At 43.0% G+C, this 576,716-nt stretch overlaps 4 protein-coding genes across 10 annotated transcripts; 2 read left to right on the top strand and 2 right to left on the bottom strand.

The window, feature by feature from the left end:
* Positions 1–121,032: 121,032 nt before the first annotated feature.
* Positions 121,033–316,989, top strand: RARB (retinoic acid receptor beta). 2 transcript variants are annotated; one of them, XM_082625011.1, is made up of 8 exons: positions 121,033–121,696; positions 152,969–153,117; positions 197,981–198,122; positions 275,205–275,365; positions 282,482–282,658; positions 312,461–312,665; positions 313,480–313,638; positions 315,277–316,989. In XM_082625011.1, exons 1-8 carry the CDS (start codon positions 121,540–121,542, stop codon positions 315,471–315,473), a joined length of 1,347 nt encoding a protein of 448 aa, XP_082481137.1. In that variant the 5' UTR covers positions 121,033–121,539; the 3' UTR covers positions 315,474–316,989. The 2 variants fall into 2 exon arrangements, with proteins under 2 accessions (XP_082481137.1, XP_082481136.1); XM_082625010.1 differs by having other exon boundaries at positions 315,253–316,989.
* Positions 316,802–382,811, bottom strand: TOP2B (DNA topoisomerase II beta). Of its 3 annotated transcripts, none has more exons than XM_082625008.1 (36): positions 382,654–382,811; positions 363,447–363,602; positions 362,486–362,576; positions 361,108–361,171; positions 355,568–355,713; positions 354,626–354,723; positions 353,709–353,921; positions 350,142–350,315; positions 347,893–347,994; positions 347,673–347,810; positions 345,641–345,779; positions 345,169–345,326; positions 344,911–345,036; positions 343,866–343,976; positions 343,674–343,779; positions 342,041–342,150; positions 341,615–341,707; positions 341,403–341,517; positions 339,894–340,015; positions 339,538–339,686; positions 338,738–338,969; positions 336,612–336,746; positions 335,822–336,022; positions 334,634–334,829; positions 334,398–334,489; positions 331,420–331,575; positions 331,177–331,260; positions 329,143–329,337; positions 326,883–327,027; positions 326,498–326,659; positions 324,752–324,953; positions 323,753–323,829; positions 322,454–322,564; positions 319,943–320,065; positions 318,281–318,375; positions 316,802–317,304 (listed from the first exon to the last, which is right to left on the bottom strand). In XM_082625008.1, exons 1-36 carry the CDS (start codon positions 382,723–382,725, stop codon positions 317,137–317,139), a joined length of 4,857 nt encoding a protein of 1,618 aa, XP_082481134.1. In that variant the 5' UTR covers positions 382,726–382,811; the 3' UTR covers positions 316,802–317,136. The 3 variants fall into 3 exon arrangements, with proteins under 3 accessions (XP_082481134.1, XP_082481135.1, XP_082481133.1); XM_082625009.1 differs by having other exon boundaries at positions 319,943–320,050; positions 363,447–363,617; positions 382,654–382,797; XM_082625007.1 differs by having other exon boundaries at positions 363,447–363,617; positions 382,654–382,796.
* A 49,470-nt stretch (positions 382,812–432,281) lies between these two features.
* NGLY1 (N-glycanase 1) lies at positions 432,282–490,354 on the bottom strand. 2 transcript variants are annotated; one of them, XM_082624853.1, is made up of 12 exons: positions 490,161–490,354; positions 482,968–483,082; positions 477,753–477,998; positions 460,104–460,269; positions 453,268–453,490; positions 450,458–450,579; positions 449,192–449,337; positions 447,439–447,549; positions 446,166–446,330; positions 441,103–441,288; positions 433,610–433,787; positions 432,282–433,218 (listed from the first exon to the last, which is right to left on the bottom strand). In XM_082624853.1, the coding sequence occupies exons 1-12, from the start codon at positions 490,289–490,291 to the stop codon at positions 433,043–433,045; spliced, it is 1,965 nt and encodes a 654-aa protein (XP_082480979.1). In that variant the 5' UTR covers positions 490,292–490,354; the 3' UTR covers positions 432,282–433,042. The 2 variants fall into 2 exon arrangements, with proteins under 2 accessions (XP_082480979.1, XP_082480980.1); XM_082624854.1 differs by lacking the exon at positions 441,103–441,288.
* A 9,151-nt stretch (positions 490,355–499,505) lies between these two features.
* OXSM (3-oxoacyl-ACP synthase, mitochondrial) lies at positions 499,506–503,681 on the top strand. Of its 3 annotated transcripts, none has more exons than XM_082625240.1 (3): positions 499,506–499,639; positions 500,160–501,274; positions 503,225–503,681. In XM_082625240.1, exons 2-3 carry the CDS (start codon positions 500,295–500,297, stop codon positions 503,625–503,627), a joined length of 1,383 nt encoding a protein of 460 aa, XP_082481366.1. In that variant the 5' UTR covers positions 499,506–499,639; positions 500,160–500,294; the 3' UTR covers positions 503,628–503,681. The 3 variants fall into 3 exon arrangements, with proteins under 3 accessions (XP_082481366.1, XP_082481368.1, XP_082481367.1); XM_082625242.1 differs by having other exon boundaries at positions 499,533–499,639; positions 500,207–501,274; XM_082625241.1 differs by having other exon boundaries at positions 499,533–499,642.
* The last annotated feature ends 73,035 nt before the right edge of the window (positions 503,682–576,716 follow it).

Below are 576,716 nucleotides of genomic sequence, written 5' to 3'. Positions count from 1 at the left end.
ATCAATCTTATGCATTTTTAAAACTAATGAACAGAAAATGTGAGGAAAGTCTGCCATTTCTTTCCCTCTCTTTTCCCTCTTTCTGTGCAGCTGAGTTCAGTCCCCATCAGCACTCGATTCCATTCAGAGTTCACAGCCATCACAATAGCTGCTGCAGTTTTAGGTTAAGCATATTTTATCCATAAATTGCCATATTTGGTTCCCGAGTTATTATTGCAGTTCCTTGGGGTACATTTAAATCCACCTTATTGTAATAGATTATGGAATATAGGGGCTAATGTGTCTAATGTAAAATAAATGACTCTAATGATTTATGACGTGACACTTCAGTTTTATTGAACATAAGGATCATTGTACTGAAATGGATGGTGTATTGCTGGTTTAGCATAAAATACTGAATAACATATTCAGGAAAATGAATGGCTCGGCCAGTTCATAATATTCTGCCCCTTCAGCTGAGAGGTCTTTAATAAGCAAGAGTGTCATTACACTTGAAAATGTATGTATAGGTAATCCATTATCTAGAACAATGACAGGGGTCTGCTCAAGTGCTTATTAAAGAAGAGGCTCTTTAGGAGAAAATGCAGAGTTCTCTGGTCTTCCTGAAAGGATGATTTCCACCCAAGCACGCGGCGACTCTTAACAGCGCCTAGCAGGATTGTAAGTGGCCCCCACGTTTAAACATTATCACCTTGAGACTCTCATGACCTACTAGACACGGGAATTTCAGGAAGGTTTTGATTTTTCAGCATTGTCCTCGGGCAATATCCTTGATGTCGTTTCCTCTCTGTGTCCATTCACCAACATTTCACTTTAACACTCACAGGGCCCAGCACTCACAGTAACTCGTGATGTGTCTTTCCCTCGAACTCCGTGTCTGTGTTTGATTACTGAATAACAAGGTAGAATTAAGAAGATGTAAAAAAAAAAGAATGTATATATGGGTATAACTGAGTCAGTTTGCTGTATAGCAGAGATTGGCCCAGCATTGTAAATCAACTATACTTCAATTTAAAAAAATTTTTTTAAGTATAGAAAAAGAAGATGGAGAATAAATACCACAAACATTTCTAAAAAAAAAAATCTGATTTAGCTGTTAATTTTTATTAACTACAATATGAAAGATGGTTTCCAGTGATCTATTGGATTGATACATTTGTGTTCTTGGGCCTGGGAGATGAAAGGAAATTCTTCTATGACAGATGACAGGTTTAAACTGATGCTGCAGTTCTGTCTTCCAAAAAGGGGTGGGGAGGACAGGAGGGATAAGGGACTTGACGTGAGTATTTTCTGACCCTCTCACCCCTGCAGTCCTGTGATCGCGGCCATCACAGCCCCATGGTCCTCCTGGGATACGGTTTGATGACATAGGCAATTCCCACCTAATCACTAACTCCTCGTGGAATTCTCTTGGTAGCATCCATCTCATTCATGGGGAGGATAACTCATTTTTCTCTTGTGGAGGGTCATGCTGTCCTCAGGGGTGAGTGAACCTGAGGCTTCTGAACCCAGCTGCTGCATCATGTGTGGGACTCTCATAAACCCATCACCCTATTTCCCCTCTCCATGTTCTGAGTCTACACCCGTTTTCCAGCCCTCAGCCCAGACAAGCTCATCGACCAACCAAAACTGAGGAGTGGTCATGTTCCACCCAAGCCAGTGACTGGGGGCCTTTTCCTTACAGTCCCAAGAACCCAGTTCAACATCACGCCATGCATACGTGGCAGTTTTGATTTCCTTCTCCTCAACATCAGGTTTCACCGCCGCCTGAAGAGGGGTGGGTCCTGATGAGAAAGTAATCTGACGACCAAGTGAACATTGTGTTCATGGAGGGGAGGAGGTTTACATTCCAGAACAGAAAAATCATGTTGACGGTAGAATCTGCACTGTGCTCATTTCAGACATTTATTTATTCAGGATATACTCTCGGGACATTTTTTTTAATTATTATTGTTTTGAAAAGGTGACACAGCTTGGAAGTATTCACTGCAGAAAGTCACTAGAGATATCTTGATATCCTGACTTAATTTGGGAGGTCAAAGGCTTGTTGTATATCAGGCTATATCTGGAACAGTGTGGATATGTTCCCCGTAATCAGCAACTAAAAATGAAAGTGATAAGGACCATCTTTTTGCTAATGGGTATGTTGCTTTTGGATCTCTTGATACATCAATCTGGGAGAGACCAAGGCAAGGGGCACTGACCCCCTCAAAGGTTCCCTGGCCTCTACAAACTGCCCACCACCAGCCCCTAAATTTTAGGATTCCTTTCCACAATAAATTCTATGCAGTCATCAAAGATGGTCAGGATGTTTTCATAAAGAATATTAGGGCGGGCTTCCCTGATGGTGCCGTGGTTAAGAGCCCGCCTGCCAATGCAGGGGACACGGGTTCGATCCATGGCCCAGGAAGATCCCACATACCACGGAGCAACTAAGCCCGTGCGCCACAACTACTGAGCCTGCGCTGTAGAGCCTGCGAGCCACAACTCCTGAGCCCGCGCTCTAGAACCCGTGCCTCGCAACAAGAGAAGCCACTGCAGTGAGACGCCCACGCACCATCTTGTTTTTTCTTCACGACTTCACTATTTTTCCTCAAAATATTGTAGTAAATATAAATGGTTCATAAGACATTACCACTGCCCCACACGTGCTTGTTTTCTCTGCATTATGCTCTCACACCAGCTTCAGTTTGAATCCCTATCTGATCATCTTTGGGAACTGATCCCCACCATATCATGATGACAGAAGCCTACCAGGGCCTCGGCCACTGAGAGGCCTTTTGCTGTGACTCCATTACCAGTTCACTAACCGCCCCCCATTATCGTTCTCCTTCTGCCACTTCCCCATACTGTGCTACCCCCGTATACTTGTGTTTTAAATTCTTCAGCATGTCAAATAGCTACCTGACTTCTAAATTCTTATGTCTTATGTCTAACACCAAAGTAATATTCAGAATCCAGGCTTCCATTTATGTGGATCCACAGGTAGACTTACTGATGTTAACATGTCTCTCAAAAGAGTGCTAAAAAACGGGCTTTTTCTGAAACCAAGGATTTACATACATATTTATACCAGAGATATTATTTGGCTTCTTTCCCAGTGAATTCATCTAACTGTTTCTTCTTTCAATCTTGAAGCATCTAGTGAAATCCCAGGTAAAGCCTCAATGTTCATCACTTAATTCCTTCAAAACACTTTGATTTACAGAACAGAGACTTGTACCTGGGAAATTTTGAGGCACCCACCAACACTGATATATAGATAATATATATAATAGTATATATATATATATATATATACACACTATTTAAATACTTTTAAATATCAGTGTTAAAAATATATATATATATTCTTTTTTTAACACTGATATTTAAAAGTATTTTTCCTCTGTATCCTCCTTCAAATTATAAGCTGTATAAGCCCATCAAAGGATCTTAGGGTTTCTCTCTGGGAGCCCTGTTTTTCTAAGTGTTGGTATCTTTGTGGAAATCAGCCTCAATTTAACAGGCAGACCTTCCCGTGTTGGACACGGTGAACCAGGCTGAATTGGGAAACCACTGAGTTGATCAAGGGCAATTATCCCTGAGCTGAACAGGACCGATGCCGTATCTGAAGTTCTGTGTCACATTGAGACTTTGAGAACTTGACTAAAATGACTTTGAAACATATGGAGGAAAGTCATGGGTGTACTTGCACACCGCAGTAATGTATCTGCCTCCTCTAACCCAGAGGTAACTGAATATTTGTATTGTATACTATCTTTGTGACCAATAAAAGTTAAAATATCTAGAGATGGGCCTCCCTGGTGGCGCAGTGGTTGAGAGTCCGCCTGCCGATGCAGGGGACGCGGGTTCGTGCCCCGGTCTGGGAGGATCCCACGTGCCGCGGAGCGGCTGGGCCCGTGAGCCATGGCCGCTGGGCCTGCGCGTCCGGAGCCTGTGCTCCGCAACGGGGGAGGCCACAGCAGTGAGAGGCCCGCATACCGCAAAAAAAAAAAAAAAAAAAAAAAAAAATATCTAGAGATAAACTCAACAGAGACAAGTAAAGAAAAAATCTTAAATCTGCCATTAGCCACTGTGCTTCTTGAATAACTACGAAGATACCTTGTTCTTGGGTAGGAGAACTCAGTGTTATAAAGTCGTAACTTCTCTGCAGAATGAACTATGAGTTCAATGGTACGACTTCCAAACTAAAAAAGATGTCTGGGGAGTTTGTGAAGGCAGGCAGTCAGAGGATGGAGGCTAACTTGATGTGATTCTTAAGTTCATCTTGAAAAATTAAAAGATAGTGATCAGGGAAAAAGATGTTTGTAAAAAGAGACAAAGAAGAGAGGATTTCCTTTCCATATAATGAAATGCATCATAAGCAACAGTGATGAAAACAGAGCTACTGATGTAGAAGTAGCAAGATGGGTGGCGCAGCATTTCGTGGAGAGATCGTCCCAAGTACACAGGGAAAGTCAGCAGATGAGGTGGCCTTCACATCAGTGGTGGAAAGGTGTGCAGTTTAATAAATGATGGGAAGAAAATAAAGCAGGCTTCCTACTTCACTTCTTCCACCAAAAATTTTAAACAATTCTGAGAACCCATAGAGGGATAAATGATTACAATGGGGGGGAAAAAAGGTTGTAAAAGAAATCCTGTGTGTATTTTATGCTAAAGAAGGGAGGACCTTTCTAGGAGTGACATGAAAGGCAGAATATCTTATAGTGTAAGATATTGTTATATCTGACAGAAAACAAAACTAAGCTCTCCTCAAAAGTCAAAGGACAAACAACAAACCAGTATAAGATATTCCCAATACATATTTCAAAGGTCTGATTTTCTTACTGAGCAAAGTGATTCATTCATATATGAATATAAATGTACACCTAAAGATACACATATATAAACATACGTATACCATTTTAATTTCTCCAGCTAGATTCTTAATATTTATGTGCCCTGGGAGGTACACACCAAAAGTTTTGCCATGCCTTTAGGACAATCTTTTACTTAATTTTCTCATCTTATTTTTATAAAAGTACAAGCATGTATTATTTTTATAAACAAAAACTGAAAGCTGTGTTGATACTGTGTTTAACTTTGAATGACCCATAAATCAGTGGTTCTTGGTCATTTCGGAGACAAAGACTTTTATAAGAATCAGGTGAAAGCTGTGGACTCCATCCCTTGACAAGTGTCTAGAAGTACAGACACCCAAATACTGTATGAGTTGAGTCCCTGAATGGTTCTTCTAAAGGCACACTAATCCAGTGCTGCATAACCGCCCCCAAATGTGGTGACTTAAAACACGAACCATTGGATTGTTCGTGATCCTGTGGGTCAGACATTCAGGCGGGACTCGGCAGGCACAGCTCCTCTCTGCTTCGAGTGTGGTCGCCTGCACGTGACTAGGGTTGCAAGACCCAGGAGGACCTCACTTCCACGTCTGTGGGCTGGGGATCTCGGTACCCCTTGTGCGGCCTCTCTTGGCAGGGCAGCAGCTACGCAACCTGGCAGCCGCACAGTGTCCCTGTCACCACCTTCTGTTCCTCAGAGCAAGTCACAGGGCCAACCCAGATCCAAGGTGAGGGGAAACAGACTCACAGTGGGCAGGATGGCATAGGACCCATGGGTTGGCGGGGGAGGGGGTTGCATCTACCACGGTGTGACTCTAAAAACTGTGCCACTTTTAGCCAACAGATGTATTAGTCCATTTGTGTCCCAACATGTGTGTTCAACATAAGTAATCTAGGAGTGGCCATAAGGTATAATAGTCATCTACTCAATGTAAATACCCAAGGTTTTTGTAGTATCCCCCCAAATAAGAACTATGGCTATGTGTGTATGTGTGGAATACATGGGGAAAGTAGATGCCATAACTTTGGCTGATATACTGTATTTCATGCATTTTGAAATAAAATCTTTTACCCATTACTGGAAGGATCTAGCTTGGAAACTTCAGAATACCCACTATCCTGGATAATGAAGGGTCACACGTTTTGATGCTGGACCTCCAGGCCCACACAAAGAAGAACTGCAGAAAAAGACACAAGGCATGACCCTAAAATGGATTAATGTGGTGATAAGATTTAAAAATTACAGTTAATTGATGATCCCAAGTCCCAAGAGACCTTTCAGTTAAATGTGACAAACTTAACCATAAGTTCGTCTCCCTTCTAAAACACCACTCAGACACTAGTCCCTAACTCTTAAATGACAGCAGATTATCAAGAATTCCCAAGCATAGGAAGGATGCTTCTGGTGTAAAATAATAAACAAAGCAAAAGTAAACAAACAAAAGAGGAACCTAAAGAAAACAGAGATAATAAAGGAAATGGAAGAAAATTACTAATTTGTGGTCTCAGATAAATTTGAAGATACTGTATGTTAATAAAGATCAGGAAACTGAAGAGAAGAAACAAAAAGAACTCTTGGAAATAAAAATAAAATTTCTAGAGTGAAGCAAGAGGCTAAATGCAGATTTTCTTGCTGTCTCATTTTTAAGTAGATCCAAGATGAGCAGACTGCAGATAACCTGTTTGGTCCACATAAGAGAACATGAGATGGATTTGCATCCCTTGTTGTCATGCATCTTAAGCATATATGAGAGAATGAGATTTATGGAGGGAGAGCAGTAGTGAGAGCTTCTTTAGAGAGAGGTACCAGTGTGTTCTTCATTGCTCACTTCCCCCTAGGGAAAGGAAATTCACTTTTGAAAAAACACTGAAAGACGTTGCCATATGTCTCCGTAAAATTCAGGGGAACAGAATGGTTGGTACCTAACGGCCCCAGCAGGAGAACAAGGAGAAAGGACTGTGGTGAAAGCCCACTGCATACCACTGATGGTGGAACAAATCTTTGTGCTTCCCATGGGTCATGTGTGGAATCTATGGAAAGGAGCAGAAATTGCATCACCCTGGAAGGGACCCCTAGACAAGCAAGATGTCCCCAGTTGTCTCTTGAGACAATTGTCTAATTGAAACTATTTTTAATACCTGGAAGTGACCCAAGTTTCTTTCAAGGGCAGGAAGAAAATATTCAAAATAATATGGTTGACAGACAGACTATGGTATTAAAAAAAAATGATTTCCTGACTTCAGCCTAACAAGTCCAACTGTTTTCCAACAGCCTAGTTCCATTTGTGGTTTCATCTTCTTTTAGCATCTCCTTAGTAGGTCTGTAAGTTTTGTTGTCAGCCTCAGGAGCCTCTCCTGATACTCTGAGACAATCTGAAAAGTCACAATTAAGATCTTTTTATAGAAATGAAAATATTTAATAGGTAACTAAATGAGAATATCAAAAAACTTTCCCAAAATGTAGAATAAAAGACAAAGGGAATGTAAAATAAGAGGGAGAAAAAAAAGATTTAGATCAACACAGAAGGTTTAACATTTGACTACCAGTAATTCTGGAAAGAGAGAAAAGACAAAATGGATGGACGGAAATTTTGAAAAATACAGAATAAAATATAAAGGACAGTTTCCAAGATCTGAAGGACACAGAGTTCCAGAAAGAAAGGGGCACAACAGATGCTTAGGTACAGTAACTGAAAAATCAGTAAAGGGCTTCCCTGGTGGCGCAGTGGTTAAGAATCTTCCTGCCAATGCAGGGGACATAGGTTCAAGCCCTGGTCCGGGAAGATCCCACATGCCTCGGAGCAACTAAGCCCGTGCACCACAACTACTGAGCCTACGAGCCACAACTGCGGAACCCCGCGTGCCTAGAGCCTGTGCTCCACAACAAGAGAAGCCACCACAATGAGAAGCCCAATGAAGAGTAGCCCCTGCTTGCCACAACTAGAGAAAGCCCGCGTGGAGCAACAAAGACCCAATATAGCCCCAAAACAATTAATTAATTAATTAAATTTATAAAAAAGAAAAATCAGTAAATAAAAATATACACACCAAGGAACACTACTGGGATATTTCAATAACACATAAAGACTCAGAAAGCATTCCAAAAAGGGGAGCAAGTCATACTCAAAGTAACAGGAACCAAAAAGACATCAGACTTTTTAATAGCCACAATTAGAAGAGAGAGAAACATAAAAGCAGTATTTTTACAATTCTAAGAGGAAAAGGTTTTCAACCTAGGATTTTACACCTGCCTAAATTTTTAATCCAGTGTGAGCACAGAATAAAGCATCTTCAGATATGTGGGGTCTCAGAATATTCCTCTTCCCTGCACGATTTCCTAACCTGATCCTCGAGGTTTGGCTTTAGCCAAATGAGGCAATTAACTCTGAAGTAGAAAGGATCCATAAAATAGAGGATCCAAGACAGAAAATCAGAAATGTAAAGCAATATCCAGATTATGGGAAAGGTAAAGTCCCAGATGACAAACTGTGCCATTAGCCTAGAGGGAAAGGAGTTCAGATTAAAGCAAGAGAATGAAGCATTCTGGGAAGGTGTTCTCCAGGGTGGTGGGAGGGTGAAGGAATTGGTGTATTATCTGGCCGACTTGACCATTGGAACGTATAATGGTTGAAAGAAAATTAAAGATAGATATATGGAAAACTAAGCAAATTTAATAAAAGATGCAATTATGAGGTCATTTGTATAAGAAATGAAAAATAATTATAGTACACTACTTGGCTCTGCAGTAAATAATAGTACTTAATACATTGATGATTTAACAAGAACTTTATTAGGAATTATAGATATTCCTAGTATATCATTAGAAATATATATTCTTAAGTGGGGCGAGAAGGAGAATGCTGTAAAAGCTAGATCCTCATGTCTCATAAAGGATATCTATATACATAGTATAAAATTAATATACTGAGAAATACCTATGTAAGAAATTTGGCAATCTGGAGATCAGAATAAATTGCTAAAGGAGATGTAAAAGAAAGAGATGGGGGACTTCCCTGGTGGTCCAGTGGTTAAGAATCCGCCTCCCAATGTAGGGGACACAGGTTCGATTCCTGGTCTGGGAATTAAGATCCCACATGCCCCAGGGCAACTAAACCCGTGCACTGCAACTACTGAGCACATGGGCCACAACTAAGGAGCCCACGGGCCACAACTACAGAGCTCATGTACTCTGGAGCCCGCGTGCCACAACTAGAGAGAAGCCCGTGCCCCACAAGGAGGAGACCAAGCGCCACAGCAGAGGATCCCACATGCCGCAAGGAAGTTCCTGCCTACTGCAACTAAGACCTGGCGCAGCCAAAAATAAAAGAAGGAAGGAAAGAAGGGAGGGGAGGGGAGGGGAGGGGAGGGGAGGGGAGGGGAGGGGAGGGGAGGGGAGGGGAGGAAGGAAGGAAGGGAGGGAGGGAGGGAGGGAGGGAGGAAGAGAAAAAGGGGTGGGAGTTGGGGGCATGCAGTGGGGAGGGGTGTTTAATTGTTACATTTCTTTTGTCACTATTTTATTTTTCTTAATGATGTATGTTACTTTGACAAAGAAATTAAAAGGAAACAAAAATAAGGATACCCAACATGGTTTGATTCAATTCAAGCCCACGTTATTTGTTGGTCACCTTCTTTTTCCAAATCAGCGTGAGTCGTGGCAGATATGAAGATAAGGCACAACCATATGCCTTGTGGGGTTACTTAGGGATGGAGAAAGATAGGGCACTGGAGTAGTGAAGGGGAGGGGCTCAAGGTCCACTCTCCACCCACCTGGGTGGCTGACTCTGGGCAACCTCTTGTGCCTCTGTTTCCTCATCTGTAACATGGAAATGGTGATAGAAGAATATTGTGTAGGTTTGTTGGGAGGATTAAGTGAGTGGATGCATATAGAGGATTTCAGTGCTAGCACATACTCAATGCTCAATAAGCAGCAATTACCACTGTATTTTAGCTAATAACATACACATCATGAAATAGTTAGTGGATGTGCTAACAAGGTGTCCAAAATGCTTAGGAAGCAAAGCCATGGATTTTTAAAAAATAATTTCCTTATAAAAATAATTGTTAGTTTCATTTAGTTACAGGGCTCTGATTATGCATGGAAAAGCTATGCAAAAGCGATCCACCATTTGACAGACTTCCCAAGCCCAGCGAGTGGACGTGTGTTTGCTTGGCTTCTGTCTCCTGCATTCTGCACGTCAGGCCAGGTTTGGCACTTCATTCCCTTCCCTCGGCTCCACGGATTCCATCAGTACAGTCACCTCTTAAGGTTTCTGCTCCAGCGTAACTGCTGACAGCATCGCCTATCTTCTGGCTGTCAACCCAAAGGCCACTGACAGTTTACTTCCTGAGGGAACCCTGCTGGAGAACAGAGAGCCCAGTCAGACAGCCAGAATCCCGCATGGTCACTTTTTGCAAGGGCAGACAAGTAAATACTGAGCTGCTGCCTCTGAAGTCCTTATCTGTATGTTCTCTGCTATATTCTTTTCTTGAAATGATAATTTGTCACCTATACGACCAGGGAACAGACCAAAGCAAAGCACAGTAGACAGTGTGAAGCATCCAAATACAGAAATTTTGTTGGAGTATGTAGTAATAGGGCATACATAAAATTTCAGCCTAGTTAATAAACCATTTATTAAATGATTATTATTTCGCCAATAACCAGAGAGTTTTAAAACATGCAGAACATGCTTTGATTTTAAGAGGAAAATAGGAAATAAAATTATGTATTCCATATGATCTTATCTATGTAAGAAGACGGAAAAAAAACACAGCTGGAAGGAAATAAACCAAAATATTAAAAGAGGTCTTTCTGGATTCAAAGATTATGAATAGTTTTCATTTCCTTCCTTACTCCTCTCTTCTTTTTGTTTTTATTTAGGAAGTCTATTATTTTAGCATGAGAAAAAAATATATATGATTTAAAAATAAGTAGTAATAACCTCAAGATAAATAACACAAATTTATTTATAAGTACTCAAAACATTTGAGTACTTATTTTCCAATACCATGTTAGATGCTTTTAGCATTCAGTGCACTTTGGTAATGAAATTTATTTTATTCATTTAGAATTTAGTTTAATGGTATCTTATTATTACCATTTTCCTCAGTAGATTTTGAACCTCTTGTAGGAAGGAACCAGCTGTTAGACCCCTCTGTAACACTGTTACCAACCAGAGTACTTGACATCCTTAATCAATAGAAATTGACTGGAGGCCAGACAAGAAATCCAGGCAAGGCTTTATTGGGTCCCCTGCTGCAGCAGAGGGGAGAGAGAACAACCAACAGGTTCCCTTGCTTGCTCCCTGAAGGGGGGCTGTGAGCTGGTTCCTTATATGGGGTGAGGGTAAGGGCAGGTCCAGGGGTCAGGCCACAGGGATGGCTTAAGTGGTCTGCCCAGCCCTTAGGTGGTGGTGTGTGCAGGGGGCATGCGCAGTGCCCTGCTTTTGCTCCCGATTCCTGAGAAGTGGCGGTTGGGTATTTGGTCTTTTGGTACCTTGTTGTCCATAATTTGCCCCAACTGTGCGTGCACGCAGCTATTTTTAGTCACTTACAGTTTCTTTGTATTTTGTTGCTGAGGAGACGTTTGTCCAGGTGCAAGCCCTGCAGCACAGACAGGTCCCAGCCTCTCACCACTAGTGCCCAGCTCTCTTCTGATGTTCAGTGCTTATGAATATCCCAGCTGTGAAGACAGGGGGGTGTGATGCTACCACCAATTCAGGATCCTTAGAACAAATCCTCTACAACGACAGGAAGCATTTGGACAAACACGGCCCCCTCTCTCATCACCCAGAAGTCCTCTGAACTGTTCCTAAGTTTAGTGCTATTACCTGAACCAGGTGGATGGGGGCTCCCATGGAATGGCCCTTTCTTTGCACATTATGTTCCGGATGAGGGGGCATGATTGGGAGACCAGAGCGCCCTGGGGTGCTCCTCTCAGACTGGTATCCTGCCCTGTGAGGCTTAACGGAGGAGACAGCAATGACAAGGAAGAGATGAACCTGGGCGGAGTGTGTCCAGGTGTTCAGCGACTATCTGCGAACCACCATGGGTGCCATGAATAAACCCCTGTCCTCGTGGAAACTAAATTCTACTAGAGAAACTCCATCAGGTGCCAGTGAGTTGGAGCAGGGTATCACTGAATGGTTAGAGTGTGTGAAGAGAGAGCTCTGGGGCCATGTGTTAAATCAGAAAAGGCAGGAATTAGAAATGCACATTTTGTCCTGTTTTGTATTTAGCCTTAGTCTAGGTATGTCAGCCACTAAACCACCATCCTGCCCCTCCTCTCCCCCACAAAAAATGGAAAAATTAGAACACGTTTGCTATAGAATCACATGGGAAACCATACCAGGGACCAACAATAATAAAGTTTTTGTCTTAGGAGCATGACCGTACAATTCAGCGTCCTCATCCCCACCACTGGAGCTATTTTAGGAAGGATTCTGTTCTTCGGAGGGAACTTACAGCATTGATTTGAAAAGTCCTTTCCATCTGCCTGCCAGAAGACTGAGACTTATCAAGAGTGACATTGGTCTTCTCTCCTACACTTGCACCCTCGTTCAGGCCACTCCAGACATTCAGCATCCTTTTTTAAAAAAAAATTTTTATTTTATATTGGAGTATAGTTGATTTACAATGTTGTGTTAGTTTCAGGTGTACAGCAAAGTGATTCAGTTATATATATCCATCCCTTTTCAAATTCTTTTCCCATTTAGGTTATTACAGAATATTCTGTAGACTTCCTTGTGCTACATAGTAGGTCCTTGTTGGTTATCTATTTTAAATATAGTAGTGTGTGTGTGTCAATCCCAAACTCCCAGTTTATCCCCCCTACCACCACCTTTCCCTTTTGGTAACCATAAGTTTGTTTTCTAAGTCTGTGAGTCTGTTTCTGTTTTGTAAATAAGTTCATTGGTACCATTTTTTTAGATTCAGCATATAAGTGCTATCATATGGTATTTGTCTTTCTCTGTCTGACTTCACTTAGTATGATAATCTCTAGATCCATCCATGTTGCTGCAAATGGCATTATTTCTTTCTTTTTTATGGCTGAGTAATATTCCATTGTGTATATGTACCACATCTTCTTTATCCATTCATCTGTTGATGGACATTTAGGTTGCTTCCCTGTCTTGGCTATTGTAAATAGTGCTGCAATGAACATTGGGGTGCATGCATCTTTTCTAATTATCGTTTTCTCAGGGAATATGCCCAGGAGTGGGATTGCTGGGTCACATGGTAGCTCTATTTTTAGTTTTCTAAGGAACCTGCATACTGCTCTCCATAGTAGCTGTACTAATTTACATTCCCACCAACAGTGTAGGAGGGTTCCCTTTTCTCCGCACCCTCTCCAGCTTTTATTGTTTGTAGATTTTTTTGATGATGGCCATTCTGACTGGTGTGAGGTGATCCCTCATTGCAGCTTTGATTTGTATTTCTCTAATAATTAGTGATGTTAAGCATCTTTTTATGTGACTCTTGGCCATCTGTATATCTTCTCTGGAGAAATGTCTATTTAGGTCTTCTGTCCATTTTTGATTGGGTTGTTTGTTTTCTTGATATTGAGCTACATGAGCTGTTTATAAATTTTGGAGATTAATCCCTTGTCAGTAGCATTGTTTGCAAATATCTTCTCCCCGGGCATCTTGATGTGACTTGAACACACCAGGAGCATTCCACCTCAAGGCTTTTGCTTTGATGGTCCTCTCTGCCTGGAATGGTCTTCTTTCAAATATTTAGAGGTCTCTCCCCTCACTTGTTCAGAGGTCATCTCCTTACAAAGGCCTTCCCTGACCACCCACCCACCACTTATCCTGCTGAATTTTTCTTTTGAGTACTTACTAGTCCCTGAAATTGTAAGACAAATATTTACTTGTTTATTTACTTATCTGGCTTTTTTCCCTAGAAGGTGACTTCCACGAGTATAGATTTCTTGTTTACTCTCTTCCCTTCTACATCCTTGGAGCCTAAAAAAAGTAGATGATGTAGAATAGAGACAATGAATACTGGTTGAATAAATAAATGAATAAATTTAATTTAATCGAGTTTACCTAGAGATAATAAATTGAAAGCTCCAGAAAATTACATCTAACAATTGTAAGTTACCTCTACAAATAATTAATGCTCTGCCTTTCATTGAATCGTTGGCTTTAGAATGAAATCACCATTACTGAGCGTGCATACACACACACACACACACACACACACAGAATAAAAGTTTTCTGGGGCCCAGGTGCTACATTTGGGTCCCAGAGGTGATATAACCCATAATTTCTAAACCCACCCAACTTTGAGGTTCAGCCTTCCTTCTTTGCAGCAGGTGTCCCCTGGAAGAGCTGAGCTGGAGATGGCAGCTGGAGGCTGTGTTTACCAAAGGGATGCTCTGGGCTGAGGGCCCCTGGCTATTGCCACACTGTTTGTTTTTCATGATTGGAATGTGTGGCATTATTTGGAGGTGGGCTAGTGTCTAAATCGAATGGGTGAAGAGAAACAGAGAGACATTCTCCTTGCCACCTTTGTAGAAAGGCGGCTGGGGAATCAGTGTCCCAAATTACCTGCTGTCAATTATTGATAGCCGTGGCGGGAATCATTTACCTTCTCCAGTTACTTTGACATTTGGCCAAAAGGCAGTGGCCAGCCTGTTCGGTTCTTCAGCAGCCTCTTATCCATAGGAAAGTTCCCAGGAAAAGACTGAGTTCACCCTTCGAATGTTCTGTAGATTTCTGGAGAACTCAGGAGGACCTGATTCTTCCTTGAGGATAAGTCATTCATCTATTCATTCATCTAATTTTATTCATGAAAGTAAGGCTGATATTCAGCAGTTTGCACCAATACAGCTATACTGGGTATTAAAATGGTGAAATGCAGTTGACCATTGAACAATGCAGGGGCTTAGGGGCCCTGGCCCTGTGCAGTCGGAAATCCACATCTAACTTACAGTTGGCCCTCTCTATCTGCAATTCCACATCTGTGGATTCAGCCAACTGCAGATCACATAGTTCTGTAGTATTTACTGTTTGAAAAAACTCCATGTATAAGTGGACCCGAGCAGTGTTGTTCAAGGGTCCACTATCCTGAGCCTTCCGCAGCACCAGGGTCACCTGGGTTGCTCCACCAGAACCCCTTCACCAGCTCTTCCCAAAATCACCACCCAACAGTCATTGCCTGACACAGCAGGGAGCCTCCTGGAACAGGTCCATTCTGAGTAGCAGCGCCCTTACCTTCCATATGACAAATATTTAAATATCAGGCTGCCTGAGACCGTAAGAGCAATGAAACTTGCATTTGAAAGGTCTATGTCCTTTACTTCATAACAGAGATGGAACTCACATAAGGTGAAAATATTAAGCTGTTTAGAAACATCCTAAAGCAGAAGTCCCCCAGAATCTACTTCCATTGCCTTGCTCTTACTGAAACAAGCCTCACACCCTTTGCCTAATTTGCGAGAATTTCCAAAGAAAGGGTGTTCTGGTTTTAACACGTACGCCCACGAGGGCACAGGGGTGTCCCCCGGCTCCTGCACGGCTGCATCAGCTGGGATATATGAGTCAACCGTATTCCATTGCCAGAGAAGGTCCGAGGACTGCATCCAACTAATAACATATACCGCAATGCTTGGCAACCTGCTCATCTTCTGGAAAAGAACTTTGTCCTCGGCAGTCTCCACATAACATTGCTTGAGTCTTACATAACTCTGGCCACGGTTTCTGCGCTATGACTTAGACAATTTATCAGAAATAAACTATTAAGCGCCCCACCGTGGAGATGACCGCAAACTTAAGGCATGCGGAGGGCCTGAGTGGGTTTAAAGCCCCTCATGGGCACATGAAAAAGACCTTCAGTGCACTAACCATGGGTAATGGATGCTTAAAGTGAGAGGGAGCACTTGGGGCAAAGGTCTTTGATATTAAATGCAGAGACCTGCTACCATTTTCCTTCCTCTGAAGAAGAGGGAGGGTGGAGCCATCCTCCTCAGTCTCGATGCCAGGCTGACCCCAGAGGCACCTGAAGGGCCCGTGGAAGGAAAGGGAGACTTTGGGTCCTACTGTATTTACCCCATTGCACTGTTCTAGTGAACTTTTTCCCTTTAGGGGGCTCTCCTGGTGAGTTACTTTTACCTCCACAGGATAATAGTTTAATCTCCCAATTACCTGAGTTCGAGATTTAACCATCCCTCCATTCTGAGCCCCACTTACTTTAAAATCTCAAGTCCACTTTCAGTACACGAGGAATGAGACACCACCATCAAGCTCTCTTTCGCAGGAAAAAAAAAATAGAAATGCATGTTGTTATCAGTATTTATGCCTCTGGTTTTATTTTATAAGCAGCCTGGACATGTGAATCATTGTGTGGTTCTGACCAAGCAAAACATGACTTAGAAAGCACAGGGTACCTTTTTTTTCACTCAAAGTATCTGGCTCCACAAAGCAGGAAAGAAATACTTTGCCTCCATTCAGTTTTGCTGTCCTTGGCAGTTGACTTGGCCAGACAGGTGATAGACAAGAGAGATTTTAGGGGCAAGCTCTGTCTTGGGGAGACGGGCCAAGAAGGAAGTAGATCAAAAGCCAGGCAGAGGATTTGAGGAGAGATCTCCCTTTGGGGAAGCCATCAACAGAGCTTGAAGCAAATGAAAACCAAGTTTTAATTGATTCAGCAAATAATTAGGAAGAATGGAGCCTTAGTGGAACGGCCACTTCAGCTACAGGTTGTCTGAGTGAGTGCAGAATCATTGTCATTCATCATTTGCTACCAGAGTACCATCAGTCAACCTGCGGATATTCTCCCTTCACCATCATAGGTGCTGAATTATGAACCAGATGGGCATTGCCTTTGCTTCTCAATCTGTTTTCATTTGAAGGGACACTTGAACAGCAGAAAGTACCTGGTTACACACTGAAGGGTTGCCTGTACCGCTCTTGGGGGAGCAGGAGAGGGAGTTCTCAGAGAGCACAGCTCTTTGCTTATCATAGTCCTACTGTAGCATCTAAGACAGCCCCGCACATAGCAGGCCCTCAAGGCCGGGCTGTGCAGAGGCCAGAAGAAAGGAAACAGTACACAGGGTGCCATAGAGTCTGGATGCAGAGGTTGAATGTTCATGAGGTCCTCTAGGTCATCTTCGATTGGTGGAAAAGTGGAATAGTACCATCTATGCTTCCAGACCTCAGGGCACCCTGCAGTTGGTGAAACAGTGAGTAGAAAAAGGTCATAACTTAGAGAACAAACTTAGGGTTACCAGGGGAGAAGGGGAGGGGGAGGGATAGATTGGGAGTTTGGGATTGACATGTATAAACCGCTATATTTAAAATGGACGGGCTTCCCTGGTGGCACAGTGGTTGAGAGTCTGCCTGCCGATACAGGGGACGTGGGTTCATGCCCCGGTCCTGGAAGATCCCACATGCCGCGGAGCGGCTGGGCCCGTGAGCCATGGCCACTGAGCCTGTGCATCTGGAGCCTGTGCTCCACAACGGGAGAGGCCACAACAGTGAGAGGCCCGCATACCACAAAAAAAAAAAAAAAAAAAAAACGGTGTGTGGAGGGGTGGACTTCCCTTGTGGTCCAGTGGTTAGGACTCCACTCTTCCACTGCAGGGACCTGGGCTTACGTCTCATCTAAAACACCAAGTAAATAAAAGAATCTGACGTGGTGAGGCTGTGGCACTGAAAGATTAATGGGGAGTCCAGTCCACGTTGCAGGGAGTACAACAAAAGAGGGCTCATGGTTAAAGAGAGAAAAAAACCAAATACTCGTGATACAAAGTGTACCTGGCTGACTTGCCATTTACATTTTGCTCTCTGTGGCGGCAGGGGCTGGCGGAGGGAGTGACTGGTTAGAAGATGAGAATTTCAGGTGCAGATTGAAAGGTTCTGCGTGGAGGGAAAGACTATAGCATAGAGTGGCTGTCCTACAAAATGTGTACATCTACCTCCTTCTGCTTGTCTAGTTTTCCCCACTACACTCCGAGGATCTTGAAGATGCGGCCCATGTCCCCCTTTTTTTTTAACATCTTTATTGGAGTATAATTGCTCTACAGTGGTGTGTTAGTTGCTGCTATATAACAAAGCGAATCAGCTGTACATACACATATGTCCCCATATCCCCTCCCTCTTGCGTCTCCCTCCCACTCTCCCTATCCCACCCCTCTAGGTGGTCACAAGGCACCGAGTTGATCTCCCTGTGCTATGCGGCTGCTTCCCAGTAGCTGTCTATTTTACATTTGGTAGTGTATATATGTCCATGCCACTCTCTCACTTCGTCCCAGCTTACCCTTCCCCCTCCCCGTGTCCTCAAGTCCATTCTCTACATCTGCGTCTTTATTCCTGTCCTGCCCTTAGATTCTTCAGAACCATTTTTCCCCCTTTTTTTTAGACACAATATATATGTGTTAGCATATGGTATTTGTTTTTCTCTTTCTGACTTATTTCTCTCTGTATGACAGACTGTAGTTCCATCCACCTCACTACAAATAACTCAATTTCATTTCTTTTTATGGTGGAGTAATATTCCATTGTATATATGTGCCACATCTTCTTAATCCATTCATCTGTCGATGGACACTTAGGTTGCTTCCAGGTCCTGGCTATTGTAAATAGAGCTGCAATGAACTCTGTGGTACCTGACACTTTGAATTCTGGTTTTCTCAGAGTATATGCCAGTAGTGGGATTGCGGGGTCATATGGTAGTTCTATTTTTAGTTTTTTAAGGAACCTCCATATTGTTCTCCATAGTGGCTGTATCAATTTACATTCCCACCAACAGTGCAAGAGTGTTCCCTTTTCTCCACACCCTCTCCAGCATTTATTGTTTGTCGATTTTTTGATGATGACCATTCTGACTGGTGTGAGGTGATACCTCATTGTAGTTTTGATTTACATTTCTCTAATGATTAGTGATGTTGAGCATTCCTTCATGTGTTTATTGGCAATCTGTGTATCTTCTTTGGAGAAATGTCAATTTAGGTCTTCTGCCCATTTTTGGATTGGGTTGTTTGTTTTTTTGTTATTGAGCTGCATGAGCTGCTTGTAAATCTTGGAGATTAATCCTCTGTCAGTTGCTTCACTTGCAAATATTTTCTCCCATTCTGAGGGTTCTCTTTTCATCTTCTATATGGTTTCCTTTGCTGTGCAAAAGCTTTTAAGTTTCATTAGGTCCCATTTCTTTATTTTTGTTTTTAGTTCCATTTCTCTAGGAGGTGGGTCAAAAAGGAACTTGCTGTGATTTATGTCATACAGTATTCTGCCTATGTTTTCCTCTAAGAGTTTTATAGTGTCCAGTTTTACATTTAGCTCTCTAATCCATTCTGAGTTTATTTTTGTGTATGGTGTTAGGGATTGTTCTAATTTCATTCTTTTACATGTAGCTGTCCAGTTTTCCCTGCACCACTTACTGAAAAGACTGTCTTTTCTTCATTGTGTATTCGTGCCTCCTTTATCAAAGATAAGGTGACCATATGTGCATGGGTTTATCTGTGGGCTTTCTATCCTGTTCCATTGATCTATCTTTCTGTTTTTGTGCCAGTAACATACTGCCTTGATTACTGTAGCTTTGTAGTATAGCCTGAAGTCAGGGAACCTGATTCCTCCAGCTCCGTTTTTCGTTCTCAAGATTGCTTTGGCTATTCAGGGTCTCTTGTGATTCCATACAAATGGTGAAATTTTTTGTTCTAGTTCTGTAAAAAATTCCATTGGTAGTTTGATAGGGATTGCATTGAATCTGTAGATTGCTTTGGGTTGTATAGTCATTTTCACAATGTTGATTCTTCCAATCCAAGAACATGGTGTATCTCTCCTCCTGTTTGTATCACCTTTAATTTCTTTCATCAGTGTCTTATAGTTTTCTGCATACAGGTCTTTTGTTTCCTTAGGTAGGTTTATTCCTAGGTATTTTATTCTTTTTGTTGCAGTGGTAAATGGGAGTGTTTCCTTAATTTCTCTTTCAGATTTTTCATCGTTAGTGTATAAGAATGCAAGAGATTTCTGTGCATTAATTTTGTATCCTGCTACTTTACCAAATTCATGGATTAGCTCTAGTAGTTTTCTGGTACCATCTTTAGGATTCTCTATGTATAGTATCATGTCATCTGCAAACAGTGACAGCTTTACTTCTTCTTTACTGATTTGGATTCCTTTTATTTCTTTTTCTTCTCTGATTTCTGTGGCTAAAACTTCTAAAACTATGTTGAATAATAGTGGTGAGTGGGCAACATTGTCTTGTTCCTCATCTTAGAGGAAATGATTTCAGTTTTTCACCACTGAGAACGATGTTGCCTGTGGGTTTGTCATATATGGCCTTTATTATGTTGAGGTAAGTTCCCTCTATGCCTACTTTCTGGAGTTTTTTTTTATCATAAATGGGTGTTGAATTTTGTTGAAAGCTTTTTCTGCATCTATTGAGATGATAATATGGATTTTCTCCTTCAATTTGTTAATATGATATATCACATTGATTGATTTGCATATACTGAAGAATCCTTGCGTACCTGGGATAAACCCCACTTGATCATGGTGTATGATCCTTTTAATGTGCTGTTTGATTCTGTTTGCTAGTATTTTGTTGAGGAATTTTGCATCTATGTTCATCAGTGATATTGGCCTGTAGTTTTCTTTCTTTGTGACATCTTTTTCTGGTTTTGGTATCAGGGTGATGGTGGCCTCATAGAATGAGTTTGGGAGTGATCCTCCCTCTGCTATCTTTTGGAACAGTTTGAGAAGGATAGGTGTTAGCTCTTCTCTAAATGTTTGATAGAATTCACCTGTGAAGCTATCTGGTCTTGGGTTTTGTTCCTTGGAAGACTTTTAATCACAGTTTCAATATCAGTGCTTCTGACTGGTCTGTTCATATTTTCTGTTTCTTCCTGATTCAGTCTTGGAAGGTTATACCTTTCTAAGAATTTGTCCCTTTCTTCAGGTTGTCCGTTTTATTGGCATAGAATTGCTTGTAGTAATCTCTCACGATCTTTTGTATTTCTGCAGTGTCAGTTGTTACTTCTTGTTTTTCATTTCTAATTCTATTGATTTGAGTCTTCCCCCTTTTTTTCTTGATGAGTCTGGCTAATGGTTTATCAATTTTGTTTATCTTCTCAAAGAACCAGCTTTTAGTTTTATTCATCTTTGCAAATGTTTCCTTCATTTCTTTTTCATTTATTTCTGATCTGATCTTTATGATTTCTTTCCTTCTGCTAACTTTGGGGATTTTTTTGTTTTTCTTTCTCTAATGCTTTAGGTTAGGTTGTTTATTTGAGATGTTCCTTGTTTCTTGAGGTAGGATTGTATTGCTATAAACTTCCCTCTTAGAACTGCTTTTACTGCATCCCATATCTTTTGGGTCATCGTGTTTTCATTGTCATTTGTTTCTAGCTATTTTTGATTTCCTCTTTGATTTCTTCAGTGACCTCTTGTTTAATTAGTAGTGTATTGTTTAGCCTCCATGTGTTTGTATTTTTTACAGATTTTTTCCTGTAATTGATATCTAGTCTCATAGCGTTGTGGCCGGAAAAGATACTTGATACAATTTCAATTTTCCTAAATTTACCAAGGCTTGATTTGTGACCCAAGATATAATCTATCTTGGAGAATGTTCCATGAGCACTTGAGAAGAAAGTGTATTCTGTTGTTTTTAGATGGAATGTCCTATAAATATCAATTAAGTCCATCTTGTTTAATGTATCATTTAAAGCTTGTGTTTTCTTACTTATTTTTATTTTGGATGATCTGTCCATTTATGAAATTGGGGTGTTAAAGTCCCCTACTATTATTGTGTTACTCTCAGTTTCCCCTTTTATGGCTGTTAGCATTTGCCTTATGTATTGACGTGCTCCTATGTTGGGTGCATAAATATTTACAATTGCTATATCTTCTTCTTGAATTGATCCCTTGATCATTATGTAGTACCCTTCTTTGTCTCTTGTAATAGTCTTTATTTTAAAGTCTATTTTGTCTGATATGAGAATTGCTACACCAGCTTTCTTTTGATTTCAGTTTGCATGAATATTTTTCCATCCCCTCACTTTTAGTCTGTATGTGTCCCTAGGTCTGAAGTGGGTCTCATGTAGACACTATATATGAGTCTTGTTTTTGTATCCATTCAGCCAGTCTGTGTCTTTTGTTTGGAGCATTTAATCCATTTACATTTAAAGTAATTATCCATATGTATGTTCCTATTACGATTTTCTTAACTGTTTTGGGTTTGTTATCATAGGTCTTTTCCTTATCTTGTGTTTCCTGCCTAGAGAAGTTCCTTTAGCATTTGTTGTAGAGCTGGTTTGGTGGTGTTGAATTCTCTTAGCTTTTGCTTGTCTGTAAAGGTTTTAATTTCTTCATCAAATATGAATGAGATCCTTGCTGGGTAGAGTAATTTTGGTTGTAGGTTTTTCCCTTTCATGACTTTAAGTATGTCCTGCCACTCCCTTCTTGCTTGCAGAGTTTCTGCTGAAAGATCAGCTGTTAACCTTATGGGGATTCCCTTGTACATTAATTGTTGCTTTTCCCTTGCTGCTTTTAATATTTTTTCCTTGTATTTAATTTTTGATACTTTGATTAATATGTGTCTTCATGTGTTTCTCCTGAGATTTAACCTGTATGGGACTCTCTGCACTTCCTGGACTTGATTAACGATTTCCTTTCCCATATTAGGGAAGTTTTCAACTATAATCTCTTCAGATATTTTCTCGGTCCCTTCTCCTTTCTTTTCTTCTTCTGGAACCCCTATAATTCGAATGTTGGTGCGTTTAATGTTGTCCCAGAGGTTTCTGAGACTGTCCTTAATTCTTTTCATTCTTTTTTCTTTATTCTGCTCTGAGGTAGTTATTTCCATTATTTTATCTTCCAGGTCATTTATCCATTCTTCTGCCTCAGTTATTCCACCATTGATTCCTTCTAGAGAATTTTTAATTTCTTTTATTGTGTTATTCATCATTGTTTGTTTGCTCTTTAGTTTTTCTAGGTCCATGTTAAAAGTTTCTTGTACTTTTCTCCATTCTATTTCCAAGATTTTGGATCATCTTTACTACCATTGCTCTGAATTCTTTTTCAGGTAGACTGCCTATTTCCTCTTCATTTGTTTGGTCTGTTGGGTTTTTACCTTGCTCCTTCATCTGCTGTGTGTTTCTCTGTCTTCTCCTTTTGCTTAACTTACTGTGTTTGGGGTCTCCTTTTCTCAGGCTGCAGGTTCGTAGTTCCCATTGTTTTTGGTGTCTACCCCCAGTGGGTAAGGTTGGTTCAGTGGGTTGTATAGGCTTCCTGGTGGAGGGGACTGGTGCCCGTGTTCCGGTGGATCTTGTCTTTCTGTTGGACAGGACTGCGTCTGCTGGTGTGTTTTGGGGTGTCTGTGACCTTATTATGATTTTAGGCAGCCTCTCTGCTAATGGGTGGGCTTGTGTTTCTGTCTTGATAGTTGTTTGGCATGGGGTGTCCAACACTGGAGTTTGCTGGTCGTTGACTGGAGCTGGGTCTTAGCATTGAGATGGAGATCTCTGGGAGAGCTTTCACAGTTTGATATTATGTGGGACCGGGAGGTCTCTGGTGGACCGATATCCTGAACTCGGTTCTTCCACATCAGAAGCACAGGCCTGACAACTGGCTGGAGCACCAAGACCCTGTCAGCCACACCACTCAGAAGAAAAGGGAGAAAAAAAAAGAAAGAAAAAAGGAAGGAAGGAGGGAAGGAAGGAAGGAAGGAAGGAAGAAGATAAAGTTATTAAAAAAAATTTTTTTTTCAATTATTAAAAATTAAAAAAAAATTTTAAGTAATAAAAAGAAAAGAAAAAAAAAGAAAGAAGAGAGCAACCGAACCAAAAAAACAAATCCACCATGCTAACAAGTGCTAAAAACTATACATTAAAAAAAAAAAAGGACAGACCAAACCCTACGACAAATGGTAAAAACAAAGCTATACAGACAAAATCACACAAAGAAGCATACACATACACACTCAGAAGAAGAGAAAAAAGAAAGAAAATATATATCTATATATTTTAAAAAAAGGAAGTGAGCAACCAAATCAGTAAATAAATCTACCAATGATAATAAACTCTATAAATACTAAACTAAGATAAACATAAAACCAGAAACAAATTAGATGCAGAAAGCAAACCCCAAGTGTACAGTTGCTCCCAAAGACCCACCACCTCAATTTGGGATGATTCGTTGTCTTTTCAGGTATTCCACAGATGCAGGGTGCATCAAGTTGATTGTGGAGATTTAATCCGTTGCTCCTGAGGCTGCTGGGAGAGATTTCCCTTTCTCTTCTTTGTTCGCACAGCTCCTGGGGTTCAGCTTTGGATTTGGCCCCGCCTCTGCGTGTAGGTCACCTGAGGGTGTCTGTTCCCTTCTCAGACAGGATGGGGTTAAAGGAGCAGCTGATTTGGGGGCTCTGGCTCACTCAGGCCTGGGGGAAGGAGGGGTACGGTGTGTGGGGTGAGCCTGTGGCTGAAGAGGCTGGCATGACGTTGCAACAGCCTGAGGCGCGCCGTGCATTCTCCCGGGGAAGTTGTCCCTGGATCACAGGACCCTGGGGCAGTGGCGGGCTGCAGAGGCTCCCAGGAGGGGAGGTGTGGTTATTGACCTGTGCTTGCACAGAGGCTTCTTGGTGGCTACAGTAGCAGGCTTAGCATCTCATGCCCGTCTCCTGGGTCCGCTCAGTTAGCCGCGGCTCACACCCGTCTCTGGAGCTCATTTAGGTGGTGCTCTGAATCCCCTCTACTCGCGCACCCCGAAACAATGGTCTCTTGCCTCTTGGGCAGGTCCAGACTTTTTCCAGGACTCCCTCCCGGCTAGCTGTGGCGCACTAACCCCTTCGGGCTGTGTTCACTCAGCCAACCCGTATCCTCTCCCTGGGGTCTGACCTCCAAAGCCTGATCAGGCCTTAGCTTCCAGCCCCCGCCCGCCCCACCGGGTGAGCAGACAAGCCTCTCAGGCTGGTGAGTGCCGGTCGGCACCGATCCTCTGTGTGGGAATCTCTCCACTTTGCCCTCTGCACCCCCGTTGCTGTGCTCTCCTCCGTGGCTCTGAAGCTTCGCCCCCTGCCAACCCGCCATCTCCACAGTGAAGGGGCTTCCTAGTGTGTGGAAACTTTTCCTCCTTCACAGCTCCCTCCCTGAGGTTCAGGTACCGTCCCTATTGTTTTTTGTTTTTTTTTTTTTTTGCGGTATGCGGGCCTCTCACTGTTGTGGCCTCTCCCGTTGTGGAGCACAGGCTCCGGATGCGCAGGCTCAGCGGCCATGGCTCACGGGCCCAGCCGCTCCGCAGCATGTGGTATCTTCCCGGACCAGGGCATGAACCCGTGTCCCCTACATCAACAGGCGGACTCTCAACCACTGTGCCACCAGGGAAACCCCCATCCCTATTCTTTTGTCTCTGTTTTTTCTTTTTTCTTCTGCCCTACCCAGGTATGTGGGGAGTTCCTTACCTTTTGAGAGTTCTGAGATCTTCTGCCAGCGTTCAGTAGGTGTTCTGTAGTGGTAGTTCCACATGTAGATGTATTTCTGATGTATTTGTGGGGAGGAAGGTGATCTCCACGTCTTACCCCTCCGCCATCTTCAAGGTCTCCTTGAGACCCATGCCCTCTTGCTGTCAGTTTCTCTGGTCCCAGCAGAGTGCCATGCCTATAGGACATTCTCAGTCAATGTTTTCCCAATTGCACACTTATAGTTTTTCTCTTTTTTGGTCTCTAAATTACATAATTGTGAAAGAAAGAGAGAAGTAATGAAAGTCTGGAGGAGGAGGTTAATCTCATTTTTTCCTCTCATCTCTGCTTTTTCATCTCAAGCAGTAGTTCCTATAGTTTGAATAGAAGACAAAACTCTGAATTAGGGAAAATTCTGAAGAAAATAAAAAAGCTTTATTCAAGAAAAGAATATCTTGAATTTTGAAAAAGAAATTTTCCCACACCCAATTCTATATTTTTTATTAAAGTATAATTAATTACAGTACTCCTTTAGTTTCAGATGTATAACAAGAACCCTGTTCTTTATAGCTTTTTTTATGGCTTTATTTTTTTATTTATTTATTTTTGCCTGCATTGGGTCTTCGCTGCTGTGCAGACTTTCTTTAGTTGTGGTGAGTGGGGGCTACTCTTCATTGTGGTGTGCAGGCTTCTTATTATGGTGGCTTCTTTTGTTGCAGAGCATAGGCTCTAGGCGCACGCGCTTCACTTGTTGTGGCATGCAAGCGCAGTAGTTGTGGCTCATGGGCTCTCGAGCACAGGCTCAGTAGTTGTGGTGCACAGGCTTAGTTGCTCTGTGGCATCTTCCCAGACCAGGGCTCGAACCCGTGTCCCTGGCATTGGCAGGTAGATTCTTAACCACTGCACCACCAGGGAAGTCCAAACCCAGTTCTTTAAATAAGTAGCTTAGGAAATACTGGGTTAAACAGTCACTGCCTTTGATATGCCAGTGTGTGCTGTGTCTTCCCGAGACATTTTGCTACTCTTCAAAACCCTATTTAGAGCAGAAGCAAGAAGAAGTACAGTCCTGCTGCCTGTGGAACAAAAACCACATTCACAGAAAGATAGAGAAGATGAAAAGGCAGAGGGCTATGTACCAGATGAAGGAACAAGATAAAACCCCAGAAAAATAACTAAATGAAGTGGAGATAGACAACCTTCCAGAAAGAGTTCAGAATACTGATAGTGAAGATGATCCAGGACCTCAGATAAAGAATGGAGGCAAAGATCGAGAAGTTGCAAGAAATGTTTAACAAAGATCTAGAAGAATTAAAGAACAAACAAACAGAGATGAAAAATACAATAACTGAAATGAAAACTACACTAGAAGGAATCAATAGCAGAATAACTGAGGCATAAGAATGGATAAGTGACCTGGAAGACAGAATGGTGGAATTCACTGCTGCAGAACAGAATAAAGAAAAAAGAATGAAAAGAAATGAAGACAGCCCAAGAGACCTCTGGGACAATATTAAATGCAAGAACATTCGCATGATAAGGGTCCCAGAAGGAGAAGAGAGAGAGTAAGGAGCTGAGAATATATTTGAAGAGATTATAGTTGAAAAATTCCCTAACATGGGAAAGGCAATAGTCACCCAAGTCCAGGAAGTTCAGAGAGTCCTATACAGGGTAAACCTGAGGAAAAACACGCCAAGACACATAGTAATCAACATGGCAAAATAAAGGACAAAGAAAAATTATTGAAAGCAGCAAGGGAAAAATGACAAATAACATACAAGGGAACTCCCATAAGGTTAACAGCTGATTTCTCAGCAGAAACTCTACAAGCCAGAAGGGAGTGGCATGATATACTTAAAGTGATGAAAGGGAAGAACCTACAACCAAGATTACTCTACCCGGCAAGGATCTCATTCAGATTTGATGGAGAAGTCAGAAGCTTTACAGACAAGCAAAAGCTAAGAGAATTTAGCACCACCAAACCAGCTCTACAAAAAATACTAAAGGAACTTCTCTAAGTGTGAAACACAAGAGAAGAAAAGGACCTACAAAAACAAACTCAAAACAATTAAGAAAATGGTCATAGGAACATACATATCGATAATTACCTTAAACGTGAATGGATTAAATGCTCCAACCAAAAGACACAGGCTTGATGAATAGATACAAAAACAAGACCCATATATATGCTGTCTACAAGAGACCCACTTCAGACCTAGGGACACATACAGACTGAAAGTGAGGGGATGGAAAAAGATATTCCATGCCAATGGAAATCAAAATAAAGCTGGAGTAGAAATACTCATATCAGATAAAATAGACTTTAAAATAAAGAATGTTATAAGAGACAAGACAGGACACTACATAATGATCAAGGGATCAATCCAAGAAGAAGATATAACAATTATAAACATATATGCACCCAACATAGGGGCACCTCAATACATAAAGCAACTGCTAACAGCTGTAAAAGAGGAAATCGACAGTAACACAATAATAGTGAGGGACTTTAACACCTCACTTACACCAGTGGACAGATCATCCAAACAGAAAATTAATAAGGAAACACAAGGTTTAAATGGCACAATAGACCAGATAGATTTAATTGATATTTATAGGACATTCCATCCAAAAACAGCAGATTAAACTTTCTTCTCAAGTGCACACGGAATATTCTCCAACATAGATCACATCTTGGGTCACAAATCAAGCCTCAGTAAATTTAAGATAATTGAAATCATATGAAGCATCTTTTCCGACCACAACACTATGAGATTAGAAATCAATTACAGGGAAAAAAAAAAAAAAAACATAAAAAACAGAAACACATGGAGGCTAAACAATACATTACGAAATAACCAAGAGATCACTGAACAAATCAAAGAGGAAATCAAAAAATACCTAGAGGCAAATGACAATGAAAACATGATGATTAAAAACCTATGGGTTGGGCTTCCCTGGTGGCGCAGTGGTTGAGAGTCCGCCTGCCGATGCAGGCGACACGGGTTCGTGCCCCGGTCTGGGAGGATCCCACATGCCGCAGAGCGGCTGGGCCCGTGGGCCATGGCCGCTGAGCCTGCGCGTCCGGAGCCTGTGCTCTGCAACGGGAAAGGCCCACATACCACAAAAAAAAAAAAAAAAAAACCTATGGGTTGTGGCAAAAGCAGCTCTAAGAGGGAAGTTTATAGCAATACAAGTCTACATCAAGAAACAGGGAAAATCTCAAATAAACAATCTAACCTTACACCTAAAGGAACTAGAGAAAGAAGAACAAACAAAAACCAAAGTTAGCAGAAGGAATGAAATCATATATATCAGAGCAGAAATAAATGAAAGAGAAACAAAGAAAACAATAGCAAAGATCAATAAAACTAAAAACTGTTCCTTGAGAAGATAAACAAAATTGATAAACCATTAGCCAGACTCATCAAGAAAAATAGGATAGGACTCATATCAATAAAATTAGAAATGAAAAAGAAGAAGTTACAACAGACACCGCAGAAATACAAAGCATCCTAAGAGACTACTACAAGCAACTCTGTGCCAGTAAAATGGACAACCTGGAAGAAATGGACAAATTCTTAGAAAGGTATAACCTTCCAAGACTGAACCAGGAAGAAATAGGAAATATGAACAGACCAATCACAAGTAATGAAATTGAAACTGTGATTAAAAATCTTCCAGCAAACAAAAGTCCAGGACCAGATGGCTTCACAGGTGAATTTTATTGCACATTTAGAGAAGAGCTAACACCGCTCCTTCTCAAACTATTCCAAAAAATTACAGAGGAAGGAACACTCCCAAAATCATTCTGTGAGGCCACCATCACCCTGATACCAAAACCAGACAAAGAAACTCCAAAAAAGGAAAATTACAGAATGATATCACTGATGAATATAGATGCAAAAATCCTCAACAAAGATACTGGCAAACAGAATCCAACAACACATTAAAAGGATCAAACACAATGATCAAGTGGGATTTATACCAGGGATGCAAGGATTCTTCAATATATGCAAATCAATCAATGTGATACACCATATTAACAAATTGAAGAATAAAAACCATATGATCATCTCAATAGATGCAGAAAAAGCTTCTGACAAAATTCAACACAATTTATGGTGAAAACGTTCCAGAAAGTGGGCATAGAGGGAAACTACCTCAACATAATAAAGGCCATATATGACAAACCCATAGCAAACATCATTCTCAATGGTGAAAAACTGAAAGCATTTCCTCTAAGATCAGCAACAAGACAAGGATGTCCACTCTCACCACTGTTATTCAACATAGTTTTGGAAGTCCTAGCCATAGCAATCAGAGGAGAAAAAGAAATAAAAGGAATACAAATAGGAAAAGAAGAAGTAAAACTGTCACTGTTTGCAGATGACCTGATACTATACATAGAGAATCCTAAGGATGCCACCAGAAAACTACTAGAGCTAATCAATGAATTTGGTAAAGTAGCAGGATACAACATTAATGCACAGAAATCTCTTGCATTCCTATACACTAATGATGAAAAATCTGAAAGAGAAATTAAGGAAACACTCCCATTTACCATTGCAACAAAAAGAATAAAATACCTAGGAATAAACCTACCTAGGGAGACAAAAGACCTCTATGCAGAAAGCTGTAAGACACTAATGAAAGAAATTAAAGATGATACCAACAGATGGAGAGGTATGCCATGTTCCTGGATTGGAAGAATCAATATTGTGAAAATGACTATACTACCCAAAGCAATCTACAGATTCAATGCAATCCCTATCAAATTACCAATGTCAGTTTTTATGGAACTAGAACAAAGAATCTTAAAATTTGTATGAAGACCCCGAATAGCCAAAGCAGTCATGAGGGGAAAAGCAGAGCTGGAGGAATCAGACTCCCTGACTTCAGACTATACTACAAAGCTACAGTAATCAAAACAATATGATACTGGCACAAAAACAGAAATATAGATCAATGGAACAAGGTAGAAAGTCCAGAGATAAACCCATGCACCTATGGTCAACTAATCTATGACAAAGGAGGCAATGATATACAATGGAGAAAAGACAGTCTCTTCTATAAGTGGTGCTGGGAAAACTGGACAGCTGCATGTAAAAGAATGAAGTTAGAACACTCCCTAACACCATACTCAAAAATAAACTCAGAATGGATTAGAGACCTAAATGTAAAACTGGACACTATAAAACTCTTAGAGGAAAACATAGGCAGAACACTCTTTGACATAAATCACAGCAACATCTTTTTTTATCCACCTCCTAGAGTAATGGAAATAAAAACAAAAATAAACAAATGGAACCTAATGAAACTTAAAAGCTTTTGCATAGCAAAAGAAACCATGAAGAAGACGAAAAGACAACCCTCAAAATGGGAGAAAATATTTGCAAACACATCAACAGACAAAGGATTAATCTCCAAAATATATAAACAGCTCATGCAGCTCAATATTAAAAAAACAACCCAATCCAAAAATGGGCAGAAGACCTAAATAGACATTTCTCCAAAGAAGACATACAGATGGCCAAGAAGCACATGAAAAGCTGCTCAACATCACTAATTACTAGAGAAATGTAAATCAAAACTACAATGAGGGTGCTTCCCCGGTGGCGCAGTGGTTGAGAGTCTGCCTGCCGATGCAGGGGACATGGGTTCGTGCCCCGGTCTGGGAAGATCCCACATGCCGCGGAGGGTCTAGGCCCGTGAGCCATGGCCGCTTAGCCTGCGCATCCGGAGCCTGTGCTCTGCAACGGGAGAGGCCACAACAGTAAGAGGCCCATGTACTGCAAAAAAAAAAAGAAAAAAAACTACAATGAGTTATCACCTCACACCAGTTAGAAATGGCATCATCAGAAAATCTACAAACAACAAATGCTGGAGAGGGTGTGGAGCAAAGGGAACCCTCTTGCATGTTTTTGGGAATGTAAATTGATACAGCCACTATGGAGAACAGTATGAAGTTTCCTTAAAAAGCTAAAAATAGAATTACCATATGATCCAGCAATCCCACTACTGGGCGTATACCCAGAGAAAACCATAATTCAAAAAGACACATGCACCCCAGTGTTCATTGCAGCACTATTTACAATAGCCAGGTCATGGAAGCAACCTAAATGCCCATCAACAGATGAATGGCTAAAGAAGATGTGCTACATATATACAATGGAATACTACTCAGCCAGTAAAAGGAATGAAATCGGGTCATTCGTAGAGACGTGGATGGATCTAGAGACTGTCATACAGAGTCAAGTAAGTCAGAAAGAGAAAAACAAATATCGTGTATTAACACTTATATGTGGAATGTAGAAAAATGGTACAGATGAACCAGTTTGCAGGGCAGAAATTGAGACACAGATGTAGAGAACAAACACATGGACACCAAGGGGGGAAAGCAGCAGGGGGTGGAGGTGGTGGTGTGATGAATTGGGAGATAGGGATTGACATGCATACACTGATGTGTATAAAATGGATGACTAATAAGAACCTGCTGTATGAAAAATAAATTAAATTTAAAAAATTAAAAAAAAAACCTATTGAATGATGCAACCCAAAAAAAGTTCCAGGGGAAAAAATCATGCAATGATGATTACCCAATCATTTTCTCACTCATGGCAAAGTTTGCGAACTGCTGTTTTACATCATAAGGTTTGTAAAGAGCAAAATGAAGGGAGCATACAGGAAGAAAGGATTCAAAGGACAGAAGAAGGCATTTTGTGAAATGGGATACTCAAGCAGACAGAAAAACAGCAGTTATGAGAGGAAAGCTTGGGTTTTATGCCTGCCATGACAGTCCCTAAATGTGTGGTTTAGCGTGGAGACCAAAGATAGCATGCTAGCAAAGTTTAAAACTTCTCAGCCTAAAGCTAAGAATCAGGAGCCTGGTATTATATTCCAGAAACTTCCTCTGTCACTTGGATCACTTTTCTAAACTGATTGCCTCAGAGGTAATGGGGTAATTAAACCCTTCATTTCTTCTTTCATAAAATCATGTTGGAAATAAGCTAGAAGCTCAAGTTGGTAAAGAACTTTTGAATTATTTCAAGAAGAGTGAAATAACATGAAAAGACGGTACTTTGTGAAAAAACAGTTATGTTTATTCATTTCAGTCAGGTTCTGAGCATCTTGGGCACGTTTTCACATTAACAAGTCCAGAACAATTCATTTCTGAGTAATGTTTATATCATTGAGACTTACACGTGATTGGCTCAATTAACAAAGAAATGAAGTAACTTATCAAAATGCCTCTGCCAGCACCCCAGCTTGGGGTGTCTGACCATCACTGTCAAAGTAGTTAACTGAGTCAGAACTGGGCCCACCATTTGTGTTTCAGAAATGTGCGGTTTGATATCTAGTTACAAATTTTAAAGTTCAAATAAACAAACACATGGTTTTTCCTTTGACTGAATTTGAAAGCGTCAAGATGGGGAACCCTAACGCCATAAACATTTACACAGCTTGGCAAGCTCCTCATTATGTAAATACTTTGTGAAAACAACTTTGGTCCATAAAGTATTAATGCTATTTGATAAAAATCAGTTTTTGTTTGGTGTGTCTTTTGAAGCTAGTGTAACTCCTGGTCATTCTATATGATATAAGAGCTCTTTGGAATCAAATCCTAATCCCAACATGTTTTTCTTGTTCATTTAAACCTCTTATATATATGTTGGAGCCAGAGAGAGTGGAAAGCTTTTAGGGCTTAAGCGTGAATTGTTTGTCATTCTCATGCATGCTTTCTGAAAAGTATTTGGCATGCTTGTGTTTGTAAGTTAAAATATACATTTGTGTTCTTAAGCATTTTCTTTCTTTTTCCCTTTATGCTTGTTCATTTGGTTTACAGAGACCATCTTACCGTGGTAGAGCAGACATACTGAAGTTGGATTGTTTGACTTACCACCTTGTAGAAAATGTCTGTGGGTGTTGATTTGCTAGGTTTGCCCCTGACTCAAGCTTCTAAAGAGAAAAAAAATTTCTCAACCCAAACTCAATAGTATTAGTACCCCCAGAAGCTTAAAAGACCTAAACAAACACAACTCACCAAAGTTGTCTGTCTAGATCTTTAGGAGTCCAATTTAACCTCTGGAGTATTTCTTTGTTTCGGTTTTGTAGTGAAAAAAGCAACAGAGGTTGCTGAGCAGAAATTCGTGGTACTCTATTTTACCCCTATGGATATTACATCCAATAGCCGATAGGGTTGAGCTGCACAAAATTCATCAAGGACGAAATTGGAACGGACTCAGGAAAAGCTTAAAAAGATTTTTCCATGTGGCAAAGCTGCAGATTGGAGCAAACAAGTATTTGTTTCTCAAGAGGTGATTATGTATGAAATGAAATATAGTTGACCTTCGAACAATGCTGGGGGTTAGGGGTGCCAACCCCTGCACAGTTGAAAATCCACATATAACTTTACAGCCCGCCCTGCTCCAAATCTACCCATCCTCATCCAGGGACTCAACCAACTGCAGATCTGGAGTATGTGTTAAGTGAAAAAAATCCGTGTAAAGTGGACCCATGTAGCTCAAACTGTGTTGTTCAAAGTCAGGGTATATCGATCAGCTTTTGAGGTGTAAGGAGCTTCTCCAGAACTAACCATCATTTAACCAGCTCGTGACTCTACAAGCCTGCCCTTTGGGGTGGGCTCTGAGTAGTGTTTCTTCTGATCCGGAGTTGACCCACCTCAGTGGAGTTCATTTTTGCATCTGTGGTCAGCTGCTGGTTTAGTTGGGGAGTGTCTGGTCAGGGGCGGCGAAAGCAACGACACCTGAGGCCTCTCACCATGGGGCCTTTCAGCCTGGTCCCTTATTCGAATCAAACTTCAATACCTTTTCCATTTATTTTTTCATCTGGCCATGTCTCTAAATTCCTTTTGTAATTTCTTTAATCTGTGTCATATTAGAATATTCCTAAGGGCAACATCCTCTCCTGGTTGCCTGGATTTTCTTGAGACAGGGAGTGGAGAGAAAGCCAACATTTCTTCTGAATTTTCGTAACTTTTAGGGTTATTTTATTTGTGTCTTTGTGTGTGTGTGTGTGTGTGTGTGTGTGGTATGTGGGCCTCTCACTGTTGTGGCCTCTCCCGTTGCGGAGCACAGGCTCTGGACGCGCAGGCCCAGCGGCCATGGCTCACGGGCCCAGCCGCTCCGCGGCATGTGAGATCCTCTCAGACCGGGGCATGAACCCATGTGCCCTGCATCGGCAGGCGCACTCAACCACTGCGCCACCAGGGAAGCCCCTTTATTTGTGTCTTTTATTGTCATCAGCCCCAAATGCTTTCAGGAAGGAGCCACAATCCAAACAGAACTAATTGATTCATTAATTAGATGGTCAAATGATTAAAAATTGATGGCTAAATGAATTAGCATTTTTATTGAATTTATTGCCTTTAATTTTCACTTCCCGTTTCCTGTACATCTCAGAGAAGCTCACCAGTCTCTGGCAGTTTTGCCCTTAGAGACTTCATCCCAAGATCAACATGGACACCACTTACCACCTCCGTAGGCACTGCAGACTGTGCCCCAGTTGTTCCTCACCAGTTAATCAGGAAGCTCGAAGGGACTGATTACAGCTCCATCAACACAGGATGTTTTGACACAGCTGTTTGGACAAGGCTGTTTGAGACCCCCTCCAAGGCTCACTGGTATTTGGAGGGGGACAGGGCCCAAGGGTCAAGGTTTGAAAGCAGACACTCATCTCTCCTGAGCAGTAAATATTCAAATGCATTTTAGAGCAGCTGCCCCAGGTGAAACCCTCTGGGGGAGTCTATGTGAACAACATTGATGCCGGCTCAGCCCACACGAGGCTCTAGTCAAGTTGGCAAGAGAGCTGTTAGTTATTAATCTTCCACATTGGTCAATACAAGCTATCATGAGTATACTGAAAAGGAAGCATTGAGAATATAGGTTTGAGGACAGGAAAGAAGGTTTATAATTGTGGTGGTTGAGAATGGAGAAGCCGCTGGGCCAGGAAAACATACCGGATTAGCAGGCTCTGAAACGGACACCATGAATCTACAGGATTCTCCTCCTGCAGGGCTCAGCCACCCAGATACAGAACCTAACAAGAAGGATCATTGCTTATAGCCAGGACCAGGTTCATGCAATTAGGAGCTGTTGATATTACCAGGTACCAGGTACCAGGAGTTGAAAGCATGGGCAGGAACGTTCTGAGCGGGTGAGCTGTGGGATGCACCCTTAATAGTATAAGTGGAAAATGCATGTGCCTCCAGACTGGGTGGCACTCTGGAGCCTGTGAGCTGGCCATCTCTCCTGATCTACAGGGTACCCCACCTGAAGGCAGTCCCTGCCACCCACTTGAAAATGATACTTGATATGTTCTAAGAAGGGACTTCCCTGGTGGTCCAGTGGTTAAGAATCCACCTTCCAATGCAGGGGACACAGGTTTGATCCCTCGTCGGGGAACTAAGATCCCACACACCATGGGACAACTAAGCCTGCATGCTCTAGAGCCCGCGTGCCACAACCAGAGAGAAGCCCACACACCCCAACCAAAGATCCCACATGACGCGGTGAAGACCCCACGTATTGCAACTAAGTCCCGATGCAGCCAAATAAATAAATAAATAAACAAATAAAAGAATGTTTTAAGAAAATCATCAATGATAGGTCACAAAGAGTACTGTCTTTAGGTACACTTAGATTTTTAAATGTTTTATTTTCTCTATATCATTTATTATTACTTTTTCATGAAATTCACTTTGGTGAAACTGATTTTTCCAGGCACAGTGACAAGGGAATCTAAGTTAGCCACCCAAAAGCAGTGAAAAGATGTGGTAATAATGGAAACTTCAGGGTTAGACATTTTGTAAAATCAGCGAAAGGCCTGAAAGCCCATTTAATCCACACCATCCCAAGATTTGTAATTCGTGAAGAAGGGAATCTGTGCGATGCTGTGAAAAAATTATACAATGACTACTCCAATCATTCACACGAGTTCATTCACTGCCTGCAAAACACATGGCAAATCCCATCAACCAGGTGATATCACTGGTGATAGCAGAGGAAACCCTTCTCAGGAACGTTCTACCTTCTCTGGACGTACTGTCAACTAGTCCAGATTCTTTGAGGACACTCTGGCCCTGTCTTCTGAGAATTCCTGCAAGCTCTGTGATGAACACAAATCTCCAAGCTGGATCCAATCTTGTTCAGCCCACCTGTATCTCCCATCACCACCTTCACAGGCTTCGTAAGCTAAAAAGCCACACGTAGGCCATCAGTCACCTGATAGCAATAGGTTATGGGATCCAACAGGTGCTCCAGAGTTTAAATCTTTCCCTTAGATTTTTGATATATTTATGTAACTAGGTAAGCCTCAGTTTCCTCATCTGTGAAATGGGGTTGGTTGATTTAGTACTGATTTGAAATAGCTAAAAATCACATCTTATATATAAAAAATACGCGAAATCCCAAGTGTGACTGTGTCTGTGGAGCAATTTCTGCTAACTTTATGGCATTAATCCTGTCAAGTTTAACCATTTGGGGTATTCCATATTTATATATCAGACACAGGTACCCATGTGTCACCATTCCCAAAACTGTTTTGTTTGTTTTTTTTCAGTGCTAGTCTTGGTTCTCTTTATTTTTCTTCTACACATCATACTGTATTCCCACCTTACTTGTTTGGCAATGACTAAATACACAATTTTCTTCCTTTCTAAGCTTCTGAATAGTCTAAAAGAAGTATTTGTTCAATGTTTCATCGTGTATGTGGCGTGAGAAAAATCTATAATTGTTCTTGATTTGGACATTTCTCAAGGCAGTCAAACCGCAGAGAGTTTAATCCAAGATAAATGATAGCCCGTTCTCCCAAACTGTTTCTATTCTATTTGATATCTTCCACTTACCCTGGATAAGAAACATAACTTGCCTATACTACCTTCAGAATTTATTGTGCATACCTGTACACCTGCTATGAAGAATTCTATTTAAAAGAGCGCAATAGAGTATATCAGTATATCCTATCAATAAAAGGTATTTTAGACTGAGTCCCCGAGATATGCACAGGATGTATACAAATGTACTTCTGTGCTAATATATTTTTATCTTCTCAGACCATATAAAATAGATATTTTAAGGAATGACATTAGGTAAACCAAACAACATCTTAAATATTTTAAATTTCATTATATTAAATAAAATTTTATTTGGGTACTCAGTAAGATATTATTTTCAACAATATTTATAGTGGGGACAATGTCATGGCTCATAAAAGTGTGAGCAGATCATGAGAGTGTGACCTCTGCCCGTTTTCTTATTTGCTTCAGCTTGGCAGTTTCTTTGCAGGAATCCTTTAAGCCACTTGGCCATTTGAAACAGGTTCGTGAAATTAAAACTAGGTAATATAATTTGTAAATCTGCCAATGGGCATAAGAGTAATATTTTAAAATAGACTGAAAGTGAATGAAGGAGTAATGATAATAATCTCAAATCCTTTGGGTGTGGAAAATGTCTTATCCCGAATGACACAAGATAAGAATCAAATGAGAACAGAAGAGTCGGTTGCATGTAAATGTTAATAACGTTTCATGTTTCTCCTTTTTAAATTACAAACAAATATAAGTAGAAGTTTTAAGGGTTTATTTCCAGAATTTCAGTACCTGAGTGTGCATCAAAAAGCACCTGGCAGGCTTGTTAAATACTGGGCCCCCCTCCCAGAATCTCTGATTCAGTCAGTCTTGGGTGGGGCCCAAGACTTTGCATTTCTAACAAGTTCCCCAGTGTTGCTGATGCCACTGGTCTTAGGACCACACTTTGAGAACCTCTGCAATAGATCATCTTGATGACCCCTTGGGTTGTATCCTCTCGTGACCTTTGATGTATGTGACACAAATGTAGTTAAGATCAATGCCGTCCAGAAGTGATGTTCCCACTATATCCTGGTTTATAGCACCCGTTCGTGTCCTAAATGGCCTCCCACCCACTCCTCAGCATCCGCTGCCCTTCCCCCGTGATCGAGGTGGAAGGGACCAGAGAACAGGGGAAGGATGGCGCATCCTCTCTGAGAACGCAGCTGACATTTTGCAGCACCCGGTAAAAGCATGGCTTCAGCATGTTTCCCCAGGGTGAATTAATTGCTTTGCTTTTCCTTTTCCTTTGCATAAAGCTAGGCAGATTTGTCCCCTGTTTGGACAAGACTTTGTTGCCAGCACTTTCCGAGGATAGCCAGAAACTGGCTGCTGTCTGAGCTTGATAGTGTTGTCAGGAATTCCAGGGTGGGGTATTGTCACTTGAGTTGGGAAATGCTAACTGAGGTCAACTCTAGTTCAGCTTCCTACCTACAGAATTATGGCAGGACGGAAGTTTGGCCCTCGTGAGATGAATAGGTCAGCAGAAACGTATTCTTGTCTTCCAAATAGCAGACATCTCTATTTTTAAGCTTTAAGTCAGAACATATTTTTCCCCTATATGAGATCCAGTAATTTATGTCCTCAAATGAGGAGGTATTTTAAAATCAAAGGCAAAGACAGCAAAACCAAAAAAAAAAAAAAGTCTAAACCCCACCCCAAATTTTCCAAGCCAAAATTGTGCATAAAAAGTTATTATGTTAGTACCTGAAATTGAATGTCAGTGTTTTGGTTAACTACTGCTGAATAATAAAACTACCCACTAAATGTAGTGAGTTAAAACATCAGCCGTTCTATTTCTTTGCTCCTGGTTCTGCAGTGTGTGCAGCTCTGGGTGGAGCTGATCTGAGGGAGACGGCAGTGAATTGTTCTGAAGCAGGATCTTAGTTACCTGCCCAGGAATTGAACCTGAGTAGCCTGGGTGAAGACCAGGAATCCTAACCACTAGACCAGCAAGGGCTAGAGGCTAGAAGAAAAGTTGCCCTGGCTCTTGCCCCATTTGAAAGCAAGAATGTTTCAAGGAGGCAAAAACTGGAAAAACAGGTACAAAGTTTATTATTAGAGACACAGCACAACAGGTGGGAGAGCACAGAGAGAAACTGTTTAGTTAAGATAGAAGGAAGGCAGAGACGCACACCCGGAGAGAAAAGGTGTGGGCACCCTCCCTAACGAGGAGGAGCCCAGTAAAGCGGTGATTTAATCACGTATGCAGGGCAGCTCTTTCGGGTCTTTGTTGACTTTGGCCAATTATCTCACTTCTTTTTCCACACCTGACCTACCCTAGGACCCTCCCCGACATGCATGTGCATCTTTTAGCCCAGATGGATTCTAGCACAAAGGACTATGAGAAGGTTGACATCACCTACTATGGGGTGGCACCCCCTCCCTTTTGACCTCCCAGGAGCCTTTCTGCACATGTGTAGTCGGGAAGGTCTCCTTGACCTCGAGAATTAGAAATATGTGGTCTTTTTATCTTCTATCCAAGCAGGTCTCAGCTTCTCCTTGCTCCTGTCATTGTCTTATCTTGGAGTATCTGTCCACAAGGGACAGACTTCAGCTGCTCAGCCTGGGGCCCGTCTATCTCCTGCCTCAGAGCAGCTTGCCCTCCTGCATTCAGGGTCACCTAGGGTGGCTCAACTGGGGCAGGAGGATCTACCCACCTCTCCTGGGGCCTGTATTTTCCTCTATGGGTCTCCCCATAAGACTAGCTTGGATTTCTCACAGCAGGTTGGGTTCAGAATAGGGCCCAGGGTGCAAAAGCAGAAACTACCAGGCCTTCTTAAGGACTCAGGTTAAAAGGAGCTGCCAGGCCAGGCCACACTCAAGAGGACGGTCTATACAGGGCATAAACCCCAGGACATGTGGGGCATTGGGGCCACCACAACCAGAGTCCACCACAGTCACAGTCCATACTGCTTGAGAGCACCTTGCCTCCACACCAGTCAGGCCGATCAGTTGGGTTCTGAGTCCATCTCAGGACAGACATCAGAGCCTCCCAAACATGCAAAAATGGCTTTGACTGTATCTAACAGAGAATTTTCAGAGGACGAGGACGTGTATCTGTTGCAGGGCATCTCCGGTTTTTTTGTTTTATTTTATATTGGAATAGTTGATTAAAAATGTTGTGTTAGTTTCAGGTGTACAGCAAAGTAATTAAGCTATACCTATACATGTATCTATTCTTTTTCAAATTCTTTTCCCATTTAGGTTATTACAGAATATTAAGTAGAGGTCCCTGTGCCATACAGTAGGTCCTTGTTGGTTATCTATCTTATACATAGTAGTGTGTATATGTTAATCCCAAATTCCCAGTTTATCCCTCCCTGTCCCTTTCCCCTTTGGTAACTATAAGTTTGTTTCCTATGTCTGTGAGTCTTTTCCTGTTTTGTAAATAAGTTCATTTGTACCATTTTTTTTTAGATTCCACATATAAGTGATATCATATGATATTTGTCTTTCTCTGTCTGACTTCACTTAGTATGGTAATCACTAGGTCCATCCGTGTTGCTGCAAATGGCATTATTTCATTCTTTCTCATGGCTGAGTAATATTCCATCATATATATGGACCACATCTTCTTTATCCATTCCTCTGTCGATGGACACGTAGGTTGCTTCCATGTCCTGGCTATTGTAAATAGTGCTGCAGTGAACACTGGGGTGCATGTATCCTTTCAAATTATGGTTTTCTCTGGATATATGCCCAGGACTGGGATTGCTGGATCATAGGGCACCTGTATTTTTAGTTTTTTAAGGACCCCCATACTGGGGTCTCTGTTTAACTTCCTGCTGAAAAGTTCCTCTGGTTATGCTCTCCCCTTACGCTGCTCTTTTTCTCCTTCTGAGCACTCACCACCGCCTAACACTGTGTTAAGTGTTGTCTCTATGGTTATTGCCTGTCTCCCCACAATGTAAATGTTCACCGAATGTAAACTGCCCCGGGGAAGGCCCTCAGTTCCTGTGCTCTCTGCTGCACGCTCAGTACCAACAGCAGTGCCTGGCACACAGGCTCCGCAAAGATAGTTATTGAAGGAATGAAAACAGAAATGGCAAATTTGAGAATATGCCTCCGAGGCAGATGTGGCAACTCGAAGTACGTTGTCCTGATGTAGGGCTGTGACTGCGTTGGGGTCTCCTCTGCAGGCCCTGGGCAGGGCACCCCCTTGTCACGGATGCTGTGTCTCCTCTGCCGGTTCCCATGGTGTCATTGTCCCACGGTGTCAATGGACATCAATCATGGGCTTAGAGGGTTTTCTGTGGAGCCTCCAGCTCCTTTATTTGGCCAATTAGGCTTTGTGCTCCTGTTTCCAAATACAGAAGTGGGAGAAACATGAACCTGGCTTTATTGAATGCCTTAGTTTTAAGGAACGGCTTCCGGTGCAATGCTAGATTATTTCCAATTACACCTCAGATAGCCTCACCCTTGCTAAAACTGGTTAGTGAGCATGAGCTATTCATTCCTAAAAAGAGGCTTAACCAGATAGCTTTTCATTCTGTTCTGCTTTTCATTGCAATGTAAGGAGGGGCTTGCTGTCTTCCTTTCTTCTTTTCTTTCTCTCCCTTTTTTTTGCTTTCTACCAATCTATATTTTTTTCTCTCTTTGCTTTTTTCCTATAGCATCACCTTGAAAACTTGGCGTTATAGGTTAGAATCCTCGTTTGTACTCACCCTCCTGTCCATTTGCTCTTTTGATTGTTTATCGATCACAGAAAAACAAATCCGATTTCCTTAATGAATTTTATATGCTTGCATCGGATTTGGTTACAGGTCACCTAGGTCTGTCGTTTGGGGGGCCTCTCATCTGGATGCCCAGGCTAGTCCTTACCCATTAAGGATCTTCGTCTGAATCCTTTCCTCCTGGCTTTGTGCACCTGCCTGCATGGAGTGGTCCTCAGTGCTGTGCTTTGCAGCCTTTCTCCCAGCCCAGAGGCATCTGTGTCCTTTCAAATAAGGTTAAGAAATTGCTTTGAGAAAGCATCGTGAATGTTTCTCTTGGACTGAGTCCTGGCTGTTTTCCTCCATGAGTTTTTGTTTACCCTCGTTCCAGCCACCACCCTCAGCCCCATTCCCGTCTCTGCTTGTATCACCAGAGTGTGATGACTCTCTCCACGGGGGCCTCAGCCCAGTCTGGCTGCAAAAAGAGGGCATCTGGCTGCGATGTTCTTCAAAAGCACTAATGGGAGAGTTGTTTCTCTGATGACCTTAACCAAGTTCTTCAGACCTGCTAGAGCTAGATTAGAGTTTTCCGAGGGATTTCAGAGCCTGGGCCTACAGTTCCTAGAATACAATGTGTGTTTCAAATCAAATAAGAGACAATTCGTGTCCTGTGGAGTATGCAAACACCACCCCACACCACTTACTGAAAAACAGCCTTGAGTTTGTAAATCTGGAATTTGGCAATGAAGTGATCCAGATGAGCTCCTAAAAGCAAACCAAGGCAAGGCCATGGGCATGGCAGGACCTCAACATAAGAGAATTTGAGCCCCTATCCCCTTGGGAATCATCCCAGCTTCCTTCCTCTCTCTCTCCATCTGAATATCCATCTTTCCTGATGTGAACGTGTCCTGGACTCTCCAAAACTAGAAGAAAACAACCCCAGACTGTCTTGAATTTGACAATGGCCTTGAAGCCTTGATAACGGAACTCTACTGGATTAAAACCACCTGTTATTTATCTTTTCACCTCACCTGTGGCAAGCAAGTATGTCTGTAGCTTTGCTCGCATCTGATTTCCGCAGGTTTAACCTGTCCCAGTTTCTAAGGAACTTAATGTTTTCCTTTACTGTCATTTCCTCTCTCCCACCTGATTCCAGTTCAGTCACTATTTAGCTTACTGCTCATTCCTCTCAAATCCGGCCCATTTAATGTCAGCAGGACAAAATTATCAGGCAGCTCTGAACAGGACTAAGTCTAGCTTTACAGACTCTCGTCTTCTGCAATGTACTGCATCCATCTCAGGAGTCTATAAAAATCACTCACCTCCCTGTTGGGCTATAGTGGGAAGAATCCTGGACTGAGAGCTGAAAAGTCCTGGATTCTAGACACGGAGCTGCAGGTATGAACTGTGCTAGCTTTGGACATTTGCTTACGTTTTTTAAGACTGAGTTTTTTCCATCTTCATAATAGGACTGATCATGACCACCCTGCCTGTTATGGAGTCACTGAGCAACCAAGTGAGAAGCAAAAGCTTTCATCTACTCAGCACAGAGCTAACTGAGCACTTACCATGTAACACAAGGCAGTTAGAGCACAGGTTTATTTTTAATTGAAATACAGTTGCTTTACAATGTTGTGTTAATTACTGCTTTACAGGAAACTGATTCAGTTATACCTATATATACATTCTTTTTTTAATATATTCTTTTCCGTTATGGTTTATCATAGGATATTGAATATAGTTCCCTGTGCTATACAGTAGGACCTTGTTTATCCGTTCTCTGTATCATAGTTTGCATCTGCTAATCCCAAACTCCCAGTCCATCCCTCCCCCAACCCCCTCCCCCTTGGCCACCACCAGTCTGTTTTCGATGTCCATGATTCTGTGTCTGTTTCATAGATAGGTTCATTTGTGTCATATTTTAGATTCCACATATAAGTGATATCATATAGTATTCGTCTTCTCTTTCTGGCTTACTTCACTTAGTATGATAATCTCTAGGTCCATCCATGTTGCTGCCCATGGCATTATTTTGTTCTTTTTTATGGCTGAGTGGTATTCTCTTGTACATATGTACCACATCTTCTTTATCCATTCATCTGTCTTTGGACATTTAGGTTGTTTCCATGTCTTGGCTATTGTGAATAGTGCTGCAGTGAACATAGGGGTGCATGTATCTTTTTGAATTAGAGTTTTGTCCAGTTATATACCCAGGAGTGGGATTGCTGGGTCATATGGTAGTTCTATTTTAAGTTTTCTTTTTAAAAATATTTATTTATTTATTTGGCTGTGCCAGGTCTTAGTTGCAGCATGCGGGATCTTAGTTGCTGCATGTCAACTCTTAGTTTATCATAGAGTTTTCGCCCCTGGACCACCAGGGAAGTCCCAGTAGTTCTGTTTTTAGTTTTCTGAGGAAACTCCATACTGTTCTCCATAGTAATTTTACCAACTTACATTCCTACCAACAGTGTAGGAGCGTTCCCTATTCTCCACACCCTCTGCAGCATTTGTTATTTATAGACTTTTTGAGGATGGCCATTCTGCCCAGAGTGAGGAGTTACCTCTTTGTAGTTTTGATTTTCATTTCTCTAGGAATTAGCACTAGAAAACGGCTTTTAAAGGAAGGCTGCTGCTGCCCTTTGGAGGTGGTTCATCATCATCCTCACCGTCATCACACAGCCTCACCTGTGGTGTTCACAGTTAGCTCCTGGGCTCGCCCATCTCTTTCACTGATCCGTGAAGATGGTGTTGATACCCACAGCTCTGAGCTCCCACAGCACTTTATTGTCACTGCTGGACAGGATCTGTTGAATCAGTGGAGTATCCCCATACCATGGAATCTGCCACATCACAGAGTCTCAATGGAAACTTGCTTAAATTAATTCACAAATAAATCATGCATGAGTGAATGTATGATGATGATTTGTTTCCCATGTCAGCCCTATCAATGGGAATTCCTGTGAAGGTCTTATTTTCTATTTGTCCTGTTTTATCTGATTCCAGTTAGTTTTCACTGGAAACTGATTTCCTCTTAACTCATTAAACTTAACTGTAAGATTGATATTCTCTGGAGAAAAACAACTGCTGAGATTTTTTTGTCTTACCCCAAGTAGATTCAGTGGTATTTGTGAAAAAAAAAAAGTAACTGAAACCAAACTTCAGATTATTCCTTGCCTGTCTGATAACTCTTAACCGTAGCTGGGTGTTTGTTTCCCTGCTTCGTGTCTCAGGTGGCTTTAGGGAGAGCAGAGGGCTGCCAGAGTTAAGCACATTGGTCTTGACCCAGTTGCAGCAGTAAGCCCAGCCCCCAAGCAGTTCTATTCTAGCATCTTAAGCTGTCTAGGGAATTCCATTGGGACCCTAATGTATAACATGGTTTCTAACTACAGGGAGTTCAGAGGTTTATGAACCCCGTGAAATAAAGCACAGTATAGTATGACAATATGCCCAGGCATTTTCTTGGGGTGTGCTCATACTCCCCAGCTTTCCTCAGACTCTCAAATACTTTCAGAGGGATCCATGATCCTTCCCACTTCCACCACCAAAAAAAAAAAAAAAAGGTTAAGAACACTTGATTGAAAGACTCTAGCCCACTTAAAGAATGTGCTTTCTTATGACTAACATATTTTACTTTTCCCAGAACTGCTATGTAGCAGTAATAAATATGTAACCCTCCAAACTGCCTGGCAGCAGACTTCAAATTAGACAAGTCTATGGTGTGACTCATGGAACTTTCTCATGCTTTTGCATTCATTAATCAGGAAAATCCCGTGTAACTGTTTCACGCTTCTGAAGACAGTAATCAGGAAAATCCTGGAGGAGACTGTGGTTTTAAAGGATGCTAAATCAGGTTACAATCATGTGTACCCTGATAGTATGTTTTTCCTCTCTGGAATTTCCTCCTGGGGGTGGTCTGTGCTTCTCGCTTCCAAAACTTATATCAACATCCTCTTGGACCTGGGAGTGTAAGCCACTAATTTTTATTTGATGTCATTTTGTACAAAGGAGAAAAGGAACCATCATAAGCCATGGAAAATCTTCCCGGGGTACAAGCAGGACCAGATTTTTAGTTCTCACCTTGTGCTGTAAACCTGGAAACTAAACTCGCTGGTTTCCCCTCAGTGCCTGTCTTTGAGATGCTCAGTGTAAACTCAACTATGCTTCCCAGCTGCCTATTCCAAGTTAGATGGCCAAGGTAGTTTGTTTTGCCGTGGTTGGGTTTGATTTATTGGTAACAGAGTTGCACACACTTAGGCAACGGTGCAGGTGCTTAAAATACTTTTTTAATACTTAAAGAACAGCCTGTGCTTTGCTGCTACTCAGCTGTGGCAGGACAAAGGATGCTCCCTAAAGTTTCATGAAATGGGAAAAGTAGGAGTTGTTGAATCATATAAATTCATCTGCAATGTCTTTTTTCCATTTCCTTGCAACATAGCACGGTGACCATGAGCACACATTCTGGATTCCAAATGTCTGGGTTTGAACCCCAGCTCTGCCACTTAGGAGTTACACAACTTTGGGCAAATTTTAGGATGTCTACCATCCTCACCTAGAGTAGAGGTACTAACGCTGCGAACCTCCCAGGGTTTACAGGAAAATGAGTTATTTGCAAAGTTCTTAGAAGACTGCCTGACATGGACAAATTGTAACATACGTATTCTTAAAGTAAATCTGATTATGGAGGGTAATATTGGCGTTTGCATGGATACATCCAACCAGGGTCAAACCTGAGAAGCCCATTATCACCATTGGACCAGTTGGCGGTGGCAAGTGTTTGTTGCTTTGCTTTTTGGGTTTTGGGTTTTTTTAATCTTTTCCATCCATCTCTTCTGAGGGCAAGGTTTTCCTTGGCTGGCCTCCCCGTGCTCCAAGGGCTTTCAGATCTGAGATACTCTGAAGGAATCTCTGTGTTTTAACCCCTTTGTCACACAATGAGTCAATTCAATCAAAGCCACTTAGCCTCGTCTTGACAGGCGTTTCTCTGGCTGGAGGGGGTTTTGTTTGTTTGTTTACCCTGCCGCCACCTGCGGTTGACTTCCACTCCCAAATACTCAGCCCGATCTGACCTTGTGCTTTTAATTATCATGATTCCACAGGCAGCATCCGCAAGTCATGTTTGAGAAGAGCCATTTGTATGTCCCTATAATGCTTCTGATTAAAAATAACTTGAACAAAAAAGAAAGCAAGATACTGTGGACACAATACTTTTCACCCTCATAATTAGATAACATAGTTCTAATGTAAGAATCACAAGATTTCAGTTCAGTCATGCAAATTGTGTCCTAGAAGCTCATGAAATACTCTTGCGCCAGAACACAGAGAGTGATTTTGTTTGCATTGTGATTAGGTCTCTTTTTTATGGGATGCATCTATAGTAGACTTAGCTATTATTAATTGGGAAAAAATGGTAAGCAGGAACTCAGAAAAAGACTCTTTTTAATCAATCCTTACATAGAAAATGGTCAATATCATCCTTGGAAATGTCCTTTTATTTTAGAAAAATACATTCTCTATTTGCAAGTTAATAGAAAGGAGTTGTAGTAAAGATTACTGACTACAAGATTTATTTCTCCCTGATATTTATTCTGATCACATCTAGTTTTAAGCAGAATAAATGGTGTGTCTCCAGAAATGTTAGTGATTGAACAGAGCCACTCTGAGTTTTTCAAAAAGAAGTATTTGAAGAATTTTAGAATTGTCTAACCCAGTTTCTTTATCTTTCGGATGAGAAACTTGAGACCCACAGAGCTTAGTAATTGCACCCAGCTAAGTGAAAGCAGAATACGAAAGCTAATTTTCAGGGAAACTACACAAGGAGAATTTCTTAAAGTTTACATTTTGACATTTTTTTCTGCTTTGTTTACAGTAAGTATGCATAGTGGGGTTTTTTATTGAGGTTTAATTGACATATAACATTATATTGGCTTCAGGTGTACATCATGATTCTATATTGATGTACGTGGTGAAATGATCACCACAATAAGTCTAGTTACCCTCTGTCACCATATAAAGTTAGCTTTCAGGACTTACCCTCTTGGCAGCTTTCAAGTATGCGCTACAATATTATCGACTATAGTCACCGTGCTGTACGTTACATCCCCATGGCTTTTCTATTTTATAAATGTAAGTTTGTACCTTTTGACCCCCTTTACCCATTTCACCCACTTTCCTCCCTCTTCCCCTCTGGCAACCACCATTCTGTTCTTTGCATCTATGATTTTTGTTTTGTTTTGGTTTGTTTGTTCATTTTTTAGATTTGTTTTTAGATTCCATATGTAAGTGAAATTGTACACTATTTGTCTTTTTCTGACTTACTTCACTTAGCATAATTCCCTCAAGTTCTATCCATATTGTTACAAATGGCAAAAGATTTCATTCTTTTTTATGGGTCAGTAGTATTCCATTGGGTATATGTACCACATCTTCTTTATGCATTCCTCCATTGATGGGCACTTAGGTTGTTTCCATATCTTAGTTATTATAAATAATGCAGCACTAAACATAGGGGTACATCTTTTCAATTTGGTGGCTTTGTTTTCTTTGGGTAAATACCCAGGAGTGGAAATCTGGGTCAGATGGTAGTTCTCATTTTAATTTTTTGAGGAATTTCCATACTGTTCTCCATAATGGCTGCACCAATCTACACCCCACCAGCACGAGGATTCCCTTTTCTCCGCATCGTCACCAATACTTATTTCTTGTCTTTTCAGTGATGGCCATCCTGACAGGTGTGAGGTGGTACCTCATTGTGGTTTTGATTTGCATTTCCCTGATGATTAGCATCTTTTCAAGTGTCTGTTTTAAAAATAACCTCTTTTAAAGAAAAAAATGGTTGGATATGATTTACGTTAAAGAGAAGATAAAAACAGCCTGGATTTGATGGCAAATGTTGATGAGTAATGAGAAAAGAAATCAAAATTATTACATTCAATTCATCTACAGGTCATAGCAATTGAAATATGAAGGCCTAATGATGAGGAGCTTAAACCAATATTTTGGGAGGCAAAACAAGAGATACAGAGTTGGATAGGATACAATTGGGGAACTTTATTGTCCAGTAAAGAGAATGAGGAAAGTAGGCAGAAAACTATAGTACTATGAAAGATGTAAAAATTTTCACTAGGGAAGTACAGCAAAATGTTTTCGGGGATCAGAGAAGGGATGAAGGCTGTTGGGGATAGCTCTCCTGAATATCTGAAATTGATGGCTCCCAAACGTTTATCCCCAGCTGAACCTTTCCCTGGAGCCCCTGACTCATGCAGCTGCCAACTAGATGGCTCCACTTAGAATCCACATCAGTGTATCCAAAGCTGAATTCCCAGCTTGCCCCCAACACCTCCATCCCTCCAGCCTTCCCCATCTTGGTGGATGGAACCACCGTTCCAGTCGTCCAGGGCACAGATCTCAGCATCGTCCTTGTGAGGAAGTCCTATCAACTCTGCCTTAGATACACCCAGAATCAGACAACCTCCCCACTCCTGTCACCTGCTCCATCACTGCTTTTCACTTAGATGGTCAACGCAGCCCGCTGGCTTTTGTCCTTGACTCCCTCCTCTCCATACCGTACAGCTTTTTCTCAACACAGTACAGATCAGACTCCATCATTCATTCCTCAGAATCCTCCTCTGCTCCCACGTCTCTCAAAGTCCCACACGATTGGCAAAGCCTCTGAGCTTCATCTCCCACTACTCTCTCCTTCTGTGACTTTGCTTCCGCCATACGGGCCCCCTCGCTGCTCCTCTTACCTGCAAGTCAGACTCCCACCTCAGGGCCTCTGCACTGGCTTTCCCCCGAGTCTGGAATGCTTTTCTCTCAGATACCCACATGGATTGCTCCTTCACCATCTTCAACAATTTGCTCAAGTGTCATCTTCCTAACAGGGCCTATCTGACCACTTTATTGAAAATTGAGTTTCTCCCCACTAGCACTTCTGATTCTCCTTACAGGTTCTAATTTTTCCTTAGAACCGATCTTCTAGCGTACTGTATGATTTATATATCCAGTTTTTCTTTATTATGTGATTTATTGTCTCTATCCTTCTGCTAGAATAGTACAGTTCCCAGAAGTTCCAAGAAGGTACCATCCCTGTTTGTTTTGTTCACTGCTGCATCCCAAGTGCCTGAAACAGTGCTTGGCAGGTAGTGGGCACTCAGTAAACATTTGCCAATAAGCAAATAAGCGGATTCATAGGGAAATGAGGGTTATTCTGAAAAAAGGGAAAGAGTGAGTAGTTTGTAAACAACCTTGACTCACAACCCTCTCTGTAAGTCTGGTGAATGCTATGGACCTCTTCCCAGAATGACATGCATATGCAAATTTACACAAAATCCTGCATTCACTTCCGGGAATCTCGCACACATCTTGAGACCCATCCAAGAAACCAAGATCAAGGAGCTGTGTCTTAGGCAGAAAGAATCGCATAGACAAAGGCTCAGAGGCAGGAATGTGTGCTCGTGTCAGAGGCTCACCAGGAGTCATTCATCTTGAGTGTATAATGAAGCAGCAGAGTAACAGGAGATAAGTACGGGGCTGTAGTGTGTAGGGCCCAGAACTCCAGAGAAAGGTTATTTCTGTTTGATGAGGAGAGGATGGGGAGCCGTGAGGAGCTGTGCCTGGTAATTTTGCCCTATGTTCACCTCCCGTTCATTGTGAAACTTTGCACAATGTACTTCTGTCTTCATTTGCCTTTAAACAAGAGAAACTAATAGAATTTTCTAAAGACTTTTATAAGCCTCCCTCCTATTGTAAAAGATAGGTGAGTACTTCATCATTATGCTAATTAAAATGCATCCATGCCCCTATTAAAACTACTGTAGTTTATCCAATTTATATTAACACTTCTGAGACCGTCTCAGTTGCATCATTCTCCTACTATCTGATTATTAACGCTGTCATTTGATTCAGTGAGAACCGTTTTCAATGATATTGTCCGTCTCATGCTTTGTTTGGGGGGCGGGTTGCTTTTTGTTGCTGTTGTTGTTTCCTTGATCCTCCCTCCTTCCCTGCAACAAAGCATCCCAACTTCTTCTTTGCTGGAGCTTAGTACTCTGCTGTGGCCCTTGATTCATGCTTTGTTTTGATTGTTATTTGGGGGATAGATATCTAGAAGAAGTTTCTCATTACTCAAAGGCCCTAAAAAAAATGCTCTGAATGTGCGAACACATAAAATGAGGCCATCTGAGCTCCTAGTTCCCTGACAAGAGTGCCCTCGGTACCTTAAAGAGGGTAATTAGCCATCCAAGTTAGCAGTCTCCCCAAATTGAAAACACGTTCTATGTTTTAGTTACAACTGCTGTGTAACAAACCACCCCAAAACTTAGTGGCGTAAAGCCTCCATTTATTCTGCTCATAGAGTCTGAGTTAAGAGTATGGGCAGGGCACAACAGCAATGGCTGACCCGGCTCCACGATGCCTAGCATCTTGTTGAAAATATCTGAAGATGAGGAGTAAACTGAAGGCTGGGGGTTGAAATCACACGGAGGATTACTCACTTACACATGTGACACCTGGGCTGGGGTTGTGAGATTTGGGCTTCCTTGCAGCATGGAGACCTCAGGGTAATCAAATTTGTTATGTGGCGACTCCAACAAAACTGAACAAGGTGGAAGCAGCATAGCTTTGTATGACCTACCTTGGAAACCACATTGCAACACTTCTGCCCTATGCTTTATTATTATTTTTTTTTTGGCCACACCCTGGGGCATGTAGCATCCTAGTTCCCCAACCAGAGCTCGAACCTGCACCCCCTGCAGTGGAAGCATGGAGTCTCAACTGCTGGACCGCCAGGGAAGTTCCCTGCCATATGCTTTAATCACACCGAGCCTCTGTTCAAGGAGAGGGGACAGAGGACCACTGCTGTATGGGAAGGCGTCAAAGAATATTGTGGCCATTTCTTTTAAACACCACACTCCTAGAAATGTAAGCATCCTCATGGAGACCGTAGGACAGATTGCATACCACTAACTTTTTCCCCTTAGGTGTGAGACAGCTAGATTCACCATTTATTCAGCGCCTGCACAAAAAGGCAACTGAATTCTAATTATGTGAAACAAATGATCAGATTAACAGAAACAACCTGTGTTTTGAGGAGCCGTAGAATTTAGAAAGCACTCAGATTCCTAGAAAACTGATGGAATCAGATCTTTGAAAAGGGAGTGAGGTTAGGCATGAGCTGGGCAACTAAACAGAAATGAAATAATTTACAGAGCACAAATTATTTATGACTCATGGTTTCTAAACACCTGTCAGCCATGCTGCAAAAGTTTACCTTTGTGAGGGGGACTTGTTTTTATTCATCTACATCGAGTTATTATGGAAAAGAATATATATATTGTGGAAAAGAATATATATATATACACATATATATGTACATATATATGTGTATATATAAATGAATCACTTTACACCTGAAACTAACACACTGTAAATCAACTATACTTCAGTTTTAAAAAAGAAGCGTTATTATGTTGTCTACACATGTTGGCCATCTGTGACTGCAAATGAACTCTGTGGGGCAGAGAAAATAGGTTATTTCAAGTGTCTTGGGTGAGAGCATTTGCTCAATTTTATCCATGCATTTGGAATAGTTCATGGGCTATACTTTACGGCATGAGATAAGCAGATCATTCCCAGAGTGGTGAACATATAGTGAGGCCCAAACTTATCCATTTTTGTTTTTCTGCAGCGGAAGCCTCAGGATTATAGCAACAGACGGAATGTCATTTTAAGATTGAGAGAGAGGAAGGAGAGGCGGACCCTTATATAAGCAAATCTGTCTCGAACCTTCTTTATGCCAAGAGTTCATGCTCCATCATTATCTTTTTTTAAATTTTATTGAAGTATAGTTTGACTTACAATGTTGTGTTAATTTCTTCTGTACAGCAAAGTGACTGTTATACTTATATATGCATTCTTTTTCATATTCTTTTCCAATATGGTTTGTCACAGGATATTGAATATAGTTCCCTGTGCTATACAGTAGGACCTTGTTGTTTATCCATTCCATATGTAATAGCTTGCATCTGCTAATCACAAACCCCCAGTCCTTCCCTCCCCAACCCCCCTTCCCCTTGGCAACCACAAGTCTGTTCTCTTATGTCTGTGAGTCTGTTTCTGTTTTGTAGATAAGTTCATTTGTGTCACACTTTAGATTCCACATATAAGCAATATCATATGGTATCTGTCTTCCTCTGTCTGACTTACTTCACTTAGTATGATAATCTCTAGGCCCATCCATGTTGCTGCACATGACATTATTTCATTCTTTTTTATGGCCGAGTAATATTCCATGGTGTATATCTCCATCATGATCTTCCTGTCAATCTAAACATGTGAAACTAGAGCTCTAAAAAGACTCTCCAGCATTTCCTCAAGTTGGAATAACCAACAGGAAAAGCAAAAGACAGACATGCTTATTAATATTGACTTGAAAATTGGGTTTTCCACATTGGCAGAGAGGATTATTTTAGAAGGAAGTTCCAGCTGTGGTAGCATTTGAGCAATCTCCTTTGACACCCAGCATAATGGCTTCAGTCACATTTTGTCTTAAGAATTTTTCTCCTATGTTCTGGTTTTTGCCAGAAACCCCTCCCCATGAGTGCACATTTACTTACAGGGCAGCATTTCCACTTTTGTATCCTTTGGCAAAGCACCTCCCTCAGGGCTGAGCACATAGTAGGCCCTTAGTAAACGCTGGTGGAATTGCGTCAACCTGCTTGCCCAGCCGAACTGTGACTTTCGTGGATTTCATAGGAAAATTCCAGAAGAATCAAGGGAGTGTTGAAGCAGCCAGGCTGGAAAGGTGGTTTCCGAGCACTGCTTCTGGCACTGGAGCTGGTAGGCAATCAAGTTTTCAGTGCTCCTCTGTGAAATGAGAAAATGTAAGGAAATCTTTTTGTAAGCCTAAATTTTTTTATAAATCTGCTTTCTTCAAGCTGAAAGGCTTCCCTTTATTCTGAGAATAATCTTCTGACTTTTGGGGGGCATGGGGGCCATAAAAATCTTTCCTTTTATGAAGTGATTGCAGTAAATAATAGTTGTTTTTCTTTCTGAATGTCCTTCCTTGGCAAAAACGAAAAGTTGGCAAGCTATAGCAGACCCTAAATTTGTTTACTGGTTTGCTCTTTTAATCATCTGAAATGTGAAGATCTGGGAACTTCTAGACTAGTAGTTGAGAATTTTTCTCTTGCATTTTAGAAAAACTAAAGAATTCTTTAAACAGTGCATTTGGCAACAAACTTGGTAATAAATAGCTCTACCACCTTATTTGAGAAAAAGTTTAGTATTTATCATTCATATGTGACATAATTAGGATGTATACAGCACTTATATGCAAACAGACACCATCAAAGATGTTCATTGTAATACACTGTTTAGATATATACACACTCTCTTTCACACAGCTCAAGACCAAAAAAATATCTCCACACAAATGCAAGAGGTGGCAATGCACTTATAAGGAATTGTATGTGTTTTCACTGGAAACCCACATCATCACAAGCCACTCCTGTTGCCTGAGCTGCTGACAAACAGACCTGGCCCTGATAGATGAGTTCATTATCTCTTTCTAATTGCAAGCAGCAGGTGTGTTCATCACATGTTAAATGAAATCTGCCTAATGTTATGTGGTGCCAGCCCAGGGGTCTGTCAGGAGGGCCCATTGCTCCTTTCCCTTTTCTGGCCTCTAGGTCTCACCTGTAAATTGTAACAGATCACCTGGACCTCTTTGAGTAATTCTCCACTGTACCACCGACTGTCCACAGGCATGGCTGAGCCACATCATGCGTTTGATTTTGTGCTCTTAAGAGAACAAATAATTATATATTTAAATACTGGATGTGTGAAATCGCTGATTATAATCATTTTCAGTTGGGCAGGGGAGTAGGTGGGGAACATAGTTTCCACTGTTTAGCTACTTAGCACCTAGAAGGTAATCTCAGAGAACTGAAAAGCAGGATACAGAGGTATCGTGCTGAGAATATATTTTCATTAACTCAACAATAAAGAATTTTCGAGCACTTGTTTTGTATGAGACCCTTGTAGGCACTGGGCGTACAAGAAGGAACTAGCCACTAATTCTGCCCAGAGAAGCTTGCATTCTACTAAAACGGAGAAATTGTCATCCATTCTACAGATGTTTGTTGAATGCCCGCTGTGCTCCAAGAGCTATTCTAGGGAGCTGGGCATAAAACAAGAACAGACAAGGTGCTGGTCCTCACGATGCTTCCATTCCATGGATAGCTCAGCTCAGAACCATAAAGCAGGCACTCCCATTCCAGTCCTGTGGGGAAGGAACACTTGGCAGTATTCGCTAAAATTAAAAATGGGTGACCACTCCAGCAATCTGCTTTATAGCCACTGTCAGGAGTGGCCAAAGGGACACTTTAGCTTCATCGACAGTGCTCTTTTTTTTAATTTTGGCTGTGTTGGGTCTTTGTTGCTGCACGGGCTTTCTCTAGTTGCAGTGAGCGGGGGCTACTCTTGGTTGCAGTGCACAGGCTTCTCATTGTGGTGGCTTCTCTTGTTGTGGAGCATGGGCTCTAGGCATGCAGGCTTCAGTAGTTGCAGCATGCAGTCTCAGTAGTTGTGGTGCTCAGGCTTCAGTAGTTGCAGTGTGGGCTCATAGTTATGGCTCACGGGCTCTAGAGTGCAGGCTCAGTAGCTGTGGCTTAGTTGCTCTGCAGCACGTGGGATCTTCCTGGACCAGCGATCGAACCTGTGTTCCCTGCATTGGCAGGCGGATTCTTAACCATTGCACCACCAGGGAAGTCCCTCGACAGTGCTCTTTTTAAATGCAACTGTATTCATGAAGTGCTTTATAATTAAAATTCGTTAATACAAGTCCATCATCAAAATACAGTAGCACAAAAATTAGCATTACAATAAAGATACGTACTCCAAGCTGTGGCAGTTCCATAAGGGACTAATTGGCACCACAGCGCAGTAAGGTGCCTGCAGACATGCCTTAAGATGAGAAACCAGGGAAATAGGAAGCAGGCCTTGAAATATGAGTGGGAGTTATCTGGCTTCACTAGGATGGGAAGTAGCTAGAGGAACAGGGCAGACTAAAGGAGCAGCTGAAGCATTAAAGGTGAGTTTTTAGAGAATGTAAATAATCCCATTTGACTCAGGCACGGCTTGTGTGGTGGGAAAAGCCTGGCGTGTAGAAAGCACTTACAGAACCCGGAGAAGAGACAGGAAAGCAGGCAGAGGCCAATGCCAGGAGGTCCCCAAGTGACAGGTGGAGGAATCAGCTGTGTATGGTGGAGGCAGTTGTGTTAGTTTCTGGTGGCTACCATAATATATTACCCCAAACTTGCTGGCTTAAAGCAACAGAAATGTATTCTCTTGCAGTTCTGAAGGCCAGCAGGGTCGTGGTCCCTCTGGGGGCCCAGAGGAGAGCCCTTCCTTGCGTCTTCCAGCTTTTGATGGCTCCAGGCATTCCGTGGCTTGTAGCTGCCTGATTCCCACCTCTGCCCCCATCTTCCCAGGCTGCTTCTCTTCTGTGCATGCCTCTCCCCTACGTGTCTCTTATAAGGACACTAAGTCACTGGATTTAGGGCCCACGTGGCTAATCCAGGATGATTTCTTCTGGAGATCTTTCACTTGATGGTATCTGTAAAGCCCCTTTTTCCAAATAAGGTCACATTCACAGGTTCTCAGGGTTAGGATATGGACAAATCCTTTACAGAGGAGGGAGTGGGTCTGGGGGGACATCATCCAGCCCACCAGAATGCTGATGGGGCAAAGCATAGAGAAGGAAACGATCATATTTGATTCCTTGGACAGTGATATTGGCAAGTCAGGTCCAAGGGTGTCTCAAGGACTAGAGACATTTCTCTGTCATTGTTGAGACCAAAGCCCCTTCCATGGTTTCTGACATGCTGCCTATTGAAATAATGCACAAATGAATGAATCTGCAAGCGAACCAGTACAGAAAAGATGGCAAATAGTCAGAGGTGAGGAGAGTGCCTGTCCTATGGGAGGTGTTCATTAAGTGTTTTTGGAACAAATGTTGGTCCTAGAACAAATATCATTCTTGAGGATGCGTGGCAGGGTCTGATGTCCATTTAGATCAGGGTTTCTCAGCCTCAGCACTGTTGGCATTTGGGGCCAGACAGTTCTTTGTTTGGGGTAGACGGGGTGCCCTGTGCATAGGAAGAGGTTTACCAGCATTCCTGGCTAGAGCCACTCTCCCCAGCTGTGACAACCAACAGTATCTATAGACATTGCCACACATCCTCTGGGGTACAAAAGCACCCCCAGATGAGAACAACTGGGTTAAATAAAGCACTCTCTGCCTACTATGAGGAGAGTTTTTGGTAAGAGAGGTAATAGTGGAAGGCAAGAGGCCAGTTAGGGGGCTGTGCTGTGCTCCAGGCAAGAGGACATGGTGGTCTCTCGTTGCAGAGAGACAGACATGAGGTAATTTGGAATATGTGTTGGGGGTGGAATCACAGGATTTACTGATGGGTTAGACGTGTGGATGTAAGAGAAAGAGAAGAATCAAAGAAGGTTAGTGGCCTGAGCAACTGGTAATTCATGACGTCTCTTACTGACACGGGGGAGGATGCAGCAGCAAGGTTGGGGGGAGGGCAGAGCGAGGAGGAAGGGCACACGTTCTGAGGTGGTGTGTTTGTTGAAATCTCTAGAGACATCCGTGGAGGAAAGAGGTCAAGCAGGCTTTCAGCGCGACGGTCTGGAGCCCAGGAGAGCGGTCAGGCTAGAGGTACAGTTTTTGAATCGTTGACATGCAGCTGTTTTTGAAAGCTTGGTCAAGATGAGATTTCTGAGGGAGGGAAGGATGGACGGAGGGACAGAGGAGAGAGAATAGGAGAGCAGAGAGCAAAGGGGCCCCAGGTCTGAGCTTGGGGTCCACACGCTGGGAGTTCTGTCAGAGGAGACGTCAACAGAAGAAACCAAGAAAGAGGGCCCGGTGAATGAGGAGGGCCCAGAAAAACAGTGAAGGACATGAGAAGACACAGGAAAGACCTTGCTTTTGTTGTGCTGGAAAGACAAGGAAGGAAAAGCAGCTCCCAGAGGTCAGAATAAACCATCTTATTAGTGTTGAGAGATACAAATGTTTTCTCTCCTCTAATCACTTCTAGCTAGAAAGTCCAGTCTGCAGGCCAGGTGCCCAGTGTTCTAAAGCACTTAACTAATTGCTTCATGATCTTAAGATCTGCATTTTGGTACAAATCAAAACCACAGGAGATATCACCTGCACCTGTCAGAATGGCTGTCATCAAAAAGAACACAAATAGCAAGCGCTAGAGAGGGTGTGGAGAAAAGGGAGCCCTCCTACACGGTTGGTGGGAGTGTTAATTGGTGTAGCCACTATGGAGAACGGTATGGAGGCTCTTTACAAAACTAAAAATAGAGCAACCGTATGATCCAGCAACCCCACTCCTGGGCATATATCCAAAGAAAACAAAAACACTAATTAGAAAAGATACATGCACCCCAATGCTCATAGCAGCATTATTTACAATTGCCAAGATACGGAAGCAAACTAAGTGTCCATCAACAGATGAATGGATAAAGAAGACATTTTAGATAGATAGATAGATAGATATAAAATGGAATACTACTCAGCCATTAAAAAGAACAAAATTTTGCCATTTGCAGCAACATGGTTGGACTTGGAGAGGATTATGCTAAGTGAAATAAGTCAGACAGAAAAAGACAAATGCTGTATGATATCACGTATATGTGGAATCTAAAAAATACAACAAGCTAGTGAATATAACAAAAAAGAAGCAGACTCACAGATACAGAGAACACACTAGTGGTTACCAGTGGGGAGAGGGAAGCGGGGAGGGGCAATATAGGGACAGGGTACAAACTATTAGATCTAAAATAAGCTACAAGGATATATTGTACAACACAGGGAATGTAGCCAATATTTTATAATAACTGTAAATGGAGCATAACCTTTAAAAATTGTGAATCACTATATTGTACTCTGGTAACTTATATAATGTTGTACAGCAACTATACTTCTGTAAAAAAAAAAAGAATCCAAGATCTGCATTCTGGGTCTGGTTCTCATCTGGTAATGGAACAAGGGGACTATGGACCCTCTTCTTCTCCCAGGGCAGGGAGTGGACCACGAAAACTCTCACCATCCTTTCTAACTTTGTGCTGATACCCGTCCGTGACTGGAACCATGTCCAGACTAGGGAACCATTTTCCTTTGTCATGGCTTGACATGCTGCCCCGGGCAGTGGACAGACAGGAAAAGAATGAGCTCACAGATGAGAAGCCAGGGCAATACCTGACTGGATAGAGTACGTGGTTGGGAAACCGTGATATATTAAATTACAAAAAGCGTAAAGCAGACTTGTGATCACATTAAGTCCTCAGGTATGTTTTGAAATTTTGAGCCACTGGTAAACGAAGTTCAGTTCAAATGGGAATCCTCCTTAGCCTTCCGAGGCCCCAGCAGGGGTCTGGGCGGGGTGCATGGTTGGAGGAGGAGGGCTGGGGACCTGGTCGGCTCCTGGAGAGCACAGTCACACACGAAGACCCGTCCACGGTGCCGCGCACACCCTGTGCACCAAGGTACAGGGCAAATGGGAAGTGAGGTCTGAGGCCTGGACACAGGGCGGGCAGGTCTCAGGACCAGTGGTCCCAGGACAGGACTTTGCATCAGGTTAAGTTCCCAGCAGGAAAGAGTTTGGCTAGTTGAGGAGAATCTGAAGGTGTGAGTAGGGTGAAGAGTTGCAGAAACATCCTGGCGCTAAGGAAGAACAGGGCTTCCTTCTCGTGCCCAGACCGAAGCGGGAGGGGAGAAAAGGGGAGGGGAAGGAGGCAGCTGCTGACATGGAGCTGACAGCAGAGGCCGCTCCACAGGAGCTGGGGCCTCCCTCACAAAGCCCCCAACCTGCTGCCCCAACGGGGAGGGAACTGGGGGCGCCCCTTCCATCTGCTAATTGTTCTCCAACCAGAAGCCAGAGCAGATATAGCCTCCTGGGGCACGAAGAGTGGGGAGAAGGCGCATAGGGGCAACTGGAGGCCATACCCACAGGCCCCCTGTCTGGAATGAATGGGTCCAACCTAACAGGTATGTTCTCTCCTCAAACTGCCCGAGGTGTCTCTCTTCAGGTATGAATGACTTTAGCAGAAATTTAGCTACACCCGGCACTTCTAACCTTGACTTTGCCTAGAAAAGAACTACAGAACCACACCCAGAAAAAGTCCACAGGGAAGGGGCTTCCCTGGTGGCGCAGCGGTTGGGAGTCCGCCTGCCGATGCAGGGGACACGGGTTCGCGCCCCGGTCCGGGAAGATTCCACATGCCGCAGAGCGGCTGGGCCCATGAGCCATGGCCACTGAGCCTGTGCGTCCGGAGCCTGTGCTCCGCAACGGGAGAGGCCACAACAGTGAGAGGCCCGCGTACTGCAAAAAAAAAAAAAAGTCCACAGGGAAGACCCAAAGATTATTTTATGTTTCTTCTTTTTCCTGGTATCTTTTCTGAAACCCATACTTTTTATTTAGCACAGGAAGCGCTGATGATCTTGCAGGCTGGGAATAGACTTTCCTGAAAACTTAAAGCACAGAGAAATAAACCAGGTTGTCAAAAAGCAATGAAAAATCATTACTCCAAAGTGCTAGGCACCAAAGCCATTACAGGGTATCTGCCAAGGAGAAAATAAAGCCTGGAAAATGACCCTCCATCAGCATATTCCACCTCTGAAAAATCATTAGCTTCAAACAAGGCAGTAAATATAGGACCCTACGCATAGTAGGTGAACCAGCGCCTTCTCCATGATAACGATGTATTTCCACCACCCTGTCATTGGAGTTGAATTACCTCCTAATGATAATCTGTTTTCTGTCTAGAGAACCATGGGTGTTGTAGGCAACATCACAGCCATCCATCCTCAACTGTGAGATTTCCTGTACCAATGCCCTGTTTTCATACCAGTGGTTACCACCTCACTCGGAAGCTCCGCAGTTATACGGTGATTGTCGAGTCAAGCAAGGTGGTCAGTTTCTTGGGCCCTTTGGCTCTTACGACTAATTGCTGAGGTTCAGGAAGTACCATTTTACACTTTTGAGTTAAATAATGAACACATTTGTTGGGTGCAAACTTGGATCCTTTGGGGGCCTACATTTTGTTATCCATCAGTTAACAGATGATCACCACCTATTGGGTGAGAGAATCTAAGAATCTCTACAATCCCTTATACCTACCTCTAAACTCTCTGACTCTGTGTGAACATACACATGTATGCTGGGACACATGTACCACAATCAAAATTGAGGTTCTGTTTGTGATCAGCCTCAGTCATTTAGCCATACCATTTTTTTGAGGGAGAATGATTAAAAGCATGGACTCCAAAGTTAGATTCCCAGGATTCAAGTTTCCACCAACCACTTACTAGCTATGTGGCCTTGAAGGACATTACAGAAACTCCCCGTGGGTCAAGTTCTCATCTATGAAATGGGCATATGTTACATCTGCCTCTCCAGAATTAAGGAGGATCAAATGAGTTACTCCATGTAAAGCCCTTAAAACCCCGCATTTATTTTTTTGCAAATCTAACGTATTGCACTGTTTAAGAAAACCTCCTAGACGAGCTATTATGATTTACTTGTGTAGAATCAGCCACATCAAATGGCATTTTTCTCATCTCACTTTGGAGATCTTAACCATTCCTCTACCCACCACAAAACAACCTCCCTCCCTCCCTTCAGGCTTGTGTCAACCACTCAGAAAAGTGTCTGGTGTGTAACACAGGGCAGGGACTCCTCGAATGTTTGTGGGCTACACATAGTCCGATACGACACAATTCCAGTTTGTCTCAAAATGTTATCTTTTGCGCTTCCCTAGTGGCGCAGTGGTTGAGAGTCCACCTGCCAATGCAGGGGACACGGGTTCGTGCCCCGGTCCGGGAAGATCCCACGTGCCGCGGAGCGGCTGGGCCCGTGAGCCATGGCCGCTGGGCCTGCGCGTCCGGAGCCTGTGCTCTGCAAACGGGAGAGGCTACAACAGTGAGAGGCTCACATACCGCAAAAAAAAAAAAAAAAAAAAAAAAAAAAAAAGTTAGCTTTTGTTAGTGTGGAGAATACTGAAGAAAAAGAAATTTTTGCCTCTGTGAGTAATTACCAGCCTTTATGGCCCCAGATACAACCACGTCTTTTTAAAAATTTTTATTTTATATTGGGATACAGTTGATTTACAATGTCGTGTTAGTTTCAGGTGTACAGCAAAGTGATTCAGTTATACATAATCTATTCTTTTTCAAATCCTTTTCCCATTTAGGTTATTACAGACTATTTAGTAGAGTTCCCTGTGCTAAATAGTAGGTCCTTGTTGGTTAGTAGGTCTATTTTATATACAGTAGTGTGTATATGTCAATCCCAAACTCCCAGTTTATCCCTCCCCGCACGTTTCCCCGTTGGTAATCATAAGTTTGTTTTCTAAGTCTGTGAGTCTGTTTCTGTTTTGTAAATAAGCTCACTTGTATGCTTTTTTTTCTCTGTGGAATCTACAACCACGTCTTTATGTCACCTTGTAATCCATGCCTTGCCCTGAAACTGAAGTCCTCCTGGGAGGGTCAACAATACACCTGCTGTTCCTGAGTAGTGGATTTTTTAATTTGGAAACAGGCTTTTGCCGACAGATGTGTAAAAGTGCACCTACCTATGCAATTCCCCATCACCTCGACAGCTGTGGATGGCCAAGAACCCACATGCTCTCTTTTCACTTGGCATTAATGGATGCTCGGATTTTTCTCCCCAGGTCTACCTGTGTCTGATGCTGTCAGGTGTCCCAAGGACTGTCTGGCTCATTGCATCCATGTGGGTTCCCACACCCCTGGTGGAAGCAATTCCAACAGAAATATTGAAGACATGCACATCTGAATTTCCATTTCCTTCTGGAGGAAATGGGAGCTACCAGGGTGTCCTTCGTTAGGCGCTCGTCCTGTTTCCAACTTCTCATGGCCCCCAGAGCTCACCAACTATACCACGTGGTACCTGGGTGGGCTCATTTCACAATAATGAAAAATGCCTTGTTTTTCTTCTGTGTAATCTTCTTTCAATCCATTATGTTAGCTCTTTTTTTTTTTCAGTGTTGCTTGAGAAATACTCAGTAAGTGATTAATAACCCGTCTTGGTTTTGCTTTTGCTCAGAAATTATGTGACCTGCAGATGTTTGGACAAATAGTACATTGTGTTAATGACAGATTCTGCTCAGACATGCCCCATGCAATTGAGCTTATCAGCACTCAAAGAACAGGTATTCCTGGACTTTGTCTAGTTGTCCTTTCTTTGCTTTTCTTGTCAGACTAAACACCAACCATATCGAAAAGGGGACTGGACAAAACAGTGTTCAGAGCTGTGCACTGCTTTTGTCCTCTGCAAGGCAGACAGAGGGAGAAACGTGCAGATAGGCCTATGTGGAGGTGGTATCAACAATCCTAACAGAATAGAAGCGTTCTTACATACAAGGCATGTGGATGGCACTGTGTGGGTCAGATATCTCTTAAGATAAATTGCTTTTTAATTTTTACTTAAAGTATGGTAATAGGAAATAAGGTTTCTTAAGCAGATAAAAATTACCAGCCAGAGTTAATTAAGTCATCTTTTATAGTATGTGGTTTCATTAAAATTGGTGATTAATGATAACTGAAACTCCCTGGGCTGGTTTATATAAAACTTTAGTTGGGATTGTAAAGGAAAAGAAAGGGGACATAATTTCCAAATTGTGTCATTCCCTAGATAACAAAATTCAAACAAGGTTAGAATTAGCTATGAGAGGAATATGGTTAAAATATAGAACCCAGGGGCTTCCCTGGTGGCGCAGTGGTTGAGAGTCCGCCTGCCGATGCAGGGGACACGGGTTCGTGCCCTGGTCCGGGAAGATCCCACATGCCGCGGAGCGGCTGGGCCCGTGAGCCATGGCCGCTGAGCCTGCGCGTCCAGAGCCTGTGCCCCGCAACGAGAGGGGCCACAACAGTGAGAGGCCCGTGTACAGAAAAAAAAAAAAAAAAAAAAAAAAAAAAAAATATATATATATATATATATATATAGAACCCACATTTTAGAACCGGTAGGGACCTTTGAGTCACGTAATCAACATACCCATTTTACAAAAGGGGAAAAAGAAGTCTGGGGATTCAGTCACATGGCTCTTTGATAGCCGAGCAATAGCCAGAACCCACTTTTTAATCTGAGATTAGTATATTTTTTCCCACCACCTCTTCCTAGTCACAGTTTAAAAATAAAAAAAATTTTTGTTAAGCACATACTAGATGTAGGGACTAGTTCAGGTGAGAAAACAGAACATGAGACTTCACCGCGTCCACCATCAAAGCTATGTTTTCAACTTTGCAAAAGAGAGACAGCTGCAAAGCATTTGATCCTGACAATTAAAAGGAACCTTATTGGAAGTTGCAAAATCACCACGTTGCATTAGTGCAAGACGCCGGTATGCACGCACGAGGGCCCTTTGCAGATGGCTTGCAGAAACTTCGTTTATGTAGGCACTTGAGGGAACAGATGGGACCCGCGGCGTCCCAGGGCAAATGTGGATTTACAGCATCTTTCTCACAAGCCAGAGAGGCTCCCTCTACCTGACGGAAGCCACCCAATGCCTCTGGACTGTGAGTCCCTAAAGAAAACCTGTCCCCAGTGGACCCCTGCAATGCATTTTTTTTTTACTTTTTTTTAAATTGCTTAACAATGGTGTGTTAGTTTCTGCTTTATAATAAAATGAATCAGTTATACATATACATATGTTCCCATATCCCCTCCCTCTTGTTTCTCCCTCCCACCCTCCCTATCCCACCCCTCCAGGCGGTCACAAAGCACCGAGCTGATCTCGATGTGCTATGTGGCTGCTTCCCACTAGCTATCTACCTTACGTTTGGTAGTGTATATATGTCCATGCCTCTCTTTCGCTTTGTCACAGCTTACCCTTCCCCCTCCCCATATCCTCAAGTCCATTCTCTAGTAGGTCTGTGTATTTATTCCTGTCTTACCCCTATGTTTTTCATGACATTTGTTTTTCTTAAATTCCATATATATGTGTCAGCATACAGTATTTGTCTTTCTCTTTCTGACTTACTTCACTCTGTATGACAGACTCTAGGTCCATCCACCTCATAACAAATAGCTCAGTTTCGTTTCTTTTTATGGCTGAGTAATATTCCATTGTATATATGTGCCACACCTTCTTTATCCATTCATCCGATGATGGACACTTAGGTTGTTTCCATCTCCAGGCTATTGTAAATAGGGCTGCTATGAACATTTTGGTACATGACTCTTTTTGAATTATGGTTTTCTCAGGGTATATGCCCAGTAGTGGGATTGCTGGGTCATATGGTAGTTCTATTTGTAGTTTTTTAAGGAACCTCCATACCATTCTCCATAGTGGCTGTACCAATTCACATTCCCACCAGCAGTGCAAGAGTGTTCCCTTTTCTCCACACCCTCTCCAGCATTTATTGTTTCTAGATTTTTTGATGATGGCCATTCTGACTGGTGTGAGATGATATCTCATTGTAGTTTTGATTTGCATTCATCTAATGATTAAAGATGTTGAGCATCCTTTCATGTGTTTGTTGGCAGTCTGTATATCTTCTTTGGAGAAATGTCTATTTAGGTCTTCTGCCCATTTTTGGATTGGGTTGTTTGTTTTTTTGTTATTGAGCTGCATGAGCTACTTAAAATTTTGGAGATTAATCCTTTGTCAGTTGCTTCATGTGCAAATATTTTCTCCCATTCTAAGGATTGTCTTTTGGTCTTGTTTATGGTTTCCTTTGCTGTGCAAAAGCTTTGAAGTTTCATTAGGTCCCATGTGTTTATTTTTGTCTTTATTTCCATTACTCTAGGAGGTGGGTCCAAAAGGATCTTGCTGTGATTTATGTCATAGAGTGTTCTGCCTATGTCTTCCTCTAAGAGTTTGATAGTGTCTGGCCTTATATTTAGGTCTTTAATCCATTTTGAGCTTATTTTTGTATATGGTGTTAGGGAGTGGTCTAATCTCATACTTTTACATGTCCCTGTCCAGTTTTCCCAGAACCACTTATTGAAGAGACTGTCCTTTCTCCACTGTACATTCCTGCCTCTTTTATCAAAGATAAGGTGACCATATGTGCGTGGGTTTATCTCTGGGCTTTCCATCCTGTTCCATTGATCTATCTTTCTGTTTTTGTGCCAGTACCATACTGTCTTGATTACTGTAGCTTTGTAGTATAGTCTGAAGTCAGGGAGCCTGATTCCTCCAGCTCCATTTTTTCACTCTCAAGATTGCTTTGGCTATTCGGGGTCTTTTGTGTTTCCATACAAATTGTGAAATTTTTTGTTCTAGTTCTGTGAAAAATGCCAGTGGTAGTTTGATAGGGATTGCATTGAATCTGTAGATTGCTTTGGGTAGTAGAATCATTTTCACAAGGTTGATTCTTCCAATCCAAGAACATGGTATATCTCTCCATCTATTTGTATCATCTTTAATTTCTTTCATCAGTGTCTTATAATTTTCTGCATACAGGTCTTTTGTCTCCTTAGGTAGGTTTATTCCTACATATTTTATTCTTTTTGTTGCAATGGTAAATGGGAGTGTTTTCTTGATTTCACTTTCAGATTTTTCATCATTAGTACATAGGAATGCCAGAGATTTCTGTGCATTAATTTTGTATCCCGCTGCTTTACCAAATTCATTGATTAGCTCTAGTAGTTTTTTGGTAGCATCTTCAGGATTCTCTATGTATAGTATCATGTCATCTGCAAACAGTGACAGCTTTACTTCTTCTTTTCCAATTTGGATTCCTTTTATTTCCTTTTTTTCTCTGATTGCTGTGGCTAAAACTTCCAAAACTATGTTGAATAAGAGTGGTGAGAGTGGGCAACCTTGTCTTGTTCCTGATCTTAGTGGAAATGGTTTCAGTTTTTCACCACTGAGGATGATGTTGGCTGTGGGTTTGTCATATATGGCCTTTATTATGTTGAGGAAAGTTCCCTGTATGCCTACTTTCTGCAGGGTTTTTATCATAAATGGGTGTTGAATTTTGTCGAAAGCTTTCTCTGCATCTGTTGAGATGATCATATGGTTTTTCTCCTTCAATTTGTTAATATGGTGTATCACGTTGATTGATTTGCGTATACTGAAGAATTCTTGCATTCCTGGAATAAACCCCACTTGATCATGGTGTATGATCCTTTTAATGTGCTGTTGGATTCTGTTTGCTAGCATTTTGTTGAGGATTTTTGCATCTATGTTCATCAGTGGTATTGGCCTGTAGTTTTCTTTCTTTGTGACATCCTTGTCTGGTTTTGGTATCAAGTTGATGGTGGCTTCGTAGAATGAGTTTGGGAGTGTTCCTCCCTCTGCTGTATTTTGGAAGAGTTTGAGAAGGATAGGTGTTAGCTCTTCTCTAAATGTTTGATAGAATTTGCCTGTGAAGCCATCTGGTCCTGGGCTTTTGTTTGTTGGAAGATTTTTTATCACAGTTTCAATTTCAGTGCTTGTGATTGGTCTGTTCATATTTTCTGTTTCTTCCTGATTCAGTCTTGGCAGGTTGTGCATTTCTAAGAATTTGTCCATTTCTTCCAGGTTGTCCATTTTATTGGCATAGAGTTGCTTGTAGTAATCTCTCACGATCTTTTGTATTTCTGCAGTGTCAGTTGTTACTTCTCCTTTTTCATTTCTAATTCTATTGATTTGAGTCTTCTCCCTTTTTTTCTTGATGAATCTGGCTAATGGTTTATCAATTTTGTTTGTCTTCTCAAAGAACCAGCTTTTAGTTTTATTGATCTTTGCTATCGTTTTCTTCGTTTCTTTTTCATTTATTTCTGATCTGATTTTTATGATTTCTTTCCTTCTGCTAACTTTGGGATGTTTTTGTTCTTCTTTCTCTAATTGCTTTAGGTGCAAGGTTAGGTTGTTTATTCAAGATGTTTCCTGTTTCTTAAGGTGGGATTGTATTGCTATAAACTTCCCCCTTAAAACTGCTTTTGCTGCATCCCATAGGTTTTGGGTCGTCATGTCTGCATTGTCATTTGTTTCTAGGTATTTTTTAATTTCCTCTTTGATTTCTTCAGTGATCACTTCGTTATTAAGTAGTGTATTGTTTAGCCTCCACGTGTTTGTATTTTTTACAGATCTTTTCCTGTAATTGATATCTAGTCTCATAGCATTATGGTCGGAAAAGATACTTGATACAATTTCAATTTTCTTAAATTTACCAAGGCTTGATTTGTGACCCAAGATATGATCCTGGAGAATGTTCCATGAGCACTTGAGAAAAATGTGTATTCTGTTGTTTTTGGATGGAATGTCCTATAAATATCAATTAAGTCCATCTTGTTTAATGTATCATTTAAAGCTTGTGTTTCCTTATTTATTTTCATTTTGGATGATCTGTCCATTGGTGAAAGTGGGGTGTTAAATTCCCCTACTATGAGTGTGTTACTGTCAATTTCCCCTTTTATGGCTGTTAGCATTTGCCTTATGTATTGAGGTGCTCCTATGTTGGGTGCATAAATATTTACAATTGTTATATCTTCTTCTTGGATTGATCCCTTGATCACTATGTAGTGTCCTTCTTTGTCTCTTCCAGTAGTCTTTATTTTAAAGTCTATTTTGTCTGATATGAGAATTGCTACTCCAGCTTTCTTTTGGTTTCCATTTGTATGGAATATCTTTTTCCATCCCCTTACTTTCAGTCTGTATGTGTCTCTAGGTCTGAAGTGGGTCTCTTGTAGACAGCACATATATGGGTCTTATTTTTGTATCCATTCAGCCAATCTGTGTCTTTTGGTGGGAGCATTTAGTCCATTTACATTTAAGGTAATTATTGATATGTGTGTTCCTGTTCCCATTTTCTTAATTGTTTTGGGTTCCTTATTGTAGGTCTTTTCCTTCTGTTGTGTTTCTTGCCTAGAGAAGTTCCTTTAGCATTTGTTGTAAAGCTGGTTTGGTGGTGCTGAATTCCTTCAGCTTTTGCTTGTCTGTAAAGGTTTTAATTTCTCCATCAAATCTGAATGAGATCTTTGCTGGGTAGAGTAATCTTGGTTGCAGGTTTTTCTCCTTCATCACTTTAATTATGTTCTGCCAGTCCCTTCTGGCTTGCAGAGTTTCTGCTGAAAGATCAGCTGTTAACCTTATGGGGATTCCCTTGTACATTAATTGTTGCTTTTCCCTTGCTGCTTTTAATATGTTTTCTTTATACTTAATTTTTGACAGTTTGATTAATATGTGTCTTAGCATATTTCTCCTTGCATTTATCCTGTATGGGACTCTCTGTGCCTCCTGGACTTGACTATTTCCTTTCCTATATTAGGGAAGTTTTCAACTATAATCTCTTCAAATATTTTCTCAGTCCCTTTCTTTTTCTCTTCTTCTTCTGGAACCCCTATAATTCGAATGTTGGTGCCTTTAATGTTGTCCCAGAGGTCTCTGAGACTGTCCTCAGTTCTTTTCTTTCTTTTTTCTTTCTTCTGCTCTGCAGTAGTTATTTCCACTATTTTATCTTCCACGTCACTTATCCATTCTTCTGCCTCAGTTATTCTGCTATTGATCCCATCTAGAGTATTTTTCATTTCATTTATTGTGTTTTTAATCATTGCTTGATTCATCTTTAGTTCTTTTAGGTCCTTGTTAACTGTTTCTTGCATTTTGTCTATTCTATTTCCAAGATTTTGGATCATCTTTACTATCATTCTGAATTCTTTTTCTGGTAGACTGCCTATTTCCTCTTCATTTGTTAGTTCTGGTGGGTTTTTATCTTGCTCCTTCTCCTGCTGTGTGTTTTTCTGTCTTCTCATTTTGCTTATGTTACTGTGTTTGGGGTCTCCTTTTTGCAGGCTGCAGGTTCGTAGTTCCCATTGTTTTTGGTGTCTGTCCCCAGTGGCTAAGGTTGTTTCAGTGGGTTGTGTAGGCTTCCTGTTGGGGGACTAGTGCCTGTGTTCTGGTGGATGAGGCTGGATCTTGTCTTTCTGGTGGGCAGGTCCACGTCTGGTGGTGTGTTTTGGGGTGTCTGCGGACTTTTTATGATTTTAGGCCACCTCTCTGCTAATGGGTGGCGTTGTGTTCCTGTCTTGCTAGTTGTTTGGCATAGGGTGTCCAGCACTGTAGCTTGCTGGTCGTTGAGTGAAGCTGGGTGCTGGTGTTAAGATGGAGATCTTTGGAAGATTTTCGCCGTTTGATATTATGTGGAGCTGGGAGGTCTCTTGTGGACCAGCGTCCTGAAGTTGGCTCTCCCACCTCAGAGGCACAGCACTGACTTCTGGCTCCTCAATTTGGGATGATTCGTTGTCTATTCATGTATTCCACAGATGCAGGGTACATCAAGTTGATTGTGGAGCTTTAATCCGCTGCTTCTGAGGCTGCTGGGAGAGATTTCCCTTTCTCTTCTTTGTTCTCACAGCTCCCGTGTCTCAGCTTTGGATTTGGCCCCGTCTCTCCATGTAGGTCGCCGGAGGGCGTCTGTTCTTCGCTCAGACAGGACAGGGTTAAAGGAGCAGCCGCTTTGGGGACTCTGGCTCACTCAGGCCGGGGGGGGGAGGGAGGGGCACGGAGGCGGGGCGAGCGTGCGGCAGCAGAGGCCGGCGTGACGTTGCACCAGCCCGAGGCGCGCCGTGCGTTCTCCCAGGGAAGCCGTCCCTGTATCCCGGGACCCCGGCAGTGACGGGCTGCACAGGCTCCCCGGAAGGGGGGCGTGGACAGTGACCTGCGCTCGCACACAGCCCTCTTGGCGGCGGCAGCAGCAGCCCCAGCGTCCCACACCCGTCTCTGGGGTCCGCGCTTTTAGCCGTGTCTCGCGTCCGTCTCTGGAGCTCCTTTAAGCAGCGCTCTTAATCCCCTCTCCTCGCGCACCAGGAAACAAAGAGGGAAGAAAAAGTCTCTTGCCTCTTCGGCAGGTCCCGACTTTTTCCCGGACTCCCTCCCGGCTAGCTGTGGCGCATTAGCCCCTTCAGGCTGTGTTCACGCCACCAGCCCCAGTCCTCTCCCTGCGCTCCGACTGAAACCCGAGCCTCAGCTTCCAGCGCCGCCCGCCCCGGCGGCCGAGCAGACAAGCCTCTCGGGCTGGTGAGTGCCGGTTGGCACCGATCCTCTGTGCGGGAATCTCTCCGCTTTGCCCTACCCAGGTACGTGGGGAGTTTCTTGCCTTTTGGGAGGTCTGGGGTCTTCTGCCAGCATTCAGTAGGTGTTCTGTAGGAGTTGTTCCACGTGTAGCTGTATTTCTGGTGTATCTGTGGGGAGGAAGGTGATCTCTGCGTATTACTCTTCCGCCATCTTCCCCGGACCTGCAGTGCATTTTGTAAATGGTGTTTGATGTCAGCAAAAGACCCATTGTATTTAAACTTTATAAAGGAAAAATAAGCATCACCCAGAAGACTAGAAAGTTAAAGGGAAAACCCACATTTACCTAAATGTTCTCTGCTGTTGTCATAAACCCATTGTAGACAGTTTTTATTTTTCCTCCAACTTCTGTGATTAGTATGTATGGTACCTACCCCCTCCCCTGTTTTATCGATCCCCCAAATATTTTAAGTTCTTGCCATTAGAGAATTAAAGGAAAATGCATATAAGGCTGAGCATCATGAAGACTCTGCTAATAGGTAACTTCAGGGTCTTTAGTCTGTAAAACACTGATAAGAATGTGTGTCTTGGTTCCTCATAAAGTAGCATTTCAACATCTCATAAAGAAGCTATCAGAGAAGATAGCTGCTTGGGAGAATAAAATCCACAGGTACTATCAAATAAAAGTGATCAATGAGATGAATGCTGAGGCTATTACATGAATGTAGAATATCCGCTCTATGATGGCGTCTTCTGTAATTATTTAAGATCACTTGTAAAATTGACTTTGTGAAAACACAACCCTCAGCACTGCTTGCCCCTCACAGGCAGCACAAGTTGTTGGGGATTTACTGACCTGTCGCTCCCCTGTGTTACTTCACTGCCACTTAACGGTCTGTTTAGACAGTTACGGTGTGTACAAACTCCCTACCAGCAGCTCCCAGCACCGCGCATTGACAGGTACCTGCCACGGAGATAAAATAAGGCGCCTCTTGCCAGAGCACACGGGGGCACAGAAACGTCCCTCATTCTCTAATCGAAGGCAGGGTTTTCCTCAGGACCCGTGATGGGAAGTGAGGAATCTCTGTACTTTCCACTATTTTCTGAGCGTGGAAAGCAAAAGCTAGACTCAGACCTAGTTTCCACTCCTACTGGTGACTTGACCGTGTGTGTATCAGATCACATCCCTGAGCCTCAGGCTGGTCGCATGTCAGACAGGAGCATTCAGTTTCTGCGGTTCCTGAATTTCTTGGGAAAACTTAAGGACGAAATGGGTATGCAAATTTTATAGTATAGCATACAAATGCTAGCTATGCAGATATTCATGATCAAACTCTCTCTCCTCTCCCTCTCTCCCTCTCTCTCAGCTCAATCAAAATTGTTAGCAAGCTAGCTTGGGAAATACAAAAAGCTATCCTCTGCCTTGGGGGTGAACTAAGAGAAAAGGGTCTGAGGCGCAGTCCTACTAGCAAAGAGCTTACCGTTCTGCAGAGGCGATGCCACATTACATGGACTCTAAGTTTTTATTTGATGTGGTAACATCTCTGAATTGGAGATACATCTCACAACCAGTGATGCAGCATGAATTGGCAGATTCTTTTTTCTTAGTGGCACATGAAATAACGATGCCTGGTTCTTACACTCAGAGGTGTCTTGGATTCAAGGAAGTATAGTACTGTGGCGTCACAGATAACTCTCGTCCAGGATGGAAGGGGCCGAGGGCGGAGGGAGACGGCTCCCCTGAGGGCAGATGCTGAAAGGCTTTGCAGGACAAGTGACTTCGTAAGCTGCGTGGCTGGAAAATTATGCGGAACTGGATAGCAACTAGTTTTGGAGGAAAGATAAATTTTGCAAGCATTCCATTTTAAAATTCAAGAGTTTCCTATGACAGCAAAAGAGAAATGTAAAGAGAAGAATCTGACTGTTGTGGGGAAAAGGTGAATAAAAGTCAACTTCCCTCCCCGCCCCCCATCCTTTGCCCAAGTAATGGAACAACCACCTTCCGGAGAGGCTCCGGAGAGGGGATGCTCCCATGCAGGACTCAGGCCCTCAGACAAGAGCTGACCTCAGCCGTGTTCTTCCCCGCACTGTACCCCTTGGGTGAACCCGGCTCTAATCTAAAACAGAACGTTCAGAGTCTCAGGCTCTGAGACTGGCCTCTGGAGTGACCCCAACTCGATCCCAGGGCAGAGCAAACAGCCTTCATGCAGGTTTAGTTTCTCGTAGGCCTTTGCTCTTAGGAATGCAGCTATGTGGCCATTTCCCTGACCTGGACCCTGTCATAATGAATCCTTCCTTCCCGTTGAATTATTTTCCCCTCTCTTTCCTCTAAAAGATTTATCCCATATGCCAACCTTTAGTGAAACTTCTTTTGCAAAAGAAAAAATAAACAAGCAACCAGGACTTGAGTGGCCAGAGTTGGGACAAAATCAAATGGCGTTTCCTGTATTTAAAAGGTTGCAAAATATGCTACGGATAAAGAAGAATGTTGACATAGCATAAATGCCCAATTATAACAGGAGTTCGAAACCCAGTTTATGGCATTGCTTGTCTCCTCCCCCTCCTAATCTCCCGGCCTCCTTGTTTCCTGTGTTCTCTCCCCTTTACCGGATTTACTCTGAGCTTTTAAATTTCTATTTTCTCAGTGTGACGGCTGCACACTCCAACTTTTCTATCATGTATGTTTAATTCTCAGGACTGTTTCTCCTGTAGAATCCCGATTTCCCATGTTTGATCTACCTCGACCTTTCCATCTGGTTATTTTCACCCTTCTTCCTCTTGCTTTATTATTTTCTCTTTCCTGTTTATTATTTACCTTCCTTCACTCAGGTTTCCATTTTTCTATTCGTGAAGTCATTCTACATCACTTGTAGAATAATTATTGAATCCAGGATACTCCCAAAATGTCAGGCAGGGTATCTGCAAATGAGAAGCTGTGCTCTGTTGCAGTTACGAGGTATAAAAATAAACTTGACCAAGGCTACCCTCTGACAGTCTTGAGGCTGTTAGGATTGCATTCAGGGATGCTCCCAAGTGCCCTCTTAAAGGACTGTTGTCACTTGCCCAGGACAAGGACAAAATTGAGAAAGAAAGGGGGTGGGAGGGAGAGGCAGTGTGAATAGGGGTCGCAGCCTCTGGTGCCAAAATTCCTGTGTTCAGACCCCAACTCTACTTCCAGCTTTAGCTGTGTAACCTTAGGAAAGTTACTTCTCTGGGGTACATTTGCCAAGCACAGACGATCATATACTACCCCTCTTATAATATTTTCATGAGAATTAAATGAGTTAATACATTTAGCACTTAAAATTGTGCCTGTAACACAGTAAAGCTATGTATTAACTATTATGATTTGCCTAAGTCACTTGAGTTGGTATCAGGCACAAGAAAATATGCATTTTGGGAAATATACCTCCTCCTGCATGTGTCCATCTGTCCATCTGTGTTCAAGTTTGAGAAGGCTTGAAAGTAGTGATTGTCAAAGTTTAAGCCTTTGGACCAGCAGCAGCATCTAGGAACCTGTCAGAAAGGCAGATTCTCAAGCCTGACCTCTGACCCACCCCCAGCCAACTGAATCAGAACCTCTGAGAGTGAGGCCAGGCAATTCAAGTTTTAACAAGCCCTTCAAGTGATTCTGGTGATGCTAAAGTTTGCATGAGAACCACGGCCCTATGGTGCATATTCTCTTTACTCCAAAGGTGTGTCCAGAATACAAAATAGAGCTGTACCCACCTCACCCCACCACCACTACCACCAGCAACATGGTGAGCCTCTGTGTGCTACATGGCCATGCTCTTTGGAGCAGCTTGGGCAGGGAGCAAGCTGTGGGTGCAAGGTAACAATATTCTACCTAAGGAACATTAGCATCGCCTCTTCCATTGGCCCACGGTGGTGAATTGCTTATTTCTTTTGGTCCGAAGAGTAGGAATCCAAGAGGGTATAGTAGGTGAGGATGGATCAAAACAAAGAGATGTCCTTCACTGTTACAGGTAAGCAAGACTAGTTAGTCCAGACCTTTTTGTGTGTGTATGTGAAGTAGAAAAGAATAGCTTTACTTCTTTGCCAGGCAAAGGAGGACACAGTGGGCTCCTGCCCTGAAAAACTGTGTGTCCCAACCCGGGAGGATTTGGTGAGGAGTTTTATAGCTGTGGTTCAAGGGCGGGCTTGCTGATAAGGATCAGGGTGTGTGCGGGGCCCGCGCTCCTCTAAGCTGGCCTCATTCCTGTGGAATGAAGAATGCCAACATCTTCCATTCGTTGGGTGTTTTAGTTAGCGACCGCTGAGTCCAGCAGATTTTCTACTGCAGCTCCAGCCTCTTCTCTCAGTCTTTTTTTTTTTTTTAAGGTGTTGGGGGTAGGAGTTTATTAATTAATTTATTTATTTTTGCTGTGTCGTGTCTTCGTTTCTGTGTGAGGGCTTTCTCTAGTTGTGGCAAGCGGGGACCACTCTTCATCGCGGTGCGCGGGCCTTTCACTATGGCGGCCTCCCCTGTTGCGGAGCACAGGCTCCAGACGCACAGGCTCAGTAGTTGTGGCTCATGGGCCTAGTTGCTCCGCGGCATGTGGGATCCCCCCAGACCAGGGCCCGAACCCGTGTCCCCTGCATTAGCAGGCAGATTCTCAACCACTGCGCCACCAGGGAAGCCCTTCTCTCAGTCTTAAATACCAGTGCCCTTCACCTCTCAAAACAATCAAGTCACCTGGCAGTACACATACCGTGACCTCTACTTAATGTTTCTAAGTTGTCCTCTTTGGGGTATGTTTGGGACCTTATGAAGTTGATACTTTAAGGCAAATCACGATGGTTTCCTTCTGGAGCTCCTCGGTGGTTGGAGAAGGTGTGTTTTAGGGATATGGACTATGCAGCCCTGTCCATAGTATGACCTATGTGCATTGCTCTGTCCTGTCAGGCCCGGGTGACCCGCCTGCACCTGTGAGACTCTATCAAATGTGGGCGAGGGTTGGGCACACCTCTCTTGTTGATTGCAAAAAGAAATCACAGCTGGCCGCTGATGCTGGTGACATCCCAAAGAGACAGTAGCTCAGAGGCCACAGCCTCCCCCAAGGCGGACTTCCCAGGAGTCCTCATAGAGGAACCGGACAGTGAGCACCGCGGTAGAAACCTCACTGTCCACACTGTGACCTTAGAGCCGTCATTCCCGAAGACGTGCTATTGATGCAGTCTCCATGCAAGTACTGGGCTGGCCAAAAAGTTCGTTCGGGATTTTCTGTAAGATGCTACAGAACAAAGTTTTTGGCCCACCCAATACAAATGTCTGTGTTTAGGGAGGAGGTTACACCTTTATATTCACTTAACCAGCCACGTTGGTTATCTTCAGTTCATTGATGCAGAAGCTTGGGTTCAGAGAGGCTGTAAGAACGAAAGGTGCAGAACTAGGCCTAGAGCTGAGGTGAGAGCCCAGGTCCTCTGACCCCAAGCCAGGCATTTGCTCCTTCACCACGTGGTTTCTCTCTGCAGCCCACGACCTGGGATGGACGGCGGGTCTTCTGCTTGGAGAGGACATGAGTTCTCAGCAGGAAGCCCCTTTCTGAACCTAAGAAATGAAAAGGCAATTTGCTTACTGGATTCAGTGGCCCCTGTGCTGATAGCCGCTGCTGCTCTCCAATAATTTTCCCAGACATCAACTTGGTAGAACCCATGGCTCACCCACGCAAGAGAGGATGACGACCATTAGCTTATAGCAGCGCAGTCCCATAGTCCCAGCCACCTCTGTGCTTAGGGAAATGCTTGTGTCTATACCACCCAATATGGTAGAGGAGGAACTAAATGTTTAATTTCATTTCATTTTTATCAATATAAATTTTAAAAGTCACCTGTAGCAGTGGCTACCATATTAGACCTCACAGGTTTCTAAGGTCATTTTTTAGTTGGCTGTTAGGATAGATTCTCCAAAAATATTATTTAATGGTACAGATGAACTTATTTGCAAAGCAGAAACAGAGTCACAGATGTACAAAACAAACTTCTGGTTATCAAGGGGGAAGGGAGGGGGAGGGATGAATTGGGAGATTTGGACTGACGTACACACCACTATGTCTAAAGTAGATAACTAATGAGCACCTAAAAAATAAAATAAAATAAAATACCTTATAAATCACTGAAAAAAAAAACGAAACAACAGTAACCAAAATATCATTTAACTTCTGTCCCCTCAACCTCTGTAAACAAACAACAAAATCCACGTTTACCCCGAATATGCAGCATGTCTGTCTGAGGTCTGTGTAGCCCCCAGCAGAGCCCCCATCACCTCCCGGCACTTGTTAAATTGTCTGATTGTTTTCTGAAAAGTCAGCACAGGGTCTCCCTCTCTGAACTCAAGCTTTATTTATTGTTGTTATTTCCTATGAACCAACTGGGTGGGGTGAGAGTCAGCGGATGGCCCAACAATGAGAGATTTGTCCTCTGTGTGGGCAGAGCCTTGTGTGAAGAATTATGAACTGCCTCAACTCCTGCCTGTAGAAGTGAAAAAGCGTAGGTGATGAGGGTCCTACACAGTTGTTTGATGACAGGGTGTCAGAAATTGGGGCAGGGACCTGCGCCTCAGCTGTCTCTCTTCTTTGAAGCCTCAGACCCCGGGCTCTGTAATCACAGCCACCCCCAGGATGGGCTCCCCTTTCTCCAGAATGAGGCTGACCTGAGGCTCTTCACCTGAGGCTGTTCCCTTGTCAGCCGGGAGCTCGCAGTGGCAGGAGGGGGCTGGTGCGTGCTGTGCTTACACCAGCGCGTTGCACGTGATGTCACCTGTCGGCGTCCTCTCCAGAAAAGAGCAGTTCCTGACAGTGCAGCCTTCTCTATGCTCTTAAGGAGAGAAGACCAGCTAGCCAAATTCTTTTCATTCAGAAAGATGAAAAGGGAATAAGAAATAAATTGTTTTCCCAATTAAGTGCACCTCTTTCCTGCATCTGATGATAGTAAAAAAAAAACGTGTGCAGTGAGCTCGATCCGAATTATTACATAGTGCATAGCATGTACAACCTGTGTTGCCTTATACATCATAAACTTTTACCTAGGAGGTCATCTATGGTATCCATGGCCCTAAGGGATACTTGTAGGCGGAATAAGGCACGCACCCTTACCCCTGTGCTTGTCTGCTACGTACCTTCTCAGCCTTGGGGTTTGCCAGGAACCCCATACACACGCTGCCCTGGCCACACATAAATCCTGGGCATTTCTGGGATGTGCCCTCTCTCCTCCTACAGCAGACACAGACTGGTCCCTTTGTGCCTTGTCCTGACTTCTCCCTTTGCCAAAGATTTGAAGAAAGAGAGCCAGGCTCCAAATACCTACTCATTGGTTCACACTTATGGAGCCGCTGTACGAAGTGTCAGCCACTAAACAAGACACAGACAATGAAAAGGTGACAGGCGAGTTTCCTGTGTCCAAATCGGGCTCTGCCGGCTTCTAGCTGGATAACTCTGAGGGTTAATCAGCCTCACGCGGGAAACCACGGGGGTGCCGCATCCCCTGCAGGTGTGTGCAGTGGGAAACAGGTGACAGCCCTCGGCCTCGCTGCCAGGCCAGCACCTGGCAGGCCACAAAGCTGCTTCCGTCCCCTTTAAAGCTGTCCCTGAATCCCACCTGTTCCGGGGACACATCCTGAGCATATGTAGCTGGACTTCACCTCTTCCTCCCCATCACGCCCAGAGCACATTGTCTGAACCGAAGGAGCATATACTTCTCTGTGTTTTGTGCCAGTTACTCACATGAACTTGCGCCTCCCTAGCAAGATTTTGAGTTTTACAGGAAATGGTTCGGGTGTCTGTCCTCTCTGTAACCCCCAAATCACTTCTGTTCAGTTCAACCGGTCATTTTCAACTGCCTTCTGCCTGCCAAGCACTGAGTTAGGAACAGGTCAATAAGCCACGACTCCTGCCCCCACGAAAGGCACAGCATGACCAGGAAAATGTGTAGGCGTGACTGGTTTTATCCACTTAGCACCTCTTCCTTCTTTAGGAAATGACCTCACCCTTCCTTTGAAAAATCATTGGGCTCTTTGGGTGGAAGGAAGAGCATGGCACAGGACACAAGGAGGGGGAATCACTGGGATCCCTGGACTCTCCGTCCTCACCCCCCACCCCATATCCCTGCCCTTTGCCTTGTGACTTTGCCATGCTTCCCACCAGAGGCTCGGTGCCCATCCCCAGCCCTGGACTTGGCGCTCAGCCAGACAGAACTGTCTAGAATTCAGTGTGCCACTTCCAAGCCTGGGCCCTGAGATCCACCAAGGACTTCCATTCCCCTCTGCACCCCTGTCACTGCCCTAAGAAGAACTGCCCCGTCAGCCTGGGCACCAGAATGAGGCACGTCGACAGAGCAGGCCTGAATTTAAGCCACCACAAGGAACCTGGCTCAGCCTGACCTGCAGTGCAAAGCAGAGCCGTCAGTGCTACGTTGGTCAACCTCCAGCCAACCTGCAGTGGCACAAAAAATAAATACTTATTGACCTTTCCCACTGAGATTTTGTGCTTGTGGGTTTTGCAACAAGAGATGATCCATGTGTTGGAGCCCGCCCTTCCCCTCCTTCTGTCCCGTGCCAGGCTCTTCCCTCCACCCAAGAGCTTGATATGGGATCTGGATGGGATTGCCATCTTCCTATAATACAGCCTCCCTAAGCCAGAGCCATCATTAGTGGTCTTGGGGCAAGCAGGTGACCCAGGAAGGAGCAACCAGAATTCTTGCTGCAGACGTTTCACATTAGAACCGGGGAAAATGCAAGCTTAAGCCCCTTCTGGCAAAGGACAACAGATCATCGACAGAAAAGAGGAGAGAGAGAGAGACTGAGACAGACGGAGGCAGGGAGCAAAAACATAGGGACGGGGACTTCCCTGGTGGACCAGCGGTTAAGACTCCATGCTCCCAGTGCAGGGGGCCTGGGGGCGATCCCTGGTCGGGGAACTAGGTCCCTTATGCCGCAACTAAAAGATCCCGCACTCGGCAATGAAGATCCCATGTGCCGCAACTGAGACCCAGCGCAGCCAAATAAATAAATATTTTAAAGAAAAAAAAAGAAACATAGGGGCAAACCAAGACCAGTGTTCAAGGCCCTAATGTAGAATCTGGGGGTCTGGGAGGGACCCTAATTCTGCTGTCCTCAAGCTTGGTTGTTCAGCATTTCCTTCAGTTTCGTGAGCTAATCCAGGGTCCAGCGAATTTCCTGTTCAGCTTAAGTTGATTCAAGTTTCTGCAACCTTGAAAACTCCAGAGACAAAACGTGAAGAGGGAATGGAGTCTGATAAAGCTATCCCAGAGACACGAAGGAGCACAGAGAGGACGGTCACCAACCCAGTTCAGAGGGTTAGAGAAGGATTTGGGGGCAGGAAACAGCTCAGCTGACACCTAAAGGATGAGTGGGAGTTGGCCAGAAGAGGGACCAAAGATGGAAGAGCCTCTGCAAGGCCTGGAGAAATGCGTGTGGGACGTGAACAAGGGCCAGCGTGGAAGGCCTTGTAGATCAGCCTAAAGCGGTAGGGCTTCTGATGGCAGGTGGGGACCCCTGATGGACTGTAGGGTGTAGCAGCCTTTGAGAAGGCTTCTTTTCTGGCCGTGGGTGGAGAGTGAAGTCAAGAAACCAGTTAGGAGATTGTGAGAAGCCTCCAGACATGAGATGAAGGTCTGTCTCCTGGATTCGGGCGAAGGCCTTTCACACGGGGCTCCCTCGGAGTCCCTGTGTGGTATTCGCCTGCTGAATTGAAAATTCAGAGCCACTTTCTCCAGTTCCCTTTCAGGGGCTGTACCTTCCACGTGAGCTCACACGGAGCCCTGCTTTGATGAGGGGACCATTGTCAGGCCACTTGCCCCCAATTCTCCTCCTACGGGACTCTTCTGAACACGCACCACTTGGGATGTCTCCGCCCTCAGGCCGCCAACTCCGTCTCATTGTGCAAGATGTGCTGTGTTGCATTTCCCCAGAATAAAATGATTGTCATTTACTTACCTAGCAGCTGTCAAAGCCTGAGATTTCATTCTGTAGGCGTAAGCAGTTTTTCCCCGGTTAAATGTGGCTTCATCTCGAGTTTGTTATCTGCCGGCAACAGTGAACAGAGATGCTGTCGTTGCTCTTCCTTTCTCGTTCGAGTGACAATCAGGGACCAGTTCTGCCTGAGCACAAATGCGTCTGTGAGTGATTGACACCCTTGAGTCACGTGCTCAGGAGCTGCAATAGATTTTCCAGAAGACCTTCAGATGAAGCGGCTTGGGGATACACCACGGAACCCCAACGGGAGAAAACGGTGGCTTCCCTCCTTTTGGAGCTGGTGGGGAAGAATAATTCTGTTTCCTGAGCCGACAAGGGGACACTGGCTTTGGGAGAACTCAGGACCCAACTCTTTATCGAGGAAGGTGAATTCAAAAGGACGACATAAGGAAAAGTTCTTCGATGAGCAAAATTGCATTTCCCTCTGGTTGGCCTCATTCCTATGGCACCTACGGATGCAAAACACATCTCGGCTGGGCTGTGCTCAGAGAGCTACAGTGGGAGGAGGTGAAGCAAGGAGGAAAAAAGAATTGGTCTCTGGATTGTATAGGCGATCATCTGGTTCTTATAGGATTCCCCTCTCGCTGTTGTGTCTCTAGGCATCTCCCTCCAGGCCAGTGTAGGCGGGAACCAGATGTGGCCCCGGGCACCTCCCAGCCAACCTCCTGGCCACAGGAGGGCTTTGGCTTTGACGTCTGCCTGCAGCAGTCCCTGGGGGAGCAGGGGCTCACCACTGGGGCTTCTTCCTGGCCCCTGGGTCTCTTGCCCACACACATAATGAGGTCGCACTTCAGCAATGCCTTTGTTAGACCCCAGTGATGTCCCCACCCTCCTGACAAAGCAGCTTTTGTGTCTTATGTCAAAATAATCACTTACCCAAAATGATGGCCAGGCTCAGAAATAGCCTTGCTTTATCCTTAGGGAATAGGAAAAAAAAGAGAGAGAGAGTGTTAAATGTTTAACCTGGATTGATGAGTTTTGCTGAAACTACTGGATAAAATGAAAACTTTCTTAGAGACATAAATCATGGGGGAGATTTCCCCCCTCTCATTGATTTTTGGATTCGGTTAATGATTCCAGCACTGAGAACATAAGGCTAGGTGGAAGTTAAAGGAATGGAAAGGCCACATTAACCTCTAAATTTTACCTCTATGTTGATTTTTGACAGTGAAATACTATAATTAACCCAGACTGTTTTCCCAAGATTTAATTTTTTGCTGATATTCAAAAGTATTGCAGAAAAGCTGATTCCTGGTTATTACATACAGCATTGCATAAATTTCTTCCTAATTAAAAAGCCTCTAAATTCTAAATAGTCAACTTACAAAGACATATGGTTTTGAAAAATTAGGCATTTAATTTCTAAAGATTTATTAGTAATTTGTATTATAGCTAATTAATTATGGCTATAATACTACTGCAGTCAGGGTAGAGATTGATGTAATGATACAATTGCAAATTGATTTTGATATGCCTTCTTTAATGTCAGCGTATTACAATATACTTAGTTTTCTAGCCCCTTCTTAATTATGTCTGAAAGCATTAGTTTAATGAAAGATAAGAGTGCTTGATAAGGGTACCATCAGATTTTACTTGAAAAACCATTTTGAACATAAAACAAATAAATTGTTTTTTGCCTTGGCAAAATGAAATTTGCAGTTGGTAATGTGTTAGCAGACAGAAATTCCTTAAAATTAAATAGTATTTGACACAGAATATCCCATTAACCATTGTGACAATTCACGGAGAGCTTGGCATGATGAGAAAGTAGTTAAACTGTACAAAGGAAGCCAGCTGACAAAAAGGAATAGAACTCAACATAAACAATGATGGAGCTGTAAATCTTCACAAACGCAGGAGATAGGTGGGGAGCGTTTTTTCCTATTTCCTTTGTCATGTGAATTTCTAGGCATTAAAAAAAAAATCTAGGGCCTCCCTGGTGGCGCAGTGGTTGAGAGTCCGCCTGCCGATGCAGGGGATACGGGTTCGTGCCCCAGTCTGGGAGGATCCCATATGCCGCGGAGCGGCTGGGCCCGTGAGCCATGGCCGCTGGGCCTGCGCATCCGGAGCCTGTGCTCTGCAACGGGAGAGGCCACAACAGTGAGAGGCCCGCATACCGCAAAAAGAAAAAAAAAAAAAAAAAAAAAAAAATCTAGAAAGTGTTTTGGGTATTAGCAGGTTTGTCTTTGAAGCTGGAGGAGGAGAAAGATTTTTTTGATTTAGTGGTAGAAAATGCCACTGATCTGTTTCACTGAATAGAAACACATGATGTTTCTGAATAAACTGGGGGACAGAAACATCTTGCCGGTTGCAAGAAGAAAGGAAAGGGAAGAGCATGAAAGTAGCTTGGTAGAATGTGGGGAGCGTGGCAGGCGGCGCTCAGAGTGCAGCAGCATGCCGGACTCGGGTTAGCAGAAGGATGCCCATCCCCGTGGAGGGCCCCAGGAAAGGTTCCTGGGTTGGTGGCAGAAATTCTCCATCCAGACATCTTCCTGACGAAATCCCAGCGTTCAGAGTTGACTGGGCGACGGATCAAGTCTGGCTGCCCTGCTTTCCCTGTTTTACATGGTAACACACTTGGATCTTCTGTTCTGTGGCTTCTTCCGTGATATCCTTGGCTTGGATTGTTTTTGTTACCGCTGTGGCTTCTACCACTTGTTTCACGTTTCTTCCCCTAGTTGTTCCACAGCACAGCCATTGGGCCTCGCTGTGTGACTTGGAGAAAGTCACTAAACATCTCCTAAGGCTCAGTTTGCCCTTCAGTAAAAGGATGCCAGTAATAGAATCAGCTGCGGCGTGTTGTGATGATGGCTGCTAGCCCGTGCTCTGCGTGCACCTAGAGGAGAGGACCAGTACAGAGGACTGGGTGTCGGGTCTATGGTGGGGGACAGTTTTCATTCATTCATGTTACAAATATTTACTGTCCACCCACTCTGTTTTCAGGGGGGCTTCCTTGCTGTGGACACACAAATAAATAGAATTCAGGGTGTCTGCCCTCAGAATTCACAATCTAATGGAAAAAAAATGGTGCCTATAGAAATAATTGAAATAATAGTGTCAAGTGACAAAAATAATACAGTTTAGTAACAAGTTTGATGTCATTTGTTCAAAGGAAAACAGTCCATGGAAGGGGCAGGACAGAGCCTCACAAACAGTGGAGCACCCTTCCGCAGGGTTCCGGGGCACAAATGAGTTTTGCAGGAGTTGGAAGAGGCAAGGTGGGAACAGGAGATCAGGGACTCCCCTGTAAGGCTGGCAGGTCCTGTCTTCTAGGATAAGGTGGGCCAGCTAAAGCTGAGTTGGAGGATTGGATTGTCACTGGTGTATGTTAGCATTGCTTGGCAGGTGTTTCCTGTAAGTACAGGGGGACTTCGGTTTAGATTCGTGATGTGGACCGGGCTGCAAGGGTGGCCTCCATTCTATGGATCCCAACGTTTGCATTAACTTCATCAATACTAGTGATGCTTGGGTTGCACGGGGACCCAGAGAGAAGAGTCTTAGGTAGGTTGTAACGTCTAAAGGAGAAGATGATAAATATTTGAGTCTTTTTTTTCCTCTTAAAATAAAATCTTTATGGCAATATAATTCACATACCAAACAATTCACCCATTTAAAGTGTACACTTGAATTTTTATCAGCATATATATTTTTATTGAAGTAGAGTTGATTTACAACATTGTGTTAATTTCTGCTGTACAGCAAAGTGATTCAATTATACACATATTACATGCTTTTTTTGTATTCTTTTCCATTACGGTTTATTGTAGGATAGTGAACATAGTTCTCTATGCTGTACAGTAGGACCTGAGTCTTGCACGAAGGCAGATCAGGTGCGGGAGAGGACTGAAGCGGGTAGGAAAGCAAGACCAAAGGTGCCAGGATAGGCATTAAGGAAATACATAGAGACTTGAGCTGGTTGTGGCTGACGAGGTCAAGTGAGGCTGGTGAGAGAAGTGTTCGAAGGCTAAGGCCAGGCCCAGGGCTGTGTTATCGGGGAAAGACAACCTGGGGGTGTAAACGTGCCAGCGCACCTGTGTGACTATTAGCAGACACATTCATTTTTCCTCTTCAGAAACTAGCACAGGCTTTTAAACACGTAGTGGAAATCTACTCCAGACAGAATAACCAAGGGCATATCCTATCATTTGTATCAAGGTTGGGGTTCAGAATAGTAAAAGTCATCATCAAAGGAAGAAATAAGATAGCTTAAAAATTACTCTTTTGGGGTATTTCATTTCATTCCATGTATGATCAACTTTAACAAGCTTCCTTCAGTCAACAAATGTTTATTCAGTTCTTATTATGGGCTGGTGGACGTCCCACCAAGCCTCCTTGAATATATGAGTTTGACTTTTCCTAGTACAGTAAAACATGAATAAATTTGATAACTTTTATATTAGGTTAGCTCCATTCTTAATACTTAAGCTCTCGAATATTGAATTTATTTTAAAAGTATTTATTGAGCATCCCTTCTGTTCCAAAGAAGCATATATATTTGTTCAGCAATCAAGTGTCACATTATCTTAATGTTTTCTGTATCCATGGTCAGGGATTAGAATTAACCAACTTTGGGTAAACAGTTTAACCTCAGGGGGCCTCATTTTCCTCATCTATAAAGTGAGTCCATTACATAGATCTTTTCCAGCTCAAAATTTGTGTGATTTTTTAAAATAAGCCGGCTTTTTTTTCTATTAGGAAAAATATATTTCCTGTCTAGTTCTCAAGGGCTGATGTATATAACATTTAACTGAAAGTTATAGCTTTCTTTTTTTTAAATTGAAGGATAGTTGACTTATAGTGTTGGGCCAATCTCTGCTGTACAGCAGAGTGACTCCATTATATACATATACAGATATTCTTTTCTAATATTCTTTTTCATTATGGTTTATCACAGGATACTGAATATAGTTCCCTGTGCGATACAGTAGGACCTCATTGTTTACTGAAGGTTATAACTTTCATATTCTCTTTAACTGAAATTCAAGATTATATCAAAATAAACCTTTGGGGTGAAAGTTCTCCTAATGTTGGATTTTTGATATCGTACAATTTTATATGAAATTTGTTGTCATTCCATCTCACTTAATTCATGTGTCCATGCACTGGTTTCTGCCAAAATAAAAGGTAGAAAAGCTCCAAATTTGGGGGCCAGCTGAAAGGCACCTTCCATCCACCCCACCATGAGAGCTTAAATAATTGAGACGGGATCCTGAACTTCAGGCCGTGGCTTCCAGCCTGGTCCATCACCATTAACTACAGAAGCCACATAACCCCCAGATGCTCTAGCATAACTCCCATTATGATCCATGAAAGTTACAGTCTTATACTGAGGGGAGAGAAAGGCCACAAAAAGGCTTTTAAAAAGCTATTTAATACATCAGCTTTCACAAAGATAGACGGCATCACTAAGACCAAACGGGGAAAGATGTGCCCAACTTCACAAGGTATTGGCACTGTTAATCATATTTTGAAATATTGCTGGCATATATCTTAGAAAACACAGCACTGTTCTCATATTTCCAGTGGGAGAGATGACAGTTTTAATGTTGAGATACACTGATAATTCCAAGCCCTCCTTCCCTCCCAGTATAGAATAAACCCAAGAAGTAGATTAAGCAACCCAGTGGGGTCTAGAAGCTTGAGTACTAATACTGAACTTTGTAAATTCTGCCACATTCCATTATAAGGATATCACAAAATTTCATTAACAGCTGCATACATATGGTATGTGCAGGCTATAATGTGATAAAATTATCTACGTCAACATACACTTTATATATACAAAATGTTAAAATGCTATAAGTGTATATACCTATGTAATTTTAGATGGACTTTTAAAAGTTTATGGATATAATTAGCTAGTTTCTATTTAGACTTCTCCATTTCTAATTTTTAAAAGCCATAAGAGACAAGTAAAATGAGCAGGTCAGTAGATTACAAAACTTTTCCACATTTGTTATTTTGATCTTTCCAATTCTGTGGAGGGGGTAGGACTATTTTCCTGATAAGGACCGTGGAAATATGTTGCCCAAGGTCTCCCAGAGTATATGTGGCAAAAGCAGGGTGTTCTTCTGCCTCTAAGTTCAGTGCTCTTCTCATTACACCGTCACGGTTGTGCAACAGGTGATCACTTACAGGAAGGTGGGACCAGGGCTCTGACCCAGAAGGATGCTGATCTCTTACTCAAGCTTCCGCACATCACTGTGATGCTCACTGCGAAATCTAGCCTCCCGGGCTTGCTGGTCCTCGATGAAGTGCCCTCCTCTGACCTCAGTTAAAACTTTAATAACTATGGCAGGCACTGTAGGTTGCTATGGTTCTTTCTTCCTTACTGAAAGAATCTTGATGTTCTTCAGTGTAGCAATGTACCCATCTTCCGGACTCCTTACACTAGGGGTGATGGTGTGACAGAGTCCTGGCCAGCTGGATGTATAGAGAATCCCTGGATAGGGCTTCTGAGAAAGCTATTTATTTACTTGTTTGTTTGTCTGTTTGTTTAATTGAAATATAGTTGATTGACGGAGTTGGGCCAATCTCTGCTGTATAGCACGGTGACTCAGTTATACACATACATACATTCTTTTTTTGTATTCTTTTCAATTATGGTTTATCCCAGGAGATTGGTTCAAGTTCCCTGTGCTATACAGTAGGACCTTGTTGTTTATCCATTCTATATATAATAGCTTGCCTCTGCTAATCCCAACCTCCCACTCCATCCCTCCCCCAACGCCCCATCCCCCTTGGCAACCACAAGTATGTTCTCTGTCTGTGAGTCTGTTTCTGTTTGATAGATAGGTTCATTTGTGTCATATTTTAGATTCCACATATAAGTGATATCATATGATATTTGTCTTTCTCTTTATGACTTACTTCACTCAGATGATAATCTCTAGTTCCATCCATGTTGCTGCAAGTGGCATTATTTCGTTCTTTTTTATGGCTGAATAGTATTCGATTGTATATAGGTACCACATCTTCTCTATCCATTCCTCTGTGGATGGACATTTAGGTTGCTTCCGTGTCTTGGCTATTGTACATAGTGCTGCTATGAACATTGGGGTGCATGTATCTTTTCAAATTATAGTTTTGTCTGGGTATATACCCAGGAGTGGAATTGCTGGGTCGTATGGTAGCTCTATTTTTAGTTTTCTGAGGAACCTTCATACTGTTCTCCACAGTGGCTGCACCAATTTATATTCCCACCAGCAGTGTAGGAGGGTTGGGAAAGCTATTTAAGTGGGAACAGAATTGTTAGTTTTACTCTATATCTGATCCCCTTTATCCTTCTTCTTCCTGCCTGAAATACACACAGTGCTGATGAGGGAGTAACCAGCTTGCAAGCATGAGGATGAAAGTTACAAATTTAATTAACAGAATCAACACACAGAAAGAGCCTGAATCCTCAGCACATTAGGGAACCACCATAAGGAACCTGACTATAAGGAACCCACCTCCAGACCACTTGTTCCAGGAAAAACAGAGGCCCCTGGCTGGTTAAGCCAGTGTAGCTGCTCTGACTGCACTCAGTCCTGACTGATAGAGTAAAACAAACTAGAAATGAGACGAAAAAAATGGTAGATGGAACCAGAAGAAAATGGCAAGGTTTGTCTCTCAGGCAGAGACTGTTGTATATAATCAGCAAGTCTCCCACCAACTCTCCACCACCGGCTAGGGTCCATCACCAGGAATTACTCAGATTAGGACGAGGGTCCACCACCATGCATAGGGTCTTGATTTACGGTCTCCGCTGCTGTTTCCAGAGACGAGAGCATTAGGGTTGGGTTTTATAACTTAGCCACTCTCTGCCTCTGTTTCTTTATTTGTGAAATGGGGGCAATAATAAAACCTACCTCTTAGGATTGTTCTAAAGATTTAATGAGATAATACGTGTAATATGCTTAGAATAATTCCAGGCATACTGGGAAACAATTTGTAAATGCTACTCATTATCACTGTGGGCTGGAATCATTACTGATGCTGCACAGACAAGAAGAACCAGCTCCCAGAGACACAGTCTCAGCACTCCTCCCCTTGCCATAAACAGGGTCACTGCCTTACCCCATTCTTTCCCATACAAAACACACTGGAAGTGGGAATTCCCTGGTGGTTCAGTGGTTAGGATTCAGTGCTTTCACTGCAGGGCCCGGGTTTGATCCCTGGTCAGGGAACTAAGATCCCACAAGCCAAGTGGCACAGCCAAAAACAAAACAAAAAAAACAAAACACGCTGGAAGTATGGGAATTTGCCCACTGAGTGATTATAGTGAAAAAAAGTAAGCCAGAAATACACGTTGGGTGACTTGGAGGTTCTGGCGTAAGTAGCAGACCTAGTTCTTCTCTTCAAGGGAGCTCCCAGTCTGGTGCGGGGAGGGGGCAGGGCCCAGTGCGTTAACCGCCTCAGGCCTTGTGACACGTCACTCTGCTCCATGAGGTGCTGATAAGTAGCGTGAGGTCTCAGAGAAAGACGATCTTAATATTTGCCTGAGTCTTTTAGCCAATGTTTATTGGGGGTCTTGCGCTAAAATACTAACAGCAAAAAAAGAGGAGGGGAAATGGAATGGAATCAAGTTCACCTTAGAAGAAGCCTGATAGGATGTGAATACCCCCAGGGTCAGGATATTATCTTATTCATGTAAAAACCGCAGTACAAGTACACTTTCTGGCACATGGAAGGAATTTTCCCAGCTGAGTTCTTGATAGTTTTCTGTCTCTGGGATTTTGCTTTTGCAAAGACCACAGTTATTCAACACTTCTACTCCTGGCTCTGGAAAAGCAGCTTTTAGCAGACCAATGATCCCAGGAAGAACCCATAGAAAAGCCAGAGAAAATGAAAGTAAAAAGCTGTTTGAAGGCATCAGAGGTCTGCCAAGGCTTGAGGGGCCAGGCCCTCTGAGAAAGGAAGGCCCCATGCTCTTTCCCCCTCAGTAAGTTTTTCATTCTTAATTGAATAAGGCAAAGGTTAAGAAGTCAAGCAAAGGAAAAGGTGCTAAAAAGCAGAGTGAGGGGCTTCCCTAGTGGCACAGTGGTTAAGAATTCACCTGTCAATGAGGGGACACGGGTTCGAGCCCTGGTCCGGGAAGATCCCACATTGCCACCGAGCAACTAAGCCCGTGTGCCACAACTACTGAGCCTGTGCTCTAGAGCCCACACGCCACAACTACTGAAGCCCACGCACCTAGAGCCCGTGCTCTGCAACAAGAGAAGCCACCGCAGTAAGAAGCCTGTGCACCGCAACGAAGAGTGGCCCCCTCTCGCCGCAACTACAGAAAGCCCACGCGCAGCAACGAAGACCCAACGCAGCCCAAAATTAATTAATTAATTAATTAATTAATTAATTTTAAAAAAACCAAACAGAGTGAGGGTTTTAGACTCTCATGGTGCTGGAAAGGCAAAAAAGAGAATTCTGGGGAGAGGCTCTCATAAACAAAGCTCTTCTTGGGACCTCTAGGAAGCAACACCCTAGGGATGGGTGAACTCAAGGTAGACCCAGCCTGAGAAAGGTAAAGCTTTCTCTCAGGTCAACTGAGCCCTTGCTTAGACTGAGGTTAGCTACCCCTGCTCTAGATGTTGAGATTTACCTTTTACCTTCAGAGAGGGTTGACTTGCTAAAGGAAGATAACATCATCCAGAGCCTCTAAAATTTTCATACACAACATTCTTCATTCCATCAAAACTTAATAAAAAAGTAAGAAACTAAGAAATAGGACCAAGAATAAACAGATAATAGAAACAGACCTGTAGGTGATCCAGATACTACACTTATCTCTAAAGGTAAGTACAATCTTTATTTTTTAAATAAATGTCATTAGTACATTCAAGAAATAAATGGTAGGATGGAGAATTTCACCAGGAAACTAGACCCTATTAAAAAAGAATCAGTATAGCACAGGAAACTCTACTCAATGCTCTGCGGTGACCTAAATGGTAAGGAAATCAAAAAAAGGAGGGGATATATGTATACGTATGGCTGATTCACCTTGCTGTACAGCAGACACTGACACATTGTAACTATACCCCCATAAAAAGTTTAAAATAAACAAATATTTAAATTAAAAAAAATTTTTAAAGAATCAAATGGAAATTCTGTAATGAAAAATATACGGACTGAAATGAAGATCTACAACATTGTAAATAAGCTATACTCCAATAAAATTTTTTTTAAAAATGAGGTAAGTTTGGGCCTCCCTGGTGGCGCAGTGGTTGAGAGTCCGCCTGCCGATGCAGGGGATACGGGTTCGTGCCCCGGTCTGGGAGGATCCCATATGCCGCGGAGCGGCTGGGCCCGTGAGCCATGGCCGCTGGGCCTGCGCGTCCGGAGCCTGTGCTCCGCAGCGGGGGAGGCCACAACAGTGAGAGGCCCGTGTACCGCAAAAAAAAAAAAAAAAAAAAAAAAATGAGGTAAGTTTAATAGCAGCTTGGATGCTGCTGAAGAGAGGATAAGTGACCTGTCAGATAGGTCAGGGAAAAGCATTCAGACTGAAGCAGGGAGAAGACTTCGTTGGGTGGAAAATACAGAAAAGAGACATAGGACACATATTAAAAAGTTTTAACATCTATATTTGGATTCCCAGAAGGAGAGAAGAGAGAGAATGGGACAAAGGAATTTTATAGACAAAAAAAGACCATGAATTTTCCAAAATTGGTGGAAGACATCACAGTAGTTTAAAGAACATAATTTGAATCCCAAGTTGGATAAAACCCAATTACTCAAAGCCAATTTCTTTCAACACTTGATTTGTTCACGGTTTAGAAGTAAAACCATGAGAAGCTTCATTGAGTACATGTGATTGAGGCTGGAGAACGAGACACTGTTGTTCAACTTGACCTCAACTTTGCCTTTAAACCAGAGTAAACCTAGGCAGATCAGGCTAGGATAAAGTTACCCTGGCTTAACTTTAGAACCAGAACAAAAATAAAAACATCAGCTCTGTGATTTTATTATTTCTTTTTAATCTGCTCTGAAATAAGGAGAGACTATGTCTCAAACAATACTGCCATCCTAATAACTTTTTCAGCTTTTTGATCACTGATATTTTCCTGGAAAATCTTGTCGTCTTTGACATTTGAGTGCTGGTACTTAGCACTTTTATTTCCATTTCTTTTTCGTTTATGAAGTCAGTCATCATCTTTATTTTTTTTTTAAGATGCCAAGTTTTACAAGCTGTGAATCCTTTTTCTTAAAAAAACAAAAAAAACCACTAGATATTTTTTCCCCAGAAGCTTGTAGTTGAAGGGCAAAGCCTCCCTAATAACACTGTACTGAATATTTCAGGGTTTCTGGGTTTTTTTCCTGGACAGCACCCACCTGGAGCCTGTCAGAGGCTGCTGATAAGGCAGGAAGAGCCCCTGAACTGTGTAAACCCGACCTGGAAACTGCTCGCGCTCATACTGCTTGATTCTGATTTGAGGAAAGCAGGGAGGAGTGAGATGTGTCAACATGTCATTGGCGTCTCCGGGTGTCTGACACTCTCCTGGCCAGTCCCTTACTACTTCATTCTCTGCGGGGGCTCCCCTCACTGATGAGCAGAGCCCGCACAGCCCGCTGGGCTTCCCTCCACATTCACAAGGTGGTGGCTATACTCCGTCTAACATCCCTGCAGGGTTAGCTTAGCTGGCCTGGAGCTCTGTGTAGCCAGCAGAAACGCGCTGCCTGGTAGAAAGCTGACTTGCTAACGCTTACCCCCTTTCAATCCCTGGAGGACTGTTTTTTTCCAACAGTTACTGCCTGTTAGACCAAAGGAAGACCTGCTTCCTTACTATCCCCCATTTTTTGGAAGGATAGGGTTCTAGGGACTGGAGAATTGTCCCCGTGTAGAGAGAGGAAGCATAGATATTCCTCAACAGGCTCTCCTGTTCATTCTCCAGCAGGTACTTTCTGAGCACCTACTATGGGCAAGGTCCCCAGAGTCGGAGGTGGAGATGGGACGGGGAAAGGAACGTGATCAGCTAGGCGTGGCCTCTGTATTTCAAGCATTGCCCGCAGAGAAAGACCCTCTTTGATGGTAGGTCGTCGTCGTGACAGTTTTAGTTACGTGAAACAAGTAAAGTTTTTCAAAGTTTCTGACCTGGAAGACCATCCCGCACTCCTCTTATACCTTCCAGCTGGTGATGGCTTCTCAAAAAACATAATTCACTCACTGCATTTTGTCAGGGGTCCTAAAAGGTCTCATGCCCTGCCCACATTTGTTCCATATGTTTTCAGTCTGTGGGAAAGAAAATTGATTCTGTAGGACCCGAGAAAAAAGTACAGGGAGGACAGGCCTGAATCACACAAGGTAGACTACAGGCCTGCCTAAGTGGCCTTTGCCCGTCTGAGAGGTGAGCCTAGACTTGCTTCTCTGCCCTCTCCATGAGCCCTGAGCCCTTAGAGGCCAAGGCTATGTTTTAGCCATCTTTCGTTCCCCAGAAAGTGGAGCGGAGACCTGGCACTTGGTGGAACTCATGAAAGTCATTAAAAGGTTTTCCTTTTGAGCCACAGGATTGACAAGTAATCTACTAGACGGATCATCTGAGACAGAATGGCCACCATAGTGGTGTGCTCACAAACGTGTTGTAAGAATCTCTGTGTATCAGGCGCTGGGCTTGGTGATGTGGGGATACAAAGTTACTTAAGAGGGAACCCCTGCTGTCACCTGGCTAACTACGTGGATGGAGAACGGAGGCACGTGTGAAATGCAGGACGGGCACAGTGAGCACCAGGTAATGTTAGCCGCTAGCAGCATGTGGCTATTTACATTAAAATGGAATTAAGTTTTCTGTTCTTCAGTCGCACCAGCTGCATGTCCAGTACTGCATATCCACATGTGCCCTAATGCCTTCAGTACTGTAGAGCACAGATGTATTTCCGTCACGGAGAGATGAGAAAGCATCGTCTGTTCTGTTGGTCACGGGAGGTTTCATAGCAGATGTGAGATAAGAGCCAGCCCTTGGTGTTGATGAGAAAGGGGTAGACTGTCCAGAGGAATGGCATAAGCCAGGGGAACCTTTGGAGCCTGTTTGGTGGCAGCATTAGTAGTGATGATGCCATGGTCACTCTCCTGAGGAGTACTCCTGCTCTTCCTTCTTTGCTCGGCTCCCACCACCTGACCATGAGGGGTAGTGTCTTTGGTCCTCCCTCCTTTTTCATAGGACTGCCGTCTATTCCCACCACTCTAACCTTCACCAGCACGCTCAGGCACCCTCCCCTATCCAGGCCTGGCCACACTCAGGTCACAGAGGCACATGACCACCTACCAGACATGCTTAAACCCTTCTTTGGAAGTCCCACTAAAGAGATAGCTGTGCGTTGGAAGAGCTGTCCTCCTCTCTGTGGGAAGGCACGTGTTCTGAGGAAGCACAAAGCCTTCATCGGGGACTGTGCTGGTCTGCGAGGGCTGCCACAACAAAATACCATGGACTGGCTGGCTTAAACAACAGTCATTTATCGTCTCACAGTGCAGAGGCTGGAAATCCTGGATCAAGGTGCCCTCAGGGCTGCATTCCTCCGAGGCCTCTCTCCTTGACTTGCAGTCAGCCACCCTCTCACATGGTCACCCCTCTGTGCATGCGTGCCCCCCGGGGTGTCTGCCTCTTAGTGAGATAGTGGGCATGTTGGGTCAGGGCTTCGCCCTAACAACGTGATTTCAACAACCTCAGTCACCTCTCTAAAGACCTTACCTCCCAATCTGGTCACATTCTGGGGCCCTGTGGGCTGAGACTCCAACACATGAATTTGGGGAGAACACAATTCAGCCCATAACAGGGATGGCTCAAGACAGGATCATCTGCCTTGCAGCCAGATCAGCCACAGCAATGAGCAGCAGGGTGACAGTGGCCCTAGCCATGACCGTGACGTCAGACCCTTTCTCTCCAGGACTTTGCGTTGCCTGCTTCAGGGTGACAAGGGCTGGGCTAGCTGGCGCTCACGCCAGGGCACCCTGATGGCAGCTCATCGTCCCCCTCCACCCTTGTTTTCACACCTCCCAGTAACCTGTGCTGCCCTCTTTCTGTCTTCACTCGGGAGCGACTTCTCCCCTTTTTCTCAAGTAAACACTGTCTTTCACAACTATCTTCTTTCCTCTTTCTGCCAGCCACCTTTTCTGACAGTTCCCTAGCCACGGCCTCCACCGTGATCTTTCCAGGCTAGTGTTGACAGCCGCGGCGTGTGCCGGCTTGTGCTCCTTAAATAAAATGCCTTCGGGCCTCCCTGGTGGCGCAGTGGTTGAGAGTCCGCCTGCCGATGCAGGGGACACGGGTTCGTGCCCCGGTCCGGGAAGACCCCACATGCCGTGGAGCGGCTGGGCCCGTGAGCCATGGCCGCTGAGCCTGCGCGTCCGGAGCCTGTGCTCCGCAACGGGAGAGGCCACAACAGTGAGAGGCCCGCGTACCACAAAAAAAATAAAATAAAATAAAATAAAATAAAATGCCTTCAGTGATTCCCTGCTGCCTGTAGTTCAGTATCTGCAGTGTTCCTCAACAGAACCTAACTTTCTCACTACAGATCAACAGGTGGACATACCAGGCAGTGTAGGAGTCCGAAGAGTACAGTCTTCTGAGTAAAACAGACGTGGATTCAGATGAAAATTACTCACTGGCATTTGAGACTTGTTAAGTGAAACTCGTCTGTAATATGAGAACAGTGACACTTAACTTGAACGTTGCTGGAGAGACAGTTTATAATGGATCCAAGATGCCTCTGTGACCATAGTATGTTCTCAGTTAAAGGCATAATAATTGTTATCATCCCTGACTCTACTTTGCATTTCCTCTTTCTGTACCTTTGAGCACTATTCCACCAGCTGGCTGAGACCTCACCCTTTTTCATGCCTATCTTATTAGTTCCATTCTCCAAGGTCCATCTTTTTGTATATCTGTGCGTGCACACACGCACACACACACACACAAGCACACACGCTGGCAGGAGACTGTCAAGCCCCGTTCATCTCCTTCACGCTCCTCTCTGCACAAACCAGAGGCTGCTTACGTAAGTACCTGCAGTTCTCTGCTTGCAGGCATGTTTCCTGGCCAGCAGAGCATTCTCAGCTCTCCGGCCGTGCAAGCTGGAAGTGTCAGAAAACTAAACAGCCCTCAACAAGGGCCAGTGGGAAGTTGGTGGATAAATCCTCTAGCCTTCTTGCTCTTTTGGGAGGATAACTAACTCTCAAGTGTGTTCTACACTACCCCCCCTCCAAGACCCCCAGCAGGACAGAACTTCACCTGCCCACAGCGGCTTCTCAGTGACACAGCCTGTAACTGTCTGGCCCTTCACCATCTCACTTCCCCACCTGCGGCCGCTGCTTCCTGAGATGCCCCATATACACTACATGCGCTCAAAACCTTCTCTCAGTATCTGTTTCCGTGGGAACCCAACCTGAGACGCAAACATAACGCATGTCATCTTTCATCAACTGCGCAGGACACGCTCCCTCACTCACTTCTTGATTCCTCAGTCACACCTGACCTAATGGGTGTGAAGCAATCGGTGCTCACTCCAGACACCAGTCAGGAAGTTATGACTCCTGCAGTGTCTCCAGTGCTACCAGAAGCTCTTTTCCATGAAAGAATGGTTACGGGATGATTTGCCTGGCCCCAGGCACCAAGCAAAGCAAGTGCCACCACGCGTATAAAACATAACAACGACAACGGCAACGACTATGCTATTACTTGCTGGAGAACGCGAGCCCCAGTGCAGCAGGTCCTTGGTGATTCTGTCTGACCCTCTGACCACCGTGGCCTCAGTCCACTGCCATGAGCTCTCTGTCCCTCGTTCCTCAACACCGGAAGAAAATGTATAGCTCGTGAGTTTCTTCTACTGACACACCAGAAAAATTCTTTCACCTTTATTTTCTGGTTGTTTTCCCAAGAGACCGTACAACTGACTTTGCTTTTGTCATTAAGCATCTGCTCGGAACCTGCTTTCCCCCCATCAGATCACACACCATATGCCATTATCTGCTGGGATTGCACATTTTCTTGGTTGACAGTCACCATAAACTTTCGCGTGTCTGGAACACATTCATCATAAACTCGAGACTTTATTCAAAATTGTGTGAACTCTGCAGTGCCATGGAGTACAAGGATCTTCTCTGAACAGCATGAATATTCGGGATTCACAGGGAATGCGGAGTCCCAGAGTAACACTGGTCGTTGGAATCTCCAGATGTGGGACTATGCTTGAAATTTCTGAAGATCTGAAAGCACTAAAGGATGCAGAGGGCAAACTGTACAAAATTTAGCTTTCATCATTACAAAGGACTCTGGTGGTATCCCCTCTAATATCAATAATATGCAAAATTTAAAGTAGCCAGTAGAACCTGGGGTCCATCCAAGCCAGCTGAACAATCCCCTGACGTCTGCTCTCCAGAAATTTCACTGTTAATATCCCCATGGGTATAGCAGGTACTTTAATGACTTTTTTTTACAATAAGGCGTTATTTTCAAATCCCAGGAATTCTTCAGTGTTCTTTATTGGGGAGTTGCAGAAACAATGAACATATGGCTAATTTTGGGACTTCCCTGGCGGTCCAGTGGTTAGGTCTTGGTGCTTTCACTGCGGAGGGCCAGGTTCAAGCCCTGGTCAGGGAACCAAGATCCCGCAAGCCACGCAGCATGGTCAGAAAAAAGAAGAAAAAAAAAGAAGGAAAACATGGCTAATTTTGGTCCTGGACAAATTCAAAATCAGACACACGTGTATTGACATCAGACAGTTTCCCACTGGAGATATATATATATATATATATATTTATTTATATTTATTTATTTATTTATATTTATTTATTTATTTATGGCTGCATTGGGTCTTCATTGCTGTGTGTGGGCTTTCTCTCGTTGTGACGAGCAGGGGCTACTCTTTGTTGCGGTGTGCGGGCTTCTCGTTGCGGTGGCTTCTCTTGTTGCAGAGCACGGGCTCTAGGTGCACGGGCTCAGTAGTTGCGGCGTGTGAGCTTAGTTGCTCCACGGCATGTGGGATCTTCCCGGACCACAGCTCAAACCCGTGTCCCCTGCATTAGCAGGTGGATTCTTAACTACTGTGCCACCGGGGAAGTCCCTCCCGTTGGATCTTGATCCCTTTTTCATGTTTGAGCATCATTTACACCAATCCAGTTCTTAATTTCATCCTTTCTCTTAGTTGATACTTCACCCACCATTCATTCCTCTTGTACTCTGGCCAGACACGCCGTGTGGATCCCCCAGTCCTGTAAATGGTAACAGAAGAGCTGAGCGTGAGTTACCCTATCACTCAAGCACTCACAAGAAGCTAAGATACCACCAAGTAGGGCCAGCCTCCTGTCCGTGGATTTCCACTGGCTGGCTGACCAAATGGTCCTTTCCCAGGTGCTGCCCTGAAACAGTTTCACAAATCTGTCTCTAGAGTTTTCCCTAAAGCCAGGGGCAGAATAAACACGAGAAACGTATTGCAGTGTCCTCTAGTCCTCATCTGAACAAGGCAGTTCTTTTTATCCTGGAATTTTAACTGACATCAGCTGACTACATAGAGAACTCTTTCATTCATGCCTGTCTGCATTCCCTTTGAATCTGAGCCTTGTAGTATCTATGTTACTCGTACAAAGTTGTGACTTTTTTTATTTATTTAGTCTTTGCTTAATTTACTTTATGATCCCTGAGCCCTGGTAGACAAAACCTAGAAAAAAATGGGGTGGTGTCTAAGCAGAAAATTGATGACCTAGGGGTCTTCAGGTCCCCTTACTTGTATAAGTTACAGGAGCTCATATTTGGTATCTCTACCCAACCCTCAGTCCAGTGATGTCATGTTAGATGATTCTTGAACTTGGCCATGATCAGAGTATTTACACGGTGGAAATCAGCAAATACTGTGAATCAGGGCTTCTCCCCCACAGAGAGCCAGTTGTTAAATACTTACCAGCACACCACTGGGCAAAGGTCAGCTTATATTTGGCATAAGAAAACAAGATCTTACAAAAGCATTTGAAAAATTTTCAGAGAAATTGGAGCTGTTTCTGTAAATCAGTGGATCCCAGCCCTTTGAAACTCCATATCTCCATTATATACTAAATATTTTAGAAAACATCCTATTCCATTCTGAAATGAATTTCATAGGTGATATAATCTACCTGCACAATACCTTTAAAAAAAGTCAGCATAATATCCCAATGATAATATAAAGGAAAAATGAAATGAAAGTTATTTATAATAGATGAATATATATTTTAATATATAAATGTTTGGTCATGTCTCCACTAGAAGACAAGATAAGGTAGCCTAATGTTCATACCTTTATTTAGAACCACAGAGAAAGCAGCAGCTACAATGCAGATGGATAGAGGTGAGGTTTCAGTGAATTAGTGTAATGTTCTGAAATGATGAACAACTCTTTGTAAAGTTCTGCACAATGTAAAATACACTCTTCCCTCAACCCACAAGGTAATTGCATCTTGAAAGGTCCAGTGCATACTTAAAACCATGCAAAAAATAGTTTGTGTATTTGTATAAGAAGGACTTTGTTTCTAGGTTCAGGTTATGTACCTGCGTGGATTACCTGCCTTCTAAAGTCACATGGGACATGGGTAGTGCTTCTTTGTGCAGAACCACTGACATCTCTAGCACCACCCACTAAATGCCAGGAGTGCCCTCAGTCAAAGAGGCAACCAAAATATCTCCTAAAGACTCACAAAGCAACCTAGGAATAGTACTGCCCTAGATAAGAACCAGTACTCTACATCAAGGCCAAGGAATGTCCTTCAGAGCCTGGCCTGTACCCCTTTGTCTTGATGAGCTACTATCAAAAAGGAGAATTGATTGGCTGAAAGGACAGTGATCCCTGGGCATCCAGAGAGGAGATGCCAAGAGACCCGAACTCTAAGCAAATCCAAAAGATGCAGGGACAGCTGGAGAGACAGCAGGGGACTCTGAGGAAGAGAGATAGTACAGGAAAGACTCCTTGCCAGCAGGGGCAGTGCAGCGGGAGGTTAGGAACTGGGTGAGGACAATGTGGAAGCAGCTGACTTTGGGGAAATGGCCAACTGCAAATGGAATCACCATTTGGCTTAAACAATTGTCTGTCACCCAGGAATTATGGGAGGCATGAGGGACAGTCCTCACGGGGCATCACAGAGCTGGGCCCTCCTGGAAATGAGTCTGTAAGTTACCTAATCACTGTCGGCTTCTACTATTACATTGCAGTCAAGGTGCTTCTTGGTGGGAAATTGATAGCAAACTATTATCTAGAGGAAAATGGATATTTTATTTTTCTTTTGTCCTCTGTCCCTCATTCCTTTCTTTCTCCTGTGTTTAATTTCTTAGATATTTATTTAAAAGATAAAAATTACATGCAGATAGGAAGGTATTTCTTTCCTTCAACGCTGTGATCCAACCTGTGACAAATCTGTACTATACACTATGTAAATAGCTAACAAGTCAATTGCAAACCAACTGAAGGTACAAACCTTAGTGCTGGTGCTGAAATCTCTTCAGAATCCTCATCATGATCTCAGAGTTTGTTTCAAAATTTGAAAGCATCAAGTGTCAGTCAAAACTGAAGATGAAACACTAATGGATATTGAATTCTCATGCTTTAGGTATACTTCATTTTTAGACTTTTTGGTTCTCCACTATTCTTACCATACTGTTTCATTTAAATTTCCTACATGCTAACTTTGTGTGATTGAAATAAAATAGCAGTATATACATATAAAAAATTATATCCTGATATATTAAGGCTTTGGTGTTTCTTCATTAGATGTTGGTATGAAATAAGAGACCTGGTTATGTAGATGCTGACATGAGGCTTCATCAAGATGCTCCTTGTACTTAGAGTTAAATATTCAAGACTGGTTCTGTAGTGACTCCCCGGCTCCCCACCTCCCTTTCCCTCCAAGTGCTTGACATGCTTGTGGTGAGAGCACCTCACCTTCTCAAGATTGTTTACCAGAGTAGCTGTTCTCAAACTTTTTCAATCCAAGGACCAATTGAGAAGAGTTAAAAAAAAAAAAAATCTGTCAGTCACCTGTCCCATCCACACTTTATTTTTAAGTAAACGCTTTATTGAAATACACATAGCAGTAAAGTGGGAAAATCGTAAGGATACAGTTTGGAATTCTTTTACAACTGACCGTACACATGTCGCCAGCACACAGATCAAGAAACAGAACAGCAAAACCCCTTTCTGCCTCCTCCTGGTCTCTGATCCTGACCCAAGGGTAGCAGGCATCCTAAGTCGTAACAGCATAGATTAATTAGGTCTGTTTTTGAACTTTATAAAAATAGAATCATGGAATTGTACTTTTTTGCGTGTTTCTGGCTTCTTTCACTCAATATTATGATTGTGGCATTCATCCACGTCGTTGCCTGTAGTTAAAGTTGATTCTCTCACATTGCCTAATAGTATGTAATGGTCAAATATGTCATATTTTATTTATTCCTTCTGCTACTGATGGATGTTTGGTTAGTTTTCAATTTGGGGCTGTTATGATTATGGCCATTTTTTACATGTCTTTTATATGAACATATGTATCATCATCTCTACTGGGTACATTCCCATCTCTATTGGGTAGATCCCCATCTCCACTGGGTACATACGTAGGAATGCAATCCCCATGTACTAGAGGTTGAAGTATATCAGATTTCAGTCGCTATTGGCAAATGGTTTTCCAAGATAGTTGTACAAATTTTGATTTCCATTGGCAATGTGTGAAAAGTCAGATTTCTCCACATCTTTGCACACCCTTTGTATCATTCCTTGTTTGATTGTTTTAATTTTAACCATGTTAGTAGGTATGCAGTGCTATTATTACATCGTGGTCTTAAATTTCATTCCCGGAAAACCAGTTGAGCACCTTTGCAACCAAGGCTGGTGGGTATTCAGCTGTCACATACTGACATGGCCAGCATTTCTCCTCAAGGGTCAGTGCCTGTACTATACTGAGTGCTAGATATTTTATTAAATACTGTTTTCTAGGACAGCTCTATTGAGGTGTGATTGACATACATTAAACTGCACATATTTAAAGTGTAAAATTGGATAAGTTTTGACATATGTATACACCTGTGAAATCATCACCACAATCAAAATAATATACATAGCAAAGGAAACCATTAACAAAATGAAAAGGCAGCCTATGGAATGGGAGAAAATATTTGCAAGTCACAAATCTGATAAGGGGGTAATATCCAAAATATGTACAGAAGACATATAACCCAACAGCAAAAAAAAAAAAAAAAATCTGATTGATAAATGGGTGGAGGATCTGAATAAACATTTTTCCAAAGAGGACATACAGACAGACGGCCAACAGGTACATGAAAAGGTGCTCAACATCACTAATCATCAGAGAAATACAAATCAAAACCACAATGAGATACCACCTCACACCTGTTAGAATAGCTGTCATCAAAAAGATAAGAAATAACAAGTGTTGGTGAGGATGAGGAGAAAAGGGAATCCTTATGCACTGCTGGTGGGAATGTAAATTGGTGCATCCGCTATGGAAAACAGTATAGAAGTTCCTCAGAAAATTAAAAAGAGAACTACCACGTGATCCAGAAATCCCACTTGTTAGTAATTATTCAAAGAAAATGAAAACACTGACTTGAAAAGATATCTGCATCCCCATGTTCAATGCAGAATTATTTACAATAGCTAAGAAATGAAAACAATCTAAGTGTCCATCAATGGATGAATTGGTTTTTTACATGTGATATATATTTATTATTTAGCCATAAACAAGAAGGAAATCTTGCCATTTGTGACAACATGGATGGACATTGAGGGCATCATGCTAAGTGACACAAGTCAGACAGAAAAAAACAAATACCATACGATCTCACTTATATGTGGAATCAAAAAACAAAAATGAAAAAACTGAACTCATAGATACAGAGAACAGATTGGTGGTTTCCAGTGGCGGGGGCAGGGGGTGGCACTGAGGGGGTGAGGTGCCAGCAAAATGAGTGAAGGTCCTCAAAAGGTACAACCTTCCAGTTATAAAATAAATAAGTCCTGGGAATGTAATGTACAGCTTGGTGACAATAGCTGATAATACGGCATTGCACATTTGAGTTTCTAAGAGAGCAAAATTTAGAAGTTCTCACCACAAGAAAAAACGAATCTGTAACTATGTATGATGATGAATATTAACTAGACTTACTATAGTGATCATTTTGCAATATATACAAATATTGAAGCATCATTATGTTGTATCCCTGAAACTGATATATAGTTGTATGTCAATTATATCTCAATAATAATAATAATAATAATAGTGAACGTGCCCACCAGCACCCCAGAAGTATTTCTCCATGTGCTTTTCTACTCTTGTCCTCTTGCCCCTCCCTATTCCTCCAGACCTTGTCTTCGGGCAACAAGGGATCTGCTTCCCCTACCGTATATCAATTTGCGTTTCCTAGCATATCCTTACATAAATGGAACCATACATTAAATACCAGTTTGCGTCTGTCTTCTTTCACTCAGCATACTTATTATGACATTCGTTTATGTCATGTCATGTATCGGTAGTTCATTCCTTTTCATTGCCAAGAGCTTTCCACTGTATGGATACACCAGAGTTCATCAATTCACCCGTTGGTGAAGAGTTGGATTATTTTCAATTTTTGGCTATTACAAATAAAGCTGCTATGAACATTCATGTTGTTGAGTAAAAATACGCTTTAACGTCTCTTAAATTAAATGAGTAAATACCTAGGAGTACAGTGGCTAGATGATTTGAAAGGTACATGTTTACCTTTTCAAGAAACTTCCAAACTCTTTTCAAAGTGGTTGTACGGTCTTGCACTCTTAGTAGTAGCGTATGAGAGTTCCAGTTTCTCCACGGCCACAGCAAAATTTGGTTGCAGGTTTGGGTTTTTTTTTTTTTAATTTTAGAGGTTTTTGTAGGTGTGTCATGGTAGCTCATTGTGGTTTTAATTTGCACTTCCCTAATATCTAGTGATGTTGTACATCTTTTCATGTGTTTGTTTGCCAAGATATTTTGTCTTTGATGACATTTCTATTCAAATAATTTACCCACTAGGGGTGAGGATGGGGTGCTTGCTTTGTTATTATTGAATTTTGAAACTTCTTTATGTATTCTGGATACCTATTCATTTTCTTTTAGCAGAGTCTTTCAAAGGAAAGAAGTTTTTAATTGTGATGAAATCTAAATTATCAGTTCATATTTTTATGTGTCATACTTTGGTGTCACATCTAAAAAGAACCCGTGCACAACCCAAGGTCACAAGATCTCCTATTTTATTCATCTAAAAGTTTACAGCATTATGTTTTACATTTAGGCCCATGGCCCATGTTGAGTTAAGTTTTGTGTATGCTGTGAACTATGGATCATTGTTTTTTGTTCGTTTGCTTTTTTCAGTGGATATCTAATTGTTCCAGTGCTGTATTTTGGAGAGACTGTCCTTTCTCCTGGTCTGCGTATAGGTTCAACGTTTTATCAGTAAATTAAAAGTACAAGGCTAATGCCATAGATTTCACATTTAAAATGATGTTTTAATTTAATTTTATTTATTTTACATTGGAGCACAGTTGAATAACAGTGTTGTGTTAGTTTCACGTGTACAGCAAAGTGATTAAGTTGTACATACACATGTATCTATTCTTTTTCAAATTATTTTCCCATTTAGCTTATTACAGAATACTGAGCAGAGTTCCCTGTACTATACAGTAGGTCCTTGTTGGTTATCTATTATATTTTTAACATCTTTATTGGAGTATAATTGCTTTACAATGGTGTGTTAGTTTCTGCTGTATAACAAAGTGAATCAGCTCTACGTATACATATATCCCCACATCCCCTCGCTCTTGCAGCTCCTACCCACCTGCCCTATCCCACGCCTCTAGGTGGTCACAAAGCACCGAGCTGATCTCCCTGTGCTATGCGGCTGCTTCCCACTAGCTATCTATTTTACATTTGGTAGTGTATATATGTCAGTGCCAGTCTATCACTTTGTCCCAGCTAACCCTTCCCCCACCCCGTGTCCTCCAGTCCGTTCTCTATGTCTGCGTCTTTATTCCTGTCCTGTCCCTAGGTTCTTCAGAACTTTTTTTTTTTTAGATTCCATATACATGTGTTAGCATACAGTATTTGTTTTTCTCTTTCTGACTTACTTCACTCTGTATGACAGTCTCTAGGTCCATCCACCTCACTACAAATAACTCAATTTCGTTTCTTTGTATGGCTGGGTAATATTGCATTGTATATATGTGCCACATCTTTATCCATTCACCTGTCGATGGTCACTTAGGTTGCTTGCATGTCCTGGCTATTGTAAATAGAGCTGCAATGAACACTGTGGTACATGACTATTTTTGAATTATAGTTTTCTCAGCGTATATGCCCAGTAGTGGGATTGCTGGGTCATATGGTAGTTCTATTTTTAGTTTTTTAAGGAACCTCCATACTGTTCTCCATAGTGGCTGTATCAATTTACATTCTCGCCAACAGTGCAGGAGGGTTCCCTTTTCTCTACACCCTCTGCAGCATTTATTGTTTACAGGTTTTTTGATGATGGCCATTCTGACTGCTGTGAGGTGATACCTCAATGTAGGTTTGATTTGCATTTCTCTAATGATTAGTGATGTTGAGCATTCTTTCATGTGTTTGTTGGCAATCTGTATATCTTCTTTGGAGAAATGTCTGTTTAGGTCTTTTGCCCATTTTTGGATTGGGTTGTTTGTTTTTTTGGTATTGAGCTGCATGAGCTGCTTGTGTATTTTGGAGATTAATCCTTTGTCACTTGCTTCATTTGCAAATATTTTCTCCCATTCTGAGGGTTGTCTTTTGGTCTTGTTTATGGCTTCCTTTGCTGTGCAAAAGCTTTTATTTTCATTTTTATTTCCATTTAACTATGAGGTGGGTCAAAAAGTATCTTGCTGTGATTTATGTCATAGAGTGTTCTGCCTATGTTTTCCTCTAAGTGTTTTATACTGTCTGGCCTTACATTTAGGTCTTTGATCCATTTTGAGTTTATTTTTGTGTATGGTGTTAGGGAGTGTTCTAGTTTCATTCTTTTCCATGTAGCTGTCCAGTTTTCCCAGCACGACTTATTGAAGAGGCTGTCTTTTCTCCACTGTATATTCTTGCCTCCTTTATCAAAGATAAGGTGACTATATATGCGTGGGTTTATCTCTGGGCTTTCTATCCTGTTCCATTGATGTATCTTTCTGTTTTTGTGCCAGAACCATACTGTCTTGATTACTGTAGCTTTGTAGTATAGTCTGAAGTCCAGGAGCCTGATTCCTCCAGCTCTGTTTTTCTTTCTAGACATTGCTTTGGCTATTTGGGCTCTTTTGTGTTTCCATACAAGTGGGTAGTATAGTCATTTTCCCAATGTTGATTCTTCCAATCCAAAAACATGGTATATCTCTCCCTCTGTTTGTATCACCTTCAGTTTCTTTCATCAGTGTCTTATAGTTTTCTACATACAGGTCTTTTGTTTCCTTAGGCAGGTTTATTTCTAGGTATTTTATTCTTTTTGTTGCAGTGGTAAATGGGACTGTTTCCTTAATTTCTCTTTCAGATTGTTCATCATTAGCATATAGGAATGCAAGAGATTTCTGTGAATTAATTTTGTATCCTGCTACTCTACCAAATTCATTGATTAGCTCTAGTAGTTTTCTGGTAGCATCTTTAGGATTCTCTAAGTATGATATCATGTCATCTGCAAACAGTGACAGTTTTACTTATTCTTTTCTGATTTGGATTTCTTTTATTTCTTTTTCTTCTCTGATTGCTGTGGCTAAAACTTCCAAAACTATGTTGAATAGTATTGGTGAGAGTGGGCACCCTTGCTTGTTCCTGATCTTAGAGGAAATGGTTTCAGTTTTCACCACTGAGAACAATGTTGGCTGTGGGTTTGTCATATATGGCCTTTATTATGTTGAGGTACGTTCCCTCTATGACTACTTTCTGGAGAGTTTTTATCATAAATCGGTGTTGAATTTTGTTGACAGTTTTTTCTGCATCTACTGAGATTATCATATGCTTTTTATCCTTCAATTTGTTAATATGGTGTATCACATTGATTGATTTTCATTTATTGAAGAATCCTTGCATTCCTGGGATAAACCCCACTTGATCATGGTGTATGATCGTTTTAATGTGCTGTTGGATTCTGTTTGCTTGTACTTTGTTGAGGATGTTTGCATCTATGCTCATCAGTGATATTGGTCTGTTGTTTTCTTTTTTTGTGACATCTTTGTCTGGTTTTGGTATCAGGGTGATGGTGGCCTTGTAGAATGAGTTTGGTAGTGTTCCTCCCTCTGTTACATTTTGGAAGAGTTTGAGAAGGATAGGTGTTAGCTCTTTTCTAAATGTTTGATAGAATTCGCCTGTGAAGCATGTGGTTCTGGGCTTTTGTTTGTTGGAAGATTTTTAATCAGTTTCAATTTCAGTGCTTGTGATTGGTCTGTTTATATTTTCTATTTCTTCCTGGCTCAGTCTTTGAAGGTTGTGCTTTTCTAAGCATTTGTCCATTTCTTCCAGGTTGTCCATTTTATTAGCATATAGTTGTTTGTAGTAATCACTCATGATCCTTTGTATTTCTGCAGTGTCAGTTGTTACTTCTCCTTTTTCATTTATGATTTTCTTGAATCTGAGTCTTCTCCCTTTTTTTCTTGATGAGTCTGGCTAATGGTTTATCAGTTTTGTTTACCTTCTCAAAGAACCAGCTTTTAGTTTTATTGATCTTTGCAAATGTTTCCTTCATTTCTTTTTCATTTATTTCTGATCTCATCTTTATGGTTTCATTCCTTCTGCTAACTTTGGGGTTTTTTTGTTCCTCTTTCCCTTTAAGTGTAAGCTTAGGTTGTTTATTTGAGATTTTTCTTGAGGTAGGATTGTATTGCAATAAACTTCCCTCTTAGAACTGCTTTTGCTGCATCCCATAGGTTTTGGGTCTTCGTGTTTTCATTGTCATTTGTTTCTACATATTTTTTTATTTCCTCTTTGATTTCTTCAGTGAGCTCTTGGTTATTTAGTAGCGTATTGTTTAGTGTTGTGGTCTGAAAAGATACTTGATACAATTTCAATTTTCTTAAATTTACCAAGGCTTGATTTGTAACCCAAGATATGATCTATCCTGGGGTGGTGGAGAAAGCAAGCCAAGAGTCCGGGGCAGTGGAGAAGGCAAGATGGCGGTGCCCATGGATGTGGCCGTGTGTACGAACTCAGTGGCCCAGCTGTGGAGCTGCGTCATGTGAGCACTTGAGAAGAAAGTGTATTCTGCCATGTCTTGGCTATTGTAAACAGTGCTGCAATGAACACTGGGGTGCATGTATCCTTTCAAACCATATTTTTCTCTGGATATATTCCTAGGAGTTGGATTGCTGGTTCATATGGTAGTTCTATTTTTAGTTTTTTAAGGAACCTCCATACTGTACTCCATATCATATTGTACCCTGTATCAATTTACATTCCCACCAACAGTGTAGGAGGGTTCCCTTTTCTCCACAGCCTCTCCAGCATTTATTGTTTGTAGATTTTTTGATGATGGCCATTCTGACTGGTGTGAAGTGATATCTCGTTGTAGTTTTGATTCTTTTAATAATTAGTCGTAACTTTATTTTACTTACAGTGAGGCCATTCAGATTGCCTTGAGACAGTAGATCATGGTTTCTGCCTCTTTTAAATTTCTACCAAGTTGTACACAGCAGTATCTTCCAAGAAGTGCTTTTTTTTCATTCATTCAACAGATATTTATTGAAGCATTATTATGTGTCATGTACCGTTCTTATTACTGGGGTCATTACAGTGAACTGAATAGAATGGCTGCCCTCAAGAAGATTACTTTCTATTATAGTAGACATACAATAAAGAATAAATGTATGCCAGGTAGTAATAACGTCCATAAATTTTAAAATTTAGTGTCAAGGAACAGACAGTGATGGGCCTGACCTAGAGCCCTATTTTAAATAGGATCATTAGTGCCTCAGTTAAGGCAATATAGTCATAAAGACCTGAAGAAAGGAATGGAATAAGTCTTATTGATATCCAAGCAAAGAGTATCCAGGCAGAGCAAAAATAAACTCAAAGATGCTGAAGTCGTGTATTTGGCATGCTTAAAAAATAGCTGCAGATGGGGCGTCCCTGGTGGCGTAGTGGTTGAGAGTCCGCCTGCCGATTCAGGGGACACGGGTTCATGCCCCGGTCCAGGAAGATCCCACATGCCGCGGAGCGGCTGGGCCCGTGAGCCATGGCCGCTGAGCTTGCGCGTCCGGAGCCTGTGCTTCACAACGGGAGAGGCCACAACAGTGAGAGGCCTGCGTACCGCAAAAAAAAAAAAAAAAAAAAAAAAAGAAAGAAAGAAATAGCTGCAGAGGGTCCTGGGGGTATTTGAATTGAGAATTTTAGATCTTGAAGAAACCCTTGATATTACCCAGTTCCAGGATTGCTGGTAGATATCATCTTCAAAGTCAATTCAAATGAATTGGTGGTGAATGTGCACAGCAGAAGTCAGTGAGTCTTTTCTGTCAAGGTCCAGATCATACATACTTTCAGCTTTGTGGGACATACTGTTTCTGTTGCAGTCACTCAGCTCTGTCATTGGCTGAAAGCAGCCACAGTAATATGTAAACAAATATGAGAGTGCTGTGCTCCAATACAACTTTATTTTACTGGTGGGCTGGATTTGGCCCTTGAAGTCTGCCAGCATCTGGGCTAGTATGGTGTTGGGCAGTCTTACCTGCGTCTCTCAGAGGGACTCATTAGTCATTCTGTCGTGGGCCCACACGGGGCACCTCAGCCGTGTATTTGTCACTTTGAGTCAGACAGCCTCCTTGTGTTACCCCTTAGACCAGACAAGTTCTCACAAGCTGTTAGTGGGAAGTTAGCTCTCTGGTCTCCTAATTAAGTTTTGTTATACTAGCCTGACCTCACCCCTCCAGATTTGCCATCAATTAGTTTACCTGCATGAAAGGTATAGGGCTTTGAGGGATGTGGGTGCAGCCCCCATGGCTAGAGCCCACCTAAGCCTGAATGGAAGCCTTTCCTAGGAAGTGGCCGGTGATTTTCAAAGTTAGAAGTAAGGGTTTCTGCAGAGCTTTGTCATATTGTGTCTTTGCCACACAGAAAAACAAGTGAAAGACTGAAGCTGCAACATGGGTGGGAGTGGACGTCCGCTGTGTCCCCTGCCACTGGCCTGTCCTCAGCAAGAAAGGAAAGCAGACCCTGGTCCAAGTAGAAAAGAAAAGCAGATCTTTAACGTAAGGGAGACCTCACAGGAGGGATACCAAGATAATCATTTTTCTAATTTATAGTTTTAAACATGGCAAAGGAGATTTGAGTAATTAGCATATAGACTAAACTTGATTTCAAAAGAGACCCGAACTATGATGGCATAAATAAGATAGAAGTTAATTTCCCTCATGTGATTGTCTAGAGATAAGTGGTCTAGGCTGGCTGGGTAGTTGTGCTGCAGGTGGACATCCAGGGATTCAGGGTCCCTCCATCGCAAGGTTTTGCCATCCCTGGGCGGCTGCCCTCTTCCCTGCGGTCTGGGCTGGGTCCCACAGCATTTTAGCTGGCAGGAAAGGGAGAAGATAGACAGTGGAAGGCGGGAGAGTACTTTTTCAGGAAGTGACATGGAACTTGCACACAGCACGTTTTGCTGATGAGAACATGATCACATAGCCACACCTGGCTGCACAGGAGCCTGGGAAACATCCTCTCTATCTGGGGAGCCATGTGCTCAGCTAAAAATCTATTAATGTGGATTTTAAAAGGGAACTGTGAATTAAGAGGGAGGCTTGAGTTAGCAGTTCGCCACAGAATTTATACAAGGAGGTGAAAAAATTTTCTGTCTATTTTTACCTAATATATAAATAGTAATGCCTAACATTACATAATACTTTAGAGATTTAGAAAAATCTTTCTCATGCATTATTTCATTTAATTCTTCAACATTATCTTCCCTTGAAGTAAACACTATGATTGGAAGTAGATATTATCTTCATTTATGTGAAGACTTACTTCATTTATGTGAAGTAAGGCTCAGAAGGAGTGTGAAGGACATAGAGAATAGACTGGTGGTTGCCAAGGGGGAGGGGGCCGGGGGAGGGGATGGAGTGGGAGGTTGGGATTAGCAGATGCAAACTGTTATATATAGAATGGATAAACAACAAGGTCCTACTGTATAGCACAGGGAACTATATTCAATATCCTATGATAGACCGTATGGAAAAGAATATTTAAAGAAAGAATGTATGTATATGTATAACTGAATAATTTTGCTGTACAGCAGAAATTAACACAACATTGTAGGTACTTCGCTGGTGGTCCAGCGGTTAAGACTCAGAGCTCCCAATGCAGGGGGCCCAGGTCCGTTCCCTGATCAGGGAACTACATCCCGCATGTCACGACTAAGAGCCTGCATGCCGCAACTAAAAGATTCCACGTGCTGCAGCAAAGATCTCGCACACGGCAGCGAAGATCCCGCATGCTGCAACTAAGACTGCAGCTATTATTTAGCGCAGTGAAATAAATAAATAAATAAGCACACACACACACACACGCACACACACACACACACACACACAAATACAACATTGTAAAGCGACTATACTTGAATTAAAAATTTTTCTAATTAAAAAAGGAGTGTGAGATTACCAAAGCCATACAGCCACTACATACAGAACCCAAACCTCACTCCAGGCTCAGAGCTTTACCATTTGCACTCCTAGAAACTTAACACCTAATCCTCTAAAGGCCTGTGACTTGGTGTTTACCAAGTAGAATGTCCCATCCGATCAGAGGGTCTGACACTTCAGTGTGCAAAGTCCCTGATTACCCCAATCCTAGAAATTTTCATTACGTAGCCTCCGGCGTGAAGCCCTGGAATTGCCATGCTTTGGGAATCACCACAGTGGTCTTACATTTTATTATTGTATTTTGCTTAAACAGAGAGGGGAGATATTTCATATTATTTCTGTCTGTCCTTTCCCTTTTTGCATTCCCATGCTTATCTGTTAAATTTTGGAACTCTTGCCTTCTGAAAAATCCCAGCTAATTTCTTTTGAAGCATCTCTAACTCAAAACAAAAACCACACAATAATAAAATGTCAAAAACTGATTTTGGACGCCACCATATAGCCTCTCACACAGAAGTTTTCAAAGCCCTTGGTTGAGGGGGGTGGCTTTATACCCTATAGTTTGAAAGGAGAGAAAAAAATGGTTTTTTCATCAAAAATATTTGTTTTTTCTTATTGTGTGTGTGTGTAATGGACATATATACTTATTGTTTCTCCAGCAGAAATTTCTCAGAGATTTCTAGGTGGCTGTATCTTACCCTCGATTCCCACCCAGTCGCATTGAGCTTTTTATTTGCCTTTTTCTCCGTCACACACCAGGATGAATTTAAACTCCAGTCCCTTGCCAATGGCCTCTCTGATGCATTTGCTCTGTTTTACATTCCCTTTCCCTGTAGAATCAGATGGAAATTCCTTTGGGGCCTTTGAGTCAGAAACTACTGTGTTGCTAATCGAACTTGGCTTCATTAGCATTTCAAATCCTGCGATGTTCTCAGAGATCAGTGTCAGGTCTGAGGGCTCCCCACCCATGACCTGATTTGCCAGACCTGTTTAACAGAAATCAGCAGTGGCCAGTGCCTTTGACCTTATTTCTCCCAGCACACGTCACCGAGAAATCCTTTTCAAGGATTCGAGAGAAAGACGCATGTACAATCTGAGAAGCTTTACTTGTATCCCTCTCCCTACTCTGGATATTGCTGCCAAAAAGCCACACTCCCTCCATCACCTCCGGTAGTTGGATCCTGGGTGGATGATGGGTAGATGGGTAAGTAGATGGGTAGATGGACCACGTGGTGGCTGTATAACTAGAAGGGTAGATGGATTGGTAGATGGGTAATGGATAGGTGGGTGGATGGGTGAAGTAGAAGAGTGAGTAGGTGGATAGGATGGATAGACGGATGCATGGATGAATGGACGGGAAGAGAAGATAGATAAATAATGCCCGTCTTCCATTTTGTGCAATATCCTTGCCATTTAATTATCCATAATTGGCCTTACGTTCCTGAGGCTGAATACCACTTTGCAGAAATCAGCATGCCATGTGAGCTACTTTCTGCCTTCCACAAGGAGCATCAGGGTAGGACTTGTCAAATATTTCATTGCTATTCTGACTCAGTGTCTGCTTTGTAAAATAAAAGACACCATCCTTTTTAGAAATATAATATATGTAATAGTGCTTCAGCGCTGTGGAACTTAAACCAGGCACCTATAGCAAAATCTCCTGGGGAACTTGCCCTAATTGCATATGCCTGGACCTCACAGCCTGAACTGTGCATCCTGGTTGAAAATTACTGCCCTGACAGAAGTGTCTCTGTACCTGGTACCAGAAGTAGTTGAGTAGTGTTGGAGCTCTGTGTTGCTGACGTCACTTTCTCCTTACAGACATTCCACTAACATTTTTAAAAGTACGTATTATATCCCAGGCAATGCTCTAAGTGCTTTTTACTTGTATTACCTCGTTCGATCTTTACCACAATCCTTTAAGGTAGGAGCCATTAATATCTGCATTTACAGGTGAGGGAATTGAGGCGGGTAGGGGTTAAGTAACACAGGACCAGGGTCACACAGCTGGTAAGAGGTGAAGCTGGAGTTGAAACTCAGTCCATGTCTGGACTCCACGGCCCCACCCACCAGGCTACACTGCCTCTCCGATCACTCAGCTCACCTTTTAAGAACTCTGGTCCAATAGAACTTTCTGCAATGATGAAAATGTTCTATATCTGTGCTGTCCTGTTGACATGATGGCCACTAGCCGCATGTGGCTATCAAGCACTTGAAATGTGGCCAGTATGACGGAGCAACTAAGTTTTTAATTGTATGGAATTTTAGCTAATTTAAACAGCACGGTTTAAGAGCCACCTAATAGCCTCTGGTCATACAGATGATCTAAAAACATTAAGTGCTGAACGAGGCTTCAGGAAGACATCTCAGCTCTAGACATTAGCCTTTATTAATACTATTAACATGACATAATTACAAAGCACTCTTAGAATCCTTTGTGCTTCTTTCCGCCCCTGAAAGAGTATCACAATTCTTCTAAGCGCCCTGCCAGCTGGGTGGCACGTCTACCCTTAGCTCGTTGGAAGACGTATGGCGATGAGTCAGAGCAAATAGTTCAGGCAGAATATAATACAGAAGGGTTGTAGCATGGTGGTGCCCTTGGCATGTATTCTCAGGAGTCATTGTGACGTTGTCCATCTCCCAAATACTTGCCATCCTCTGTTAGGGGAAGTGGGAGTTGATGGAAAGAACTGACTTTAAAGCAGGGTTCGGGGCTTCCCTGGTGGCGCAGTGGTTGAGAGTCCGCCTGCCGATGCAGGGCACGCGGGTTCGTGCCCCGGTCCGGGAGGATCCCACATGCCGCGGAGCGGCTGGGCCCGTGAGCCATGGCCGCTGAGCCTGCGCGTCCGGAGCCTGTGCTCCGCAACGGGAGAGGCCACAACAGTGAGAGGCCCGCATACCAAAAAAAAAAAAAAAAAAAAAAGCAGTGTTCGGGGACTTCCCTGGCGGTCCAGTGGTTACGACTCTGTGTTTCCACTGCAGGGGACACGGGTTCCATCCCTGGTCAGGGAACTAAGATCCCGCATGCCACCCAGTGTTCAGTGGTGGAAAAATTTTAAAAAACAGAAGTACAGGGGCATCTGTGCTCATTTCAAGGAGACATGCCATCCCACACTCCTTACAGAAGGAAGTGAAGAAAATGAGTAGGAAAGTGGGAAATGATAAGCCAAGAGAGAAATAAAGATGGCTCTGGATGAAGTAATGTAAGAAAAGAGCCGTATTATTTTTTGTGTGGTTATACAAGTTGAAACTGGGTGAAGGTTTTAAATGGGAAGGAAAATTAAAGTGTTAAGAAAACCCAAATGTATATGGCTAGGTTTTATAGCAGAGAGACAAGACAATGTAGAACTTGGTGAAATCATTATTTATTGGTTTAGAACAGTGCTGGACAAACTGCAGCCCATGGGTTAACCCAGTCCACTGCTGGTTTTTGTAAATAAACTTTTATTAAGTACACACATGTCCATTCATTTACATGTGGTCTACGGCTCCTTTATATTACAGCGGCAGAGCTGAGCAGTTACAACAGGAACTGTATAGCCTGCAAAGCCTAGAACAGTTCCTATGGCCCTACACAGAAAAATGCTTATTGACCTCCATTATAGAACAAAAGGGGAATATATATTAGCATAACTATTTTGGAGTACTATTTTGTGTGGCCATCAAATTTTAAAATGCACATCATCTTTGACCTGGCAACACTGCTACACTGGAACACATATCCACAGCGTTTCTTGAAACACTGGAAAACTGAAAACAACCTAAATGTCCACTAGCTGAGCACCGTTAAATGAATTATACTGCATTCGTGTAAAGGAATACTGTTCAGTTGTTGATGTTGCTTAATTGAAGTGTAGTTGATTTACAATATTATAGTAGTTTCAGGTTTACAGCATAGTGATTAAGCATTTTTTTAGATTATACTCCACTAAAAGTTATTACAAAATAATGGCTATATATCCCTTTGCTGTATGATATACCCTTGTTGCTCATCTATTTTATACATAGTAGTTTGTATCTCTTAATCTCCTACCCCTTGTTTGCCCCTTCCCTATTCCTCTCCCCTCTGGTAACCACTAGTTTGTTGTCTATATTTGTGAATCTGTTTCTCTTTTGTTACATTGATTCATTTGTTTTATTTTTTTAGATTGCACATATAAGTGATAACATAGAGTATTTGTCTTTGTCTGACTTATTTCACTAAGCATAATACTCTCTAGGGCCACTCAAGTTGTTGCAAATGGCAGAATTAAATTCTTTTTTATGGCTGATTAATATTCCATTGTATATATGTACCACATCTTCTTTATCCATTTATCTGGTGATGGACACTTGGGTTGCTTCCATGTCTTGGCTATTGCAAATAATGCTGCTATGAACATTGGGGTGCATGCATCTTTTCAAAGCAGCGTTTTCGTTTTTTCTGGGTATACACTCTGGAGTGAAACTGCTGGATCATCCAGATTTCTCCTTTTTGTTTTCTGAGGAAACACCATACTGTTTTCCATAGTGGCTGTACCAATTTACGTTCCCACCAACAGTGTACGGAGGTCCCCTTCTCTCCACATCCTTGCCAACATTTGTTATTTGTTGTCTTTTTGATGATAGCCATTCTGAGAGGTGTGAGGTGATAATTGTGATTTTGCTTTGCATGTCTGTAATAATTGAGGACCTTTGTATGTGCCCGTTTGCCATCTGTATGTCTTCTTCGGAAAAATATCTCTATTCAGGTCTTCCGCCCATTGTTTAATGGGTTGTGGGGTTTTCGGTTTTTTTTTTTTTTTTTTTTTTTTGCTGTACGCGGGCCTCTCACTGCTGTGGCCTCTCCCGTTGCGGAGCACAGGCTCCGGACACACAGGCTCCGCGGCCTGGCTCGCGGGCCCAGCCGCTCCGCGGCATGTGGGATCTTCCGGGATCGGGGCACGAACCCGTGTCCCCTGCATCGGCAGGCGGACTCTCAACCACTGCGCCACCAGGGAAGCCCCAGGTTTTTTTTTTTAATTGAGCTATTTATTGTTTTTTAATGAGATAGTTCTGTATGTACTATTTATTACTAAATAGAAAAATGTCGCAGAACAGTGTGCATTATTTGATTACATTTGTATAAAAGCAACAAACAATCCCCCCAGAAGATACAGGGATATATGCCTGGCACAGGGATACAGGGATATATGCCCGGCACCTGGCACAGGGCTCGGCATTTTAGGAGTGAACACATGGAGAGTTTACACATTACTTTTTCACTTTTTAATCTCCTGGACTCTAAGTGTTTATGAACATGCTCTACTTTTTAAAAAATCTAAATTAAAACGGGGAAAAAATAAACAAGAGGAAATAGCCACAGGTAGGCCTCCCGGCTCCCGCACACGAGCTGGTGCCAGCAGGGGTGGCCGGGGGGCTGAGGACCCGCTGGAGCCCGTTGCTGGCACTGCGGGGGTCGGGGGCGCTCGGGTGGGGCAGGAGTTTGGTCTCCAGTTGGGACCGGCAGGAACCCGGGGGCAGGAGCCACGCACAGCAAACGCGGGGAATTGCCCAGGAGGCCACTCGGGCCTGGAAAGGGAGGGGGGCGGTGGCCCCGTCCTGGGGACATTGTCCGCAAGTAACGCGTGGGAAGACTTCGTCCAGGAAACTGGAAAAAGCAGGAAGCTACAGAAGAAGGAGCCAAGGGAAGGAAGGACGCAGCGGCCAGCCCTGGAGGTGGAGAGACGTTTCTGAGGAAGAACACATGTTTCCTGGGCTCTGAGAAGACCCCGTGTCTGCGGGGATGCGGGCTCACGTCTGGGATGCAGCTTGCTGCTTGTGGGCCTGAGAATCACGGACACCACCAGTCCCGGCCCCAGAGCCGGGGTTCAGATGGCCAGGCCAGGGCGCTTTCTGCTGTTGATCAGTGTTAGGACTTCCCCTGCTCCCAGCGCGGGAAGCGGCTGAGCCAGGGGGTGCAGTAGCCCCCGGAGCAGCTCAGCCCTTGCCCTGTGCCGGCTACACACCCCCGCCCCGGCTGCCCTGCCGAAACCCACGCTCCCCTCAGTGCTGCCGTTTGCTTTTTCCGCAGAAGTGTGGCAAGAGGGGTTTACATGAGACTAACAGTATAAAAAAAAAAAAAAAGTAAAAGTTAATAAATAAAAATAAACAAAACCAAAACCATGTAAGAGACAGGTGTGTCTTCTTAAAATACGATCCGTGTCCGCCGCTCTCCGCCCCACCTCCATGTGGCCAGCGCTTTGCGTGACTTGTGCCTGGAATGGATGTCAGCGCCTGTGAGAATCTTTTTATTTAGACATCACGAGGCATGTGATCAGTTTTGAACACGGCCGGGTGCAGTGCTGCTGCACAGAGACGCCTGCTCTTTCTTCACCAAACTCTCCAGTTCAAACATGTCTGCAGAGCATGATTCATGGTGTTTCTTTCTGGATTGTCCAGTGGGTAATTGCTGTACAGAAACCAGAGAAACAGATGTAGACCCTGAACCCTGGCTATAAATTTTTGTTTTATGATTATGGGTTTCAAATGTGCTGTGTCACACTGACAAATACACAGTTACTCTGAAACAAAATGAATTTGGGGCTCAAACTTTTGCTTTTTTGTTTGTTTGTGGTTGGAAATACTTTTATTAGAGTTCCTTTTATCATTGATCAAGCATAAAGAAAACAGGGGCAATGACACATATCAGAATGTTATTTTATGCCTTACTAAGAGGAGATTTGGGTAACGGTTGTTCCAAATTGTTTAATTAATGTTTAAAATAGGTGTCGATAATTTAAATTTCATTATCCACAAATTAACTAGGCCATTTTTCACCTTCTACCTGTTCATTAATCTTTATGGTGCATGGATATGTATTAAGGAACTGGGGCTTCTTTGTGTATTTTTCCCTTATGTTTTTTTAAGATGAAGAAGGTAGACGAAGAATCAAGTTTTCAAGAAGTATAAGAATTAGATTTACTGACGAAGGAATAAGAAACGTGTGGCTAAATTTGGGGGCTGCTTTGTAAGTTACACTTGGATTAAATAATAACCCTAATAGTTGCTATCCACGTAATCGATTCATGATGAGAAATGATGAACTGACTAGTGAATACTGTCGCACCGTAAGACACCCATAACGTTCCACTCACGAGGATTTAAGCCCTGATCCTTCATTTCAAGGCTCAAGTTTATTTCTCTACAGTTAAGAGAACTGTGTTCCTAGGTGAATAGAAATGTAAAATTTTCTTGTGCAAAGAAAGAAAACACCAATCTCTGAACCCCTACCACACAAAGACACACACACACACAAACACACACACACCTCTCTGTTATTGTTTTTGTGCCGTGACAGAGTATTGAGGAAAGAAATTTGGGAGCCGTTGTCCCCCATAAGAACTGAGAGTAAACAGAATTTGGGGGACCCCCTCCGCATGTCCACTTCCTTGTGACCAGTGCACCCTACCCTTTGGAAAGATGCTGAGTGAGCAAGTAAGTGCCATGGGTAACCCGTACACACACCTGGCCACGGTGCCATGTTTCTCATCTCTTAGTTCCTCCTGCTGTACTTTAAATATAGCTCCCTCCTCTCCCTCCTCAAAGAACTTTTCACCCACCTCCATGATCCTGTACAAAACAAGCCCAGTTTCCAAGGCACTCCAAGGACCTTAAATAAGCATTTGGAGCTATAAGTCCCATGGACCACGCAGCAATTGGCAATGTGGTGCTTTGTGTATCTTTACAACTATCTTTAATGACAGAGTGTTAAATGTTTTGTAAATTCCTCTGCGCTCCTTGTTTAAAATGTGTGTTTTCTTTGTAGTTAAAGGATTTCTTATAATAAAGCTCTGTTACAAAATGATGACCATATAAAAGAGAGAGAGAGCGAGAATAACAAGCACATAGTTTCAGCAAAAGCTTACCCCTTTATCGCCCTGGACTTTGCAATCGCAAGAACTGAGCTTGCTGGGCTGAAAATTGTTTGCCTACACCTTCCTGAAAGAGTCTTTGACTTGGTAAGTGTGTGCCATGCATACTTTTCATGTTACACCGTGAGTGCCACTTAGCAACTCTGCTAGCCCAGCAGCACGGGGCAAGTGCCCGACAGGCTTTTAGAAGGCTTGGATGCCAGGACACATTCCAGCCCATTCACAGAAAGGAGACTGCAGCGCGCCCTTCCCTGCGAGGGGCAAGGAAGCCATCCCCCGCCCCTGCCCGCCCACTCGCCCTCCTTGCTTTGTGGGAGAATTATTAGTCAGCGGTGGAGGGGCGGTGGAGGACTTAACGTGTTTTAATCCCTCCCCCGGAGCTTCCTTTCTTTGATGTACATTGCAGTTGCATCCTTTAAGCAAGTGGTGCAAAATGGCTGCAGGGTGGATTGGCTCTCCCGTTCACAGCTTTCTGCCTGGGTTGATTTGTAAACTCTGCATCTGTCCTTCTCAGGGATGGCTGAAAAGCTTCAGTGTGAGAGGTACAAAAAATTAGTCCCTTTTCCTTAAAATTACTGTCTTCTAATAAATAGCGAAGTTTGAACAGGGGCTAGTACGGGTAAAAAGTGGCCCTTGGAAATACAGAACTTTCACACTTAACCAGTTCTCAAATCTGTGTTAGTTATGTGGGGGTGGGGTGGGGTGGGGATGTGATGAGAGGGCTCAACCGCGCTCGTCCGCAACAGAAAAGTTATTTCCACGTTGGGCTGCGATTCCAGGGAGCTGGGTTCTAGCCATGATTCTGAGCTGTGGGACCTCAAGCAGCTCTCAGCCTCCCTGGGCTTCTGTTTCCCCAGTTAAAAATAAGAGGATGAGTCACAGCTAACTGGTCTAGGGTGTGTGCTGAGTGCCCATGCAAGCACTGTTTCTTTTTGTCCTCACAGCAATCGGTTGAGGTGACCAGTAGCATGCTCCCATTTTTCAGATGAGGAAACTGAGGCTTGGGGGAGGTTAGGTACTTGTCCCAGATCCCATAGCTGCTCAGTGGGTTGGAATCTAGTTCAGTTTGACTTCCACATCCACACTGTTGACCACTGTATTATATTATGAGGTCCTGCATATCTGTGTGATTGTCTGTGTGTGTCTGGGGCAGGAGGAACTACCGATAATTCTCGACTCCTTCGTAGGCTGCGTGTAGACTTCGGAGAATTTTAAGAAGTAAATGAATCCGGAAAGCTGGATTTTTTTTTTTTTTTTTTTTTTTTTACTCCCGAGCCAACGCAGTCCCTTCGGCCTGCAAGAGGGACAGACAGAAAAAGACTATCAAATGGAAAGTTTCTGGACCCCAGGCTTCCCCAGGGGCGGCTCTTCTCCGTGCTCCGGTTTAGGGCTTGCTGTGCTTTTGCAGGAGTGGAAAAACACACACGTTACAAGGCATTTAACAGACAGGAGCACGGAGGAATGTAAAGGCTGGGCCGGGGGCGGGCGAGGGGGCGCGCGGCCGAGCGAAGCCCCGCGAACTGGGGCGCAAAGGGCGGGAGCTGGCGAGCGGCGTCCCGGCCCTGCGCGCTCCTCCCGGCGGCTCCGGACAGCGCGCACTCCTCCTCCCTGTGGCTCCGGGCGCCCCGGGCCCCGCGCGCTCGGAGCGGAGACGCGGGGCGGGAGGTGCGCGCGCCCGGGCCGCAGGCCGCCCGCGCGGCGGGGCTGCTGGGAGTGCTCGGCTCTGTGAGAATCCTGGGAGCTGGTGATGTCAGACTCGCTGGGTCATTTGAAGGTTAGCAGCCCGGGAAGGGTTCACCGAAAGTTCACTCGCATATATTAGGCAATTCAATCTTTCATTCTGTGTGACAGAAGTAGTAGGAAGTGAGCTGTTCAGAGCCAGGAGGGTCTATTCTTTGCCAAAGGGGGGACCAGAGTCCCCGCGCGAGCCGCCTGAGGACGGGGATGCCGAGGACGCGCGCGAGCCGGGCAGGGCTGGTCTGGGCACCGTCCGGGTAGGATCAGCACCGCATTCCGAAGGCTTTTTGCAGGCGTCTGCCTAGAAGGAGAACTTGGGCTCTTTCTGGGAACCCCCCGCCCCGGCTGGATTGGCCGAGCAAGCCTGGAAAATGGTAAATGATCATTTGGATCAATTACAGGCTTTTAGCTGGCTTGTCTGTCATAATTCATGATTCGAGGCTGGGAAAAAGACCAACAGCCTACGTGCCAAAAAGGGGGCAGAGTTTGATGGAGTTGGGTGGACTTTTCTATGCCATTTGCCTCCACACCTAGAGGATAAGCACTTTTGCAGACATTCGGTGCAGGGGAGATCATGTTTGACTGTATGGATGTCCTGTCAGTGAGTCCTGGGCAAATCCTGGATTTCTACACTGCGAGCCCGTCTTCCTGCATGCTCCAGGAGAAAGCTCTCAAAGCATGCTTCAGTGGATTGACCCAAACCGAATGGCAGCATCGGCACACTGCGCAATGTAGGTTTATTTTTTCCCTTCTTCTACCAAGAAAGAAATATGAATTGTCTCGCTTGCATGCAATGAAGACATTGAAAACAAATTGCACTGGTAGCCAGACAAAGGATTTAATGATTTAATGCTGAAAGGGTGTGCTATGCTGGTGTGCATATTGATTCCCTCTGCTGAAAATTTCCTGTTAGATGTTTTCTTCCCAAACAACCCCTGCCGACCCCTGCTTCTCTCCTTACCGACCCTACAGTCCCTTGAAAACAGTTTTAGAAAATGCGCGTGGAGGGGGGAAAATGTAGAGTGACCACAGGACTTTGAAACATTCTTCAAGTGAGTCCATTTGACAACGTTGGTACAGTTTTTACTAAGATATATGCAGAGGGGAATTTAACTTTGCTGTTCTTTGGATTAGCTACTAGTTCTAGGTATATTCCCCCTTGTGTGTTTCAACAGTCTAAAGTAATTAAACTATGACATCTTCCTTGCAAGGAATTTAGCCTAATTAAGGTTGCTGCTGCTCCTGACGTTCATAAACGACCAGTTAAAGCTGCCGCCGCCGATGTTTTCCTTGCGGAGGAAAAGGCAATATTTCTTAGCGTTGACCTTGCTGCCACCTTTCCGAGTCACTTTGTTGCTCTAAGAAGTTGCTGTTTTGCTAGAAAACTACTGGCAATGAACACCCCTTGGGCTGAGCCATCCATTATTTCCATATCTTGCAGTTCAGCCGGGAACCTGGATGTTGGTTAAAGGAAAGGAAACATAAGTGGGGTAGCCCAGTTTTTCAAAAAAATATTGACTGTTTGGTTATCTGATTCTGAGAGGGTGCCGAGGCACGCACTGGTCAACAGTAGCCTGGCTGCAGGCTTGAGAAATGACCAGCAGTCCCAGAAAATCCCACCTTCAGGTGGCTGTAGTGGGAGCCTGCTGGACGCATCGCTGCCCTGACAGTGATTTAGATAAATGGCTCAGCTATCTATCAAAATGTTTTTAGTACTTTATTTGACAATTCATTGGAGCATTAGCCTGAAAATGACATTTTAAATCTTTGTTTTCAAAGAGGTCAAAGTTTAACTGGAAGAAATTGAGTTTTCCTAATAACATGATGGCTTATCTAAAGAGAGGGAAGAAAAAGGAGAGAGAAGGGACAATGACAAGATTTAAATCGTCCTCTTCTGAAACTTTTTCTTAAGAATAAAGTCTTGCTTCAGGGGTCCAGGAAATCAACAGGTTTGTAGCTGAAAAGTCAATAACCATCTGATGCCAACAGTCTAGCTGTCTGACTTAGTATTTCGTAGAGCCATAACCAGGGTAAAAAGAACATTTTCAGAAGGCATCCTCAGTTTCAGCTGCTCCTCAAATGCTCTTTCTCTCCTGCCGCCTCTTTTCTTTCTGGAGAGCTCAAAGAAACTGTTAGAAAATAATTTTCCAACCCACTAACAGATCTTTTAGACCCTCCTCCTCTCCGTAGCAATTAGAACAGTATGAACAATTTCATTTGGAATCTTAGGGAACTAGGGCTCCCTCAAACTTTTCTTGTGAGAGAAAGTTTTAATGAAACGTTTTTTAACAAAGGAAAAAAGAATGCTCAGGACCCTAGCGTCAAGCTATTAGACCTAGTAGAGGTTTTACAAGTAGACATTCTTCCTTTTGTAATTAACTCTCCAAAAGTGCCTATTAAGTTGCAGAAGTTTGGGGGGGAACTTTGTTTGTTCTTGAACAAGTTAAACAAGGGATTTGCCTTATCTGGGGAGAGGCTAGTGGTGAATGTGTCATTCACCTAGGGCCAGCTGATAAGCAAGAAGTGTTGATAACAGCAAAGTTCAGCTAATCAAAGAAGCTTGCATTAGACAAAGTAAATAAAGGCAAATGACAAAGGGATTTCAGAAATTTCAGTGTCTTATTTTTGTAAGCAGGGCAATTAGTGCTCACTGTGGTCAATTTCACAAGGGTTTGGATCCCACCCCCGGACTCCAGGTTAAATGAATAGTGTGTAAATATCGCTTAGGCCCCTGCGGAGTCGCACAAACCGCTTTAGGACAGGTCAGGTTAGTTGTTCAAGTGGTTTAAGCTTTTAAGCATATATAAAAGTTCTGACACAGCTCTGCCACGCGGTGTTTGGCTCAGGGTGGCACAGCCAGTTAGGGCTTTTGAAGTTAAAGCATATTAGGGCCCTGTTTGTATAAGTACAAACATAAAAACCACAGCCTTTTCCATTTTACTCAATGACTGTTTTGACAAGAAGCAGATCTGTTTGTGCTCTTAACACAGAGGAAACAGTGGGCCAGAAGGGAAAAAAATAGTACTAAATTCTAACCAAAACTATTTTCTGCTTTGAGATCCTACTTATTTTTTTATAGTGGGTGTGTGTCTGTGTGTGTGTGTAGGAATTGGAGTAAACCCTTTGAATGTACAACACACCAGAAGCATTCTTTGAAAGGTGTTAGAATAGTCTCTTTATTTTCCCTTTTAATTTTAAGACAGAAAAATGATATGCCAACCAGCTGTCGGTTGAAATAGGGCCTGTGAATTGCCTCTAAAAATTAGAAGTCAGGAGTAGCAAGTTACTAAGGGAACATGGTGTAAATAATATGATTTAAGACGGCCCCTGGAGGTGTCAGAGTCACTAAGTCTCTGTTCAGGTGCCTCGTGGATTACCTTGGGTTTAGGCTGCTCCAGATGTTTTCAGCATTAATTGCTCAGTGAGCATAAGATAAAGCCTAATATTTGTGGTCTAAATATAGTAGTTGCTTTCGGTGAAATGATGAGAGTGACAACTTCTTGGCCCTTTTCCCTGTCTTCACCCTGCTCATAACACATCAAAAGAAAAAAGGAAAAACAGTTTTTCTTTTCTAACGTGGAGAAATAATCTGTTTTTAAAAACAAACAGTATCGATGTTATGATTTAGGAAGGAAAGATGTCTCCTTTCCAAAGCACTGGGACCTGAATTTTAAGTATTAAACAGTATCTAAATCCTCTCCTAGTGAGATATAAATTGGGGTCAAAGTGGCAAAATCAAAGATACCCTCTGAAAGAGAGACTAAATAAAGGCTGACAGCCACCGTATGAACTGAATGGGGTTTTGAATAAATATTTCAGTGAAAAGGCTCAATTGTTTTTCTAAAGTAGGACATAATTTTCTGCTTCTCAGCCACATGACAGTGGTAACTAACACCATCAGAAAGGAGAAGAGAAAAGGGAATTCTACTTAAATTAAGATTCTACTTAAATCTCAGAGAGTGCAGGATAGGGCCGTTTGAAAACAAGTGGAAGATTCACAAAGTTTTCCTTCCCCGTAGGAAAAAATAATTACTAAAATTTTTTCAGTATCCAGGTAACTCGGCACTTTGGGTAGGGAAGCACTGATGTGCAACTTACAAGAAAAAAATGCAGAAGTTTAAATTTTATCCCCAGAAAAGGATAGACACCCCAAAAAATAGATCAGAATGCTAGGAGAGGTAGTCATGTGTCCCTTAAGATTAGGCTGTGGAATGGATGTGGAAACTCTTGGTAGCATTTGATTTCCCAGCCCAAATGCAAAGCCCTCGCATCGGAACTAGGCCTTTCTTCTCTTAGTAGATAAATGACCAGCAGCGCAATTTCTGATAGGTTCGCTGACCTGAACCAGAAGTTTTCTTCTCATTTTTGGAAGCCTGGCTCTGACCATATATAACCAGTCGGTATTGTCACGAACTTTGCTTTAAAGCACAAAAGAAAGTTCTTCTGGAAATCAGGTGCTTATAATTTCCCTTCAACATGTTAAGCCCCAGAGATAGCTAAAAAAAGAAAGAAAACCTCACCGTTTTCTCCTTTCTACATTCTTGTGAAATGTAATGCATAGATAATCTCAGAAGGGAAATACGTGATAAATGATGAAGATTATAAATTCTGCTGTCAAGGAATTTAGAATCTTTAAAATCGAAAAAAATTTTTTTAAAGGCTGGGAATTTTTTAACTAGAAAGTTACTGTCTGCGAGGTAGATGGAAGATGTAAAACCAAGTTGCAAAATAGAAAACTCTTCGAGTCGAACAGGACTTACGAAACAGTGAATGCACTGTTCATTTTAGAACATCTTAAAAAGAATCTTATATAGAGTTTGAGTTACATGTAAGTGCCAATAAATTTCTCCCTAAATGACATTTTTATACTTTAAATGTTCTAATATAAATTCAGTTAACTATCAATTAACTAGATTATTTCGGAAATGGGAGTTTTTTGATGAAGGTTAATCAGAAAAATCTGGGCTAAAAACCTTTCCAAAAGATATTAATGTAGAATCTTGCCTTTCAAATTACAGGGTAGTTATGGCAATCATACATCTCAGATTTTCTAGAATAACCCACTTTCAAATATACTGCCACAACTCCCACATAAGCCACTGAAATATGCCAGATATTTCAATATTATGACATCTCCTAGGGTTGCCCCTTGCACCCAGGAGTGGCACAGAAAGCCTTTGTTTGGACTTGATGGTCAGTATAACTGGAGCACTAACAGCTTAATTTTTCTGTTATGACTGAAGATCGCCTTGTGCTTCTGGGTCATTCTTCTGAACACGAATTCCTTTTGTGGCAAAATGTAGATCTGTAAATAGAAGGCGTCCCTTGCGATATGGATTTAAGTATTATGACCGTGGCTCTGATGCCAGCGCGTGTGTGTGTGTGTGTGTGTGTGTGTGTGTGTGTGTGTGTATTGGGAGCGGGGGAGGGGTGGAATTATACGTTGAATCACTGTGAACAAATCTGTATCAGTTCTTGGCCAGCTTCTTCATAAAAAGTTAGAGCTGGAGGTGATGGAGAGAGGAGAGTTAACTCCAGTTTCAGATTTATCAGTATCCTGTCTGTAAGTGGCTTGGCCCAAGCACCTCTTGTTAAATAGGAGATGAGATAACCTGCCCATCCGTGAGATCTAATAACACAATCTAATCACTCAATATGTCACCCTGAATGCTCCTCTTTTCCTTCCCGCCTCCTTGCTTCATCACTGAGAGGCATGATTCCCGTCCCGTCCCAGCCCAGCCCCCAAACCCCTTCCGATGAATAAAAAATAAAGTTGCAAAAGTTCTCTCCACCTAGGCAGCCATAGAGGGTGAGCCTACAAGTATTCTATTATTTATCTGGAGCTTTCAGAGCTTCTTAGATGGGAATTCAGACAGGCAGTGGAACCGCTGACTTGCTTTTTCTCTGGCCTTGCAGGATGGGGAGCTGAAAGGGGGGCCATTCAGTAAGATAAGACTCCTGGTCCCCAGCACGATAAGGCAGGATAACAGGAACTGACGTCAGGAGGTGACCCAGCCTTGCTGAGCGTTTCCTCTCTCAGAACACAGGCTCCCCGGCAGCTGATGAAGCGAGCTGGGACGGGGCCGGGGGGAGCTGATTTTAACAAGGCTGATCGTGGGTGACAATGTCCCTCATTCCCGAAAGGAAATTTCTCTAAATGGAACAAAGACTGACTTGGGTGTGGTTTTAATAAAAGCAGATTCTGAGATTACAGTTGCAATTTTAGGTTGTCATGTACTAGATCCTTGTTTCGCAGCTGTCAACAGTTTCCCTCTGATGTCTCAGAAGACAGTCTATCCGGCAGTCAAATATCATCCCCCGTGAACCCTGCTGACTCTCCACACAGAACCAGATGGGCGGAATTCACATTGTCAGAGTTAATCCCTGGGACTCCTGTTTACTTTTCTAAACACCGCGTTCCCACCCCCCTGGCATCATCTGACAGCAGGTGAAAGCCACTGCATTTGCCACCAGACCTGAAACCGCCTGGCAGTTTTTCCTTTCCTCTTTCCTTCTTCCTTTTCTCTTAAACTCAGATTTAAAAAAATTTTTTTTTTTTACTATTTCTTGCCTTTACAAGTGTCACCAGTTTGAGGTCTGGAGAAGGAGAAATCCTAATGAAAGGGTCCTATTTTATTTTTTCAAGTTCATGGCTTCACAGTCTACTCTTAAAGATTGCTCTTTGTTTTGTTTTTTTTAAGTTTGAGTATTGAATAAGGAGTTATTCTCCTGATTCAACTCAGATATAGTGAAATGTTTGTTTTTGTTGTTGATATTAATCAATTACTCTTCGCCACTGATTAAATGTTATCAAATCAGGAAAAAAAATAGCTAAATTCAAAATACTGTGGTAGAAATGATGCAGATAAGACCAGATAAGATGAGTGTATCAGCTAACCTGAAAACGAAGCTTTGGATCACATTTATCCTAATACTTCCCTAATTTTCAGAGCAAACGAAGACCTCAGTAATAAATACCTCTTCTCAAAAATATTAAAGCTTTGGAGGCTACGGTACCTTTGTCTTATCATCAGAGTTCATGATTATAAAAAGGCTGATGATCTGAAGGCTGTTTCAGCTTCAAAAGATTTTTTAGGATCTGGCCTATTGGAAACCTTGGGGGTATAATTAACTAAAATGGAAATGGAGGCAAGCAAAATTTAGTTCCTGATGTTTTAATTTAGCTCAGTACTGCCATGTGTTGTTGAAGAGAATTCTTAAAGGCAAACATAATTATTTCATTATGGTCCTCAGAATGCTTTCATTGGCTTTAATGACAAGAAGCTGTGTAAAAAGGCATACATTTTAATTAGTCCTTATATTTACATCAGATAAATAACAAATAATTGATGAAAAACAAGTCTTTGGGATGGATGATTTCACATAGTGCGATGGTTACAGTTTAATGATGAAGCATTTCTCTGTTGCTTTGCATTTTAATTATCCAGACATTACAGTAGTGTGCTGTGGAGCTAAAATACCGTTGTTGCCATTTTATTTCAAAAAATCACGATTATTGCCTGTGAATCTGAAGCGGGAAAAGGTAGCCTGTGAATCTGAAGCGGGAAAAGGTAGCTAGAAGCGTATCTCAGAGGAAGTAAATTGCCAGTCCCACTAATTTTACTACGTTTGTTAGCATTCATTTTGATCACTTTTATCTTTTACCCATCATCTTTTTGGATTAAGACAGTCGGGTTTTACGTGCATTTTTATGATCCCATCTCCTAAATACCGTTCTTTCTGTCTTGCTGGCTGTGTTGAAGACCTGCCTGAAAGTACCTTGCCAAGTGTGTCCTGGAAACTCAGAGAGCCTTCTCCCACGTGATAGGCGCACTTTACCTTTGATCTTATATGAAAACCCATTTCACATGATTCATCTGTTTTGGTGTACAGAACACTAATTGTTATTATTGATTTTAAATTCCGTGACCATTACAAGTAACCCGGATGACTGGCAGATAAAGGGTAATAATCCATAGAGTTCTGGAACTGTTTCATGTTTGTCTGGAGTACTTTATGTGATCAATATTAACTGCCCCATTGAAACTAACTGCTGTATCAAATAACAGTCAATCAAATGAATGTGCTTAGAGATTATTTATTGAAAGCTTTAATTGTTCACTGGGGCCCTGCTTATCAGAGGAAACAATAGGAGCTAGAGACAGGATGAACGGGTTTGGATTCGCTGAGAAAGTCGGAGGATGCAGATGAAGGCCGGCTTTCTGCTTCCTGGGCCAGAGCTTCCAGAAACCCGTGTTGGGTTTCTAGCGGCACAAGTCCTAAATGGGCTTACGGAGGTTATCCTGCCACCTGTACAAGGAGAGCGCTCTAGAGAGGTAGGGGTAGTGAGTTCCTTGCCCTCAGCCCAGAGGCTGTGGAGTTGTCACTCCGGGAGTTTTACGGCGGCCTCTCTGCCCGCTCACACACATGCATCACCCTGCGAGCATCTCTCCATCTGTGGTTCTCGCGCTGCCCATGGGCTGAGAAATAGCCTGCCTTGACACGGGATCGATGTCTACGGCCATGACATGGGACATTGCAGGATTTGTAATATAATAACTAATGTAAATGAGGATTCTACTCTTCCCTGAAAACACACAGAGGTCCCCGAGTAGAGCTTCTCTGGTTTCAGCGTGACACTGCGGCTTGCATGCCTTCACTAACAGAGACCGTGTTTGCCGAGTTGGCATCTCTTTCCTCTGTGAAATGGTTCCTCTGACTGTGGCTCATCACCCGGGGGACCATCCTATCTGTTTGTCACAGTGGGACAGCACTGTGGTCCTGATGCAGTGGCATCCATTTGGAACAAATAATTGGCTTTTACACCTGAGCGTTGTCACCTTCCAGGTGGTCACGGTACACTTTGCCCAGAGATGCTGTCAGGGGCCAGTACATTTCGATTACTCACTGATGGATTCCATCTTGCAGAGTCCTGTTCAACAAACGGCTCTTGGATGTCTGCGGTGTGCCAGGCTCCCTGATGTGTTCAGGGGTTGGCGGGAGGCGGGGGATGGGACGGACACACCAAGATGAAGCCCATGTGGTCCCTGCTCTCTGGACTCAAAATGTACGGGAGACGCCTGTATACACATGTCACTGTGACACAGCCCCCTGTAACACAAACACAATCTCCTCAGGACTTTGAACCTGAGTTTGATTACAGAAAGAACTAAAACCCACTGAGAACCAGAGCTGGTGCATAAGAGGAGGATCACGTAGGTTATGCATTTTTGTCATACGGAGCAGGAAAGAAGTTTTTCTGGGGGTAGCTGCAGAGGTCCATTCTAAGTGCAGTTTACGATGCGGAGTTTTAAACTACGCAGTGGAATAAGTGCATACCTTCTGAACTTGCTTCTTGATGACTTATATGGATGTTTCGAGTGTCTGTTAAATAATGTTCTTTGGGGGTTAGGTCTATTAGATTATATATTTTTTAAAATCAGTTAAAAATTTTATTGGAGTATAGTTGATTTACAGTGTTGTCTTAGTTTCAGGTGTACAGCTAAGTGATTCAGTTATACATATACACATATCCATTCTTTTTCAGATTCTTTTCCCATATAGGTTATTACAGAATATTGAATAGAGTTCCGTGTGCTATACAGTAGGTCCTTGCTGGTTACCTATTTTATACAGTAGTGTGCATATGTTAATCCCAAGCTCCTAATTTATCCCTCCCCGCCACATTTTCCCTTTGGTAACCATAAGTTTGTTTTTGAAATCTGTGAGTCTGTTTCTGATTTGTAAATAAGTTCATTTATGTCATTTTTTAAAACTTAGATTCCACATACAAGTGATATCATATGGTATTTGTCTTTCTCTTTCTGACTTAACTTCACTTAGTATGATAATCTCTAGGTCCATCCATGTTGCTGCATTATTTCTTTTTTATGGCTGAGTAATATTCCATTGTGTATATATGTACCACATTTTCTTTATCCATTTGTTTGTTGATGGACATTTAGGTTGCTTCCATGTCTTGGCTGTTGTATCACTTCTTTATGATTGTTTTTGTGACACGTTGCTGTGTAACAAACTGCCCCCAAACTTAGTGGCCTAACAACTTATTATCTCATTATTTTGTGGGTGGACTGGGCTCAGCTGAGCAGGTCTTCTCCGCATGATGTCAGATGAGGCTGCAGCTCCCAGGGCTGAAATGGGCTGGAAGTCTGTCACTGCTGGCGCCCAGGGCTGGCAGTGGATGTTGCTTGGTGGCAGAGAGCTCAGCCGGGCTGTCACCTGAGGTAGCTGCGTGTGCTGGCGTGCGGTCACTGTCACCACCTGCTGTTGGGGGAGCGGCATGGGCCAGCTCGCCTTCAATATGGCTACCTGTCCATGGGGAGGGACCAAAAACACGCAGCCGTCTTTGGTCCACACAGCAGTCATCACAACCATGCCCTAGAACACGAAAGAAATGATTGTCTTCTGTAGAGACCAACTTAAAGAGCTGTGGTGGAGTGTTTAGTTTGCTTTCTGGGCTGGTTAAATTTTTAACAAGATTCTGCTCTAATGACTGCACCTATATCCTTATCACAAGCAATCCTGTGAGGCAGGTACGATTTGCCTCTTTTTACGGAAGAGGACCTTGAGGCTCAGAGAAGGTGAGTTTGACAGCAGTTTGACCCTGTCACCTGACAGCCGAGTGAAGACTTCCTGGAAGGTATTTATGCCCCAGTAATACCAAGAAGGGACTTTGGAGTGCTTTGGTTTTGGGAAAAGGTGGGAAAGAGAGAGAGGGGTGAAGAACTGTCCCACAGAATTTCCTCTGATGACATTATTTCTCTCATAGAAGCCACAGCCTTTTAAATTGTGGAAGAAACCAGGAGGCTGTTTACTCTTTTGTTTTCCATCCTGTTTGTTGTTAGTGTCTGCGCTGGCCTGGTCCCTCTACGGCTCACAGAAGGCAGGTTGGGATCAGTCTTGTGTTTGCTGAGGAATTGCAGGGAGGTGAGAGATGAGAAAGAAGGTTTTCTTGTTCTTCTGGTTCACTCAGAACTCTCGTCTGGAGGCGGGCACCAGTGGTGGTACCTCCTAGTCAGCTAGCACTGTTGCGTCTTCCATTACTGGAAAAACAGGAAGGAAAAAAAAAAGAGAAAAGAAAAGTTTCCAGGAGACACTGAAAAATTGATATTTTGGTATTTGCCACGTAGTTTGTTTAGAGGGTCCCAAGCCTATGAAAACTGACTATTTAATGAAGTTTACATGGATCAAATGATGATGACTAGCCTCTCACATAATGCTCTTAGTTCAGTGGTTCCAAACACAGTTTGCTCTTCACATCCACAGGTTCCACATCTGCGGATTTGACCAATCTCAGATGGAAAATATTCAGAAAAAAAATTCCAGAAAGTTCCAAAAAGCAAAACTTGAATTTGAGGCACAGCTGGCAACTATTTATACAGTATTTACATTGTATTTGCAACTATTTACATAGCGCCTACATTGTATTAGGCATTGTAAGTCATCTAGAGATGATTTAACGTATATGGTGGATGTGTAGGTTATATGCAAATAGTACGCCATTTTTTATAAGGGACTTGAGCATCCAGAGATTTTGTTGTTCATGGGGATCCTGAAACCAATGCCCCAAAGATATGAAGGGGTGACTGCTATTTTACGTGCAATATATTGTTCTGTACTTGGGATTTTTACATACCGTGTTCTACCTGTTTCTTTTGTTTGAAATCTAGTTGTTGAATTATGGATTTTGAGGAGACAGATGGGCTAACTGCAGTGACTATCTACGGGTCATGTAGTGGGTTCCAGGTGGATGCTCCATGCGCTCCTATGTGTATAGCGTGGTACAGTGGAGCTGGCCCTCTTCATGCGCTGCCTTTGCTGTTGCCTCAGTGGTTTCCATCTGTACCATTGGTCCATAACACTTACCTTGCAAACTTACCATAGACTTACATAAGAGAGTTTCTTTACAGTACCTGAGACCTAATACTCAGGAAATAATTTTCCCCCAATACTTTACTATGAAAAACTTTTTAAATGCAGGAAAGTTGAAAGAACTTTACAGGGAACCCTTGGATACTTACTACCATATTGACCATTAAAGTTACCAGGTTTGTTTTCTGTGTTTCTTCTCATTTCTCCTTTTTAGTGTGTGTTGTTTCATTTTGTTTTATTGACTGGGTTCCCTTACTAACCTGGTAAGTCTTTTGAGGTCAGATACGGTGTCCTTTACCTCTGTCTTCCCAATATGGTCGTATGGTATTAGTACAGCTAGTAAATACCTGGTCAGGACTCAGTTAATCATGGTGGAGTCAATGGATATAGGTGTTCAAGCACACCACCCCTTAAGGTCCCAGATACCGGCCCTCTACAGTAGAACTTTCTGCAAGGACGGCAACCATCTGTAATTCTGTGTTGTCCAGTACGGTGATGGCTGGTCATGTGGACCTGTTGAGCACCTGAAATGTGGCCAGTATGTCTGAGGAACTGAATTTTTTATTCTATTTAATTCTAGTTCATTTAACTTTCAATAGCCACATGTGGCTAGTGACTACGGCATTGAACAACACAGCTCTGTGTACCCAGCTATTAATATTTTTTCAATATTTGTGCATTCTCTTTATTTCCCTTTTCCTTTAGCCTCTATTATTCTCTCCTACTGCTGTTCAGAAGCTCTAATTATCTCTTTATGTAGACGGTAAATAGACTGCAGGAGAATGTAAACAGAATACTGGAGGGTTGTGATTTCAGTCATTGTTTAACTTGTTTTCCTTCTGGGTGGAACCCTTTTTCCTGGGGCTTGCCAAATACTTAGCACTTATTTTGCTAACACTTATTTTGCAGAGCTCAACCAGGATTTTCCCAGAATCCCAGTGGGCTGGACTTGAGGTCTGTTTCTTGCAGCAGTCCTATTGTGGGAGAATACAAATTCTAGTCCTGTGCTCCACACCTGCGTGGTTTTCAAATGGATATAGAGTATCTTCCAACCTTTTCCAGCTACTTTCAACTCTACTTAAACATTTTAAACTGCAGGGAGGCAAAGAGGAACGGACCATACTCTGTGGAAGCCTCAGTGTGTGTTCTAGAAAATGCCACGCTTTCTCTCCCCCGAGCACCTTCTGCTCGTATATGTGTTCTCTGCTTAGTAACCCAGTGCCGGGGGCACAGTAGGTGCTCAGGAGATATCTGAGTATAGTTCAGTGAACAAGAACTTGAAATTCAGAACATCTCAAGTGGTCTCTGCTTTTGCTTATCTGTATATTTGGGGGTCGCTCAAAACACCTGAAGTAAACTGGAGGGAGTGGTTAGAACTTGGGAGGCCCACGCTGGCCGTGATGGCAAGCCCTTACAAACGTGTCAGCTGAAAAATTGGCCTGAAAATATGAGAACGTGGTATTTCCTTGGGCTTCTGGCACTCGCTTTGATATCCTTGGAATAGAATCTCTGATGGTACTTCCCATTCACATTGCCACTCCTCCCTTCCTTCTTTTTTTTTGTCCATCCCTAGAAATGGGGTGAAGAAATTAAATAGAAATAGGACCAAATTAACAATCAAGAGAAACTTTTTAAAAAAATTTATTTTATTGCAGTATAGTTGATTTACAATGTTGTGTTAGTTTCTGGTGTACAGCAGAGTGACTCAGTTATACATATATGTATTCTTTTTCATATTCTTTTCCATTATGGTTTATCACAGGATACTGAATATAGTTCCCTGTGCTGTGCAGTAGGACCTTGTTGTTTATCCATTCTCTATGTAATACTTTGCATCTGCTAATCCCAAACTCCCGATCCTTCCCTCCCCCACCCCTCCTCCCCCTTGGCAACCACAAGTCTATTCAGTCAAAAGAAAGTTTTGAACCAAGGTTTTTTTCCCTCCTGAATAGTTTCAAGTTGTGACTGATTGTTATTAAAATGAAACAACCGCCATCATCATAATTAATATTTATTAAGTGCATATTATCTGCATATTGTACCAAGTGCATAAAATGAATTCTGTCACCTCATTGTCGCAGCAACCTGAAGAGAAAGGCACTGTTATTGCTCCATTTTACAGATGAGAATCCCCAGACACAGAGCAGTTCAGGCGCCCAGATCGGTGGAGTAGGAGAAAGCGGGTCGAAGTCCCCCTCTCAGCTTTGTGTGACGTGGGTTTCCTTCCTTCTGCCAACTCTTCAAAGTAAACTCCCATGTTCCTTGCAGGGAGGGGGAATGAGGAGGTTGGAAGCCCCAGAACCCGCAGTATAATAAAAGGGTTTCCAAGTGAAAGCTGGAAACGATACATTTTTAACAAAATGGGCATTTACTCTAATTGCTGTGCCCCTACTGTTCAATTCCTTTTTATGTCCTAATTCATTAAATTATGTGCACACACAGGCTTATTATTTACAGATGTATGCACTTTAAACGGGCTCATGTGAAACAGATGTTTCTTGAAAGGTAACTGAGAGCTAGTGATCTAAACCCTCCTTTAGTGGGTATCAAGTGAGTATTCTGGCCCATTACTTGCAGGGTTGTTGCTATTATTTTGAATCGCAGTGTCCAGTAAGGGGAGGAGAATTCAATCCGTCCTCTGGAGGAACAAATAAAAACACAACGACCCAATAAGCAGACATCTGCATCTCAAAATAAAAGAGGGCGTGTGCAGGTGACAGGCAGGTGGGTTCGGGGAAATATGAATGAGTTTTATAAGCAATTTAAAGAAAAAAGACCCATTGCATTATAGGAGACTTTTTAATTTTTTAAGAGCCTTATTCTGTTATAATATATCTTAATCATCACAGTCTTTGAATTCATAGCTGAGCAACTCTCATGCTCCTTTTTATCCAGAATTTCTTAGTTAATTTTTTTTTTTTTTTGGCCATGCCGCACGGCTTGCGGGATCTTAGTTCCCCGACCAGGGAACCCAGGGCCCCAGCAGTAGAGGGCCAAGTCCTAACCACTGGACCGCCAGGGAATTCCCTAGTTACTTATTTTTAGATGGAATTACTCCATTGCTCTTGTAACTGGCAGGAATGCATGCAGAGCTTGGACCGTGAATGTGATGTCAAATTACTGTCTCCCAGGTTCTAAAAGAGTCAGGGTGGACTCTTCCCACGGGTTCTTCATGGCTCCAGAGAAATCATCTTCAGTTAACGATAGCTATAGAATTAACTTCAGTTATGTATTGCTATGAAGCAGAGCCACCCAAAACTTAGTGGCTTAGAACACAATTTATTATTCACTTTCAAGTTTCTGTCTCACTTGGACTCTTTCATGTGGCTGCAGTCCGATGGTTCCAGGGCTGAACTCCTCTTAGGGCCAGACGAGGCCGATGTTCACCATGGCTCCTGCGTTCCATGTCCAGTTCCTCGGCTGAGGTTTCTGGAGCAGCTGGAGGCTGCGTGGACCTCTCTCTCTCCACGGCCTCCTCTTGTGACATGGACTTCCTTACAGGATGGTGGTCCCTGAACTCTTCACATGGCTTCCCCCAGAATGAGCATTCCAAGAAAGCCAGATGGAAGCTGCAAGGCCTCTTAGGATCTAGTCCCGTGTGTCACAGTGTTATTTTTGCTACGTCCTTTTGATCAAAAAGCAATCCCAGTAGCAGCCCAGGTTGAAGGGGAAGGGCCTACACAATGGTGTGGCTCCCTGGAGGTGTGGGTCACTGGGCAAGCCATCTTTGGAAACCAACTACATGCTAACTAGAAATACATGCACACCTCTTTTTCGATACAAGGTTAACGTGGCCTAATCAATTCACAGTGCCATAAACTGGGTGGCATGTGTCAGCAAACGCATTTCAATACTTATTCAGAATGTCAGGAAGCAATAATCATCACCCCTCAAAGTCCACAGGGAGATTTCTTGTCTATGAATTGTCAGGAGTTCTTTAAACAACAACAACAAAAAAATGGAGCAAAAAGATGGCTGAAATGATGTGATTTTGCACGTTGAGAGCTGGAACGCATCGCAAGTGAAAAATAAAATGGGACATGAAATATTAAGTGTCATATCAGGTTTATTGCACATATGACCATGAGAGTGCTTTTTATTTTGTCTTATGGAACTCTAAAAAAAATCCATGTAATGGATTAAAGGTATTAAAACTCCCATATTCTCCCTGGCTCTAGGCCAGGGAACAGGGCATGATAAATAATCCCAATAGACGGAATATGTAGGAAGGAATTTTAAAATGTATTTACTATAGACACATTAACCTCCCTAACTAATAAAAATGTGTACATGAGGTTAGTTTTGAGGGAAATGTGTAGACCGTACACGTTTATAGTGTATATAAATACTGTATACACTGTAGTGCTTAGCATCCAGAAACTATTTCCCTCATCTCTGTAACATATGGCTATCATATTCTGTCTTTACCCTAGAAGCAAAGAAAAGCATGGATTTTATAGTACATGTACAGTTACTCTAAGAAGGAATAGTTTTAATTTCCTTTATCTTAAAACAGGGGTCAGGAAACTGAGCCATATCTGGTCTGCAGCCTGTTTTTTTGTAAATAAAGTTTTATTGGAACATGCCACGCCCACTCATTTATGTCTTGTCTGTAGCTGCTCCCCCTACCGCAGCAGAATTGAGTGGCTGTGACAGAGACCATATGGCTCACAAAGCCTAAAATATTTACTGTCTAGTCCTTTACAGAAAGAGTTTACTGATCTTGTCTTAAAACGTTAAAAAATCAGTAGGACGGCTTCAAATAGAAATGAGTGCTTTGTTTCTCAGTTATAATAATGTAGGTGGATTCAGGAGGCCAGTTCCGGATCAAGCTCTTTCCAAACTCTGTGACCTTGGCCAAGTCCTTTAACTTCTCTAAGCTTCAGTTTCCTCCTATAAATAATGGAGAGTAAAAATTGGATAATGATAATCCCTGCTCTTCACACTTCTGCCCTGAAGGAGCAAGTGAGGGAATGGGACGAAAACACACCTGGAATCCTCCACCACCAGGTAATGTGTGCTGTTGGCAGATCTGCTGAATTGGCTGAAATGGTCATCCTGTATTTGATAATGCCTAGGATAACTATGCAAGGATTTCTATGCAGATTTCATTCTTTCACTCATTTTTCAACCAACATTTATTAAGCACCTGTTGTGTACTTTTACGCACTGAGTATTTAAAGGCAAGTCAGCCGAAGCCTTTGTGTGCTCGTGACATGCCCGGTCGTGGCAGCCTCGGGCACCATCGGATCCCAGCCTCCAGCTGGGACCATCTTTACTGTCTGGTATTTTTAGTTGTCAGTTTGTGTGGGCGAAGAATGGTGTCTTCTAACTTCTTTTTAACCCAGCATTTAGCACGGTGTCTGGCCTTGCCAGGTGCTCAATAAATACATGTCAGCAGTTGGATGTTGCTGGCTGATAATCCTGGCCCCGTCCACCCGGCCCCACATTGGTCCATGCAAAGGTTTGCGACTTTGGGTTCCAGCAGCTGTGGAAGGCTCCCAAAGGGGAGAGCCCCGTGGGAAGGCCGAGTTTCAAGAAGCTGTTTCTGAGGGGTCTGTGCACATGGATTGGGGATGGGCCACGAGGAGAGGGCTGTGGTGGTCCTTCGGGTGATGCGCAGAGGCTGGGAGGGACGTGACAGCTGAGTGGGAGTGCGCGGGAGCAGAGCGGACACAGAGTGCTCATATTCGCTTGTGGGGGAATCTTAGCAGGAGGGACAAGCGTTTGGAGAGGGAAAATGGAAGCAAAGGTCAGAAATCAAGACTCAAGACTGCTGCTTAGGAGGTGAATGGGAGGTGAATCGTGTCGAGGTTCGTCAGCACAGGCATGACCCCTGATCCTGTGATGGTGGTAACTCTGCTTGTGCCTCCTGTGCGACAGGCATTGGGCCCAGTGCTTTACAGTGATTCATCATTTAATGCTCACGATGATCCAACGCCGGCTAGGCTGTCATTTTGTACAGGGAGAAATGGACACTCAGAGACACTAAGTAACTTGCCTAGAGCCACACAGCTAGTAGGTAGGAGAGTTAGGATTTGAACCCAGGCAGGCAGGCCCCAGAGTTCACACTTCCAACCACATGCTTCAGCTTGTCTTTAAAGATGGGAAGTTCCCTGAAGGAAGGAATATCCAAAAAGACCTGAGCCTTGGGGCCTGCTCACAGGTGATAAAAATGTCTTTGAATTATTTTTTCAAGTTTTCCTTAGCAATTTCTTTTTTTTAAATTTTTTATCTTTAAACAGCTTTATTGAGATTTAATTTATATATCATTCAGTCCACCCTTATGAAGTGTACAATTTAGTGGATTTTAGTATATTCACAGAGTTGTGCGACCACTACCACTATCTAATTTCAGAACACTTTCATCCCCCCAAAGAGAAACTTGTAATGGTGAATTTTATGTATCAACTTGCCTGAGCCATGGGGTGCCCGGACATTTGGTCAAACATTATCCTGAGTGTTTCTGTGAGGGTGTTTTATTTTGTTTTGTTTGTTTGTTTGTTTTTTATTTTATTGGAGTATAGTTGATTTACAATGTTGTGTTCATTTCAGGTGTACAGCAAAGTGAATCAGTTATTCATGTACACCTATCCACTCTTTTTTAGATTCTTTTCCCATTTAGGTTATTACAGGGTATTGAATATAGTTCCCTGTGCTATACAGTAGGCCCTTGTTGGTTATCTATTTTATGTATAGTCGTGTGGGTGTGTTCATCCCAAGCTCCTGATTTATCCCTCCCACCAGCGTTTCACCCTTTGGTAACCATCAGTTTGTTAGCAATTTCTTTTTTAAGAACTAAAATGAAAGCACTTTGACACTGTCATCCTTCTCACATCAGGAAATAGTGAGAAATCACTGTTATGAAGGAAGAAAAAAAATCCACCGTGTTAGAGCATTTCTGTCTATAATCTGAATAATTCCATGTAGACAATTAAGAATCTTTTGCACTAAAATATCCCCAGTGGGTCCTTTTGAGCTGGTGTGTGATGATCATCTCCAGCACTAACGCAGTTGTCATGTTAGTCCACCAGAAGGTTCGGTGGGGATGCTTCTGGTTGCCCCCCATACCCTGGTCCTCTTGGGAGGCAGTGATCCAGGTCTTCCTGAGGCATCCCAACCCCGCAGACCGGGACAGAAGAGCCAGCGCACAACTTCGGGTTGCGTTCTTGGGCCAGATCCATTCTAGTTGAGGGAGTGTAAGTGGCCCACTGGTGAAAGCTGGAGAAGCAGCCCGGGGAGGGGGACCCGAGCCCTCCTCTCGCCGCCCAGCAAAGCCCCGAAGCTGGCGGTGGGGCGGGCCACGTGTGGCCTGAGTTACCCGCACCGCCTGACAGCGTGGAGTGACACGCCCTTGGGCCGCCTCCAGAGGCCCTTGGAACCCGGTCTGAGCTGCTGCCGCCCGGCCTGCTGGGGCTGCTTTCTCGGCAGGGAAGGTGCGGGAGGGCTTCGTGGGCCAGGGGTGTGTGCCTCCTCATTCCTGCGTTTGCCTCTGGGGACTTTCCTACTTTATTGCTTTGACTGGAAAGAAGAAAGGGCATTCTTTCTGTCCCTTTAGCTTCTTTCCTTTTTAGTTTTCCAGTTTTACTTTTGCTCCTTATGACAGGGTGACTGCATGGGTCTGCTTGACGTGGTCTGTACTTTCTCAGACTTGCTGCCAGGGACTCTACCAGCTTCTTGCCAGAGAAGTTGTGCAGGATCACAAGACAGGATGTCATCCCCGGGGTCACACCCATTCTCTTGAGCCCAAGACCACGTGCGTGCCAATTCCTGCTTATCTGCTCCCCTCTGGATGGCCTCGAGCCAGTTCCCTCACCAGCCTGTGCCTCCAGTTTCTTGCCTGGAAGTATTTTTTAGCGATACTAAGACAAGGTCTCTCTCATAGGGCTGTTATGGGGGTCAAATGAATTAATATATGTCAAATGCTTAGAACAGAATGGGGGTGGCAGCTAGCCCACGGTAGATGCCCCGTGATTGTCGCTGTTAATACTGTTGTCGTATTCTTCTTGTTTCTTAAATTAATTTATTTATTTAATTTATTTTTGGCTGCGTTGGGTCTTCGTTGCTGCACGCAGGCTTTCTCTAGTTGCGGCGGGCGGGGGCTGCTCTTTGTTGCGGTGTGCGGGCTTCTCATTGCGGTGGCTTCTCTTGTTGCGGAGCACGGGCTCTAGGCACACGGGCTTCAGTAGTTGTGGCTCGTGGGCTCTAGAGCGCAGGCTTAGTAGTTGTGGCTCACGGGCTTAGTTGCTCCACGGCATGTGGGATCTTCCCCGACCAGAGCTCGAATCCATGTCCCTTGCATGGGCAGGCGGATTCTTAACCACTGTGCCGCCAGGGAAGTCCTTGTCCTATTGTTTTTGTTTGACTTGACTCTAGAATTTCCCATCATCTTCTAAGGCATTAGTCACATCAAGATATGGCTCACCCACCTGTTCCCAAATAACAAACAAGTCCTCGAATATAGAGTTGTGTCGTTTATAGTGTGTAAACCCTGCAGTGTGGTACACACACTTGTCATCCCGATTTCTCAGGTTAGGAAACTGAGGCTCAGGAAGGTGAAGTGACCGTAGTAAGAGGCAGCGTCAGGCACTGAGCTCCCGCCTCTGTCTCCCATGCTCCAAGAAGTTTTTTTGTCCTAAAGTCTTCCCACAAGTAGTCTCCTTACCCTAGAGCAGGGTTTTTCAACCTCAGCACTGTTTCTAATTTGGGCCAGACAGTTCATCGTTGTTGTCTGGGGAGGGGGAGGGAGCTGTCCTGTGCACTGTGGGATGTTTTTTGTTTGTTTTTGCTTAATTTTTATTGGCGTATAGTTGATTTACAGTGTTGTTAGTTTCAGGTGTACAGCAAAGTGAATCAGTTTTACATACACATATATCTGTTCTTTACCATATTCTTTTCCATTATGGTTTATTACAGGATATTGAATATAGTTCCCTGTGCTATACAGGACAACCTTGTTGTTTATTTTATATTATTTTGTTTTATTTTTTAATTTTTATTGGTGTATAGTTGATTTACAATGTTGTGGTAATTTCAGGTGTACAGCAAAATGAATCAGTTATACATATACATATAGCCATTCTTGTTTTTTTTTCCATTTTTAAAGTCTTTATTGAATTTGTTACAATATTGCTTCTGTTTTGTGTTTTGGTTTTTTGGCTGCGAGGCATGTGGGATCTTAGCTCCCCAACCAGGGATTGAACCCACACCCCCTGCATGGGAAGACAAAGTCCCAACCACTGGACCGCCAGGGAAGTCCCCATTTATCCATTCTTTTTTAGATTCTTTTCCCGTATAGGTCATTATAGAGTATTGAGTAGAGTTCCCTGTGCTATTCAGTAGGTCCTTATTAATTATCTGTCTTATATATAGTAGTGTGTATATGTCAATCCCAGTCTCCCAGTTTATCCCTCCAGCCCTTTCCCTCTCGGTAACCATAAGTTTGTTTTCTACATCTGTGACTCTCTCTCTGTTTTGTAAATAGGTTCATTTGTACCAGTTTTTTAGATTTCACATGTATGTCATACAAAATTTCTCTTTCTCTAACTTACTTCACTCTGTATGACAGTCTCTAGATGCATCTACGTCTCTACAAATGACCCAAGTTCGTCCCTTTTTATGGCTGAGTAGTATTCCATTGTATATATGTACCACATCTTCTTTATCTATTCATCTGTTGATGGACATTTAGGTTGCTTCCATGTCCTGGCTACTGTGAATAGTGCTTGCAGTGAACATTGGGGTACACTGTGGGATGTTTAGTAGCATCGTTGGCCTCTACCCACTAAATGTCAGTAGTCGCCCCCAGTTACGACAGCTAGAATCTCTCCAGACATTGCCAGATGTCTCTTGGGGGGCAAAATCAGTGTTGGTTAAGAGCCACTGTCCAAGATTAAGGAAGGTGGAAGGGAAATGTGGGAGGATGGGGGTTCTGGGTTGACCATCACTTACGAAACATCGTGTGCCAGGCAAGTTGCAAACAATGTCTCTCGTTCACCAACAGGAATTCTAGGATCGTCTGCATTGTCCTAGGAGACACTAGGACTCAGAGAAGGAACGAAAACTCTATGGTCACTAACATAGTAAGTGTCAGAAGAGGGATTCAAATCCAGGTCCATCTGGAGCAAAGCCCATGCCGTCCCATCACTTCCTCACACAGTTTTCTGCAGGTTCAGGGCATTTTAGTTCTTTTTAGGAACAAAGGAAACTCACACAATGAGGATTAAATTGGTTTCAGAGCTTTTTGAGGCCACTAGTGTGAGTGTCTACCTGTAAAATATCAACCAAATAAAACAAAAAAACACTTCTTTGCAGCAAAGTATAACTGAGTAAGTAGAACATTACTTTGTTGCGAAAGAGGTTACATTCTGGTGTCTTTACCCTTGAACTTTCTCAGATCTCAGAAGAATGGCAAAAATTCCCATGTGACAAAGAGTAATTTCATCATCTTTTAAAAATATTCCACCACAGTATCCCCCCTGGTTTCTGTAAGGACTGGTACCAATGTGATTTTCAAATATGTTTACAGTATATAAGCAAAGAATTGTGTATCTGAGATGATAAACATTTTAGTGTTCCTGTTTTAATCCACTATAGGTGCAGGAAATTTGAACGGATAATAGAATGTCATTTGTTAGTGCAATAATTGCTTTTTAAGAATTTTGGAAATCCTGATTGGAAGTGGAATATGGGACTGAATCATTTGGTGTGGAGATAAGCTCGTCAGGGACCTTGGTATTGCGATGTAATTAGCTTCATCTGCACGCGACTGCTGAGGCGGGTTACAGCATTTGTTCACTTAACGCCGTCCATTTCGGATGCCTCTCAGTTCACATCATTAATAAGTAGTTAGATGTGTCGGCCCATTAAGTGATTTTAAGGGAGAATTTATTTGAACCTGTCATAAGCTATCTTAGTATGTCCTAGAAAATTGTGATCTAAAGCATCGTCTGTTACAAACGTCACCTAAAACAACCTATGACATAATTTTCGACCATGTTCCTTGGAGCAAGAAAGCATATTATAAAAATGAAATGTAGGTGTTGAACGTGTCATAGTCCCTTAGGAAAATATGACAGCACTTCCTATGGTAAAAGTCGGTCTCAGGAATAATTTCTGCTGCTGGCCGAGAGCCCAGACAGGTGTAGCTGCAATACAGAGTGATTAGTGGGTCCTCAGCCTCCCTGTCTCTCTTTTGAAGGCCCAAACTCTCTTGTCAAATTTAACCATGTCTTGAATCAAATCAGTGTTTGGAAAATTATAACCGTGAATGAAAAGAAAGGGAGATACACAATCCTGCAGTTCTCAAATATGAGTAAATAGGCCCGACCGGACCACCCCCAGTGATTTACTTCCTAAGGAGGTGGAAGATGAGAAGTTAAAAAGCTGTGGGTTTGAGTGAAGTAAAAGTAATATATATTCAGCAATTTAAATCTTTTTTAATAAAATAGACCACTAATAAGAACCTGCTGTATAGCACAGGGAACTCCACTTCGCTGGAACAGTGGAAACTAACACGACATTGTAAAACAACGCCACCCCAGTTAAAAAATAAATAAATCTCTTTCTCAAAGGCTGCGAGTAGTGTGTTGTTTAAATTTCCCAGTTCTAAGGTGCGGGGTTCCCTGGCCCCGCTGTCCCCTTCGGTTCTGGGGAAGAGTCAGTGAGTTCACGGTGTCAATACTAAGCCTTTGGCGCAGTCCTGGGCAGTTAGTAAGTGCTCAGTAAATGGTAGCTGCTGTTAGTTCAGCTCTTCCGGTGCAACCCTGACCCCTCCTGCCAACTAAAATCCACTGCCGAAATTCCATGGGAGCGGACGCAGGCTTCTGGGGAGCATAAACACCGCGCAGCCTGGAGCTCTTAAGGTATTAAGTGCTCAACAAGGAGCGCATTTAGTGAGGACCTGAGCAAAGGGGGGAGGCCGACACTCAACGGTGCCAAACTGACTCAGCAGATTGGGGTTCCGGGGAGGTTAGGAGAGCAACAAGACATTTGTATGTCAAGGTGTCTCGAATGTTGCTAGTGTGCATGGGAATTATCTGGGGATTTTGTTAAGATGCCTGTTGGGATTCGGCGGGCATTTCTGGGGGGTGGAGGGTGGAGGGGAGTGGGAGCCTGCGTTTAACCCGGTTCCCAGGTGGTGCTGATGGTGCGAGCCCGGGACCGCACTTTGGAAAGCAAGGCTTTCTTGAAGGACTTAAAAAGCAGTCTTCCTGGCCCTTCTTTTGTTCCCTGCCTGTCCTCAGCACCTGTTGCATGTGTGGTCAGAATAGCAGGGATTCTCATAACCCGGCCCCAGCCCTCGGCCAGGATCCCGGGTGACCCAGGCAAACACACACTCCTTCAGGGTCACGGGCAGGTTACTGAGTCAAGACTGCCAGAGCCCGCCACGCCGTTTTCCTCCCCTCCCCCAGACCCGGGACTAATCTTGGAGCTTCTCAGTAATAACAAAGCCAGCAGCAGAGTGAGTCAAGACCATTTCAAAGCAGAGTTTTTCTTGTTTGGCAATTACCTAATTTCAAAATGCGATTCACAGATTTGCAAGATCCCCTGTGTGTGGAAACAAACCGCTTCTCCTGAAAGATGATTAAAAGCAAGATTCCCCCCCCCCGCCCCGCAAAACACACACACACGCACACACACGGAGACTGGAGGAGACTGGAAAATTAAATGAGCGGCAGTACGGAGGTCCCTAGTCCCACGCTCACGGTTGGAGGCATGTAAATGATATTTCAATAAACGTCCACGTGCGCGCGCGCGCGCGCGCATGCGCACACGCCCGCAGCGGAGAATCTGGTTCTAATTACTTGTACTTTGGTTGAACTTTGGCGTTTCCTTTGACTTTCTCCCTAACGTATGAGAGCTGTGGGCCTTGCGATCCTGCAGTGAATCCGCAGAAAAAGTGGGGGGGAAATCCAGACCGGCTCTCCTCCGTGCCAACAAAAATGAAACCCAGCTAAATGTTGTGACCAAATGCAACACTTTGCTAGTCTCCGTTAATTAGCTGAAATTACTCCCTCCCACCGGGTCCCGGAGCTCAGGGCTCAAAATTCCCCCGGGGCCGTGCAGGAAATGCCTTTTGCTTTACAACTTTTTCTTTTAAGGCTCTTTTACCCAGAGAGTGCATTAAAATGCTGTCTTAATCATCGAAAGTTCTAGAGAAAAGGCAGGGCTTTCATTATGCAGGATGCCTGCCTGACCGCCTCTAAAATCCTGAAGTCTGTCAGCATGGCTTAGCCCGCCATAAATTAGTTCTCACAAAGAAAAACATAGTATACTGGGCCTTCTCTTAAAAATGTTATCTGCTACTTAATCTAACCTTTAGAAAAATGCCAAGCATGTTAGGAATTGTGAAGGGCGCTATTGTTAGAGGCTTTCCGTGTGTTTAAGTGACACTCAGGTGTGTTGTAACAACAAGAACATTTATACTGTGTTTTCTCAGGTGAGTTAATTTGCAAGTGCCAAGTCTTCTTAACAGGCAACAACATTATTATTATTATTATTATTATTTTGCTTTTATTTTGGGAGTGAATTAAACCCCCAGAGTTGTGGCAGTGTTTAAGAAGGCTGTGTCACTTGGGAGTGCCGGTATTCTGCTTTTGTGCGGTGTCTCGGTCGGTGGAGAGTTCCTCTGGTTTGCTTTTGTTTTGTCTGCAAACAGCCTTCGAGTTTATAGAGTCCTTCAGAGCAGTGCTTCTCAGAGTGCCAGCTGCGGCCCCGGCCAGTTGCTCTGCGGCCCACTGCCAGTACTCGAGGAGATAGGGCAGCCGTGAGAGCCAATGCTTAGAAACTTGTACAGAAATTTGGCAGAGGAATTTTACGTCTATAAGATCCTTTTTTTTCCCTCCTTAAGTTGTAGCTTGTGTTTTGAGCATCTTTTTCTTAATTCCTTTTTTCTGGAGATTCATTTTGAGTGTCTTAGTGATTTGTTTTTATTGATTTTATCAATCTATGAGAAAAAAAAAAAAAGGTCCTTTACCATCGATAGTCTGAAAACCACTAATTTAAAGCAAATGGCTTCCTCCCTACCCCGGAATTCTGCTGCTGGTTGCTGGTCTGGACCACACTTTGAGGAGCATTAGTTTAAAGGCAAACAAGACCTGTAATGAATTTTTCGGCAAGGAAGGTGCCCTAGTGACAGCCACCTTTGAGTTGCGGGGTTGGAGAGGTTTAAAATATGGGCTGGAAGCTTCTGTCAGTGCAGGTTTTGGATCGCTGTCTCCTTTGGCCAGTGGGCAGCCCAGAGAAGCCCCCTCAGCGCTTCTGGTGCTGACTCTCCTCTGGGCAGGAACCCATGGAGCCGAACATCTATCTCGCCCGGGCAACAGAAGTTCCTGTCTTGGCCATTCCCTGACAAACGAGGCAGCGCATCTGGTTAGCAGTTTGGATGCCACCTTGGAGGCTGCTGCTTGTTGGGGATGCAGTCACTAAACAAAACTCAATAAGACAATAAGTAAGCAAGGAAATAAATAAATGCAGGAGGCAAAAAGCAGATCTGAATTAGTCCTCAAAGACTGCTTTTCCCTGAACTGAAATCACGACAGGATGGCTGGAGTGCGGTTGTTTTCTTAAATGACACAAGCCTCTTTTCCCCCCTGGGAAGTCTAAAAACTGCTTTCTTGGCCTGCCTGAGATCGCTGAATGAGCTAATACAGGACACGTTGTCTGCTGGGCCTGCAGGGTTTTTGAGCAAAAAATTCATCATTCCATAGACTGATTGTGCTTGCCTGGAATAAGGCACAAAATGTTTGACGTCTCTCAAGGGTATTTGATGAATCTAACTCTCATTTAAAGGGACTAATAGATTATTGATTTAAGCAGGACGACAGCGAACAGACCAACGGCAGGCACTCTGTAGTTGTCTTTATTGCCAGAACTGACTCGCGAAGGGGGCCCTGGGCTATCCCCCTGCCTTGTTTCCCACTGTCTTTGGGGAGGCAGTGACAGGGGCACCAAAGGGCAAGAGGAGCACTAATAAACTTGGCCAAAGTATGTTTTTGCTACATTACCAAAAAGGCCAGAGGTTGCATTGAAGTTCAAATCTGCTTTTCTACTGATGCCATATCCTGGTTGTAATCCTAGAACTTGTGTTGGCATGTTTGCTTAAAGCTAGCTTTGGCAATCTGACGGTACCACGGAGATTTTTCTTGTTTGCTTTGCATTGTTCTCAGTGTCACGGGCCACACAGAGGAAATGAAGGACCAACGATGATCTATTTTGAGGGGATATTTGAATATATATAGTCAAATAGTTAATGCTTTACCACCAATGGGAAAATTTTTCCAAAGATGATTATTTCTTGTCATATATAAGTCTTTTCTATATATGTTTGTCTGGGATGCACATGTGGCATTTGTAGGATTCGCGTTACAAACCACAATAGACGGAATCAATTCATCCTTCAAAACACAGCCTGGTCACCTCCTCTGGGAAGCCTCCCTTGATTTCTCTGAGCTGAATAAGGCTTATAGCCCTCTCTGTCAAATCTTATCATATGCGTGTTTCCCAAACTGCTGCAATTTGGATTCACCTGGGAATACGTTTTTAAAAACACTGATGCCTGGCTCCCACTCGCAGGCATTCTGCCATAATAGGTCTAAGATACAATCTAAGCATTAGGATGTTTAAAAGCTCCCCAGGGGGCTTCCCTGGTGGCGCAGTGATTGAGAGTCCGCCTGCCGATGCAGGGGACGCGGGTTCGTGCCCTGGTCCGGGAGGATCCCGCATGCCACAGAGCAGCTGGGCCTGTGAGCCATGGCCGCTGAGCCTGCGTATCCGGAGCCTGTGCTCCGCCACGGGAGAGGCCACAACAGTGAGAGGCCCGCGTACTGAAAAAAAAAAAAAAAAAAAAAAAGCTCCCCAGGTAGTTCTAACATACAGCCAAGTTTGAGAACCAGTGTATTATATTCTAGTTGTTGGTTTACTCTCTATTAGGCCAAACTTGATAAGGCTAAGGGAGTATACCACATACTGTCCATAGCGTGTAACACACACTTGGTATGTTATAGTCAGGGAATTAAATGTTTTAACACACCGGGCTTCCCTGGTGGCGCAGTGGTTAAGAATCCGCCTGCCAATGCAGGGGACACTGGGCCCTGGTCCGGGAAGATCCCACATGCCACAACTAATCCCGTGCGCCACAACTACTGAGCCTGCGCTCTAGAGCCTGCGCACCACAGCTGCTGAGCCCGCATGCCACAACTACTGAAGCCTGCGTGCACCTAGAGCCAGTGCTCTGCAACAAGAGAAGACACCGCAATGAGAAGCCCGCACACCGCAACAAAGAGTAGCCCCCGCTCGCCGCAACTAGAGAAAGCCCGCACGCAGCAATGAAGACCCAACGCAGCCAAAATAAATAAATAAATAAATAAGTTTATAAGAAGAAAAAAGATTGAACATACCAACATCCATTGTACAAATATGGGAAAACACTGCTAGTGAAATAACCACAGCCTTAATAAAAGTCCAGAGCCCTCGCTATTGATTGCTTCCAAATAGAACATTTTCATCCGTACACCTGTTGAGGGAAAGTTTTCTGATTCACTCCTTGGTTATAAGTGACTCTCATCTATAGAAAAAGGCTTTCGATTCTGAGGTCTCCCCGCTTGCATGTGTTTTGCCTCAGTTTCTCGGGGATTAGATTGCCTGCAGTTCAGTTTCCTCTCTTTGGGAGGGGGAGATGCTGGACCCCCTCAGTACATGGATTTGAAGCTGCATATTTATGGAAATTACCACCCACGTTTGAAATTCAGGGCATAGCTCTGACAGCTGAATCCAGACCTAACAGAATTCTATTTACAACCTTCCTAGACAAGCCAGATTAGCTGTTCTACACGAGCCAGTAGAACATGAAAATACACTCTCCCCACATTGCACACAATGCGGGATTGCTCCTTGTGGTGACAGCACAGCTCGGTCCCTAGGGGGGAAGTAGAGGCACACAAATAAAACCAATCAGAAAGTTCTGGGAGGCGTTTAGGGGAGAACTCACTTGTGCTGATATTAGGAGCGTAAATTGACACAGCCTTTCTAGAACTCACAACGTATTCTTAAATAGCCATAACTTTTGAACTAATAATTCCACTTCTGAGAACTTAGCCTAAGGAAATAGTCAGAGATGTGCTGAGATTAGCTACAAAGATATTCATCATAATGGAATGTTTTGCGGGAAAAATATTTATTGACAAGGAAACAAACTCATGACACAGTAAGTTAAACAAAGTCCCAGAGTCTGCAGTATAATTCCACTTTTTAAGGTAAACAAACCGACCAAAAACATTTATATGCATAGTAAAATGTTTTGAAGGGTAGATGCCAAGATAACAGTAATTTTCTCTGAATGAAAGGATTGTGAGTAATTCTGCGTGTGTTTTCTTAGTTTTTTTTTTTTTTCAGGGCTCCAGAAGCATTTAATTTTTTAACATCTCTGAAATCAGGCTGTGTCTCACAAGCATTGATGGGTCATAATTTAATTGGCAGTACTTTTTTGTCTTTCTTAGTGATACATAGAATAACATGCATTTTATAATCTATGGTGACTCAGGATCAGTGACACCCAGTAATAACAATAGTCACAAGAGCAGTAGCAGCATCTTAGATTTTTTTATTGCAATACAGTTGGTGTACAATATTATATAAGGTACAGGTGACAATATAGTGCTTTACAATTTTTAAAGGTTATACTCCATTTATAGTTATTATAAAATATTGGCTCTATTCCCCGTGTTGTATCCTTGTTGCTTATTTTATATTGTTTTCTTAGATTTCTAACAAAGCAATGTATTGTTTTGTACTGCTTTCTTGTCGATGCCATTAAGACTCATTTGCTTTCAGTGAAGCTGATTGGTTTAGGGGGAGGCATGCTTTTGCTTTTGTAGCTTGGTAGCTGATCTGAAGAGCTCTCGTGACATCTTCGATGCCCACCTTCCTGTACAGCCCTTGCCACAACTGTGCTGAGCTACCCAGTCAAGACGGTACTAGATTTATCTACTAGACCTGCCCAACTCTAATGAATTCATTCCAAGATTCTTCTGAATTATGACAATAATAATTATAGCTGATTCTATTCCAAAGGGATAATTAATTAATTTTAAAGGAAGCCAATGAGTATGTGACAGCTAGTTGGTTTCTAATTTTACCATTTAACAACTTAGAAGGGCCCTTAGGGCTTGGAATGAAGACAAATAAGGAAAAGGGGAAAAGCTCATGTATTAATTCAACAAATATTTATTGATTCTCCACCTACTATGTGTCACCGCCTCTTCTAGGCCTGGAACAAAGTTGTAAACAATTCATCTGAGTTCCTTGGTTTTACAAGACCCATACTTGGGGGGGAGTAGCACGGGTAGAATATAAAGTTGTACACAAACAGACTTTCTAAATTTAGACACTAGTTTAATAAAATAAAATGAGATATAGTGACCAGAAATGGGAAGGGGCCTTTTATTTAGAAAAGTCACCCGTGAGGAGGTGACATTTGCTCTAAGATCTAAGAGAGAAAAGGGACTAGACGTGTGAAGGTCTGAGAATTTCCAGGTAGGGAGAATGGTCAGCACAATACCCGTAAGTTGGTACGAGAGCTTGGCCTGTTCAAGAGATGGAACAGAAACCAAGCGTTTAGAAGTCAATAAATGAGGAGAGTCGTTGAATTCAGTGATGTTACCGAAGGCCCATATCCTGAAGAGCCGTGCGGGGCACAGCAAGGAGCCTGACTTTGCTCTCATCGGTGACTGCTGGAGCGTGTGAGGGCTCTGGGCAGGTAAGGGAGAGCGATTTTAACTTTGGAGCAGTTATCTGACTGTGCATGTGCAGAGGGGACCCTAGGCCGGAAGGCTGGGTACCGGGGGGCCAGTGCAGGAGCTTCTGCAGTAACTGAGGTGAGAGATGCTGCCGGGTTTCTGGGCTGGCCTGGCAGCAAGATCTCAGACAAGGATGGATTGACAGTATGTGTACGGGGTAGAGCTGACTCGCTGAAAGTTTGGCTATCGAACAATCCAGTGGGTAGAATAGCTAATCTGGGAGATGGTGAACAGTGGAACAACTGGAAATTTTATACTCTGGGAAATATGCTGTGTATTGTAAAGTGATTGGAGGTTGGAAGATTCTGGAACATTATTTGACCGCTTTCAGCCCCTCCCTTCCCCACTTCCTCATCCTTTATGAGCAGTTTTGCCTGTTACAGGAATAGGGCCAGGTCTTGCTTTGACATTGAGCATAAATCTGGAGAGTAGGGATGGGAGAATACCTGGATCTTAAGTTCTATCAATTCCTATTCCTCTTGGATTTTGGGTGGTTAAATAATGAGATGGGGGGTCGCGTATCTGTAAGTCTAGAATGAAGAGCAATGTCAGGCTGTGCCATCATTAATGTAATGCAGTGCTTTTCAAACATTAAGTGTACATTCAGTCACCTGGGGGTTTGGTTAAGATGTAGATCTGACTCCTTGGACTTGAGCTGGGGCCTGTGATACTGCGTTTTCTAATAAGCTCTGACGTGGTGCTGGCGCTCCTGGTCCAAGGGGGGCTCTGAGTAGCAAAGGTCTCACCTCCACTGCTGTTAGTGAAGCTCAGCTCTGGCCGCGTGCTGACGGCCCTTTCCGTGTCCTTGTTGAATGGCTGCTTTGGGCATTTTCTTCCTTTGTCCTAAGGAAAGTTCCTTTTGGTTAAGTGAGAGACAGAGGTCAAGCAGGTCATTTCAGAGACTCTAATGGAACTGGAAGCTGGGGGGGAACAAGAGTCGAAAGAGCTCTGGGTGTGCAGTGAACGTCTGACTTTGTGTCTTGGCTTTACCACTGCCCAGCTGGTCTTGGACAAGTCACTGCAGTCCTTGAGTTTCTGTTTCTCTTGAGGGTAAAATGGTGATAAAATCATCTCCCTCACGGTGCCACGGTGCTCTGCAAACGAGAGAGGCATACGGGATTGCTTTGTAAACTGTCAATACCACGTTAGAGTCAGGATCGCCCTGCAGTGCCTACGCTGGCAGCTCTTTGTGTGGGCCTATCCTTGCTATGTTATTGCTGAATTGGGGGCAGAGGCCTATGAACTCACTGGTGAAAAAGCAACGAACTGAAATACGCTTTCTCTTTTTCCTCCCCCTTCCCATCTCCACCGCAGCGATTGAAACACAGAGCACCAGCTCCGAGGAACTGGTCCCGAGCCCTCCGTCTCCACTTCCTCCCCCTCGGGTGTACAAGCCCTGCTTCGTCTGCCAGGACAAGTCATCGGGGTACCACTATGGGGTCAGCGCCTGCGAGGGGTGTAAGGTGAGTGCCCAGCTCCAGAACTGGGCTGCTTTGATATCTTGTCACGTCACCTCCAATCGGTGTGGTGCTCTGGGTTGTGTGTGATGGTTTTGTTTCTTCCTTAGAGCTCGTTAGTTAGTTCAGAAACTTCTGCAAATGTCTGATGGGAGCCAAATGTTCCAGGGCCCTTAAAATAACCCGTAACAGTTCTTTTCAGGTCGCAAGAGCCTTTTGAAGGCGTCCTGAAAAGCATCCCCTATTTCTCTTTAGAACATGCCGTCTGGTGTCTTTGTAGTTTTATTTCATTTTTAAATATGACTGACAATCCCCTGAATCAACTTGCAGAGAATCCAAGGTTGAAATGGGGATTTATCTTCTGGCTGTTTCCTCAGCCCTGTGGCCTTTGAATCACAGTTTGACTTTCAGCCTGTGGGGACTTGCTACTGTGTGTGCGTGCATCATAAATTCAGGGGAGCTGGATTTAAAATTCCAGCCTGCAGAGTCGTGGAGGCTGAACATGTGTCAGAGAGTCTATGTGGCTGCTTTGAATCAAACTAGACGATCGTAATCGAGTCCAACAGGCTTAATTAAGTGAAAGAGCTTCTTATTTTTTTTAAAGAGAGAAAAGAAACAAAGAATGACTTCACAGGCAAATCCAACTCATCCACAGACAGTCTTTCAAAGGATCTTTGGCTGTCTTGAGCCAGCCCTTCCCTAAATAACACGGCTTCTCTCTGTTCCTGCCGATGGCAGTTCAGGTGTGCTGTTTTTTGGGTTTTTTTTTCCAGGTGTGCTGTTTATGCATCAAAACTGCATGATGCATTGATCACTGCAGACACGTTGGAGCATTACAGCCTCCTTCCCCGCCCCCAGCTGCTCCAAGGCAATTTGTATTTAGCTGGGCAGAGTTAGCACTTACTGTGTGCATGGGTCAGGAGCTAGTCCTCAAAAGGAATGGCTTGAAACCACAGCCTTTTTATTTTATTTTTTTTAACTTTTTATTTTATATCGGAGTACAGTTGATTCACAACATCGTGTTCGTTGCAGGTGTACAGCAAAGTGGTTCAGTTATATGTATACACACATCTATTCTTTCTCAGATTCTTTTTCCATTTAGGTGGTTACATCATATTGAGCAGAGTTCCCTGTGCTGTACAGGAGGTCCTTGTTGTTGAAACCACAACTGTTAATCTGGCTTACAACTCATGGGCCGGTGCTCTCGGCCAGATTCCTCTGGGGGTTTCGTGTGGTCCTAGCCATGCTCCACACGGGCCAGGTCCGCCACAGGTTAGCTGGTGGGCTCTGCTTCTGAGGGTGCTGCAGGTTGGTGGGGGGCCTCTCATCCTGTCGGGCTGGCCCCAGTTATTTGCAGGCAGGGTTCCAAAAGAGAGAGTCGGGCTACACAAGTCCTCCGGAGGCTCGGAAGGGACACACTCTTGCTTCTGACACATTCCAAAGCAGGTCAGAAGGCCAGTCCGTACTCAACAGGCGAGAACATAAACTCAACTTCTTAGCAGGAGGAGCTACGAAGTCCCAAGAGGCGGGAACACAGGGGGAGGACAGCTGGGGCCGTTTTTGCATTCGGTCTCCCGCCCAGCACGTCTGATGGCCTGGGAACACAGAGTGGACCAGGACCTGGGACCCGGGACCCCAGCTGCACCTCACACAGAGCCTGGCACATCCTGGGTGCTGAAAGATACAGCTTGAAGAACCGCCTGAGTGTCAGCCCCTCAAAGAAATTATGCGAGGTTTCCTTCCATTTCGAATCATTTGAATACACATGAATTTGTTTACAGGGTGAGGCCGGTTTCGAGAAGTTCACACAGCCTTAGGAATACCTCTTCCTCCGGGGTAGCCTCAGATATGGTGGTAGCCTCAGATATGGTGGTCAAGGAAGAGAACACGGCAACCGGTTGGCAGCTGGATAAAAAGCAAAGCATCTGTGCATCTAATTAGTGCTTTATTATTGGCAACCCCTCGCTGAACCCACTTAAATTTATCCTGAGATCTGGGAAGGTTTCAGCAGAATCCCAGTTCACTCCATCCATTTGTTGTGCAATCCATAAATAAATGATTTTCTAGTGCTCATTTGGAAGTTAAATGAAAAGACACTCCTTTATTTCAAAAAACTTTGTCATCTCATGACCAGAAACCTTAATGAGGAATGTTATAACTCAGTTTACCTGCTCCTTTTATGTCCTGGGAAAAGAAATTATCCAGCGTGTCTTCTCGTGCCAGATCCTAAGCCCTACCTACATATTAAGCAGTTTCACACTCTGTAAAGTACAAACTGTTTTAATCACCTCTTAGTCAGCTAATTCCCTGACCTCTTGTTTTAATGTGGGATTCTGTCTCTTTTTAGGAAAAACCCCAACAAAAACAAAACTCGGAGCAGCACAAGCAACTTTGATGAACTTGGTAAAGCTGTTCAGAGTCCTATTGGGGTGTACCTTTTTAATAAAGAACTATAAGCCCAGTAAAGTCAGATGAGCCTGCCAACCAGTTGTTCCAACTAAAGGGTTTTTGAACTATGGGTGGGTCTCTGAAAACGTGGACTGGCTTTCCCCCTGGTTCTTGAGAAAGACTGGTCTGCATTTTGGCTTGCTGGGAAAACGTGACAAAATTCATAGAACTGAAAAACATGAGAAAACAAAAGTATAATGTGACAGCCAAAGGAAAAAATATATAACTTTAAAAAAATTAAATATAACTTTTGTTATCATTTTAATAATTACCAACACAATGCAGAATTTATTGTATAAAAAAATAGAACATTAAAATAACCATAGTTCTAGCCTGGGAGAAAAACCCCTGTTAAACCTGTTTTTCTATTAGTATGTGCATATTGTTATTTTTGGTGTTTTTTTACAAGGATAGAATTTTATGTTGTATACTGGTTTTAACTTTCTTTTTAAATTTAATAATCTTTCATGACCAAAATTTAAACAACTGCATAGTTTTTATGGCTATGCCATTAATGTTGTGGTTTATGGTTATATCATAATATATTTCATGAATCCCCTGTTGTACAATTGAGGTGTTCTCAGTGTTTCTCTACTATAAATAATGCTTTAATAAATAGCCTTTATGTTTATCTCTGATAGTTTACTTAGGATAAATTAGTAGAAGTGGAATTTCTAAGTCAATGGCTCTGTACATTTTTAAGGCTTAAACAAAGTGCCAGGATGCCCTCTAAAAGAGGTATATCAATGTAAGCTCTGTTAGTCTGTAAGGAGTTAGTATTATTGAAGACTATCTGTTAGAACTCTCTCCCTGTGATTATGAGGTAACAAATCAAGAAACAACTTCTCTTCAGGAATTCTGCCTATCTTTAGTTTGGTTGTTTATAATGGGCCCCAGGCATGATACCATTTTGGGCTACCAGCAGATACACCATGGGCCCCCAGTTGACCTATAAGGGCTGGCCCATCCTTTGGCTGGAGATCAAAGATCACTTCTCTGGGCTGGGAGCCCCTGCTGTAAAGTAGGATTCCCAAACAGAACCCAATTTACATCTTTAAAAAGGAGTATCCACAGTAGCTTCCGCCTGTCCTGACCAGAATGACCGTATTGACTATTGTTTGGGGAAGAGAATGTTCTATCTCCCTAGGGACCAAGCTGCAGTATCAGCCTCAGAATTTAATGAATGGGTTGTGGGCTACCTCTGGGAATGGCCAGTGGCTGCTGTGTTGACACAGCATCACCATGGCATCATAACCACTAGCTGTACCATAGTGATGTCCCGCTAGGGGATTTCCAGCTAAACAGGACAAATGGCAAATTTTTATAGGGGACAAAGGGTACATAAAATGAACATATGGTGTAGTTAGCTAAGAAGGTTTAATGATATAAAGTAATAAAGCTGATTTTCAGGTGTCTTTAAGAGACAATCTCCTTGCTCATAGCTAGAATTTATGCACAGTTTTGGCCTTTATCCTATTTACATTTCCATTTTTGTAGCTTTCAAAGAGTATGGAATCTAGAGTGAGAATACCAGGATTTGAATCCTAGCTAGGCTACTTGCTAGTTTTGTGACCTTGGGCAAGCATCTTTCATTCTCTGTGTCGCTCTCTTTTCTCAGTTGGAAAAATGGAGATAATAATACCACCTACCATCTAATATTGTTGTGAGGATAAAATGAGTTACTATAGAGCATATACTTGGCACATAGTAAGTGGTATATCTGCTTAGTTATTGTTTGTACTGTCATGAACTTATTATAATTACTTTTGCACACAGTCATGTAACATTGGTTATAATCTCAGTATTCCTTCTTGTAATGTTCTTTCAGCAATTCCCTATTGCTTTGTGCCCAAATCAACACTGCCTCTTTCCTTCAAGACTCAGGTTAAGACCCAGCCATTGCGTGGAACCTCCCCTGATTACCTAGTACAGGAGTTGTTACAAATTGATTCTGTAAAGAGCCAGACAGTAAATAGTTTAGGCTTCAAAGGCCATATGGTTACTGTTACAGCTACTCAACTCTGCATTGCTGCATGAAAGGAGCCATACACAATATGTAAATGAATAGGCATGGCTGTGTTCCAATAAAACTTTATTTATAAAAACAAGCAGTGGACCATGTTTGGCCCTTGGGCCTAGTTTCCTGACCTCTGCAAAAGTACATGGTGATATGTCCTGTTTTTAGTTTCTAAAACTCAGAAGCTGATGGCCCAAAGCATTCACGCCAAAGGTAGCAGCAGCTGTTTCTGGTGGACGCTGGGCCTAGGACGGCTGCTCGCCATCCCTGCCTGCCCGGGCTCCATGGCAACAGCTTCAGGACCACTCTCCCTCTCAGTTGTTCCTCCAACTCTCATTCCTGCTCACCTCCCACCTCCTTGTCATCCAAAGCCAGAGATTAGCAATTTCCTTATACGTGAGCTACTTCCGGAAACACCTGGCACCTTACTTTGGAGGGGTTTGTGGGATGTATTTTATGATCTTCCATATCAGTTAGCTTTTCCTGCCTAACAAAAAGCTCTAATGCTTGTTGACTTAAAACAAATGGCACTTATTACTTGTTACAATTCTGCACAGAGCTTCTTGTCTGGGCTGGCTTGGCTTGGGCCAGGTGGGCCTAGGATGGCCTCACACACATGACCAGGGCCTTGACAGGATGGCTGGACCCTCTCCCCATGTTGCGGCTCCTCAGCCGTGAACCTAGCCTGCATTTGTTCATGTGGTGGTGGGCAGGTTCCCATCAGTAAGACAGGACAAGCACCAGTGTGCAAACCTTTGGTTGCATCACATTTGCTAATGTCCCATTGGCCCAGCGTGGTTAAGCCTGGATTCAGTGGGTAGAGAAGTGAACACCACCTCTTATGGGGAAAAGTGTCAGAGTCACCCTACAAAAGGGTGAGGATGCCAGAGCCAACATTTGATGACATACCTTCTTGTATTATGCCCTGATTTTGTGCAGAATTCTCTTCCAAAAACTGTATTCCAGGGCCACAGTGCTGGGTGCCAGAGATACAGCAGTGGATGTGACAGATAGGTTCCTTCTGGAACAAGGGCAGAAGACAGGCAAACAATTTAGAGTTGGAAGAAAATGAATAGGATGGTCTGGTAAAGAATAGTGGAGGGGAACCTGATTTGATAGGGAGGCAGTCCTAGAGCTCATGGCTGCAAAGGAGCCGGCTGTGTAATGGGGTATTTTAGGTCAGAAAGTGAACTTGGATTCTAGGGCCGTTTCTTCCCTTCTTTGTTGTGTCCATTAACTTCTCTGGGCTTCAACAAATCTGTGAAACGAAAGCAAATCCACAAGTTTGAACCCCGTCCTACGCCAAATGCAAACACTACAACAGTGAACCCAGTAAGTGCACTGATTTCTTGTTAGGAATAGCTTGTGTGGCGTGGGAGTCCCTGGTGTTTACAAGTCCGGGGTGAGTGGGTGGGGGGAGGAAAACACTGCTTTTGTTGGATACCTCCTCTGTACCAGGCATGGGGACATTTTATACTCATATTTCATTTAATTCTCACAACAGCCCTCCAGGGGGTTAGGCTTTCTGACCACCACTTAAAACATGAGAAAACTGAGGTTCAGAGAGGTTAAGGAACTTGGCCAAGGTCACACAGCTGGATTTCAATCCTAGTCTGTTTGGAAAATTCCTCCCTGCTTCAGCCACACTGAAACAGTGGGTAGGAAGCAGTGGTGTGTTGTGTTCCAGTTTGGGGGTTTCATGGGGCAACAGATGAAAAACAAAAACAGGTGGGAGTGTACTTCAAAAGAGAAACAACCCTATCGTCTTGATCATTTCATAAAAGAAATGACATTTTACATCAATAAGTAAAAGAAGGAAGAGCTTGCAAGGCAGTCTTTCCCAAGGAGGGACAGTTAACACGCGGGCTCCACCCATGGGCACACTCCCAAATGGTGCTGAGTCCTTGTTCTCTCCGCTTTGCCCTTGGTGGGTGGAAACTTCCCATCTCTGAGCCAGCGCCCAGCCCACGTGGGGAGCCCATGAGGCACAGAGGGATGCTTGATCGCGGTCACGCTGGTAGCCTGCTATTTAAAGCAGCCTTGAAGAGTGTAAACTCCACCAGCCCCCTCAGTCCCTCAGGGCTCATTTCATCCATTTTCTTATCCGCCTTTGTTTTCCTTGCCTCTGAAGAAGGAGGCTCTCATCTCCAGGACAGCATTCGGCCGCTGGGCTGGTTTGGGGTTTTTTTCCTGGCAGACAGCAAGTAGTATGCTCAGTACAAAGAGTTTTGCAATCAGGAAGATGGATGTCTGCACTTAATTTTAGAACTCCTATTAAATACTATAAACGTGCTCGGTGATTTTATTTGACCGAGGCCATTTAAGATGACATTGTTTTTTTGTTTTTAATCAGCATCCGTAAACATGAACATGATGCTCTGTTTGGAGACCATTCTGGGCCCTGCCCGCCCTTCACAGTTGCTTCTGCTTAGGGGTTTGCCGCAAGATCCAGTCCCAAGAACAATATAACACACTAAAGACAGTAACAAAAACAGGACCCTGTCTGCATGCTGCAGTAGCTAAAGCTGAATTATGAAACCTGCCATCAAGTTCATTATTTCAGTCCTTGAACCAAAAAGAGTAGGTCCCCTCATAGGCCCAAAGAACTGTCCTCCTTTATAAAACTGGCCAACAATGGAGAACTTATTTATTCTCTCATTGATCAGACACTTACCAAACACCTTCAATGAGACAAGCTCTAGGTACAGAAATTAAAAGTTTTTATGTATTTTGTTCCCAGTGTTGTGTCCCAGTGTTTAGAAAGTACATGGAACAGTGCCTGTTAAATAATAGGTACATAGTAGATATTTACTGAGTGAGAGGATGAGTGTATGTACGGGCAAGGAGAAGACAGTGCATGTGCCGTGACGGGTGCAGAGAAGGAGACTCGCATCCCTCTGACACTTCCAGGGAAGGCTTTACAGAAGAGGTGGTTTTATGGATGTGTGAGCATTTTCCAGATGAGGCAGGGGAGAGGAGCGTTCCAGGAAAACATTAAAGACTAATCTGAAAACAAGGGAACTTGGGATAGTCCGTGAAGAATTGCATGGAAATGTGGAAACTTATCCCTTCTCTTAAGGTTGGTTTTGCACAGCCCTGTGTAGGCATCTGGGGATCAGCGGGCATGAGAGATGCTCAGAAGGGCTCGCTGCTGTGTTTCCTCAGAGCAGCCTTCTTTGGCACCCTCATTAGGCCTTCTCTTTCACGTGTTCTGTTGTTCTCCTTTGTAGCACTTAACCCAGCTGTAGTTAACTTATTTTTTAATTAATTTTTATTGGAGTATGGTTGATTTACAATGTTGTGTTAGTTTCTGCTGTTCAGCAAAGTGAATCAGTTATACATATACACATATCTGCTCTTTTTTAGATTCTTTCCCCATAGAGGCCATTACAGAGTACTGAGTAGGGTTCCCTGTGCTGTACGGTAGGTCCTTGTTAGTTATCTATTTTATACATAGTAGTGTGTATATGTCAGTCCCAGTCTCCCAATTTACCCCTCCCCTCCCTTGCTCCTTGGTGACTGTAAGTTTGTTTTCTACATCTCTGACTCTGTTTCTGTTTTGTTTTTTTGTTTTTTTTAATAAACTTATTTATTTTTGGCTATGCTGGGTCTTCGTTTCTGTGCGAGGGCTTTCACTAGTTGCGGCGAGCGGGGGCCACTCTTCATCGCAGTGCGCAGGCCTCTCACTGTCGCGGCCTCTCCCGTTGCGGAGCACAGGCTCCAGACGCACAGGCTCAGTGGCCATGGCTCACGGGCCCAGCCCCTCTGCGGCAATGTGGGATCCTCCTGGACCAGGGCTCGAACCCGTGTCCCCTGCATTGGCAGGCGGACTCTCAACCACTGCACCACCCGGGAAGCCTCTCTGTTTATGTTTTGTAAATAAGTTCACTTGTATCATTTTTTTTAGGTTCCACATATAATCGATATCATATGATACTTGTCTTTCTCTGACTTACTTCACTCAGTATGACAGTCTCTAGGTCCATCCATGTCACTGCAAATGGCATTATTTCGTTCTTTTTTATGGCTGAGTCATGTGATTAACGTATTATTACAGAGCTGTTTGTTTGCTCCCAGCCTCCTCTGTCACACTGTAAACTGCAGGAAGACTGGGGCTGGTCTCTTGTCCGAGCTTTATTACCAATGCCTAGCATAGTGCTCTGTGCATAGTAGGGCCTGAATAAGTGTTTTTAATCATAAATTAGATCTAATTCTATAGTAATTAATATAGTAATAAGTGACATGTAATAAATCAGATTTAATTCTATGGTAGTGCACATAGTGGTATAATTTTATGTATTCTATCTAATTATATAATGAATTGCATCTAAATATATAGGGTTTGTGATTATATATTCATGAACATTTTAATGAAATTTGTGAACAGGACAAGGCCTTGGGTGGCCAAAATCCAGCTCATTTCCTTAGTAATTTCTGCTTTTCGCCTCAAGGTTAGCCCTTCACTGCAAATGATATGTTCTTTTTGATACCGTCTTGAAGCGAACTCTTAAGGATTATCAACTAGATCGATATACTCAAAAATACCGTGGGCTGTTAGTGCTTTAAAAAAAATAAGAATCTCAGCATCTACAATCTACCTTCATATCTAGAAACATCAAGACAGCTGAAATGACAGTCTGGCTATTTCTAGTTTTAGTTCCTACAGAAGGAGAAAACACTTCTGCTGCTGGACAAATGTTGTTCTAACTTGAGAAATCATTTTGGATTGAAAAAGCAGGAAAAATCTGTCTTTTTTTTCCTTCTGATATAGGAATAAACAGGAAGTGGAGGGTGAATTCTGAATTCTCCTGCAGTCCTATATTTTTTTCCCCATGTTGGCTGAGTGAGAATAGTTTATTTAATTTGGTGGCTTTACGTGGTTTATAAATTTTTTAACAGTTACAAGTTCATAAATGCTTGTTTAAATTACTTTGCCTGCTTGTTGTTTAAAAATATCTAGAACACTCTCATTTGCTGTTTTTTTTAAACAAGCCTCAAGTCTGTAATTTTTGGTACAGCTTTCTCCCTTTGTCATACAGTAGAGAAACAAGCTCCGATATTCATAATTAACCTGTTGACTTGAAAATGGCTTACTCCCAATGATGTCCCAAGTGTATGTTTCAAGGAGTTTTGGTCAGTGAAAAAAATTAGCAAAAAGTCAACAATGTTTCTGACTTAAAGCAAGTGTGGAGCCACCAGGGTTTGGGGGGCACGAAATAAGTTACTTTTACAAAATTCCTAGAGACCATCATCTAAAAATGAATTGTGACAATGTATTACAATTTCACCAAACAAAAACAAGAATGTATTTTTCTCAGAGAAATAAAAGTATATGGCTTGGGGTTTCCTGAGAGTGATAGAAATTATGACAGAAAATCATTTCTGTTTAAATAGATTTTACACCATCATAAGTTATGATTTAGTTACTTTGGGGAGATGAGTGTTTCTGCCATCTCCCTAAGCCTTTACTGGAGAGGTTAAATAGGGAGATTTCAATTCTGTATTTCCTTCTCCTGGTTGAAGTCTTGGAAAGAAGTCATGACGAGTGGAATCACCTGGCAAGGGCACTCCTGTTTTGTTTTGTTTTTTAATTGAATTTTTATTTTATATTGGGGTATAGTTGATTTACAATGTTGTGTTAGTTTCAGGTGTACAGCAAAGTCATTCAGTTATACATATACAAGTATCTATTCTTTTTCAGATTCTTTTCCCATATAAATTATTACAGAATACTGAGCAGAGTTCCCTGTGCTCTATAGCAGGTCCTTGCTGGTTATCTATATATCGTAGTGTGTGTATGTTAATCCCCAACTCCTATTTTATCCCCTCTCCACCTATCCCCTTTGGTAACAAGGGCGCTTCTGTTTTGCCAGCCCCTGTATTGCTCTTCCCGAGGCCAAGGCTATGCATCCCTTGTCTGCCCTCTCTGTATGGTTGCCTCTCTCCTCACCTGCAGACCTGTATAAAATTACAGAAAAAGGAAAAATACCTCACACTTATACTGCCTCTAAGTGTTTCTAAAGCACTTTCACTTTATGGAATTCAATTCAGCTGAGCTTTGCTGCAGTTAGGAAAAAGCCCTCCAAAATGTGCCATGTTTGGTACAGAATTTCTTCGTCAGGTAACCGTTCAAGGCCTGTGTCCCCGGCTGGTCCCTCCTCTCTTGCACACAGTGAGTAGGAAGGCAGGCTGCTGCCTAGCATCCACTAGGCCCTTAGCTGCATCTGATTCCTGCTGGCAGACTGGGAAGGAGAGCACAGGGGAGGGCAGGGGAAAGCCAGTCCTGGGGGGCGCACAGAGCACTGTCAGGACCCAGTCGCAGCACCAAGCCAGCTGCAGGAGATGGAGTCTAGCCATGAGCTTGGGGACAGACCAATGGTTAGCGATGGGAACGCAATAGTGAATTTAGTGGAGAGCTGAGCGTTCCTGCCTTAGGTGTTTTATTTGATCCTCATAAAAATTAGAGAAGTAGATGGAAGAGGTTTTTTTTAACTTCCATTTCACAGGTGAGAAAAACGCACCAATCTACCATTCACGTCCTTGATTTGGAATCTGTTGCTGATCCTGACACGGTTACTGTGGAAACCAGCAAGGGCTCATTATACAGTTGTTCCCGTAATTTTCCCTGAATCTCATCAAACTATCTTTTCAAGTCTATGATCCTAAACATCTTCATTCCCTAGTATGTTCGGTTTTGACATTTTGAGAGACCGGGAAGGCCTTCCCCAGTAGAGGGAGGCCTTTATCAGGGGTTCGACTGCAGTGTCAGCCCACAAGGCAGAAATCACATGTAGCCAGAATGACCCCAGAAAACCCCTTCGGCAAGCAGACGGCTGGAGATGGACACACGGCTCCCATGAAGGCAACAAAGCCACTTCTCCCTCCAGCTTTGGAAGATTGCTAGCCCTTCTGTGGAGCACCGTGTGAGATAGTTTTCTGTTTTCGTGTTGTACCAAAAACATGCGTCCTTAAGCACAAGAGTCATACGAGCACAACACAATGCTCGCAGCACGGAAATCACACATCTCTCTAGCCATTTCCTTGTTTCTGAGTTTCTTTCATCATAATAGTTTCCTTGGGATTGGAATTCCTCTTGTGCCTTTTATGAGCTGTGTCTTTTTTTTTTTTTTGGTTCAGTATTTTTCCGCTTCAGAAGGGTGGCTAGATATGTCCAATGGATAAGCAATGCCAGAATGGGGGAAAGTTGTGTTTTCTGGACCCTAGAACTCATCCCTGAAAAATATCTAGAAAGGGGGATAAAAATTGGCGTGCATCTCCTGCCCGCACAATGCTCGCATTGTCTGGGGTGCAGGGGAAAGGCTGGGTTCTGGCAGCCCTGCCCCATTAGAGCCTTGTTCCTTGTCCCATATTGAAAAGATGACATTCCTTTGCTAGCAACGTCCTGCCCGGATTTCTGGCACCAGTTCTGTGGCCGGCACTGTCGCCTGGGGCATTTTTGTTTGGGTTGGTTTTGTTTTATTTGAAAAGCAGCAAAGTGCAGGCTGCATAAGTGTACAAGGTGGAACTGTTTTTATAGAGCTTGTCGTCCGACTTCTCAGTACAGTCAAGGTGGCCTGTCTGCCAGGGTGTCTGCTTCCTATTCACTAGTGTCAAAATGTGAGAAGGCACATACAGTAAATTTAACTTATTAGCTTGTTCTCAGGTGTTGCTGAGACAGCCCTTGGGTTTTAATGTGGGCCCCCTCCTCCCTCTCGGGATTTCATGTAATGCTCCATTTATAACAGAGATCAGTGGATATGCAGAGTAAATATTCCAATAAAGAAAAGCAAAATCTTCAGTGACCCTCTCAGTTCTGCTTCCATGGAGGCTTTTTCTGTGCCTAGAAAAAAAATAATAATAATCCTTTATATCGGCTGCAGCTCTGAACTGGAGCATGTAAAATGTACTTCTCAGGGTCTGTGAGCCTTAAAATAATGAGCGCTGGAAAAATGTGAGGTAGGTCAGTGAGGGGGAGAAAACTTTGGTTTTATAAAGGATTTTCATGGTTAAACAAATTTGGAGAAACTAGAATGATCAAACAACCTGAGTTCTCCTCTGTGCTTTTGAATCTGAAAATAGCAGCATTCTCAGTACACAACACCACCATTCATACGGGCTGGAAAGTCCCCAAATCATGAAAATTATCCTGATTAGTCAAACCCAGCAGGGATCATCTGACTGCTCCTTAGGGAAATGAGAATTTCAGCGTGGATCTCACTTCTGCATTTTGTACTCAGACTGTAGACAAGCTCTGCTGCATCTGGGGACTTTGGCGTGTGGGCACACTTTCAGCCAAGAAAAACTTTTGAAGGCTGCTGCCCTTGTTTACATTACTCCTCATTAACATAAAGAATTCGTCTCAGAATAATAGAATTTTGAGGAGGGCATTTTTTTTTTTTTGATATTTATTGGTTTCCACAGGCATGTCCTGCTGTGTTAGATGCTCCTTCAACTGGTTGGTCCCCTAAGTTAGAAAATGTATAGACCCAGTACTCCATGAGATGTCTTTTGATGGCTTCTATTCCACTTGAATGCACAATATATCATGTTTACGATCTCATCAAAAACACTATGCTAAAATGCTTGAATAGCTCTTAGTACGTTTGTTGAATTGAACTGTGACAGAAAAACTATGACAGTTATTAGTCCAATGCCAGAAATTATGGGAGAGGGTGTTAGAAATCGATTCCACTAATTCTGGTTATTTGCCCCAAAATGGAATCAAATGTAAAATTCCTCATCCATTTGTATTTTGGTCTTAAATTATTTCCTGCTTTAAGAGTTAGGTGGGAAATATGTTCTGTTTAAATGAGTATTTGGTGCTAATTCTTGCCTGTTGACCAAAAATTTGAGCCTCATGTATATATTATACATACAGATATAGAACTTATTTCTGTAAATATTTGTGGCAGGTAGGATTCTGCACAAAATTGTGAATTATATCAAAGCCTAAAAGGGTCTAATTGTCACCACTAGATATATTTGGTTTTAAACCCAAATAATGAAGTTATTTCTTTCACTACACCACGTATGGGATGTTTGCACAGGGTTAATATCATGGACCCGGTGGTTTAAGAAACCCAAAAGAGAATGTTTTAATTAGTAAATCTAGGTCAGCATCCCTTTACTCTTTGATTCTGTCCCATCCATCTTATTCTTTATGAGCCCTGGGCCGCAGAAATAGTATTCCTGGGACTTCCCTGGCGGTCCAGTGGTTAGGACTCTGCGCTTCCACTGCAGGGGGCCCGGGTTTGATCCCTGGTTGGGGAACTGAGATCCTGCGAGCCACGTGGCACAGCCAGAAAAAAAGAAGAAAGAAAGAAATAGTATTCCTGTTCTCTACAGTGCACACTATTAGAAATAAGAGCATTGGAGGAGAGATGAGGATGGTGACCTCCGAGGAGCTCACCTGTGCCTATGTTACGCCCAGGTGGGTGGGCCACCGTCAGTTACTTTAGCCACGCCCCCGTAACACAGGTAGAAACTAAAGGAGAGTGATGTTTACGTATTTTAGCAACTTATTTTGTTTTACGTATTTATTTTTAAATATTTTTAATTATTAATTTTTTTGGCTGCGTTGGGTCTTCGTTGCTGCACACGGGCTTTCTCTAGTTGCGGCGAGCGGGGGCTACTCTTTGTTGTGATGCACGGGCTTCTCACTGTGGTGGCTTCTCTTGTCGCAGAGCACGGGCTCTAGGTGCACAGGATTCAGTAGCCGCAGCACACGGGCTCAGTAGTTGTGGCTCGCGAGCTCTAGAGCGCAGGCTCAGTAGTTGTGGCGCACGGGCCTAGTTGCTCTGCGGCATGTGGGGTCTTCCCGGACCAGAGCTCGAACCTGTGTCCCCTGCATTGTCAGGCAGATTCTTAACCACTGTGCCACCAGGGAAGCCCCTAGCAACTTACTGTAAAATATTAAAGCTGAAATTCCTACAAGGACATATAAAAATAATGTAAATAAAATAGAAAAAAATGCTTTAGGTACATTTGTGAAACTTGCTATGCTTGTAACACTTGTTTCTTTTTCTTCAAGCCTCCTGGGAGCAGGAAGCGTTGTGGGTAGGTGTGGTTCTGAGGCCCTGCTGGGATGCAGACCGCCTGTCTTCTCCCATCACGAAGGTCCTCTGTCTTATGGCCCTCCCAAGTCCAGTGGAAGGAAATGCAGCCCTGTTATGTGTCCAGGAGAAGGGGGTGAGCAGTGTTGGTGGCATCGCTAGTGTTCACCCCTCAGCTTTGAGAACCGCCACCACCGTTTCTTTTCCGTAGTTGTGTGGTTCTCAGTGTGGTTGCCTCATACATATGGTTGGTATGTCTGGCTGTGTTCCCACGCAGTGGAGGATGCGTTCCCTGCCCATCCGTATCACACACTACTGGGCCCTTGGGAAGGGGTTTGTGTAAAACCCCTTGGGTAAAAACACTCCATCTTGTCTGTGCCTTCTATTTTTTTAATGCCATTCTTCTCTGCCAAAAATGTTCCCAAGTCCCTTAAGCATACTTCCCAGGACAGATTTAGGAACAAATTTATGTCTCACCCAAAGTTGCCTCTCTCTGGACTGCATTTGCTTATACCATATCTGTCATTTTATTTTTCAGTAAGCTCCCCTGCCTCTCTGGGGAACTCCCCACATTGAAAGGCAGATGCTCTCCCTGTCTTTATATGAGAGACCCAGTCCTGGGCCTACAGCTGTCCCTTTTCTGTGGAATCGTCATGCCTTCCATGTGGCGTGTTGAGTCTTGGTTGAGTTGAAGCAGTGGCAGCCATCCTGACATGCCAGGGTTGCTGTAGTGGAACAGAGCTCCCTCTGTAGCACTTACTACTATTTGAGATTATTTCATTCATTGTCCACTTATTCACTGGTCTTCTCTTCCATTACTGTATAAATACCCTGAGACAGGGACTTTGTAAGTCTTGTCCTCTTGTGTATTTCCAGTGCCTACGACAGAGCTTGGCACGATGCAGGCACTCTGTAGATGTTCGTTGAATGAGTCTATAATAAACAAAATTGGAAGCGGGAAAGAAAAACCAACCAGGCTTAGAGCACAGTTGTGCCCCGTGGTTGTGTTAGCCCCTGCCCTGTAATAACTTGGACCGAAGGGGCACAGGGCGGAACAGAGGTTTCGGGTGATGCTGACTGAGTGTGTCCTAGCAGACAGGAAAGGAAGAGTGACCGTTTCAGGAGGTACCCTCACCCGTTGCGTTTTCATTTTCGGGAAGAGCGTTCTCCCCTGAGCACACAAGACCGTGCAGGGGTGTCCACCCCACTGTCCTGCTGTCTGTGCCTTGCCACCCTCTCCCACCCTGCTCCTGGCCTGGAACAGATGATGTAAGATCAATGCTTGGGCTCAGATTCCCACCCCATGAGATAGATGGTGTGTTCGTGTCTGCCAAGGGTGACTGTTTTCTTATCAATTATTAAGGTCGCTTCTTAGCCTCGCGTTGAACTGGTTTTGAATTTCAAATATTGGTCATTTCCCATTCGTCATATACACCAGTAAGATAACAGATGCCTTCCTTTCATTATGAAAAATCCTGTAATGACTAACAAGTACGGGGCATACCACAGTGAGGATTTATGAATACAGTATCTCCTTCCTTTATAGAACACATTTATTGTGTAGGTAAGACAGAGAAGGGAGAATCCCTTCTTCCTTAGGGTTTAATTTCTAAAATAAGTGCATGCAGTAAAAATTGCATAGGGTTAAAGTGACCCTTAATCATCCAAACAGTATGTTCCAGTTACCAGTGCTACACAGCAAGCCATCGCACATGTGAGAGGCATAAAACGACATTTCTTGTTTTGCTCACAGACTCTGTGAGTCAGGAATGTAGCCAGGACACGGTGGGGATGGCTTGTCTGGGCCTCCACTGAGAAGACAGCGTCTTCAGTGCCTGAGGTCTGGGATTTGGAACCCTTTGAAGGCAGCTTCAGTTTTACATCTGGTGGTTGGTGCTGCTTGTTGCCTAGGACCTCGGCCGGGGCTCTGGCCCAGGGCCCTGACACGGAGCTTCTCAGTGTGGCTTGAGCTTCCTCACAAGACGGTGATCTCAGAGTAGTCAGACGTATTACATGGTGGCTCAGAGGTCCCGAAGACAAGGGGGAAGCCCAGCGGCCTTTTATTCCTACTCTTGGAAGTCCCAAGTGTCCCTTCTGTCAAATTCTTCTGGTTATAGCAGTCACAAACCCACCGAGATTCAGGGGACGGGACATAACACCCTCCTCTCGTGGCGGTAGAGCCCAGGTCAGTTGAGAAGAGCATCTGGGATGAAGGTAATCCCCTGTGGCCATCCTGGGGAAATCCAGCCTGCTGCAACCTGGGGTCTGGTCTGAACCACAGTTAGATGGCTCTCTCTCCGGTTGAAGAAGCCAGGTGAAGTGGGTGGCTTGTTCTTAGGAGCCTGTTGTAGGAAAAGGATGCCTCTTTATGCACTAGGAAGACTCATGGCTGACTTTGAAAAGGGGGACCCCAGAGAGACTAGGGCCCCGTGGGGTCCATCACCAGTCTTGCACTTCAGGGCATGCACCCCCTGAGCTCAACGGCAGGTTGGTGTTTGGCTACCACCCACCTTGAAGCTGCTGTGAGTGGGTTCTTACTTCACAGGTAACTAAGAAAAATGATGTACACTTAGGGTGTACATAATGCCTGTGTCAACAGAGAGGGGACAAAAGTAAATCCAGAAGGTCCAAGTGAGACCCAGCCTCGCCAGCTTCCTAGAAACAGGCTGCCTGCTCACCGCCCTGCCCTCTCGGGCTGTGTCAAGTCGTACGATTATTATCTTATTGATTCTAGGCGACTGAATGAATTTTGCTTTTATAAATGTGGGCTCTAATGTGAGATGTTCTCGTCCCTGTGCTTCCCGAGTTCCCTGCCAAGAGAGTTATTTATTCCTCGCTGGGCGTGCTATGCCTGTGCATGGTCAGGGTGCTGAACTCCCATTGACTTCGGCTGAAATTCTCTTGGCCTCAGTTTGGAAGTTGTCTATGGGCCTTTAATTACACCCTCTGGCAAAGGAGAAGGAGCGCTTGAAACATGCATAAATTCTGTACATATTTCCAAGGCTGGGCTGTTTAAAAAATGCTGTCTGTCTTTCTTCTTCTTTTTTTTTTTTCTCTTTGAACTTGGACATGAATTTTTATAAAGTACAGCATGTCAAGGGAAGGGCAGTGAGAAAATATGCAGGGGTATTTACTTAAAAGTTACTCGGCGTGTCCATCATGGTGTGTTCACTGGTTTTAGGGTGGTATACCGTATCATGAGATGAGAGGTGTTTTGCTTTATTTTAAATGGCTGCTTTTAAAAATCTCAACTTTGCTGTGCATAGTCTTATGCAACCCATGCCCCTCTCTGACCATAGTTTTTATTTTCCTTTTTCATATTTCCCGATAGATTAAATTTGTTCCTATTTCAAATTTAAACACAAAACTGTGAAATATGCTGAATTTTGTTTGAATCCTTATAAGTAACTGAGTACTCACAGTGACTTTTTAAAGTATCAGATGTCATGGGTTTTAAGGAGATCTGTAGAATGCTGAACTGTTTCTGATGGCTTTTAACTGTGAAGCAGAATTGTGAGATCCTGGAAATCTGCAGGTCCCTTACTTGGCTTCATGGGGTTACCACCTACCAAGCCTGAGCTATCTCTGTAAAGGAGGCTGGACTATCCCTGACTGCAGAATTCACAGGCTGTGTTAATTGCACTGTATGTTTCCACCCCTGCACTGCTGGACATTTTAAAGAAGCCACATGGAAGTGACATAGACTGATCTGACTTCCTCTCCCTACCCCCTTCATGCCTTACCAGCAGTGCAGCGACCAGGGAGCTGGTAAAGAACTTTAAAGGCCCACATACTGACCATATTCCTGAATCGCAAATGGTTGGTTGTATTCTTTGGAAAAGAGAGATTTGTATACTTCACAGCAAGCTCAGTCTTGGTGAGATGGAATATTGCAGTCCTGTGGTTCCTGCATCCCCTCAGCCTGAGCTAGTGATTTCCTCTGGCCTGGGAGTCATATCACCCAATTTGCAGGTTCCTCTTTTGTAGAAAAAGGAAAATAACATCTGAGTGTTAGGATTATTTGAGAAACATACACTGTCATGTGTACCCTGTGTTTCTTTAGTGAGAAAAGCACTTACCCTGTGCTGGACACATATTTTAACTCAGCTAACCCTCACCACGGCTCTCTTTGCAGGTGAGGCCCCAGCTTGCTTCACTTTCTCTTTACCTCTGATTCTCCACCAGTGACATGAGCCAGGTTAGATCCAAATGGGAGTTGAGGTCACTGACTTTCATCTTGAATATTTTCTGATTCATATTCCTTGAGAGGCAAGGATGCTTTTTGGTCATGTTTCATATCATTCTAGAGGTAAAAGTCACTACGTATTCCACTCTGTTTCATTGAGTTTAGGGTAAAAGGATGCCAGATCATTTTCTGCAAAAATTAACCCCATTAAGAAATTGTATGTACTTTTTCTTACTGGAGTTCGTTTTGCTATTGGAGTTGAGAATTTGGATGCCTTATGAGGAGGCAAGGAAGTGAATGATGCAGGCTAATTTGGGACAGTAGAGAGTGGGGGGGAGCCAGCAGCTGTCTTCTCATTGATTGCTCCCCTGTATCAATGGTGTTCGAGCTGTAGCATGGACCGGACGGCTTGTTAATCCATAGATCTCTGAGACCTGCCCTCAGAGTCTCAGATTCAGGTGGTCTGGGTGGCCCTGAGAGTCTGCATTTCTAACACACTCCTGGGTCATGTAGGGTGCTGGTCCAGGGACCACATTTCGAGAGTCACTGCCCTATGGGAATGGGGGACCAGCATTGCCTGGTTTTCTAGTATTTCAAGTGACTCTCTATTCCTTGAGGACTGTGGCTTTTTCAAGGTCTTTTCTGGTTCTCCTGACATTTCGCTACTGAAAAACACGCTCAGACCAGGCGAGGATTAGGCAAGAAAATATTAGGCAGAAACATCAAATCAATTTCTTTTGTAATTGAAATCTCCCACTTTTTAAATGTTGGCAACGAATGTGAAAGTTTTTAAACGACTGTGCTGGCCACCACTGAGCCAAAATAAACATATCTGTTGGCTCAATTCAGCGTACAGATGAGTAGTTTGCAAGTTCTGCTTTAGATGCTAAGAAGATACAATGGATGAGAAAGAAAGAATTCAGGTTTTTGAATGTCTTCTCTGCAGTTAAAAATATCATGAAAGGGCTTCCCTGGTGGCACAGTGGTTGAGAGTCTGCCTGCCGATGCAGGGGACACGCGCTCGTGCCCCGGTCCGGGAAGATGCCACATGCCGTGGAGCCGGTGTGCCCGTGAGCCATGGCCGCTGAGCCTGCGCGTCCGGAGCCTGTGCTCCGCAACGGGAGAGGCCACAACAGTGAGAGGCCCGTGTACCACAAAAAACAAACAAACAAACAAAAAATCATGAAAAACTTTAGCAGAGGAAAAGAAAAGCTAGTCAAGATACCTACTTTTATAACTGTCCTTTCCTTTTATAACTGGAAGGGAAAATCCATAAGCTGTTAAAATTATCAGATAGTTCCCTTGGTTAGGTGGATGCAGCCTGTGAGCCATGGTCCCTGTTGAAGCCTATTGGCCAGGGACAGGCCTAGTTCCTGTAAAGATCCTAGCAGGGCAATGTTGCTCTCATCCTCACCTCATCGTACCTGTGGTACCTCACAGGCTTTTTTCTGCATCTCTCCACCCACATCCAACTTACTTTCTTTCCTGGCCTCGCCTCACTTTTTGTTTCGGCTTCACTTGCACCTTTTGCCACTTCCAGTTGCGTTGTGAAATAATAATAATAGCAGCTATGGGCTCCCCTGGTGGCGCAGTGGTTAAGAATCCACCTGCGCAGGTGACACGGGTTCGATCCCTGGCCCGGAAGGATCCCACATGCTGCGGAGCAACTAAGCCCGTGCGCCACAACTACTGAGCCTGAGCTCTAGAGCCCGCGAGCCACAACTACTGAGCCTGTGCTCTAGAGCCCGCGAGCCACAACTACTGATGCCTGTACCCCTGGAGCCCGTGGTCCACAACAAGAGTAGCCACCGCAACGAGAAGCCCGTGCACCGCAACGAAGAGTAGCCCCCGCTCACCGCAACTAGAGAAAGCCCGCGTGCAGCAACGAAGACCCAAAGCAGCCTAAATAAATAAATAAATAAATAAATAAATAAATTTAAAGATATATATATAATAATAATAGCAGCTAATGTTTTTAAGCATTCATGCTCTTTTAGGCTGTTAACATATATTAGCTCATTCATTTTCCTAGCAACCCCCTGAGATAGAAAACATTACTATCCCCATTGTAAGATAAGAAAACATGGCACAGAGAGGTTGTGACTTGTCCAAGATGAACCACACAGTTACTATCAGGCAGAGATGGGACTTGAACCCAGGCCACTCAGCAACAAGACCCAAGCCCACAACCGCTAGACTGACTCTACGCTAAGGCTCCCAAGCCCTCGTGCTCCCTGTAGGACTTGGTCCAATGGGGAGGCTGAGCCCTACAACTCACAGAATCATTTCCACTTGCCCTCTATCTCCACATGAATGTGTGGCTCATCAAACCTTTATCTCAATAGAAATATGATTATGCACGGCACAAGGCCAGGTTTACTGCTCTTTGAAATGTCTGGAGTTGCCTGATGGGCCTCCTGCAGGACTGATTAGATCAAAAGCTTTACTTGATACAGTCTTTTAATAATAATCATTTTGGTCAATCACAGAGCATGTACTCAACCAAAAATCCCAGGCATCATTGTATTCAGGACTTATTGGGCTGGCCAAAAAGTGCCTTTGGTTTTTTTAAGTAAGAATAAAAGACACATTTTTCATTTTCACCAAGAACTTTATTGAGCAAAGTATTCACCCTTTTGTTCCACTACCTTCTGCCATTTTTCAGGCAACTTCATAATTCCATCTTCCCAAAACTTTTTATCTTTTTGAGCAAAGAACTGTTCCAGGTGCCTTTTACAGTCTTCCGGGGAATTGAAATTTTTTCCATTAAAAGAATTTTGTAAAGACTGAAATCAATGGAAATCCGAAGGTGCAATGTCTGGTGAATATGAAGGATGAATCAGAACTTCCCAGCCAAGCTGTATCAGTTTTTGCCTGGTCATCAAAGAAACATGCGGTCTTGCGTTATCCTGATGGAAGATTATGCGTTTTCTGTTGACTAATTCGGGACGCTTTTCATTGAGTGCTGCTTTCAGTTGGTCTAATTGGGAGCAGTACTTGTTGGAACTAATCAGTTGGTTTTCCGGAAGGAGCTCATAATAGAGGACTCCCTTCCAATCCCACCATATACTCAACATCACCTTCTTTGGATGAAGACTGGCCTTTGGTGTGGTTGGTCGTGGTTCATTTCACTTGCCCCACGATCCCTTCCTTTCCACATTATTGTACAGTATCCACTTTTCATCGCCCGTCACAGTTTGTTTTATTATTATTTTTTTAATTAATTAATTTTATTTTTGGCTGTTTTGGGTCTTCATTGCTGCGCACGGGCTTTCTCTATTGCAGCAAGCGGGGGCTACTCTTCGTTGTGATGCACAGGCTTCTCACTATGGTGGCTTCTCTTGCTGTGGAGCACGGGCTCTAGGCGCATGGACTTCAGTAATTGTGGCACGCCGGCTCAGTAGTTGTGGCGCACAGGCTTAGTTGTTCCGCACCATGTGGGATCTTCCCGGACCAGGGATCAAACCCATGTCCCTTGCATTGGCAGGTGGATTCTTAACCACTGTGCCACCAGGGAAGTCTCCACAATTTGTTTTAAATACGGAATGTTTTCATTATGTTTCAGTAGAGAATCCCATGTGGAAATATGGTCAAGAACGTTTTTTCACTTAGCTTAGGTGGAACCCAAACATCAAAGCGATTAACATAACCAAGCGGGTGCAAATGATTTTCACCTCTTGATTTGGATATTTTGAGTATGTCGACTATCTCCCGCGTGGTATAACATTGATTCTTCTCAATTAATGTCTCGATTTTATCGCTATTGATTTCAACTGGTCTGCCTGACCATGGAGCATCGTCCAGCAAGAAATCTCCAGCACGAAACTTCACAAACCACTTTTGACACATTCGATCAGTCACAGCACCTTTTCCATACACTGCATAAATCTTTCTGTGCATTTCAGTTGCGTTTTTACTTTCTTGAAATAATAAATCATAATATGCCAAAAAACTTGCTTTTTTTCTTCCATCTTCCATATCAAAATGGCTACACAAAAATTCACCAATTTTGATAAGTCGTTTTTAAAATGCACGCTGATATGACAGTTGTCACATACAGTCTAACAAAATTCTTTTGAATGAAGTTAAAGACAACTAAGTGGTACTAGAGCCATCTTATGGAAAAAACTGAATGAACATTTTGGCCAACCCAATACTAGACAAGCGCCATCCGATAAGAATATGATGCTAGCCACAATTTGAGCTAGATGTGTCACGTAAAGTGTCCTGGTAGCCATGTTTTCAAAAAGTAGAAAGAAGCAAGTGAAGTTAATTTCAAGAATATATGCTATCTAACTCCGTATCCAAAATATTATCATTTCAAAAGAACCATTGAAAGACTTTACATTATTTTTCATACTTAAGTCTTCCAAACTTGAAGTTACTTTAACACTTAGAACAATCTCAGTTTGGACCAGCCGCATTTCAAGTGCTTGGTAGCCACATGCAGCCAGTGGCTTCGGTGATAGATAGGACAGCACTGGGCCAAAGAGGTGTGGGAGCTACACACAAAGCCAGAAACTGTATGAGAAAACCCTGAAATGCCAAGTGCAGATGGGGGAGGGGCACAAGGCAGAAAAGAGTCAAGAAAGTATCTGGATACAGTTATTTTAAAGAAGTGACTTTGAAGGAAGATAATGGGAAACTTTGGGGAAATTTTACTAATTGGTGGAAAGTCTAGTTGAGAAAAAAAATATGCATATATATCCAGTCTTTACTGATTTATTTAATGAAGTTCATTTTTATTTGAAGCTAGGAAAAAAATTGCACATACCACAGCTGAGGATGTCAGATCATAATGAGAAAGAACTTCAGAAAGAATTATCTGAGGACCAGAGTTATTCCATTTGAGTGACTTAAAGCTTCTTGACCTCTAGACCCCTTTCAGTTTTCTAGATCAGAGGAGCATAATAAATTTTTAAAGCCTATTTCTTTCTTTTCTCGTAGCAAAAGAGTGTGGCTTCAGCTCTCAAAGAGGTTCGGATGGTGCAAAGGAAGCATTGCCTTTCTGAGGCTTGTTTTGGCAGTATGGGAAAAAAAAAACCCAAACCCAGAGATAAGGGCCAGGGAGACTGGAGGATGTGATTACCAGTAAAACTTCTCTGGATGCATCATGTCAGCAACACAAACTGTTCTCATTCTCCATGTTAGTTAGTGGCTAATCTAGAGATTGTACTGCCATTTGCTGATAGAGCACAGTTTAAAATATTTTATCATTAATGTGACAGGGAGTTGGATAAAGAAAATGAAGCGTGATTATAAAATGCTAATTATCATTCTCAAGTGCATATTGGGCACTCACAAATATTTGCAGCATAATTTGCTTTATTTATTATTTCAGTTTGGTTATAAATGTTAATTCAATTGCAGATGGTATGTTGGCAATTTACAGAGCCATAAAGTTATTTGGAAATCCTAATATTTTCAACCAAAATGTTCTGTTAGTGACTGATGGGCTAAATTAAAAAGCCCCTGCTCTTTAGAGTTAAATACATTAATTGTCAAGTAGGCTGTAGTGATTTCCAGATTCCTGCTAGCTCCATTAACTCCTTCAAGGAGTAGAGGGCATGATTTGTAACTTAGGGTGGGAATTTTCTTTATGAGAAAGGACGGGAGGAAGGAGGTTTTTGCCTACCACCCTCGTAATGTTTCAAGGCTGAGATATTTTTCACGTCTGGTTCATAGCACTAAAGACACATGCTTGAAGCCATATTTTCCCTGGACCACATCAGTGGTTTCAGAGACCCTGGTGTTGATAATTAGGTGGATTTGTGTGTGACTGTCTATTCGTGTGCGTCTGTGTGAGAGAGAGACAGAGATTGCATTTTCTCAGACCTCACTGATTACTTTAAAATAGACGTTACTTTTAGACCAGAGGTTGTCAAACTACAGGCCACAGGCTAAAGCTGGTCCACTGCCTGTTTTGGTACAGCTGAGAGCTAAGAATAGCTTTTGCATTTGAAAAAAATTATAAAAGAATATTTTATGACACATGAAAATGATATGAAATTCAGATTCAGTGTTCATGAATAAAGTTTTCTCGGAACACAGCCGTGCTGGCTCATTGATGAATTGTTTGTGCTGCTTTCAGTCAGCCATGGCTGGCCTGAGTTTTTGTAGCAGACACTGTATGGTTCACAGCCTAAAAAGTTTATATCTGGCCCTTTACGGAAGGACTCTGCCAACCCCTAGATTAGACTATCTAAGGGGTAGTTTCCAAAATAAAGCCTTAACCTTGTTTTTTTTAAAAAAAACCTCGGTTACAGAATTTATGAAACCATAAGAACTTTAGGAAGCAAATAGTTTAAAAACACAGCTCTTCATTTTTGAACGCTGGAGATTCTAAATGTGAGCCCCAGTTTCCTTCTTTTGTCTTGATGTTGGTAATTAAAAGTGACATTATATTACTAATGTAAATAATTTTGTGCTTTACATATACGCAATATGATCAAAACATTCTCTTTGCCCCCCAAATAAGGATAAAAGTAAAGATTGTTTTCTTTTATTACCAAATTAAAAACATAAATTAAGCCATGTTCCCGGATCATTCTATTTTTGTTAACAATTCAGGATGGTACATGGAAGCACAGTAATATCAGGAAATATGGTTCCCTTGTATTACTCGTTCGGGGAAATGTCATTCTTTACTAAGAAATACTGTGCTTAATTAATTCTTGCTCCTAGGAGGTCAACTTGGGGCACTCATTATGCCCTTAATTGGTGATATAAATCCTGAGAGCCCGGAGGAAAACATATTGCGTCGTGAGCGGTCTCTGGCCCTTCGGCGAGCGTGCACCAGTGCCGGCCCATCTCGGAGAGCGACAGTTTCTGGTTTGATGGCTTCGGGTCTGGCTGGACTGATGTTAGGTTGAAGGGTGAATGTGCAATAAGAGAAGAAATGCAATGACTTGTACCGGTGTTTTGCATTACACGGGAGACAACCCACTTTCTGACTTGGAAAAATGTGTTTCTTTGAACTCGGGTTTTTTGTATTAAATTATAGTCATTGTACGGCCCATCTGGAATCTCCTGCCAGGCCAAAAAATCATCTTACAGACATTAGCAAAAGGAAGTTAAATGTGATTTTTTTTAATTGTCTACTTTTCATTTCCAATTATTTTTTCCCTTTTATTGGAGAAAACAGATGGAAAGGAAGGCAGGAGCCTCTCCCTCTCCTGGTCCCTTTCGGGGCAGAGGTAAAACATTCCTGGCCTCTCTGCTCCCCTGGCATGCTGACTCGAGGTGATGACGGGCTGTCGAGATTCTAGGGATAACTGCTGGGAATGGGAAAGGCAAGAGTGCATTCTGAAGCTCCCACCGGATTGGAGCGGTGGGTTTGGAGGGTATGAACCGTGTGGGACCGACTTCGGGCTTTCAGCGAAGTGGTTCTTTTTGACAGTACGGACACGAAACTCACCAGCATCACACATGCTGCAGCTCATTTTTGCATCCTACTGTGGACTTGGTTAGCTTTCTGGGAGTTGTCTTTTTTGCTGGATATTGACTTAGTGCGAAAAAGACCCATGTCTGGGAGATGCTGGATCTCTTCATGTTTTTGCATCTTACCAAACCAGACCTATCCCACAAAAGGCATGGACCTGAGCTCATACAGGGGGACTCTCGGACGTGTGTTTCCTCATTCAGACTCCTGGAAATCTCAAACATCGGCGGTGGAAGACGCATAGAGATGATTTCAGATGTGTGAAGTGGAACCGCAAGACTCGCTCAGCAGTTTGCTCGGGTCCCAAAGTCAGTGAGAGGCAGAGTGGAAACTCCTCGTAGCCTGCCTCCTGGTGCTTTTTCTCTCAGCCATCCCTCTGCTCCGGCAGAGGTCGTTTTGTTACCTCCCAGGGTTCTTGGCCTCCTTAATCAGTAGAAGTTGACTAGAGGCCAGACAAGAAATTCAGGCAAGGCTTTACTGGGGCCCCTGCTGCAGCAGAGGGGAGTGAGAACAAGCAACAGGTTCCCTTGCTCACTCCCCAAGGGCGTCGAGCTGGTTCCTTATATGGGGTGAGGGTTGGGGTGTGTCTGGGGGTGGGGCCAGAGGTGTGGCTTAGGTGGTCTGCCCACCCTTTGGTGGTGTTGTGTGCAGGGGGCATGCGCAGTGCCCTGCTTTTGCTCCCGGCTCTTCAGAAGTGGCATTTGGGCTTTTGGTCTTTTTGTATCTTGTTGTCCATAATTTGCCCCCACTGTGCATGCACGCAGTTATTTTTAGTCCATTATGGTTTCTTTGTATTTTGTTTCTCAAGGAGACGTTTGTCCAGGTGCAAGCACTGCAGCAAAGGGTCCTAGGTCCCGGCTGCTGTCAGTTTGGCAAACTGAGTCATTGCCCCCATGCAACCCTGCATCCATCCAGATGAGCAAATGTTTCCCAGAAGCCAGGTCAGGCACTGGATGGGGTGCTGAGGATACACAAGAGTTGTAACAAGTCTTTCACTTAATAAACAACATCGGAATGTTTCTATAGTCATTATCTGTGGATTCGCCCAAACAAATTCCTGAGTTGCTGTGTTTGGAAGAGATATGTTAAATTCAGATAACGGTGAGACACTTTTTGACCACATACCGACGTATCCAGTACCCGTGGGCATTTCCTGATGACGGTCTTGGGGGTCGAAAGGGAGGAGAGGGATTAGGGCTCATTTTGAATGTCTAGTAATAAATCCTTGCGTCCTGTGTGCAGTCTTACTTCAATCAGGTTCCAGTCACAGATTTGTGAGTTATCTAAATATATTTTCATTGCTCTAACTGTTTTCTTCAGGTTAGGACAAGGTCTTCAAGCCTACCTAGCAATGATCTCATCTGATGCTTCTCATCTTAGGTCACACCTGAGATTTGGTGGAGGAGGTGGGGGAATGGGCGGGCCCCTTCTCACTCACATGTGATGGCTGCCTGTGTGTCGTTGGTGACATGTCACCGTTCCCTCAGCCGAGAGCTTCTTTAAGGAACCAGGCTCTGTCCTGCTCTCATTCATGTCCGACATGGTCACAGACACATTACAGACGAAAAGAGCTACTCCACGTTGCCCATCCTTAGCAGCGTGTTAAACGTATGTTAAACGTACATCCACTAAGTGGGTTATCTTGGCTTTAAGTGATAGACCTCATTGCCTCTCTGGTCCTCGGCATGAGAGACGGTGTCACCTAGCACTCTCCACTTTCAGCCGAGCAGATGAGGTATCAGCACAATTAAAAGTGAAAAATAATCGGTCTGCTTTGCCGGTAGTGAATGCTTACAGAACACACACTGATACAATAGATTTTAAATAATTCACGTTCGGCACTTTTTTCCTCAGTGTGTAAATGAGGACACCTAACGAGGAAGGGCGGCAGGACACTCTATCCTCCCCCCATTAAGATAACAAGATGAGGGGCCATGATTCAGGTCGGGATGTTTGTGGAACATCGTGCGGATAAAAACTAAAAGAGGTGACGCTCTGAAATGCTTCGGGTAAGCAAACTTGTAAAAGCCACTTGGAAACCTGAAATTACAGATTAATTCACAGTCTCCTTCTGAGGGGCTCCTGAAAGTCCTCTCCATTTTTCTGGCAGGATGAAAGCGCCACTCTTGTGCCATTGGCTGGTGTTTTCACAAGGTCCGGTCTAATGCCCACCGAGGTGTAATGCTCAGTCCTAATGTGCCTCTCGAAGCTTTGGGTGAACCAAGCAAACGTCAGGTGATATTAAAACAAGTGGACTTCCCTGGTGGTCCAGTGGTTAAGAATCTGCCTTCCAGTGCAAGGGATGTGGGTTTGATCCCTGGTCGGGGAACTAAGATCCCACATGCCACGGGGCACTAAGCCGCGCACCGCAACTACTGAGCCCGCATGGGAGCCTGTGTGCCACAACTAGAGAAGCCTGCATGCCTCAGCAAAAAGATCCCATGTGCCACAACTAAGACCCGTTGCAGCCAAATAAATAAAAATAAAATAAAGTAAAAAATTAAAAAAATAAAAAGAAACAGGAATTACTATATAACGTCTTATCGTCTTGCCCCCATAGACATGTTAAATGTCAAATTACCAGGATCACGTGATTCACAGCAGCTTTTCCAGCCCTGAGGGGTGGCTGGTCCAATCCTGAAGGACTTCACCCATAGCTCTAACTCCCACTGCCCCACAAATCCCTGAAGTCTAGCAACAGTGCAGTCCCGCAGAAACAGAACTGCTAAACTGTTAACAGAAAGTCATTCAGTCCTTCTGTGGTTACAGGTCAGTTGGTCATGATTTATGGGGGCCCAGCTCTTTTTCCTACTCCTGCCTGCATACATCTCCTAATTATTCATTTGAGAAAACTCTGGATAAAAATATCAATCCTGAGAACGTGTGTGTTCCAGGGAAGAAGGCCAGCCGTGGCCAAGGGAATGCTCAGTCCTGTTAGATCTAAGGAAAATAATTCCCAAATTCCATATAGAGGCAGCTGCTTAAGAGAGACTGGAGTTCTTTCAGATGAGTTCCAAATTAACACACCCATCCAAGTTATCTTCTTTGTCCTCCTGGAAAAAATTGGAAGGGTAAATGAAATTCCACCGAATGATTGTCCAAAGAGAGCAGAGTTGGGTGAAGCACCCCAGAGCTCCCAGGGATGCCTCGCTGGCGGGGAGCGTGGGACCCAACACCCATCCCCTGGGGCAGAGACCGCGCCACAAGCCCGCCCCAGACAGCAGAGCGTTGGGAGGCCAAGCGGAAAGTAGCCACTGAGGAGAAAAATGTCATTTTGATACAGGATATAGGAGAACATACAGCTTTCCACTCAAGCTGTGTGTTTCTTCAGTCTAAAGCCAGCAATTTTGGAAAATGAAGCTAAGAGTTTAAAAATAAGGGCTCTGTCAGGAAAAAATAAAATGTGTCCCCCTACATCCATTAGCTGCCTTTAATTGAAAACTGGAGAACAAGATGAACTAATTGGCAGCTACCTCTTTTCTGACCGGGACTGATATTCCCCTTCTCCCCCGTGTAGTCAGAAGGCTGATCCTCCGTTTGTCAACTCAGGTCAGGGATGAGACAGAAAAGCAGAGAAGTAACACTTAAAAAGTGAATCGTGTGTGTTTTGCCGAATTCCCCTCATCAGATAGGCACAGAACGCACACAAGTTAGGGCTCCGAGAGCAGCCGCTTCAGAAGCATGCTTTTACAACGTGGGGTGCTTGGGTGGGAGCCGTTATGTGCTGATTGCAGGCAAGTTCGTGCTGTTTAAGAGACCTTTACCTCTTGCACTGGGGACCTGCTCAATTTCAGATCTTGGCACCTGCTGACAAAATATTGCAACTTTAATTTTAAAGATCAAGAAAGAGGAGCTGGGGGTGAAATTTGAGCTGCTTTCTTACTAATTTGGAATAAGAAGGAAAGGAGGTTGGGATAAATCGTGAAGTTGGTATTGCTGTCTGAATTTATGATCCTGGAGTTTCACTGTTGAAAATATAACATCCTTTTTCCTTTTCCTTATGCTTAAAAAATTTTGACGGTTGTTATATTTATTGAATTTAAGTTTCCATGCTGATCTTTCTTTTCCTCCCTTTCCTTCTACGTGGAATCGCCATATGATACATAAAAAGCAAAATAACTTGCACCATGTTATTTTTTTATTGAAGTAGAGTTGATTTACAATGTTGTGCTAATTTCTGCTGTACACCATAGTGACTCAGTTATACATATATATATATATATGCCTTCTTTTTTATATTCTTTTCCATTGTGGTTTATCCCAGGATATTGGGTGTAGTTCCCTGTGCTCTACAGTAGGACCTTGTTGTTTATCCATCCTTTACATAGCAGTTTGCATCTACTAATGCCAAACTCCCACTCCATCCCTCCCCCATCTCCCCTCTCCCTTGGCAGCCACAAGTCTGTTCTCTATGTCTGTGGGTCTGTTTCTTTTTCACAGATAAGTTAATTTGTGTGACATATTTTAGATTCCACATACAAGTGATATCATATGGTCTTTGCTTTTCTCTGTCTGACTTACTTTACCTAGTATGATAATCTCTAGTTGCATCCGAGTTGCTGCCAATGGCATTATTTCATTCTTTCTATGGCTGAGTAATATTCCATTGTATACATGTGCCACATCTTCTCAATCCATTCATCTGTCGATGGACATTTAGGTTGTTTCCATGTCCTGGCTATTGTAAATAGATCTGCTATGAACATTGGGTGCACCACATTATTTTTTAATTAGAAAAGTTGCTTATGCTCCATCACAAAGATAATTAAGGTACTGCCTACAAAGGATTCTGTTTTGAGGAAGAAAGACATGAAGATCCGTCACTGCAGGACTGTGGAGTGAGTGTTGCCATAGGGTGTGCTGCTGTGTAGTAGGGGATTCACAGGTGCCTGACCCTCTCGGGGGCTGTATCATGAACTAAAGGGCAAGGCAGGGAAAGGACTTCTGAGTCATAGGGAACAGCATGAGTGAAGGCTTGGAGGAGAAAGAGGATGGTCTAGGTGTGGAGGCCTGGACAAAGGACACAGGCAACTTGGGGGCAGGAGGGCTCCAGACCGTTTCATTGATGAGCTCAGAGTTGAGAGGGTGGATTTGCGACAAGGTGTGTATCAGACCTCAGCCTAGAGTCACCATGGCTTTTCTCTATAAGGACAGAATCCATTTTGAGAGCTGGAGCTTAAGCAGTATCTTCTCCCCACCCTGTTAGTACGATCATTGCTCTGTCAGAGCAGCGTCTGTGGTGAAGAGAAGCAGAAGGCTACAGCCAATAAATGCCCGTTATTTTAACAGTTATCAGACTCTTGATGACTTACATGTGAAGGCCTGACCGACTTCCCTTCTCCTGCTTCCACGTCCTCTATGATTTCTTCCTTTTCACGTCAGATTCAGGACATAACCACATACAAAATAAGTGAGAAAAATTCCAGTAGAAGATCCCTGAATGGCCCTGAAAATTAAATTAACTTGGAAAAAGTACAAGAAATTTTGGTCCAGCATCTGTTTTCTTTTCTAATTTAGGTACCTCTTCGCATCACAGAACAAAACCAGTACATTCTAATTATTGGCGTCTGTGAAAGGCCTTTGAATTAGGTGATACCCAGAGTTGCTGGGAGATGTACATTGTCACCAGCCAGCATGTCATGGAGGAGCGAGTCCTGGCTTTGTCGATGGTGACGTGCTGCACACCAGACTTCTAAAAGTGATTTCAAAAATTCATCCTCCTCTGTGAAGAGCTTAAATATATTTGAGCGTGTTTTGGCTCGGTCTCCTTCTGCTTACCTTTCCCCCCCTCTTCAGTACAGATGAAGATCTTGAATTTGAGTCCAGATGAGATTTAGAAATTAATGTGCAAAGCAGCTGGGGTCTGCTAACTCCCAGGCTGTAGCTGAGGAGCTATTTTGGTGCATTTTTCTCAGTGAAAGAATTGAGAATTAAAAAACTTAAAATGCATTGGCTTCTTGCCCTGTTATATTTAGAGTAATCCTGATGATAAATCGGTAACTGTGGGTTTCATGGTGGAAGGGCACAAAATAACTGACCCAAGTAATCTAGAAAACAGATGTCTTTGGTTGGTTTAATGTAAATTCTCAAAACCAGATTTAAAGAAAGCTATGTGGAGCCCAGTGAAATCGTCCATTTTAGAGGGTTTTTTTCTCTCCTTCAGACTTTCTTTCTACCCTGTCTCAACTCAGATTCTTGAGAAGCGGGGAGGTGGTCCCCAAGATACTATATTTGTGATATTTATCCTGCTATACAGAAATTCTTTGGGTAACAGATTAACTGTTTGACCTCATATTCCTCACCTTCTTTCTACTTTACTCTTTATTTTGGTGGCTCCCAAGGGGGAGTGAGAAACATCTAGGACACATATGGCTGAGCTTCTGGATTCCCTCCTGAGATTGCACCTAAATATATGTGCTGTTTGGAAGGAAATTTTATCCAATTATGGAAAAGTTCTTGGTATTCTTCCTACTCCTCCCAGCGCCCTCCAAAGTCCCTTATCCAAGTGGGAAATAAAGCCCATTGTAAAACATCAAATACGTCCCGAATGGTTTTCCCTTCTGGCTCTTTCTGGAACCATCGAATTGCTCAAAACATCCCGAGGAGATCCTGGGGAGACTAAGTGTGATGGTGGTGGACTTGCTTAATTCTGTCTGACCAGCAATCTTACAACTAGCCTTCAGGTCAGCCAGAGGAAAAGAGAGGCTACCTAAGACTTCCAGGTCCTCACAGAGGAAGAAGGTTGGAAGCCTTTGCTGGAGATGGTATTCTGGAACCAGAGCTGGCTGCTTCATTTTCAGGACCCAGTACAAAACGAAAACTCTCACCTCTTGTTCAACAATGATTCAGAATTTCAAGACAACGACAGCAAGGCAGTAAACCTAGTACCCTTTTAGAACCGGGCTCTGTGTGACTACCCAGGCCACACGCTTGGGAAGCCAGCCCAGAGCAGATCCCTTCACTTTTTGAAAAACAGCCAGTTTAACCGGTAGTGTTTACTTGCCTTGTGAAACTCTCTCCTCCCAAATTTTGTTTGTGATTATTGGCCCCCAAACCTGATTGATCGGCTGCCTACCAGTCAGAATGGGGTTATAATAATCAGAGCTATATGATAGCTGGGCACTTTCAAAAACTCTTATTTTATCTAAGGTCATGTTTCAGAAATATAAAAAACCAGTTTTTTACCTAAATTAAAAGACATTTGTACCAATTAATCTCTTCTTATTTGTTGGTTCCCAGTTTATATTACCTGGTGGCATTTCTTCCCCAGATCATGTTCCTCTAAAATAAAGAACACTGTGGACTGAATGCAGTGGCCCCATGCCCTTCCTGGGACATGGAAGACTTTGGAGATTTAAACCTTGATCTCTGGTGTTGTGAGTTCAGGTTCACAGTTAAGAACACGGGCTGCCTTTGCCTTGGTATTCCCGGGGAGTTTTAATTAACTGGGGATTAGAAGGATTGAGAGCATTGGCCTCTGGGTCTAACAGGGGTTGAGCCCTCAGGGGTTCACCTGACAAAGTCCAGGAAAAGACCTTAATCACCCTCTTCTGGAAAGACTCATTCCCACAGAGATGATATTTTTGCTAAATCTGTAGTCTTCGCCTTCTTTAGAGATGAACCATATTTCTAGGCATCTCCCAAAATAAAGGTTCGCCTTTCTAACCTGGGCAGGAGTAAATGTGCTCAGGAAACTTCCAGTCCCAGGGCGTTGAAAGGAGAGAGTTAGGGCTGAAACGCATGGTCACGTGGAAGAACAGAAGGGACCCTTTCCCAGGGAGCAGGCGAGAGGCGCCGGGGAATAAGGGACCTTATAGAAGCCGAGGCTATCAGACCTTGGCGCTGTCCACCTTCACCACTGTCACCCATTCATCTTTACTAAATTTCCAAAAGTGGGACCTTCCCCTGGCGGGGATTTTATTTTTCTTTTAACAAAAAATAACTCTAAGCCTCTACCCTTTGGGACAACTTGACTTTCTAGTTTGGAGTAGGAATCTTACGTTGTTTTCCTTTCGTGGCTCAGAGTGGCCCCCCCGGCTCTACTGTCCAGTGTTCACCATGTCACATGCGTGCCCACCCTCCTTGCTGGGGAGGAAGCTCTCTGTCATCAAAATAGTGAGCTGTTTTTTTACTTTCTCCCTCTCACCATTGTCTTTCAGTGGGGTGAAAAGGTCTTCACTTTTCTCTTTCTTCCCCCAAATCTGGCTATTAATAACTTTTCAGACGTTGTCACGCATAGACTTCCACTCACTCGGGAGGGTGTTTTTTGTTTGTTTAAGGCAACGTGTTTCCTGGTCTGAAAGCCGTGTTTCCCAAAGTTGCTGTGATGGGATTATTCCACACTCACCTCCTCCTACTGGCAGCATCTCTGCTTCTGGCTGGAAATGGGAATTGCAGCTCTGCGCTGGCCTGGCCAGGACCTCGCCGTGCCGGCCTGGCTGGCCCGGGGCATGCCTCCCTGGGGTGGCCATCTGCGTATTACTCTTTGATTGAGATGGGGTTGAGATATAGTCTTCTTAATGATCGAGGAAAAACGACTAAGTAACACTCCTCACTTTTCTCTCTCTTCTCTCACTCAGGAAGGAGAAATTACCCTTTTGAACTTTGCGTGGGATAGAAATTAGCTCTGCAAAAGCCCAGTGCAAACAGATGTGCTTCCCACACTAGTTTTGGGGTGAATTTCTCCTGACCCGATGCTTTTTATGACAAATAAAGGGCCAAGTTGCCTTTTTTTAAAAAGGAAAAAAGTTTTTACTTAGTGCCTTTCTTCAAAGGATCTTGATGGTTTCTGAACTTGTTCAGCCCATAAATGGCTCTAAGGCAGCAAAGCAACTTCCATCCAAAACACCATGGTGTGAATTCTCAAAAGCAACTTTAGTTTGACAGTTGCACTGTCATTTCAGAAATCAAGGATTCTTGGGCTCCATTCCTGCTCAGGCCTGAGGGCAGGCTCTGGGTTTTAGGGATCTGTGTTGATACCCAGAGTTCACTGTCTGCTTCAGTATGCATGCAATTAATGCACGATGAAATCAGTGATGCACAGCTTCCTGAACCATCTGGGCAGAGTCTACCTCCGACCCGAGTCCTCTCCTGCACAGGAGAGCGAGTACTTTCCCAGCAAGCGCCTGGCGTGGCCTTCTTCATCTTCCCCCGTCTGCACGTCAGCCACGGTCCCAACTGTGTCACACACACATCCATCACTCACGACTCTACCGGCCCTGACCACTGGCCGTTCCCTGTCCTTTCTAACCCCAGCCTCTGCTCACCCATGATGCTCCTTGGGGGGAAATATTTTCTTTTAATTTTATTGGAGTATAATTGATTTACAGTGTTGTGTTTCAGATGTACAGCACAGTGATTCAGTTATACATACACATATATCCATCTTTTCCAGATTCTTTTCTCATATAGGTTATCACAGAGTATTGAGTAGAGTTCCCTGTGCTCTACGGTAGGTCCTTGTTGGTTGTCTTGCTGTTCAAATCCTACCCCTTCGTTAGCGCTGGGATCACGTGTTGACTCCTTTCTGACTCCTTTGAATACCTACGGCCTTCACTCAGTAAATAACTGCCGTGTGCCTACTCTGTGCCAGGCACTGTACTGGGCCCTTTTTCACTCTCTGCTTCCACACTGCTGGGCTCACTTGACTTAATGCTCCTGGTAGATTGAGGAGGGGCAGGACCAGGCCTTATCCATCTTTGTACGCCCCGGGAGAGCCCACCCCGGTTAATTGGCATTGAGTGAATGGATCAATATATGAATGAGTCTTTGGAATCATGAGGTTGTCTGCCCACAATAGCCCATGTTGTTCAGAGATTCAGAACAGTGTTCTGTCCTAGTTGGGAATCTTTATTTTAAACACAAAATGTATATTGGAAATTGTCCAGAAGAAAGCTTTGGAAAAAGATGTTTCGCCAGTAACTAAAGCTGCCATTCATGGGGCCCTTGCTATGTGCTGGTCATTGTGCTGACACTTTATATGTGTTCCCTGATTGAGTGCACTGAGTGATCCTATGAAGTAGGTACTTTATTATCCCCATTTTACGGATAAGGAAACTGAGGCCTTAGTGTAACTTGCTCAATATCATATAGTTAAGTGGTCGAGTCAGTGTTTAAATCCACGTGTACCCGAGCTACAGCCTATTCTTTTTTTTTTTTTTTTAATAAGCAACAGACATTTATTTCTCACGGTTCAGGAGGCTGTGAAGTCCAAGATCAAGGCACTTGGCAGATTCAGAGTTTTGTGAAGGCCTGCTTCCTGGACATCTGTCTTTTCCCTTTACCTTCACATGGGGGAGGAAGGGCCAAGCTAGCTCTCTGGGGTCTCTTTTATAAGGGCTCCACCCTCATAGCCCAAGTGCTTCCCAACGGCCCCACCTCTTCATACCATCACATTGGGCAACAGGCTTCAATGTAGGAATTTCGGGGGATACATTCAGTCTACAGCAGGGGAATTGCTCTGCATTGTAGGATATCTAACACCATCTCCAGCCTCTGTTCAGTAGGTGCCAGCAGCATACAGTATGATGTAAATATCACCTAGGGGGCAAAATCAGAGCCCGAAACAGTGTATTCCTACCTTACCAATTAGGGAACCCTCCTACACTGTGGGTGGGGTGTAAGTTGGTATAGCCACTAAGGAGAACAGTATGAAGGTTCCTTAAAAAACTAAAAATAGAGCTACCATATGATCCAGCAATCCCACTCCTGGGCATATATCCAGAGAAAACCATAATTCAAAAAGATACATGCACCCCTATGTTCATAGCAGCACTATTTACAATAGCCAAGACATGGAAGCGACCAAAATGTCCATTGACAGATGAATGGATAAAGAAAATGTGGTACATATATACAGTGGAATAGTACTCAGCCATAAAAAAGAACGAAATAATGCCATTTGTAGCCACTTGGATGGACCTAGAGATTATCATACTAAGTGAAATAAGTCAGACAGAGAAAGACAAATATCATACGATATTTATATGTGGAATCTAAAAAAAGGATACAAATGAACTTACTTACAAAACAAATAGAGTCACAGATATAGAAAACAAACTTAAGGTTACCAGTGGGAGAGAGAAATTGGGAGATTGGGATTGACATATACATACTACTATATATAAAATAGATAACTAATAAGGACCTACTGTATAGCACAGGGAACTCTACTCAATACTCTGTAATAACCTATATGGGAAAGGAATCTAAAAAAGAGTGGATATATGTATATGTATAACTGATTCACTTTGCTGTACACCTGAAACTAACACAACATTGTAAATCAACTATACTCCAATAAAAATGAATTTAAAAAATCTCAGCCCCACTCCATTTCTGTAAGGCAAGATATTATATATAATTATACATAATACACAAACTACAGGCATTTTTTTTTTTTTTTTTTTGCCATGTGGCTTGAAGGATCTTGGTTCCCTGACCAGGGATCAGACCTGTGCCCCCTGCAGTGGAAGCACAGAGTCTTAACCACTGGACCGCCAGGGAAGTCCCCAGGCAATTATTTTTCACAAAAATATTTTAAAGCCTAATTCTTAACCACTAGCCCACTATCTGAACCAACCAAAAAATCACCCCCTTTGGGAGAGGGTGAAAGATATTATATGTGATGATATCTGAAAACTAGAAGGTGAAACAGGGCCCATGAATGGGAGAAAAAATGATGAGAATCGGAGCAATGATTTGAGAGTATGAGAGGAGAGAAGGAGGCCCAACTTAATGTCATATCAAAATATGAAGAAGGAGTGAGATGAGTCACTTTTCTCCATGTCCTGTTTAGATTTGGGACATCTGACTAGTCCATCAAGGGAATTACGAATTGTAAGTAGTTAGGTATAGGAGGATATTTAGGTTTACAAGAGACATACCGTTCCTTCTGATTTAGGATTGTTTCTGTCCCATAGATAGTACGTTAGTTAGAACAATGGCACCTCATATCCCCAAGGGGAGACAGAAGAAATCTGAGCAGGATGTGGGCATTCCATGGTTATTGCTATGATGTGAAGCAAATGTTTCGCAAATGGCTGTAAGGCCTATGTGGCCTTCTCCACCAAGTGACTATTTTTTTTTTCTTTTTGGCTGGACCCCAGTTCTTTGATAGCAAGAGTAGAAGAGCCTGTGAGGTAAGAGAGGTTGAAAAATCCGTAGTTAGAAAACACTCGACCCAGTTTGTGATGCAGGTCTAGCTTCTTGATCTAGGTAGTTAGAGCATTAATTGTGTCACTTGCTTTGGCGATCTCCAACAATAGAAGTCACGCTTAAGCTGCAGAAACCATGATTAGGCAGCAGAAGGCAGGTTTCACCAAGTTAGCAGTTAACCAACAAAAGTTAATTAACAGATTAACCAACACAAATCATGGCTAACCAACAGAAGTCCTGATTGACTAACCTGATTACAACTCAGATCAGTGGGTCTTCTCCTAACCTCAGGGAAATCTGGATGCTTCCTTCCCGAAGTACACATATATCATCCTCAAGCAATACATTATCACTGAGGAATATTTTGTGGAATCAAGGTGTAGCTCATCCAGGACTATCGCTCTGGCTCTGTTTATAGCTGAGGATGTCCATTGTTCGTTCGTTCAGTCGACAGCTGTTTGTTGGATATCTGCCATGTGTCAGGTTCTGTCCCGGTCCTGGGGATATGCAGTTGATTTGTACCAATCCATTTGTACCAGGTGCTGAAATATTGAACTGTGTTCCTACCAGTTGTTGACTAACCATTGCCTTCAGTCTTTGTCTCCTTCCACCCAAGTCCACTGTGGTGAGTCCAGGGAAGACACATGAAGTCACTGTGGAGTCCCCATCTTGTCCACCCTAGTTCTGTGGAGCCGTCCCCCAAGCCCTTCCTTGTCCCCTGTCAGGGAGGCTGGAATCCCAGCAAGAAAGATGTCACACTTGGTGGTGCTTCTGTGACACCCAGTGGTGGAAATCTCTGAAGCCCATGGAACTCCTGAGGCTGTGACTGCTGGCCACAGACTGGACTTCCCCCACGATGGCCATGTAACCTCTGAAGTAGATGGTACTATTGATTAATATTTTAACTATCATACTCAGATAGGTGTGATGTAGAAGGAAAAGCAAAAGCCCAATGTTATCTAGAAGAGGAAGCATTCATGTGTGCTTGGATCAGTCAGAGAAGGCTTCCTGGGTGAGGTGACATAACATCTTCAAAACCTGTTAGAAGTTTTCTGTGTTTACTGGGAAAAAAGGATGTTTCTGGAAAGTGAAAGAGGAAACTCGTGGCACCAGCAACCCTAGGCTTGGTGTCAGAAAACCAGGCCCTCAGACTTCCTGATGACCAGCAACCATGAGCCAGGATTGACACTCCAGCCTCCATCCGGTCACAGATACCTGCCCCAGGTCCCCACAGAGGTGTGGTGAGGTCTCCACTCCAAGATAAAGGTGACACCATCTGAAAGCCCTCTTGTTGGTGTCTTTTAAGCCCCAGGCTAGTCCCAACAAATCGCAGTTTTTTTTTTAAATTTTTTTATTGAAGTAGAGTTGATTTACAACGTTGTGTGTTAATTTCTGCTGTACAGCAAAGTGATTCAGTTATACACATATATACATTCTTTTTCATATTCCTTTCCATGATGGTTTATCCCAGGATATTGAATACAGCTCCCGGTGCTGTACAGTAGGACCTTGTTTTTTATCCAGTCCATACATAATAGCTTCCATCTGCTAATCCCCAGCCTCCCACTCCATCCCTCCCCCAACCCCCTCCCCCTTGGCAACCGCCAGCCTGATCTCTGTGTCTGTGAGTCTGAAGAAATCGCAGTTGTCACCCCTACAGGTGGACGGTCTCTCCTTCCTTCGTCTTCAAACCTCCTCCTTGGCCATTTTCTTTGCCCACAGAAGCCCCCTCATCCTCACTCTCAAGCCATCCCAACTTGTCACTCCCTGGCGCGAGGACACACTTGGAGTCCAGAAAGGTACAGCTGGGAAGGGTCTTGGAAGTAAGCCTCCAGCCCCTCCCTCAGGAGATAGTGCGTGAGTGCGCCTAGCCCTGAGGCTGTGACTCTCCAAGCCTGCCCCTCTCCTTCCCTGCCAGGACTCTCCCACTGCACCCTCCTGCCCCCTCTCTGCCGTGGGGCTGCTCCTCCAAAGAGGACCAAATCCTTCATCTGTACTTGCTCAGCTTTTCCGTCTTTCCTCCTGCAGATGTGTCTCTACCCACCTCCTGGCTGCAAGAACTATCACACTTGAACTCGGTACTTTGCTTTGATGGAAAACTTTTTTTTTTTCCACTTAAAAATTTTTTTAACTTAATTTTTATTTTATATTGGAGTTAGTTTCAGGTATACAGCGCAGTGATTCAGTTATACATATACATACATCCATTCTTTTTCAGATTCTGTTCCCATGTAGGTTATTATGGAATATTGAGTAGCGTTCCCTGTGCTATACAGTAGGTCCTTGTTGGTTATCTATTTTATATATAGTGGTGTGTATATGTTAATCCCAAACTCCCAATTTACCCCTCCCTCCCCTCTTTCCCCTTTGGTAACCAGAAGTTTATTTTCAAAGTCTGTGAGTCTGTTTCTGTTTGAACTCAGTACGTCTAAAGCTCATTTTACATGTAACAACTTTGGGATACAGTTTTGATTCCCAAATTATGAGGCTCCCAACTTTAGGTGGGACAGATTCATGGCATTAAACCTCATTGAATCACATAGTGAGAAACATGTTTATTTTCTCTGAATTCCTCAAGAGAAGCTTCAAAAAAAAAAAGAGAAGCCTCAAGTCAGTGCTGATCTGTAGCTAGGTCTTGCCCCATTCCCTTTCACCCAGGAGTGAGGGTTAGCAGAAGCAGGATCCAGCGAGAGTGAAATCGCATCTGATTATTGTTTTGTTCGACTTCATTTTATTTATTTTATGAATGCCTTCTCATATTGACAGTTGGTGCTGGTATTCAAATTGAGCCAGAGGTTAAAGGTTTCCATTTTAAATAATGTTAAAGATAAAGGAAGAGGGGGCTTCCCTGGTGGCGCAGTGGTTGAGAGTCCACCTGCCGATGCAGGGGACATGGGTTCGTGCCCCGATCCGGGAAGATCCCACATGCCGCGGAGCAGCTGGGCCCGTGAGCCATGGCCACTGAGCCTGCGCGTCCGGAGCCTGTGCTCCGCAACGGGAGAGGCCACAACAGTGAGAGGCCCAAGTACCACACACAAAAAAATAATAATAAATAAATAAAAATAAAGGAAGAGGGACTTCCCTGGCAGTCCAGTGGTTGGGACTTTGCCTTCCATTGTAGGGGGTGCAGGTTTGATCCCTGGTTGGGGAGCTAGGATCCCGCATGCCTCGGGGCCAAAAAACCAAAACATAAAACTGAAGCAGTATTGTTAACAGATTCAATAAAGACTTTTAAAAAATGGTCCACATCAAAACAAATCTTTAAAAAAAAAATAAAGAAGAATCAACCTAAATAAAACATTAAGTAGACAAAATTTTGGTGACACGGGCTATGGTGCCACATGCACGCACGCACACATGAGGTCCTCCAAGCAGTGGAAACGAGGTTTACAGAACGGTTCACAGTATCTACTGTGGAGGAAAGGGGTTTGGACAATGCAAACCTCTCTTTGGCCTCAGAGGGCATTTCTGTTTACCCAGCCCATGAATAAAAATACCTCACAGCATACATTTTAGTCAGCAAGTATTCTACCCTGGTGGAAATGATTTACTGAAACTTAGACCTCCTCCTGAAATCCAGCCCAAGCTCTGATTGGGAAAACCAAGAAGTCCTATTTAGTTTCTGCTGTCATTGCTCCTGAACCACGCTGACTGCATAATTAGTGACATATAAAGTTCTTAATTCTCTCTTCGTCTTTCCTCCGGGTGTCAGGAGATTGGTTTCCTCTCCTTTGTGCTCACTCACTAAGAATTTGCTGAACTGATTATTCAGTTTGTAATAAGTGGAGGAGGTCACCTTGGTCCATACCTCACTTGCTTCACACCTGCAAAAAGACCGGATCTTCCATGTGTCAGTGTAACTTGACGGGAGAGCAGTGAAGTTTCTGTCAATTGAGTTTGTACATCTGGCAGCCGAGTGTCCTGTAGGTATTCTTTGCAGGAAAAAATATGTTTGAGGTGACCACAGTGCACAGATTCTCTTAGAGCTTCAGAGTATTTATAACCTGTTATTTTAGATTCTGAGCATATTTGTAGCTCCAGAGGTACAAAAATAAACTACGTTTTCTTGGAAAATGTGTGTGTCTGGGATGTGAGAGGAGTTGCAACCTTAAACAAGATTTCCAGGCGTTTAGTCGAACGATGCCAGTAAAAATATGTTTTTTTAGATGTTAAAATCCTAGGGTGCCCACGTAAATATCCTAAGCAATGTGTGTTACGTGAGCTTCCTTTGCTGATGTGCTTTAGCTTTGAAGGTCTTTAGTTCTGGCTCCTGGGGTGTTAATGTACTACAGGGAAAGTTGAAGTCAGATGGCACGTCTTGTTTGCTGTTCAACACAGTGGATGGTGTGCTTCCCACATTCAAGAGAATTGTTACTAACGGAGGTAAAAGTCACATCACAATTGATGCGGTGTAACTCCTTGCTCGTGATACCCCTAGCAGCGTAGAGGTTTTTGTTGGGCGATTAGAAAAGACAGCAGGTTTACCCGTCACTCACTCTTCTATCATCTCTGTCTTAACAAGCGCCACTTAATTTTTCGTTCTCTGCAAAGCTGTGTGGGGAGATGGGTACACAGAGAGGAGAAGCTGGGGGGAGACCCTGTGCTCATGGAGCCTGAAGTGTGATTTGTTTCATCAGTGTTTCCAAAAAAATCAGGATAAATTGCTTCTTCAGTCAAAATATAACTTTCCAAAAGTTAAAAAACAATACTTATTCAAATATGCAGTAAGCACATGTTGAAGACTTATTTCACTCATTAATGAGGGAAACAGTCAGATGACAAAGCTGGTTCAAAGAAGGATATGAAAAAAATAGGTAGGGAGGGAGGTAGGCAGACAGACAGATAGAGTGATTGGAAAAAAGAAGGCTGGAATAAGGTGGCAAAGTTAGACCCAACTGCTTAATGTTCTACAAGGCAATAAAACAATAATCTTTGGTTATATTTCAACCAGGCAGGAATCTTTGCACCTATACTAGGCACATATGATTTATAAGTTACCAGTCTTCTACAATCTTTACAGAGTCAAGGTTCAGTCAGTAATAAACAGTAAGTCAAAGGAAGTTACATTTCCCGAGACCGTTAGATGACTCGGGTAAGTTTGGCAGTCAGTGTGGTGTACGCATTGCCCTAGGGAACTTCCTGCAATGATGGAAATATTCTGTACATGTGCTGCCCAGTGTGGTAGCCCCTGCACATGTGTGGCTGTTGAGCACTTGAAGGGATTAATCTCCAGAGTTTACAAGCAGCTCATGAAGGTCAATATCAAAAAAAAAAACCACAAACAACCCAGTCAAAAAGTGGGCACCATTGTAAAGCAATTATACTCCAATAAAGATGTTAAAAAAAAAAGAAAGAAAGAAAAAGTGGGCAGAAGACCTACATAGACATTTCTCCAAAGAAGACATACAGTGGCCAAAGAGGCCCATGAAAAGATGCTCAACATCACTAGTTATTAGAGAAATGCAAATCAAACTACAATGAGGTATCACCTCACATAGATCAGAATGGCCATCATCAAAAAGGCTACCAATAGTAAATGCTGCAGAGGGTGTGGAGAAAAGGGAACCCTCCTGCACTGTTGGTGGGAATGTAAATTGGTGCAGCCACTATGGAGAACAGTATGGAGGTTCCTGAAAAAAAAAAAAAAACCTAAAAATAGAGCTGCCATATGATCCAGCAATCCCACTCCTGGGCGTATATCTGGAGAAAAACATGGTTTGAAAGGATACGTGCACCCCAGTGTTCACTGCAGCACTGTTTACAGTAGCCAGGACATGGAAGCAACCTAACTGTCCATCCACAGGTGAATGGATAAAGACGATGTGGTACATACATACAGTGCAATATTAGCCATTAAAGAATGAAATAATGCCATTTGCAGCAACATGGATGGACCTGGAGATTAGCATACTAATTTTATTTAATTTTCATTAACTTTGATTTAAATAGCCACACGTGATTCGTAGCTACCATATTGGACATCACAGCTCTCACATGCCATTAAACGAGCAGACAATCATTTTTCTGCCTTGTTTCCAATCTTGGATAATATTTTTCTAAACACTTCGCAAATTAAATCGTGTTTTAAATATTATCACGAGAGCTAAATATGTAAGAGCATTTGGAGAAGACTCCTTTGGAAAGACCTTATTCTTTCACGAAGCGTATAATTTCTTGTGCAAGTGGAATGCTTCTTCTATTGGCTTTCTTGACAGTGGACTCACCTGATATCGTTCTGGCCAGCAAGGGAGCCACTTAGGAAGTTAAGCCTGTTTGGAGTGAACCCAACTCTGCATTATGTTTTCCAAGTGAATTCTTGGTATTCATTTTCTTTTAGCAAGATAATAACGGTCCAGTTTTGATTAAAAGGGACTTTCTGGTTTGCAGCAAAGGGAGAGAACTGACTATTCATATTTCACAAGGATTTTAAGGCTTAAATAAGTTAACTTTTCTGCTGCCATCACTTCATTACTCAGAACGAACAGTCAATGCATTGATAAGGTTGACTTTGATTTCTCATGAAGCTCAGTAGTTTTGCTTAATTTTCTCATCTTCTTGGTTGCTTGCAGGGGTTTTTCCGCAGAAGTATTCAGAAGAACATGATTTACACTTGTCACCGAGATAAGAACTGTGTTATTAATAAAGTCACCAGGAATCGATGCCAGTACTGTCGACTCCAGAAGTGCTTTGAAGTGGGAATGTCCAAAGAATGTAAGTGGAGTCTCAAAAATTTTTTTTCTCTTTGCCTTATCTATAAATATGGTTGCTCAGCCTCCAAAATCAAGTCATGGAGGACGTCACCGTGTGGAATTCAGACGTGACACGAATGATAGTTTGCCAAGGGTAGGTGTCAACAGAGATGACATGGAAATAGAACAACTGTGGGGGTTTTCAGGTACAATTTGAGTGGCAGTTGGTGAAAAGGCAGGCGCTGGGTGTCGTGGACAGCAGGCTTGTATTCCAGAGCGGTTACTAACCAGCTCTGTGTCTCTGAGCCACTGGTAACTGGTCCTAGAGCCACATAGAGACTCTGTTTCCCCATCTCGACAGTAGGAATGAAGAGCTTTGCCTGTGTTGATGAGAATAAAACGAGGTGAGAGGCATGTGGTGATAATGGACCCTTTTTCAGAGGGTCCATCAACCGTGGTAATAATGGACCCTTTTTCAGAGGGGAGGGAGTGTAAAACTTTTGCTGGCAAAGAAACATTTAGAAACTTGGCACGTTGGCATTTTTCCAAACTCGATTCAGCCCCACTCCTCCAAACAATTACACACTTGATTAATTCAGAAGAGAACACTTGAATAGATTAAAAATGAGTGGTCCATAATCATCTGCTTGTGGGGCTTTGAATTACACATGCAGAGTACATGTACAGGCAGAGTACATACAGCACCAAAAAATCACGAAGGGAACAAGAACATGCCAGGCGCGTGGCCGGGCTCAGGCAAGTGTAAGAAAGATGCAGGGATGTGTGCCTGGTTGGGCGCTCGGTGGAATCGCTGCCCACCTGCCCCCCCTGCGTCCCGACACTTGAGCATCTGAGTGGGGCACTGGGCGGGGCGCTCTGAGGGGCCCTGGAGATGCTAAGCCACGCCCACTGACCCCTACGAGAGTGGGATGAAAAACCACAGTCCGACAGCGGGGTTTGAAGGCTTTATGTCGGTTAGAAGCTCTTGGATTTTGGAACCGGGACATGTGGCCATAGGAGCGAGGCCCCTGGAGCCGGCCAAGGCTTCCCTGAGAGTGCACAGCTGGCGACGGGAGCTCTGCTGGGAGCTCTGACTTGGGACGTTTCTTGGTGGCCTGCCAGTGTCTTTCCTGCCCCTCACCTTTCCTAACTCTGCCCAGAGTTTACATAGGCTTTTCTACGTCTTGGGTTTCTACTCCTCAGGGAAGACATCAGGGTTGGATCCATTCATTTGACTCAGCCAGTCAGTATAACCTGCCCCAGCCACAGTCATTGGTTCATGGCGAACATGTAACCTAGGCTGGTCCAGTGAGAATGGGTTCAAGACTCATGCTCGTGACCCATAAAAGGAAAAAAATGGTAAATCAGACTTCATCAAAATCAGGAAATGTCTGCTGTTCAAATGACACTGTGAAATTAATGACAAGCCAAGCCACAGACGAGGAGAAAATACTCACAAATCACATATCTGCTAAGGACTTATATGTAGAATATGGAAAACCTCTGAAAATTCAATGATAAGAAAGGAAATAACCCAATTAAAAAAACTAAACTAAACTGAAATTCAAAATTGCCAAGATTATGAAAGACAGACAGACTAAGACATGACAGCTAAGTGCAAGGCATGATCCTGATGACCCTGCAGTGGAGGAAAGCTACCTATAAAGGGCATTATTGGGACAGTTATTGAAATTTGAACATAGGTTGTCAATTAGAATATCACATTCAATCAACTTTGAGTGTCCTGACTTTGATCATTGTGCTATTGTTACATAAGAGAATGTTCTTATTCTTGATATATGCCACTAACTCTCCATGGTCCAAAAGGGCTGTGTGTGTGTGTGTGTGTGTGTGTGTGGGGGGGGGGGGAGAGAGAGAGAGAGAGAGAATGAAAGAGAGGAAGAAAATGTGGCAGGATATTAAGACTTATGAATCTGAGTGAAGGGATACACAGTGAAGGAGTTCCTTGTATTATTCTTGCAACTTTTGAGCAAATTTGAAATTGTATCAAAATAAAATTACTAAAACAAAAAACTCATGCTTAGAATATTGGGGCAGAAGTGTCCTGCCTTCTGACGCATGTGAACAAGGAGATGCAAGTGTTCTCCAGCCCCAAGGGAGGTCAGCTATAGAACAGAGCAGGCTCTGTGGATGGAAGAGTGGAAAGACAGAATGGTAAATATTCATGGTGTGTGAAAAAGCATGATACCTAACTGTATGATCTTAATTACATAAAAATGGATGCTTAGTTGTGTAAATACAGAAACGAGACCTAGAAGGACACATCAAATGGTAAACTGCTCGGGATTACGGATGACTTTGTTTTTTGCTTCTTGGGTTTTTTGGTTTCCTATTATGCACATGTTAACTTTTAAGAAATAAATGTTATTTTAAAAACCTTTTTAAAAAAATCAATGAATGTGAAGCTTTGAAGCTAATCTTTACTTAGCTCAGTCCCCAAACCCTAGCACTAATGAGAAAAGCATGATATTGCCCTGAAATAGGCAAATTATTTATATGTATAAGCGAGACTCACAGGATGATCCCCCTAACTCCCCATTTTTGGTCTGATATTCTGTAGATGTGGATGTTACACTGCAGTTCTGTGGGAGAATTTCAGTTCAGGCTAAAATTATAAATGAGTAAGCCAGATGTGGACTCAGGGTAAATCAGTACTTTTGCATTTATTTTGTGTGGGCTGGAGACCCATTTCCTGCTTACATTACTTAAAACCCATATCCTGCTTCTCTGTAAAAACTGGAAGGTTGGTTGCCAATTAAAAAAAATAATGTTTACACCCACAGGAGAACTCTAGTTTCAACCCTCAAGGAACTTATCACCTTAATTAGATTTAAAAATATAGAAATGGGAAGAAAATGGGATCATTATGCCCAAGTAAACAAAAATAAATATATTTTCTTCAGAAGGAAATTGAAGGGGAAGAAATATACACTTGGAGTATAGTGACTGAGAGTCTAATAGAAAAATTTTAAGGTTGAAACAGAAGGAAGCAGGAAAATATGAGAATCACTCATCAATTATACCACAGTACCCACCACTGAAACAAACCCGGGAATAACAGAGACTCATAGGATGGTGGAGCTGAAAACGGATCTTAGAGATTGATTTTCACTCACCTCTCTCCTTTGACATACGAGTACACCAGGACCCAGAAAGATGAAACACTTTTCCCAGCAAATCCCCAACTGGCTAAAGACAGAACCAAGCTTACAGTTCATGTCTGCCACCTCTGCTTGCCATGCTTCCTTTGCAGCACCAAGATTAGCAAGGTTTGCATTCCATTGGGGCCAGAGGTCATGTCACTTCATGAGTATGTATCAGAACCCTTTGGACGCAAGGGACAGAAAACCCAGCTCCAACCTTGACATAAGCTAAAAAATCAACACATGTAACTGGATTACACGACTGGATCCAAAGGCTCACATTTGTTTTAGGGGCATTCTCATCGTTCCTCTTCATTTCTCAGGGCTGGGTTTTTGTTTTTTGGGTTTTTTTTTGCTGTGTTGGTTTTGTTTCTGGAAAGATTTTCCAAATGGCTAATAAAGATGGCCAACCAATAGCCTACCCGGCAGAAAGAGAAAGCCTCAGATCCTCTGTGAATGCAGGACTTTGGGGTGTTAGGGGCTAAATACGGTGATTGGCTAGTTTTGGATCGTGTGCCCAGCCCCGGACCCACCCAAAGCACAAGAGCCAAGGGTGTGGAAGAAGTGTTTCTCAGTGGGAAACCAGAAAGTCAGGAGGCAGAAACGACTTCATGTTCCCCACGAAATATCGTCTCATAGCTCTGTTCCCAGTACGTTCTTATTCTTTATGCTGCGGGGGAAAAGAAAGAAAGAAACCTGAGAATCATCCCATGGTAGCAGCTAACATAGACGCAGTGTTTTCTATGGGCCAGGCACTGCATTAGCCTCTTGTAATACTTCATACCATTTGATCCTCATAACAACCCTGTAAGGTAGGTTAGTTATAATTCCTCTCTCCCTCCTTTCCAGCAAGATGTGGAAGCAGAGGCACAGAGAGGTTAACTTCCTCAAGCGAACCCGGTTGGTAAGGCGCAGCCCTGGGATCTGGGCCCAGGGAGCAATGTATACTGCATGCCGTAAAAAGCAGCCTTGAAAACTCTGGGTTTTTTGGACAGTGGTTAATAAAACAATAATTACACTCCTTGCTACATATTAGAGATGTACGCCCTGGAAAATCATGTGCAAATTTAATTTTCATAGATCACATTTGGTTTTAAAAGTATAAGTGGATGTACCTGTAAAAGAAATCCTTTATTGTATGTCCCGTCAGCAAAGCATGATTATTTCTTCATTTTTCTGTTCTATAAATGCTGGTGGGTATGCCTTATATTTTCCAAGGGCTTTGTACAGTAGGGGAACCTTTTTTGTGGAGGAGTAGCTCTTTGTCAGACCACGGAATTTGAAAGTGGTAACATTAAGGGGAAAAAAATCGATTTTCAGCTGCATTCTAAAAGCAGTACAAAAATTTATGAAGAACTTGGGGAGGAAGCAAAGGAAGTAACACGACTCCCAAGTTGAGTGATGAGCTTCTGCTGGCGGGTGGGAGGCTTGTAACCGTGTCAGGCAAGGAAAGTGTGTAGCAAAGCCCTAAAGTAGGAACAAGGAAAAAAGGATCAACAGTAAATGAAGACACAAAATTTGGGATTGTCAGTGAGCTATGCAGACAAGCTTATGTCCGTGATGGGGAGGGAGCCGGGTGAGACCACGCTGCTTGGAGACCACAGGAGCTGACCACACGCATTTGAGTCAGTTATGGAAATCCCAGCGATAGTTCAAGTCTTTCAGCCAGCGATCCTCAGACTTTTAAAAAAGGGTCAAATAGAAAATGTTTCGGCTTTGTGGACCGTATGATCTCTGTCTCAGTTCCTTAACTCTGCCATGGTAGCACAAACGCAGCAATAGAAAATACATGGACAAAGAGGATCTGGCTATGTCCCAGTACATTTTTATTTACAAAAGCAGGTGTAGGGCTGGGTTTGGCCTGAGGCTTGCAGGGGCTCCCCCAGTGGTGACCTCACCCCCAGCTCGCCCCCGCCCACCGTCCCCAGCTTTCCTCCAACGGACTGTCACCCAGCTTCCAGCTGCCCTGGAGCCTGAGGACCCGTGAGCCTCACACCTGCACGCTCTGGCAAAGGCTGTGCCCTGGGGCTGGGTTTCCACTCGTTTGTGCGAGCAACTGCAGGAGCCTGCTGAGATGCCATTTGCTCTTGGAAGCCGCCCTCGGACCCCACCCCACACTCCCGCAGAGTTATGCACTCTTCCCCCTGCGCTCCCGTGGGGCTCTGGACATACGTCCAGGAACCACAAGCTTATAGCACGAGGCTCCCTGGCTTGATTATAAACTCCTGAACGGCAGGCATCTTGTCTTCCTTACCTTGTAGGCCGAGAAGCTAGTACGATGGTTTCCTCAGCGAAGTCAGAGTGGCCAAGTGGTTTGTTTACTTATTTATTTTTTATTGGAGAATGATTGATTTACCATGTTGTGTGAGTTTCAGGTGTACAGCAAAGTGACTCAGTTATACATATACACATTTCCACTCTTTTTAAGACTCTTTTCCCATATGGGCCATTACAGAGTGGAGTACTGGTTCCCTGTGCTATACAGTAGGTCCTTATTAGTTATCTATTTTATATATAGTAGTGTGTATATGTCAGTCCCAGTCTCCCAATTTATCCCTCCCCCAACGCTTACCCCGCCCCCCGTAACCATAAGTTTATTTTCTACATCTGTCACTCTATTTCTGTTATGTAAATAAGTTCATTTGTACCGTTTTTTAGATTCCACATAAAAGGGATGGGTGCTATTTGTCTTTCTCTGTCTGACTGACTTCACTCAGTATGATAATCTCTAGGTCCTTCCATGTCGCTGCAAATGGCATCATTTCATTCTTTTTTATGGCTGAGTAGTATTCCAGTGTATACATGTACCACATCTTCTTTATCCACTCCTCTGTGGATGGACACGTAGGTTGCGTCCATGTCTTGGCTGCTGTAAACAGTGCTGCAGTGAACACTGGGGTGCACGTATATTTTCGAATTGTAGTTTTATCTGGGTATATGCCCAGCAGTGGGATTGCTGGATCATATGGTAGCTCTATTTTCAGTTTTTTAAGGAACCTCCGTGCTGCTCTCCATAGTGGCTGCACCAATTTACATTCCCACCAACAGTTTACAAGGGTTCCCTTTTCTTCACACCCTCTCCAGCATTTACTGTTTGTAGACTTTGTGATGGTGGCCATTCTGACTGGTGGGAGGTGAGATACTTCATTGTAGTTTGTTTGTTTGTTTGTTTTGCGGTACACGGGCCTCTCACTGTTGTGGCCTCTCCCGTTGCGGAGCACAGGCTCCGGACGCGCAGGCTCTGTGGCCATGGCTTACGGGCCCAGCCACTCCACGGCATGTGGGATCCTCCCAGACCGGGGCATGAACCCATGTCCCCTGCATCGGCAGGCGGACTCTCAACCACTGCGCCACCAGGGAAGCCCTGTAGTTTTGATTTGTATTTCTCAAATACATAGTGATGTGGCTGTATTAAGAGATGACCAAACCCAGCATCTCCCTAGCTTTACATCGTGAAAAGTTGTCAGCCACAGAGCCTTTCTGGGTATAGCTATTCAGCTGTCACTCACTCACTTCTCTGCTCTGGGCCCAGAACAAGTTATGCACCTTCCCTGGGGCTGTGTTTTCTACCTGGATGCGAGGAGCATTACTGTTGACTGACAGCCTGGGCGTGATGTGAGAATTGATGCTTTTCATCCTGTTTAGACAACAGTGTTTTGTCAGTCAGCTGCCTCTTGCCAGTTGCCTCTCCTGGAAGACGTCAGACCTTCTAGTGTGTTTGCTGGGCAGACTGTTCAGCTGAGCAGGCATCCTGTGTGACTGTGCACGAAAGGCCCAGTGAAGGTAGAGAAGCTGAGATGGACAAGGGGTGGCCGTGGGATTGCAGCTCCCTTTTGCCAAACCTTGGTGATACTGACCAAGGTTCTTGGCCTCCTCAATCAGTAGAAATTTACTAGAGGCCAGACAAGAAATCCAGACAAGGTTTTATTGGGGCCCCTGCTGCAGCAGAGGGGAGTGAGAACAAGCGAGAACAAGCTCACTTGCCCCCTGAGTGGGGGGGCGAGCTGGTTCCTTATGGGGTGAGGGTAGGGGCGGGGCCATGGGTGGGGCCAGAGGTGTGGCTTAGGTGGTTTGCCCACCCCCTTTGGTGGTGCTGAGTGCAGGGGGCATGCGCAGTGCCCTGCTCTCGCTCCCGGCTCTTCAGAAGTAGCAGCTGGGTTTTTGGTCTTTTTGTATCTTGTGCATAATTTTGCCCCAGCTGTGCATGCACACAGCTATTTTTAGTCCCTTATAATTTCTTTGTATTTTGTTGCTGGAGCAGAGTTTGTCCAGGTGCAAGCACTGCAGCAAAGGGTCCCAGGTCCCAGGTCCCAGCCTGTCTCATTGTCAGTGAAGTTGCTCACAGACAGAAGGCAGAGGTACAGGGACAGGCTGGACTTGGGGGAGGAGAGTGGGAGATGAGAACTAGCCTGAACCAAGACTCGTGAGCTGTGATGAAGGGGGAATTGTGGTCCCTGGTGCCTCTAACCTATGCCAGGTTCCATGAGCCTCTGGCCTTCAGGTTGGGCGCCCTCCACCCGTGCCTGTAACAAAAGATGTTAGGGACGGTACTGAGGCTGTCACCCCCTTCTATTTCTTCTTTCCTTTCTCAAAATCGCTGGCTTTTAATTGACAAAGGACCCTCGTTACATTCTCTTGGAGCTTATATTTATGTAGTCCACGCCTCTGAGGGGCAGGCAAAACACGTCTTTGATTTTGTGTGAGAATGCTGTTCGGGGTTTATTTCACAGCATTTTTTTTTACTATGACAGTTTCCTAAGTGTTTTTATAGAATAGAGCAATTGAATAATCTCTGAATTTAAGAGTCCCTAAGCACTCATTGACAACTTCTCATTTGGGGCATATTGAGCTTAAAAACAGCTTTTTATAATGTCTCTAAATTCCGATTTATACTTTAGATGTGAATGTCCCCATGGGTGGGTTGGATGCCATAAATGTGCTTTGTACGGACACTTAGATATTTCCACGAGAGGCTTTTGTTGTTCTCTGTTTCTCTCATTTCCCCTTTAGTGTTAAACGTACATTAAAACAAACCTTTTGGATTAAAGGCACTTAACCTCAGTTAAAATCACTTTTCTTGGTGCACAAATTATATTGATGTGCTCGTTGGTTTTATGGCTGGATTTTACTGGCTTAATAACGAGGAGATTCATATTGTCGGTTGCCTTGTGTACTTGGCAAATTACATAAAAATCATCATCAGGTCACGTAATGTCTTTCTCATTTCAGTTTATTTCTTCATTTGTTCCCACGTCGTAGCCCATTACTGTGTTTCTGAGGCTCACTGTGATCCTTTGGCTCTGTTCAGCAGAGATGCAGCATTAACCCTGCCTCCTCCCCGCCGCACACAAATCCCCCAAAAGCCCCTCCCCCTCAGCCCCAAATTAAATGAAAGACTAGAAACTTTATATTTTTATACCTAAAAGCGCCATGGAAGCTGGAAAAGAAAAATCTGCTGCCCCATTCCACTGACCACATGTTCCACTGACCGCATCTGTCCAAGAGATTAAAAACAAAAACAAAAACCCCACCAACAACAGATTGCCTTTGGGCACCTGCAGGCGGTGATGTCCGCGCCGCCGCGGGGCTTGCAGCCCCTTAGCACTCAGGCTGCAAAGGAAGTATTCAGATTCCTGCAGCTTTACGAACACATCATCTCCCCACAGCCTGGAAGGGGGACGCTGGGCACGTTCTCACCTTAGAAAAAGGAGACATTTCCATTACGCAGCAGGACAGAGCAGAGGAAGGAAGGAACAAAGGGCTTTGAAGGGAGCCTGAGCTGGGTTCGAATCCGGCCCTGCTCTCGAGCTGTCTCGTCTTGGGCAGGACGCGTGCTTTTGCTGCAGGGCCCGAGCTGAGCCCCAGCGTGGGCAGCCTTGCTGGCGGGTCTCGTGCCTCGGACCGTGCCTGGCACATGGTCAGTTCTACATAAAGGACCCCTGTTCTCTCGGGTTCTTCCTCTGCTGTTGACACAGGCTCTGTTCTCTGCTGTCGCTGCCACAGCTGGTTGTTATTTTAATAACTACCGCCTTGGTCCTCCTTCAAGAGGCAGGTGAAGGGCGGAGGCTCTGTTCGTGTTGAATTGTTTATGATGCTGCGGTTTAGATGTACGGCCCCGAATATTATGTCACAGCATTAAGGAGAAAGCTTGCAGACATAGCTTCTAAAATAACTATCCGCCCTCCCTGGCTACTGTAAACTTCGAGGCAGGTGGCTCATCTGCCCGGAGATGCTGGGACGTGTAATCAGAGAACGGGACAGGATCCTGGCATCATGGAACCCTACTCCATGGGGAAAGCTGAACTAGGGTGTTAGAAAGGATGCGTTCCTGCATCGTCAGCTCAAGGTGAGGCCTTGCGGTCTCTGGGGAGGTGCTGAACCCAAGCCAAATTGCCCCCGAGGCAAAGCCCCCTTCCTCCCAGCATCCTCCTTTTTTTGCCCACATGGCACCTTCCATCTCTCTGCATTCTTTTTTTAAGATTTTTTTGATGCGCACCATTTTTAAAGTCTTCATTGAATTTGTTACAATATTGCTTCTGTTTTATGTTTTGGGTTTTTGGACACCGCGAGGCATGTGGGTTCTTAGCTCCCCGATCAGGGATCAAACCCACACCCCCTACATTGGAAGGCGAAGTCTTAACCACTGGACCGCCAGGGATGTCCCTCTCCAAATCCTCTGTTTGGGACTCTGTGGCCTGCCTTTCCCCTGGATCCATCATCTCCTTTCTCCCAACCAAATCTTACCACCTTTCGGCCTCTACCCTGGCACTGCCTTTGCCGTCAGCCATGTGGGTGATACGAGCACAAAGTGCTTTACCAACATCAGGGTCTCCCAAGACTGAGGGTCATCCCGTGTGCTGGGCGGGGCAGGAATAGTATTCTGATCCTCAGTGTCCTGAGATTCAGAGAGGCTGATCCCTGCCTAAGTCACGGTGCTGGCTGCAGCCCACGAGCCCAGTTCCAGCCCCTGGATCTTTTCAAGCTTCACTTCGCTTCTCTAACAGTAAAGTTCTTACGTACATTTAATGTTACAAAGTTTTCTGTATCTTCACCCATCTTTGTTCCCAAGGCACATATTCTATCGTTTACATATACGATTTGATTTGATGTATGTACTGGTTTAATACAGTATTTCCCCTGGTGTAAACTCTGCCCACAGTGATGTGAAACATAATTTAGGGAGAGCTGAATAATATCAAATCATACAGTGGTAACGTTATTCCCTTTTCAGTCAATATGCATACAGTCTTTTTATTGCCAGGGAGAAAATCCGAGTTTGTTGCTGGTACACCCTTAGTTAATACCTCATGAACCTTTGCTCCCCACTGTTGTTGTTTTTTTTTTTTTTTTTCTGCGGCACACGGGCCTCTCATTGTTGTGGCCTCTCCCGTTGCAGAGCACAGGCTCCGGACGCACAGGCTCAGCGGCCATGGCTCACGGGCCCAGCCGCTCGGCGGCACGTGGGATCTTCCCGGACCGGGGCACGAACCCGTGTCCCCTGCATCGGCAGGCAGACTCTCAACCACTGCGCCACCAGGGAAGCCCCCCACTGTTTTTAATAGAGAGGACAGGCAACTGTCCCTAGTGAGAAGTTGTATTTATTTCAGAGGTGTGTGAATTTTCTTAAGTGTCCAGATCGGACATATTTTAGGCTCTGCAGGCCACTGGGTATCAGTTGCCCCGATTGCAGCGTGGAAGTTTTATGAAGGGGCATGGGTTTGTTCCAGTAAAACTTTATTTAGTGAAACTTTATTTACAAACAGAGGCAGTTGACCTGAAAATGCCGTCTGTGTTTTACTCTTACCTCCTATTTATTTATGGCCAATGCTACTAGTTTCCCCTGTGTAGTAGTACAATCAAGTTCTCTAAAATTTATCTAACCAAAAATTAATTTAGGCAGAAATCATCAGAGGGTACTGGCCTATGAGCATGTGAAAAACCGTGAAGGTAGGCGTGGACTGAAGTTGGAGAAACGGTGGTTTTCTGTGTCAGCTGGTCAAGTGTTCTTGCACCTCGACAGGAACAGAACAGCATCTGGGCAGCTTTGGCCCCTCCAGGGCCCTGGGCCTTGCTAGTTGGTCTGGATCCCCCTGACCTGCCTCTGTCCAGCCCTCTCCCCACCCTGAGCTGCTCCCCTGCTGAGTGGAGGGTATGGGCCCTGCTTTACTTGCATCCTTGGGTTCGTCCTGTCCTGGTGCAAGGAGGGGTCGGCAATGGGTGGATCCCGGCAGTGGGATTTCAAGCATCCGGACTACCTGGAGGGGCAGCGGGAGACACCAGGGAGGCCTCCAGGGCAGTTTACTCGCGTCCCTGCCTCTGAAGAGCAGCCTCGTGGCGGGAGAACTGACCCGAGGGGCAGCTGTGGTTCGAGCCTCAGCCCAGCCCTTGCTTAGCTCTGTGCCATCTCGGGCAGGTTATCTCACATCTCTGTGCCTGCGCTTCCCGGTCTGTAACACAGAGACAATCATAGCACCTCCCTCAGATGGCTACTGTGAGGACAAATGGATTAATCTGTGTCCAGGACTAAAGACATTCCTCAGCTAAGTGTTGGCCCTTGGTACTCCCACCCTGCTACGGTAATGACCCAGCCCGGCCCCCGGAGAGCAGCCCGTGTGATCATCAGTACGGCCCTCAGTGTCTGTACAGGACAGCTGACACTCCTCCCAGCCCAGCGGTTCATTTACTCAGAGCAAGGGGCACCCTTCAATGCGACATCTGTCCTTGCTGCTCAGAGCCGGCCCCCATAAAGCAGAGCGCTGGCACCGAGCCCCGTGATCCTGTGCCAGGAGCCACGGCCCTTCGCCACCTGCAGAATCAGCTCCATGTGAATCGGCGTGGGCGACACCGTACACACAGCCACTCAGCCTGCCCGCCTGCCCCGTGCTGGCCTCTTGTCCTGCTCCCCAAAGACCCCCACGTGAGCTGCCTGGGTGGTACTGTCCCCGCCTTCCTCCCCCTCTGTGCTAACCCACCTCCCTCCTAAGTGTGCCCGTATGCTCCTCCAACAGCAGGGGCAGGTGGGGGGCATTCTCACCTCCCCACAGTGTGACATGCTGGCAGCACCTCTGTTGGGTGACTTTCAATGTCAAACTTGTTTTGAGTTCAGGAGGTAGGTGTGTGTGTGTGTGTGTGTGAGAGAGAGAGAGAGAGAGAGAGAGAGGAGGAAAGAGAGAACAACAGTGTTCCCTACACGGGCTGGGAGCATCCTGAGGACAGGCACAGAGTCTTATTCTTATTTGGGTCCTCAACTTAATGCCTTGTATTTAATAGCTAGTTCTGGAATGGATTAGAAGCAAAGGGTACTTGAGAAGTGGAGATTCTGAATCAGGAACTTTGATCTTCCCAAGAGCTAGAGATTTGAATCAATATACAGATATATTGAGCCTGGTTTCCCATTTTGTTTTGCCCCCTCCTCTAATTCGCACCCCATAAATACTAGCCTACTGGCCCCTTGCATGACACGAAGTCTTGATATCGTATGTTCCGCGGTAGATGCAACCAGATAGGGTTTGTAAATAGGTCCTAACAGAGAAGATTTGCTTTCTCTCAAAACTGTACACACCTAGACACCGTATTTCATCCGATCTATAATTTGTTAAGGTGCACTATAATTTTATGTACCGCTAAAAGGAAAACAGCACTAATTAAACTAAGACACAGCAAAGATTGTGAGACAGGTGGCAATTTCAGAGAGAGAGAGAAAGAGAGGGAGAAACCAGATCTCAGCCCTGTAAGAAAAGGAAGCGTCTCACATTCTAGGCTGGAAATATCCAATGTTTTCATCTGGAGCTATTTTTCACTCTGCTTTAAATAGATATTGATGGTACAACCTCAGTGCCCAAAGACAATCCCCAGTGCAGAGAGCTGGCTGAGTAAATATGCAAGTACTTCTAAAATAGCCAGCAGAGAGCCCTTTGTTTGGAAACAAATGTCTCTGTGAAAATAGCAACCCGAGATTCGCCTGCAGCCCCCGTGTTCTGGGTGATGAGAGTGGCCCTTTAAGTGTCCTCTCCCCGTGACAGCAATTCTCTGGAGGGTGGCCATCTAAATTGCTCCATAAATCCATGCACACAGTTCAGTCTGGAATTTGCTCTTCCTGGAGTGGGATTGAGCACTTCAACCAGTCTGCCATCACAGAGTATTAACTATCACAGTTAGGTTATTTCTCCCTTTAATACTGGAAAACAAAGAGTTGCTTTGATCTGATTGACTGGATTGATAGAGACAGGTGTCTTTTTAGTGCCGGCACCAAGGAGAGGGCACTCTGTTTCCTCAGAGAAGGGATGTCTTTGCCCCACATTCACACTTGACTGTTCTAACACTTGACTTCACCAATATAATGTACCTCCATGTTTAAAAAAAAAATTCTGATTGTTTTATTTTCAAAATGATTGTAGGACAGAAATGTCCTGCTTTGACGTTGGAGGATGCAAGTCCCCCCTTTTCTTGGCTTGTTTCTTGTGGAGGTGTTCAACAACATCGCGGGGTCAGACTTATAAACAGTATTTTGATTCAGCAACATAGTTTAAATCCTAAAATAGAACAGAGGAATTTCACTGGTCTTTCAAAATAGACACACTCAGAAGGCAGTCATGATACAGTGCTTCCAAAGGAAAAGATAAAAGTTGCTTCTAGGACTTCGCTGGTGGCGCAGTGGTTTAAGAGTCCGCCTGCCAATGCAGGGGACATGGGTTCAAGCCCTGGCCCGGGAAGATCCCACATGCCGTGGAGCAACTAAGCCTGTGCGCCACAACTACTGAGCCTGTGCTCTAGAACCCGTGAGCCATAACTACTGAGCCCGCGAGCCCCAACTACTGAGCCCGCGAGCCACAACTACTGAAGCCCACGCACCTAGAGCCCGTGCTCTGCAACAAGAGAAGCCACCGCAGTGAGAAGCCCACGCGCCGCAACGAAGAGTAGCCCCCACTCGCCGCAACTAGAGAAAGCCCGCGTGCAGCAACGAAGACCCAACGCAGCCAAAAATAAATAAATTAAATAAATAATTTTTTTTTTAAAAGTTGCTTCTAGTAAACACTGTCAACTCCGGGATTTAACGAGGACAGGCAGAGAATCAAGTGCAAACTGTAATGCTTGAAGGATTCCCACTCTGTGTCCTGGAAGTGGGGGGACAAAGCGCCAGAGCAACTTTGAATGGAAACTTGTCTGTGGCACCCTTGGACTTTGAGCTTTCAGAAATGTGAACATACGCAGCTCCGAGTGTACTCCTGCCCCCAGGAAGGGGGCATCAGGACCTCCTCCTGTCTCCTGGGCCTGAGGCAGCACTTGGAGATGGCCTTACCCATGTCCCCAGGTTGATGACAGGATCCGGGGCTACAGAACGCAAACTCCAGTGTGTTTTTGCAAACAGTGCCTTTTTGGGGCTCTGTGTTCCCGGATAATAGAATTTTATGTCCATCAAATTGAGCAGTGGTGCTTTACTGCACCAGGAAGGCCTGCACCCCACCGTCCATCGCAACACTTGGAGCACCATTCATTGCAGCGCAGCCAAGACACGGAAGCAACTTAAACGTCCATCGACAGGCGAATGGAGAAAGAAGATGTGGTGCATATACACAGTGGAATACTACGCAGCCATTCAAAAGAACGAAACAGGGCTTCCCTGGGGGCGCAGTGGTTGGGAGTCCGCCTGCCGATGCAGGGGACACGGGGTCGTGCCCCGGTCCGGGAGGATCCCACGTGCCGCGGAGCGGCTGGGCCCGTGAGCCATGGCCTCTGCGCCTGCGCGTCCGGAGCCTGTGCTCCGCAACGGGAGAGGCCGCAGCGGTGAGAGGCCCGCGTACCGCAAAAACAAAACAAAACAAAACAAAAGAATGAAATAATGCCATTTGCAGCAACATGGATGGACCTAGAGATTGTCATACTGAGTGAAGTAAGCTGGACAGAGAAAGACAAATATCATATATCGCATATATGTGGAATGTAAAAAATGGTACAAATGAACTTATTTACATAACAGAAATAGAGTGACAGATGTAGAAAATGAACTTAGGGTTACCGGGGGGTAAGAGTGGGGGAGAGATAAATTGGGAGGTTGGGATTGACATATACACATCACTATATATAAAATAGATAACTAATAAGGACTTACTGTATAGCACAGGGAACTCTACTCAATACTCTGTAATGACCTCTATGGGAAAAGAATCTAAAAAAAGAGTGGATATATGTATATGTGTAACTGAGTCACTTTGCTGTACACCTGAAATGAACACAACATTGTAAATCAACTATACTCCAGTAGTAATAATAAAAATAAATAAATAAAAAGGATTAACAATACCAAGTATTGGCGAGATGTGAAGCAGCTGAACTCTCATACGGGGCTGGTGGAAGTAAAAGTCAAGCCAAAGTTTGGAAAACTGTTTGTCAGTATCTACTAATGGTAAACATACTGGTGTGACCCAGGGATCCCACTCCTGGGAAGAGCCTCAGGAGAAGTCAGTGCACAGCCTCCCAAAATACACATACGAATGTTCACAGTGGCTTCATGCATGAGTGCCCCAAGCTGGAAACAGCCCCTGTGTTCATCAGCAGTAGAATGTGTAAATAAATTGTGACCTATTCAAATAATGGAAGATGCATAGCAATAAAAAAAGGAACTAATTACTAGTAAATGAGACAGCATGGGTGAATCTCATGGACACAGTGTTGAATAAAAGAACTCAGAATAAAAGAGAATATTCTGGATAATTCCATTTGGATAAAGATTTTAAATGAACCAAATTAATCCAGGTGCTAGAGATGACAGTGGTGGTTACCCCAGGACTCTTGTGGATGCTCGATGTCCTAAACATTGATTGGGTGTGTACATAGCTGTATGTGTATGTTTTACCTCCATCACAAAGAAAAAAAGACTGAAATGGGGAAGTAGGGTTGGAGAGGGCCCTGGATGGCCAATCCTTCCTGTGCATAGAGACATTATCGCAGATGAGAAGTGTAACGTCCTCTTCTTAGAAGCAACCTACGTGTCCATCGACAGAGGAGTGGATAAAGAAGATGTGGTATCAGTACATATACACAATGGAATATTACTCAGCCATAAAAAGAATGAAATCATGACATTTACAGCAACATGAATGAACCTAGAGACTATCATACTGAGTGAAGTAAGTCAGAGAAAGACAAATATCATATGATATCACTCACATGGAATCTAATTTTGTAAAAATGACGTAAATGAACTTATTTACAAAACAGAAACAGACTCACAGATTTCAAAAACAAACTTATGGTTACCAAAGGGGAAACGTGGTAGGGGGAGGGATAAATGCGGAATTTGGGATTAACATATACACAATAATAAATATAAAATAGATAACCAACAAGGACCTACTGTATAGCACAGGGAACTCTGCTCGATATTCTGTATTAACCTATATGGGGAAAGAATCAGAAAAAGAATGGATATATGTATATGTATAACTGAATCACTTATCTGTACACCTGAAACTAACACAACATTATAAATCAACTCCAAGATGAAATAAAAAACAAGAAGGAGAAGAAGAATCCTCCACCCTGTAAGACACTAACATTTCTTCAGGAGTTGTGTAGGCCTCTCTGCCTTTGCCTTTTCCTCCGATTTGGGACCTTTTTCACTTGCAGCTCTGAACACTTCTGGAGCACCAGAGGTGGGATGTTATCCCTGATTTACTCTCAGTCCTCTGAGGATGGTTATGTAACACCTCTAATCTCATCAACCCAGCTAACCAGCTTTTCCCTTTGGTGCCATGCACTGCAAATTAATAGCCCATGGATCCATTTACAGCTTGTTGTGTTTTGGAAAACTATTTCAGCCATCAGATAATAAACAGCTTAAGAAGAATTGTTATTTTTTTAATGTTAAATTATCAGTAGTGTCCAGTAAATTCCTCTCAGGAATGTAATGTAATCCAAATATGATTTATGAACCCTTGCTATCCCTTTTTTCCGTAATAAAAAAAAATCAAAAGATGTCTTTTCATTTTGATTCATCCACTAAAGGCAAATGTCACTTTAAATGCGTAGGTGATCAGATTGACATTGGTTTACAGGAGTTAACAAGAAGGTGTGGCTGGTAGAATAGACAACCTACAGGTTTTTTTATGGCCACCAGAGTAGTTTCTCTGTGAGGCTGTTCACATTTAAAGAAAAAGTTCTGGATTTACAGAAAGCCCATCTTAATTTCCTTGTCCTTTTTATTATTTTTTTAAATGTTTAATATATATTAATGACAGAAGAGAAAATAGTAAAAATGGCAAATCCTGTCCTAATACCAGTTGGCAGAATATGAAGAATTAATTCAGCTTCTGAAATTTAAACATAAAGAGATAGACTTTGTGGTCTAGTATGTTGGCGTATTAAAAATTTGATTTAGGATATGGAATATCACATATCAAAACTAATGGAAGTTTTAAGTCGCCCCAACCCTTCTTATAGATATATACTTCTCTCTCAATGCCATCTTCGAAGAATGCAAGGGAGTTTACAAAAGTATTGTTAAAAAAAAGATTACAACTCAACAGTAAAAAGACAACGTAATTGAAAAGAGGACAGTGGATTTGAATAGACGTTTCACCAAAGAAGATACACAAATGGCCAATAAGCACACAAAATGACACTCAGTATGTTTATTAGTCATCTGGGAAATGCAAATCAAAATCAGTGAGTTACCACTTCACACGCACATCAAAACGATAAACAGTACAAGTGCTGTCAAAGATATGCAGAAATTTGAACCTTTACACATGGCTGGTGGGACTGTAAAATGACGCAGCCACTTCGGAAAATAGTTTGGCAGTTCCCAAAAAATTAAACGTAGAATTACTGTGTCACCCATCATTTCTATTCCAGATATGTACTTGGGTAAAATGAAAACATGTGCCCCGCAAAGACTTGACAGAAATGTTCATTGCAGCATTATTCATAAAAGCCCAAAAGTGAAAACAACCCAAATGTCTGCCAATTGATGAAGAGACAAAAAAACTGTGGTATCTCCATACAATGGAATGTTAATCAGGAATGTTAAATGCAATGAAGTACTGACACACGGTACAACATGGATGGCCCTTGGAAATATTATGCTAAGTGAAAGAAGCCAGACACAAAGGCTACATAACGTATGAATTCACCTAGGTAAAATGTCCAGAATAGGAAATCCATAGAGACAGGAGGAAAGAATAGATATTTGTATAACTGAATCACTTGCTGTACATCTGAAACTATTATAACATAACACTGTAAATCAACTATACTTGAATTTAAAAAAAATTTTTAAATTAAAAATTGAAACATAGAGACAGAAGGTATATGAGGAGTGGCCAGAGGCTGGAGCGATGGGGGAATGGGAAGTGGGGGCTAATGGGTTTCTTTTTTTTTTTTTTTTTCTTTTTGCGGTATGCGGGCCTCTCACTGTTGTGGCCTCTCCCGTTGCGGAGCACAGGCTCCGGACGCGCAGGCCCAGCGGCCATGGCTCACGGGCCCAGCCGCTCCGCGGCATATGGGATCCTCCCAGACCGGGGCACGAACCCGTATCCCCTGCATCGGCAGGCGGACTCTCAACCACTGCGCCACCAGGGAGGCCCTAATGGGTTTCTTTTTAGGGTTTGTAGTATTACAACTTTGTGGATGTATCAAAAATCACTGACTCACACACTTTAAAAGGTTAGTTTTATAGTATGTGAATTATATATCAATTTTTTTTTAATGACAGGAATTTTTTATTTTTATTTTTATTTTTATTTGCGGTACGCGGGCCTCTCACTGTTGTGGCCTCTCCCGTTGCGGAGCACAGGCTCCGGACGTGCAGGCCCAGCGGCCATGGCTCACGGGCCCAGCCGCTCCGCGGCATGTGGGATCCTCCCGGACCGGGGCACGAACCCATGTCCCCTGCATCAGCAGGCGGACTCTAACCACTGCGCCACCAGGGAAGCCCTAAATGACAGGATTTTTTAAATGCTACGCAGACTGACTTAAGGGAAAATAGGAGAAACCTTGGAGTCAGATTAGTGCAGTGAGGTGCGTGCAGCCTAGACAAGGGTTCTGGTGACCCTAGTTCTAGTGACCCTAGTGGAGCAATAAAGGGATGCAGTCAGTGGCAAGGTCCTCGGCATCCACGAGATGAAAACAGCCTCATTGTTCAGCAGAATCTCAGGTTTTCCAGATAGCGATGTTGGAGATGAATGTCTCCCAGGGGTTCTTCTGAAGAGGGTCCTGGGAGGTGTCATTTAGGATGTCCTTAACATTTTTCGTTGTTTTTCCTTGGGACATCCCTCCATGTAGTTAAAGCTCATCTGTTTTCCAAATTGGAATCAAAAGGGCATAGAAGAGCAAGGCAATCTTTATGACCCTAGACCCCAAAAGAAATTACTGGACACGAAATTGAAGGGAGCAAGATAAAGACTGTCACACAAAACACAAAGCAAGGGTCAGCTCGTCCCCTCGTTCCCTGTCAGATTTTATCATTTAAAACTCTCTCCTTCAAATCCTGCCTTTCTGGATGTCTCCTCAGTTTTGTTTGACTTCCCTTTCTCAGGCGAAAATCAACTATATTTTAGAATGTTTTTCTCTTTATTAAGGTATAATATACATATCTTAATGGTACAGATCTTACGTACTATGTAATAAGTTTTGATAAAGGTAAACATCCTTCTAGCCACCTTCCAAGTCAAGATACTAGAAAGGGACTGTGTGGACTTCCTGGGGTTGGAACATTCCGTATCTTGATGTGGGTGCTGGTTACACTTAATGTAACTGTTCTGACGTCTGTCACTGGAGGTGAGTTTTGCTTGTTGAACTTCCTATGCGTGGAATCATACAGTCTGCACTCTTCGTGTCTGGTGTCCTTCATTCATCATTATGTTTGCAGGATTTTTCCATGTTGGTGCATGTGTTGGTTATTTGCTCCTTATTTTGCTGAATGGGATTCCATTTGCTAGATTGGCAGTTCTCACCTTAATGGGTATTTGGGTTGCTTCGATTTTGGGGCTACTATGAATAAAACTGCCATGAGCCATCCTTGTACATGCTTTGTGGGGGACATAGACACTTACTTCTGTTAGGTAAATACTCAAGAGTAGAATTAGTGGGTCATAAGGATACATGTGTTCAATTTTGTAAAAAGTGGCCAGTTTTCCAAGGTGGTTTTACCTACAATTTCACACTCCATCAGCGATGTATTCTTACCAAACCTTGATATTTCAGTCTTTTTAATTTTAGACATCTATTGGGTATGAAGTGATATCTCATTGTGGTTTTAGTTTGCATTTTCATGATCACTAATGATATTACATTGCTTTTTAATTTAGCAAAAGCTCAATCTGTTGTTTTTTTAATTTTTAAAATTTATTTATCTATTATTCTTGGCTGCATTGGGTCTTCGTTGTGGTGCACGGGCTTCTCATTGTGGTGGCTTCTCTTATGGAGCACAGGCTCTAGGCACGCGGGCTTCAGTAGTTGTGGCACACAGGCTCTGTAGTTGTGGTTCGCAGGCTCTAGAGCACAGGCTCAGTACTTGTGGCGCACAGGCTCAGCTGCTCTGCAGCATGTGGGATCTTCCCAGACCAGGGCTTGAACCCGTGTCCCCTGCATTGGCAGGCAGATTCTTAAACACTGTGCCACCAGGGAAGTCCCAATCTGTTGTTAAGTTATAAAATATAAGACAAAATTATGCACATTTTGATCTCATAGTTGTTAAAACAAAGTTTGGAAGATATTGCTCAAAATGTTAAAAGCTATTGTTATATTCTTGTTTGAACTTATCTGTATTTTTATTTTATTGTGTGATGTCAGTGTACATTTGTTAGTCATGTGATAGGAAAAGAAGAAAAGCTTGTTTTTTAAATTCTTATTTTACATCAGAGCATAATTGATTAACAATGTTGTGTTAGTTTCAGGTGTACAGCTAAGTGATTCAGTTATACATGTATCTATTCTTTTTCAAATTCTTTTCCCATTTCGGTTATTAACAAAATACTGAGCAGAGTTCCCTGTGCTATACCGTAGGTCCTTGTTAGTTATCTATTTTAGAAGAAAGGCTTTTTTCTTTGAAAAAAAAGAAGAGGTTAATTCTTTGACCGAGGTAGAACTTCCGTTTTCCTAATTGTCTAATACTTCAAGCAGAGTAACATTGGGTATTGACAATGCTTTAGGTGGAAATGGTTGAGAAGATAGATGTAGATGCGAATACAGTTTTGCATTTGTCTGTTTCTCCAGGGAGAAATAAACCCATTCCTGGACATTTAGACATCTTGATATCTAAGGATTACATTCATATTTCCCTCAGTTTAATAGACCACAAACCTAGGGGTCAGCAAACTTAAGCCTGTGAGTCGAATCTGGCCTGCTGCCTGTTTTTATCAATAAAGTTTTATTGGAACACAGCCACATATATTCATTTACATATCATCTACGTCTTCTTCCTTGCTGTAACAGCAGAGTTGAGTAGTTGTGACGGAGACCATGTAGCCCATGAAGCCTAAAGTACATACTGTCTGGCCCTTTATGGAAGGAGTTTGCCAGCCCCTGCCATAATCCATTCACTCTTCCTATGTTTTCTATTTTAATTCAAACACTAGTCATGAGAGTTTAGTTCCATGCCAAACATATGTGCTATTTGTAACTGCACCTTCCTTTCGATCCAATTCGTGTAAGCTACTCAGCGGTTATGTGCCTTACAATCATGTCTTGATAATTCGATAAGGACCACATCTAATTTCAACTTCAGACTGAAGATTCATAAACAACTCCTCTCCCAGCAGCACCCCGAAAATCCTTTCATGTTAGGCGCAGGAAAAATACAAGGGCTTTGTCCTGGATAGAAATGCAGCTGACTATAAAGTTGTGTAATTTTTTTAAGCACACACAGATGAGAACGTTAGCATCCAACTGATAACTCTTCTTTATCTAAAAGAGAATTATCCAAAAGAAGTAGTGACTGTGAATAATGAATGAGCTTGATTTTCTTGTCTAGGAATTGGCTCTGAAAGCAGTTCTAGAAGAAGAGAGAGAAAATGGTTGTAAGTAGTGGCTCCAAAGCTGGAACGGGTAGCATCCTGGGATTACTGCTCTTTGTCTGAATGGTCATATGTTGTATTAAACCTCATACGTTATAAAGAGTGAAATGCTTTAACATTTATATCAACTCAAGACAAACTTACTACCCTTCACCATTGATAAACCACCAAAGGGGAACTTAAAACAAATACAGGTCAATAAACTAGCGTGGTGTCCTGGACCATTTTAAAGATGCACCCAAGGCAGAAGAACACCACTGCATCTATTTTTGTATCTCGTAATATGGAGATATTCATTCCCATCCTTTCCACGTCTAAGAGAGTTTGTGAGACCAAAATATCGGGAGTACAAAAAAACTGTGAAAGTACCTTGACAAATCAAAATGCTTCAGAAGCAGAAGATGTAAGTGTGGTTAATTTTACTGGCCCAAGGCCGCAGAAGAACCTTTGTCTGGGACTCTCCACATCAGGGGACAGGGCATTACTTTTCTCCTGGAATCCACATCTCCCACGACACCCCATCTGCACAACGCACAGCCCGCCTCCTGCGGAGAAATGGCCTCTGTGTGTATTCCTGTCTCAGAAGAACTTCCCCGACCTACTTCGCTTTCAGACTTTGCTCCTCTGAAAGATACAACCATCTTCCTCAGAGTTTCCTCCTGGAATCGAATTATACAAACCCAGGGGTGCACCAAACCTCCCTCACCTGCAGACTCATCACCGAGCTTTGTGCGTCAGGGGTGGATCTGCACGTGCACTTTGCTGCTGCAGGGAGCTGATGCTGCTTCTCCACTATGCCTGGTGCCTCTGACAGTTTCTAGGATGTCTGAGGGAAAAAAAAAACAAGAAATGAGAGCCACGGGGGCTTTGGTTCCGCTGGACTGTAATTCATGAATGAATGGAGAAGAGAGCCACGCAGCAGGCCTGCCTCTGGGTTCCCTGGTCGAGTGTAATAGCCATCTGTTAACACACCCAGAATCCCATAGGTAAGACCTAGGGGCCGGCCACGCTCCTCACTAGGTGGGGGACCTGCGCAGCTCACCTGCCCTCTCTAGGTGTCACACATCCGCCAAACACGGGCGTGGAAGCAGCGATTAGTAGCATCCCTTCCAGGCATCCCACGAGCTGAGACAAGAGGCTTGTAACGTGCCTTTCATTAGAGTCGGCAAGACCTTGTCATGGAAAATCATATTTACTTCCAGGACACAATTACAGTGAAGCCTCATTCGGACTGTGCTCGGCTCCTAATGAAGTAGACAGACAGTTGTTAAAGTGGTTTAATGACGTGCCGGGATTGACTTTTTCTCTCTGCGATTTCTTTGTGTGTCACCTTTCTGGGGGGGTCTCTGAACGTTCCTATCATGGCGTGTTCTGAAAGCGTCTCATCGTTGGAGAGATGGACTCCCTAGACACAAAGAGGTTAATTACCTTGTCTAAGAAAATACGCCATACAAAATACTTCAAGCAGAAGTGGTCCAGAGAAGGAGCTATCTGCTTGGCGTGGGAAATGAGAGAAGTGAAGCTGTAATTGTGCCCTCCTCAATGTCTAGGGATCTAGCATGAACATGTAGATTTAAAAATCCATGAGATGTGTACTTGCTCCATCCCTACCCGTCCCTAGACTGTAGGTGGGAGGGGAGAAGCAGAGAGAACGGGGGCAAACAAGCTCCCGGTGGGGACAGGGCGCCCGGTACATCTGTGAGTGGGTGCACTGCACACCCATCCCTACACCCCAAGTCCCAAGCAAAGACCGCTCTTCACTGACTTCCCATCCTTACATGTAAAGGGTTCTTCACTTCACTGTAAGGTTTTCTTTATAGTCCCATGCGTATAGGAGTTCCCGGGGAAAGGTGGCATTTTAAATCACTTTTTGATACTTTTGAGGAAGTAAGTGTTGGCTCCCGTCAAACTTGGCAGAGGGAGGAGAGGAGAAGGTGTGTGGGTGCTTTGGGGCAGGAGCGAAGGTGGAGAACACTGGGAGGGTCTGGCCCAGCATCAGCCGTGGCACAGAATTCCCATCTGGAAAGGCAGCCCTGGGGAAGTGAGAGGTCTGCAGTCCTCCCAGAGACCCCACCCCAGCGTTTTCATTCCTGAGGCGCCCCTGTCCTGCCCCTGTCACCCACGCCTGTAGGGGACTCTGAGATGCGTCGGGTATTATGGGTTATGGCCCTAGATTCTGGGCTCCACCTCTGTCCATAGAGCAGGGGACCCAAGCTGGTTGGTCTCCAAGTTCCCATCCAGGGCACAGCCTCAGTAAGCCCTGGGTTAGGAACCCATGAACACGTGGTCAGAATCCAGTTCACATGTTCTACATTTTTATGGTGGTGTCTAGAAAGTTCTCATGTTCACCAGAGCTCATATTTAAGACAAGGAAATGTTTCAGTTGCTGACAGCTTTGCTGAAAAATCCAGTACGTAACACAGGGCTATCACAATAAACATGTACCTGAATGTATTGAGAATAGTTTCCAGTAGGTTCTGCAGACGTATCAGAAGCATTATCTCTTTCAAGCAGAAGTGGTCCAGAGAAGGAGCTATCCGCTTGGCGTGGGAAATGAGAGAAGTGAAGCTGTAATTGTGCCCTCCTCAATGTCTAGGGATCTAGCATGAACGTGTCGATTTAAAAATCCATGAGATGTGTACTTGCTCCATCCCTACCCGTCCCTAGACTGTAGGTGGGAGGGGAGAAGCAGAGAGAACGGGGGCAAACAAGCCCCCGGTGGGGACAGGGCACCTGGCACATCGGTGAGTGGTTGAGGGAATGAGAAGTTGAGGGAACGTCTGCATAAGGGCATCATTCTCTGTCCTTGTTTCTACTTGATTTCTTGATTTCTGGCCTCTTGCAGGATAAGTCCTTATACATAGGAAGACTTTTTTTCCCCAGATGTAGAGTGGGATAATCGCTGTTTAAATGAAGTGTGGGGTACGTTTTTTTCTAAAGTGAGTGATCCTTTTATAACACAAGGAATCACCTTCAGGTAGTTGGATCTTGGCAAGTGTCATGTGAAACAGTAAGGGAGAGACTGAAAGCTCCTGTTTAATGACTCAGGAATATAAGATTTGTACAACTGAAATGACTTGTCCAGTGTCAATGGCTTATCATGGTTGTGCCAGAAGTAGAACCCGGGTGTCCTGATTCTGAGGGGAGGGCCCTTATTACCATAGCATCCTTCTCTTGGGAGAGCATTTTCACCAGTTGAGCTGAACAAACTACAGATTAGGAGCTTCTAGAAGTCAGGGGCCATGTCTACCCCATGCATAGTATGTAGTGCCCTCAAAAAATGCTTAACAAGTGCTTTTTGAAAATGATGAGAAAACAGCTGACCTATCACTTCCCTATTTGAATAGAGCATCAGCCCTCACTCACTTTCAGAATGAAAAGGGGGAAAGAATAACACTAAAACTTGTGCAGTGATTTTCACAAACTCTTTTTCTTTTGTACAGGACCTATTAATAACACTGCATAATTTTTAAAATGAGCCGTTTTTAGCAGTAGCAGTTAGAGGGGAAGAAAATGTCTTATTCCAATTCCCATAAAATGTACAGTTTGAAACCTGCCTCTTAAAGAGTTCTAGCGTTCCATCCTACCGGCAGTGCCTTAGGCTGGTGCGCATTTAATATTCTGTGGGGTTTCGCTGCTGTGCCCTCAATACAGAAGACGTCGTTCATTGCAGCTAGGAGGGAATGTGTTTAAAAAGTCAAGGGAAGTCTTTTGAGGCATCTGAGAAGCATCTTGCAGTCAGAGCTAAACTGCCGCCTTTCCCTTCTCACTGCGCGGCTGATGCGAACACTGCTTTCGGGCGAGTGTGAGGTGGGGTGTGAGGTGGGATGCTCGCCTGACTTTTCTGCTGGAGTCAGGTGCACAACCAGAGCCGGGTGACCTACTTCTGTTACCACGGTACCCAGCATAAACGCTCATTTTAAACGAGCTCCTTGAAAAAGCAGGTTGCACAAAAGGTAAAATGCATTCGTAGTTTTAAGGTCTCTTTAGTCAAGGTGTTGGCCCGAAAAAGAAGATCAAAGGATAATTTAATCAGAACTTTTTTCCTGGAGGAATTAGGGTTAGATTTGAAACGTACCAGCAGCCACGCTATTTCCACCATCTTTTCCATCTTGGTTGGGATAAAGATGAGTCTCCTAAGGAATGTAGTACAAGCTTTTTTCATCTCATAAAAGTAAAGATTAAACCCACAGACTAACAAATACCTTCAAAAGAAGGCTTTTCTCTCTCTGTCTCTCTCTCCATTTTGAAAAGGTTTGCTTTTATGGCTCTAGGAATACAATCGGAAATTATACTTGATGTGGAAGGTTTTTTAATTTTCAGTTCATATCACAACTTGATAAAGGGTTCTGACAAAGCACTACACTATTTTACACACGTACTTGCAGTGTTAAATGGATGGGGGAACAAAGGAGGGGAAAAAACCACTCAAAGATCTTTCTATCGTGAGAATAAAATTCCCAGGATGCTGGGTTATCCTGTTCGCCTTGGAGCAAAATGCCCAATATTCGCTTGAAGGCAAAAACAAGATAAACACAATTAAAGCCTCGTTTCATTTTGAGGTGCGAGGCAGAGGACAGAAAGGGCAGAGAGCTGGCGTGGAGGTGGAGAGAGGATGCAGATTGGAGGCTAAGTGTCACCAGGCTGCCCTGTCCCGTGTCCTCAGTAGCAAGCTCCTTGAGGTCGGGAATTTTACCTTCATGGCCTTCATAGACCCCTCAGTAAGTACAGTTTCTGGTTCGTGCCTTCATGAGCTCACTCAATTATTCACGTATTTCCTGATATTTACCATTTGGTCTTTCAACAACAAATATTTATTGCGTGCCTCGCATCTGCCAGATGCGGTTTCAGGCACCGAGTGTCCACACTGAGGACAGTCCCTGACGTCATGGAGCATTCTTTGGTGGAGGCGGGGAGAGGGTAGACAGAAGGAAGTGATTAGCAGGCTGACAGAATGTGCTGGGTGGTCCCCACTGCTTAGAACTGTGTTGTGTGATACATATGGCTGCCGAGCACTTGAAATGTAAAGAAAGACGTAAAGCAGAGGGTTATGTGGCTGGCGGGGGTTATTTGATAAAGGACAGTCAGGGAACGTCTGTGTGGCAAGAGAACGTTTGGGCAGGGATATAAAGGAAGTAAGAAAGTGAGGCAGGTGGATGTCAGGGCAGGACTGTTCCAGGCAGAGGAGCGGCAGGTGCCAGGCTCTGTGCCACCTGCTGAGAGTTGAGTGGTAAATGAAACACAGTCATGGTCCATGCTCTTAGAGCTTTCAGTCTATGGGTCAGGTAGACATGAAACTAGGTAGCCCAAAATGCATATATATAGTTGAAAATCAAGCTATGATAGAAAATAAGTAGGAGAAGGGCCTTAGAATTGGATGATGAGAGAAGACCTCAGTGAGGAGGTGTGAAGTCTGAGAAGGAGCTGACCGTGCATATGGCGGGCAGGATGGGGGGGGTGGTACAGACTGTGGGAACAGCGTGGGAGAAGGTCTTGAGGCTGGAATAAGTCTGTCTTCTGGGAACCCAGATGACCGCTGGGGCTGGGCATAGCGATTAAGGGGAGGAGTGGTCCAGCATGCCATCTGAGAGGAAGCCAGGGGCCAGATTGGCAGGCTCTTGTAGCCCACCTGAGGGAGTTTGATTTCGTTCTCAGTGTCCTGAGGCCCCCCTGGTAAGTGATCCACGTGGAATGACATGGTCACATTTCTGGTTTTAAAATATCGACTGCTTGGTCTCCTGTGTGGGAACTGGGTGGGGAGGGGCTGGGAAGGAAAGTGAGGAGACTAGCTAAGCATAGGTGAGAGGATGATTTGGAATGAGATGGTGACAGTGGAGATAAAAGTGAAAAATAAAATTTGGAAATAAAGAGAAATGTGTGGATTTTGATAAATAAATTGGGTATAGAACCAACATGACAGCCCATAAAAGGCACATGGGGAATGTTAGATGAACTAGATGGGTGGAAAGATGGCTGGCTGGCTGGATGAGTAGGTGGGTGGAAGGATGGGGGGAGTGGATGAACAGATGGATGGATGGATGGATGGATGGACGGATGGATGGATAGGTGAGGGGGTGGGTGGAAGCATCGGGGGGGGATAGATGGATGGAATGCTAATTCTCTGGCCTTCAGTACAGTTCTGGCAGACCAATCTCAATCTTTAACAGGGTGATATCTAAGCTGGTTCCTAGAAATGCTCTCCTTCCTCAGGTGGGTCCCTAGTTTCCTATGATTCCTCACTCATGCTTTTAGTGATGGAGTTCTGCTGGTGAAGGAATTGCATCATTTATCAATGATCTGATCAGAAAACCCTGTTTGTGGTTAAGCAGGCAACTGATGGTGGTCCTGTGTGTGTAATAACCTGGGAGCAAGGTGTGGAGGCTTGCACTGGGCCAGGCGGTGTGCTGATGTTCTCATACGATACTTCAGTTAGTCCTCAGGACTGCCCTATGAGGGTGACACCACCCAGCCCCCTGTACAGATGGATTTGGAACCTAAAGCTTAGAGAAGACAGGTCACTTGCTTGAGGTCACAGTGGGTCAGTGGCAGGCATGATTTCCTCCCAAATGCAGATGTGCAGTTGAGAACGTTCCAACCAGCCAGCCCTCCAAATTCTGGGTCTCTGTGGTGAGGTAGTGGCCACAGTTTTGCACCTCAGCTCTAAACACTCACTATTCGAGCATCATTCCTCAGTGAGGCAAAGGCTCTGGAGATTCCCTGGGAGGCACCTGCCTGTGTAAACCCAGTGGTGGACCCTTGGTTGTGACTTGATGTGCTCCCAGAAAGACTAGCTGGGAAGACTTTGATTGAGAAGCACTGAAAACAGTAGTGAAAAATCAGTGTGTTTCAAATAAGCCAGTTCCCTTTAGGATGGAGGTCAGCCGTGGGCTCCATTCCAACTCCAGGCTGTCTGTGGACTGGAGTTTCCTTAAGTACAACGTGAAGCTAAGGCGACCTCAGGGGTGTGTAGTGAGAGGGTCAGCTTGTACAGGAAGCATTTAGTCCAGAACCTTGCAAGCGCAGGGTAAGTGGAAGAAAGGACAACCCTGTTGCCAGCCAGGGCTTTTGGCCTCCTTAATCAATAGAAACTGATCAGAGGCCAGACAAGAAATTCAGGCAAGGCTTTATTGGGGCCCCTGCTGCAGCAGAGGGGAGCGAGAACAAGTACCAAGTTCCCTTGCTCACTCCCCAAGTTGGCGGGGAAGGCGAGCTGGTTCCTTATATGGGGTGAGGGGAGGGGTGTGTCCAGGGCTCAGGCCAGAGGTGTGGCTTAGGTGGTCTGCCCACCCCCTTTGGTGGTGCTGAGTGCGGGAGGCATGCTCAGTGCCCTGCTTTTGCTCCTGACACCCTGCTTTTGCTCCAGGCTCTTCAGAGGTGGCAGTTAGGCTCTTTGGTCTTTTTGTATCTTGTTGTCTGTAGTTTTGCCCCAACTGTGCATGCACGCAGTTACTTTTAGTCCCTTATAGTTTCTTTGTATTCTGTAGCTGGAGGAGATGTTTGTCCAGGTGCAAGCCCTGCAGCAAAGGGGCCCAGGTCCCAGCTCCCAGCCTGTCTCATTACCCTTATGTCTCAAGGCAAGGGGAGCTTTTTTGAAGGTAGCTAGATGTTCTTGGCATTCCTTGAACAAACCAAAAGGTGATGATTGCTCCTTGAGGGAGTAAAAATTAACTGCAGGTCATTAGCTTGGCCTCCACAGAACTTCAGAGGAAAAACAACCAGTTCACTGCATAAACCTCAGGAGAAAAGCCTTTCCCCCCAGATTTCTCGCTTTTGTTTCCTTCCCTCCGTCTTCCCCATTCAAAGCCTCGTGCGCGCTGCCACAGCTGCAGCTCCAAGTCCCCTCACCAAGCCAGGCGGGAGGCCTGCAGAGGAGATGCCCACGGGCTGAGCCAGAAGCCTCAGGAAAATGCTTGCCAAACACTGAACTTTGGGGGCTTCCCTGGTGGCGCAGTGGTTAAGAATCCGCCTGCCAATGCAGGGGACACGGGTTCGAGTCCTGGTCCAGGAAGATCCCACATGCCGTGGAGCAACTAAGCCCGTGCGCCACAACTACTGAGCCTGTGCTCTAGAGCCCACGAGCCACAACTGCTGAACGCCTAGACCCCGTGCTCCGCAACAAGAGAAGCCACCGCAATGAGAAGTGCGCGCAGCAACGAAGACCCAACGCAGCCAAAAATAAATTAATAAATTAATAAATTAAAAAAAAAAGAATGAGCTGCTGAGCTTATTGCAAATTCTAAAAATTAAAAAAATAAACAGTGATGTTTGACTAATCGGTCACATCCGGGGCGTTGACACCAGGAAAGAAGAAAGTAAAGAGGCTGGTGGATGTGGAGAAAGGAGGGGTTGGGCCTGAGCGAGGCATGGAGGTCTTGGAGGAAGGGCCTGGCCGACATGGGGCTCAGGGTGTTGTTCAGATTGCTTTGAACTGGTCCACTGACACCCCGAGGTCTAGGGGGCCGTGCCCGGGTCCCGGAGTCAGCTTGGGGTGAGGTGGGGACTGGACTGCAAGGCAGGCTCCTTCCAGCTTAGTTCTGTCTGGAGAAGGACTGGGGGAGGGGCGGGCTGGCTCCCTGCCCCCTGGTTCGGCCCTGGCCACCCCAGTCCATCAGACAGACCTGTCTCTCCCTGTCCTCCTCCTGTGAGCCCCTCACCTCTGGGCCTTCATCTCCCCCTGCTGGGGAGGCGGGGGTCCTGCCACGTAGAATAACCTGGCCCAACCCCTCCCAAAGGGAGCCAGCAACTCTTGGAAGGTAGGCTTTCTTCTTAAAATGGACACATGAAGACGCCCCTCATTAGCTATGATCTAATCTCTTCACCGTAGAGTTTTCTGTCCTTCACGTTTGTCAGCCGCGTCGTTCTGTTGTGTTGTCTCTTGGTCACCGTGGTCCTTCTGAAGCCAAAACACAAGTCACTCATGACTCTCCTGCTGAAAATGGTGCCACAGGATGATGAGACAAGAAGTAATTGGAATATTATTCACAGGAGGGGGACTGGCTGCAACACATTTAAAAATGAATTTAGGGGCTTCCCTGGTGGCGCAGTGGTTGAGAGTCCGCCTGCCGATGCAGGGGACACGGGTTCGTGCCCCGATCCCGGAAGATCCCACATGCCGCGGAGCGGCTGGGCCCGCGAGCCATGGCCGCGGAGCCTGTGTGTCCGGAGCCTGTGCTCCGCAACGGGAGAGGCCACAGCAGTGAGAGGCCCGCGTACAGCAAAAAAAAAAAAATGAATTTAGGATTATTTGGTTAAGTGGCATCTGCTTAATCACAGATTAAGGATATTGGGATATCTGAGACCCAGTAACAATTCTCTCTCTCTCTGTATGTATGTAAATACCTAGTGTGTGTATATATATGTTTCCTACTACAAAAATGTGTACAAGAATGTTCTTAGCAATGCTATTCAAAATAGCAAAATGGGCGGGGAGGGATAAATTTAGAGTTTGAGGTTAACATACACACACTACTATATATAAAATACATAAACAACAAGGTCCTACTGTGTAGCACAGGGAATTACACTCAATATCTTGTAATAACCTATAAGGGAAGAGAATCTGAAGAAGATATGTATGTACGTGTGTGTGTATATATATAGATATAGATATAAAACTGAATCACTTTGCTGTACACCTGAAACTAACATGATATTGTCAATCAGCTGTACGTCAGTAGAAAATAATAGCAAAATGCTGGAAACAATTCAGATTTCAACAACAGTAGAACACATAAATAACGACAATGAAATTGTCTAGTTGAGAATACGGATGCATCTCAGGTTTTATCCTCACATAAGATTAAGTCACCAAAAATATATGAACGTTTTCATTTATATACATTTCAAAACATGCAAGCCGAAACAACCTTTTCTTTATGGATGGAAATGTGGTAAAATTTAAAAAGAAACCAAGGAAATGATAAGCGCACAATGTAGAGTAGGGTTATTTCTGAAGGATGAGGAGATGGGAACAGAATGGAGGGGTCACCCAAGAGGCTCCCAGGGTGTCCTTGAGCTTAGAAGTACGTGATGGAAATTTGGGGGGAGGACGGTGGAACTATTCGATATCTTGATCTTAGATGGTGTTTACATGACTATGCGTTTGTGTAAAAATGTGTAGTCATTCATGTAAAAAAAAACGGTGAATTTTGGAGTATATAAGCTATAGCTCAATTGAAAACCACTTGTTAAAAAAAGTGTACAGTAGGCACACAGGTGTGTTTATTATATTGTGATTTCTTCATACTTTATATGTAATTCGTTTCCTTTCTTAGCTACTCAATCTACTGAAAAAAGCAGTTTTTAAAACCCCTCAGTGGCTTGCCATTCTCCTCGGGTGAGCGGCAGACCTTCCGCGGGACGACGGTGCTTCGTGCCCTGCCCCCTGCCTGCCCCCCCCAACCCCGTCCTGGGCTCACGGCCCCTGCTGCCTGTCCTCCTCTTCCACATGCTGGCTTTGCTGAACTGTGCTCATCTGTCGGCTGCTCTGTATCACCCTGGGCTGGAAGCGGCCTACGTTCCAACACGTGGTCTGGTACTACATAGAAGTTCAGCAAAGATTTGTGCAGTTTTGTTGAGGTACAGGCATCCTCTTTGATTCTGTAGGACGACGAGTAATGGGGAGAAAGGCACTGGGGATGAAGTTCCCTCAGAACATGCCCTGGAGGCTCCATGTCTGAAATGGGTCTCGCTGAGCTCCAGTCAGGGTGCTTGGCAGGGCTTTCTCCTTCTGCAGTCTCTGCGAGAGGATACACTTCCCAGTTGTTTCCAGCTCCGAGAGGCTGCCTGCATTCCTTGACTCCTGGCCCTTTTCTTCCTTCAAAGCCAGCAGTGGTTGGTCACGTCTTTCTCATGTCGTCCCTGTGATTCTAGCTCTTCTGCCCCTCTTCCTCATTTAAAGGACCCTGGTGATCACATTGGTCCACCTGAATAATCCAGGCTAGTCTCAGTGTTTGAAGGTCCGTTGATTAGCAGCCTGAATTCCCCCGTGTAATTTAACATATTCACACATTCTGGGGATTAGCATGTAGACATTTTGGGGAGGTGGGTCAGGAGCATGATTCTTCCTACCACACAGGGCAAAGAACGAATAAAATTCTCCACTGCAGTTTAACAGAATGACAGCAAATGCTTCCTCCTGTTTTCAGGATCTCATCAGGTGGACTGTTGTCTTCGTTTGTGCACAGACCCTGACACGCGTCGCACGAGAAGCAGACCCTGATTTGAGTGCATACAGTGTTTTTGTTTTTTTGGATAATCTCTGGAAACACCGGCGGGAAGTGGAGGGAGATAGGGAAGAGAAATACAGCAATAAGAGCGTGTCATCAAGGTAGCTGCTCTGTGTGCCAATGGAATCCATGCTAGGGACTAGAAAACATGAACCTCAGAGTCCTCCCCCGACAAGTGTTAGTCTTCGGGTGAGGGTTGCCCTTGGGGGAACTTAATTCCCAGGACCTGTGTACATGTGCACTCCGGGGCCAAGGAAAGCCGTCATTCAGAGAGATGCAAGTGTTGGCGGTTGGAGGTTGGGTCAGAATACACTGAAAAAGTCAAGGCCAAGGGGGTACATATACATACATGGGGCACCAACAGTTGTCGGTTATAACTTGCGTTGGTTTCTGGAAATCTGAATGTAGTGAAGTCATGGTACTGAGTAACTAAGGACCATGGTACTGGTCCTTTAGTGATAGTTCAGGAACTTTCCAACATGTTTTCTGAAGGATTCTACAGAGAAACCCCAAGGCTCCTTGCGGGACAGTCCCCATCCATCCCTACTTCAACCAGACTCACTCAACTTTCTGTTTTCGACTTTGATAGATTTTTATAAGAAGAAGAAAAAGGTACAGACACAAATTAAAATAGAAAACCACTTTCTTGACCTACAAATTATAAAAATTGTATGTCAGGAATCTTCTGCCAGGTAGGAATTCGAGAGAGCAGAGGAGAGCTCAGTGTCCTTTCCCTCAGGGTCTTGCCGGAGGGGCTGGAGCAAAATCTGCATTTAGTGTTGTTGGTAAAAATAATCTTCCCACCCAGAAAAATGTAGAAAGCTACATTGTTTGGGATCTTTGGACTTAAATTCGTTTCCACACAGGCTGGAAGGTAGGAGTGGGGAGGGGAGATTTTGAGCTGTTTTGTTTTAATGAAGTGTTTAAGGCTGAAATAATGGTTCTATATAGCTTTCAACATAATTTATTCTATTCTGTGTCAATTTGCCTGAAGAGTGTAATGCTGTTTGGGGGGAGAGCAGCAAAGGGCTCTCACCAAGGCATGGGCTGTAATTTACATCTAGAAAGTCTACATATTCCATAATTTTGGTGTGCTGTGAATTAATGGAGTAATATTGAATATCTCCAACCCCCTTATTATGGCTTCTCACTTGAAATATGTTTTCAATATACATTTATTCAGCAGTGCTTAAACATGGTAAGTCATCAACACATGCTTTTTAAATCATGTGGCTTCATTTTTTTCCTGCTTAAATGTCAGGTCAGATGGTTATTAACAGCAGAGGCAGGGGTGCGGTGGGTAACAAGGAAAGAGGAGCCATTCAAAAACAAGGAGTATTTTTTATTTTAAAAGAAATGTCCTCTATTTATGATACTGTTTCCCTAAAGTGAAAGAGGAGAGAGCATTTAGAGGCTTGTGGTAGTTTCTCTGGTGACAATTTATTTTATGTGTGTAGCACATTGCCTCCCAAGAGCAATGTGTGTTTGAAATCTGCCATATACTATGTGAATACACTTAAGCAACTGATTTGGTTAGTAGATGCTCTTGGGCTAAGATCCAGCTCTCAGATAATTAAGAACATGGTCCAAATGGCTGGAGCCCTAAGAGGCTTCCTATAACTGTCTCCAAAGTGAGAATTTACCTTCATTCTTGGTGGCAAGTGGCCCAGGCACTGAGCCACAAGATGAGGGAATTCCTCCCAGGGAATGTGATGAAGTGTTTTGCAAAGAGAAGCTTTGCTCTCCAGGACACTTAAAGTTCACTCTCAAGGCCAGCCTCTCCATGTCTAGTGCTGAACCTGCCTGAGTCCTGTGCTTGCAATTTCAGCATGCTGACACCAGGTGGCAGGCAGTACTGAGGTCCCGCCAGATTTCCTTTCATACACAGCCAGGGTTCCCTTCAGTGCAGCTAATGAGTTGACAGGTATTGAGGAATCAAAAGAGATTATTTATGAAAGAATAATACTTGCTAAAAATGCTACAGAGGCTACCTCCACTTTTAAATCTAATGTATTCATTGCAAAGCCCACGTCAGTGTACACTAACAAAAAGCTTTATCTATTTTTATAAATATTGACGTATTGAACATAATTATAATGTGGTTTTCTAGGGGGGGACATTATTGTGTTTACATAAACATAATATGCTCTAGACCACAACTCAATAAGATGTATCAAGTTCTGGATACATAGTTGTTTTACTAACCTTGAATAAGAAATCTCCACAGATAAAGTAAATAATATATTGGTATCAGGAAATAATGGAAAGATTATAATAGTAAAGTAAATCTAAAAGATTAAGATAATGGGCCAAACTTAATGCCTAATGCGCTGCCTGGCTTGTGGCTTGTTATTTCACGAGAGGATAGAATAGTTTCTTATTTTACATCTTGTGCTTTTGGTTTTCCATGAGAAGTAGAAGGACATGGAGGGCTTCCCTGGTGGGGCAGTGGTTAAGAATCCACCTGCCAATGCAGGGGACACGGGTTCAAGCCCTGGCCTGGGAAGATCCCACATGCCGCGGAGCAGCTAAGCCCATGTGCCACAACTACTGAGCTGCGCTCTAGAGCCCACGAGCCACAACTGCTGAGCCTGTGTGCCACAACTACTGAAGCCTGCATGCCTAGAGCCCATGCTCTGCAACAAGAGAAGGCACAGCAATGAGAAGCCTGTGCACCGCAATGAAGAGTAACCCCCGCTCACCGCAACTAGAGAAAGCCGGCACGTAGCAACGAAGACCCAACGCGGCTATAAATAAATAAATAAATAAAAATTTTTATTTAAAAAAAAGGACATGGAATACAGGGTAATGTTTGGATATATTTTATTGGTAAGCAGGGGGAGGGGAGATTGCATTTTATATGCCAGCAAATAAAGCAAGTACTTCCTTTGCAAATGATATATCTAGGTTTCTCCTTTGTTGGTTTGATTCTGCTCACTCATTAGCAGAAATCATAAAATGATCTGATAGAAGGAGCAAAAAGTAACCTGTAGGACTCTAGTAGACAGTGCTAAAGGAATAAGAACACCAGTTACAAAGTTTGAGTTAAAAGCAGGAACTGTCTAATTTGAAAGTTATTAAGTTATATAATTGAGAGCACAATTTAAAGAAATATGAACTCCTGGGCAAAATTAAATGCCTTCCTTTCTAACACTTTACCTCTTCTGAATTGATCTCAAATTAAACCCTGGCTTCCTCTCTCATGGTGGTGACACTGACTCTGCTGAGTCCTCCATGCTCTTCTGGGGCTTCTCAGAATTCCTCCATGGAATCAAACTTAAGTCCTTCCTCGTGTCTCCCGTGTATCCAAATTTAATAAATGCTTTCGCTGTGTGCCACCTGAAGAAACCCCCAGATTATGTTTCATTAACTCGTCTCTGACTTCTTACAGTATTAAGGGTTCAGTTTATCCTTTCATAACCAATCATCAAAAAGAAAGATTCAAGGCTTCCCTGGTGGCGCAGTGGTTGAGAGTCCGCCTGCCGATGCAGGGGACACGGGTTCGTGCCCCGGTCTGGGAAGATCCCACATGCCGCGGAGCGGCAGGGCCCATGAGCCATGGCCACTGAGCCTGCGCGTCCGGAGCCTGTGCTCCGCAACGGGAGAGGCCACAGCAGTGAGAGGCCCGCGTACCGCAAAAAAAAAAAAAAGAAAGAAAAGAAAGATTCACTCCATGAGGTGGAAACCCAGCTTCCCCATTTGCTGGCCGTGAAACCTTGAGCATTTGTAAAATTAGAGTACAATAATACCTACCTTGAAGGTCAGGAAAGATGGATGGGAATCTATGTGCAGCGCTTAGGTTCTGTGTACCTGGTTCATTGTAAGTAATCAACTCAATAAATGTTAGTTATTATCAATAGCACTATTATTATTAATAATGGGTCTTCAGTTACCCTTTCTAAATTTGAGGAGTACTCAGGTTCTTAAACTTGGGTTTTTTTCTCTCTTTTCTTAACTGAAGTATAGTTGATTTACAGTGTTTCAGGTGTACAACAAAGTGATTCATTTATATATATATTCATTTCATTATAGGTTATTATAAGATATGGAATATAGTTCCCTGTGCTATACAGCAGGTCCTTGTTGCTTATCTATTTTACATATAGTAGTGAGTATCTGTTAATCCCAAACTCCTAGTTTATCCTCCCCCTTTCCCTTTTGGTAACCATAGGTTTGTTTTCAATGTCTGTAAGTCTATTTCTGTTTTGAAAATAAGTTCATTTGTATTATTTTTTGAGATTCCACATACAAGTGATATATGGTATTTGTCTTTCTCTGAGTTACTTCACTTAGCATGATAATCTCTAGGTCCATCCATCTTGCTGCAAATGGCATTATTTCATTCTTTTTTATGGCTGAGTAATATTCCATTGTATATATGTACCACATCTTCTTCATCCATTCCTCTGTGGATAGACATTTAGGTTGCTTCCATGTCTTGGCTATTGTAAATAGTGCTGCAGTGAACGTAGGGGTGCATGTATCTTTTTGGATTAGAGTTTTCTCTGGATATATATATGCCCAGGAGTGGGATTGCAGGATAATATGGTAACTTTTCAGTTCTTTAAGGATCTTATACTTGTTTTTATACTGTAAGTAAAAGCAGAGAAAGGTCCCTGCTTCACAGATCCTATGGGATCACCACACTTTCCCCTTCCACTCAGTGTCTGGGTGTCAGCACACACCCAGGGGCCCTTAGCAGTGGCTTTCCTGGGCCCGCTTGGCACGGTGTTTGCCGAGCACACCTGCTTGGATGCAGACTTTTTCTTGTCAGAGACCATATTTCTTCAAAGAAAATGTTATAAACAAACACGTTAACCATGGTTCAGGTTTGTGTTTTGTTTTCTGTAAACAGTCCTTACGTGAAGAGGTTCCTGCTTCTGTCTCTAGGCGGGGTCAGGGGTGCCCAGTTAGTCCTGCAAAGACCCCTCCTTCAGGATGCAGCACCATTCCTCGGGAGCCTAAGCCATCTTCTGAACGCTTGCCAAAAACATGGAAGAAACGGCCCAGCATCCAAGTGGCTCTGGAAGCTTGGGATGATGGCAGAGAGGCCGCCATTGTCTGCTGTGAGGACAACCTCTGGCTGTGACCTTGGGCAGATAAGCTCTCCATGCCTCTGCGTGCTTGTCTGTAAAATGGGAGAATAGGAATTCCGACCTCACTAGGTTGCTGTGCAAAAGAAATGAGTTATGTATAGAAGTCCTTAAAGAGGCGCCAGAGCAGCTGGCCAGCAGTGTCAACCAAGGGAGAAGGCTCCTGAAAATGCTGACAGGGACCCCAGGGCCCCAGGGCATCCACGCTCCCCACTCATGACACAAAGCTATCTTTTTCTCCTACCTGCTGTTTAACCCAAGTGTTAGGGTTGATGGGAGCACGAAAAAGCATCTAATCTCATTTTAGAGTGGTTGTGTCTTTGCTGCAGTCACACAACTGGTCAGGACAAAAGCAGGCCGGCAGCTGTGGCTGCAGAATCCAGGTCTAGAGCTCCTGACACCTGCCCTGCGACATCCCTGGGGAACAGGGAATTCCAAAGTGTAAATGCCCAGGACGGCTTGGCAGGTCCAGTCTCTTCCACCTGGGAGCTTCAGTGGAAGTTAGGTGATGCCAGTTCATTCCAACCACACGGCGGGTTTATAGCAAAGCCCCCGACGGGGTAAAAGACAAAATGGAATTGAGACATTTGTAGGATGGAAAAATGTTCCAAGTCAAACCCTTCCTCACAAAGGCGAGTGCAAAACTAGTTAATAACATTTGTGATTTCAAAACAAAAATAATCAAAGGTTTTTTTAATCTCTGGGCTCTGGCCCAGCGCATGGGGAATTTAGTTTGGTATAGCTAAACTGCAAAGAAAAATAAAATGCTGAAGTGTTGCTGTTCTGAACAAATGTGGCTGGGTATTTCGGGAAGAAGTAGTATCTCCGAAACTGATTGGTGGATGAGGTGTAAGGGGTGAGGTTTGTGAGGTAATGGGGAGTTACCATCCGAGTTTTATGAGCCGCTGGGGGAGAGGGGAAGAGCATGACCATGAAACAAGAACTTTAGAAGCCCCAGAAAAAGAAAGTTGGGAAGTTTTCCAGTGAAATTTTGGATTGAGAAAGAAAATAAACCCATGTTGTACTGAACAAGATGGCAGATCCAGTTCAGAAAATTGAGTAAGAGACTACATTCCCAGAATCAAGAGAAAAACTCCTCAAGGGCTTCCTCAGGGAGCCCCCGGAGGGAAGCGCTGACTCAGGACCCTCTGCAGCCTGCTGGGGAGGGGCTGCTGCCATTGGAGGTTGGAGGGGTGGCCTGGAACCAAGTCAGGAAGAGACCCCAAACCCTCAGGGGCAGAGGGAGTGGAGTGTGCGGCTTGGCCCTAGTGGAAAGGAGAGAGGCCTGTTAACAGAAGAGCGGCTGAAAGCAAGAAGCATCTGGAAAGGCCATTGAGTGCTTTAAACTCATGCCAAGCTAATTGAGTAATGTGACTGTATGTTCTTGTAAATTATTTCAACTGTGTGTAGTTCTTCCCCTGAGATTGGCTTCCCCTGAAGGTCAAGTTTGGTCGTGTGCTTGCAGAGGCTCTGAGTGGGCTGGAACTCTGTGTGTGTGTGTGTGTGTGTGTGTGTGTGTGTGTGTGGCGGGGTGGGTGTGGGTGTGTGTGAGCACACACGTGGGTTATTGATCACAGTCTGCATTCCCAGTACTATGCATGGACTGATCCGATGTTCACAGTTTATTCCTTTACGTGGCAGATGTTATAATCCCGTATTGCAGATGCAGACACAAGGCTCTTTTGGGCTGTTTGGCTGTAGCACTGTTCATTCCTCACCTCATGCTACCATGTCATGCAGATGCTCATGAATGAGAGGACTGTGGGCCAGTGTGTGTTTCTGGGCTCTTTGGGGTTTTTTTTGAGCTATAACTCCCCATCCTCTGCATTTATTTATTTATTTATTTGGCCACAGGGCATGCGGGATCTTAGTTCCCCGACCAGGGATCAAACCCGTGCCCCTTTCTGTTGAAGCTCAGAGTCTTAACTCCTGGGCTGCCAGGGAAGTCCCTGTTTCTGAACTCTTTTATCAAGAGGGCCTCTTCTGTTGGCCCAGGCTTGAACGGTGATGTCATTTGACTTACGAAGCCCTTCTTGAAACCCTAAAACAGACCCTTTCAGCTCACGAAGTGGGGATGAAAGTCATAACCATGATCAGAAGGAACCCTCTTGCAGTTCTTCGAGCGGGACTTGCCCCCAACCCTGGTCTCCCACCCCTTCGCTCTCACGGACGGCTCCCGAGATTACAACTCGCCAATTCTGTTTCTGCATGGAAGTCAGAGAATCTGGGTCAGTTTATCCAAGTAGAAAGTGTTGTTTTATTGAGTTAACTCTGTGCAAACTGTTGCCTCAGCGCTTTATAGAAACAACGTCCCTTGTGTCTGGGGCATGTTCTCAGACAGTTTTCAGGGGCCTCCAGGTAATCGCTTAGATTGAAAATCAACAACGAAAACCCTTCTTTTTTTTTTTTTTTTTGAAATGGTGGTTCCCGGTAGAAGATGTCTGTCCTTTTAACTGTTTTGTCAGACACTAAATGAATCCAGCCCCTTTGATCGTGAAAGGACGTGAAGTGAGATTGCAGTACCGCTGCATCAACGTCCAGGAAAGCCGGAGTGTGCCTGACAGAAAGGGGGGCCCCAGACCCCCTTCCTGATTGCAGAATTTCCTTATTACTCCCATCATCTGGCCCAGTAAAGATCATCAAACCCGAACTGATTATCAAAAGAGAAAGGGATCCATTTGGTTGCTAAACACCATTATCTTCTCATCAAGGTTTTAGACGTGTTATCATTGTGATGTTTTACTGTTTTCACATTACAGTAATGCCGCTTTAGAATAATACTTTTTAACATTTTAGAGTTACTCAAAGTCTGGTCTGGGGACCAGAGCTGGCCGATGAACTGTAACCAGATGGGAAAGGTAGGTATGAACAGAAGTGAGGAACAGACTGTGCAGCACAGGGGACTACATTCAATCTCCTGGGATAAACCATCATGGAAAAGAATATGAAAAGGAATGTATATATATGTGTATAACTGAATCACTTTGCTGTGCAGCAGAGATTAACACAACACTGTAAATCAACTCTACTTCAATAAAGTTAAAAAGTGAGGAACAGACATTGAGAAACTCTGAGCAATTTGATACTGCTGTAACACCCAAGCAGCCTTTCATTTTTCTAGTGATTCATCTGTATTGTATTTTATACAAGTATTTGTCTCTTATGGATTAGAAGTGGACAAAACAAACAAAAATCCTGGTCCTTTCCCACAGATAGGTTGGCAAAAACTGTTGTTACAGCATCTATCAGCCCATTTCATGCTGTCCCCAGTTCTGTGAGGGACACAGGGATTACGTATTAAGCCCCATTTTACTGGTAGATACACCCAGGCTCAGAGAGGTGAAGACACCTGGCCTGTCGCCTGTGTCTCGATCTACTGCTTCTTACCTGAAGTCAGCCATTCTCTAAGACACCACTCTGCTAACCACAGAGCAAGCTCAGCTGCAGATATTCTTGCCTAAGGTTGTTTTTTTTTTTAAGGAAGGATCTCTGTGGACAATCAGCCTTGAATGATCTATGAACAGATGCCCTTGGATAACATCTGAGTTCTCCTAATTCAGAAAACCATTGAGACCCCAACAGATGGGCCAGTTCCCTGTGTTTTCCAAAGCAATCGAAGGATCATAGCTGCACAGAAGCTTAAGGTTTGGAAGAGACCCCAGGGGGCCGTGTAGCCCTTGGCATTGACCTGCCCAGTGGGCAGCCCGTCTACCATGGGAGGGATGCATCGTGGCGGACAGCATTCTGCTTGGGAGTCAGCAGCGGCCGTTACAAAGTCCTTCTTCATGTCAGGCCCACCTCTCTCTCGCTAAGTCTTACCTGTTGGCCTCAGGTCTACTCCTTCATCCTACTAAGTCCCAGGATTTGGTCATAGGCACTGTGCTACTTCTGAATCTTCTTCCTGGTGTGATCTGGCTTCCAAATCCCACCCTCAGTCTTCCTGTCCTGCTCACCTCCACTCTCTGCATTCTTTAGTCAGGGTCCCCCAAAAATGATCCTGGCACTCCAAAAGCGGTCTGTCCAGGATATAGGAAAATGACCATCTCCCTCAGTCCACACACTGTATCTCTTATCATGCCAACTAAGACCGTATTACTGATTTTGTGGCCGTATCTCATTGCTTTCTTGTACTAGATAAAAATGCTATGTCTCTTTAATGTAACACCTTCATTTGGGAAGTTGTTCTATACATTGACCCACTAACTTATTCATTCACTGATTCCTTCTTTCACCCACCATCCAACCAAGCGTCCATCCAGCCAACCAGGGGAATTCTGTCCTAGCTGCTTCAGGATTTTAATCCTGTCATTTATTTCAGAAGAAATCATACTCAGTGGAAGGAAAGCGGTTTAGGCTTTTCATCATCCCAGTTAATTTGCTCTGGAGGTTCAGTGTCTGGGCACCAGCTGTCCGGTCCACACCTCAGGGTAAGGTTAGCCAGTTAACCAGGTCCCAGCTAGCTGGGGACTGGAGAATCGGAGGCTATCAGCGAGCTCCCCAGGTGGACGCTTCGTTGGTTTTAGCTGCGTCCCTAATCCTCCTTCCCTGTAAGAGGTGTTGATCAAGGAGGTCTCTTTGCTGTGACCTTTGTGACCATGCAGATGCCTTGCAGATGGCACATCTGATTATCCCCACATCCCAGCCTCTGACGGTGTGGCCACTGTGTCCTAGAACCACAGCAGACATCGTATGAGGGTAGCCTCAGAGGGCCGGGATGGAAGTGGAGTGGGGGACAGTCATTCACATGATCGGTTCACATGTGATGATAAACACGTCTGCACGTCTGCAATTAAGAGCAGTAGTAATAGAAAAGTTTAAAGAGAGAAGAAAGAAATCACCCCTCCTCATATGTTGGCTGGAGTTGAGTTCCTCATAGAACCCACCTCCTCTGGGGATGCCTGACTCACGACCCCCTCACTTCCGGACGCCTCGCATCCTGGCCTCTCCCCCAGCCACCCTACAGACAGAAGAAAAACCTCTTCTTCCAGGTTGATGAATGACCTGATTCAGAGGTCAGCAAACTGCAGCCAGTGGGCCAAATCCAGCGGGTCACCTGGATTTATACATTAAGTTTTATTGGAACAGCTGCACCCATTTGTTTCTGCTGATTGTCTGTGGCTGCTTTCCCAAATCAACCACAGACCTGAGTCATTGTCACAGAGACTAGGTGGCCCCAAACTCTGAAATATTTACCCTCTGGTTCTTTACAGAAAGCAGTTTGCTGACCCTGCCCTGTGTTAATAAATCCATGGATCTGGCCCCCACTGGTCCTGAGTCCCTGCCCATTCTCCTCACCTCTCGGCCGCTTCCACCTCTCACGACCACCCCTCATGGCGATGTCTTCCCTCACCCCGTACAGCGAATCCGCACTGTCCTCTCCTGCTCCCTCTGGCCACGCTTCCAGCTTCCATGCTGACCCCGCTACAACTGGAAGCATGCACAGGGGTGTAGGTTTCCATCTTTTGGGTCACTGCTGTCCCCGCGGTGCCTGGAACAGTGCTTGGCACATGTGTGGTGGATGCATGAGCGCATCTAGCTCTGTCTAGAGGCACATTCGACCAGAGCTCACCTTGCGGAAAAGTCCTATTTGGACCTCACAGGTGAACAGGTGGATCCCAGAGGCAGTCACGGAGGAAGGCTTAGCTTGGAATCACCAACATATCCCCTTACACGGCCGAGACCCTGGAACTTCAGGGAGTTGCCTTCCATTTCATTGGCCCCAAATCTGAGCCCTTATTCTTACTATGGCCATGATGCTTCTGTAAATCTCCTCTCCTCATCTAATTTGTCCCAGTCTCCTGAACCACACAAAGGACAGTAGCTGAGACCCTGGTAAGGGTCACAGGAAGAGTGTGGAACAAACAAGCAGGCCACAGAATGGTTGTCTGGCCCCTTGCTCCACAGACGCCTGGGCCGCTCTTTGTCCAGCACCAGGTACCAGACAGGGGCTCTGCCGTCCGCTTGGGGGAAGGCGGCAGTTTCTCCTCCAGTCTTTTCGTTTCTGACTTAGCTCATGTTTGTCAAATAAATTATCATCTGAAGAAGGAAGGAAGAAAGAAAGGAAGAGAGGAAAGAGAGGGAGGGAAAAAGAAAGAAATATAACTTAAGCCTTTTATCATCAAGGTCAGGGCTGGCAAGGAGGTTTTATTTTCTATGCTAAGGCTGATCAGTAGGCAGTGGCTGCTGGGATCTGCTTGGGTCACTGGGTTGAGAAGGATTCTGAGGCCGTATTCAGGTTCAGTTCAGTGAGAAAAAGAGCCATAATCCATTAGCGACATCTGCCGTGGGCATGAAAGAAGAGGGTTGTGGCTTGCAGGCCGTGTTTTCCATCTCACTTTTAGACTATTAAAACAATGGCTACAAAACCTTTTTCAAACTCATTACGTGGATGGGACATTGGGCTGCCTGCTTTGCTGCCACCATCTTCCTTTTTGTAGTGTCGTTGAAGCCTGCTGCCTTCTCCTTTAAGCTACCAGGATTTGGTCTTTAATCCGTGGAACAAAGCATTTTGCCACAGGAACTGAGGGTATTTATAATGGCCAAAGATATACGTGGTCATCGACTAGTTAGTGGTAATCTTTAATCATTAAGCTACATTCACTGAATACAGAGGCATAAAATGCCAGAACAAGGGGTTTTGTGTTGGGGCCAAAGAAATAGAAGATGTTTCTCTAAGAGAGTCTTAGCTGGTACAGGGTGAAACTTCCATGCTTCCAAGTTAGACACTCGCTTTTGACATGGGCTGGACCCAGATGTGCACCTGTGAAGTCAAAGCAGGGCTTTTCTTTGATGATGATGATGATGATTAGGCTGCACCGCGCAGCTTCTGGGATTTTAGTTCCCTGACCAGGGATCAAAAGTGGGCCGTCGGCAGTGAGAGTGGTGGTGGGGGGGTCCTAACCACTGGACCACCAGGGAGGTCCCAAAGCAGGGTTTTTCTGATGGTACCCGATGCCTCTCTGCAAGGTAGCACGTAAGGGACCTTTCATCCAGATTCAGCCATATTCATCCGTTTATTCATTCCACGAGCATTTGTTAGCTGCCTGCTGTGTGTCACACAACTTTCCAGGCACTGGGCATCCAGACAGAAATCCCTGCCCTCAGAGAGATGGCTTTCTAGTGGGAGGAGACAGACAATACATAGATAAATAAAGTCTATGCTAAATAAATTAATGAGAAATGCTAGTGAGGAAAATCAAAGAGGCACAGGAAAAAGGGAACCTCGAGCAGGCACTGGGGGTTGGAGTGTTTGCTGGTTTAGGTGGCGTAGGGAGGAGAGTAACACCTGCGGATATCTTCGGAAAGGGTGTCCCAGGTGTGAGAACCTGCAAGTGCAGAGGCCCCGTTGTGGTCAGGGACCAGCAAAAAGGCCAGTGCATCTGGAACAGGGTGAGTCACAGGGACAGGGGCAGGGAGGAGATGGAGTCAGAGACGTAACAGGAGGACAGAGAGGACAAAGATGCTGCTGAAATCATTACATTTCTGTTCCTGCGCCGAGAAAAAATATATGTAATCTTGGAAATTTGGGCCATCTGTCTGTTGACTGGAAACTTAATCTTTAGAGAGACAACAAATGTCACCATCAATGGAGAGAATAGTGATTGCTGTTCTAGATGAGCAGATGCCTGCATTCCGTGAGCATGGGGTCTGAGATGACACGTTAGCAATAACAGGAATTTTCTTTATAATTCTTTTTTCTCTCCCGTGATCTGTTTGCATTTAGACCAGCTAAGAATGGCTCTCCTGTTTTTCCCTAACTCTTTCACCTTGACTATTTCCCCAGTTTTCTTTTTTTCTCCCCAGAATTTTCTGCAGGTATCCATCAGTCAGGGTTGTTTGGTTACAAGAAACCGACTTGGCCAACTTAAGCAAAGAGGAATTAATTAGAAACCTACTGGGGGCCCCCAGAATAGACTGGAGGCTGGAGAACCAGGTTTGGAAGGGATCCAGAACCGAGGGGCCCTGGGAGGCTGGAAGGAGGCCTCCTTGTGGACCGTTTGCCCAGAAAGCCACCGCCAGAAAGACTGAACCCTGGTCAGGGAACTAGATCCCACATGCATGGCACAACTGAGGAGCCTGCCTGCCGCAACTAAGACCCGGCACAACCAAATTAATTAATTAATTAATTAACTTAAAATGTCTTAAAAAATAGGTATAAAAAATTAATTCACACCCATAGGCAGGAACATTATGCCACCATTGAAAGCAGTTTTTTCACGATGTGGGGAAATATCCACACTGTTAAATATAAATGAAAAACAAGATTAGGAAATTTGGATATTCTATGATCTATAATAAAAAATATATCTACATATATAAATGCATGAAAGGAGCAGAGAAAAATAAAATATTAACAGGGCTTGTTTCTGGGACATGGGTTAATTATAATTCGTATTTTCTTTGCAGAGTTCATTATTTTTCAAATTCTGTGCAGTGAGCCTATGTGGCTTTTTTTTTAAAGCTACCCTTTTTTTTTTTCTTTCAAAAGAAAGTAGCTTTAAAAAAAAGAATGTAGATTTTTCTCTTTATTAAAATTCTCATATTGTATGGACACTCTGGGAAACTAGTTGACCAATACCTAATTTAGCAGCTGTCTTCACTGAAAACCAGTGGTTACCTGGAAGATTAAGGAAGTTAGTTCCTCTAGTGCCTTAGGCTCCTGTTCGCACTCAGAGATGTTTAGTTGAAAACCAAAGAGCTCTCCCCTCCCCCTTCCCCTCCCCCCTCCCCCCTCTTCCCCCGCTTCTCCCTCCCCCTCCTGGTAAACTGCATAAGTGCGTACCTAGAATTTGCGAAGCAGAGGAAGTTAGTTGCCTGACTTGTTTGATGTGATCATCCCCAAACTGCTGCTTCAGTGATTATACATTTCGGGCAGTGTCTCCAAGGTGCTGCTACCTTGCCTGAGCATTGCCAAATGCCGTTCTTTATGGCCTCTCTCTGCAACATTTAGCTTTTTGTCCTAAACTGAACAGCAGCCTGTGGCAGAATCTGTGGTTGTCATAGCTGTATTCAATTCACCTGAACTGATGGTTTCAAAAACTAGGGTCTGAGAGTTTAGGGAATTCTTCTAATTCTCTGTACATCTCCTAGCAGACATACCTCCACACTTTCCTCTTAAGGAGGAATGCAGGGATGGCTTGCCTAAACACCAAGGGAACCTTCTTTTGTCTGCTTAGTCCCCGTCACCTCTAAAGATGCCCCAAGAGCCTTGGCCTCTGCTAGGGCCAGGCCTCTTCCCTGCCATGGTTTGCTCTTGTGTCCTCTCCCGAAGCAGATGCTGCAGGAGAACTGGGTTAAGGGGGGTTTAACACCCTGTGATTGGAATGCACGATTCTCCGCAGGCCCAGCCAGTGCTCAGGTGCTCACACGGCCTCACCCTCAGCCTCCTGGGCCTGTGCATATTTGGCATCGTTCCGAGTAGCTGGTGAAAATGGGGAAGCAGTGCGGCCCTGGGGTCAGGGCTTTCTTATTGGACAGGTGCCCCTCACCGCTAGCACAGCTCCAACACAGGTATCTGTGAGCCCACCTACCAGGGGCAGTGCCTGTCACCCCTGCCCAGCACTCAGCCCCCCTTCCAGAACCTTCATCAGCAACAAAGACTTGTCCCAGGCCCTGGATGCCCTGGCACTGTTCTGGGTGCTGGTGATTGCCTGTGAAGAATTCCTACAATCCCTGCCCTCCAGGAGTTTACATTCTTTGGGGAGAGAAAGATAATTAAAAAGACAAATAAAGGGGCTTCCCTGGTGGCGCAGTGGTTGAGAGTCCGCCTGCCGATGCAGGGGACACGGGTTCGTGCCCCGGTCCGGGAATATCCCACATGCTGCAGAGCGGCTGGGCCCGTGAGCCATGGCCGCTGAGCCTGCGTGTCTGGAGCCTGTGCTCCGCAACGGGAGGGGCCACAACAGTGAGAGGCCCGCGTACCGCAAAAAAAAAAAAAAAAAAGAGAGAGACTGAACTGGGACAGGGACTAGGAGTGTTGGAGATCAGGGCTGCAGTTTTTGATGAAGTAGTCAGGGCAGGCCTCGTGAGAACGTGACGTTTCAATAAAGACTGGGAGGAAGTGAGGGAGAGAGCAGCCAGGGTATCTGGAGGAGAGGGTCCAGGCGGAGGGAACAGCTCATGCAAAGGCCCTGAGGTGGGGGCATTCCCCAGTGTGTTTGAGGGCCAAGAAGGAAGCCAGTTGTCAAGAGGGGCATAAATAGGGACTTTCCTGGCAGTCCAGTGGTTTAGACTCCGTGTTTCCGATGCACGGGGTGCGGGTTCAATCCCTGGTCAGGGAACTAACATTCCACATGCCACACAGCACGGCCAAGAAATAAAGAAATAAAAAAAAAAAAGAGGGGCATAAACAAGCAGGCATAAGAGAGGAGATGGAATCAGAGAGGCCCAGGGGCTTTGTCCAGACTTCTGCTCTCACTCCAAGTTTGATAGGAGGCTGTCAAGTGTTCGGGCAGAAAGGGGACATACTTGGGTTTTAATAGGTCCAAGATGGTTGTTCTGTTCAGACTATACTATCGGGCGTCAGGGCAGAAGCAGAGAGAGCTCAGGAGGCCACAGAAGGGAACCAGGTGAGAGACGGTAGCGCTCTGACCGGTGGGAGTGGTGAGGCAGTGCTGTTGGTGATGGGAGTTTGCAGTAATCAGTTGACAAGTAGCTGCAGGAATTAGAAGAAGATCACCATGTCAGTAACATGTTCTGAGAGCCGCCTTACAGTCCGAGAACCTTCTTAGTGTTAGGGAAAAGCTACTTTCCTCTGAAAAGAAAAAACAGAACAACTACATTTTAAAAAGTAATGGAGGCAACAGTAGCTCATTGCAGATGATTTGGAAAGGACTGGAATTTATAAAGAAGATCTAAATCACAATGACTCTCATGTCCCAGATATAAGTCCTATGAATATTTTGATTTATTTCATTCTGCTCTTTTTTCAATATGTGGGTATTCCAGTTTTTCTGACTTTCTTTTTTTAGTTAAGTTTACCGTCGTGAATATTTTACCATGTTATTAAATAGTCTTTGAAGAGATGCTTTTTGATAGCAGTGTGATGTCCTTTCCTACGGCTATGAATTAATTTTTAGAGCCATTTGCTTATTGGAAGTTGCAACTTGCTGTGTGCAGCCTCGGTGGTTCATGGCTTCCTGAACTTCACCCCCAAATCACATGAGCTTCCCTGCCACGTCCCGGGCAGCATTGATACCCGAAGGCCTCCTCCCAGACAGAACCCCCCCGGGAGCTTCCACGGTGTGGAGAGCAGGGCAGGTGCCCTTTTCTGCAGCGAGGTGGGCAGGCCGGCGGAGGCAGAGAAGGCCCAGAAGGGCTTCTGCTCCGAAGACTCACTAAGACAGGTCCCTCCTGGGAAAACAAGAAGGAGATGTTGGGAGAAAACCGAGGGTCACTGCCCAGCCACCTGCTCAGGAAACCCAGGGCCCGGGAGCGGAGGGGCCCCCACCCCTGAGGACTTAGGGAGTGATGGATGTCAAGTTCTGCGTCATGGCAAACACTCAATAAATGTCATCTTCCCCCTTCCCCTACCATTGCCAGGAAAATACCAATATTCCGTAAAGTTAGTATTCACGTGTGCCATTCTCAGGGGCCAAGCTGAGTTAGTGGACAGTCATTCCACAGTACGGAATGTTGGGTCAGCTCAGGAAGTTCCCCTTAGATGTCACCTCAGTAGCCCTCGTCCTCACCTTGTACCATGTGAATGTCCTCAAGAGAGAAAGAGTCCCCAGCTGGCCAGTCTCCTGGCCACCTCAGTTGGAATTCAGTAATTGTCGATTGATGGACCAATGTGTTAAGAGATGGGTGGATGGAAGAAAGGAAAGAAAGAAGGACTGTGGGATGGGTGGAAGGAGGGGTAAATTAACGGTTGTACCTTTTTTTTCTTTCTTTCTCTGAAAAAATGTGAGCAGAATCATGTTTTTTACATAAGCCAGAATCTTTTCCTCTTTTTTCTCAGGTGAAATAAAAACCCAATATGGAGATTCCTAATTTCCATTGGAAGAAAGTAAAGAGCCATGTGTGATCTAAGTAGCATATTTTATCTGTCTGAGCTGAAGATGGGTGATTTTCTAGCTTGAGTGACATATATCTGTGCCCCGCCCCTGGAAATATGTTGTCCTTGCTGCAATTCATTTAGCTTTTTTTTTTAAAGTGGACTCTGGTTTGTGTGCAGTGGATGAAGTAATTGGAGTGAGTGCTTCTCCCAAGAGACAGAATCAATCAGCATCATAGAAGATGGTGACATTTTAGAAAGAAACTCTGAGGAAAATGTCAGGCTTAAAAAATTAAACACACTGACTCCAGATTGATTTTTATTACACTCAGATGGATACCCTGATTGACTATCAGTCTTACAAATGTTTAGCACAGTTCTCACTTCTCTGATAATCAGAATAATCTAATTTTTAATGTCATTTAATGTACTCTATTCAAGGTTATAATAGATCATGTTTCTAATAAAACCCAGCAATTATGGAATGAATAATACAGGAAGACTGGCATTCAGATTCCCTGGATTATAAGCAGCACCGAGAGAAAGTCTTAGGCACGCCCATTCCTTTATTTTTTATTTTTTGATTTAATAGGAAAACATTTTTTATTGTAAATGGGATCTTTTTTTAAAATTCATTTTTATTGGAGTATAGTTGATTTTGTGTTCGTTTCAGGTGTACAGCAAAGTGATTCAGTTATACGTATACATATATCCACTCTTCGTTAGATTCTTTGCCCATATAGAGTATTACAGAGTATTGAGTAGAGTTCCCTGTGCTACACAGTAGGTCCTTGTTGGTTATCTATCTTATATATAGTAGAGTGTGTGTATGTCAATCCCAGTCTCCCAATTAATCCCTCCCCCGCTTTCCCCCTTGGTAACCATAGTTTGTTTTCTACATCTGTGAAGCCCATTCCTTTAAATGTGAGGTACACTCTGAATCACTGACTGCATTATATAGGTTATTTTTTTTCCTGCCCATGATCTGAATGGAACTTCACCAGACTTGGCCGGAAACAAAAAAAAAGAAAAATCTTGGGAGGAAACAGCAAGATTTGAATCCTTCTAATGTATACTATTAGTGTGCCTGGAGAAAAGTGACAGGTAGCCAGGTTATTTATTGAGTTTCTCTAGTGATTGCTGCTTTCTCTCCATTTTTGATATACACCCCCTGGAGAAATACCATACTTTAGTTCTAAATATTTTTCCAATATCCACTGAAGCAGCAGCTGACATTATGGATGTTTCAGGGTGAGCCACAGGGTATCTAATTTGGAGGAGGTTTGACTCTGTATTTAGAGCCTAATACTTACCTGACTATGTTTCCTTTGGTTTCTTTTTTTTCTTTTTCCTTTTTTTTTTTTTTAAGGCCTACTCACTTCTTTAGGAATAAGTTGTGCTCTTTGTATTTGTGTCTTGTAACCAACTGCAGTCATGTTGGCATCTGGGTAGGGATGGTGGGTCCCTCTGCTATGGCTTGGGGTTTGGTCGGATGGTCTGGCGTGTGTGACGTCCTGTCACACCTGGCCACCCAACGAGCAGTGGCACCTCTGGGGTCTCCCCTTTCATGCTGGGCTCTCTGTGAGGGGTCCCAGGTAGGGCAGAGGAGGCCACAGGGGCTGTCAGGCTTCAAGAAGTTTAAACTAAAGGGAGAGACCTTAAACAGAAGGCTCCCCCCCCCGCCCCCAGAATTGGTCCTGGAGGTGAACCTGGCAGAATGAGAACTTCAGAAGGGCTGAGGCTTCCTGCAGATCCTCAAGAGAGCAGATGACGGGCGGGTCCAGACGAGATGCCCTCCACAGAGGCGAAGGGTCCTGAGGCAGTGCCGTGAGGACGCAGTGCCGTGAGGACGCAGGGGGAGGAGGGCTGGGCAGACAGCGCGGAGGGGAGAAGGCCACAGGCGCACCTTCCTCCTGAGATCTTGGGTGAATCAGATCCCGGAAGACCACCAGAGCTCTCTGTGTTTGTGGCCGGTCAGAGCACATCTTGGAACATGATTGTTTTTTGTTCTGCGCACCTCATTTTCAGAGGGAAGTCATCTAGAACAGAACATTATCCAAAGCCGGTTGAGAGGGATGATGTGGAATCCAGCTGTCCCACTATGAGATATGACGGAACACGCCGGAAATTCAGAGGGTGGAGAAATTCAGCCGTAGGGAGAAGATAATTGCTCTGAACTGTGTGAGGGGCCATGAGCAAAAAAGAAAGTCACAAAGTGTGCTACCATTAATCGAGCACTGAACCTTTTCATAGCCTCTGTTAGATGAGCACCATTCCTAACTGGTCACGGTAACTGACACTGAGAGAGGCCAGCGAAATTGCCCGGATTTATGCAACTCCTGAGCCAGAGTCGAGATGTAGCCCAGCTCTCCCCCAGCGCTTGTGACCTATGCCATAAGCAAGAGCTCCAGAGACTGATTCTAGGTGATCAGTAAGGTCCCTTTGCAGCTGTAAACCTCCTAGGCCTCCACTCAGGGCACATGTTCAAAGTCATTTCCTGATATTCAGAAATATTCCAGGCATAGGGAGGGGGTCCTCTCTCACAGTACCCCAAATAAGGTGGGGTTAGTCTGGGAGCACTTGCTGCTTAAATCAGGTGGTTTGAGAGACCAAGGGCCCCTTTGCAGTTAAGGTCATTGGCAGTAAAAGCTGTGTACACGGTTGCAAATGGCTGGCTTACCATCCTGCACTTTCCTGGAGCCTCAGGAAAGGGAGTGAGACTATGTGCGTATGTTGTGTGTGTGTGTGTGTCTGTCTGTGTGTCTGTCTTAGGGGGTTGAGGAGGTCATGGCCTGAAAAATTAATGAGAAAAATCATCATCGAAGGCTTTAGGGACAGGGTCTTAGCGGGGTACTGAGGGTGAAAGGAGAGACCTTCAATGATGTGCCGTAGCGAGAACCTAAGGTTCCCTGAGCGCTTCACTGAATGTTTTAGCCAGCGAGAGGGAATGAGCCAGGAGACCTCTGCGGAAACAGACAGGCTGTTTCCACTCTAACAGTGCTATTTCTACTTTACGTTTTATTGTACGATAGTGCGTTTGCCTACCTTTCGCAGATGAGCCATTGTCTGCAAAACATCATTCACAGAGAGGACGCAGGCAGACAGGGCTGACCTTGGCGGGTACACAGGATGAGGGAGAGGGGAGGACATGCCTGCCTCTGTCACTGGGAGAGGGCCCCTGGATGGGTGGTGGGTCCAGTCGCTGAGCTGGCCATGTAAGGGCAGCTGGAGGGGCCCCTCTTAGGAGGGGATCAGTGTGAGGGGTGGAGAGGTGTCTTGTGGGCAGTGCGGTGTGCACGTCTGATGCTTAGGGGAAGTCAGGGCCAGAGGTGGGAACTTGAGCCTCCTGGATGTACGTACTTGGTGGTGGAGGGCTTGGGCCCGGATCTCAGGAGACGTGAAGAGTGAGAAGAAGGCTAGGGGTGCTCCCAGGTGTAGGGAGTCCTTTCAATGGGCTTCCAGAGGGACCTCGTGGGGATCCCAGGATGCAGCTGCCTCAAGTTCAAACAGGCCCTCCATCTCCTCATTATAAATCTGGGAGTCGGCAGTAGTTCTCAGGGAAGAGAAGCCCAGTCCACATTCACCAGCATTTCTCTTTTTGAAGTTAGTTAGCTCAAGGCACTTTTTAATACCACGTTTCATAATTGTTGCTATTTTTTTTTAAGTCCGGACACATCTTAAGAAAGTGCCATAACTTACGGACCTTTCCCTGTTTTTAAATAAAGTGGCTACCAGCGAGAGCCCTGGGATGAGAGGGTCAAGCTGACAATCATAGGTGACCAAGGGCTCCTGTGCAGTTAAGGTGCCTGGTAGCAAAATGTCCATGTGATTAAAAATGGCAGTTCCCACCCCCCACGCCCCAACCCACGGGGCCGGGGCGTCGCGCCGCGCGCCACTTGTCCTCCCCCGCCGCGGCCGTCGGGAGGGGGCTCCCCGGCGGCCGTGGTGCGCGGGCCGGGGCCGTGTGTCGCCGCGCGCGTGCGCGCCCCGCGTCCCCTGGGGGTGTGGGGGGGAAAAAAAAAATGGCAGTTCCCGGAGCAGCCCAATCATTGTGCAATTTCCTGAACTCAGTGAAAAGATGACGGGGTAAGTGGGGGAACAGGCCGGGCAGGGGATCCAGTGGAATTAAGAAGAAGAATATGACTTTAGAGTCCAGCATTCCTTTCCAGCTTAGGGTCCGGCCCACCTCATCTGTGTGCAAAGTTATGCCACATGTGTCTCAAGACAGTGGAAATATCTGGGGTCGGGGCGTGGCTTAGGTGGGAGGGTTGCCGGCCCCTGCTGGAAGGGACCTGGTCGTCAGTGGAAAGACGGAGGGGGCATCCTCGTCTCGGTGGCTGGTTAGGTCTGCTTAGGCCAGGGTGACCCCCCTGCTCGTGTTCTGGACGTTTCCAGGGCGGCTGGCTGTGCTTTGAGTACAGGAGGGTCACCGTCTCGCTCAGCGTGGTCCAGCTGACAGGTTTTCAGGTCCCTTCTCACCCTTGACTTCTCTCCCTGCTAAAATCTGCAAGAAGGAGACAGAACCTCGCCCCTCTAAACTGAAGCAAGGGTGTGAGAAAAAGTTATGGAAAAAAGGAGCTGGAAATGTTTACAGATGGAAGAATGCGACTCCCTTTTTGACACCTTCCAAAGAAGCAGCGGGGAGTGCAATGACTTTGGAGAAACTTTGAATACATATGTATTAAGGAAGAATAAGGACTTTGGAAGGAGAACCCCTCTTCCCCCCCGCCCCCCAGAGTCATCTGTGGTGTTGCTTCACCAGATTCTAGAGCAGCAAATACACCACGTTTATCATGTCTCGTGTGTCTGTGCTCCCTCCCCGGACAAACGTCTGCATCCGCCTTTGCAGCACTGCCTGCTGAATGCACTTCTAGGCATGGTCGTTGGCTGTCACTACACCCTGGCGGGTTTCCAGGCCAAGCTTTGTTAAGATGTCCTGTGAGAAGCGGAACTCCCATCACATCCCTACAACACCTCAGAACACCACGACCTCGAGTCCCTGAGGCTTTCTGCCCCCACGATCTTTGTTCTCGCTTCCCCAAAGCCTGGAATGTTCTCCTAGTTCAGTGCTATCCGCTCTGATGTTCCTTCCGCGGGGAGGGTTTTCCCCGGCCACCTTCCCTCTCCTGCCTCTGCTCCACTGTCCCCCGCTGCCCTCGGGGTGACGGCCCTTTATTCTGCGTGCGCTCTAGGAGACCCTCTAGCTCTCCACCAGGGTCTGGACATACTGCAGGCCACAGTCAGGGGTGGGGGTGGAGGAGTCCCCGGAAGAAAATCTGTTGGTGGGGGCAGGGCTTTGGTGCTGGGCAGAAAAAACAATTGATGTCCAGTCTGTTGCCTGATCGCTGAAATAAAAGGGAAGAACAAACACAGGAGAGTGGGTGTTAAGTCATTTCTTGTTTGTTAAAAAGACTTTCTTCCTGGGAATTCCCTGGCGGTCCAGTGGTTAGGACCTGGCGCTTTCACTGCCGAGGGCCCGGATTCAATCCCTGGTTGGGGAAATAGGATCCCTCAAGCCGTGCAGCCTGGCCAAAAAAACCCCAAAAAACAACCAAAAAATACTTTCTTCCCTAATTTGGATTTACTCTACAAACAACTTCTTACAGATGAAGGACATTTTTTAGAGTACGAGTCTGCAGACTACAGCCTGTGGGCCAAGTCCAGACACAGCCTGTTTTGGTGAAGTTCTGTTGGAACACAACCATGCCCTTCCGTGCACAGAGCCTCTTTTGCCCCGTGATGGCACAGTGGTGGCCACAGAGACTGTGAGTCCTGCAAGATCTACGATATTTACTGTCTGGCGTTTTGCAAGTGAGTCAGCACATAGCTCATCTAGCTTGTGTCTTTAATTTAGGAGAAGCTCTTTTGCCCCAATATATGCGATCCTTTCTGCCCCCAGTTCTTTAGAGGACCTGCTCCATCACCGCTTCCAGCTCCCTCCCCAAAATCCCCCCATCACAGAGACCTTGCTGCGTGCCCGGTGCCCTGCCTGCTGTTCCTCTCCCCCGCATGCCCTTTCTCATAACACCGTCATTATCCGATGGTACACTGTACATGGATTTGGTCATTGTCCACCTTTCCCAAGAAGAAAAGAAACTCCCAGAAGCCGGGGACATCGCTTTACACACTGTTATCTCCCCAGCACCTAGAACAGTGCCCGCGACAGAATGGGAGCTCAGGACGTGCTCTAAAGTTCAAGATCACCCTTAGGGTTGCTCGCAGGCAGCCGCAACTTCCCTGCATGTCCTCTGATGTGTCTTGGACGTCTGAGTTGGGACCCTGCACCGCTTTCTCTTCCAGGCCCTGCTTTCCTCTCCCCCGGGTCCCGAGGCTGCTGCCTCTACCCGGAAAGCATTCTTGGATGGCTTTTTTATGAAAAGGAGAGGAGAGCACGCTGTTGGGCGTGGGTTAGAGGAGAGAGAAGGGAGGGCAGGGGGAGCGGAGTGGGGCGGCAGGAACGGTGTGTGGTACTTCCTGGGCTTGTTGTGGGTTTTTTTGATTCCTTAGCTGAAGCTTCCCGGGGATAGAAACTCAGTTCTCTGTTTGCGTCAAACATCGAGTATGTGCCTCTGAGCCGTGCCGGGAATGGTGACGATGCTTTCTTTTCCGGATGAGTCGCTGCAGAAATAAATACCTGAGAATTAAAGTGTTGTAGGCCAGGAGGAGGATTTTTGTGAACTCAGTAGGATTTCAGCAGTCCTTCCCAGACGAAGACAATTTGGGCTGATCTGTTTGTATTGAGACACTGTTCACTCGGGGAGGGTGAAGCTGGCCACGATTCCGGCCACCACTTCACACACTGAGGTGGATGAGGCGGGCAGGGGGGGTTAGTTCTGCTGTTTCATTTTTCACATTTTCTTTTAATCACACGTGTGGCCTGCGAGTCACCCCTTGATGGCATTCAGGGAAGCCAAGGCCAAGGAGAAAAATTCCTTAATTATAGTCCTCGTTGCATTCTTGTTATTAACACTAATCTTTTCTGTAAAGGAAGCCGTTTCGAGAATTCTTTGATGAGCAGTGTGTAGTTTGGAGCTAGAACTGGGTTTGAGTTCTGGCAGCTGCGTGGCATTTAGCTTCTGTTTCCTCCTGTGCAGATTGGGGACTCATAGTATCTCCTTCCAGTTAGGGTGACAGATAATGCATGTCTAGCACTTGACGCAGCCCGGGGAAGACACCCTCCTCCCAGACGGGATGGGGCTGGCTGTGACCGTGATAGTTCCTGTTAAAGAGAAGACACCAGCTTACAGGCCGCGGCCCCCGATTTGGGAAGCTGGTCTGTGACCAGAAGATTTTGAGTTGGAATTTTCACACTGGGTTGGAATTTCTCCCACCTTTGCATTTCAAAGCCAAGGGCAAGGAGCAGTGGATATTTTCTCACTGAGCCTTTCTGATACCCAGGGTCGACCGGTCCTGATTCGGGTGCGTCCCGGGAAGGCGTGCAGGGTGGGGCCTGCAGTACACGTGTGGAGTCAGTTCCCCCCTGTGCGCTTTGCCCCCTCACCGTGGTCTTGTACCCTCACCCAACTATCCCGTGGACTCGGGGACTCTGGTTCCCTGTGGCATCCCCGGTACCTGGATCAGGGCCTGACACCCAGAGCTGGTGGTCACGGCTCAGGAACTGTCAGTAGTAGCAGGAGTCTGGATGTGTCGAGTTCCAGATTGCTGCGTGTGCTTCAGATTCAGCTGATTCCCGGACGTCAGGAAGGGGAAGAAGAAGCCCAGAGGGGTAAGGGGCTCGCCGTCCCCTCCCACGGCCACCACTCCCATCAGCAGACTTGCCCTGAGAGCCTGTCTCCACACACTCACGCCTCCTGGGCCAGGGCCTAGAGAGCCAGCTGCCCACAGCACGCTGCACCGTGCCCTGGGGGCACAGGCCCTCCCCCATCGCGCAGCTCGGCCCTGCCTGCTGCCCAGCACCCTGGACCCCTCGCATGGGCCCTCCCCATGGCCCCTCTTCTCTCGCTGGGAACTCCTGGCAACCACGTGAGTGATGTCTCCACCCGGTCATTTCTTCCCCGTGGACAGAGCTGCCCTTCTAAAAGGCAGCTGTGGTCCTATTGCTGCCACTGTGCCCCTGGTGAACCTAAACCCCAAGTCTCCTTGGCAAGGTTCGCCGGCCACAGGAGCCGCGGTCCAGCCTGAGCCTGGAACTCAACCCCGGCCCTATTCTCTGCGGAACTTCAAAGCTGCCCTGTTGCTTCCACGCGGGGTTTCACACCTGCCCTGTCTTCTGCCGGGAAAGCCCTCCCCCCTTCCCACCTGTGGCCACCTGAAGCCTCCTCCTGCGCCTGCGTGGGTCTCCACGTAGACAGTTCCTGCGTGAGTGTGTTAGCCTTCCGGGGAGCCCTCGACAAGGGACAAGGGACAGTTGCAGACTCTCCTGGGAAATCCACGCAGCCTTTTTCTGTTTGTAGGCAGGGGTGGTTTCCCGGATGTCTCTAACAGGTTTGATTCTAGAAAGACAAGTTTTCCAGTGCCTGGACCCAAGTTTATTTCCTGGGTTGGGTTTTTTTGTTTGTTTGTTTTTTGTTTTTGCGGTACGCGGGCCTCTCACTATGGCGGCCTCTCCCGTTGCGGAGCACAGGCTCCGGATGCGCCGGCTCAGTGGCCATGGCTCACGGGCCCAGCCCCTCCGCGGCATGTGGGATCTTCCTGGACCGGGGCACGAACCCCTGTCCCCTGCATCGGCAGGCGGACTCTCAACCACGGCGCCACCAGGGAAGCCCCCTGGGTTGGGTTTTGAAGGGCTTTCCCTGACCGCCTCTTAACCCTCCCCGCCCTCTGGCGGGGCTTCCATCCTATATTGCTCTGCTATAAACGTTCTCTTGAAAGTCACCACTTCCTCAGTCGCCAGACCGTGAACTTTGCTCCCTGTCCGTTCTGACTCTCGGCGCCATTGGACACTCGGCCAGGCTTCTGCTGCTTCTCCGAATCCTTGTCTCCGTTGGTCACTGTGACTGTGTCACCCCAGCTTTCCTGCCCTCTGTCCCTCTGCTCCGTCACAGCCTCCCGCCCCCCTTCCCGCCAGCGACAGCCCACACCCAGAGAGCAGTGCCGGCTCCGCCTTACTCTCCTCTCTCAGCCTCCCCTGCTCGTCCCGGCTCCTGACCCCGACAGGCATCTGGGAGGTTCTGATTCCTGAGCCTCTGCAGCCTCTGGGACGGCTGTCTGATTCCTCACTCACCTGCCCTTAAGCCAAGCTCATCGTTTTCCTGCCCAGTGCTCGATTCCCTATTCCATCCAAGCTACCTTACTTCTCTCCTCTCTGCCATACCGTCGTCATCCCGGAGCCACAGTGCAAATCTCCCCGTGACCTCTAGGAGTCCCCTTCTCCCCTTTCTCCAGCCATGACCAGGTCCTGCGATTTCCCTCCCAGCACCCCCCTGCATATCCCACCTTCTTTCTCTTTCCATGTATCAACCAGTCTTCGCTCCCCACCTGTCCCCAGTCTCCAGTTTTCCCTCTGGTCACACCAGCCGTCCTGCTCTCCTACAGACATGAGGTGGTCATTCCTGGAAGGATGTCCTCATGTCCCCCACATGAAGAAGGTTCTTCCCACCCTTTAAAGGCCATCGCAGAGCTAACTTCCTCGCGCGGCTGTGTCGGGTCCAACCCTGAGGCCTTGGTCCACACCGTTCTCTTCATCTGGATTGTCTCCCTAACCCTCCAAGTCCTGTCCATATGGACTATTTGTTGAGCATCCCTTCTGGAGGCTCTGTGCATCGGACACCCGGGTGACTGAGCCTCACTCACACTCCTGGGGGGCGCGCAGCTCCAGAACCCTCCCTGGAGGGGTTGTCATGACGCCCACACGCTGAGTCGTCAGCTCCTGCATCTGTGGGACTAAGTACCGTCTTAAAACCTACTCCTTAGATTGTGTATTCCTGTTGTTTAAACGTCTCTCTTCTGGCATCTAGCTCACTGAATGATAACTTTTGTTTAGGTGACTGTATCTTTTACTAGAATGTGAGTCTTTTGAAATGATACCCTTTCACTCTTGTTTCTTGAACATCTATCACAGTGTCAGGTACAGTGTAAGTACTCAATAACTATTTGAACAGATAGAGAAATAAATGAATGGATGGATGAATGGACAGATAAATTGATGAAATAATAGACAGATGGACAAATGGATGGATAGGCCAATGGACAGATCAGTGGAGGAAGATGGGACATATGGATGGATGGACAGAAGTGTGGACAGGTGGATGGATGTAGAAAACAGCCTGCCGTGAAGACTGAAATGGTTAGCCTCACACCCAGTATAACAATTCCTTTAAAAATAACCTTGAGGGCTAAGCCAGCCTTTAAAACACTAACAGTGAGTTTAAATTTATCTGTAATTATTAGGAAAGGAGGTTATGGTTAATTGACTAATCATATCCAATAGTGGGCTAGCATACATCTTATATACGGACCGCTGATTCTCTAAAAATTAAAATTAATAGAATGCATTTAGAACAAAAGCATTTAGAACAAAATGCATTTAGAACAAAAGTACTGAACACTGCACTTCCTTTGTGATTCTGAAAACCCTTAGAAACCTTAGTGTTTGCAGGACCCCAGTGAGAGTCACTGAGGGGAGTGCAGGCTGACATAAACCATTTAAAGGCCTTAAAGTCTGAGTTTTTCATTTAAACTAATATGTAAAATCAGCACCCACACATTCACATGTAGACCATTTCTGTAATGATGTGGATTTCTAAAATGTATTTGACGATATGCAGGAGCTTCTCTACATTAATAGCCTAAATATGGTATTTGGCCAACATCAGGCAGACTCGCAGACCATTTGTCTGTCTCTCAGACAAGATTCATCAAGTGTGGCAAGCAATATCTAAAAAGCTGGATCCCAAGGAAGTGAACATGCTCACGTCTGTTTGCTAAGCCAACTTCACGTGGAAAGTCCTGCCATAAGAAATGAAACCACTGAACATTTAACAGCTGTCCGGTTTACCTCTCTCCATTTTCCCCTAATCACTAGTGATGTAGCCCCAGGTGGAGCACTGATCTTGCCGTGGATAAAAATTCTTTCTTCTCCCTCATTTTCTCCCTCCTTCCTCTACTTTTTTCCCTTCTTTACTTTATTCCTGTCTACTTATCCTGCTGTCTTAGCATTTCACATTTCAAAGCAGCCCATGTACAGCAAACCCTTAGAATCTACATTACCTATCATGTACATTTTATTTATTGAGGGAGAAACCATGCTTTATTTGACTCAGAATCTTCAGTAGCTACAGGACTCAATAAATGTTTGGTGAATAAGCAAATCGGTATAGGACTCCCACTGGTTTCGTACCATTACACTGTGTTGCACTTATTTACATGTCTAAATATATATTACAAATCCTGTGTATGATGGAAAAATTCATTTCTCCATTTTTCAGATGGGAAACTGAGGCTCAGGAACATTAAGAGACCACCTTGAGTTTGCACAGTTAGTAAATGATAGGCTGAAATTTGGGCCTTTGGAATTTTACCCCAATGTCATCCCACTTTTCCAGGGTACCTTTCATGTTATTTAAGACCCGTGGGGAACATGGGTCTTCATTAATTCCATACTTTATGTGCATTGTCAATAGCCAAGCCATGGAAACAACCTAAGTGTCCATCAACAGAGGAATGGATAAAGAAGATGTGGTACATATATATAATGGAATATTACTCAGCCATAAAAAAGAATGAAATAATGCCATGTGCAGCAACATGGATGGACCTAGAGATTATCATACTAGTGAAGTAAGTCAGAAAGAGAAAGACAAATACCATATGATATATGTGGAATCTAAAATGTGATACAAATGAACCTATCTATGAAATGGAAACAGAATCATGGACATGAAGAACAGACCTGTGGCTGCCAAGGTGGAGGGGGTGTGGGGGAAGGATAGATTGGGAGCTTGGGATAAGCAGATGCAAACTATTATATATAGGATGGATAAACAACAAGGTCCTACTGTATAGCACAGGGAACTATATTCAGTATCCTGGGATAAACCATAATGGAAAACAATATTTAAAAAAAGAAAAAAGAAAAAAATATATATATATATAACTGAATCACTTGCTGTATAGCAGTAATTAACACAACATTGTAAATCAACTATACTTCAATTAAAAATATAAAAAATGATTTGTTTAAAAAAAGAAATTACAATCTTGTAAAGTTTTAGTGCAGTATCAAGAATATCCACAATTATTTGCTAAGTCTATTAAAATACACCTCCCTTTTCTTTCATATATTTCATGAAAAGAACATATTACAAGAGACTAAATGCAGAGGCAGATACGAAAACCTAGCTGACTTCTAGTAAACTAGAAGTTAGGGAGAAAAAAAATTATGTGTGTTGTAACAGATGTGGGCAGGATTTTGAAACTTGAATTGAAGGAATGACAAATTGTTTTCTTTTTTGCCTTAATTGCTGAATAAACACAACCACTGATTCGGATATATCATGTGTGAAGAGCATGTGGGCGTGTGCTACTGCTTTGTAACCCATCCTTTACACAGACTGTATCTGTTAGCTATCACTGTGTAACAAACCACCCCAAAGCTCAGTGGCTTGAAACAGTAAGCATTTATTATTGCTCACAAAGCCATGGATCAGCAGGGTGGAACTTCTGGGCTCACTGGGCCCTCTCATGAGTCTGTGGTCAGCTGCAGCATGGGTGGCAGTACTGCCCATCTTGCCTGAGTGCTCTCCCAGGTTCAGGGCTAGGCTGGCTCTAGGTTGATTTAGGAACATCTTGGCTGGGCTGCTGGTCTCTCCTCCTCCAGCAGGCTAGCCCGGGCTTGTTCCCACACAGGGGTGATGCTCTAAGAGGGACCAGCACAGGATCTCTCTGGGCCTAGGCTGGCACAACATGACTACCACTGGTTTCTGTGGGTGAGAGTGCATCACAGGCCAGCCCAGATACAGGGGTTGAGGAGCAGTCTCCACCTTTGGACGGAGGAGCTGGGGCATCACAGTGCAGAGGGCGTCCACAGGTGGAGCACTGGGGCATCATTTTTTTTTAACATCTTTATCGGAGTATAATTGCTTTACAGTGGTGTGTTAGTTTCTGCTTTATAACAAAGTGAATCAGCTATACATGTACATATATCCCCATATTCCCTCCCTCTTGCGTCTCCCTCCCACCCTCCCTATCCCACCCCTCTAGGTGGTCACAAAGCACCGAGCTGATCTCCCTGTGCTATGCAGCTGCTTCCCACTAGCTATCTATTTTACATCTGGTAGTGTATATATGTCCATGCCACTCTCTCACTTCGTCCCAGCTTACCCTTCCCCCTCCCCGTGTCCTCAAGTCCATTCTCTACATCTGCGTCTTTATTCCTGTCCTGCCCCTAGGTTCTTCAGAACCTTTTTTTTTTTTTTTTTTTGGATTCCATATGTATGTGTTAGCATATGGTGTTTGTTTTTCTCTTTCTGACTTACTTCACTCTGTATGACAGACTCTAGGTCCATCCACCTCACTACAAAGAACTCAATTTCGGTTCTTTTTCAGGCTGAGTAATGTTCCATTGTATATATGTGCCACATCTTCTTTATCCATTCATCTGTCAGTGGACACTTAGGTTGCTTCCATGTCCTGGCTATTGTAAATAGAGCTGCAATGAACATTGTGGTGCGTGACTGTTTTTGATTTATGGTTTTCTCAGGGTATATGCCCAGTAGTAGGATTACTGGATCATATGGCAGCTCTATTTTTAGTTTTTTAAGGAACCTCCATACTGTTCTCCATAGTGGCTGCATCCGTTTACATTCCCACCAGCAGTGCAAGAGGGTTCCCTTTTCTCCACACTCTTTCCGCACTGGGGCATCTTTAGGTGAGCAGCCCTTCCTGGCACTGCACTCCTGCTGCCCAGTTCTGAGGGCTTGTCAAGGGGTCCTGTGTCCCCAGGGGAATCACTGAGGCCGTGTCTCAGAACTTTCTCCAAGCAAAGTGCCTCATTTCTATTTTTTAAAATTAATTAATTAATTAGTTTTATTTATTTATTTTTGGCCACGTTAGGTGGTCTTTGCTGTGTGCGGGCTTTCTCTAGTTGTGGCGAGCGGGGGCTACTCTTCATTGCAGTGCATGGGCTTCTCATTGTGGTGGCTTCTCTTGTTGCAGAGCACGGGCTCTAGGCATGTGGGCTTCAGGAGTTGTGGCATGTGGGCTCAGTAGTTGTAGCTCTCAGGCTCTAGAGCGCAGGCTTAGTAGTTGTGGCACACCGGCTTAGTTGCTCAACAGCATGTGGGATCTTACCAGACCAGGGCTCGAACCTGTCTCCCCTGCATTGGCAGGCAGATTCTTAACCACTGCGCCACCAGGGAAGTCCCCTCATTTCTATTTTAAGAAATGTTTTAAAAGGGAAAATAGGAGAATGCCAACCAGAACTGAAATTCATTTTCTGAAAATTAATTGGGTTTAGAGGACCATAGGAGTGAAAACTTTGGCTGCTAGAATTTATCTTTTTTTTTTATTGGAGTATAGTTGATTTACAGTGTTGTGTTAGTTTCTGCTCTACAGCAAAGTGAATCCATTATACATATACATATATCCACTCTTTTTAAATTCTGTTCCCATATAGGTCATTACATAGTATTGAGTAGAGTTCCCTGTGCTGTACAGTAGGTCCTTGTTACTTATCTATTTTATATATAGTAATGTGTATATGTCAATCCCAGTCTCCCAATTTATCCCTCCCCCTCCCTTATCCCCTGGTAACCATAGTTTGTTTTCTACATCTGTGACTCTGTTTCTGTTTTATAAATAAGTGCATTTGTACCCTTTTTTTAGATTGCGCATATAAGCGATATAATGATATTTTTCTTTCTGTGTCTGACTTACTTCCCTTAGTATGACATATCTCTAGGTCCATCCATGTTGCTGCAAATGGCATTATTTCATTCTTTTTTTATGGCTGAGTAATATTCCGTTGTATATATGTACCACATCTTCTTTATCCATTCCTCTGTGGATGGGCATTTAGGTTGCTTCCATGTCCTGGCTGTTGTAAATAGTGCTGCAGTGAATATTGGGTGCGTGTATTTTTTTCAGTTATGGTTTTCTCTGGGTATATGCCCCTGAGTAGGATTGCTGGATCATATGGTAGTTCTATTTTTAGTTTTCAAAGGAACCTCCATACTGTTCTCCATAGTGGCTGCACCAATTTACATTCCCACCAATAGTGTAGGAGGGTTCCCTTTTCTCCACACCCTCTGCAGCATTTATTGTTTGTAGTTTTTTTGTTTGTTTGTTTGTTTTTTCTGGTACATGGGCCTCTCACTGTTGTGGCCTCTCCCGTTGCGGAGCACAGGCTCCGGACATGCAGGCTCAGCAGCCGTGGCTCACAGGCCCAGCCACTCCGCGGCATGTGGGATCTTCCCGGACCGGGGCACGAACCCGTGTCCCCTGCATCGGCAGGCGGACTCTCAACCACTGCGCCACCAGGGAAGCCCTGTTTGTAGTTTTTTTGATGATGGCCATTCTGACCCAAGTGAGGTGATACCTCATTGTAGTTTTGATTTGCATTTCTGTAATAATTAGTGATGTTGAGCATCTTTTTGTGTGCTTTTTGGCCATTTGTATGTCTTCTTTGGAGAAATGTCTATTCAGATCTTCCACCCATTTTTGATTGGGTTATTTGTTTTGTTTTTGATATTGAGCTGCATGAGCTGTTAGTATTTTTTATATGTTGGAGATTAATCCCTTGTTGGTTGCTTCATTTGCAAATATTTTCTCCCATTCTGAGGGTTGTCTTTTTATTTTGTTTATGATTTCCTTTGCTATGCAAAAGCTTTTAAGTTTAATTAGATCCCATTTGTTTATTTTTGTTTTTATTTTCATTACTCTAGGAGATGGGTCAAAAAAGATCTTGCTGCAATTTATGTCAAAGAGTGTTCTGCCTATGTTTTTCTCTTAGAATTTTATAGTATCCAGCCTTTCATTTAGGTCTTTAATCCATTTTGAGTTTGTTTTTGTGTATGGTGTTAAGGAGTGTTCTAATTTCATTCTTTTACATGTAGCTGTCCAATTTTCCCAGCACCACTTATTGAAGGGGCTGTCTTTTCTCCATTGTATACTCTTGCCTCCTTTATCAAAGATAAGTTGACCATAGGTGCTTGGGTTTATCTTTGGGCTTTCTATCCTGTCCCATTGTTCTACATTTCTGTTTTTGTGCCAGTACCATACTGTCTTGATTACTATAGCTTTGTAGTATAGTCTGAAGTCCCAGAGTCTGATTCTACCAGCTCCGTCTTTCTTTCTCAAGATTGCTTTGGCTGTTCGGGGTCTTTTGTGTTTCCATACAAATCTTGATGGAGATTGTTGTTTAAGATATGACAGCCTGTAACTTACTATGAAGAATGTATGTGACACAGAGCAGGATACAGGCTCATCTGAAACAGTCTGCTGGGAAATTTCTTTTTGTTATGTGGAGCCCCCCGCCCCACCTTACCATCAAATACTGCTTTGAATGAAGTCTTTGTCTTCATGAAAAGAATCTAAAGGGTTATACCAACACCTCTGCTCAGTCATGTCACTCTGGATACATGGCCCTTATTTTAAGACTCTAGATTCCTGACTCTCAGACTGCCTGCAGTTTTACCGCGTCAAAAAAACCCACTAAACAGCCTCTCCTACACATGAGGGCAGGTTGAGCTCTGCAGAGCGAACTTCAGCTTATATAATCAAGCATGTCCTGCCCATGAAAATGGTTTATGGCAGTGGGGACTGAACTGTCCTTTTCTAAGCTGGCGGTTTTTACAGACGAGGTGAGTTGATCATGCAGTGGGTGTGAGTTTACTCCTGATTAAAAAGCAAATGGGGGACTTCCCTGGTGGCACAGTGGTTAAGGCTCCGCACTCCCGATGCAGGGGGCCTGGGTTCGATCCCTGGTCAGGGAACTAGATCCTACGTGCATGCCGCAACTAAGGAGCCGGGGAGCCACAACTAAGGAGCCTGCCGGCCGCAACTAAGAAGCACACCTGCTGCAACCAAGACCCGGTGCAACCAAATAAATAAAATAAATAAATAAATAAAATATTAAAGCAGAAAGGCAAAGGACCACAGCCTCGGTGTCTTCAGTTTCCATTTTTTAGCATCTAGATTTATAGCATCAGTAAAGTCCTTCATCTCAGCCCTGATCATGCTGGATGACTCTGCCACAGACAGAGCCAGGGAAACACCACCACCAGTGGACAGATTTCGTGAGAGCCATCCTTTGCCAGGGCCCCTTGCTGCCAGAGGCAATGAGCAGAGAAGGACCACGGGTGGTGGAGGAAGGCATCCAGAGGCCGCCTGTACTTTCTCGACTGCTCATGACCAAGTGCTTACTTTTATGCATAAGGCAGGAGTGTTTGTCTCCAGAGTTAAACTTAGGATATTTCCTATAGTTCATCCAAGACTCTTCTCCAAAGGAAAGGATTTGCTCCTTATAGCAGAGCCTCTAAACTCCAAGTCTCCCTGCAAGAATGCCCACCACCCTGGGCCTGCTGAAGATAAACGCGGCCGCACCAGGCTGCCCCCGCCAGCCCCGACAGAGGAGGAAAGTGTTTGGGATTATGCTACAGAAGGAACGCAGTTCCCTCGAGAGGAGATCACATCTCCATAAGTAAAAGCAACCAGTGAGAGGAGAGTGTATTTAAAATCATTTGGAAAGTTTTGTTAGTAGAATATACCACTTTAACTAAAAGAAGGATTTGGCCTTTGTACATTCTGATATTTGGGGACTTTCTGTAAGTGCTTGGGCTGAGCTAGGCTGGTCGATCCTGGTTAAACTCTCAGCATGCTGTGTCCAGACTATTCCCCCCAAGACTTGCATATTTAATATTCTCTAAAAATTCTAAGTATGCTCCCTTGCTCCGTCACCACGAGCGCCATGCCGTTCCTTATGCTTTGCGTTTGTGCTGGGCCCACATCACTCTCTGAAATCCCTGCACATAGGCTGCCACGTGGCAGACTAGAGCAGTCCCTGGAGGATGCTATTTTGACCTCCATTTCAAAACCCCAAAATCAAGGTCCAAGCACAGGGGCTGAATTCATTTAACAGACTCTCATGGGTGCCCTGCCCTCAGCCTGGTCCAGAAGGCGTGTGTCTTGGTAGCAGTGGAGAAAACTTAGCTGCAACCTCACTCACTAACCTCCTTCCTCTGTGTATTTGTTCAAATTTCTACGAGCGCCTCCGTGGCTATTGCTGAATCGGGAGAAAGACACAGTCTCCACCGTGCAGGGGATTCTGACATTAGGACTGTTTCACTCACCCCAACCCACGCAAGGTCACAGTGGGACCTGCTCTGTTAATTGCTTGAGTCCCAACCGCAAATCCTGAAATTATGGGAAAGTATTTCTCTACTAGTTACAGATCCACCTGCCTTCAAGTTCACGTGTATAATTAGTTCAGAAAATGATGTTTAAACTAAGATGAAACTACATCTGTATGTTAGTTAGAGACCCTCCCCTACTCACGGCAAGCCGATAGCTCTCATCACCGACTGTGGTCCATTATTCTTACAGTTAGTAAGGAGGTGAAAAGTCAAGTTGAAGGAATTCCAGACTTTAATATTCAAACGAGAATAAATAGACCATTATGCTTCCTTTGCTAGACTGACTATAGAGAATTTTAATGGACAAAATCAGTTGATTGTATTTTCCTTTCCTTTTTTTTTTTTTGATGTGAAAGAATTTCTAGTGAAGCGTTGTTTCATCTCTTCCTGAATCCAAGTGAAGTTTCTGAATTCTGCATGTTTCCTGCATTACGTTTTTATTGTGTGCATAGGAATCAGTATTCCAGATACGTGCACAAGCGCACACATTGAAATGAACATGACTTCATTTATTTTCATGATTAGACATTCAGAAAAAAGTGCTTGGGTGTCTGCTTTCTTATTCATAGGTCGAGATCTGTACATCAGAGGTATTTGTATAAGTGACACTTTTATTACGTTCATTTCATTTGCAATATGATAGTGGATCATAAATATGTTACTTTTATACCACTATATCTGATTTGTGGCACTTAGCCCTCACAAGGAGAATACTTGATATCTTCTGAAGCACCTTTCGTCCAAGAAGCGCTTTGCAGACACAGGGCCGGGCTCTACCAGGTGTGTCAATTACACTCGTGAGCCTTTGTGTGCCTCCCGCTTTATCGGCTGCACTGTTGGGGCCGAGAGTGGCCATGAGTCCCTTGCAGGCCCGGAGCTGATGATGAGACCTTTAATTTCTGGAAGAAAGAGGCTCAGGTGAGCTCTGCGTTGCTGCACCCAGGCCCTGATGGCCAACAGAGCTCCGCATCTGCCACATGCTCACCCTTCACCATGGGCCAGACGATGTATCAAGCCCTGGGGATGCAGACATAAGTAAAATATGGCCCTTGCCTTCCTGATGCTCACAGACTAGGAGGGGAGGGCCATGTGGAAGAGTAATTGCCCACCTACACCGTGATGGGGCGCTGATGCAGAGGTGACAGTAGGTGCCCTCCTCCTGCCCCACCCCCACCGGCCCTCCCAGGGATGCACCGTGCCTGAAAGCAGTTGTCAAACCCCCAGGCACGTCGCAGGACTGGACACGTGCCAGCCAGTTGCAGTCGGGCTGAGAGAAGAGACCACCCCTCACACATCGCAGGCGGCCTTCAGGGCTGAGCACCGCCCACCCCAGACTTGCAGAGAAGAGCATCGTGGGCTCCCCACCTACCAGCCCATCCCTCCATCCCTCCCCCATCCCCCCCTCCCCTTTCTCCAGCATCAGTTCCCGATCCTGGACCACCCGCTGCCCCCTACACACACAACACACACACACACGCACGCGTGCACACACGCAGTGCTCCTGCAGCCTCCTTCACGACACTCACCGCATCGTGGCGTCACATATGAGTGCGACAGATACGGCTGAGGGCCCCGGAGCCAGGTTTTCTGAGTTCAGAGTTCACGCCACATCACTTAACAGGAGGGGGCAGGTTACTTACTTTTCTGTGCCTCAGTTTTCTCTTGTGCAAAATGGGCATAATAATGATACTTCCTTGTCAGGCGGCTGTGAACGTTGAATGACCTAATATGAATAAATGGCTTCACCGAGCGCCCAGAGCTGCTGGGAAGCTGTATTAACCTTTTCAGTCGTATCATAATTAACACTTTAGGGAATTCCCTGGAGGTCCAGTGGTTAGGACTCAGAGCTTTCACTGCCATGGCACGGGTTCAATCCCTGGGTGGGAAAGTAAGATCCAGCAGGCCGTGCGGCATAGCCAAAACGAAACAAAACAAAGAACCCACAAAAAACAAAACAACACTCTAGTACTAGAGTCTGAGTATCTGTAGTGATAGTGAGGCCAACAGTCCTATCAGTGTCACTGCTGTCACATGATTCATGACTGTCCCCCACCCTGAGTGAGCCCCGAGGCAGCAGGAGCCAGCTGTGTGGTCTCCACTCCGTCCCCACGGCAGATGGCATGGAGTGGAGGCTCACAAAGCATTTGGTGACTGAATGAACGGACAAAGCAGTGGTGCACCTGCTCACGTGCCGCCGCTACCAGCCGCCTTCTCTGAAAGCATCATTGCCACTTACAGCCACGGGCCCACAGTGCTGCCCACAGGTCCACCCACGTCCACGTGGGAGGGCTTCCATCCTCCTTCCTGTGTGACTAGCACACAGAAGCTTCACAGGAGACTCACCCTTCCCACCCAGCCCACCATGCATCGAGGAGAGAGGCTGTAAGAGGGGCCGGCAACTCCGGGGTGGGGAGTGGTCAGATCCCCGGACCCTGCAGCAACTGTGAGTGGCCCCCCTGCCCCGCACTAGAGCCCCGCACAGGGGCGAGCTCCTGCCCCGCCCTGGCAGCTGCTGACATGAGTCCCCCGAGACAGGACGGAGACGCCTCCCCAGCCCTGCACCGCTTCATCCCTGGCACAGGGAGGGCCCTGTGATGGTCTCCTCTCTGACCTGGATGCCGCAGCGCAGCAGGCAGGCAGCAGAGCCACTACCCAGGAGCTTGGCCTGGCCCCACCGTCTCAGCTCCAGGCTCACCCCTGCCTTTCCTTTGCTATGCTGAGTAGTACAGTGATCAAGCCTCCATGTGCCAGGGTCCCATCCCGGCTCCATCCTTTCTGTTTGTGTGACCTTGGGCAGGTTCTTAACCATTTTGTGACTCAGTGTTCTCATCTGTACAATGGGGATAATGGTACCTACCCCATAGGTTCTTCATGAGGGTTAAATGAGTTTATTTATAAAAAAGCATTTAGAATAGTGACTGGATATAGAAGGCATCCCTTATTCTGGACATTCTGGCAGCCGTCCACCCGCCTGGCCCAGATACCACATCTGTGCTCCACAGCAGTTCAAAACCATTGAGCAAAGCGAAATGCTGAAGCCAGTGTTTAGAGAATCCATCCATCAACTTAGGAGCCTCTACATAATTGGGGTGTTATCGCCCACGGGGTGGCTGCAATTTGCAGTTGCTGAGGAGTCTGCGATAGTCCCAGGAATCCTTTGGTGATGGACACAGTTGGGGGCTGGGGATTTTGCTTTGGGAGGGCAGGAGCCGTCTGGAAGGCAGCCTGAGGTTATGCACTAGGCCTCTGGCAACCAGTCAGCCGCTGAGAGTGCCCCAAGCCTGGGCCCCGGAGCACAACAGATGGAGCTCTGGCTTTGCAAATGAGGAGTGCCCCCGACCCGGTGCCCTGCGGCACTCTCCGAGGTCCCATTCCCACCTCACCTCTGCTTTCTGCCTGGGTGCAGATGCTCAGTGGTGGCAGCTCACAGAGCATAACCCTCTAGAGCTGTGGTTGCTCCTCTGAGTTTAATTTTCCAGGGGGCCATGGGTGGGCCGGGTGGCAGTGGATGATGCTTAGGCGTGCTGGGGACGGACTGCAGGTACTGTGTGCCCCCTGTCTTGGCTTTTGTGTGTCTTCCACTGAAATCTTGACGAGTTTCAAACAGAGTGATCTTGGGCCTCGGGTTTCTAGAGTGTAGACATGGAATTATAATGCCCACCACTCCTGGTTCACTGTGGAATTTAGTGAGCAAGAATTCTTCAGTTACGTGAAGGAGGGGCTGGCCCTCGCTGAGAGGTCGGTGAGCAGCATTGCTGCCGCGGGTGAGTCAAGCGGTCCAGGTGCCATGGTGGTCAAAGCAGGTCCAAGTGTTGGTGTGGCCTCCCACTGGGGCTTTGAGCTTTTGTGGTTGTTCTTGTTGTTTTAAGATACAATTCACATAGCATAATACTAATCCCTTTAAAGTATACAGTCCAGTGGTTTGTAATATATTCACACGGTTGTACGGCCATTACCGCTGTCTAATTCTGGAATATTTTCATCTCCCCAGAAGGAACCCTGGGCCCAACTGGAGTCACTTTCCATCCCCTCACTCCCACCCCAGCCTTTGGCAACCACCGACCTGCTTTCTATCTATGAATTAGCTTGTCGTGAACATCTCATAAGAATAGAACCATACAATACGTGGCCTTTTGTGACTTGCTTTTTTCACTGACATCATGTTTTCAAGGTTCATCCATGTTGTAACATGTATCTGAATTTCATTCCTTTTTGTGGCAGTAATATTCCACTGTCTGGATAGACCAGTTTTGTTCCTCTGTTCACCAGTGGATGGGCACGTGGGCTCTTTCCACTTCTGGGCTGTTGGGAATCACGCTGCTCTGAACGTTTGTGTGCAGGTTTGCATGGATCGTATGCTTAAGTTTGTGAGGACCTGCCAAACTGTTCTCCTCGGGACTCTGTTTCAGAAGGACCATCTTGCTCAGACAGGACTTTAGTGTTAGCTGAAGGAGAGGGTTCTCAGCAGGGCCAGGAGGGGGCAGGGGGGCTGGCAACCTGCCCTCAGAGCCACGGTGCTCACAAGGCCTCGGGCCGTGGCCTCCCTGTCGAACGCAGATGCCCACTGCCTTGGGCTTGTCTCCCCTGTGCTGACCGTGTTCTCTGCATTCTCCCCACTTTATTTTTTTTTATTTATCTTATTGAAGTATAGTTGATTTACACTGTTGTTACTTTCTGCTGTACAGCAAAGTGATTCATATATATATATATATATATATATATATATATATATATTCTTTTTTATATTCTTTTCCATTATGGTTTATCACAGGATATTGAATATAGTTCCCTGTGCTATACAGTAGGACCTTGTTGTTTTTCCATCCTGTATATAATACTTTGCATCTGCTAATCCCAACCTCCCAATCCATCCCTCCCCCACCCCTCCTTCCCCTTGGCAACCACCAGTCTGTTCTCTATGTCCATGAGTCCACTTGTGTTTTGTAGATAGGTTCATTTGTGGTATATTTTAGATTCCACATATATGTGATATCATATGGTATTTGTCTTTCTCTGACTTACTTCACTCAGTATGATAATCTCTAAGTCCATCCATGTTGCTGCAAATGGCATTATTTCATTCTTTTTATGGCTGAGTAATATTCCATTGTATATATGTGCCACATCTTCTTTATCTGTTCCTCTGTCGATGGACATTTAGGTTGCTTCCATGTCTTGGCTATTGTAAATAGTGCGTCTGTGAACAAAGGGGTGCATGTATCTTTTTGAATTAGTTTTCTCCGAATATATTCCCAGGAGTAGGATTGCTGGATCATATGGCAACACTATTTTTAGTTTTTTGAGAAACCTCCATCCTGTTTTCCATGGTGGCTGTACGACTTTACATTCCCGCCAACAGCGTTAGAGGGTTCCCTTTTCTGCACACCCTCTCCAGCATTTGTAATTTGTAGACTTTTTGATGATGTATAAGTCTGATTAGGTCCCATTTGTTTATTTTTGCTTTTATTTCTATTGCCTTGGAAGACTGAACTAAGAAAACATTGGTTTAGTTTATGTCAGAGAATATTTTGCCTATGTTTTCTTCTAGGAGTTTTATGATGTCCTGTCTTATGTTTAAGTCTTTAAGCCATTTTTTATTTTTTGCAATATATGTTTTATTTATTTATTTTTGGCTGCATTGGATCTTCGTTGCTGTGTGCAGGCTTTCTCTAGTCGCAGTGAGTGGGGTCTACTCTTCATTGCAGTGCGCAGGCTTCTCATTGCGGTGGCTTCTCTTGTTATGGAACACGGGCTCTAGGCGCACAGGCTTCAGTGGTTGTGGTGCATGGGCTTAGTTGCTCTGCGGCATGTGGGATCTTCCTGGGCCGGGGCTCGAATCCATGTCCCCTGCATTGGTACACGGATTCTTAACCACTGTGCCACCAAGGAAGTCCCCTTTAAGCCATTTTGAATTTATTTTCATGTATGGTGTGAGGGTGTCTTCTAACTTCATTGATTTACATGCGGCTGTCCAACTTTCCCAGCACCACTTGCTGAAGAGACTGTCTTTTCTCCACTGTACACTGTACAACAAAGTGCCTCCTTTGTTGAAGATTAATTGTCCATAGGTGTGTGGGTTTATTTCTAGGCTGTCTATTCTGTTCCATTGATCCATATATCTGTTTTGGTGCCAATACCACACTGTTTTGATTAATGTAACTTTATAGTATTGTCTGAAGTCTGGGAGGGTTATGCCTCCTGCTTTGTTCTTTTTCCTCAGGACTGCATTGGCGATTCTGGGTCTTCTGTGGCTCCATATAAATTTTAGGATTATTCTAGTTCTGTGAAAAAGGTCATGGGTTATTTGATTGGGATCACATTAAATCTGTAGATTGCTTTGGGTGGTATGGCCATTTTAACAATATTAATTCTTCCAATCCAAGAGCATGGGATATATTTCCATTTCTTTGAATCATCTTCAATTTCCTTTATTAATGGTTTATAGTTCTCAGTATATAAGTCTTTCACCACCTTGGTCAGGTTTATTCCTAAGTATTTTTTTTTAATTTTTTTGATGTGATTTCAAAAGGGATTTTTTTTTTTTTTTTTTTTTTTTTTTTACTTTTGCATTCTTCCTGCTTTAAACCATGCTGCCCTCACCTGTGTCCTGCACCTGCGGGAGTGGTTTGGGCACACAGCTAGCCTTCCTGTGAGGCTGAGATACCTCAAACTGTCTTTATGCACTTGTCCTAGTCCTAGTCCTGGAAATGTTCTGAGCCAAAGAACAGTGTCATTTCAGAGTCCTGGAGAAGAAAATCACCTGCACAGGTTTTCTTCTCAAATGCGTCCACTTGGTTACAAACAAGCAAGTGGACACAAGGAAGGGTCGTGTAAGCTGTGTAGTCATGGGCACATCCCTTAGCCTCTCTGAGGCTTCGTTTCTTTGTCTGTAAAATGGGTTTAAAATTGCCTACCTGGGAAGGGGATGAAGTGAGGCACTGTAGACACGGCTCCCAGTACGATGCTGAAGATACTCAGAAATACCCTCCCCACTGCAGGTGTGAGGCGCTTATACGGACCACGGGGTTTTTCAGTACCACTCACCCCCCTCCCTTTTCCCTCCCTCCCTATCTCTTTCTTTTCACCTTTTCTCCTCTCCCTGAGCCTGTGCCTTGCTTTTACTCTGCCCTCAGCTCCTGCCCCAGACGGCCTTGTGGTCCTCACGGTGTGGACCCAGACCCAGGAATCTGCCAGCTCTCAGATGGCCCGGGGCTCTCAGGAAGGACCAGGCCGAATCCTCTTAGAGCGGATCAGATCATGCCCTGGGTCGTTTGCAGCACAGACTCCCAGGTCAGGGTGGTGGCAGACACAGCAGGCAGTGTCCATCCTGGCAATCCTGGGTCCCCGGGCAGTGTAGATTGCATGACCTAGTTTTATCTGTCAGCCTCCCTGGGTCCCAGGTTCCTTCCCCAGGAGACCCTTGCCAGAGCCAGAGCTCTGAGTGCCCCTCAAATCTGGGTCATCTGAGAGGCTGTGCTGTGGCACGACCACCCAGCATGGAGGCCAATACCATGCCCATGAGGTCCAGGGCCAGACAAAGTGTGGGGATGAGGGCTGCAGGCAGATAAAGGATGAATGAATGGACAGCTTTCCAGGCTGAGGGCTCATGATGCATAGATTATTACTTTTTAAAACTGTAAGTAATAAAAGACTGTATGACTAATACAGAAAGTTTAGGAAGCAGAAAACATGAAGGGACAACACCCCAAATCCCATCCCCTTGGAGATGAATTTCTTCGAAAGTGTCAGTTAAGGGAATTCCCTGGTGGTCCAGAGATTAGGACTCTGTGCTCTCACTGCTGAGGGCCCAGGTTCGACCCCTGGTGGGGGAACTAAGATCCCACAAGCTGGGGCCAAAAAAAAAAAAAAAAAAAAAAAAAGTGCCAGTTAATTCAGAAAACTGAAAAGCAAAAAAATGAACCAAAAGGCCCAGCTAGGAATCCCTGGCTCCATTCTGGGACGTGTCTCCCAGGAAAAAGGGGTTTCCCTGGAGCGCCTTTCAGGCCATCCCCTCTGGAACTGCGGGGAACCTGCCCGGAAGAATTCTTCCAGGAACGAGTCCAGATAGGAAGTTCCCTCTGAACAAACAGGCTCTAGGCCCTCTGGGTGAGCTGAGCTCTCCTTAGGAACCGGCTGGCGGCTGCAGCGCAGACAGACAAGTCCCCCAGCAGTCACCCCCTCGCCTCGGGAGATGTGCTGGTCGGATCTCCTCCCGCCGACCCCCATCCCTTCCCAGGCAGCATCGGGTAGCGCAGCCCTCGCCACGAGTGACCCTGGTGTGTCTGCTCTCTTGTCTGCAGCGGTCAGGAATGACAGAAACAAGAAAAAGAAGGAGCCTTCGAAGCAGGAATGCACGGAAAGCTACGAAATGACGGCCGAGCTGGACGATCTCACGGAGAAGATCAGGAAAGCCCACCAGGAAACCTTCCCCTCGCTCTGCCAGCTGGGCAAGTACACCACGGTGAGAAGCCCCGCCCACCCCGCCCCGCCGCCGCGCACTCGCGCGCACTCGCACGCACGCAGACTCGCACGCAGACGCACGTGCGCACGCTCCCCGCCCCGAGCTTGGCAGGCCCGGGCAGAGTAAGGAGACGCCGCGGCCGGACCTCCGGGCCGGGGTTGCAGCAGCCGCTGAGTAGGGTGGGCATTTCCTCCCGCTCGGTCAGGACGCACAGGTTGGGCACATGCGAGGCTCCGGGCCAGGGTGAGTGAGACGCTGCTGCTCGCGGGGACCCACAGCCGCGTGAAGGGGCCGAGGAGGGCTAGGGAGGCGGCCGGGAGTCCCGGCGGCGGACGCCGGTGCAGAGCCCAGCGGGGACGGAGAGCCGGGCTGAGCCTTTCACGGGCCCCGCTCCAGCTGGAAGAGCCCGCCTGGGGGACTGGGCCTCACCCGCCCAGGGTCTGGCTCCACAGAAGGTCTGGGGGAGGAGGGGCTGGGAAAGCGAAGGGGGACCGAGCTGGGAGGTCCCCCTCTGCTCCCTGTGCTCCCCTGGGAATGGCCTCGCTGAGGGAGAAGTGAAGAGAAGGGGGTGGGGGACAGGTGAGGTCACAAGGCAGGAGGCCTTGTCGGCTGGTCTGGATGTGCTGGTGGAGATGTCTTTCGGTACTTGAATTTTTTTACTGGCTTTTCCAAGTGTTTTTGTGCGCTGACGTGTATTCCCAGCATGTGGCGCTCAAAAATATTTGTCGACTGAATGAGTGAGTGCAACTAGAATGTTGTTCTGGCCTCTTCAGTGGCTCACGTTGCCCGCCCAAGATGCTGGTAGACACGCTTTTTAAAAATCATAGTATTGCAGTGTTTGCTGGTCTGATTGACTGAGACGTGCTAGAAAAAGAATAGTAGGGAAGGTCATGGGGATAAAAAGGTGAAATGATGATGCGGGTGGGGGCGAAAAACAGCAAGTGGGGCACCGAGGCTGCACGGTGGGTGGCACCAGCTTCTAAAGAGCTGGTGCTGGACTTAGCCGCAAGTCCCCTGGCTGAGCTGCCCAGAGAAGAAGAACCTAGAGCTTGCTCCCTAGTCCTCCGCCAGCTTACAAAGCACCTGGCAGCTATTAAAATGCAGCTTCTGGTTCAGCAGGTGTGGGCGGGCGTTGCTTATAGACTCCCAGGTGCTGCTGGTCTGCAAACCACACTCTGAGTAGCAAAGGCCACGAGCGTACTTCGAGTAGCGAGGCCCAGGGCGATTTTCTGGGCCCCCAGGCCTTGGTGTCAGGGACAAGGAGAGACGCTGGCCAGTCTGTGAAGCTGCTGACCTGGCCTGCTGTTGACTCAGCGGACGAGTCCCCCTTGCGCGCAGGGGCGCCATCCAGCCCAGAGCAGACGCAGGACGGGGCGGCATCTGGAGCCTTGAGGTCGGCCTGAGAGGGAAGGCAGGCCTGGAGACCTGGGTGGCGGGTGACGCCATGAGTCAGGAGCAGGGGTGCTAGGAATGAATGTGGTTTAAATCCTGCTCTGCCGCCAACCAGCCGTGCGACCGTGTGCACGTTACTTCACTTCCCTCGGCCTCTTATTGAATTTCAGTCCGAAGTGGTGGAGAGAAATCGGCAGTTTTGATCAGAAGTCTTTATTGTTGTTACGGTCATCATCATTACAGCCAGTACTCGCTGAGCGTTTCCTCCGTACCAGGGGCCGCGCTACGTACTCTCTCTCTCGCTGTGTGAATTCTTTTACTCCTTACGGAGCCAACGCGAGGCGGGTGCAGCGCCCCGTATGACAGAGGGATAAGTCACTTTCCCCACGCCCCGTAGCCAGTGGGTGTCCTTGGATGTGGGCAGTCTGACTCCGGGGCAGCTCTTCTAACCCCACACGGCACACCGTGTCTCAGGAGGGTGGGTGACAAGGCAGGGTGGAGATGGGGGACACCAGGAGTCTAGCTAGGAGGACAGGGCTGTTACCCAGGGATAAATCAACTTTCCCTCCAGAAGACAGAGTAAAAGAGAACAGTCCCAGCAGGGAGGGCTTCCTGGAGGTGGAAACTTGTAAGCCAGGTCCCGCGGTAAGGGACAACCCGTGGGGTCATTTGCTGCCCCCCTGGGGCCCCGGCCCTCTTCCCCGGTTTGGGGTGTCAGGGTGGCCTCGTCCGTGCCCCAGACTCTGCCTCACCTGGTCACCAGGTGAAGTGGCCGCCACTCTGGTCTGGAGGAGGGCAGGGCAAACACAAGTACACACGCCCTGGTGTGGCCTAGGACCAAAGCGCCCCCTCGGGACCGTCGTCCCTCTGCGGGTCAGCACAGCCAGGGACTCTCCCCCAGGCCTCCTGGCGGAATCTGAGAGCCTCTCCTTCTGGATTCTCTTTGTGCCCGAGGTCTGATTTCACCTGCTTCCAGGCCAGTGGGGCCGCTGCCAGCATCCGGCATCCCGCATCCCTGTGGCTCATTCTGCAGCCCCACGACGCTGCCTCGAGAGACTTTTTGTGCCTGTGGGGCAGCGTGCTTCACACGCCGGGGTGGGGGTGGGGGGCAGAAGGGGGCGGGGTCGACACTCCTGGGAGCAGCCCAGGCCCGAGGGCTCCCAAAGCTCCGCCCCGGCCCGAGGGCTCCCAAAGCTCTCCAACAAGGTGGAGCCCGGTGCCCACGGCCCTTCCCCACTCCTCTCCCAGTGCTTCCCAGGACCTCTGCCCACATAAGCTGCTCGCGTTGGAATCCTAGTCTCAGGGTCTGCTCCCAGCCCCAGGCCAGGGCTTCCCCCAGAGCCACCAGCGCCCCTTCCCTGCCCCCTCGGTCCCCAGTGAGGGCCCTTAGTCCTAAGTGCTTTGCAGGGGCTTTCTGCGCCTCTTTGGATCCAGCAGGGAAAGTGGCCGTACCCGTCCCGTCTCCAGGGGACGATCCCTAACCACGGGGCGGCCTGACGCCCTGCAGGCGCTGCTGCTTCCTCCACCCCTTGTCTCTGTGCACAGATCTAGCTCTGTTTTTATTGTAAGCAACTCGCAGTCCTTTCGGGAAGTAGGCACAGGTGTAAATGAAGAGCAGCCGCCATGACGCGTCCTTTGCAGGCACTTTGGCCACGGGGCGAGCGCTTTCCATAAGGAGCTTGTCGACGGGCAGCTGCTTCCACTGTGAGGGGACTTCAGTGCCTTTGCCCGGCTGGCATCCCTGTCAGGTGGCTTTGGAATAAGTGGGCAGGGAGGAATTAGAAAGGCAGCTAGCTGCCCGCCTACAGATCATTGAAAGAGTAGCTCCTTTTTCTTCCTGATTAAGGTCGATTTGGGACCCTGGTCAGGACCCAGGAACAGGAGGGGAGGGCAGGAAGCTAGCGCCCACCCTCCACACCTGGGCCTGGACAGGGTGCTCACCTGCAGGCTCAGCGCCGGGCTCCTTGGCGAGGCTTCTGACCAGTGACCTTCCTGAAAAGCAAGGGGGCAAGGGGGGACTCTGGGGACCAGGGTGGGGCTGTGGACGATGCACTCTCCAGAGAGTACACAGCCCAGCTTCCTCGGCGACCGTGACCCTGGCATCCAGGCTTTAGGGCTTCCTAGGCCCAGGTTCACGTCTTGCCTGTGCTGCTTGGGAGTTCCATGACCTTGGAGTCGTCGTTGGAGCCCCGCTCCTCATCCGTGTAACGGGAGTCGGAGCTGTGACTCGCTCGTGGGGCTGCTGGGGAGGGTAGATGAGGGAAGCACACCGGTGCACCCTGTACCGTTTCTGGCCCAGAGACATACAGAACGGACAGGTCTCCTCCTCCTGACTCTGTATGAATGCTTTGTCATTTTTTGGAGCCACATGCCCAGTCCTGGCAGCGTAAGTGTGGCTGGGACAGCAAGGCAGTCTCCCGGGGGCGCGGCCCAGCCTGGGCTGTCTGCTCCTGCTTCCTGCCGTGTGCAGCTGTGCACCCCCTCACGGGCCCTGAGGGACACGGGCTGCTCTCCGAGGGCTCGGGAGGTGGGGCTGTGGAGACGTGAGGAGCCCTTAATCCACCCACAGGATCACGAAGCCACCCCGAATCTAGCATGTGGAACGCTGGACACCCTCCATCTTGCAGCTGGTTCCCTCAGGCCACACCCTGCCCTCCACCAAGGCCCCTGCATTCTGAGACCACCTGGCTGTCCAGAGGGGCCCCTCCAGCCTCCTGTCCTGGCCCAGGCATCTTGCGGGGGGAGGGGTCCAGGAGCACCCCTGAAACATTAGCTTCAGGGAAGTCCTGCACCGTCTCCCTCGCTTCTAGCCAGACGTCCAGGAAACACTTGGGGGCCCTCAGAGCCCCGCCTCTGCCCCGTCCCTGTGTCTCCCGCTCAGTGGCAGGGCGGTTGCCACATGGTTAGAAGCGTCCGGGTCTCAGTACCACGTGGCATGTGTGTTGGGGCCTCTGTGTATTGTCCTCCTGCAGATGGACATGCCCAGCTGGCAGTTGGTGTGTGTCTGTGGACCGTGGACGCTGGCCACGCATCACTTCCTCGTCCTGGCAATGCCGAGCGTCTTTCAGCCTCTGGGGTTTCTCACCAGGGGACAGGCTTCCGGAGACAAAGTTCATTCAGGCCGTGTGGTGCCCCGAGAGGGTGGGCCCAGGGCCGCAGCACGAGCTGCCTCTGCGCTGGCCGGTGGGCACTGACGCAGCTGCCAGGTGAGGGTGTCCTGAGAACTAGAGGAAGTTCATCATAAAGCGCTTAGAACAGGGCCTGGCTCCCAGTGAGCCCCGGGGGAGGGCTTGTTCCACGAGAAGCATGCCCAGTGGACAAGTGGGCCGTGGACCCCGGGAGCATCCTACAGCTGGAGCTTGAAAGGACATCAGCTTCTCAGGACGGTCGTGGGGCAGAGACTCTGGACCCGGGCCCCCGGGTATTCCAGCCACCCCTGGGAACCTTAGCTCCTCGTTCCTTTTAAGACTTTCTGTGTTTCCTCCTTGGCTGAGGAGGAGGACAAGCAGCCCTGGCTGAAGCACTGTAGTGCCTGCAGCTGCCCCAGATGGGCTTAAAGACACCGTGATTCCACCTCCATTCATGGGCCTCGTTCTGAAAGTACCACCAGTCAGAGAAGCAGCAGAGAAGCACACGGCAGCGGGAAGGGGTCCGTTTGCTTGACCAAAATGGCCCTTTAACTGGATCTCATGGTGGGGTTGGGCTTCACCGCTGCTCAGGGGGGCCAGGGGGCAGTGGCTGCCTCTGCCCCTCTGCTGTGGTTCCGCTCCCCTGAGCTGTCGGCGAGGCCCCTCCCAGCCCGGGCCTTTCCCTTTCTCCTCCTCCCCTGGTTTCGGGATCGGCCCCCGCCCAGGGCCCCCCTAACCGCCTTCACTCCCCCCGGACGGGCCGAGCTCTGCCCTTCTGCGCTGGAGGATAGCGTATAAGCCATTTTAAAGCTCATGCCGTGTGAGTCCAGCAACCGGAACGAGAAGACGCCAGGTTATTCTGTGTTTTCTCAACTGCCTCTTCCCTTCGGTTTGCATGGTGCTGAGTTAGATTCACATGCCGTTAAGACGGCTGTGCGTTACTTTTAACAGAAGGGTGGCGGGCCCGGTGCGTCATGAAGCCTCCTCGTACGAGGCTGATGGAGACCCCGTTCACACGTGCTGGGTCGGGCAGTGGATGGGCGCTGCGGTGACATGACTTCCTGCTGTCCGCTCACCTCTGTGCCCCTCCCCTCCCGCGTCATCTTCCCACAAACCAGGCGAGCCGACGGACCCAGTGGCCACACGCTTGGGCTCAAGCTCCTCCAGGTGCGCCGTGTCCTCAGGTCCTTGGGGACGGATGGAGTGAAGTCACGGGCAGGACGCTGGCCCTTCCCACAGGAGCGCCGTGGGGTGGCCAGCCTCCACTTGTTTTAGGGCCTCTGTGCCACCCCGTATGCAAACTTCCCTTTCCAGGTTCCCCGCCAACCTTAAAAACACAGCTCATTTTATAGACTCAGTGGATGTGTCCCCGGGTGTCAGGGGCCCAAGCACCAGCCTCGTCCTCGTGTGGTGGTTGCCCTGAGACATCCTACACGAGCGTGGATTCATGGAGGCCTCATTCACTCACTTATTCACTCAACAAACGTTTTGAGCCCCTGCCGTGTACGGGGCGCTGTTCTGGACGCTGAGGACGCGGCAGTGACAGTGAGGCAAGAAGTAAACGAGAGTGTGCGTTGGGGGCTGAGGGCTGGCACCGCAGAGCAGGTATGGAGGCCACAGAGTAGTCGGGCCGGGGCTCAAGTTTGCCCAGCCGGGAAGGAATGAGGGGTGTGTCTGCGGGCAGAGCAGGCCGGGGGGAGGGGCGTGCCCGCCGGTCCGGGGACAGCAGGGCCCTGTGGAGCCGGGAGAGACGCGAGAGAGCGGACCCGCCTTGCAGGCCGTGGAGAGGACTTGGCCTTTCCGTCTGAGTGAGGTGAGAGATCACTGCAGATTTTGAGCAGCGCAGTGACTTGCTCTGACTTGTGTTTTTGAGGGATCCCTTTCTTCCTCTGGTGAAAGAACGGACCGTGCGGAGGTCAGGGTGTAGAGTGAGGGCGACCCGTGAGGAGCTGTGGCAGTAATCCGGGCGGGAGGCGTTGGTGGCCGTGGAGGCGGGCCCCCTTCTCTACGCCGTGACGGGTGGAGAACGCGGAGCTCTCCCACCTAAACCATCTCAAGCTGTGACTGAACGTTAGTTAGAATTCTTCCTGTTGCAGGTGATAGAAACCAGACTCAAACCGACTTAGACTAAACACTAAACTCCTGGTGTGGGTCAGGCGTGGTTGGATGCAGCGTCTCGGGAAGGGCCTCTCTTCCCACGGTTCATCCTGGTGTGGGTCAGGCGTGGTTGGATGCAGCGTCTCGGGAAGGGCCTCTCTCCCCACGGTTCGCCTCGGCCCTCCTGAAGCGGCAGAGCCGCTAGTCCGTCCAGGTCACAGGTGGTGGCTCCTCCTCCCGTTCACTTCATTTACTAGCTGCAGTGATCGCCGAACAGAGGTTCCCACATCTGTTAGTTGATTATCCAGCGGCACAGGGATAAGATTTTGAGCATTTTTTTTTAAATGACGCTAACCTACAAGGTCAACCCTCCCCCACCTTCCGGAGCCTCCCTGTGGAGAGTGAATTGTCAGCACGGTCGATGGGAAGCGTGTTCGGTCCCCTGCCTTCCACTTGGCTTCCCACAACTACCCCTGACGGTGTTTTCTCTCCTTCGTAGAATTCCAGTGCCGACCATCGAGTCCGACTGGATCTGGGCCTCTGGGACAAATTCAGTGAACTGGCTACCAAGTGCATTATTAAGATCGTGGAGTTTGCTAAACGTCTGCCAGGTTTCACCGGCTTGACCATCGCAGACCAAATCACCCTGCTGAAGGCGGCCTGTTTGGACATCCTGGTATGTGGCCTGAGCCCGCCATCGGGGTGGGCAGTGGGGAGGGGTTGAGGCGCTCTGGATCCCTAGCCTCTCCTTCTGCTGCCCGATGGCCAGAGGCGTCCCCGGAGCTGGACAGAAGCTTCGTATTCTCTCCCCGCTGTGGGTGCCCCTCTGCGTGGCCTGGGAAAGGGCCCCAAAGCCCTTCAGTGCCACACTGTGGCTCCAGGGCCCTGGAGGGGTGAGGCCCGGCCCAGCCCGGCCTCTGCGGGCCTCGGCCCCCGAGCCAGTGTCGTCGGGCAGGGAAGCACTAGAGGTGGCAGGGGCGTGTCCCGCCGGGGGAAGTGTGTGCTGGGCCTCTGGAGGAGGTGGGGGGCAGCCCCCAGGGATGCGTCAGAACGTAGGGAAGGTAAGATGAGCTTCTGAGGTGCTTTAAAAGCATAGGTTTTTCTTTTTATTACGTCTTTCATGGCTTTGGGTGTAAACAGTTCTGCAAAGCAAATACAGTAACTGTAGTTAGAGACACGCACACACGCCTCCCACAGTCCCTCTCGGGAGGAGAGGGGGCTCAGGATGGGGCAGTTGTGCAGGAAGCGTGAATGTTTGTGTGTCTTTTCACCAGGAGCCGGATCTTAGGAGGAGTGGTAACGGTTACTCTGTGACCTACAGGGGCGGGGGTCACAAGGGTATCTATGATACTTTTCTTCTCATGAAATCAGAGGGTCTTGGATGGACCTAGGAACATTCAGAAAAAATGGAACATCAGAGCAGCATTTATCTGTCACATACCAGGACTTCCCTGGTGGTCCAGTGGTTAGGACTCTGCGCTTCCACTGCAGGGGGCACGGGGTTCCATCCCTGCTCGGGGAGCTAACATCCTGCAAGCTGCACGGCCAAAAAAACCCAAAAAAAACAGAATCTGTCACATACCCACGCGCTGTCAAGTTTGCAAACCTCAGCTCATCTGAGCTGCACGTGACAGAGTGGGCCGGGGGTGGAGACCCAGCCCATTTTACAGGAGGAGCTGCAGACCAGGTGAGTCACCTGAGTGCTGGGTCGCACGCCAGTGGCGTGAGAGGCATTGCAGCTCTGAGGCCCTAGAAGCACAAGCGGGGGCTGGGCCTGGGGAAGAGCCCGCCCGGCCCCCAGGGTGAGGGGCAGCTTGCCTGTGGGTCACAATGTAGGGATGAGTTCTGGGAGCAGTGAACAACGGGGCGCCGGTGTGTCCTCAAGAGTGCTGAACGCGAGGCTCTCAGCCCAGTTTCACCTGAGCCGCTGGACGCTGCCACGCGGCAGCACCGTGACCATGGGGTCCTGACCCTGTGCCGCATGGCCACTGCGGGGCCTGGGACCTCCCGACGCTCTGGCTTTGGCCTGTGCCTGCTTCTTGGTCCTCCTTTTGTCTGGTTGCCAGGTGGCGGCCGTTTGTGATTCCCTCCCCTGCCGCCCTTCAGGAAAGGACGGGTGAGAGGATGCTCTGAGGTCCTTGGGGTGGGGAGGGCCTTGTTGCCACAGCGGCAGGTGCTCAGGTGTCAGGGCCCCACCCGGGCCCAGCAGCCGTCTCCCCGCGTCTCACACTGACTCGGAACCTGGCAGCTCTCCTCCCTTTGCCCTCGGGGGACTTGGGAAGGACAGGAGCCGCTTTCTGTGACCCCTCCTGGCCTCAGTGTACCCGTGTGTAAGATAGGAATGCGAGTCAACCAGGGGAGGCCCTTTTTTGCAGGCTCACGCGGCCCTGGTGGAGCATGGATCAGGTTGGGGGCTCGGCAGTGAAAGCAGGGACAGGGTCGGCAGGGCACGCAGGGTGGAGTCCAGACTCTGGGCCGGGAGACCTTTCCACTGCTCCCACTGGCCTCTCGGGGTGCAGTGTGGGGTTGGCGTGCAGAGGGGAGAAGCCCTAGTGGGGGCAGGGTAGGATCTCCAGTCAGATGAGACAGGCAGGAGGAATACTTATTTGGCCCCAGACAAGTTCATGTCCAAAAATTTCTAGCAAAGGCACAAGATCCTGAAAAACACACAACGTCAGAGAGCATCTCTTGAGTGTGGATATCAACCGGCTGACGGTAGAGGCAGCTTCTCAGCGAAGCCACTGGCGTGTGGCGGGAGTGGGCCCGCGAGGCGCGAGGGTGGGCACACATGGGCTACAGCTGTTCTCAGCCCCTAGGAAGGAGAGTCCCGGGGCACCAGGCCTGGCCACGTGCTGCCCCCGTGGCCACCAGCGCCTGTGCTGTGTCTCCTGCAGGACAGGCCGAGGAGGCCTGGGCGGGGGCGGGTCTGCTTGACAGTCCCGAGGGGTCCACCCGCCTTCCCCTCCGCCATCCACCCCCGCCTCGCTCCTGGCCCCGCGGCGGTGACTGCCCTGCCTGGCTTCCAGCACCATCTGTGGCTCTGGGGCCCCGCTAGGGAGGGCTGTTCCTGCGTGAACCTGTCCCCCCAGGGACTGGGTGGAGACAGGACCCCGGCCTGAGAGGGGCCAGCTCTGCTCTCGGAGGCCCAGCCGCCTGTGCTGTTGCAGGATCCAGGGCCCCTGTGAGAAAAGCCACAGCCTGCCAGCCTCGGGGCACTGAGCCGTCCCTGCGAGGTGGGAGTGCTGGGACCGGACTTGCGGGCTCACACCCCGGCTCTGCCCCTCCGAGCAGCCCCGCTGAGGTGGGTGTGACGGTAGCTCCTCCCCAGTAAGGGACAGTGGATGGGGTTAGTGCATGGGAAGCACTTGGCTCAGTATCTGGCACTCAGGAAGAGCTCCTGTGCCGTAACCGTCATCCTCCTCACCACCACCGTCATCGCCGCTAAGCCCAGAGCGTCTCTGTGCACATTCATGGACACGCGTGTCTGCACGTGTAAGTGTGTACACAGACGCCCACACACCACTGTCTGGAGCTGTGCTGGAGTGTAGCCAGTCTGAGTGCTGTGGTGTTAAAGGAAGTACATGGTTTCAGACTTCGTGTTTAATAATACGAAATATCTCCTTGATGATTCTTTATGTTCTTAAAACAGTAGGTTGGATCTGTTAGGTTAATTAAAATATATTATTAAATTTTTTTAAAATTTATTTATTTAATTTTTTTTTTGGTGGTACGCAAGCCTCTCACTGCTGTGGCCTCTCCCATTGCGGAGCACAGGCTCCGGACGTGCAGGCTTAGTGGCCATGGCTCACGGGCCCACCGCCCCGCAGCATGTGGGATCTTCCCGGACGGGGCAGGAACCCGTGTCCCCTGCATCGGCAGGCGGACTCCCAACCACTGTGCCACCAGGGAAGCCCTTAAATTATTTTTTGATTTTTTATTTTATATTGGAGTACAGTTGATTTACCGTGTGTTAGTTTCAGGTGTCCAGCAAAGTGAGTCAGTTATACATATACATCTATCCACTCTTTCTCAGATTCTTTTCGCATATAGGTCATTACAGAATATTGAGTAGAATTCCCTGTGCTATACAGTAGGTCCTTGTTGATTATCTATTTTATATATAGTAGTGTGTATATGTTAATCCCAAACTCCTACTAATTTATCCTTTCCCCCACCTTTCCCCTTTGGTAACCATAAGTTTGTTTTCGAAGTCTGTGAGTCTTGTTTCTGTTTTGTAAATAGGTTCATTTGTATCATTTTTTTTAGATTCCATATATAAGTGATATCATATGATATTTGTCTTTCTCTGTGTGACTTGCTTCATTTAGTAAGTATAGTCTATAATCTCTAGGTGCATCATGTTGCTGCAAATGGCATTATTTCATTCCTTTTTCTGCTGAGTAGTATTCCGTTGTATGTATATACCACATCTTCTTTATCTGTTCCTCTGTCGATGGACATTTAGGTTGTTTGCATGTGTTGGCTATTGTAAATGGTGCTGCTGTGAACACGGGGGCACATGCATCTTTTAGAACGATAGTTTTCTGAGGATATATACCTCGGAGTGGGGTTGCTGGATCATATGGCAGCTCTATTTTTAGTTTTTTAAGGAACCTCCCATACTGTTCTCCATAGTGGCTGTATCAGTTTACATTCCCACCAACAGTGTAGGAGGGTTCCCTTTTCTCCACACCCTCTCCAGCATTTATTGTTTGTAGACTTTTTGATGATGGCCATTCTTACCGGTGTGAGGTGATACCTCATTGTAATTTGATGTGCATTTCTCTAATACTTAGCGATGTTGAGCATCTTTTCATGTGCTTTTTGGCCACCTGTATGTCTTTTTGAAGAAATATCTATTTAGGTTTTCTCATTTTTTTATTCTGTTGTTGTTTTTTTGATATTGAGCTGCATGCGCTGTTTGTATATTTTGCAGATTAACCCCTTGTTGGTCACTTTGATTGCAAATATTTTCTCCCATTCTGTGGGAGAAAATGAGTTTGTTTTGTTTATGGTTTCCTTTGCTGTGCAAAAGCTTTTAAATTTAGTTAGGTTCCATTTGTTTATTTATTTTTTTATTAGTTTCTGCTTTATAACAAAGTGAATCAGTTATACATATACATCTGTTCCCATATCCCTTCCCTCTTGTGTCTCCCTCCCTCCCAACCTCCCTATCCCACCCCTCCAGGTGGTCACAAAGCACCGAGCTGATCTCGATGTGCTATGCAGCTGCTTCCCACTAGCTATCTATTTTACATTTGTTAGTGTATATATGTCCATGCCACTCTCTCACTTTTATCACAGCTTACCCTTCCCCCTCCCCATATCCTCAAGTCCATTCTCAAGTAGGTGTGTGTCTTTATTCCTGTTTTACCCCTAGGATCTTCATGACTTTTTTTTTCTTAAATTCCATATATATGTGTTAGCATACGGTATTTGTCTTTCTCTTTCTGACTTACTTCACTCTGTATGACAGACTCTGGGTCTATCCACCTCATTACAAATAGCTCAATTTCATTTCTTTTTATGGCTGAGTAATATTCCATTGTATATATATGCCACATCTTCTTTATCCATTCATCCGATGATGGACACTTAGGTTGTTTCCATCTCCGGTCTATTGTGAATAGAGCTGCAGTGAACATTTTGGTACATGTCTCTTTTTGAATTATGGTTTTCTCAGAGTATATGCCTAGTAGTGGGATTGCTGGGTCATATGGAAGTTCTATTTATAGTTTTTTAAGGAACCTCCATACCGTTCTCCATAGTGGCTGTACCAATTCACATTCCCACCAGCACTGCAAGAGTGTTCCCTTTTCTCCACACCCTCTCCAGCATTTATTGTTTCTAGATTTTTTGATGATGGCCATTCTGACTGGTGTGAGATGATATCTCATTGTAGTTTTGATTTGCATTTCTCTAATGATTAATGATGTTGAGCATTTTTTCATGTGTTTGTTGGCAGTCTGTATATCTTCTTTGGAGAAATGTCTATTTAGGTCTTCTGCCCATTTTTGGATTGGGTTGTTTGTTTTTTTGCTATTGAGCTGCATGAGCTGCTTATAAATTTTGGAGATTAATCCTTTGTCAGTTGCTTCATTTGCAAATATTTTCTCCCATTCTAAGGGTTGTCTTTTGGTCTTGTTTATGGTTTCCTTTGCTGTGCAAAAGCTTTTACGTTTCATTAGGTCCCATTTGTTTATTTTTGTTTTTAGTTCCATTTCTCTAGGAGGTGGGTCCAAAAGGATCTTGCTGTGATTTATGTCATAGAGTGTTCTGCCTATGTTTTCCTCTAAGAGTTTGATAGTTTCTGGCTTTACATTTGGGTCTTTAATCCATTTTGAGCTTATTTTTGTGTATGGTGTTAGGGAGTGATCTAATCTCATACTTTTACATGTCCCTGTCCAGTTTTCCCAGCACCACTTATTGAAGAGGCTGTCCTTTCTCCACTGTACATTCCTGCCTCCTTTATCAAAGATAAGGTGACCATATGTGCGTGGGTTTATCTCTGGGCTTTCTATCCTGTTCCATTGATGTATCTTTCTGTTTTTGTGCCAGAACCATACTGTCTTGATTACTGTAGCTTTGTAGTATAGTCTGAAGTCAGGGAGCCTGATTCCTCGAGCTCCATTTTCCGTTCTCAAGATTGCTTTGGCTATTCGGGGTCTTTTGTGTTTCCATACAAATTGTGAAATTTTTTGTTCTACTTCTGTGAAAAATGCCAGTGGTAGTTTGATAGGGATTGCATTGAATCTGTGGATTGCTTTGGGTAGTAGAGTCATTTTCACAATGTTGATTCTTCCAATCAAAAAACATGGTATATCTCTCCATCTATTTGTATCATCTTTAATTTCTTTCATCAGTGTCTTATAATTTTCTGCATACAGGTCTTTTGTCTCCTTAAGTAGGTTTATTCCTAGATATTTTATTCTTTTTGTTGCAATAGTAAATGGGAGTGTTTCCTTGATTTCACTTTCAGATTTCTCATCATTAGTATATAGGAGTGCCAGAGATTTCTGTGCATTAATTTTGTATCCTGCTACTTTACCAAATTCATTGATTAGCTCTAATAGTTTTCTGCTAGCATCTTTAGGATTCTCTATGTATAGTATCATGTCATCTGCAAACAGTGACAGCTTTACTTCTTCTTTTCCAATTTGGATTCCTTTTATTTCCTTTTCTTCTCTGATTGCTGTGGCTAAAACTTCCAAAACTATGTTGAATAAGAGTGGTGAGAGTGGGCAGCCTTGTCTTGTTCCTGATCTTAGTGGAAATGGTTTCAGCTTTTCACCATTGAGGACGATGTTGGCTGTGGGTTTGTCATATATGGCCTTTATTATGTTGAGGAAAGTTCCCTCCATGCCTACTTTCTGCAGGGTTTTTATCATAAATGGGTGTTGAATTTTGTCGAAAGCTTTCTCTGCATCTATTGAGATGATCATATGGTTTTTCTCCTTCAATTTGTTAATATGGTGTATCACGTTGATTGATTTGCGTATATTGAAGAATCCTTGCATTCCTGGAATAAACCCCACTTGATCATGGTGTATGATCCTTTTAATGTGCTGTTGGATTCTGTTTGCTAGTATTTTGTTGAGGATTTTTGCATCTATGTTCATCAGTGATATTGGCCTGTAGTTTTCTTGCTTTGTGACATCCTTGCCTGGTTTTGGTATCAAGGTGATGGTGGCCTCGTAGAATGAGTTTGGGATTGTTCCTCCCTCTGCTATATTTTGGAAGAGTTTGAGAAGGATAGGTGTTAGCTCTTCTCTAAATGTTTGATAGAATTCGCCTGTGAAGCCATCTGGTCCTGGGCTTTTGTTGAAAGATTTTTAATCACAGTTTCAATTTCAGTGCTTGTGATTGGTCTATTCATATTTTCCAATTCTTCCTGATTCAGTCTTGGCAGGGTGCATTTCTAGGAATTTGTCCATTTCTTCCAGGTTGTCCATTTTATTGGCATAGAGTTGCTTGTAGTAATCTCTCATGATCTTTTGTATTTCTGCAGTGTCAGTTGTTACTTCTCCTTTTTCATTTCTAATTCTATTGATTTGAGTCTTCTCCCTTTTTTCTTGATGAGTCTGGCTAATGGTTTATCAATTTTGTTTATCTTCTCAAAGAACCAGCTTTTAGTTTTATTGATCTTTGCTATCGTTTCCTTCTTTTCTTTTTCATTTATTTCTGATGTGTTCTTTATGATTTCTTTCCTTCTGCTAACTTTCGGGGTTTCTTGCTCTTTCTCTAATTGCTTTAGGTGCAGGGTCAGGTTGTTTACTCGAGATATTTCCTGTTTCTTAAGGTGGGATTGTATTGCTATAAACTTCCCCCTTAGAACTGCTTTTGCTGCGTCCCATAGGTTTTGGGTCGTCATGTCTCCGTTGTCATTTGTTTCTAGGTATTTTTTAATTTCCTCTTTGATTTCTTCAGTGATCACTTCATTATTAAGTAGTGTATTGTTTTGCCTTCATGTGTTTGTATTTTTTACACATCTTTTCCTGTAATTGATATCTAGTCTCATAGCATTGTGGTCGGAAAAGATACTTGATACAATTTCAGTTTTCTTAAATTTACCAAGGCTTGATTTGTGACCCAAGATATGATCTATCCTGGAGAACATTCCATGAGCACTTGAGAAAAATGTGTATTCTGTTGTTTTTGGATGGAATGTCCTATAAATATCAATTAAGTCCATCTTGTTTAATGTATCATTTAAAGCTTGTGTTTCCTTATTTATTTTCATTTTGGATGATCTGTCCATTGGTGAAAGTGGGGTGTTAAAGTCCCCTACTCTGAGTGTGTTACTGTCGATTTCTCCTTTTATGGCTGTTAGTATTTGCCTTATGTATTGAGGTGCTCCTATGTTGGGTGCATAAATATTTACAATGTTATATCTTCTTCTTGGATCGATCCCTTGATCATTATGTAGTGTCCTTCTTTGTCTCTTCTAATAGTCTTTATTTTAAAGTCTATTTTGTGTGATATAAGAATTGCTACTCCAGCTTTCTTTTGATTTCCATTTGCATGGAATATCTTTTTCCGTCCCCTTATTTTCAATCTGTATGTGTCTCTAGGTCTGAAGTGGGTCTCTTGTAGACAGCACATATATGGGTCTTGTTTTTCTATCCATTCAGCCAATCTGTGTCTTTTGTTGGGAGCATTTAGTCCATTTACATTTAAGGTAATTATTGATATGTGTGTTCCTGTTCCCATTTTCTTAATTGTTTTGGGTTCCTTATTGTAGGTCTTTTCCTTCTGTTGTGTTTCTTGCCTAGAGAAGTTCCTTTAGCATTTGTTGTAAAGCTGGTTTGGTGGTGCTGAACTCTCTCAGCTTTTGCTTGTCTGTAAAGGTTTTAATTTCTCCATCAAATCTGAATGAGATCCTTGCTGGGTAGAGTAATCTTCGTTGCAGGTTTTTCTCCTTCATCACTTTAAATATGTCCTGCCACTCCCTTCTGGCTTGTAGAGTTTCTGCTGAGAGATCAGCTGTTAACCTGATGGGGATTCCCTTGTGTGTTATTTGTTGTTTTTGCCTTGCTGCTTTTAATATGATTTCTTTGTGTTTAATTTTTGACAGTTTGATTAATATGTGTCTTGGCGTATGTCTCTTTGGACTTATTCTGTATGGACTCTCTGTGCTTCCTGGACTTGACTATTTCCTTTCCCATATTAGGGAAGTTTTCAACTATAATCTCTTCAAATATTTTCTCAGTCCCTTTCTTTTTCTTTTCTTCTTCTGGAACCCCTATAATTCAAATGTTGGTGCGTTTAATTGTTGTCCCAGAGGTCTCTGAGACTGTCCTCAGTTCTTTTCATTCTTTTTTCTTTATTCTGCTCTGCAGCAGTTATTTCCACTATTTTATCCTCCATGGCACTTATCCATTCTTCTGCCTCAGTTATTCTGCTATTGATCCCATCTAGAGTATTTTTAATTTCATTTATTGTGTTTCTAATCGTTGCTTGATTCGTCTTTAGTCTTCTAGGTCCTTGTTAACTGTTTCTTGCATTTTGTCTATTCTATTTCCAAGATTTTGGATCATCTTTACTATCATTATTCTGAATTCTTTTTCCGGTAGACTGCCTATTTCCTCTTCATTTGTTAGGTCTGGTAGGTTTTTATCTTGCTCCTTCACCTGCTGTGTGTTTTTCTGTCTTCTGATTTTGCTTATCTTCCTGTGTTTGGGGTCTCCTTTTTGCAGGCTGCAGGTTCGTGGTTCCCGTTGTTTTTGGTGTCTGTCCCCAGTGGCTAAGGTTGTTTCAGTGGGTTGTGTAGGCTTCCTGTTGGAGGGGACTAGTGCCTGTGTTCTGGTGGATGAGGCTCGATTTTGTCTTCCTGGTGGACAGGTCCACGTCTGGTGGTGTGTTTTGGGGTGTCTATGGCCTTATTATGTTTTTAGGCAGCCTCTCTGCTAACGGGTGGGGTTGTGTTCCTGTCTTGCTAGTTGCTTGGCATAGGGTGTCCAGCACTGTAGCTTCCTGGTCGCTGAGTGAAGCTGGGTGCTGGTGTTGAGATGGAGATCTCTGTGAGATTTTCGCCATTTGATATTATGTGGAGCTGGGTGGTCTCTTGTGGACCAGTGTCCTGAAGTTGGCTCTCCCACCTCAGAGGCACAGCACTGACTCCTGGCTGCAGCACCAAGAGCCTTTCATCTACCCAGCTCAGAATAAAAGGGAGAAAAAGTAGAAAGAAAGAATTAGTAGAAGTAGAAAGAAAGAAAGTAAGTAAGAAAGAAAGAAGGAAAAGAAAGGAGGGAGGGAGGGAGGAAGGAGGGAAGGTAGGAAAAAGAGAAAGAAGGTAAAGTAAACTGGAATAAAGTATGATAAAATATAATAGCGTTATTAAAATTAAAAAATAATTATTTAAAAAAACGGACGGATAGAACCCTGGGACAAATGGTGGAAGCAAAGCTATACAGACAAAATCTCACACAGAAGCATACACATACAAACTCACAAAAAGAGGGAAAGGGGAAGAAGTCGTAAATCTTGCTCTCAAAGTCCACCTCCTTAATTTGGTATGATTCGTTGTCTATTCGTGTATTCCACAGATGCAGGGTACATCAACTTGATTGTGGAGCTTTAATCCGCTGCTTCTGAGACTGCTGGGAGAGATTTCCCTTTCTCTTCTTTATTCTCACAGCTCCCGGGTCTCAGCTTTGGCTTTGGCCCCACCTCTGCGTGTAGGTCGCCGGAGGGCGTCTGTTCTTCGCTCAGACAGGACGGGGTTAAAGGAGCAGCTGCTTCGGGGACTCTGGCTCACTCAGGCCAGGGGGAGGGAGGGGTACGGATGTGGGGCGAGCCTGCGCGGCAGACGCCGGTGTGACGTTGCACCAGCCCGAGGCGTGCCGTGCACTCTCCCGGGGAAGCCGTCCCTGGATCCCGGGACCCCGGCAGTGGCGGGCTGCACAGGCTCCCCTGAAGGGGGGCGTGGACAGTGACCTGCGCTCTCACACAGGCCCGTTGGCGGCGGCAGCAGCAGCCCCAGCGTCCCACGCCCGTCTCTGGTGTCCGCGCTTTTAGCCGCGGCTCACGCCCCTCTCTGGAGCTCCTTTAAGCAGCGCTCTTAATCCCCTCTCCTCGCGCACCAGGAAACAAAGAGGGAAGAAAAAGTCTCTTGCCTCTTCGGCAGCTCCAGACTTTTTCCCGGACTCCCTCCCAGCCAGCCGTGGTGCACTAATCCCTTCAGGCTGTGTTCACGCCGCCAACCCTAATCCTCTCCCTGCGCTCAGACCAAAACCCGAAACCCGAGCCTCGGCTCCCAGCCCCGCCCGCCCCGGCAGCCGATCAGACAAGTCTCTCAGGCTGGTGAGTGCCGGTCGGCACCGAGCCTCTGTGCGGGTATTTCTCTGCCTTGCCCTCCGCACCCCTGTTGCTGTGCTCTCCTCCGTGGCTCCGAAGCTCCCCCCTCCGCCACCCGCAGTCTCTGCCCGTGAAGGGGCTTCCTAGTGTGTGGAAACCTTTCCTCTCACGGCTCCCTCCCACTGATGCAGGTCCCGTCCCTATCCTTTTGTCTCTGTTTATTCTTTTTTCTTTTGCCCTACCCAGGTATGTGGGGAGTTGCTTGCCTTTTGGGGTGTCTGAGGTCTTCTGCCAGCGTTCAGTAGGTGTTCTGTAGGAGATGTTCCACGTGTAGATGTATTTCTGATGTATCTGTGGGGAGGAAGGTGATCGCCACGTCTTACTCTTCCACCATCTTCCCTCCCTTTGTTTATTTTTGTTTTTATTTTCATTGCACTAGGAAGTGGATCCAAAAGATATTGCTGTGATTTATGTCCAAGTGTGTTCTTCCTATGTTTTCCTCTAAGAGTTTTATAGTATCTGGTCTTACATTAGGTCTTTAATCCATTTTGAGTTTATGTTTGTGTATGGTGTTAGGGAGTGTTGTAATTTCATTCTTTGACGTGTAGCTGTTCAGTTTTCCCAGCACCACTTATTGAAGAGACTGTCTTTTCTCTATCATATAGTCTTGCCTCCTTTGTCATAGATTAATTGACCATAGGAGCATGGGTTGATTTCTGTGCTTTCTGTCCTGTTCCATTGATCTATATTGCTGTTTTTGTTCCATTACCATATTGTCTTGATTACTGTAGCTTTGTAGTACAGTCTGAGGGCAGGGAGCTTGATTCTTCCAGCTCCATTTTTCTTTCTCAGGATTGCTTTGGCCATTCGGGGTCTTATGTGTTTCCATACAAATTTTAAGATTTTTTTGTTGTTGTTCTAGTTCTGTGAAACATGCCATTGGTAATTTAATAGGGATTGGGTTGAATCTGTAGATTGCTTTGGATAGTATATTCATTTTGACAATATTGATTCTTCCAATCCAAGAACATGATGTATGTATCTTTCCACCTGTTTGTGTCATCTTCAGTTTTGTTCATCTGTGTCTTATAGTTTTCAGGGTACAGGTCTTTTGCCTCCTTAGGTAGGTTTATTCGTAGGTATTTTATTCTTTTTTATTGCAACGATAAGTGGGATTGTTTCCTTAATTTCTCTTTCTGATCTTCCATTCTTAAGAAATGCAAGAGATTTCTGTGTATTAATTTTGTATCCTGCAACTTTACCAGATTCATTGATGGGCTCTAGGAGTTTTCTGGTAACCTCTTTAGGATTTTTTATGTATAGTATCATGTCATCAGCAAACAGTGACAGTTTAACTTTCTTTTCCAATGTGGATTCCTTTTATTTCTTTTTCTTCTGTGATAGGCGTGGCTAGGACTTCCAAAACTGTGTTGAATAAAAGTGGCGAGAGTGGACAGCCTTGTCTTGTTCCTGCTCTTAGAGGAAATGCTGTCAACTTTTCACCACTGAGAGTGATGTTTGCTGTGGTTTTGTCATATATGACCTTTATTATGTTGAGGTGGGCTCCCTCTCTGCCCACTTTCTGGAGAGTTTTTATCATAAATGGGTGTTGAACTTTGTCAAAAGCTTTTTCTGCATCTGTTTAGATGATCATATGGATTTTATTCTTCAGTTTGTTTTTATGGTGTATCACATTGATTGATTTGTGGATATTGAAGAATCATTGCATCCTTGGGATAAATCCCACTTGATCATGGTGTATGGTTTGGTAGTATTTTGTTAAGGATTTTTGCATCTATGTTTATTAGTGATGCTGGCCTGTAGTTTTCTTCTTTTGGTGGTATCTTTGTCTGGTTTTGGTATCAGGGTGATGGTGGCCTCATAGAATGAGTTGGGGAGTGTTCCTTCCTCTGCAATTTTTTGGAACAGTTTCAGAAGGGTAGGTGTTAACTCTGCTCTGAATGTTTGGTAGAATTCACTGTGCAGCCATCTGGTCCTGGACTTTTGTTTTTTGGGAGTTTTTAAATCACAGTTTCAATTTCAGTACTTTTGATTGGTCTGTTCATATTTTCTATTTCTTCCTGGTTCAGTCTTGGGAGATTGAACCTTTATAAGAATTTGTCCATTTCTTCCACGTTGTCCACTTTATTGGCATACAGTTGGTTTGCAGTAGTCTCTTACAATCCTTTGTATTTCTGTGGTGTCCGTTGTTACTTCTCCTTTTTCATTTCTAATTTTATTGATTTGAACCCTCTCCCTTTTTGATGAGACTGGCTATAGATTTATCAATTTTGTTTATCTTTTCAGATAACCAGCTTTTAGCTTCACTGATCTTTTCTGTTGTTTTCTTCATCTCTATTTCATTTATTTCTGCTCTGATTTTTATGATTTCTTTCCATCTACTAACTTTGGGTTTTTGTTCTCTATTTTCTCTAATTGCTGTAGGTGTAGGGTTAAGTTTTCATTTGAAATTTTTCTTATTTCCTGAGGTAAGATTATATTGCTATAAAATTCCCCCTTAGAACTGCTTTTGTTGCATCTCATAGGTTTTGGATTGTTGTGCTTTTGTTTTCATTTGTCTCTAGATATTTTTGATTTTCTCTTTCATTTCTTCAGTGATCAATTGGTTGTTTAATAGCATATTGTTTAGTCTCCATGTGTTTGTGTTTTTTACAGTTCTTTTTCTTGGAGTTGATTTCTAGTCTCATAGCATTGTGCTTGGAAAAGATGCTTTATACAATTTCAGTTATCTTAAATTCACCGAGGCTTGCTTTGTGGCCCAGCATGTGGTCAGTCCTGGAGAATGTTCCATGTGCACATGACAAAAATGTGTATTCTGCTGCTTTTGGATGGAATGCTCTCTAAATATAAATTAAGTCCATCTGGTCTAATGTGTTATTTAAGGCCTGTGTTCCTTATTGCTTTTCTGTCTATATGATCTGTCCATTGCTGAAACTGGGGTGTTAAGGTCTCCCACTATTATTGTGTTACTGTCAGTTTCTCCTTTTATGGGGGTTAGCCTTATATATTGAGGTGCTCTTACGTTTGGTGCATATATATTTACAATTGTTATATCGTCTTCTTGGATTGATCCCTTGATCATTACGTGGTGTCCTTTTTTGTCTCTTGTAACATTCTTTTTTTATATAAGTTTATTTATTTATTTATTTTTGGCTGCCTTGGGTCTTCGTTGTGGCGAGCAGGGGCTACTCTTCGTTGTGGTGTGCAGGCTTCTCATTGCGGTGGCTTTGTCTTGTTGCAGAGCACAGGCTCTAGGTGCATGGGCTTCAGTAGTTGCAGCAGGTGAGTTAGTAGTTGTGGCTTGCGGGCTCTAGAGTGCAGGCTCAGTAGTTGTGGTGCACAGGCTTAGTTGCTCCATGGCACGTGGGATCTTCCAAGACCAGAGCTCGAACCCGTGTCCCCTGCATCGCCAGGCGGACTCTTAACCACTCCACCACCAGGGAAGTCCCTCTCATAACAGTCTTTATTTTAAAGTCTGTTTTATCTGATACGAGTATTGCTACTCCAGCTCTCTTTTTTTTTTTTTTTTTTTTTGCGGTACGCGGGCCTCTCACTGCTGTGGTTTCTCCCGTTGCGGAGCACAGGCTCTGGACGTGCAGGCTCAGCGGCCATGGCTCATGGGCCTAGCCGCTCCGCGGCATGTGGGATCTTCCCGGACCGGGGCACGAACCTGTGTCCCCTGCACCGGCAGGCGGACTCTCAACCACTGCGCCACCAGGGAAGCCCCCAGCTCTCTTTTGATTTCCATTTTTATGGAACACCTTATTCCATTCCCTCACTTTCAGTCTGTATGTGTCCCTAGATCTGTAGTGGACCTTTTGTAGACAGCATATATATGGGTCTTGTTTTTGTAACCATTCAGCCAGTCTGTGTCTTTTGGTTGGAGCATTTAATCCATTTATGTTTAAGGTAATTAACAATATGTATGTTCTTTTTGCTACTTTGTTACTTGTTTTGGATTTCTTTTTGTATGTCTTTTTTTCTTCCCTTCCTCTTTGTTCTCTTTTCTTGTGATTTGATGACTAACTTTAGTGTTGTGTTTGGATTTGTTTTTCTTTTTTGTGTGTGTATCTATTGTAGATTTTTGGTTTGCAGTTACCATGAGGTTTTAATATAGCAGTCTATATATAAACAAGATTGTTTGTTTTTGTTTTGTTTTGTTTGTGGTACACGGGCCTCTCACTGTTGTGACCTCTCCCGTTGCGGAGCACAGGCTCCGGACGCGCAGGCTCAGCGGCCATGGCTCACAGGCCCAGCCGCTCCGTGGCATGTGGGATCTTCCCGGACCGGGGCACGAACCTGTGTCCCCTGCATCGGCAAGTGGACTCTCAACCACTGCGCCACCAGGGAAGCCCATAAAGTATTCTTGATTGTAGGTTTTTCCCTTTCATCACTTTAAATATATCGTGACCCCCCCGCCCCCGTTGTGGCCTGCACAGTTTCTGCTGGAAAGTCAGGTGATAACCTTATGGGGATTCCCTTGTATGTTATTTGTTGTTTTTCCCTTGTTGCTTTTCATATTTTCTCTTTGTCGTTAATTTTTGTTAGTTTGATTAGTATGTGTCTCGGTGTGTTCCTACTTGGGTTTATCCTGCCTGGGACTCTCTGTGCTTTCTGGACTTGAGTGAGTGTTTCCTTTCTCATGTTAGGGAAGTTTTCAGGTATTACCTCTTCAGGTATCTTTTCAGGCCCTTCTCTCTCTCTTCTCCTTCTGAGACCCCTATAACGTGAATGTTGGCACATTTAAAGTTGTCCCAGGGGCCACTTAGACTGTCCTCATTTCTTTGCATTCTTTTTTCTTTATTCTGTTCCACGGCAGTGATTTCCACCATTCTGTCTTCCAGGTCACTTATTCATTCTTCTGCTCCAGTTATTCTGCTATTGGTTCATCTTAGTGTGTTTTTCATTTCAGTATTGTACTGTTCATCTTTGTTTGTTTTTTAAATTTTCTGGTTCTTTGTAAACATTTCTTGTATCTCACCAGTCTGTGTCTCCGTTTTTTTTGTTTTTTTTGTTTTTTTTTTGTTTTTTTTTGTTTTTTTTGCGGTACGCAGGCCTCTCACTGCTGTGGCCTCTCCCGTTGTGGAGCACAGGCTCCGGACACACAGGCCCAGCGGCCATGGCTCACAGGCCCAGCCGCTCTGCGGCACGCGGGATCCTCCCGGACCGGGGCACGAACCGGCATCCCCTGCATCGGCAGGCGGACTCTCAACCACTGCGCCACAAGGGAAGCCCTGTGTCTCCGTTTTTTTTCTGAAATCTTGGATCATCTTTTCCGTCATTACTCTGATTTCTTTTTCAGGAAGATTGGCTATCTCTACCTCACTTAGTTGTTCTTCTGGGGTTTTATCTTCTTCCATTGTCTGGGACATATTCCTCTGCCATCTCATTTTGTCTAACTTTCTGTGTTTGTTCTCCGTTTCTCATGCTGCAGGATAGTAGTTCCTCCTGCCTCTACTGTCTGCCCCCTGGTGGCTAAGTTTGGTCCAGGGGTTTGTGCAGGCTTCCTGGTGGGAGGGACTGGTGCCTGCACTCTGGTGGGCAGGGCCCTGTCAAGGGGCATGTCTAGAGGCGTCTGTGGGCTCACAGTGACTTTAGGCAGCCTATCTGCTGATGGGTGGGGCTCTGTTCCTGTTTTGCTTGTTGTTTGGCCTGAGGCATCCCAGCACCAGAGCCTGCAGGCTGTTGGGTGGGGCCAGGACTCTGCCAAAATGGTGGCCTCCAGGAGAGCTCACACTGATGAATATTCCCAGTACCTCTGTCACCAGTGTCCTTTTCCCCACATTGAGCCACACCCAACCCCCTCCTCCCCGAGAGACCCTCCAAAACCTGCAGGTTGGTCTGATCCAGGCTCTTATGGAGGCACTGCTTTGCCCTGGGTCCCAGTGCATGTGAAGCCTTGTGTGTCCCCTCCAAGAGCAGATTCTCTGTTTCCCCCAGTCCTGTGGAGCTCCTGCACTCAAGCCCCGCTGGCCTTCAAAGCCAAATGCTCTGGGAGCTCCTCCTCCTGATGCGAGACCTCCAGGCTGGGGAGCCTGACATGGGGCTCAGAAGTCTCACTCCTCTGGGAGAGCCTCTGCGATACAATTATCTTCCGGTTTGTGTGTCACCCACCACCAGCAGTTACGGGAGTCAATTATATCGTGACAGTGCCCCTCCTGCTGTCTCGTGGGGCTTCTTCTGTCTCTGGGTGTGGAATACCTTTCTTTGGTAGTTTCCAGTCTGTTTGGTCAATGGGTTTGTAACTGGTTGTTCAGCGGTTAGTTGTGATTTTGGAGTTTTAGTGAGAGGAGGTGAGTGCAGGTCCTTCTGCTCCACCATCTTGTCTCCAGCCAACTCTTTTTTTTTTTTTAATTTATTTATTTTTATTTTTACTAGTCTCTGCTGTACAACAAAGTGAATCAGTCATACATATACATCTGTTCCCACATCCCTTCCCTCCTGCGTCTCCCTCCCTCCCACCCTCCACATCCCACCCCTCCAGGCGGCCACAAAGCACCGAGCCGATCCCCCCACGCCACGCAGCCACACCCCACCATCCATCCACCCCATGCCCGGCAGTGTATACACGTCCATGCCTCTCCCCTGCCCCGTCACAGCCCCCACCAATATCCCCAAGCCCACCCCCAGTAGGTCTCTGTCTCTATTCCTGTTTTACCCCTAAGTTCTTCATGACATTTTTTTTCTTAAATTCCATATATATGTGTTAGCATACGGTATTTGTCTTTCTCTTTCTGACTTACTTCACTCTGTATGACAGACTCTAGGTCTATCCACCTCATTACAAATAGCTCAGTTTCGTTTCTTTTTATGGCTGAGTAATATTCCATTGTATATATGTGCCACATCTTCTTTATCCATTCATCTGATGATGGACACTTCGGTTGTTTCCATCTCCGGTCTATTGTGAATGGAGCTGCAATGAACACTTTGGTACATGTCTCTTTTTGAATTATGGTTTTCTCAGGGTATATGCCTAGTAGTGGGATTGCTGGGTCATATGGTAGTTCTATTTATAGTTTTTTAAGGAACCTCCATACTGTTCTCCATAGTGGCTGTACCAGTTCACATTCCCACCAGCAGTGCAAGAGTGTTCCCTTTTCTCCACACCCTCTCCAGCATTTATTGTTTCTAGATTTTTTGATGATGGCCATTCTGACTGGTGTGAGATGATATCTCATTGTAGTTTTGATTTGCATTTCTCTCATGATTAATGATGTTGAGCATTCTTTCATGTGTTTGTTGGCAGTCTGTATATCTTCTTTGGAGAAATGCCTATTTAAGTCTTCTGCCCATTTTTGGATTGCGTTGTTTGTTTTTTTGCTATTGAGCTGCATGAGTTGCTTATAAATTTTGGAGATTAATCCTTTGTCAGTTGCTTCATTTGCAAATATTTTCTCCCATTCTAAGGGTTGTCTTTTGGTCTTGTTTATGGTTTCCTTTGCTGTGCAAAAGCTTTTACGTTTCATTAGGTCCCATTTGTTTATTTTTGTTTTTAGTTCCATTTCTCTAGGAGGTGGGTCCAAAAGGATCTTGCTGTGATTTATGTCATAGAGTGTTCTGCCTATGTTTTCCTCTAAGAGTTTGATAGTTTCTAGCCTTACATTTAGGTCTTTAATCCATTTTGAGCTTATTTTTGTGTATGGTGTTACGTAATGATCTAATCTCATACTTTTACATGTCCCTGTCCAGTTTTCCCAGCACCACTTATTGAAGAGGCTGTCCTTTCTCCACTGTACATTCCTGCCTCCTTTATCAAAGATAAGGTGACCATATGTGCGTGGGTTTATCTCTGGGCTTTCTATCCTGTTCCATTGATCTATCTTTCTGTTTTTGTGCCAGTACCACACTGTCTTGATTACTGTAGCTTTGTAGTATAGTCTGAAGTCAGGGAGCCTGATTCTTGCAGCTCCGTTTTCCGTTCTCAAGATTGCTTTGGCTATTTGGGGTCTTTTGTTTTTCCAAACAAATTTTGAAATTTTTTGTTCTAGTTCTGTGAAAAATGCCAGTGGTAGTTTGATAGGGATTGCATTAAATCTGTAGATTGCTTTGGGTAGTAGATCATTTTCACAATATTGATTCTTCCAATCCAGGAGCATGGTATATCTCTCCATCTATTTGTATCATCTTTAATTTCTTTCATCAGTGTCTTATAATTTTCTAACTACAGGTCTTTTGTCTCCTTAAGTAGGTTTATTCCTAGATATTTTATTCTTTTTGTTGCAATAGTAAATGGGAGTGTTTCCTTGATTTCACTTTCAGATTTTTCATCATTAGTATATAGGAATGCCAGAGATTTCTGTGCATTAATTTTGTATCCTGCAACTTTACCAAATTCATTGATTAGCTCTAATAGTTTTCTGCTAGCATCTTTAGGATTCTCTATGTATAGTATCATGTCATCTGCAAACAGTGACAGCTTTACTTCTTCTTTTCCAATCTGGATTCCTTTTATTTCCTTTTCTTCTCTGATTGCTGTGGCTAAAACTTCCAAAACTAGGTTGAATAAGAGTGGTGAGAGTGGGCAGCCTTGTCTTGTTCCTGATCTTAGTGGAAATGGTTTCAGTTTTTCACCATTGAGGACGATGTTGGCTGTGGGTTTGTCATATATGGCCTTTATTATGTTGAGGAAAGTTCCCTCCATGCCTACTTTCTGCAGGGTTTTTATCATAAATGGGTGTTGAATTTTGTCGAAAGCTTTCTCTGCATCTGTTGAGATGATCATATGGTTTTTCTCCTTCAGTTTGTTAATATGGTGTATCACGTTGATTGATTTGCGTATATTGAAGAATCCTTGCATTCCTGGAATAAACCCCACTTGATCATGGTGTATGATCCTTTTAATGTGCTGTTGGATTCTGTTTGCTAGTAGTTTGTTGAGGATTTTTGCATCTATGTTCATCAGTGATATTGGCCTGTAGTTTTCTTGCTTTGTGACATCCTTGCCTGGTTTTGGTATCAAGGTGATGGTGGCCTCGTAGAATGAGTTTGGGATTGTTCCTCCCTCTGCTATATTTTGGAAGAGTTTGAGAAGGATAGGTGTTAGCTCTTCTCTAAATGTTTGATAGAATTCGCCTGTGAAGCCATCTGGTCCTGGGCTTTTGTTTGTTGGAAGATTTTTAATCACAGTTTCAATTTCAGTGCTTGTGATTGGTCTATTCATATTTTCTATTTCTTCCTGATTCAGTCTTGGCAGGTTGTGCATTTCTAAGAATTTGTCCATTTCTTCCAGGTTGTCCATTTTATTGGCATAGAGTTGCTTGTAGTAATCTCTCATGATCTTTTGTATTTCTGCAGTGTCAGTTGTTACTTCTCCTTTTTCATTTCTAATTCTATTGATTTGAGTCTTCTCCCTTTCTTTCTTGATGAGTCTGGCTAATGGTTTATCAATTTTGTTTATCTTCTCAAAGAACCAGCTTTTAGTTTTATTGATCTTTGCTATCGTTTCCTTCATTTCTTTTTCATTTATTTCTGATCTGATCTTTATGATTTCTTTCCTTCTGCTAATTTTGGGGGTTTTTTGCTCTTCTTTCTCTAATTGCTTTAGGTGCAGGGTCAGGTTGTTTACTCAAGATATTTCCTGTTTCTTAAGGTGGGATTGTATTGCTATAAACTTCCCCCTTAGAACTGCTTTTGCTGCGTCCCATAGGTTTTGGGTCGTCGTGTCTCCATTGTCATTTGTCTCTAGGTATTTTTTAATTTCCTCTTTGATTTCTTCAGTGATCACTTCGTTATTGAGTAGTGTATTGTTTGGCCTCCATGTGTTTGTATTTTTTACAGATCTTTTCCTGTAATTGATGTCTAGTCTCATAGCATTGTGGTTGGAATAGATACTTGATACAATTTCAATTTTCTTAAATTTACCAAGGCTTGATTTGTGACCCAAGATATGATCTATCCTGGAGAATGTTCCATGAGCACTTGAGAAAAATGTGTATTCTGTTGTTTTTGGATGGAATGTCCTATAAATATCAATTAAGTCCATCTTGTTTAATGTATCATTTAAAGCTTGTGTTTCCTTATTTATTTTCATTTTGGATGATCTGTCCATTGGTGAAAGTGGGGTGTTAAAGTCCCCTACTCTGAGTGTGTTACTGTCGATTTCCCCTTTTATGGCTGTTAGTATTTGCCTTATGTATTGAGGTGCTCCTATGTTGGGTGCATAAATATTTACAATTGTTATATCTTCTTCTTGGATCAATCCCTTGATCATTATGTAGTGTCCTTCTTTGTCTCTCCTAATAGTCTTTATTTTAAAGTCTATTTTGTCTGATATAAGAATTGCTACTCCAGCTTTCTTTTGATTTCCATTTGCATGGAATATCTTTTTCCGTCCCCTTACTTTCAATCTTTATGTGTCTCTAGGTCTGAAGTGGGTCTCTTGTCGACAGCATATATATGGGTCTTGTTTTTCTATCCATTCAGCCAATCTGTGTCTTTTGTTGGGAGCGTTTAGTCCATTTACATTTAAGGTAATTATTGATATGTATGTTCCTATTCCCATTTCCTTAATTGTTTTGGATTCCTTATTGTAGGTCTTTTCCTTCTGTTGTGTTTCTTGCCTAGAGAAGTTCCTTTAGCATTTGTTGTAAAGCTGGTTTGGTGGTGCTGAACTCTCTCAGCTTTTGCTTGTCTGTAAAGGTTTTAATTTCTCCATCAAATCTGAATGAGATCCTTGCTGGGTAGAGTAATCTTCGTTGCAGGTTTTTCTCCTTCATCACTTTAAATATGTCCTGCCACTCCCTTCTGGCTTGTAGAGTTTCTGCTGAGAGATCAGCTGTTAACCTGATGGGGATTCCCTTGTGTGTTATTTGTTGTTTTTGCCTTGCTGTTTTTAATATGATTTCTTTGTGTTTAATTTTTGACAGTTTGATTGATATGTGTCTTGGTGTATTTCTCCTTGGATTTATTCTGTATGGGACTCTCTGTGCTTCCTGGACTTGACTATTTCCTTTCCCATATTAGGGAAGTTTTCAACTATAATCTCTTCAAATATTTTCTCAGTCCCTTTTTCTCTTCTTCTTCTGGAACCCCTATAATTCGAATGTTGGTGCGTTTAATGTTGTCCCAGAGGTCTCTGAGACTATCCTCTGTTCTTTTCATTCTTTTTTCTTTATTTTGCTCTGCAGCAGTTATTTCCACTATTTTATCTTCCACCTCACTTATCCGTTCTTCTGCCTCAGTTATTCTGCTATTGATCCCATCTAGAGTATTTTTCATTTCATTTATTGTGTTTTTAATTGATGCTTGATTCATCTTTAGTTCTTCTAGGTCCTTGTTAACTGTTTCTTGCATTTTGTCTATTTTATTTCCAAGATTTTGGATCATGGAAATAGAATCTTGGATCATCTTTACTATCATTATTCTGAATTCTTTTTCAGGTAGACTGCCTATTACCTCTTCATTTGTTAGGTCTGGTAGGTTTTTATCTTGCTCCTTCTCCTGCTGTGTGTTTTTCTGTCTTCTGATTTTGCTTATCTTCCTGTGTTTGGGGTCTCCTTTTTGCAGGCTGCAGATTCGTAGTTCCCGTTGTTTTTGGTGTCTGTCCCCAGTGGCTAAGGTTGTTTCAGTAGGTTGTGTAGGCTTCCTGGTGGGGGGGACTAGAGCCTGTGTTCTGGTGGTTGAGGCTTGATCTTGTCTTCCTGGTGGACAGGTCCACATCTGGTGGTGTGTTTTGGGGTGCCTGTGGCCTTATTATGTTTTTAGGCAGCCTCTCTGTTAATGGGGGGGGTTGTGTTCCTGTCTTGCTAGTTGCTTGGCATAGGGTGACCATCACTGTAGTTTGCTGGTTGTTGACTGAAGCTGGGTGCTGGTGTTGAGATGGAGATCTCTGTGAGATTTTCGCCATTTGATATTATGTGGAGCTGGGAGGTCTCTTGTAGACCAGTGTCGTGAAGTTGGCTCTCCCACCTCAGAGGCACAGCACTGACTCCTGGCTGCAGTACCAAGAGCCTTTCATCTACCCGGCTCAGAATAAAAGGGAGAAAAAGTAGAAAGAAAGAATTAGTAGAAGTAGAAAGAGAGAAAGAAAGCAAGAAGAAAAGAGAAGGAAGGAAGAAAGAAAGGGAGGGAGGGAGGAAGGACGGAAAGAAAGAAAGAAAGGGAGGGAGGGAGGAAGGAAAGACAGGAGGGAGGGAGGAAGGAAAGAAAGACAGGAGGGAGGGAGGGAGGAAGGAAAGGTAGGAAAAAAAGAGAAGATGAAGTAAAATAGAATAAAGTATAAAATATAGTAGCGTTATTAAAAATAAAAAAGTAATTATTGAAGAAAAAAATGGACGGGTAGAACCCTGGGACCTATGGTGGAAGCAAAGCTATACAGAGAAAATCTCACACAGAAGGATACACATACACATTCACAAAAAGAGAGCAGGGGAAAAAATCGGAAATCTTGCTCTCAAAGTCCACCTCCTCAATTTGGGATAATTCGTTGTAAAAAGAGGAAAAGGGGGAAAAGTCTGAAATCTTGTCCTCAAAGTCCACCTCCTCAATTTGGGATGATTCGCTGTCCATTCATGCACTCCACAGACGCAGGGCACATCAAGTGGACCGTGGAGCTTTAATCCGCTGCCTCCGAGGCTGCACAGAGAGATTTCCCTGTCTCTGCTCTCACAGCTCCCGGGTCTCAGCCTTGGACCGGCCCCGCCTCTGCGCGTAGGTCGCCGGAGGGCGTCCGTTCTTCGCTCAGACAGGACGGGTTTAAAGGAGCCGCTGATTCGGGGGCTCTGGCTCACTCAGGCAGAGGGGAGGGAGGGGCGCGCAGTGTGGGGCGGGCCTGCGGCGGCGGCAGAGGCCGGCGTGACGTTGCACCAGCCCGAGGCGCTCCGTGCGCTTTCCCGGGAAAGCCATCTCTGGGTCCCGGGACCCCGGCGGTGGCCGGCTGCACAGGCTCCCCGCAAGGGGGGGGTGGACAGTGACCTGCGCTCGCACACAGGCCTTGTGGCGGCGGCAGCAGCAGCCCCAGTGTCCCACGCCCGTCTCCGTGGTCCGCGCCTTCAGCCGCGGCTCGTGCCCGTCTCTGGTGCTTCTTTAAGCAGCGCTCTTAATGCCCTCTCCTCGCGCACCAGGAAACAAAAGGGAAGAAAAAGCCTTTTGCCTCTTCGGCAGCTCCAGACCCTTTCCCCGGACTCCCTCCGGGCTAGCCGTGGTGCACTAACCCCTTCAGGCTCTCTTCCTGCCGCCAGCCCCAGTCCTCTCCCTGCGCTCCGACTGAAAGCCGATACCGGAGCCTCAGCTCCCAGCCCCGCCCGCCCCGGCGGCCTAGCAGACAAGTCTCTCGGGCTGGTGAGTGCCTGAGGGCACCGATCCTCTGTGGCGGAATCTCTCCGCTTTGCCCTCCACACCCCTGTTGCTGTGCTCTCCTCCGCTACTCCGAAGCTTTCCCCCTCCGCCACCTGCAGTCTCCGCCCGCGAAGGGGCTTGTAGTGTGTGGAAACCTTTCCTCCTTCACGGCTCCCTCCCACTGGTGCAGGTCCCGTCCCTATCCTTTTGTCTCTGTTTATTCTTTTTTCTTTTGCCCTATCCAGGTATGTGGGGAGTTTCTTGCCTTTTGGGGGGTCTGAGGTCTTCTGTCAGCGTTCAGTAGGTGTTCTGTAGGAGTTGTTCCACGTGTAGATGAATTTCTGATGTATCTGTGGGGAGGAAGGTGATCTCCGCGTCTTACTCTTCTGCCATCTTCCTCCGGATCTCCAGCCAACTCTTAAGTAACTACTCAGGCACGGTGGGCAGGCGGGGAGCTGCAGGGCCAAGCCAGTGGCCAGGAGCCCGGGCTCTAGCAGTGTATTTATCGTTAAATTTAAGTCAGCATACTTCCTGTAACATTTAAGCAGTGGCTCCCTGAGCAGTGACCTCAGAAGCCGCACAGTGCGGAGACGTGTGCTCCCAGCACGTGGGTTTCCTTCTCAGGAATGGCAGGCTGGTGGCACGTCCCCTGGAGAGACACTTTGTTCCCATGTGGTCATCACTGCACGTTCACATACTGCCAGGGAAGACGACCAGGCACAGCTCTGTGTGTGTATTTGTTATCATTATGGCGCATCAACATTCCCACAAGCACTGGAGGATAAACAGTCAAATTAGGTGAGGACCTGCCCCCAAACTGCCAAACACAATTAGTAAAGAGAACAAGATCGGTGAGCAACTGGAGTTTTCTCCTTTGCTGAAGTATTTAGAAGTCCCTGGATTTTGTAAACCTGTTTCAGGGGATTTCCTTAGTAACTGGATAAGTATTCATTCATCACCTGCTGTGTGGACCACCCTGCCTTAGGTGCCAAGGACACAGCAAGGGGCAGGACAGATAAGGAGCAGTGTCCTACTGGAAGCTCATCTCCTGGGGGGTAAGCTCAGAGAGCAAAGCTGCTATGAAGAAGGTAAAGCAGGGCAAGGGGTCGGTTGTGGAATATCACACAGCAATGAAAAAGGTGCCTGCCCCACGAGCCAGCACGGGGAATCTCCCAGCCGCCACGTGGAGGGAACAGAAGCCAGACTAGACTGCGAGTCCATTCACTCAAAGTTCAAATTCAGGCGGAACTAACTGCTAGGAACAGAAGTCAAGATAATGGTGCCTCTTGGGGAGGGGGGTTCATCGGGAAAGGCCAAGGGTGCCTGTGGACGCCAGAACCGTGGGGGCCGTGATCTGGTGGTGCTCACGCAGGCGCGCCCACTTGGGGAATGCATCCAGCTGTGTGTGCGCCAGGCTGTGCACACGACCCCACAGCAAGTATGTTGTGTTATTGTTAGAGACCTATTGCCACGTAGCAGGCTGCCCCAAACTGAGCTGCTTAAAACAATAAGTGTTACACAGTCCCTGCTGGCCACGAGCCGGGTGGGTCTGCCAGGGGCTTTCTGAGGTTGCCGTGACGACATTGCAGGCTGCCTCATCTGAAGGCCTGACTGGGGCTAGATGGGCCGCTTCTGGGCGGGCTCAGCACACCTGCCCGGCAGGCTGGTGCCACTGTTGACCGGAGGGCCAGGCTCCTGGCCGCATGGACTTCCCCGGGGGCTACGTGCACGTCCTGGTGACACGTCCACCAGCCTCCCCAGGACAGGAGGTTGGGGAGAGCAGGCACGGGAGGCCATGCCTCCGGTGGCCTTGTGACACGCCCTCAGTGCCCTGCATCCTGCCTGCGGGTCAAGTGCTGGTCCAGCCCCCTCTCCAGTCTCCAGGGGAGGGGACTGAAGCTTTGCTTCGCAGAGGGGGTAGGAGCAGAGAGTGTTTTAAAACCACCACGCGTGTTGTGCCTCAACTTTTAAACCAGTGTGTTTCCTATTGCGAAGAAAATGGGGTGGAGTGATTGATACAAAGTAATGGTTTTTAGGACACGTGTTCCCTGCTCCCTGACGAGGTGACGTTGAGCTGAGCCCTGAATAGAAGAGTCCCCTGCGTGCAGGCCGGCGGAGAAGCGTGAAAGGCGAGGGAGCAGCCCGCGCACAGGCTTTGGTGCGGGCGGGGGCGGGGCCGCGGGGAGAAGGGGCGGTGCGGGGCCTGGAGAGGACCGCACGCCCGGGGGATGGCTGCGAGGCCCTGGCGCCCTGATGACCGTGCTGAGCAGTGGCTCCGGCTGCAGAGGCGGAAGGACAGAAGCGGACGGGGCTGCTGCGCCCCGTGCTCCGCGGCCCCGGCAGGCAGTGGGTGACGCTCGGCGTCCCTGGGTGGGGGTGCGTCGTGCCCTGAGGAGGGTCAGCCTTGCCCATCAGCGGGCTCTGTGTGTCTGCCACGCCCCTCCTTTGGAGGGTCGACCTGGCTGGGCCTGTTTTTACGCATCTCGTGGGGCCCACGTGCTCCACCTCCCAGACCAAACCCCCTCCTTTCAAACGAAGGGCGATTTTTCCTGGAGCAGCGCTTGGCGGCGGCTGCTGGCGTTTGCCTTTAGTGTGACAAGCCGGAGCTCCGGGGTTTGTCCCCGGGGCGGCCTGGCCCAGCCCCAGGCCCTCCCCGCTGTACGCCCGTTTATGCCTGGTTTCGCCTTTGAACTTTGTAGGGCTAGGGGCAAGGACTTTCGGCTTTGAACTTTGTAGGGCAACAGGACGGGGTTTCACTGCTTCATCAGAGTCCACGTATTTTGCAGCTTGTGAGGAGGAAAGCCCTACCACGTGGAATGGGCGCCACGTGCGCTCCCATCTGGGCTTGGGTTTCGGGGGAGCCATGGGCGGCCCCCAGACCCAGCTCTTCCTCCCCGGCGGGCGCGGCACTCGTGCACGAAACTGCAGAGGCTTGCTGCCTGTTTGATCCAACCTGGAAGCGTGTGTAGAGGTTCCAAGCTCCCCAACACCGAGCACGCGGTGACTCCCGCCAAGGCCATGCTCCTGGCGCCTCTCCACGCGCTGAGGGATCTTGGGCTGGGGGTTGGGAGTCTCTGCCGGCACCGTCACGCATGTGGTCACACGTGTGCTCCGGGGCCTCCGAGGGAGTGAAGGCTTGTGCCCGACGACGTCCAGGTCCCTCTGCTGTTCTGACGCTGGCGTGGCTTCAGGCCCTGTTGGCCACCAAGGTGAAGGGCCACAGGCCGGCCAGAGGGACCCAGAGGGAACGGCTGAGCCCGGGGGCGGGGGGCTTCCCTGGACAAGTGTCCGAGAGGTGCAGGTGGTCCCCTCCAGGGAAGGAGTCTCTGTGGTGCTTTGATAACCACGCGCATTCACGCCTGGGCTGCCACGGGCTCCGCGCCGGGCACGCAACGCCTGAGCGCAGCCCCTGGGTCTGCCCAAGCCCCTCTCGCGGAACGTGAAGGCTGTGCGATGTTCTCTCTCCAGGCCACTGGACGCGCGCCACTGCGAGCCAGGTAGGTCCTGTGAAGAGCCGCCCAGGCTGGGAGCTGCAGAAGGCCCTCGGCAGGGCCAGCGGTCACCTCCCCGAGAGGGACACCTGGGCTTGGGTGGTGGCCTGAGGAGCCCCGAGGCTGGCTGCCGGGAGCAGAGGTGGAGAGCACAGGCCCGAAGCAAGCCATGCCTCCTGGGACCCATGTGACCCAGGACAAGCTGCTGGGGTCTGTGCCCTGCCTGCAGGATGGGGCGACAGTAGCGTCTGCCCCGTGGGTTGATACAGAAGTTAAGTCGCGGTTAGAAGCACCAGGCGGGGGCCCCGTGTGGTCGGCGATCCGCCCTGCATCAGCTGCTGCTGCACTAGGTGGGGCGTGCTCACGGCCGTCTGCTGCTCTCAGGCGTCTTCGGACCGGGACGGCGCGGCAGCAGACCTTCTCATCAGCAGGGCCGCCACGGCCTCCCTCCACAGGGCGTCCACGCTGGAGTCCTGCCTGTCTGCGTCTTCCTGGGGACTGGGGGGACACAGCCACGGTGCGGAGCACCAGGCCCTTCCCTGCAGCGGCCCAGCCCCTCCCTGGTTGCTGTGGTCCAGTGGCTGTGAGGCTCCTGCACCTACACTGCCCATCAGATTGGAAGGGCTTCCCCGCTGGAAGCGTCCTTGCCCCAAACCCCCGGCACTTCCCTGAGACGATGCAAGATTCGGCAGAAGTTCTTCTTTCGGGAGCCCTGGTGGGATCACGGAGAGCGGGCGGGGCTTTCTCAGGGCGCCGGCCGGCCCTCTGCCACGCCATGGGACAGGAAGGTCCCCGGACCCCCTGGTGGCAGTGTCCTCTAGGCTGGCGGCCGTGGGGACCACACCCAGTCACATGAGCATCTGGGAGAAATTCTCAGCTCCCCCAGCCTGCTGGGTCCAGGCGGGGTGAACTTGTCCAGCAGCTCTGAGGCCTCCTCCGAGGGAGGGTCCAGTGTGGAGGCCCGGCTGGTGCAGCGCTGCGGCTATGGGCGGAACAGCGCCGCGGGTGCGCAGAGCCCTGACGGGCACTGGGGGTTGAGCAGGCGGTGCGGTGACCACGGCCCGCAGGGTTACAGACCGAGGGCGTGTCGGGCGGGGCTGGCAGATGTGGCAGGAGGGCCGCTTTTCCAGAGAAGCCCACCAGACGTCCGGGCTGAGCTGATGGCCACCTCCTGTCCATGGGCCTGCCCGTGGCCTCCTGCCGGCTGTGCCCAAGCTCTGCCTCTGCTGGCACCCTGGCACCTTGCTTGCTCCGCTCCTGCTCCGTGGGTCACGGTCGTCTGGGGCTGCGTGATCGGGGCATCCCAGTGGGAATCCCACTTGGAATACATCAGTCAGCCACGTCTTAGCTGTGTGGCGCTGGGCACCCGGCTTAGCCTTTCTGAGCCTCCGGCCCCTCATCTATAAAATAAGAAACATATTCACCTCACCGAGTTCTTCACAAGATTGAATGGAGAGCACGTGTAATGCTTGATGTACACCAGGCATTTAATAAGTGGTAAATAGTGGCCTTCTTTTTTGGTAGACTGTAAGCTCTTTAAAAAAAAAAAAGAATCTTCTCTTTTTATAAGTACCTGGCACAGTGCCTGGGACATAAGTAGGTACTCAGTAAATGTTTATTTGAGTCAGATGAATTACTTTTAGCATAAACAGATATTCTCAAATTCTGTGTCCTATTTATTATCCCCTAAAGAACTTTAGCCATGTTTTGACTTCTGTGGTCTTTTGAGGGAAGAGCTGGAACACACGTTCACCCCTGAAGTGGGGGGTGGGCAGAGACTCATGTGCAGCCAGAGCTCCTCGGAAATCTTCCTGTGATTTCCTGCCCTGATCCGATGGAGGCTGCCGGGCCAGGCTCGCTTTGATGATGCAAACGTGGTCGTTTTCTTCCAGATTCTGAGAATCTGCACCAGGTATACCCCAGAGCAAGACACCATGACGTTTTCGGACGGCCTGACCCTAAATCGAACCCAGATGCACAACGCCGGGTTCGGCCCCCTGACCGACCTCGTGTTCACCTTCGCCAGCCAGCTTCTGCCTCTGGAGATGGACGACACGGAGACAGGCCTTCTCAGCGCCATCTGCTTGATCTGTGGAGGTACCACCACCTAGAAAACCCTCGTGAGAGTCCGTGAAGAGCAACTCACACTTGTAATTTATGGGAAATTCCTCATCTCCACTTTGGAGTTATTTTGCATGGAAAAGGACATGTGGATAAAGCCAGGCATGCATGCTTAGAGTTTGTTGCATTTTTCCATATTTATATAAGTTACATAAAGGCATTTGGGGCTTTCCTGCTCTGAAATCCCAAAGTACTATTTCTCCAGTTACCACAGGTGCTTTTTTAAAGGTAGGATCAGACTGTTGTAACGTCAGTCGCCCCAGGACATGTTTAGGACGAGCCACGGGACTTGCATGTGCTGTGTGCCCTTCAGGGGCTGAGATTACAAGTCATTGTGTTGGCCCCCTACCATCCTTGGGAGGTCGGGGGTGAAATACGGTTCTTCTTTGTAGTGACCCCTCCCGGCTCACGGGAGGCCGAATCAGGCGTGGTTAATGGGTTAACTGGCATCACGTAGGGGGCTGATGGACCTTTTGCCTTTTTAACCATCCTGCTCAAGGTTTCCTTTAATCCAGTTCAGTAGTGACACCTCCTGGTCATGAGAAGTAATTCTCTGCTGGGGACAAAGGCAACCAGCCTTCAAAATGTGGACAATCATTTTCAAGTATCACTACTTAAGGCAGTTGCACACATCTTCAGATTTGTTTATGTGACTGAATCATCAAATTAATAAGGTTACGATATAGTGGAACCAAGGAGGGAGGGGAACTGGGCAGAAACTCCAGCCTGCAAATGCGTAACTCTTTCTGTCCTGATGCTGATTGTTTAATACCTTACTCCTGGAATCTAGACCGTCAGGACCTTGAGGAACCAACAAAAGTAGATAAGCTACAAGAACCATTGCTGGAAGCACTAAAAATTTATATCAGAAAGAGACGACCCAGCAAGCCTCACATGTTTCCAAAGATCCTCATGAAAATCACAGATCTCCGCAGCATCAGTGCTAAAGGTATGTCCGCCACGCTGCACTCACCCACCAGGTGGACTTGCGGTCCTGACCACATTGCATTGCTTTTTAAAACCCTGTGTTTTAATTGAGGGTGTTTGATAGTAGCTGCCTTTTTGCTATTATTCTGGAATTCATTTCTCATTGGAATCAAAAGGAATTAAGTAGTACCTGCCCTTAAAAACAGTAAAACCTCAAGTCTTACCCTACTGAGTGACCTCAGTAGATTAGGAGAGCTTTAAAATTCAGACGACTAAGTGCGTGATTAGAAAAACCGTTTCCAAGAGAGCATACTATATGACCGGCATTTTATTTTCTCGTTTTGTACATTTCGTTCCAGCTTTCCATACGTGCTCTGGTTTGTGTAAACTTGATTCCAGTTTTTCCTGAGCACCCAAACCTCAAGAAAAAATGAGTAGTGCTTAGGGTGACCGTGACTGGTTACGCATCTCTCTCCACCAGTCTAGCCGTTGTTCTCTCGGTGTGTAGGCAGGTTTAACTTCTGCACCTCTAAGCAAAGGGATTCTTGCCTTCCGGAGAGGTGTAACTATTTTTTGCCTAGTGATTTCCAGTTAATATGGCAACTGGAGCAATTACAGAAGTGCCTGGAGCCACATGGCAGCTGAGTGTGAGAGCAGGGCTTTCCTACCGAGAAGGCGCAACAGCGTCCCTGGAACAGACGTGCTGTTGCCACTGTCCTTCCCTGAAGGCCTGGTGAGCCAGGGAACAAACTGGACATGTCAGGAAGTGCCTAGAAGCACAGCGAACGTGTTTGACAAGGAGTTTCAATTCCTGAGCTCCTTCTAAGAGTCAGTGAGACCCTGAGTTCATGCCTAGCCTGGGATTAAGTGTAGAAGTCACCAGTCTTGACCACTGTCAGTCACTGTGACGTCTCAGATTTTATTTTTTAACATCTTTATTGGAGTATAATTGCTTTACAGTGGTGTGTTAGTTGCTGCTGTATAACAAAGTGAATCAGCTCTACGTATACAAATATCTCCATATCCCCTCCGTCTCTGATTTTAAATGCGCGAGGCTGTGGAACTTCATACCGCCCCTCCCTGTACCTAGCTGGACAGTGCTAACAGAGCGGACACGTTCTGTAACCCGCATCGTCCAGTGGCCACCAGCCACACGTGGCTCTCAGGCCCTTGAGATGGGGCTGATGCGGCCGAGGCACGCCTTTCCTTCGGGAGTTAACCTAGCAGGTGTAAACACTCGCGTGTACATAGCGGCCACCCTTCTGGGCAGCGCAGTGCTACATCGAGTGGGTGATCCCGTTCGCCACACGTGTGTTTCTTAAGTCCCTGCCTGCACTTGTGGGGAACTGCTCTCCGTTCACTGTCTCTCTTCAAGATTACCAGGAGCTTCTCTTTGCAATCTGTCGAGTAAATATACACTGATACTGTTTCCTAAAACTGACAGAGGTGTGGAGTTGTCACATTTATGTATGTCATCCTATCTCTGCTGCTCTTCTACAGATGAAGTGGAAATGTTTTAATGGTGTCAAATTAGGAGAGCCTCTGGGAGGCCCTGGTAGCACGGTTTTCACCCACCCTTGTTAAAGTAGATGAAAGTTGATCCCTGGTTATCACCTTGACTCTGTATCTCTACCAGATTTCTCTGATCTCTTTCGAAAAGGTGCAGAACGTGTAATTACCTTGAAAATGGAAATTCCTGGCTCGATGCCCCCTCTCATTCAGGAAATGCTGGAGAATTCTGAAGGACATGAACCCTTGACCCCAAGCTCAAGTGGGAACACAGCAGAGCACAGTCCCAGCACCTCGCCCAGCTCCGTGGAGAACAGCGGTGTTGGTCAGTCACCACTGCTGCAGTAAGACACTTTCTAGCCACTTCCAACATTCCCCAGTACCTTCACTCCTGGGATTTAAAATGCAAGGAAAAAACATTTTTACTGCTGCTTAGTTTTTGGACTGAAAATATATTCAAACTCAAGAAGGACCAAGACGTTTTCATATGTATCAATATATACCCCTCACTGTCTAACTTACCTAGAAGTACAAACTTTTTAAATTCTAAAAATCAATCAGCCATTTCATGCAACCGAAAACCAGTTAAAAGCTAGTCTCCTCTGTGAACACTCAAGATTGCATGGCAAAGACCCAGTCAAAATGATTTACCCCTGGTTAAGTTTCTGAAGACTCTGTACATACAGAAGTATGGCTCTGTTCTTTCTCTCCTATACGTTTGGTGCTTTCCTTTTGTCTTGTATACTCCAAATAACCAAGACACCAAGGTTATGGAACAGATTACTACTGTACGTGTCCAGTTAAGAAAGGGTCAAAAAGATAACCGTCTTGCCTTCGCAGATCAAGACATGGAGGTAAGGAAACGGGACTGTCGTACAGTGTGGCAAGGTAAGGCTAAAGGTGTCCTACTTCGGTTAGTGTAGAAGCTTGTCCTTGCTCTCTGGATGCTCTCAGACCGCATCTTTTCTTTCATGTTGCCCAATGAAGTATACTACAAATTCACTGCACTAGCAGAAGAGAATTCTGTGTCAGTGTAAACTGCCAGTTCAGGTATCAAATGTCATTTGTTCAATTGTGGATGTCACTTTAAATTAAAAGTGGTTTATTACTTGTTTAATGACATAACTACACAATTTTTTTAAAAAGATACATTTTTACAGTAATGATAGCCTCCAAGGCAGAAACACTTTTCAGTGTTAATAAAAGTTTTTGTTTACCTATTCACAAGCCATTAGGGAGGTTTCATGGGATAATGACGGGCTGGTCTCTCACCTGCACCGTGTAACTAACTCTGTATCCTTCCTGATTCCCGCTTGATACTGGGGGGATTTGCGTTGCCTCCCAAAGTCACCGGCAGAGAATCTGCATCCTCTGGCCTGGTTCAGTCACTACGAACAGAGTGGAGGCTGGGGGTGGAGTGGTTAACAGACCCAAGTGTCTGTTTCTTAGTTCTCATTTAAGCACTAGTGGAATTTTTTTTTTTGATATATTAGCAAGTCTGTGATGTACTTTCACTGGCTGTTTGTACATTGAAATTGTTTAACAATGCTTCTTTCTATGTTCATATACTGTTTACCTTTTTCCATGGAGTCTCCTGGCAAAGAATAAAATATATTTATTTTAAAGGTGTATGAGAGCTTTTACTGCACGTTCATCTTCAGTAAAGAGACGGAGAACACAGTTCCATTTTTAATGTTTAAATTTCATTTCAAAAAGCAGGTCTGTAGTCTGCAATCAATCATGACAGTTAAAATCTGTGCTAATGCACAACAGTCTATAACAATTCTACAAGCCAATCAGACAGTAAGTACATGACATTTCAATGAGTAAAAAAGAGCATAAAACTGTATGTGTAAGAACAAAATGTTAAAAGGCCTACCACAATAATAAAAAACCATCAATTACATCATCACATTAAAATAAGCCAGATGTACAAAAGTCTGAGACAGAAAAGACAAAAGGGACAACACAAGTTATCTGCTGAAAATTGTTTTCTGTGCTCTGTGGGCACCTAATTAAACATCGCAAAATCGACATCTTCTTCTTCATCAGACTCTGCAAAATATTTTACTTCTTTCCTAGCCCGACCAGTCCGTGGCAGAGAAGGTGGTTCAGAAGTGAAGTCTGATGGGAAGATGTCCACATCTGAATCCTGATCGAAAGCTGTTTTCTTCGGTTTCTAGACATTTTTTTAAAAAAAGAGATTTAAAACCCCAAAGTTAAGGGAAAAAAAGGACTAGTGTTAAAAAGAATTATTATTCCTTACACTTCACTTATATTTGGGAAATACTAGCAACAGTGGTTCTTTTAAAAGCAGAACTGTAATGCTAACTTAAGTGTGAAGCCAGTTACCTAATCATTTTCATGAAGGGAAGAGGAGGATTAAGTATAATTTGCCACCTTGGTGATCTCATAATACCACCATTACTTATTTCTGTCTGAACTTATGTTATCCAGCAAATCTGCACAATGCAAACAGATGAGTTAAAATTCAAGCTGTCTTATTGGTAAGTACCTATCAATTCATAAGAGGAAAATAAGACTTATGGACACTAGGTAGTACAGGCAGTAAGCATCTATAAAAGGCAGAGGAGAGTCGCCAGGTTGGGCCACAGTCACAGCAGATGACTGGATGGAAAACCTCAGTGTGGAGAGCACCACGGAGCTAAAGTCATCTGTTCGTGTTTTTTAAGTTTTAAAAGGAAGGGGGAGAGAGAGAAAAGGGTGGTATTTGATGTTATTAGTTTACCTTAAAGAGATACTGTACTGCTGGAGAAGGGTCAGACGAATTGGGAAAATTAGCCACAGTCAAATGAATTCAAGTTAAAAATCAAATCAGTCCTGGTCAAATAAATTTGAGTTCAAAAGAAATAGCCTTTATTTGGCCTGGAAAGTAATATTTTAGGGTAGCATGTAACTTCTGCCACTGCAGGCCGTGGAAGACTCAAGCAGGCTAATTTATGCCGCCCTTTATCCAAGAGGTGGTCCTGCTTATATAAATTTTACACGTGGATAATTTTTTAACCATATATAAGCCCCCTATGGATAAGAGATGCTAGGTTTAAATCTGTTACAAGACATTACAGTAACAAGAGAACTAAGCCAGTTACATAACATTCTTAAAACTGCATTATTAAAAAGATGCTCCTAATTACCTTGCTTGTTGTTCTAGAGGTTTTCCTGCCAGGGTTATAATCACCTTCGTTTTCAGAGCCAGATGCTTTCCTCTTCTTTGCCCCTCGGCCTTTACCTTAAAATGATACAAAGGGGTTTTTCTCCCAAGGTTAATAAGTGCAATATAAAAAGTGTCAAAGCATTATACTTTTACTTCTTTGGCATGTCCAGTTAGTACTGCAATCCTGATCTCTTACTATAATTAACACAGAAACAGTGTGTCAGCACCATTTCAGTTCTGGGGTTGACAGGACTAAGGAGTATTTCACCAATACATTTAAATTAGTCGGAAAGTGCTGGTGACAAACTTTAATGACCAAACCCCTAATGCATAAAAGAAACCTTGGCATTTTGCACAGGTGGTACTTGGCCTGAAAAAAATGTCTTAGAAGAGAATTTGTTAAATTGTATGCGATGAAAAAAATTAGTTTCTAATTTGTCACAGACCAATACTTCTAAAAATATAGCATGAATTACTAGAAAAGCAAGACATACTTCCTTATTAGCACAGATTGTAGAGGTCTGGATGCTTCCTGTAACTCTCCTGCCACACAGCAGCAACAGCCAGCCGCATGTCCCACTTTAAGTAGCACAACAGCCCTAAACTAAATTCCCCAGTATTAATCATGAGATCATCCGTCAAATCCATATTCCTTCTCAGACTAGAATCACCCCATGCAGCCTATTTTTTTTTCATCCACCTAATCTCGCATGCTCAGCATCGGAGGAGCAGGGGAGAAGGTAACATGTAAATATGGTCACCAAACATCCTCCATCCTACAATGATGCCAGAGAAAGAGAAAAAGGAAGTAAACGGCAATTCTAAATTTTTTTAACTTTAAGAGCTATGACTAACTGATTGTACTAGTAAGAAAAGATAGCCTAAATGGTCTTGGAATATCATACTTGATGAAATGAATCAATGAGATGGCACTAGTGAATTTACAAAGGTTTCAAACCACGCACAGCCTAAGTACCAACCTCCCTAGTCACTATGTTTCTTTTCTGCCCCTTCGGTTCCCTGTAGGTCTGTATCTCCTTATCCCAACCACCGCTTTAAGAAATAAACACGTTGATGATAGTATCTATCAGTTGAACGAGAGACTGAACAGCTACCCTTAGAGAAATCATGTCTTACATATTTTTTTAAGCATCTTTAAGGACTTCGTAGATTCCGGAGGCAAAAGAGAAGACAGCAGGGAGAGGAACTGGTGCTGTGCCCTTGCGGGGGCCCTGAGGACAGCTGTTTCAGCTCCCAGATGAGGACAAGGCTCTGGTCTAAGAGTTCCCACTCCAGCCTCAGCCAAGGAGTCTCACACTTTAATGAGGACCCCCCCACTGCCTTTTATAACCACTTCCAGGGAGTCCGCTGCAGGGGGTCTCTGAACCATTCTTTGGTACGCAAGTTGCTGACTTGCTTGACCTCTTTGAGTCTCAGTTTCTTGACTTGTAAACAAAGTGGACTAAATTGCTGTATTTCCTTTGGACTCTAATTCAGCACTGATTCTTAGAACACTGCTTACTGAGGAGTGAAGCAAGTTAAAATAAAATAGGTACCCAGTCTCTCTAAATTCAGTGAGTAGAAGAGACTAAACACTTGCCACATGGAATATGCTAGAGGGTTATACAAAGATAATCCTCACCTTTGGGTGCTGTTGTCTTCTTTGGAACGCCAAATTCGGAATCCGAGTCAGAGTTTACAGTCTCTACTTTCTTCTGTTTGGGAGTTCTCTTGGGCTTAGGGGCTGTATCTAAAGATGGTTTTCCTATTAAGCAAATTTCCATTTCATAGATCAATGTAATATTCTTACCAACGATTCAAGCTGGAGTGAGTCCTATAACGATGGAATTTCTTACTGCTGATATGAAATTGAGTAGCTTTAAATAATAAAATGATTTCTTTCCATTTGGTGCCAGTGTAAAGGCAAACAACTGCTCATAGGTGACTTTTTTTTTTTTTTTTTTTTTTTGCGGTACGCGGGCCTCTCACTGCTGTGGCTTCTCCTGCTGCGGAGCACAGGCTCCGGACGTGCAGGCTCAGTAGCCATGGCTCACGGACCCAGCAGCTCCGCGGCATGTGGGATCTTCCCAGACCGGGGCACAAACCCGTGTCCCCTGCATCGGCAGGCGGACTCTTAACCACTGAGCCACCAGGGAAGCCCAACAAAATGCTTTTTAGCATAATTTGCCTTTTGTTAATTCAACTGAGGTATTTTAAATTAACAAGGGCCATTAAAATGAATTAAGCAATAACTTTTAAAAAGCAGTAGTAAAAAGACATATTAATGATAATGCAAGTATAACCACGTTAAGTTCTAGCTTTTAAAATGTTTTAGAGAAAAAAAAATTATGGGACCCTCAAATACCATGAATAGAAACTTCACTTCATTCAGAGGTTGAAATCCAGACTTGGTACTTTTATGTGAAAAGAAATATGAAAATTCTAGGTAAGTGGATAATAGATCCAAAGGCCTTTATTTTGATGAATTTTTTTTTAAAGACCTTGCTTCATTTTCAGTCTATGGAAATTGATAAATCAGCCTTTACTTGTGTGATTAGTAAAACCTAATTTGAAAAAAAACTGTACTGAATTAACCACAAACTTTTCCATTAAAGAAAAACACCCACGCTCCTTCTATGGAAAACGTGATCGTGATCCAATACACGGCGCTCGAGGTAAGGCCCCTTGTTGGAACAGCAGGAGAGGCCCGCAGGCTCTGTGGGCTTTCCTACCGCTAGAGCCACGGGGCAGCCCCCAGCAGGAGTGCGGGCTCCATATGCGGGGTGGTGCAGTGACGACCCTTTCTCCTGGGACGTTTCCAGGCCTGCAGTGTTAGGTGGCACTGGCAACGCTACTGGGCGGGTGTAGGTCGGGTGAGTCCTCTGAGCCAGTCTGCTGTGAAGGGACTGGAGCCACAGGACGGGAGTGGCTGCGCATGCTGGCCTTTCAGTTAATGCTAAGCTAACTCGTTAGGTCCAATGGGGGTGAACAGCCTGATGAAGGAAACGGGCTGACATGTTCAGAGAGGAAAAGGGCTCCTCAGTTTTCAGGGTGGTTGTAAGATGCTCATATCAAGATGATAAAAAGATGCTTAAAGGGAAATTACAGGGCCCGTCTCAGTTTGCGTTCTCCAGAAGCAGACCCCACCTGATCCTAACGCAAAGACTCGAGTTAGGAGTGCCCGCTTGGGAGGTACAGAAAGACAGTGCAGAATGAGACAGTGAAGAGAGGGCCGGGTAATGGGAGGGTGTTGAGCTGTCGTCACTCTGGAAGCTTCAGCACGTGAGGAAGCGGAGAGCTGGCATGAAACCCGAGCGAGCTAACCTGAGGGGTACGAACCCTGAGAGACGTGCAGACCAGCTTTCCTCAGTCACGGGTAAAGGGTGGCGGGCACAGCATCAGAGAAAGTCCTCAGTAAAGAAAGACAGACCATGGCCAGGGCGGGGCTAGAGGCTGGAGGGCCAACCAATTTCTCACCACCGCCCCAGTGTGTTCAGAATAGCAGGGGCTTTTACTGTTGTAGACACGTGTCTACAATGGTGGGTGTCTGTTGTGCGCTTCTAAGATCCTGAAGGGACATTCCATACTGTTTATTTACTTGCTGGGTAAGTGGTGATTATCTTTTAAACCCAAAGCACTAACACTGACCTCCTTCAAGGTATGTGCCTCAGTACCAGTAACATTCATGAATCAACTCCAATCAACTTATTCATAAACAATCTAAGGTTACGGAAAAGAAAGCTGCATGACTCACAAACAACAAGAGGCCCAGGCTGAGCTGAGCAATGGCTCCCAGGAGGAGTTAAGGCATGGCCTGCACAGCTGAGGCAGCCAACTGCTATCAGCACAAACTCTCAGCCTACTTCACAACCCAACAACTAACCAGCACAGCTTTACCAGAAAGCTGTCTTTCCATATCAATGCATGGGATTATTTTATAATTGCAGCAGCTTTAAAATGAAGTCTTACAGACATCTGAATAATTACCTCACATGGTTAGAAAACAAGAGGGATTTTCCTCATACACATTTATACTTTATACCTATTTTCTATTGAAGTCCTAGTGCAAATAGTTTCAAATAACATTAAATTTCCTTTAACCATCTCTATACGTTTTATGTGCTGCTTAACAAAATCAAATATAAGTACATACCCTTTTTAGCAGCTACTGTTTTACTTGGAACTTTTTCTGTTTGTTTCAGACCAAATGATGGTGAAAAGACAGAAGCAGAATCTTCTTCATTACTGTCAAATTTAGCTGAATCTAAAAATTACAGGTTTTTTTCAGTAAAGAGATTCTCTAAGGACCACTTAGTAGTTAGACTGATTCTTTTTACTGATGACATCTCTTTAGCTAGATAATAGATCTTGTAAGTTTCTATTTTGTGGTCATATAATCCACAGTATACAAACAGCGGAAAATAAAAAATATAACAATGTTATATTTCAAAAAAGTTAACTCTGTTGTAGAACAACATAGAAATGCATACAGTAATAAAAATTCCTAATAGTCCCAAAGGCTAATCATTTAAAACATAACTGACCAATTCAAAAATACTGACATTTTAAAATGAGACATTAAAAAGTTCTCACTGTGATTATTTTAGCATCTACACATCTAATTAACCATTTCAGGAATATCAGTAATAATGTTCATCAACTTTACATCATTAAAGGTTAATTGAAAAGGCATGTAGGCTTACCTTCAGTTTACTTTTACACTCAATTTAATTAATCAATTCCTCCCTCCATCCTTCCCCCGCTCAAACCAAAACAGGGACTCTTAAAATGGCAACTTGGATGTGAAAGTTTTATATAGCTGTTTTGACATGCTTTCAAAAATGCACATCTATCAATACATATAGAACCTGTACCAGATCTGTCTATCTACATGTATGTGTCTATTTAAAAAATGGAAAACAGTAATTCAAATGTAACTAGGTTGTTCTGACCTTAGAAATTCCACACAGAAATGTAGGCAATAAAAAAGTATGCACATTGATTAAATGTGCTTCTATGCAGGTTCTAGTCTTTCAGCCTCTAGGGTTCAGTAAAACAAATCTGCATATTGGTATATTTGTAGCTTTAAAAAAAAGCTGTCATATATCCATTCACATTGCCATGAAAATTAAATTTTGACCTTCCAGAATTTCTCTGTCTATACTTTTTTCTCTCCTTAAAACACTCACACTCCCCCCCCACTCCCCCCCCCCCCCCCCCCCCCCCCACACACACACACACACACACACACACACACACACACGTTTGCATCTCCTTCTCCACCTGAATGCTTCCATAATGCTGATTTTGACCAGTTGGGAATCACCTCAGGAAAACTAAATAAACCTTATTACATTGGGGAAAATGTAAAAAGAAGGTAGGTTTTTTACTCATAAAAAAAATCCATAGCAATAATACGTAAGTAACCAACAAAAAGACTAAATGAGCATACCATCTTCTGACTTCTGAGAGTATGAAGGAAATGAGAAGAGATTCCCGTAATCCTGACCTTTGTCATGGGAAGACTTTCTAATAGAAAGAAAAATTAAACACAACAATATAATGTAAATATCTGGTTTCAACTTTGACAATTCATATATAATATGTACTGCAGGATTACAATTACAGAACAAAATTTTAGTTCTTTCATTTGTTTCTCTTTGCTAAAGACAGGGCAACCAAACTCCTTTCTTCTCTCATAAGCGTAAGTGTGCATGCATACACACAGAGACACCAGACAAACCAATGATTTAACAGAAAAGCAAAACTTTAAAGTTACTCAAAATATCACTGAATTTTATGGTTGACAGAACCTCTTCAGAATTTAACATCAGTAAATTATTGGCAAAAATCCAAGAAGAAAGAATCTCCATCAGAAGAGGCAATAACCTGACTTCTAATACTTGACTGCTTGTGGTTAAAATACTTCCTTAAAAATCTGAAATAGTTCACAGACTTCACATCCTACATATTACGTGTTCACACTCACCAGAGGCAAGAAAAAAATCAAGGCCAAAGCTAGGGAGGAAAATTAAACCTTCTCAATTCTAAAGATTTAATAACTTCTCTGAACCAGGGGTTGTCAAGCTATGTCCTGTATGCCTGCTGCCTAATTTTGTAAACAACATTTTACTGGAACACAGCTACGCTCGTTCATTTACATATCATTTATGGCTGCTTTCCTGCTACAAGGGCAGCACTGAGTAGTTGCAACAGAGACCATATGGCCTGCAAAGCCTAAAATATTTACTATCCAGCCCTTTATGGAAAAAAATCTGCCAATCCGTGCTCTAAACTATAGCAACGGTTATGTAAACAGCTGCAATATTAAGCAGATATATTACTTCATGAGAAGGACCTGACCTAGGATGGCGCTTACTATAAGATTGCTGCAGCTGCCCAGACACCTAGCTGCACCATATAGCTGAACAGCAGTTGCTGTGTTACTTACTCTGGACTAGCTTTGGATTTGCCTGGTGAAAACGTATATTCATCTTTATCTAGGCCATCTGAAGGGACAAATTCATCATCTCCATCATTTGTTATGGGAGATGCTTTAACCTTCAATTCCTCTAAATCATTATTGTCATCGTCATCATCGGCATCATCATCCTCTTCTTCTGAGAAATCAAATGTGTACTTAGGCCTTTCAGCTAGGACAAAAATAAGAGTGAGTGTTAAACTCAAACCCAGCTTTATCAACATGAAATACTATTCCAAACAATGCACTTGAAATATATTCCAGCTGTCTCTTAAAATATACAAGAAAAAAAAAGAAAAAGACAAGCGTTAGAGAACAAAAGTCGACCACTCTGCCTCAGTTACGCTGATGGTGCTGACATCTGTCCTGTACTCCCTGGAGGCCCTGGAGCAATGCTGCATGTCTCGGGAGAGGGTAAGCTGATGAGGCCACTAGGATGCTGCTTGTCATGCTTAAATCTTACTCAAAACAGTGAGGAAAGCAGTCATTATGGCCACTGTGAAAGTGACTGCTAATATGAGATTTCCCATTTCTGCAATTACGAAAGACAACTCTTACAGGTCTTTAGAAAGTGCTGCACTTTCTCTTAACCACTTCCATAAAAACTCCTATCTTCTCTTCACAGTAGTTTTACTACGAAATAACAGAAACAGTCATTTTTCAAATGAAGAGTATAAATAGATATAAGACCTCAATATATTAGCAAAACAATATAATGCATAAAAAGGTACCAACTATGGAGAAAGGCACACTGGTATAATGCAAGTTAAGTTTTACTATAATTTCTAGCATATACTATGGAATAAAGTTTTAAAGTCATTTGGATGCTATGCAATTTTACACTTCATTTTAATGTATGGAAAAAGCCTAAATACAATTTGAAAGCATTTAATAAATTAATTTTCAGGTAACTTGTTACTGTGTTAAAAATTCACCTCTAAACTACTGCAACATTGTAAATCAACTATAATAAAAAAAATTTTTTTTAATTCACCTCTATTATACAACCTATGCACATTAGGAAAAGAAATTCAATCACTTAGTGACTGAAGGCCTGAGATATAATTTTAAAAGTATCTCCCAGAGATAAAACAATCATAATATTTTATTATTCATTTTATGTAAATTAGGACTTAACACAATTTGAGAAGAATCTATAAAATAGGACACATCAGTTTTTAATTATTTGAAGACTTCAAATTAATGAATCAGAAAGGATCAAATCACATGCTTAACAGCAATATATATTAGCAAAATGGGATTCTGCAAGCCTAACTCTAACACTGTAATTATCTAAATTATGCTGTGTGCATATGGAACCAGACTCCTAATGTAGGGGAAATTCTTCATGATACAAGGGGTAGAAAACGAAAAGAACACTACATAGCAGTTCTATGGATCCATCACTGCTGGTATACTACACCAAGGTATGTTTTTTTTTTTTACCAAACATCTTCCAACTATGGAGGGAATACAACCCAAACTTTGTAACAAAAATCAATAAGAAAACATGATTCACTTTAGAGAAATTCAGTCCAACTTTGCTAGAAAATAGCATTTTGTAAAGGTTTTTTTGTCTTCATGAACTATAACTTCTGAAATACTAACGGTTTAGTACTTCAGAAACACTGATGATACTAATAAATACCAACTTATGAGTAATACTAACTTTGTCAAACCATAATATATAATAAAATATAAAATATATCAGAATACCAGCCGCTCTCCTAAGTAAAGAATCTCGTGGAATAACCACAGGTTCTGTTTCTTCCAAGTCACTTTCTGACTTGGATTCATCGTCTGACCAAGGATTCCGTTTCTTCACTTTCTTTGCGCTGGGTTTACCAGATGATGTAGGTGCTTTTCTCACTCTGGTACCTAAAAACAAATGAGCAACAATAAGATATGTATCCATACTTATCCAAACGTCATTAGTAAAAATAAAACTATTGTAATGAAAACTTCATGATAAAATAACAAATGTGTGTGAAAGCTGAAGACATTACTTCAACTACTAGAAAAAAAGTACAATCAAAAGAATCTAGTAATATCCTGAACATACAGATTTTCTGACACAATAAAACTCTTAACAATTCCTCACCAGGCTCCTTCTTCTCCCGTTTGGGTTTGGGACCTTTACTTATAGGAGCTGACGGGATCAATGCCTCTTCTCCTGCACCTTCTACTTGTGCTCCACTGAATTCTTCATCAAATTCCACTTTCACTGCTGTGGTATCGAGATCACCCTACACATTGAAAAGAAAACCAAACCATTAAGTAAAAATAGAAGTTAAATTAACACCATATACTTTAGAGATACACTTCCAGCCAAGAGATCATTTTTTCTTATGAGTAAAAAAACAATATAAAGTGTGATTCTATTGAGGTCCTAAGAAATGACTTTGATCAGACCCTGCTTTACTTTATCTCATGCAGCTGTAGAAGATGACACTGCTTATCACTCTAATCTTGTAGTACCTTCTATGAGATGACAGCTACTTAAAACCAACTATGAAAAATAAGAAGGCAGCTTTTGATTATCAAAGGGACTTTCAGACTCATAGCTAAGTATACCAAAAGGTACCTGAAAAAAATACATTCCCATAGCTCATGCCTCTATATACTAGAAAAAAATCTTCAGATTACTGAATGAAAATAAGCAATCCATGTCCTATAATGCTTGGCAGTACATAATGAAGTCCCCTGACCCTGAGACAGAGGGAGGGAGGCCTAGGGCAGGGTCAGAGCAGACACCACGGAGAAAGGAGCCTTTCCGACTGGGCTTTAAAGAATCAGGTAGATTCGCCTGGTGAGGAGAAGGAAGGAGGGAAGCGTGCCCTAGGCACAAGATAAAGACTCCTGTCTGCTAGGACTCAATGAAAGGTGAGGGGAAAGGGCAGCCAGATGGAAGCAGGCAGGCGTGCGGGTGCTAAATCACTGTGCACCAGGAATCACCTATAACAACAGGCTCGTTTGGAAACATCACTCTGGTGGTGAGAGACAAGACTGAGAGGACTGAAGTGAAGAAGGCAGAAGTCGTGACTGGATGACTAGAGACAGGATCACTGGAGCCACATGGCTCACCTTAAATTAGCTCAGGGAAAATACCAAATTCTAAGACAGTGTCGGTGTGGACCAAGATAAGAGGGTGGTATCTGGAACTTTCATAGACAGTCAGTAGGACTGAGTTACAGACTAAATGAGAACACTCCCAGGTTTTCGGCCTATGTTAGTGACAGCTGGTAGTGCCAGGAACTGAGATCAGGCGCAGAGGTGGGAGGGCAGTTTTGAAACCCAGATAATGGGTCCCTGCAGGCATGCTGAGTCTGCGGGGCGTTGGGCGTTCTGGTGGCTGTATTAGCCTGGCCCTCCTGGAAACATTACAGCTTCAGGACATCGATTAAAGAGTCACCAGTGTAAGTGATAAAAGCTCTGGGCACAAACGAGGTCACTTGGGGAGACCATGAAAGGTGAAGAGAAGTGTGCTGAAAACGGATCCTGGCTAAGACCTTCAGAAAAGGAGAGAAACATTTTCCTAAAGAGAGAGCAAGTTCTATGTGCAGGGGAACCTGTGAGACCTCCGTTTATCAGAACCGTGGAAGAGAGGGATCTCCCTGGTAGCACAGTGCCCCCAGGCTTCAACTCTTAGCTCTTCTGTATGGACCACCACTCTCAGGCTCACCTTCCAAGCTCTACTTAGACTGTGGGATGCATCTACCTATATATCCCCTGGGCTCTAAATCAACCTGCCTAGAAAAATCAGACTCTCCCTGAGACTGTCAGGCCCCTGCTTCTCGGCTCTGAGCAGCCTTCTCGACACTGCCTTCCTCTGGCTAACTGTTCCCATCCTGCTGGAGGGTAGGCAGATCTCACACTTTTAAGTCCCCTCTAACTCTCATCAATGCCAATGATACATGCGGTGTTTGATGACTTTTTAACTAAAGGTAAAAACAAATAAATAGTAAAAGTTGACAGCTTACTTTGAAAGCCAAACAGACTCTTTTCATAAGACTTCCTTAACTGCTCATGATATAGAACTAAAGTTTATATTTTAAAGTTGATAAACTTCTTGTTGTGTTGTTCCATGATTTTAGTTTAGAATGCTGAGTAGAGTATTCCTCTCTCTCGTTTTAGAAATGGAATCAAGTGAGTAGGTCTTAACACATATGTGGGTCCTTGACTAATATGTCTTCATTCTATGTATGGATCAACTGCTCTCAGAACAAGTGACTTCCAATCACAGTGAAACATATTAGAAACAAAAAATAAAGCATGACTGAAGTACACAGTAAAATTAAAATACCTACATACATCATTATGGAGGTGGAGTCCACCAACGAGCTAAAACAAGAGACATGTACCTTTTTCTTCTTCAGCAACTTCTTACTGGCATCTGCCTTCATGGCAGTAATTTCAGGAACTATTCTTCTCCCGAAAGGCGAGGGCATTGTCTCTTCCAGTTGAAGCTTCTTCACCTTAGGTTTGCCAACTTTCCCTTTTATTGCTTTTCCAGCCATCCCAGCCATAACATCTTCTCGTTCTTGCACTTCCACTTTCTGGAGTGTAATGATTAATGATGGGGAACAGGGTGGGGGCATAAACAACTCATTAGAAAAGAGAGTTACTACTGCATAAGAAGTCAAATCTAACTTTATTCATTCAGTAAGGAACAAAGGTTTCCTTTCAGGTGATATAATCTAAGGAAAAAACCAAATAATTCTAAGTCAGAAGACCTGGGCTGGGGACTTCCCTGGAGGTCCAGTGGTTAAGAATCCACCTGCCAATGCAGGGGACACGGGTGTGATCCCTGGTCAGGAAACTAAGATCCCACATGCCATGGGGAAACTAAGCCCACGCGCTCAACTACTGAGCCCGTGTGCTCTGGAGCCCATGCACCACAACTAGAGAGAAGCCCACGTGCCACACCTAAGGCCCGACACAGCCAAATAAATAAATAAAATAATTAAATATTAAAAAAAAAAAAAAAGACGACCTGGGCTGTAGTCCCAGTTCTATCTAACTAGCTTCTCATTTGCAACACAAGGGGGTAGTAACTAAATGACCTATATGGTCCCTTCCAATTCTAGGATCCTACAATGTATTATGGGATCAAGACTTTTGATGACCTGGTATCATCAGAATCCCAGCAAATCACACAAAAAGGCAGTTCTGTTAACAAATATGAAGCTATCCTTTACTATTGTTTTAGTTTGCTTCATTTTTAATGGATATTAATTTTTAAATGTGTAAGTCAGCAGTAAAAAAAAAAGGGTCTGCAATTTTAAAAAAATCTAACTCATAACAACATAAGAAAAGTATAAATCAAGGCATAATTATATTGTGGCACTTGAAAGATCATTAAGGGAACCCAGAACAATAGGACCTAAACAATTCCAGAAATTTTATTAGGCAACTAATACACCACACTCATTCTTAAGAGTTCCAATTCTGACTTGGGCCATAAAAATAAAATTAGAACATGTGGACAGTAAATCAATGAAACAACTAAAAAGTAATGAATATAAGTAATATCATATGAGTAATAATAAATAGTAATTTACCTTGTGCTACTCAAAATCAGATGATCATACTGCTACTGTGAATTTAATTCTAAGATTTTAAGTGAGTTAATTGCTTAAAAACAAATTAGGCAATTTTAGAAAAAGTTTATAGTTTATTTACATCTTTCTCTACATTTTTCTTTTATTTTTAAAATTGGAATTCTACCTGGAGAAAACTAAGCTATAACAAAAAATATTAAAACTTCTTGATTAAAAGTCTCAGGAGAGGGCTTCCCTGGTGGCTCAGTGGTTGAGCGTCCGTCCGCCTGCCGATGCAGGGGACACGGGTTCGTGCCCCGGTCCGGGAAGATCCCACATGCCGCGGAGCGGCTAGGCCCGTGAGCCATGGCCGCTGAGTCTGCACATCCGGAGCCTGTGCTCCGCAACGGGAGAGGCCACAACAGTGAGAGGCCCACGTACCACAAAAAAAAAAAAAAAAAAAAAAAAAAAAAAAGTCTAAGGAGACTATCATTCTACTTTTTAAAAATCAAAGTACCTATATTTAATCATATATATTGCTCTTACCTCTTTGGGGGAAAACATTAAAATTGAATCAATAAGCTAATTTGAAGTCAGTTAAGAAATTTTAACTAGCAGAGAGTATTAGAATTTAATTTATTCTAAATTTCAACTCCATAGCTTTTATTCATCTGCATCAGATATAACTTTTCTTTATGGTTTCACAGAGCTAGAAGCTTAATCCTCTACAGCTTATAAACATATTAACTTTTGTACAGTTAAAGGAAACCCTGAGATAATTTAATTTAAAAAATTTTCATTCTTGTTTCGTAAACATTACTTTTCCAAATATATTTTAATGGAGACTTAACCTACATCCAGTTCTTCAACAAAAGCTGCTAAATCTTCTTTCCAAAGATCTGAAGGAGATTTTCTTTTAAGATCACTGACCTCTCGCCCCTATAATAAAAAAGTAGTACAATTCAAACATTCAATTTTAAATGTATAATTTTCAAATGTATACATAAAGGCTAAATAAAACTTTATTTCTGGAAAAGAAAAATAAAGATATGGATAGCACTTAAAGTTTCAAATTATTTAACCCACAAAAGTTCATACTTTTCCATCTCTCTGTTTAATCAGTTCTTCAACTTTTTCTTTAGTAAGAGACCATAGAGACATATTTAAAATATAATTAAAATCAGGGCCTGAAGGAGTTCCTGAATCAGAGGAACTATCATCATGCTGGTTTTGTGTTTCTTCCTCTTCTGCTGCCTGTAAAAAATAATAAACTTTATATTAAAGTCCTATATAATATCAAATCAATGTTGAATTTTATTGAATACTGAGTTTAAAATTCCATAATGCTATACTCTTAAAGCTACATCTTCAGGGTGGTGGGTTTATTTTAGATTATCTGCGAGATTATCTATGAAAATATATTTCCTATAAAAAGTTTAAGTTTTCTAAAAATGCACAATAAAATCATCAAAAGGAATGGTATATTCAGCCTCTATCCAGGAATCTGGTGAAAAATTAACTGCTTGAGAAGACACCACATCTTAAAATTAATAGAGCAGAACTAATGTTTTATCATGCATCTTGTCAGTCTTTATATTGGTGAGTGAACAATCTGAAACCTAAAATAAATATCACTTATGAAGAATGTTTTACAGTTATAATAAATATGCTAAGGTAGACAGTCACTATGGATGAATTCTTGATAAAGATTCCCTCAAGCAAGAACATTCATTCAAGGACTAAGCTGAAGCTCACTTCAGCATTTAACAGCTGGTGAGTCCGTCACAAGGGCTATTCTCAAAGTTTATCTATAAGGCCTTCTTTCATAGGAGCAGTTGCAATAAAAAATCTTATGCTAATATTAAATTTCAAAGTCCAATGAATTTAATAGAAGTTATTATAGGTGACATCTTTAAAATTTTTTAAATAACAACAGCTGTTAAATAAAACTGCATCTCAATTTTTGAAGGCACTCAGATAATTAAAAATGACTGAGTTAGCCATGATACTCCATAAAACAAAAGTTCACTTCTAGCAATCAAAAGAGAAAAAAAAAAGCTTTACAATTTAATTTAAAATTTTCAGTAAAATAATGTGTATATACAAAGTAAACGTTAGGTGTATTTTAGAAGTAAAGGAATAAAAATAAAAATTGCAAAGCAAGATGCTTCATTACATAAACAAAAGTATAAACTCAATTAAGTAACATTAGCCAAATAAAGAATGCTGTTGTTGGGTTGATAATAGATTATTAAGTACCTAGATAATTTATGACAAATTAATACAGTCTACAGTTTTTAAAATTTCTTCATGAAATAGTGTGTTGCTATGGAATTTTAGGTTGCTACACTACTATTAAAATATTATTAGGGTGTCATAAAATCCTATTTAGACCCACACTTCAGAAGTCTATTTGCTCTAGGTTTTGATGACACACCAAGTATTGTTAATGAGTGCTCCATGAATATGTGTATCTATCATTGTTATGAAGATGACTAAGGATACTTTCAGGGAAAAAAAACAAAAACCAAGAAACTTTTCAAGTTCCAATGACAATTCTACCATGTTTTTGATCTTCTAATTATCGGCTTTATAATTATCTCTTCTCCAACTCTACACAACAGGACACTCTTTTAAGAGTAGTTCCTTTTGTTTCTTGAACCCCCAAAGTGAACACATGGCCAAGATGCTGGGAACATTTTGAGGGTAACAATGAAATTACTGAAGCCAAGCACTAGCTTTTACCCATGAAGTCTACTTCCGCCAGAAGGGCATTCTCAAACCCTAAACACCTTTATTTTTTTAAACTAAACATTAAATTCATTAGCTTACTAGCTTTTCTTTTTTTTTTAAGATATAATTTAAACCAACAATGATACAGAAGGGCAAGTAGTGTATAAACCATAATTTGGGGTTTAAGAATGCAACAAAACACATTGAAAGGAACACAACATGCTTGAGTCATCTTAATTTTGAATACTCCCCCAACTTGTCCTACCCAATTTTCCTCAAACAATGAATAAACCTATTCTCTTAACATGTAATTGCTAAATATGTAATTTATTCTAATTTTACTCACTCTAACATATGGCAATCTATTGACAGTTCAAAATTTAAAAAAAAACTTAATGTAAATGAAAACACTATTTCAATGGAGTTTGATGAAAAATATGAAAAACATTATGGTTGAGAACTCATGAATGTTGGGAAGTTTATAAAGTTTCAGTTCAAATTACATCACATAATCATAACTATTTTTTAAAGATGTGAACTTTATCAGTATTACATATATATAAAATATTCTAATTAAGTATCTGAAAATTAATCATTTCCAACTTTCTTCCTTTTGTACATGTGTTCTCAATCACAATGCTGTACTGCCTTTTCAATTTTTTTTAAATTGTCCACAACAGCAAGAAGCTATTCTTGAGAAGAATCTCAACGTTTCAATATCCCATTTACTGAATTAATATTAGTACTCTATGATCTAAAATGGACAATTTAATAAAACATCAGACTTTTAATCTGAAGTTCCAGGGTTTAAGATCTCCAGCTAAAGACCTAAGCATAGGTCAGAGCACATACTTGGTGCTCGATAAATACTGATAAATACTGACCATTCTCTGTCTCTAGTCTCCCCAGCGTACACCAAAACCAGATCAAGTGAGTGGTGAGTGGATTCCACATTGTGGCCACAAATTGCTCAGGGGGAAATTATTTCTGTGTTACCAGTGTAGTTCCCAGATAGTGACATGAACCTCACAAAACCACCACCACCACCGTCCTTTAACGGCAGGCTCAGAAAGAAGGCTGAGGAGACTAAGCAACCTTCTCCAACCAGAATCATTTCTCCAGGCCCTGGCTGAGCCACACTGGCAAAGTGCTTGGCAGTGGGTGTGCACTGCAAGTTCCTGCACCCTATCTGTTTTGTGGATACACAGAAGACTTCAGTCTCCAAACAGACTACTCAGCACCTTTAGCAGTACTAAATTCAAAATTTAGGGGTTGGGGTTTTTGTTTGCTTTGGAAGTTGCTTTCAAAAGCTTCTCTGAATGTCTCGTTCTGCAAATGATTACCTTTTCTTGTGCTTCTTTCCAGGCTTTCACTGGGTCAGATTCATAACCTCTCTGGACTAACATTTGAATCAAATCTTTCTTTGACCTATTCTCTATGTGAGGGAAAAATAAAGTTAGGATCAAGAAAAGAGTCAATTTGTATTTGTTTATATTCTACTGATAAAAACGTCTTCTATTAATAAAGTTTGTTTTTTCCATTTTAACTAATGTTCAAATTTTTAAAGGTTGCATCTTACCTATAGTAATCTTCCCTTGTATCTTCTCTAAAATGAAACGGGCTTGATTATTAAGCTTTGTAGATTCTGCTCCCAGCATTCCTACAAGCCACTCCTTACGTAAACCATAATAGCTTAATCGTAAATCAAAGAATTCTTTCAAAATGTCTTGCACAGTTTCATACTTCTTCAGACATCCCATATGATCAAAGAGTACCTAAACAAAACACAAAGTTTTTGAAGATTATATAAATCTGTGTTGGTATTTTTAACCTGTATGCTACAGTATTTAAAATAACCATAATACACGTATATGAATACACACCACCCCTAAAATCCAGAACAAAATTATTAATATTCCTTTGGTGGCTCCAAGAAACTGATAAAATTCTATTCTCAAAACTATGAAAATATTTAAAATTGGAATAATTTTGAAAGATAAAAATAGGTCCTTAAAAAAAGGTTACTTAAAACTATATGAACTATGGCTATAAAGCCACCTAATAAATTTTTTTTCAAACTAAAAACAAGCATATTCTATAAGTAAGTTTTTAAATATTAAAGTTCTCTCTCTCTCATTACTCAATGGACATGCATTTGCCTCTCTCTTTGTTGTTTTTTATGAATGGGCTATAATTCACTCAAACTTCAATTTAGAGGGAAATTTTACTTCTTCTCTATCTTTTTCTCCTTTTTCTATCAGCCTTGCTTGGCAGATTATGGCACTTTTTCTCAGTCACTGTGCTATTGCTGGATTTTTTTCTTTTACTCTTTCTCAAGTCTAAAAAGCTAATTTGGAATGGAACAGGGTAATCATACATGTTCACTTTTTATCTTCCTCCCCAATTATCTAAAGTTTAATAAAGCAGATTAGAGTCGTGAGGAGATAAGAACTCCACAACGAGAATGCTAATAGAGACAGGCATGAGGCAGAAGGAGACCCTGTGACAATCACTCTCAGAACTTCCAGCCAGTGTGTGTGAGGGTATGTGTATTCTGTGTGTTCAAGCCCAGATGCACAGATGCAGGGTTGGGGTTAAGAGCAGAGGATAACATTAGAGGAAAGGGAATGTACCTCTAGATTCTTTAGCAAACATACAGGGGGAAACGCATTCAGACTTACTATAGCTACTCCCCATCATGAAGCCAATTACAAAAATCCAAGTCACAGAATGCAAGGTTACATTCATAGTAAATCTAGTCAATTACCATGGAATTACAAGTAAGAGTAGTTTGAAGTTTAAAAACTTTGTGCAATCCAGCAGCTTCTGCTTGTGCTAGTTTCTCTTCAGTCATTTTCACCACAAATTTCACAGTTGTATCAGTATGGTATTCTTTATAATCAGAAATTAATGCTGGTGTTTTATCTGTTCCATTTAGCATAGGTTCTAAAACCTGTTCTTTGTATACCTATAAAAGATTCAAAAATAAGTAATTCTTTCATGACACACATTCACGTTCTTATTCTACAAGTCATGCAATCTTTAGAACTTCTCGATTCCAGTGGGGAAACCTCATCTATATCATCTCCTGCCCAGTCACTATAGTTGACAATACATGGGGATCTCAATGGAGAAAGACGATATACAAGGTACTCGTTCTGATCTGCTCATACTCAAAAGGCAACAAGAGGCTGAGAGTACAAAGCGTATGGCATCAACTAGCACTGACGAGGTGACGCGTGTACTTTTAGATCCAATACTGAATGACATGAGTTTATTGACCATATTTATAAGGGTTCAAAACACTGTTTGTTACATACTATTCTAGTCATTGCAACGTAAACAAAGATAAGTCTTTTTAAAAGCTAGCTAAGTCATTCTACATTTAGGTAACTTTTAAATTACCATTGGAATATTCCAATGAGTGTGTCAAAAGTGTATACATGAATGTTTAAACATTCTACAGACACAGGGCAAACAATCATATTCTCACCAGAAAGGACTGACTAACACAACTGCCACAAGCAGCTCACAGGCAGCTCACGTCTTATACCAACCTGTGTCCAAGTTCTAACGGGAAGCTCTGTAATCTCCACTGTGTTTCTATCCACCACAAATATTTCACCACTGACTGCATATTGGTTTTGACCAAGTTCTTGGATTGTTCCTTTAAAGTTTTTGTAGTTTGGAAGCTGTAGAGAAAAATAAAAATACCTAAAGGCCCCGAATTCTCACTTGAGTGCCAGTGCCACCTCTGAATGCCCCTTAGTCGATGACCTATTGCTACCGACAGGTTCACACAACTGAAACTAAATTCCTCTCCTCGGCAATAGGCCCTCTCCAAATAATCACTCAATTTTGAATTCACGGCTTCTGTTAATATACTCTCAACAGCCCCCCAAATCTCAAAACCTCAGCACCACCTCTCCTGGTCTTCCAAGAATATTGCCTTTTTTTTTTCCAGCTTATTACCCCTCCATCCTTCCTTCTCCCCTAGATTAAAAATCCTTCAAATCCAAACTCCTCAGACATTACGTTACAAGCCAAGCTAACCTTCTAACTTTTCTCCGGTGATTTGCCTTCCAGATCACTACTCTTCTTCCACATTTCTCTTGAATATTCTCACTTTCACTCACTCTATCCACCAGGCCTGAAGGTTATTCAGCTCTCCACACCCCATCCATCTATATAAATCTTACTTAACCTTCTCAGCCTAATTACAAGTGATCTCTCCCTCTTCTAAAATTCCTATTTGTTATCATCACTAAGAAACCAGGCATATAGCATAGGACACTTCTGCTCACTGAGCAACTATTAATATCTTTTGTCACTGTAAACTTCATGCCCAGAGGTCTCGGCTTGACAACAGATTAACTTTTTGAAGACAGAGATCATGGTTCTTTATCTTACCACCTAGCACAGTATCATATATAGAAGATATATATATATATATATGAAACAAGTATCGATCAAATACACTGAGACAATAAATACTCTAAATGTATCTGAAATAAAATGCTATAATCATTAAAATTAATTTGATACTTGTTAGAAATATTTTAAAGTACTTTAAAGTATTTAGGAGAAAAAAGATGTTAAATCATCCCCATAATCTAATTTTCTTTTAAAATACAAACATGAAATCAAACTTGGACAGAAATACTTACAAATATTAAGTTTGTTTCTATATAATGGAGTATTTTTTCCTCTTTGCTTATTTATATTTTCTACAATGAACACTATCATTTTTGTAATAAAAATATTCTTGTATTTAATTGTATCATGATAAAGGGAAATTTCTAGATGATTTTAAATCATGTAGAAGAGCGTAAGACAATTTTTTGAGGGTTTTTCTTGGAGGGAGTTTGGGGGAAGAACTGAACATGATGAATGATGTAAGGTAAGGGCAAAAATGAAAAATATGGGGATTATTAAAATATATACAAGGTGTCTTTAAGCATTTCTTAATGACTCTAATATGACTTAGTAGTTTAAAAACAATAACATAAAGTTGCATATAACTGTGTCATAAAAACGTTATTCTCTATAAGACATTTGAAAGCCTGAACCACAGGGTACTTTAAAATTTTAATAAACAGTTTCTCCCATAAACCTTATATCCAGGCTTTTTCCAAATTCTATATCTTTTTTTTTCTTTCTTTCTTTCTTATTTATTTATTTATTTATTGCTTGCTTGCTTGCTTGCTTGCTGCGTTGGGTCTTCGTTGCTGCGTACGGGCTTTCTCTAGTTGCAGCGAGCGGGGGCTACTCTTCGTTGCGGTGCGTGGTCTTATTGCGGTGGCTTCTCTTGTTGCGGAGCATGGGCTGTAGGTGCACAGGCTTCAGTAGCTGTGGCTCGTGGGCTCTAGAGCTCAGGCTCAGTAGTTGTGGTGTACAGGCTTAGCTGCTCCATGGCATGTGGGATCTTCCCGGACCAGGGCTCGAACCCGTGTCCCCTGCATTGGCAGGAGGATTCTTAACCACTGTGCCACCAGGGAAGTCCCCCAAACGCTATACCTTTTACAGTGAGCACACAACAAGTTACACACTAATAGGGTCCTTACTGTCTACAATACGTTCTAAAATGAAAATGATTCCATTACTTTTCTAAAATGACTGGCCTTTGTAGTTTACACATTATCATTTGTTAAAATGACACGAGCAATAAGTTCTATGTAATCACCATGGGATGAGGATCCAAGCCTTCCAGCATCCGTCTGACGTTGTTCACAATCTCCCTAGCATCATAGTTGGGTAGTTTACAAGCCCATCCTGTGCCGATGCCCTCAGCACCATTTATTAAAACCATGGGGATTATGGGAATATACCACTCAGGCTCTACGCGTTGATTATCATCATAAAGGAATTTAAGCAGGTTGTCGTCCACAGCAGGGAAAAGCAGTCTTGCTAAAGAGCTAATAAAAGGAAAAAGAAAGACATGGAGCAATATCATGGTTTTAGAAAATAAAACTTCATACATAATTAAAGACTTTACATTTCGAAAAATCTTTTAAAAAGAATGCATTTGTTAAGAATTTTGGTTACATGTGCTTAATTTAAATTTAACAATAAAATTTACCTAACCTTATTACCAAATATATTTCTCTCAGGCACAAAGACAGAATAAGACAGTCTTGTTTTACTTAAGTTATTTACTGATTTACCTTCCTAAATTCTTAGCATTGATAAGTAACCTCTTAAGGATTTCCTCTTATTCTGACTAAACCACAAAACCCATCTTCAGCCTAAAAAGTAAAGTTGGATCAGAAAAAATCCTTACGTTCATTAGGACTGGTTCCACCAATAATTCATAAAAACTGAGATCAACAAATTTCATTCTATATGTGATCAAATAATTTGGAACATTCACCCTCAACATAATACCCAATCCCCTCTCTCCGTAGTTACAATTCTATTACACATTTAGTTAGTTCCAATAAACTTCAAATAGAGCTTTATACCATTAAATCAGCAAATGATTACCTTAACATTGTGAAAATGTAACGAGGACTTGCAGCATCTTTGCCCCCGTGAAGCCGAGTTCCAAACTGACCGATGGGCTGAAGCAAGTTAATGTTGTTACTCCCCACAAAGTTCTGAGCCAAGTTCACGATAGTCATCATCAGTGCTTGCTGCAGAACAGAAACAGACAGAATACAACATTCACATTCCAAATTTTCTAAATGGATTTCCTAATTTTTATTAAAACCCAAACTCTCAACTCTTTTACATTTCCAAAGAACTTATAAAAAACACTTTATTATGCTGAATTATCCTTCTACTATCCTCCTTCATGACCATAAGTATAGTTCTCAATTAATTCCAATCTCCATGCTTACTTCTCCATGATGATAAGCAGACATTTCGGCAACAGATCCAGCCAACTGTGCAACTTTTACTTCGCGTTTATCATTCCTCTTGAAACAGGTAAATAAAACTTTTCGTTGGCCTGGTTTAAAGCCTATTAAAAACAACAACACTCTTTTAAAAATATTGCTCGGGATATAGTTGTAATGTTTCTTTTAGTGACAACAATGTTTATATATTCAAGACAAAAAAGCAAAGATATAGTTTGCTTCCGAAAAATAAGTAGAATTGTTTACTTGACATTCTGTAACAAAATGAGTACATACTAACATATTTTATACCATCTCAATCTATTCCAAAGTGAAGAACCAATAGAAAGACACCCTCTGGTCTTAAAGAACTGCTCAGTGGCACCAAATTCCTTTCATAGGAAGTCCCAAACACTCATGTGCCCAAAATGCCAGTTGTGATTAAAGTACCAGCAAGCCATAAATGAGCCTGAAAACTTATTAGAATATCCTAAATCAGGAAAGCTCTTACAAAGAAGAGATGTGTTCTGGTAGTTAAGAATGCAGGCTTTAGAATCTCACTAATCTGGATACGCTTCTCAACTTGGCCACGTGACTTTCCACAACCTATTAAACCATTAAGTCTCAGTGTCCTCACCAGTGTAACAGAAATAATTACCTTCCTAATAGGGTGATCATAAGGATTACATGAGACAATGCAAGCAAAGCACTCTGCCTCCTGAGCACTCTTCTTGCTCTAGGCCAATGAGCACAGTAATAAACTTTTCAGTATATGCTAGCTATCATCATCATCATCGTGGGCCCAGAGCATGGCAGAAGCAAAAGGATGATAAAATATGGCCACTTTCCTTGAGAATTTTACAATCTAATTGAGGAGGAAAATTAACACAAGTAAAATAAGAGGCATACAATTATTGGCATAAAAGTTTATAGGCATCTGAGACCAATTTAGACGGCAATTATTAGGGAAGACATCAGAGAATGGATGTAACTTAAAGCTAGAACTACATGGATTAGTAGAACCATCTGCTATTAGCTGAAATACCAAGGAACATGAAGATCAACTAATTTGCTGAAAGTTATAAAAATCAAAATGCTCTAGATAGAAGACTAAAATCTGCTCTAAGTACTGGGTAACAGTTTAACTTTTCTGTCAAGTTAAATAAGTTAAAAGCATTAGGTTTTGGGTATTGAGGAATAAAGGTGTTTTTAAAATTCAGTCTCCAATAAATACTTTAGAACTTATCAAAATCACATTTTACTTTTTATTTTAAAAAGTCTCCAACAACTTGGGGCAAAAGCTTTAAAATTTTGCAAGTTAATTTTCTTTAAAAGTTCAAAAAGGGTTTGAAAGATCCAAATAAAGAATATAAAATTTCAGAACTACTAAACATCTCGAGAGCAACTTCAGAGTTTTTAAGTTTATTATAAGGATGGGTTAAACTACATGAAATTAAAATATACTCAATGACATACAAAAATGAAAAAGATTGTTAAACAAAAGCTACTTACCATCAACAAGAGATGGTATAGATCTTTCATTGTCTGAGTTTGAGAAGAGAATCAATTCCTTGTTGATGAAATCATTGTAAGTCAAATGCTTTGTTGCTGTACCATATAAAAATTGCTAAGAGAAAAGTTATACAGCAATTATGTCATCATTACTGCATGAATTTTAGCCTTTTTCTCTTTCTTCCCCCAGATCACCACTCTTTATGACTAACCTCTGGTAAGCCATGTAACCTACGCTGTCTCCGATCTTCCATAAAATTTGTTAACCATTCTTTTCTGTCATCGATCTTCTTCTTACTGAATGCCTGAAAGATTCCAGGTAGCAATTTCATACATTAAAAATAAAAATAATTTCATTACAAAATTAAAATTTATAAAGGCAAATAACTGATTATTAATTTCTGGGAAATTAACTTTTTTCCAATATGCTTTTATCAAAAATACACTTGAACAGTGGTGTCTGAATTAAAGAATTATGAAAGGGCATAATCTGCGGTGATGGGGAATGACACCAAGATTAACTAGGCTGGGCTTAGAATTCTAAAGAGACTTATCACAGAAAACCAGGATTGGAAGAAAAGTATGGCAGAAAGAGGGAATGGATATTAGAAGAGATTTTTTTTAATGAACTTTGTTACCAAGGTAATGGCAGCATCATCTTCAGGACCAGCATATCTAAATAAGATGCGGTGCCTTTCCATATCAGCAAAATATTCCTTGGCTTCCTTAGCTGTACTGGTACCCAACCCTGCACAATTTTAAAAATAAAAGTGGAAACAAGCCAGACAGAGACAGACAAATACTGTATGACCTCACTTATATGTGGAATCTAAAAAAAAAAAAAATCTATGTCAAACTCATAGTAACAGCATAAAACGGTGGTTGCCAGGGGCTGGGGGGAGAGGGAAATGGGGGGATGTCAGTCAAAGGGTATAGACTTTCAGTTTAAGATGAGTAAGTTCTGGGGAATCTAATGTACAGCATAATGTCTATAGTCAATAACACTATATTGTATACTTGAAAATTGCTAAAAGAGGGACTTCCCTGGTGGCACAGTGGATAAGACTCCATGCACCCATTGCAGGGGGCCCAGATTCCATCCCTGGTCAGGGAGCTAGATCCCACATGCATGCTGCAACTAAGAGTTCACATGCCACAACCAAGAAGCCCATGAGCCACAACTAAGGAGCCCACCTGCTGCAACTAAGGAGCCCACATGCCACAACTAAGGAGCCGGCAAGCCACAACTAAGAAGCCAGCAAGCCACAACTAAGGAGCCCAGGAGTCGCAACCAAGGAGCCCGCAAGTCACAACTAAGTAGCCCACCTGCCACAACTAAGACCTGGGGCAACCAAATTAATTAATTAATTAATTAAAGAAAATTGCTAAGAGAGAAGATCGTAAAATGTTCTCTCCACAAGAAAAAATATATATATAGGGATAATGAGCAATATCCAGAATATGGGAAATTACACAGGACAAACAATCCAACTTTTTTTTTTTTTTTTTTTTTTTTTTGCGGTACGCGGGCCTCTCACCGCTGTGACCTCTCCCGCCGCGGAGCGCAGGCTCCGGACGCGCAGGCCCAGCGGCCATGGCTCACGGGCCCAGCCGCTCCACGGCATGTGGGATCCTCCCAGACCGGGGCACGACCCGCGTCCCCTGCATCGGCAGGCGGACTCCCAACCACTGCGCCACCAAGGAAGCCCCCCAATCCAACTTTTTGAACAAATAAATTACAAGAAAAAATATGAAAAGAGAAGTAATATATTAAGATTAAATAGACTTATCAACCAAATGCAATGTGTGGGCCTTGTTTGGATCCTGATTCAAAAAAAAATAAAAACTATAAAAATGAACATTTTTAATACAATCAGGAGAATTTGAACCTGGATTGAATATTTAAGGTTATTAAAGAAAGGTATGATAATGGTATTATGGACAATAAAAAAAATTCTTAGAGATACATACTAAAGTAGTATAGAAATAATTAATGCCTGGAAGTTATTTCAAACTAATGGGGTGGCAATGACAAGAGTTCAGATGAAACAAGACTGGCTGCAAAACGGTGACTGTTTAAGAACACGGGAAGCCCATTATACTACTCTCTCTACTTACATAAAATTTTCCCTAACAATTCTTTAAAAATCAGCCATAGCTGTTTCTGAAAGCTAAAAGAGACAAACTTTCAAAATATTTTACAATGCTCTCATAAAAATAAATTTACGTCACTAGTAACTTCACAAAATTTAAGTGTTTTAGAATACAAACCTTTGTAATATTTTATTTTCCAGGCTTTCTGGTTTTCTATATGTTTCTTCCACTCATCAAATTCAGGAATACTATAGAAGGAAAGTTCCTGCTTATTTTTGCTAGCCTTAAATGAATAATAATAATAAAAAAATTAGTTTTTCTGCCACTGTTTAAGACAACAGTATAAAAATATATTAATGTAAATAGTACCTTTACAATAGGAGTAATGAACTCTTCAAGAAAACCGTGCTTCAAAAGTGATGGCCAATTGTGATGGATGAAATTAATAAGCAGGCCTTTTATGTGAGAACCATCTTGATCCTAAATAAATGTTAGTAAAGAGTGCTATAATAATTTATGAAATATAATTACTTACAAAACCAAATTTTTAGATGTATGAATGCAGCAATGAGGCAAAATTCCATTCAAATTTTACAACTGTGCTTTACAAAACATTCTTTGGATGATCACAGTAAAGAATTTTTTTCTTAAAATTCAAATAAAGAATATAGCTAAGTGACAGACTAAATCTTTCTGTCATTAAATATGCTACCATTATCTTTTTTATAGTTTGCCCAGATTTCACTAAAAGAATGATTTAAAGATGGAAATTAATGAAACAGGGTTATAATGCTACTTCACTGGAAGGAGAAATCCATGGAGTACAGGTATTCACAAGTCTTCTCTTAACATAAAAACTGATAAATTTCTGCTTAAAACTATACAGCAGCTTCTCATTGAATATTTTCTCTAGAAATCCTTTCAATTAGAGGATGTAAGAGACAAGCAGTTGGATGCATGTGGAATTCTTCCTTTTCAATTTTCTACTTCTTTCCTAATTACTGCCACTTCACCATTCAGGTCCTCCAATTTTTTTTGTGCATCCCCAAATATGCCATCATATACAAATATTAGCCATTATCCTATTGATTAATCTTTCTTGTAAATTTCACCATTTCCTTCCTGCTTATAGATAGGTGGGTTTCAACCCCATAATACTACAGTGTGTTCTACTCTTCCCATACTTGTTGCATTTAAAAATATTTTTAAAATACCTAACCAAAGAGGTGGTTACCATAAATTAGATAATGTAGAATGTGCTTCACACAAACTGTGCCATTAAACAATAGCTTCCCCCTGGATGTAAATACAATCACTTCCGTGTCTACTATCTTGGGACAAATCTCATGAAACAAATATCAAAAGGACATTCTGAAAAAGATATATTCTAGTATGTGGCAACTTTTAAACCAACCTGATCAGTCATAATCATAATCTTCCCATAGCGTAAGGTTTTCAGCGATTCTGCATCATCATAACTTTTCTTGTATTGTAGACCAACTATCTTAATGATATTGTTTATTTCTGCATTCTCCATGATCTGTGCAAACATGAAAAGGATAGAAAGTGTTTTAGAGTGTCTCCAGAGACCAAAGGTGAGTCGCAGGGACGCATAAAGCTCACAGTGCTAGCAAGGCACTCACGTGCCGCGGGCACGGGCGCAGATACGCACCTGCTTGTGAGAGGCCTCCCGCACGTTGAGGATCTTGCCCCTGAGGGGGAAGACCCCGTACCTGTCCCTCCCAATCACGCCCAGTCCGGACACGGCCAGCGACTTAGCAGAGTCCCCTTCCGTCAGTATCAGCGTGCACTCCAGGGAGTGCCTGCCACCTGGGGGCAGAGGACACACATTCCAAAGTTCTCGAGTCCGCCCATGAGAGCGCGGAGCCGAGAGACTGATGATCGCAGTGACCACGGAGCGCTGTAAGAGCATCTTACACCATGCTCAGGGTAACTTAAAAATTAAGTGCATTTTATGGAACTCCTGCCCCCCAAAATTAGTAATCTGTGGTACATATGGCAATTTTAGTGAAGTAAAACCATACTCTGAACTTAGAACCCTATGCTCTATATGTAGAAAGTTAAAACAGTCTCTAACTGAATAAACACAAACTTAAAATCTAAAAAAAAAATCTGAACCTTACCAGCATCGTTAGCATCGTCCAGTTTGGGAATACCTTTGATTTTACTGTACTTTACTGATGAACACTTCTTGTTCAGCTGTGTCTGAGCCTTAAATTTCACCCAGTTCAGGATACTTTCCACAATGCCACAGTTAGAGGCCTAAAAATCAAAGAGTAATAATATACAAGCAAGCAAGAAGTTTATACACTTAGCTAAAACTAGTGTAATACTTGGAATCTGTGCAGTTATAAGGCAAAATAGTAGTGATGATAGTAATTGTGATATATGCTGGTAAATATTATTCTAACCACAGTAAAACTCACTCAGGCAGCTATTCACAATGACCTATTGTACTGAAATGTAAACACATGAAAAAAAGGCCAACTTTACTACATATGAAAAAAGTTCTATTACAATAAACTACATAAGAAATATACATAGCTTTTGTTACAAGTTAGTTTTGTGAAAATTAACACAGTAAAAGCTGATCCACCTATGAATTTACTACCTGGGAAATTTTAGACACTGACATTTTTGATGTCCCTCAACACAAAAATGTGAATCTTGAATTCCCTATGACAAAGAAATATTACCATGAAGGAAACATTAGGATAAACTCAAGATCTTATGGGAAATTCCCTGGTGGTCCAGTGGTTGGGACTCTGTGCTTCCACTGCAGGGGGGCATGGGTTCAATCCCTGGTTGGGGAACTAAGATCCCACGTGCCTCATGAAGTGGCCAAAAAAACAAAAACAAAACAAAACAAACCTTATGAATAGTCCTTATTTTTTAAAAGTTTGGTACTGAGGATTTCAACATTACATATGTGTCATTCTACAGTGAATTAACGTGTGACAAGATGTCAAACCTCCCCCGAACCTCCCCGCAAGAAAAAGTAAAGCGTCTCCAAACAAAAGTTGGAGTTATTTATTTTTCATCAACCTGGGTAGTATGATTTTAGGTGTATGAAATAGTTTTCTGGAATGTTTCAGATATAAAAAGAAGTGAACTATGTTGTCAAATCTAAACTTTCTCTGCCAAAAATGAAAATGTGTAAAATCTAAAATCAAATTACAACTGTTAATGAGGGCAGAAATTTGGGCTATCATTAACACTAGGTCATCTGTATTCAGAATTCATTATGATTAGACCCAACAGTACTATTCTATAGGCCTTTAACTAAAACCTAAAAAACATGTTTGTGAGACCCCTACGTTTGAAATTCCAATACCAGAATTTGATAAAAATATTATTTCTACTGCAATTACATGATACTCCTCCAAAAAACTATAAACTTACAAAGAGGAGGGACTGTAATTTATTCATCTTTACATTCCCAGGGCAAACATATTTAAAGGCACTTTAGATATGATCATTTAATATATGTTTGACGGTCCTGGTGAACAAGAGAACTGAGGCAAATCTTGCTGATACATAAGAGGCTATAAGAAATTATTAGTAGCCACAAGGCTCAGTTATAAATAGAAGATTTATTATTTATTTATACTCTCACCTTGTTTCAGGAAAGTTAAGGCAGCCTAAATAAGTATGCACAAAGTAAAATGAAAATTTAAAATATGTAGAATATGGTAAATTTTATGCTATGCATATGTTACCAAAATTTTTTTTTTAAAACTACATAAACGTAAAAATCAGTATATGAATTTGAAATAAGTAGAAAGGATGAAATCAGGAGTCCTATAAGGACCAGTACACTTTTTAGAGGCAAATCTGTCTTTACAAAGGACAATGCGAAGCTAAAAACACAATTAGTTACATGAGTCCCCACTTTAATGCTTGGCAAAATAATCAATTGCTTTATGAAACAGTGTCTATCTACCCTTTGAAGTTTTCAGAATCAAAGCATATTAGTTTTTAGTATAAGGATGCCTGTACCCACAATTAATATAAAAGAAACTAATCCAAATAATTAGAATGATTTAGAATAATTAGAATAAATAAATCAAGAAATCTACTTAATCAACTCTCAATAAAAAAGCAAAAAACAAAACAAAACAAAAAACACTGAAAAATAATACAGATTTTACTCACTGCTTTAAAAAACTTTTCTGACAGTTGGCATTTGGATCCAAAACTTTTGGGCTGCAAAGTCATGTTTTCCTTAGTCTGAGAATCAAAACTTGGATTTTCAATAAGGCAGTTAATAAAAACCCATATATGGTTTTTTACCTGTTGAAAACATATCAAAAAAGGTCAATATCAGAACTGATATTATTTAATAATTCAACAGAATATATAAAACATCACTTACTTGAAATGGTTTCACTGACACACCAGCTTTGTTCTTTTTCTTAACTACTTCAATCAGTTTACCAACAACTTGGTCTACTACATAATCCACATGCCGTCCACCCTAAAGACGGAAAAAAAATAGAATCCAAAATCTTCTATAGTTAAGGTAGCAAAACAGTTACATATTCATTTTTTTCTAGAATGAGCGTTTAATCTTCACCACAACTTTGTGAATTCAGTATGACTATATTATTAACCCTATTTTCCAAAGAGTTAAGATGAGTCTCAGAATGCCAGAGTTGGGATTTAAAAAATAAAGTCTTATTTGGCCATGGAGCCAATTAGCAACTCCATAAGACTCCATACAAAGTGAAAGCAATCAAATAAAAGGAAACATGGAGGGCTTCCCTGGTGGCGCAGTGGTTGAGAGTCCGCCTGCCGATGCAGGGGACATGGGTTCGTTCCCGGGTCCAGGAAGATCCCACATGCCGCGGAGCGGCCGGGCCCGTGAGCCATGGACGCTGAGACTGTGCGTCCGGAGCCTGTGCTCCGCAACGGGAGAGGCCACAACAGTGAGAGGCCCGCGTACCGGAAAAAAAAAAAAAAAAAAAGAAACATGAAAGTGAGAACGAACACTGGCCTAGTGGTGGCAGTGGCACTCACAAGACTGACACTTAGGGACCGTGGCAGCCATTGACAGTTGTCCAATCAATATCCATTCTCTCCTTTTACCTTACTGACAAACCCAAATTTGTTTGTTTTTAACTGGCAACATACCCAATTAAAAATATTCACCGGGGCTTCCCTGGTGGCGCAGTGGTTGAGAGTCCGCCTGCGGATGCAGGGGACACGGGTTCGTGCCCCGGTCTGGGAAGATCCCACATGCCGCGGAGCGGCTGGGCCCGTGAGCCATGGCCGCTGAGCCTGCGCGTCCGGAGCCTGTGCCCCGCAACGGGAGAGGCCACAACAGCGAGAGGCCCGCATACCGAAAAAAAAAAAAAAAAAAAAAAAAAAAAATATTCACCAATCTAGACTCCCTCGCAGCTAGAGGTAGCCACTTGACCCAGTTCTAGCCAGAGATGCTAGCAGAGGTCTACTGGATGGGGCTTCCAGAAAAACTATTGCATTCTTTTTTTTTTTTTTTTTTGCAGTACGCAGGCCTCTCACTGTTGTGGCCTCTCCCATTGAGGAGCACAGGCTCCGGATGTGCAGGCTCAGCGGCCATGGCTCACGGGCCCAGCCGCTCTGCGGCATGTGAGATCCTCCCAGACCGGGGCACGAACCCGTGTCCCCTGCGTCGGCAGGCGGACTCTCAACCACTGCGCCACCAGGGAAGCCCCAAAACTATTGCATTCTTGATCAAAGGGGAGAGGCTCTAGTTTCTTGATCAAAGGGGAGAGGCTCTAGTTCGCATATGCATTTGCCCAAACTCATTCTCTCTCCCTATAACTTGGAAGGGTGCAGCATGAGAACGAAAGCCAAATGCTAAGGGTGGCAGAAGAAAAAGCCAGGAAGAGCATAGGTCCCTGATGACACTCTGGAGTCACAGAACTAGACTAACACTGCCTACCACCAGTCCCCAGTCATACAAGGAAGAAAAAGACCTTTACGTGTTTACAAACCACTGTATACTAGGCTTCTGTTACACATAACAAAATGCAATCATATATGATACAGATTTCTGTTGACTAGAGAAAGTGATGCTAGATTATAAAAAAAAAATAGAAAACAATAAAAAAGTAAGTTCAAACTTGAACAAGAGTGACAAAGTGACAGATCACTGCTTTAGCTTATTCTAAAATACACACTTGTAGTGCCTAATGTTTTTCTATGGTCAATGGATAAGTGCTTATAGATGAGAAGAATTTCATTTGATTTGGACATTTAAAAGCCTACAGAAAAAGGGTTCAAACTCCTCAGAATGGCAGATAACGCATTTCACAATCTGACACCAAAACAGACTCATCCCCTATTATTTGTTCTTTTACACTCAAAACGCAGAGAACACAAAATAAGGAATTTGTTACCATTCTAAATGTCATAAAATATAAATGTATTCAATTATGAACACTAATCATATAAACTTATTTCTCAATGGATGTTTAAACTGTAAGACAGCTATTTCATAGAAAATAAGCTTTTCTTTTCATAAGTCAATTTTGATTTCACAAAAGGAGATCTGGGTTTTGGTTTTTGTTGTTTACTTTATTGTCTTTAATGAAGCACTGTTCTACCACTGACTTGGAAACAAAGAATTAGTGCACTTACTTTTGTTGTTGCAATGCTATTTACAAAGCTGATTTGCTGGAATCCTTTTTCACTCAGTGTGAGACAAACATCCCATCTTTCATTTGCAAGTTCATGAATAACTTTTAGGGCCACTCCAGTTTCATCCAACTTGTCTTTCACATAAAGATCTACATAACTGCGAAATCCATTTACCTAATAATTTGGAAAACAAACACAAGAAACACTTTCTCTCCCACTGGCAGCTGAACTAGGTGAATGCCAGCAGGTACTCACACTCTCATTTCCCCTCATCACAACACCTCTCAATCTGCAGATCCCAACCTTATTCTACTCCTTGATTTCTGCCCTTTAAAAAGGAATTCATTTCCGTATGTACCTGACAAAGAGAGGTTATGAAGGGACAGCTGGACAGGTAAATTATTATAAAATCTTCCAAAAGTTTAAATTTTTAAAATGACCAAGTAGACCTCCAGTTTGAGTTGACATGTAGAGGACAAAGAAGGAGAAGTTTTCTTCTCCCTTACAAGAAAACAGCTGGTCAGGTGACAAATTTTTTATGTATCTTCAAAAGCTTGAGATCACAGGACAGCTGGCCATCCTAAGTCTGAAGAGAGACAGGTGTCTGTAGGGAGACACAGAACCTAAGCCTTTTGCTTAACTGGGACAGAAGCTACTTGGTTACATAAGCCCATAGGAGCCTTAAGCCAGAGCTTCTGACGAATTGCTACAGGACACCTGCGGACTGGCGTGAGTGTGTGAAGAACTTGAGGGCTGTGGTCAAAGGGTTCCTACTCTTTTCCAGGAACCGTAGAGCAGGTTTTCACAGGGCAGATCAGAGAGAATCTAGAACAAGTTCCCCCATGGGGCCAGCTGGGGGAGAAGAGCAGCCACTGGGAATCCCACCCAGACCCCCAGACCCATCTCCCTTATCCAAAAGAAAAACAAACAACAACAGCAAAAAAAAAAACCTTAATCCACAGGGGGAAGGGCACTGCCAGGAAAGCCGTGGTGAAGTATCACTGCAGCTGGGATGAAGTAATTCTGCCCCAGGCCACCCCACCTCACCCCCATCTCATTTAAGTTTACATTTTTAAAAGGCTTATTCTGCAGGGCAGGGAGTCTAAAGGATACTGAATGAGAACACTGGCGGTTACCTGCTGCAACTAGGGTAAGAGAACAGAGGACGAAGGGACAATCCCCACCTCCAGCGGAGGGGCAGACACTCTTGTGAATGCCAGACCCCTGAGACACGGGCTCACTGTGTGCTCTGAAGCCGGAGACTTGGTCAGACATGGGCGTCTCCACAACCTACAACCGGGCAGTGGTTCTCAGATGGGAGAGCTACACGAGACAGACCCTCCTTGAGGGGCAGCTCCAAGGGAAGGCCCAAAGCAAAAAGAAGGGACAAAAAACAATCTGAAGTATCTGGTGCCCATAGCAACAACAGACTGCAAACTCGGCCCAGTCCCTGTCCAGATTAACATAAACCCTCACACTAAAGCCTAGGTACTCCATATCTACTACCCTATACAACATAACTGACTTTCAGCAGAATCTTACAAGGCATGCCAAAAGGCAAGAAAAAACAGTCTGAAAACACAAAGCAATCATCAGAACCAGACTTAGGCGTGTCACGGATGTTTTTTTTTTTGTTTTAACTATCAGATAAGACATTTAAAATACCTATGGCTAATCTGTTAATCTCTAGTGGAAAAGGCAGACAATATTCAACTTCAGCAGGGAGACAGAAGCTTTAAGAATGAATCAATTGGAAATCCTAGAAATCAAACACAGTAGAAGACAAGAAGAATGCCTTTGGCAGGCTCAGCAAAAGAGTTGAAACAGTAGGGGAAAGAGATCAATGAACTTGAAAATACAGCAATAGAAATTAAACAAACTAAAACACAAAGAGAAAACAGAGTGAATAAAGCAGAGCAAAACGTCCAAGATCTTGGGACCCTACAATATATGCATAATTGAAACACCAAAAGGAAAAGAAAGAAAAGCATGTAAGAAATATTTGAAGAAGTAACAGCCAAAAATTTTCCAAAATTAGTGACAGACACCAAACAATAGATCCAAGAAGCTCAGAAAACACCAAACAGAGTAAGTACCAAGAAAACCAAAAAACACCACCAAAAAAACCAACCAACCAACAACAAAGAAAACCGTATATATACCTAAGCATAGCATACTCAAAAACCAAAGACAAACAGAAAATCTTCAAGGCAGCCGGAGGAAAAACAAACACTTTACCAACAGAGGAAGAAGGATATGAACTACAGGAGAAACCATGCAAGCAAGAAGACAACAGAGTGACATTTTTAAAGTATTGAAAAAATTAAACTATCAACCCATAATTCTACATTCAGTGAAACTGTATCCTTTGGAGTGAAGGAAAAGAAGGACTCTCTCAGACAAACATAAACTGAGGGAATCTATTGCCAGCAGACCTGTTCTACAGAAAATAAATATTAAAGGAAAATCTCCAGGCAGAAGGAATATGATTAAGATCAAAAACTTAGATCCATACCAAGAAATTAACAGCATTGGAAATGGAATAAATGAAGGTAAAATATAATTCTTTATTGTATTTTTAATTGCTCTGAAAGATAACTGACTGCTTAAAGCATTGACAACAACATCACTAGTTGTGGAAACATTTCTGCCATCATTTTTTCAAATATTTCTTCCATCTCATTCTCTTTCTTCTTCTGTTGTTTACAGCACATGTAAAAGTGAAATGTATGATGTACTGTTATAAAGTCCTTCCACTACACATGGGATACACACACCCCTATGTTCACAGCAGAACTATTCACAAGAGCAAGACGTGGAATCAAGTCCATCGACAGGTGAATGGATAAAGATGTGGTACATGTATACAATAGACTACTACTCAGCCATAAGAAATAATGAAATAATGCCATTTGCAGCAAAGTGGATGGCCCTAGAGATTATCATAAAAGTGAAGTCAGAGAGAGAAAGACAAATATCATATGATATCACTTCTATGTGGAATCTACAAAGATGATACAAACGAACATATTTACAAAAAGAAACACTCACAGACTTAGAGAAGGAACTTGTGGCTAACGGCAGGGGAAAGGTGGAGGGAGGGATAGTTAGGGAGTTTGAGATTGACGTGTACACACTTCTATATTTAAAATAAAATGCCTTTCCATGAAAAAGTAAAGTCCTTGCACTACACATGAAGTGATAAATTATTTGAAGGTGGACTCAAATCATTTACAAATGTGTATTATAAACCCTAGGGCAACCATTAAAAATGTTTTAAAAACAGGTATAATAACAAGTAAATAGAGGAGATAAAATGGAATCATAAAAAAAAGGCTCAATTAAAACCAGAGAAGGCAGGATACAGGGCAATAAGAAACAAACAACAAATACAATGAATAAATAGCAAGATGGTAAATTTTAATCCAAATGTATCAATAATCACTTTAAATGTGAGTCATCTAAACACACTGGTTAAGAGATTAACAGATTAGATTTGAAAAGCAAGATCTAACTATAAGCTGTCTACGAATTAACAAAGCATTAACTATTTTAGAAGACACTTACAGGCAATTTCTTTCCATTAAACATAACCTTGACTCCTTTGCATGAACCAGCCAAATCGTAAGCTCTTCTGGTCATGAGAGCCACAATGTCCTTGTCAAGTTTCTCCATCTTAAACTTGGACAGATCTGGTTGGAATGTTATGCATGTGTAATCTTCACCATCAAAATGTTTAATTTTGGCTTCAGAAGTCTTCATCATATTATTCATCCATGTCTTTAAAAGAAAAAATATTCAAATGTTTCTATAATGCTTCTATATTTGATAATACATAAAGACTCAACTAATGAGATAACACTCATTTACCACAACTATGTTTTCCAGCTTCACAACAAACCAAATTCTTAAAACTTCTATTATAAATGAAAAAATTTTAAATACTACTATTATAACCTCATGCTGAAAATAAACAAAATAAACTGCACAACTTTATACACTGTTAAACATCTTTCAAATTCTTCAACATGACCATACAGAATTTTACAAAAATAAAAAGGTATGATGCTTTTCCTGACAAAATTATTTTAGCCTATGTAAAATTTCAAACTATTTTCAAAGGTCTACAAAAGTGAAATATAAAATTTTGAAATTTAAATTTGATGAATCAACAAGGAATTTTTCAAACATGCTAAGCGGATGTATTTCAATCTGCCTATGAGGGTCAGGACATTTTCCCTATTGCTTAAATAGGTTAAAGGAAAAGTCTATTAAGTAAAGCATTTGTTTTAAAGGAATAGGAGAAAGATAGGTTTATGTAAAATATCCCAGGCATTCTGAAGTCTTTTTACTGATTACTTGCTTAATGCTTTTAAAAAAGTTATATAGGTATCATTGCAATTTACCTAAGGTCTATTATCTTGGCAAAGCAACAAACATGATTATTTTAAAAAAAAAAAGAATTAGGCACATTTCTATCATACCTGCTTAAAACTATGTTTGTATTCTTTGCAAGCAGTTTCTACTGTAAACTTTGTACTGAAAATATTACAAAGTTTTGCACCATAACCATTGCGACCACCTGTAAAAACAATTAAATGTGAAAGGTTTAATGAAAATGATTTTAAAGAAACTTTGTTAACTCACCTACCATACAGAAGGTCTGTTGCAAAACAGTTTCCACTTACTGAAATAATCAATTGATGATAATGCAAAGTATATTTAGATTTTTCATTTAAAGAAAAATACAATTAAGATTTAGCACATATAGTAAAATTAAAATATGCATTTTGTAGATTATCTTCATCACAACTTCAAAAACATTAAGCTTTGTATCTCCTACAATTCAGTAAGTCTATGTATGAAATCTGAGCTTTCTATCAAAGTTACTTCTATATTACAAAACTTTAATCTATGTAACTTCCTAGAGCCTTGGTTTTGGAAAAAAAATTATCAATCTACTTAGGAAATGTAAATAAGTAGAAAAACATCTGGTTTTGGTCAAAGCACTTTCAACTCTATTCATAGAGTCTAGACTTTCAATCTTGACCCTCTTAAAGAAATCAGTTTAAAAGCAATTTAATTGATACCAAAAGACATGGTGCTTATGTAAAAACAAATTCACATAAACAGGAATCATACACATCTTATTTTCATCAGGACTCTAATTCAAAACCCAAACCATTAGCCAGGTTAGGAGCTCCAGGAGTTCTAGCAGAAGTCAGCATACTACGAGAGTTAAGTCTCTATCAGACTATAACCAAGAAAACAATTAAACATGATAGTGTTTTATATATTAATTCTGAAAAGGATTTTCTCATAATAAAACTATACAGATTTCCTTTTCTGTAATATTTTATATAGAAATAGTAAGAGAGGGCAGTATTTTTCAATAAAAATTCTGATCAGCCTAAATCAGACTTTACCTGTTACTTTTTTCTCATCATCGTCATAGTTACTGGATGTTAAAAGCTGTCCAAAAATTAATGCAGGAACATAAACTTTCTCTACTTTGTGTTCTACTACCGGAATGCCTTTCCCATTATTCCAGATGCTTATAATGTTAGATTCACTGTAAATAAACAAGCAGAGTTTAGAGCTTAAAATAGTTATAAGCTATATCAATTACTTTACATCAAAAGTAATGTAACCCAGAATAAACCTGAGTTTGCCAGCCATTACCAATTGGGAGACACTCACTCGTCTTCCAAGAAAATACTTGCTGAGGACACACATTTTTATCCCTGAGTCATAACTCAAATTAGGATCACTAAGATCTGCAGGTAATATTGCAAAATTTCTCAGGAAAAGAAACTCTTCTCAGTAGTAAAAGCAGTGAAGCTTTTATAAGAAGCCAGCTATCAATTTCATTTTCTTTTCATACATATTAGCCATGATCTTCCTGCTTCACCCTGCCAGTCAACCACTTGTGAACCCGGGCTCTGCAGGGCCAGTGGACATGGCCATTTTTACTTCCTACCTGACTGCTAAGCAGGGCAGAGAGAAAAGGAAAAACAGCCTGAAATGTACTCCATTCTCCCCCTAAATGTTAGAGGGTTGTTTGTATTGTGGCAGTCATTATTATAAACTAACTTTAATGGCTTTAAAATATGTTAAGTATTACCTATTTTAGGTATTTTAGGTTTTTCAATCACAAAACCATCCATTTTAGTCCTAAATGGTATGGAGTAGAGGTTCCTACAGTTAACAGCAACTTGACGTAGGCCATAGTCCTGATGGAAAATTTTGCCTACCCTATTGCTTCAGGGTAGTATATATTACGATGCCTTTACCCATTTAGCCAAATGTGCAAAGAAACACAGCTTCACTGAGAATTACCTTAAAAAGCTACCATTTGCCAATATGATTCACAATTATTCTTAGACACACTGTTTCACTCACATATACATAGCTTAATCTCTCTAGAGTTACTAGAAGTAGTTATTACAACTAAAAAAAATTGTTATAAAAGCCACAATGAAAATCAAAGATGCTGTAGGAAATTAAATTTTTAAAAGTTTAAGAAAAAGAAACTAAAAAATAACTTAACACATCATCTTCTTTCCCTCGCTCTACAATATAGGTTCAACTCTCCGAATCACGGAGACTCAAATTTTGATTTTTTTTTTTTTTTGCGGTGCACGGGCCTCTCACTGCTGTGGCCTCTCCCGCCGCAGAGCACAGGCTCCGGACGCGCAGGCTCAACGGCCATGGCTCACAGGCCCAGCAGCTCCACGGCACGTGGGATCCTCCCAGACCGGGGCACGAACCCGTGTCCCCTACATTGGCAGGCGGACTCTCAACCACTGCGCCACCAGGGAAGCCCCTTGATATCATTTTTATTCATATCTCCTGATCATTCTCTAAAGTCGTTTAGTCATCAAGACATTAATTTGTCCTATTAGATTCGTTTCAGCAGTATCTGACCTTCCTTCATTCCAAGTGCCAGTATAGGAGTCTAAATTAGCATCACCTTAAACACTGTTACTGCAACACTGCTAAAAAACAGAGCTAGCCACTCCCCTTAACTATATTCTGATACCACAGCTCTCACACTACTGTTTGCTCCAGGACACATCAGTAGTTTAAGTGTCTTCTATTGCATGTTGCAGGCCCATTATCCATATCATTACTTAGAGTCAAACTGAACTACCACTATTCTGCAACATGCATCCTATTTTCCTGCAGGTCAGTTTTATTACTTGTCCATGTTCATTCCCAATTCTTCCATTTCTTTGTTTATTGGTCTTTCCCCTTGCCTATACTACCTTTTCCCTCTTTGTCTAGCCAAATTTTACCTTAACTTCAAGGATCAATTTACGACTTCAGTTCTCCCACAAGCCTTTTACCCAGCCTAAAACAATGTTTCCCAACCCTCCTTATATTGAAACTTGCAAAAATATCTAAAGTATTTACGGGAGACCTCAAGACATAATTAGGTTAGCTCACTTGTGGGTAAACACTCTCTACAGAATACACAGCTGAATATTTAAGTATGTAATGGTTTCAAATTAGCTACTGTACTTTACCTTGTGTGTCCTAAATGCAGATGTCAAAATAGTGGGCCTTAGGAACAAGGGCCGTGTATTGCATTACTTTTTTAGACTCCCAAATAGTTCCTAGTTTGGGCTTAAAACCTGTAACTTATTAAGCACCTTTTTTTTTTTTTTTTTACAAGACACTTCATGGAGTTTAAAACTAGAGAAGAATTCTGAAGGAAATGAAGACAACGAATAGAAAATTACATATATTAAACATCTCAGAATGACACAAAAAGTCAACAGACTCATGAGAAAACCCTTAAAATTTCTTCATCCTACTTAGTATGTGGTACTATAATTAAAATAAGGCACTTTGTAAATGCGTTATCTTCATCACAGTTTCAAAAAATGAGGCTTGATATCAAGTACATTCTATAAGCCTGTATGAGTATGAAACTGAAATTTTCTATCAAAGTCACCTATTACAAAATTTCAATCTATTTCACTTCCTAGATCTGGTACTTATTTCCATAATCTCTAAACAATGATTCAGAATTCTATATATCCTTTGCTCCATCAATAATCTTCACAGAAGTATTAAGAAAAAGAATGATGTTCTTGAATAAGCTATAAATAAAGTTTTGAAATAATTAAAGCTAACGAGAAACCTGGAAAACAATCTAAACATCCCATATTCATTAGCTGGAAAGAAGTTAAACAATGACGACATACTGACATAATAAAATACTTAGGAACATTAAAAAGAATTAAGTAGATCTACATAGGTTAATAAAGAAGGCTGCCCACAGTATGTCAAATAAAAATTGAAAGATACAAAACAGTATACAGAAGGCGATTTTTAAAAAATGTATACACATATGTACATATATTTCAGTATGAGTGTGTATTATTTTTTGAAAGCTACAGCTTTAAGTTTCAACCCTGAATAAATAAGAATATGTAAGCTAGAGAAACAGAACTCTGGTTAATGTGCTTTCCATGTTTATTTGATTTTAATCAAATAGATGCCAACAAATAAGTTGTTTCAATAACAACTAACCATTATGTTATACTATTTAATGGGCTTGAAGCTCCCCTGTAAGAAGTTGCTTCAAATTCTCTTTCTAGAATTGCTGTCCAAATTCTGCATGGCAGCCCTTGCTAATCTATTCTTACTTTTTGTTTTGTTTTGTTTTTGTTTTTTTACAACCATGGCTGTTTACTTAAATTTTATTCCCACGTCACAGAGTATTATCAAAAGAGGAATAAGAGCTAAACTGTGCTGTGTATCCTCTACACTTAACCCATTAGCTATCAAAATTTAACCTCTCTTTTACACAAAGAGTTCATGTACACACATGCACAAAGAAAAATAAAATCTGCTATACAAAAATGTTAAAAAGAATGAAACCCAAATATAAAAAATGGACAGCAGAGAAAAATGGGTCAATAAAATAAACAGCCTCATAGCACTTTTCCCCATCTGAATTCTGCTTTTAAATGACTTCTTAATTTAGAAATCTAACTTAAGCAAAAACTGCATCTCTGAAATAAAATTTATTTTAATAAAAGTAGCATGAATTCTGTAATATATGTAGTAAAGGAAAAACATAAGGAATGATTTTATGGGAGAATATTCACAAAAGTCAAAATGTTATTGTTAAAATTAACAAATATAAATAAATAATAAAATATAAGGATCAGCAACATGTCCCAAAATGGTTGTCTGTTGCCAATTTTAAATATGTGTGTGTATAAAATATATATTTTAATTAAAAGCAGGAGAAAGATTCAAGAGTCTCATCAATAATTTATAAACAAAGTAAAATAGGAAAGGAGAGGTGAAAAATATACTACCTTCACCCTTTTTTCCTTGGAATAGTCGACTATGAATTTTTGTTTTATATACATATTTTATATGAAATAAAAGAACTTTCCAGCAGAAGCAGTTAAAATGACTTAGAGATAAATAAGAAAAAAGAAACTGTTATCTGATTGCCATTAAGAACCAAATATATTAAAAAAAAAAAAAAAGAAACAAATAAATTTAGTTATAATTCTATGACACTCTTATACTCACACAAAAATGTCTGCTGAATGAAAAGGGAGTTAGAAAGAGAGCAATAAAGGCACTAGTTACATAGAATTACTTTGTCCCAAATCTGTAATAAACTTAAAGTAAAGCCTGCCACCAAGAGTCATTATTTGGTCTACAGAGCTGTTTTATAGCTCACTTCTTCATCACTTTGTTATGATGAGGTTCTATCTAATCTTTTTTTTTAAAGTCCACATTGTTGGATCAATGTGGTCAAAACAATTAAGATAAAAGAACCAAATATCGTAACCATGTTCACCACGAATGTATTTAAGAAAAGGCCTTCTTCCTTAGTTTTCAGTTCTGATTTTTTAAAAAGCTTAAAGATATCAAAAATTCAACATCTACTACTCCTTACTAGCTCTCCTAAAACATAATAAATGATACCATTTTTAACCGATAATTTCCTAAATATGGAAGAAAAGAAATCCTGGCAACCAAAATTTCCTTTTAAATGTCTGCCTAAGTTGCAACTTGTAAGTGTGCTGTGCATCTTACCATACAGATTCTCAAGAATTTATTTGTTATAGAAATGATGCAAATGAAAAACAAATAAAAAAAGAAAGGAAGAAAAAGAAAAATCAAGAACTTCAACAGTATAGTTATGTGGTAATATTTTCATATAAGATACAGTCAACTTCACAGTATAACCAAATATAAATTATATTTTTATTATATCATTTATCTTAACCATGTCCTTAAAATTAGATTACTGACAGTAAGGCTATAGCTGAGTTATTAAATTTTCATGTTAAAGAAAATTTTCATGGTAAAATCATGCTAAATTACTAATTATAAAGGATAAATGTAACGTAATATCTCACAAAAGCATACTGGTGAAAACAGGATAAAGTTTTAAGTTAGAAATACTTTATTATTTTCACTCCCCCCTCAGTCCTCCAAAAAAAAAAATCACTGTAGTTATCAGCTGAACACCTGGTATATATATTCTATAATACCAGCAGTTCCCAATTTACAAACGATATAAATGGAAAAGTCCAATGTTGGTTATGAAAAGGTAAATTTAACCCATAATATAACTGGAATAGTACTAACAATAGCCTGTAGCCTTGAGTACCAAAGCAAAAATAAGAAAAGATTGATTATTCTAGCAGCTAAAACAGTATCCACAGCATCAAAGAGGGAGAAAAATGGTCTCCAAGCGCTCCCATAAGGAAGTACTGAATACTTTGGAGAAAAAGATCATGAATGACAGAGGAAACTATAAGAGGGTAGCATTCTGGCCAAAAGAGGCAAAAATAACAAGGTCTGAAGCAACAAGAAACTCAAGAGTACTAACTGTATGCATTATTCCTTTGAGGAATGTTCGAAGTTGAACATCTGAATAAAACAACTTTAGCATAAAAAATTAAGCTTGAAATATACTTACGGATCAATAGAAACTTTAATACAGGTCATGTTCTTATCCCTCTGTTTATTGTCAGCTGCATTAACTACAAAATTAAATATTTTGATAAGTAATAAAATATATAAAAAGTTATAATAAATAAACATATAAGGACATACATAAACAGCTACATGTGCATCACTACTTAATATAAACATTTACATGAGATAACAGTTAATGAAAATAATACTGCTAACTTCTAATACAAAATCTTATTTTCCAAATAATATTCTTAAATTTTATATCACACCAAATTACGGTTATGTCTTCTACCACAAAACAAGGGGGGGGGATGATTCTATGATATATAAAAACAAGTAGAAACAAACATCTGCAGTTTACAAACCCCTATCCAGGTCTAAAAGTAAAATATCGGGTTTAATTATATTTTATCTTAGCAACACATAACTACTTTCTCTTGCTCTCCTTCATTCAATAAACTAGTGATTTTATAGACAGATTGAGCTGAAACCAGTTATTTTTGAGTTAGAAAAGCACTCTTTAGCATCCTCAGAAATCAAAATTTTAAATCCTATGAACTATAACTGATAATACTTGCATACATTAACCACAGCTTCAGTGGTTAGCTAGCTGTCAAACTGAACTTCAATCACAGAAGGAATATGTTCCTGATAAACACTGTGTAACCAAAAAGTAAAACTGGCAGATAGCTGGCAGACAAGAGTGAAAAGTACAAAACGTAAGTAACCAGTTTTACTCTCCTATCCTTTTCCCAAAGACCAAAAGAAGCTTCAAGAGACCCAAACAACCCTGGTAGGAAACCTCAAGTGGCACTGATGAGTCTCTATAGAGAATCCTTGGCGAAAAACGTTTCCAAAGTGCAAGCCTGCCCTAGGAGTCAATTAGGTATCCACACTTTGCTGTGATTTAACTAATCATGTGATTTGGAAAGGACAGAGGTATTTGGAACAATGGTTGTTAAACCTGGTTGTCCAATAGAAACACCTAATGTGTTGGTGAAAAAGCCATTTTTATGTGTCTCGACTGAATCTGAAAGAATCAGGCCCTGGAATCTATATTTTTAACATGCCCTGCCCTGTTGACTGGGATGTGAGCAGCCCCGAGATGACTGCACATACAGGACCATAAAATAACCCTGGGATTACTGATCAAATACAGCACATGCATTTTACAGATGAACAAACCGAAACACAAAGACTTGATGTCCAGAGATATGAACATATTAGAGCAGGTAATACAGATTTTCTGAAGAACATTTATACTCAGCATAAAAACCAGAGATATGCCTTTAAAATTTATAAGCCTGGCTTTACATATATAGGGACATTATAATGATACCAATAGAAACAGATGCATTAAATCTTAAGCAAGTACTCACCCAAAATTTCATCAAAGATCTTGTATAAACCCGGCACAAAGGTAACCTCTCTGCAATTCATTCCTACATCTTCATCATACACCCACATGAGCTGCATTGAGAGAAAAGTTCAAAAGAACTTATGGAATAAAAAATATTTAACATCAATTCTACAAAGCATAAACCCATATTTGTCATTTAGTCTGTAAATACTTAGATCTTCAAAGTAGAAAAACATACTGTTTCAGCTGCAGTCAACCTCGCTGTATTCATCTTCAATTTAAATAGCCTCAAAATTGAGAAATTGTTCATTTTGTATCAAGTCTGTATTCTTACTCATACATAAAGTCAGCTTTAATATAAGGCACCAAAAATTGTTAGAAACAGTATTTAAATAAAATAGGAAAAAAATTATGTTTACTTTACACTTTTACTTCACACATGATATTTTTCTGTAGTATAAGTAGCACAGAGTAAACAGTATGAATGCAGCATGATTTTGGAGTCAAAGACACCTAGCTTTGAATCCCAGCTCTCACTAGTTGAGGTCTGAGCAAGTTACTTAAATTTATTTAAACTTCAGTGTCCTCATTTATAAAATGGAGATAATAGTACCTACTTCACAAAACTGCTAGAAAAAAATTGCTATGCGTAAGCCAAGTCCATAGTAAGCATTAAACAATAGTCAATGTATATATATAAATTCTAGAATTTAAAATAAACCATAGCATGAACTTCAGAACTTTTAAAAAGTTCACATAGCACCCTTTTACTTTATACTTCCCTATACTTCTCAGATAGTTTTTAGCTCCCAGTTTTTTTAATTTCTAGTGAAAAATTATGACATTTCTACCTCTTAGATCTCTCTCCCTACTTTCTATTATTACCAGAGACATGAAATTGTGTACTCACAGAGCATATACTTACAAAATTTTATTAAAAAGTAGATACACATCTAATTTCAGTAAAATTTAATAATTACCTGTGTCAGTGGCTCCACCGACCCAATGTATGTATCAGGACGAAGGAGAATATGTTCAAGTTGTGTCTTTTTTTGATACACTCTCTCGACAGACAACTTCTTTGAAGAATCGTTTCTGTTTGCAGTTTCTGACTCTTCTTTTTTTGCAGCATTGTTCTGATCAAAAAGAGTCTAAAATTAACCAAAAAATCAAATTTAAATAACCTACCAAGGGGTAAACTAAAATGTATATGGACACATAACATAGGTTTTCTCTTTAACAACAAAATTATCTTTCAGGCTCTGATTTTTAAGTTCTAAAGAGAACACAGGTCTATTTACTGAAAATCTAGTACCTTTTATAATATAGTGTGAAACTGCAGTTTTGACTGAGCCCAAAAAAGTAGGTATACATAGTCACCAGAATAGCTAGAACAGCCTAAAACTATTCAATCAAAAAATAAATATTGGAAGAGCTTCAAGATGGCGGAAGAGTAAGACGTGCAGATCACCTTCCTCCCCACAAATACATCAGAAATACATCTACATGTGGAACAACTCCTACAGAACACCTACTGAACGCTGGCAGAAGACCTCAGACCCCCCAAAATGCGAGAAACTCCCCACATACCTGGGTAGGGCAAAAGAAAAAAGAATAAACACAGACTAAAGGATAGGGATGGGACCTACACCAGTGGGAGGGAGCCGTGAAGGAGGAAAGGTTTCCACACACTACAAGCCCCTTCGCGGGCGGAGACTGCGGGTGGCGGAGGGGTAAGCTTCGGAGCCGTGGAGGAGAGCGCAGCAACAGGGGTGCGGAGGGCAAAGCTGAGAGATTCCCGCACAGAGCATCGGTGCCGACCAGCAATCACCAGCCCAAGAGGCTCGTCTGCTCACCCGCTGGGGTGGGCGGAGGCTGGGAGCTGAGGCTCGGGCTTCAGTCGGATAGCAGGGAGAGGAATAGGGTTGGTGGCGTGAACACAGCCTGAAGGGGGCTAGTGCACCACGGCTAGCTGGAAGGGAGTCCGGGAAAAAGTCTGGACCTGCCCAAGAGGCAAGAGACCATTGTTCTGGGGTGCGCGAGGAGAGGGGATTCCGAGCACTGCCTAAACAAGCTCCAGAGACGGGCGCAAGCCACGGCTATAAGCGCGGACCCCAGAGACGGGCATGGGATGCTAAGGCTGCTGCTGCCGCCACCAAGAAGCCTGTGTGCAAGCACAGGTCACTATCCACACCTCCCCTCCCGGGAGCCTGTGCAACCCGCCACTGCCAGGGTCCCGTGATCCAGGGACAACTTCCCTGGGAGAACGCATGGTGCACCTCAGGCTGGTGCAACGTCACGCCGGCCTCTGAGGCCACAGGCTCGCCCTGCATCCGCACCCCTCCCTCCCCCCGGCCAGAGTGAGCCAGAGCCCTCGAATCAGCTGCTCCTTTAACCCCGTCCTGTCTGGGTGAAGAAGAGACCGCCCTCAGGCGACCTGCACGCAGAGGCAGGGCCAAATCCAAAACTGAACCCCGGGAGCTGTGCAAAAAAAGAAGAGAAAGGGAAATTTCTCCCAGCAGCCCCAGAAGCAGCAGATTAAATCTCCACGATCAACTTGATCTACCCTGCTTCTGTGGAATACCTGAATAGACAACGAATCATCCCAAATTGAGGTGGTGGACTTTGGGAGCAACAATATATTTTTTTTCTTTTTCTCTTCTTGTGAGTGTGTATGTGTCTGCTTCTGTGTGTTATTTTGTCTGTATAAGCTCTGCTTTTACCATTTTTCCTAGGGTTCTGTCTGTTGGTTTTTTTGTTTCTGTTTTTTTTAGTATAGTTTTTTTTTTTTTTTTTTTTTTTTGCGGTACACGGGCCTCTCATTGTTGTGGCCTCTCCCATTGCGGGGCACAGGCTCCGGACGCGCAGGCTCAGCGGCCATGGCTCACGGGCCTAGCCACTCCGCGGCATGTGTGATCTTCCCGGACCAGGGCACGAACTCGTGTCCCCTGCATCGGCAGGCGGACTCTCAACCACTGCGCCACCAGGGAAGCCCTTTAGTATAGTTTTAAGTGCTTGTTATCATTGGTGAATTTGTTTTTTGGTTTGGTTGCTCTCTTTCTTTTTTAATTAGTTTTTAAATTTTTTTATTTTTAATAATTATTTTTTATTTTAATAACTTTATTTTTTTCTTTCTTTTTTTCTCCCTTTTATGCTGAGCTGTGTGGATGACAGGGTCTTGGTGCTCTGGCCACGTGTCAGGCCTCTGTCTCTGAGGTGGGAGAGCCGAGTTCAGGACATTGGTCCACCAGAGACCTCCCAGCTCCACATAATATCAAACAGCAAAAATCTCCCAGATATCTCCATATCAATGCCAAGACCCAGCTCTACTCAATGACCAGCAAGCTACGATGCTGGACACCCTATGCCAAACAACTAGCAAGACAGGAAAACAACACCACCCATTAGCAGAGAGGCTGTCTAAAACCATAATAAGGTCACAGACATCGCAAACACACCACCGGATGCGGACCCGCCCACCAGAAAGACAAGATCCAGACTCATCCACCAGAACACAGGTACCAGTCCTCTCCACCAGGAAGCCTACACAACCCACTGGACCAACCTTAAACACTAGGGGCAGACACAAAAAACAATGGAAACTACTAACCTGTAGCCTGCGAAGAGGAGATCCCAAACACAGTATGTTAAGCAAAGTGAGAAGACAGAGAAACACACAGCAGATGAAGCAGCAAGGTAAAAACCCACCAGACCAAACAAATGAAGAGGAAATAGGCAGTCTACCTGAAAAAGAATTCAGAATAATAATAGTAAAGATGATCCAAAATCTTGGAAATAGAAGGGAGAAAATACAAGAAACATTTAACAAGGACCTAGAAGAACAAAAGAGCAAACAAACAATGATGAACAATACAATAACTGAAATGAAAACTACACTAGAAGTAACCAATAGCAGAATAACTGAGGCAGAAGAACGGATAAGTGACCTGGAAGATAAAATAGTGGAAATAACTACTGCAGAGCAGAATAAAGAAAAAAGAATGAAAAGAATTAAGGACAGTCTCGGAGACCTCTGGGACAACAATCAACGCACCAACATTCGAATTATAGGGATCCCAGAAGAAGAGAAAAAGAAAGGGAGAGAAAATATTTGAAGAGGTTATAGTTGAAAACTACCCTAATATGGGAAAAGAAATAGTTACTCAATTCCCAGAAACGCAGAGAGTCCCATACAGGGTAAATCCAAGGAGAAACACGCCATGACATATATTAATCAAACTACCAGAAATTAAATACAAAGAAAAAACATTAAAAGCAGCGAGGGAAGAAAAAAACAAATAACATACAAGGGAATCCCCATAAGGTTAACAGCTGATCTTTCAGCAGAAACTGCAAGCCTGAAGGGAGTGGCAGGACATATTTAAAGTGATGAAAAGGAAAAACCTTCAACCAAGATCACTCTACCCAGCAAGGATCTCATTCAGGTTCGGCGGAGAAATGAAAAGCTTTACAGACAAGCAAAAGCTAAGAGAATTCAGCACCACCAAACCAACTCTACAACAAATACTAAAGAAACTTCTCTAGGCAGGAAACACAAGAGAAGGAAAAGACCTACAATAACAAACCCAAAACAATTAAGAAAATCGTAAGAGGAACATACATATCGAAAAATACCTTAAAAGTAAATGGATTAAATGCTCCAACCAAAAGACATAGACTGCTGAATGGATACAAAAACAAGACCCATATACATGCTGTCTACAAGAGACCCACTTCAGACCTAGGGACACACACAGACTGAAAGGGGATGGAAAAAGATATTCCATGCAAATGGAAATCAAAAGAGAGCTGGAGTAGCAATTGTCATATCAGACAAAATAGTCTTTAAAACAAACACTATTACAAGAGACAAAGAAGAACACTACATAATGATCAATGGATCAATCCAAGAAAATATAACAATTGTAGATATTTATGCACCCAACATAGAAGCACCTCAATACATAAGGCAAATGCTAACAGCCATAAAAGGGGAAATTGACCGTAATACAATCATAGTAGGGGACTTTAACACCTCACTTTCACCAATGGACAGATCAGATCATCCAAAATGAAAATAAATAAGGAAACAGAAACTTTAAATGATACATTAAACAAGATGGAGTTAAATGATATTTATAGGACTTTCCATCCAAAAACAACAGAACACTTTCTTCTCAAGTGCTCATGGAAAATTCTCCAGAATAGATCATATCTTGGGTCACAAATCAAGCCTTGGTAAATTTAAGAAAATTGAAATCGTATCAAGTATCTTTTCCGACCACAATGCTATGAGACTAGATATCAATTACAGGAAAAAATTTGTAAAAAATAGAAACACATGGAGGCTAAACAATACACTACTTAAGAACCAAGAGATCGCTGAAGAAATCAAAGGGGAAACAAAAAAATACCTAGAAACAAATGACAATGAACACACGATGACCCAAAACCTATGGGATGCAGCAAAAGCAGTTCTAAGGGGGAAGTTTATAGCAATACAATCCCACCTTAAGAAACAAGAAATATCTCGAGTAAACAACCTGACCCTGCACCTAAAGCAATTAGAGAAAGAAGAGCAAAAAACCCCCAAAGTTAGCAGAAGGAAAGAAATCATAAAGATCAGATCAGAAATAAATGAAAAAGAAATGAAGGAAACGATAGCAAAGATCAATAAAACTAAAAGCTGGTTCTTTGAGAAAATAAACAAAATTGATAAACCATTAGCCAGACTCATCAAGAAAAAAAAGGGAGGGCTTCCCTGGTGGTGCAGTGGTTGAGAGTCCGCCTGCCGATGCAGGGGACACGGGTTCGTGCCCCGGTCCAGGAAGATCCCACATGCCGTGGAGCGGCTGGGCCCATGAGCCATGGCCGTTGAGCCTGCGCGTCCGGAGCCTGTGCTCCGCAATGGGAGAAGCCACAACAGTGAGAGGCCCGCGTACCGCACAAAAAAAAAAAAAAAAAAAAGAAAAAAGGGAGAAGACTCAAATCAACAGAATTAGAAATGAAAAAGGAGAAGTAACAACTGACACTGCAGAACTACAAAAGATCGTGAGAGATTACAAGCAACTGTATGCCAATAAAATGGACAATGTGGAAGAAATGGACAAATTCTTAGAAAAGCACAACCTTCTGAGACTGAACCAGGAAGAAATAGAAAACATAAACAGACCAAGCACAAGCAATGAAACCGAAACTGTGATTAAAAATCTTCCAACAAACAAAAGCCCAGGACCAGATGGCTTCACAGGCAAATTCTATCAAACATTTAGAGAAGAGTTAACACCTATCCTTCTCAAACTCTTCCAAAATATAGCAGAGGGAAGTACACTCCCAAACTCATTCTACGAGGCCACCATCACCCTGATACCAATGCAGGGGACATGGGTTCGTGCCCCGGTCCGGAAAGGTTCCACATGCCGTGGAGCAGCTAGGCCCGTGAGCCATGGCCGCTGAGCCTGCACGTCCAGAGCCTGTGCTCCGCAACGGGAGAGGCCCCAACAGTAAGAGGCCCTTGTACCGCAAAAAAAAAAAAAAGAAAAAAATCTACAAACAATAAATGCTGGAGAGGGTGTGGAGGAAAGGAACCCTCTTGCACTGTTGGTGGGAATGTAGATGGATACAGCCACTATGGAGAACAGTATGGATATTCCTTAAAAAACTAAAAATAGAGCTACCATACAACCCAGCAATCCCACTACTGGGCATATACCCTGAGAAAACCATAATTCAAAAACAGTCATGCACCACAATGTTCACTGCTGCTCTATTTACAATAGCCAGGGCATGGAAGCAACCTAAGTGTCCATCGACAGACGAATGGATAAAGAAGCTGTGGCACATATATACAATGGAATATTACTCAGCCATAAAAAGAAACGAAACTGAGTTCTTTGTAGTGAGGTGGATGGACCTAGAGTCTGTCATACAGGGTGAAGTAAGTCAGAAAGAGAACAATAAATACCGTATGCTAACACATATATATGGAATCTTAAAAAAAAAAAAAAGGTCATGAAGAACCTAGGGGCAGAACAGGAATAAAGATGCAGACCTACTAGAGAATGGACTTGAGGACACAGGGAGGGGGAAGGGTAAGCTGTGACAAAGTAAGAGAGTGGCATGTACATATATACACTATCAAATGAAAAACAGATAGCTAGCAGGAAGCAGCTGCATAGCACAGGGAGATCAGCTTGGTGCTTTGTGACCACCTGGAGGGGTGGGACAGGGAGGGTGGGAGGGAGGGAGACGCAAGAGGGAAGAGATATGGCGATATACATTTATGTATAGCTGATTCACTTGGCTATAAAGCAGAAACTAACACACCATTGTAAAGCAGTTATACGCCAATAAAGATGTTAAAAAAAAGTGTATATGGTTCAGAAACTCTTCTCATTTTAACAGTATTACGCCTCTATAGATCTCATAATGGAAATAAATATTTGCAGTGAAAAAAAAGAAAAAGAAAGAAATATTTGGCAATTCTGTAAGGTATCAGGTTAATTTTTGTAGTCTTCAAAACTTTCCAAGGAATGTGAATTCTCATCAGGTTATAGGTTGACGACTGAACCTGGCTGGCTGCAGGGCTCCCCAAAACCTCCAAATGTAAGCCTTTGCCATAGTAAAGAGTGGGCAAAAATAGTAACCTATGTAGTTAGCATATACTGACAGGGCTGAGAAAACCAAGCATGGTTTATGACATCTCAAACTTCACACTTTTGTAGGCCATGCCAATAATTCCTTACATACCAGCACTAATGCCCCATTTCTGAGGCACCCCATAATTCCAGTTTCTCTGCTAATTCCAAGGAGGCAGAAGTTGTGATCCTAATTCTAACTTCTACAGAGATAAGGATCCCAAACAAAAATTCCCAGGGTCTGCAGACTTCCCTGTCTTCTTAATAGCAACAGAGAGAACACATCTCTCTCCTTCTGGGATTCCCTAATGCTGACAACTAAGACATCCCACTAAGACAAAGTTATTATGATGGCCGTTTTTTCAGAGCCCAAAAATAACTCAAATATAAGACACAGCAAGATATTTTCATAGGTATTTGAATTTTAGGAGAAATGAAACAATCAGCAGACAAACAATGGGGGGTAGAGAGATTTTGTGCATTTGAACAAGCAACATACCACTTCAAGACCTAGGCATAGCCATACCATCATCTTTAAAGTTATTATTTTCAAAAACATGTCAAATGTATGTTTAAAAAATCAAAATAGGTCTTCCCTGGTGGCGCAGTGGTTGAGAGTCCGCCTGCCGATGCAGGGAACGCGGGTTCGTGCCCCGGTCTGGGAAGATCCCACATGCCGCGGAGCGGCTGGGCCCGTGAGCCATGGCCGCTGAGCCTGCGCGTCCGGAGCCTGTGCTCCGCAACGGGAGAGGCCACAACTGTGAGAGGCCCGCGTACCGCAAAAAAAAAAAATCAAAATACATAACTTCTGAGTAGTCTAAAGCAAGACAAGAATTTTAACAGATAAAACCTATGGAAATTCAAACATCAATTACAATCTTCCAATGCCATAAATTTTACATAAAATTAAAGAGATTTTCTTATACATTCTTTCATTTATAAGGTTACCCATTAACACTGCTCAATTAAAAATAGCTTTGGACATAAGAAAATTCTGTTTCATAAAGTCTTCACATTCTATTTCTGTCAAGCTAATTACATGACGAAACTGCTGGCCAGAAAAATGAACTGTATTTTTAAAATGCCAGATAGTCTCCAAATTTCTAATCATGCCCCTTGCTTTTTGAGATGAGATAATTTATAGAAACAAATCTAATAATAAAAACATAACTGATTTTTTAAAATGGGTCCTCAGAATAGTTAGAACAATGATCATAATGACCAAGATCTCATTCTTTAAGAAAGTTCTTAAGGATGATAAATGCTATACATTCAAAGGTGGATAACAGTAACCTCTCACCATTAACTTAGAACTTTGCAATTTTGGCATAAAGCTCAGGAACTTATAATAACCATGCGAATAAAGGCTTTCCTATCCCAGGCTACTCCTTCAAAACAAAGCCCACCACAAAGAAAACATTTTTAAGATTAGACTCCAACAGAGACTTCTGCATTTAGCCCTGACGAGTTAACACTGAGCTAAATTGGCACACTGGTATGGAAAACAGGGTAGAGCCCCACCTCACTCCTTTTTCGAGGATTTATAACTTTTTCCACACCCTCTTACAACCAGTCGCCATCTCTTCCGCCCAAATCGGTACATGAGAATAGGGAATGTTTGGTTTGCACCTGCCAGATCCTTATCCAGTTCAAAAAGTTGTCATTCTTGCTAGAATAATGTCTCAAAAATCAAAGACTATGTAATATGTAGTCGGCTTTGTCAGATTACTATTTGTAATCTTTTCCAGGAATATAATAATACATAAATACTTAAAAAATAAGTGTGACAATATACTTAAAACATTTTATGCCAAAAGATTTCTTCCTACATGTCATATGACAGGTGTTGAGGAAAGAAAAAAAGGTACCATTCTATTTAAAGTAATGAAAAGCTTAAGGACTATGCACTGTTTATAGAACACCATAATAAAATAGATGATCTGTAGATATTTCAAATCAACTCTCCATGATGATATTAAATAATTTCCAAAACCTCATATAAACCTTTAAACCTGGATATTTAATTGAGTAAATATTTTTAATTAGCTATACCAAAAAATAGGTGTGTTAATTAGAAACTTCTCTTACTATAACTTTTATATATTATATATAATCAAGTATTTTTAAATTAGTAGGTTATTAAAATTATACTGTTTAGTGAACAAAGTTACAAAAGGATATAAAAAATATGAGCCCATTTTCATCAGAAAAAAATTACACACAATACATACACACATAGGAAAAAATATGAAATGCTGTTTACCCAACAGAATATAAATAAAAATTGTGAGAAGTAGAAATATTTTTCATGTTCTTTTCTGATAGACATTTTCTAACTTTCTACAATGAACATATATTAAACTATTTTAAAAGCTTATTAATCCATGTATATGAGAACATAAGCTAGAATAAAACTGAAGGTTTCTTTTTTTAGAGACACTGTTTGTACCCACTTATTACTTCTGCAGTCCCAACTTTCTCACTAGAATCTAGGCAAAAAGGTTCAGTGAAACCAAAACAAGCCGGCAGTCCTGGCAGCATAGAAGGCAGGGAGTGCTGCACGCTCCTACTCTCAACTAGGGGCAGCCTGCACCGCGCACTGACTCAGGGCAGCAAACACAGAAGGGTCTCCCCTGAGAGGTCTGTCAGCTTTTCTGACAGAAGCCTGGATTAATGGTCTTGCAGCTCCTGTTTATTAGCAGAAAGTGTCCCCCTGAATATTGTCCAGGCCACTAAAACTCAAAATATGAAGGTAAGGGGAGAGAGGGCAACTCCCCCTGCTTCAATGGGATGGCCCCATCCCTAGATCAAACAGGTGTGAATACAAACATCCTTGGCCTGAGAACAGAGAAACTAAATGAGAAAAGTTCACTGATCACCTTCACCACAGCTATTATTACCACTATCTCTAGCTCTTGAAAAGAAAGTCACTCTGAGTAGAAATTCAGTTCAGTGTTGCTGATAATATCCACAAAAGAGATCAAGAAATCAGCTTCTATAAAAACAGTGCAGCAAACTCATATCTACACATTTATAAAAGTACTCTCAAGACCACAGATGAAAAGGAGAGTGATACACATTTGATACCTATAGGCTAACAGAATTATGCTCATTTTCAACCATGAAAACAAGGGGTCTTTTGATAAAAAAAAAAGATTTAACCTTTTCTTATCTTGTATCTTCATAGTAATACGGCATCTTGTACTACAGTAATTGCACTAAGTATTCCACATTGAATAAAAATTAACAGTATGCCGTTGAAAATAACTAACTACAAAGAGCATTCTGAATAAATTTCCATTAAGGTCTGATAGAATTGAAATCTTATGAGTTAAGTTTATTTGTAATTTATTTTATTGTCTTTGTGCAGACAAAGCACCAAACTATTTACAATAATAAATAACGCCAGCACCCAATTATACCGGAATCTAAGCACTCAGGGCACATTTTCATCCCCACATAAAACTAAAGACAATGAAAATGCAAAATAAACCCATATTAAGATAAATATCCTCCACATATCTAAAAAAATTTTAATTCTATCATTTGTGATTTATACATATGATGATGCCATAACTGACTTTTTCTGAAGTTCAAAAGCTGGCTGCCATGTTAAACAATGCATTATTGAGAATTCTTAAATTATAACAAAAATGTCAAAATAATACATTAAATCTATTTTAAAATATTAATCTATTTTATAGCACTTTTTGCAATATTGCTAACTTCTAATAAAAGAATATAGATTTAATATTTATCAAAGACTCAACCTTTATCAAGAATACTTCAACTACCAGAAAAGGAAAAAAAAACATTCCAATAAAACAAACTCCTAATTTCACAAAGAGTATGTACACCAAGATCATTCTGTAAAAAGAAAGATTCTTCCATTCAGAGTGGTCACCTGATATACAGCAATTTGAGACAATCGCCCATAGTTTGTTTTTCTGTGGTAGAATGAATTGCTGCCAAAGAGGGGAAAGGAGATGGTTTGCCAGTTGGTGCAAAAAAGGAACTGAGCCACTCATCCACACAACAGGCACAGAAATCTCACCATCACCAAGCCAACAAAAGTGTGACCAGCAAAAGCTTAGCAACAAGCCTCTTTTCCTATCTTCTGTAAAGACTGTCTCAGATTCCACATTACCCTTTTATAATATCTCCTCTTCTTTTCTCCCTCAAGGCTGCCATGCTTTGATATTCATTTCAGCCACATTTCACCCATATAACCACGGAGAGGGCCATGTTATCTACCCACCATTAATGTACCTCCAGAAATGCCCTCCCAAACCAAGGGACAAGGAGAGAGGTAGAAGATGAGGGATACTTAACATCATAAGAAATGCTTAAATGTCCATAGTGAAAATAAAAAATATACTTTCTCTAAAAACCATCCAAATCAGAAAGAAAGAAGTATAATTGTCACTAATTGCAGAGGAAATGATATTATGTAGAGAAAACCCTAAAGACTCCACCATAAAACTATTAGAATAAACAAATTTAGTAAAGTTGCAGGATACAAAATCAATATACGAAAATCCGTCGTGTTTCTGTAAACTAACAATGAACTATAAGAAAGAGAAACTAAGAAAATCCTACTTACAATTGCAACAAAAACAATAAAAATTAAAATACCTAGGAATACAATTTTTTTTTTTTTTTTTTTTTTGGCCACACGGTGCAGCATGGTAGCTCCCCGACCAGGGATGGAACCCGTGCCCCCTGCAGTAGGAGCATAGAGTCTTAACCACTGGACCACCAGGGAAGTCCCTACCTAGGAATAAATTTAACCAAGGAGGTAAAAGAACTGTATAAGACATTGATTAAAGAAATCGAAGACAAAAATAAATGGAAAAAAATTCTACATGCATGAATTAAAAGAATATTGCTAAAATGTCCATACTTCCCAAAGCAATCTGCAGATTCAATGCAATCCCTATCAAAATTCCAACAACATTTTTCACAGAAATAGAACAATGTTAAAATTTATATGGAACCACAAAAGACCCTGAATTGCCAAAGCAGTCTTGAGAAAGAAGAACAAAGCAGGAGGCATAATTTAAAACTATATTACAGGGACTTCCCTGATGGTCCAGTGGTTAATACTCCATTCTCCCAACACAGGGGAACTAAGATCCCACATGCCGCATGGCATGGCCAAAACAAACCAACAAAAAAACTATATTACGAAGTAATACAGTAATCAGAGGGGCGACATCATTTAAAGAAGACACATGGATCAACGGAACAGAACAGAGAGCACAGAAATAAACCCATGCGTATATGGTCAATTACTTTATGACAAAGGATGCAAGAATATACAAGGGGAAAACGACAATCTCTTCAATAAGTGGTGTTGAGAAAACTAGATAGCCACATGCAACAGAATGAAACTGGACCCCTATCTTACACCATACACAAAAATTAACTCAAAATGATTAAAGACTTGAATGTAAGACCTGAAACCGTAAAACTCCTAGAAGAAAACATAAGCAGTACATGCCTTGACATCAGTCTTTGCGATTTTTTTTTAACTTGATCCCAAAAGCAAAAACAAACAAGTGGGACTACAACAAACTAAAAAGCTCTGCACAGCAAAGGAAACCATCAACAAAATCAAAAGGTAACCTAGCAAATGGGAGAAAATATTTGTAAATCATATACCTAATAAGGGGTAATACCCAAAATATATAAAGAACTCATACAAGTCAATAGCAAAACACACACACACACACACACACACACACACCAAAAAACACCAGTTCATTTAAAAAATGGGCAGAGGATGTAAATTGACATTTTTCCAAAGAAGACATACAGATGGCCAACAGCTATATGAAAAGGTGCTCACCATCACTAATCTCAGGGAAATGCAAATCAAAACCAAAATGAGATATCACCTCACACCTGTCAGAATGGTCATTATCGAAATAACAAGTATTGGCAGAATGTGGAGAAAAGGAACCCTTGTATACGTTGGTGGGACTGTAAATTGGTGCAATCCAGATGTAGAGAACAAACATATGGACACGAGAGGGGAAAGCCGCGGGGAGGTGGGGGTGTGATGAACTGAGCGATTGGGATTGACATGTATACACTGATGTGTATAAAACTGATGACTAATAAGAACCTGCTGTATAAAAAAATAAAATTTAATTTAAAAATCAAAAAAAAAGAAACTACTGACTTGTATGTATGTTATAAACAGGAGAATTTTATGGTATGTAAATTGTATCTCAATAAAGCTGGTTAAAATTTTTTTCCTTAAAATAAATAAATAAATTGCTGCAGTCACTATTTAAAATAGTATGAAAGTCCCACAAAAAATTTAAAATAGAACTACCATGTGATCCAGCAACTCCACTCCTGGGTATTTATACGAAGAAAATGAAAACAGTAATTTGAAAAGATATGTGTATCCCCATGTTCACTGCAGCATTGCTTACAACAGCTGAGACAAGGAAGTAACATAAATGTCCATCAATGGATGAACGGATAAAGAAAATATGGTGTTTATATACAATGGAATATTATTCACCCATAAAAAAAGAATGAAATCTTGACATTTGGGACAACATGGGTAGATCTAAAGGGCATAATTTTAGTGAAATAAGTCAGAGAGAGAAAGACAAAAATACTGTATGATCTTACTTATATGTGGAATCTAAAACAAAACAAAACAAAAAAACCAAACTCATAGATACAGAGAACAAAACAGTGGTTGCCAAAGTTGGGGGGAGCGGGGAGACAGGCGAAGGTGGTCAAAGGTACAAACTTCCAGTTATAAAATAAGTCCTGGGGATGTAACGTACAATAAGGTGACTATAGTTAATAATACCATGTTGTCTATCTGAAAGTTGTTAAGAGTTGATTTTTAAAGTTTTTGTGACAAGGAAAAAATATTTGAAACTATGTATGGTGATGAATGTTAACTAGACCTATTGTGGTGATCATTTTGCAATATAAGAAAATTTTCTCAGACAAAAGAAGTGAGCGGGGCTTCCCTGGTGGCGCAGTGGTTGAGAGTCTGCCTGCCAATCAATGCAGGGGACACGGGTTCGAGCCCTGGTCTGGGAGGATCCCACATGCCGTGGAGCAACTGGGCCCGTGAGCCATGGCCGCTGAGCCTGAGCGTCCGGAGCCTGTGCTCCACAACGGGAGAGGCCGTGACAGTGAGAGGCCCGCGCACCGCGATGAAGAGTGGCCCCCGCTCGCCACAACTACAGAAAGCCCTCGCGCAGAAACAAAGACCGAACACAGCCATAAATAAATTAATTAAATAAATAAAATTTTAAAAAGAAGTGAAAATACTGATTCCTTGATTTTTTAAAAACGAAGAGGGGTAAGACAAGTGTGTGTGTGTACACTCATCTAAGAGATGACCATACCATGTGCAAAGCACTGTGGGAATTATATGAGTACTCTCATTCCTCATAAAAGCTCCACGAAGTAGACACCATTACTAATGACTCTCTTTTTTTTTTTTTTTTTTTTGCGGTACGCGGGCCTCTCACTGTTGTGGCCTCTCCCGTTGCGGAGCACAGGCTCCGGACGCGCAGGCTCAGCGGCCATGGCTCACGGGCCCAGCCGCTCTGCGGCATGTGGGATCTTCCCAGACCGGGGCACGAACCCATGTCCCCCGCAACGGCAGGGGGACTCCCAACCACTGCGCCACCAGGGAAGCCCCATGACTCTCTTTTTACAGCAAGGAAACTGAGGTCTGAAGAATGTAAGCTAACAAAGCTAGTATTGAAGAAGCTGAGTTACGAAACCAGGTGATGTGATTTTGTAGCCCATACTCTTAAAAGGCATCACACAACATTATTCAAAATACATACACCCTTAAAGGGAAGTGTACTCCGTAGCTTTTTGTGTGAAAGTAAAAGAAAGGTTAGTGGAAAGATATCACGGTATAAAAGACAAATTGTTTTGGTTGTTACTGTCTTTAAGCCAGGGGAATGTGTAAACGATGGTTAGGAACATAGGCCTGGCTTAAATCCCACCTTTGCCTTAGTCACATGATTAACAGTTTGTTACCTAATCCGTAAGCCCGTTTCCTTCTCTGCAAATGGGAATAATTAAACCGATCTCACCTCTTCTTTAAAACTGAGTCCTATTTGTATTAAGATTATTAAAAATACAAAAGAGGTTTATTATTTTTTAACGTACTTAGTAAAATGCAACTGTTGCTACCACCCAAGTATTAAACATATCTGAAACTACTGATGGACACACCCACTTCTATTCAGAAAAGTTAGCAGTTTCTAAAAACTGTTCTCATTGTAACTGCAATTAGTTACTTGAGAATGTATCTAAAGTACATTGTTATGTAACCACTTGTCCTAAGAATGACAGAAGAATTTTGAGGAAGTTAGTATGTCAATTATCTAACTGGTTAACAATAACTGAGGCTAGATTATGTATCCAGCTCTTTGTTAAAAACTATAAAGGATACATGGTCTCTGACTCCAGGAGTTGATAATCTAATTGTTAAAACAAAAGTATCACACGTGAAAGTTATATTAAAAGGAAAGATATTTATGTTTTATGATCCATAAGGGTGACAGAAAAAGATGAGTATAAACTGGAGGATAAACGTTTGGTGAGACCCTGAGCTAGCCTTGAAGAGTAATTAAGATTTAGACTGGTAAAGAGAAAGAGGCATTTCTGTTGAAAGATAAGCATGCAAGGTGACAAAAACAAACATGATGCCCAGGGGACAGGTGAACAGGTAAATCTAAATATGAGGACGATATGGAATAAATTTCAATTGGCACATAGTTTATAAAAGAAGTGGCTTGAAAGTCTGGTTGAGGAGTTTAGACTTGCAATAAGCCCCTATAACAAAGTTTTTAATACAAATCTTTAAATAATATTTAAATATAGTCACGTTTCCTAAATTAGAAATATTCACAGTCAAAACAAAGTATGTTTTATATTTCATTGAATTTTACTTTTAAAAAACTCCAATGTCAATAGTAGTTTTATATTTAAGAAACTTACATTTTAGAGGTGAATACTGAAATATCTACAGATAAACTGGATTTGCTTTGCTTCAAGATAATGAGAGGGGAAAGGTGGGTGACCGTGAGCTGTAACTGCTGAAGCTTGATGATAGAAGGAGTGTCCTTATACCATTCTGGCCACCATAATTTTATAGGCTTAATATTTTCCATTACAGTTCTTTTTTTTCCTTAATCTACTAAATTAGAGTAGTACTAGGAAAAGATCAATATTCACATAGTGATTAACTGTATTCTAATAAAACAAAATTTGTTTTTTGCAACCACTTAAACATGATAAAATACTGACTGAATGAAATAGATTATTAGGGTCTACAAATCAAAGCTTTACAAACCAGGGACTTCCCCGGTGGTCCAGTGGGTAAGACTCCGCGTTCCCAGTGCGGCGGGGAATGCTGGGAAAGATCACTGGTCAGGGAACTAGATCCCACGCGCCGCAACGAAGACCCGGCTCGGCCAAAATAAATAAATAATAAATATATATAAATAAACATTTTTTAAGAAAAGCTTTACAAACTAAAAGTTAATTCAAGAAATTCTGCTTGCTTCAGAGAAGCTTTCATAGCTGTTGTCAATTTTAACTCAAAGTAGTTTTACTACAGTACTTATATTTTTCACTTTTTTTTTTTTTTTTGCGGTACGCGGGCCTCTCACTGTTGCAGCCTCTCCCGTTGCGGAGCACAGGCTCCGGACGCACAGGCTCAGCGGCCATGGCTCACGGGCCCAGCCGCTCCGCGGCATGTGGGATCTTCCCGGACCGGGGCACGAACCCGTGTCCCCTGCATCGGCAGGCGGACCCCCAACCACTGCGCCACCAGGGAAGCCCTCACTTTTTAATTTTTTAAAGTATCTTGTTAAGATACTGCGAATCAAACACAAACCCAATGCACTATTATAAGGAGAAGTTAATAATCTTAAACCACTTTGCTTTGTGGTTTCAGAAATGTAAACTTCTGTGCAGTGACAATGTTAACACTACCCTGTAGCACACATCCCAACACAAGTTACTACCAGCAACACATGGCATTACCCACCCCCACCCCCTAAAAAGAAGAAAGATAGCAGGGACTGATTCAATTTTTACTTCTTCCTGTTACCCACAAACAAGTAGCAATATATCATGTTTCAATAAAGCAGGCAAAATTAACCCTCTTCAGAAATAGATGACCTCCGCAACAAACTCCTGAACTCTTGCAAAGGAATAATCTGCTTTCACTCTGGCTCAAAGATATTTTATGTAAAAGCAACTTTACTCTTCTCAGTGTGTATTTCTTGAATTTCACCGATAGACAAACATTTATTAAGCCCAGCAATGTGCTATGTATATTACTTATTTAATTATCAATGCAACCTTATCTTACAGATGAAGAAACAGGCTTAGAAAGATTAGGTCCCTTTGTGCAAAGTCCCAGTGATTACGTGTCAGGCAGGATCAGAATCTACATCTATATGATACCAAAGCCCATGCTCATAACCACCTCCCTATATTGGCCCCCCCATAAAATTAAACTATGGTCTATGGTCAATGGTGTAAAATATGGACATAAAGATGCTCATATAACCTGACAAATTTAAAGCAAGCATCAAATCTTAAAGTGGACTTAGGGAGTGGTTATCTTATTAATAAATTTCTAATTCAACAAGAGGATATAATTTATAAATAAAAGATTAAGTGGGCTTCCCTGGTGGCGCAGTGGTTGAGAGTCTGCCTGCCGATGCAGGGTACACGGGTTTGTGCCCCGGTCCGGTAAGATCCCACATGCCGCGGGGCGGCTGGGCCCGTGAGCCATGGCCGCTGAGCCTGCGCATCCGGAGCCTGTACTCCGCAACGGAAGAGGCCACAACAGTGAGAGGCCCGCGTACCGCAAAAAAAAAAAAAAAAAAAAGATTAAGTGATTTTTATTTCTTATTTTACTATATTTCCCATATAGGTTTACAGTGAGAAAATACTGAATCAGTAAGTCAATTTTAGTTACAAATGAATTTTTCTGATATTGAATGACACCCTCTAAGTTTCACGAAATTTCTTCTGTAAATGAAAGGAAATTTTCCTATTGAGATTGAAAGAAAAAGTAGTCATTTCATTAGCTACAAAGTTAAGGAACAGTAAACAGAAATATTGCTTTTAAATGTTAAAGCTAACCAATTCAATCTTGGAGCAAAATGTTTACCGTTACGGAGAATCAGAGGTCCTCAGAGGAAACACAGATGAGGCCTCAACACTTCCAAACCGTGAATGAGAACCATCTGGCTAACTCCCATTTTCCGAAGTTGTTTGATTTTAGTAAGGAGGGTAAAGGCCTTCTTTTTTGCATTTATGCAAACCTCCCCCTCCTCCCCACCCCATGTTCATATGGACGGCTAACTTATTATCTGACGTTTATCTCTCTCCTGGCTCTAATCTGTTCATACTTCCTACATTATTGAAGTAATACACAAAATTCGGACAGATCCAACAATGACAGTCTGGCAAGTTAGTCTGCAAAGCATCTCGGCATGCAAACATAAATGGTTAAAATATTTTCCTGTTAGCGGTACAACTCACCTAAACCTCACCCAAAGAGAAAATGAAGAACTTAATAAAACTGCCCATATGAAAGTCTCCTTGGGTGTTTTGGAAAAGAGAGGGTGCATCCAAAGTCCCCTAAGCGCGCGCGCGTGTGTGTGTGTGTGTGTGTGTGTGTGTGTAGGAAGTGACCCTGGTCTGAACTCTCTGCTAAGCCAGTGAAATGCGGGTGAATTATCGATCCGCCGTGGGAATCGGATCTCTCTAGGTCTTCCCTCTACTACTTGCCAGCAGCAGGAACCGAGCGCCGAAATGCTCTGACTCCAGGACAGATCACTTGGGGTCACCTCGGCGACAATGTCCACGCAGCCCCCCGCCCATTTCGCCTGCGAAGCTGACGCAGGTAAGCGCTTTTAATAATCCCCATGACAGACGTACGAGCTACAGGGTATTCACTGCTGTGAAAGAGCCATCCCGAGCGCGCTTCCAACCAAACGAGACCCTCAGCACTGAAGTGCACACGGCTGCAGCCGCATCCCTCACCAAATCCATTCTTCCCTGAGACGTGAGAGCGTCACACATGGTGGCACTTACAGCACACGCACACGGGCCCGCACCTCTCTCCCGGCTTCTCTTAAGACACGTTTGGAGCAACCGCTGACCCACACGGACGCACACGCACCACTGCCATTCCCACCATCTCCTGCCCCACCGCCCTGCAAAGCCTGCGCAACAGCAAAGAAGATGAAGCGGGGTAGCCCCCCGTCCTGCTTACAGTCTGTCCCCCAAAGTTTCAAGTGCACGTTGCGCGCCCGCAGCCCGAGCCCCCGCCGAGGCAGAGAAGAAAGAAAAGGGGCGGGCTCGGGGTTCCGCCGGCAGGCGCCCCGACGGGGCGCGCCTCTGGGGGCCCGGATTTCCCCGTCCTCCCCCACCCCCAACAGGATGCGCCGGGCGGAGCCCCCCACCGCCGCCCGGGAACAATGCCCCGGCCCGGACCCCCCGCCCCGCCGCCCCCACTCACCACCCAGGTCAGCGCCCCGAGGCCGCCGGCTCCCGCGCCGCTGCCGCCGCCACCGCCGCCCGCCTTGGCCATGGCGCGCTTCTCCGCTCCCGGCCCGAGGCCGCCGCTCCGCCTCCCGCGGGCCGCCCGGCCCCGCCGCTCCGCACCGACCGCGCGCCCGCCGCGCTCCTAGCGGCGCCGCCCCCCGTGCCCCATCGCCGACCCTGGGGCGGACGCCCGGCCGAGCCCGCCGAGGAGGCCTCGCCGCCCGCCGCCCTCAAACTCGAGGCGCGCGGCCGCGGCGCCCGGGCCTGCGCGGCCGCTGAGGAGGCGGCGCCGGAGCAGGAAGCGCAGAGGCCGGCGGTGGGCGGCGGCGCTGCTTCCTCCCCGCCGGGCCGGCCGAGGCCCCGAGCGCGGGCGTCCGGACGCGGCGGGGACGCAGCGGCTCCCTGTCCTTCCTCAGGCTCCGCGGAAGCCGCCCTCGGGGAGCGGAAGCGTGGCCGCCGCCGCCAGCGCCTAAGCCGCTTGTGTCGGCCGCGCCGCAGCTCGACTTCCTCACATGCACTCGCCGAGAGGGACAATAAGCGGAGCCGCCGCGGCCGCGGTCGCCTCCCTCCTGTCCGGCATAACACCGCACACACTCGCACCCCGGGGAGGGCTGGGGAGGCCGGGGGAAGGGCGGGCGGGAGTGGCAGCCGCCCCGCTGTCACTCACGCCGCGGCGCCCAATCGGCGCCCCGTCGGCCAAGCTCTTGGCCAATCCCAAATTCCCAAGCCCCCGGAGGGGCGGGACCCGAGCGGGAAACGTCATTGCGGGTAGCAACCGAAGGGAAGACTTGGGGTTTTTTGTTTGCGTGTGTGTCTGAGGGTTTTCCGTTTGAGGGCAGAGCAGGGGCTGCAGTCAAGGGTCGTTTGACGGCGGCAAAGGGAAAAGGTCGACTTGGCCTTCGGTCGATTTTAATCCCCCGAGCGTGCCGTTTGCTCTAGCCATGAAGGCGAAGCCCAGGCCCTTCCTCGCCCGGGGCCGTGGGAGGGGGCGGGGAGGGGGCAGGAAGCAGCCGGGAGCCGCCGTCCCAAAGGGAAAGTATTTTTAAAGAGCGGTTGTAAACCGCAGGCGGGACGTTGCAGATCACTGGTGCAAGGAGGGCCCCGTGACCCCGGCCTCCCGAGGCCGCGAATGGACGCTGCTGTGGAAGAATCCTCTGCTCAGGCCTCCCCTCCTCCATCTCCTCCCCTCACCGCGAAAGAGACCCGGTGTGTTTCAAGAAAACTGCATTTAAAGAACTTAAATGATACGGGACGCACAGAGATCGTTCCCGGGAAAGAATGCCCGGTGGGCCGAGGGTTCCGAGTCTACTCTTTGTTGACCTCTCTTTTCTGAACAATGAGGACATGTCACTGTCACGTTTCATTCTCTTCTGTCCAGAACTGTGCCTTCTGTCTCTAAGAGTACGTTTAATTCTTTAATGTCCCAGTGCACGCACCAAGGAATCATGTCATTCACATCAAAGCTTTCTAAGGAAGAAAATTACCCACACAGCCGCAGCACGGTCTGGCAGAGGAAGATGGCTTGACTTTGTCCTGCTTTTGGATGGAAATCCATGCCACACTCCGCCACCCTGTACCAGGCTCTGCCGTGGGCTCAAAATAAAGCCGGGGCCCCTGATTTCAAGTCACTGATAGCCTGGCTTGTGAGACAGGCTAAAAGGGAGTCAACTATCACCAACATGCGTACTTGAGGGCATGAAGTGCCACCAAATCGTTGGGACAAGAGAGCTTTTTAAAAAGATGAAAACCTTATTGCTGCCTCTTGGAAAGGTGTTTTTGTGAACTTCCAACTGTGCATTTCCTCTCAAGGGAAAACAAAAATGTCTCGGGTCACAGCTTTCAACTGACTTCTGAATCCAAAGAGGAGGAGAACTCTGAAACATGGAAATAATTTAGACATAGTTTTTCTTAATTAGCTCTCTAGCGGCCATATAATTTTGGCATATTTGGGACTTTAGTTCAGAACAGTGAAGCCTTTCTTTACCTTGAACTTGAGGTGCCAGCTTGTAAATCAGACAGACCACGGTCTAATCTGGGCTCTGAACCTGATCAGCTAAGTATTCCTGCCTTGTTATTTAACTTCACGGACCTCTGTTTGCTCCTCCTTAAATTGAGGATTTTTGCTCTTGTACTTACTGTGTCTTTACATCTTCAAAGTACACATATATTCTACAAGTTTGAAAAGGGGTAAATAATTTTAAGGGCTCTGAGGGTTTTCTTAAAAAATAAAGATATATGTGCTAAATAGAAGCCAAGCTATAAAATATATAGCCATCTCTTTTTTTTAAACTTCAGTTTTCAAAGCTCTTCAGTCTCAAATTTTCAAATGAATAAAACCATATATTCAAAAGTCAGATGGGTTAACTAATGGAAATTCACGTTCATCTTTTCACTTGCCTTGTACATGAGGCACTGAGGTCTTTAGCCTTCTAAGCATGAAGACCCTCTAGTAAACGTAACTTGATTTATTCTTATGAAAATACTGACTTACCTAAAAGAATCACAAATAAAGGAGCTGTTGAATATAAATGCAGATCAACAGTTTAAAGCAGAGGTTCGCCATGAAGGGGAAAATGTACATAGATCACAAGCATCTCAGCTCCTGAAGACACGTTGACCTGTTTCACCTCCTGCAGCATATATTTATGATAAAAGTGATTGTGTTGAGCTTCAGTGCAGCTTTCCCTTCTGGGGTTTTGTCAAATAACTTCCATTTACAGAGTAAATGCAATAATTGCCATATTAAAAAGCTTCTATGAGAGATCATAGGCAAAACATTCTCTGACATAAATCGTACCAATGTTTTCTTAGGTCAGTCTCCCAAGGCAATAGAAATACCAATGAAAATAAACAAATGAGGCCTAATCAAACTTACAAACTTTTGCACAGCAAAAACAAACAAAAATGAAAAGACAACCTACAGAATGGAAGAAAATATTTGCAAAAGATGTGACCAACAAGGGCTTAATTTCCAAAATACACAAACAGCTCATACAACTCAACAACGACAAAAATAAATAAACAACCCAATCAAAAAATGGGCAGAAGACCTAAATAGACACTTCTCCAAAGAAGAAATACAAATGGCCAATAAGCACATGAAAAGATGCTCAACATTGCTAATTATTAGAGAAATGCAAATCAGAACTACAATGAGGTACCACCTCACACTGGTTAGAATGGCCATCATTAAAAACTGTACAGATAAATGCTGGAGAGGATGTGGAAAAAAGGGAGCCGTTCTACACTGTTGGTGGGAATGTAAGTTGGTACAGCCACTATGGAAAACAGTATGGAGGTTCCTCAGAAAACTAAAAATACAATTACCATATGATCCAGCAATCCCACTCCTGAGCATGTAGCCAGACAAAACTATAATTCAAAAAGATAAATGTACCCCTGTGTTCAGAGCAGCACCATTTACAAGAGCCAAAACATGGAAACAACCTAGATGTCCATCAACAGATGAATAGATAAAGAAGATGTGGTACAGGGACTTCCCTGGTGGCACAGTGGTTGAGAATCCGCCTGCCAATGCAGGGGACACAGGTTCGATCCCTGGTCCAGGAAGATCCCACATGCAGCGGAGCAGCTAAGCCTGTGTGCCACAACTACTGGGCCTGCGCTCTAGAGCCCACGTGCCACAACTGCTGAAGCCCGCGTGCCTAGAGCCCGTGCTCCACAAGAGAAGTCACTGCAATGAGAAGCCCGCGCACCACAACAAAGAGTAGCCTACACTTGCAGCAACTAGAGAAAGCCCATGTGCAGCAACAAAAGGCCCAGCGCAGCCAAAAATGAATAAATTAAAAAAAAAAACGATGTGCTACATATATACAATGGAATATTACTCAGCTATAAAAAAAGAATGGAATAATGACATTTGCAGCAACATGGATGCAATTAGAGATTATCATACTAAGTGAAGTAAGTCAGAAAAAGAAAGACAAATACCATATAATATCACTTATATGTGGAAGCTAAAATATGATACAAATGAACCTGTCTACAAAACAGAAGCGGACTCATGGACATAGAGAACAGACTGATGGTTGCCAAGGGGGAGGAGGTTGGGGAAGGGATGGATTAGGAGGTTGGGGTTAGCAGATGTAAGCTTGTATATATAGAATGGATAGACAACAAGGTCCTACTGTATAGCACAGAGAACTGTATTCAGTATCCTGTGATAAATCATAATGGGAAAGAATATGAAAAAAAGCATGTATATATAACAATCACTTCACTGTACAGCAGTAATTAACACAACATTGGAAATCAACTATACTTCAATTTTAAAAAAGCTTCTATGTCAAGGTTTGTCTCGTTTGTAATATTACTTTATTCATGCATTTATTACATTTAAAGACTTAATTTCCACCCCATGGCCGGCACCAGCCAAAATGAAAAATTGTAGAAATCAAAGTCAATTCCATTAACTGTCAAAATAAAGGCCTTTATTTAATCAAGCTTTCTGAATAGCTTCCATGGGAATTTATCCTAACTACTTTAGAATTTTTATTCTTAGATCTTATGTCTCCCTATTACAGCAATCAAAAAAATATTAAATGCCTGCTACGTGTTAGGTACTCAGGACCTAAGAATTCAAGAAGGTTATGAGGATGTAGTCTCTGCCTTGAGTTTACACCTTGTGCAGTATAGTTTTGAGCTAAGCTTTTCAGTAAAAAAGCCATTTATATGCATCCCTTTGCTATTTAATAAACAGTTTACCTGATGTGTCACACCTTTCATTGTGCTTAAACACAGCAGGGTTTGTTTATTTGTGTGTGTGGTACGCGGACCTCTCACTGTTGTGGCCTCTACCCGTTGCGGAGCACAGGCTCTGGACGCGCAGGCTCAGCGGCCATGGCTCACAGGCCCAGCCGCTCCGCGGCATGTGGGATCTTCCCGGACAGGAGCACGAACCCATGCCCCCTGCATTGGCAGGCAGACTCTCAACCACTGCGCCACCAGGGAAGCCCACAGCAGGTATTTTAATCAATAAATGATTGATTTTAACTAAGAAGATAGAAACTCAAAACTATACTTCTAGATACCTGGCAAAGTTTCAATAGAGTTTCCACTTAAATCATGTCTTGTTCCAACACTGAGGTTCAGCTGGGAGGTGAGGGGAGAGGTGCTAATCTTTAACCCAGTGAGCATTTAATGAAGTTAATATTTGAATTCAAGATTCAGTGTCTGCAATTTTACCTCTCCCTTCCTCTTATTGTGTTAGCTTTTATGGATCATAAATATATACAAGGTTGCTAGGCAAAGAATAAGAAGAAAAATTCAGTAAACTCAATAAATGGTTTTCCAGATAATGACTATTAAATGTTTTCAATGTAATTTACTTTGTTATATCAATATTTCTTTAGAAGTATATGCTCAAGTTAGGGAATAAAGCTACCATCAACGTAGCCTTTTGGGTTTCAGCATTTCTATAGTAAATATCATAATAAGATTATTAACTCTGCTTTTTGAGACTAATTGCTCCAAATATTTTCTAAGTATATTTTTACTTTTAAAAATATACCTAGGGGCCAGCTTCCCTGGTGGCGCAGTGGTTGAGAATCTGCCTGTCAATGCAGGGGACACGGGCTCGAGCCCTGGTCCGGGAAGATCCCACATGCTGCGGAGCGGCTGGGCCCATCAGCCATGGCCACTGAGCCTGCACGTCCAGAGCCTGTGCTCCGCAACGGGAGAGGCCACAACAGTGAGAGGCCCGCGTACCGCAAAAAAAAAAAAAAAAAAAAAAAAAAATATATATATATATATATATATATATATATATACCTAAGCACCAAAAGTAACAGGTGTTTATTGATGGCAGAAGACATTAATGACCACCACATTGCTGAGTATTATCACCACTGAGAAGACAGATAAAGGCTAAAGGTCTTCAATTTCTACCTATAATAAATTATAGCAAATTCATCTTGTTTGCCTTTTTGATTTGGAGGAGTTTATTTTGATTGGTTTTGGCGAAGCAAGCTATGCTGATCCTTGGTGATGTCCCTAATTACTCGTACAGATAGAAGGGACATTTTCCCTTATTTTAGGTGATATAGACCAGGCCTCTCAATTACTCTACTAAATTATGTAATATGGAAAGCATAATTAGCATATGATTGGCATATAGTTAACAATGCTGTACTTGGGCTTTGAAAGGGTGTACCATTAGGTCTGGGCTTTCAAAGAAGCATTTTGTTCTAAGCAAACCCCATCTTGGGGGAGCATTAGATGCCGTCATTCTCCTGACCTTCACCCATAGAATGTGATGTGATCCTAGCACGCATATGGCTACGTTGTATTAGACGTCTCTTTAGAGTCATTGGATCGAGTGACTCAGTGAGTTTATAAGATTCAGACCTAAAGAAATAAGATAGAAGTGGCTTTCCTAACTCCCCTGTTTGCATTTCAGAAGAGCTTGGAACTCGGATGGTATGGGGCTGGAAGTACGAGAAATACCTACACCAGAAAAATCTGAGATGGAAAGCCTTCAAGTTACGGGGGTTTCAAAAAAGATATCTGGGGGCCTCCCTGGTGGCGCAGTGGTTGAGAGTCCGCCTGCCGATGCAGGGGATACGGGTTCGTGCCCCGGTCTGGGAGGATCCCATATGCCGCGGAGCGGCTGGGCCCGTGAGCCATGGCCGCTGAGCCTGTGCGTCCGGAGCCTGTGCTCCGCAAGGGGAGAGGCCACAACAGTGAGAGGCCCGCGTACAGCAAAAAAAAAAAAAAAAAAAAAAAAAAAATTAAAAAAAAAAAGATATCTGTAGGTTACCCAAGGTGATAATTCAAAATCAGAACTTTGAAAATATTCCATCTTTTAGTGTGCCAATTAACAAAAAGCAAACCGTTCCCTACTTAAAAACAGCTAAGCACAGATTAGCCCAGATATCTTATGTAACTGATATCTTTGTCTAATAGCTTTCTTCTTTACTTCGAGAGTGCTGTTTGAATGTGGAAATATCCAGAAGCAGGCCTAAGATGCTGACTCTTTAAGGAATGTATTTCTGATTTAAACGTTGTTTGGGAAAAGTAAAAGAACAAGACCTGTCTGTTCAGTAAATGGTACACTACCTAGTGCTACACAGTCCTAGAAAGCCTGACACATAGTAGGTATTCAGTAAATATGTTCTCAAAGAATGAATTTGAGGCATATCAAAAAGTTCCTCGAAGAAAAACATCTCACCCCATCACCGTGATGGTGCTGAAACTTGACCAGGATCCTCAAGTCTTATTTTTTCAAGTGTTTTTGGTTGAATACCAAAGAGGGTAAAGTACCTTAAACTTTATCCATTAACAGATTATGAAGAATTAGCTAAAGCATTGTTCTTCTTTAGGAATGAAAAGCAGGATGATATGAGGAGGGAAAGAGGAGAGATTATGGTTCCAGGGAAAAGAACTGGGGGTGGGACCAGAAGAGGGATAACAAAGGCATCCAACTGAGTGAAACTGAGCAGAGAAAGTGAACACGTTCTGTCTATGGAAGTCGATGAGCTGTAGCCCAGCCAATGCTTATGCTTCACTTTATGAAGAAGGAATAACCCCATTTATCGAGAACCCTGCTATCCGTTTAGTACAGTACCGGGCAGGCACTTGCACACATATCAGCTTAATTAACTTTCAACAACCCTAAGAGGGAAGTATTATCATTCCTATTTCACAGCCAAGGAAATTAATTGTCATAGAAAGCCACAGAGCTGAACAAGTGGTGGAACTGAAATTCAAGCCCAAGCCTCTCTTTGTCCAAACCACACCCTTCTGTCAGAGTGCCAGGTTGGCTGCCATACTTGGCAGGGGAGCATCTTCCGCAATGTGCTAGGAAGCTGGCAATACTAGTGAATAAATCTGGCCCTTGGTAAAACCCTTCGGTTGTTACATTTTATCATTGAACTACGGTGACAAACATCCACAATTTGTAGGACTGACTAACACTTCTCTTGGACACTAGCCTGAATCTGCTTTATCCTGCCTTGTTACAAAATAAGTTGCTTTTTGGAGTCAGTCCAAAGGATCAAAGACTACCTGAGGTCCAAGACCCTGTGGGTCCAGGGACATCTCTCCATGTGCATGATTTTAAACCATATAATATAATTCCAGTGTTATGATCATAGAAGACACTCAAATAGCTAAGAAAGTAGCAGGGAGAATGCAGAAGTACCAAGGGATTGGACTCTTGGATTCACATTTTGGAGAGCTTCAAATTCATAGTAAAAGATACTTAAAGCAGCATTAAAAATTCTGAGTGTGCAGTCATACAGGGAAGACTTGTTTCTGGACACTCCACCTATGTTAAGAATTATTTGCCTTTTTGTAACCTATTTTTATATATTACATTTTTTTCATCTCCCATTCCAGCATTTTGCAAATAATGTTTCTCAGTATACTAGCTCCTTGAGGCATAAACAGAGATTTTGGAAATTATAAATCCCTGAAACCATGCACACTATTGTGTAGTACCCAAGCATAAGAGATTCATCAGATAACATTAACATTTTTTGTCTCAGAGCAAGCTGCCGTGAATAAGTTAAACTTACTTAGCCTTGAAACTACTTGCAGGAATATCTATTAACATTGTTGAATTTTTGTTTCAATGAAAAGACTTTGGGAAATGCAGCTACTTTTTATATTATTTCTGTTATTATAATGTTTGTTTTACAAGTTTAGAAAGTGTAAATACAAAGCAAACAACAAAATGACCCCATAATTCCATCACTCAGACAAAAATTCTACTCCTGGGTATATACAAAGAGAAATGCATACTTATATGGGCCAAAAGACACACACAAAAAGGTACATAGCAACACTATTCATAGTAGCCCCAAATCAGAAGCAATCCCCAAGTCAATCAGTGGTGGGACGGATGTAACATTTGCACGCCATGGAAAACCGTCCAGCAATGACAGTGAGTGATCACTGCTCCACCTACCAGGAATGAGTTTCACAAATGTAATGTTAAGCTAAAGAAGTCAAGCAGCAAAGAATAATATACTGTATGACTCCGTTTATATAAAATTTAGCAAGAGGCAACACTAATCTATGATGGTAGAAGTCAGAATGTGGTTACCTGTGGGAGGATTCTGGGTGCTGGTAATTTCTATTTTTTGAACTAGATGGTGAACATATGATTCTGCTCATGTTGAAACTTCATCAGCTGTACATGTCGAATTACTTTTCTAAATGAACGTTATGCTTTAATTAAAAAGTTTACTTTAGGCTTCCCTGGTGGCGCAGTGGTTAAGAATCCACCTGCCAATGCAGGGGACACGGGTTCGAGCCCTGGTCCAGTAAGATCCCACATGCTGCGGAGCAACTAAGCCCGTGCACCACAACAACTGAACCTGCACTCTACAGCCCACGAGCCACAACTACTGAACCCGCGTGCCACAACTACTGAAGCCCGCGTGCCTAGAGCCCGTGCTCCACAAGAGAAGCCACCGCAATGAGAAGCCTGTGCACCGCAATGAAGAGTAGCCCCCACTCGCCACAACTAGAGAAAGCCTGTGTGCAGCAATGAAGACCCAACGCAGCCAAAAATAAATTAAATAAATAAATAAAAATTAAATTACATTAATAGAACAGTTTACTTTGGGGAATTCCCTGACAGTCCAGTGGTTAGGACTCCACGTTTTCACTGCCAAGGGTGAGGGTGCCCTGGTCAGGGAACCAAGATCCCACAAGCTGCGCCATGAGGGAAAAAAAACAATTTACTTTAAAAATGTTGTATCACCAACACTTGATAGAAATAAGGGTGAGGGTGTGTGGAAAGACAGGCTCACTGATGCCTCTGAGTTGATCACTGATTTAGAAGATTTGTATCCTGAATGTGAAGTGGTAGGAATACCCTTACCAATTTATTTCATATGTGTTTCCCTTTTTATGTGTGCTGTCCCCCCAAAAAATGATGTAAGATTGAACAGTTCTTTCAATAAGCACAAAAGGAAACTTATGTGATTAAATAAAGAATGCTGCCACATCTGAAACTCCACAAATCATTAATGAAATCTTTTAATTACCACATTTACTTGCATACCTTCACTTCCTAAACTCCCTCGATTTTCAATAAAGAAATATAACATTGTCCTAATAACAATAATTATAACTATTATTTATTGGCACTTACTATATATTGGCACTGTACTAACATTTTACTTTAATTCTTACAGGAACAGTATGAGTTAGGAATTTTCAGAATTATAAAGGTAATAGTTTCTGGGTTGTAAAAACCAGTAAAAAGTATGTCCAGTAAGAAATGCAGACACTCCTTAGCATGCCTTTTCCCCATAGATATCAGTGATTAACACGTTGGTATGTGTTCTTCCAGATCTTTCGTATGTATGTGGAAACACACACATGCACACAGCAGAGAGGTGGTAATAAATGAGATATTATAAATATATCCCTGTGAGCTGCTTTACTCAGTGTCTCCTGGAAATCCTTCTACGTCTGTGCATAGACCTCTCTCGTTCTTTGAACGACAGCAGTGATTATTCAACCATTTCACCATAAGCAGGCACTCTGGACTTTTTGGACTGGAGGATTCTTTAAAGACCTGTCCCGCCTCTCGCCTTCCAAGATGGCCCACACTCCGTCTGTGGAGTGTATATCTCCCTGGGCCCCTCTCACTTTCCCAGATGCCCCCATGCCCTGGGGCTGCTCTCACTCTCTGAGCTGGGCCACATTCTGTCTATGGAGTGTGTATCGCTCTAAATAAATCCACTTCTGGGGACTTCCCTGGTGGCGCAGTGGTTAAGAATCTGCCTGCCAATGCAAGGGACACGGGTTCGAGCCCTGGGTCGGGAAGATCCCACATGCCACGGAGCAACTAAGCCCATGAGCCACAGCTACTAAGCCTGTGCTCTAGAGCCCGTGAGCCACAACTACTGAAGGCCGCATGCCTAGAGCCCATGCTCTGGAACAAGAGAAGCCACTGCAATGGGAAGCCTGCGCGCCACAACGAAGAGCAGCCCCCGTTCGCCACAACTAGAGAAAGCCCGTGTGCAGCAACGAAGACTCAACGCAGCCATCAATAAATCCATCAATCCACTTCTTACCTATTACTTAGTCCCACTGAATTATCTGTGACGAGACACAAAGAACCTGAGCTTCATTAAGTCCTAAGACCAGGTGTGTGATTTTAAGAGACAATGGGTTGAACTCCCAGTCCCATCTGAGTTGTGCGGCTTCAACTCCACCCTAGAAACGGAGCCTGATACTGGTTTTAATAATGAGCTCCCTTCCAGCGCTGTCCTCACTTTGGAGTGGGCGGGGGGCCAGGAGGGCCGGTGGCAGGGGGGCACGGATTTCAACAGTCCTTCTGTAACCCAGCAGGACCCGCTGGGGCCTTCCCGGGACAGACCCCTCCCCCGTATCCTCTGCTTTAGCCCCTCTCTGAAGTACCCGGATAACAGCATCTGATGCACTTTTCCTGAATTGTTTCAGATGTGAAAATCCCCTACCAAATGGAAGAAGGTAACTATTGATACTTGATGACCAGGAGCACGTAGCCCCCAGGCCTATGGGAGGCTGAGGATTGATAATGTTATCCCCTGGGACACTGCCCTGAGACCTCAGCATCAGCCAATCAGAGAACTGCGCACAGGCTGATAACATATCCCGCAATTACCACTCCCTCACCTGGCCTTTAAAACTGCTTTGCTGAAACTCATCAGAGAGTTTGGGCTTTTTGACCACTAGCTGTCCTGGACTACTTGTATGGCCTTACAATAAATGCTGCACTTTCCTTCACCACACACACACACACAATAATAATAATAAAATAATAAAGACCTATCCTATGCATTGTGGGATATTACCAGCATTCCTGCCCTCTGCCCACTGGAGGCCAGTAGCAAACCGCCTCTCCTCCACCAGCCCACCCCCAGCGTGACCAACAAAAATCATCTCCAGATATATTGTCTCCTGAGAGACAAAACTCCTTCCCTCTCACCACCAATGAGAATCACTGGTAGAGAAGGGTATTTATGTTGTTATTTTCAACAACGTGAAAGGGATTCGCTGAACATCTTGGTATTATTTATCACAAACCACTTTTTTATGGTTGAGAAGACCTAGGCTAGGAAGGTTGATCTGCCCGAGGTCCCACTGCTATAAATAGTAAAGGGGAGATAGGAACCCAGTTCTATTCTTGTCTCCAGAGTTCATGATTTTAACCACTGTAATTTGACTATCCAGAGGTTGTTTGAGAAGCCACTCTAAAAAGAGACTGTCTGAACAGTGACTATCACTACCTATTGACAGTAAATAAATATTAAAGCTATCTCAGCTTCTTCTGACAGAACCAGGAGGTAGAATTTTTCAGCTTTCTAAAGGTGTCCATAGCAGAACAAGTCATCTGTAATAAACATTTAAACAGAAGACTTGATGAATTTTTAGAACATATAGCTAATGTAGTATCACCACATTTAACATACCCAACTATGATGAAGCGCCCTGAAAGCTAACCTAGTTTATACTGGCAGCAGGTTCAAGGGCAGGGTCCTAGACCTCTCATTAGCAGCAGTGAGCATAGACATGTATGAAGCTCCTACTGCATACAGCAGCACACTGATCGGCCCCAGAGCTGGGCAGGGTCTTGTAACCCTGAGCAATCAAAAACAAGGCAGATCAAACAACAGAGGGAGAGTAAAACAAATTCAGAATTAATCTAGCTGTTAATATTGATTGAGTGCTAACTCTGTACCATGTATTTCAATCAGCTGTTATCTCATTCCCTTCCACAAATATTTAAGCACCTCCTATGCGCCAGATGGGCCACCAGGTGCTACAGATATAAGAGTAAACCAGAGGCACAAAGCACACCTCTAGAAAGGCAAGTGAAAGACATTCAGTAACTAGTTGCTTAAATAACCGTGATCCGTGGGTGGGTGGGGGAATGTATAATAACATGGTAGGGGATGGAAGAGGCTTTCTTAAAAACTACATTGAGCTCTGAGGATGGAGTATGAATTAACATTCAACAACACGGGTTGAACCCTCAGGCAGAATGGGTCACGGTGTAGCTGAGGACGTGAGAGAAGACAACCAGGGCCAGGTTAGATCAAGCAGAGCATGTGGGGTCAGGTTACGGATTTTTATCTTTGCTCCTAAAAAGTCCAAGGAAAAACTAATGGAGGTTTTGTAAGCAGTGGAGTCTCCTGATTCCATTTGGAGTTTCCTAGTCTCTTTGCTCTAGTATTATTACTGTTATCTTAACAGAAAAGAGAATCAGACACCAAGTCTTAGAGATTAGACTAACTTGCCTACTACAACATATTCTTTCCCTGCTAGAAAAATAAGAGGGGAACAACAACCCTGAGCCCCTTTATTAACAAGTATTGGCTCCTTCCCAGTATTGGCCTTAAAATTTTCCCCTCACTGGGGATTTTGGGACCTCTGGTTAAACAATGAACCAAGGCTTCGAAAGCTTAATGGAGGATATGTTGCTACTGATTCTCTGCTTCTATTTTGCTCTTTAGTTTTCATACCTGTAAAATGAGAATATTCCTCCTGATGAGTCATCTGATGGAGAATACTATGATGAATAAAGACTGACTGTTAATATAGTTCTAAGAACAAAAAATTCTCAGCGATTCTAAGTTAAGTCCAGGCAACCACCACTTATGGGCTGTTATTTTAAAATCTGCCTCCCTAAACATCATCCATAAATTCACTGCTTTCTTATTTTACTGCTGCTGAAGTAGTTTCCACAGCATCTGAGCTGACCCTTTCCGGAGGGTCTGGGACAACAACCGAATGATTGCTTCACCTGATTGTGGGCACCTGAAGATACAGAACAGTAAAAGTCTGAAATGTTTTGCCATTACCTTGGTCATAAATTTCTCTCAGGAACTGATCATGCTGCACAATTCTTGCTTTTTAATTAGGCTATCACCCATCTTCACCCGTTCATGTTACATTTCTTGTTTCTTCAATGGTCTCCAGGAGCTAACTGCGAATGATGTTTTTCACAGCTGTTTTTAATTCCCTGGCCTCAACTTTACAGGTTTTGTTGGTTAAATCATTTGTTTCAAAGTATAATTTCTCTGGGTTTCTAGTTTATTCATCTGTAAAATGTAAAGAATTTGGATTTGATACTCCCTTCTAACCAAATATTTCTATGATTTCTTTTAGTCTTCCCATTATTCAAACGTAAGAGTAATTTGAGAAATATGACCAATGAGTTGCATTTACCCCTTCACAGCTTTAGAGAACGCTTTTTTTTTTTTTTCTGTAACTTGATACCAAACATTACATACTTTGCCCACACTGTTGGCTTTTGAAAGAATGAATACAGCCAGGCTTCTTTCAGCAGCACTGAAGGAGAACATCCATTGTTTACCAGTGGGGCTCAAAAATCAAATAATCTAGTTTAGCAGGAGAGGGACATGTGACTAAGTCCATTTTGTGCTTGGTTTTGGTAATGTCAAAAGTGCATTTTGCCAATAACTGCTGGAGAGGGTGTGGAGGAAAGGGAACCCTCTTGCACTGTTGGTGGGAATGTAAATGGATATAGCCACTATGGAAAACAGTATGGAGGTTCCTTAAAAACTAAAAATAGAGCTACCATATGATCCAACAATCCCACTCCTGGATATATATCCAGAGAAAACCATAATTTGAAAAGAGACATGCACCCCGATGTTCATTGCAGCACTATTCACAACAGCCAAGACATGGAAGCAACCTAAATGTCCATCAATGGATGAATGGTTAAAGATGTGGTATGTATATACAATGGAATATTACTCAGCCATAAAAAAGAATGAAATAATGCCATTTTCAGCAACATGGATGGACCTAGAGATTATCATACTAAGTAAGACAGAGACAAATTTCATGAAATCACTTATATGTGGAATCTAATTTTTAAAAATGATACAAATGAACTTATTTACAAAACAGAAACAGACTTACAGCTATCAAAAACAAACTTATGGTTACCAAAGGGGAAACGTGGCATGGAGGGGGGGGATAAATCAGGAGCTTGGGATTAACATACACACACTATTATATGTAAGATAGATAACCAACAACGACCTACTGTATAGCACAGGGAACTCTACTCAATATTCTGGGATAACCCATATGAGAAAAGAATCTGGAAAAGAATGAATATATGTATATGTAAAACTGAATCACTTTGCTGTACACCTAAAACTAACAAAATATTGTAAATCAACTATCTCCAATAAAATTTTTTAAAAATGACTTTTGCTGTTAAAATATTATTTTGCTATCTTTTCCTCTTATTAGAATGTCTTCTTCAAAGGCCATAGGGGGAAAAAGTCATGCTCCTGGGAAAACTATAGATTCACTTAATCTCATGATCCAGCCTCTTCCACTGAACAGAGCTGAACCGTGAGTCCCAACCAGAGAGATACCTGAGCTCAGGGCTGTTGAGGTCCTCAATGAACTCACCATTCATTCCACTTCCACCGAGGAAGAGCCATCTAGACTTTCCCTTATCCCTTAAAGGCCTCTATGTGGACTGGGTGAATTTTTATTGAATTGATTTATTTTCATTTCTGAAGTTCCCCTGTTCTGCCCCTTGAGTGGCTTTTTACATTAAATTTTAATCAGCTTAAAACAAGTCACACAATCGTTTGCTAACAAACTTAAATCGTAGCAAAGTCAAGAATTAAAAAAACAGAAAACAATGCCATAGTCCCCAGTAACTTGCTGTCATTCTATTTTCATGCCAACAGTTATGTTTGGAGAATTGTTATCTCCAGTACAAAAAATCCTTTTGGAGATTGTAATAACCAAGACTAGCACCCACACTGTTATGCTTTATCGTTGGGCCTGAATTCTGTTGATATTTTCCATCTGTCTATTCAGTCTCCTTGTAACTAGCTATTCTCTTTCCTCCTCCACACCAACTTCCTAGGACCAGATCTAAAGCCAAAAAGGCACCAGAACCCCAAAGTTGATGCTTTCCTTCCCCAGAAAGTTGGTGATTTATTATAGAACCCAGTAGTAGAGGTGTAATGGAACTGATCCTCAAGCAGGCATAATAAAACCAGAAGAATTAGGAAAGGATCATCTATTCAAAATAGAATTCCATACCTTCTCACTGCCCTTCATGACAAAGTTTCAAAATTTACTTAGAAACAATGCCTTTCAGTCCCTATTTAAAGACAGGAAAATGGCAAAATATCACTGCTACAGGTAACTTGTTGACTCAGTTTTACTTTACATTATACTGCTGTTCGAATGTTTATATCTCCCCCCAAATATAATACTGAAATCCTAATGCCCAATGTGATGGTATTAGGAGGTGGAGCCTTTGGGAGATTTTAAGTCCTGAGGGCCCACCCTCAGGAATGAGATTAATGCCCTTATAAAAAAAAGGCCTGACAAGGCTTCCCTGGTGGCACAGTGGTTGGGGGTCCACCTGCCGATGCAGGGGACAAGGGTTCGTGCCCCGGTCCGGGAAGATCCCACATGCCGCGGAGCAGCTGGGCCCGTGAGCCATGGCCACTGAGCCTGCGCGTCCGGAGCCTGTGCTCCGCAACGGGAGAGGCCACAACAGTGAGAGGCCCGCGTACTACAACAACAACAACAAAAAAGGCCTGACAAACTGAATATGACATGGCCTTGCCCTTGAGGAAATTACAAACCAGGGAGAACAATCTACGAAGCTAATCATAACATTAATATATGTTTATTAATAAAAAGAAAATATACAAATTTCCTTGTACCTTCCATTGGTACAGTATATCAGGCATTTGAAACTATGGAAGACTAAGTACAAACACAATGAGATTGGGTGGTTATTGCCAAGGTGTATTGATGCTGCTCAGAAATAAACTAGATGTTAAAGGAAATTAACAAGGGGTTGGGGGAGGCCTGACACAGAGCTCCCTGGCCCCTTAGACCACGTGACGACATAGCAACCCAGAAGAGGGCCTTGACTAAACACCAAATCTGGCAGTGCCGTTATCCTGGACTTACCAGCTTCCAGAACTGTAAGAAACAAATGTTTCTTGTTTATAAGTCACCCAGTCTCTGGCATTTTGTTACAGGAGCTCAGACAGCCTAACACATTACTTTTCTAGAAAGTTGGTTTTGTCAGGACAGACTGGTATTCCAGAGAGAAGGAGGGAATGAGTTATAGGGAAAGAAGATGGAAAAAAAGAGTTGGGGGGAACGCTGGAAATAAATTGCCTGATTCGAAGCTGGTCTGCAGCTTGGAGTGCAGTTATAGGTGGAATGCTTGAGTCCACTTTTCTTTTTTTTTTTTTTTTTTTCCGGTATGCGGGCCTCTCACTGTTGTGGCCTCTCCCGTTGCAGAGCACAGGCTCCGGACGCGCAGGCTCAGCCGCCATGGCTCATGGGCCCAGCCGCTCCGCGGCATGTGGGATCCTCCCAGACCGTCCCCTGCATCAGCAGGCGGACTCTCAACCACTGTGCCACCAGGGAAGCTCTTGAGTCCACTCTTGAAGAAAGGCTCTAAACTTGTCTAAGAATTCAATCCCCAGTGTTCCTTCAAATCAGACACAAATCTGAAGGATACAGGTAAAACATATGTAAAATGGAATTTTATATATATTATATATCCCTACTTTAGGGAACAAATCCATTTTACATTTGAGTTATGTATGTACCATGCTATGCAATTTATAAAGTGTTATAGCTATCAAGACCATTTCTAAGTGATAAAACTGAGATTCAGGGAGGCCATTACACATGTTCACTATCACTCAAGTAAAACACACAGAGCTAAGATTCAAATATGAGCATGTCCAACTTCCAAGGCCACATTGTCTTTTTATACTTTACCTTCCTAACCTTAAAACTGTGTATGCTTATTCATCTAATAGTTCCCCAAGGCCCCTTTCTCCAGTCTTGAATACACTGCTCTTACCATTATACAGTATTGAAATACACATTTAGGATACTTAATCCAAGGAAAAAAATCAACAAAAGGCAGTATTTTACAGGCTGAATTTAAGTGTTGCTTTCAAAAAAATATTTTCACTGGCACTTAGAATGCATTTTATAATATTATGACCAACCATTATAATGTCTACTCTAGGCAAAATTATGAAATAACTTAACTTTGTTTTTCAAGACATTGGCCACATAAATTCTGTGCCTTATCACATCTTAAGAAGGACATGAAAATCATTCAGGATTAAGTACTTCAAAACAGATGAAAGGCTTTGCTTTCTGTGAGATTTAAGGTGCTGCCTGACTTCCCAGATTCTTTTGTATGTTTACAAAGATCAGGAAGTTTTAAGACAGGAAACATCTTCCAAAATTATTTGACACAGAATACTTTTTTCCCCCACATAGAATCTCAAGGAATCCATTTTAGGAAATTCTGGCTCACAGGAGACCAGCCAAGTTTTCCCTGCAACTGCAACAGTTGAATTTTCCTCTATGTGTCCCTAATGAGTAAGAACTATAAATGAATGATCCAAAATGAAATCAACAATTCCATAAAATACTTTGGAATAAATTTAACCAAAGAAGTACCAACTTAGACTCTGAAAACTACAAATCATTACTGAAAGAAATCAAATAAGATCTAAATAAACAGAAAGGCATCTCATGTTCATGGATTAGAAGACAATATTGTTAAAACAGCAATAATCTACAAATTGATCTATAGAGTCAATGCAATCCTTAGCAGAATCCCAGCTGGCTTCTTTGTAGAAACTGACAAGCTGATCCTAAAATTCATATGAAACTCAAGGGACTTAGAACAGCTAAAATGGTCTTGAAACAGAAGAACAAAATTGGAAGACCCCCGAATCCCAATTTTAAAACTTACTACAAAGCGACACTAATGAAGACAATGAGGAACTGGCATAAGGTTAAACATATTGGTCAGTGGAATAGAGTTGACAGTCCAGAAATAAATCCTTGTATCTATAATTGATTGATTTTCAACAAGAGTACCGAGATCATTTAGTAGGGAAAGAATAGTCTTGTCAACAAATGGTACTGGAACACTGGATAGCCACATGCACAAGACTGAAGTTGGACCCTTACTTTACACCACGTAGAAAAATTAACTTTAAAAAATGGATCAAAGACCTACATGGAAGGGTAAAAACTATAAAATTATTAGAGAAAAACAGAGGGGTAAATCTTCATGACCTTGGATTTGGAATGAATTCTTAAATATAACACCAAAAGCATGAGCATCAACAAAAAGTAGACAAATTAGGCTTCATCAAAATTAACAACTTTTGTGCTATAAGACAGTGAAAAGACAAGCCACAGAATAGGAAAAAATATTTGCAAATCATATCTAATATGGAACTTGTTGTCAGAATATATGAAGAACTTTTATAATTCCCAATAATAAAAAAGATAACCCAATTTTAGAAAGGGCAAAAAAAATCTGAATTGACATTTTCCCAAAGAACATAAACAAATGGCCAATGAGCACCATGTAAAGATACTCAACATCATTAGTCATTAGGGAAATGCAAACGAAAATCACAATACCACTTCACACCCAGTAGGATGGCTATAATAGAAAAGTCAAATAATAATAAGTGCTGGCAGAATGTGGAGAAATCAGAATCCTCATACTCAGCTATAGGAACATAAAATAGGGGAGCCACTTTTTGGAAAACAATCTGACAGTTTCTCAACATTTAAACATTGCCATTTGACTCAGCAATTCCACCCCTAATTATATACCCAAGAGAACTGAAAACATATTCACACAAAAGCTTGCATATGAATGTTCACAGCAGCATTATTTATAACATCCAAAAGGTAGAAACTATCCATATGTCCATCAATTGATAAATGAAAAAGCAAAAAAAATCTATGCAATGGAATGTTATTCGATCATGAAAGGAATGAAGTACTAATACATGCTACAGCATGGATAAACTTTAAAAATATTGTCCTAAGTGAAAGAAGCCAGTCACAAAAGATCACATATTACGTGATTCCATTTATACGAAATATCCAGAACAGGAAAGTATTGATATATAGTGACAGAAACTCGATTAGTGATCAGCTGGGAGGAGGAGAGATGGAAGGGCTGGTGGGCGATAACTAAAGGAATATTGAGTTTCTTTTTGAGGTGATGAAAATGTCCTAAAAATCGATTATGGTAAAGGCTGCAAACTCCAAGTATACTTTGTGTACTTAAATGAATTTTATGATGTATGATTATATATCAATAAAGCTTTTCCCGCAACATAATCTATAGCACAGATACTCAAAATGTGGTTAGTGGGATTGTGCCTTCTGTGAACTGTTTGTTGTTAGTCTATGAACAGTTGAGGAGCTTGCACCAAAATATGAAACTGTAGCAAGACTTTCCCCAAAAGGAAATTGTGCATTGATTATACAAGCCTAAGTTTCTTATCTCATAAATAAGCTCTTTTGAGTAGCACTGATCTACAGCACCTCACACCTGAAACAGAATGATTTCCATTTGCCTTTGGTGACTACATCCCCTGAGACTGAAATGAGGAGGGCTAGTGATTCTGTAAGAGGGGCTACTCCAAAGTTTCCGTACTGGCAGACGGATTATGGGGGCCATGAAGGACAGAAGAGACCCTTGAGGGAGGTGCCAGAGTGGGAGCAGGGGTAGGGTACGGAAGGGATCAGCAAAAAGGGAACAATAGGAACAGAAATTTAAAGATATTGTGAGAGGGAAAATTGAACAAGAAAACCAGAGTTAAGACAACAGCAATAACAATTTATCCAAGTTTAGCTTCTTTACGAAGCATATGGAAACCTTAAAGATGCTGGTGTCAACGTGCTGCCCCCTGCCCTGGTTGGAATACAGAAGGACTGAGATGAAAGTCAGGAATCTATACAACAAGCACCCCAGACATTTCCAACCACGCTGTAACAGCGAACCAGAGGAAGAAGCAGAAAATAAATGCACATGGCAGTAGAGGAACAATTTCCGGGATTTTATGGAATCTGTAGTAGTTACAAGAGTACTCTGAAAATTGAAGCAGAGTCCTTTTTTTTTTTTCCTTACAAGAGAAATCTGTGCTTAAACGTTCTGCAATATCAGCTTTTGAGTGATTCTTACTCTAATTAAAAATCAGGGCGTTAAACAAGTTCCTATTTTTAATTCGAACATTAAAAATAGCAGGTAGTAATAAAAGATGTTAGGATGTAATAGTAAAATTAAGTAAAAGCTATAGCTTAAATGATTTTCAGCTTCTCTCAATTTAAAGTTTTCCAGGTGTACTTCATCAATAATGTGTTACAATTTAGCTTAATTTCAATTAAGCTAAATATTGGGTTAGAGTTAAAAAAGCTACCAGTTAGGGCTCAAGGTTAAAGACAGCTACAAACAAAGGAAGCCTAGGCCTAAAAAGTCAACCAATCTACAAGCAGTGAACACCAACCACATAACCATTATTATATGGGCACCATGGAAAAGATGACAAATTTAAAACATTGTCCTTGGCTCCAAGTATACTATAAATGTGAAGACAAGGCATTTCATAATAAATGAGAGTCATTTATTCGTTCAGCAAACACTTACTGAGTACCTACTGGGATAACTATTCTTTCATACTCGCGAGAATTTATTTTGTACATTATTCTCTGTGCCTTTCTGTATGCCTGAAATAGTTTATGATACATGATTTTTTTTTTTTTTTTTTTTAGAAAGGATAGTGGCAGGTACTATAGATAGAGTTGGTGATCTAAGCAAGGAGATATGGGTCTGTAAGTAAACTGGTTAAGTTTCAGATTAGAAAATCAGTTTGGTAGATCAGTAAGCATCTTTTTTTTTTTTTTTTTTTTTGCGGTACACGGGCCTCTCGCTGTTGTGGCCTCTCCTGTTGCGGAGCACAGGCTCCAGACGCACAGGCTCAGCGGCCATGGCTCACGGGCCTAGCCGCTCCGAGGTATGTGGGATCTTCCTGGACTGGGGCACGAACCCGTATCCCCTGCATCGGCAGGCGGACTCTCAACAACTGCATCACCAGGGAAGCCCATGATACATGATTTTAAAGCAGTAATTAAATCGTTCAGTTTTAGTGCTGGTTGGTAACTAACAACTGCTAATAATATTGATTTCAGGTTTTGAAAAAGAGATCTAGCAATCAAGGCAGAATGAGGATTAATGCTAATTGGAAATTATACCTTCAAATTGACCTTAAAGCCAGAAACATCTTGTAACTGCTTTTTGTTTTGAATTACTTGGACTTACCTTTCCTTTCAAGGTGCCTTTAGTACGAATTCATGTTTTTCATTTTGGTACATAATAAACATACTGCCTGGTGTTGTTTGTAAGACTTTTACACACGTGTATCTTAGTCTCTGAATAGAACCAAGGGGAGGGGACCTATCTCAGGCCTCTTTGTATTCCCATCATGCAGCACCATGTCCTAAAGATTGTTAATAATGATTCTTTCAAATATAAAAGATGATTGTTATATAAACATTATAATTGGGAATGTAAGTTGGTGCAGCCGCTATGGAAAACAGTACGGAGGTTCCTCAGAAAACTAAAAATAGAACTACCGTATGACCCAGCAATCCCACTACTGGACATATATCCAGACAAAACTATAATTCAAAAAGATACATGCACTCTTATGTTCACAGCAGCACTATTCACAATAGCCAAGACATGGAAACAACCTAAATGTCCATCAACAGATGAATGGATAAAGGAAATGTGGTACATATATAAAATGGAATGTTACTCAGCCATAAAAAAGAATGAAATAATGCCATTTGTAGCAACATGGATGGACAGAGATCATATTAAGTGAAGTCAGAAAGAGAAAGACAAATACCATATGATATCACTTATATGTGGAAGCTAAAATATGACACAAGTGAATTTATCTACAAAACAGAAGCAGACTCAGACATAGAGAACAGACTGGTGGTTGCCAAGGGGGAGGGGATTGGGGGAGGAGTGAAGCGGGAGTTTGGGATTAGCAGATGTAAACTATTATATATAGAATGGATAAACAACAAGGTCCTACTGTAGAGCACAGGGAACTATATTCAATCTCCTGGGATAAACCATAATGGAAAAGAATATAAAAAAAGAATGTGTATATGTGTGTAACTGAATCACTTTGCTGTACAGCAGAAATTAACTCAACATTGTAAATCACCTATACTTCAACAAAAATTTTTTTTAAAAAACCAGTGTGATTGGACAGTGTAATTATTAGAATATGGGCTTACCACATAATTCAGTCTTTTACTGAACAGGGTTGTGTTTCTAAGAATGTGGGTGATGCCCCACTCCAAAGAAAAATAACAAATAATGGAAGGATGATGGTAACAGGTTTTCCTGATAAACAATGACTAGAGTCATGGATCACTTAAGTCCATGTACTTGCCCACAAGAAAAGTTTCAATACTTTTTTTTTTTAACTTTATGTATTTATTTATTTTTTGGCCATGCCCAGGGGCTTGTGGGATCTTAGTCCCCCCACCAGGGACTGAACCCGGCCACCACAGTGAAAGCATGGAGTCCTAACTACTGGACCGCCAGGAAATTCCCTCAATATGTTGGCCAGCCAAGCTCCCTGTGTAATGTACGGCTGTATACATGTTAACCCCAAAGTAAAATCTCTGCCCAGTGGAAATTTAAAATCCAGAACACAGATAACAGGAAAAAAAGGAGACGTTTAATTTAAAAGAAAGAGGGTAAGAATTTTAAGGCACTGGGCTTAACTTGAGTGTGTTTAGAAAGTACTATACACTGGCCGTGGGTAGTGTTTTTCCTTCCACATTTCACGTTATGCCAGTGCTGGGGAGCTGCAAGTACATCCCAGCCCGCAGAGCCCGCGTTCGTGTCTGCCCCGGGCCCGCTGCCCGCATCTGACCGCGCGCACTTACCTTCCGTTCTGAGTCCGCCGCCCCTGCCCTTCAGACGCCTCCTTCCATCTTGCTCGCGTCCTCCTCCAGCGCCATCTGACCGAAGCCCTCTGCGTCAGCCAAGCTTTTCAACCTACTCATCTTCCCTTCCCCCTTTTCCTTCTATTGAGCCCACCTGGCAACACCCGAGCCCTGCCCCCCGCGCTCCCGCGGCTTCGCTCTGCCCGCAGGGCCAAGTGGGTGCTGCCCTAGAAAATCCCCAAACACCGTCCACACAGAGACCCGCAGCATCGGTATCACCGGGACTTTGTGGGGCTGCCGGCCTCTGCCCACTGAGCCCGAATTCATGGCTTAGCAAGATCCCCAGGTGTTCCCCATGCACCTGAAAATGGGCGAGCTAAACGCAAAACACCTGGGTTGCTCCAGGAGCCGTGGTCTCCCGTCACAATTGGCCTCGGCCGCCTCTGGGCACCCATGTCATGCCATTCCCAAACTGGATATTGTCTTTGGAAATCCATCCGTTGCTTCTCCCCGCTTGTCAGCCAATAGCATTACCTCTTCCCCCTCATTATTTGGTGGGCGGGGGGATAGCAGGCCTCAGGCACGAAGTCCTCCACTGCTCCCCCCGCCCCCTCCCTAAATCCCATCGGGCTTCGTTCGGCTCCCCTCTGCACCTAGGCTGTCGCTCTCTCCTCAACCACAGGAGAGGTGGCTTCCCCACAGGTCCTCATCCGTGGCCTCAGGTCTGTCCGCTCCCTCACCGTCTTCCTTTACAGAGGCCGCTGGTACTCCACAACGAACTCTGTTCTTCCACCGCCAGCTTCTACCCTCACCTTCTCATTCTTGAGGCAGTCCTCAGCTCTTTGCCACCTGGCTTCTCCCTTCACCCTGCCGGAGACCCTGCCCTAAAGGACCTGGGCTCACTCTGCAGCATTTGACAGTATGTCCTTGTCTCAGGGGTCCCCCTGTACTTTGCCCCCGGGATACTCCCCCCTGGTTGTTTTCTACCCTCTCACTACTCCTTCTGAGTCTCCTTCGTAGGTCTGTTCCCCGCCGTCCACACCTCAAGGCTGGTGTCCCCAGGACGCAGGCCCGGCTCTCCGGTCGTCTCATCCCTCACTGCCTCACTGCAACCCCACCTGCTGTGCCACATGCCAATGATGCCCAGTCTGTCAGCCAGGCCTCTCTGTCGAACCTGCAGTATTCAACTGCTTGTGTGTGGCTCCATGTAGATGGAATCGAGACACCTCTAATGCTGCAAGTCTCAGACGCATTTCTTTTGTTCATTCAATAATGGTTTATTGGGGGAAAGGGGGGAGGGGTAAATTGGGAGATTGGGATTGATGTATACACACTACTATATGTAGAATAGAGAACTAATAAGGACCTACTGTATAGCACAGGGAACTCTACTCAGTACTCTGTAACGTCCTATGTGGGAATAGAATCTAAAAAAGAATGGATCTGTGTATATGTATAAGTGATTCACTTTGCTGTACACCTGAAACTAACACATTGTAAATCAACTATACTCCAATAAAAATTAATTTTAAAAAAATAAATAAAATAAAATGCAAAAAAAAACCCCAAAACAATTCATTGAGCATCTACCATGGGCCAATTCTAGGTGCTGGTGATACCGTAATAATTAAGCATACCCTCTCCCCTGCATCTGAAGTTCACATGAGGAGGGCAGACAGACAATAAACGAACAAACAGACATCAGGTATTGGTAAGGGCATGAGAAAAAGAAAGGCACGTAAGGAAAGAAAGGGAGCTGGAGCCAAGGGAGGGGGACAAGGTATGTTCTTGAATTTGTCTTGGTCAGGAAAGGTCCCTCTTATAAACTGGCAGTTGAGCAGAAACCTGAAGAAAGTGAGGCCATGAGCCGGGGTGGTGGTGGGGCGGGTGGGAGGGACAATTCCAGGCCGAGGGGAAGCAAGTGCACAGGCCTGGAGGCTGAAGTGTGCTGGGGGGTCCCAGAGCTGGGCAGGCGGAGGCCAGGGTGAGAGGGAGGGAGGGAGGGAGGAGGTGAGTCTGGAGAAGCAGCAGGGTCAGAGGGGGCAGGGCCCAGTAGGCAATGGGAAGGGCTCCACATTTATACTCAGTGAAGCGGGAGCCACTTGAGTTTTAAGCAAAAGAGTGGCTTGTTCTGACTTAATTTGGAGCCACCCAGACTCCACCCTCCCTGTTCCCCATCTCAGTGAAAGACCCTTCCCCATCCTGACTCTTGAAAACCCCTTCTCTTCTTGAGGTTCAAAGACCCCCATGCCCCAATACAACACTCCAGTTTCAAATACACCATTATTCTGTATCAAGGGTCCTGGTGACTAAGAGCTCACAATCTATAATGCTGTAACCATAGTTTTAAAATTAACTTTTCAATAATGGCAGACAAATATCCAGGTGCTTGCTTGCCATCTGTATATCATCTTCAATAATATGTCTTTGCTCATTTTCTAAAAAAAAATAAATGAAAATTTAAAAATTAGAAAAATAAAATTAACTTTTCAAATCCAACAAGTAATAAAAGTCCTTCAAATCCACGGATCGCTTTTAAAAAAGAAAATACAGGAATTGTCTTAGAATCAAAATAACAGAGGTCTTAAAGTAAGATATTCGGTCTTCCTGTGTTGTAGGAACGTATTTACCACAGAGCGTGACTTTCCTAAGTGCTCTGTTAGAGATCCAAGATGACTTTACACGAAGTACAAAAAGCATTGTTTAACAGGAGAGGAAGCCGAAGCCTGGACAAGAGTGACCTGGTTCAGATGACACAGCTCAGAGGAACACGAGCTCTCTCCTGGCTCTTCGCTTTTTCTACTTGAACATATCCCTGCAGAAAAGCCAAACCTCAACAGCTACACCTTTAGTTTTTGACCATCTTTGTTTGGTTGAACAAGTAAAAACCAACGCATCATGTTCTTTTGAGAGAGGCCAGATGGCCCCTGGCACCTGCCCCTCAACTCAAACCTTCCCAAACAGCTCAGCCCTGCAGGTAAGGTTTAATCACTCCTAGTCCTATAGTCCTTTCCTGGCCGAGGCATAAGATTTTTTCCTATTCAATGTGCCGTTGGTTTTATATCAATCCCAGAGGAAATCCACGGCCTTCTCTGTGGCCTCTTTCAAAAGGCATACATGGAGGTAATGCTCTAAATGCAATTCCTCCCACGGAAGGATGGGTGGGCAGTGCATAGACATTTAGAAGGAGCGCGCATATCCCAGGGAAACTGGTTATTCCAGAAATGTTTACAATATTGCGGTGCATATAAAGCCAACAGCACACCCAGTCATAATTTATCTAAAGAACTCTTCTTATTCCAGGCCCATATCTGGCATCATTGCTGATGCCATAAACAAAGCAACATGTCCCATCCTGAAGCCTTGACCTTCTGCAACACAATGCCTTAGATCCTCAGTCTCCTGAGGAGCAGGAAACAAGGCCAGCCTGACTTTCCAGGCACTAGGCTCTCATTAGCTTTGGATGAGAGGACGAAGCAAAGGACTCCAGGTTCCTGGCTTTTGGTTCTTCGCTTTCTTTTTCCCCCTCCAAGGATCCTAGGGTCTTGACAATCATCGAAGGGGATGCTGATTTGAGAGGGAAGTAGGTGAATTCCACCTGGGACATCTAAGTGAGTGTCTCCACTAAGTGGGAGGAGATGGGCCTGGAACTCGGGATGGAGATCTGGGCTGCAGACAAAAGGTTGCAAAACACCAGCACAGGTTTGCGAAACGCGGCTAGGTGAAGCCGCGGAGCATGGGCCCAGGAAGAGCGTGCAAAGTGGGAAGAGGCCGTAGAGCAGGATGGTCCACCTGACAAATCGCACGCGGGTGATGCTGGGGGAATGAACCATCGAGGGATGAGGGTTGGTGGCGTGCGTGAGACAGAAGCTGAAATGCGTCAGCCCAGAGGCTAGGCTGGGTGGGAAGGGAAGCAAAGCCATGAGCAGGGTGAGTGGCTTGGAGAACAGGAAGTCAAAGAACTTACTAGCTGTGGAGCCTCGATCCTGTCAATTGACATCCTCCCAAAAAACTTGCCCATTTCCTGTGCAGCAATGCCAACGCTCTAGGCGCTGCTATTTCAGATCCGTATATCCACCAAGGTGCGTGGTTCCTTTTCTATCATGTCCTGCACAAAACCTAGGAGTTTCAAGATACACGTTTCTGGCGGCAGAAGCAAACAGAGAGCCCCTTCCCACACTCCCATAAGCTTGACATTCTTCTTCCAGCTGCATGCCAGACCAACACTAAGCAACTGTACGACTCCCTCAGGACAGACAGGAATGGGAAAATAGAACAGGACTGAAATCTATTAAGATTCATATCCATAGAAGTTTGATGAAGCTAACAAAGGACATTAGGATAAGACTAACTGTAGCACAACCCCCAGTCTTTAAATGGCGTAGAGGTTGAATCAAAGTGCTTGAGTTAATGAGAATTTCCTTTTTGGGCAAGAGAACACTGGTCAACAAAGCTATTAGCTGTTTAGATATTGGAAGAGAAACCCAGTAATATATTATGCTTTGGAGAAAAGTAATAAAACTCACTCGTGATCTGAATCTTGAAAACCTCAACACCTCAATTTATTTCATCAGGGATTCTATTTTTAAAATGTTGGGAACACCACAAAAGGGGCAAAAAAGTAAAGCCATAGTTCTGCTCTTGAAATCTAAACATCTATCCGAATATTTGTCTGTGTTTGTTTCATCCTTGTGCTGCAGTTCTCCAAAACTGGGATGAGGGTTTTTCCTGTGTGTGTTTTTTGTTTTGTTTTAAGTTTGAAACACTCGTAAATCAACTACACTTCAAAAAAAATGTAAAAAAGTAAAAAAATACACAACAACACTTAAGAAGCCTTTTTACTGTTTTTAAAGGTTTTTTTTTTTTTTTTTGATGTGGACCATTTTTAAAGTCTTGATTGAATTTGTTACAATATTGCTTCTGTTTTTTATGTTTTGGGTTTTTTGGCCATGAGGCATGGGGGATCCTAGCTCCCTGACCAGGGATTGAACCCACAATCCCTGCATTGGAAGGCGAAGTCCTAACCACTGGACTGCCAGGGAATCCCCCAAAGAAAGCCTTTTTAAAGAGAACAATAATCATAGAATGTTACCGAATTGTAGAAGATAAGACACATTAACTTCTGGTGCTTCAAGAGGTACCCAACCGACAGTTGGTCAGTTGTCAACTATTATGTAGTTGATAACACCAATACCCAAATTTGAGTGATGCAGACTCTCTGGAATTTACACCACCTCTCTGTCTTGTTGTAACAAGAAATCTCTCTGGTTCTAAGACCTTCCGGGATATGTGAGCACTGGTAGAGGGAGTGCTATGGTCTGTTTGTGCCCCCCTCCCCAATTAATTTGTTGAAATCTTAATGTCTGACGTGAAGGTTTTGGTAGGTGGGGCCTTTGGGAAGTGCTTCAATCACGAGGATGGAGCCCTCATGGATGGGCTTACTGCACCTATACAAGAGGCTCCAGAGAGCTCGGTGGCCCCTCTCCCACGTGAGGACCACCAGACGCCTGCAGCCCAGAGGGCGCCTCACCTGGCCCAGCTGCACTGACTTCCAGCCTCCAGGATGGTGAGGAATAATTGTCTGTTGTTTATAAGCCACCTGGTTTATGGTATTTTGTTACAGCAGCAAATGGACAAAGATAGGGAGGGAGCCTTACTTGGTCCAAACAGAGAGAACAGTTGAAAGCCTGGAGAGGAAGGCTTACATTGTGTGGGGATGTTGGGAGGAGGGGGCAGGGGAAGGTGCATGTATCGCTGTCTGCCCACTATTGGCACACACTCCGCAAATGTTTCCATAAACGGAATGAACTAATTCTAGTTCCCATTTTGCTGTTAACTTGTTGTGTGACTTCAGGCAAGTGATTGTGCTTGACCCTCAGTTTCTTCATCTGTCAAGTTGGGCCGACCTCTGAGGTGACCCCCATGATCTCATCTATGAACTCTGAAGCTCTGGGCACATGAAAAGTTGAAGAGTAAGAGTTGTCTCTGTTCTGGGACTTCCCTGGTGGTCCAGTGGTTAAGACTCCACGCTTCCACTGCAGGGGGCATGGGTTCCATCCCTGGTTGGGAACTAAGATCCCACGTGCCTTGCAGTGTGGCAAAAAAAAAAAAAAAAGAGTTGTCTCTGTTTTGCTTCTTCTCAAATACTGGCAGATATCAAATTTTCAGGTCAGAAAACACTGCCAGTATTTTCAGTGGCTTTCTTCTAAGCTTTCTTCTAATCAACAAGCTTTTTAGCTTGTTCAAACTATGTGTTCTTCCCCCAAAGGCTGATTTCATTATAAGATTTTTAAACGTTGGTCTGAAATGTCTTTGTGTTTGGGAATTGAACCTTACTTTAAGAAGAAAATCTTATTCACTTTCTTTTTAAATAAGATGGGATTTCTAGGCTGTGCCACAAAATCTCATTTTAATGCCTAAAGTGAGTAGTAACCTACATTCCTGCTATTAATTCTAAGTTCTGACAACAACTGCAGATACATCTACTACTGCTAGTTTATTACTGTAATTAATTGAATACTTACTATGTCTCAAGTACTATGCTTTGCATTTTATATATACTCCCTTTAAGCTTTATAACAACTCAGTAGGGAAGATATTATTCCTTTACCACACATATAAAAAGAGGCTCTGAAAGGTTAAGGGACTTTATCCAGCTAAGAAATAACAGAACCAAGTTTTAACCAGGTCTGGCTTATTTAAAAGTCCTTGGTCTTTCCACTATGACAAGTAACTGTTCAAAACAGACTTATGGAACACAAGTCAACAGTAAACTAATATCTGTATTTATGAATATCAGAAACATTGATTCATTTTTCAAAAAAAGAAAAAAAACCCTTGTAATATGTATTTTTTCCAAAAATGTCTTCAAAATATGCCTCAAATTACCACACTTAAGGCTCTTCATTGTTTGGTATAAACTGAATCAAATCAACAATATATACTCTTTTGACATTTTCTAATTCAAATAAGAAAACAGCCTTGATAATACTAAAATGAACGTTAAAAAAGCCCTCTGAAGGAAACAATGCTCCCCATGTTAAAATAACCCTTAAAAGATTTAAAAAATAATGGCCACCATCAGGCGTACAAAGAAAGTCCCTGCAGTTTTCACGTTTCATGTCATGTATTCTTGCTGATTTCCACTTCAGCAGGGACTCCCTTGTTTTGTGGTAGCTGTGGGGTCTTTGCAGATTCTGCTACAGGTGTTGTCTTGTACTAAAGAATAAGTAACTTCTAGTATTACCACACTGGCTGCAGGCAAGATGTCAAGAAACATGCAGTAGAAGTTGGCTTGAAGCCCTTTGCACATATAATGACTCTCTGAAGTTCCAATCTACACAATAGCAATTTATAGTAGCAACATCATTCCAGCACATTGAGAGAAAAGTTAAATTTAGCTTATTGGCAAGAACAGTCTACCGCAGCTTAAAAGAGTCATACAGGTTTTAAATAACTGAAACATGAGAGAACTGCCCACATTCTTCCCAGCCTGCTTGGAACACCGGCAACTTGACACTCAGCCTACAATTAGAAGGTGTACAGTGTGTAATCCAAGGAGCTAAAAGACCTTCCCACGATGACCAAAAGAAATATGCAGATTACAGTCAATCATTCAGAAGTTAATTATTCAGATTCAGCCAGTATCAGCCAGCGTAGACCTAGCTAATCTATCTACCTTGTATCACTCACTTTCATTTCATTTCATTGCAGTGACTGAAAATGATAACCTGCACTTATCAGCAAGTTGTGCATCTTTCAGGAGGACTTATAAAAATTAAGCTGAGAGAAAAAAGCACACTCTCCTATCAGTTGATATTTTGGGCTCTAAAGCCCAGCTCTGCTAAAGAACTGGGGTAACTGAGGGGAGACGATACACCAGAATCACCCTAGGAACTGTTTCAACCAACTCATTGGTTTTGTTCAATCCGTGAACTTGGATTATATGTATCATTTTGAGGTGGGCTCTATGATTCATCTGAAGTTCTTATTAAACCTTGCTTAAAGTTAAATCGTCACAACTTTTGCAAATCCTAGATGGGGGGAGGGGGAAGACGAGGAAGCACTTCCACTCCAAATGCAAACACTGAGCATTTCACATGAAACTTCTCTTCCATGTGAAATCATTCAACTCCACATGCTCAGTGAATTCAGCTGATTTACAAACATTTATGCTGAAGCCAAAACCCCTAACCCTACAGTCCTGTTTAGTGATGGTCTTGCTTATGAGCGGCTCACAGATGATTGGCAGTTTGGCCGGGTCTAAAAATAAAAGAATGGGAAGAAGGGTTGAGCATACACAGCGATGGAGAAAATAATGAGGATGATTTGCAAGTGAGGATTATGAAAATCAGTATCTTCACCTTAAGACACACATTGTGAATGATCCAAGTTTTAGTGAAGTGCAAGTTAGATTGTGACTCCAAATTATTTCACAAGATAGAAGTGTCCTTAAAGCTTTAATCGCCTTAGTTTATTTCACTGTCAACAATTGTTTTACAGTGTCTCATTTAATATTTGTGAGTGAAAATAACCTAAAAGAAGTATAGTTCCATAGTTACGAGTTCAAGCTTAGTGAATCACATGTTTAAGCTAAAACAAAACTGAAACCTCACATTTTGGAAACCAATCATTGAGTTCCTTCAACAGTTCTTTTTTATATATATATATATAATTTTATTTATTTATATTTATTTGCTTTTTAAATATTATTTATTTATTTATTTGAATTTCTTTATTTGGTTGCGTGGGGTCTCAGTTGCGGCATGTGGTGTGTGGGCTCAGTAACTGTGGTGCGTGGGCTTAGTTGCCCCATGGCATGTGGGATCTTAGTTGCCCAACCAGGGATTGAACCTGTGACGCCTGCATTGGAAGGTGAATTCTTAACCACTGGACCACCAGGGAAGTCCCCTTTCAACACTTCTTAAAAACTTACTATGTGTCAGGAATTAAATCTGTGGGGAATCAAGGGCAACTTTGAACTGGGGATTGATCTGATGATATGTTTTAGAAAGATAAAGGGAGAGAAAAGGGAGAGACCAGAGGCACAGAAACCAATTAGGAAGGGATGAGGGCCTGAGTCCTGTTGTGGGATTAGAAACAAATGAGTGGAAGAGAGAAATATTTTAAACATCTTAAAAATGATCAACAAGGACTTGATAAAGTTTTGTGATAAAGTGGCATTATTGACAGAAATAGGAAAGATGGGAAAGGGAATCACCTGGAGATGAGGAGTTGGATTTGGGGTCGAGACAGAATACCTTCAGTTTAAGATGATGGTGGCTCATCTAAATGACTGCTGCATGGATGTGATTAACTATAAGAATCCGAAGTATGTGTACTTTCTTCCCAGTGGTGCCTACCATAATTTATGCAGTGATTAGTTTTGAAAGAAGTAATGTGTGAGTTACATTTTTCCACATTTACCTTCTGTTAATGAATACTGGTCAGAGAGAACAAGAGCTGTATCTTTGAAATCTTACTTTCTTCTACAAAGAACTTGTCTACATCTTATCAATTTACAGTCAATAGGTTCAAACTTGGCCCATGTTGGCAGCTTGTCAGGAGATTGGGGGCCACACCTGAATTAATCGTAGCCTGCCGTTCTCTTTAAAACAGCTCACAGAGGCCAGTGTATTCAGCTCAATGTGGACCTCAGAACTCTAAGAACGGGAGTATCCACGTCTATGCTTTGCTGTAGACAGGCCACAGCTCCAGGACCACCAGGCCTGTACTCAGCCATCAGCCTCTTTTTTATTTTATTTTATTTTTTATGGTCTTTAAAAAAAATGTTTTAAGTTAATTAATCCATGGCTCGAAGGATCTTAGTTCCCCGACCAGGGATTGAACCCGGGCCGGCAGTGAAAATGTGCCAAGTCCTAACCACTGGACCACCAGGGAATTCCCCAGTCTCTATTTTAATCTCACTTCCTCTTCAAAATGACTGTCATCCAGCAATGCCAAATATATCTGCCACAGATCACGGAACTCCTTTATAATTCTTATGATGTTCAGTTCATCTTTATGTTACATGAGAATCAACAATAAAATTGCATCTTGTCTTTTAAGTACATGATAAGTAAGTGGGAAACAAGAAGACTAGGAAATGGTATGTTTGATGTTCTATATTTAGTTAATAAATTTGAGATTCGAATTTAAAGAACATCTCTGTACCAGTGACATATGTGTCACAAAATCTGGCTGATTTAAGTTATACAAGACTAAATAAAAAATGTCTTTTTAAAACCCATGCTTAAACATTGTGTCCCCAAAACTATTAGTCCTGTGCTGAGGAGCTCAGCAGCTGCTTGAAGGCTGTGCTGGCACCTCAGGTCCCACTCTAGCACTTGGTATGTAGGGTGGAAGGGAGGGATTCAGTGCCTTGTAATGGTCACCATGAATTGGTTACATCACTAAGATGTTACTAAAAGTCTGGGAAACTAGATTGATCTGTATCATCTTGGGACATGTTGTAGGTATTTTGATTTTGGGGGGACATCTTTGCTACGAGCTGCCTTTTCTTTTCATGTACCTCTTTCTCTTAAAAAAGCTGACAAGAATCAAAACCAAACAACAAACTAATCACACCATTAAAAATCCAACAAGAGATTGATGTGCTTCAAATGACAAAGCCTTTGTACAGTTGATTACTATGCAATTATAAAAAATAAAGAAAAGCACATTATGATTCACAAACATTTAAAATATAAAACATGATGTATAGTGAAATTCTGTTTTTGAAAAAAAACAGATACATGAACTTTAAAATATGTATCCTTATTTATATAAAGACAAATACCAAAATCTAAAAAGTGGTTATCTCTGAGGAATGGGGTTACAGGCAAATTTTGGTTTTTGCTTATCTGTATTTTAATTTTTTTCCATTTGAACGTATAATAAGAAAAAGTTATAGGGAAAAGAATTCCAAATTTTAATTGCTTTCTAGCTAATTAAATATAATTTCATTCTATTAAATTTCTTCAACATCTCTGATTTTCTTGCTACATTTTTGAAAATAACTGCAAGTTTACAAAAGATGATAAACATGAAGCAAAATCATGAATGAGGAGAAAGGTATCTAAACAGGAGTGGCCAAGGCCAAAATTCTGGAAGAAGACACAGTTTGGCCAGGCCTGGCCCTGTAGGGAGAGGGGAGATCAATTACAATGACCACTAGCATGCATCAAGTCCTATTATATGCAAGTGTCAATGCCATTGCTTTATAGGAAACATCTCCAATTCTCATGTTCTTGAAATGTTGGAATTCTCTCTATGTATCACACAATAACACACTCAGGAGGAACTTAGTTAAAGCTATACGACTATGTGATAAAGTGGGTGCACTAGAGCTGACAAGATCTTGGTGAGGCCAAAGCACAGGAGCAAATTTGGTCCAAGAAAAGATGGAGAGGTGCTGATAAGCACTGTGTTGCTGCCCTGTTTCTCCTAATCAATGTTCGGTCCTGTACCGCTCAGCCAACGGCTGGTCCTTCAACATGTGGAGCTGCAGTTCACATCACTCACACAGCAGATGGGAGAGTGAGGTCTTCCGTACAGAGAAAAGGTGCATCAGGCTTATCCTGAGGACACACAGATGTGGGGGGATGTTTGCAGCCAGCTCAAGGAATTGTGCAAAATCTAAGTTATTCAACCCTTACAGTGAGAGATGGTAGCGTGTCCTCTCTGTAACCGCCATCTGTCAGATAGAGGTGCGGATAGTCAGTAAAGCCATGCCAAATTGCCAGTCATTCTGCTCGGAGGCTGGGCACTCAGTTAGGTTCATTATAAGCAAGTCACTCTTGGTTCACCAGCCTAATATTGTGTACTGGTAAAATAATATTCTTTTTCTTTGGAATTTATCACTATTTAAGTATCTATTTCTCTGCATATCGCTATCTAAATATGTGTGTGTATCTTGCTTAAAAATCATCTCCCTCTCTCTAATACAAACGCCATGAAGCCAGAGAGTTTTGTCTGTGTTATTTTTTGCTGTAGTCCCCATACCTCAAATAATTCCTAATACAGAGTAGGCTGTCAGTAATATTTATCGAAGGCCTGAATCAACTATGTCACGAACATCAACATGGCTCATACCCAGCGGCTAAGAAGGTTCTCACTGTAGAGACGGCTGTGTTTGAGGATGGCAGTGGGATGGCTGCATGGAAAGGAACTCGGGCATCTCTGAGGTGTCAGCATAAGGTCCAGCTCTGGGAGTCAGCTATGTCTCGGTTGGTCAGGGAAACTATGAGATCTGCTCAATTCTATAAGAGAGATAGTGAAATTAGAAAGAAGACTTAAAATGGAACTTGGATAAAGGATCTCTTTGGTAAAAGAGAACTGAAAGATGGGTAAGAATTGACCACGACAAAAAAAAAAAAAAAATTTGTAGGATATGGTATGTGCCACTAGCTGTCAGACTGTCCCAGTGATTATTTCAACCACAGATTTTAATTTAAACAATAATAATACCCATTTGGATAGATGAGCACTTGTTGGACTGATTAGGGTAACAGGAAGCCAATTAGGATTATGCTGATAGATCCAATCAGAAAAGGAACAAGAATGTGGCTTGAGAGCGAGCGAGTCCTGGTGGCTAAGGGAGAATGTATGGAGACCACTACCCACAGGGAAAGAAAAGCCGAGAAGCAGATCTTCCATGAATCCACAGCACAGGGGGTGCAAAATGTTGACAATGTGTCCTGGGGCAAGACCACCAGGACACATTTATATATTTATAAATTTATATATTTATATATATAACTATAACTGCAGAGTAGCAGCTCCCCAAAGAGGCAGGGAGTCCACTCGGGGTTCTTCTACTCTGGAGTTTATCTGCTTATCCTTTGCTGCCTCTTACAATATACCCCTTCTGGGTGCTGTGCTATGTATAGTAAGGGTGACAGAATAAAATGGCACATGGTTCCTGGAATTAAGGGGCTTGCCATCTTGTGTTTTCACCAAAGGTGAGGGGTAAAAGAAACTGCAGTGGGTTCAAAGTGAAAGAGGATGCAAAGAGGTAGGCTCAGTTAATCTAGAGCACCATTTTTTTTTTCTTTCTCTCTCTTTTCTCCCCCCCTCTCCCTTTGGAGGTAACCTTGGTCTGCTCTAAGAATTGAGAGAAGAGAACCAGAAGAAAAAAATTTTTTTCTATTAAATTAAAAAAAAAAAGCAGCTAGCACATAATGATGCAAGGGAAAGAACAAAATGAAATAACTCCACGTTAGTAAAATCTTGGTAAAAATGAGAATGAGACAGGTTAGCAATAGTTAGAGGCTTCCGAATACTAGGCAGTGGGTAAAGAATTCCTAACTTGCTGTGTGGCCTTGGACCAATGTCTTAAGCTCCCTGGCCTTCAATTTCCTCATCATAAAAATGAGAGCATTATGTTAGAACAGCAGATCTCAAATGTTTGTCCATTTAAGAGTCAGGGACTTGTGAATAAACCAAATTCTCTAGCCTCAACCCCAGGATTTTGACTGAATATCGCCTGCATGAGGCCCAGGAATCTGTATTTAAGTGACACCCCCCACACACACACCACCCCCAGATGTGTGATACAACCCTCACTCTGGGGACACTGCCTGAAAGATCCTATGTTCTGTGCGAGGCATCACCCTTACAAAAGGGAAATAGCAGAAACATTAAACACGCAAATTGCCATTTCTTTTCTTCCTGTTTCCATTTATATATTCCCATTGTAATACATCACAAATAGTTTAAAGTAGGAATTATTTCATAAACAGTATAATTTAATCTGTATGCAATTCCTTCTTCAGTGAAATCAAAATTATACTTTTTTTTCAGAAAATGAGGCTTAAACACAACACTGCATTCAAACTAAGAAAAATAATCAACTTGTATTCACAAATCAAAATGTAAAGTTTCCCCAAAATACCATGATTTATGAATTATGCTGTGAAGAGTCTGAGAAATCAAATGCAGACTGTTTCCATTCTCCTACTGAAAACATTTTAAAAGTAGTGATTGTTTAATACGCAGGCCTACTTGTTAGCAAGGCATCCCTGTAGCTCCTGGTGATGTGGGACTGGATATTAGTACCCTACACAGCAGTGGGAGGAGGGCAGGAGGGACAGCACCTGCCCCTCGTTGGGAACTCAGGCAGCACTGCAACCTGGCAACACTTCAGTGTAGACGCCCATTCCCATTCATGTGGACAGGAAAAAGTGGTACTTAGGTTTGCACTGTGCCTTTTGGACAGCTCCTCTGCCACCTGGCATTTTCAGGATATAGTATTTGATTAATGAAAATACCTTAATTTTCCCTAGTGGCAAAGGTACATGACTTGATTGCATGACCATTCGGTCCTGACACTCCTTATCCTGTGAGATGATTTGAATCCAACTAAAATTACAGCACTCATTTCTTCAGCCATGAATTTTTTTTGAAATTCAACTACTTCATGATCCACTTTAACAAAGTTTTCCTGCCATGATTCTGCCTTAGCATTTAATCTGTTTCAAATTTAAGTTTACAAGAAGTACAAGAGCTTTGATGGCTCCATATTTATTCAGTGAAGATCAAAGGCCTTCTTTGCTTTTTTTCGTCTTTTACATCTGCAAGGGATAACTAACATTTCAGATGACAGGTTTTCTTTCCACCAAAGAATTTAGCATGAGAATGCCTTCATTTTCAAGCATTTATTTTTCTCTAAGCCTAAACGTTCTCCAAATTATAAGCATGCTGCCATCACACATGGAATTTCATTCAGTGTTATGTTTCAAGAACACCAGGGATCTAACACACCATTCTTAATTGCCACCAGATACAACTTTGTCCCTGTTCTTCCCACAAAGCTCTTTTCCTAGTAAGACTGGCTTTAGGGCTTATAAAATGGTATAAGTCAAAGGTTGTTATCTTCCTAAACAGATCTTAGAGAAGATGGTTCTTTGTTGTGTTGTTTCCGTCTGGCAAAGGATCATTGACATACTTAAAAGATGGAACACATATGGAGAAAAATATAAAACAGGCAAAAGATTACTGTCCCAGTATATAAAGAACTAAAAATCAGTAAGAAAAGGACAAAAGAATCCAATAGAAAAGGAGGCAAAATATCCAAACAGGCAATTGCAGAGCAGGGAACTCAAATGATCACTAAATGTAAAAGGATACTCCAACTCACCAGTAATCAGAAAAATACAAAGTAAAGCAACAAAATACTATTTCACACAGATCATAATGGCAAAAGTTATAAAGTTTATAACTGAATAATTTTCAGAATGCTTTTAAAGTATTTTTAAGTATTTTTAAAGTTTATAACTTTAAAGTTTATAACTGGTGGGAATGTAAGTCACTATGGAGAACAATATGGAGGTTCCTTAAAAAACTAAAAATGGAGCTACCATATTATCCAGCAATCCCACTCCTGGGCATATATCTGAAAAAGACAAAAACTCTAATTTGAAATGATACATGCACCCCAGTGTTCATAGCAGCACTATTTACAATAGCCAAGACATGGAATCAACCTAAATTTCCATTAACAGATGAAATAGATAAAGAATATGTGGTACATATACACAATGGAATATTACTCAGCCATAAAAAAGAATGAAATAATGCCATTTGCAGCAACATGGATGGACCTAGAGATTATCATACTAGTGAAGTTAAGTAAGATAAAGACAAACACGATATGATACTACTTACATGTGGAATCTAAAAAAATGATACAAATGAACTTACTTATAAAATAGAAACAGACTCACAGACAGAGAAAACAAACTCATTGTTACTAAAGGGGAAAAGGGGGGAGGGATAAATTAGGAGTTTGGGATTAACAGATACACACTACTATATATAATTTAAAATAAACAACAACAACCTACTGTATAGCACAAGGAACTATATTCAATATCTTGTAATAACCTATAATGGAAAAGAATCTGAAAAAGAATATATAAATGTATACACACACACATATCTGAATCACTTTGCTGTACACCCGAAGCTATCACAACATTGTATATCAACTATACTTCAGAAAAAAGAATATTGTTATAAAGTTTAACAATATTGTGTATAGGCCAGGATGTAGACAAGCAGGAACTGGGATAAACTGCCAATAGTACTGTAAGGTGGCATAAACATCTTGGAGAAAAACTGGCAATAAATGTGAAAATATACATAGACTGTGAGTCAGCAACTCTATATCTAGGAATATATCCTAGAGAAACTGCACTTACCCACAAGGAGAAACAGGTAGAACTGGTTATAAGTACTGCTTGTAATAAACACGGAGAACAAGACAAACAACCATCAGGTTAGTAAGGGAGAAATAAATTGTGATACCATTAAACGATGGAATGGATTCAGCACTTAAGATAGTTAAGATCTATATGTTTCAACATGGATGTGGAAAATGACTGAAAGAGCGAATTAGTGAACATTATGTACTATTTACAATACTATTTATGTAGATTTAAAACTCTACAATTAATATTTTATATTATCAAATATATGCATATAGTAAAAGTTTAAAAATCATGCAATAAATAAACTCTAAATTCCTGATTCCAGTCGCCTGTGGGGAAGGGAGAAAGGGAGTAGCGGGGACCCACAAGGCCTTCAACTGATTAAGTGCTGTTCAGATGTTCATTAGACGATGAAGCAAATAAAACCAAGTGCTAATAGCACAGGGAGATCAGCCCGGTGCTTTGTGACCACCTAGAGGGGTGGGATAGGGAAGGTGGGAGGGAGACGCAAGAGGGAGGGGATATGAGGATTATATGTATACGTATAGCTGATTCACTTTGTTATACAGCAGAAACTAGCACACCATTGTGAAGCAATTATACTCCAATAAAGATGTTAAAAAAAAAAAAAGAAAAACCAAATGCTAATGTATTTCACTTTCGAGTGGAGAGGACACTGGGTTTTGTTATATCATTCTTTCTACTTCCCTGTATTTAAAAATATTTTTAAACTGACGTATTAACAAGTAACAGTGTGGGATACCTGGAAAATAGCTCTGGATGCTCACGATGATCCTTTACACGGTGAGGGTGCTACAGTGGGGCAGCCACTCTGTGGCGCTAGTTCCTCCAAATGCCGTGATGATACTTATAAAGCGTTCTGAAAATTATTCAGTACAAGGGTTCTTGTCAAAGACAGTCGTGAGAACTGAGCTTTGTCTCACAGAACACTGACTGAAGTGAGGGATTATAGAAATAAAGATATAAAAATTGGGCTTCCCTGGTAGCGCAGTGGTTAAGAATCCGCCTGCCGATGCAGGGGACATGGGTTCGAGCCCTGGTCCGGGAAGATCCCACATGCCTCGGAGCAACTAAGCCCATGCGCCACAACTACTGAGCCTGCGCTCTAGAGCCCGCAAGCCACAGCTACTGAGCCCGCGTGCCACAACTACTGAAGCCCGCGCGCCTGGAGCCCGTGCTCTGCAACGAGAAGCCACCCCAATGAGAAGCTCATGTACCGCAACGAAGAGTAGCCCCGCTCACTGCAACTAGAGAAAGCCCGCGCACAGCAACAAAGACCCAACACAGCCAAAAATAAATAAATTTATTTTTTAAAAAAGATATAAAAAGTAAGTCACCTACATTTTGTATCTGACATCAGAAATGACTCCTACCATCTTAGCTGACTTCCTGATGGATCCTAAGTTCCTGAAAATTCAAAGACAACAAACTTCAACGTGTCAAATTACTTTGCTTTAAGCAACTTGTACTATTAAGCAATTACCTTAAACTTGAGTAAAATGTGCACAAATAAAATAGTACATTCTTTTAGGGCCGGCACGAACTTCAACACGCACACGGGCAGATAACTTCTATGAGTAAACTGACCATAGGTAAAAGTGAATTAATGAATAAATAAAACCATATGCAATCCGTGTAGTCTATCTTTGATTTTACAGTCTTGGTAGATGGGAACAGGGGATTATTTCTCTAAGAAAAAACGTAGTGCAAGTATTACAGCAAAAGGTGACTGACTGACCCTAGGCTTCAGCATCAGAGCTGGGCAGGGGTGCGGGCTTATGGTCCCTACGGCCCTTATCATGGGGATACAGGTCCTGCCTTAAAGAAAGCGCAGCTGCTGCCATTGTGCATACAGTGTTGTCACAGCACCTAACTTTCCGATGTAAGCTGAAATCCAGATTTTATGGTAAATATAACCTAATTTCAAATTGTTGGTTGAATAAGACTGGGGACCGCCCAAAACATGAGCTATCGTGCACTGAAAGAAATATTATGCACTTGTAGAAAGGATAAGGAAGCTTTTAAAATACTCACATAGATGGGATTAACATACACACGCTACAATATATAAAACAGGTAATCAACAAGGACCTACTGTGTAGCACGGGGAACTCAATATTCTGTGATAACCTATATGGGAAAAGAATCTGAAAAATAGATGTATGTCTATATCTAACTAAATCACTTTGCTGTACACCTGCCACTAACACAGCGTTGTAAATCAACTATACTCCAATATAAAAAAAATACAGAGTGAGTGCCACAATATATCAAGTGAAAAAGGTGAGGTGCAAAACAGAATCTGTAGCATGGTACAGTGTCTGAAGTGATGGAAAGGGGGGAAATGTTTTTCCTGCTTATATTTTCAAAAAGAAAAAAATAGAATAAACCATGAGATCATAAAGGGAAAAGAAAATCCCTGAAACAAATGAATACTGAGCAGGGAGGGATGGGGTGAGGCTCGCTGGGGACTGGCCATGCCCGCCACTTACACGGTCTGCTGTGCAGTCAGCCTCCCAACCAAGGGAGAGGCCTGCCAATCAGCAGCCTCCCTGAGTGAGGAAACTTAGGCCTGCCACCTGGTATAACGTTATCAGCTTAGTCCTTAGTCATAAATACAGTCCATCAAACATTTACGAAAAGCCAACCACATGGAACAGAAAACAAGATGAACAATGTGATATGATCCAGAAGAAAGTGGAGATAATTCTTTAACAGAACAGACCTCTGGGAAAGTTATGATTAGGCATCTTGATAGAGAGAATGTCCCAGGCATTAAACAAGCACAAACCGATATGGAGGAAAGAGATCAGGAACAGTCAGGGATTAAAGGTGATTATCAAACAAAAAGCCCACCCAACAGGCAAACACAGTCACTCTTCGTACCCTCTGGTTCCGCAGCTGTGGACTGAAACAACTGTGACAAACAACTGAAACAAAAATATTCAGAAAAACCCTCCTCACTGTCGGTGGGAATGTAAACGGGTGCAGCCACTGAGGGGAAGTGTGGAGGGAGGGTCCTCAGAAAACTAAAAACAGAGGTGCCCTATGAGCCAGCAATCCCACTCCGGGGTATGTATGCGAAGAAAACAACAACACTGTCTTGAAAAGAGACATGCACCCCAGTGTTCATTGCAGCTCTATTTACAATAGCCAAGACATGGAAGCAACCAAAGTGTCCATCGACAGATGAATGGATAAAGAAGATGTGGCACATATATACAATGGAATATTACTCCGCCAGAAAAAGGAGTGAAATAATGCCATTTGCAGTATCATGGATGGACTTGGAGTGCATTATGTTAAGTGAAATAGAGAAAGACAAATACTGTGTGATATCACTTATATGTGGAAACTAAAAAATACAACAAACTAGTGTATAAAACAAAAAAAAGAAGCAGGCTCACAGAGATACAGAGAAAAGCTACTGGTTACCAGTGGGGAGAGGGAAGGGGGGAGGGGCAATAAAGGGGTAGGGGATTAAAAAAAGGGTTATTATGGGATTATATGAAATCATGTGAGACTTTTGAGAATTGTAAAGTACTATAGAATTTAAAGACTCCTTCATTCAATAAAAGCAGTAAATTAAAAAAATAAAAATCATTTCTTCAAAAAAAAAAAATTCAGAAAAAAAAATCCCAGGAAGTCCCAAAAAACAAAGCTGGGGGCCTCCCTGGTGGCGCAGTGGTTGAGATTCCGCCTGCCGATGCAGGGGACACGGGTTTGTGCCCCGGTCCAGGAGGATCCCGTGTGCCGCGGAGCGGCTGGGCCCGTGAGCCATGGCCGCTGAGCCTGCGCGTCCAGAGCCTGTGCTCCGCAACGGGAGAGGCCACAACAGTGAGAGGTCCGCGTACCGCAAAAAAAAAAACCCACCAAAAACAAAGCTGGAATTTGCCTCACACTGGCAACTGTTTACATAGCATTTTTACATTGTATTAGTCATTATAAACAGTCTAGAGATGATTTAAAGTACACAGGATATGCACAGGTTATGTGCAAATACCATGGCTTTTTTTTTTTTTTTTTTTTTTGCGGTACATGGGCCTCTCACTGTTGTGGCCTCTCCCGTTGCGGAGCACAGGCTCTGGACGCGCAGGCTCTGTGGCCATGGCTCACGGGCCCAGCCGCTCCACGGCATGTGGGATCTTCCCGCACCGGGGAACGAACCCGTGTCCCCTGCATCGGCAGGCGGACTCTCAACCACTGCGCCATCAGGGAAGCCCACCATGGCATTTTATAAAAGGGACTTAAGCATCCTTGGATTTTGGTACCTGTGGATACCAAGGGATGACTGTATATATAGAACATTCAGATAAGAAACAAAACTGGCTAATGAACATGATAAATTTTAATCTCATAGTAATCAAGGAAATGGAAGTTTAAACTAGGTATTTTTCATCCATCGGATCGGCAAAAAGAGCAACGCTGTTTTAATTAACTGTACTAGTTTGGGCTGCAGTAACAAATTACACAGACTAGGGGGCTTAAACCACAAATATTTCTCACAGCTGTGGAAGCTCTAAGCCCGAGATCAGGCTGGGCTCCCCGCGAAGGCCCTCCCCTCTTCCTGGCTTAAGGATGGCCTCTTCCTGGGTTCTCAGAGCTGGAGAGCGGAGAGGAAGCAAGCTCTCTTCTCTCCACCCAAAGGCACAAATCCCATTCATGAAGGCTCCACCCTCATGACCTAATTATCTCCCAAAGGCCCTACCTCCTAACACCCTCACACAGATCACACTGCAGGGGTGGGTGGGGAGAGGGTTAGAATTTCAGCATATGAATTGGAGTGGGAGGAGGGTACACCAACATTCAGTCCCGAACAGTAATCTCATGCTGTATCAACAAACCACTCACTATCTCTCCTGGTTTCTGTGCACTAGGAATTCAGTAGTGGTTTGGCTGGGCAGGTCCAACTTGCGTGACTCCGTCTCACGAGGGTGCAGTCATTGAAGGCTTGATGGGGCTGGAGGACAGGCTTCTATTGCCGTCGGTTCCTCTCCAGACCCGCTCGAGGCCTCCTGGCGCAGCCACGGGCCTCCTCCGGAACAAGCGGTCCAGGAAAGCAAGGCTTTTCATGACATACCACACACACGGTCACTTATATTCTACTGGGCACAGACCAGCTCTAATTTAGTGTGGAAGGGACAACACAAAGACGTGGAAGTCAGGAGGTGAGGCTCATTGGAGGCTGGCTACCACAACTGCCACATTCAGTTTGGGGGAGAATGGGAGGGAATGGGTGCCCTGATAGACCACTGCGGGGTGTGTAACTGGTGTACCTCATTTAGAGGGCAGTTTGACAGTGGGTGGGTGGTAAGATTTAAAATGCAACATATCTTTGCAGGTATTCTATGTGAAGGACATATGTGCAAGGAAGTTCAGTGCAGTATTTGCAATAACAAGAAAAAGGGGGAAAACCTACATATCTGTAAATTAGGGAATGCATAAATTAAGGAATACTATGGAGCAGTTAAAAAGAATGTGGCAGATCTATGACTGGCCATGGAAAGATTTCTAAGGCACATTGTTAAGAATACAAGAAGAAAATACTCTTCCATTTACATAAAAAGAAAACCAAATATCAATACATGAATACTGATTTTGTGTGTGTGCATAGATATCTCTGAATGTCAAAATCTACAGAAAAGCTCTGGAGACACATGTAAAAATTTTGGTGGTTACTTCTGAAAATGGTACAAGAGGAGTGGGGTGTGAAGGTAGCACTTTTAATTCGTAATACTGTCTTGTTTGAATTTTTAACAAAAATAAATAATCTAAACATTTAAAACTGGGAAATAACAGACTTTGAGTGACAACCCAAAGTGCCCTCTTACAGTAAAGAATTTGGGCTTTTGTGGCTAGAGTTTATTTTAGCTCTTTGGAGACCCTTTATGGCTCACTTATGGATTTCTAGTTGCTGCTACAATTTTGTCGATCTCAGATCAAGTCTTTAGAAAATTAAGGAAATAGAGCAAGGTCTCAACTTCTGAGTCTGCTTTCACTTGTCGGGGTGTAATGAATGGGAAACGGCTGTTAGACAGTCCGGTGTTAAAGTACCTGACTCTCAGGCTCTGTTTCATCAGCTATAAAATGGGGACAAGATATACTACCTACTGTACAGTGCCACTACGATCCAATGAGACACCGAAGTCACTGGTACCTAGTAGACACTCAAAAGGTGGCCACTATCAGTGTAGGTCCATTCTAAATCTCTGATCAGAAATAAAGCACTGGTTTGGTCAATATAAAGGATGTAACTGAATACATCCTAAGGGGAATAAAACCAATCATGACCTGTGTGGTTTTCCCTTATTCTTCCCATGAGTACTTTAGGAAGGAATACCACCTTGATCGCAGCTTATAAAAGTGTATTTGCTTACTTCACTCTGTATGACAGACCATATATACACTCCCAAATGTAAAATAGACAGCTAGTGGGAAGCAGCTGCATAGCACAGGGAGATCAGCTTGGTGCTTTGTGACCACCTAGAGGGGTGGGGACAGGGAGGGTGGGAGGGAGGGAGATGCAAGAGGGAGGAGATATGGGGATATATGTATACATAGAGCTGATTCACTTTGTTATACAGCAGAAACTAACACACCATTGTAACGCAATTATACTCCAATAAAGATGTTAAAAAAAAGGGTATTTGCTTTACCATATGATACCACTTATATGTGGAATCTAAAATATGACACAAATGAACCTATCTATGAAACAAATACAGACTCACAGACATAGAGAACAGACTGGTGGTTGCCAAGGGGGAGGGGGGGTGGGAGAGAGATGGATTGGGAGTTGGGGTTTAGCAGATGCAAACTATTCTATATAGGATGGATAAACAACAAAGTCCTACTGTACAGCACAGGGAACTATATTCAATATCCTGTGACAAACCATAATGGAAAAGAATATGAAAAAGAAGGTGTGTGCATATATATATATGCACACACACACACATATATATAAAAATAAATATATAAAACTGAGTCACTGTTGTACAGCAGTAATTAACACAACATTGCAACTCAACTATACTTCAATAATTTTTTTTTTTTTTTTTTTTTTTTTTGCGTTACGCGGACCTCTCACTGTTGTGGCCTCTCCCGTTGCGGAGCACAGGCTCCGGACGCGCAGGCTCAGTGGCCATGGCTCACGGGCCCAGCCGCTCCGCGGCATGTGGGATCTTCCCGGACCGGGGCACAAACCCGTGTCCCTTGCATTGGCAGGCGAACTCTCAACCACTGCGCCACCAGGGAAGCCCCTTCAATAAATTTTAAAACTGTATTTGAACTATAAAATCAAAACACAATTTATTGTGTTGTAGGAAAAAAAATACCAAAGCATATATATCTATAGTTATCTATTATCAAATTATAATACATTTTCTCTCCAGGAAAGCTTAACTATAGTTAGAAAAATAACTGGCTCTAACATCAGTTTTAGTATCTCCTCAACTTGAACATTCCTACCAAAGTATCTGTATTCATGAAACATGTAATACAACAGCAGTCCACACACAGGACTAGAATTCTATAGAATTACAACCCTGTGTTACTACCCTGCAACTCGGTAGAAGGGAACACTGAGTGTACAAGTCAATCTTGCCTGTGTTACTAATCCACTGCATTATTTAGACAGGCCCTTCTCCGGGCTAGAGCTTCCTCAAGGAAAAGTGAGGAGTCTGGATTAAATGATCTCTAACAACCCCCCTACCCCTAAATTCATGACACCGTGTTCTCTAGCCCTCCCTTAATCCGAGGCACTTCTTTTCCTTCTAAAGTGATCAAAACATAACTTCTTGTTCATCTTGAGAATGTGATTTCCAGCAAAGGACCTACTTTAAAAAAACAACACTGCAGGCTTCCCTGGTGGCAGTGGTTGAGAGTCCGCCTGCCGATGCAGGGGACACGGGTTCGTGCCCCGGTCCGGGAGGATCCCACATGCCGCGGAGCGGCTGGGCCCGTGAGCCATGGCCGCTGAGCCTGCGCGTCCGGAGCCTGTGCTCCGCAACGGGAGAAGCCACAACAGTGAGAGGCCCGTGTACCGCAAACACAAAACAAACAAACAAACAAAAACCAACACTGCAACAGAAAGCAGACGGTCTGTAAAGTTCCTCAGGACGCCAAGGTATAAAGCCTGTTAGACGGTGAGCAAGGGCAGCAGAGGCTCACCGACCAGCCGGTGGTTCTGCAGCGTGGTGCAGGTATCCCCTGAGCACTTTGCGCTCACCCTGGGGTCACTGAAGACTGAGGGCTCTTACAATAAGACCCCAGGATCACTCGGAGGTTTGTTTCTGATCCAGTAAGTCTGAGGTGGGGAGTGAGAATTTAAATTTCTAAGTTTCTAGGTGATACTGATGCCACTGGTTCACAGATAACGAACACTTTTGAAACCACTGCCCTAAGCATTTGTATTTTACATTTGTATCTTGTAAAGGTTTTAAGAGAGGCTTATTATTAATTTTTACAAAATATAAATGGTCTAGTTTTGGTATCATATATTTGGATTCTGAAATTTGTTTTGATCGAGATAAATGAAAACCCCTGCAAATTAATTACAATTTTTCAGCTGGAAAGAAAACAAAAAAAGATCTCCGATGACTGCTTTATAAAGGGCAGCTAATATGAGGGCCAGTTTATTCAGGGGGTTTGTACTATCAGCCCGTCTCTGCCTCAGTTACTTTTGCCTTACTGGTTTACTCACTATGCCGTACACATTACTGAGAATTGCTTTGTCTCATATCTTCTGTACTATTGCCAAACTTGTCTGTATCATAAAATATCTATTAACGTGTGTCAGGTACCCTGAGGTTGAAACTCTCAAGGAACACATTTAAGAAAAGTGTGCAACTGCTTTTCTCTTCAGTAGTTCAACTCTGTAAAAATACAGGATATTTGAACTTTCTGCTTAAAGCCACAGTAAAGATTAGAATGTTTCCTTTTCACAGATAAAGTACATTCAGTTTATCTCTATTGCCATCTTTAACAAGACTGCTCGTCAAGCTCCAGTTTTTCTCATGAAGAGTGTTGTCCCACTTATCATCCAAATACTCACCGTGACAAAACCAGACACTTCAAGACAGGTAGGAGACAAGGCTGTCCAATTTCACGTATTTGGCCACTCTACGATGCTATGATTAACTTAAGAGTTTCAGAATTCCAGAAAATTTTCTAATATTCGAGACGTATTAATAAATTTAGACACACAAGCTACCTTTAAGTGTAACTTTTTAGCAAGAAGGTGATCCTCAGCAGAGTTGGACTACGATAAAAAAGAAAACATGAGACCTTTGTTTCAGAATTCCAGTACATATTTCACAACGCATGTCTGGCCGGGAGAGATGAGAAATCGCTCTGCAGAAAGTGACAAAAGGCATGTAGGGAGCGGGGCCGTGGTCGTCTTCGTCACTGCATCCCTTGCGGTGCACACAAAACACTTCATAAATGTTCACTAAGTTTAACTGGAGAGGTTACATGGAACACACACACACACACACACACACACACACAAACTCTTGATACAGTATATACACACTGAATAATCCCAGTTACATAGTTTCAAAGTTAAGAATAAACATTTTATTCAATGAGGTAGATAAAAATACTCAAAAGTAAACTCAAAAGTAAAGCATTTTCAGAAGTGCCCACATATTATGGATTTATGGTGTATCTTTGATTATGCAGTGTTAACCATTTTCATAATTCTTGTCTATTCGAGCGGTTTTCAATGTTTAGCATACTTATGATTTTTATTTAGCCAAAGTAATCACTAAAAAGATATAACGCAAAATAATTCATTTTATTTCTTAAATGCCTATGTATTTACAACCATAAAAATTTTCATGCTCTATAACTTATGAAATACTACACTTTCACGTTTATTAAAAATTAAAAAATCTTAGGAAATCTATTTCAATTACTTATGGAGAAATTAATGCCAGAATGATCAGAAACTGTCAAATTACTATTATTAGCTTAAGATTTCATCATAATCACGAATAGCATTTAACCACGAATACCTTCATTTTACTTTTAAAACCATACTTACAACTTTTAGGTTAAAATCTCATAGTGGGGCAGTAATAAGACTTCACTCCAAATCAGTCACATATGGAAGGAAGCTTTTAATTCAAGGTTTCATTAGGGTCCACAGTAAAAAGATACATTTTCATGAGGGTTAACACGATGGATAGCCAACAAGGAAATATGCTAGCAGGGGGTAGACCACTGCCATCTAAGCATGCATGGAACCAACAGACTACTTCAGAACATGCTATGTCCTTGATTATTGCCAGCTTTTCTATAACGTTCAGGTTCTCAAAGGTCACTGAATTTTATAATTATCTCCAAACAATTTTCTTCAGGGTCATTTAAGCTTTGTCTAAACAGCTGGGTGTGTTGCCAAGCAACAACACCATCTCCTCTGCTTAATTCTGCTTCCAAAATAACTTCAGTGGCACCAGAAAAATCATGATAGGAGCGAAGAATTTTATCTGTTGGAGGAAAAAAAAAAAATTAACACTTTGCTTTTGGTAAGAACATAAAGAGATAGTTTTGGAATGCATTTGACATACCTGCCTTATAGATAAAAATCAACCCTTAAAAAATAAATACAAATTATTCTTTATGGAGGAAACGTGTCCTCTGAAAAAAGAAACGATGTTTTCTCCTTCCATTTGTGTTTCACCATAAAAAACATCCGCCCTACTATTAATAATGAGGTTAAACTACAGGTTTTAACTTAAATTTTTTTTTTTTTTTTACTGCAACAGTATGAATAACTCTAGGCTAAGGAAAACTCTTAACTACGTCTCAGATAAGCGCAATCCCTCTTCAGAGTGCTGAACACACGCTTCACGATTACTTCTCCCGTCAAATGCTTACCGCCCGCCAGCTCTACTTGTGTTGCATCAGATCTCAATTTCCACTGCACTGCGCCTGTCTCAAAGGTCTGGCTACTTGTCCTAATGGAAATGCTATCTACGTTGAGGCCAACTGACCCACATTCAAACTTCCAGGAAATGTAAGCATAAGACGATCCTTCCTTTCGGGTTAAATACACCTATAAAGTAGGTGGGAGAAAAGGAACTGTCAGAGATCATCAAACAGTGTAGAAAAACACATACAGTCACAGTCTTATTGCCACAGGAACTATGCACAAATGGTTATTTAACACATAACTTTTCTCCACTGAAAAGAGTTTTACTGCTAACAATTTTTCATTTTATTAGCAATCTTTGCGATAGCATCTTTTGCTATGGATGAAAGGTATTATTTGAATACAGGTGCCTCAATAAGTACAGCCCTAAGGCTGCATGCTAACCAAAATTTTGGTAAATCATATTCTCTTTTAAATTACCAACTCCAGCTATTTATTTATTTAGTTTTTACATTTATTTATTTGTTTATTTATTTTTGGCTGCGTTGGGTCTTTGTTGCTGCTCCTGGGTTTTCTGTGGCTGCGTCCAGTAGGGGCTACTCTTTGTTGCGGTGCGCGGGCTTCTCACTGTGGTGGCTTCTTGTTGTGGAACATGGGTTCTAGGCGCGCGGGCTTCAGTAGTTTCAGCACATGGGCTCAGTAGTTGTGGCTCGCAGGCTCTAAAGCACAGGCTCAGTAGTTGTGGCTCACGGGCCTAGCTGCTCCACGGCATGTGGGATCTTCCCGGACCAGGGCTCGAACCCGTGTCCCCTGCATTGGCAGGCGGATTCTTAACCACTTCACCACCAGGGAAGTCCCCAGCCCAACTATTTAAAATGAACTTTATGATGAATCCTGCTGAAAATGAAGAGTCTTTTTAAATGCAATTATTCCTTAATGTATCTTCTTTTCTAAGCCTGGATTTTCAGATAAGCTTTCCTAGAATGAGATGGGCCATATCCTCTAAATCAAGCAAATACCTCAGTCATTGCTAAGCAATGGGAATGGTTTACAAGGCTAAAAGTCCATGCTCCCCGGAAGCCTCTCTAAACAAGATGCTCCCCAGGCCTTCACCATCAATGCTGTGACCACCGTCAATGTCCTAAGACGTCCAGACCGACCGCTGCCTCCAGTCCAGCTCCCTTCACAGTTTCATCCACACTCTTCAAATGTGCTGACATGAAAACTGAACATCCACAGCCCTGGCCCACTCACCCAGGCTTTAACCCCTGAGAATCTGACTCTTTACTCATTTATCCCTAATGTCCAAACTCCCACAATAATCCATGCATTTCTTCGAAATAAGTCTTGGAAAAAAAAAAAAAAAAACCCTTTCCTCATGGATACTGCACTTACACTTCGGTCATGACGTTACACTCATCTTTCTGCAACTGCCTAATTAACGTTTTTAACATCCCACTGCCTCCTGTCCTTTGCTGATCTAGAACATACAGCAAGTACCTGCCTCTTGCATGACATCCAAACTCGCAGTTTTCATGGTCCTCCACAAGTGCATCCCACCTTGAACTGCCAATACTCCATGACACAAATGTAACTGTTTTATTTCAGGTATACTTGTATTATCTAACTTAACCAAATCATAAATGCTCTGGGGGCACAGGCTCTGGATTTATGGGGTTTAATAAACAGTATTTAAGTACTAGAAACTTGTGCGCACACACATACATTCTTTCAGAAACAGCTAATCTACTTCTCAGGGGCAAACAGCTGGCAGCACCACATGAAACACACCTGCCATGGAAATGTCCAATTCCTTACTATTCTAGTTCTCAGCCATCAAGTAAAACGTCAGTCACTGCTAGCATGCTATTGATATGCTATTCTACTCGGCAACCTCTAGCTAGTTTTCTTCCAGGTTAAATATGCTGGCTAATTTGAGTTTTTAGAATCAGTGAGCTGGAGACAATGAAACTGTTAAACAATCACTCTCCAAGGAAGATGACTTAAAACTCCTTAGACCAGAAACACACAAAGCGCCTGCTGCTGTTCTGCACAACCATCCCAGCTGTCTGCACTGTTGCCTGCCCCACTCGGGTTCCAGGTACCTCACTCTAGCACGTCGGATGCGTGTGTGCCTCCTGCTTTGCTCCCCTGAGAGCTGTGTGCATGGAGAGCCTGGGCTCAGGGCTGCAGCAAAGCTGCCAGGGAGCTGTTAGTCTCACCAACACTAAACTCCTGGGCACCTAGGGATTATCCATAATGTAATTACTCCTCCAAAGGAGAGGCTAGGAAGTGGGGCTACCTGGAAAAGAAGAGCCAGACAGAGGGGTCACTGGAAGAAAGGTGGTGGGAAGAAACTGAAAGACAGGGGGCAAATATATTTATGTCTCAATACATGTCTTGTGTGTCTTGTGTGTTTTCAGAGCTCAGTGGCTTCAAATGCCCCCGCTAAAAGTGTGGGCATATAAAATACGATAGGCTGAAGTCAAGCTAACTTCAAAGTTCTAGTTTACCCCCAAGAACTGCCTTAATTGTATCACGTGAGTCTGGGCCAAAAATTTTTTTCTTCTTCTTCTTTCTTAAAGCTTCTAATTTTGAGACATGACAGAAAAGTCTTACAGGTACACATGGAAAAGTAATACCTGATCACAGTAGAAAGTGAAGACAATCTAATGAGAACTGTTTTTAACTGTCACAGAAGGCTTATAATGGCTGTTGAACATGTCGGAAAATTGCTTTTTCTAAGACTTACATTTTTCAGTCCTGAAGGCATCAGTTTTTACAACTCTAAAACTTTAAAGGATACGGTGGACTTCATCATTGAATTCTTAGATGCTTAAATAAACCTTTAAACATACTGTGAGCAAATAAAAGTCCTCTTAGGCTAAAGAAACAGCATATGGAGATAAAGCAGACCCTATTTATATTGAAAATCCATGTCATCTTTTGGACGCAACATATTCTGTCTGTAGCACTTTAACCAACTTATTTAACTCAGCATTTTTAGAGACTGTAGGATGTCACTATGGTACTGAGTACACTATGTATACCCAGTTCCATAGTATACTATGTATACGCAGTTTGGCACTTTGAAATGTACCAAAACATCAGGATTTACATAAACCTCCAACTGTGGTCCTGTCTAGATGTAAAACCAATAGAACCAGTAATTATAATTTATTTAGGAGAAAAAAAATACTTTATAACCTCTCCAACAGGCAACTGTTTGCTCTAAAGGGGAAAAAAAGCATTTTTTTAACTGTTGATCGTTCCGAACTTCTTGATTTACCTTCAACAAATGTTTTGCCTGTTGGCTTTTTAAATTTGTATGTGATCCACCCTGGCCCCTCTCTGGCATCCGTAGACAACGAAAGCACATCACACACAACCTGTGGGGAGGAATGAGACCAGTGCATCTGTGGCTTCAGATCTAAGTTATACTGCGTGCCATGCACCCTGCTGAGACTGGTCCTGAGGGTTGTGGCTGCGACCACTACTCTCAAGACTGTGAACAACCTGCACATCAGCTTCTTTCTGTATTTCACATTCTTGGGAAGATCTGCACTTAAAGATTTTCTCATTACGTGAGAAACATGCCAGGCTGGTTAGCCGGCTGTTATGGTTTCCTGGAGGTTCAGTTTGCACTGCACTGTTTGAAGCTGCTCTTTAGTACACACTTAAAATTCTCATTCTGCTGCGGCTGCTGAGATGAACTCTGAGTTCACGGTGCAGTCAGTCATTCCTACAGATCCCCAGCAGAGCAGCTGTATTTCAAGAAATGCTAATTGAATGCTAGTAAGCTGCTCTTGCTCATGAATCTTATTTTTGGTTATTCCAATTCTTCAACTGAGGTCCAGCGTGAACACTGTCAGTTCCCACTGTATTTTCATCTTTCCAGACTATGCTTCCTACTTATTCCATCTGCAGCCTCTGGATGGCCAGTGTGATGATGGCCCTCCTTTGCCTGAACTCCTGCAAGGTTTCCTATTGCATAAGTGCAAGGTCATCAAAGTCCCTGGGGCCTGACAACCGTTCACCCCTCCGGCCTTCTTCCCCGCTGTTCTCCCCGTGTTCCTGACTGCTTCCTCTTCTCTGAAGGTGCGGGTGTTTCTTGCTTCTGTGCGTGTGTACACTGTTTCTCATGCCCCTCTCTGAGAAACTCCCCTCTGCCGCCCCCTCGGATATCACTTCTTCTGCAAGGCTCCGGCGTGAGGTGCAGCGGCTCTTCCTCGTGTGTCACACACGGGCCCACGTGTCTTCCTCCTACACAGGCCTAGCTCACCTTGGGTGCGCCTCGTAACTCACCACTAGGCCCTAAGTGCCAAGCACAGAGTATGACAGGGCGCACGGCTGCTGAACGGCTGAGGGGGTCAATTCCTGACATTACGCCGTGCACCCGAAAGGGCTAACGTGACTCTAGTGGCATTGAGAATGACAAAACCGCTCAAAACTGCAAAGTACTGAGGAACATCCAAGGGGCACAGTCTGAATGAACAGAGCTCCTGCGGTGCTCGACGTGGCCCTCGGGCGCCGCAGAATTTATGCCGTACACACTCAAGTGCTCGTTCTCACATCCACCTGTCTTTATTATTAAACATTTGCTACGTATCAGGCACTATGCTAGACATGTGAATACTGAGAGCACAGAAGTGAGTAGGAAAAGACGAGGTCTCTGCCCGGGCCATGTTTACAGTCCGGTAGGAGAGAGACAATCTGTTCTCACACACGTGCATAGAATAAACTTCAGGAAGGGGAGGGGCATGATGCCACGAGTCAATACAGGGTAAAAGGAACCAGCTGGCCAGGACTGGACGGAATGAGGCTTACGCAGGTCCTAAGGGTAAGAATAAGTTAGTCCCACAGAAAAGAAAGAAATGAGGCTCCGCGAGGAGGGGGGCAGGGCAGGGCAGTGCATGCAGAGAGCCAGGGGGCAGCCTGGGGGTGCAGGGCGAGGGCCAGACTCAAGAGACCGGAGCTGCTTTTCACCCTGAGAGCACTCAGTAACGAACGGGGTTCTGAAAACGTTCTCCATGCTGTAGCCAGAAAAACATCTTTGAAGGGACCAGGGCAATGCTGGGAGACTAGTCAGGAAGCCACTAACATCACTTTTATCAGGGTGTTATTACTTGTCTCCTAAAAAGAAGACTTTTCTTTTTTTCTGCGGTATGCGGGCCTCTCACTGTTGTGGCCTCTCCCGTTGCGGAGCACAGGCTCTGGACGCGCAGGCTCAGCGGTCATGGCTCACGGGCCCAGCCGCTCCGCGGCATGTGGGATCCTCCCGGACCGGGGCACGAACCTGTGTCCCCTGCATCGGCAGGAGGACTCTCAACCACTGCACCACCTGGGAGGCCCAAAAAGGAGACTGTTGATTGAGCTTTTTATGCTCCCTTCAAATCCAGACACCACTGAACAGTGTCTTTGCTAAGGAGTAAAATTCAGAGTCTCTGTGCTCCCGGGAGGCTGCCACTGTGAGAGCTTACGGCTCTGTTCTAATCACCCACAGACGGGCTGCACGGGACCTGCCGTAACCCCAGCGTGGGGATTACTGAGTGGAATGAGCCTCTAGTTTTAGCTGAGTGAGAATCCCTAGCAGGGGGCGTCCTCGAACAGAACGACAGAGGTTGATTTAGGCGAAAAATTCATGTTTTAATGGCAACATATGACTTCGGAGTGATTAGTCTCTACAAGCGCAGTTACAATTCCAGCATTCTTCTTCATTTAGTAGTATTTTAACTGGAAATGGATTCGTTCAGCTTTTTGAAAAATGGCGCCCCTAGTAAAAGCACACGAAGGCACAAACTTTGCTTCAGTAGGCTCTTGTTTCATACTTAATGGCCCTCACACCTCACTTGCCTTACGTAAAGCCTTCTCACACAACACCCCGGCTCCGGCCACAACCATCCCCTCAGAGGTCTGGAAGCGAGCCCTGCCCTGCACGCTCCGGCCCTGTCTCGCGAGCACCTACTCCGCTCTCCGCGCGCAGGCCCAGCGGCACCCGCGCTATAGCGCTCTGCCAGCCTCCCGCAGTCCCCATGGCAACGCGCTGGCGTCCTTGTTACAGCGCCCTGCGTCGTGGCTGCTCACGCTTCCTGGACTGTGAGGGCCGACACGGTGGCACCTTCACCTGCGCGTCCTCACGGTGAGAGCCGTGCCGGGTACAGCAGGCGCTCGGTGCGCGTGTGCCGATGAGCAAACGCGGGAACAGGACGGGAGCATGCACACGCTGACCCTGCTCCTGGGCACAGTGCTCTCTTCTCCACCAGGCCGGCGGTCAGGGCGCGAGGCATGCCTTGTCTCCAGTTCAGCACACGCCAGTCCTTGGGTAAACGCCACGTCTGTCCTCTCCTGCTTTCTGTTCAGAGCAATTCTTCAGGTAAGGATGGTTTTCCAGAAGAAGCTCATCCTCTCTCATCAGCGAGAAGAGTCAATTACAGATACACATATCTTGAAGTTTTAAATTTTATCTTGTATTATATTTTATGCCTTTCCTTAACTAAAGAAGAGAATTCCTCCATCTACAATCTCAATGAGCCTACAAATCATTCTTGGCTTAATACAAACAGATAGTCAAAATAAGCACCAAGGTAAGTTTAGAACAAAAACCTATGGGGTGGGGGGGGTGGTGGTAGAAGAAAGCAGGGACCTTATCTTTGTATGTCCTCTGTACTCTGATTAATGGCTGGTACAGTGATAAGCATGTAGTAGATGCTCATAAACACCAGCAGCTATTCATCTGTGACTCACCTGCTAAATCTATTCACTATGTCTTACAAGTGAACAGCTTCTCACTCTTCAGGTGGCAAGTTAAAGCTGCCTATAAGCTCATTCACTCCAGTGAAACCTATCAATAATATGGTCAGACCTACTTAGGTCATGTGAGTTGCTCTGAGCTTATTTTTGGTGTGTGCCTAAGGGGGAGGGCAGTCTAAAAGCAAAGCCTCTTATTCCAGACAACAAGTAACAACAATGTACAAGTTGGTATAATAGACTACTACACTCCCACCATCCATTTCTCCCTTTATTTTTAGGAAACAGAGAAGAATAACCAATGTCGCTGCTCAATCATCCACATTCTTATGAAACAGAAGTGTGTTAGATGGTTAGCTCTTGGGACTTTGGACTAAATGGGTTACAGTCCCTAAGAGCTTGCCCATAGCAGGCAATCAGTACACATCTATGAAGGAAGTGGATAACAGTATACTCTACATATCCATGCAAAAACTAGTCACATGAGTTGGCCATACACTTGATTATTTTTCCCCATGAAAGAATTAAATTCAGCCTCTTTGATGAAAATGGATACTTTCTTGATATAAACACACAGATTTCGAATGGACATTTCATTAAACAGAGAGCAGAATCTTCTTTTACAACTTAAAGGATTACTAAAAGTAATTTTGATATCCGTTTTCACATTATGCACAGCTGAAAAATGAAGCCAATCTATATTTGTTTAAACAATGACTGAAGTTTTAAACAGCTTCATGCATTACGTTACCATGTTCCAGTCTGTTTCAACTTTTCTGAATATGGATTCCATTCTCCACACACCATTCTCCCATCCAGAAATGGTTTGGTTATTACTTGAAATGCGGACATAATGATTTTTTACTATATTATAGCAAAGGTGGAGCTGTTTAGAAATCTTCTCGTTTTCAGAGGGGATGAACAGGGTTTCTTTACTCTTAAAAAGAAAGCAGAATTAGTTTTTCAACATAATAGAAAACAGATCCATAGAGAGGTACTGCTATGGATAGTGGTTAAGAGATTCCTTCAACTTGAAAATGAAAAACTGGTGCCACTGGAAAATCTGGAAAATATTTTACAGATTAAATATGAACAGTATGATGCTGACGTAGCACCAAACATTACTAGACAGAAAACAAGAAATATAAGCCGTAGCTAACTTACACTTTTCGGATTTTGTGTCAACATGACTTCATTTCCACCACCACCATGTCTTAATTGGATGCTGCAATCCTCTCCTACAGCTGATTTCCCAGCTTTCAACTCTTAACTTCTCCACACAGTCATCAATGTGATTGTTAAAAATGTAAATTGGGACACATCACTTTCTTTTTTTTTTGGCTGCACCACGTGGCATGGGGGACCTTAGTTCCCCCAGCAGGGATCGAACACACGGCCCCTGCAGTGGAAATGCAGAGTCTCAACCACTGGAAGCCCCCAGGGAAGTCCCTCACCTTCCTGCTTAACTGGCTCCACTGACCTCTCACTGCACAGGAACGCCACACCTCTACCAAGGCTACCGGGGCCCACATGGCTTGTCCTCTGCTTCTTCTCCAACCAGATCCCATGGCACCCTTCTCTGCGGTCTCTTCACCCCCACCGTGTTACTTCTTCTTTAGTTCCTCACAAAGGCCCAGCTGCTTCCTGCCACAGGGCCATGACACATGCTGTTCCCTCCGTCTGGAATGCTGTTCCTTCTACTCTCCAGCTACGTGATTCTTTCTCACCCTTCAGGCCTCAGCCTAAAGCCGTTTCACCAGGGTCCTTTCCTGATGCCCGAAGAGAGGACAGTGCCTGGGAGGTATAGCTGGAAACAATCTTTCGCACATGTGAAATTGCTACAAAAACTCTTGTTTCACCTTAAAATTCCAGGCAAATTTTGCATTCTATTACAAATAAATGTTTATTTTAATGTAAAACAGTCGCCTGAAATCACCGGTTGAATCTCAGGTTTGAGGAAGATGATGTATTTGTCCCACGCCTGTCTGTGGCACCGACACAACGTCCCCTCCCACTCAGATGTGAGCATAGCAGCGTGTGGTGTGTGGGGCTGGGCTGCCCTGTGCACTGCAGGTTGCTCGGCAGCATCCCTGGCCCCTCACCCACCAGATGCCAGTGGTACTGCCCCTCACAGCTGAAACCCCCAAAATGTCCCCGGACATTACAAATGTCTCCTCGAAGGCAGTCATCCACTGTTGAGAACCACTGCTCTAGTCTGTATCAACGTCTTGCTTCTAACTAATCAATTTACTAATCAATCAAGATAGTAGGTGATGCTTTCCTGTTAAACATTGGGAACTAGGTAGTACACAATGTAAAAACTTCAAATGTACAAGGATCAATAAGTAGAATACAAAACATCTTAGAGATGGAAAGAGAAAAATATTTATAAATGTATAAACAAGAAGATAATTCCCTAGCAGAACCTGGATAAGGTAAAAAAAAAAAAAAGTAGTTTATTATTTTTAGAAGGTGATTTTCTAACTATGAATTAGTACACTACACTTTAAAACAAGCATGTAACAATACTTCTCAATTCTTCTCTATCAAAGGTATTTCAGAGTGCTGACATAAAGCAGATGGAATTAAAATATTAAAGTAGCATTGTCTACTATTTTACCAAGGATAACTAATTACCAAAGGGAAAAGAAAAATATATGTTACTGAATATATCATATTTCATAATTCTTTAAAATATAAGATTAAGACAAAACTTCTCTTTATGAAAATATCACCAATGTTTCCTTCTTTTTCCAACCGATTTCAAGATACAGTTCCCTAATTTTTTAGGACTGACTTTTAAAACAAACATCTATTTGTAAAGAGGAAAATGATTTTTTAAATCCACGGCCCTAATATGGTCTCCAATAACTGAGAAATCAAAAAAATGTTCATCAGGGAAAACAATCTGGGCATAGGACCCAATTCACATTTTTAAAGTTTAATCAATGTATATGTCATGCAAGAGGAAGCACACTTATCCACAAAAAGAAAAAGAAGCGAAGACCTAAATACCCCCATTTTAAACTGAACACAGCTGTGAATGACATTAGCTCTTTTCAGTTGGCTTCATTTAGATTTAGACTTGTAACTTGCACTGCATCAGCAGTGATCTGAATTATTTGTTGAAATTAGATCTTGTAATTCTACGGCTGAACCAACACTTCTAACTGCCAGCTAAAGATGATGGGATAAATTTAAAAGTAAACAAAGTTTACTAGAGATAATTCTCCCCTTCGGGACATATTCCTTTATTAGAGAAATGAGGTGTAACAATGGCAAATTTAGAAAAAGTAGATATAAAACTTTGTGTGGGACTGTTTGATACTGCTACTGTGATGGATTATTTTCCTTTTAAGCATTTTTCATTGCTTATCTTCTTAGACGTTTATATTAAATACTTTTAGTGAGTCAACTTTAAGCTCCCTAAGAGCAAAGGACAGTCTACTGTACTTAATGTCCATTACAGAGCACACTGCTTTAATGCTAGCCCCTAACTCTAGAAATTACATTTCCATTGTTCTTTATTTAATTTTGGGAGATTAATCAAGTGATAATATCTTCAAATAAGTTTGACTATATAACAGTACTCAGAGCAACAACACTTTCTAGCCAAAACCAGATGCAAGCAAGTATGTAATAAGAAATAAACACTTTCATCCGCTGAATTACCCAGATTCTATTATTTTTCCCACTTTATAAAGTTTTCATAGCACTGAACGCGACTTCACAAAAGAGGATATCCAAAAGTTTAAAGAATGGGACTTCCCTGGTGGCCCAGTGGTTAAGAATCTACCTTCCAACACAGGGGATGTGGGTCTGGTCCCTGGTCGGGGAACTAAGATCCCACATGCCGCGGGGCAACTAAGCCCGTGCGCCGCGCAACTACTGAGCCTGCACACTTCAACGAGAGCCTGCGTGCCGCAAACTACAGAGCCCACGTGCTCTGGAGCCCACGCGCCGCAACTAGAGAGAAAAAAACCACACGCCACAACCAGAGAAGCCCATGTGCTGCAACGAAGAGCCCATGCACCGCAACAGAAAGATCCCGCATGCGGCAACCGAAGACCTGACGCAGCCAGAAATAAAAATAAATAAATAAACGAAAGTTTAAAGAACAGACATTCAACTTCATCATTCAGCACCAAAGTGCAAATTTAAAATCGGAAAAAAAAAGGATATATATGTACGTATAACTGAATCATTTTGCTGTACACCTGAAACACAACACTGTAAATCAATTATACTTCAATAAAAAATAAATTTAAAAAAACTATGTTTTCCAGGAAAAAAAAGTAATTTCTTACTAAAAAAATAATAAAATCACAATATAATACTATCACTACTATATACCACCAGAAATGCTAACATGAAAAAGACAGACAGGCAGCTATAGGCAGAGCCATAGAAAAGCCTCATTTACTGCTGGGGAGGGTGTAAACCAGCACACATGCTCTGGGAAACTGCTCAGCGGCATCCGCTAAAGCCGAACATCCTCACACTACTGCTGCGATCCAGCTATTCTGCTCCCGGGTAGGCACCCATCTGAAACGCATACACATTCACTGAAAACATGTCTGTGTATGTTCACAGCAGCATAAGTTTTAAAAACCTGAAGTATAGTTGATATACAATATTGCGTTAATTTCAACTGTAGAGCAAAGTGGTTCAGTTATTTCTATATATTTTTTTCAGGTTATTTTCCATTACAGGTTATTACAAGATACTGGATATAGTTTTCTGTGCTCTACAGTGAACCCTTGTTGTTTATATCTTTTATACATGGTAGTGTGCATCTCTTAATCCCATACTCCTAATTTATAACCCACCCCTCTCCCCTTTGGGCAACCATAAGTCTGTTTTCTATGTCTGTGGAGTCTGCTTCTGTTTTGTAAATAGATTCATTTGTATTTTGTTTTAGATTCCACATACAAGTGATATCATGTAATATTTGTCTTTGTCTGACTTACTTCACTTAGTATGATAATTTCTAGGTCCATCCATGTTGCTGCAAATGGCATTACTTCCTTCTTTCTTATGGCTGAATAGTATTCCATTGTATGTATGTACCACATCTTCTTTATACATTCATCTGTTGATGGACACTTAGGTTGTCTCCATGTCTTGGCTATTGTAAATAGCACAGCAGCACAATTTTAAGCCAAAATCGAGAAACAACCCAAATACCCAATAGTGATGTGGATAAATTATACTATATTCACACAGTGGAATATTATACCACAATGAGAAAATAAATGTACTATAAACACGCAGCAACAAGTATGAATCTCACTAATGTTGAGATAGAAATCGTCCACTAAAGAGTACATCCTGTATGATTCCATTTACATAAAGCACAATAACAGGCAAAACTAGTCCATGATATTAGAAACCAGGAAAAAGGTCACTCTTAGGGGTGAAAGGCAGTGGCTGGAAGGGAACTCAGGTCGTTCAGACACCTGCTAGTCTAACTTCTTATTCTGGTTAGTGGTTACATGGGGAACCACAATTTGTGAAAATCTGTTAAGCTGTACACTTATAATTAATGTGTTTTTATGTACTTTAGTCATAACTGCCCTAGAAATTTACATAAGGTAACAACAGAAAAATCCCATTTTAATTGCTTTGCTAACTCTTGTATGTAATTATATTACGTCAATCAATTATTGGTTCTCTTCAAATGTTTACATTTTTTAATAATTACTCTGCAAAGTTCACTGAAAGGTCGGGGCCAACGTGTTTTTCTGTATGTAAAGGGCACAGGACAGGAAGTGGTAAAGTGAGAAGGTTATCAGGCTGTAATGAAGCAAATACCTCTGGACCCGTTTCACCTCGGGCTACTCTCCACGCCAACGACCCAGATATCCTTCCTCCAAGTTCTCCAGGCTTAGGGCTTTTGGGAGATATAAATTCAACAAGCTCCACAATGATCCTCTGGAGAAGTTCTTTTCTTCTGTTTTCTGACAAAGAGATCTGCCTCTGTAATGCACGTTTAAAAAAAACATCATTAACGATTAGGGGAATGCAGAGGTCCATCTCTAAGGGTGAATATAATTAAGACATTTGTATTTTAACAGGGTCTTGGAAAGAAGTAACCAACTTTGTTTTCATACATGTAATTTTGGAAAATAGAAAGGACACTGTGGAAACAAAATACTTTTACAAATTTTATGTTAAGAAATCACTGAACACCCATATCCAACTTCCCATGCCCTTTACTGGCTTAAGTTTAAAACAGAGGCAGCAGCTTGTGTTTCTGGCTGTGACAGCCTGAGTCAGACTAAGTGTCCTGCTGAGAAAGGTGTGGACAGCAGGGCACCACACCCACACCCACACCCACACCCACACCAGCTGTCTGAGCTACCAAGGTAGCCCGACCTGAAGAAGCTAAGATCCCAAGGGAAGAAACAAACTGAGGTGAACTGAGGCAGGTGAACTGAACTGCGCCTCTTCTCCCTTCCAGGCATTTGCCAATCATCAAATGGCCCGAGGAGCCGAGCTCAAAACAGGTGAACATGTTGAAACACTGAATCTCAACCACTGTAAGGTGATCTGCCTTATTCTAATTGCCTGCCAACAGCAAAATTCGTTGTTTTTTAAATCATGAAAAATAATATGCATATATATATAGTAAAAAAAATTTCAGTACTACCAAAGGGGTATAAAATCAAAGCTGAAACTTCCCTCTTGGACCCCCAAGTCCTCTTCCCAGAAATACTCATTGTTATGTTAACAACTTCCCATGACTTGTTCCAGAAATTTCCCTATGTGGACAAGTGTGTGGGTAATTATATTCCAGACACAATGACTTCGAAAAATAAGGCAACATATTTTTTATGTCAACTAGTATATACATAGAAATTTTGTTTCACTGAACTTTGAGATGTGACAATTTAAGGCAAAAAAAACCCCACCTCACAATACTTAAAACAAGTCCTCAAAAATTTTAATTTAAATATTTAAATATTTTTCATTGTAAAATAATGCTACTACTTGAAGAAGAACATCACTGGGTTAAAAATTGGCTATTCTTGATTATATAATATTTCAAATGTCCTTTGAAAAATGACAAATGCCCATCACATACCTGCTTATTAAGTGTATTAATAGTTTCTCGAAGTAACTCTTCTTTAATTTCAGTTCTTCTGGAGATCACCTCTTCATGTTTACAAGAATAGCGCCAAGTGACATCAACCACCTCGAATTATAGGACACAAATATTTAACAAGATTACAACCATCAACATTAATTTGCTAAATACCTAAAATGCATGTAATTCTTAAATAGAATTTTTAAAATGCTGTCCTTTGTTTAACATTTTAAAACCTGTGGAAAAAAAATCGAAGAGAATATGCTTTTTGTTCATTTTCTAACCAGTACACTTCCAAGAAAGACTGTGATTAGGAGATAAAATTTTCAGAACATTTAGCTGTTTATAACTTATCTACAAAGCCGATTTCACAAAATTCAACAAATAAACACTCCATTTTATTGTACTGAATACATAAATTATATATAAATATATTATAGAACTGATTTTTGACAAAGGTACAAGGCCAATTCAGTGGAAAAGGATAACTTTTTCAACAAACGGTGCTAGAACAATTCATTATCCATATGCAAAATAATGAATTTCAATTCACACCTTGGACTATCTACAAAAATTAGCCCAAAATGGATCACAGACACAAGTGTAAAACTAAAAGTGTAAAACTTCTAGAAGAAAATGTAGGAGAAAATCCTTGTGGCTCAGGCTAGGCAAACATCTCTTAGACCTAACATCAAAAAGCAAGATCCACAAAAGAACAAATTGATAAACTGGACTTCATCGATTTCTTCTCTTCAAAAGTCACTGAGAGAATAAAAAGACAAGCCAGATAGGGAGAAAATCCTTGCAAAGCACATACCTAAAAAAGGACTTGTATTCAGAATATATGAAGAACTCTCAAAACTCAAAAATAAGAAAATGAACAACCCAACTAAAAAAAGAAAGGGCAAAGAAGAGAAATGGATGACAAACAAGCCCATAAAAAAGATGCTCAGTGTTGGTCCTCAGGGAAATGCAAATGAAACCACAATGCGTCACCACCGCTTTGTCTACTAAAAAGGGCTAAAATGGAAAAGTCAGACCATACTGTTAGCAAGAATATGGAGAAACTGGGAATTCACACATATTGCTGATGAGAATGCAAAACAGCATCATCGCTTTGGAAAACAGTTGAGCCAGTTTTTTAAAAAGTTAAACAATCACCTACCATACGATTCGGTCATTCCACTAGCAGGCATTTACCAAAGAGAAAAAAGAAAGCATATGCCCATATAAAGACTTGTGCAGCTGTATTTGAAATAGTAAAAAACTGCAAAGTACCCAAATGTCCATCAACAGGCAAATGGATAAACAAAGCCTGGTACATTCGTACGATGGAATACTGCTCAGCAATAAAAAGAATAAATTATTGATACTTGCAAACACGTGGAGGAACCTCAAAATAATTACGATGAGTAAAATAAACCCCACCATCAAAAAGAGTATGTATGATTCCATTTACATACAACTCTGGAAATGCACATTAGTGTATAGTCTCAGAGAGTAGATCTGTGGTTGCCTGGAGAGGGGCAAGAAGGAGCGAGAACGAACACAAGGAAACTCCCAGGATAATGGATGTGTTCACCACCTTGACTGCAAAGGTCATCTCTCAGGCATATACAAATGACAACACTTATTAAATCGTACACTTTAAACATGTGCTGCTTATTTTATGTCAATTATACCTTCAAAGGCTGTCAAAAAAGAAAAAAAAATTTTATTCTTAGAATGCATTTTTTCTCTTCCGTCCTACCTCATCTTTAGAAAATGCGATGATGTAGGACAGCTTCTTGCCCCAGCCGATCTCATAGAGGAGGGGCTTGTCACAGACGTCTTCACATGCGTCACAGTGCAGCCACCGCTGCTGAGAAGGGGAGTACACTTCTGTCCAGACGTGGTCTACGCAAGTGACAGACGAAGACGCGACAGGAGAAAAACAAAAGCTAAGTTTATAAAACCAAGACTTCCAATAACTATATACAAACGCATAAGATGAGAACCACATGATAATCTGCAAGATTCTAAATTTTAGTTAACAAGTGAGCATTTTGTGGCACACAAGACTCTAGAACACCTGCTTTAATTTCTCTTTCTCTTCTTTTTAATAGGGGCAATTCTTGATGACTTTTTTTTTACTTTTTATTTTTATTTTCTGGCTGCGCCATGCGGCATGTGAGATCCTAGCTCCCCAACCAGGGACCGAACCCATGCCCCCTGCAGTGGAAGCATGGAGTCTTAACCACTGGACCACCAAGGAAGTCCCTCTCTCTCTCTGAAATTCTTGCAATTGTTCTGGAAAACCTCCTTTAATACAGTCAGTTTTAGGCTTAATTAAAAATAATGTGAGCTGTAACTCTGAAAAGGGCAAACACATTGAACAACAGCACATAAACCACAGGACTAATGCACACAGTTTGCTAATGTGAAGAGTTAATTCCACTTGGGAACTGTAGGCCAGCAGAGGTCTAACAGAGGATGTCTGGTTACTGATGGTCTCTATTTGACTGTAAGAGAACAATAACTATTAAGTGAAGGTTTCATTTTATCCTAAGAAAATAACAGAAACACAAGTGAAAAAAATCTAAGAAGAAAAACTTTTTAACATGTGACACAAGTTATAACTAAATAAGGACAATATAAATCTCACATGGCTTTTATTATATTTTATTGTATATTAAGATTACTAAATCTTTTACACTAATCTCTACAAAAATGAAGATTTCTACAGAACATTATTACACATGTTCTTATCCATAGAGAAACAGCGCTACTAAAATGTCATGATAAATTGTTAATAAAAAATGTTTAGAGTGTAAAGTACCAGGCAAAATGCTAGGGGTACTAAAAAAAATCCTGTGATCCCCATTAAAAAAAAAAAAAAAAAAGAAAAACCCCACGAGGCTGGGATTACTGCTATTTACAGAAGGCAAATGGAAACACAGACTGACAAGGCGGGACTGTACACCCCAACCTGAAGTCAGCAAGACCACCCTGACCTCTGCCCACACGGCGTCCGCACCTGTGTAATCCCAGACGTAGCGGGCTTCAAAGCCCAGGGCTCTGCAGCACAGTGTGAAACAATTGGCCCACTCCCCGCACCGTCCACATCTTGTTTCCAGAAGTTTCTCGGGATTATTATACCTGGTTTAAAATAACAACAACAAAAAGCTTCGATTCATTATAGAAATCAAGCATTCTAAAGAATTTACATTACCTCTGTGCTAAACAGTAATATTTCTTAACTTCATATTCTTTTTTTTTTTTTTTTGGTGATACGCGGGCCTCTTACTGTTGTGGCCTCTCCCGTTGCGGAGCACAGGCTCCGGATGTGCAGGCTCAGCGGCCATGGCTCACGGGCCCAGCCGCTCCGCGGCATGTGGGATCTTCCTGGACCGGGGCACGAACCCGTGTCCCCTGCATTGGCAGGCGGACTCTCAACCACTGCGCCACCACGGAAGCCCTTAACTTCATATTCTTAAATAACAATTAAAGAGCCTAGAATATGTGAGGCATTGTGCTAGAATCCTGGGTGGAAAATGATTAAACAGTGGTACAGCCTTCAAGGAGCTTATAGTCCTGAGAGAGGAAAGGAGAGAACACAAATCATTTAAATACACAGCAGAATGTGATACCAACCCTACAACAGGTCAGAATTAGTGTCATGGGGGAGGGGGAGGGGAGGAGGGCTTGATCCTGAACTGGGCCTTGAAGGACAGGCAGGATCCGGACAGGCAGATTCTCTAGGAAATCTGCATTAAGCATTAGTGTTACTCTAACAAGTGGTATAATTAGCTCATTGTACTTCAAAGGTAAACAACTTTAACAAACAACTCAAGAAAGATCTTAAAGCTTAGTTGAACTCAGTTTTGCTTAAAATACTATTCTTCTTTCTAACAATCATTTGGATTGAAATTTAATTCTGCTTAACTACTTAAAGGTGCTTGCTAATTTGCAAGTTGTTTTTTGAAATGTGTTGGCAACATTCTTTTAAAAAGTTACTCCAGTTATAAAATTATCATAAAGCTGAAGAACATCAAAATTTGCGTATTGTGTTGAGGATTTTGAGCTAATAAAGCTACTCAGGAAAAGTGCCCAGCTGAGCAGCGATGTCAGCTGTGAATGAACTGTATCTGTAATGACAAGCTGTCTGTCTTCAATCAAGCAGATGCTCTCGCTTGAGCTAAGTTAAATGAATTTATGGTTTAGGTAATGTAATTACTGGAAGAAGTTGCGTGTTAATGTGAAGAAGTAACACCAGTAGGATTAGAGCATCCTACGCCTCCATCTTCTAAACACACTTGTGCCAACTTGAAAGGCTGCTTGGTCTCTAACAATAGTGTTCATCCTCCCAGCCCTACCCAGAGACAAGCACACGGTTAGGAGGGAAAAGAACAACGCTCGGTACAGACACCTTTGTTAGCCTCTGTCTCCCTGTGCACTCACTATCAGTCTACACCCAACTGCTTAGACTTTATGAGGACGGGATTTAATCACAGACATCTTTTATCTTCAAATCTTTGCAAAGTACCTGTGCACACATATGCTGAATGAAAAAATAACCTGCGCTTATTTTAGATAATTATTGGACAGTGGACTCTGTTTATCTTAGACTCTGTATATCACAGGACTGATTCCTCATTAGGACAGAACTGAGTCCCTAAGCCCCCAAAATCAGGTATTTCAAAAACTTGGTATCTTTTCTTGCCTGATAATACAACCAAACTTTACAAGTATGGTCAATTAAGAACATCTGGGGGCTTCCCTGGTGGCACAGTGGTTGGGAGTCCGCCTGCCAATGCAGGGGACGCGGGTTCGTGCCCCGGTCCGGGAGGATCCCGCATGCCGCGGAGCGGCTGGGCCTGTGGGCCATGGCCGCTGGGCCTGCACGTCCGGAGCCTGTGCTCTGCAACAGGAGGGGCCACAGCGGTGAGAGGCCCGCGTACCGCAAAAAAAAAAAAAAAAAAAAAAAAAGAACATCTGATAAGAGACTTACAAATTAAAGGATGGAAAAAGTGAACAGAAAAGTTCCAGTTCCCTTAGTTTAAATTTAGAGATATGAGGGTAGGTTAGGTTGGTAGCAGAGGCCCCTAATTAAACTTCTGTCATTCAAGATAAAATATGATGAGGGGACTTCCCTGGCAGTCCAGTGGTTAGGACTCGGCGCTTCCACTGCAGGGGGCGTGGGTTCGATCCCTGGTCAGGGAACTAAATCCCATGTGCCACACAGAACAGCCAAAAAAAAAAAAAAAAAAAAAAAAAAGATAGTCCTATACTATACTTCAACCTTCCAGATTTCCATCTGATGATTTTGAGTACAGCATTGTATTTACTATCACAATGATCACTATTATTCTAATGTTTTAGCAGTATTTTATGTGTTATCAGTATTATTATTAAAGTTATCAGAAAGTTAAAATTTATGTATTAAAAGAATAAAAATACAAGATTTACAGCATTAAGTTGCTAGGACTGCACTCAATTTATATTCAAGAGTCAACAAACATTTCCTATATAAAGCCAGACAGTAGATGTTTTAGACTGTGCAGACCATATGGTCTCTTTGCCAGTATTCAACTCTTGACATTGTAATATGAAAACAGTTACAAACCATAAGCTATTGAAGCAGCATGGATGTGTCCCAATAAAACTTTATTTACAAAAATAGGATGTGGGCTGGATTGAGCCTGTCAGCCATAGCTCGCTGACCCCTGTCCTAGAGGAATATACTTCTAATAATTAAAATGAAGATTAAAAGTTGATTTAATAAAATTCTCTTCTAACCATCCCAATAAGAGATTATTCTGACTTCACTGTCCAGGGGATGCTCACCTTGGAAAGCGATTGCTGAACTGGCAGGCGTCACAGTAATGATCTTCCACTCTGTTTGCACCCCACTTCCGCTCATCATCACTGGGGAACAATGATTCGCCTCTAGACTTAGTCTGGCCACCACATTTGCTGCACAAAATGTCATCCACCCAGTGAAAAAATTCTTCCTTAAACCAGTGTAAAAGCTCCAGCAAAAGAAAGTCCTCTTCGCTTACATTAGTACCTGAGAAGTTATAACAGAACCAAGTAAGATTTAAAGCAGAAAAAACTAAAAACATCCACGTGCATTTTATCCTCAAATATGAAGCTGAAATATATGAAAACAGAAGATGACCTAAAAGGTCTTCAGAAATAGGATGCGGATAGAATTGTCAGTGTATTGTGAAGCAGGCTGAAATACAATGATGTAATCCACTGCACATTCAAAGCAGTGCGACTTTACTGCATCCTCTGACTGACACCATGCTGAATACAACCACCCCTCAGGGAACTACTGACAGTTTGGAGTTGATCCTGAAGCACCTGTAAGGTATCAAAGTCAGTCTGATTTTGAAAAACATTTTTTTTTTTTTTTTTTGAGATACGCGGGCCTCTCACTGTTGTGGCCTCTCCCGTTGCGGAGCACAGGCTCCGGACGCGCAGGCTCAGCGGCCATGGCTCACGGGCCCAGCCGCTCCGCGGCATGTGGGATCTTCCCGGACCGGGGCACAAACCCGTTTCCCCTGCATCAGCAAGTGGACTCTCAACCACTGTGCCACCAGGGAAGCCCTTGAAAAACATTTTTAAATGACTGCATTATATTTGTTATCAGATATATTCACAAGTAAATATGAAACAATCACAGTATTACAGGCAGAAATCACAGAATTCTGGACACCTTAAAAATCATCCTATTAGCTTTTCTATTAGTGCTTCAACTGTACAATATAATTCACCATCATTCAATATAATTCACAAAACACATAAAAGCACAACCATGTGTTCTTTCTTTCTTTCTATCTATCTATCTATCTATCTAAAACAACCCTAGCAAGTAAGCATGACATATATTATTATATCCACTTTATCAAATAAAAAGATCTCTCTCTCGACCATATTCAAGACAGTGGTATCTCTGGGAAGAAGGAGAGGAGAAAGCAATCTCGGGGACATATATGGGGATTCTCATTCCTATCTTTAATATTTTATTATTAAAAATAATAAAACATATATGAAGGAGATATATGGCATAATGTTAAGATCTAATAAAGTCTGATGCTGGGCACAGGTGTTTGATCTGTTATACGCTATTCTTGTATTTATGTTTGATACGTTTCAAAATAAAAAACTATAGAAGAAAAAAAAAACTACAGAGAATATTAAAAGGCCAAAATACATTATGTTCTTGAAAGGGAAAACTCAAAGTTGTTAACTCTCCGCAAATTAACCTGTACTTTAATGCAATCTCAACTGAAATTACAAAATAATTTTTCATAAACTTTGACAAGCTAACTGCAAAATTCATGTGAAAGGGGAAAGGCACAAAATAGTCAACACAACTTTGACTACAAATGAGATAAATTTGTCTACAGCACATCAAAACACATTACAAAATTCTAATAATTAAAATATTGTGATACTGATAAAGAATAGACAAAGAGATGAATGAAACAAAGCAAAGAGTCCTGAAAGACAGATTTCTAAGTGATACACGGTATTTAATAAAGTTAGCCTTTAAAGTAGTTCTAAGAGGATGGATCATTCAACAAATGGTATTGGGATGAGTAGCTATCCAAATATCAGATCCCTACTACATTCATTCTAATACATATATATAAACACTATACACAGAGAGGGAATATTATAAAAGTAACAGTAGAAGTTTACATTTATGACTTTGGTGTAGAAAACAAAACACAACTGTAAAATCAAAAATGGAAAAAATAATTTTCTCATATTAAAATTTGTAACTTTTGAATTTCAAGGTACACTGAATTAAAGAATACTGAGAGAAAAATGTAATGAGTCTAACAAAGAAAAGTATCCAGAATATATTAAGAATGTCTATAAATCAGTAAGAATATTAACAGAACCCATTAGAAAAATTAGTAAAGTCCATAAAAGAAGTTCAATAATTTCATTAAGTTGAAACAAATACTCCCAGACACTTCTGGTATAAAGGAAGGCAATTTGTTTGGCAGGGATCCACTGTAGTATAAAAGTATCACACACCCTTGATACTTTTATATCTAACCCAGTGAAACATTCCTTCATGTAGGCAGGCATGCTTTACAAGGATCTTCACTGCAGCAGCCTTCAGAACAGGGAAATCTTGGTGTCCATCAGTGGGCAACTGTATAATAACAGTGCATGCACACTACAGAGCATGCACTCTGAGGGAAAATGACTTCCAAGACATGTCAGTAAATGAAAATCACCAAGGAGCTGAATATATGAGAGATGATACACTTTATTAAACCCATGCAACTTTATTTATTTTTATAGATAACTATTTACGGGTGTAAATACACAGGAAAAGATATGAAAAGGAACACATCATGGGATAATAGCTGTTACCTGCAGAAGAGGAGGTGGAGGACGGACTGGCAGGGAGAGTTCAGCTTTTCCTGTACAACATGAAAGTTTCTCAACAAGGAGATACTCATGAATGCTGGACTAAAGATGAACTTTAAGAAAAACAGCACTCTCATCCTGCTTTCTCCAACAAGTCCCTACAGCAGAGTGATCTTTTTAAGAATGCAAGGTAGCTTGAGTCGACTGAAACCCTCCGATGGGTTTCCATCTCATTCAGAATACAACCCAAAGTCGCCACTCTCGTTCTTTCAGCTGGCCCCTGAGGTAGGCCGAAAAATGGCTCCCCAAAAGATATCCACACTCTAACCCCTGGAGCCCGTGAATCCTACCAAAGAAGGCAAAAAAAAAAAAAAAAAAAAAAGTCTCTGCAGATATGATGCAGTTAAGGATTCTGAGACAGGGGGATTATCCTACGTACTAAATGGAGGCCCTAAATGCAATCACACGTGTCCTTTCAAGAGGGAAGCAGTGGGACACTTTACAGAGGGGGAGGTGACGCAGTGGCGGAGGAGCTGGATGTGAAGATGCTGGTCTTCAGGACTGCAGTGGTGCGGCCACAAGCCAGACTGCAGGCAGCCCCCAGAAGCGGACAGGGGCAGGGAGAGCTTCTCCCCTCCAGCCCTGCCCACACCTTGATTTCGGCCCAGGGATACTGATTATGGACTTCTGGCTTCCGGAGCTGTGAGACAGCACTTTCCTGCTGTTTCAAGGAGCCAAGTTTGTGGTAATTTGCTACAGCAGCACAGGAAACTAATGTACCCCCTTTGCCTCTCTCAGCTTTCTGTCTTGCTCCTTCTGCTACGCCATGCGCCCTCCTTCCATCCCTTAAACATGCCAAGCTCACTCCCACCCACGGAGCCTTTGCAGTTGCCAATGCCTCTACCAGAAAAGATGTGTTCCTTCTTTCCTACTTACATTAAAACGCCATTATACTGCCCTTATATTTTCAAGTGTGAAAGGATATACAGTTGACCCTTGATCAATGCAGGGGTTACGGGTGCTGATCCCCCCCACGCAGTGGAAAATCCATGTATAACTTTACAGTCAGCCCTCTGCGGTTCCACATCCACAGATTCAACCAACCTTGGACCATGTACTACTGTAGTATGTATTTAGAGAAAAAAAATCTGCGTGTAAGTGGGCCCGCACAGTTCAAACTGTGTTGTTCAAGGGTCAACTGTATACACAATCTTAGAAGCTGCATTCTGATGTGATGAAATTATGGATGGCTTATCTTCCCCCTGTTTTCTGAATTTTCTACATAAAACAGGTATTACTTTTATAATTAGAGGGAAAAAAATGCCAGGGCAAACGTCAGCAGGGACATTGCTAACTACATCTCCTCTGCAGGGCTCAGCACACACATAACATGACAGTAAGTACCTGCTAAATAGGCATGTATGTCAGGCATCACGTACAGGACCACAGTACTTTGAAATGGACAGAGCCTCCGTGACCACATACTGATAAGCATCCTTGTTTTATAAATAGAAAAAAAACAAAAAACTCTGTTAATTCAAGAGGAGGAAGAACTGTTTCAAGGTCTCACAACAAACCTGTAGCTTAAATAAGTTTGGGGAAAGGGCACTTCCCTCACTCTAGGCCCCTCTGGCCTTCCTGGCTCACCTATGGGGGGTGGGTCACAGGCCCGAGCATAAGGCCACCTAAAACACTGAGATTTAACCCTAAGATGACAGAATGCTCCTCTCCCACACCTCACCACCACACCAACAGGACTCCGGTACAACAATAGGGGATGATTACAACTAAACCATCTGCAGGATGCAGACTCGAGCTAAGGAGGGGTCCTTAGGGAAACCCACAGACAACAGAGGGACCCCAAGAACACCAGAGGAACCCAAAGCCCCTGACACTTATAGCAAACATTAAACACAATGTTGTTAACGGTGTCCAATTCCTAGTAAAATGGACATTTACACCTTTCACAAAAGGCCTGTTCACCTCAGTTCCTATTACATAATACATCGTATCCAACATTTAACAAAAAATCATGAGGTATGCTAAAAGGCAAGGAAAAACCTGAAGGCAAGAAAAAAGTCTGAAGAGATAAAGCAAGCATCAGAACCACTCACATATGGCACAAAATTTGGAATTAGGGAAGTTAAAATTACTATGATTAATATGTTTGGGGCGCTAATGAGAAAGGTAGACAACATGTAGGAACAATGTAAGCAGAAGGATGGAAACTCTAAAAAAATGCTAGAAACCAAAACTGCTCTAACAGAGATAAAGAATGCCTTTCACGGGCTCATTAGTAGACTGGACACAGCCAAGGAAACAATCACTGAGCCTGAAGACAGGTCAACAGAAACATCCCAAACTGAAAATCAAAGAGGAAAAAAGAGAATAAAAACAAACAAAGGAACAAAACACCTGGAACATCCAATTATGGTGGGAGAATTTAAAAAATGGACCAGAACATCTAACAATGGTGGGAAACAGTTGATAAATAAAGGTAGAACAGGATACCCTATTTTGGAATATCAGAAGGAAAAGAAAGAGAGAAAAGAGCAGAAGAGATATCTGAAGTAATGATGGCCGAGAATGTTCCAAAATTAATGAGGCACCAAACCACAGATCTGGGACGCTCAGAAAACACCAACCAGGGTAAGTACCAAAAAACTACACATATGCACATCATATGCAAACTGAAGAGAACTAAAAACATAGAGAAAATCCTGAGTGAAGCTGGGGATGGAGGGGGAGGTGAGGGGCATAGGTGGGAGAAACCTAAAGAAGAATAAAGATAGAAATTACGGTAGACTTCTCCTCATAAACAAGCAGGCAGCAGAGTGAATAGAAATTTAAAGTGTCATTGACAGAAAAAACCCCCACCAACCTAGAATTCTACATCCCAGTGATATTATCCTTCAACAGTGAAGGAGAAATAAAGACTTTCCGAGGCAGAGAAAAACTGAGGGACTTCACCTCTAGTATACCTGCCCTGAAAGAAACAGTGAAAGAAGTTCTTCGGGAAGAAGAAAGTGATGGTCATAAACTCCGGCCTGCATCCAGGAAGAGCATCAGGGGAAGAATGAATGAAGGTAACATAAAATCTGTTATTTTTCTCATTCTTACTTAGTCTAAAAAGTAACTGCTTAAATAATAACAATAGCAATGTACTGAGTGATTACAGTGTCTGGGTAAGTGAAATGAATGACAGCAGAGTCTCAAGGGACGGGAAGGAAGAACTGAGACTTCTGTTGAAACGTATCCGCACTACGCGCGAAGCAGCATAATGCTTCTGAAGGAGGGGGAGGGGTAAATGGGGAGTCTGGGATTAACATACACACACCACTATATATAAAATAGATAAACAACAAGGACCTGCTGTATAGCACAGGGAACTCTACTCAATACTCTACAATAAGCTGCATGGGAAAAGAATCTGAAAAAGAATAGATATATGTATCTGTATAACTAAATCAATTTGCTGTGCACCTGAAACTAACAACATTATCAATCAACTATACTCCAATATAAGATAAAATTTTTTTTAATTGGAAAAAAAATGTTTATTGTAAACTAGGGCAACCACCAAAAAAATACTACAGAACCCCCTAGAAAGGACAGTATTAAGAAATGACTTAACAGATAAAAACCAATTACATAAAAATCAAAGTAAAAATGCTGAAGTTGGAAAAATTTAACAACTAAAATCCTAAGACCATTAATGAAAACAACAAATAATTATTGCTTGATGAATGTGGCAGGCCCTGTTCTGAGCCATTTACATGTACTATCTTAGTTATCTCTTAAAATTATCATTCCTATTTTCAAATGAAGAAACTGAGGTATGGAGATTAAATTACTTGCTCAGTGATGCACAGTAAGAGTCAGAGCTGAATTTATACCCAGGTAGCTGGCTTCTATATCCACGCTCTTTATCAGTAACTGTCTATTAAAGGGAGTCAGTGGTCTAATCACATGAATTAATTTTGAGTAAGGTTTTTCTCCAATTCACATTAAAATCTTCTAATAATGCCATCATACATTCCATGGACTAAAGTTCTACTATATCTGAAAAAAAATCACATATAAATGATTAAACTGCAAATACACATTCCAGTGTGCATGAGGTGTATGCAATAAAAAATTATACTACTGTTGTACTTCTTAAAAATCCAAATAGAACTGGGTTACGTATTTACAACATAAACAGCAAAAGGCACCATGTCAGTGTTCCCATTTATTTAGCAATGATGCATATTGAGCAATGAATGGTTATGTAAAGCCACTACCTTTATCCAATTTTCTAGCTCTAGATAACTTTTCTTGTGATCTCCTTTTTAGTTCTTGGACTGGAATGCAAGCCAGCACTTTCTCCTGGACAGCAAGGTTCTCATAGACCAGTACATGCTGAATGTTGGACTGAAGAGCTTTTAGAATGATTGAATCACCAGTAACCTAACAGAAAGAAAATAATGAAATTAGCTTTTCTCCATATGCTATAAAAATAATAACACTGGTTCTATGTTAAACATAATAAAAAAACACGGGTTCTATGATTTCATAGATAAAGAATGTATGGATTCATTGAAATATAATAGTTATACCCAAAACCTTTACAAAATCAGTATTAGGAGACAGCCATAGCTGTATCACAGTCTAAGACATGTCTATATTTTCATCTGAAAGTATGTTATTGAGGATATAAATCTTTAGGCAGGGATATGTTGAACTCTTGACCACACACCTGGAACAAGACAGCACTCTAAGCAATGCATCTGACAGCTGTTTCCACTTCAAATCCCTGTAAATGACATTTTTTTAAAAACTTTATACCACATTAGCTAACGAGGACTACTCTCAAGGGATCAGGAATTTTGAGAAATTCCTGAGAGGAAAGGCAGATGCAAATGGACTAAAGGAAGAAACAATGGCAATATGCCCTCTAGAGAAAGTGGTTATAAAAACTAAGAAAAAGTTCTCAAAATCATCCCAAGGAGAGAGGAGCCTGAGGACCCGCAGAGCAGGAAGGGGCCTTGGAGGGAGCGTGAGGAAGGCTGCTGGGCTCCACGGGAGGAACAGCTAGACATTTTGGTCACCACTGTCAACAAAAAAGTGTGTCTCTGAGCAGTGAGGGTAGACGCTTAGACTTCTAAAAGGAAGGAGGAGTGCCCCGGCTCAGAAGAGGCGCTGCTCAGGCAAAGCCCACCTGGCGGCATGTCCTGCCCCTCCCCACAGTGGCTGAAACCACATGCGGTATTCACAGGTAGGCTAGCAGGGACTCTCAGACCCCTGTGAATCTACAACAACCCGTACTGTTGAGAAGATGCACTAGAATCAACAGCAGAAGAAGGAACCCTGTGGCAATGGCAGCAAATACAGAAAAAGACTAAAAAAAAGTCTATCTTTTTTTTTTTTTTTTTTTTTTTGCGGTATGCGGGCCTCTCACTGTTGGGCCCTCTCCCGTTGCGGAACAAAGGCTCCGGACGCGCAGGCTCAGCGGCCATGACTCACGGGCCCAGCCACTCTGCGGCATGTGGGATCTTCCCAGACCGGGGCACGAACCCGTGCCCCCTGCACCGGCAGGCGGACGTTCAACCACTGCGCCATCAGGGAAGCCCAAAAAAGTCTATCTTTAGAAATGCAAGAGTATACTGGAGTCAGAGAAAGAAAACTATGGATCCTGGAAATTAAAAATGTAAACACTGAAATGAAGCACAGATGGTGGGTCAAACAGCAGAACAAACACAGCTAAGTGATCAATCAATGAGAAGATTGAGACAGTTTCTGCGGCTGCAGTACAAAAGAACAAACAGACACTGAGGATAAACCCCCAAACTTCCCAAATCCAGCTAACAGGAAGTCTAGAAAGTAGAGTAGAAAAAAATGGAAGAAAAAACTTCTCCAAGAAATAATGGAAAATTTCTGAGAGTTGAAGAAAGAGCCAGTGTGAATGGGAAAACAAAAACAAAAACTGTACCAGGTATGTAACAGTGACATTTCATGACAATAAGCATTAAAAACAAAATACTAAAGCCTTCAATGATATCAGACATCTCACTGGAAACAACGGAGCAAAATCTCTGAAATACTGAGGGAAAATGAGAACATATGACGCATACCCAGGCAAACCAATTACATAGAAGGGCAAAATAAACACATTTTCTGATATGTAACAATGCAGAAAATATATCACTCCCAAATCCTATTTTAAAAAATTATTAGAAAAGTTATTGTCCCCCCCATATATAGTATAGCCAAAGTTAATAAACAGAACACCAAGGAGTAGAACCTGGGATAAAAGAGCAGGAGCGAGTTAAATAAAAACCAAACGAACTAGTTAAACTTAAGTTCCGATTGTTATAAATAAATAATAATAATTGAAAAGCAAAATCTCCTAAGAAAGGTGGCAGGGAAGGGAGAAGAGTAAATCCTTTCTGAGGTTCCTGTCTTGTTGTAAGATGTTGGCAGAAAAATATAAAGTAAATACTTGCATTAGAAATTGAAAGAGAATAATTAGAAGACTAAAAGGAGGATACTTAACTTCCTAATTTTTAGAGGGAAAATAATGGAAGAAAACTTGATCAATCTAAACAAAAATAGAAAAAGAAAAAAAAAACAAGAAGGACACAGACAACACAAAATAAGGTGTCAGAAGTAAGTTCAAACATATTAGAATTACAGTAAATAGGAATGGATTAACCTGTTTATTAAAAGGCAGAGACAGATTAATTTAAAAAATAAAGACCATTACCAAATACTTACTGTAATGTCAGGCACTGTATCAAGCACTGGGCATGGGTGCACAAAACAGATATCATCACTTTACAGTCTGAAGGGGAAGGCATTAAACAAGAAACGACAGAATCTTCACGTGAAGTCGACAAATGTTTGTGTGTAAATGTGTGTGTGCATATGTGTTAGATGATGGAAAAATAATGGAGACCAAACCAGACAAGGACATTATCCTCCCAGAGTAGGGAGTCTGTGGACACAGAAACAAATATTGCTACAATGATGCTAATTTAGTCAAATATTTAAGGAGCCTTTATTACCTGTTAGGTACGGGGGATATAACGGTTAGACAGTTTATTCATATGTATGGTAAGAGTTATAAAGCAAACACAAAGGACAGTGTAACTGTACAACTAGAATTCCCTGGAGAAATGATATTTGCAGTAAAACATGAAGGATGAGAAGCAGCTGGTAACCAGGGAAGGGAGAAGACCATTCCTGTCACAGGGAGCAATGTGTAGGTAGCCGGGGAGTCTGCACAGGGGGATACACTTAACACGCTGTGAAGGATCAGAGAGAAAGTCAGTGTGTCTGGAGCACAGAGCACCCAGGGGAAATGATGGAGTGAGACAGCTGAGCAAGAAGTTGGGCTGGTGAAGCATCTAGATCTTCCCTGTCTCTTTCCACTGTAATGGGGAGCTATTAAAGAGACCTAAGCAAGGGAGTAAAATGATCAGATTTGTGTTCTCTGAGTCTGACACCAGCTGTAGGCGGGAGAAAGCAGGCCTCAGAAGACTCACTGGGGGACCACGGCCGAACTCTGAGGGAGTGGAGGCTTAAACCAGGGTGGGGACAGAGGTGGTAGAATAGTGAATGGATACGAAACACACGTAGGAAGTAGAATCAACAAATCCTAGTGACTGAACCGTGGGGTCAGGGGGCAGTTAGGAAAGTAGAAAAATATGTGGGAATGATCCACATATGAGCAACTGGGTCAATGGTTGAACCACTTATAATAGGAGAAAAACCAGGAGATTGGTCAACTGAGCTGAAAACTACGAATGGTCAAATAAAAATGAACTGAAAAAAGTCCATTAAATTTAGCAGCATGGAGATCACTGATGATCTTAGTAATAAGATTTGTAAGTGTTAATAAGGAAAACAAGTTTTAAGAGACTCAGTGGTATAAGTGGTGTCCCGAAGTGGGCCAGGTGCCCCAAAGGAGCTGTACAAAGTGGTCCACCGGGATAGGGACAGAAAATATTACAACTTCTATTTATATGATTTTTTTTTGTCCAAAAAGTAAAGCAATTAAGTTATTATAATATTTAATATTTGGATCAGTGGTGGCTCCCTCCCAGGCTACAGAAGCCATCCTGAGGGAAGAAACTCCCACAAAGTGGAGGGGTTCACAGTGGCACGCTCACTCCTACTTCTGCTCCCACGATGCTACAAACTTCTGCAGTTCAAATGTGCCTGGTTCAGCGGACTTACAGATTATACTATGCGGTTTTAACTAATTTAACCCTCAACCTGGCTTAAAAAAGATTTCAAAGACCTCTAGGCACTGAGGCTAATACTTACAATGTAAGCACATGTGGAGTGTTACAAGAAGAAAATGGCAGGGCTAACCCATCTATTTTTTTAGTATGAGCCCCTTCAACAGCCATATTTTAATGTCCCCCCCCAAAATCACAATCTACTGAGATCTGACAAACAAAATGATCAAGAGTATTTAAAATAAGACATGTCTACATTCTTGAAATGATATAGTGTTAATACGTTTTTTAAATTAAAAATGTTACTTATTTTCTAGCTCCTCTTTACATTGTTTTATAATGTATCGAGTACACTAGCATACTAGTATATGTATATAATTTATAAACAAATAAATACACATTGAGAGGACATGCTCAGAAATGTTTTACTGACGGGGCACATGTTAGAATGAGGAGACCTGCAATACAAGTACATGAGGAGTACAGATGCCGGGATGCGTACCGGGGATTCTCCCTGAAACTTGCTGTGAAGAGGAAGTGAGAAATACAGGAATGCACGATCCAGGGATACTTGTGTGATGGCTTGTTTCTAAGAATTACATGAGAGGTTCATAAACGTTAATCTGCTGGCGAAGAATGCACGTTTCCAAGTTCCCCCCTCTCTTTCTGGCTCAGCCTGTCTGGGGTTTGTCCAGGAATCTGTGTGTCCAGGTTATTCTGATGCCAATGGTCCAACCTTAGATGAAAACTGGCCTAAAGCAAGGTTTCAATGCCACTGAGAAGAATCTCCAAGAAAAGGGACAGGTCAAGACTGCACAGTCCACCTGCAATCCCACGGTGAACAGAGGAGAGGAACACAGGTACAGAGGACGGGCTGGCCTTTAGTAGGTACAGACACATTTACTCTACTAACAGATGACAGAAGAGATGGGGTAGACCTGAAGGTGGGAAACCCAGGGCATCCACAGCAGGAAGGAGTGTGCTTTTTACCAGAATTGATACAGAAACAAACAAACGAGCAAACAGGATGTCTCCATTTTTACTTGAAAGAATTCCTATAGAGACCCTTACAGTTGTTATTTATTTATTTATTTATTTTTACACACAGATTTTCATTTACTGAGAGGGTAAGAACTCATCCAGAGAATTTTTATTTTCATTTTTCACTCTGGAAATTACCTCCTTCACTGTGGTTTTTAATGGCACTCAAACGATCTTGAAGAATAAAGTTTATTTTCTTTGCCTTATTTCTTTAAATACTCATTGGCACAGTGTCAAAAAAACTAATGCATAAAAATAAAAGTTTGCTGATTGCATGGCCATTATAGCAGCTGGGTAACCATGTAGATGAAGCAACAGTTAATTGCTTAAGAGTTAAAAGTTATTTGGAATACAAATGGGAGTTTAAAATGTGAAATCTGTTTTAGAGCAAAAAAGATTTTTTTCTTCACTAATCGTACCTGGATTCCAATTATTTGGTTTCTAATGTGAGATATTTAAGACTCTTTATAAGAAAACAAGTACAATGTGTATTTTTGTCAAATCACACAAAATAGAAGCAGTGATAGAAGCAGTGGAATCTGGATCAGCAAATTTACTTCTTTAGTAAAGGACAAGGCTTCTCAAGCCCACCAGCCCTCTTTCTACCTTTTTACAACCCTTTGCTTCAATGGCTTTTAAATTTAGAACCTGTTTTCTTAACATAAACGTTTAGTTTAATAAATTTTAACAATAGTTTTAATCAACTTGTGACTTCAATAAACATTTCTTATAAAAACCGCTTTATTCTATTTGTAACAGTAATAAATGTTGCAGAAAGTTTTCAGGAAATACTGAATGGTATAAATAATATGAAATCACTATAATTTCACCACTCAGAGAAAATTATAGCTAAAATATCTGTGTAAAGCTTTCCAGACCTTTTAAAATTTAACATATTTATGTAAGTGCGTTTTTAATAAGCAAAATGGAAATACACACATACACACAACATATGTTGTTTAATTTTGGAATTCTTAGTTTACCTTTTTTCACCACATAATAATTGTCTTCATGTCAAAATATACCACATCATCATTTCTAAAGGATATTAAGAATGCCAATTTAAATGTGTCATAATTGCCCATTGAAAGTACGTAAATATATGTTACTTTTAAGAATGGTTCACGAACAAGAAATTGAACATTTAAATCTTGTGTCCAAAGGAGACAAGGAGGAAATTTCTTCTCTTACAAAGTCTGCATATAGATCCAGACTAAGAAGTTGTCTTATGAGATTTAAATAGTTTAAAGATCGACTAACTCAGAGGTGCACAGCCAGGGGAAGAAGACGCCAGGGCGGCCAGGAGGCTGAACCTGAGTGCTCCTCATGGTGGGCTCCTACCGTTTTAAGTCTGCATTTGACGATTCTGTAATTCTGACTTAACTCTTTAACATCTTCAAGATGGAACAAATTTGACTTTGATGTGGAGACTAGAGAAGAGCTTTGCATATAACAAGCAGAATTGGTGTCAATTTAAAATTATAAACAGAACAGAGAGGAGACAAGATGGTGGAGCAGAAGGACCTGAGATCATCTCCTCTCAGGAAAACACCAAAATCACAACTAACTGCCGAACAACCATGGACGAAAAAGACTGGAACCTACCAAAAAAGATATTCTACATCCAAAGACAAAGAAGAAGCCACAGTGAGGTGGTAGGAGGGGCGCTTTTGCTGTGTAATCGAATCCCACACCCACCAGGTAGGCAACCCACAAACTGGAAAATAATTATTTCGCAGAGGTTCTCCCACAGGAGTGAGACTTCTGAGCCCCATGTCAGGCTCTCCAGCCTGGGGGTCTCACATCAGGAGGAGGAGCCCCCAGAGCATTTGGCTTTGAAGGCCAGCAGGGTTTGAGTAAGAGCTCCCACAGGACTGGGGGAAACAGAGGCTCTACTCTTGGAGGGGACACACAAGGCTTCACGTGCACTGGGACCCAGGGCAAAGCAGTGACATCATATTAGCCTGGGCCAGACCTACCTGTGGGTCTAGGAGGGTCTCCTGGGGAGGCGGGGGTCAGCTGTGGCTCATGTAGGCTCCAGTGCTGGGACACCTCAGTCCAAGCAACCAGCAGGGTGGGAATACAGCCCCACCCATGAGCAGACAGGCTGCCTAAAGACGTCCTGAGCACACAGACACCTCTAAACACACCCCTTGACACGGCCCTGCCCATCAGAGGGACAAGACCCAGCTCCACCCACCAGTGGCCAGGCACCAGTCCCTCCCACCAGGAAGCCTGCACAAGCCCCTGGACCAACCTTACCCACCAGGTGGCAGACACCACAACCAAGAAGAATTACAGTCCTGCAGCCTGAGAAACAGAGACCACCAACACAGCAAGTTAGACAAAATGAAATGGCAGAGAAATATGTTTTAGATGAAGGAACAAGATAAAACACCGGAAGAACAACTAAGTGAGGTGCAAATACACAATCTGCCTGAAAAAGAATTCAGAGTAATGGTAAAGATGACCCAAGATCTTGGAAAAAGAATGGAGGCACAGACTGAGACCATACAAGAAATATTTAACAAAGAGCTAGAAGATTTAAAGAACAGAGATGAATAATACAATAATTGAAGTGAAAAATACACTAAAAGGAATCAATAGCAGAATAAATGAGGCAAAAGAACGAATAAGTTAGATGGAAGACAAATTGGTGGAAATCACTGCTGTGGAACAGAATAAAGAAAAAAGAATGAAAAGAAATGAAGACAGTCTTGGAGACCTCTGGGACAACATTAAACACAGCTACATTCGCATTATAGGGGTCCCAGAAGGAGAAGAGAGAGAGAAAGAGCCTGAGAAAACATTTGTAAAGATTATAGCTGAAAACTTCCTTAACATGAGAAAGGAAACACTCACTCAAGTCCAGGAAGTGCAGAGAGTTCCATACAGGATAAACTCATAAAGACAAAGAAAAAATATTACAAGCAACAAGGAAAAAGCAACAAATAACATACAAGGGAATCCCCATAAAGTTATCAGCTGATTTTTTTCAACAGAAACTCTGCAGGCCAGAAGGAAATGGCATGATATATTTAAAGTGAGGAAAGGGAAAAACCTACAACCAAGAATACTCTACCCATCAAGCCTCTCATTTAGATTCGATGAAGAAAGCAAAAGCTTTACAGACAAGCAAAAGCTAAGAGAATTCAGCACCACCAAAACAGCTTTACAAAAAATCTTTAAAAAACTACTCTAGGCAGAAAAGAAAAGACCACAACCAGAATCAAGAAATTTACATATGGGAAAGCTCACCATTAAAGGCAAACATAGAGTAAAGGTAGGAAATCATCCACACACAAATATGATATCAAAACCAGCAAATGTGAGAAGAGGAGGGTACACATGCAGGATATTGGAAATGCATTGGAAATTAAAAGACCAGCGACTTAAAACAATCTTGTTTGTATATAGACTGCTATATCAAAATCTCATGGTAACAGCAAACTAAAAATCTACAATAGATACACACACAAAAAAGAAAAAGCAATCCAAACAACACTAATGACAGGCATCCAATCACAAGAGAAGCGAACAAAACAGGAAGGGAAGAAAAAAAACCTACAAAAACAAATCTAAAACAATTGACAAGAAGGAAATAAGAACATACATATTGATAATTACCTTAAATGTAAATGCATTAAATGCTCCAACCAAAAAACAGACTGGTTGAATGGATACAAAAACAGAACCCATATATATGCTGCCTACAAGAGACCCAACTTCAGATCTAGGAACACATACAGACTGAAAGTTAGGGGATGGAAAAAGATATTCCATGCAAATGGAAATCAAAAGAAAGCTGGAGTAGCAATACTCATGAGACAAAATAGACTTTAAAATAAAGACTGTTGCAAGAGATAAGGAAGGACACTACATAATGATAGAGTAAATATATATGCACCCAACAGAGGAGCACCTCAATACATAAGGCAAATGCTAACAGCCATAAAAGGAGAAATCAACAGTAACACAATAATAGTGGGGGACTTTAACACCCCTCTTACAGCAACAGACAGACCATCCAGACAGAAAATAAGGAAACACAGGCCTTAAATGACACACTAGACCAAATGACTTACTTGATACTTATAGAGCATTCCATTCAAAAGCAGGAGAATACACATTCTTCTCAAATGCACATGGAACATTCTCCAGGATAGATCACACGCTGGGTCACAAAGCACACCCCGGCAAATTTAAGAAAACTGAAATCATATCAAGCATCTCTTCTGACCACAACACTATGAGATTACAAATCAACTACAAGAAAAAAACTAAAAAAACACATACACATGAAAGCTAAACAATATGTTACTAAACAACCAATGGATCAATGAAGAAATCAAAGAGGAAATCGAAAAATAACTAGAGACAAATGAAAATGAAACACGACGATACAAAACCTATGGAACTCGGCTAAAGCAGTCCTAAGAGAGAAATTTACAGTAATACAATCTTACCTCAGGAAACAAGAAAAATCTCAAAGAAACAACCTAGCCTTACACCTAAAGCAACTAGAGAAAGAAGAACAAACAAAATCCAAAGTTAGTAGAAGAAATCATAAAGTTCAGAGAAGAAATTAATGAAATAGAGATGAAGAAAACAACATAAAATGTCAATGAAAGTAACAGCTGGTTCTTTGAAAAGATAAACAGAATCGATAAACCTTTAGCCAGACTCGTGAAGGAAAAAAAGGGAAAGGACTCAATCAACAAAATTAGAAATGAAAAAGAAGTTACAACTGACACCACAGAAATACAAAGGATCATAAGAGACTACTACAAGCAACTCTATGCCAATAAAATGAACAACCTAGAAGAAATGGACAAATTCTTAGACAGGAACAATCTTCCAAGACTGAACCAGGAAGAAATAGAAAATATGAACAGACCAATCACAAGCACTGAAATTGAAGCTGTGATTAAAAATCTTCCAACAAACAAAAGTCCAGTACCAGATGGCTTCACAGGCGAACTCTATCAAACATTTAGAGACGAGTTAACACCTGTCCTTCTGAAACTATTCCAAAAAATTGCAGACAAAGGAACACTGCCAAACTCATTCTATGAGGCCACAATCACCCTGATACCCAAACCAGACAAAGACACCACCAGAAAAATTAAATTACAGGCCAGCATCTCTGATGAACATAGATGCAAAAATTCTCAACAAAATACTAGCAAACCAAATCCAACAATACATTAAAAGAAGCATACACCATGATCAAGTGTGATTTATCCCAGGAATGCAAGGATTCTTCAATATCTGCAAACCAATCAGTGTGATATACCATATCAACAAATTGAAGAATAAGATCCATATGATCATCTCAATAGATGCAGAAAAAGCTTTTGACAAAATTCAACACCCATTTATGATAAAAACTCTCCAGAAAGTGGGCACAGAGAGAAACTACCTCAACATAATAAAGGCCATATATGACAAAACTACAACTAACATCATACTCAACAGTGAAAGGCTGAAAGCATTTACTCTAAGATCAGGAACGAGACAAGGATGTCCACTCTTGCCACTATTATTTAACATAGTTTTGGAAGTCCTAGCCACAGCAGTCAGAGAAAAAAAAGAAAAAAAAGGAATCCAACTTGGAAAAGAAGAACTAAAGCTGTCACTGTTTGAAGATGACAAGATAGTATACATAGAAAATCCTAAAGATGCCACCAGAAAACTACTAGAGCTCATCAATTAATTCAGTAAAGTTGCACGATACAAAGTTAATACACAGAAATCTGTTGTTTCTATACACTAACAGTGAAAGATCAGAAAGAGCAATTAAACAAACAATCCCATTTACCATCACATCAAAAAGAATAAAATACCCAGGAATAATCTTACCTAAGGAGGCAAAAGACCTGTACTCAGAAAACTATAAGATACTGATGAAAGAAGTTGAAGATGACACAAACAGATGGAAAGATATACTATGTTCTTGGATTGGAAGAGTCAATATTGTCAAAGTGACTATACTAACCAAGGCAATCTATAGATTCAGTGTAATCCCTATCAAACTATCAATGGCATTTTTCATAGAACTAGAACAAAAAAAACTTAAAATTTGTATGGAGACACAAAGACCCCGAATAGCCAAAGCAATACTGAGAAAGAAAAACAGAGCTGGAGGAATCAGGCTCCCTAAATTCAGACTATACTACAAAGCTCCAGTCATCAAAACAGTATAGTACTGGCACAAAAACAGAAATATAGATCAATGGAACAGGATAGAAAGCCCAGAAATAAACCCATGCACCTATGGTCAATTAATCTATGACAATGGAGGCAAGAATATACAATGGAGAAAAGACAGCCTCTTCAACAAGTTGTGCTGGGAAAACTGGACAGCTACATGTAAAAGAATGAAATTACAACATTCTTTAACATCATACACAAAAGTAATGTTGAAATGGATTGAAGGCCTAAATGTAAGACCGGATACTATAAAACTCGTAGAGGAAAACATAGGCAGAACATTGTCTGATGTAAATTGCAGAAATATCTTTTTGGATCTGTCTCCTAGAGTAACGAAAATAAAAAGAAAATAAACAAATGGGACCTAATTAAACTTAAAAGCTTTTGCACAGCAAAGGAAACCATAAACAAAATTAAAAGACAACCCACAGAATGGGAGAAAATATTTGCAAATGAAGCAGCTGACAAGGGATTTGTCTCCAAAATACACAACTAGCTCGTGCAGCTCAATATCAAAAAGAAAAAAACAAAAAAAACACACCACAATCAAAAAATGTGCAGAAGCCCTAAATAGACAGTTCTCTAAAGAAGACATATGGATGGCCAAAAAGCACATGGAAAGATGCCCAACATCGCTAATTATTAGAGGAATGCAAATCAAAACTACAACGAGGTATCACCTCACACCGGTCAGAACGGCCATCATCAAAAAGTATACAAATAATAAATGCTGGAGAGGGTGTGGAGAAAAGAGAACCCTCCTACACTGTTGGTGGGAATGTAAATTGGTACAATTACTATGGAGAAGAGTATGGAGGTTCCTTAAAAAACTAAAAATAGAACTAACATATGACCCAGCAATCCCACATCCTGGACATATATCCAGAGAGAACCATAACTCGAAAGATACATGCACTCCCATGTTCATTGCAGCACTGTTTACAATTCCCAGGACATGGAAACAACCAATATATCCATTGACAGATGAATGAATAAAGATGTGATGTGTATACACACACACACACACACACACACACACACACACAGGAATACCACTCAGCCACAATAAAGAATTAAATAATGCCATTTGCAGCAACATGGATGGACCTAGAGATGATCAAGCAAGTCAGACAGAGAAAGACAAATATCATATGATATCACTTCTATGTGGAATCTAAAAAGATGATACAAATGAACTTATTTACAAAACAGAAAGACTCACAGACTTCAAAAACAAACATGGTTACCAAAGGGGAAAGGTCTAGGAGAGGGATAAATTAGGAGTTTGGGATTAACATATACACACTACTATATATAAAACAGGTAATCAACAAGGACCTACTGTATAGCACAGGGAACTCTACTCAATGTTCTGTAATAACCAAATGGGAAAAGAACCTAAAAAAGAATTGATACATGTACACGTATAACTGAACCACTTCACTACACACCTGAAACTAACACAACACTGTAAGTCAACTATACTCCAATATAAAATAAAAGTTAAATTAAAAAAATAAAAAAAACATATCTTCATTTAAAAAAATCAACTAATTTTGTTACTTATCCTTATCTAGTATTATTTTTATAATTTCAATAATATAATCTCAAATGATAATTCTTTTAAACAGATACATATATAGTCATATACACAATGGGCAATAATTTCTAGAGTGATAAAAGTGTTGATGCAAAGTCCTCAACAACTTCATACACAGTCTAAAAGCAGTCACACATCAAATAAAAGCATACATTTAGACTACCTGTGCAATAACTGCCAAAGACTTATTTTAAGCAAATCATATTTCAGAGTCACATGCTTTCAACCTAAAGTTGCAGAATTGGAAACAATGCTTCTAACATTGAGGCTCAGTCTTTGAAAAACTGTCTTTGCTGTTTTGAACCTGCTTTTGGAAGGCAAAGGGCATAAAAATATATAAAAGGGTATCAGGAAGTTATTTCATATAAGAACACTAAATACTCAGCATGTATAACCAGCAAGTTTAAGAAATCATTTTGGTCATTAGGAAAATACAAATTAAAGCCACAATGAGATACTACTTAACATCGACTAAAATGGCTATAATAAAAAAGACATTAACAATTATCAATGAGAATATTGAGAAATTGGAACCTTCACACTCTGCTGGTTAGAATGTAAAGAGGTGCAACAGCTCTGGAAAACAGCTTGCAATTTCTTAAAGCAATAAACATAAACTTGTCATACAACCCAGTGGTTCCACTTCTAGGAACCTACCCAAGAGAAACGAAAACATCTGCCCACACAAAGCCTGGTATGTGGACATTCATAGCAGCATTGTCCATAACAGGCAAACATGGCAAACCCAAATGTCCGCCATGGAATGCTATTCAGCAATAAAAAGGAAAAAATACTAATAGATCCTGCAATATGGATAAACCTCAAAAACATACAAAGTAAAAGAAGCCAGAAGCAAAAGACTATGTAGTGTATCATTCATTTACATAAAATATCCAGAAAAAGCAGCAAAATAAATTTCCAGCTACATCACCGTTTATTGAGCACCGGTATATTCCAGTACTTCATATCTTAAGGGAAAAACTTACTGGCAACTTCAACACCAATGACTATCACCTTGTCTTATATTTCCAAATTTTACTTGATACAGTTTCAACCAAAGAAATATATTAGTTGTGACACTCAACAGTGCTCAGGATTTGTCTAGTTTATATGCAGTTACATGCTTTGTTAATCTCTCTCCTGCTGCTTTACTTGGTCCATTTTAATTCTCAGTTAGTATCCCCACTCAAAATGAGAAAGGGAGGAGAACATAATTGTCAAACTCTGTAATACAGCAACTAATGGTGATAAAAGCTTAAATAACAAAATACTTTTTAAACGTGTACTTCAGTGATCCATGGAACCAGGAGTTGGCTATAAAAAACAAGATTCATTCTAATTTCTCCCAACTCCCTTAAGGAATACAGAAAAAGATACTTTGTCCCAGGGACTCGAAGTAAGAGTTAATATACAGTAGCCTTCTAAGAGCGTATGTGTTTGCGAAAGTTTGTTTTCTTCTAAACTCTAAATTCATTTTGACAATGACAATTTGTTTTTAGTGTAGTATCCAGGCCCTTTCTGGTAAGTAATTAAAGACCTCAAACTGTAACTGAGGGGCTTCCCTGGTGGTGTAGTGGTTAAGAATCCGCCTGCCAATGCAGGGGACACGGGTTCGTGCCCCGGTCTGGGAAGATCCCACATGCCGCGGATCAACTAAGCCCGTGCGCCACAACTATTGAGCCTGCGTGCCACAACTACTGAGGCCTGCACACCTAGAGCCCATGCTCCACAATGAGAAGACACCACAATTAGAAGCCCGTGCACTGCAACGAAGAGCATGCCCCGCTCACCACAACTAGAGAAAGCCCATGCGCAGCAACGAAGACCCAATGCAGCCAAAAATAAATAAATAAAAAAAATTAAAACAAAATCTATAACTGAATTGCAAGGCTAGGAATAAAAAAAGTTTTTTTTAAAAAAGGAAAGAGGGCTTCCCTGGTGGCGCAGTGGTTGAGAGTCCGCCTGCCGATGCAGGGGACGCGGGTTCGTGCCCCGGTCCGGGAAGATCCCACATGCCGTGGAGCGGCAAGGCCTGTGAGCCATGGCCACTGAGCCAGCGCGTCTGGAGCCTGTGCTCTGCAACAGGAGAGGCCACAACACTGAGAAGCCCTCGTACCGCAAAAAAAGAAAAAAAAATAAAATAAAAAAATAAAAAAGGAAAGAGGTTAAAGAAAATTCAGAAAATCTGAATGGATTTTCTGAGCCAGAACACTAAAAAAAATTCTACTTAGTCCAGCAAAGAGCTATTTTGTAAAATAAAATGGTTTCCTGCATTATGCTTTTCTGTAAGACTGGTTAGTACTGTGCATTTTAAACTGCAATACTGAGATTCAACAAAATATAAAGCAAGGAATCTTAAAAGGTATATTCTAACACTTTAATTAGAAGACTCATAAGAAAAGGTGCTAAAAACCAAGAAAGAGGTTAAATATGCTTCTCTATCTGTATCAGCCTTTTTTTTAAATAAATTTATTTATTTTTTATTTTTTATTTATTTTTGGCTGCATTGGGTCTTCGTTGCTGCACGCAGGCTTTCTCTAGTTGGGGTGAGCGGGGACTACTCTTCATTGTGGCGTGTGGGCTTCTCATTGTGGTGGCTTCTCTTGTTGCGGAGCACGGGCTCTAGGCGCACGGGCTTCAGTAGCTGTGGCATGTGGGCTTCTGTAGTTGTGGATCGCGGGCTCGGTAGTTGTGGCTCATGGGCTCCAGAGCGCAGGCTCAGTAGTTGTGGCGCACGGGCTTAGCTGCTCTGCGGCATGTGGGATCTTCCCGGACCAGGGCTTGAACCCGTGTCCCCTGCACTGGCAGGCGATTCTTAACCCCTGTGCCACCAGGGAAGCCCCTGTATCAGCCTTAACTGCAAAACAGATGAAGACCTGTTACCCAGAGGTGTAATGACATGCTTTAATCCTGTACATGAGTCCTGTATAAGGTACGTTAACACATACCCATAGAAGTATGTAACTCGTAAGTAAATAGACACTTATTGGGTTATGCATTCAACATTTTACCACTGGTAAGATGTACAATCAAAAAAGAGTGGAAACCAGTGTCCTAAGGACTGGACTGGCTAGGGTTACTATTCTGTCCCAATAGAGTTAAGTAGTCCCACTTTTCTGTTACTCTGTGGTAACTTTGTTCTGAATGAAGCAGCTGAGATACTTTACAGAAAGAATTACTGTTACCAAGAGCAAACCTTTAAGTCCTTTACAGTTTATTAAGCTTTCACACACACTCTTATCTGACGCCCACGGCCACTTAATATCATCACTAGTTGATCCAACAGTATCCAGTAACAGTTTCTTGGAAGCATTCATAAACAATAGCTGTGTTTATTATTAGTATAAACAAACATTAGCTCTGAAGCTAATGAGAAGAGAAATATTTTAAAGACTTAAACGTTAACCTAAGTCAACTGAGGCACAAAAGAATATGTTTTAGAAGAGTTAACCCTCCACAAAAAAAGCTGGGAAACCACTCATAAAGAATTATTATTCAGGGGCTTCCCTGGTGGCACAGTGGTTAAGAATCCGCCTGCCAATGCAGGGGACACGGGTTCAGGCCCTGGCCGGGAAGATCCCACATGCCGCAAAGCAACTAAGCCCGTGCGCCACAACTACTTAAGCCCACGTGCCACAACTACTGAAGCCCGTGTACCTACAGCCTGTGCTCCGCAACAAGAGAAGCCAACACAATGAGAAGCCTCTGCACCGCCACAAAGAGTAGCCCTCGTTCTCCACAACTAGAGAAAGCCCACGTGCAGCAATGAAGACCCAACACAGCCAATAAACAAATGAATGAATGAATGAATGAATAAATAAATAAGAATTATTATTCAAAAGGACAGTAACTCTCTCTTCCTCTGCCAGCCCCTACCACCTTCAATTCTTTATTTTTTAAAGACAAGCTTAGGGTATTCCCAGCCTACACTAAGCAATGACTGCCCATCATCTGACTACCAGGGAGGTTAGGTTAAAGGCTCTCCAATTATTCAGCTGGAGAAAATTAAGGGTAGATTTAGCAACTGACTCTAGATGTAGAGTTCCAGTGTATGGAGGAGAGCAACCAGGTGTTTCACCAAAATTAAAAGAGGACATGAGTTTAAGCTGCCTACTGATAAAATTACTATAGAAGAGCCATGAAAATGTTTCTGACGGTGAAAACTTAGGAGTAAAATGCTTAAGGACCTTTATTACAAGGGATTTTTTTGTAAACAGGATAATTGCCTATTAAATAAGGTCACTTAAGTATACCAGGAATGCCTGTAAGACATCAGTAATTTGACTTCAGTTCTTCAGAAGTGTATGTGTATATGCTAGCGCCACTATCAGTAAATTAATGATTATTGACCTTAAGCCTGAAGAAGCCGATTTCGTATTGAACTGAGGTGCTGATAACGGTAGGCTGTTGGAATTAATAATTCCATGGTAGACAGCAGCAGGTATTACATCAGAAGTGTCAAAGCAATAGAGGAAATCTTACTGGATGCCACACATCTGTCTAGCAAGTCCTTTACTTCTTCTAGGTTAAAGACATACACTAATCTGTGCAACTGATTTAAGTGCCACGGCAACAGGTACATTTACAAATGATAAATTAAATAAAACCCTGGCTGCCTCAGAAACAATAAGCCACAAGTTAAGATTTAAAAGTCCAAATAAAAGACTGCCATTTCCCCACTTTTGTCACAGATGTGACAATTTTTTAAAAGAGCTCAGGAAATTTGGGCGTATTAGAACTATAAGAACCAAGAATGACTGAGACATAAATTCTGGAATAAGTCCTATTTTCAAGCTTTTGCTATATCAACACTTCGAAAGGAGCAGTCGAGGAACGTTTAATTCTAACGTTACCATTGGAGCGGACGGTGGATTTGATGACCGTCCTTCACTGTTCCCTGGATGCTGGGTTAACCCATTAGGACTGGAAGGCTGTGCTGTAGGAAGCTGGGTGCTGGCTGCAAGTTGCTGAGATAATTCTGCTTTGTGGCTCTTATCTGATCCATCCAATCTGCTACTTCTCTCTATGGCAATCAGGTCACGAATTTTTTGCAGCTGCTCCACTGAAGCTTTTTTAGGAAAGATAAGATGGGTTTCTCCCTGGAATTTATAAAATTAGAGAAAATTTTAACCTCTGCTTTATACTGCCATTCTTACACAGTATATATAAAATGGAGCCAATACTACAGAACACATCATATTTTAACAATCTTTCCCTTTTCTTACCATTTTGGCACTTTAAAAAAAAATACAGGCAAAGGTATACCAGAAAATTAAGAAAATATGTCTCCTTGTTAGCATAAAATGTTTAGCCTGTTTTATTGTTTTAAAAGACCTTCAGAAAAATACGGTATCTTTTAGAAATACTGTAGTGAGTCAGAAAGCCTCCTAAGAGATGCAAAAATGCACATTCCTTTCTGCTCTGCAATAGTATATGATACAACTATTCTCCATGAAATTCCCTATGAAATAATGATACTATAGACACAGCCATTCAAAATGATCACTGGTCACATAAAACCAGTAAGAAGTTATATAACAACCTTTGAATCTTCTAAACTCAAGTCTTTTAGAATAGCTACATGATTAGAAGCCTGTGTATGGAGTTCACTAATTCTTCCAAGATAACCAAAGTTACATCCTGAGGGTCAATTCAAAACTATGGATTGCTATTTAGTAATACAAAGGTGGTCCAAACAAAAACAAACCATCAAACAATAAAAATCTGATTCTTTAAGAAGTGATTTCATGAATTCACATAATATAATCACAGTGCTCTGAGGTACAATAAACATTACAACAAAGCTCACAGTGTAAAATAGTAAATTACAAAACAAACAAAAAAGTGAAATGAAAATATATTCCATTAAGGTTTAAGGTATTGAGAAGCAACAATGTTAAAACAGTAATTCCACCAACTGCAAATGAGATAACACAGTTGTTACAATATGCAGTGGACCAACCTGTAGATTGTGAGCATTTAAATTCAACTCCACAACTGAGAATGACCTTATTTCCCCGGTGACGGCAGATCTACAGGAATCAACTGACCAAGACATTACTCCACCACGACGTGAAAATCAATTCCACGTGAATCCTTTTGAAAAAGCTGGAAGAGGCCAGCAATCTCCACGTATTACCCAAAACAGCTGTAGAAAAGACTACTACCATTTACCGCATTTATGTGTTTCTAGGTACTGTGCTAAAAAGCACTTTACCCACATTATCCGAAGAATTCTTACAACCACCTTGAAAGGTAGGTATTGGGTTTATCTCCACTTTTCATATGGAAATATGAAGGCTCAGAGAAGTTAAATAACCTGCCTGACGCTACCAACCGTCAGAGCAAGGGTTCAAACTGCATGACCTTAATCGCTATGCTATAACTGATTCCACCTGAGACTGAACAGAGATCAAAACCCACAAGCCTGTACAAACAGCTTGAAGGGCTGAGCAAAAAGCATTTCTACAGTTGTGATGATTACATACACGATGATTGGCACAAATTGGAATACAGTGAATTTTCCAATAGGAGAAAGGAACCACCTCCTATCTATGATGAGCTCTGGGAAGAGAAACCAGACTCCTAACCAAGCATGGAGGCCTCTGATCTCACACTGTGAGTGGAGCAGCACTGAGGAAGGTACACGACACCGTGGCCAGAGATGGGAGAGCCTGACAGCCACGTGGATCTGTCTGGTCCACACCTCAGAGAGGGCCCCGGTGAGACAGAGGCTGCTCCCTTCCCTTCCATCTTTTCAGGACCAGTCCTAAAAGAATGTATGATTATGATTGAAGTGTGTGTACAAAAAAGTTTAATCGACAGCACTGTATTTTCATAAAAGGACAAAACTACAGGCTTAATGCACTAGACCCAATAACATTTTAAGAAACCAACGAGGATTCTATCATTTAACAAAATCTATGTTTCTCAACGCATTCTTTTTCTTTTTTTTTTTTTTTTTTTTTTCTTTTTGCGGTATGCGGGCCTCTCACTGTTGTGGCCTCCCCCGTTGCGGAGCACAGGCTCCGGACGCGCAGGCCCAGCGGCCATGGCTCACGGGCCCAGCCGCTCCGCGGCATATGGGATCCTCCCAGACCGGGGCACGAACCCGTATCCCCTGCATCGGCAGGCGGACTCTCAACCACTTGCGCCACCAGGGAGGCCCCTCAACGCATTCTTGGTGAGACAATTCTCACTGCCAGATGTGAGTCAACCCCGTCCCTGCTCGCTAAATGCTGGTGACATCTTCCAGTCACCAAGACAACCAAAACTACGGCCCTCGATGCCCCATCCTCCCCGAGGGTGGGTGCAGCTCCCAGCAAGAACTACTCCACTAAGCCAGCCTGATGGGTCACACGACCATCTGAACCGCAGTCTTTCTCAACCTCCTCCTCAGAATTTTCATAAACAAGAATGCAGCCTCAGGGACAAGTGGGCGCACAGGTGTCCAGGATTTTAATGTGCAACTGAAAATTTCAGGATAGGTCTTGGTTTCCTACTTCATCTCAAAGCCCACCAAGTTTCTTTCTGGTGGTAGAGTTCAGTCTCAGCTCCGTTGGCTAACACTGATAAAACATTTACTTCCTACAGTGTGAAGTCCAAAGCCAGCCAGAAACTCTAAGTATAAATTAGTCTTAAAGCATGATCATCTTTTCTGAAATTGTGACTCTACCTGCATCAAATACTACTGCAAGTCTCAATCTGGCTTGTTACCTGGCACTGGCGTGACCAACTTACAAGTTTGCCTGGGACTGAGGGGTTTTCTGCGGGGCTGGACTTTCACTGCTAAAACCAGGACAGTCCCCGGCAAACTAGAGAGGTTGGTCATCCCTTCTGGCACTCAAGTATTTGCTGAATGAAAGATAAATACGATTCCACTGAATCTGTGCCACTTCAACAATGAGAAACAATGAGAAACTGAAACACTTCAACAGTCTCCAGTTGTCATTTACTTAATTTTCCTGTCATTTGACTCTCAAAAATCTGCATTTCCTTGAACAAATTCATCAATGTTCTCAATTTTCCCCATCTATAATTTTTAATTCTTTAGGTTCAGATGTCTGCAAGCAACTACAAGCAGATGACACCATAATTTATACCTCCACCCTGGCCTCTCCTTTTGAATCATCAAAGACTCATATATCCAACTCTTTGTTTGACACCTCTGCTTGAATATTTAACAGTATATCAGTTATAATTATCCAAAAGACGGGTCGTTGTTTCTCCCCTGATACCTGCTACTCTCCAAGATTTTTCAACCTCGATGAATGGTACTCCCATCCACTCAGTTGCTCAAACCAAAACCCAGACGTCACCCTGATTCCTTCCTTCATTCCACATCTAGTTCATCGGCAAGTTCCACAGACTGCTTCAAAAAGAAATCCTGGACCCCACTACTCCCCCATCTCCACTGCTGTCGGTCTTTAATTCCACAAATATCTACTGGGTGCCCACCTGCTCTGCGCCTTTCCCAGCAGCCAGCACACAGGGAGCAACACAGACACGAGGCCTGTCCTCTCAGAATCTAGACAAACCACTACCATTTCTCATTGAGACTAATGTGATAAGCTTTATAACTGGCCTCCCTGCTTTACCCCTTGTTCCCACCCAGAACATCCAGAATATTCTCTTTACAACAGCTAGAGCAATCTTCAAGAATACTCTTCCCTGCTTAAAACCTTTCAGTGGCTTCCCATCCCACTCGTCATAAAGTCCAATCTTTACCACAGTTCCCAAAACCCCAGGCCTGCCTCTGTGGCCACCTTCTGTGCCAAGGCTATTCCTGCTAGAAATCCTCCCCACGTGTGGATCTTTGTGCCTGAAAAACCCTCACCTGAGCGCCTCAGGTACTTGAACTGCTTCTCATCACTCAGGCCCCAGCTCAAACATGATCTCCTCGGGGCCTCCCCTGAGCGCCCGTCCTTACACAGCTGCCCATCGCTACAGGGGCTTATGACGTTCTTTCCATGCCTTATTTTCTTCTTTGTGCTCATCTTTGTTTTCACATCCACTGTCTGTCTAACCTACAGGAATGCAAGCTCCATGTGAGCTGGGATCTCTTATCTAACTAGTTCACCACTATATTCCCAAGGCCTGAAACAGAATCAGGGGAGGGAAGCAGAGAGGCGGGGAGGAAAGTACATCCCAGAGGAACTCAGCCTATCTCCTTAACAGCTGCTACGGTCTTGCCAGTTGACTGCTACTGACTGCTTGGCCTCTAGAACCTGGCTGGACTTCTCTCAGTATTCCATAAACTAGAAATGGTTAAGCATATATGCATAAAGAAAACTCATCATCTTTTTTTTTTTTTTTTTTTCTTTTTGCGGTACGCGGGCCTCTCACTGCTGTGGCCTCCCCCGTTGCGGAGCACAGGCTCCGGATGCGCAGGCCCAGCGGCCATGGCTCACGGGCCCAGCCGCTCCGCGGCATATGGGATCCTCCCAGACCGGGGCATGAACCCGTATCCCCTGCATCGGCAGGCGGACTCTCAACCACTGCGCCACCAGGGAGGCCCAAAACTCATCATCTTGAAAGCTACTTTCATTGTGTCATAAAATTAAACTATGCCACAAGATTCCAAAGCATGGAAACACCAAGCTTTTCTTTTGACCTAAAAACAAAAAAACCCACTGAGATTCTTTTCTCCTGTCACAGAAGGGAACCCTTATGTGTGGCAACTAAACTCAACTTTTCTGTTTTTACTCTTCTCATTTCTTACTGGACACAGGTGGTTGGACCCCCATCAGCAATTCATGTTTGCTCACATAGGTTTTTGCTAAAAGTCTAAAGAGAACCACAATTTAGTCCTTGGGTTGCATGTCTGACCTCCCTATTCTAAAGGACTGAGATTGTAAGAATTCTCCCTGTGGGAGAGTTGTTATATTTTACTGTGAATTTAAAGCATACGGACTGTGACTTTTCAATGTAGAGTAAGTGAAGAAATAACTAGTTCCACAGTTTTCCAAAATGAATCAATCAATAAAAATATTCTTATTAGAAATTATCTATCAACACCGTAACGAATGCTCTGTACATGAACTGCGAAGAAACCGTGAACATACTTACCTCTTCAAAGCCCATTTCAAATAAACATTCAACAGCTCCTCTGACAGGCAAGAGTCTAGTAGAAAAAGTTGTGTTTCCAATCCGGATAGATCTATATTTTTCATCATTAGGGTTTCTGATTAAAAAAAAAAAAAAAAAAGTCTTATTATATAGAACAATTTACATTTTCCACCATGTTTTTGCATTCTTTTTCACATTTTATACTGGCTATACGCCTACGAAGTAGTAGAGATCCCAGCTTTAAAGAAAGAGGATGCACAGTCTAGAAAGACACTGATTTTGTGATTCTTATCTTGTACACACTTACTGCAACATTATTGTTTAATTTCACAGCTGATAATACCAATGCTGCCATAAGGGAAACCCATGCGACATTCTATTTCTGTGCTGTTAAAACTAGAGACCTTTATGAGTTTTTAGGTTGCTAAGAAAAAATTCCATGCAAGTTCCAGACGGGGGCAGAAAATTTTGCCTGTTTTCTTCTGATGGATCTCAGCCATTGAGAATAGCGCCTGATGGACATGTAGATGGTGGTTAATAAATATTTGTGAAACGAATGAATAAAAGAAACTAAGAAGCTATATACAAATGAATCACAGGTCCTCAAAGACTTTACTTCTGACAAACATGAACCTAGGTATACCTTTACGGTCACTTGATTTTTCTTTCTTCCCTAGACCAATGGTTGTTTTTACTATAATTTCTGTTTCAGCTAAAGATATATTTTTGTCACAGCAACTACGGTAATAAAATACAATGAAGATATGAATTTCTTTTACCATGATTAAGATTTTGAATAGTACACATGAGATGAGACCAGCACATGAAAAATCTTTTATTTGAGATTTGTAATAACGTTGATAAATCAGAAAGGCTGTAAAAAAAAAATGAGAAAGAAAATAAAAGGTTAAAGACAATCAAGGTATTATACTCAAAAGGCCTTCTGAACTTAATTCAGGATGATAAGTAGGTTTCATATCTGATACTGACGCCCTTGAAATGGTAGTGGCTTCCATCAGTATGGCATTAAGAAAGACTGAGGCTGTCTCAGGGGTCCACAGAAGCAGTGCTGAGGCTATCAGCCTGGGGTCTGGGATGATGGGGTGGCCAAGTGCTGGCAAATGACCAAACACCTTTGTCCTAAACTTACACATGTTCTCTAGATATGGTGATATAAAAACCAAAACAGGGATTGTTAACTGTGGAAGTTTCAACAAATTTCACATTTGTTTTCTATCAAGCGGTTCCTGTTGCCAAACTGTCATAAATACTACACAAAACTTTTTTAAACCTCTTTTCTTTAATTTCAAAAATTACACAAATTTATTACAGAATATTCAGAGACAAAAGCTCCAAAATAGTGTTACTTAAAATCCAGATTGGTGCTGATCTGTGAACACTGCTTTTCATCCATGAGGAGTACAGAAATTGAAAGTATTCAGTAATTATTACAGCAATTTGACACTGCCATGAAATTTTCATTGCATTTTACAAAAGTTATAGGTCCACAAAGGGTTGGAAATTAAAAATACTGTTCTTTACTGCAGGTAACTGAAAATCACAGGTAACTGAGAAACACAAAGAGAAACAGATGCCTTACTCTTTTATTCTGTGTATCAGATCAGGGTTTCTAAACCTTGGCAATACTGACCTTTGGCCTTTGCTGTGAGGGCTGCCCTGGGCACAGTGAAATGTTTACATCCCTGGCTTCTATACCACACTATATCATAAGTGTGCTGCTCTTTCTTACCACTTAAACATTAAACAGTGAACAATCCTACCTTTACCAAAGCTAGTTACAGGTAAATGAGGCGTCTTTTCACCACACTCAACACGTTCCACAGGGTAATAAAAACATCAGTACCACCAGGATGGTATATCCCACTGGTGCAGAACTGCTTGAGCTATCTTAGTCTATTTTTTCCCAGGAGTTTCCAGATTTCTACATAATCAAAGTCTTTCACTGGGCTTAATTTTCTAATTTTTCTTCCCTTTTTCACACTAAAAAATTCTTATAAAACTTACATGAGCTGTTCTGATATAGCTTATTATTTTGAGACATGTTTCAAAGGGTCGAAGCAGCTTCTCTGCTACAGGCTTTGTATAGCTTAGATTTTCCTCTCTGGTTTCTAACAAACAATGTTCTATCTTTGTACAGCTTCTATGGACCTCACATATCATTTATGTGTTTTTCTCACTCAACGTATATTGCAAATAAAAATTTGAAAAATGGCAATAACATCCAGGTACCCAAATCCCAGCTTCCTCTTTTTAAAGGTGCTGAGCAGGACTTCCCTGGTGGCACAGTGGTTAAGAATCCACCTGCCAATGCAGGTGACAAGGGTTCGAGCCCTGGTCCAGGAAGATCCCACATGCCGCGGAGCAACTGGGCCCGTGAGCCACAACTACTGAGCCTGCGCGTCTGGAGCCTGTGCTCTGCAACAAGAGGCTGCAACAGTGAGAGGCCCGCGCACCGCGATGAAGAGTGGCCCCCGCTTGCCGCAGCTAGAGAAAGCCCTCGCACAGAAACGAAGACCCAACACAGACAAAAATAAAAATTAATTTAAAAAAAATTTGAAAAATGGCAATAACATCCAGGTACCCAAATCCTAGCTTCTTCTTTTTAAATGTGCTGAGCAGGACTTCCTTGGTGGCACAGTGGTTAAGAATCCGCCTGCCAATGCAGGGGACACGGGTTTGAGCCCTGGTCCAGAAGATCCCACACGTCGCAGAGCAACTAAGCCCGTGCACCACAACTACTGAGCCTGCGCTCCAGAGCCCACGAGCCACAACTACTGAGCCCATGTGCCACAACTACTGAAGCCCGCGTGCCTAGAGCCCGTGCTCCGCAACAAGAGAAGCCACCGCAATGAGAAGCCCGCGCACCGCAATGAAGAGCAGCCCCCGCCCGCCGCAGCTAGAGAAAGCCCGCGCGCAGCAACAAAGACCCAACGCAGCCATAAATGAATGAATGAATTAATGAATGTGTTGAGCAGACCACCCATAGTCTTGAGCACAGACTGATGTGAAAGTCAGCCCCTGAAGCCCTCAAAGACTTAGGGCCATCAGACCTCGGATCCATCAGCTCCCACTTTCTGCCCTTGGAGAAGTGCCATACAAACACTCCCGAACCTCTCGCTTCACAGCATCAGCCTGGAGTGGCCACTCTCCTCAAGCCCATTACTACTCTCAGTATCCTGCAGCGTCTGAAGTACCCCTACGGACCTTTAGTTTTGATCTTCTTCTTCCACTAATTTAATTTTCTCTGCAGACTTTTCTCAAATATTTTTTGCTATAACTCTTCGATTTTTTTCCCCCACCTCTGGTAACAATTAACTATTTCTAAGACTTTATTATTTATCTTGCTTGTTAGCAATTATCTTGCAACTCTTCGATTTTTTTTTCCCTATCTCTGGTGACAATTAACTATTTCTATGACTTTATTATTTATCTTGCTTGTTAGCAATTATCTTGCACCTTAGCTTGAGATTTCTTTTTCTGGTTGTTGGATGATGATGTTGAATGAATGAGGTTTGAAAGGGCAGCAAAACTTCCTAAACCTCACTCAACCATCACCTTGAACACATTTTGGTGCCTTCCTAGCTGTCTTACCCACAGGTGGACAAACTGTTTCATTTACAGAAAAATAGCCTGTGTATTTACAACTGAATAGTAGGAAAAACTCCCGCTTTGCACCTCAAAAGTCATCATCTACCATATTTCTAAGATTTTACATGTTAATAATAAGCCTCCCACTGAGTCACAGCATTCCTTTTCTCAGAAAAGGAAAAGCTTAAATGTTTCTATTTCAGAAATGCTAGGAATTAAATATATCTGAGCATTCACTAGCTCTCTTCCTCTTTAGAATGCATAATCCCAGAGAGAGTTCTCACAAATGGAAATTTAGTACATGAGTGCATCCTATAATCTTGCATTTTTATTACTGATGACAAAAGTTGGTTTGTAGGTCATCTGAAAAACTATTTCTAGTCCTTCTGAAAATCTGTTAGTGTGACTTACATGCAAAAATTTCAGAAACATCTCTCTGCCTTTAGAACATCTGGGAAGCATCTCTGGCTCTAATTCCACCATTCTCTGCAGCTGACAAGAATGGAAACCTGCACGTAACCTAGCTTAACATGAAAAACTGAATGAGACTAACAAACAACACATGTGCCATGTTCTTTATTTCTTTCTATCTTTTGCAACAATCTTATAATGTAGGTATTGTTCGTTTTAAAAATGAGGAGACTGAAGCCCAGTTTACATACATTCTTAGGAAATGGCTGACTGGGACTTAAACCCACTGGTTCGATTACAAATACTCTCCACCATACAAGCTGCCAATAAACTTGCCCATCCTCAGTTGACAACCTTGCTCAGTTTCTCCAGGTGTCAGTAGTAACCCAGATGAGAAATCTCAAGTGATTTCAGGTACAGTATTTTGTCTCCTCCCGTTACCAGCTCTACCCCTGGCACTCAGTCATCAAGGACTGCCAGTCTCTGACTACAATTCTTCTCTCTGTTCCATCCACAGTTATGCTTATGCTCTGCAGTAGCTTCAGAAATGAAACCCATGCCTTGTGTCTTCTCGCATCATTATTCCACGTGAATCTCTCATTATGCTTCTCTTTTGGGTCTAGAAACTACAATCACTTTCTGTTGCCTATCACGTCAAATATATATTCTCTTACCAAACCTTTGTTCTCAGAACTGTTCCACACTAGGTCATCCAGCTATCTCCTCACATAAACACGTAAGTGCTTAAACATTGTCTTGGAATTAATTGTTCTCTAGATTTTATGCTGTGGCTATTTTCCATACCTCTGTCTTTCTCCCAGACGTATTTATTTTCTTTGAAGGAAGAAACCACTTTCCATTCTTGGCCCTTCCCAATCACACCCAGTGCAGTTCACAACCAGTAACTGTGTGCAGTTTGCAAAGGAAATTAGTGTAAAATCAAATATTGTTTTTTAAAGAATGAATGAAGCAAGTTTTCTAGGGAACCCACATGGAATGCCAGTAAAACTACTGCAGACTTTTGAAAGGTAGATACTGAGGACAGCTGATTTTTACCTAGAAGTCAGTGAACTGAAAAAAACGGTTCAAACCCATGGTATACTGTGCATGCAAATTAGTATATACTTCATTCTATAATTTCATTATAAGCTTTACGAGCCTTAGTTGGAGAATAGGATAAACATCATCTGAGGCAGAAATTTCAAACTTAACCCAAAGTATTATTTTCACCAGTGTATAGTGACAAATACCGCTTTTAACAACAACAATAAAAAAACTGCAAATGAAATTCTCATTTCAGCACTCACCCTATAAAATACTATGTCAGATCCTGAGGTAGGAGCAAAGGATATCAAGACAACATCCCTTATCTCTCATGCTAAAGGAGTTCCTAAAACAGCAAAAGAAACGATGGTTTCCTCTATTCTCAAGTAAGTTAGATTAGCCTGTCTGTAATGCAGTGTAGCTAAGGGATCAAGAAGAGGCCTGGGGCTTTTCTGTTAAGAGGCAAGCAAATCACTGGACTTGGAAGAGGAAGAAAAGGTGAGGTTTTTTTTCCCCCCTCTGAAGACCAAACGAGTTTGAACTGTAAGGATGAGGGCAGGAACTAATACTATTACTTAAGACAAACTAAAATGGGTAGCTTTTCATACCATCTCCACTTATATGAGTTCCAGACTCCTAATTCCCTTTTTGGATTAAAAAAAAACTTTTTAAGAAAAGAAACATAAGCCATAGTAGAGACTATAAGATACACTGACAGCATGCCAGGTTTCTTCTATGAGTTTGGTAAACACTCAAAATGATGATTATGATGCAAAGGACTTCCTTCTTCAAAACACCTTGATCTCAGCATTTGTGGTTTCCCTGGATTGAAAACAGAAGTGAATCCTCATTACAAGGGCAACTCCCTTTTCTGAAGAATGGGGTTTAAATAGTTTTGTGGCTTTCCAGATGGGAGGTGCTAGCTGACGGCCTCTGGAGAACTCAGCCTCGGAGTTCACTACGCAGAATCCTCTGGCATCCTTGCACTCTGAAGAGCTGTCCGACCTCCCAGGGCTGAGAAGGTGAGCTGAGAGGGTGTCACAGAGGAGGAAGGCGGCCCCCATATAGCTCTCAACTGTGCAGCTGTGCACAGTGCACATGCTGCATCCCTCTCTGCATCTGGCGCACAACAAGGGCTCAATATGTTCTTCTTTCAATTCACTTTTTAAATCATTAATGTTGCCTATATGAGCCATAGTAAAACTGCCATGGGTTAAGACACTGCACTTGTAACTAATGTCTCCCAAACTGGGTCACGTGAAATCTATAACCTTGATACTGCGAAGGATCTCCTTTTAGACTTCAGGCCAATACATCCACCCCTTAGAAAAGCAAGCGCACCAGGGGCTGGGGAGCGGGGGGCGGAGCCTATATGATCACGGCGCCCTGATGAACGAGCTAACAGCACCAAGGCGGCGGCACGTGGGGTTCCTTTTCCCTCCCCGACACATCCCGTCCCTCAGGACACCACATCATTGATCTAAGAGTGGAGGGCCGTAATGCTTCAAAATGACTAATCAAACTTACTTCCCAATTCCCCAAATCTGCAAGGTTCCTTAGAGGTCTAGAAGTGTGCTCAGAGGAAAAGGAAACAAACTACTCTTAGCCAAGGTTATCCTCACGAACACCACGGTAGTGTTAGGCTCTAGTATTAGGATATTCACAAAACGCTGGGAAGAAAACATCTTGTCCGTGGCAAACTTCTGAGAAGCCCTATGGCAACTGAATGCACCTGGTGGGTAAAACGCACGCAGTGGGGATGAAACACTGTCGCCGCTCCTGTCCTGACACGTAAGACGGTTCAACCGCCCGACCGAGGCCAGAGTCGGGGGCGCGCCTTCCCCTCCTCCGCCCCGTGCGTCCCGGGACCCGGCTCGCCCCGGGCTCCGCGACAGCAGGTGTCAGGTCACAGGTGCAGAGACTCCCTCGGCTCCGGCGGGGCTGGGCCAGGCGGGTCTCCAGGCCGCTGGCGGGCGGCCCCAGCTCCCCGACGCCGCCCCACCGAGCGGGAGCCAGGCCCGGGGCCCTCCCGGCCTCCGCGCCCCTGGGGCCGGCCAGGCGCCCCCAAACCCGGCCGCGCGGGCGCCGCGCCCCGCCCGCTGGCACGCGTCCCGCCCGCGTCCCCGCACCTAAGGATGTTGTCTGCGTAGGTGAGCAGCAGCTTGGAGGCCTCCAGGAAGGTCTCCGGGGTGTTCTGACAGAGCTCGGCCACCGCCGGGGACGCGGACCCACAGGAACTGCCCAGCGCCGCGGCCGCCATACTCCAGCGCGCCGCCGTGCTCCCCGCCGCACCGCGTGCGCTCCGAGCAGGCGCGTGAGCTCGCCGCGCTCTGCGGCCGGCCGGGGGGCGGGGGCTGGTCTCCAGGGGCGGGGCCCGGCCGAGAGGGTGGGGACTGGTCTCCAGGGGCGGGGCCCAGCCGAGGGGGAAGGGGCTGGTCTCCAGGGGCGGGGGCTAGTCTCCAGGGCGGTGTGGGGGGATGGTCTCGTGGCGGGGGGGGCTGGTCTCCAGGGGACGGGGTGTTTTCCAGGGGGCGGGGTCTGATATCCTGGGCTGGGGACTCGGCGGGAGGGGAGGGCAGGGGCTGGTCTCCAGGGGGCGGGGACTAGTATCCGGGACCGGTGGGGTTCGTCTGGGAGGAGCTGCGGGTTGTTTGGGGCCGTTGGGGGCTTGGGCCGACAGGGGCCTGGTTGTCAGGGCCTGGGGCCCTCGACCAGGCGGGGGTGTGGGTCTTGGTCGTCCGGACCGAGGGGCTTTGCCCATGTGTGTCTGGTGGTCGGGGCCGCGGGGTGGGGTGGAGGGGCGGGGGTTTCGCGCGGGGTTGGGGGTGCTGGCTGGTGCATCGCAGGAACCCAGGTTCCTCGGCGCCCCGGGGCCGGCCTCAATAGCTCCAGCCAGACGGTGGGGAAACCCCCTATATTCCAACCACCCATTTGCCCCCAGATGAAACTATTCTACAGCTTCCTCCTCGCAGATGGTCAGGCCTTCCTAAGTAAATGTGGATGAAAGACCCCAGAGGGAAGCAGAAAACCACGTTCAAAACCAAACACATAAACTCTGCTGGGTTTCTCCTATATGGATTTTTTTTGGAATTAGATAAATTAATTGAAAATCTCTTGCATAAGTCCCAGCTCAAAGAATATGATGCCTCTGTAAACTTTTTTTCAAAACTGCAGTTTGCAACATAGTGGGATGTGGACTCTACTGACCAAAGTAAAACACATATCCAATAACGACAAAGTAGAATGGAATGGAGGGGAAAGGAAAGACAGCAAAATTATGCATCCCATATAGTAAGTGTATGTATTAATTTGTGACTTTGTTTTGCAGGTAGATCCTGTGATCAGTGTCCTTTATTCCTCTTAAAAGAAGAATCCTAACCTCTTTAAAAAGAAGAATCCTAACCTCTTTAATCCATCATCTACCTCTCCATGACCTTGAAAGTGTACTTTACCAATGCCTTCTTTCTTTTCCAAACCTCAACAAATGTTTTTCTTGACACTATATATTTTTAAAAGTTGTTTGCCTAAGTAGCTTCTTTGAATGTTCTTGATGCTTTATCTTCAGTTCGCTTTTTAAATTTGAAATTTTCTTCCAGTGTCTCTGAGCAAGACCCTGAGCAATAACCACCCACTCCAGTTACCATTCACTTGCCAGATATATGTGAGAAGTTTTTAATAAATATGTAGGTTTTTGGACCAGCTTCCAAGAATAGTGTATTTAACTGATAATGTGTTGCTAGCTGCTGTAACTGAAATTTTCAGTAACTTAACATGAGAAATTTCTTTCTTGTTCATACAAGAGGTATCATTTGTCAGTGAGCAGCTTTCCTCCAGATAATGATTCAGGGCCCCAGGCTCCTTTCATCCCATAGAATAGAGGTCAACAAACATTTTCTATAAGGGCCAAATATTAAATGTTTAAGGATTTGTGGCCATAGGGTCTCTGGTTCAACTATTTAACTTTGCCTTTGCAGTTGTAGTTCCATAGGCAATACAGTTTGTCCTTGAACAACGTGGGCACCAACCCTCCAAGCATTCAAATTCTGTGTATAACTTCCTCTGTATATCTGAGGTTCCACTGTATTTGTGGTTCTGAATCTGAGGTTGCAACTCACAGTGGACCGTGTAGCACTGTAGCATTTACTGTTGGAAAAAAATCCGCATATAAGTGGATCCATGCAGTTCAAACCCGTGTTGTTCAAGGGTCAACTGTACTTTAAAATGAATGTGTATGGGTATGTCCAATGAAACTATTTACAAAAACAAGCAGCCTTCTGGATTTAGCGTGTGGTTTGCTAACTACTGCTATATGGCCACAGAGACTTCTGAATTTAGTTAGTGGTTGGGCAAAAAGACTGCATACCTGCTTCTTAACCACATGGGCCCAGAAATGACAAACAGCGTTTTCTCTACTGTATCATTAGTGAAAATGAAGCCCCATCTAGATGAAAAGCGGGGGAGACTGGGAAATGTAGTCCTTAGCTGGACAGGCACCACCCACAACTCTGGGAATTGTGGGATGGGAGGTGGGAGGCCTGGGATGTAAATAGCTGTCTCTATCACAAACAGTATTCCCCTTGAGTTTCTTCTTTCCATCAGCACACTCATTTATTCTTATAATAATTGTATAAGGTTATCATATCCTATCTAGTATTTATGACTTTTTTTAAGGCTACAGAACACTTTTTTTTCTTTTTTTTTCTAAATAAACCCTTAGGAGGAAACCTAGTATATACAAAACACCAAAGTGGAGGCGCTCTAGAACTGAAGCAGGAGTGCTTGTGTGGTGGGGGAGGAATAGAATGTTATCAACTTAGCTTTCCCCTTGAGGAGATAATGGCTTTAAGGTACTTTTGTGAGGGACATGCAACCACAGTGTGAAAACCAATGCCATAAAATTAATGCTGTTAAAATAATGTACAGTCCATAAAATCATAGAAATCCTCATTTCAATGGTAATTCACTAAATTATTGTTTATTTTAATTCACCTGAAATTTAAATCCTTCCCAATTACTTTTTTTTTTTAATTTATTTATTTTGGGTGCGTTGGAACTTCATTGCTGCGCGCGGGCTTTCTTTTTAGTTGCAGCGAGAGGGGGCTACTCTTCATTGAGGTGCACCAGCTTCTCATTGCAGTGGCTTCTCTTGTTCCAGAGCACGGGCTCTAGGTGCGCGGGCTTCAGTAGCTGTGGCACGCGGGCTCAGTAGTCGTGGCTCGCGGGCTCTAGAGCGCAGGCTCAGTAGTTGTGGCGCACAGGCTTTGTTGCTCCGCGGCACGTGGGATCTTTCCTGACCAGGGCTCAAACCCGTATCCCCTGCATCGGCAGGCGGATTCTTAAGCACTGCGCCACCAGGGAAGCCCCCCAATGACTCTTTACTTTGAGTAACTACTCTCTCTCGGATACCATCATCTATGAAGCTATGAAGGGAATTTATTATAACAAGGGACTTGACTCATTCTTTTCCTTGTCTGCTTCTTCCACTTAAGTCAAGTTGAAAATATTTTGATTCTTCAGTTTCCTTTAGAAAAGTTAAAGGTTTTATGCTAGTCAATCTTTATACCCACCATTGCTCCAAACACATAAAAGGATGTTCTAGTATTAAATCAGCTTTGAACTTCCTGTTCATTCACTTGATTTTTTTTTTTTTTTTTGCTTCAAGATAATGAATTTCTTTTTAGGATTCCAACTTTGTTAAGAACATCATCTTTAGAGTTGACATAAGGTGGCCCTATTCTTAAATGAAATAAAGATATAACTCACTGAAATTTCCCCAGGATAGGTTTTGTCATAAAAAAGAAAATGTTGGGACTTCCCTGGTGGCTCAGTGGTTAAGAATCCACCTGCCAATGCAGGAGACACGGGTTCAAGCCCTGGTCCGGGAAGATCCCACATGCCGAGGAGCAAATAAGCCCGTGTGCCACGACAACTGAGCCTGCACTCTAGAGCTTGCAAGCCACAACTACTGAGCCCGTGAGCCACAACTACTGAAGTCAGCATGCCTAGAGCCCGTGCTCCACAACAAGAGAAGCCACCGCAATGAGAAGCCTGCACACCTCAACGAAGAGTAGCCCCCGCTCGCCGCCACTAGAGAAAGCCTGCGCGCGGCAGCAAAGACCCAACTCAGCCAAAAATAAATAAATAAATAAAAAAGAAAAAAGAAAGAAAGAAAATGTTGACCTCAATAAAGGTTATTGGCAAGGAGAGGGGTTGAAGCCTCTCAGGAATTGACGTGGTAGCTCACTACTGTGTGACTGTATTAAGTAATTAAGCAACTACTATTTATTGAGCACATGCTGTATGCAAAGCAGTCTGGGATGGATGACATAAGAAACTTTTAATCTAGTAGGAAGGACAAAATGAATAATAATACCTTACATACAGATAGCCCTTGAGTTGATGAAACAGAGTTACTGTGAAAAAATCATTTGGTAAGAAATGCACAAAGTGGTATATGCATAAGGGTATGTGTTTGTTAATTCATTCCGTAATTCATTCATTCACCAAATAGTTATGAAGCCAAGGGCCGTGCGCCACACACTGTGAAGCAAGGGAGGAGATGAGCACAGGCCCTGCCTTCATAAGTCATTGAGTTCGAGCACTGGTGAGACCAGCAGTATCAGCATCACCAGGGAACTGTCAGGATATTCTCAAGCCCCACCATTAAAGATGAGGCCCAGCAATGTGTGTGGTAAGCCCTTCAGGTGATTTTGGTGCACGGTAAATTTGGAGATCTATTAGTTTAGAAGAAGGAAAATTCCACTGTGGTTGCAGTTTCATGGAAGAAGAATTTGAAGAAAACCCTTAAATTGGGAGGTTAATGAGATGAGGAAGGGGAGGACTTCCCAGCTGTGGGAGGAAATGCCCCCAACACACACTTAATTAAGGACAGCATCCTAGCACTCTCTCCTCCGTGCCACTGCCTTAGTTCAGGGCTTCACCAGTCTTTTTTTTTTTTTTTTTTTTTTTAATATTTATTACAACATGGTTGCTTTACAATGTTGTGTTAGTTTCTGCTGTACAGCAAAGTGAATCAGCCATATGTATACATATATCCTCTTTTTTGGATTTCCTTCCCGTTTAGGTCACCACAGAGCATTGAGTCCCCTGTGCTATACAGTAGGTTCTTATTATTATCTATTTTATACATAGTAGTGTACATATGTCAATCCCAAGCCCCCAATTCATCCCCCCGGCAGAGCCTCACCAGTCTTAACTCTCTTCCCCATGTCCACTCCCACATTCCCCAATCCCCCTGCACATGCTGCAACGATGATCTTTCTAAACCACCCATCTGGTCATGTTATTCTTCTGCTGAAACGTCTTCTATGGCTACCCCTTGCCCACATGTAACTGAGCAGGACCCTAGGAGGCCTGCCCAGAACAGACCTCCACCCACATCCTACACCTGCCTTTTGTCTGTAGAAAAACTTTAGTTGAAGAATAATCAGAGAAGTGAGAAAATGCAGAAAGAAAGGAAGACAATCAAGCAAGACAAAATAATAATACTTTATCCATTAAACAGAGTCAAGGACCTGTTTAATGACCTGTTCCTCCAGGACTATAGAGAATATTCTGAGCCACATCCTTTGAGCTGTTTTGCAGATACTGAAAACCCCACCAGGTGGAGGAAGTTAACTGTCTGCTGCCCACAGTCATGTAGACCTCAGACCTGCTGGAACCAGAAGGTTGACGATGCCGACTCCCCATTACCTCACCACCAACCAATCAGAAGAATGTCCACGAGCTGACCACGCCCTGCTCCTTGAACACCGTAAGACTCCTCACGACCCCCTCCAGGGCGGGGCACACAGTCTTGAGGGCACGAGCCCACTGTGGCCCCCTTTGCCTGGCAAAGCAATAAAGCCATTTTTTTTCTACTTCACCCAAAACTCTGTCTCCAAGATTTAATCTGGCACCAGTGTAGAGGCCAGATTTCAGCAAAACACACTCTACTGTCAAATGATGTCAGGAGTCAGGCAAGAAACTTGAATGTACTAAGTGGCTTTGTTCAAGACAAAAGAAGTAGCAGAGAGTCCGGTGAAGGGAATGAGAGAGCTTACCATTTCCTTCCTAGAATTTAGATTCAATGAAAGAATGTCGCAGTCCATGTTAGACCTGGGCTGCCTGCACATCATTTCTGACCTACAGGATCAAATCCAAAGTCTTCTGCACAACATCCAAGACTTTTTCAGATTAGCCCCTGCTTCACTCTCATGCTTTCACTGTTGCTTTGTCCCACACCTCACATCCAGCATTGGCCACACTGAACTACCACTAGCAGTTGGTGGAAGGTATCAGGTACCCAGGCCTTTGTTCTACTCTGTCAGGATGCCCTTTCCCACCAAAGTTACTAGACAAACATGTACTCATTTTCAAGATGCAGTTCAAAGGTCAACTTTTTTGAAGGCTTTCCTGACTTTGGAAGGTAGTATTGACCCAGTTGTCTCCTTTGTATTATTATAATTCTGTCATATTCTTCTATTATAGCACCTGTTTCAATGGTTTGCACATATTTGTCTCCATGGCTGTTTCCTTAGACTATGAACTTCCTGAAAGCAAGAACCATACCCTATTCATTTTCACATACCAGCTTCTAGCACAGCTTAGGAAGAAAATGAATGTTGAAGAAAAGCAAAGCAAAGATACAGAGATGAAAAAAGAAAAGCTGAAGTCAATCTAGAGATGATAAGATCACTTTTGCTGGGTGTTGGGCTGCACCCTGCAGGCCTGCAAGCCCTGGGCTTACCCAGCTTCAAGACAAAAGAAAGAGCCCAGAGTCAGTGACAGAGACACCAGTGGTTTAGTGGTTGGGGGATCTTACATGTCTGAAGCAAGGTCGTGGAGTGACACCCCACCGTCTGCAGCAGACGGTGGGCAGGACATAGCGACAGTCTTTGCTCCAGGGGGAGGGGGAGGTTACCAGTTATAGAGGAATTGATGTCAAGTTGGCTCTTCGGTTACCAGCAGTGAGGCACGCCCCTCACTGCTTCTTTGATGAACTCTCACGTTACAGAGGTTCTGATCTAAAGATTAGAACAGTCACCAGCTGGGGCTGGGGGCAAGTCTGTAGGAAGGTCAGTCACGTGAGTAGGGTGTAGGTGAAGCAGGCACTGGTCAGGCAGGGGATGTACAGAGAGCAAGAGAACAGCCATCTTGGGTGGAAATCTATTTTAATAGAGAATGGGAACTATATCTGGAAAGATAGTTTTGAATCACATTACAAAAAACTTAAGTAAACATATGTCTGAACAAGAGGCTATGGCAAGTGGAGCCTTTTTGAAGATTTTGGTACTTTAGCTAAAACACCATGGTATTTTAACAAGGAATATGGTACTAAATCATACAGTATAGCTATTAGAATATCATAAAATCTCTCACCCCTTTCCAGACCAAAGGAAAGATCAGAGGTAGAAATAAAAATGAAAAGACTTTTGGTGGCTTTACTTTCCTACAATATTTCTTTCTGTTTTTTGGCCACACTGCACAGCTCGCAGGATCTTAGTTCCCCAACCAGCGGAAGCGGGGAGTCCTAACCACTGGTCCGCCAGCCAATTCCCTCTACAATACTTTAATTGACTTGTCACTTCTTATCCAAGATAATTTTGTGATGTTACAAAAAAGGACAGCATGTTAAAACTGTGTTTCATATGAGTTTGGCTTCAAAAAATATTTTAGGACTTTTCACACTATGAATTTAAAATATTATACAGCCATGAAGAGTGGAGAGAGCAAGTTTGGGTACCTCTCACTCCTTAACTTTGAGTTGTATTTTATAACCACATTTGTTTTAATTTCTCTCTCTCTCTTTTTTTTTTTTTTTTGCGGTACACGGGCCTCTCACTGTTGTGGCCTCTCCCATTGCGGAGCACAGGCTCTGGACGCACAGGCTCAGCGGCCATGGCTCACGGGCCCAGCCGCCCCGCGGCATGTGGGATCTTCCCAGACCGGGGCACGAACCCGTGTCCCCTGCATCCGCAGGCGGACTCTCAACCACTGCACCAACAGGGAAGCCCTAATTTCTCTTAAAGTAACTCTATCGTCACTGAAAGAAGGTCATCCTAAGAAGTGACTGAATAGGCCTTGGATCAAGGATGACTCAAGGTCGTACTAGGGAACTACTTTAGAAAAAGTCTATTTCCAGACACATTTAAATCCAGTACTAACCAGGAAAAGCTAAGCTTCTCCCAAATTCTTCCCTAGAGCTGGGAAAGAAGACAAAGCACTCTACTTGGAAGCCATCAAGAGGCACACTGTCTAGAAAGAAACAAACATGCTGAGAGGTTCAGATGCAGGTTATACGGTCAATCCTTTATCTACAGAAGAAAGAAGGACACAAAACACACCTGGGTCAGCATGTGAGCAACAGATGGTCATCTAAGCAAATACTACCTTGCTGATTTCTTGCTTTTTTATATTTTCATGTTATTTTTCCCTTGATAGATTCACAGTGAGCTCTGAGCAAATAAAAGTTATTGAAGTTTTCAAACACTTAGAAATAAATGTCTACATTCTTCTCTATTCTATTCTTGTCTCCATTCTTAGACACTGGCTGTGATATTTTGAGCAACGCCCGAGCTGAAAATAAGTTTTAAAAAGTAAAAGTAACCTTATTATCACAAAAGCATCGTTTGTATACAATAGAGATGATAAACAAAGCTAAGCAAAAATAAGGGGGAAAAGGAATCCCCTGGCGGTCCAGTGTTTAGGACTCCAGGCTTCCACTGCATGGGGCCTGGGTTCCATCCCTAGTCGGGGAACTAAGATCCTGCACACCACAAGGAGTGGCCAAAATTTTTTAAAAATTAAAAAATAAAATAAGGGAAAAACACCGCAATCATTATACTTGCTTGCAGACCAGACCCCGCCCCCAAGAAAACCCTTTTTAAAAAAAAGGAAAAATACAAGTTACAGCTTGGCTCTTCTAAGAAATTATCAACATCTTTCCACATTAATAAATATTCACTTATAAAATTATTTTAAATGGCTGCACATTAGTTAGATGTACCACAAAATAGACAACTGATTTCCTGCTGTTGGGCATTTCGGTGAGTCCTACTTTGCTATTATAAACAGCTCTGGGCGATACAGAGATCACTGTAAGGATATGGTAACTTCTTTAATTCTTCTCTAGCATTCCGGGCGAATATGACGGAGTCCCTCTTCCCACAACAGGGGAATATTTGGGATTATTAGCAAAAGAAAAAAAAAGAGATTCCTTTTTGATACGCAAAAATGCTATCTCCCCTCGTTACGTGCTCGTTCCCAAGTTACGCTGGAGTCGGTGAGATGGCGCCCACACCCTCCTCTCACCGTCTGACCTCCACCAAGGTGACGCGGGGGAAGGGCGCCCGGCCCAGAGGGCGCGCACGCCGGGCGTGCGCGTGCGCGTGCGTGCGCGCCTGTGAGGACGTGGGTGTGCGCGGACGTGCGCGGACTGCTGGGCGCGTGCGCGCCTGTGTGGACGTGGGTGTGCGCGGACTGCTGTGCGCGTGCGCGCCTGTGCGGACGTGGGTGTGCGCGGACGTGCGCGGACGTGCTGTACGCCTGCGCACGCCCCCGTTGCGCGTGGGACTGCGGTGCGCTGGCCGCCGGAGGCCGCTTGCAGGTAGTGGCTACTCGCTCCTCTTCTTCCGCCCTCCAGCTCCGAGTCGGGTCGGCGCTGCGTGGGGAGAGGGGTGTGGCGGACCCGGGTCAGGTGTCCTTTCCTCTCGCCACGCTTTCCTCGGGTGTCTGGGGCGGTGCGGGGAGTTGGCCACACCCCCTTTCCTTGCCCCCTACCCCGCCCTTGACCTTCGCGGTCCCCGAAACCCTGATCGAAAAAGTTCTCTCACAGCCACCCCAAAGAATAGGCCCTGAAGCGTGTTTTGTGCCACCGACATGTGAGCTGTTTTTTGTAATAAGGCCTCGGTAATCCTGAAAAAGGATGCTTTCCGCAGCCTACATCCGACCAGGAGTGCCTGTATATTTTTCATTGTGAAGTTGTGTTGTGAATCGAATGAGTCGTCTTTTCGGCTCTTTGTCTTGGAATGTCTGAGGGTACTGAGAGTCTAAAAAGGGTTGAGTCCAGACAGGTGGTTTGATAAGTAAAAGCGATGTAACATTATTTTCCCTGCGCTCCTTAACAGCTCATACCAAGCACCTAAGAAAAACCACCTTGGATGTTGTTTCTTAGGCCTTTAAGGTATTTCAGCAACAGTCAATACCTGCTGGGCGTGTCGTGGTCTGCTGCGGGAACGTCTCTGACCCTCTGAGTCTCAACCATGCTGTCAAACGGCTTGCAAAGTTTCCTAAAAGTTACAAGCCCTCATCTGATACACACAGGGTTGTGCCAGCGATTGATAAGAGAAAGGAGGTTTTTCGGAACTGTGCCAACACCCAGATTGCGTAGGCGGGTTGTCGTTACAGGCATTGGCTTAGTGACTCCTCTGGGTGTTGGCACTCAGCTGGTGTGGGATCGTCTTATCCAGGGAGAGAGTGGAATCGTTTCACTGGTCGGTGAAGAGTATAAGAGTGTCCCTTGCAGTGTTGCTGCTTATGTGCCAAGAGGTTGTGATGAAGGTCAATTCAGCGCACAAAACTTTGTGTCCAAATCAGATATCAAGTCCATGTCTTCTCCCACCGTTATGGCCATTGGGGCTGCTGAGTTAGCCTTGAAAGATTCCGGCTGGCATCCTCGGTCAGAAGCTGACCAAGCGGCTACTGGTGTTGCAATTGGCATGGGAATGGTTCCCCTTGAAGTGATTTCTGAAACCGCTTTGATGTTTCAGACGAAAGGTTACAGTAAAGTCAGCCCATTCTTTGTCCCTAAGATTCTGGTCAGTATGGCCGCAGGCCAGGTCAGCATTCGCTATAAACTCAAGGGCCCCAATCATGCAGTGTCCACAGCCTGTACCACGGGAGCTCATGCTGTGGGAGACTCTCTGAGGTTCATAGCCCACGGCGACGCTGATGTGATGGTGACTGGAGGTGCCGACTCTTGCATCAGCCCTTTGTCGCTTGCTGCGTTTTCCAGAGCCCGGGCTCTGAGCACAAACTCTGATCCGAAGTCGGCATGTCGGCCATTCCATCCCAAGAGAGATGGTTTTGTGATGGGAGAAGGCGCCGCTGTGCTGGTGCTAGAAGAACACGAGCATGCTGTCCACAGAGGGGCTCGGATCTACGCGGAGATTTTGGGCTACGGACTCTCGGGTGATGCCAGTCACATAACCGCCCCTGATCCTGGAGGAGAAGGTGCCTTAAGGTAAAGACTGGTTGTTTGTTCACATTTCTTCAGGTAAGACTCTTTATTGGAGTCTCAACTTAGGGGAAACTGTAGTATCTGGCCTTGGTGTACTGTATCTCTGTTGTGTTCCCATTTTAGACTAACTAGTGTTTTTGAATTCTTTGCTTTACCACGTTTGAAATATTTGAAAACGTGTGAATATCCTTACAAAATCTGGATTTTTAGCGAAGGCCAGTAACGTTGCGAAGAAGGCCGTGTGTGACTTTGCCACATTTTCATCCCTTCAGTTGTGCTTAACAGCCATCAGGTTCAGGAGGCTCCCTTGTGCAGCCCTCCCTCAGACCTGGACAGTTCAGTTAGCGCTTTGTCCTACGTGTACCTGGTCTCTGCTCCATTTCAGTAGGGGTCTGCTGCGACTTCTAATCACCCAGGGACCTTATTAAAACGCAGATTGTGACTCCGTAAGTCTAGGGTGGTGCTCGAGATGCTGCGTTTCTGGCCAGTTCCTAGGTGGTGCTGATGCTGCTGGTCTGAGGACCGCACTTGGAAAAGCAAGTTGCTTTTATTGTGGAAGAGGTAGTGAGTTAAGTTAAAAACCCCACAAAACAAAAGACCCCTCTGACACTAACATTATGTGTCAGTATGTTTGTTCATAGGTTAGCCTGCTTAGATCATATTATGTTTTAACCAGTTAAATTAGCCAGGGGTTGGCAAGCCTTTTCTGTAAAGGAACAAATAATATTTTTGGCTTTGTGGGCCAAAAATATTATCCCAGCTACGAGGGTCTCTATCACAGCTACTCAGACTCTGCTTTGTAACTGAGAGTAGCCATGGACAGTACGAAAATGCATGGGTGTGTTCCGATGAAACTACAGTTGACCCTTGAGCAACACGGGTTTGAACTACACAGTTCCACTTACACGCGGATCTTTTTTGCTAAGTACATTCTACAGTGCTGCAGGAATCGCAGTCGGTTGAATCTGCGGATGTGGAATTGGGGGTATGGATGGCCAACGGTAAAGTTATAGGGGCATTTTCCACTGTGTGACGACGGGTCAGCACCCCTAACCCCCAGTTTGTTCAGGGGCCAACTGTGTTTACAAAAACAGCATCTGGCCAGGGTCATAGTTCACCGACCCCTGAATTATATTTCTGAGTTTTAGTGAGTAGTTGCTGGTGCTGGAAATGTCAAGCCTAGTAGTCAGCTAGATGAGGAAATAGTTATGTTTAGGTGAAACCTTCCAGCACGCTTCAGATTATACTCTGAGCTGCCTCTTAAGGAAATGTATGCAGCCCAGAGGTCAACAACTAAAAAAAAGGGTGTTAACATCCATGAGATTTTCAGAGGTTTTCCCAGAGAAGTGTTTTATTTTTGGATTTGTTTCTCTTGGGGTTTGGCTTTGTATTTCTTCATTTATTTAGAATTCTCATAGCCTGAATAGACAATTTTTGAAAGGGTGTTTGAGCCTTAAAGTAATAGGACAGACATTTTTTAGATTATTGGGACATATTCCAAGTTTTACATTTAAATTTGAAAGAAAACATTAAAGCATAGTTATAAATTTTTTTCTCCACGTTTTAACTCTATAACACACCCCACTGATAAGAAATTCCTAGAAGAGAAATTACTCTAGGCCTGAGTCTATGTGGCTTTTTCCTCAAGGAAGAAAGGACAATTCAAATAAAATGGAAATACATTTTATTAGAGATTGTAAAATCCATAGGTTTGTATGTTTATGTCATGGTGATGAGTCAGTCCAGGGTACTGGGGGTGCCTTGTTATTCCCATTCAGACAGCATTCCAACTCACACGGTAATCCAAGATGCTGTTCTGTCATTAGAGCATAAAGGGTTCTTTTCATCCAGTGTACTTGGATATTTCTTTTTTGTAAGCCATACAGACAATGAATACCTTCCTACAATTAGATGTCGTTCCTATAAGTTCAGTTGCTTTTCTCATTTTATTAGATGTATGGCTGCTGCTATAAAAGATGCAGGTGTACAGCCTGAGGAGATATCCTATATCAACGCACATGCTACTTCTACACCGTTGGGAGACGCTGCTGAAAACAAAGCCATCAAACATCTTTTCAAAGAGCACGCCCACGCCCTTGCCATTTCCTCCACCAAGGGAGCCACGGGACACCTGCTGGGGGCTGCCGGGGCCGCTGAGGCAGCTTTTACCTCCCTGGCTTGTTATCATCGAAAACTGCCACCTACTTTAAACCTGGACTGTACAGAACCAGAATTTGATCTCAATTATGTTCCACTCAAGGCACAGGAATGGAAAACTGAGAAAAGATGTATTGGACTCACCAATTCCTTTGGTTTTGGTGGTACAAATGCAACACTTTGTATTGCTGGCATGTAGGACAAATCATTTGTTATTAAATATTGATTTTTTTACCTGTTATAAACTGCATTAAGTTGAGAAATAATATGTTTATGTAAATGCATATTTTTATATATCAATATCCAGATACGCTTTATCTTTGTCAGGGTTTCTCAGCCTTGGCACTGCTGACGTTTTGTGCAGGGTAATTCTTCATTGGGGAGAGGGAAGCTGTCCTATACAATGTGCGATGCTTTACAGCATCCTAGTCTCTACCCGCTAGATTCTGGTAGCACCTCCTTCCCCAGTGGTGACAACTAAAAATGTCTCTAGACATTTCCCCCTGTTTCCTGGGGAGGGGGGACAAAAGTGAGAAGGGAACAGCCTTCCCCATGTGTTAATGGGCTGCTCGTATTACCTTTGCTGCAGCACTTTATCCCCTATATGCGTAAGTCTCCAGTCATGTTCATTCAGTGGTAATCGGTCTTAATTCTCATTGGCGTATGGTTTGTTCAGTTGAAATTTATTGGGTGCCAGCTATGAACCTGGTTTTGTGCTGGCCACCAGCAATAAAGTGATATGTCAGGAAAGGCTTCCTAAGGGTGAAAAGGTCTCAGCCAGGTTACGGGGGAAGGAAGGAAGAGTGTTCCAGCCAGGAGGCATAGTGTGGAACGGCTAGGAAATTTAGAGAAAACCTCAGGACCAAATGTAAATATTTCAATACTTATAGCCTGAGATGGGAGTAGGAGATAAAGCCAGAAGACCTGGTGGAAATCAGGTCACAAAGAACCTTACAAGTTCTGTTAAGGCAGTGAGGGTAATGGAAGCCACCTAAGGTTTGGTGTGTTAACGATGGTTTGGTAACGTGTCAAGTTGGCTAGGCTGAGCCGCATTTCCCAGAATCCGCTGTACCGTATGTTTTTTGGTTAGGGCTGGCCACGAGAGAGTCTTGGAGGAGATAACGCAGGGTGACCTCAAGCAGCAACCCTTTTGTAGCTCATGTGTGTTGTGGCTTTGCTGGCTGACTTCTTGAGGTGAGGCGGTGGATGAGCCTGTAACTGCTCCACCCGCCCCTGGATCCTCCCTCAATCTCCCTGACTCCTGGGCCACATGCGTTTAGCTTCACGAACGGCCCAGCTTCCACCCCATGACGCCAAGGTCAGGGGAAGCAAGAACTGACAGGGTGAGGTTCATTCTTGTGGCTGTGCGTTCCAGCTGGTTGTTGGAACTTTACATCCATCTTCCCTTCCCAGTCGCCTGCCCGGCGGACTTGAGTCTCCAGCCGCGGAAGAGAATAGGTGGACCTAACAGCCCTACAGAGACTGTTTAGCCGGTTCTTGTAACTGTGTAGGTCGGATCCCTGTAATAAGTATCTACATCTGTATCTCTCTTAGCGGTTCTCTATCTCTGATTGAACCCTGACTGATACATGTGAAGAAGAATGGGAGTTGTTGGGAGTAACATAATCACATTTCCTTTTAGAAACATGACTCCGGCTGTAGAGCAAAGAACAGATTGGAGGAAAGCTGGATTCCTATAAGGGAATCCAATCAGAAGGGGAGAGCAAAATCCAGGTAAGAAAAGGTGGTAGCCTGGATGAAGAAGGATATTTTGACCCAAGGTTATTTTAAAGTTGAAAATCACGTTTGTTTTTTTTAGTCAATTTTACTAAGGCATAATTTACATGCAGTAAATTGCACCCATTTCAAGTGTATGGTTAACTGAGTTTTAATAAAGGTGTTACACACACTCAAGGAACCACTACCTCAATCAGAATATAGAGCGTTTCCATCTCTGCAGAAATTTCCTTGTGCCCCTTTGCAGTCAATCTCCCCAGCTGCAGAAGAGCTTTCTGTCACTATAGATAAGATTTGCCTTTTCTAGTGTTTTATATAAGTGGAGTCATACAGGATACCCCTTGGTTCCTGGCTTCTGTCTCTCCATTTTTTTGAGATTTATCCATATTATTGAGTGTATCAGTAATTCTTTCCTCTTTTATTACTGATTTTTTAAAATTCTTTAATAGATATACTTTTGGCTTTTAATCTTTCCCTAATCCCTACTCAGTTTATTTTATAACACTTAATCTCACTGTTATTTTTTAGATGGATATGTATTGCCTTTTGCACGGAAGACAAGGATTTAAAATTTTTTCTAAAACTGATAGCTTCTGAAGTGAAGAATCCTTCCTTTGAAAATCACAAATATACAAGGATACAGTTGTATAAAGGATATACGGTTGACCCTTGAACAACATGGGTTTGAACTGATACCTGGATTACGGGTACACTTATGCAAGTATTTTTTTCAGTAGTAAATACTACAGTACTACACTATCCACAGGTTGGTGGAATCCACAGATGCAGAACGAGCGATACGGAGGGCCAACTGTAAAGTTATACACAGATTTTTGACTGCACACTAGGAAAGGGGGTTCAGCACCCCCCATACCCACGTTGTTCTAGGCTCAACTGTGTATATATGTGTATGTGGTGTATATAGATAGATGTGTGTACATCTATATATACACACATTACTGAGAATATTGAACTGGTAGAAATTTGACAATTTTTTTCTGTGGTCTAGTGCCAAGAGGATATGACTATTTTTGGACCCAAAGACCCTCCTCTCCCCCTGGGTCTTTATGTTTAAGGAAAAAAGTAGACAACTTAGGGTAATAAAAGTCATAACAGTTAGCTTTAGTTTTAATTCAGGTCCCCTGAGAAGCGGACACCAGGAGAGGATATCCTGTGCAGGAAGTCTTCGGGGGGAAAGGCCTGTGAAGCATGAGGGGAGAGGGAGCGAGAGAAGGCAGGGAGCCCCTCCGACCGTGATGAGAGCCTGACACCCGTCAGGAGCGGGGACAGGGACGAAAGGGGGTGGGGTAGAAAGGTTTCAGATGGAAGTCCCATTCTAAGAGAGTTTTGGCCAGGCCGACGGACCAAATCGACTGAGAATCTCATGTTGAAGGAGTTCCAGGACCCTCAGGGGTGGACCTGCATTAGTGCCCCCACTGTGGTCGGCGGCAGTGCTACCAGGGCACGGCCGGAGACCTGAGCTGTGCGTTTTTCGTGGCCAGTGTGCTGCATCCCTTGTACCACAGTGATCTGCTGCAAGGAAGTTTAGGGGGCAGGTCCTCCGTGAGTTCTGTGGGCCTCTCTTTCTGAGGGAGAATTTAGAAGAGGGAAGTTAGTGGGACAAGCAGTAGCCCCTGATCCTGCATGGGTTTCAGGTGCATACTGGTTGGTACCCCTCCTCTCCCTAAGCCCCTGTTCTTTCCAAACTCCCCTCACCCTCAGTGATTATCTTGGCAGGCTTTGGCAGCTTCCCTGGTGGTGTGGCTCGAAACCTTTAGTCCTGAAGGCCTGAGCCCTTGGCAATCATACCACACTCTTTTCGGACAGCAGTTGGAGCTGTGTCCTAGGCACTGGGATCAGGAAGCCAGCGGATACCAGGAGGCACCCAAGCGGACCACCGGGATTCCATACACATGCTACCTCCCCTGGCTGGTCAGGGTCAGATTCCACAGCCAGCATGCTGACTTTCTGGTTCCTGGGCACAGGGAGGCCAAAGTGTCCTGGCTGTGAAGAGACACTTGCTGTGGCCCCTGGCAAGAGTGTGCATACCCTCTGGAGATCAGAACTTTTAACGCTGCAGAGCCCAGAGTGGCAAGGATGGGAAGCATGAACTTCCTCAGTGTGATTGGATCACCGGGAGTGATGGTAAGTGGGGCCACTCCTGTTCCCCACCCCGCTTTGTTTCTGGACCCGTGTGTTGTTCTTACTGGGGACTTAGCCCCGTACAGTAGTCTTTGATTTAAGCACATAACTGCAATCCCGAGGATGGCACTGCACCCATTCAGGAGGTTGCCTCTCAGCTGGTCATTCACGGGTGCCTTTGGAAGGCAGTTCATCCTTCTAGGAGGCCGGCTGCTTCTGCATGGTATGATGTGTCATACAACCCGGGGATCCCGTGTCATTGGCCTATGCCCACAGCCCGTCTTTGCTGTGAAGTAGGTCCCTGCTCAGTGTCGGAGGAGGTCATCAGAAGGATGTATATCACAGCAATAACCAAGTTTCCTTGCCAATTGCATTATAATGAGCTCTCATCAGATCTTTAACCTTGGCCATTTTAAAGTCTTATGTCGTTTACAGACTTTTGTCATGCTCTGATGCTTTTGCAAAAGTGTTCCTGTAAGAGTGCTTCATCTTTAAGATTTGTGGAAGAGTATAGCTTTCTGATAACTAAGATCATACTACTAAACTGAGTAAGAATTTGCAGAACTCTAATGGAAAAACTGATGAGGATGACTATAATTTTTATGATTTTTTATTGGGAACATTGTTGATCCTTTTATGTTTTGTTTTTCCAGGTTTAAGAAAAACAATTTTCTTTTCTCTTAAGCTATCAGCAATTTGCTAACATATACCATTGTGAACAAAGAGGAAACATTCATCTTTTCCTCCCTACCCGACCCCTCCAGAATTCAGAAAGTCTTAGAATGAGCATTCTTATTTTCATGGCAATATAGTTATTTGCATAAGTTCAACAAGAATCTGTTCATCTTGTAACAGGAATGAATTGCAGCAGCCAAGGGTTTGAACTCAGCATTTGGCTGGTGACCACTCCTGAGCCTCGGCTGTTAACCCTTTGCCATGACAGTTGGGCTGATCTAAAGGGATTAACCCTGTGGTTTGAACAGCAGGGAGTTGGGAGGTAGATGTTCATGAATAAACCCTCGCTGGGGCAGGATGTGTGGAGAGACATTTCGGTTCACCTGCAAGAGGCTGAGGCCGTCCTCACTGGCTTCCACCTCCCGGCTCATGAGGCGCTGACACCCCCTGGCGGTCAGGAGGCTGATGCCCTAGCTCGGGTACCAGCCCTGGTAACTGACCCTTCAGTAGATTCATCAGTAGATGGGGTGCATAGGAAGCGCAGCCACCGTAGCACCAGGGTGGTATGGCGTATTGCCAAGACCCTGGATTGCCCTTGAAATACAGTGAGTTGGTTCATGCAGCAACAGTGTGTCCTGTGTGTTCTAAACGATGCCCGGGGCAGCTACCAGAGTAGTCTGGGGCCACCCCCTGGAGTTCCCTGCCAGCGAGGGGTTGGCAAATTGATCGTATTGGCCCCTTCCCTCCGAGTGAGGGTTCTAAATATGCCTTGGTTCCTGTGGACACTGCATCTGGCCTAACCCAAGCTTTCCCCTGTGGCTGCACGAACCAGGGGCTGCCACCCTTAGGTGATTAGAGAAGCTGAGTGCCCTGTACTGATACCCTCGTCAAATAGTGATCAGAGATCCCCTTTCAAGGGCCATGCTGTGCAAGACTAGGCGGAGGAACATGACGTTGAATAGAGGGTTCATCTCCCCTATAACCTGCAAGCAGCAGATTAAATTACTAACAAACAGGTCAAACCACCTTGGCTGGGTGGACTAAGCCACTGTCCCAGACTTTATACATTTGAGTGATCAACCAGTAGGGACTGTGGCCCCATGTGCCAGTCTGGGGCCCGCTGCCAAGACCCTCAACACCATAAAGTATGGAAGTGTCAGGGGGTAGCAGTGCCCTGACACCACAGATCAACGTGGTGTGCTGCTGAGAACACCCGGCCCCCTCAAGCCCGGGACGGGCGTCGTGTGCTGGAATTTGCAGTGGGACGTCCCACCAGGAGAGGAGAGTTGCTCCCTGCCCCTGTGGGAGGGGGTCTCCACCAGGACCCCGTTGTCCTGCTGCCAGCTGTGCCCGGATTGGAGCGTGCACCATTGAGAGAGGGGAGCAGGGGGCGTCCTGCTTTGACATAGCCCACCCCCGGTCCATCCCTCACTCCTGACACTGCTGCCTGCCCGGCCAACATGTATGGCCAGCACAGCTGGGTCACGGTCCTAAAGCTGCCCACCTCCCTCTCCTGGAGGCCAGGCGGGCCCGTTCTCTTTTCCACTGGTACCATCATGTGGCCGCCATCTTCGTTCCTCCGTTGGCCTGGAGGTTAGTCTAGCACACACACAAGCCCTCACCACATTCACCCAGCAAGCCTTAAATGACAGCTGGCAAAGCCTGCGCCTACCGGACCCTGAACTGTCTCTTGAGAAAAGCCGTCCTCCAAAATAAAATGGCCTCGGACATCACCACTGCCTCACAAGGAGGCCCCCGTGTGTTATCCAGACAGAATGCTGTGTGTTCACACCTGATGGTCTGTTAATGTGTCTTCTTTATTAAAGCACATGGGGACTCAAGCGAGCGCCCTGAGTGATCCACTGTCCCCAGCCTGGGACATTTAGTGAATCAGTGGTTAGGATCATGGGGCTCTTGGTGGGAAAAGTTGTTCCTTATTTTGGGAGTCATTATGTTGATCTGTGTTTTCTCTTGCCTGTGCCCGTGTTGCTACAGTGTAGCCAAGACGGCTGCCAAACAGGCCATCTCGATGCTAGTGAAACCGCTTGCGGACCTCTCAGAGCCATTGTGGAGGGGCTGCGGGGGCGTGAGAGACTGTAGGAGCCAAGGAACCGGGAGGACTGGAGTGTCTGGGGAGGTCACTGAGAGGATGCGACCACTGGTTGACCCTGGAGTGGCCCCGGGCAATCGGAGGCTCCACAACCCCTGGCCTGTCCTTGAAATGTACCTTCCGTCCACCATTCCCGCGGTGGGAGTTGTTTGCAAGGACGCAGCCTTGAGAGAGCAGTGTGGTGTTGAGACCATCTGGACTGAACACATGACTGAACCCAGTGAAGTTCTCTGTATAAACTTTAAGATTTGGTGGGTGGAGAGGTCTCCTCCTCTTCTGGCACCCAAGGCAAGCCTCCTGTGTAAGTTCCCTTGCTTATTACACCTGCCACCTACCTGCCTCTTTCTTTGGTCCCTCCTCGTCCTCCGTTTGTGGGGGCCAGGTTCAGATTTCTCCCGGGAAGCTCCTGAGTTTTTGAGCCAACACTCAGAAGTTGTGTTGAAGGGAATCCATGCCTGTGGACCTGCAGACAGTGGTGCCGGCTGAGGCTCGATGGCAGAAAGGGCAAACCCCCACCTGAAATTGGAATCTACGCCTGCGAGGTCCTCCTTTTGGAGCGTGGTTGGACGTGCAGAGGCAGCGGTAGCTAGATCCATCTGGGTAAGTGGGGGTCTGCAGTGTTGGGCCCATATGTGGCCTTCATCTCGGCCACTGTGACTTCTTTCACAAGCCTTCTGTGTACGTTCTGGGTGGCCAATGACAGAGGCTGATAGTGTCAGCTGACAGAGTCGTTTTGTCTGTGTGGTCGTTCAGTGCCTCTACCATGTGAGTGTTTTCTGGTGGCTGTGAATGTGGGATATGAAAATCTGTACTCTCCATGGAGTGTCTGGGTGTTCGCCTGCGGGCCTCGACTCCAGACCGTCTCATCTCTGGTCTTCCAGTTGTTTTCTTTCCAGACCTCTGACTAAAGGCCAGACCTTTGGCCTCTGTCCAGAAATATTGACGTATTCTCACTTCTTGGGCAATTTCTCCTGTACAAAGTGGATGACCAGATGCATTGCTTGCAGCTCTGCCCATTGGGAAGATTTGCCCTCACCACTGTCTTTCAAGTGAACTTGTTGAAAGATAAACTGAGGCATAGTAAACATTTTAAGAGTTTATTTGAACGTTTTTTGATTCGAATGGGCCAGACCGTGAGTGTTTAGGTGGCTTCACCAGCAGGAGCTCAGGGACCGACTTGTAGAGAAAAGGAAGCAAAGCAAAGCAAGGACATATTGATTGGCTACAGCTTAAAGCCTAGTTGGCTGTTTGTGATTTGTTGTCCTTAGTTTCAATTTAATAACCTTGAGGTATTTCGGGCTTAGATGTTGGTTTGGTGACTTAGGCTGCCAGGACATGGGGGCCACCTCAGTCTAACAGCCTCCTGTTTGATTAATTTAACACCCTGAATATGACTTTCATGTGGCTGACACCTGTTTTCAACTTGAACTACTGCAAGGGATATTTAGGAGACAGAATCAGAGGATTTGGTAAATGATTCCCCTTGTCTTCCTTCCCAGATTATTTGCTTCTGTCATAATCCTCTGTATTTTCTATCCCCTGCTAGAATATAAATTCCACCATAGTAGGGATTTTTTTTTTTTTTTTTTTTTTTGGTCATGTGGCATGGCTTGTGGGATCTTAGTTCCCCAACCAGGTGTTGAACCCAGGCCCCAGCTGTGAAAACACTTTGAGTCCTAACCACTGGACCACCAGAAAGTTCCCAGAGTAGAGATTTCTGTTGCTTATTTCTCTGCTATAGTTCCTGGCACCTAGAACAGTACCTGCACAAAGTGTGTCCCCAATAAACATTTGTTGGATGAACAAATGAGCGAATCTCAGAATATTGCTCCACCGACAACAGGCTAGTGGGAGGCAACTTGATTCCTGCCCTCCCCACTTTCCCCCATCTCCTTCTTCCAAAAATCCACCAGGTTGTATCCCCAAAGTATCCCCTGCAGAGCGCTGCCCTCCACCTCCACTGCTGCTGTCCATCTCCCCAAGTTCCCGCGAGAGCCAACTCTTTGCTCTTCCTCTGCCCACTTTCCATTTCCTCCCGAGCACCATTCATTTTGTCAGGGAACTGCTGACTGAAACCACCCGCCTGGGCCGGGCATGATGATGACCACTTGCGTGAGTTGTGTCACAACAGGAGGTCCCGATAAGGAACGTGGTGCTGCCACTGAAAACCAACTGGGAGAATTCATGGGGGGGCTGAAGGCAGGAGGGAGGAGATGCCAGCCCATAATATGTCTGGCCAACCTCCCAGAAACCCTCACGTTGGAATCCATCTTGGCTGAGAGATGCGTGCACCACCCAGGAGGACCCTGAGTGATACCATATATGGGCACAAGCAAGATGACTGGCCAGAGGCAACCTGGAAACTAACCCATCACCGTAAAATCCGAGACTGCGAGCCACATGGCAGAGCAGTTCTCCTGGATTCCCTTACCCCGCTGCTCTCCACCCAGGTGCCGCCTCTCAATAAAGCCTCTTGCTTTGTCAGCACGTGTGTCTCCTCGGACAATTCATTTCCGAGGGTTAGACAAGAGCCGGCTCTCGAGCCCTGGAAGGGGTACCCCTTCCTGCAACAGTTTTAGTCGTAGCTGTCAAGTTGATCTTTTTATGATGTAAATGAGATCGTGCCTCTTCTCTGCCGGAAAGCTTCCAATGGCTGCCCGTTTCACAGTAGATGAAAGGCAAACTCCTTACCAGGGCATGTGATCTGGCCCTGACCCCCCTCCAGTCCCACCTCAGAGTGCTTGCATTCAAGCCATACTGTGCTCTTTTTCTTCCTCAGACATACCAAGCTCCTTTCTGCCTCTGTCTTTGCTCTTCTCTTGTCCGTTTTCATTTATGTGCAAATTGGCTCGCTCCTGTTATTCAGGTCTCAGCACAGCTGCCTCTTCTTGGGGGAGCCTCCAATCTAAAGGAGCCCCCTCTCTCCTTCCTAATCTCTCTCCATCCCAGAGCCCTGTTTTGTTTCTTTACATCTATCACTATCAGAAATGATGTCCTTTTTAAAATTATTTATTTATGTTGGCTGCGCTGGGTCTTCACTGTGGCTCTCAGGTTCTTCGTTGTGGCACGTGGGCTTCTCTAGTTGCGGTATGGGGGGGGGGTCTTAGCTCCCCGACCAGGGATCGAACCCCGGGCCCCCTGCATTGGGAATGCAGAGTCTTAACCACTGGACCACCAGGGAAGACCCAATGATGTCATTTTAAAAATATTTTTTTTCCGGGCTTTTTATTCCTCTGTTAGAATGTACACTTTATGAGAAGAGAAATCTTATTGATCTTGGGAACAAAAATCATCTTCCCAGAATCCAGCAAAGCGTGTGGCATGCACACGTGTGCACACACACCAACACAAAGAGAAGAATCTTAGTCCTAATAGTGACTGAAAATATCTCTGTTTCAGGAAGACGGTGAGGAAGACCAGTTCGTTCATGGTCATAGAAAACCGAGAGGGTTGTCATTACCGTCTCGAGGAAGTTCAGGGGATGGCCCTCACGGCTGTGATGAGTGAGGGCTGCAGTGCTTTTCTCTGTCTAGTTACTAGAGGCTCAGCTTTGGTCTTTGAAACCAAGGAGGAAGGGTCATGGTTATCTTGGTAGTTTCTTTAGAATTGCTTAAAAGCAGTGTACCGTGAGTTATAAAAGCCTACTTATGTTGTTTTGAACAAAAATGCCTTTAGCTCAGGGTTCAGCCATTTTTTTTTCTGTAAAGGGCTGGAGAGTTAATATTTTTGGCTTTACGGGCCACATGGTCTCAGTTGCGGCTTCTCAGTCGTGCAGCTAGTAGTTCAAGGTAGCCATGAGCAATACTTAGGCAAGTGACAAGCGCGCAGGATTCCACCTGGAGGGGCCGCTGGAGGTGGGAGACAGATTTGGCCAATGGGCTGTAGTTTTGCGACTCCTGCTTTAAGTCCTCAAGGAAGCTCATTCTCTGAAGTGTTTAGCCAGCTAGCCTTTCTGTGCCCATAGGGTGTCTAGAAATTTTGCAGCGTAAAATTAGAAAGCTGGATTTCCGTCCTGGAATAAGAACAATAATTATCATAGCAATCGCTAATGCTTATGTAGTATGTCAGGCAATATTTCAACTACCTTTCTTAACGTTTTTGCATTTAATCCTCACGATGTTACTGAACCAAACTTGGGTCCACTAGCCCGTGCACAGTAAAGCCAATCTACTGACACCTAGTTGTGGTGAAAGAAAGTGCAGTTTTTATTGCAGGGGCACCAAGCAAGGAGTCCAGGGCAGCTAGTGCTCAAAACACCTGAACTCCCCGATGGGTTTCAGCAAAGTATTTTTAAAGACCAGGTTGGGGGGTGCAGGTTGCAGGGTATGTGATCAGCTCGTGCACAATTCTCTGATTGGCTGATGGTGAGGTCACAGGGCAGGATCACAGGGGTTAATATTATCAGTCCTTAGGCTCCAGTAGGCCTGGGGGCTGTGGGCTCAAGGTCGTCAAGTAGGTGGCATCTTCCATTTGGTGGGGGATTTTGACATCTGTGAAACAACTCAGGAAGTGTGCATCACATACTATTATCCAGGTACTTCAGAGAGGGGCTAAGGCAGAGGATACGGGGGAGGGGTCTGTCCCGGGAAGGCCCCATTGGATCCTGCTCGGTTACAACTATGTAATTTAGGTAACATCATTGTCCCCATTTTATGGATAAGGAATTTGAAATTTAGTGAAGTTAAAAAGCTGGTCCGAAGTCACACAGTCAAAAAATGGCACAGCGGGGACTCAAGAGTGTCTTCTGACTTAAAGAGCGGACTTTTACCCTCATGAATATACCACCTGCCCAAAGAGCAAGGATTGAGGCTCTACCAAGGGAAATCTTATAGGCAGGCGCAGAGCCAGCTCTTTTGGACCTTGTTCTGAATTGGGAGGAGGAATAATGCAGTTTCCTGAACATCTCCTTTTGTTTCTTTGGAAAGATGGGACCTGTTTTGTTTTTGCAGGTACTGACACATTAAATTAGAATATATAAAGATGGGTAACCAAACCCCAACTTGAAAATCAAAATGATCCTTCCCTAAGTATATATATTCTACTCTTTCCAGGTTTAATATTAGTGTATCTTTATAATTAAAAAAATTCATCATAGTATCATCTTAAGGGAAGGACCTATTAATTTATTGGTTAAAAATACTGATGGTATATTTTTCATATAGCATCAGATAGTATGTGATATATGCTCATTAAAAAAAAATTAGAGCAGAAGAATATATGTCAGCCCATTGCCACACCCCCTCACCACTGGCTAATAACATTTTATAACCTCAAAGTAACTGACACATGTATTGCCATTTTGATCTGGCCTAACTTTAGCAAACAGCACATGAGGATTTCCTTTATCCTTTTGTTACCAGGCAAGGGCTCTTATGCCCTGGTGCAGAAAGCCAAACTCTGACAGCGAGTGTTTGCAGTAAAGTAATGGTTTATTTGCAGGCACCACACAGGGGGACCGGGCAGCTAATGCTCAAAAGACCCCGAACTCCCTGATGGCTTTCAGGCAAGGGTTTTTAAAGACAGTGTGAGGGGGAGAGGGTCCTAGGTTGCACGATCAGCTCATGAACCTTCTTCTGATTGGTTGGTGGTGAGGTAACAGGTGAAATTTCTGGAATCTCAACCTTCTGGTTCCAACCAGTCTGGGGTCTGTGTGCTTGTGGTCAGCCTGTAGTCACCATCCTCCCCTTGGGCGGTTGAGGGGGGTCATAGTTCTGCAGAACAGCTCACAGATATGCACCATATTGTTATCTATATCCCTTCAGGAGGAACTAGGAGTCCTGTGACTCTACTGTCCTGATTATTAACTGCTTGAGTCTGCTCTTTGGAACTCAGGGAAGGCCCAGGAGATGGAAGCCTTTTTCCTACAAATGAGAAACGGGGGGTATGGGAAGGCTTCTGTGTCTGGGAGGGCCCTGCAGGGGCCTCAGTTTCAATCTTCTCTTTTCTTTGATCTCCCTCAATCTTGAGGGGACCAGGGTGGGACAAGAAAGGGAATAAAGTTTTGCAAAGAGAGGTTAATCGTAAACTCAGCAGGGGCACTCGGCTTTAGGAGGACTTGGTTTCATTTTCACTGCTTAATTCCACCCTAGCCGAGCTCTGTTAAAGATGGGCTGGTGGTGAATAAGCCACCTGAGATTTCCTTGCTTTCCAGAGTGATGTTGGGGTAAGAGTGGGAGCTGTAGACTCAGTAGACCTAGGTTTAAATCACTATCACTGGGCCTCCTTTTTCTCATCTGTAAATGGACTTGTTACTGGACCAAACCTGGGTCCGCTTGCCCACCTTGCAGCAAAGCCAATTTACTGACACCAGGTTGTGGTGAAGGAAAGTACAACATTTATCGCAGGGCACCCAGCAAGGAGAACGGGTGACTCCTGTGCTCAGAAGACCCAAGCTCCCTGATGGTCTTCAGGGAAGAGTTTTCAAAGGCAACATTGGGGGAGGCCGCAGGGTGCATGGCTTTCTTCTGATTGGTTGGAGGTGAGGTAATAGGGTGGCGTTTCAGGAATCTCAGTCATCAGCCTCTGATTCCAACCAGCCTGGGGTCTAGTGCTTGTGCTCAGCCTATAGTTACCATCCTCCACCTGGGTGGCAGGAGGGTCTTAGTTTCTGCAGAACAACTCAACAACCTATGCATCAGGTTGTTATGTATATTCCTTGAGGAGGAACTAGGACTGTTTCATCCCTGTACTCTTGTCATTACTTTTTTTGTTCAACTGCTTTTCCTTTGTATCTTCATTCCCTCTCTTCCCTAATTAGTAAGGGCATGTGCCTTCTCTTCGGAACTCAGGGAAGGCCTAGGAGAATAAAGCCTTTTTCCACAAACAAGAAATGGGATGTAAGGCCAACTGGCCCGGGGCAGGGGAACGCAATCAGATTCACAGGTTGCATCAGACCGAAACTCTCTGGACCACCCAGTTCCAGGAACTGACCTGGGGACCTTCCACCCAGCCCAGCCTTCCCGCCTTTCGAGGGGCGGGACTAGCGGTCCCAAGACTGATGTAACCGGCACCAGATATTGCCACGATACCCGAAGAGACCACCAAATAGGGAATACCTTGAGCCCTCCCAGATTCACCACACCCCTTTCCCTTCTTCCCCTATAAAATCTTCCCCAACCCTCGCCCGGGTGCGACTTCTCTGGCCCCTTTCTCTCGGACCAGTGAACCTCGCCCGGGAGCGCCCCCTAATAAAGCTCACCTGAAGCTTTCCTCTGTTTCACGATGCCGTTTGTTAAGATCCGACCCTACAGGGGATACAGAGGGGCTTTTGTCCTCGGGTGGACCCCACAGTGTACTGCTCGGTTTCAGAGTCAATAATGTTATCCATGCAACAATGGTTTTGAGCCTCAAATGAGGTTATCAATACTGTACAGAGAATACTAAGTGTATCCTCTGTACAGAGAGCGGCTATTTTGTTAAGAGCTGAGTGCGGGCTTTTCCATATGTATGGATTCTCTAGGACCTTCGTTGCTAAGTCCAGAAAATTCAATTGGCTTGGATTTTATTATTATTTTCATATTTCTATATCTATGTAGATTTATTATTATTATAGCATCATCCATGTAACCTATTATTACATAGGAGAAAAGCTTTGTCAAGGTAAAAAGCACCATATCCAGACTTTAGGATTTTCCCCTAAAATAAGCAGTGTGAAGCACAGAAACATTAACAAAGAAGCTTATGACATTCCTTCTGAAGAGATGAAAGATGAGAAAGCTGCTGCTCTTGGCTGGCTCAGGCCCACCCCTTCCTAGCAGCAGCGGGGGATCAGATGACCTCTCAAGGTTCCTTGTCGCTGCTGGTTTTGTTTTTTGATGTCTGTTTAAAGATTATGCTAATACTGCTGATGTAAAATTCTTTGTACACAGTGATAGTTAAAAATCCTGGCTCCTGACCTGAATCTATGCCTGCCTGGTTAAAATTGTATACTTGAGATGAACAGGATTCAAATGCTCATGTCTTATATAAGCCATTGGGTCTCATTTTTCTCCTCAAAGAGATTTCTTGTTATTGTATTTTGGACTAAAGCAAGAGGGAGAAGGTTGATAAAAAATGCATTTAAGTACAGAAGGATTTAGATTATTTTAATAACTAAGCTTAGTTTTTATATTGTGGATGAGGAATGAATAATAATGTAGAATACAAAGAATACAAAGACCCAGGAGGTGACTCCCCCAGAAAGCTATCACTGGAGCAGCATATTAACTAGGAAAGAGTCTTTGTAGCAGAGAACTGAGAGTTCCCAGATCTGTAAATCACCAAGTATCTAATAAGTAACTTGTGTAGTACTGTGGGAGAATGGGCTCTGGAGCCAGCCTATGAGGGTTTGGATACTGGTTCTGAGCTTTTATGGGCTCTGTGATCATAGCAATGCATTTAACCTACTTGTGCCTCATGGTTCTCATCTGTAAAATGGGGATAATAAAGGTTACCTACTTCTTAGGGTTGCTGGGAAGATTAAGTGAGTTAATAAATGTAAAGTGGTTAGCATGGTGCCTGGAATACAATGTGTTCAATAATAGCAGTTAATTCAAAATCTTAAGTATTATTGTGTTTTATTTTGTTTCCTTTTTGTTTTCACTTTTTTACTTTTTATGATGGAAAAATTTTTAACTTTTAATAATAGAGAGAGGTATAATAACCCCCATGTATTCGTTAGCAGTTATCCATTAATGGGCAATCTTGTTTTACCTAAATGCCCATTCACTTCCCCTACTTTTACTTGATTATTTTGAAACAGATCTCATCCATACTCTATTTCATTTTTAAATCTTCCAGTATGTATCTCTAAAATAAAGGTAGCAAATTATGGCCCAAATTCTGTTTTATGAGTAAAGTTTTATTGGAACACAGTGAAGGGGTCCACAATATGCCATTGATGCATTAAAATTATTTTGAACTGAAGTCATTTGAGGATAGGCTTTTTTTCCTGAACTCTTTTATCTGCCTAAGAGCAGATCCTCCTAGAAGAACTCAGTTGTGATGAAACTCCCCAGGAATGCTCAACCAGGGAAGATTGACTCTTATCACAGATATGAGAAGTTGGAACCACATCTAACCAGACATTGTCACAAAACTATACCTGTCATCTATTCTCCTGAGGGCCCACTTATCTTTCCTAAAAGGCATTTGTTTTTCCATAAGTGTCCTTTCTTCCCCTCCACTTCCCCTATTAAGATAATTTGTAGGTCCCAAATTATAAAGATAAGACACCTTTTGGAGTCATGTTTTTCTGTGAACTCTTGTGTATGTGCATGAATAAAAATCTGTCTTTTCTCTTCCTAATCTGTTTTTTTATTTCTAAATTTTAATTTTATTGGAGTATAGTTGATTTACAATGTTGTGTTAGTTTCAGGTGTACAGCAAAGTGAATCAGTTATACATATACATATATTCATTCTTTTTCAGTTTCTTTTCTCGTATAGGTTATCACAGAATACTGAGTAGAGTTCCCTGTGCTATACAGTGGGTCACTGTTGGTTATCTACCTTATATACAGTAGTGTGTGTATGTTCATCCCAAGGTCCTGATTTATCCCTCCCCCTTTCCCCTTTGATAACCATAAGTTTGTTTTCAATATCTGTAAATCTGTTTCTGTTTTGGAAATAATTTCATTTGTTTCATTTTTTAAAACATTAGATTCCACATATGAGTGATATCATATGATATTTGTCTTTCTCAGTCTGACTTACTTCACTTAGTAAGATCATCTCTCAGTCCATCCATGTTGCTGCAAATGGCATTATTTCATTCTGTTTTATGGCTGAGTAGTATTCCATTGTGTATATGTACCACATCTTCTTTAACCATTCATCTGTCAATGGACTTTTAGGTTGTTTCCATGTCTTGGCTATTGTGAATAGTGCTGCTATGAACATAGGGGTGCCTGTATTCCTAATCTGTTTTTTAATCAGTTTAATTCACAGACCCCAATATCTGAACCTAAGAGAGTAGAGGAAAAGTTTTCTTTCTCAACACCAGTGATGCCCATTCATGTACTTATTGTGTGTGACCGCTTTTGTGCTACGATGGTGGAGTTGAGTAGTTGTGACAGACTTATGGTCCACAAGCTTAAAATGTTTACTATCTGGTCCTTTACAGAAAATGTTCACCAACTCCTGCTCTGAAAGACAAGCAGACTCTCTTTCTTTTTTAAAAAACATAACCAGAATTCATTTTCACACCTAATAATTTTCACACCTAATTTCACACCTAATGCATTAACAATAATGCATTAATATTATCAAATATCCAATTGGTATTCAGATTTCCCCAGATATCTCATAAATTTTAAAAAATATGGATATATTAAAAATGAGGAACCAAATGAGGTAAACACATTGTCGTTTTTAATCTAAAGGAGGCAGTCCTCTTTTCTCTTTTTTCCCCTTGCAATTTAGCTGTTAAAGAAACAGATCATTTGTCCTATAGCATTTCGCACATCTATATTTTGCTGGTGGAAGTCTATGGTATCATTTAACATACTCCTCTGTCCTCTGTATTGCCTAGCAGTTGGTGGTTAGAACTGGAGACTTGACCCAAGTTTACAAGAACATGCACTGTTCAAGGGTAGTATGTGCCTTCATGACACAGTACACAATGACTATCATTTTGTGATGTTAGCAGATAGGCTGAATTTTTTTTTAACATCTTTATCGGAGTATAATTGCTTTACAATGGTGTGTTAGTTTCTGCTTTATAACAAAGTGAATCAGTTATACATATACATATATCCCCATATCTCCTCCCTCTTGTGTCTCTCTCCCTCCCTCCCACCCTCCCTATCCCTCCCCTCTAGGTGGTCACAAGGCACCGAGCTGATCTCCCTGTGCTACGCGGCTGCTTCCCACTAGCTATCTGTTTTACATTTGGTAGTGTATATATGTCCATGCCACTCTCTCACTTCGTCCCAGCTTACCCTTACCCCTCTCCGCAATGAGAAGCAATGGTTCACAAGCTTCTAAAGAATCTACACCACTTCTGCTAACTCTGCTCCAGCCTTGCTTATCTCTTTGCAGTTCTTTACGTGCACCTGTCATATCCCTTCATAGGGCCTCTGCACTGGCTGTTCTTTTTACCGTTAGCGCTCTTCTCCCAGATGCGCGACCAATTCTCTCACCTTCTTCAAGCCTTTGCTCAAATGTCACCTTCTCAAGAATCCCCAGCCTACTCACTCTTTTTAAATATTGCATTCTGAGTACTGAGCAGTGTTCCCTGTGCTATACCATAGGTCCTTGTTGCTTATCCATTTTAAATATAGTGGTGTATACATGTCGATCCCAATCTCCCAGTGTATCCCCCGTCCCCCTGCTCCCCCCTGGAAACCCTAGTTCGTTCTCCAAGTCTGTGAGTCTGTTTCTGTTTTGTAGATAAGTTCATTTGTATCACTGATTTAGCTTCCACACGTAGGCGATGTCATGTGATCTTTTTCTGTCTGACTTGCCTCGCTCAATATTCATATACTATACTCCAGTAGAACATTAAAAAAAAAAATGCATTCTGCCTCCTACTTCCACACTACTGATCCACACTACTACTCACCCTGCTCAACTTCTTAATTTTCCAACGTATTAGTCACCGCCTAACATACCAGATAATTTACTTAATTGTCTGGTACTTACATATTGTTTCCTGCAAGAAGAGAAGTTTCCTGATGGTAGGGTGCTTTGGTTTTTTTTTCTTATAGATTTATTTTATTTATTTATTTATATTTATTTTTGGCTGTATTGGGTCTTTGTTGCTGTGTGCGGGCTTTCTCTAGTTGTGGCGAGCGGGGGCTTCTCTTCATTGCGGTGCAGGGGCTTCTCATTGCGATGGTTTCTCTTGTTGTGGAGCACGGGCTCTAGGCACGTGGGCTTCAGTAGCTGTGGCACACAGGCTCAGTTGTTGTGGCTCGTGGGCTCTAGAGCACAGGCTCAGTAGTTGTGGCACACAGGCTCAGTAGTTGTGGCTCGTGGGCTCTAGAGCACAGGCTCAGTAGTTGTGGCACACAGGCTCAGTAGTTGTGGCGCATGGGCTTAGTTGCTCTGCAGCATGTGGGATCTTCCCAGACCAGGGCTCAAACCCATTCCCCCTGCATTGGCAGGCGGATTCTTAACCACTGCGCCACCAGGGAAGCCGTAGGGTGCTTTGTTTTGTTCACTGAAGCATCCCATGTGCTTGCATCAGTGTCTGGCTCAGAGAAAGTACCTAAAACATATTGATACTTGCTGAATGAATGACTGAATTTCTGTCACTTATCCCTGTAAACAGAACACAAATGCATCCCATGAGCCAAAAGGCCTCTGGCTCACGTGACTACCCCCTCACCCAATTTTTTGTTTTTCTTCCTCTTGGCAATTAGTCTGTGTGCCAGACACTGTGTTAAATGTTTTCCAGTATTATTTCATTTAATCCTTCAAACGACCTTTAAGAAAATAGGTGTTATTATTATATCCATTTTCAGATAATGAAACTCAGGCCTGGGAAAACTTAACTCCTGGCCAAGCTCACATAATAAGATGCAGATCGAGAACTGGAACTCAAATCCATCAGATACCTAAATCACTGCTTGAAACCACTAAATCGATTACTTCCTCAGTGGGTGGAATTGCTCTAAGTTTAGTCATTTATGGCAATTTCTCCATTCATTCATTCAACAGATATTTACTGAGCACTGACTATGTGCCAGGTCCTTGGGACATACCAGTGAACCAAACAAGAATCCTTGCCCTCTGACCTTTCATTATGTCTACCTCTTTTCAGAGCTGTGATTCAAGGCTAATGTTGAAGGGGGATCAGGCAAGGCCCTAGGGGCTACGGTCTTTGGTCATAGAGAACATCCCTCACATAAAATCACTCTTCTTATGTGGTACACATATACAATGGAATACTACTCAGCCATCAAAAAGAATGAAATAATGCCATTTGCAGCAACATGGATGGACCTAGAGATTATCATACTAAGCAAAGTAAGTCAGAAAGAGAAAGACAAATATCATATGATATCACTTATATGTGAAATCTGAAATATGATACAAATCAACATATCTACAAAACAAATATAGTCTCACAGATATAGATAGGGAACAGACTTGTGGTTGCCAAAGGGGAAGGGTTGGGGGAGGGAAGGATTGGGAGTTTGGGATTAGCAGATGCAAACTGTTATATAGAGAATGGATAAACAACAAGGTCCTACTGTACAGCACAGGGAACTATGTTCAACATCCTGTGACAAACCATAATGGAAAAGAATATATGTATGTATAACTGAATCACTTTGCTGTACAGAGGAAATTAACACATTGTAAATCAACTATACCTCAATAAAAATTTAAAAACTCACTCTTCTTCACCCCAACTTGTTATGATATTCTATCTGAAATACCTGGATTAATGATAATTTTGGTGAGCTATAAAAGGCCTACTCTAAAGTGCTTATTTTTTTTTCTGTTTAGATTTGTCCTCACTTTATAGATGAGAAAACGAAGGCTTAGATGATCCTGAGACAGTCTCAAAGTCAGTGAGTAAATGGCAGAGCTGGGATTTCTGGCTTCAAACTTTATGCTCAGGATACCCTAGTAAACACCAGAGAGGCATGTGGTGATCTGAGTGGGACCTGGTGGGGGTCAGGGGTGGTGGTGTTCTGTCTGGTAGATAAGAGGAAAATTGGACAAGAAAATTAAGGGATCCTGGAAGCCCAGACTTACCCGTGTGTTTTCCTGCAGCAAGGAACAGGGCATCTTCATAGAACAGGGGGTACAAGGGCAGGTCATTACTTTCGCGGGGCAGTAGAACAATGAGGAGAACTCGGGCAGGGGTGAAGCTGGGAGCCCTACTGGGCGGACTCTGCTTGGAAGCACCAGGATACCTTTCTCTGATAACCGGAGAGCACAGCCTCAGAGGCATGGGAGAGAGGGGTAGAGAAAGTCACGTGATCTAGGCCACACCTCTCCACCTCACGTCGCAGGACGGTCAGCCCGACTCGGGATGCGGCAGGTAACGTCTCTACCGGGTTGAGACCAGAAATGTCTAAAGAGCAGGGATTCTGTTCGTTTCCATTCTGTTCTTCGTGTCTACACTGGAGATGTAATAGAAAGAGACTAGGCTTTGGGTTCAGAAAAGGTTTTTGTTTTACACTGTGGCTCTGTCATTTACCAGCCAAGTTACTTAAGTTTCCTATCTGGAAGGAGGAGTTAAGGAGCTAATTCATTCATTTATTAAGCACATGTGTGTTGGATCTGTTACATATAAAGAACTGGACATGATCGACGTCAGGATAAGCTAATTCATAGAAAGTTCCTGACACATACTTGTTGCTCAACAAGTAGTGGCTGTTATTATTGTTATTATTACTGGTGCAGCTGTAAACCAGCAGTAAGTCTTCTGGAATGGTAGTCGCGCAAGCAGCACATCAGTTAGCCGTCCAGCTAACTAACTAGAGGCTCTAGTGCCCTTGTGAAGCTTTATCTGCTGGGGGATGATTGTTTTCCTCCCTAACTGGAAGTGCCATGTCTTTCTGCCATGGCTAGGTGACTTCTGGCAACCCTAGTCAGCCGTGTCCCAAAAGGCAATGATGCTGCTTGCCTTGAATATCTTTCCGTTTCACAATGCTTGATAGGGATTAGCTAATAATTTCGACCTGGTAAAGAGTCAGTCGGTAGAAAACGAGAAATTTTAATGAGGATTCTCATTAGCTGTTCCTCGCAAATAGTGGAGCGATAGTCTAGCTCAAGATTCTTGGCAAAGCAATTCTCTTTTCAATTCTCACAAGTAATTCTTATTTAGTGTTTATACCGCTTTGCATTTCCATACGTTTTTTCAGTTATCTTTTCCATTATTCTTCGGGGAAAAAATATCCCAGAAAACAAAGCCCTTTGAGGCATCTTAGCATGCTAATCTCCATTTCACAGATCGGGGAATATGGGACATTTCTTTAGCAAACACCAATGTATCCTGTTATGCTTACAAAAATAATACAAAGTTTTGTCCTAATGATTAGCTACAACCAGTGCCTATCATTAAACAAGAAGTACACACACACACACACACACACACACACACACACACAGATAGAAAAGATGCTCTTGGATTAATGCTTGTAACATTCAGTGAGTAAAAACGACTCTGCATGATTTCTCTCAGAAAATTCATGTGTTGAATAAATCTGTATTAAAGATGATGATTCCATCACCTCTTTGCTGGTTTCCTGCCTTCAGAATTCCTGTTCTCCTCCTTGCCTCTTCATCCACTCCTTTTTTTTTAATCAAAGAAGGCAAATTTAATAATGGTGAGTCTTGGGACTTCCCTGGTGGCGCAGTGGTTAAGAATCCACCTGCCAATGCAGGGGACACGGGTTCAAGCCCTGGTCCGGGAAGATCCCACATGCGGCGGAGCAACTAAGCCACAGCTACTGAGCCTGCACTCTGGAGTCCACCAGCCACAACTACTGAAGCCCACGTGCCACAACTACTGAAGCCTGTGCGCTTAGAGCTCGTGCTTCACAACAAGAGAAGCCACTGCAATAAGCCCACACACCGCAATGAAGAGTAGCCCCTGCACGCAGCAATGAAGACCCAACGCAGCCAAAAATAAATAAGTAAGTAAGTAACTAACTAACTAACTAAATAAATAATGTTTAGTCTTTTCATGAAGGTGGTAGATGCAAACTATTACATTTAGAAATGGATAAACAACAAGGTCCTACTGTAGAGCACAGGGAACTAAATCCAGTTTCCTCTAATAAACCATAATGGAAAAGAATATTAAAAAAAAGAATGTGTATATGTGGATAACTGAGTCACTTTGCTGTACAGCAGAGACTGCCACAACATTGTAAATCAACTTCATCTACTCTTAATTCAGTTTATCAAGAATTCAGTCAATTTCAGTTGCATACAACTACAAGCATTTATTTTTGGCTCATGTACTCTGGGGTATCCGGGCTGGTTTGCTCTGTACTGAAGGGGCAGTGTCTTCCCAGGGTATGTTTTTCTCACGGCAGTGGCCCAAGTGCAATAACATAAGCTTAATGCATAAGCATATTTTAAATCTTTGCTGGTGGCACGTGTCATCAGCCAAAGCAAGGCACGTGGCTGTCCCACAGGTGAGGGGCAGGGAAGCTTACTGCTCCCACTGAGAGGCCAGAGCAAGGGTTTGGGTGTATTATTGGTGGGAGTCGAGAGACAGTAAAGCCCTGTGGACACAGGTAGTGTCTTCCTCTCCCCCTTTGACCCTGTCTCCTCCGACTTGCCCTTTAGAGACTAATGGCGACTGCAAGACAGGGTCACAGTAAGATAAAGTCTCAGCAAGAACAGTTCTCCAGGTAGAAATGTAACACCTAAGGAGACTAGCCAGGGGTTTCCTAGGGATGTTAGACTTATTGCCAAGACACTTGAATAGTTCTCTGTCCTTGTATTTTAGCCCTTTGCCACGTGACGTTGAAGACCTTCTCATCAAGAGGTTGAGTCCATTTCCCTGTCCCTTGGCTCTGGGCTGGCTGGTGACTTGCTTTGGCCAATCCCAGTCATCAAGGGCTTTGCACACTTCTGTTCTCTCCTTGCCACCAGCATGAGAACAAGCTCAGGCTAGCTGGCTGAAAGATAAGACCATGTGGAGGAGCGTCTCTGCTGGAGCCACTGCTGATAGCCCAGTGCACAGCTGACCAGCCTGCTGCGTGCAGACTGGAGTGTGCTCACATCAAAAAACTGCCTGGCTGACCCATACATGTGTGGGCAATAATACATGGATGCTGTTTTTTTTTTAAATTGAAGTATAGTTGATTTACAATGTTGTGTTACTTTCTGCTGTACAGCAAAGTGATTCAGTTATATATATATATATATATATATATATATATATATACATACACATATATATATAATATATATATTCTTCTTTAAATATTCTTTTCCATTATGGTTTATCATAAGATACTGAATATAGTTCCCTGTTCTCTACGGTAGAACCTTGCTGTTATGGCTGCTGTTTTGAGGCATCAAGTTTTGGGTGGCTTGTTAGGCAGAAGTACTAACTTAAACACCCTGAAACTTCCCATCTTGGGCTGCCTGGTACCATAGCATCACTTTCCCAGATCCTACATATTCCTGGGGCAAGCAAGAGGTGATAAAACATTCCCTGATACCTTCTGTCACTGCCCAAACCTGCATCCCTCCCGTTCAGGAGATTTTTGTGACTGACTTTTGCACAGTAAGTATGTGTCATGGGTAGGTATTTCCTTAGGAAGATTATAGTATACAAATTGGTTTTGGAGAATGTTATTACTGATATGATAAAAAAGGAAAGCAAAGCACACTGTGTTTTCTGTTCCAGCTGTCAGATGCATTCTGATTTCTGTTACAATGATAATTAATTTTAGCTGTGTAGAAAACCCATTTTCTTTGAGGAATCAGTGAACTGTAGAGAAATTTGTCAGTAACTGTTGTCTGGAATTTTAGTCTCCATGTAGGAGTGCAATAATTTTACAATGACCGCTAATATACAGAAAAACCAACCCAAGATAAAGAAAGCTATTTGGCACTATTGTGTATATCTAGAAATATGAGATTGAAATCAAATGAAAAGGTAAGAGGCCTGATATCAAAGCTCTACTTTTTTCTCCCCTATTTTATTTTATTGGCACTAAAATACAATATAAAAAGAGAAATGTGAAGATACATGTGGTGACTTACAGTTTAAACTTTTACAATTATCTTTGGAATTTGAGGAAAATATCACTTTATGAAAGTGTCAAAGAAACACTCCATTTTTGCAGTTAATTGATAATTCCACTGTATATTTTCTGTGGTTTAGTGTTTTGTTATCAGTATTTTTCTGCTCATAACTGAACTCTACTTAGACTAACCTTCACTTTTGTGGGCGTGTGTCACTAGTTAATTTTTTTGGTCTTTGGGCTCTAATGCTGGTTTTAATCAGTCTATCCTAGCAATGGGGAATGTATCACAAGTGAAATCTATACAAAATAAGAGATACAACAGGATGTTTCACACTGTTTTTATTTACATTGATGGTAACCTAGTAATCTACTTGGGAAAATTTTCTCAGATGTGGTGGTGGATTTGCACTGTTCCATTCACACTTCACCTCCTCTCCCTACTGGAGGACAGAGATGTTATTCCTCTTTGTAATATCAGGGTCTAGCATATATAAGCACTGAATACCTGCATAAGTCATTTCGGGTTGCCAGGGGGTCATCCCAGCAAGCCTCTCCCTAGGGCCAGTGGGAACATTAAGGATCCAGGCCTTCTTTGCCTATTGACACTTGCTCATAAGTTTCACCAATAGAAGGCCTTTGCCTTAAAGTATTTCATGTGATGTCTTGGGATTCTTCCTGAGCCCTGGAGCTTCATCACTAAAGGACTCGATTTGCATGATAGTCTCTTTTTAAATGACTCATTAAGAGGAGAAAATAAATATTTCTACCAAGGAATTTCCCTGGTGGTGCAGTGGTTAAGAATCCTCCTGCCAATGCAGGGGACACGGGTTCAAGCCCTGGTCCAGGAAGATCCCACATACCGTGGAGCAACCAAGCCCGTGTGCCACAACTACTGAGCCTACACTCTAGAGCCTGCAAGCCACAACTACTGAGCCCGCATGCCACAACTACTGAAGCCTGCGCACCTAGAGCCCGTTCTCTGCAACAAGAGAAGCCACCACCATGAGAAGCACGTGAAGAGTAGCCCACACTTGCTGCAACTAGAGAAAGCCCGTGCACAGAAATGAAGACCCCAATGCAGCCAAAAAAATAAATAAAAAGTGAATTTTAAAAAAGATTTCTACCAAGAATGTGAGTGCAGCAATTTTTGCGTTTTCTTCATTACTTTATCTCCAGCATGTAGAACAGTACCTGACACATAGCAGGATCTCAGTAAACATCTGTTCAATTAATGAAAAGAAATTTGAAGAGGATAGAGACTAAGAGATCTGGGGGAATTCTCACACCAGCTGAAGAAACACCGAACCACTACTTCTTCCTTAGATTCCCTGGCAGGAGACGGCTGCCTTGGGAGAAAGCCTTACATATCAATTATAAAGATACATATCGTATATTAACGCATATATGTGGAATCTGAAAAAATTTGTATAGATGATCTTATTTGTAAAGCAGAAATAGAGACACAGACGTAGAGAACAAATGTATGGATACCAAGGGGGAAAGTGGGGGATGGGATGAATTGGGAGATTGGGATTGACATATACGCACTACTATGTATAAAATAGATAACTAATGAGAACCTACTGCATAGCACAGGGAACTCTACTCAATGCTCTGTGGTGACCTAAATAGGAAGGAAATCCAAAAAAGAGGGGATATATGTATACATATAGCTAATTCACTTTGCTGTACAGTAGAAACTAACACAACGTTGTAAAGCAACTATACTCCAATAAAAATTTTTTTTAAAATTAAAAAAAAGATAAATGTGCTGTACACGTCCTTTCCCTTTTCCTTTATCTGAATCCCTGCCCTCCTCATTTTCATAGGCTCAGGTCAAGTTCAACCCCAGCTCCAAGGTGAGGTCTTTTATGGTTACTCCTCTCTCATGATCTCCCCCTTATCTGAACACGTGGGATCAGATTTGTCTGTGGGATCATACTAAATTTTTTAAAATATTTATTTATTTATTTATTTGGTTGCACCAGGTCTAAGTTGTAGCAGGTGGGCTCCTTTAGTAGCAGCTCGAGGGCTCCTTAGTTGCAGCTCGCCGGCTACTTAGTTGTGGCAGGCAGGCTCTTTTAGTTGCAGCTCTAGGGCTCCTTAGTTGCAGCACGCAGGCTCCTTAGTTGCAGCAGGTGGGCTCCTTAGTTGTGGCATGTGAACTCCTACTTGCGGCATGCATGTGGAATCTAGTTCCCTGGCCAGGGATCGAACCTGGGCCCCCTGCATTGGGAGCATGGAGTCTTAACCACTGCACCACCAGGGAAGTCTCCTGTCGGCAATTTTATAGATATGCAAGGAGCTCAGACAAGAGAGCCGGGCTGGAGATGCACGTTTGAGTCATTGGTATATGGGTAGTGATGAAAGTCATAAGAGTGGATGAGGTCACTCATGGAGAAATGTGTAGAATAAAAAGAGACCAGGGGAAAGCAGCACTTCTCAAACTTGAATGTGCACATAAATCACCTGGGAATCTTGTTAAAATGCAGATTCTGATTCAGAAGCCCTGGGGCAAGACCCAAGATTCTGAATTTTCATCAAGCTCCAGATGATGACGATGCTACTGTTTCACAGACCACACTTGAAAAACCAAGGAGGTAGACGATGGGAACTTAAGGAACAACAATATTTAAATAATAGGCAAAGGGGGAATAAAAGCGGCAAAGAGATTGTGGAGAGTAGCCAGAAATGGAAGAAATCAGGAGAGTGATTGTGTCATGGAGTGAATGGTGGAAAGATTTTCAAGACAGAGAGCATGTTCAAGTCGGTCAAATGCTGCTGAGAAACAATAGCAAAGACAGAACAGACTCTTTCGGGTTTTCCAGGAAGAGGCATCTGATGATCTTAGGGCAGTTTTCATGGAGTAAGGAGGATAGATTGCTTTGAAAGGATGCAGAGAAAGCAAGCAATAGCAATAATTGGATGTATATAATTTTCAATACAGTAGAAATTTGAACAGGTTTATATGCTGAAGAGAGGAGAAAGTAGAGAAGAAAGGCTGAATGTGCAAGAAGTGGTATACTAGATGAAGCGAGCCCGGAAGAAGGTGGGAGGTGACAGGAGTTAGACAAGAGGCAGAAAAGGATGGATAAAGGCTGAAGTCTGAAGTTTGAAGGAGGAAACAGGTGTAGGGAAATGGAATTCTTACATGAGGCTTCATTTCTCTATGAAGGAAGGTTAGGGTTGTGCATGGAAGATTGACAGAAGAAGGGGCTATGCCGAGGTAAGGGGCTTAAGGAAAATGGTGAAGGTGTGAAATAGCTGTGGAGGACAGTGGGAAAGAGGATTGACCAGGGACAGAATTTCTTGGTAGAACTGAGTTTCTATCTGAGGTTTAAAGCCTTGAATTTGTAATGGTACCAATGCTCCGAGTTATGTAATTTTTCTCCAAGAGAGTTGCTCAACAACCTGGGTGCAAGTACAGGATAAGTGATCCATGGTCATATTTTCACTGAGCAGGTGTCGTAGTCCACATGAGGTGTTTCAGGTTCTCGGCTCACATACTTGGGTGTATCCACACCCACATGGAATCTTGAATTTGCCATTGAAAACACCCAAGATGGAGACTTCCCTGGTGGTCCAGTGTTTAAGAATCTGCACTTCCACTGCAGGAGGCACGGGTTGACCCCTGGGTGGGGAACTAAGATCCTGCATGCTGTACAGTGCAGCCAAAAACAAACAAACAAACAAAACAACCCAACCAACCAACAAAAAATCCACAAAAAACCAAAAAAATTACCCAGGATGGAATTTCTACGTATTGTGCTGGTAAATGAAGCTTTGGATCTAGGGGAATCACTGATTCCCAGCTCAAAGAGATATTAGGGAGCTGCCAGCAAAAGTTAAAAACTAGGATATCTTATTCTCTAGAGCTTCACTATCCAATATGGCAGCCACCAGCCACATGTGTTTATTGAGCACATAGAATACTGCTAGTCTGAATTGAGATGAGCTGTAAGTATAAAATACACACAGAATTTCAAGACTTACTACTAAAAAAAGAAAGCAAAATGTCTCACTAATAATTTAAAAATATCGACTGCAAGTCGAAATAATAAGATTTGGCTATATAAAATAAAAGAAATTGTTTAAATTATTTTCACCTTTTACTTTTGGGAACATAGCTACTAGAGGATTTAAAATTATATGCATGGCTTACATGAAGTTTCTGTTGGATAGTGCTGCTGTAAGTTCTTCTCTTCTCTGGATCAGTTAATCTTTACTCTTAGTTACTCTCTGTTTCTGCTTCTCATGTTAATCACTGTGTCCAGTGGTATAGCTAAGCCAAGTCTTTTCTGAGTTCATATGGCGGCTGACTTTGCCACCCACTTTTTGCTGACTACTATTTGGAGGAGCAATTAAGTCATATGTCTGAATTAACCAGAGAATTTTTGTCAGAAGTCATTTCCATTGGCAACCTGCCCATATGCAGAAGATAAAGGCCTCACCCAAATGATGAAACTAGTTCTTCCTATGTGCCAGCTGACTCTCTCTTATTGGAGATGGACTTTTACTAACATTCATACAGTAAACCCAGGGAAGGATTCTGATTGGCCGTATGTGCACATCCCTGAACCAATCACTGGGGTCAGGAGGGTGTTGCCCTTGACCGACCCTGTTTGGGTCACATGCCCAAGCCTGTGACTGGTGGGGAGAGTTTGTTACTAGAAGAAAGGAGAGAGGAAATTGTGTATGTGGAGCAGACAATATAGTAGTTCCTACAGTCTACTACCATTAGCAAGATGTCTTCAAGCTCAAGCCTCTTACGTGAAGGGCAGGTTGAGCAGTGCTTCTGCTTGATAGAGCTTAAGCAGGCTGGAGTTTTCCCACACACATGTGTGCAACTAAAAGCAAAAATCATTCTGAATCAGACACTAAGTGACCTATACATACAACACTTATGCTTTCTCTGAATCATTTGCTTGCCTTACAGTCTAATAGTATTTTCATGGTTGTATTTGGCAAAAGCATAGAAAAGACTTAGCTATAAATGTTAAGTAATTTTTTTTGAGTGTATTTTTTTAAAAGATTTATTTATTATTTATTTATTTTATTTATTTATTTTTGGCTGTGTCGGGTCTTCGTTGTGGCACTCGGGATCTTTGTTGAAGCATGTGGGATCTTTCACTGTGGTGTGCGGGCTCTTCGTTGTGGTGTGTGGGCTTCTCTCTAGTTGTGGTGTGCGGGTTTCCTCTTCTCTAGTTGTGGTGTGCAGGCTCCAGGGCACGTGGGCTCTGTAGTTGTGGCGTGCGGGTTCCAGAGCGTGTGGACTCTGTAGTTTGCAGCACATGGGCTCTAGTTGAGGCACACGAGCTCAGTAGTTGTGGCAGTGGGCTTAGTTGCCCTGTGGCATGTAGGATCTTAGTTCCCTGACCAGGGGTCGAACCCATGTCCCCTGCATTGGAAGGTGGATTCTTTACCACTGGACCACCAGGGAAGTCCTAACTGCTGAGTAATTATGTGCTGCTCTAAGTGACTGGACCATTACCCACAGTGAGTTAGTGTGTAACCTGCACAGAAAAACAGCCCTTGGGTTTGTCCTGTAATTAGTCCATATTTGCGATAACTACATTCCATAAAAATGTTCCTTGACCCAATTTCAATATATTTTAAGAAAACTAAAATCTGTATTATTTAAAATCATGGTATCGTGTTGCATGAAAAAAACTAATTCTTGGAGTTGGTAAAGTGAGTCTTTGGGAATTCTCTTTGGAAGGAATATAATGTGGAGATATGAGAAATTTAATTGCTGCTGTTCGTCAGCAGATTGTGATTTTGTTTCTTTGGTATGCTTTTCTTTACCTGTTGATTTTGGGATTTGAGGACATGATCTGTCAACAATCATTGACAAAGTGTGAGGGTATCTATAGCTTCAACCTGTAATTAAATTAATTTTCATAGCCACTCATTATACCATTCCTGTGAGGAAGGCAGTGATAGAGAAATGGAGAATCAGAGATATTAAGAAGCTTTTCTAAGGTCATACGGATAGTAAGTGGCAGAGCTGGGGCTTAAACCTATGTCTTCTATATCAGATAGGATGCTTTTGGCTACATATGGCAGGGTACCTGGCTAATATAGGCTTAAACACAAAAGACCATTAACAATCTCACGTGAACAGAAGACTGGAAGCAAGTGGTTCCAGGTTAGTTCAAGGAGCTAGGCTTGTGTCTCTTTGATTCTCTTGACCTTCCACTCAAGGCCACAAGATGATTGCAACAGCTCCAACCATCACATCTTCCCATTACAGAATCAACCCAAAGCAGGAGGAGAGAGATAAGATAGCTCTCTCTCCTTCTCCCTCTCCTCCTCCCTCTTCCTTTTTCCCTTCCTCGTTTCCTGCCCACCTCTTCCACTCTGTTTCTCTCTTTCCCCCTCCCTCTTTCTTCCTTGACTTTGTCTACTTCTCTCTCCCTCCCTCCCTCTTCATCTCTTATCTCTTCTTTCTCTCACATTCTTTCCCTCTCCCCCTCTTTAATTAGGGAGTACATCTTTCCAAGAATTAATTCTCCAAAGATTTCTCCAGGTGTCAGTGTGTCTAGAAGTTGGTTACATTTTTATTCCTAATTGCAAGGAGGTCAGGAAAAGTGAGTATCTGGCATTTTTAGTCTCCGTCACTGGAGGCAGGTTTTGCTGTAATGGAGGACAGTATTGCAAAGTGAATGTGGAGTTGATAGCCGACGGTGTCTACTATATCTCTGTACTGAAAGTCCAGTGCTCTTATCTCATCAGATTTATTTTTATAGTTCAGAATTAGAAACAGAATTAGAATTTATTCATTTTTAAATAATCCATTTATTGAGAGTCTGCTCTTTACCAAACAGTGTAGTAGGTGTTCTGGGGCTTCAATGATGAATAGGTGCTGTTCTTGCCTTAAGGTATAAACAGTCAGTGAAGGAAGGCAGGACCTAGATGAAAATGCTTTAAATGTAAATCAACACATAAGTGCAATTGTACTGGAAAAGTAAACTACAGGAGTTTAAAGAAACAAATATTACCTCTAGCAGGTAGTTGGTATTGAAGAACTAAAATGAATGTATCACCATTTCAGTCCTCTATTGGGAAGTCTGGCTGCAGTATATCGCTTGGCAATGATGCAAAGCTCTTGCAGTGTATGTTAACATAGAGGTAGCTGAATCCCCATTTTTGGTAGAAAGTGGAGGACAGTGATTTGACAATGCCAGAGCTGAATCTGTGTGCACAGTCATACTAAGCCAAGACCGAGGTGTGTACATGAGACTCTTTTGACAGCAAACCATTCTCTTTTGACAACAAACTACTTTAAGTAGCCTTGGAGAACAGTCACCTTGGGACACTGGCCAACTTTGGATTGCTGTGCTAAGCAATATCACTGTTTTTGTTCTTTTTCTCTAATACATATTCCATTTGGTATCCTGTGGCCAAGATGCTTGTAATTGGGGCTTAAAGTTGGCTGTTGACTGTCTATAGTTTTTGGAGCAAAGTTTCAAGCCAATAGAAGCATGGGTGTAGAACACCTATACTAATATGAGAGTCTCATAGATGAGATAAATCTTCTCCATGAAATCTAGCTTTGACATTTAGATTATTTTATTTATTTATTTTGGCCATGCCACGTGGCTTGTGGGATTTTAGTTCCCTGACCAGGATTGAACCCAGGCCCTTGGCAGTGAGAGTGCAGAGTCCTAACTAGTGGACTGCTAGGGAATTCCCTAGATAATTTTTTTTTTTTTTTTTTTTTTTTTTTTTTGCCTATGCTGCGTGGCATGTGGGATCTTAGTTCCCTGACCAGGAACTGAATCCACGCCCGCTGCAGTGGAAGCAGAGTGTTAACTACTGGACTGCCAGGAAAGTCATCCCTAGATCATTTTAGAGGCAGAAATTCTTTGTATCATATCCTACTTAGGAACTGTTCTTCAAAATATGAAGCTTTTGGCTCTTTCAAAGTAGACTCTTTGTCATGTACTTAAAAAAAACCCTCAGTGGCCTTTGATATAGTCCATTGTATATAGTAGGAGTTCCATAAATGATAGCTTTATTAAATGATGATTACTTCTTAGAGGCTTTGAGCAAATTATTAAAAATAGTCTCAACTTTGAAAATTTTCCTTATAGGACATTAAGAGACTCAGAACTAATAAAATTGCATTTGTAGATGCAAGAGGGAGGGGATATGAGGATATATGTATACATATAGCTGATTCACTTTGTTATAAAGCAGAAACTAACAACACTGTAAAGCAATTATACTCCAATAAAAATGTTAAAAAAAATTGCATTTGTAATAAAGTACACTGTGTAGTGAAACAGGTTTGGTTTTAAAAATTTTTGAAAATATTTATTATGAAATAAATAAGACACACAAAAAGTATAAAGCATAACATAACAAACACCTTTGTACTTCCCACCTAAGTTTAATAAAAAAATGAAACGTTTTAAAATGAGTAGTTACTCTTTTCTCGTGCAGAAAAACTGGGACTTCCAGTATAAATCTTGACAATGAGTCAGGAATTAAATTAAGAGCAAAGGTCTATTTTCTCCTATGTTTAATTTTTAATAAAATCAAGGTATAGTTGATGTACAATATAATGTAAGTTTTAGGCATACAACATAGTAATTCACAATTTTTAAAGGTTATACTACATGTATAGTTATTATAAATTATTGGCTACATTCCCTGTGTTGTACAATATATCCTTGTAGCTTATTTTATACATACTAGTTTGTACCTCTTACTGTTCTATCCCTATGTTGCCCCTCCTGCTTCCCTCTCCCTGTTGGTAACCACTAGTTTGTTCTCTATATCTGTGAGTCGGCTTTTTTTTGTTATATTCACTAGCTTGCTGTATTTTTTAGATTCCACATGTAAGTGATATCATACAGTATTTGTCTTTCTCAGTCTGATTTATTTCACTTAACATAATACCCTCCAGGTCCATCCATGTTGTTCCAAATGGCAAACATTCATTCTTTTTATGGCTGAGTAGTGTTCCATTTTATATATGTACCACATCTTCTTTATCCATTCCTCTGTTCCCCTATATTTAATTTTAAAGATGAGTAATTTACTTATCTTTTGAGCATGTTACTGCTTCTGTGAAAATAATACCTGTACACTTTTAAAGTCAAATGATACAGAGAGAAACAAGTACCTAGAACTCGACAATTGCAAGAAAACCGCAGATGACATTGTTTCAGATATTTCTCATGCGTGTAAAGTGGAAATATGTACACATTTTACATGAATGGGTTCATATCAGTCATTCTATTCTCTAAGTTGTTTTTATCCTTCCTGCTCTATAATATGTAGTGGGCATCTTCCCATTTAAAGAAGAAAAGAGTCTACTTCAATTTTTATAGCTTATAAGTTTTCATTTTCTTGTATCACGATGTGCTTAAAAAGGCCCCTATTCATGGGTATTTATGTTTCTAGTTTTTCCATATAGTAATCAGTATGTTGTGAACATTCTTGTACATAATTTTGTTTTTATCTTTTTAAAACCTTTCCTTGGATAAATTCTTAGAAGTGGGTATGGTGGATTGTGCCACAGGCTGCATTTTCCCCTCCTTGTATTTGTGCCCTTTGCCATGTAACATTTCAGCTCTCTCCCACTGTGTTCAGGGTGTAATATCACCCCTGGGCTCAGATGGCTGGCTTTGGCCAATGAGGTATTAGAAATGGGATGCAAGGAGAGTCTTGAAAAGTGATTTTGCAATTGAACTTAGGCCACTGCCATAGGACATTCCTAGCTAGCCTGCTGGTTCCAGAAGGACAGTGAAAGAAGAACAGGCCCAGTTAGGCTGACTCAATAAAGTTCTGAGTAAATCAGAGCCGCCCACCCAACCCACAGAAACTTGAGTGAACCCAGCAAGATCAGCAGAACCACACAGCAAGCCCACAGCTATGTGAACACTAAATGCTGGGTTTTGTATGCCAGTGAGGATTTGTGGTTGTTTGGTACTCAGCATGAATGTGGCAACAGACAACTGATACAGTGGGATTTGGCTGTTTATTTTTTATTAGTACATATATTAATTGGTAGTTTTTTAAGCCTTAACATATTTTCCTGGAATTTTTTCAAGGTAATAAATGCAGTTCAGCTGAAGTGATAATGTCCATCCATTATAATTAGATACAAGTGAAAGAACAAAACAAAGAAACAAGCAAAAACCTCTTTGGTAGTTTCTAGACTGCATTCCTATCTTGGCCTTTTGCATTTATCTAATTTCATATATATGAAAATATTTTCAGTAGTAAAAAGAATAATGACTAATTGGTTGTTCAGTTACAGAAAGAAAATGGGAAAGTTAAATTACTAAGAACAAGGAAAAATGGCCATATTTGTGAATCAAATTTACTTTTAAAGTTGGCTTAAAAGATTGCTAATTTACTTATATTTTTATGAGTCTTGTCACCCCTTACAATGCTGTGTGATTAGTTTCTGACCACAGTAAGCATTATCCTAAGTAAATTTAGGGCCACGAATCTGGCTTTCTTTCTCTAGCCCTGTGCAATATTTATGCTGAACTAATAGAAAGTTTTCGTCCTGTCTCGCTTTAGACTTTGAAATGAGATCATTAGTTCCTGTAAGTTAAGCAGGATTGAATTTCATTGCCTATTATCTTTAAAATCCACAGATAATCTCCAAACCTCATTTGAACGTTTAGCATCCATGGATTCCATAACAAGCCTTCCACTCAGAAATGTAATGAAGGAGCGAGATGGACATTTTATTTTATTTTTTCATTTTTGGCTGCACTGTGTGACACTTGGGATCTTAGTTCCTCCACCAGGGATCAAGCCCGTGCCCCCTGCAGTGGAAGCACAGAGTCCTAACCACTGGACCACCAGGGAAGTCCCAAGATGGACATTTTAGGGTTCCACCTCCTTGCTCCTTCTCACAAGCATCTCTTTTTGACTGTCTTTTTTTTGGCTGCACTGGGTCCTTGTTGCTGTGCACCAGCTTTCTCTAGTTGCAGCGAGCAAGGGCTACTCTTTGTTGCACTGCACGGGCTTCTCACTGAGGTGGCTTCTCTTGTTGTGTAGCATGGGCTCTAGGCACACAGGCTTCAGTAGTTGTGGTGCATGGGCTCAGTAGTTGTGGCTCGTGGGCTCTAGAGCGCAGGCTCAGTAGTTGTGGCGCACGGACTTAGTTGCTCCACGGCATGTGGGATCTTCCTGGACCAGAGCTCGAACCCATGTCCCCTGCATTGGCAGGCGGATTCTTAACCACTGCGCCACCAGGGAAGTCCCTTTTTGACTGTCTTGATTCTTTCAGAGTGTGGGTCCTGCCTCTTGATTTCTTTACCTTCCCATCCAGTATGAGTCCCATGATGCATCCCTTCAACTACAACCCTCACATCACCAGGGCCCCCATCTGTTTATGTTCCCACTGCACCTACCATGCCAACCCCACTCAGAGCACCCCAGCCCTGAGCACCTCAAGGAAGCACATCCACCATTCCCCGTGGGCCCTGGCTCCACTGCTATGCCCAGCATTGTTGGCATACGACCAGTTTGGGGGAGAAAATGGCCATAATCAGAGTGGCTATTCCTCCACTTTCTTTGTTCCTAATCGCCATGGCTCTAGACTTTTTTCTTCTCATCTACCTTCTATACTCTGCCCTTAATTGTTTTTCTCAAATACGATCACATTGTTCCCCTGATTAAAAACACCCAGTGGATCTCTTCTGCCTACAGCTTTTGGCATGGCATCCAAGGACTTTCACAATCTGTTGGCCACCTATTTTCCAGGTTCATTTTCTGCCTCTAGCTCTGGGAAACAGTGGAGATGAAGAGGGAGGGGAAGGTGACTGGGAGCTAAAAGGGTCTGAGAGGCAGCCAGGGTAAAACTGGCTGTCAGTCAAGACCAGGTGAGTGTGACAGTTTGCGACATTCCAGGCAGGCATCACGTTCTAGGAGGCTCCATGATGGAGGAGTAAGATTTGAAAGTGGAGGGAGGTGTCTTAGGCTGGATTTCTCCTAAAGTGGAACTTGAGATATCAGTTTGTGCAGAGTCAGTTTATTAAAAAATATGATCCCATGGAGCAAGGGTGCAGGATGCAGGAATGAAGCAGGAAAGGAGGGAAGGCAGTACAAGGATGCATTGTTGAGCTGGACCAGTGCTAGAGGCATCTTGTGTTGAATCCAGTGAGACTTCATGAGGAGCCTTAGGAAATGCATCCAGGAATTGTTTTCTTGGGCAGGGGGTGGAGATTTCAAGGGGGGAGCATTTACTAATCAACATCTGTCCCCCATGGTCAAGGGTGGTCTCACTGATGTTAGCTTCCCTGTAATCTGGATCGAGAATGCATGAATTCCAGGTGATTTGGAAGACATCTTGGGTTCGCCTCAAAGGAATCCCTGGGCACAAAGCAAGAGGTTCTCACTGCAGCTAAAGGCAGGGTACAACCCAGTCTCCCAGGGACAAAGGAGGTCAAAGCCTGCATAGAACTAGTAACTGCAGCAATGGCTAAAGGAAGACGTGGGGTTAAGAAGTTTCTGCAGTGTGCACTAGAAGCATCTTATTCAGGTGACATGCTGAGCCAGGGTCACTGAGGGAAACCCACCTGAGACAGTAAGAAATCAGGCTGGGCACAGTCAGGACTCCTGCTCAGAGCCTTGCCACGGCCCCTGTCACATTCATGTGTAAGAACCAAGGTCTTCACCACTGCCTACAGGGACCTGATGTGATCTGTGTCCCCTTTACCTCTCTGATCTCACTTACGTCTTCTCTCCCGTCACTCACTCCTTTCCCACCACACTGGTCTCCTAGCTGAGGGTTTTTTTTTGAGGGTGGGTGATGAAGTAGAAAAGAAGAGATTTATTGCTTTGCCTGGTAAAGGGGGCCACAGTGGGCTAAAGCCCTCAAAACTGTGTGTCCCTACCTGGGGAAGGGGCAGTTTGTGAGGAGTTTTACAGTCAAGGGGTGGGGTTGCTGATAAGGATCAGGGTGTGTGCAGGGCCCACATTCCTTCAATGCAGAGATTTTCTGGTGTCAGGTGGTCTTGTGATCTGTGGTTCTTGAGGTTATTGAACCTTCTCTCTGGAACATCTCCCATTTGGTGGGGATTCCAGTATCTGCAAAACAGCTCAAAGATATCATGACGTGTATTCCTTGAGGGGGAACCAGGACCCTGCCCCAAGGCTGCACTGTTGTTTCTTGGCTGCTCCACCCTTGTCTCTGCATCCCTTCCCTTCCCTGATCAGCAACTGTTTGAACCTGCCCTTTGGAACTCAGGGAAGGGTCCTAGCTGAGGTTTTAATGTAGTTGTCTGAGGACATTTACTTGGGCTCTGCTGGAAGCACTCTTCCATGATGAGTGTTACATGCCTACAGGTCTACTCTTCCTTGATGTCTTTATTCACAAGTCACTCTCCCAGAGAGACTTAGCCTGATCACCTGTTAGAAATGTCACCCTCTTACACTCCTAATGCTCCTTTCCTTTCCTTTTCCCCATAGCACTTCATCACCTTCTGACACACTGTAAAAGACTTCCTTCCTTGTTAAGTTTATCATTTATTTTTCTCTCTCCCTCTACAGAAGGCAAGCTCCACAAGGGCTGGTATCTTTGATTGGTTTGTTGGTGACAGTATTCCAAGTGCCTAAAACAGTGACTGGCACATAATAGGTGCTCAGAAAATGTTTAACTTTTAAAATAAATTTATTTATTTTATTTATTTATTTTGGCTGTGTTGGGTCTTCGTTGCTGTGTGTGGGCTTTCTCTAGTTGTGGCGAGTGGGGGCTACTCTTCGTTGCGGTGCACAAGCTTCTCATTGTGGTGGCTTCTCTTGTTGCAGAGCATGGGCTCTAGGCATGTGGGCTTCAGTAGTTGTGGCACATAGGGTCAGTAGTTGTGACGCATGGGCTTAGTTGCTCCACAGCATATGGGCTCTTCCCAGACCAGGGCTCAAACCCATGTCCCCTGCATTGGCAGGTGGATTCCTAACCACTGTGCCATGAGGAAAGTCCAGAAAGTGTTTAATTTTTGAATGAGAAAATAAAACAGCAACACTCTCCAGTGGGAACTCTGAAGTGAACTCTGCCCTTTGGGAAGGGCTCACAGCTCTCCCTTCCTGTGTATCTGTGGCACCTGCAGTTTGTAATCCAGTCGGTAGGAAAATCAGCTGCCCGCTTCTCACTGGAGAAGGGGTAGAGATGGGCTACAATTTCAACCTTGACCTTCCTAATATTAAAATTCAAGCAGAGCAGTGCTCAAAACCAAGTAATTTGTCATCTTAACAGATTTACAAACGATGAGCCACAGCTGAGAGGCTTTGAAAGGAAGGCAAAATCTGTCCCAGAAAGGAAAATAATCATGATTGTGATATACTTGGTCTTGACGTAGTTATACGATGTTTTAACTTACAGTGTGTCTCAGCATTATAACAATCATTTGCAGTGGGTAGAGGTGAAAATCCCCACCTTAGACAGAAACATTTATTGATATATTTGTACTTTTTAAAAAACACTGAGGTAAAATTTACATAATGTAAACTTAACCATTTAAAGTGTACAACTCATTTAGTATATTCACAAATGTTGTACAGCCATTGCTTCTATCTAGTTCCAAAAGATTTTCATCATCCCATAAGGAAACCCCATACTCATTACACAGTTGATTTCTATCACCCCCGTCCCCCTGCCCCTGGCAACCACAAATTTGCTTCTGTCTCTATGGATTTACTTATTCTTGATATTTCATATAAATGGAGTCACATGATATGAGAACTTTTGTGTTTGGCTTCTTTTTACATAGTATAATATTTTCCAGGTTCATTATGTATCACTATTTCACTCCTAGTACTACTCCAATGTATGGTATGCCACATTTTGTCATTTTTTAAATTTAATTTTTTATTTTATATTGGAGTATAATTGATTTACAATGTTGTGTGTGTTTCAAGTGTACAGCAAAGTGGTTCAGTTATACATATACATAGATCCATTCTTTTCTAGCTTCTTTTCGCATTTAGGTTATAACAGAATATTGAGTAGAGTTCCCTGTGCTATACAGTAGGTCCTTGTTGATTACCTATTTTATATATAGTGGTGTGCGTATGTTAATCCTCAATTCATAATTCATCCCTCCCCACCCCACCTTTCCCCTTTGGTAACCATAAGTTTTTTTTCTGTGTCTGTTTCTGTTTTGTAAATAAGTTCATTTGTATCATTTTTTTAGATTCCACATGTAAGTGATATCATATGATATTTGTCTTTCTCTGTCTGGGTTACTTCGCTTAGTATGATCATCTCTAGTATACATTCATCATTTGATGGACATTTGACCTGTTTCCTCCTTTTGGCTCTTGTGAATAGGGCTGTATGAACATTTGTATACAAGTTTCTATTTGAAGACCTGGGTTCAATCCTTCTGGGTATATACCTGAGTGAAATGTACATTTATTTTTATCCACTTTATTTATATTTCATGTAAGACACAAACATTTTTTGAGGTGGTATTTGATATATTAGCTCAGTTGGATATTAGATAACATTAAGAAGTTTAGAATGATGATATGAGAAAGCAAAAATTTCAAATGAAAATATGTGAACCACAGGTTGCACATGGTTGCTACAGTTAGACTGAGAATTTGACTCCTAGGGACCTGGCAGGTGTCAAATGGTTTTCTAAGTAAGAAATGAAACCCAGAAGTAAAACATTCACGTAAGCCATGAAACTTAAAAGACTGGTTTGAAATGAAGAACTTTCATGTAATAAAAGGGAAACAAAGTTAAAAGATAACTAGGAAATTGAAGGGAACTATTTCTAATATTGGTAACAAAAGGTCAATATCTGTAATATATAAACAGTATTGACAAATCATTAAAACAAATGACAGGGACTTCCCTGGTGGTCCAGTGGTAAAGAATCTGCCTTCCAATGCAGGGGACGTGTGTTCAATCCCTGGTCAGGGAACTAAGATTCCCACATGCCATGGGACAACTAAGCCCATGTGCCACAACTACTGAGCTCTTGCGCCTCAACTAGAGAGCCCATGTGCTGCAAATTACAGAGCTCACATGCCCTGGAGCCTGTGCACCACAACTAGAAAGAGAAAACCTGCACACCACAACTAGAGAGAAGCGCGCATGCCACAACAAAGATCCTGCACGCTGCAATAAAATATCCTGCATGCCTCAGTGAAGATCCCACGTGCTGCAGCTAAGGCCTGACACAGCCAAAAATAAATAAAATTTAAAAATAAAATAAATTAAAAAAATAAAACAAATGACACAATATACTAGGCATTTTGAAAAAGTAAAGATTTGGGATGGGAGAAGAGTCTGGTAGATTGGAAAAAAATTTTAAAGACGTAACATTCATTATTGATGGGGATATGGAGAAAAGGTAAAACAATGTTATTGGGAGTGCATATTGGGAAACCTTTCTTGCAGGACATGCTGATAGCATGGTACTGGTGACAGATACATAGGTTGATTTAGATCAGTGACACAAATTAAGGAGCTCAGAAATAGACCCTCACAGGTTTTTGACAAAGGATCAAAGGAAATTCAATAGAGAAAGGATAATCTTTTCAACAGATGGTGCTGGAGCAATTGGAAGGCCAGAAGCAAAAAATGAACCTATTGAACAAACCTATCACTTATATGTGGAGGCTAAAAAAGTCAAAGTAGTAAAAAACAGAGTGTAAAATTGTGGTTATCAGGAGATAAGGGCTGGGGAGATAAGACTGATGGTGTTTAAGGGTATGAACTTGTAGCGAGTAGTAAATAAGCCATAAAGGTCTAATATACAATATAATGAAAGTAGACAATAATATTGTACTATAACTATATAATACTGATAAACATCACTACAACAGTCATATTACAATATTGAAATGTATCAAAGTAATACACTGTACACCTTAAATTTTTACAATGTTACATGTCAAATTTATTCAATTAAAATCTTTTTCTTTTAAAATTAAAAAAAAGAGTGAACCTAGACACAGACTTTACACCTGTCACAAAAATTAACACCTTGGAGTGAAACTTTGACACACTCGAGATAAAAAGAAAATCCTGAAGGATAAAAACCAAATTACCTACAGAGGAAAGAAAATCAGAATGATATCAGACTTTTCATCAGCAGTACTTGATGCATAAAACCCATGTGCAGTAGGTTCAGAATCAATGGGAGAGCTCTGTGGACAGAAAGAAATGGACACCAATAGAACTTACATGCACCATTTGGCTATTAGGAGAGGTATTGCCTCCTGAAGCTTATACGTCTAGACTTTAACTGAAACAGAAAACTAAGCATTCAACCTAAGCCTGGAGATGGGAGAACAGTAAACATGTAAGAAATGGAAGTGGAAATAGTGAATTCAGTCTTGGCTAAGCTAATTAAATACTATGAATCGAATCTGGACACCTATGATTTTCCTCAACTGTGTATTTATTCTCTTTATATCACCTATGCAGAGTAGTTATCAAAGTTATTCATTTAATCCCTGTGCCACACTGTACTTTCTATAGAGCCTCTAGCAGACAACAGTGTCTTCTTTGGGGAGAGCCTTCTGGTCAGTGTGATGGCTCAGCTAATGACAGCTCCTCCTACCATAAGACATGATTTCAGTGGAAAGGCTTTTGCTCAAAAACAGTGTAGTTTAGCCTCATCGGTTCATCAAAAAGTAAAATGCCAGGAGGTGCAGTTTCATCATGTGGAGAACTTTTGATGCATTCTCTCAGCTACTTGCCAAATTCAGTCTTGTAATTAAAATCACGCTTATAGCACCAGATGGAATTTTATGCAAGCACACACAGATGCGTTCCAGGATGGTGAGAGGAGCTTCAAAGCACAGCTGCCAGCTCTGTGGAACAGGGGACTGGAAGAACCAAGTCCCCCAGTGGGTGCTTGTGAGTACTTGCCAGACAGCAGACCTCTCAGTTTGCCCATGAGGTAAATGGAACGTGAAGAATGATTTGCATCAGGCACAGTGTTGGGTGAAAGCCCTGCTGTTTAAAGCCCTATCCTGGGTCTAGAATGTTTTTAAAGTTTTTTGCTTCCTTTCCAGTTTTGTTTTGATTTGATTTTTCTGATTGTGGAGAAGTTCTCTCAAGCAGCTGTGGGCATGCAGAACTTTGTTAAACTGATAACCGTCATAAGGACAGAAAATCAACAGAAACACTGGAATTTTAATCACTCACTTGCTATGTTTTTAAGGGCAACAGGCAGGAATTCTCAAGAATCGGTTAAATGAGTTTTAAAGCAAAGAGTCATCATACACAGTTTTTTGTTTTCTGGTTCCTTGAAGTCAAGTCAAATCCCAGAATGTTCCAGGTGATCATGGAACATTTCACTGACACTGTGAGAAAATGCCCTTTATTTGTGTCCAGAAATTATCTTGGGGCCCCCATGCATTGAAAAAGAGTAATTTTTTATGGCAGAAGAGGCATATAAATTTGAGAGAAGGGGACAAATGAAGAAAAGAATTTTGAGCGCAGTCGTCAGGGATGAAGGGGAAGTGAGAGTAGTAGGGGCTGTCAGTGCTTAGTGTATTATTCTGCGAAGTCGCCAGAGTTCAGAGGAGGCTTCCTCTCTTACCCAGGATGCTGCAGCCCCTCTCCGCCTCTGCCCTCCCCCTCCAGCCGCAGTGTCAATCACCTCCCGCCGCAGTGTCAATCACACAAGCTCAGTTTTAGATACTGGGCTTTTTCCTGCTCAAGGTTTCAATTGGAGAAAGAGCTACTTGCCTAAAGCATGTGTGATCACCACTGCCCAGACTGAGAAAGACTTAGGAACCGTCGTTCAGGGACCACATACTGACTTACTTGATTTTGCAAAACTGTTTTGTTTTCAAATATGAGTAATTTTATAGTTCCCTATTCTCTTTTCCCAGCTGTTTAGCAGTAAAATTCCCCTGAACTGCAGTCATGTTTAACAGCTCTTCCTGGAGTATAGAGGAGGAAACATAAGGAATAGAATGGGTAAGCACAGTTTTTAAACTACTAGAAACAATAAGATAATTCAGAGTCCAATTATAAATTAATATCTGAAAATCAGCAGATTTCTTATGTAAAAACATGAACAAGTTTTATATGAGCTGTATAGAATTTTATATAGGAAATATAATGGAAGAATATATTCCATTCATATTGGCATCATGAAACAGAAAATATCCAGAAATAAATCTAATGAAAAATGTAAAGGATCTTTTGGAAGAAAACTGTAAAACTCCATTGTGGAGCCATAAGGAAATCTTTTTTTTTTCTTTTTCCTCTCTCTTTTAAAGTTTTTTTTTCTTTTTTTTTTTTTTGTGGTATGCTGGCCTCTCACTGTTGTGGCCTCTCCCGTTGCGGAGCACAGGCTCCGGACGCGCAGACTCAGCGGCCATGGCTCACGGGCCTAGCCGCTCTGCAGCATATGGGATCTTCCCGGACCGGGGCACGAACTCGTGTCCCCTGCATCGGCAGGTGGACTCTCAACCACTGCACCACCAGGGAAGCCCCTAAAGTTTTTTTTTTAATTAATTTTTATTGGAGTATAGTTGCTTTACAATGTTGTGTTAGTTTCTACTGTACAGCAAAGTGAATCAGCTATACATATACATACATTCCCTCTCTTTTGGATTTCCTTCCCATTTAGGTCACCACAGTGCATTGAGTACAGTTCCCTGTGCTATACAGTATGTTCTCATTAGTTATCTATTTTATACATAGTATCAATAGTGTATATATGTCAATCCCAATCTCCCAATTCCTCCCACCTCCCCCCCTTTACCCCTTGGTATCCATACATTTGTTCTCTATGTCTGTGTCTCTATTTCTGCTTTGCAAATAAGATCATCTATACCATTTTTATAGATTCCACATATATGTGTTAATATATGATATTTTTCTCTTTCTGACTTACTTCACTCTGTATGACACTCTCTAGGTCCATCCACATCTCTACAAGTGACCCAATTTCATTCTTTTTTATGGCTGAGTACTATTCCATTGTATATATGTACCACATCTTCTTTATCCATTGATGGATATTTGATGGACATTTGATGGACATTTTGGTTGATGGACATTTCGGTTGCTTCCATGTCCTAGCTATTGTAAATAGTGCTGTTATGAACATTGGGGTGCATGTGTCTTTTTGAATTATGTTTTTCTCTGGGCATAAAGAAGTCTTGAAGAGATAAATAAATTACATACTTTTTCTTGAGATGAGACTCTCAATATTTATCATGCTTTTGTCAATTAAATACAAATCATGGAGCTTTCTCTAAGACAGAAGATGAGTTACAACAGTCCTTTTTTATCAGTTGCATAGAACCTTATGGAATGGCTATACCCTGCCTATGGTGAATGTAGTCCAGTTTTCCTGCATTGGAAACAATGTTTCAAGAACTTGCTCATACTTAAAAAATGATTTGTAGGTGCTGTTTATCTATTATGGACATTGACCTTTTGTTACCTATGCTGCAAATAACTCCCTCCAGTTTCCTAGTTATTTTTAAGCTTTTCTTCCCTTTCATTGTACAGAAGTTCTTCATTTTTATGTGCATAATCAAAACCTGTTTTTAGGTTTCATGGCTTGGGTAAATGTTTTACTTTTGGTTTCCATTTCTTACTCATAAAAGCCATTGACACCTGACAGGTGCCTAGGAGTCAAATTCTCAATCTAATTGTAGCCACCATGTGGAACCTGTGGCTGCCAATTTATGACTCCAGTGGCTTCTGCTGACCTTGGCTGTGACCCTCTGGATGCACCTGTCTCTCAGGATCTCAGGGTGCTATTTGTTCTGCCACCTCAGTTCTCTGACAGGTCCAAGAAAAGTTTCTGATTTTCAGTTTGTTCAGCTTTTTCTTTTTGTAAGAAGGGAGTGATGCCTTCCAATCTTTTTACATATTGGGGCTAACACCAGAAGACTTCTACTGTAAATTCCTTTTATTTAGGTGCTACATAGGTGTATGTAGATGTAATTTAGTAAGATGAGGACTCCTGGGTGAGGAGCTGGTCTTGGGGGCGACATGTGAGGAATCAGTCACTTCTGAAAGAGCTTTTAGACAACGAAGGGAAAGTGTGCAGTGGTTGGATGCATAGTTTGAGTCAGGAAAAGCATTTGGGGCTGGTCTGTTATTTAAGGTCTCTGGTAATTTCCTGTCTTCCTCAGCTGAAGTCTTTCCTACCTCCTGTAAGACTCTCAGCGATGTCTTGTTATTTCCCTGACCTTCACTTCCCCTGTCTCTTCTTGCTGACTGGGGCTAAGCCACTCTGACCTCTGGAGACTTCTTAAGTAAGTGAGAGCTGCTGCCGCCTTACAGCCTTCGCCCTTGCTATTTCCTCTGCCTCAAATGGTTTTTCTGGGTGGCTTCCCTCACTTTCTTTAGGACTCAAAAATCACCTACTCGGGTTTCCCTGGTGGCGCAGTGGTTGAGAGTCCGCCTGCCGATGCAGGGGACACGGGTTCGTGCCCCGGTCTGGGAAGATCCCACATGCCGCGGAGCGGCTGGGCCCGTGAGCCATGGCCACTGAGCCTGCGCGTCCGGAGCCTGTGCTCCGCAACGAGAGAGGCCACAGCAGTGAGAGGCCCGTGTGCCGAAAAAAAAAAAAAAAATCACCTACTCAATGAGGCCTTGCCTAGAATTGCTTATGTCCAATTCACCCACCTGTCCTGGTTCTTCCTATCCCCCCCTCCTCCTCAGCACGTGTCACCCCCTTACCTGTTCTGTCTCATATTCTGTGTTGTCTACCTCCCACTTCTCCTATGAGATTGGGAGAAACGCCACAGGGAAAGGCACTTTTCTTGCTTGCTTCACTATATTCCCAGGTTTTAGGTCCACCTTATAAAAGTAAAAAGGGGCTTCCCTGGTGGCGCCGTGGTTGAGAGTCCGCCTGCCGACGCAGGGGACGCGGGTTCGTGCCCCGGTCCCGGAGGATCCCACGTGCCGCGGAGCGGCTGGGCCCGTGAGCCATGGCCGCTGGGCCTGCGCATCCGGAGCCTGTGCTCCGCAACGGGAGAGGCCACAACAGTGAGAGACCCGCGTACCGCAAAAGAAAGAAAAAAAAAAAAGACATAAAAAGAGAGACAGTGTTGCACATAACTAATCAAAAATTAGTATCCTGAATGAATAAAGGTCTGTAATTCAGTAAGTAAAAGAAAAGATACAAAAAAAAAAAAAAGTAAAAAGAAACAGGTGACCGTAAGTTTAATAATATACTGTATGATAACATAAGAAGACTCACAGATATAGAGAACAAACTAGTGGTTACCAGTGGGGTTAGGGGGAGGTACAAACTGTTGGGTGTAAGGTAAGCTCAAGGATGTATTATACAACATGGGGAACATAGCCAGTATTTTGTTATAACTGTAAAGGGAAAGTAACCTTTAAAAACTGTATAAAATAGGGACTTCCCTGGTGGTGCAGTGGTTAGGAATCCACCTGCCAATGCAGGGGACAGGGGTTCGAGCCCTGGACCGGTAAGGTCCCACATGCCACGGAGCAACTAAGCCCGTGCGCCACAACTACTGAGCCTGTGCTCTAGAGCCCGCGAGCCACAAGTATTGAGCTGGTGTGCCAGAACTACTGAAGCCTGCGTGCCTAGAGCCCGTGCTCCACAACAAGAGAAGCCACTGCAATGAGAAGCCCGCGCACCGCAATGAAGAGTAGCCCCCGCTCGCCGCAACTAGAGAAAGCCTGCACGCAGCAAAGAAGACCCAACACAGCCAAAAATAAATAAATTAATTAATTAAAAAAATTGCATAAAATAATAAAAAAATTAAAAATCCTGCATTTAACCCATTATATCCAAAGTATTATCATTTTACTCTGAAATTATTAATGAGATAATTTACATACTTTTTTATGTTTGAAGTCTTCAAATTCTGGGGTGTATTTTACACTCACAGCACATTTCATCTCCACAAACCACCTTTCAAGTGGCTGGAGGCTCCTCTGTTGGACAGGCTGAGTTAGAATTGGGCCATTTTTCTTGGGAGAAGTGGGACATTATTGAAGAGTTTTAGGTAGAGTTTAGGAGTGATAGGATCGGTCTTGTTTTCACTGTGGCAGCAAAGTGGAGAACAGAGGAAGGGACTCGAGTGGGAAATTGCTTCAGGAGCCTAGGAGACAGATTTGCTGAGGACAGATGGAAGGGCCTGGACTTGGGTGGTGGCAGTGGGAAAAGACAGGAGAGAGAAGATGCAGGGGATATCTAGCCAGTAAATTCCACAAGGCTTGACAACAATTGGATTCAAAACAGGTAAGCTACCATTATACCTCAGATAATAATTTGATTATAATAATCTTTTGTCCCCTGTCAGAGAACCAGAGAACATTTTGGACTGAAACACTGTTTTGAAGAGTTTCTTCTCTATTTCCAGATATTGGTTATGATCTGCGTGGAGTTGCCATATTGGTTATGGCAGCACTTACTTTAGTTTTTAGTGGATAAATCTAAACGGCCACATGATGGTGCCAAAGCATTGGTAGTAAATATGGCTTTTCAGACTAGCTTGCAAATTCCTTCTTGTATAGAAATGTGGCCTCCTTGGCTTCAGTTATTTTATTTTAAAAAACAAAGTCATGGAACATAAATAATATTTTTGTTTTATTTCTAATCAGTTTCTTAAGTCAACAGGTAGACCTGACTTAGTTCTCATGATGTTTTATTTGTAAAACTGGAGTTTTCTAACCCAGAGGAGCACATTCTCAGAGCTGTGCTGAAGAGGGAAACAATTATATATTTTTTAAGTTTAAGAATGAGACCAGTAGGATCTGTATCTAATAGTATTCCCATTTCTTAGGGAATGCAGAAATTTCTCCATAGTACTTTGGGAGATATGCTAAGCTTCAGTAAAAGGTATTTATAAAGCTGATGAACCCAGATACCTGAATGCAACATTCAAAATGATTAGTTAGGGCTTCCCTGGTGGCGCAGTGGTTGAGAGTCCGCCTGCCGATGCAGGGGACACGGGTTCGTGCCCCGGTCCGGGAAGATCCCACATGCCGCGGAGCGGCTGGGCCCGTGAGCCATGGCTGCTGAGCCTGCATGTCCGGAGCCTGTGCTCCGCAACGGGAGAGGCCACAGCAGTGAGAGGCCCGCGTACCGCAAAAAAAAAAAAAGATTAGTTAGAGGAGGTTCTGTGCCCTATACATGGTAGATTCTAAATTAATATTTGCTGACACAATTACTGCAAATATGAATTAATGAAAACCAGAACCACCTGTTGGCCAAAGTCTGTCACTTTTTCCAAATTTAATAGCCAGTTTTTATTGAATAAAAAGCATAGAGTGTAGAAATTTGTAAATATTAGAGACATAATTTTTATTTTATTTTGCTATGATGGTTCTTAACATTTTTTTAAATTTAATTTTTATTTTATATTGGAGTATAGTTGATTTACAATGCTGTGTTAGTTTCAGGTGTACGGCAAAGTGATTCAGTTATACTTATACATGTATCCATTTTTTTCAGATTCTTTTCCAATATAGGTTATTACAGAATATTGAGTAGAGTTCCCTGTCCTTTGCTGATTATCTATTCTATATATAGTAATGTGTATATCTTAACCCCAAACTCCTAATTTATCCCCCACCCCGACCTTTCCCCTTTGGTAACCACAAGTTTGTTTTCTATGTCTGTGAGTCTATTCTGTTTTGTAAATAAGTTCATTTGTATTATTTTTTTAGATTCCACATGTAAATGATATCATATGGTATTTATCTTTCTCTGTCTGACTTACTTCACTTAGCATGATAATAGAGATATATTTCTAGCACACCTCGGAGACCCAGGAAGGAGTCATGTATTCACTGAACATTCTCTGAGAGTTTACTATCAAGGCTATGAGTATAGGATTGGCAAATGACCATTGATGCCATTAAATAACCACCTTCTAGAAATGTAAATGCCAGCAATATTCACAGCCACAAGAATTACCAAGCATGAAACCTCAAGTGCTATCAAGATCTAGAATCATAAGTTCCACCAAGTCCCAAGAGGCCTTCACCAAGTGCTGGCTCCACAAAGTGCCAGAAAACACCAAAACCTAGAATAGTATGTGCCATTAAAGTGTGAAAAGGTGCCACAAAGTGCCAAGATACTTCTAGTGTCACTGATATCTAGAAGTGCAAGTTCTCTCAACTTCTAGACCAGAAGTCAGAGAACTATGGCCTGCAGGCCTGCTACCTGGTTTGGTAAATAAAATTTTGTTAGAACATAACCACACCTATTCATTTACACACTGTCTATGGCTGCTTGTGTGCTATCACAGCAGAGTTGACCAGTTATGACAGAGACCTACAAAACCTAAAATCTTTCCCATCTGATTATTTAAAGAAAAAGTTTGCTGACATCTGTTCTAAAACTCCCAATTTCCCCCAACCTATAACTACAAGTGTCATTAATTCCTAGAACCAGATTTGCCTCAAATACTTTATTTTTTAAAAAAATATTTATTTATTTTTTAATTTGTGGTGCTGGGTCTTAGCTGCAGCAGGCGGGCTCCTTAGTTGCAGCTTGAAGGCTCCTTAGTTGCAGCATGTGGGCTCATTAATTGTGGCATGTGAACTCTTAGTTGTGGCATGCATGTGGGATCTAGTTCCCTGATCAGGGATCAAACCCAGGCCCTCTGGATTGGGAGCACGGAATCTTAACCACTGTGCCATGAGGGAAGTCCCTCAAATACTTTATTATTTATTTATTTATTTATTTATGGTTGTGTTGGGTCTTTGTTGCTGCGTGTGGGCTTTCTCTAGTTGCAGCGAGTGGGGGCTACTCCTTGTTGCAGTGTGTGGGCTTCCCATTGCAGTGGCTTCTCTTGTTGTAGAGCAAGGGCTCTAGGCATGCGGGCTCCAGTAGTCGTGGCACGCGGGCTTCAGTAGTTGTGGCTTGCGGGGTCTAGAGCGCAGGCTCAGTAGTTGTGAAGCACAGGCTTAGTTGCTCCGCGGCATGTGGGATCTTCCGGGACCAGGGCTTAAACCCATGTCCCTTGCATTGGCAGGAGAATTCTTAACCACTGCGCCACCAGGGGAGTCCCCCTCAAATACTTTAAATCAAAGTTGTTATCAAGTGCAACCAACAGTGAGAAACATAACTGTGTCAATGAGTAAACTTACAGAAAACATCCTGGGAGGAGTGATTAAGCACTGACAGAAGCGGCCAAGGAAGTTCCTAGACTCCATCTTTGCATCTCATTCAGAATACTATATAGACAAAGATTACAGTTTTTGTCGCCATTCTCATGTTGTTATTAACTCTATAATTTTGAAGTTTCTTAGGGATATTTTTGTAAAAGAATAAATAAAGAGGGGGAAGTAATAATTTTTTTTCACATATGAACTCTTCTTGGATATTAATTCTCAGTTTCAGGAGTACAAATGTCAAATGTCTTGAAATATCAGAGTGTCGATAAAGCGTTAGGAATATAAATGAACTCACAGTTAGGACTTGTTGACATCTACTTTAAATAGCAAATAAATCTACATCTACTTTAAATAGCAAATAAATACTGTCAGAAGGGAAGGGACTGTTGCAGCAAGTTTGGTGACTAGGCTGATGTAAAGGCACAAATGTTATGCCACATAATGCTCATTTGTTACTTGTTTAATTTAAAAAATAAAAAGGAAAAAAAGCCTCACCTCTGGATTTGTGTAGCAGATTAGAGATGGACCAGTAGGGTCCTCAGTTCCGGAAGGAACAGATTGGCTGATATCTGGGACTTAGAAGTCAGTCTGCAAATGAAACGCCCCTGAGAGTGAACAAGAAATCAAAACTACTTATATATTCAAAATCGTGGGAGATCCTTGGGTGCCATCCAAAAGAACCAGCAAAAGGCATGGGCTAGAGTCTGAAGTGCTATTCCCCAATTGTGTGGCATTGGGTGAGACACTTAAGTCTGAACTTCAGTTCTTCATAAATAAACTGAAGCTCATCAGCATCATCAGCACCTTCATTATCACCATCATCATTATCACCATCATCATCACCATTATCATCAGAATTATCATCATCATCATCATCACCATCACCATCATCATCACCTTCATTATCACCATTATCATCACCGTCACCATCATTACACCATCTTCACTAGTATTGGGAAGTTACTTATTATGAGTCACCTTTACATAGATTATCACTTTTAATCCTCACTGAGAGCATAGATTATTTCCCTCTTTTGACAGATGGGGAGATTGAAGCTTAAAGTATAAGAGACTTTCCCCAAGGTCACACAGGAGTCAGTGACAGAACTGGGCTTCTCCATGGCCCACTGTTTTAACCCTATGCTAATAAAAGTTCTGCTTCGGTAAAAGTTTTTTGAAAGAAATTTCCAAAGCTTATGAATAATTAAAGAGTGTTACTCTCCTTTTATCTGGTAATCTCACTTCTGGGGATATCATAAGAAAATACTCCTATAAAAGTAAAGTGGAAAAAGACATTCATTACAGCATTATTTATCATAGTAAATCATTGGAAACTTCCTAAATGTCCAACAAGTGAGAAAAGGTTAAGTAAATAACGATAAAGTACAACAGAATCTTAAACATTCACCATGAGGCCTATTTAGTAATGGAGTATAATGTGTAGACTCATTATGTGAAAAACTGGAATTTACCATTTTATCAATATATGGTGCCAATTCAGTAAAATTTTGCATGTGAAAAAAGAGTAGAGCAATATAAAGAAAAACATCAAATATTTTTTCCTGAGTTTCTGATTTTTTGGATGAATTTTTCATCTGTTATTATGATTATAATCTGTATGAAAATGAACACATTTGAAATGCCATATATATATGTATATACCTGCCCTGTGTAACTCATAGAACATGATAAAGATCAAACAAGAGAATATGAGTAAACTAGATAAACTGTAGGACAATTCAAATACTGCCATTAAAAAGTCAGGCTGGGGAATTCCCTGGTGGTCCAGTGGTCAGGACTCTGTTCACTGCTGGGGCCTGGGTTCAATCTCTGATCAGGGAACTAAGATCCCACAAAAAAAAAAAAAAAAAAAAAAAAAAAAATTAAAGAAAACTTTGGGCTGGAAAAAGCACATGATAAGATGCTCAACATTGCAACTTATTAGAGAAATGCAAATCAAAACTACAATGCTGTAGCACCTCACACTGGTCAGAATGGTCATCATCAAAAAGTCTACAAATAATAAATGTGGAGAAAAGGGAACCCTCCTATACTGTTGGTGGGAATGTAAATTGATGCAGCTACTATGGAGAACAGTATGGAGGTTCCTTAAAAACTAAAAACAGAACTACCATATGATCCAACAATCCCACTCCTGGGCATATATCCAGGCAAAACTAATTCAAAAAGATACATGCACCCCTATGTTCATAGCAGCACTATTTACAATAGCCAAGACATGGAAGCAACCTAAATGTCCATCGACAGAGGAAGGGATAAAGAAGATGTGGTACATATATACAGTGGAATAGTACTCAGCCATGAAAAAGAATGAAATAATAACACTTGCAGCCACATGGATGGACCTAGAAATTATCATACTAAATGAAGTAAGTCAGACAGAGAAAGACAAATGCCATCTAATATCATTTATATGTGGAATCTAAAAAAATGATGCAAATGAACTTATTTACAAAGCAGAAACAGACTCACAGACTTTGAAAACAAGCTTATGGTTACCAAAGGGGAAAGGTGGGGGGAGGGAGGGATAAATTAGGAGTTTGGGATTAACACACACACGCTACTATATATAAAATAGATAATCAACAGGGACCTACTGTATAACACAGGGAACTCTACTCAATATTCTGTAATAACCTATATGGGGAAAGAATCTAAAAAAAAAATGGATGTAAGTATATGTATAACTGAATCACTTTGCTGTACACCTGAAACTCACACAACATTGTAAATCAACTATACTCCAATATAAAATAAAAGAGAAATTAAAAACAAAAAAGTCAGGCTGGTCTAGTTAGGGACAGAGATCTTGTATTCAAACTGAAAGCAACCTTGGGATACCAGGACAGGCAGGTTGTCTGCTCTTTTTATCCCCCCTCACCATCAAGCCCAGAGATCTGCAAACCATGGCCCAAGGGCCAAATCCTACCTATCATTTTAATTAATTAATTAATTAAACATTAAAATTAAAAAAAAATTTATTGGCGCAGATTTGATTTACGATGTTGTGTCTGCCTGTCATATTTATGTCCTGTGTGCTAAGAATGCATTTTACAATTTTAAGTGGTTCCAAAAAAAAAATCAAAGAAAGTTATTATTTCATGACACATGAAAATGTTGTGAAATTTGACTTTCAGTGTCCATAGTAATGCCTGTATTATTGGCACAGAGTAATGCCTATTTATTTACATATCCCCTAGGGCTGCTTTCCTGAGACAACAGCAGAGGTGAGTTGCTGCCGTAGAGACCTGATGGCTCACAAAGCTTAAAATACTTACTCTCTGTTCTTTTACCAAAAGAATTTCCTCACCTTTGGTTTAGGCCAACTCAGTTCTCCGAATCTTGTCCTGGCCTCGTGAGAATATTATTTAATAGATATTTCTCAATTGCCCTTAAATGGTTAGAAAGGCTGCCTTTTCTTAATATTTAGATTTTTAAAATGTTTTCAAAACATTAGGGATGGGGGCCACTAAATGGCCATGACATTGACCAATGGCAGTGTTTGTTAATCTGCGAACACATGTTCTGATGGCCACTCCGTAGATGGCATATAAGACCCATATTGGGTATTGGGAGATGCAATCTTTGATCTGTTCAAAGTGTGACCATCTGCCCCTCACCTATAATAAGGAAGCCACTGTTTGATTCCTGAGGCCCCTTCCAGCTCTACATTTCGACAGTGATGCCTCATTTAAAAAGTTGGTGGTTCTTCATGGCATTATCAGTGTTTCTGTTCCTTTTATGGTCTTCCTGACTCTGGAGAAAGTAACCCATCAGGTTTAAGGCCAGGAATCAGAACTTAAATGCGTACGTGGCCCAGACAGGTCAACTAAATGAGAGAACCCACCTGAGTTCATACATGGGTCATGTGAAGCGGGGCGGCAGTCTGAGTGCTTCCCAGTCTGGAAGGAGCAGCTGTCACTAGCCTCACACTGACTATTAGGTATTGCTAGATCTTTCACATTTTCAACAGATCATAGAAAGTATGGATTCTAATGTTTGAATGCAGGAAACTAATTAAAAAATGTAAAAATAAAATGTAACCCATCCCCGGCCCCAACCCCTAAATACAGGATGGGCCTCTGAATTGTCATTTTAAGCATTGCCAGGTCTTCTCCCTATGAGGATGTGGAGCAGTTTCTCCAGGAACATCTGTCTATTGGAAAAATCCTTTCTTTAGAGTATGGCATCACGCCGAGGTGGCTGAACATGTGTCTCCAAGTGGACTTGGGCCTTATGGTCACTTAGAACTTGAAGGATTTAAAAAGGCTTTTAGTATCATGGCTCTGATTCTCAACAATACTATCTCCAAAGCTTTTCAGACAAGGAATCCTGCCCACCCTTTGTACTCCCTTTGGAACTGATCTTTTCTTTGTTTGGTTTTATGATGTTACTAGAACAGCCTATTTAGCTCGATTAGAAGGGGAGTGAAGAGCAAGGGCCTGCCATGTAAACAACTTCTGCACACACTAAGCTTTTATTTCTTCTTTCTTCTGGGTCATGGGGACATGGCATGGATTTATTTATGGAACAGATGTCTACTGAGTGCCTGTTATTTGTAGGAATTGCTGCAGGTGCTGGAGACACAGCAGTGACTTAAATAAAATTTCACTCTCATAGGACTTAGGTTCTAGGGTGGGAGCTAGAAAATGGATAAATACATGTAATGTCAGATAGTGACAAGTGCTAGGGGAAGAAAATGAAGCCAAATAAGGGGAGAGTACTATTTTCAATGGTATTGTTGTGGAGAGCCTCTCGGAAGAGGTGACATTTGAGCAGAGACCCAAATGAAGTGAGTAGCCGTTAGAACACTTCTAGGCAGAGAACAGCAAGTACAAAGGCCCTGCGGTAGATTTCTTGTTGTGTTGGAGGAATGTCAAGGGTGCAAGTCTAGATGCAGAGCAGTCAGCCAGGGGAAGAGTAGAAGAAGAAATGAAATCCAGCAGGACCCAGATACCAGATCATATGGGTTCTTACAGACGTAATGAAGACTCTTATTTTAAAAATGTAGGACAGCCATGAGAGGGGTGACTTTTTTTTGTTTTTATCCATTAAAAAAAATTAATTAATTAATTAATTAATTATTGTCTGTGTTGGGTCTTCGTTGCTGCACATGGGCTTTCTCTAGTTGCAGCGAGTGGGGGCTACTCTTCATTGTGGTGCATGGGCTCCTCATTGCGGTGGCTTCTCTTGTTGCACAGCATAGGCTCTAGGTGCATGGGCTTCAGTAATTGTGGCACATGGGCTCAGTAGTTGTGGCACATAGGCTTAGTTGCTCCGTGGCAAGTGGGATCTTCCTGGACCAGAGATTGAACTTGTGTCCCCTGCATTGGCATGTAGATTCTTAACCACTGCACCACCAGGGAAGTCCCGGGTGACATCTTTTGATTTACCTTTTAAGAGGCTCACTCTGGTTGCTATCAGAGCAGGAGTTTGCAGCAGGGAGACTGTTGGGAGGCTATTGCCATGATCCAGGTACATGAATGATGGCCTGGGCTGGTAGAAGTGGGTGTGCGGAGAAGAAGTTGTGATAGGAACAGAGTAAAGGGACAAAGTAGGTGATTAAATAGTTAATCCCACTAGGGGATCGTAAGTAAAGGATAAAGTATGGGAGACCCTGTAAGTTAATGATCACTCAAGAAAGCAGGTTTGCTTAACCACAAAACCAAGCAGGCTTGCTTAGCAGCAAAACCATGCAACAGAAGCACAAGACATGCCCCCAAACAATAAAACAATGGTGTCATGAGACCCACATTGTGCCCAGTGAGCTCAGTAATTTAATGGTTCCTAGGACATGCTCCTCTGCACACGCTAAAAACACAAATATAAGGAAAAGGTGACTTTATACTGAAACCTGAGATGATTTACCATTTTTAGCACGTGTTACCGCATTTTGCTCATTTCCATTGTGCCATGACAGTCCCAGCTTGATCGTGTAGGGACAGGAAAATTTCCGCCTGACGTGGAGGAGGAGCTCCTGATGGAAGCCTGACGTCTACTCAAGAATGAGGAAGCAGGGGTCTTCCCTGGTGGCACAGTGGTTGAGAGTCCGCCTGCCGATGCAGGGGACGCAGGTTCGAGCCCTGGTCCAGGAAGATCCCACATGCCGCAGAGCAACTAGGCCCATGTGCCACAACTACGGAGCCTGCGTGCCACAACTACTGAAGCCCGCACGCCTAGAGCCCATGCTCCGCAACAAGAGAAGCCACCGCAATGAGAAGCCTGTGCACCACGACAAAGAGTAGCCCCCCCCCAAAAAAAAGAGTAGCCCCTGCTCGCCGCAACTAGAGAAAGCCCACGTGCAGCAATGAAGACCCAACACAGCCAAAAAAAAAAAAAAAAGAATGAGGAAGCAGGTGGTCTCCTCCCTCTCCCCACTTTTCCTTTGATTATAAAAGTGTAGCCCACTAAGTTCTCGGGGCAGCACCCTCTTGCCCACATGCTTGTAAGCCTCACAAGCATCCTATCCTAATAAATCACTTCTTATCTATCACTTTGCCTCTCACTGAATTCTTTCGGTGCTGAGACATAAAGAACTGGAGCTCCTCAGAGCCCTCTGAGATGCCACCTAGTGGTTTCAGTTGGATTTGAATATCTTTACAGTAGTTAGAGACAACTTCTGCTCATTGTGTGAGATGATTCAGAGGCCATTTTCTCTGAGAAATATTTCTTGAGCTGTTCTTCCACGCTAGGTAGGGTTTCCTTCTTCTGTGATTTCCCCATGCAGCCATGTTTACCTCTTTTAGACACTTGATAGTTTATTAATATCCTTTATTATGTGTCTATGTCTGTCTGCCTGTGAATCCTTTTTTCGAGCTCCAAGACCATGCCTTAGAGTAAGTACCCTACATATGAAAGAGTTCTGTTCCAAGAGCGTGTTTGTAAGTCCAATTTGTTCGTAAGTCCAACAAAGTTAGCCTAGGTATCCAAATAACACAATTGGCTATATTGTACTGTATCATAATAGGTTTATAATACTTTTCACACAATAATACATAAAAACAAACACAAAAAATAAAGGAAACATTTTTAATCTTACAGTGCAGTACCTTGCAGAGAACAGTAGTGCAGTACAGCAGCTGGCATCCAGGGGCTGTCATCGAGGGAACAGCAGGAAGAGTTACTGACTGGAGGAGGGAGGGGAGGTGGGAGATGGCAGAGCTGAAGGATCGTCAGCAATAGGGGACGGAGGGCAAGCTGCAATGTCACTCACGCCTGACGCTGATGGCACAGGATCTGCTTCCTTGCTGGATTCAATTCTATCCACCCTCTTGAAAAAACGATCCAGTGATGTCTGGGTAGTACTGTACCAGCTACATCACCACTGCTTTTGCGCTTGCTTCTGGACATTCTGGGCTTGAAATAAGATACTGTACTACTGAACTCTATACAGTGCTGTACAGTAAAGTACACAAAAGCACAACCACTTGTAGGGTATGCATGTACATGACAATGTACGCCAGACAGTGAACTAACTTACGTGGTTGGACATGTGAACCCATGTTCGCATCTTTGAAAGCTCGCAACTTGAAGGTTCGCATGTAGGGGACTTACTGTATTTCTATCTAGTGCCTGGCACGATGCTTGTACATAATTGATGTTTAATGACTGTCTGTCGAACACACACACACACACACACACATATGAGCTAAGAGGAAATACTGTTGGGAAGAAGGAAATTGATAGGAAATAAGCTGAATTGAGTGTCCTACCGTCAGTGGTTTGTGATTTTGGTGGAATGCGTTTGTGGACCTCTAAGACATTCCATTTACTTGGTGGTCAGGCTTTTCTTGGTGGTCTTCTTATATCCCAATCAAATAGGTTGATTGAAAACCTCCCTTCAGTTAAACAGAATCTCAAGACACATTCTGTGTGTATGACTCCATGAAATAACAAATTACTGAATAAGCAACTTCTGAAATTTCATAAAAAATACTTAAAAATTTTCTCTACCTTTGGGCTTCCCTGGTGGTGCAGTGGTTGAGAGTCCGCCTGCCGATGCAGGGGACGCGGGTTCGTGCCCCGGTCCGGGGAGATCCCACATGCCGCGGAGCGGCTGGGCCCGTGAGCCATGGCCGCTGAGCCTGCGCGTCTGGAGCCTGCACGTCCAGAGCCTGTGCTGGGCAATGGGAGAGGCCACAACAGTGAGAGGCCAGCGTACCGCAAAAAAAAAAAAAAAAAAAAAAAAAAAAATTTTCTCTACCTTTGAGAACAGATAGTAATTTGAAGCTTACTGATGGTGGAGGGATAATTATAGACATACCATTGTCTCAGATCCTCTGAAACCAAAGCATTTAAAAAGTATGCTATATGTTTATACAGCCCCACATCCTATGTGTCAAGTTTTCCTCTCCTTCGAATATAAGATATAGAATGAAAAAGTGTCAAAGATGATCTTACTGGAGAAATGCTTTGCTTGTTGTTAATTTTCATGTTGTAATACCAAGAAAGGAATGACATGAGTATGCTTTTGAAATGAAAAAGGGAAGAATAAGGTGAGCAGATTTGAGTCAAGGGGTGGGCAGGCAGGGGCTTTACTCCTTACTGCTGGCTAGCTCTCTGGGTCTGATCAGGGAACGTGAGGTAGAATAATAGGAAGAACTACCATTCAGACAAAGAAGATGTGGTACATGTATACAATGGAATATTACTCAGCTGTAAAAAATGAAATAATGCCATTTGCAGCCACATGGATGCAATTAGAGATGCTCATACTAAGTGAAGTAAGTCAGAAAGAGAAAGACAAATACCACATGATGTCACTTATATGTGGAATCTAAAATATGGCACTAATGAACCTATCTATGAAACAGAAACAGACTCGCAGACATACAGAACAGACTTGTGGTTGCCAAGTGGGAGGGGGGAGAAAAAGGGGTGGACTGGGAGTTTGGGGTTGGTAGATGCAAACTATTATATATAGAATGGATAAACAACAAGGTCCTACCATGTAGCACAGGGAACTGTATTCAGTATCCTGTGATAAACCGTAAAGGAAAAGAATATAAAAAAAGACTGTATATATGTGTATGACTGAGTCACTTTGCTGTACAGCAGAAATTAACACAACACTGTAAATCAACTATACTCCAATAAAAAAATAGAGAAAAAAAACCTACCATTCATTTGCTGGTTTAGTCAATCAATAAATTAACAAACAATGGCCGAGACTTGGTATTTTCATCAGGCACCAGTAAGTGACAACTGAGGGGATAATAGAAAACCCAAGTAGAGGTTACTTTTCTCACACAGTGAGAAGGCCAGTGATAGGCAATCCCAGGCCGTAGTTGCTGCTCCATGGAGGCTATTTCTGCCTCTCTCTTCTGCCCCGCTTTGACTGTCGCTTTAATTTTCATGGTTGCCAAGAGGGCTGCTTCACCTCCAGTACTGGGTCTACATTCCAGACATTTTTCATGTATCCTCTGCTAAGCACAGTGCCCAGCTCGTGGAAGCCATTCAAATATTTATTGAATAAGTGAGTACATGGCAATTCAGTGAAAGCATCTGAAGTACAGATGGGTACAAAAGCAAAAGCTAAGTATTCCAAATGATTTAATGGCCGACCATTGTCAGATGATCTGAGCAATTTATTTTTGCATTGCTGCCGGTTGCGTTCTCTGGAAGTAGACACAGAGATGTCGTTTGCGGAACAAGCTACTTAATCGGGATCAGTACATGTTTAAGGCAAGGGGTAGGAAACAGAGTTAACCAGAGGAAAGCGCTGCCAGGCAGTGGAGGCCAGCGAGGCTGTAGAACAAGCCTTGCCTGTTGTCTTACACTGGGTTGAAATGGCTGGGTCTCCATATCCCACCCGCTCCCGCCCCCCACCCCCCTGCAGTCACCTGATGTAGGGCTGTGGGAAGGCATGGACTTGAATGAGGTGCTCTCTGTAGCCAAGACTGTGGAGCGGCTGCCAGCTGCACCTGACCGGGGGAGTGTATTCTCCACAGCTGGCGTCCAGCCCTTTCTTCTTTTTTTTTTTTTTTTTTTTTTTTTTTTTTTGCGGTACACGGGCCCCTCACTGTTGTGGCCTCTCTCCTGTTGCGGAGCACAGGCTCCGGACGCGCAGGCTCAGCGGCCATGGCTCACGAGCCCAGCCGCTCCGCGGCATGTGGGATCTTCCCGGACCGGGGCACGAACCCGTGTCCCCTGCATCGGCAGGCGGACTCTCAACCACTGCGCCACCAGGGAAGCCCCAGCCCTTTCTTGAAGAATGGCTCTGGTGCCCTAGTTCCATATCTGCTACAGCACGACATCTCACTTTTCTCGTCATAAAGTAAAAAGAAAACAACAAGATCCAAGAAACAACAAGAAAGAGGGAAAGGGATACCGACAGCAGAAAGCTTGGCTTGAGGAAAGAAAGTGATGGCTGTTGATGCTGAAATTTATCAATAGCTCTTAAAATTCAAGTAGAGTTGATTTACAATGTTGTGTTAATTTCTGCATACAGCAAAGTGATTCATTTATACCAATATATACATTCTTGTTTAAAAATATTCTTTTCCATTATGGTTTATCACAGGATGTTGAATATAGTTCTCTGTAGGCTTGTTGTGTATCCATTCTATATACACTAGTTTGCATCTGCTAACCCCAAACTCCCACTCCGTCCCTCTCCCAACTCCCTCCGCCTTGACAACCACCAGTCTGTTCTCTATGTCCATGATTCTGTTTCATAGATAGGTTCATTTGTGTCATATTTTAGATTCCACATGTAAGTGATATCATATGGTATTTGTCTTTCTCTGACTTACATCACTTAGTATGATAATCTCTAGGTGCATCTATGTTGCTGCAAATGGATGCTGAAATTCAGAGGTGACTTTGCCCAGATACGTGCAGCATTAGTAATGAAGGATTCTCAATGGACAGAAGTCTAATGTTTCATTAGCTGCAAGTTCTATTTAAAGCTGAATTGAACTGGAAGAGCATGGTTTATAGATGGGATTTCTAATGCAAGGTCCCCACTGTTTCAGCTCTGAGTTTGGAAACAGAGCTTGGAGAGCCCAAGGAGGGCGCCATCTTGTGGTGAGAAGAGGAAGTAGCTCATTTCAGGACTGAGAGGTTTGCTTTCTATTGCTTAAAGGATGGAAGAAAGTGGACGCTGCCTTGGTTTAAAAAGTACATTATTTTTTCCCCCTGGGATTTAATGATTGTATCTGTCATCTATGTATCTGTCATCTATGTACGGATAACTAACAGTGCTTGCATTTATGATCCTTTCACTTTGCCTTTTGCTTCCCATATTCCTTCCTGCATGTATGTCCTTGTACACAGTCCCCTACTTGCTTCATTCTTTCTGGTCACTTTCTTACCCTCAGTTGACCGCACTGAATCAAGGGCTGAGCTGAATTTGGTTTAGGGAGTATTTGCTTGTAAATAACGAAAGATTCTTGGTAAGGCAAATGCTTTCAGGACTCGGGATGACTTGATAGTGGTGTACATTGGCCACTTTGGCATGAAGTGAGAGAAATATTTGGGAAGGAGAGAGAAGTAGAGAGAGAGGGGCCAGCCTTGCTTAAACTCAATTTATGCTATGTTTATAGAAAATAAAAAAATACATTAAAACGTTATAAGCATATAGTCTGTTTTGTTTTGCTTTTGAACAGTGCAGATAGGACATTTCCTCACCCACCAATCACACTCTTCTCAGCAGACAGAACTTGAGCACTGTCAGAGGGACCCAAACATGACCATGAAGGCACCACGAAGGGAGGAAAATAAGGTCACTTTGGTGTCGGCATTCCCAAATCAAAACTGTTATTAAAGAAAGTTCCTTCCAATGAGAGCCTAGACATTTTTTTTTCTTGGCCATGCCATGTGGCTTATGGGATCTTAGTTCCCCGACCAGGGATCAACCCCTGCCCCCTGCAGTGGAAGCATGGAGTCTTAACCCCTGGACCACCAGAGCCTAGACATTTGTAAGAGGAATCCCTTGTTCTTAATGAGATGATCTTGTTTTGATTTTGTGTTTTATGCTTTTTATTGTATGTTTTATGCTGTTGTTATTGTCTGTTTTATTGTTTTTGAAGATTCTGAATAACATCTTGATTATTTGGGTAGGAAATCATCATCAAAGGCAAATTACTCTTATTAGAAATGTACTGTTGTGTTTTGCTTTGTGAAGGAATATTTAAAGGCTCCGCAAATTTGTAGAGAAGACGGAGTTTACTCGCAGCCATCCAAGATGTGCTGCTATTTTTGTGACCTCCTCGGACAGGACTGAAAGCTGTTTGAATCCATCCTTCACACAGATGAGATGGACAGAACTGGTGCCTCCCTCTTTGAAGAATTTGCACTTTGATTGAAAAATGATTGTTTTGACTATAAAAATAATGCAACTTTATTATGGAAACTGTGAAAAATAGAGAACAACATACATATACAAAGTAAAAATCTCCTGTAGCCCTACTACACAGAAAGAGCCACTGTTAATATTTTGGTGTATATCTGATGAATATTTAAAAATTATCTATATATATGTAATGTTTCTGTATCTAATATTGTATAGATAAGTATAGACAGCCTCATAATTTGCCTTTTTCTCTTAATTATTCAGAACATTACTATTCTGTTCTAGCATACATTTTAGTGGTTGCAAAGAATTTTAACCTGTGGATGGATCAACATTCTTTAAGCAGTTGCTATCATTGGAAATTTAGTCATTTCCAGTTTTTATAGATACTTTTGTATAAACATATTGCCATTTAATCTTTGAGGTGTAGTTTTTGTCTTAGAATACATTCCTAGAAGTGCAAGTGTTGGGTCAAAGGTAGTCAGATGTCTGAATTTTTGATATGATTGACCAATTATGTTATAGAAAATGTGTAACATTCTAAACACTCATTTGCAATATTTAAGAAAGCACACTTCACAGTAACATACACAACCCTGGATATTGTCATTAAAAAGAGAGAAAGAGAAAAGCTGCAATTGGATAGACAAATAGCAGGGCTACTAGTAAAGACTGACATTTTTTCATAAGTTTATTTGTCCAATGCACTTCTCTTCTTGTTTGCCCTTTTTCTTTTTTTCATTATGGTTTATTACAAAATATTGAATATAGTTCCCTGTGCTATACAGTAGGACCTTGTTATCTGTTTTATAGTTCCCTGTGCTATACAGTAGGACCTTGTTGTTTATCTGTTTTATATATCGTAGTTTGTATCTACTATATATAAAATCTCAACCTCCTAATTTATCCCTTCTCCAACTTTTCCCCTTTGTAACCATAAGTTTGTTTTCTATGCCTGTGGGTCTCTTTCTGTTTTGTAAATAAGTTCATTTGTATCATATTTTAGATTCCACATATAAGTGCTATCATATGGTATTTGTCTTTCTCTGTCTGACTTACTTCACTTGGTATGGTAATCTCTAGGTCCATCCATGTTGCTGCACATGGCATTATTTCATTCTTTTTGATGGCTGAGTAATATTCCATTGTATATGTTACCAAAAGTGAGGTCCAGCAGCTCACCACTCAAAAGCCAATGAAGAGCCAAGGTTGGTGGAAAGGAAAGTTTGCTTCATTCTGGAGACCAGCAACTGGGGAGGAGGGCAGACTCCTGTCCAAAGGCCAACTCCCCCCACTGAAAATCAGGGGGCAAGAGCTTTTATAGACGGGGGGGGGGGCTACATGCAGAAACAGCACAGGCAGCTCTGACGGTCACCTTGAAATTGGTCATCGGTGGTCTGATCAGTGTCATCTTGATTGTTTTAAGTACAGTTAGTCTTCAGTTTCAGGGTCAGTTTGTTCCCATTTCCTTGAGGCCAGCTCTCAGAATTGTGGTTTATGTCATGGCTACAGCCTGGTCATCATGTAGTTAACTTCTTCCACCTGATGGGGGTTTTAGTATCTACAAGACAGCTCACAGGAGAGGGCTCAGAATATTATCTATAGCCCTTGAGGAGGAACTAAATGTCCTTGACTTTGCTTAATGACTAAACTATTATTATTTGGTCTCCTTTGACTGTTTTCCTTTGTTTCTGCATTTTCTCACTTCTTTGATTAAAGTTATTCCTTGGCTAAAGTTTTTCCACAGACAAAAGAAAGGCTGAGGACATGGAGGGGAAGAACCATAGGGTCCTGCCATGTTTTATATATATATACCAAATCTTCTTTATCCATTCTCTGTCCAGAGGCATTTTGGTTGTGCCCTTTTCCTGTTGAGGCTTTCTCTTCTTACTGTATGAGGTATTAAGATTAGTAACTGTTGGGACTTCCCCTGTGGTCCAGTGGTTAAGACTATGCTTCCAATGCAGGGGGCACGGGTTTGATTCCCGGTTGGGGAACTAAGATCCCACATGCTGCACAGTTTGGCCAAAAAAAAAAAATTAGTAGTTGTCATATATTTTACAAGTATGATTTCCAGTTTAATCTTATTTTTGGTATTATTTGCCTACAAGTCACTTTTAATTTTTCTGTAATATTATGTATCAATTTTTTTCTTCAACAATTTCTTTGTTTTGGGGTTTGAAGATTTTCATTTTACCTGAGACCAAAATTTTCTTGTTGAAAATTTTAAGGCCTAGCCAGTAAACAGGGCAGCATTTTTTGGGTACAAATGTAGGTGGGTAGAGAAACTTGTTTACCTTTTTTTGGTATCATACTCTGGTTCCAAATGGGTTATTGTTTCATCTTCATTCTTTTAAGTAGTATTTTTTTAAAAGTTCTTTTTCTTTCTTTCTTTCTTTCTGCCTGGTCTTAGTTGTGGCACAGGGGATCTTTGCTGCCACGTTCAGGATCTTCATTGTGGTATGCGGACTCTTAGTTGCAGCATGCAGGATCTAGTTCCCTGACCAGGGATCGAATCGGGCCCCCTGCATTGGGAGAGCAGAGTTTTAACTACTGGACCACCAGGGAAGTCCCTTTTATGTAGTATTAAACAATTTATTACCCCCTGTTTTTTCATTAAGCTGTTTTAATGCTCCCTGATGTTGATAACATTTGCCTCCTGAGGTACTCGTGATGGATCAAGTGTGATTTTCCTTCTTCCTTTCCTACCTTCCTTCCCTTTCCATTGCTTCTCTTCCTCCCCTCCTTCCCTCTCACATTTCCCCCTCCTCCTCTCTCTCTCTCTCTATTTCAGTTGCATTAGTAAATGAGTAAATAATACTTGAGACTTAGAAATTATTCAATAAATAATAGTTCCCATAATTTTTTAGGTCATAGGAATATCTCGGGTCTTTATCTAGTGGAAACTCTGTTCAGTGCATCCAAGATTATGTTCCTTTGATTTCTTAGAATCAATGGATTTAGATACTTTGGATTTACTTTGTCTGAGTTTATTACCTTCCCCTTATGTTGTTGAACACAAGTCCCTGTGCCTGATGCACATTGAGGGCAAGCAAACTGAAATGTCAGAGTTTGGAGCAGAGAAAGGTTTATTGAAGGGCCAAGCAAGGAGAACAGGTGGATCACGCTCAGAAGACCCAAACTTCCTGACGGTTTTCAGGGGAAAATTTTTATAGGCAAAATTTGGGGTGAGGGCTACAGGGTTCATGATGTTCTTCTGATGCGTTCTCAGTGAGATAGCAAGAATCTCGTGCTCAGCCTGAAGTTACCATTCTCCAGCTGGGTGGGGGCCTTAGTTCCTGTAGAAGAACTCAAAGACATTGTTATATGTACATTCCTTGAGGAGGAACCAGGACCCTGCCCCATGGCTGCACTATTGTTTCTTTCTGCATTCCCTCACTTCCCTGATTAGTAACTGCTTGAATCTGCCTTTTGGAACTCAGGGAATGTCTAGGAGGTTGAAGCCTTTTCCTTGGAAACAGGAAAAGGGGGACAAGGAAAGATTTTGTACCCAGAAGAGCCCCACAAGATCCTGTTCAGTTTCACTTACACTCATTGAAGTTCATCTGTTGGCATTTTATCCCTATCACCTAGGCTTACTTATACTCCAAAAATCTGTGTTTATCTGCAAATGTGAGGTTTGGGGTTTTTCTTTTTCTTTCTTTTTTTTTTTTTTTTTGAGCATTCACTCTTTACATAATTTATTAAAATGTTAAATTCAGAAACTACCATGCAGACTGGAGAGATGTGTTTAGGTATTTAGCCAGGGCAGCTATTGTTTTCTCTAAACTAAATAAATGGAGTAGTATCAGAGTCACTTCCTGGGGCATCTTCTCAACTCACAAGGTCCTGGTGTAAGCAGATAGGGAAGGGGGTCCCCAGAGAAAGAGAGAATGAGGCATGGCTTTCTTTTTTTTTTTTTTTTTTTTTTTTTTTTTTTTTTTTTTGCGGTATGCGGGCCTCTCACTGTTGTGGCCTCCCCCGTTGCGGAGCACAGGCTCCGGATGCGCAGGCCCAGTGGCCATGGCTCACGGGCCCAGCCGCTCCGCGGCACACGGGATCCTCCCAGACCGGGGCACGAACCCGCATCCCCTGCATCGGCAGGCGGACTCTCAACCACTGCGCCACCAGGGAGGCCCAGGCATGGCTTTCTTGACATAAGAGAAGCCATTTTGGCCTAAGCCATTTTTTGATGCTTGCCCTTGAACAGGTCTCAGTAATTAATAATCTTAAGGGAACAAAAGAATGCAGGAACAGAGAAAAGGCAGTCAGACAACAGTGCATAAAAGCAGAGTCCTAGTTCCTCCTCAAGTGATATCCATAATAATATATCTTTGAGTCTTGGGACTTCCCTGGTGGTCCAATGGGTAAGACTCCATGCTCCCAATGCAGGGGGCCTGGGATAGACCCCTGGTTGGGGAACTAGATCCCACATGCATGCCACTAAGAGTTCACATGCTGACACTAAGAAGCCTGCATGCTGCAACTAAGAGTCCACATGCCGCAACTAAGAGGTCTGCATGCTGCATCTAAAAAGATCCCTCGTGCCGCAACTAAGACCTGGTGCAGCCTAAATAAATAAATGTATATATACATATATATAAAAGTGAACATTCTTGTTAAAAAAGTATATATATATATCTTTATATATATATAAAGATCGATCTATCTATCTATCTATCTATCTATCTATCTATCTATCTATCTATATCTTTGAGTCCTGCAGGAACTAAGGCCCCCACCCAGTTGAAGGATGGAGTGATGATGTTGATCCTCCTGACTTCAATCAACTAAACTCTATGCTAGATTCTCCTCTGCTCAAGCCCCTTCATGAATATGCATGTTCCCATAGCTTAAAACTTCCCCAATTTTGCTGTCTGGGGAGACACTGCTTTGGGAGAGATCCCCAGTATTCTCCTTACTTGCTGCAAGTACTAAATCCTTCCTTCTCCTGATCTTTGGTTTGGTTGTGTCTATTGGCTCGACACCCACCAAGAGGCGAACCCAGTTTTCTAGTAACGTTGGCACCATGTCTGCACTATAGGATCCCCACCTCCTGGACCATTGCTGATTGCAACAGAGTGGGTCAACCAGGCAATGTCTCCTGGAGCTAAAAACTGGAACCTAAAGGATTCTAGCTTCCTCTAGTCTGGCCTTTCAGATGGAGGGAGAGTAAACTCAGGTGAAGTGGCCATTATGCACAACTGTGTGGCTGGAGAAACAGTAAAATGGGAATGCTTGTGAGAGAGAGAGAAGGCCAGGCCCTGCAAAGAGCAGCCGTGGGGCATTCTAAGTGGAAAGAACACCTGGAATAAAGGTTCACGCAGGGTCTTTTAGAGAAGTGGTAGTTAGAGGAGTTTTGACAAGATAAAAGGTATATTTAGGGAAATAATGGGCTGTGAGACTAGAGAGGTAGGTTTGAGCCTTTTGGGAATGGCTTACATGCTTTGGGAGTGTCTATGTTATTCTGTAGGCCATAATGGCTACTGAAAATTTTGTGCCATGGCAGGCCTGTTGTCTAATTAACTCGAATTGGGAAGGGTGTTCTCAGTACACGTGGTGGGGGGTTCAGGAGTTCCAGTTAGAGACAAGAATAGTGCAGAATTGCCTTGCTATTTTCACACGTATGGTTTGAGCTTGAAGGATGCTGGATCAGTAGGAAAGGGTAAGAAGTGGCAGAAGGAGACAGCCTAGGTCTAAGTGAACTCGTGTTGACATAAAGTTGCCCTTGAGAGAATCTCAGCAGTCAAAGGGAAGTGGCCAATGCATGTCTTGGTCCTCGAGAGCCTTAGTTCTAGAAAACTTCAGGCAGCAGGAAAACTGGATCAATTGGGAGGAATTACCTTGTTTCTGGAAGGTTATCCAACTGGAAATAAGACCCCAGCCTGAGGCTGGACGTGCAGGATCTGTCTTCAAGTAGGGGTGGAGGGTTCTAGCAAGGATGAGTTCATTGAAGCGTCCTAATCAAAAGGATAGGGTTCAGGGACCACATAGTATGGTGGTTCAGTGATGGGATTTTGCAGTCCGGTGACCTAGGTTCAAATCTGAATTGAGCCATGGTTTTAGCTATGTAACCTTGAATGTATTCCTTCACTGTTCTGAGTTTTGTTTCTCTTTCTGCTCATGGAAAAAGTGCCCATGTCATAGAATTATTGTGAGGATTAAATGATATAATTTAGCGAGTTGCCTGGTACATTCCAAGCTTTCAGTAAATGGTCAGTGTGCTGGCTTGTCTGCTGTCAAAGAAACATCAGTACTCCCCGCCTTGAGGTCTCTGCCTGCCAGAGGAGAGGCTGGGCTGCACTTCCTTCCCTCACCTTCTCTGTCCAGATCTGGGTGAGATTTGGAAGCTAAGAGAAGGAGGCCCTATTCTTTAGAGGCAGTTGCAGTGGGACACACGGACAGAGAGCTTCCCAGAGCTTCCCAGGGAGCCCCCAAGAATCAACCACATCAGTGCTTCAGGCCAAGACGGCTGGTGGGGACTTCCCAACCCTCTCTCCCCGGGCTCTTCCAACAGGTACAGAAACCTCTAAATCCTTGTATTAAAATACTTCTTCCTGGATACACAGAGTAGCTTCTGTTTTCCTGACTCAACCTTGGCAGGTATAAGTAACTATTGTTATTATTATTCATTTTGTAAGGCAGGGCTTTTACTCCAGAAAGGGAAATTGGAGAGCAAATTAGTAAACCTGAATGGAAGCTTGGTCATAGGTCAGAGGCTCGGGTCACAGGCCTAATTTTTGGTGGACAGGGAGGTCCTCGGTGTTCACCTCTGCTCAGCACCCTACAAACTCACCACAGTCTGGGCTGCTTGGTGAGAGGCTAGAGCATGGGAAGAACTGGAGTCGGGTGTCCAAAGCGTGGAGGGAAAGTTTACTGAAGACAATTGGAAGTGTCTGAAACAGAGGACCAGGCAAAGGCAAAAAGGACCAGAATGCAGGGAGGAGTAACCAGTCCTAGAGGAGCTTCCCTGTGAAGTGTCAATGTTGGGTGAAGACTCAGAAATGTCACAGTTGGAGCAAGGCTGGGACCCTCCATGGTTAGGAGGGTAAAGCTAGAAAACAGCCAATGATGCAGCACGCATGTGATGTTCTTGCTCATGGCACTGGTGGGGTTTCCATATACGGTCAGTATAGGGAACAGCTGAACTTTAGGGACACAGCATGGACTGGACCGGAAAGCCAGGTTGTTTAGGGCCGTAAGATGAAACTTAGAGTCCATGGGGTGATGATTCTTAGACTAGTCATACACTGGAAACTTGGTTACAATTGACTCAGGGCTGGGCAGGGTTTGAAGAGCCCCAGTACCTGTATGGGACCAGGTAAGGCACGGACCGGCACCCAGCAGATCCCAGGCTCAGGCTTTGAGCAGCCACTTAGGTGTTCTTTCTGTAGCTCCACAGATGTTGGAACACATTTTCAAGGACAAAGAGTGATTTCTATAAAAGAGATATAAAATAAAACCTTGAAATTATGTAATGATAGTTGTCAGTGTTTATAGCTGGCTGCACGAATTTACTGAGTACATTTCTAAGAAAATAGTACCTCATTTTGTGCCTTGTCTCAGCATTTTCTAGTTGATGCTCAGAGAGTCATCCATAGGCATTTTTCACTGAAGACAGACTCTATTAATTTATTACCAAATTTTATTTATTTTTATTTAAAAAATGACACGTGGCCCGAAAGTCCTAGCCATTTTTATTGCTATTATTTGTGAATTTAAGAGTTCTGCTTTCTTCAAACCAACTGACTTTTTAGTCAATTAGCTTTCCTTTGGCGTTTTCTGGTAAGAATTATTGAAAAAATATTTTTATTAGAAAATATTCAAATATATTTACAATTACGTAACAAAGAGGTTTGCATCAACAACTCAGTTCTAGTAAATATCTTCCACATTTACTTTAGTTCTTTTTCTTTAATACATGTTGCACCCCTCCTTAATCCTGTCACTCTCTTCCCCTCCCCAGAGATACACTCTACTCTTACGTTCATCATTAGCTTTTGTGCAACCTTCATTAAAAATATACGTCTCCTGGGAATTCCCTGGTGGTCCGGTGGTTAGGACTCCATACCTCCACTTCAGGGGGCACAGATTCCATCCCCGATCAGGGAACTAAGATCCCACATACTGTGCAGTGTGGCCAAAAACAAACAAACAAACAAGCAAAATCCCCAAAACAAATATGTCTCCTTACAAATACTACTATTTCATTTGTTTTTAAATATATGAGGTTGAACTGTATGTGTAATTCTACAACTAGATTTCTTTCTCTCAACTTTGTTTTCCAGATTTATATATTACAATACTCTTAGCTCTTGTTTATCCACTTAGATTGTTCTACACTGTTCCATATTATTACTAAACAATGCCTTATTTGTCCATTTTTCAATTATGAATATTTAGACTGTTTCTGTCTTAAAATTTTTTTCTATTTCAAGTTGTAATGCAATGAATGGCTATGTACACATGTGTACACATGCACACACACACACACACTCCTATCCTTCTCTCTCTTCTTGTACATATGTACAAAATTTTCAATGCCTCTATGTAAGGATGCTTGATAAGGGTGATCACATCTTCAGTATTACTAGATGTTGCCAAATTACTTTTCAAGTCATTGCACTATTTTCCCCTCTACCAGCTGTGTGTTTGAGAATTCCTGGTCTTCCTCTTGATCTCCAACGCCTGGTATTTCTAGACATGTCACTTTCTGCTAGTTTGATGTGTGTGAGATGGTCTCGATGTTTTGCTTTGTATTACCTTCACTATCCATGAGCCTGAGCATCCTTTCAAATATGTGGTTCTTTGTAAATTGTCTGTTTATATTCTTTGCCCCTGGGTGGTTTGTCTCTTTCTTATTGATTTGGAGGACTTCCTTTGATATTCTGGATATTGAGCTTTTATTGGTTCCATGTTATCTTCTCCCAGTCTATGTCTCAAATTTTAACTTTTTAAAAGGATGCTGCTTGAGACATAGACACTTTAAGTTTTAACTTGGAATTTTTAAATTAATTTTATCCCCAGGGATTTATATTCTATCTGAAATTATAAAAATATCCTTCTGAAAGTTTTAATGTTAAAATCATTTCCCTTTTTTGATGTTTAATGCACCTGAAATGTATTTTGTATATGACATAAGGTAAGGGTCGCATTTTTTCCCATATGGTTAACTATTTGTTTCCATGGTTATTGTCCCAGAACGTTTATTAATTAGCCTGCCCTTTATTGATTTATAGGAACATCTCTGTTTCAATATATTGATGTGTCTGTTTCATACATTTTTCCATTCCTGCATGAACACCACACCGTTTTAATTACTAAAGCTTAATAATAGTTTCTACATTAACTTATCACTTTATGTAAGAGAATTTATTTCTTGAACATGAGGTAAATGTACCTGTAAAATTGTGGGGAATCAGGGTCTTATTTTGGTAAAGATTTTAAAAGATTAATTCACTTTTGTTAATGGCTGTTTATTCAAGAATTCCATTTTTTTCTTAATTCAAATTTGATATTTTTACACTGCTCTAAAAAATCATCCATTTTATCTAACTTTTAAAAATCCATTGGCATATTATTGTTTCTATTCTTGTCAATTCTGGAAAATTTGAGCAGTTATCTTTGAAAATATTACTTCCCTGCCATCCTTCTCCTTTATTCTATTCTTACGGTGCTAATATGAGATGTTTCTTGAGCTCCTCTCTGTTTCTTTCTCTTTTTCTCTCTCCCTCTCCATATAGATATAGATATCTTTAAAATCTCTTTGTCACTCTGTGCTGCATTCTGAGTGCATTCTTTAGATTGCTTTCCAAGGTACTAATTCCTTTTTCTCTTTGGGTCCAAACAGACCTTTATCTTGTCTATTTATTGAGTTTTAATTTCCATGCTTATAGGTTTAATTCTACTAATTTTTATGTGCTATCAACTATTCTTATTTTATTGTTAACTGTTTTGGATTTTTTGTTTATTTCTATGAGTATTATTCCCTTATTTATCTCTTTGAGCTTACCAAACAATTTGATTGGCACCAACTCACATTCTGATTTATGCGTTATCTCTCTTAACCATAGTTTTATTTATATATTTTGGTATTTTGCAGGCTCATCTCGTGTTAAAGGTTTTTATCTTTTTCTCTGACTTCCTTCTCCCTGTTTAATCGTTTTGAAGTTTCATCCACCTGACCACCCTGGGGCTCTGATCCAGAACCATGTCTCCTATTGGTGGTTCCCAGCTCTTGTCCCTCAGGGATGATGGGGCTGGCTTGGCTCAGCATCTTGTTGCCAAGTGATGTGAGTGTTCATCTGCCTCTCTAGGCAGGAGGCTCATATAAGTAGCAGCCACAGGTGATGGGTGACAGCATCTATTCCCCCTCCTTTCCAGAGTGCAGTGATCCCACACCAACCTGTTCTCCATCAGGACCCAGATTCCCAGAATCCTCTGCCTGCGTGTGTATGCAGAGAACCACAGGTGCTCAGATGTCCTGCACATTATGGTAAGTTTCTATTTGCTCCTTGGAGTGGTTTGTCTCAGTTTTGAATATGTCATATTTTTAAATGCTCTTTTAAAATATTTTGCTTA

This window comes from Mesoplodon mirus, assembly GCF_964341445.2.
Source record: "Mesoplodon mirus genome assembly, chromosome: 6".
Lineage (NCBI taxonomy): Eukaryota > Metazoa > Chordata > Mammalia > Artiodactyla > Ziphiidae > Mesoplodon > Mesoplodon mirus.
The sequence above is the reverse complement of the archived record's forward strand: the minus strand, read 5'-3'. Positions and strand labels throughout refer to the sequence as shown.

What these genes read in the sequence shown, in the direction of transcription:
- TOP2B (XM_082625007.1), bottom strand. Translation starts at nt 382,725, where the DNA reads ATGGCCAAGGCGGGCGGCGGTGGCGGCGGCAGCGGCGCGGGAGCCGGC. An exon ending in ACAAACATAGTTTTAAGCAG is followed by an intron (nt 353,922 to 354,625) that starts GTATGATAGAAA and finishes TTTCTTTTAAAG; the next exon opens with ACATGGATGAATAATATGAT. An exon ending in GGACGATGCTAACGATGCTG is followed by an intron (nt 345,327 to 345,640) that starts GTAAGGTTCAGA and finishes CTCTGCCCCCAG; the next exon opens with GTGGCAGGCACTCCCTGGAG.
- NGLY1 (XM_082624853.1), bottom strand. Translation starts at nt 490,291, where the DNA reads ATGGCGGCCGCGGCGCTGGGCAGTTCCTGTGGGTCCGCGTCCCCGGCG. An exon ending in TTAATACACTTAATAAGCAG is followed by an intron (nt 446,331 to 447,438) that starts GTATGTGATGGG and finishes CGTGCATTACAG; the next exon opens with AGGCAGATCTCTTTGTCAGA. An exon ending in TTGAAACAGACTGGAACATG is followed by an intron (nt 433,788 to 441,102) that starts GTAACGTAATGC and finishes CCTACTTTATAG; the next exon opens with GTGTATTTAACCCGAAAGGA.
- RARB (XM_082625010.1), top strand. Translation starts at nt 121,540, where the DNA reads ATGTTTGACTGTATGGATGTCCTGTCAGTGAGTCCTGGGCAAATCCTG. An exon ending in CGGCCTGTTTGGACATCCTG is followed by an intron (nt 282,659 to 312,460) that starts GTATGTGGCCTG and finishes GTTTTCTTCCAG; the next exon opens with ATTCTGAGAATCTGCACCAG. An exon ending in CATCTGCTTGATCTGTGGAG is followed by an intron (nt 312,666 to 313,479) that starts GTACCACCACCT and finishes CCTGGAATCTAG; the next exon opens with ACCGTCAGGACCTTGAGGAA.
- OXSM (XM_082625240.1), top strand. Translation starts at nt 500,295, where the DNA reads ATGCTGTCAAACGGCTTGCAAAGTTTCCTAAAAGTTACAAGCCCTCAT. An exon ending in GGAGGAGAAGGTGCCTTAAG is followed by an intron (nt 501,275 to 503,224) that starts GTAAAGACTGGT and finishes TCATTTTATTAG; the next exon opens with ATGTATGGCTGCTGCTATAA.